The sequence below is a fragment of the Anomalospiza imberbis genome, chromosome 1 (assembly GCF_031753505.1).
Source record: "Anomalospiza imberbis isolate Cuckoo-Finch-1a 21T00152 chromosome 1, ASM3175350v1, whole genome shotgun sequence".
In the NCBI taxonomy this organism is placed as follows: Eukaryota; Metazoa; Chordata; class Aves; order Passeriformes; family Viduidae; genus Anomalospiza; species Anomalospiza imberbis.
Genome location: NC_089681.1, coordinates 41,011,267 through 41,587,982, shown reverse-complemented (window position 1 = coordinate 41,587,982; position 576,716 = coordinate 41,011,267). Strand labels below are relative to the sequence as shown.

At 35.6% G+C, this 576,716-nt stretch overlaps 1 protein-coding gene and 3 long non-coding RNA genes across 10 annotated transcripts; 2 read left to right on the top strand and 2 right to left on the bottom strand.

Annotated features, from left to right (window-relative positions):
* Positions 1 to 207,115: 207,115 nt before the first annotated feature.
* On the bottom strand, positions 207,116 to 212,330 carry LOC137477916 (uncharacterized). Its single transcript, XR_011001290.1, has 3 exons — positions 212,019 to 212,330; positions 211,417 to 211,580; positions 207,116 to 209,396 (listed from the first exon to the last, which is right to left on the bottom strand). It is a non-coding gene; the product is annotated as an uncharacterized lncRNA (long non-coding RNA).
* Positions 212,331 to 214,714: 2,384 nt separating this feature from the next.
* On the top strand, positions 214,715 to 532,709 carry SNTG1 (syntrophin gamma 1). Of its 7 annotated transcripts, none has more exons than XM_068189067.1 (19): positions 214,715 to 214,853; positions 375,289 to 375,343; positions 384,414 to 384,548; positions 395,552 to 395,608; positions 401,116 to 401,173; positions 403,524 to 403,567; positions 403,675 to 403,716; positions 410,869 to 411,015; positions 423,501 to 423,603; positions 425,026 to 425,108; positions 430,247 to 430,377; positions 435,761 to 435,890; positions 460,670 to 460,708; positions 480,529 to 480,645; positions 484,864 to 484,935; positions 499,574 to 499,726; positions 504,782 to 504,874; positions 516,975 to 517,085; positions 526,384 to 532,709. In XM_068189067.1, the coding sequence occupies exons 2-19, from the start codon at positions 375,317 to 375,319 to the stop codon at positions 526,540 to 526,542; spliced, it is 1,701 nt and encodes a 566-aa protein (XP_068045168.1). In that variant the 5' UTR covers positions 214,715 to 214,853; positions 375,289 to 375,316; the 3' UTR covers positions 526,543 to 532,709. The 7 variants fall into 7 exon arrangements, 6 of the variants coding, with proteins under 6 accessions (XP_068045168.1, XP_068045199.1, XP_068045208.1 ...); XM_068189076.1 differs by having other exon boundaries at positions 214,717 to 214,857; XM_068189098.1 differs by lacking the exon at positions 410,869 to 411,015.
* LOC137477880 (uncharacterized) lies at positions 237,180 to 237,672 on the bottom strand. Its single transcript, XR_011001253.1, has 2 exons — positions 237,571 to 237,672; positions 237,180 to 237,431 (listed from the first exon to the last, which is right to left on the bottom strand). It is a non-coding gene; the product is annotated as an uncharacterized lncRNA (long non-coding RNA).
* LOC137477855 (uncharacterized) lies at positions 334,362 to 349,463 on the top strand. Its single transcript, XR_011001239.1, has 2 exons — positions 334,362 to 334,574; positions 348,811 to 349,463. It is a non-coding gene; the product is annotated as an uncharacterized lncRNA (long non-coding RNA).
* Positions 532,710 to 576,716: the final 44,007 nt, after the last annotated feature.

Genomic DNA, 576,716 nt, shown 5'->3' with positions numbered 1-576,716 from the left:
TTCATTGAAACTGAAGCAAAAAATTTGAGTTATAGTGGCATCTCAACACCCAAGTAAAGCAAGGCAATTTCTAATTCCAGGAATATCAAACCTCTGTCCTTAGGTAATGCAAGTTGATTTGATAATTTCAAATTAACCTACTCTGCCCTGCGCATAGATTGTGAGAATGTTACTTTTTAAATTAATAATGAGTTTGATGTTACACAGGAAGGGTGAGAATAAAATTTTGAGCTGTCACTGCATCAATAATTCTCCCAGGGTCACACTGGGCATAACAGATGAGGACTTTTAACTATATGATGTGCTGCAGCACAGTCCCAAAAGTTGCCAATGGCTAAGAACAGGAACATTTGTTCACACAGCATGGAATGAAAAACTGCCTTTTGAAGTGCTGAAGTGAAGGGCTGTTACTTCCCAAAATAATGCCTGATGAAATGCAAGTACTTAAAATTTTGTGACTGAATGTGCTCATGATGTCACCATCAAGCATATTTAATGAGTAACATGATCTCTATCTGACCTGCAACAAAATGCCACTCTAAGAAAAGCTAAATAATGACGTGTTAAAAGCAGAAAATGTTCTTTTCAAAACTGAAATGAAATATTTTCTGGGAAGCTAAAGGTGGTTATACAGTTTGTTTCAGGATTTTTTTCATTACAATGTCTTAGAAACACACTGGGAGGCTATTTCATGGTTTAACATATTTGCTTATGTTTCTAGATTTAGACATTTACCCTAAAAAAAGTCAAGTGAATTATTTTGTAGCTTCTGATTTGGTCTTAATGCATCCCTGTGTTACACAGATTCAATCTAGAAACCAGATGCCGAGGCTGGTAGGTGTGGAAATATGGTGTATAGACATCCTCATACATTTCTGCTTTGAGTTACTATTATTTTTGGAAAGATAATGTAATTTAGCATTCATGTAGCAAAGAATGAAAAAACTGACCCTCTTCCATTGATGTTTCATAATTTTTAAATGGTGTCTTGAATAACTCTTTTGGAGTATATTATAATACCTGCTAATTCAAATTCTAATACCTAATATCATTTGAGGCAGAATATCTTCTCTTTTTTTCCCTTTCTTGGGCTAAGCCTACTGGTATCAATAACATTATTTGCAAAAGGATTGTAGGTGAGAGTCACAAAGAAGGGCATGTTGAACCTCTGCTTCACATGCCAAAAATCACCAGGGAAATTCATAAATGGAAATTGCACATGGAACAAGAACTCAAACTATAATGTATAATTTAAAAGTCTAAAAATTTTGCATCATTTTCAATAATTTAGATGTGCTTGTCTAGGGAGTAGAAAATAGAGATAAATAGAGTTATGGGAAAAAGGTATGCTGTGTAGCATCACATTACTTCAGTGAACACAACCTAGCCAAATAAACAACTTTTCCTCCTTTTCATACCACTCAAACCAAAGGAAACTAGAATCAGTAATGGGAATGTAAATAAATTAGAGAAGCCTCTCAAAAGAAAACTCAGAGCATGAGATCTTTCTGAGAGAACTAACTCAGCATGTTGCCTACCTAAATCAACAGAACCACCTGCCTCCATTTGGGATCCAGGACTACATTTTGCTTCCGAGTCTGTGTGAAAGTCAGTTTAATTGCCCTTCTCAAGTGCAACAGGAGAAAGCTCCTGCCATTAATTACCGATAATTCCTCTGACCTCTGGGATGTAAAGGGAGAAAGATATTTGGGCTTGACTTCCCTCCCAAGACAATCAAACCCTTATTTGTTAAGATTATCACCTTAGTTACAAGGCTGTAGAGCATTTTGGCATAGATTTCTCATTCTCACCTTGCAACAGTTGTTTGTTTTTGTAGTGAGGGGATTATCTTCAATTATTGCTGCAATAAGCAGGCGTCTTAGTTTTCTTTTTCATGGGACTGCTCTAGTCAGTGAGTGACAGCATTTCTTACTATAGTGAAATAAATACAGTGTTATGAGAAATAAAAATAAGCCAGCAGGGAAAAATAAAAGTCTTAAGTTATAGTATGTTATCTCTGTCTTTGGACCTGGTTTAAGTTGTTTCACATAAATTGATGTCTCAAAAGTCCCCAGTCTCCTACAGGCCAGGCACTTACTGTTAGGTCAAATTTGACCACCTGCTCTTTGCTGACCTTTCAGTTGAACTAAAACTAGTTCCATAATATCCTTCCAGTTCCATCCCTTAAAATGAGTGAAGAAGGAAAGCAGTTCTTCCATGGATATCATTGAAGATTAGCCAGAAGATAAAAAGAATTGTGATTCATTAAAGCCATAGTGCAGCAAAAACTGCTAGCACCCTTTCCTATTGGAAACATAGGTTTCATTCTTAAACATCTGAAAACATAGTAAATCTTATTAAGAAGATGTGATAAGGAAATAAAGTAGATTGATAGGAAGCTAGTAAGAATGTGCAGGAAGTACTGCATGTATGTATATCTCAGATGAGATGAAGATGATATATTGTATAATTTTTACAGTTTTTTTTGTAATTAAAAGTAAAATCTAGAGCTTGAAGGAGTAACATTCATTTCCTTCACCAATACTGTAGCTGTATGTTCTTTATATTATAGTGTTTTTATTTCTTGAAAGAATGGTAAATTATTTTGAAGAAATTTTGTGGACGGGATTGTTGCTGTTAATTGTTTACTCAGTACACTAAATCTCATACTCTGTATCTACACTTGACATAGCTTAGATTTTAAATGTGAAAAATAGTCAAAAACCTCAAATATAAAAAAAGGTAATAAAAATTAAATTTATTCAAAAATTCTGATTTTTAGAGAATCTTTCAGTTGCTTAAGGCATAGTCTTCAGGTAATTTCAGATATAATTTTATTACAACTTTTGAATTATGTGTCCAAGGTCTTAAATAAAGGGAGTTATATGAATATTTAATTTTTCAAAAACCAACTAACCTTTTAGTTTTAATTAAAATAGGTCTCTCACTCTTTGAATCATCAAGTCACATGGAACCTATCTATTCTAAGATATAAGGAGAACCTGAAACACTGAGCTATTTAGCCAGATTTCAGGATTCAAGGCTCTTTTTTATGTTTAAATAGAAATACTTCCACTCTAAAAGCTATTTGCCATGAATTAAGTAATTTTGTCTTAAAGATTATCTAGGCAATAAACTTTGAGGCTCTTGGGCTCTCTGAATTCAAGTGAGCAAACCACAAAAATGGAGATTAAATAAAAATGGTGATGTGGCACTACTTACTAACTGAGAAGGATTCCAAAGCTATGGTAACGCAGAAAGCACAGGCTTAGAACAGAAGAATACCTAGCACTTTTCTCTGTCTTGATTTGCTGTATCACCAAACTCCTTTTAACAAAACTGAAATGCTAAAGCAGCTGGGCTAATCTGTTTTGTTCAGTTGTATGCTTTAAAACCAGGACACATTTAGAGCTGAAGATGGCTTAAAACCCAGGACTCCATTCTGGCTTTCTGTGAATGAAAGGTCAGGCTGCAGGGGAGCAGGTCAGTTTCCTCTCTTTTCCCCTTTATTCTGGTAGCTTGAGGGTGGCTTGTAAGTTGTGCTAGAAAATATCTCGTGTAATCAAAAAGTTTAGAGCCATTTTGTTCACACTGCTTGGAGGAAAAATGAACAACTGTTGCTATTCTAGCCCCCTTGTAGAAAACCATTAATTAAATAATATTTTCTGGGAACTTCAACAAGTTTTATTCTTTCCAAAGCCCAGCTGCATGTTGCACTGACTTAATAAGATAGGTATACTCATCACATATAGGTATTTGATAATTTGTTAATAAGGAAATATGAAGAACTTCTATCAGGAAGAATCAAACCAGAAATTGCAAGTGGGGTAACCGTGAGTCAAAAGCAGAGTCCCTCAATGCCATACACTCTTATAGCTACATGTGGCAGCATCAGAACACCATAAAAGTATCAGGAAAAGGAAAGTATAAGCATAAACGAAAGTAAGAACTTAATGGGCACATGGTTCATTTGTCTACTTTGCAATGTCAACCCCAAGAGTAACATTCTGCCATGGATCATCTGTTCATAATTCCTGCAGAAGGCTTTCTTGCCTTTACAGAGCATTTGAGAAAGCTCTGTTAAGAACAGCACCAATAGTACATCATCTGGGAGTGCAGCTGTTATCCAGAGAGAAGTCAGATAGTAAGATGAGGGGAGAGGAGGAATAAATCAAAACCAGCCTGCTTGAGGCACTTAGCACATCATGTTAATTTCTCTTTTCTGCAAATTTTAACATGTACAGGAATGGAGAAGATTACCTGAAGTACAAAGAGTCCTTATGGATTTTACCCCAAGGACATACATTCTGGAGTATCTGAACTCTTTTTTTCAGTCAAGTCATTTAATATAGACCACATTACAGCTGACAGTGCAATCAAAAGAAAACTCTTGTTTTCTCATTACTGGATCAAAAGAGGAAAACTCTTGTGTTTAGCATGTTTAGCATGTGGGTGCACTTATAAAGTCACATTAGGTAAACAATGCTTATGACTAACTGCTGTAATGCAAAGAAATTCTCATTTGTTCAATTTCCTAATCTCACTGCCTACCAGGGAGCAAACTGTTGCCTGTATCTGCACCTAAACTGCTAAATGATCTGAAGGTTCACTTGGACGTGGACTCAGGTGGGCTAGTTGAAAAGCTTCTTTTAGAAAGTTCAGAGGTGATTATCAGCACCAAGACTATTGATAAAGCTTTGATAGATTGGTCTTTAAAATTATTTAGAGTGTAAATGACCAGGATGAATTTTTCACAGAACTTTCTTTAGCCTCATTTTCTAGGTTCATTCTGTCACAGAGCAATTTCTGAGCTGTGTTCAGCTGGTTGAGGTAAAGAGAGATCCCCAATTAGTCACACTTTTGACTACCCAGAACAGTCTGGAGTAGCAGTAGAGGTATCCACATATAAACTGGATGCCAAGCCCTATGAAACCACAGATAAAGTACTTCCTGTAGCAGCTACTTTTCAAGCTGCAATTTATGATGTCTGTAACAGTTATAGAATTGTCTAGTTTGGAAGAGACCTCTAGAGGTTATCTAGAGCAACCTCCTGCTCCAAAGAAATCAGTTTAAAGAAGTTAACCTTCTTGTACAAGGGATATGAATTCTTTGTCTCCTCTGAGCAGTCTGTTGCTGTGTTTGACCAAATTTATGGTAATTTCTTTTCTTTTTTCTTATATCTACTTGAAATTTCCCATGTGTCAACTTTAGTAATTTGACTTGTCCTTATGCTTTGCCCCTCTGACGGCAGCCTTCTCTTCTCCAGGCTTAAGAACCCAAACTCTCTCTGCCTGTTTTCATAGGAAAGGTGTTCCATATCTTTGGCGATCTTGTGACCCTTCACTGGTCTCAGTCCAGCAGATCCACATCCTTCTTGTGTTCAGAGACCCAGAGCTGGATGCAGTATTCCAGGTAGGGTCTCACAGGAGCAGAGCAGAAGGGGAAAATCCCCTTCCTTGACTTGATGGTCACACTTCTGATATAGCACAGAATATGGTTGGCTTGCTTTACAGAAGGATCTGCTCCGTGATCTTGGTAGGCACAGTGGTAAGACTGAGTGGTCTGCAATTCCCCATGTCTTTTTTTTTTTTTTCCCTTTTTAATAATGTAGGTTATTTCCCCCCTTTTCTAATCAGTGGGAACTTCATCAGACTGCTGTGACTTCTCAAAGATGATGGAGTGGCTTAGCCACTTCATCAGCAGGTTCCCTTAGGTCCCATGGACTTCTGCTCTTCTCAATGTTTTCACCTCACCTTAAATGTTCTCAAACCTGATCTTCTCCTGCAGTGGGTTCTTCTGCATTCTCCCAGTTCCTGCCTATGCCTTCTCTGACTTGAGCGGTCCATCTGAAGCACTTGCTGGTGAAGACCAATAGAAAAATAATTGAGTACCTCAGCCTTCTCCATATCCTGAGTAACCAGGTCTCCTATTCTTACTGAATAGGAATAGTTTCACATTTTCCCTAGTTTTCCTTTTATCACCACTATACCTATAGAAGCTTTTCTTGTTGTTTCTTCTTCATGTTATATGCCCTTTCACAGAGAAATTTAAATTTAGTTCCTAATGAAACCATTTATTTTGTGGAGTTGCTGCTCTTCTGCAGCAGGTGCCCTCTTGCTGATTCTGTGATCCCTCTCCAGGTTCTGGCCATCTCCTGCTGTCAGGAGATGCCAGGATTGGGATGGACTGACTTCCCCTTCTATGGTAACTTTAGTTTAAAGCCCTCTTCACAACTTGGCAAGCCTATGATCAAAGATGCTCTTCCTCTTTTCTGGCAGACAGTGATTCAGTGAAAGCCACACTTGCTTTATCTCCACAGCATATGAAGTAATACCTAATCAAATAATAGAGTCATTATTTCTTCAGTATATTTTTAGGATACTTTGGCTGCATGTGGAAGAATCCAGGTTATATAACCAATTTTATTTAACTTCTCTTGATGTGATAACATGAGTCAGATAAAGTCTTCAAGAGTGTAACTAATGAATCTATCCCTTTCATAAGCAGCTGCAAGTTTGACATTTTGACTGCATTATTCCAAACTGCTATTTGCCATTTACTGTGGAGAATAAGTACAGTTTAAATGGTTGAAATATATGATCAGCTAACTAATAGAGAAAGAGCATTCTGCTGTAAAGAGTTAAATATTAGTAAAATGTTGACTAATTGCATAGTGTTATAACTACTTTTTATTTAAATCCAGGAGTGATGGAAAAGACACATTGTTTGGAAGCATGTATGTCCAAGTCCAATGTCATTGGATAAAAATGTACATTAAATATACAAAAAATATATAAATTTAAATAGGTTCTGTTTTCTCTAAAAAGTTTGAGGAAATCATCTCAGTTATCTAAACAGGAGAAAAGTTAGACGACAGAAAAGATGTAAATTAACTACATGAAACATATTCCATTGAAGGTGTTCTTACCTGTGAGTTCAATGAACATACTACATGTTTGATGTTGTATACATCATGCATGTAGTATATTGTAGTAGTAGTGCTGTATTGTATGTGAAATTTATGGTGCTTATTATAGGGAAATTATGCCAATAGTTTTTCCTTTTTGTTTCAAAAATGCAAATTGCTATAAGCCAGAGAAAGGGAACACATATATAAAATCATTTTGCTGTCTTTTTATAAATACCTATTTGGAAATGTACTGTAAGGAAGCATTATAAGAAAGTAAATTACCTTCAGTTTATTTGGGGTTTTGTGTATTTTCAGAAAAAGCAGTGCTGTGCACTATCTTAACAGAAATAAAGCTTCACAGATGTCTGACACCATCATTGGCTTCCCTGTGATGACAGAAACAATCAGCTTGCCTTTAAGTCTTAGCTAAAAGCCTATGTTAGAAATGGGAAGCTTCACTTTATTTGGAGCCCCTAGATAAGAAATACGAACTTCAAGATACACCTTGGAGTCACAACAAACTTGAACTCTAATGGATTATTGTGGAAAGAGAGATCTAAAATCATCGAAGCATTCCAATGCTGCCAACAGCAATGTTGCACTTGGGCCTACTGCTCTCTGACATCTCTGATGATCAGAGCTGCGGCGTGAAAGTGTAAGCCAAGGAGGTGATGATTCCCCCTAATATTTGGATGAAAAAACACTCTATGCTTTATTGATTGAAAGCAGCAGTCCACTCTTCATCTGTAAGTAGATTCAGGTTAGATAGCCTACTGCTTTTTTCAATATGTGAAGTGAGAGGTACCTAACAGCCAAAATTTTTAAAATATGGATACTTGTGTAGTTAAATTCTAGCTGTTTCTTTCTGCTGGATAATATTTTGTTTAATATGACAGAAATCAAAGAAAGGACAAAGCTTTCAGTTCATAACATTACAACCAGTCCAAATAATTTGCAATTGAAGGCAGCAAACTATATAAAGAGAAATGTGCTTTTTCACACTTCTATATTATATAAGCAGGAAAAGCAGTGTCGAAGGAAACAGGGTAATCAGACAGAACAAGCACCCTGGTATTTTCAAAGGTTTAAAAATCAGTAGAATTGTGATTTACAAAACTAAAAGTTTGCTTTTTCAACCTAATTTCTCATTCTTAGCCATAGATATTTGAACAATTTAATAAATGCTGTGACCAAGGAACAGATTTATGCCCTCTCTTCTTGTCTACATCAAGGGTCTGTTTGTATGTTTTTGGAGGTGCTATCTGTCTGGTAAACTGGATCTTCAATTATTTACTCTTGGAGCTATGGAAAGTAATTTTAATCCAGTTTATTAACTGAAGGTTAACAGGACTGTGATGGAAATAACAGCTTCCTTAGTCATTGTTGCTCTCACTATGTTATTAAGGCAGGAAGTGGGCATCTATGAAATCACACTGAAAAAAAGATAGAACTGCTCACAGTGTTTACTAAATAATCAATATGATTCTGCTGTTACTGCATGTCACCTGCTTGAATGTTTTCACACAACTGCATTTCAGCTTTCCTTTTCACTCTTAGAAGAACAGATTTTTTTCTCATTTTATCCACATGTGATCCTTCTAAAACGGTTCCTTCACTAGATTGTAGTGGAAATACATCTATTTCAGTTCTTCCCAGCTCTTTTAATTGATTGAGTGTTGTCAGTGTCATTAATACCATAAAAAAACTCTTTATGTCATTATAACTCAATTTAGAAGTGCTGACCAGTTAGTTAAATTTAACAGCAATAGGAGTTATCCCATTTAATGTTCATTATAACACCTTCCATTACAACTCTCTTTATCATTACTGATGACTAACTTGCCTTAGTCAGCCTCAAATATTCTATGTAGTATGTCTTGTTGAGCATGATGTTTTTATTGAGATTTCTAGAGGGATGAAAAAGAAAGGCAATGTGATAAAAATACTGGAATTGTCTGCCCGGGAATGTGGTGGAGTCACCATCCCTGGATGTGTTTTAAAAAAGACTGGATGTGGCACTTGGTGCCATGTTTATGTGAGGTGTTATGGTTTGGGCTCAGTGATATTAAGGTCTCTTCCAACCTAGTGATTCTGTGATTCTGTTATTCTATGATGTAGGGTTCCTGTAAGAAAGTATTGTGATTATGTTGTTGGGTCGGTTCATGACCTATACTCAAGAGAAAAGTAGCTGTGTTAGGTTTAGTTATGACAAAGCATTTGTTTTTAAAATTTTTGCTATGTTCTGTTAAAAAATATTTTTTTAATGGACTGTATGCCACTTCTCTATTTGATTTACCAGGAATCATCTGGATCTCCTCTTTTGAGGTTGGTTGATAAACTGGCACCAGACTGCATATATAGAATTGATTGTGGAAAGAAATGAGGAATACTGCAAGTAGCACACTGGTGTGATCAAAATATATGAATAAGGATTTAAAAAGCAAAGTGTAGCTTGCATCCTATCTCTCATGATGCAAGCATGAGTAGCAGTATCAAACTTCAAAGTAAAGAGAAGATAAGAAATAGGAACAAGTTTGCAGTGTAAGTACAGAAGGTTAGAATAGTGATTAGCGTGGGTAATATAAGTGTGATTAATAGTCAAACATATGATATGGGAAAGACAAGGTGAACAAGGGCCCAGTAGCCACGCCATTTTCCCCGAAGAGTTGGTTAACAGTTGCTATGGAATGAGGTCAAAACAAGATCTGAAGTCTGCATCATAACATTTTTGACATTGTGAAGCTGATTTAAATATTTTGTATTTGCCATACAATTAGATTTAATGGGAGCTAAGAAAAAAGTTTAGGTCTCTTACAGCTCAGGTGGAGAACTCTGCAACTCAGTTTCATGAGGATGCTATAAGTCACTGTTAAAACACTTGAAATTTCTGTTATTACCTGTTGTACCTTTGCTAGAAGAAAATAAGGAAAAATTATCTGCTTTTTTATTTGACAGATGATATTTTGGATTTTTTTTGGCTTAGATATCTAGTATGTCACAAAATTTTCCTGAATTTTAAAATATTAATCTAAGCCAACTTAAAGCCTACTTACTGAATTTGTTGAGGTTTTGGAGGTTTTTTTTGTTTTTAAATTAATGACAGTCATTGAGAATGACTGAAATCTGCTCGTTTCTTCTAAGCTGAGATCCTTCTTAAGTAGAAGTGTTAAATTCACTTTCAAAATGAAGTTCATGTTGAAATTCTGGATTAAAATATATAAATTGTATTGTATTTAAAATAGAGCAGCTGAAGGATTTTTTAAAAAATCTTATGATAACTTAAGATTTGGGTACTTTTTTGTGCTAATTGAGACAAGTTCAAAATTTCAAGGATTTGCCTGTTAAAATCTCAGTTTTGCAGACTGGATCAATCATATTGCTTACTATGAAATACTCCCAATTACGTTTTCCAAAGTTTCTTTAAATGCAGATCCATTAATTCAAATATAGCTAATGAATCATGGGTTTTGCCTACTTTTTTCCTGATTACCTTTTAAGACATTTGTTACCTGTTACTATTCTCTTCCTATTCCTAATATAGTGTCTACTTAAAAGAGTCTCAAGTGGGATTTCTTTCTCTTTTAAATTTAATTATCTACAAAGATACTTCAAGAGAAGTTCAGGAACATGACTCAGATGATCAGTTTAGATGTCTGCATTTCTGGGAGGTAAGCCACAGCTCACGTAAAAGTACTAATTCTTCCCATTTACTATAAAGACAGTCTAGAGGGCTAGACTTTAGGCTTGATATTTTCTGGGTTTGATGTGTAAGGACAGATGAAAATTACCATTTAACTCCAGTAGTGCATTTTGACATGGAAGATTTTGCTCACATTCCAAGCTTGCTCTTGTGAAAAAAAAGAAAAAAAAATCCTTGTCCAAATGTATTCTCTGTCCATACCCTCTAAAACACAGGAATACAGTCAATTTCAACCCCGTTTGACAGAAAGGCAAAAAGTCTTTTAGGATCCTGAAAATTTGGTGAGTATGGTCAGCTTAGTAAAGGAGTTTCAGTTAGTGCCCCTCCTTGAAAAAAATGTAAGAAAAAGTGAGCCATTTAAAGTTGTGGGGGGTTTTGAGCAGTAACTAGATGTCAAAAATAGATTATTTATAAACATAGACTAGCCTTAACATACACAGTTTCCTGCCATTAGTGTGCTGGGAAAAAGGGAAGGAGAGGATTTTATGACACAGAGACTGAGTTTAGGGAATAAAATGCACACATTCTTAGGAAACTCATCATTAATTACACTACTCACAGAAAATTTATGTTATTCTAGAAGAAAAAACCCTTAGTTTATGTAACTTAAGAAGTAAAATGCTTTTGCTGGTATATATTATTTTCATTGGATAATTACTAGGAACTCCAATGTCAGTAAAGCACTTTTGCTGAGAGTGGCTTGACCTAGATGAGGATTTCTGTACTGGTATATGCATTTCTTAGGTAGGCTGGGGATGAAAAACTCTGTATGCTATTTTACTTTTATGTGTATTATATGTTCTAATTGACTTTGACAACCTTCAAGAGGTTAGAAAAACTCTTCAGAGTTTTAACTCTAAAGTGCTTTTTCACAAGAAAATGAAAATGTTTTTCAAAAATAGTAATTATGAATTTTTCAATAATGGAACATTTCAAGCTGGTAGTCTACCTGTGTGTGCACATAGACATGTATGCATATATATATTTACACAAATACGTGGAGATATACGTATATAAATATATGTGTGTGTATATGCAATAAAAAGTGTGGGGTGTTTTGTCTTGTCTGCTGTCTTGCCTCATGAGAGTAAATGTCTTAATCTGTTTTTAAACAGATTTTCCTGGAAGGTAGCATCCACCTGAAAGCACATTTGCTCTTTTGTGTCTTAGCTGCACTCATTTCATTGTAAAGATGAATCAGATGAGACCTCATTTAAATTCTACACATTTTTAGTCTCTCTTATTAATTCCTGATGTGAGATAAAAACAAATGTTTAACTACTATGAATTTCCTTTGGCATGCCAATATTCAATATTCAGGTTATTTCAAAGTCCTTGGCTGTCCCTGGAATGTTTGATAATTTTCTTCTTTCCCCACACACTTGTATCTAAATATGTCTTTTAAAAGTATTGTAATTATCTTTTCATCTTTTGATCTTTTCTTATACCAAAGTTTGCTTAAAAAAAGAGCCTCTTTTTAGTCTCTTATATTACTTCAATCCTTCTGAAATGCAATCCCTGATTTTTAGAAGAAGATACTGAGTCACACATACATGAAATTACACGATGCAGAGCTTCCTTTTCCCTGTGGCTGTCAAGTCTCAGGTCAAACAATCATCTGGCATTTGAGTGCTACTGTTGAACCTTGTTATTGTTGCATGTCTTCTCAGTAAGACAAAGGCACTACCTGGCTGTTAACAGTTTAACATTTTAAACAGAGTTCAGAGGGCTGCAGTGGCAAAATGTGCTGTACAAAATGGAACGTATAAATTGGCACTTAGCTGTAGTACAGAAGTGTGCAATAAAATTCATAACTGTGAATTTTAGTCAGTTTCAGAAACTGTGATGTGAGTGTAGGGACAAAGTCATGTCTGACTACATAGATAATAAGAATGCACTGAAACCATTGTGTGGAAAAACTCTTTTGAGATTTCTTTTGAATTAATATTATAAGTATAGTAGAAAAAAGTAAGTTAATATTCTTTCTGTGTACTTTAATCTCTTTTATCTTCTTTCCTGACCATTAAATTATCATAGGAAGAGTTTTTCCTATAAAGGTGGATCAAATTTTTCATATGAATTCATCCTAAGATTTCAAAGTGAAAGTGTGTTTGAGAAGACAATTACATATTTCCTCCTTAGTGAAGAACTAAAATTTATATTTGCAATCTATCAGATTGGAGAAATACAGTAACTGGAATTCTGGATGCTTGCAGTCCATTGTACAAGTACACTAGTAGCAGAGTAGCATAATTTAGTTTTTCTAAATACATATTGTAAGCACTATGTACTAATGAATATGAAGATAATTTGAATTTTCTGTTATATTGTTCTTCCATATATGTTGTATTTGTTTCCAATGATAGTCTTTTCTTTTAGTATTTGCCTTTAAATGATCTTAATGAATATCTGTTCGCTGTTGGAAGGATGATTTTATTTTCATTTAAAAAAAATTATTTATGCATCTGTTTATGTCAGTGATAGAATAAAGTCTAGAAATAATATGTTTGTGGTAAGTCCTTTTAAAGAACTCAGCACAGTGTCTTTCCTAAACAATCTTTTCCTGCTGCAGGACACTGGAAATATCTGAAGGAGTACTGAGAAAGACAGAATCACAGTCTCTAAGACTGATCAAGCAGTGGAACAGGTTGCTCAGAGAAGTGGTGAGGTCTTCATCCTTGAAGACACTGAAAATCTGGCTGGGAATCCTGCAGCTGTGGGCGCTGCCACTGCTTTGAGCAGTGGATTGCAGTGGACAGTCTCCAGAGGTGCTCTCTAACTTCAAATATTCTGTGACTGCAACTGTGGTGAGCCAAGCAAGTGGCAGTTTTGTCATGTGCACAGTGCAGAGAGCTCTGTTTTCATGCTGAGAAAAGTGCAAACCCTCTAACCAGAAAGGAGGAGAGTGGCTCAGAACAGACAAGAGAAGGGAGCTGGAGGAGCAGTGGTTGTGTTTTTGGAATGCCAAAGTAACAACTGGGTGTTCATATATTGGCTGCCTCTATTCCACAGGTCTCAGTGGTTAAAATATTTTTAAAAGGTGACCTTATGGATCAGCAAGAGGTGATCTTCATCATGACCCTCACCTCCCTTATCTGCTTACCCTTTTTCCTCTGGAAGCATTGAAAGGATAGCACACTATGTGCTGTATTTCTCTCTCTGAAAAATTCCCTTTACTTAGAGAGATGAAACATTTCTGCTTTTCTTTCATCTAGCAGCAGTATCCCTTTCTGCTTCTTTCATCCTTCAGAGTGTCTCTCTTTCTCCTAGAGTGCTTGAAAGAAAACACCTACCTCATTCAGATATTATTTAATCTAGGAGCCCTTCCCTACTTTCAAAATCCCCCCCTTTCTTTTTCCACTTATCTCATTAGTGAACTCAGTCTCCACAGGCTTTTCCTATCCACTGTGAATGCTGCTGCTATCATTCTTGCCTAGTGGAGGGGAAGAAAACCCAAAAAAACTAAGGATGCTATTCCTGCACTGGGAAGTACTCCAAATGATGGATTTCCTTAGCAAAACTCTTGGAACTCTATTCCACCTCCTTACCTCCCACACTGGGCGCACTCTGAAAATCTTTGTAAAATAAAAATTTTTGGAAGAAATAATCTCAGCCTGGATGCACAGATAAAAACATGTTTTGCTTATGTGAGTTAACTGTGTCATCTGTTTAAACTGTCTAGGTCACTGTCTTGCTACTGTAGCAGTTATTATTGATACTTTCCAAAAAACCTTGTGCTCATTTTTCTGTAACATTTTTTTTGTCTGAGACTCACTTTCTCCTAGTCTTTCTGATGAAAGCAATATTCTTAGCATTGCCTTAAATAGCAGTATGTGATTTTAGATTATTCTTACTGTAGGTGGTGTCATGCATTTAAAAAAAAACCACCACTATTTTTAAAATGAAAATTTAAATTTCTCCCTGCACAGTGAAGTTCAGATATTTGGGTTACAATTTGTACAGGCACATTATTTGGACAAAACCCATCCTGGTGTAGTTTCAGAGGTGAGCTGCAGAATCTTGTACTAAATCTCAAATAGGGTGTAAATGTATGAGTGATGCTCAATAACTAGTGTTGCTGCTTGCACCCAAAATATTCTTCTCCAAATCTGCTCAGTAGAACATAATCCTGGAGATTTGTCACCAACTCTGGTGCTTAGAAGCTGCTAAGTGTGCTGGTTTCTAGCAGCAGGCAGCTAGGTTACACCAAGGTACTTAGCAGTTCAGGTGTGCATTTTTTGTCTCAAATATTCTTGGTCTCTTCTCCTAGGCAACTAGCAATAGCACAAGGGGAAACAGCTTCAAGTCATACCTGACAAGGTTCAGGATGGATATTAGGAAAAAAAAATCATGGAAAGCATGGTTAAACATTGGAAAAGGCTGTCCAAGGAAGTGGTGGAGTCACTATCCTTGGATGTGTTCAAGAAATGAGTGATATGTTTTCAGTGTCATGGTGGAATTACGTCAACTATTGGAGTTGATAATTTTGGAGGTTTTTTCCAACCTTAATTTTTTTATGATTCATTTGAAACCTGAGAGAAAGTGAGCTAACTTGGCTCTATAGTTTGTTTTCCCGAGCAGTTGCCTAGGAAGGATGAATAGTTTTTGAATTAAAACAAGTAACACAAATTAGATTGGAATACATAAATTGTGCATTGAGACAATGGACTTTCAAAGGTAACAGAAAATGGACTACAATTCTGCTTTCTGCACCATTTCTGGGGATGTGCTTTTCTATTTCTCATTGGCAAAACCACAATTATTCATGTTGTCGGTGGTTTACAATTTTTCACTCAGTGTCATCCATTACAGTTAGTCTTTGCAAATCTGAACTGTTATTCATACTTAATTTTCTTCTAGGTGGTGGGAAAGAGAATATTACTGTTCTTCTTCAGTAATACCTTAATGTATACATTGATTTAAATAATCTTAGCCTACCTATAATTTATTTTTTTTTCTTTCCCTTTCTTTTCTCTTTTTCCACTACCCACCAAGTCTCAGTATCAAGTCTATTCTGTACTGATAGTTTTGAACAGTTGTTTTATCTGGGCAGTGAGGAATCTAGCTGTTCTTGCCTAATTGCAGTTTCATTTTTGAAAATTCAATTTTCAGTTTGTCCTGCTTTCTTAGACAGACTATCTTCTTGGGGTGATTAATAAATTCCATTCTCTCTAGGGCTTATATAGTTGATTGGGCAGTAAATAATATTTTATCGCTTTCCAACGCAAATATTTTTTCTGTAAGTCTTTGTTCCACTAGAAAGAGGAGGAGACATATTTAAAATGAACGAAAAGCATTAGAAAGATACTTTCTTGAAGCACCGGAAAATAGAGGGGGGAAAAAGGACAGTGTGGCAGCTGTGTCCTTCCAAATAGGGATTCATATTCATAACACCCTGTACCTAGGAAATGGAGTTCTCAGGTTCTAATAGAACAAAAAGTGATTGAAGCCTAGTCCAGTTAATAAACCAATTATGTTCCTAACACATTTTGTTTTCAGTTTTGAAAGTGTTGTGAGTTTTTTAGTTTCTGAATGCTTTTAATAAATTTAAAAAATAGGTTTATCAATTGAGAAGAGGCTGATTCCTTACTGGTGCACAAAGAAAAATGTCTTAGTTTTTCTCAGAATTTGTTTCTAATGCTTATGTTTTTCAAAAGATAGAGCCAAATTTTTCCAGGATATGGTTTAATAAAACCATGCCTTTTCAATATTGTTTACTGAGCAGACACAAGAGCATGTGGATTCTTTACAGTGAAAGGATGGCTATGTGTTCAAAAATAATCTACATAACTTTTTACAAAACAGGAAAATTACAATAAACTTCTTCATGCAAGTTGCTAAAACAATCTCATCAGGAAGAATTTCTATTGACGTGGAAGGAATGAAGAGGGAAATTAGACAAATGAAGAGGCACACCTAAATATATTGCAGTTTGAAACATTTCAATTTGCATGCAAATTGGACATTGAATAAAAAAATTAAGAAAATTAAAGTGTACGTCCTTTTATAAATTAAGAGAATGTACAAAAAGCTGAAACACATTTTGCATATGTCTCTGCTACCCTCTTGGCATATATATATATTATGATTTTTACTACCACTCTTCAATTAATAAAAGGTAAAAGAGTCTAGATTTAATTCCAGTAGGACATATAATGCAGTACATCACAATATTATTGCAGGGCAGTTATTAACATTAATCATTATGTATATATTCTCCTTGATTTATTAAGCAGAAAGATGAAAGGAAAAAAAATATTTTGAGGAACAGGGTCAAATTAAAAAAATATAATCTGCTTTTGGAAAAACTTTCAGCTGTATAAATATTAATCACATTTAGTTTTAAACGTGTCTGCAAATTACAGTAGATAAATTACATTGCCACTGGAAATTACATAATGAGGGCTGTTATGCAAGGGAATGCCTGTGTTATTGTATTAAAAATTATACTGCACTCTGCCTGCTTTTATCTGTCTATCATTAAAATTTATGTCTATTGGCCAAGCCGTTCATAACAAACTCTCTTATTTTTGGATTAAATACTAATTTGTTATCGCAAAATGAGTGCTCCTATGCAGTCTTTTAAGTCTATTGGAATGTTTTATTTACAAGTAGTGAAAAGTAATTGAACATAAAAATTATTAATCCCTTCCAGAGAAATAAAATATTGTTTAACATTTCTTCACAAAGTAGATTTTTGTTTATATGTATGGTGGTCTTATTGATATCTAGAAGAGGCATGCATGTGAGAAAGACAAAACCACTTCAAGTTGATTGGCAAGATTTCATGATGGGATTTTATTATGAGAAGTTTAGGCTCATTGATAGTTAGCAAACTACTCCAAAATATAAATTTGCAGCAACAATATGGCTATTTAAACATAATCATCATGCTTTATACAAATGTCCAAACATCTAACTCTCACTTAGGTCTTCTGTCTTTTGTCTTCTGGCTTTAAATAACTTTGGGCTACTCTTTAGCTGTCTGTGTTACAACTGTAATAAGAAGAAACATATTTGTGAAGTTAAGCAAAGAGAAGAAACAATTAAAAAAACCTCATAACATTTATGAAGACAAAAGCCATTTCCAAATATGCAGTCAATGCTGATGTGGCAATAAAACAGCAGAATTTCAAACAGAGCTGGCTTGGTTTTGCTGTTGGATATTTGAAGGTTACCAAATTACATCTGCTGCCAGGCAGTTTGTTTAGTGCAGCATGGGCTCTTACCCAGAAACCTCCCTAGAAGTGCCTGGCTCTCATTGTGCACCATCCTGGTAACTTTGGTCTATGAACTAGAAGGAGAGTAATCTTGTAAAATGCTAGGAAAGGCAAGTTCCAAAGGCAAAGGAGAGAAAGCCCTGAGGTTACTAGTAGTAAATGTGAACTATAGAAGTGTCAAGCAAGATTCCAAGAAAAAATGGGCAAGGAGATCTGAAAAATAAATTAGACTGAAAACTAAGTGTGACATTATTACTTCAATACCTCTATGGAATTTCTTCATTTTGTGTTATATTTTTCTTTACACAAAACCAGAAAAAAGTGTGTTTTTCTTTTTTTAAACATGCCATACCTGGCTACATGCTATGAAGTTCTCATGAGAAGCTTGCACTTTCAAAAGGAATTCTGACACAAATTATCTCTTTTTCTATATAGCTGACAAAACTAGCTGTAACAATACTGGAATACAAATAAATAACACCTAAAAATATGCAATGAGAGAGAAGAAACTGTAAGCCAGAACTATGGATTGAATATTACTTTGGAGACTTGAAGGGTTATCTAATGTTTAGGCATATGGAAATACATACTTTTACATTTCATGAGCTACTTTCAAATACTCTACATACTCAGCATTCCCTAAATGCTGATGAGCCTTTTTTATGTGTTAGTGCTTATATATAGTGATAGTTTATATTTGTATTTAAGTTTAAAGCAGTGACTACTTAGTAATTATTGTAATGTGTTGTTGCCAAAACATATCATGTTAATGGAGCAAATACGTAAAATAGTTGTAATAACTATTTTTGTCTTAACTTGGACTTATTTTTTGTATTATTAAAGGAGACTTTCCTGCTTGAAATTGTATCAGTGCAAAATAAATGGATCGATTCACCATCATGGTGAGATAATGAATGCATTTCATCTTTCTGTAGCATGCCAGCAATAAAGTATGTATTACAGCGTGATGTGTGATATTTTCTAGCTATTTGTGTGGGTGGTATTGTTTTAAAACTAACTTAACACCTTTCAACAAAATATGTAGTAAATGATTCTAGCTCTTCTAGCTTGAAGTGTACTTGAAGCCTGTCTAATAGGAAGATTTTATGAGTATCTCATTGGACCTTAAAGTCCACTTCTTAGGACAAATAACAATAAGGGAAAACAGTAGAACTGAAGACAAGTCAATATTTAGCAGAAGTAGTCCAGAGTTTTCTCCATCCAGATACAAACATTTCTTAAGTTATTGACTCTCGGATCATTCTGTGTTGGAAACATAGATAACAATATATTGCAAGCAATGGAAATTAAAAACAAGTGGTCAAGCTTTCCTCTTGTTATGTCAGATATTTTGATTCTTGCTTAATAAAAAAAAAAAAAAATCAACAACAATTGTGCTTTGTAATTTTTGTGTATTTATCAAAATGGAACAAAAAGTTACTAAGGGCAGAGTAGATTGTGAGCCTTTTAGGGAACATTCTTTATTTGTACTTTTATGCTTGACTATGCAACTATAAAATCTAAATGCTATTTAAACATAAGAAAACTGTAATAATAGCTTTTAATATTTCAGTTAGTACCTAGATATTCTAAAATCTATAACCTTGAACTTTTTTCTTTTCTAAAGAATAAACCAAAATAAGCAGCAAAATAAAACAGCAAGCATTGCTGCACAGGTCAACATATCATAGCTGTCTATGTATAAATAGAAAAATGTGTAAGTGTATGAAAGAATCATCAACAACTCTTGACAAAAAAAAAAAAAAAAAAAAAGTTCTGTACGGGAAAGTGGCAGGAAGAAATACAGATTTCTTCTCTGGAGCCTCTTACTGTGAATTCATCCGTAGCAATGTAGTGCAGGAGTCATGGTTTCACCCCAGCCACCAGCCATGTAGCCACTTACTCATTTCAGCCTGGTTGGATGGAGGAGTGAAGTGAAAGAACAAAAAGTGAGAGAACTCGTGGGTTGACATAAAATTTAATAGGGAAAGCACCCACCACTTCCCATTGATAGACACATGTTTGTCCATTTCAGAATTGAAAATTTTTAAGATTATATTTTTGGGTGACAACTGGCCAGAAGAACAAATTCTTAGGTGTAATTTTGATTAAAGATTCTATTTATATTATTGGAACCAAAAGTTATTTATTATTTTATAAGGAAGCTTTAATTCTGGTATGTCTGACAAGGTGTATGCTTACCTTCAAAATTATGCAATTCTTGTTGATTCTTACTTATTTGATATTATTTTCTTCTGGATCATGCCTAACAAGAGACATCACCTCAGCATTTTTGGAGGAGGTTTAGCTCTGCATGAAATAAATATTGCCATCTCTTTATTCTTATTAACAAATGTCTAAATTATAGATGGGGATAGAGTGGATCCCTGCTACTTCCTGGCTCATGATTACTGTGGAGAAATGAATGTCCCATGATCTAAAAGGCGTTTCAGGTTCTACTTCCTACACTTACAATGTCTGGTGTTGGTGCTTTAGAGCAGGAGCCCATATCCAACATATCTACGTAGGAGAAGACATGCGATGTCTCTTGCAGTTAAGTACAGTGGCAGATTATATTGCAAGAGCTGTATATTGTACCTTAGAGTAGCAAAGAGTCAATTTTTGCCTCTGGTGTGTTTCTTCTCATATCATTATCTTTTTACTATTTTCTCCTAGTAAATTGTGTGAAAAAGAATGTCAGAATTCTGGGCTCCTCAAATATGGGGACTAGGGAGCCCTACCTAACTCTGTGCCATGGAAGTCTCCACTTCTAAGACAAAGGATAATTAATTTGAAGTAGTCCTGCCAGGATTTTGAAGGAAGAAGGCAGTCATTACTGTACCACAATGATATTTCAAAGGCAGTAGGGTCTTCTATGCATGGATCTGTCTGTTAAGCAGTGGACATCATCAAATGAGTTGACAGATCAACCTGACTCATAATTTCATTCCAAAGCAATCCAATACTCTTAAAGTTTAAGAAATAAAATTCAGTGAACATAAATAACATTTTAACACTGCTGGTAAAAATAAAAATTTCCTGGATTTTTTCTTGGGGATGATTACACATTATCTTTATCAGATCCCTTGTATGTTATAATTATGAAGATAGAGATTCAAACAACACTTGACTTCTGTAAAGCTTTTTCCAGGCCAGGAGACAATCACAAAATCTTACTTCTCTTCTCTCAGTGACTATCTGCTTTTGGTCTTTGTCTTAACTTTTCCCTCATTCTGTCTGGCCTTAGTTTGAGGCTCTGCAAATCCTTTATTCCTTCTCTCCTTCAGTGTCACTTCTCCTATAGAAAGCAGGATCTGAGGATTTGTGCCTTTCTTGTGCTCCATCTCTCCTCTATATCTCACATCAGACTGTTCCAGATGAATGTCGCATCTGTCTCACATTCATCATGCTTTCAAGAAAGAGTTTATCAACTTCTAAAGAAAACTATAACTCCTTTGCTTCCTCCACCCCTTTTCACAACTTTCAGGATTCAGTTAACTTAAAAAAAAATAAAAATAAAGAAATAGTTCCATGAAAATATTATTGAACTCTTTACACTAACATAACAGTGGGGTCACATTTTTTCTCTTGTTAGGTCTTCTCTTTTGGGTGATTAACATTTCAATGAAATACATTCAAAAGCAGTGCAGAAACCCTTTTAAGAGTACTACAGATACTTTTGATCTATGTCTGTATCTTTGGCAGCAGTCAAGTGTTCAAGTCAGTCAGAGGTATGAAAGAAATGCTTTTTTTTTTCCTTTGCAGTAAGACATTTGAAGTTTCAAACAAAAATATGCAGCTTGGCACTTCCAGTAATTTTATGGCATTAATGAGAAAAATATTATAATTCTGTGTCAATTTTTTGGTTTAAGTATAATATTGAGGTGTATTTTTTTCCTTTTATGAATGATATTTCATTAATGCATTGTTTATGGCTGCTCTAGCTGTCCTGATTTCATGGTTCTATCATCATGTTTTGATATAAATATCTAGTCCTGTACAGAAGATTAGGTCATGTGCCAGTGTTACAATCTCTCAACTACCTCATGAAGGAAGACTGTTACTTCCTATGAGAAGTAACTTCCTAAGAGGTTCATGTTTTATTATTTTTTATTGTTCTTAGCATAAGTTCCACAAAATTATTCAGATGTCTATGAAAAAGGAGGGCTCATTTCTCCATAATTTTTCCTGTTCCCCCATCATAGATTTTCCATAGCCATTTATATAAGCATCCATGTCTAAAAACTGATGCCAAACTGAGATTTATTACTTTTATCTTCAGTTATCTTTTCCTCTGTCACATAGCTGAAAACACATTCCATTATCTCTTGACCGCCTCACTTAACCTTTTGTCTAATAATAAGAAACAATTCTGTATACATGAGAGAAGTCTTTTCTTCATCTAAGAAAAATATTATAGAAGGAGGATCCTTAAATCAGGTTCTAGTAGTTTTTCTATGGGAAAGTTTGTTTCATGATGTAATGTGACTTTATAATTTTTCCCAATACTTTCAGTACTTTTGTTTTTTTTTTACAGAATTTATTCTGTTGTTTCTTATTACCTGTCACTGCATCATGGAATTAAATGCAACCACACTCTTCTCAGTAACTTTTTATCACTTAGTTTTTGCCTCTTTTTATTTTGGGAACTGCCAAGTAGTTCAGTAGCTGATTCTGTGACTTAAATTTCATAAGAAGGCTGCTCTTCACTATGAATTATGCTGTACAATGCAGAATTGAGTGTAAAATACATTGACATTCCATCTACAAAATAAGATGAAAGTTTTGTAATGGGAAGTAATTCTCGGAGAGACCTGGATTGCACCTCACTGTCTAGCAACAGAAACAAATTTACTGCTGATAGGGTTACAAAAGGCAATAGTAAGGTAAAATTTCTGTTTAAGTGGAAAAATTCAACTAGTGTTTGTGTCACAATCAATCTGATTCAAGCTCCTTTACAGTATTTAATTATTTATTCCTCCTTTGAAAGTAAATTTTCAAGCTTAATCTGTAAATAATAATGACATGTGGGGCCTTATTTTATGAAAAGACTCTTTGAAGGCTGCTAACACAGTTGCTGGGGATAAACTGAATTACCAATAGAGGGAGCATCGCATTGGAGCCATTCAGATTACTCAGTATTTTGAGAACAGGTCTCTGCGGTAATGTCCCAAAAGAAAGACAGAAAGAAACTATTGACAAAATAGATAAATTTTTAGCTACTATTTGCTCCGTTCCCAAAAGTTAGTTCAATAGCCAATTAAAGTTTCTGATTAAAATGAAGCTCTCTAACAATTTCAGGAGGATACAGGGGAAAGAACAATGGATTAAGAAACAGAAGATTCTTCCTCCAGTAAGGGTTTGCTTATTTGGGAGGACAGCTAAAAAAGCCAGCCTTAGAAAGGTTAGAAAGAAGGATGAATGGAGATATTCATAGATCACACAGAATCACAGAATGTTTTGTGTTGGAAGGGACCTTGAAGATCATCTGTTTCCAACTCCCTGCCATGGGCAGGGACATGTTTCACTAGACCAGGTTGCTTAGAGCTCAATCTAACCTGGTTTTATCACTTCCAGGCATGGGGCGTACACAAGTTCTCTTTTAATAATTTCTATTAATCTAGGGATGCTATTTTCTCCTCCTTATATTACAGTGGATTTACAAGCTACATATTTAATTTTTTTTTCTGGCATATTTTATAGTTCTAAATAATGTTACTGTATTCTAATAGAATTTGGGGCTTATCCTCTTCAGTTCTCTTCAGTAGTAAATAAAAAGAAAACAAAAATAAGGCATAAAGGCCATCATTTTATGTCAAGACCATCTGCTACATCATTTTAAATTTACTCCCTCTTACTGTCATTTCATTCAAAGAGTGTAGCAGATGGTGTGGAACCATCACATAAAGTACCTTAGTCTTCTTTTGTTTACAGGTATTCTAAAAAATCTGTCTATAGATCACTGTTAACTACATACTCTGTAGGAAACCACTAAAGGTAGGTGACTATAATTAACAATTAATGACTCACATCCTGATGTCTTTACTTATTTAAATTATAGAGCATTTACCAGTGGGAAATCCTCCCTGAAGCATTACCAGAGCAAGGAATGACTAAAAAAACCATTAAAGTTTCAGAATTTCTCTAATAAATTATTTTTCATTTGCTTTCTGCTGATTCTGTGTGAAATCATAACTCTTCTAGAAACAAATAACATTCTTAAGTTTAGTTTTGTGTAAGTCTACGTGTCTCCAGTTACGTTTGTGTAAAAGGATCTGCAAATAAATGCAGTGACAGCCACTGAAGAAAGGAATTATAAAAGACAACATGGAATATTGACTACAAATTCTCCTTGAGACTTTTTCCTCTGATGTTTTAATGAGAAAGTTATTCTGAAGTTGTGCGTGCTACATAGCCCTTGGCGTTTAACTTAAACGCCCTAGTCAGAAAACCATGATCAATTAAGAGAGACCGAAAGAAAACAAATTAGTCATGATGAGATTCAGAGTTGCAAAATGAGTCCTTAGTCTTAGCCATTTTTTTTCAGGCAGAGCTCATCCTATTACAGAGTGATCTTCAGAAGACAAATCAGGCAGTGTCCATGGCTGTAGGTGGGTGTCACGAATCTGTCATAAGGATTTCTGTTGACAGAGCGGGAGAGAACATCATATGTGATTTATGTTTAGATAAATCTACGACATCTCCGATTTTGAGTGGAGGTTTTTTATCACTTATGCAGAATAATTGTGTGTGCACAATAAGCAGGGTAAGACTTGCAGGGATTATGGTTTTAATACTGCTGAATTTCAAGCAAATACAAAAGCAGGAAATAGTAGCTGAAATAAATTATGAAAATAACCTCAAAACCAAGAAGAAATTTAATTTCATTATTTAATCTGTTTTACTTAAATTTGGTTATTCCTGGGATAGCTGGGATAGCATTCAAGTAAGTGCGATATAGTTACATTTTTTACTGATTAAAATATTTTTATGACTTTTTTACTAAGAAAAGTACTTCAATTATATTCTAGTATGGTGACATTTTTACTCATGTTTGTGAATAAAATAACAAATATTAGTAGGTAATTTAAACTCTAAGATTGAACACACTAATAAATTTTATCAAAAATCTGAACACAAAGTCGTTTTTATTAATGTGCTATAGCCTGAGCATGTAGAAATGTAAACCTCTAAAAAAATGGCCATGGGATATTTCTGGAGGATCAGACTCAAAGGTTAATGTGTTTGGCTGTTTAACATGAATTTTAATGTACTTTTAAAGGTGTAGTTTGTTTCTTGTTTTTAATTATTTTTTTGAGAAAAAAACATACATGAACTTTAAAGCTGTCTATTAGACTACAAGAGATGACCTGTAAATATGAAAGTAAATTAGAGAATTAAGACTGTCTTTGTAGCTTCTGTGTGAGCATTGGTCTCAGATGCGGAAGTTTACAATAACTTACTCCATTTTGACATTGACAAAAAAACCACCAAAGACACATGAGGGAGAAAAATGCCAGCAAAAACCTGTGATGAGAGCACAGCAGGGTAGGGTGTGCTACTGAAGAAGGGTAGGACATCTGTTAAGTGCTCATTGCTTTTCATTCTTAGATCAAGCAAGCTGACAAAAAAAAACATATAAATGCTTTCATATCTGTAAGATGTTAGGTTTCTTTCATCAACTTGGAAGTTAAAGCAGAATTTGCTGTTGACTTGAAGCACAGACAGAATTTCCTTTGCTCTTGTTTATGCTGTAGAGATGGAAAATCAAGGAATGGTTAAAAGGAAATTATTTTAGTGAAATCTAAGAGGATGCTGAGCTCATGGGGACCAGGAAAAGTGTTAGAAAAATTTAAAGGATTTAAAATCTGTTGTAGACTCTATTTTTATGCCTATGTTTTCCTTTTAGAAAATAATTTTCAGCTAGTAAGAAAGTCAGTCTGCAGGTTTTTGCTAGTAAAAAACCTTCCCCTGTGTTTCAGAGATCTGAATTGGGTCAAATATATGAAAATTGTTTAATTGTGCAAAGTTTAATTGTCCTGCATTTTCTTTTGAAAACACTGATGGTTAGCTGCTTAGAAAATCTGTCATAGTAGCTAAAGACATATTTTGTCCTGCAGGATGTGACTAAATCACTCCTTCTACATTTCTTTTTTTTATCTTCATGTGACATTTATTTCTTTTAATGTTTCCACTTGTCATTCTGCTGCTCATTTGCTTTTGTAATGCCCAATTTTACAGACAGATGATTAAAATTCTGTTTATTATACAAGCAGGACTTTTATACTCCACATGGAAGTCAGATATAAAATGCATTTGATGACTAATGGTATGTCTGTGCAATCTTGTTATTTTGAAATACATTCCAGCATCCTATTACAGAAAAAGTAATGAAATAAACTGGGTAGACCAGGTTCTGTTAAAATAAACAAAAATGCCGGTAGGGAATTTCTGTCCTGTTTTGAGGCCAGATTGTTTAAAGAATTCTGCTGTTCTCAGTTTTAAATTAATTTCTCACTCCTAAATTAATTAGAAGTTTGATTCCTGAATGCATATATTACCGCCTTCAGCAAACTCTTATACACAGGTTTTTAAGCACAGTATATAAATGGTGGTGTTATTAGGCAGAATGCGTAGAGCTGACTTGTTTTTTATCATTTCAGAATTTCCCTTTCTTGTAAATGTGTGACAAAGTGTTATAAAACATACACTTCAAAGTCATACAGCTTGCTATGCTCATCTGACCCAATTGTTCAGAGTGACCAGACTATATGATTAGCATACAGAAAAGATTATACTTGATCTATAAACATCATCCTCCGTTTAAAGACAAAAAAGATACTCAAGTTAGCATAGAGTCACAACTACATAACTTTACATTTGTAGGTAGTAAGCATTTAGTTCTTGAAATGCAGTTTTAAACCAGTAAATTTAGTTTTGTGTATCAAAAAGAATCTGTTCATTGATAGGAATTCTGTTTTTCTATGTACGTTGCATTATTTTTAATGCTTCTTCTCTGAAAGGCCTTCTCATATGACTGGCATTAAAACATCCACCTAAAAAAAACACAGAGATCTTTTCTATAAAAGTTTTCAATCTCAAAGGTTAAGAGCATGAAGACAGCATTCTAATACAGTCATTTCTTTAAATGTGTTTAAAAGGCTTCTTTGGTGATTTAAGCTGTCTCCAGTGATGGAATGTGTAGGTGGAAGGTAACAAAATCTACAATTATAGAAAAGATCTTTAAAACCTCTAAGACAGATTAAATCTCTTATCTCTTAAATTTTGACTGATATTGTTTGTATTTTTCAGGACTTAGTAGCTAGGGCTGTATGTCAAGTACATACTTAACTTTTTAAAACAGAAGCTGCTAATTCTTTAAGTCCCACATTAAGAGTGAACTCACTGCAAAGAAGAAACTCACATCAAGTTACAATTAAGGTTTCTTCCCCTGTCTTACAATGTCTTCCCTTTTGGTCCAGAGGAAATGTTGTCAATAGTTGCAGATTGTTTGGGTTGGTTATTTTTTACATTGGATCCTGCACCTAGAAGTCAGGGATCTGTCTGTCTGCCTGGGAAAGAGTAAATCCTCCACTATCTCTACCCTCACTATCTACCTCTTAATGAAGCAGAGTACAGGGGACAACACTTTCTGTTGCTCTATGACTTATGACAGCAAGCAAGCTTTACTTCAACACAAATTTTATAAATATTGTTCAGAAGGTTTTTCATTGGTTCTGCCATCAATCTTGGAGAGTTCCATCAGAGGAGTACCTAATTTTTAATGCAAAAACTGCTATTGTTTTAGAAAAATAAGTGCAATTGTTGACTCTCATTTCTTCATGAAATGTAAGCGTAATTACTGTTTATGAGGAGAGAAAAGAATTTCACTACAGACGTTTTCCTGGCTGCACATCTTAAGACAAAATATTGTTTTTGTTTATTAATAAAAGGCTTCTTCTGATTGAACAAGTCAGCTTGTGTAACAAATTGCTTTAAGCTGAGATTTTTGGAAATAACAGTTTCCTCATTGTATCATCCTGTTAGATGCTATTACTGTCAGACCTACCTCCTCTGAATGTTCTTGTTTAGAAAAAATCAGCACAGCCTTGGAAAGGAAGTTGTGATCAAAGCTTGCCTTTTGGATGAGAAGCCAGGTAATTTGAAGAACAGATTTTCTGATTTATGTTTTTGTTAAAAGGCAGGAAAATTGAGTAGCTTTCAAGTATTAAAAAAAGCTCACAACTCTTTTCTCAGTGAGACCTTAACTTCATTCTGGTGCACTTGGACTAGAATGAGCATTTCCATACATTAGGCAATTACTCCACTTATAATCTAAGCTTAGCCTAGAGAGAGCACATTGAGATGCTTTTATAAATTTTACTCCAAAGAAGTGAAAGAGAAATCATAATACTGAGTTTAAACATGCTTTGATTCCTTACCTTTCCCAGCAAAATCTATGCCAAAATGTGAGGGACAAGAGGAAATGGCCTTAAGCTGAGACAGGGGATATTCAGATTAGACATTAGAAAAATTTTCTTCACTGTTAGGGTGGTCAGATTTTGGAATAGGTTCCTCAGGGAGGTGGTGGAGTTGCCATCTCTGGAGGTGTTTAAGACACATCTGAATCTGGTGCTGGGTGGTGTGGTTTAGAGATTTAGAGGTTACAGTAACAGTGCTGATTTGATGATTGGACTAGATGATCTTTGAAGGTCTCTTCCAACACTGATGATTCTATGATTCTATTTCTTTTGGTAAATTATTTCATCTGGAAATAAATAATGGCAAACCCCCTTACCATGTAGAAATACTTGCAGAGATTTTAATTAAAAATTTTATTTTTACTCAGGTAATTCATCACTAGATTCATTATGAGAGAGTGATAGAAAAGGAGTACTGTTTTTGTAAATTGAATTATGGGGACTATTTTTGCCTGCTCTTACTTTCATTTCCATCATAAAGCAAGTGCAAACATATATTTTTAGTACAAATATTGCAAACATTTTTAGTCATAGACTACAGGGACATACTCCTAATATGTAAGTATGTACTTCAATTCAAACTACTTGGTTTGAAAGTGTAAAATATTCATGGTGCCTGCAGACATTTCTTTTCAGAGCTTCTTTTTGCTGTGCATTAGTAGAAATTAAACATGTTACAAGACTTAAAATGTTAAATATATTGTTACATGTTATATGTTAAAATGTTAAATATGTTATTAAACTTAAACACTTCTATGTGGAGTTAACATGTTCTGTCAGTGCTGGTTGTCTATGTAGTCTTTTTGATTCATTTAAGTTTAGTTAGATAGAGTTTAAAATTTTAGGAATAAACGTGCTGTCGTGTTCCCATTTTGGCAAAGTGAGTAGAGATAAAAACATACTCAGAATATTTCTTTTCCATAATATGAGACTGCCTACACTAAAGACAGGAGGGAGTAAATATGCATGGCTCTCTGAAAGAAAAATCTGTCTTCATTTGGCATTTACAATGAATCTTATAACCTCCCTCTAGAAAATAATTACTCTGCATTAAGTTTGTGTGGCATTAAGTTTGATATAATCATGGGTTTAATTAGAGATAGCCATGAAGAAACTAATCTAGTGCCTATTAAGAGTTCAGTCCTCTAGTCAATTCAGTTCATTGAGGTGATCTGCAAAACCAGGCTCATCTGACATTTCTGGCCACTAGTTTTCAAGATCTTGAGATCTTGACTTAGTTTTTCCAGAAGAGTATGTTTCTTACTAACTTGCAGAATTTTGCATGGAATATGTGCTATGAGGTTTTCACTGTAGTGGTTTTCCAAAGTAGAGCAGATGAATTGAACAATTTTTAAATTTTAAGGTACATGACTTTAATCTCACTTTTTGGATCAGGAACAGAAGTTAGACTATCATTTGTGTATCCTGGACATGGATACTAGAGAAGGCAAAAACATATGACAGAAGTATTCATAGGTGGTACAGTTCTATTTATTAAAAGTGGATTCATGTCAATATTTTATTAGAAATGGATGTACCAAAGAACAAAACATCTAGTAAAGCATGCTCAGTTCCTTGATCAGCTGTTTCATGCAAGAGAAGGAACAGAATAAATTGAAGAAGTTTAGGAAGCATCATCACAGACATAATTCTTGAATTCCAATTCACCTAAACCCAAATGCGTCAATGTATATTATTTAGAAAAGCTCTATTAAATTCAATTTCTTTTATTACTCTGTAAAAAAATTAGATGTCAATTAAATTTTAAAGTTCATGATGATTCTAAGTATTTAAAAAGTTTTTCTTTTAGGAATTAGACAAAATTGATACTTCAGGAATGACAATGCAGACTCTTTTTATGTGATTTTTCCTTTTATACATTTTAAAAACAAACAAACATAACATTTGCACATAAAGAGTTAAATCATTTTGACAGCAGGTATATTTCAGAGTAAATGGAGAACTGGGAAATTGTTGGTGAGAATGGGTGATCACCAGGGAAGAGAAGAAAGTAATGGTGACAGATACAAGCTGTTATGTTACCAGGAATAGATGTGACCAGACTTGGGTAACTGCCAGGACTGCGATTGTTGCAAAGTCCCATGCACAAGGAACAAATGAGAGGAGGAGGTTCATTACTCACCTCTTCACACCTTAAGTAAAAATATAATCAACAACTCTGAAGAATTTTTGGATGACTTATCTATTAACTACTTCCATTTTACAAAGCAAGTGGCAGCATAATTTTAGTCCTAGTAGACATGTTACAGTAAAACAGAAAAGATATTGCCTCAATAGGACCTCTCACTTTGAGTGCATTTGCATTGTTGAGTACAAAAGAGCCTGATTATAAATAAGAAGAATAAAATAGCAAGCATTCTAATCACATTTGCAGGAAATATAAATGTGCTTTGAAGTCTCCCTTTATGTTGTACATATTTGTGTAATAACATGTTCAGTGCTAGTGGAATATCATACATCACGAATATAAAAACTTTTGACTTGGACTTGCTCATATATCATATATATGCATATAAGAGGTCATAAATGTTGTTTGCAGGGCTCTTTTGCTGTGACTATGTAAAACTTTTGTTAGTAGTACTTATAATTTTGTTTATGCTTATGTCTACACTGCTGTTGAAATCAAGTACAGAGTAAGAGAATTATGGGTTTGTTGGGGTCCTGGTTCACAGAAATATTCCTGATCAGGATGGCATGGCAGTTCCCTTGAAAATGATCCCTATTTATGGGATTTAACTGTATGGCAGAATCTTTTAAAGATCCAAATTAAAATACCATTCCCTCTAATCTAAAATGAGCTAATATTACTAATTGTAACTAATAGGGAATGAAACAGTATGTGAATCAGAGCATCTTTGGAGTTCGTATGAATTTGTTTTCTTGTGTACAAGACCATTGTCTTTGGATGGAAGTGCTAAATAATTTAAGTGCATAGATCAAAACATTGAAGTAACTCACCTATAATTTTTTTTAATATTTATTAACATGCAGGTAGTAGATTGCTTAATTTGGAATGCGACTAGAACATCTAATTTGTTTGTTTGTTTGTTTGTTTTCTGAGAGATGAATTCTCGTGGCAATATAGCAGTACAATTTGAAAGGTTCTGTTTTATCACACTGAGACTTGTAAGTGGAAACAACCAAATAGTAGGTCACAGAACAGCAAAAAAAATTCCAAAACAACTCCAATGAAGACAGAAAGTCAAATCTTTGTTGATTTGACTTTCAAATGTTAATGTCCATTCTGTATTATTTTAATTTACATTCTGTAGTATTTAGCAGTATGTGTTTCTAGGCCTAGGTTTTTCATGGTTTTGAAATCACTGCAATTCTATATCAATTACTAATATACTCAAAAAAGAAATTTATTTCCCCAGATGCTTTGGTATATTAATTTACATTTATGCAGAACAGAAAATTCATTCTGCAAATTAATGAAAAAATGTTAGTTAAATGGATGCTGGCTGTGGCTCATGAAGGTCCTAGGAAGGATGATTCTCTGAAGCTGAAAGGAAATGTTTAGAGACACATGTCCATTGTAAGATTTCTTGGGCACAGTAGAAGCAAATCCTAAACCCTAATCCTAAATTTTGGGCAATATACTAGTTTTTTGCCTCAAAGAACAGTGGAATTGGTGTTTTATGGCAGCCCTGTAGGGGTGCCTACATTGCATCAGAAATACATGTCTGAAGCAAAACTCTAAAAGCCAATTATCAAAGCTGCTATGGTTTATGCAAGCGTGGCATAGGAGTGCTCAAACTGGATTTCATTTGGATGAAACTTGAGTAGGAACTACATTCCATCTTGCATTGATTGCTCAGTTCATCAAAATTTCACTAATCCAGTGCTAGACTTTGGTATAGAAATTTGGAGCATGTTTAATGCCACTGCATTCTCAGCATAGCCACAGACATTCTCCTGGCCAACATTTGTCCATGCAGGTGTAGCCATATTGTATCTAGATTTTCACTTGTATCAAGTGCCCATTATCCGCAATAAAATAAAGCTTAACCCAAATGGAAAAACTCCTTCTTTGTATTTAGAAAATCCTTAATTTCTTAAACATTCAGTTATTTCCTGGAATTTAATGATATAATGCCAAAGGGCACAGAATAGCAAGACATCTTTTAACTTTGTGTATTGATTTCATGTGAAACATAAATCAGGTTTGTTAGATTTTTTTAAAGCACAAGTTATAGTTCAGCAGCAGGCAAAAAACCCCACAACACATGAAAAAAACCCAACCCAAACAACCAACCAAAAACAAAGCAAAACAAAACAAATCCCAAATCCACAACAAAACCAAACCAAAAACCCAGTCTTGCTTTGATGAAAGTTAACATGAAAAGGAAAACAATTTTATCTTGTGACCACTCCTGTTTTATGACAATGTAGTCGGGAAGGGAGTTTACGGTGAGAGATTACTGAGTTACATTTGCTGCTTAAATTCTTGTTTATTTCCTTAAAATCTGAAAAGGAACAAAAAAACCAAAAACATAGAAGTAGTAGAAAAGTTGAGTTCAAAATGAGGGGTGAGGCAGTCTGCACAGGAAATTGCATTCTAACACCTTGAACTGAAATAGGGTCTGACCTAAACACAAGGTGTTTGCAAGGTGTTTGCAAGGTGTAACTAAAGAAAGGGCTGCTTAATTCTTAGAGAATGGCACAGACCACACATCAGGCTCACTTAGGCATACACAAAGGCCATCACATGGAATTTTCAAAAATTGAATTGTTTGAAGCCTCCTTTGCAAATCCACTTTATTTAAGTAGGGGTATTTTTAATTGTTAAAAGCATTTTATATTAGTAGGCCTGCATTATGCCAGCAAGAATAAGAATATAACCTAGGACCTTTACAAATTAAACCTAAACTTTTAAAACCTTTTCTTTTTTATTTTTTAAGGTTGCTATTTTCCACTGATGTGTCATACTTGTAAATATGGCATATTTCAAATGTGTTGGCAGATATGCCAGTATTTTACCTCAAAATGCCCCAATTCAGTTGCAGCATTAGCCATTTAATGTGATGGAAAACGTGGTTGAGCTCCACCTTACATTTGTTATCTAATTGTGTGGCTAGCAACATTCCCTGTAGCTTGACCTAACCTTTATAGCTTTAGGTACTTTAATAATAATATAGTAGTGACTGCATTAATCTGCACCCTTTATTTTAATTGCCAGTCAATCTGAATGATTTAGTTATAGGTCCAAATCTGTCTTGAAGTATTAGGCAATGGAAAGAAAGGGAGAAGTTCTAGAAAGGTCTTGTTCTTAGGGCAAGCTGAACAAAACCTAGTGTTGTTAGCAAGTGAGAGAGCCTCATAAGCATATGGAATCCCACTACAAATAACTCCCCAAGACCCACTTAGATAATGAAGCTTTAACATCTGTGCATGAGGTTGAAAAGCAATGTTCTGTTCTCTTTAACTCAATGTTCTCTGTAACTGCTTTGTGTTTCTCATCAATAATGCAGCCAGTTGCAGCTGTCGTCCATGTTCCACCATGATCAACTATAAATTCATTCAAGCTTTTAAGCTCTTTTTTATTCATACCTCTGAATTAGAACAATTAATTAATTAAGTTTGAATTATTTATTTTATAAAAATGTTTATATTTGCCAGTGAAATAGGTCTGATTTTTTTCTATTTACATTAAGAAACAAAAAAATAAAACAAAAAAAAAACCCACTCAATCCCAGAAAAACAAGAAGTATGCCTAAAGAGATGCAGGGAACCTGATACTTACAAATTGTGTGAAAAATCTTGTTGAGTAAAATGGCTTGATAATACAGCTTTTAGGACGAAGCCAAGAGTCAGAGGTGCAAATGAGTGGTTTGTAAATTTTCTTGAGTTTAAATGAAATATTTTGAGAAAGATTATCCTGTGAATCATTACTTGACACATACTGATTCCCCAATCACTGCTTATTCTTTCAGAGCACTTTATTTATGCATCATTCAAGTACCCTTTAACTGTTGCTAAAGTATCATTCAAATTTGATTTGTAGTTAAAAGGAATTATTTAAAAAATGTAGAACAAAGCTATCACAGCCAGAGCTAATAATGGGAAATTTAGCATTTAGCAATGACAAATTAAATGCATTTTGATTTTTAGAAATCAACCTGGATTCTGCTGTAATTATAATTAAACCTATTGAACAAAAAATAAGTTTTCTTACATAGAGAAAAAAGAAAGAAAAAGATATCATCACGGGCTTTACAGAAGTCACCTACAAAGAGATATGGAATGGTTACCAAAAATATGGCAGTTTTTGTGGGTGTACTCAAGCTCCCAATCAACACTAAGGTACAGAGTGCTTTGAAGTGACTCAGAGTCCTGAGCTCTCTTTCTTCTGCCCCAACTTCATCCACTCTTTACTAACCTAGAGTTTCATCACCCCTGAATGTTTCTCTGCCAAAGATTTTCCAAGACCTTATCTTTCAAAAAAACCCCACAAATGGATAATTTCCTTTTTACTACAATCCATCTTTTTTCCCTCACCTTTTCAGTTCAGTTCCACTTTCTCCAGCTCTAGCCAATCAGGTCCTGCTCACCCAGAAAAGATGCAGCCTACCACAAAGCCCTGTTGTATGGTGCGTTGGTTCAGTTAGGGATTTTAATAAATGTTAGTTTGGTTTGTTCTCTGTACCCCTATTTCCCCCTCACAAAGGTTTGCTCCAAGCTGTCTACCATAGGAGCTCTTACATGTCCATCTTATAGCCACCCCCTACTTATCCCTGAAAGGTCTGTGTCAGTCACTCCATCCTTGCAATCCTATTTGTCCCAGAACACTGTACCCACCTCTGTTATGTTCCCGTAGGTTGCCGAGATCCACGTCACTCCCCTGTCATCTGTCCCCATTGAGCGAGGGGGGCTTTCGCCCCCGTCTGCCCGCCCCCTATTTAACCCAATGCTTCCTTGGTTCAATCGCCATTTTATCCACGTGCGTGACCTGGGAACGCCGCTCCAACCACCACTGCAGCCACGTGGGAAATAAACAGTTCTCAGCCACGCAGGACAAGGTGTGCCTTCTCTCGTCCCTTTGTTTCCTCTCAGCATACGGATACAAAAGCTGCATTACCCACCCCAGAGGTCTCAGCCCAAGAGCCTCCAAGCACGCGGCAGCCTCGGTCTCACCAGAAGGCAGTGCCTAGCCGGGCACCCCAGCTGCCCAAGACCGGAGTGAGAAGAACGAAAGCCGCAAAGCCCTTCACCTCTGCTGCTTCTAAAACAGTCCTTTTACCTCATGAATTTATTTTATACAGAAGCTCTTGACAGTTCCAGCCAAGTTTTCCTAACCCTATTCTATTTCACATCTTCATTTAAATGTTGGCATTGTATTCTTGGAAAATGAAGGTTTTCTTCTCATCTACCACCTCTTCAGAGACATATCTCTGACTTCTGTTTCTAAGAGGGATGCAAAAAAAAATTAAGGAATATCGTTAGTGTTTCTGAAGGAAATCAAGAGGGAATAAAAACCCAACCTCTGTCAGCCTAAAATTTTGAGCATAAAGCAAAATATTTTGTGAGAACAAAATATTTCTGACCTGAAATGCTGTCTTGTCCTATTTCTTTCTTATGACAAGAGTTCTCTGGCCTCAGGGGAAATTTACTAAGTACTAAATACTTCCTGAGGTATTAGGCTGTATATAATGATTTCTCTTTTAATCACAATCCAGAGATGTGAAATGTGTTTTTCTTTTTTTTTTTTTTTAGTTTATTTCCAAATTACTGCTCTCATTCTTGCATTGATACCACCTTTTTATGAAGTAGTCGTGACTGCATTCTATGAGTAAGGCTTCTATTTCAATAGAATTGCAAGTTTTTGGCTTCATGGTTATGTTGTCTTATTCTTTCTCTGGACAATTTTGAGAATATAGTTTTTAACGCTTCATCTCCACTCTCATAATTTCTCTGAAGTATTTCTTTATTTCTTTTAGATTTCAAGCCAAGTTGAATTTCTTTTTCAAATGGTTTGCATTCTACTTACATGTTTACTTTTATTTGTATGTTTACTTCTACTTTCATGTTATTCAGCTTTAAAATAACTTAAATACCCTATAAAGACAGTATTAATTTTTGCAGTTCTATAAAAAGTAGTTCTATATTTCAGAGCTTAATAAAGCTTCTGATGCCTAATATATTTTTCAGTTAGTATAAGCATGTGGCTTATGTCACTACAGATTTCTAACAAGGTGATTTAATTCCACATTCATTCATAAAATAGCTCACTACTTATATAGGAATAACATCAATATGTCAGTATACTACAATTTTGTATGTGGACATAAAATGCAGACAAAACCCATCAAAAATGGGTTTAAACCCTGCTTAGCATGTAAGAATAAACACTTTTTCTTTGAGAGGAAAAGTGGGTTTGTTGTAAGGAGGTTGTTTTGGGGAAGGGAGGGAATTCTGAGTGAAGAAGGCATGAGAAGAGAAATAAAATGTTAATTTACAAAATCTACATTCACTTCCTTCTTAACTAAAAAATAAAGAACAATAACAGTAGCTAAACATTTTAAAGCACTTTTTTTCAATTCTGGACAATAATCCATAGTCATGCTTTGGTATCATTTTAACAAGCCCAAATTACAAACCTGTCTGTTAATTGAAATACAAGGATAAACTACTGAAATATTTAATTCTAAGAATATTCTGCTCATTCAAATGTTTAGGGCCAGATTGTACAAAGTATTTCAGAAAAAAGAAGACATCATAAAAAGCCACCTTTCTATCTCGAGCACTGAGATTCCAAAAAACCTTTTCTCTGAAGAAGGAGGTATTGTCCTTTGACCTTTTTAGAAGAAAGCTTTATTTCCTTAGGATTTTTTTTGAACATAGCAAGCTATAGTTCTATATTTTGTATTTCTCTCTCAATGATGAACTACACTTTGCATATTATTTCAATGTCTTTTTTTTCTAAGCTGTCATAATGCATTCCAAGGAAATAATTTTGTCGGATTTCATTGAGCTTCATGTAGTCTATTAGTTTTTAAGGAAAAAGGAAACCCTATGTAACTAAATTAAAATTTTTCATGTTTGGGATAAAGTTTTTAATATATTTAAATATGTTTCTATTTTTATATACATATATAAAAATTAGATTTCCAAGATTAGAATTTTAAAATAGAAATTCTTTAGGCATCTTCTTGGTTTGTTGGGAAAATCAATATAAAAATTATATCCCTACCTTTGAAGCAGTGAGACATAGAAGACAATTGGATCATTTTACTGGTTTTGTTATATTTCACATATTCAATTCTCTGGTAAGCAGTTACAACTCATAGTGAAAGGAGAGTGATTTAATTTCATATCAGGATTTTTGGACAGGAGAGAGATGTGTATGTACTTTATCTGATTGCAAACAAGATATTTAATTAATTTGATATATTTATGGGTATTACTTCACTGCATTACATGAAGATTCAATAAAAGAATGTGAAAGAGGGGCTGTTGCAAATTTGGTTATCAATCACAAATGTAGTTTCTTATGCCTGCTTTGATGATGCTGATAACTTTTTCCTGAAACAGGCCAGGGACCAGGAGGTGAGGAACCCAGGCTTTTACTATCATGTTGAAAGAGCCCTGAACTCTAAGTGGATATCTGGATCTTCATGGCTGGAGAAAATGTCAGGGGTGCCCAGATACGATGCTGATGACGTTATTCTTCTTGTGCACTGCTGATCAAAGAAATTGTTGTGACAACTGTGTTAGTTCAGAGTACCCATGGCACCACCTACTATTTTCTGTAATTTTATTGGTGCATCCCAGAGCATTGTCAGGTGTTGAGAGTTAAACAGAAAGCTTGTAGTTATGTTCTTGGTTGAGGAAGAAGCATGAGGAATACCATGGCACACCCCTTTGAGTTTATTCTGTTCCCATATATTCATAACCTTGAACACTAAAAGAAGAATGTACTAATTTTGTATTGGCTGCTATTTTGGCTAACATATAGGTGTGCAAAGAAGGCATTGTAGACCTCTTGCTGAATGAAAAAAATTTGGCTTTCTTGTTGTTTCTGAGCACTGATAAAAAAGCAGTAAAGGATTCTTTAGCCTGTCTTTTGCCATTAGCACTAGTTGATGAAATACTCCTATGAAGTCTCCTGCAGAATGGGTTTGGATTTCTGTATTCTGCCCTTATGAACTGCCACAGTTTCAGACAATTTGTGGAGGAGGCTTCTATGCAGAAGGACATAGGATATACACAGAATGACAAGTTGCTTATATGTATCTTTGGAAAACAGAAAGCTTGTAATGCACAAAGAGACAAAATACTTAAATCCTGGGTAAGCTTTTAATAGCACAAGTCATCACAAGTCAGCACAAGTTATGAAGAATAACCTGACCTTAGCTGAACCTATGATTCAGCTATAGAGGTCATGATAGCTGCCTTCTCTGTGGGCCATGCACAGATTTGACTACAGAAGAACCAGTGGTGGATAGATTATACAGACAATAACTTTTAACATAGTGGATGTTATATTTTTCACATATTTCTTTGTATTTGCCATGCGCTTTCCTGAATCACAAGAGTGAGTCAGTTACAGAAAGTAAAGCAAGTGTGCAAGTTTATCCAGAAAACTAGTGGCTTGTTTGATTTAGCACAAAGTGTGAGGGATTTTGGACTGTTATCTGCAGAGATAAATGCATGGAAAAGAGGAAAGCTTGTTCAGGAAAAGAAGGAGCATTTAATGAAATGGACCTGAATATGCTTAAATAAAGGAAGAAAATAGATTATGTTGGTAAGGTTAATGGATGACCTTCCAATGGGAAGAGCACACCGCAAATAACCTAAACAATTTAAAAATAATTAATAATGTTATGAGCAATTTACACGACAGGGTTGCAAGAAAATTACCACAAAATTCTTTTTTTGGATGTATGTGACAAAGACAAAACCTTTTTCTTATTCTTAACATCAGAAGCTTTTGACTGTTACTTTAAGGCTCTTTCTATTAGTGTCATGTGTAATTCTTAATAAGTTCTGCTGTAAAAACAATTGGCTTCATGTGTTGGGGAGATTTTGTGGTTTGTTTACTTATTTTTATCTATTTGTTTTTGTTTTGGTTTGATTTAGTCTTTTTCTGCTACAAAAAATGAAATTATAGTTGAACCAGACCAAAGGAAAAACAAAAAAAATTTAAAAAGGGAACTAGGGAGACCTCATGAGAATCCCTAATAAGCAGCTGGAAAATTGAAAATCTAATATAACAAAAATAGTGGGAAAATTAAAACATATAGTCTTTGCATATACTCACAAAATATCAATAAATTTAAGCAGGAACCTCTTGATTTCTCTTAAGAGTTCCATACATCTGTATAAACCTGCAAGCTATTTTGAATTGCTGACAGATATATTGAGATTCCTTATCCTTCAGTTTCTAATTGAAGAACTAAATGGATATACTACATTAACCTCAGAGGGAATGCATTGATTGTGCAGATTTAGGCCAATTACAAGGTGTTTAAATCATTAGAAAGATGGAAGCTTTTGTTAGCAGAGCAGAATTGTGAAGATATATGCCAGCTCAATGCTACCAAATTACTTTTTAATACAGAGTAGTGTAAAATAGATTCTATTTTGTAAGAAAACAGCCTGAGGAAAAAAAAGCAATTTGCTAATAGAATGCTGTGCTTTCTTTCTTACTTCTCAATATATTCTAGGAATTTAGAAAATCCTAAAGACCTAGAGCAGATAAACTATATCTGTAGAGAACATATTCAGGAATAAAATCTAATTGAAAATCATGTTGCATGATTTTATAAAATAGTTACATGACTTATTTTCTCTTTATAATTTGTTTGCAATCTGGCTTTTGTTTTATGACCAGGCTGTGTGGCATTTTTCATCAAACTATGAGATGAGATAAAATGAGGACTGCAGGTAGCTCAGTGGCAGAGTGAAGTAATGGATTACTAAGAGATTCTTTCCTGCATTAAATATTCAGACATAGCTATGTCTATTTCAGTAGGTACAGTGCAAAAGACCTGATGATGGAATTATTTGCTATTGATTTCTTTATCTCTGAGCTATGCATGACGTTATACACTCAGAATAAAGGCAATAAACAAATAAAGTGATGTCTTGTCTCTCACTTGTAACACTCTAAGCTTAATACTGTACCCAGTACTGGCTTCACATTAGATCCTTATGCGTCCCCTGTGCAGGAAAAAACTATTTTCTGTGAGTCCAGAAAACAGTTTGTGTTTCCTATAAAATGTCCAGCAGGTCCGGTGAAATTTGTTGCTTCCCAGTAACATCACCCAGGAGGAATAAAAAAACCAGAGATGAACTAAAACAGCAGAGAGAAAGCCAGGATTTCTGCTCCAAATGAAAGGGCATTTCCAGATATGTGAAAATTTTAGCTCCAGAAGGTTTTTTTTTTAATGACCTTGTCACTTGGAAGAGATAATGGTTAAGAATCACTGGATACCCAGCAACATAAGTTGTCATTTTGTTTTTTCTTTTTTAATTCTTATCTTACACTTAGGAGACAGAATTCTAACTGTAGTGAATATATTCTATACAGATATTCAGGAGAAAAGTTTAATAGGGAAAAATATCAGAAATACATCTGAGATAAATAATAGCTACTTATTTTAAGCCCCATACGGTGAGCTGATTACAAATGCCATGTGTCCTGAAGTGACAGTAACAAGCACCATTGTGATGACAAATGAGTCAGTGAGTGATCTGAAATAAAATATTTTTTCCCATGTTTCAACAGCAAGGCTCAAAATGATTGAATTTCAAACATTTAAATTTATAACCTGGATCACAAAAAAAAAAAAAAAATCTTTTTTTTTGGGAGGGTTAGATTGATTGGTGGAATGCCAGGAAACATCCCTTGGAATAATATTTCATTACTTGTGATGCCTATATTCTGTTTCTCATGTCTGTTTAAAGAGATAATTATATTGAAATGCACCAATTGACAAATATCTGTTGGATATATATATGTGTGTGTGTATATATATATATCTTGATCATTTCTGAAATGCATTTTATTAATGCCAAATTTTGTTTTATGATGTTTCTGCTGAGGAAAAGAATGCCCACTATTTTCTTTAATAATTTTACTATGACAGTTTTGTCCCTCAGAAAAAAATTACATATTGGAATATCCAGCTAGGAAAAAAACAGCAGTCTGTGCCCTCAGTACTGTTTGTTTCTGGCTCATGTCAATATAGACAACACCTCTATTTTCTCATGTTTAATTACCGTATATGTATTACAACCTTCATTCACACTGCTGCGTCTGTACTGTAGGAACATAAGACTTGTATTTTAAGGGCTGCTTCTGATTTCTTATTTTTGTAACACATTATGGTTTTTTTAGCTTATTGTTGCATAATTTTTCTGTCTTTCATGGCTTTCAGTTATGATGAAACATTGGAAACTATTACAGAGGGGATTCTTCTGAAGCTGCAAGTACTTGACCACTGTCTTGATTCTAACTAAATGGGGCATGATTTTGTTAGATAAGCCTCTCCTGACTGAAGGCCATTTTTTTGCACTGTAGATGGTTGAAATTTGGTTGTGTTATTTTGCCTTCTGAAATGTGGAAAACTAGGAATCTCAGAAACTGAGAAATATAAACTAGACTGTGTAGACAGGATAGCGGTTATAACTTCGGCTGAAAGATAATCGCTACAGCAGCACACACTTAATTCTTCATGATTAAACTGTATTATTCATAGAAATTTTGTGGTAAAAATTATACTAAGAAATCCTAAGTCACTCTTTTTGTCATAGATCGCACAGCTTTACTTTGACCAGCTGGACCTTGGGAAAGAAATATTAATTACCATTGCCTCTTGAGTGCATTCTGAAGAATGAAGATAATGTAAAAATATCTTCAAAATCACTGAGGATCAAATAGGTGCATTCAAATGAATTTGACTTACCTGTAAGCACATTTGAAATTAGAGGCAAGCGTTTTCTTGGTGGCAGGTTTTATACAGAATCTTTATCAGCTCAAGGAAGAAAAAGTGTGATAAAATATGACATATGTGCATGCATCTTAGCTATGCAAGAGGATATGAGGTAGTAACTGCAAATGTTTGTGTTCCTTTCTTGAAAATGCTTAATATAGAATAATGTGTATTCATTTTTTCTGCTTTGTAGATTTAGTTATGAAATAAGTGTATTTTAGTATATGAAATAAGGACAACTGAACTATTGCAAGTTTAATGATTACTGTTTCTGGCTTATATTCTGGTCTGTCCAGGCTATAAATTATCTTGGTTTATGTATTGTTTTGACAGTCATCATTTTTAAGGGAGTGTTTCTGTCCTTGTGAGTCCCGATCCTTTGGAACTCATAATGTAAGCATTAAATTGATTTTATCTTTTTATACTTTCATAAAACCTTTCATAAGACCTTGCATGTCTGTGTAATTCCATGCAAGATATGTAACAGCAACTGGGACTGCCTGCAAAAACAGCGGCTGTTTAAACATCAAGTATTTTGAGAATACAAAAATTGTGTATTCAGAAGACTGATTGTAATGATTTGTGCAAATTTTCATGCTTTTTTGTATTTGTGATCTTTGAATGTAAATGGAGACACCAGCTGAAAAAGTTAAATAGGGAGAGGGGTAAACAGCTTTCATTCCTTAAAATAATCCTTCCTGTAATAATATTTGTTGCCTTTAATGCTCTACCTATTTTTCCTTCCCCTTCCACTGGATGCATCACATGTTCTACGTGATTACAGATGGAATAAATTCATATAGATCATTGCAATCATAAAATTAGAAACATTTGAAATGGCCATTGTATTTTTGTACAAAAGTAATTAGCTTGTAAATAAGTTTAGCTTGTAGTGGGTAGTCTGTAATAATTGATTGTTACAGACAGTAGACAAGAGAGCCCCTACAAAGGATATGAATAGCAATTCTGCCTTACTCTGGTGCTTCACACTATAAATGGGCATGTGATTTTATTGTCAAGAGCTACAGAATATGTACACATCAAATTGGTGCTATACCTGCTGCAGAGAAGCAAAGCAGTGGTTGAATGAGGGTTGATCAGATTTGAGGGATGGCATAAGGGTGTCTGATTTCTCATGGTGTTTCTTTTGCTATTCTGTTACTCTTCAATTTTGTTAAACTAGGTCTTCATTTTGATTTTATTTTTCATTGCTTTCTTTCCCCATAATCCACTTTTCTGAGGCTTGTGCATGTTCTGCAGTGCTCATTGAGTCAGAGGTTTTATCACCTCATGTTATCACATCCCCCACAGACAGCCAACAGTCACTTGATGTTTCCTCCTACTTGTTGCCGACTTCAGACCATTTCAGTGTGGTTTTTTATCACCACTGAATTGGATCAAAGGCAAGTATCTAATTCTTTATAACAGGGACAGGTTTTTTTTTATTACTTCTTTGTCTATTTTGTCAATTTTTGTGACTAGGTTATGGAGGGATCTAAAATGCTTTCTGAATAAAAATTCATTCCTTTGATTATGTAAAACAGATTGCAACTGGTTATGGCTACAAAAGAATTTTAGGAAAAATCCGTCTTTATTTTAGCCTTGTGATACTGCTATAGAGGATGTTTGACCCACTTTAAGCACCAGAGACTAGTTTGTTGACCAATTCAATAAAGAGCTAAAAATAGTTCTTCTTTCTCTAGATAAAATGATGGTGTAGGAAGACATTTTTTCAGATTTTCCTGCTTCTAGCTGCCCAATGTGAATATTCTTGTTGCTTGACAGAGCAAGGCTTAGTTATATTTTCAGAGCCTAGGGCAGTGCAGAGGGAAATGAATAGATAAAATAATAAAAAGTGCCATGCATTTTGCAAACAGAATGGATGGATGCCCATGGGAGCCTTGTTACTTCCAGCAATATTTCAGAACAATCCACAGAATCCACGTAAAGTTGAGAAAACGCTAGTGTAACCTGCAGAAATTCAATAAGCAAATGAAAGAAAATACAAAACCACAAGTTCAGAAAAACAATTTATGCTATTGATACTGGAAAGAATCCAGAAGAGGGCCATGAAAATGGATGAGGGACTTGAGTGTCTTTCCTATGAGGAAAGGCTGAAGACAGCTGGAACTGTTCATCTTAGAGAAGAGAAGGCTCAATAGGAGTCTCATCAATGTGTGCAAATGTCTGAAGAGAGGTTGTAAAGAAGTCACAGCCAAACTCTTTTCAGTGGTGTCCAGTGACAGGAAAAGAGACAATGGGCACAAACTGAGAAACAGGAGGGTCACTTTGAACATTGCCTGTGTTGCCCAGAGAAGTTTTGCATGTCCCCTTTTTGAAAGTATTCAAGGCCAAGTTGCATGGGGCTTTGAGCAACCCAGTCTAGTGGAAGGTGTTCCTGCCCAAGGCAGGGGGGGTGCAACTGGTGGTCTTTAAGATCTATTCCAAACCAGGTCATTCTGTGATTCTATGATCAAGCACTATTTTACTGGGAGGATGACTGAGTACTGGCATAGGTCTCACAGAAAAGTTGGGAAACCTCCCTCTTTGAGGGTATTCAAAAGCTGTCTGGGAATCATCCTTAACAAGGGGTTCTAAATGGCCCTGACTGAGTTGGGTGTTTGAACCCTATGATCTCCAGAGGTCTTTTCCTCAACCATTCTGTAATTTTTTGATTCTACTTCTAAATTATTTTTTATGCATCATTCATTCAGTGTAAGTATGCATATATTGTTAATATCTCTGAAATTATGTTCTCTTATTTCAGAGAATCTCAGCAGAGGAATGATGGGCATTGATTTATCTATCTCACAATTACTTTCAGAGATTTTTTTAATTATACAGAAAAAGAGCTGAAAAACCATACAGTAGAAACCAAGGGACTTGTACTCAGTGTATTTGTTAGAGCTTTGTTCACATGCCCTGACCCTCCATCTGTGTTGTAACCAAACAGGGATGATCTATTATCATGACTGCTTTTATTTGTAAAGTAGCAGCATAAGGGACCAACAATCTTTTCTTTGAACACTCTTCTCTTCTTCTCTTCCTTTTGCTCCCTGATTCTGGTGAAATTTGTAAGGTACAGATCAGTACAAATGTTGCTATTTTATGAGCAGAGATATTTTTAAGCTATTAATTTGTTAGGTATTTTTTTTTTCTGTCAAGGTGCTAGAGGGAGGCTACAACATTCTTCATTTCTCTTCTCCCAGGCTGGGAAATGAGGAGATATAAATAGAATTTCTGACTTTTTTCATGGCAGGTGTAAATTGTATGTCCAAATTATCTTTTCTGTTATTCATTCATTCATTTTCCCCTCACTGCTTCTTAAAAGGGAACCCCCCCGCTACTTTCTTCATGTACATCTGATGGGAGATGAAGCATTTTTAGTTGAGGTCATTACATAAACACAGTTAAAAATATTTACCATCCCAAATTCAATGAAGAGAGCAGTTTTCTTAGCTAATTGCCTATTTCCCATGTGAGTATTGGTAACTGTATGGCCTACAATATGCAGAAAACAGAAGAGTCTCATGGGATACATCTATAAAAAGGCAAGTCTTTGACATTTCCTTTTTGCCCCTAATTGACTGATAGCCTCTAAAAATGCAGCAGAGTGATGGATGTTTATGTGGCTTCTCCTGAGCCTTCAGAGTTTCTCCTTAATTAATACTTTACTTTCTGATCTTTCTGTATTTTTAGGGAAGACATTTCCTTCAAATGGGATGCAAACATCTGACACGTAAAGGTTTGTCTCTCATATAACTGCACTCATCTTTCTTCATTCTTCCCAATGAGCAAAACTGTAGAGAGCTGTAGAGTCTTTCAAGAGTTTACTGGCGATTCTTGCCCTTTTTCCAAAGTTCTTTATATGTGTTACCATCAAAAAAGAAAAAAAAAAGTACTTCCAATAACTGTTTCCTTTTATCTGAGAGGCTTCATAGAACCTCCACAAAATACTGGCTCTCTTTCTCTCCAGGGTCAGCTTTGACTTCTGGTAAAGTGACTATAGCACAATGTAGTTGCATTTCAACTTCACTGTAGGGGAGGTGCGAGGGAAATTAAAGTGCATTTTCTAAAATAAAGCCTGTTCTTTACATTTTTTCCTTTCCTGGGCAAATATAAGTTAGTGGCCTTAGTCTTTGTCTTAAGATGAAAAAAAAAATCTAAGTATAATTTCATTACAAGGAGAAATCTGGGGTGTTGTCACAGTTTAAATTTTTTTTACATTTTGCCAGCAAAAAAGCCATGGCATATATACATATGTCAGTGTTAAAAAGGTGGCATGATATAGCCACAAAGACCTAGTTTTTCCTAAACAGAAATTGAAAGACGCAAGCCAGACTAAAACTTTTGCAGAAGAGAAAGATTATATTACTTTTTCTCTTATGAAAATGCAAGAATTCTAAACAGCAATGCATACTTCCTGTCACAGAAAAGAAATTGTTATTAAATTGAGTTTTTTGATGCATATAAGTACATTTTGAAGAAAATTATAATATTTTTTGACCTCTACTAGCTGTGCCGTGCTGTTCAGCTATTAGAAAATAAATACAAGGAAGAGCAATTTGTACTCCAAATAGAAAGGGTTCATATCACAGCGTCCACAACAGAAGCAGTGGTGTTGCATGCCGGGTTGGTTCAGCTGGGGCTCTTAATAAATGTTAGTTAGATCGGTTCTATGTACCTCTATTTCTCCCTCATAATGGTTTGCTCCAAGCTGTATCACAGGAGCTCGGTCATGCCAATCTTGTAACCACTCCCTTCTTCCCCACAGAAATTTCTATGTCAATCACCCCACCTCTGTAATCCCATTTGTCCCAAAACACTGTACCCGCCTCTGTTATGTTCACATAGGTTGCCGTTCTCCGCGTCACTCCCCTGTTGTCTGTCCCCATTGGGCGAGGGGGGCTTCCGCCCTTGTCTGCCTGCGCCCTATTTAACCCCATGCTCCCTTTATCCAATCTGCCATTTTGCCCGCGCGTGCACCTGGGAACAGCTGCTGTGGCCACCGTGGCAGCCACATGGGAAATAAACAGTTCTCAGCCATGTGGGGCAGGGTGTGCCTTCGCTCTCCTTTCGTCTCGTCTCAGCGTCCTGCTACGAAAGCGGCCAACCCACGCGGAGGCTCAGCCCTAGAGCTCCGGACACACGCGGCAGCCCCGGTCTCACCGAAAGGCAGCGCCATTAGCCGGGCACCACCAGCTGCCCAGGACCGGGGCAAAAAAAAAACCCAACGCCGCACAGTGGTCGTGATATTTCGTTGGAATCGGCAGTATTTATTACATTGGGCAACATAGATGCAGTTATTCTGTTGGCTATATAAGATGTGTTTCTTAGTCAGGATAAAATATTTATCCTCAGAGTTATAGATATTGCTGTATCTCAGCAAGTTAACTTGGTAGTGCTGCACTTCTGGCCAGTAAAAATTCTATAGTGAACAGAAGAATTCACCTTCAGTATTGCCAGAGGTACACAGGGTTCCAGGGGAGAGGCTTTCTAAAAGTATTTTATTTCTTTTTTTTTTTTTTTAATAATGAATAAAATTAAGTCAAATCTCTCAGATAACTTGAAGGAAATGAAAGAAAAAGAAAGACTAAAAAAAGTACAAATTTAATAAAACCCTTGCTGTCAAAATTGAAATATTAAACTTTGGGAAAATGAGACACTGTAGATGGAAATTTAAACTTCTGCATTTACATTTTGCCAGATAACTGCTTAAAGAAAGTTCTCTTGAGTCAATGGAAACTGGAAAGGGATTGAACCACTCACATTTGGACTTGGAGACTGTAAAGTCTTGTCTTACTCTGTTATATATGTCCATAAATTATAGGTTATATAAATGCCTGGTGAGGGCATATGATCCTTTAATTACTAGAGCAGGTAAGCAATTCCACAAGATTGAAGATCCCAGAATGCATGTAAAGAATTATATAAAGTATATAAAAAGCTAAGGGAAGTACGCTTACATCTTAAGTCATCTTCTCCAAGTCATATGCTGGATTCAGAGATAATTAATACATTATGAAAACTCCTGCTGTAAAATGGTGAGAAAAACCATCTATTCAAATCATAATTTAACACATTACATTTTCATTCTGTTACTATTATAATCTTTTTGAAGTTCAGGGTAAAATTTCAATGTCAGGTCTTGTCCTTTTTTATAACTTATTTTTGCTTATGTGTCTGGCAAAAGCCTTGTCCCATTTTCAACTTGTGGATTTTTTCAAGCAGTGTTCTGCATTCACTGCTCTGAAAGACTCATACTCTTTTCTGTCCAGGACAGAGAGACTTTGCTGAATCCTCAATTAGCAACTGAGGACCACTCTGCAAATGAGATAACTTCATCTTGTCTCTCCCCATAATCTTTCTTTAAAAACTCATTATTTCATTCTTCTTTTTTTTTTTTTTTTTTAAGTCACAGATTTTGCCTCTACTACCACCCAAACTGAGGGTGGGATTTATCTGTTAAATTACATCTGTTAATGCAATATAATGTAATGTACATTGTGAACACTTAATCTATTGATGTCTTTTATAAGTCACTTTCAAAAAGTCCATTATTTGAAAATATTCTGACCAGAAAGTATTCCATTTTAATGGAGGAATTACTTCTGTTTTTTTGCATGAATTCTATATATTTTCACTACTATAACTTTGCAATTTTTTGCTCTTAGATATTCAGTTATATGAAAAAAAAAGTCCCAAACTGTTCTATAAATGTTGTAAAATAAAAGAGTTAATCTCTGCTATCTCATCAGAGGTATGTCATATCTAAATCTTTCAGTGTCTCTGAAATTTTAGTTTCCAGCTTTTCTGTGTAGAATCCAATCTGTCTGTTTAAAACCTTGGACAGTTAAAATCCTCTTCACAGAGCGCCTGAAGATTGATTCAACAATCTCATCATTAATACATATGAGCACATAAAATACATCTATAAACAATATATATATATAAAAATATATATGCAAATATATTTATAATTTTTTTCAATCATAGCTAATGCTACAAATATAAGGTTTTACTAAGGTGTATCCATTTTAATATTTAAAGGATCCTTAACATCTGCCATTTTTTGCTACTAGAAAGATGTGATTGTAAATGTGCTTTTTCAGCCCTTTAGTTCTTCGAGTCTCCTACATAATTTTCAGAAACATTGTTGCAACAACTGATGGAAAGCCTCTCAGGAATTTTTTACGATAGATTTTTGTTAGCTATGCTTGTTTTTGACTGGGGCTATAAGAATGTGACTCCGTGAGCCTTTGTTTCTCCAGTTGTTGCTGGCAAACTGCTTTCTCTCTGAAGAAAGTGGAGTAGTCTGGCTGTCTCAGCTGTGTGCATTTTGTCCACCTCAAGATGATTTGCAGGACCTACTCACTATTGCTTGGTTTCCTTTACCCTAGTCTGAAAGGATTCCCTGGTTGTTGGAATGCATGGAAGAGAAGCCTCTCTGAGCTCCTCAGAGAGAAAAATAAATGCAGGGTTTGAATGTGAGTTTTTAGAGAAGATGAAATATATTAAGCCACACAGACATAAAATAGAAATGTAAGTTTTAGTTTTGAGTAAATAGAAATATATCTTAAGTGCCTTAAGAGACTGTGTTAACTAGAAAAGGTCCTAAAGCCTAGTTTAAAGTTCAGTAGTGTTATTTTTCACAAGTTTAACTTAGCTCCAGACATAATAAAAACATAGTAGAGCTTTGCTTGCATTTCTAGAACAGATGGAACTATATACATAAATAGATAGAACTATGCAAGTAAATAGATAAACTTATATATGTAAATTTTAAGTAAGAAAACAAATAGTACGTTTGCATAAATAGATAATATTATATACATAGTTTTTTGATAAGAACTGACACTACTTTTGTACTACTTTTGCACATTAGAATTAAGCTTATATTGGCGTAGAAGGAATGTTTTAGAATTGTGCTTTTAGCTGATTGCATGACTTATGAATAAAAACCCCCTGGATTGAGGTGCAAGGGATGGAGGAAGAAAAAACTGCAGGAGCTGCTGCTGCTCTTCTGCTCAAAACATCAGGATGTTATGCCAGAAAGCTTTTAAAGCTTTTAGCATGGACTTTAATACTCTGAACTCCTTACCTTCAAGACTGATATTATCATCCAAAAAACAACTTTACTAAACCAACAACTGCTCTCATCTCTTTGAAGACTAGAGACCCATGAGAACCTTGACACCTGGTGTTTTATTTCTGACAGCATTTCTTAATCTTTGTGCTTCTTAGCCATTTCTTGTCAAAAGGATTGAGTATCTCTTTATTTTTCTCATAATCATTGCGAGGTTGAAAAAAGGGTATTACTTGAGCTTGGGTCAGGGGGAACACAAGGAGTACTCTCTTACCAACTGCTGAGCTCCATTTTCCACTCGGTTGGGTGATTTCCATCTTTATGAAAAAAGCCTTAGAAATGCTCCAGGTAGTAGAAAGTTCAGAAAAGATTAATTTTAATTTGGCAACACATGACATTGGCATGGAGTAGCAATAGTGGCATTTCCTTCAATTGCCATCCCATTACACTGGGCAGTGTGCAATGCTGCACTGTATCTATTACACTATTAAACTTTCTCAAAGGGTTTAAATAATATAATTTCCTAAAACAAAAAGATAATTTTGAAAATGTGTGTAATAAATTTCATCATGACTTATAAAATTGAAATATAGTCACTGAAGAGCAGAGTTCATATTTCCATGATTACACCAAATCAACACCTACTCATCAGAAATGTAACCTATTGCTAAACATTTAGTTTGTAATTATTAGGTAATACCTCACCTATATCTGAATTTTTTTGGATCAGAGACTATTTGTATATTTAATTGCTCTGGAAAAATATTCTTACGTTTAGACAAAACATCAGGCAGCAATTTGATAAGAAAAAAAGAAGATAATCTCTTTTCTTGCCTCTTTCTGGAGACTTATAAAGAGAAATCTTGGCTTCTAGCATGCATGAGTTTGGAAAGATCCATGAACTTTATTATGTAGATCTTGATTTCAGTAGGAAATGTAATCCAAGTTGATAAGCATTAAAAAGAGCAGAAAAAGTAATGTAGGCACCTGTAACAACAAAAAATTATCTTCCAGCCCTAAGTCCTAGTGAAGATGAAATTGTTTGCTCTTCCAATGGTGTGATAATGGCTGAAGGAAACCACAGGATCTACAATGAATTGTTGAATTGCAATGAAATTGCCAATTGTTCTTTATTCAATTTGTTGTTGAGTATATATAGAGTATTTTTGTCTTCCTCATCATAAAATAAGCCTTGGTTTCTAAAGAGACCACAGTCCCTGAGAGGAACCTCTCCTTGGACCTTTGTCTGGGGACTACTCATTATCTTCCGTGGTGCTGAGGAAGGAAAATTCACACTATGAAGAGAATGATAAATGTGTGCAATGGAGGTGTAACTGTTAATGTATCTATAAGGTTGTAATGGTTTCTTGTGTAATCTGCCACAACTTTGTATCTCTATCCACAGTAATTTGGGAGTGTTTATCTCCCAGACTGCATTTTTGTTTAGCATGACACAAGGCAGAAGGAACTCTCAGAGCATCCTGAGGGTCAATGCCTGCCTCAGGGGTAGGAGCCAAGCCCCCCAACCTGTTGGGGGTCATCAGGTGCTGGATGGCATCCTCCTTGAGGATGGACTGAGTTTGGGGATGGACATGGACCCATTGCAAGGCAGGACAGGGCTGTGGGGAGCCGGAAAACAGCACTTCTGCAACATTGCTCAGGCAGAGGCTGACAGCTCTGGTGACAGCCATGGGTTCTTGGAATCTCGGCAGGACAGGAGAAGCATAAGGAGGACATTCTTTCATGAATTTGAATTTTTATGTACATTTGAAGTGGTCTTTTTTTCAATCAGATTGGTTTGGTTTATGTCTGTCATGAGTCTAATTTGACTGTATAGCTGCAAATTGAAGTGGACCAAGAGCTTAGTAAAGCTTTCTAGGGAAAAAATCTTCCATATCCTGACAAAACCCTAAATTTTTTCTTTGATTATTTGGAATTGTTAAAGGCTTTCACAGGTTTGAGAATACAAAGATTCTAGAGTCACTATGTTGTGATGTAACTACAAAAATATTTGGCAATTTTAGTCGCAATTATCTTCTCATTTCTTTCCATCTACCAGCAGCAATGAGGTTCCTCTAATATCAGTGGAGAAGTGGTATTATGCACTATATTATTCATGTCAGTGTAAAGTCTCACTGGATTTTAGTGGTAATGCAGCTACCATAAATAATGCATGTGTCTTTGTTAGAGTAAACTGATGATATGGCCAATTAAGGAAGAACTTCTGTGAAATAATACACTTACAGTCAGTAAGATACTTGTTCTGCTTAATTCATTACGCAATTAGCAAGATAAATTCTACTCTAATTTTCATATACTGAATCAAGTGATGGGTAATGGCAAAAGCTAGGCAGTAGTCTAGGTTATTGCCCAAGCCACAGCTTTATGTGTGTTATAGAGGTTATCAGAGGAAAACCACCACTGCAAATCATTATCTCAGATGCTCTGTTTCTTTTATTGTTGAATGCATTATTGTTTCTTGATGAAAACAACTTTGCAGTCATAGCTAATCAACCAACCACACCCTATTGCTAGATAATCATATAGTATATTTAAAATGATTTTAAAACTTTTATGTTCACACTTCCTCTAAAATCTCTACCTGCTTATTAGTGGTCCCTGGATCTGCAGAATTTTGTTAGTTTTTTCATAATTTTAAGACTGTTAAATCCTTTTGCACTACATTAGGTACAAAGACATTGTGCATCTAATGACTAATTAAAAAAGAAATGCCATGAATTGTTATAAATATGCATTAATTGTCCGCATTACACTATAGGGAAACCCATAAAGCAGAAAAAGCCATAGAAACATGAAACAAATGTAAAAATAGGAGATGAGTTTACCAAATTGGAAGCACATACAAAAGAATTGTAACTCTATCAGCTATTAGATGTATGCATATACATGTATATATGTATGTATGTATGTATTTTAAATATTAAAAAAATCTGTAAAGTAACTTCGTAAATTTTCTATTACTTAATGAAATTTCTGTGCATTACTTATTAGATTTATTAATAGGGGCTTGTCTTTGTCATTATAATATCTCTGTCTCCTGTTGACAAGATGTTTTTATTTTGCAAGTTAAAGATTGCATGCTTAATTATTTTTTATAATAGCTATGTTAAGATTCTTTAAATAATGTGTTAATCATTATACCTTTGGTAAAATGCCATTGGGAACATTTTCACTTAAATACCAGAAACGTAACTTGTTTCTTCGACATGTGAAGTAACTGTGACCTGTTTTTTCCTTACTCTGCACTGACTTCAAAGAAAATTGCAAAGCCTTTATAATGCTTTACCTCCAATCTTGGGAGCAAGTGTGACTTCACAGAAAAAAAATCTTTTGGGTTGGTAGCACAGAGACTGGTCTCAATATTTTTAAAAAGGTGCTCTATTACTATTTAGTGAGAGTTAGTCTTGTTCTATATAAAGTGTTTCAAGAATTTTTTTTCTCTACAATTGGTTTTGAGTTCTTCTGGTTACTCAGATTCTGTGCAAATCAATCATGGTTTTGGATCTATTTGTTCAAAATTTTAGGCTTCCAGGATGAAAGGATAATTCAAAAACCAAAGATTATATACTTATTTGCTTTTCTTTTTATACACTCAGCAATGAGCTGAGCATATAAGACACTGCTTCACAAATACAAATACATCTTTTCCCAATAACACTTCATTTCTTAATATCTGCTCAAATTATTGATGTAATATTTTCCACTATTATAAAAAGTGAGAAATAGAAAAGAGCAGGCATGCAAAAGTACTTGTTCCTTATTCATGTCACTTCTGGTGTTGAAAAACATCAATATTATTGATATCTATTTTGTGAACTGTCATCTTGCTTAGGAACCTATGGTTTAACAACTTAAGATTAAATATTGATTAAAAATATTTAAATCCTGTAAAAGTATTTTAAATAAATCCTTAAAATGGCTAACAGGTCAAATGTAGTGTGATAATTTGTGTTAGCTTATGCTTCTCAAAGACATCAAAGAAAGAGAAAAGTTTTAAGCTGTTTCTGAAACATAACAACATTCTAGTTTAGTTCAGGTTTTCAGAGAAATCTTCCCAAGCAAAGAGCAGTCAGAGAGAAAGCAGGAGAATTCTTCTTTGAAGCTTGAAAACTGGATAATAAGGTTGGCAAATGCAATAAGCAAGTTAGCAGCATGCCTGTGAACAAGAGAGATGGGATAAAACAGGGAGGACAGCAAATGACCAAGAGTAATGTAGCAGGTAAAGAGAAATCAGTGGGGTAAGGCAAAAGGACTGACATAGTCAGCAATGTTGTGGACTGGGAAATTGATTATTCAATCAGCATTCTGAAATAAAATTATTTGGGCAAAAGGTATGAATACAGGGGCAGCAATCCAAAAGTTCACCAAAGAGAAGATATAGGTGCTCCAATTCTATGTAAATCACTATATACAGCTGCAGCAGCATAAAACTCTTAAAGTGGATTTTTAATGACTATCCTGTATCTCATAAAGGTATAAATTTCATCAGCATACATGAGAAAATGCCTTTAAATAATTGCTTGTTCTCATATATATTTTTTCCCTTTTTCATGGTTTTAGGAGAAATCTGTACCAAATTCGCACTTCAGATTTAAACATATAATACCAGAATAAAAATTCAGCATTTTACAAATTATGAAATACTTCTGCATTTTTTGTAACAGCAGTGCTGTAACTGACAAGCAGGCTGTACTATAGGAGAAATTATTTACATTACCTGTGTGCATTAAAAAACGTTGGTCCGGTATGGGTGTGCATCATCACTCAAGAGCTGAATGAAAATTTTATTATACCTAGCAACATTAAAGAGATAGTAAAAGACCAAACCACACACATTTATATTATTGGTTCATGAAACTGAGAAAGGTCTAATGGACAACATTTGACAGTACTGTAAGTGAAAGAAACGTCAGTGAATGAAATACCCTGATAAAAGCTATAAGCATATCTCTCTGAACATTCAGTGCAAGTGTGAAATATTTAGTGGCAGACATGATGCTTTCACACCAGAAGTTGTCAGATGAACCCTTATATCCCGTCTTGAAGCATCAATTGACAGATTTGATGTAGTCCTAAAAGCCTCTTACAGTAAGATTTACTGAAAACACCTCTACTCACTCAAGCTGAGTAACCATAAGTGAACATAGTAAGTAGCATAATTTGTATCTGTGATCCTTCCCAAAAGGGAACTTAGACATTTGTATTTATTTTCATTTAGATCAACCAGGTAAACCTGGTAATACCCACTTTCCACCATGAGATATTCCAGTTAGAAATTCAAATGTGTGTTTTGTAACTCAGAGTTTGAAAATCATTGCTGCTAGGAGAAAAGCTGTGGGTTTATGGTATTTTAATTGCTAAAAATATACATTAATAGTTTCATGCCAATTTTCCCAGGCCTGCTAATGGAAAACTTATGTGAAATTGAAGATTATTCTTTCTGAAACCATGTTTTAGTTTCTGTTAATGTCTGTAAAAGACATTCCCTCCTTGAAGCCCACAAGAGTACTAGAATGCTGTTGACAATTCTTTCCCCACCCCTCAGATACATGTTTGTAGCATTTTGGGCATGGGGATGTATTCAATTTACTCTTAAGCAACACAGTCCCATTTGGCATCAATAGCCAAACCATCTATTCAGGTGGGGAAAATAGGCTAAAAATATCAAGGTGTTTCCTTGGCTTCCTGCTGAATGGGAGTTTCCAACTACTGTTCCCTTTTTTAATTTGGGAAAATGTGTACAGTATTTTCTAACAGAAATAGAAAAACTTTATTGACATAAAGTCTTAGCATAAATCAGTGAGAAAAACAAAAAAAAAGAACCTTTTGCTGTTCTACTTGATAGAGTTGTCATGGCAAGATTGAATCTATTTGATTTATTGTTAGAGACTGACAGTTGCAGAACATGGAGGACAGTGACTAAACTCTGTGATGGTGTATGCAAATATGACTGAAGATGAGGACAACTGTAAAGTTTTCAGGTAAAAGGTATTATGGCTTTAAAGATGGTATCAAAACTTGTGTCAGTCCTCATAATTTCTTTGGTTTTTTTTTTTTGGTTTTTTTTTTTTTTTTTTTTTTTTGTCCATCTGTTTAATTTATTCATACTGTTTTCTCTTTTTTTTTTTTTCCTTCTCCTGCCAGGACCACTAAAAAGACATTACTCAAAGCTTCAAAAGGTTTGCATCTGCAAACAGTCTAGCATTTGCCTTTGCAATGAAGAATACTTTTCTCAGCTCGCTTTTTGTGGCTCAGCTCAGTGAGTTTCTAATTAGGTAGTGAGATAAACCAATCTGGCCTCAAAAGAGAACACATTTAGGGCTAGGCCCACTTCCAGGTGGCATTTTCTTGGTGGTTGGGCTTTTTTTCTGCAATTTTTTTTTTCTTGTGTACATTTATAGATTAAGGTAAATTTGTATTATTTTGAAGTCTGTTTATTGAGGATGAATGGTATTTTATTAAAATGGATGTAATTAAAATGCCAAAGGATAGAGAAACCTAGAAATTATGACGATCAAAAACCTCCAGAATTCTTTTAGATAGTTGTAGGCATTCATGGACATGAGAAATGACAGTAATTTACAGATTCTTTCTGATACACATACTTATGACTATTTATCAATCATCACATGTGGTGAAAATTTACCAGTCACCAATTTATAAAAGACACACTTCTTCTTGAAATGGGAGGTTAATCACGTATACATAAAATAAAGGATGATTTAAAATGTCTCATCATCTAACACCATGTAAAAAATAGATCCTCCTTTTGGACACATTCAGGGAGCAATTTTAAAAATAATAATCTCACAAATTATATTCTAGTCACTGGCATGGGCTTTTAAATATCAGAACACATAATTTGATTGAAAAGTAAAAGCTACATTCCTAACTGCAGTGGAAAGTATAGAAGAGGAAACTGATTCCACACTTACAGTCCTTTCTTGCCAATTTTCCCACCACATGGATCCAGCTGAGCATTGGAAATTGTGCCATTCCTATACTTGTGTTTCCATTAATGATATTGCTTCCATGTTGTTGTTGCAACAGGCCCCTGGCCAGGTAATAATTAGTATTGCCTCTATGATTTACAGAAGGTTGATTAATCTCTTCATTATATAAATCATTATTAAGAAATTTATTGTTTTATAGACAGTTATGATACACATGGACCTAATTGGTCCACCAATCTAAACACTGTCACTATTGGTTAATTAAAAAACTACCTTTTAGTAAACAAATCTCTCTGACACATTCCACGTGTTCACGTGTACAAGTGTAGTAAGTGAAGATAAGAATTGTTTCTCATTCTTTTCTCTGATCTATTCACAGGTTTTTTCCAAGGACAATGCCTGGGAAAGTTGTTTCTTTCTGTGGTCAGAGAGCTGCTGCCACACCATACTCTCTTGGCAAATGAGAACTCTATAGATGTATTCCTGTTGCTTAACTAACTCAATTTTTTCTTATCTTTTTGAAACTTTTGAAATGAAACTTCATGAATATTTGATTTTTTGCTTCATATGAAAGAACTCTCAGCAAGAACCATCAGCTTTCTCCTCAGCCTTAAATACCTAACTCTACCTATGCAAGGCTGTGTCCTTCACCTGTCAACACTGAGTGGCTGTGTATTGTGAGAGATGCTTCTAGAGTAGCAGGGTGCATTTTGCCTCCATTTGTTCCCTTCATTGTTTGCTTGCAGAGTTGTTCTAGACACTTTAACAGAGTCAATGCCTTCTAAAGAGCAGAAAGACTCCTGTTTTTTTTTTAATGTGATATTTTAAAATAACATGGGAAGTTGTCTATAATACATGCTCACTGCTCTTGTGTTGAAAAGTCTATAAAAGCATTGAACCATTTTGCAAAGTGGTTTTGCAGAAGCTTTGAGGTGTTAGAGAAGCTTTGAAGTGTTACAGTGTTCAGCCAAAACAACAGTATATTCTTCTGCTAAAAAGACTTAGAATATCTTCTTTTTTTAATCTGTTCAAAGTCGTGAAGTAGAAAATAGACATTCTTTAAATTGCTTGTATTTGCTTAGTCCAAGCTGTGCAGCAGAGATATTTCAGGGGCTAAGAGCAGTACTGACATAATGAATTAAAGACAGGAGGTCATTCTTTGTGTAATGAAGACTCATGTGTTGAGAAATCTAATGCTTCTTTAACATCCTCAAGTTATCTAACACATAGAAAATCAGTAAAACATACATCATTATCAGAGGGTTAACAGTTAAACATGTGTACTTGGTTTTGCTGGATCAGACAATTTTACAGCAAAATCACAAGCACCATCATTTTAAAAGTTTCAGCAGTGGTAATTATTGAATTTGATATGCAAAATAGAGTCAGCTGAGTCCAACTAAGCTGAAGAGCATTCAGTGTTTTTGTGAGGAAAAAAAAATCAAAACAAAAATATTGCAGTCATAAAGATTCAACCAGGAAGAACAAAACATGGGAGAGAGGAGTGTGTTGGAGTTTGGTATATTCATAATCTACCCTGCAACCATGAAACCAGAATTGTTTTGACTATGTATTCTACCCAAATATTTGTTTATTCAAACTACCTAAAATTGTCACAATAGCATATTAAAATCACCAGAGTGAGCAAAATTGCAAAGAACTGATGAATTTCATTATCATACAGATATTATTTGGAAGAAGGCAGGCTTTACACATTGAAGCTAATGGTTCTCTCTAATTGCAGGGATAATGGGATTGAAAAGCTACTAATATAGCTATTGCCAACAGATACTTGCTGTATAGCTCAGACTTTCTCTGATATGATAAGTGCCAGTGTGTGTTGATAAAAGATTAATCCTATTTTTATATAATTAACTGTTGGTGGAAAATACATCATACCAGATCTGACAGAATGTGAGAGGTGAGTCTGCCACAGTTCCATGTCCCCAGGTTCACCAGTATCAAGGCTGAAGATATATTCCTGCACACAAGCACACAGATAGGGCACACATAAATAAACATATACACCTATATACTTAACTGGCTACAGAGATTACAGGCAGGTACACAAGACAGTCATGCAAACCCAGAAAGCACTAATTTACTCATCCTCCTCCCCAGTTTGACTAAGCAGGGTGGAGCTCCATTAATGAGAATATAATATGTGTGTACATAAAATATGTATGGTGTATACCTGTCTGTACCTGTCCAACCACACATGAACTGGATAGGATTCCTCAGGTCCCATAGACAACTCATAGGTGGTTCTGTACATTAAGTTTATTGCCCAAAGCCTCATGAGAATACTACATTCTACTAAGTGGCATGGATAAACAGTGACTTGATATACAGTAAATAGTTTTTAAATTATTGAAATTATTGCTGGAGACAAATGAGGTAATGCTTCCTGACAACAAAAAAAATTAGCTCAAACCAACTCTTCAGATTTTTTTTGGTTATGTTCCTTATCCTCTGTTTAGAATGCTGAATAATGACACACATCAGACTGTAAATTTAAAACAAATTTCCCTGAACAGTCATTCTGTCTGCATTCATGTTCCCATTATCTTGATGTGTGTTCATTACAGTTTCATACAAACTTTCCTTGTAGTGCTGTTGCAGCAGGTCAATGCCTTGTGACAGCTTCTGTTCCACAGCTGCAGTTTCTTATCGATGAAAATATAAACTATTCTCAATACACAGACATCCATTTTGTTAAGCTGAAAAACAGTAAAATTCCAATTTGCCAAAAACCTAGAATGCAGATTGTTTGTTTCGTAGACAGGCACAATGGTTGCATTGCTTCAAAGAGAAAGGCTTGCAGTTGGAAAGTAATTACTTTTATGGCGTTTGCTTGCTCTTGACAGGGATATAGAAGGACAGGGGGTGTACATCTTTCAGATATTGCAGCTCTGTAGGCTGGCATGTTAGGTAGAGATGGAAACCTGAATCCAGAATTCCAATCTCAGTCCTTCATCATTTCTTGACTAGACAAAAAAATGGTGTAGAGCTGTGTGGTTCTCCAACTGTCTTAGAACATCTGTGCAGCATTAGGGTAATGGATTGGGGATTCAGCAAGTTTAGACTAATGTGACTGGTTCTCTCTCCCTTCTCCTTAGATGTTTCCTGATATGATAGGTGGGTTCTTAAATCCCGTGACACAGTTTCACCCAATCAACCAGCCAAACCTTTCTACTTTCACCTCTATTCGGATCCTACCTATTTATGTCTTTTCTTGGCATACTTCATGCAAGTCACCATCTAATTCTTGAAGTCATAACATGAACTCCTTCTTCCTGAAATAATCACAAAACTAACATGCGATGAAAACTAACGTGCTGTGAAAATCAGAATGAGCAGGACCAATCATATGGACAAGTCCCTTTGTGCAGGAAATGTGCATGGAACAGATCTCCCATTCTCTTGGTTTTCATCAGGGATTGAATATGTGCAGGCAAGATCTTCAACGCTGCATTTCTGTCTGTTCAACAGAAGTCAGACCAATTATCCTGTAATTCTGCATATAGCCTACAACTAAGAACAGATGTAATTGAAGAACATCATGCAAATGGAGAGCAGTGCATATGATATTTACATTGTCATAAAACTGCATGTGCAGTCTTGTTTTCATATGAAAACTGTGAGTGTATTTGGTCCTGTAAGACCAGATATTTCATATCTGTGAGTGTATTTGGTATCTGTAATGTTACTGGGAAGCTACTTCAGATGATTTGGAACGTTACGTTCTTATGAAGGAAATTTGACAATAAAAAATAGAAGTAACCCTGGAACAAACAGAAAACATGCTCTGCCTACATTCAAGTCCCAAGCCCTAGTGAATATTGGATATTACCATGCTTTCATGCAAATCTATATTTTTCTTTACCTGTATGAAGATCATAACTTCCTTTGTGAACATGCTGTACTGATCAAAAATAATGAATACAAAGTGAAAAACAGACCACCTGCTAAGGAAGGAAGGGGAAATATTGCTACCTAATAACTCATCTTTTAGAGATGACTAACAGAAGATAGTTGACTTTATTGTTGTATAAACACAACAAGATTTCCATTATAATAGAAATAATAGGATAAGGGCAACTGAGTGTGAAGCACACAGAAACTCCTACTTTTCCTTCACTATATGTTGATTGTAGTTGCCATGGTTTAACAGACTCTTTACAACACAAAGTGCAAGGTAGATGAAAATTTTGGGAAGTTCAATTAATATACAGGAGCTACTTTTGTAATTTTTATTTATTTTTATTTTTTAATTCTTTTTAATTCCAGGAACATAAAAGTTATGACAATAAAGATTCTGAGCATAAACAGAAAACAGAGGTCAGCATGTGACAATTTTTCCACACAGAGTTCTCTGACCAATTGTCAGGAAAAGAAAATTAAAAAATAGAAAGCCAGGTACCTCATAATGAATGTAATACCATATACAAATTAGTTAAATTAAATTTTCATTAAATTTAACAGTGTAAGAGAGCTGCAGCTGTAAGATAAAGATAATGTCAATCCCTCTAGGCATCCTCTAAGCAAATGCTTGCTGTCGCTCAGAATTTTAAATTTTGTAAATTTGGTCTACCTCCAAAACAAAGGAATTTTCTGTATTTTTCACATGATTGTACATGTCCATCCACAAGAAATAGAACCTTTTTCCACAGGCCAAAATAAATATCCTACCTGTTCATGCCTCAACTCAAGTCATATTGAGATGATTATACAGTGCCTCATAAAAATGAGACAAAATTGGATACTCAGACTGTAAGCATGTGTGCACAGGAACATCAGCATTATAAAATAGCGTGTGTTTGCAATTAGAATGTTTACTGTTAGTGGAAACTTTGCTCTGCTGAGCAGATAAGGGGATTTGCCACTAATCCACCAGTCCCTACTCTACTTCCCTATCCACTCACTTGTTACTATAAAGTACTTTTACCTGCTGGGATAAAGCACTGGCCAAGAAGAAAAAGAAGTATGTTCTGCAGGATTCAGTCTTTCTATACATCTCACTGATCTATCATCCCTTCTGTTGAAGATTACCCTTAGATTTCCCTCAGACACCTGTATCTGACTGGAAAATATCTGGCTTAGAAACTAAGGAAAATGTCTGTAATGCCTAGTGTATGGCTGAATGCCGGGGAGGAAAAGTGAACTAGATCGTTCTGACAGCATGGTAAATGCATTAAGCAGCATATCTTCAAGCTCTTCATAGTGATGAAATGCTATAAGGATTCTACTGAAGAAGGTAAAAAATATGAAGGGTTTTCTCCCCTTCATCTTTTGATTAAAAATTTATTCAGAAGATTGCATGCACCACATTTTTGGAAGCTCCTAGCTCTCCTCAAGACTTACAATATCAGTACCTTAAGGTAATTTTGAGGAACAAAAAGGAGCTGTGCTAATCATCAGAGCTGTTTCTATTCAGAACCAGCAGGTATTAATCAGTTGGATTTGCTTAACAGGTGAATCTCATTAACATAGCATGTGGGAACAATTTCATCTACTGATATTTTCTGCAGCAGGGATTGAGCTATAAAGCCACTTTAGGTTTTTAATTATTTATGCATAGCACACTGATAATCTACATGTTGCTGCTGCAGCCCATGTTATAAGAGTGCACTTTCTAATGTATTATGGTTTTCCTTCTTTTAAAACTCCTGCCTTTTAATAAGGAAATAATAGCATCAAGAACTTTTTTAAAAAAAAGTTAATATTATGTGTTTCCAGTGTGACTGGTTCTATAAATGATTGAAATGCAGCATATAAGTAAGGGATCATTTTGTTTCTTTGTTTTCAATGCAGAGAAGTCTGGTATGGCCTGAGAACTAAACTTGAAGCCATTCTAATAAGGTAATTCAAAGAAATATCAATAAACGGCTACAGTAAATTTAAAGGTCCGCTAATTTATTTATATGTTTCTTTGTATTTTGAATTCATTATATAAGACAAAATGTAGCTGGGAAGACAACTGAGAATATATTCCTCTTTTAGCTCTTTTGAAACCTGAAGAATTTTATTTGTTGGCTCATCTTTTGACATAGATTCCATTTAATGTGTACTTACAAAAAGAAGTAGTGGTTTGGTTTTACACTCTTTAGAAAAATTATAAATGCCATCTTCTCACTCTTTAAAAATGTGGCAGAACTGAGTGGTACCACACAGACACTCTGGGAAGATGAACAAAACCACAGAAATATACAAATGCTTTAGTGGTAGAGACTGATGCACAAGAAATGTTCTTCTTAAAGAACTAAATCAAGGGCACATTAGGCAGGATAAATGTGCATCTTATTTTCATAAATAATTTTTGAAAAGAGAAAGAATTACAAGAAGCTGGGAATGAAAAATGGAACTTTAAACCCAGATATTTTGGCAGGGTCAACTACTTCCTCCATGTTAAAATTTGTGGCATTCTTAGATGTAGGTGTTGATGAGCATTGTCTATTCAGACTAGAAGACTTTGAGAACTTAAAACTGGATTAAGCTGGTTAGTATAAAATGGAAGATCAGTTTATTTTGGATTAGTAATGGTAAAATTTGTGGTAAACAAGTTTTTTTGGTGACTGTGGTTTGTTTCATCTATCAAGGTCAACCTGTGTGACCATATTTGCTTTACATAATTTAAAAGAGAAAATATCTAGTTAAATTAAACATCACAAGTGGAGTAAGTGAAATCAAGTGAAAACTGGTTCCACATAAAATTTTACACTGGAAATAAGAGTCATTTTCCTGTTGTTTGAGATAGTACTCAGAGCTATTAAAGGCCTTTATCTTTGGTTCACCATATCCTGCTATTAAACAGAAAGTCTTACAGGTGAGTGGGACCTCTGGTTCTGTCAAGTTGTAACAGCAACACATATAAATACAGAGGACTATATAAACACTTGTCAGGAAACTCTTAAAAGTAGGTTATCTTTGCAGTGAAAGTAACCAGCATTTTTAGGTCCTGATAACACCTATGTCTGGGTTAAGTCTACCCCACACAAAACCAGCACAATTTCTTCTGCAAAAATTTTTTATATGTTGTTTTTAACTTTTTTTTGGTAGCATATCCTTCAGAATTATATATGCAATGTTTAAATGTACATAACTTCATGTAATATATATTGCCTGTGATATGAATACTTTGGATACTATATAGATGTAATATGTATACAGTTTATAATACAATACAGGTAATGTGCATATATCTATATAATACACACACACATATAAATATCTTGACGGAAACATGTATTTTAGAGTACACTGGTATTCCCTAAATTTGGGAGCCTCAAATAAGGTTGTCTCATCCAATTGTAAGAATCTGTGAGCAGTAGTGCCAGCCTTGGCACTGAAAAATTGATTTGGAGCAAAGAGTGTTTTAGAAATATAATTGTAAATAAATGGTCAGTTGGACAACAGGATCAGTATTTTTTAAAACCTGATTTAATTTTGGTCTCACCTGCAGTTGAACTTAGATTTTCTGAAGATTCTGTGTGTTCAAAACTTTTGACTAGCTCTATGGGAATAATTTTAAAATACCTGACATAACGTACCAATATGAAAATGTTCTCCCCTTTCTTTCCCTAATAATTACATGTTTAAATTGCTGTTTCTGTTGCAATGCAAGTCTTGAATTTCTGGACAAAGCCTTGTTGTATTAAATGCAGTGCAAGGTGCTCTCAGTGTGAATGTTATTTAACTTTTTTTTTTTTTTTTTTTAGTTATCAGAGACGGAAATTTAATACCAAAGAACTAAATCAGAAATAATGTGAAGAAGGGCAGGATTTTGTATGCATTGTTACACATTATGTGCCTAATACCATGCTATAAAGCTTTCTGTCACAGTGACCTTCACATTGTCATCTGAAAGGAATTATTCCACATAAGGCAATGGAATTTCTTTCTGAGTTCCCTCCTGAATGTCGCATTCAGAACACTTGTCCAAACTTCTTGATTCTGAGTCATATCATTTTGAATATTTGCGTAAATCTTTGAAGTTACCACGTCAGTATCTAAAGCTCCCTTTAGGTCTCCCTTTCAGTTGTGTTGATGCTGGACAATGCTGGTATTCTTGTGATCACTTAGGGCCTGTAGCATAAATGCTTATATAATGCTTATAAAACATTTTTCCTCAAACAACTTATGTGAGATGGTGCCCCTTAAATGAAATGCTCCTGGAGAAAGATTCACCAATTTTTTTTTTTTCTTCTGCAAACTGTTTAATTTGAGGAAACCATTTCTATTTTCCAAGCACTGTGAAGTTGCAAGAGATTTACATTTTGGGCCTAGGATTTGAAAAAAAAAAAACCTAGAATTCATCTTGTGGGCTTACTGCTTAAAATATTAGTTCTAAGACTGAAAGAAATGTCATATTGTTTGGACCAAGCAGAATTTGAGGAGAAAACTTGCAAAACTCCAGCCAGTGTTAAATATATTCTACACCTGCATATTATGCCAGGAAAAGCCTTCTGTACATCATAATTTGTTTTCTGCAGTTCACAGAACTGTTTGCCTAGCTGGGCATCTGGAAATTTTGTGTGCTTACAGCTGTGCAGATAAAATCATTGCTTAGCCTTTTACTGAGTCCTCTGAAATATGGATCCTTCACATGACTTTTAACCTAATCTTATGCCTATGTCCTTGAAGATATTTTGGCAGCAAATGCTGAAATAAAATAATACTTAAATTCCTTTATTTTAGAAGATAATAAAAGACCTGTGCCTTTTCTACCTTTAGGGACCCATCTAGGAAATGAGCATCATTGTGTTCATCTCAGAAAAGCAGTCATTTGGGAGTGAAGTTTTGGGATTTTTTTTGAGCATGATTCAACAGCGTAGAGAGTAAAAAGATCTAAGACTTGCAAATTGAAAAAAGAGAAAAAATCAGTAAAGTCACTGTTAACTGAGCACTAGCCTTTTGATGTACAGGACTGCCGTGGTTGTGGAATTAAGTTTGCATCCTAATACTTATGCAGAAAGGAATGAGATCAAGACAGTACTCTTTCTGAGTAGTTAATTTAAAAACTGGTTTCTCTGAAGTACTATTGTATGGAAGAATATATATATATATATATATATATCATAACTATACAGATATGGATAAATATGTGCACTTGGATCGAACTTTTTTTATACTTGTCACTGCTTGCTTGATATAACTATGTGTGGGACAAGAGGAATATTATCTAGACAGCTAAAATTACTACAGTGGACAGTTTACCTGCAGTTGACAAATGTAGCTTCAAAAATTCTATATTTGAATTTTTGAGAAATGAAATGGATAAGTTTTGTTTGAAATCATAGAATCTATTATATTTTAAAAAAATCTTTGTCACCATTATTTTTTGAATATGAAGAAATATTTATTCTTTGTTAAGTAATAGAAAAGACAAACATTTGGCAAAATTATGATGAGTATTTGCAAAGTTCCTTAATAAAGATACTCTGATTTTCATACAGATAAAATGTATTAAGTGAAAATATCCTTGGCAAAAAAATGAATTACACTTTGTTTTCAGTTGTACCTCATCTTCTTTTAACCCAATATGAATTCTGGAGCTTTCTAACTTCTTTTAATTATATTCCTTAAGTAAGTCTTTCTTAACTGTATGTGTAACTGATATCATGATCACAATACATTTTGACTTAACTAGATAAGAAAAATTTATAGATATTAATGGTTTTAGTTTGGTTTTGCATTCCATTTTCGGTAATGTGTTGCCAAAACCCTTAAAAATGAATATATCAAAGGACCAGATGTGATAGGGCCCTGAGGAACCTATTCTAGTGAAAGGTGTCCCTGTCCAAGGCTGGGATGTTGGAAATGGATGATCTTTAGGGTCACTCCTATTCTAACAATTATTATGACTCTATAAATCTATTTATATGAGTTTCTCCCCATTTAGCTATAAGAAGTAATTGTCCACAACTGCATATAAGGTCATGGAATATTAATGCACATTCAACTCTTTTGAAAAAGGCAAAATAATCTAGGTCTTTTACTGTGGATATGAATGTTCTTTAAAATACAACTCTGTTATAAAATTGAAACACCTCCCCCTAAAATGCAGTTGACTATAAAGAACTGTATCTTCTGCAAAATTTATTATAAAACAAAGTCCTTGAGGATATTTACTGGATTGGAAAAACTTAGTGCAAGTAAGGATTTCAGTCTCCTTTCCATCTGTTCTCAAGACCTAAGACTTGGGCTAACTCCCATCTAATCTCATTTTCATGGAGCTTCATATTATAAATGATTTTCTTCTTTGATATAAAAAAGGTAAATGTTGACTTTTTAAAGTTTATTGCTATTCATGTCTGAATTCTGAGTTTGAGTTCCAGAAATAGAAACTATTAAAAGTATACTAAATTATACTAAAGGAACATAAGAAGTGCTATATTACCATCATGGATTCCTAAATGCATAACCCTGACTCTAGGCTTACCTATTGTTTTGGCAGCTGTGGTATCAAAAGTGTCTTTGACAGTACAGAAGGTGCCAGCAGGATGGAGACCATGAAATGTCTAATACTATTTTTGACAGTGAGATCCAAGAATTTCCAGAGCTTGGAGGGGGTTCTGCCTTTTGTTCCCCCTGCATTTGCCTTAACAAAATGGGAATTTTTTTGGCCTGTGTAATTTTTATCAGCATATACACTATAATCACCAATATTTTAAGGAAATAAATTATATTGTTTAGCTAGGAAAAAACATGTAAAGATAAATCTCCTCCACCTGCCCACTCTCTCTCAGAGTGAAGCCTTTCTTTTGAGTTTGATAATACTCTAAGTTTAACTTGGTAACCTCCTGGCTATATAATGTTATTTTTGACAATATTACTTTTAGTAAAACAATCAGTGCTGGTGCCATGAGCAGACAGCTTGAAGGTAGCCCTGACATTGATTGAAACTACAAACAGTGGCACATTTGCAGCTGAGGCCTCTCTGACTGACCATATGGATTTAACTGTGCTCAGCAAGGAACAAGCATGTCCTGTTTGGCACAGCTGTATCAACTCACTGTAGATGCAACCTGGGCTGGTTTAAAGCCAAGCCAGTCCTAATCTCATAAAACTTAAACTTTCTCTGTCCTTTCATTGATTCAATCAAAACTTTAAAAATTAATCAACCAATTCTATCTTTACTCAGCTTCTAATATACAATTGGTAATTGAGGATTTAATGACTAATTTGATCTCTTTTCTAAAGAAAAATTAATTCTCCTGGGCTTGTAACAAAGAGATAGTTCTGCTATAGTAATCTTTTTTTAAAATATTCTAATACTGTTCTAGAGGCAATTCAAACAGTTCCCACTTTCACCAATGTAAATCCTCACTTTCTTTTTGACTTCTCCACACAAAATTCTCAGAAAAATTAGCATACTAGTAAATTATATACTTGGCAAAATAGGATTTATGTTAACTTGATTTTCATCATTCTTCTCTATAGAGTTATTACACTCAGAAAAAATTCCTGTCTTTTCTGCACTCTGACAGATACAGAAAGAAATCAGGTAAACATTTATATAACTAAAATATGTGACTTCTTAAGCCAGAGGATTCTGAATTTTACCTTTATAGTATACTTTCTTGAACATATTAAAAGATATTAAAAATATAAATCTTATTTGCTCACATTTAAACATCTAAAAGTTGATAAAATAATATTTAGCATAAGATTGAAAAGGCACTGTTTTTTTCTGTATAAAATATTCTCTTCTGGCTTTTTGGAGTATGACTGTTAATACATGTCTGGGTACTCAGACTGGGACAGTAGATTTGGCAGAAAAAGATTAAACTTGTCTTACTACAAAAGAAATAAAAAACAGAACAAAAAAAAAAAGAACACTGGAGACAAGGAAACACAAAACATTCTAGTTCTGGATACTATTAAAATGTGCCTTGACATTTGGAAAAAGCATGGAGAAATAGCTTAGCCTACCATTTTCTCTTTTTTTAAATAGCAGGTGTTTCAGAGAGAAGAGCTCTTACCTGCAAAAGATAGGTTTTATAAAAACAGTAAAAGGCATGAGTAATACTTTGAAGAAGCTTACCTTTAAAGTACCTATGAAAAGAAAGCTCAAGGTGAAACAGAACAGGAATAAAAGATTTTGAAAATAAGTCTTTCCAACCATATTCTTCTTTTGTTTATGATTACTGTGAGGATGGTGAGGCACCAGATCAGGTTGCCCGGAGAAGCTGTGGGTGTCTCATACCTGGCAAGGTGCAAGGCCAGGCTGGATGAGGCTTTGAACAACCTGGTCTAGTGGAGGGTGTCCCTGTCCATGACAGGGGGTTTAGGACTACATGGCCTTTATAGTCCTTTCCAGCCCCAACCATTCTATGTTTCTTCTCACAAATTTATTCCCAGTTTAACTGACTTGTGAATTGCAACAAATTTCAGATTCTTCCATCCCAAAGAACTTTTTCTCTCGTTCTCCTTCTTTGCTGTGCACAGGAAGACTTCTTCCCAAGAGAGCAAGTGACTACAAGAGGAAGAAAGTAGCTCTCTGATGCTTTATGGAGAGCGCTTCTTGACATGGTATGGAAAACTGGTTGCCACCACTTATTAAATCTAACATGAATCTAAATAAAATAGTAAAATTGTTACTTTTACCACAGGGTTAAACTGAAAACCTAGATATTTTCTTTTAAATATTTACAGAAATATTTTTCTCTGGGAAAAAAAAAATCCTCATTATTTCTTCTTCTCAAATTTACATCTATTTGCAAGGAATTTAACAAATAACTGCAAAGATAAAAATTGAATCACTAGAAATGTACTGCTTTGAAGAAATAGCTAACTTTGAAGCTCTCGAGAAATTAAAATTTAAATTTCTAGTTCCCAACCTTTTGCTGCACTATCTTCAGTACAATCAAAACTTGCAGAGGAACATCTATGTGTAAGTGATTTATATCAAATGTGTTGTATCAAGTGGGTTTTGCTTCTTTTCTTTTTTTTTTCTTTTTTTTTTTTTTTTAAGGCTGATTATTAAAATATTAAGGGATATTTTTTAAATTGTAATATGAGATTATTGGTATGATTAGTTTATGGCCACCTCAGCTTCTTTTTCTGCTAGAATTTGACTATTCTCTGTGGAGAGTTGCCAAATAGATGATGACATCAATTTGAGTGACTAAATATATCTAGTGCTGTAAAATAACTTGACAGTCTTTCTGTTCTTCTTCTACTAGTTTTTCGTCTGTAAACCCTTTCAAGAGAAAACAAGGACACCTGGAAACATCCTTGAAGAGAGGATTTTTTCCCACAAAGTGTGAAATTTAGGTTTAATTTTGAAAACAGCTATAGCTAACTAAATAGAAAAACCTTAGCAGTCATTGATCCTACCACAAACCTAAAAATGTAGGCATTTTTTCTCAAGTTCATTGAAAATCCAACCACATTAACCACTTTACAGTACCCTTTTATCTAATAATTTCTCCCTTTGGGTGACACACAGAAAATACAATTATAAATCATAGCTATACATTTCAGACTCTCAAAATTATACTCACCTTAGAGTTATCTTTGTTGCTTATCTATCCAAGCATGATGAATCTCCAAGACATAAGTTTAAACACAGTTTTGGTTTTAGATATTCTGAAAATAAATGGTTCTGCAAATAATTAGGTGTTTGGAAGCCACTGACAAAGTAATTATGCCTTGTTGTAAAATAAAATAAGACATTTAGATCATACTACTCTCGAGTGTTTGGAAAGGAATATTTTCTTAGATACCTATTTTAGTAAAAAATGTTGTAAAGGACATTTTTCAATCTGTAAGCTTTTTGTGAGAAAACCCAAGTAATATCTCATTTACAATCCCTTTCCATTACAAGTTCTTGGGCTCCCTCTCTACCAGCAGCCTGCAGCATGCCAATTAAAAGAACCCTTTAAAACATATTGCATAGTACTAGAAAATATTCATTTTTATTTTGACAAAAATGACTTGCTTCAAAACTGGAGAGGCTTTTGACAAATTTCACATGAAATTTGTAACTTTCACCTCTTTGTGTATTGCATATTTTCCTGTTGCATATTCTGAAACACTGAAAACCTCAACTCATTTATCTGCATACTTGCTTATTAGATAAAATATATAGTGTTTTTAAATTGGTTATGTTTCTACAGAAGAGTATCTGTTTGAAATAACTACTAATTCTAAAGTAAACTTTTAAACATCCTGAACTGGTTAGATTTCCTCCTGGAGGTTACTTAAAACTTAGGAAGTTCCACAAGTCTTTCCTTAAAATGGTTATACTTCACAGAGAGAAACATTTCTCTTGATTATTACAAAATCCACCACTGAAATCCTACTGATTCCTTTTCTTCTGTGTTAAAATGTGTTAGACTAAAGAACTTAAGAATTGTACTTTCAACAAAGGTTCCCTTTGAACTTGGATTTTCATTTCCTGTTGTTCATGTTGATCAGTTATTATGAGAATGAATAGGTAAACTTAAAAGCCTGTGCTAAAATTGTTCCCTGCCTTAGACTCCCCATACAGGAAAAAGCAGGAATAAGGGAAGGGGATTATTATGACCATCAAGTTAGCAGCTTCTAGTCTGGCTTTTCTTGATTGTAATCAAGGTCTTTATGCTGACAGGAGGAAAAAAAAAACAAAAACAAAAACCCAACAAAACCACAAAAAATGTGTACTTTCAAAGAAACTGTGATTTTATTATTTTTGTTTTACACACTATTTATTTATATGAAATAAAACTTTATGATTTTGTGGTAATAATGTTACATACTTTAGCCCTTTACTAACTGGGCTGTTTACTGACTTATTGCAAGTCACTGGAAGTCCAAATCTAACAAATTGTTTTAGGGATTCCATCGAGATCACATAGGCAAAATAGTTTTGTTGCTTCAAAAATGCTCTTCTCAAGAAATAGGGTAAAATGGCAAGTAGGAAGAGATTATTGAATTAATGAGGACATGATCTCATAGTCTTTGACAAAGCTTGATTACCATTTAATAATTTGACAATTACAATTTCACTATGCAGATAGTAGCTTTCCTAGCTCATTCAGCTTAGCTTTCCCCTGTAAAGGCAAAGCAGTAGTAGATAGCATCACCCAATTTCTTCAGCCATTGAACTGATAACATTTCGTATTGAAGATGTCAGCTTTCAGGGTCAGCCAACTCTGTGGCTTTTGTATAACATTGCTCAAGAACAGATGATAGCAACAGATACGGTATTTGTAGACTTTTCAAATTGTTTTAAATATGATATCTGACAGTCATTAATTTGGGTTATTCTGCAGCCTTGTCTCTAAATTGCAAGATCTGGCAGTCATATATAAAAATAAAAATTAACTCTTCCTCGCTGATGTAAGTAAAGTGCAGATAAAAGAGGAAGAAAAATACAATACTAGCATGAAAATAAATAACTTGCAGTTTCTTTTTTTTTTTTTTTTTTTACCTTTGAGCAAAGCCTCCCCAGCTCAGGACAAACTAGAAGCTTAGACTATGAGGCAAAGTAGTCAATACTGCCATTTCCTTGGTCACAGAGGTCAAAGTCATGAAAGTAAACATACAGTTATCCTAATCAATCACTGTAAATAGTAAATCTTTGAGTAAAAAATTTGTGTCTATTAATTAAGTATGTGATATTCTTCAAGTGCTGTTTCTTTAGTGACAAAGACTAGTTAGACTGTGACTGGAAGAAATGAGAGGTTAAAACCCTGATTGTCATGTACATAATGTAAGTCAATGCAAAGTCAGTGTAAAAGACTTAGGTAGAACTTCTAGGAGTTCAAATTCAAAAAGTAAAATATATGCATTCATAATTTTAAATTAAATTCCTTTCACCCTTTCTTTCTTAATGCCAGCAGTGATTAGATTGTTTGCCTAGTACCTCAGATAACAGATAATGTTTGATTACCTGTGAATGAAATGAAGTGTGGGCAAAAAGGGCAGGTTACTTCTCTCAGTTTTTGGGGAAAAGGGGTGGCCATATTCCCTATAATGAAAGAAAGCAACCTCACAAGAACTGCCTTGACATGAATGTTTCTTAGAAATTGCTTGTTTAGCAGGAACTTTTTATTGCTGGATTTCATCTTAGATCCCCAATAATCTTCTAATATTGCTATAAATGCACCTACTGTAACTGTTATTGGCCACTTTGGGTAAGATTCTACAGATATACACATGAACAGTTATTTGCCTCTTTGAAGTTTTTGTTTTATAGTCTTTATCCTTTTGGCCATGAACCAACTAAAATGTACTTATAACTTATTATTACAATATAATATTAAGTAATAGCATTTTATGATTTTTTCTTCATATGATCCATTTCTATTAAAAAAAAAAACTTTCCAATTTTTTTGTTAGTAATGGTGCATACCTGAGACCTTATAACATGTAGAGTTGCCATGTGCTATGCTCCTTTTTGTTCTGAATGATCAAGGTTCCTTGAGTGCAGATTAGCAATATTTCAGTACACTGGTTTTCTTTTACTTAGTGTTTATATATTGTACAATAAGTGAAATGCTACATTCTTGCTTGAACTTGATATTTATGGAAGTATGCATATTCAGTTTGACCAAAACCATTAGAAAAACACACTATGAAACCAAAAATATTTGAAAGTTTTTACTTCTCAGAAAAAAAAACCAGTGTTTCAGAACCAGGTTTTATTCTGTTAACAATTGGTATCTGTTAATATCTCATTCTTACTTGTAAGATATTAAGCTGTCTTGCTTTCCCTTATCTGTGATTTCATCTTTTCCCCCTGTAAATATCTTTGCACTTAGCACACTTAGGATTCAGAGAATAAACTAGAGAGCTAGCAAAGTTTATCCTCTACCTGTTTTTAAAGTCTCTCTGCTAAGAATATGTAGACATAAGATCAATGATATCTATTCTATCTTTGATGCATGAGCATAAATCCTGTAAAGTATATAGGAATTATGTGCATACTAAATGAAAACTACCTCTGTGGGGTAATAAAAAAAGAGTATGGTAAGATTAGTGAAGAGAGAAATGTCAGTGCCATACATATAAAGGCTTATGAAATGTCTGGAAAAAATATATCTCACTTCCTATAGAATATTTGGAATTCCCACATTATCAAACCCCATGTTTTTTCTCATTTAGGAAGTATTTCCTCATAACGTTTTTTTCTCTGCAACTTCTCCAAGGGAGGTAATATCTGTTTTGACTATGTGTCCAGATTCCTATATCACATAAAATGAGGTCATGAATTGTTCAGGGCCTTTTGTCTTTTCCTTTCTGCTTGTTCAGCAAGAAATCAGCCAAAGAATCATAACTCTCTTAATTCACATATCCAAATACTCAATTTAATGTTTGTTCTACTTCTGTGGGAGACTGTCACTTTCCTATCTACAGTAAGTTATTTACCAGTATAGCAGATGTAATAAAAATAAGAGGGGTTTTTTTCTATCTTTTTGTTCTGTTCATATCATATACTACCTTTTGCCCTCATATTGCTTTCTGAAGGCAAGCTATTTCACAGAAACGTTCAGCATCACCATTTGTCAGAGCTTAAGGTTTCACTAAAGAAAACTCAAACAAAAACTTGGAGATGACTTTGAATAAATAGAAATGTAGGTATCTTCTGGGTCATAGGTTTTTCAGTAAAAATATATAATTGCTTTCTTTTATTTTAGGACCTTTTTTTTGCTTTCAATTGTCTACTGAAAAATAGCTTATAGTATTTTATGTGACACTGTTTTTCAAGAATATTTTATTTTGGCATTCTAGCCTCATTCTACATTATTATTGTCTCTTTTTGGCATTTCTTTCGCACAATTCAACTGTACAGTCTGCAGTGGGTAAACTATATTTCAAGAAAAGAGAACATCCAAATCCCTCTGCTCAGAGATGTTTTACAAGAATTAGACTGCAGGCTGTGCTCTAGAAGTTAATATCAGGGAATGCAGAGCAATGAGTAATGGTGATTATAAAATATTTCTAAATTAAACTTCCCTGCTCTGAATCAGCCTGATGAAGTCAATTTGTTCACACTGGACAACTGGACAGTGTATGTGACAGAACTTCTACTTCTGTGTGGCTTTCCAAGGTTCTCAGGCTGAAATTTCCATCATCTGTTTGGTCCAACAAAGTCACAGGAGATGTATAGTAGATGTTAGGCTGCAGGATAACTATGCTGCTGATGCTGCCCATTTGAGAGATGCACTGGGGGGTATTTCTAATATTTCAGTATGTGCCAAGATTTTTTCCTTTTACACAAACTGGGTAACATTTTGTGGCACACCTACTACTGAAGAGGTAATAAGAAAGCAGATCTAACAGCAATTTGGGTTTCTTATGCTAGTGACCTTTGGAAAGGAGGTATGTACCTCCCTGGAAGAGAACCAGAGAGAACAGAGAAATTAAATAATATTCTTGTGAATTTTTTATCTGTCCTAAGCTAACCTTTCCATAGTATTTGCATAGGCTAATAAGAAAAAACAACACAGATTTGAAAGATGATTCCTGAAGGATGCAATCAAAATAAGACTCATCCTCTTGTGTCTGAGGACACAGCAGAATTCCACCAAGCTGTATCAAGGCCAGACTGCCCCAAAGATCAAAGTCAGCCAACAGCTGAGGATGACTGCCAAATTCTGTCCCCACAGTCCTCTCACCTGCTCATGGTGAGCAGGGAAGGTCTGGTGTGAGCAGGATTCGAGAGTACCACACAGGTCTGTAGCAGAGAGGTGCCAGCACTGCTGTGGCACACTTTGACTGGGATAAGGGGCAAGAACTACAAAGCAGGGCAGGGCAGACCTCACTTCTCATGGCTCATTCTGCACAGCTCACTCTGCACCAAAATCTAGACTTAAACCTAGGCAGCAAACCCCTGGGGGTTTGAAGGAAGAAGAAATTACACTCATGGCTTACAGACATTTGGCTTTCAAAGTTACAACAGGATTTAATTTCAGTCATGTTGGTACATACTTAGAACTGAAACAAATGTATTGTGTCCTTCAGTATTTATATAACTGTATAACCCAAATCAACCTGAAGGTGCCAGCAATTTTATAGTTTGTAGTGCTTGTTACCAAGAGATGGCAATTGATGGTGTGAGGGGGAAGATGTGCAGATCTATTGCGTATATAATAAAGGGACAACGTTTCTGTGAAGTCAGCTCTGCAAGTCAAGCCTGAAAATTTTGACACAAATTTCTAAGTTACTAATTATATGATTTATCTGCTATGAGGATATCAACCTTATCAATTTGTATCATTAGGAGACAAAAAGACATTGGATTTGCATATTCTTCATGCTTCAAATTAATAGGGACAACCTATTGTTGTCAATCAAGATACTTGTTAAAGCTGCTGAAAACTTTGTGATGAAACTCAGGTTCAGACTGGGATATTTGGCACAGTTTATATGAAATACAAATTTAGACAGGATTCACTGGCTCAAGGAAGTAGGATGATCTCTTTAGGGCTGCATACCATTTTAATGTGTGACACTTTTTTTTTCAGCTCTGAGAAAGATGAGAACTTGTAAGTATGTATTCTCTTTGCAAATCAAGACATATTTAAAAAAAAAAGTGGGGGGGAGGGGGAATTATGCCAGATCTATTCTGAGAGACTATTGAAATGCAAGTAATCTGCATACCTGTATAAAAGGAACAGCTGATATCACTGAATGTGTTTTTCAACTCATCTGCTTCAATGGATGAAACTGATTCCAGCCAGCTTCAGCCGTGGACTTAGCTATGCACCACATGCAAATTCCCAAACAGAAGATTCAAGAATATTCAAACAATATGAACCTTTTCTTCACAGTCCAGTGTGTTTATTGCTGAATAACAGATGTTAAAATGAAATTTAGGCACTGAGGGCCAGGGCTGGATTATCAGCTCCCAAAATTGGCCTGTGCAGCCATGTTCCTGCCAAATCAGTGAGTGTGTGATATGCATTTGGCTTGTGTTCAAATCTTACTGTGTGAAAGCTAACAATCTGTGTCAATCAAAAGACTGATGGATTGCAAAATGGTGTGCAATTTTAATTTGATAAGAAGCTGAAGATGAATTTTGATGTCTGAAGTATACACTTACTGTTTTAAGGCAATCTAACACTGAAGATGAGAGGATTTGAAAGAAAAATAGGCATGTGTTCAGGTATACTAAGGTAATTGGTAAGTCTGTACTTCTGTTCATTTCTTTACAAGCAATAATTAAATGTGGTAAATGCAAAAGTACTCAGACTGAAAGGGAAGGCTGTCACAAAAAATACAGCCACCACTACTATGCTTCCCATGATCAACATTTTAATAGCAGACACAGAGTCTTGTTTACAGACTGTTACATTGGAAAATTATTGCTAAAGTTTGTTACATCAGAGGGAAAATTCTGTTACCAGTATTCAATGGCCATTTTTGTTGTACCTTTGTTGTATAACAGTAGAAAGAAATTGGCCTCTGCTGACACACTTTTATTTTACCACTTTTCTTCTTGCTGTTCTTCAGATTCCTCCTCTAGGATTTATTGACCAGAGATGCTACTTGGGAACATGCCTTCTAGGCTGTCTTAGCTACTTTCATTAGTGATCTGGGGTCATAATGTAGAACAATGACAACAATAACCCAAAATCTCTATGTATTGTCCCTTTATACTGAGAAAAGTATAATTTTTTTTTTTGAGATTGTCAGACAAGTGCAGTTTTAAGTACAATATTTCCATTTCTGGTTAGACATAAAGACTTAACTATGATTTTTTTGATCTTTTCACTCAATTTTTATAGCCTAAAAAGTGCTAACAGGTGACCATGTATTGCAGCTAGTAGCTTTTTTAGGGGGGAGGTGTGGATGAAGGCAGATGGTTATGTTCTGGAAGGTGTAGAGAAAAGAAGAAATCCATTAGGTAATTTTCTATCCCTGTTCTTTTGCAATTACTGTAATGAGAAAAAAAGTCCAAATTGCTTTACAATTGCAAATGTCTCCTCATAAAAAAGTTCAATGTTAACCATACAAGCAGTAATCCCACTCAAAATATTTGGTAAACTGTTTAACAGTAGTTTTGGAAAGACAGTAAGTATTCTTGGCTTGGCTTTTCCTTTCTGCTCGTTCAGCGAGAAATCAGCCAAATAATAATAACTCTGTTAATTCACATATCCAAATACTCAAGAGTATATAGGCAAAAAAGATTTCACAATGGCTCCAGCATAATTTAACTCTACTGACATAAGGATTACTGTATTTGCATTTTTCAAATGCATACTTTAGTACAGGCAACAAATAATTAGAGCCATTGACTACATTGTGATTTGTTGCAGTGATTTTTTAAAAGCCTTAGCTAAAATGTATTGATGTCCTACAGAGGAACCCTAATGCAGGACACCTGCATTATTTTTGATGAAATTTGATTGCTCTTAACGTATTTTAAGGGATAATCTAAAAGAATAGTTTAAGTTATCTGCAGCCCTTGTATAGCCCTTGTATAGCTTAAGCAAATTTAGATATTTACTTTGCTTTGAACTAGAACCCCGTTAGAATTACAACTCAGCTGTGAAGGTGTGAATTACAGCTGACATGTTATGGCCTCAGAAAGGACAATAATTGAGATACTTCAAACCAAATCTCCTGTATGTTAAGGCTAAAATCCAGTCAATTGTATATGATTTCCTGGCTAATTATGCAGCTTAAGTAGAGTACTTAAAATACAGAATGTAGAAAAAAAATTCCTAATGAAATTTGTGAAAATACTCATCAAGAAACCAAACAAAACTGAACAGAGTCTTATCATGTTCTAAATGGTACAGTTCAGCCTCTTATAAACACAGGAAAAAAAACCCCAAGCAAACCAATTCAGCCTCTTATAAACACAGGAAAAAATCCTAAGCAAACCAATTGATTTAAAATCTCCTTTCCTTTATAACACCATTCTCCTTAACTTTATAACATCATTTTCTATGTGCATGTATTCATGAAAAGAGAAACCAACATTTTTACATTCTGTGTAGGTACTTTGTTACTAGTCTTCATATGCCAACCATGCAAAAGTTTTCATAATTTCAAACACTCTATGGATAAGTTTTGTAAAATCATTTCTCCAAACACTCATAAATAGGATTTAGATAAAAGCCTGAGAGGTTTGTTTAAAGAAAAGCTCTTTAATGTAAGCTCTCTATGTAATGATTAAAAAATGTCCATCTGGGAGAGGAATCATATCCTACAATTCCAAGAGGATGTTACTTTTGTAGCCAAGGCAAAGAATGTTTTAGTCAGACCTTGAGCAAGTTTTTCTAAAGAGATCTAATGCTATTGGATGAAAATGCCTCAGAACAGTTCCTCACTCAGCTAAATTCCAAAATGGAAAAAGAAAAGTTATACTGCACTCAGAAGGACTTGCCTTATTGATTTTATCTGCTTGGGATAAAAATATTGTTATCAAAGTAGTAAAAAAATTTAACAAAACCTAAAACATACCACTAATGATTTTACTCAGTGTAGAAACTATAAAATTCCATATCATATTTAAAAGTAAATTCTAAATTTTAATTTCTTGAAAGGAGCCCATACTATTTATATGTACTTTGATATTAACATTATGTTACTCTAGAAACTAATATTTAGCTGTAAACACATTATGAGCTATGGTGAGCACTTTTATTGAAGAACTATCTCCAATATGTACTGAGGTACATTGAAGATACTCTAAGAAAGAGAACAATATCAGCTATTAAGTTTTGGTAATGAGTGTGTTCTTTCTTGGAGGTTCCTCATGTGAAATTTAAAAAGAAACAAAATTCCCTTTTTGGCTAGTTCAGTATATGACTCAACATTAGAACTCAACATTTTTAACATTATTTTATTGAGCCTTTTTCATTAGTTTTCCTTACAGTGGGATTATTCAACTAATCTTCAGGTAATTAACCTCTGTTTGCCTTTGTAAATTCTGCATTGGAACTCACGACTAGGAGCTATTGATATTATCTCTACCTAATCACTTTGTATCAGTGGATGAGCTATTGTATGACAAATGTTAAGTGTAAAGGCATAATGACTTAAATTTAGAGCTATCTCATCAGAAACAATAATACTAAGACAACTTTTCAAAGAAGTGAGATCAGAGTTATGAAAAGGAGCTGATTTTTGAAAGAATTACTTCTTTATGCACAATCCTGAAACTAAAAAGTAGCAAAGGCAGAAGTTTTCTCTTAGTTTGCATCATATCAATGGGGCTATGGAAAGCCAAATCAGGTGGCAACAATTAGAAAATAAGGGTCAAATTCACTAATCTAAATATGGTCCCCTGTGTGCCATTCAGCTGATCATAACTGGGTGAGGTGCAGAAAAAAGCTTTAATAAAAGATCCCTGACATAAGGCAAACTAACTAGATTGCCAGGACACTTGAAGAGGTGGGGTAGTGTGTATGTGGGGGTGAGATGTTGCAGTGCTTCTCGACCCTTCTTTGCACTGGAAAATCTGGCAATCAGCTGATTAAGGGTCCATTAAGGATCCTGCAATGCTCCATGAGCAAAGCTACTAAATAAGAGCTCTAAATGGTGCATAATCACAGTGGCAGAAGTTGCTTCTGGATTTCCCACTGAGCCCTGGGCACAGGCAAATATCGTGTTGCAATTTGGTAGTTACTGTTCTTTGTGGTTTAACTGTAGTGGACATTGCATTACTCTCTCAGCATGAATTCCATCTGCCCAGCTGCTAATGTTTATTCTTGACACTTCATTAGAATAAATTGCTCCTGAAGACTTCTCAGACATAGTGTATTACTCTTTTCTTGATCTGGTGTATCACAACATTTTTTTTTAAGATATCACTCAAACAACTGCATATTGCTTGGTGGTGTTTCTGAACAGCTAAAGACTTTTTAGAGCTTCCCAGTATCTGAGAGAGTGTATTAATGTAGCTTTTTCTGTGCTTTGGAATGCTTTTCCCCCTCCTGTGAAGGAAGGAGGAGGAATGGCAGAACACAGATTCTGGTACTTGAGTGCTATGAGAACTAGGGATGATTCTCTCATTGCACGAGCTTCCTTACACCACCCTATTGAGAAGGCAGCAGACACTGGTATCAAAGACGATGCTGTTACAGCCTCAATTATCTCTCACTTTTTTTTTTTTTTTTTTTTGATTGCCTGTGGCTGCAAATCTTGATTATGATTTGATTTCATCTCACAGCTCTGAAACACTGTAAAAGTGCTACTCTGAGTTTCAAGCATCTTTACTTGCACTTGAAAGTCATGTAGGTTTGACAAGAAGACATTTTAAAGTAATTTTGTTCAAAATCTCTAAAGCTCTGTTGATATTTAGGAAAGACTTATGATATTTGTTTAGACTAGAATTAAAATAATTCATATTTATATTACCTAGATATAGATTGAATCCCAACGTCCATGCAAGGTTTTGTTGTGGTTTAACAATTCATTACTAAGCTAATATAAAAAGTAAATTTGTTTAGGTTCAATAATAGAAAAAACATAGTATAAAACCATATAAGCTCTGAAATTTAAGTTAGGTACTTTAATTCTCTATTGTTTTTTAGCTCACACTTTCCTCAATCAATATATCAGCATATCCTTTAAATAGTCTACTTTACCAATTAGCATTGAGTAAATACTTTACTAAGAGTTCTTAGAAATAATTACAGGCCAAGTGGTGATTTACAAAGGAAGCCATAGTGTAAGAATTCTGGGAACAAGATAAGAATGTTAAGAAAGTTAATAGTTTTCCAAATAGATTATTTCATAAAACTATGTAGTTGAAAATTAAGTCCTTTTTGCAAATTTTCTATTACAGGGAATTATTTTAATTCTACAGAAAAAATCATCAGCTAGCTGAAATTGCTTTTATTAGAGAAAAGATATCTTAATGATTTACAATGTCTAACACTTAGTGAAGAATTAGCAGCACTATTTATCTAACAGCACCTCTATGTCATATAGAGTTTAACAACTGTAATATTAATTTGCTTTGTTTCTTAGTGTTATCTCTAGCTTCCATTTAAAATCAGAAGCTTCATTTTATGTATTTTTACTTTGAACTATTCTTGTTCTAAATTAGTCATCCATGAAGACTGAAACAAATAGGTGAACAAACACCCCTCAAATAAACATATTTTAATGTTTATGCATTAACATAAAAATAAAATTAAAATAAATGTACATGTTAAGAAACCCTTGTGAACAAGACTCCCTATAAGTGTTTTATAAAAGCCAGTATAAGTTGGGTTCCTCAGACTGGACTTCACCAAGAGCTCATCATGTGGAGAAAGGAGCACTAATGTTGCTGGCAGAAGGGATAAAAATGTATAATGTGAAACCAGTGAAGTGACAGCCTCAGTTTGCTCCCACTAACTTCATGTAGCTTCCTAACCGAGGCTTTTGGGGTCCATAGCTCCTGGAAAGTCATACACAGGTTACAGATGGTGGGTTTCCAACATGCCTGCACTGCCTTGGAGAAAATCCACCCTGAAGGTCAAAACTAAAGCCTTGAGGTGAACTTTCTGCATCTGCAGGTTTCCTGATACACGCCTGGGTGCCAGGTCTGTAGTTCTTGGACTTTTAAATCCCCCACTCTGTGGAATGAACGTCCTTCTGGTAAGGCTGCCAAAGCTTTTTAGATGGTGATTACAAATATAGAAGATGATGGCCTTTGGAGAAGTCCCTATATTAGGATGGCTCCAAGGGTGGAAACAGCTTGTCAAGAAGCTTCATTTTGCTGCAGAAGCCTTCAATCTTCTGTTCCTCAGTGCTGTGTGATACAAAACCTCTTATTTTGAGGTCTCATGTTACAAAATATGTTCATTATAATAAGATTTTCCCTTTCAGCTGATTTTCCCTTTCCTTAATTCCCAGCCCAACCTGAACAAATAATTCTAATGTAAAAAATGAATCAATTAATTTTTTTACCAGAAGGTAGAATTATACTTGAGGCCTGAACCAGGAATAAAATCTTTCAGGCAGGCTATAATCAGAAAAGAATAGCTGCATTCCTGTGATGCAATGTTATTTAATCATTGGCTGTTACATCACTATTTCCTTGGCTGAGTCAGTTCTTCCTTAATTAAGGAACAGAGAAGGGCATGGGTATGTAAATGCAGAATCTTATTTAATCTTCCAAGACATAGTGAGGCTGAGGGGAGCATGGAGTGCTGTGGGGAATATCACACCCCTTCAGTCAGACCATGAAAGCAAGAAGGGCCTTTTTACTCCATGGAGACTGGGTGAGCAGGAAAAGATGATCTCACTGAGAAAATTACTGTTACTATTTCACTCTGAGGAGGTAGCCACCTCCAGAATTGTATTATTGTCATAGTAGTCTATATTAAAATAATACCTGATGAAGAGTGAATTGCTGTCATTAATTATGATTCTGAGAATCTAAAAAGTAGTAAAGTAGTAAATCCTACACAATAACTTTCAGAATGGTCAGCTATGGTCTGTGCAGTGCCTGTTATTTAATCAAACACATAATTTGTTTGAATATATTAGACATTCCAAATCCATTAGGTTTATTATGGCTGCCTGTAATCTAGTTGACCTGTTAACTTGACTCTCAATTTAACCTTGTTGTATTATGTAGTATAAATCTACTGTGCTAAATAAACATCTATTTGAAATAAAGTCTCTAAAACCAGAATAATTGAAAATGAACATATTTCTGCTGTTGGATATTACTTAATCTTACTTCTAGATATTTCAAAATATATCTTGTTTAATGACATCTCTTTTCTTTTCATTCCAAAATTTCATCATATTTGATGCTGATCCAACTCATTCACCGATATTTTAATCTGGGAAAGTATGAGTTTTCTACCTACATCTTTTCTGTAGTCTCAGCTGCATGCAGCATTAAGTAGAAACTTCCTTCGCATATTAGTGGGTGATAATCTGTTCATTTAAACTTCTGTCTTTGAGCTGTAACCATGTGCTAGTATGGGTAAATTATTTTTTTCAAGACAATGCCTTATAGAAGTGAAAGAAAATAACAGCAAGCAATCTCATCTTGGTAGTTAATTGTCTCCCTGTATTTCCCCTGCTGAAGAACTGCTACACATCTGAAAAAAAATCTTGAAAGGAAAGTTCTCTACCCTTTTAATATTTTTTGTGTCATTTTTTCCAGTATGCCCTATTTTTCAAGGGATAACCAGGCAAAAGTTAAAGCTCATTTTCACAGGTTGATGCTAATTATAATTGCAACTAAACCTATTGGTTATCTAAAATAACAGAAATCTCTACAAATAAGAAAAAAAAAAACAGACAACTGAAGCCCTGTGAGAAGGCAAAAATTGTGCTGCAGAAGCGAAAGAGAAAATTATAAAGTGTGTAAGCAAAATGAGTTGATGGGTATCAAAGAAACTAATCTCTTTGTCAGTGTGAATTGAATACATATATAACCAAATGCACTTTGTACATTCTTACCGTGACTTACTGAGTAATCTACACTCTGCTAAATTCTGGGTATTCTGCACACAATATAACATACTGATAGTAAAGTTTAGCTAAACTTTAGCTGCAATCAAAGCTATACAAGGCTTTCACATTTTGCCAGTCACTTCTTTTGACTAGGAATTTGTAATCTTTTTTTCTTGTAGTAGTCTAAATAACCACCTTTCTTTGCAGTTGCTCTTTAGATGAAACATTAGTGACATTTCTCATCTTCTTTCCTTCCCTTTCTCAGTTCAAGTTGTTCAATAGGGACTCCCATAGTAGCAGTCCTTTTTTCCTAATTTGGCTATATGGAACCAAACTTAGTATCTGCTTTGTGCTCTGTACTGATGACAAATGAACTCATGTCTGAATGTCACCATCTGTACTCGTTTCTGCCTGGTTTGGTCAGGATCATAAAAGAGCACTTAAATTGCAAATTTGTTTGTGATTTCCTATCCCAAATATCCTGTATGTGTTCAAAAATGCCTGCAAAATACTAAGAAGTAAGCAAATCACCCTTAAATCCTTATAAAACATTGGCAAGCAGGTATATCTCTACTATATGAAGACTCCTTGTGATTTCAGGGTGTTAGAATGGCACTTTTCTCTTCTTTTTTTTTTTTTTTCAATAGATTCACCAGACATATTTGTGTCATATAAAGGCATATTCAATTTATGTTGTGTCTACATTTCTTTGCTATTTTTATTAAAGGGTTTGTTATATTATCAACATTGCTGCCATCTTATTACACTTTATTGACTTCCTCTCACAGTCTAGAAGTTGTTCAATAAAACTTGTCACTCTTTAAAACTTATATTCTTCCAAGTACAGCACTTCATTGAACCAGACAAAGTGAAAGGACAGCTCTATTTTTGAAAGCACAGTAAATACATTGCACAAAAAAGACTGTATAAAGTATCCAAGAAATGAAATAATGGTCTCTTTTAGTAGTTTTTTTAAACTACCCTTCAGTTTGCCAAAAGAAAATATCCATATCTGTTCCTGTGCAAGCAGAGAGGTGCAGAAATGATTAAAACCCTTAACAGTGATATTCTGTGTTACTTAAACATCCTGAAAGACATTGACAGAAAGAAGAAATTAAAAGCCTTCATAAATGGTGTTTGAATTCTTAATTTAATAAAAGAATTGGTGGGATTTATTAGCCAAAAATATAGAAAGTAAAATTCTTAATAATCACATTTTATTTTCAGGGAGCATTGGTCACCTTTATGCCTGTCCCCAGGCATGATATCCTACCAGCACTTCAGTGAGAGCTCCTTGCTGGGCAGTGGCTTACACACAGCACATATAGTGCTCTGATATAAATTATTGATATGTAACTTAAGTTTAAATGTATACAAACCAGCAGAAGAGGGAAGAGACTAATTATTTATAATTAGGTGATGTGAGACCCTTCCTCCTTCAGCAGAAGTCTGGAACTTGAAGATGTCTTCAATAACTTTGAATCCTCCATGCAAGGAACTGACTTATCCATTGAAACTGAAAATTCTTCGTTTCAGTACTTTACAGTAAAGAAAAAGCCTTACCTGTATGTGAAAACTGAGTGCACACACCTTTCCCTTCCCACATCCCCATCAAGAAACATATTGGTTCAACAAGAAGCAGTACACTTAAATCACTGCTTCAGCACAAATCCTACATGCTAGGCTAAAAGAAATCCAGGCCTAAGAATGAGACTATGAGCCATCTGCTCTTATTTGAAATACCCACAATAAAATGATTATATAAACTGTCTATATTCTCAGCAGAACAAAATAGCACCCTAATAGGGCTATTATTTCTAAAATATTTTTAAAAGTACTATTCATTATGCCAAACTCTTCCTTCAAGTTTCTATTCATTTCCCTGATGAGATCAATGTGCTTTTCATCAGAAAATACATCCTTTCTTGTAGGTTTCATGAGGTCGGGATTGAAGGCACTTGAGACGGTGTTTCATGTTCGGACTCAGGTGTTTATTATTTCTTATCTATGTTACAGTCTTGCTACCGTGAGTTTGGCAGCTTTTTCATTAGCAAGGCACAAAATGGCTAACTAAGTCTTGTTACAAGATCTTTTAAAACTAAACTATCCAATTAAGAAAGGACACCTAGATTATTTTCCCTTTTAACCCAATAACTGATCCCCCAAAGTCTGCAATGCAGACTTTTTCCGTCCAATCACAAATCGTCACCCAAACCCACGAAGGAGAAGGAAGAAGAAGGTAAAGAAGAACAGCCTGCCTCTGCCCTAAAACCTCCATCTTACTTCACATTTATTTCTATATTCTAAAATCCCAGACTCTAAGTTTTCCACCCTGTGATATTACAGACTTCTAACCAACTACACACCCATAATCCTAGTGCTATTAATAAATTTTAAAAGCCTGTTCCATTACTTCATGTCAAATGCAGCGTTCTCTTGTGGGTCTGTGCCTTTAAGCACAGAAAGCTTAAAATTCTCAGCATCCAAGATTCCAACACTTTCTCCTCATGTTGCCTGTGCAGGACGTTGTCATAAGACCATGAAGCACAAATTCAATTGTAGGCTCTCTTCAGGTACTGGAAGGCTGCAATTGGGTCACCCCAAAGCCTTCTCTTCTCCAGGCTGAACAAACCCAATTGTCTCAGCCTTTCTTTGTAGGAGAGGTGCTCCATCCCTCTGATTGTTTTTGTGGCCTCCTCTGGACTCGAACCGGCAGATCAATGTCCTTTCCATCCCTCCTGGGGCCCCCAGAGCTGGATGCAGCACTGCAGAGTGGTCTCACCAGAGTGGAACAGACTGGCAGAATTCCCTCCCTTGCCCTGGCCACATTGTTTTGGATGCAGCCAGGGTACAATTGGCTTTGTGGACTGAGCCCACACTGACAGATCATGTCCAGCCTCTCATCCCCCAGCACCACCAAGTCTTTCTCGGCAGGGCTGCTCTCAATCTGCTCATCCTCAGCCTGTGCTGATATTGTTGTCCCAACTCAGGCGCAGCACCTTGCACTTGGCCTTGTTAAACCTCATGAGATTCCCATGGCCCCACTTCGCAAGCTTGTCCAGGTCCATCTGAATGGCATCCTATCCTTCAGGGATGTCAGCTGCACCACTCAGCTTGGTGTTATCGGCAACTTGATCCCTTCATCTGTGTCATTAATGTGTCATTAATGAAGATATTAAATAACACTGGTCCCAGTACAGACCCCTGAGGGACACTGCTTTTCACATTATTAAAAATGAATCAGAAAAAAGTTATCTTCTTCCCTTTTTCTATGAATAGCAAAAGGATACTAGATTTTGAGTGAGACTGAAATTACCAAGTAATTTGAAGGGTCAGTAGTGACTGGTGCTACCACACACGGAACTCTCAAATGGAAGAAAAGCATTCTAGTCTTGGGAAATATTTTTGATCCTGATAAGAAGCATTTGTTAAAAAAATACAAAATTCACAATCTTCTGATTCCTAAAGCAATGATTTTTGACAAATCTATGATTCAGCTTCTCTAAAATTAACCTACTTGTATTAATAAATATTGTAAGGAATACTGTGCCACTCACAGAAAACTCATTTGCTCTTAAGTTGATTGCAAACAGAAGTACACTTTAAATAACACATTTTTCATCCAAAATATGTAACATTATATCATAGAAAATGTACAAAATAATGACATGTTAGCTACAATATATATTATTTTAAATTATTGGTTTGTATTTAAGCATTAAGATTTTAATAAGTTATTCAAGAATTTTTATTTCAGTGGCCTTCTAAACATACATTTTAAAGTTATTTTATTGCAGTAATAAAATATTATGTAAAAAATATGTGAAAGATAAACAGGATTTTGTATGGTGAGCACATGATAACATTATATGTAAAGTTTCAGTTGCTCATGTACATTTAGCATCAGCAAAGAATTAATATCTGTGCTATACCATCTAATTTTGATGATATTTGTTGGGTAAAAGCCTTGAAATTCTAATGTTGCTTATACACAAACTATATACTATTACATTTAATAATGTTTTTTAATTTATGTAAATGGGAATCTTTATAGATTGCTTGCAATAAACTACAAATTTGTTAAAAATTTATTTCAGATTTATGTTTCTGGAAGCTTTAAAACCATTTATGTGTGAATAACAATAATTTTTTTCTAATTTCCTTAATGAAATAATACAGAATATATATTTAAACATTAGTATCCCATACTGTTATAAAATAGGCCGCAGTATTTTTCTATGAAATCAAGTTGTTTTTCTTTTCCAATGGGAAGTTCATTGGGATCACTGAATGTGTGTCTGAAAAAATAGGAGAGGCTGGCTATTTTCAAGCAAAGGTTGGTTGGCATCCTTTCAAGCAAAGGTTGGTTGGCATCCCTAGTATAATGCCAACCTTTGGTTGGCAACCTTTTCAAGCAAAGGTTGGTTGGCAACCTTTTGGTTGGCAACCTTTTCAAGCAAAGGTTGGTTGGCATCCCTAGTAGAATGCAAAGGAGATCTGTCACAGAAATACTCAGAAGAGTGGGCATTCTGCCTCTGAGAGAGAAAAACCAATAGAGATTTCTATAAATGTCCTCTTTTCAGTGTGGCAGGTATCTGAGTTTTGATGAATGTTCCAGGCTTCTTCCCAGATTTTACCAGGTCTGACTGCTGTTTCTGTGTTGTACCATACTTGGATGAGCTAGTGACTTTCAGGGAACTGTATCTGGAAAAAAAGAAAAGCAACATGTTCAACTGAACTTGTGCCAAGAATTTTCATTCAAGATTCCTGAGAACTTCTACTCATTACTAAATCTCTCCCTGTGCTTTCTGTTTGTCATAAAATATCAGCATTTTGTAAAATGAGCTGGAAAATTTGGTAAAATCCTAGAGGGAATTCAGTACCTCGAGATTTGTGATGAACTATTGTAGTTAATTATTAGATAATTATTAAAAAAAACAAACAAAAAAAAAAACCCAAAAAACCAAAAACCAACCAAACAAACAAAAAACACCCCAAAAAAACCCCAAAAAAGCCAAAAAGAAAGAAAGGGACATCAAATAATCTCCATATAACCATTTCAATTATTCATCCTGGAAAAGGATCCTGGGTGAGCAGCAGTCTATGAAGTGATATTAATTATTAGTTGTCGAAAAATATCCTGTGATCCTTCACAAATCAGCAGATCCAGATCTCCCGTTTGAAAATATGTGTGCAATTTCTTTCATAAAGTGTGGATGCAAGTAATGAAAGTATTGCCTTTTGCAATTTCAGTGAAGCTAATGTAAGGATGATAACTATATTAGAATGTGTTAACTTCTTCACTTATTTTATCATTAGGAGATAATGACATATACATGATGAGGTAGATATAAGGGATCATATTAAGTATAATTAACCATTTTATGCCTGAGAATTTATCCATTCAACATTGTTGTATACTATTAAAATGAAGAATTAAAACAAGGACACTGATTCTATCTGTCTCCTACATCACTAAGTTTTAAAGACTCCTCTTTAAAATTCTTCTTTCCATTGTTCATAATTCTGACAGTTAAACCAGCAGTCATAAGATAACAATTTATTTCTTTGTTTAACAATGAGCAGAGTTGTCCTTTAAAGGTTAAAGATGGATGAGAGGATACAAATTGCATTTCTTCCATTCCTTGGCTCCATAATTCTAAAATGAAAAATAATCAAATAACTCCTTTTTGTATCTCATAAAAATATAAAATAAAACTTAAATTACAATTTATAGGCAAATAGCACTATAAAAATACTAATTTGCAACTGGACTACACAAGATGTGGAGGTTGAACTGCTGCAGTTATCTCCCTACTTTCTCTTTGCTCACTCCTAAGTCTGCTGCTATAATCCAAAATTTTTGTTTGCTTCTTGGTATAAACAAAATTCATTACATTATGACAGAATTGATAAATACATTTTACCATGTATTATGATAGCTTAAGGCAGTATAATTGTCATTCTCCATAAGATAGTTTTTCATGTTTAAGAAATAACAATTTATTTGTGTACATTTTGGCACCTATTACATAAACGTAATTACCTTTCTTTTCTTCAGAAAAATTTCTTAAACTCTGACTCCCTTACTGTTTGTGTGTTACTTCTTGTCCATCATTTTGTTGAGTAAGGAGAACTTTTCTAGTTTTGTTAGTAATAATGGACTATCACAACTGTGCCTTTCTAGATCATCAGTCTTTGATCTAGCAAATAAATAGCAATCTAGATATCTTTCCATAGCAACTCTTTCATGCAAAACATGAAGAACGGCCAACATTTTATAGTGGAAGCTACTCAGTAGCAGCTTGCCTGGGTAATCATAGGTCAGTTTTCAGTTGCACCTTTAGTCTATTTTACTTTTGCATAATAAATTTAAGGTTTCATAGTCTTTTTCCAAAAGTTTTTTTATAGCAGGTAAAGAAGTATATTTTCTACAAAATCATTTCTTGGTTCCTAATTCCAAATCAGTACTTCCCCTTTTTAAAAACAAGTTATTCTGGAACAGAATTCTATTAAGTGACTCACTGCTAAATTTTATCTTCTCTAAGGTGGAATGCTTTCAAAAAGAAGTAGCTGAGAAGGTGTAATTACACATACTTTATTTTTAACCCATTTTCCTCTGATTTCTTTGCCCACACTTCTCTGCTCTGAATAAGCACTGTTGCTTCTATACTATCTATAACTTTAATCTCTTTAATATCTAAATGTTAGAATATTTGACACAGGGACTTAGGAAAAAATTCTTAAATGAGAGTTCTGTGAACAGTTTTTGTGAATGCTGTATTATACTGCCCAAATGCTAACTTTCTGTCCACCTGTTTGATTCAAATATCACCTTTGGTCTTGAGCTTTGTTTATATGTTTGTTCCAATAATTTGAGACATCATTAAACAGAGAAATTAAGACTTACATGGGAAATAATATATGGTCAGTCTTTAAATATAATTCAAGGCTTTTGGGGATGTCAAATATTCTTTTGCTGGTTGATAATTTCTTTCATATGCATCTTCTTGCCATCAATTTTGCCATTTCATTTTCACTAATTTGAGGAGCTCCAGTGGTTTCCAAAGGCTGCTAAAACCTACATCTGTGCAGAGCTAACAATGCAAAATGCAAATTTTTAACTAAAATGAATGACTCTGCCTAAGGGAAGTGTTTATTGCTGGTTTTTATGACTACGGTTGATTTAAACTTAGCTGACAGAGGAGCTGACATGGACAAATAAGCGGATTCCTCTGGATAAACCATGTAGTAGAATCTTACCAACTGCTCTTATCCATCAGTAATAATACGGGAAATATTTGCAGATCCTGGCATAGAAAATGCTTCTATTACTCCAAGGATCTGGTAGAACAATAACTACCTTTAAAGAATAGAAAAATAATGACATTTCCATGAGTCAATTTCTGTCTTGATATTTAATCTTTTAAGATTGCGCCACGAGATAATAGCAGTAAAGTAACTTTGTAATTTTCTCATTCTTTCTGCTTTTCTAACCCTTTTGACTTCCTAAATCTGTAGAATTAATTTTACTTGTGTTAATTATGAAGCTGTGCTTTCAAAGGATTGCCCACAGCCTACAATGTAGCATTGTTCCCAATTGAGATGTAATTCCTAACAGATGTGAGTCAAGAGGTGATTTTCTGACTCACCTTTCAGTTATTTCAGTGTATCATTTAATTAAAAAAAAAAAATATATATATACACCTTTGTAAGGATTTCTGATGTGACCCGAAGTCTTTCTAATGGTCTTCCAAAATGATGTGTGCTTTAGCTGTTAGCTATTTGATTACAGCTGCTGAAATAGTTAACTAGGCTGCACTCTCAATAAAAGATGTCTTTGCTGTTACCTAAACTTCAACAGTTTTAACAAGTAAATCTTGTAATTTTCCTGGATTTATAAATAAAGGAATATACAATCTGCCGTTCTGATGCTAACTTTGTGCTTGAGAAAAATTTTGTTGCAGGAGATGTAAATTCCACTTAAATTTCCCTAGTTTAGCTTGCAATCTTGAAGCCTTTGGCTACCTGCACAAAAGAGCTCCTTTACTCAACATTAATTTTATTTTAGTGTCTTCATATTATTTTAATGTTTGGGTTCTTCATACATGTGCATATCAGTCTTATAACTGAATCTTGGAATTTCAGAGTCAGAATGTACATGGAGCAAAGGGACAGGAGTTTTCCTCCATTCTTTTGGTAAGCCACAGTCTTTTCATATTTAGTATAGTGCAATGCTTGTTATCATCAATACAGACTGCAGGCTGCTATGATAGTGCTGTCTTTGGTCGTGGTGTTTCCAAAGTTTGTCCCCATTTCAAGTTCATCTTGTTCTCAGTAGTCCTCTGGTTTGGTTTCTTCATTGTTGTTATTGCTGGGATGTTTTATTTTATTTTATTTTATTTTATTTTATTTTATTTTATTTTTCATTAAGTTTTCGGGTGTGCTTAAATAGCAATGTGTGGGTAAAAGATTTGGGGGCAATTACTCCTCAACTATCCCAATTTGAAGAGTGGTGCTTGTATTAGTACATCTGACTCCTTAGATCCTAGGAGTCATCTCTAATTCACTCCTCACACCATTCACAAATAGTTAGAAATACTCCCTTGGAAAATATGCTGTTTTTCCCCTCCATGCAGCACTTTTAGATTTCCTATTCTACTTTTCCTCCCTTCTGATCATAAGACTTCCCTGCTTTCCCACATCCAGCTTGAATTCCTCCATTGTGCCCTCTATATACTGCACATTGTATAAAGAAAACACATTTGTCTTTTTATTTCCTTGCTGCTGGCTCTAAACCCTACCAAGTATTACCTTAAATGTCTCCTAAATGGTTATGATTTCAGAGTTGAAATTCTGCATAATTCTGTGACCTACTGAACTCTGCTTCCCCATCTTTCTATCTACTTAAAAGTTCCTGACATGTTCCCATCAATACTTCCAGTCTCTCCTGGCCAGCCTTGTTGCTCTTGCATTTCTTGTCTCTTGCATTTCTTCTGCATCTGTTACAATGTTTCCTTCCCCAATTTTCTGCATTAGTGACCTGCCCATTTCTGCCTCACTAGTACAAAAAAAACCAACTCAAGTGACTGTCTCTTTTGTCCTATATACCTACATAGAGAAGAGAGTGATCAACTATTTCCTTCTAAGTAAATAGAATAGTGAGTTATTTGAACTGATTTAAATACACTGACTAAATTATCTGTGTATGTGAGTGACTCAAGTACCTGCCAAGTGTCTTAATTCCTCTCGGGAGATTGTTGTGTGTTTTTTTCTCAGTGTTTTATGACTTGTGAAGAATAGATGAACAAAATTTTAAAAACCTGCAGTTTCAATTGATGGTTATATATCACAGATACTTGAAAAAAATAATGTATTATTCAATAGAAAATATTTTTCATATTTTCTCTCACTTGTGGAGTTTATTTACTCAGAATTTTTTTACCCATTACTTATGGGACATAGTTCCTATATTGGTTTTATTCATGCAAAGCTTCAGGACACAGAAAGACAATGGTATATATTAAAAATAAAGTAGATTTACATGCCATGCTTTCTCAATTAAAGCTTCCCTTTCAGAGGAAGAAATTATAGATTCACCTTCCCCAGTATTCTGTGTTCTCTTTAGTTTGGAAGGTATGATGCGAGAATGAAAATTTAAGAGTATGCCTCTTCTTTAGAGGGGTTATTTTTGTCATCTTTTTCAGTTGAGAGCAGTATGATTTAATGGCTTGAATTTGAGTTAGGGAAATGGGAATTTCAGCTGATAGCTAATGACTTGTGAAACTGACTTGAACAAATCTTTTATGATGTCCGCATGACAACTCTTGGCGTTAACTATGAGTAACATTAACAAGTGCTTTGGAAAGATGTCATCAGACTACCGACTGCAACTCTGAATGGAATCGGTAGACTTCACTTTACAGGTCTTTCTCTACTTTTTGACTGCTGGCCAAAGTCTGGCTCAGAATCCGAGATAAATAAAGCCATAAGGTGGTGGTCAAGAACATACAAAATAGTTCTACTTTGAATAACTCCTGTGGATTTACAGTCACCGAAGCTGCTACCTACAGTGGCGAAATGTACCCCTGGTTTGAACAGTGGAGCTTGCAGACACGCCTTCCTATCACTTGCAGAGTACTACAGCTGTGGGATGTGACCTACAGCTCTTTGTGATTGCCTCCATTTTTCACTGAAAAATCAGTACATAAAGATGTGTGTCTTCTACTCAAGCTCTTAATTTCTGGGGAGAAATGCCACTGAAATAGAACTCTGGTGTCAGACCAATAATGAACATTTTCCTTTTCATCTGCATTTCATGTTCCTATGTTATAAATCCTCGATTTTTCACTTGAAAGTGTTCATATAAAAGGCAGTGCAAACCCTCCTTAATTTTACATTTTTGTCTTGCCCTGCAGCTGTACTGAAAAATCACTATTCTGCAGTTAAAACTATTTTCCTTGATGGCACACTTCAAGAGTCTGGTTCTTTTGTTGGCAAAAGTGTCTTGTACGTGAACATGTAATCCTAGGTGAGTCATTAATCAGTTGAATGAAGCTTACAATTATGTCAGCTTCATATATATACACCCAGTGACACAGGTCTTTGAGAATAATATTTCTGGAAATGCATTTAATATTTAGTTCTCAGCCAACATGACATAAAACTTTACTGGTTTGCAGTTTAGAGCTTGGATGTTAATTTCAGCTATGGTATAACTGAGGTTATTAAGATTTACTAAGAGTATTCTAAAACTATTACTACATTGGAGGGAAGGAATCTTAATATGACAAAATGTGGTTAATACAAAATATAGTCTTGCATTTTTCAAAATTAAAATGTGAAGATAAAAAAGAGATGAACAATTTGTACTCAAAGTGTCTTAGATTGCACCTATTGGGGCTGGTAAGTCATGCAGTACATGTAAAAAAATGATGTGCTACTTCTGAGTACAAACTGCTGCAAGAGTTCAGATGTTTCTACAGCTGCTGGGAAAGAGTAGTTCTCTGAATGCCAAGGTGGAACTGGGGAATACTTGAATGGAAGAATGTTTTGTGCCTTCTCTTTTCTTTCTCCAGTAATTTGTTAAGGAAGACTTAAGTCAGCATTTATATTTCACCCTGGCCAAATACACAATAAAGCACTTTGAGAGCCAAAGTGATTAACTTTATTCAGTTCCGTAGTGTTAAGGCAAGAGTTTCAGTGAAATCTATAGCAATCCAAACTAAGCCCAGTCTGGTTTGCCTTGAAGGCATGGAGAGGCATGTGTTGAGTCTAGGTATAGCCTAGACTGTCTGAAGAAAACTGTGTCCTTTAGACAAGATGAAATGCCAAGGCTATAAATGAAGCTTCTGTGACAGTCTGACACTTTCAAAGACTGCATTTAAAAGCACATTTAAGGATTCCACAGTAGGAAAGAAGGCAATGGGAAATAATTCATTCTTTTGAAAGTGTGCAATCTATGCTGGCAACGAAGTTGGTTATAATTTGCCACCTTAATTACTTTTATTGTATTTGTCTCAACTATTATATGCAAAGAGACGAAATTCCTTCTGGATTACAAGAATGAATACTTGAAATAACTCAGACATATTTTTAGCTGAAATACTAAAAGTGCAAGATTTTTCACTGCAGGTAATTGTCAATTGAGCTTAAAACAGTCACCATTTTTAGAATTGGGCTCTTTAACTGATATTATGGAATGAATTGTGGCAGAAAATTTGAAAACTGAGTAAGAAACTATCAAAGTTCTTTTTATGCAAATCCTTACCTATATGCAACATTGTATGTTCAGTCTTTTCAGGCTCTGGCTTTTGAAATCACTGATGTGAAATGTGATACTGACCTTTTTCCCTGAGTGTTAGATATTCCATGCATTTTTGATATTTTTGCAAAATCTTTTTCTAGAGAAATAGATATATAAATATTCCAGCTGTCTCCTGACTTAGTTCCTGGGCATAAATTCATGAAGAAAAGAACACTTACTCAGTTTCTTCTAACAGTGATGAATTTACGTGGCAGGAGAGGATGTCTGTTTTAGTCCTGTGGTTCAGTACCCTTTTTGTAGTTGACTTCTGTTCCTTCTGCCCCTGTTTGTTTCATGTAAAAATTACCTCTGCCCTATGAAAATGATTTTATAGGCAAATTTCTGTTTAGACACAATATTTTGTAGCTGTTGTCATTCTAGACTTTTCTAAAAAATAGTTTTGCAAATGGTCTTACACTTTATGTTTAATATCTTCTTCTTTTCAATTTGCTTAAAATTAGAATGTGTGATACTTAGTATTTTGCATGCACACTAAGGGTAAACCTGAAGGAAGCAACATACAATCTTTAATTGAAGACATACAGAAACACACATATAGAAGACTGGAGATAGAATTTTACAAGAAATAATTTTTGATAAACTTCAAGTCTTTCTGAGGAGATTGACTGTCAGTGCTGTTGAAAAACAATAATACTGTTGAACCAGGCTTTTCAGTGTCCTAAGGACACAACCTAAAATGGTATCTATAGGACATAGCCTAAAAAGGTACTGTCTAATAATAAACAGAATGCTCTACTTCTGTCAAAATCTCATTTCAGTAAGGCATTTTGAGAAAGTAATACAGGTATACTTGGAAGGACTTTTGTTTGTTTAGATTCTGCGGATAGTGGAAATAAAGCAACTGAGGATGATTTTTATATCTTTACCAGGACATGCAGGAACTATCAGCTAATAACCACTGTGTCTCCAAAGTGAAGGGGCTTGAAAGAAAATGAGGGATCCTGGAAATCTGAGTTCTAAAAGGAAGGTAAGAAAATGGATGCAATCTGAAAAAGGAGATAGAAAAATACAAAGAAGTTAAAAGGAAAAGAAGAGGATCTTCTGAAGAATATGACTGTAAAATTGAGCCTGCAAAGCTGGAAGTGTAAATTTAGGGATGGGTAGGCTTCTTTTCCCATTCTCCAGGGAAAAAACCCAAATGAAATAATAGAAGTTACTTAATCTTTCATCTCAACTTAGTATCCCAGATTAGACCAGGAACACACATTCTTTCCCTATCTTAACCCAACATTATATTTTTTTTAAATGTACAAAGATCTGGAATCCTTGTAATCCATATATTGGGTTCATATAAGGGTTTATGAAACACATAGGTGAGCTGACAGGAAAAAATATATGCCCTTTGTTCTGATGGAGGATTTGCTGAAAAGGAGTTATCACTCTGAAAAGTTTTGGATCTGAAAAATCACCATCTTTTCACCTTCCAAGTTTCTAATGTGTTGTAAAGAGGATGTGCTTTTCAGCATGGCTGGGCAAAAAGCCTATACCACTGCATGATGTTTTTTCTTGTGTTAAGTGCAATCAGTAATGAGCTTTTAAAAATGCCTGTTGACAGAAGTGTGAAGGGAACATATCAATCAGTTCCTGAATATAATGGCTCTATGTTACGAGATATTGAGTACAGTAAATCTCAAAATCATTTAAATTAACTTGATTCTTATTGCTTCTTAATACTAGGTTAAACCATCAATACAATACAAAAAACATACAAACTACAACGAAAAAAAAGTCTATTTGATATATTTTTTTCTCTAGAATTTCCACTGACAGCTATTAAAAAACCAAAAAATTTATTTTTCAAACAAGCAGCAGGTATAAGTGGTATGAAAATATCAAGATAACATCCACAGATGCCTGCAGGAATTATACTCAAATTTTTTGTATGTAGCTGGCTGCTAAGAAGACTTTCGGTTTTCATGTACCTCGCGGTTCTTGTGGAATAGTAGGTATTTTGGATATGTTTTGCACCAGGAGGTGCTGGTTCCTTATGATGCAAGTAAGAAAAGACTGTAAAGTATCATTCAAAATGGTAGAGTTTTGAGATAACACTACAGAGAAAGAAAAGTATAGCTAATTTTACATCTTAGATACCGAGAACCCTGAATAATGCATCATTATTGGTTTAACTATCAGGGCACAGCACGCCATCCAGTCCCCATCCATAAAAGGCATTATCCAATTTTGATCATTTGACCTGTTACTGGATTTTCTTACAAGGAAAAAAGCTCAGTTTATCACAGCTACTTGTCAAGCAGAGAGGGTTCTTATAGGAACTTCTTGCTGCACTTTCAGATAAAAGCAAGGATACCAAGGTAGTGTAGTCATTTCTACCATGTGGGAGCAACCTGCAGGCTCCTTTTGTAAAGACTGGCCAAGCTCATCCTGAAGACAGAGGCTGTGGAGTGCCCAGCACAGGATGAGGGCCACAGGCAGTGCAGCAACAAGAGTTGCCCAGTCAGGAGCATTGCAACACTTTAGAGAGAATCACCAGACCCAAACAGAAGATATGGGAATGGAAGAGAGAGATTTGGGTTCTCGACAAAAAATACAGCTGTGGTGAAGAATTACAGGAATTGAATAATTTTTGTGGTAACTCAATGACTTGTCTAGTGGTTAGAATATAATTTATCAGAGAGGAACTCAAATAAAAAAGAAATTAAAGCTATGCTTCACTCTAATATCTGCATTTGAAATCCTCTGAAAGTACAAGACTTCCCAGCATTTCTCTGTCCAAAAGTCTTGGTGATTCTGTCGGTCTGTACTAAGAAAATATCCGTTGTATTAATAATAGAGTGTGGAATAAGGTATGAGTGGGAGTACCTGAGCACCGAGAATGCCAAAACTTGTAAGGAATCACACTAACTTAATTTTAGGTTATCTTTGTAGTAAGAAGGGGATCAATCAGGGCATAAACATTGGGATGGTTGGCTTCATAGCCTAATAGTCTTCTCTATTTGAAAGGTACTGTCTGATAATAAAGCTGTGAAGAATAAATATGCTGTCCTAAAATGTTGCTAAGATTGTGTGGTTTTGGAAGGTCTATGTTTTTATTCTCAGTTCCTTTTTGTAGCTTGATTGGGAGCCACATTGTTAGCTTTCTCCAGCAGTTTCCTCCTACTGCAGTCTCTTTAAAAACCAAGTCTGTGACCACCTTAAAATGTTAAAACTTTTTGTAAGCAGTTTCTCAATCACTTGTACAAATTCTGATTAAGGTGTGAAATGCACTTGGAAATTAAAATTGCAATAAATATGCAATAATGTGACTTATTGAATGAACATATTTCAAAATAATTATTGAAATATAAATATTTTGAAACTTACCCCCCCCCAAAAAAAAAAAACAACAGTTTTTTGTTCTATTTCCTATTAGATTTAATTAAAATGCGATAGTTCCCTTCTGAACAGCTTAATCCTAAGGAAGAACAGCAAAAACAGCTCAAAGCAGTAATTTGTAAACTCAACAGCCATGCAATCAACTAAGAAACTCAAATTACTTCTGGAATTAAAATCCCATCAATGGAATTTCAAGTAAACCAAATAAGACTTAATGTTTATCATCTGTGAGACATTATTTTTAAAAGAGTGACAGGTAATTTGTAAGGGAATTTTTGACAGAAATTGTAAAGCAATTAATATTTCATTGCCCAACTGACTGCTGAGGGGAGCAGATGACAATAGGGATGAGTTTAAATAAACAGTAGGCATCTTCAATTAATATTTTCTGCTATAATCATGTATCATTTTGGAAGTGAGATCTCTGTTGCTACACTGGGTCTGAGCAGATAACTTTTAAACTACAGAAACAGCCAAGTGGATAGAAAAAAATAATTGAAGAGGGGTGTTAAGAAAGGATGCTATTGTGAACACTTACATATATCTCAGTAGGTGCATGCAACTCAGTTTTGTCCATGTGAGACTTCCTAGAGAATATCAGTGCAGAGAAAACTTCAGCTTCATCAGGAAGTTTCCTGTAATGCTTTTTATGAATGCTAAAGAAAGGATCAGATGTCAATTAGAGTAAAATAAATCCTGAGTAGTAAAAATTTACTTCTGTTTTATTTATGGGAAACTTTTTTTTGTATGGGTTTTTTTGCTGCCATTTCTAAAAATACTTACACTACCTGAGTAAAAAGACATGTGAAAACAAAATGCCTGTAAGAAAATGCAGCAAAAATTATGCTAAATCTATAACTGAGAAATTAGTCCAGTTATGGTGGAATGAGAGAGTACATCTATATATAATAATAATACCTAGAAGATTTCCTATCTTAAACTTAAACATCATAATTTGATAGAAAAAATGTATTCAGTCATTGTTTCTTCAAATATAGTATCTAATCCATAACTTATAACATAGTCTGCATTTGTAAACTTCCAGGCTTTTTGGACAGAGAGGAATACAAACATTAGAGCAAAGAACAAAACATGTATTTAGTGCAGTAGCTGGAGTGAACAAGGATGCGAACAATGCAAAATGGAAGAACAAGCAAAAGGCCTGTTCTCAGAAGTAAAGGGCTCTTTCCTACTGCAGAAGCAATCTGAGAATAAATATCCACTTACCACCAGCAAGGTGATCTTTTTGTAATTTGTATGTGCAATGGAAAGGAGTCATATTTAAGGCATAGAACAACTGGAGCATAATAATACTTTTTTTTCTAGAAGAGCTTGGGAGAAGGCAAGAATTAGAAATGTTGGGAATAAATTAATATGAATATCATAAATCCAGCTGAAATGAGGGAGGACAGAGGATGGGCAAACTTAAGTTCAGAATATTATCCATGCTTTGTCCTGGGTGGTAGAATAAAGACCCTCAAAAAGTATTTCAATGAATATATAAGTGTCTTCAAACAAGTTTAAACTTGTGACTTCAATATTTAATTACTATATGGATGAGGGTATTGAGTCTCTCATTAGCAAATTTGCAGACGACACTAGGCTGGGAGGGTGTGTTGATCTGTTGGAGGGTAGGAGAGCTCTGCAGAGAGACCTGGATCGGTTGGATGGATGGGCGGAGTCCAGTAAGATGGAGTTTAACAGGTCCAAGTACCAAGTCCTGCATTTTGGCAATAACAACCCCCTGCAGCGTTACAGGCTGGTGACGGTGTGGCTGGACAGTGCTCAGGCAGAAAGGGACATGGGGTTGCTGGTTGACAGCCAGCTGAACATGAGCCAGCAGTGTGCCCTGGTGGCCAAGAAGGCCAGTGACATCCTCGCCTGTGTCAGGAATATCAGTGTATCAGTGTGGCCAGCAGGAGCATGGAGGTCATCCTTCCCCTGTACTCAACACTGGTGAGGCCACAGTGTTGTCCTGTGTCCAGTTCTGGGCCTCTCAGTTCAGGAAGGATGTTGAGACGCTTGAGCGCGTCCAGAGGAGGGCAACGAGGCTTGGAACACAATGCCTGTAAGGAACAGCTGAGGGAGCTGGGGTTGTTCAGCCTGGAAAGGAGACTCAGGGGTGACCTTATCACTCTCTACAACTTCCTGAAAGGTGGTTATAGTCAGGGGGGTCTTCCACCAGGCAGCAACTGACAGAATGAGAGGATACATTCTTAAGCTGCACCAAGGGAAATTTAGGTTGGCTATGAGGATAAACTTTTTTTAATAGAAAGAGTGATAAATTACTGGAATTGCCTGCCCAGGGAGATGATGGAGGGGTGGAGTCACCATCCCTGGATGTGTTTAAAAAAAGACTGGATGTGGCACTCGGTACCATGATTTAGTTGAGGTGTTAGAGCATAGGTTGGACTCGATGATCTTGAAGGTCCCTTCCAACCTAGTGATTCTGTGATAAAAATGAAACAAATACAGACTTCCAGATTTTTAACTGTAGTTGGGTTTTTTTTTTTTAGTTCTAATACAGTAGCATATCATATCTTATTTTCCTAAATTGTTTTCAATTTTTTAACATTGCTTGGGGTAGCTATGCATTTAGATAACAACTAGGTCTATCAAAATTGGTGACAACTTTCTACTACCTAGCTTAACAACTCAAGTCACTGGGGCCAGAAGAAGTTCCTGATATGAACTTTTAGAATAATATAGCTGAGAATTTTGGCAAAAAAACCTTTTCCTAGTTCAGTGCAACTGAACTGGTTTTGTTTTTTCCTTTTCTTCTTCTTCTGTTTTTTATAACACATATTTGTGTCTAATTTTGCATATCATATTCCACAGTAGTATTTCCTTTATTCTATTTGTATATCTAGCAAGTCAGCTATGTGTGGTATATCTAGCAAAACAGCTAGGTTTTGCATTACAAAGTTAAGGTTCAGTTTCTTTCATCCCATAAATTGTTTTAATTTTATAATGCATAGTTCCCACTGGTAAGTTTGTTTGAGCAGTGATGTTTATCTTAAGAAAGGTCTTTTTTAATTGACTGACTATAGGCTAGATTATCATTAAAATTATTTTTAAACAAATCTTGGTTATTTGAATTTTGTCATCTAACATGAAGTTTTGTACAAAGACCACAGTCTTTGTTTTTCTGACATGATTTCTGCAGAGATAATTTCCTGTTGACAGAAAATCAAGCAACATTATATATTCTTGATATACTTAACCATTTCTTGTTTAACAACATATCCAGAAGTACATAGGTCAGAATTCCAAGAGTATTACTCCTATATAGGCAATCAGATTTTTTTTTCCTTTTCCTCTTTTTCTAATGATTAATATTTGTATGCAGGTTTAGTGAACATTCAATCCTCTCCAACAGTTTTTCTTTATAGATCCATTTCTCTTTGTAACAACTTCATTGTTCCCTACAGTTTCCTGAGAAGGAGACCTTGAGAGGGAGATGCTGATCTCTTCTGCCTGGTATCCAGTGAGGGAACATGTGGGAACAGTCCAAAGCTTCATTAAGGGAGGTTCAGACTTTAAATTTAGGAAGAATTTCTTTAGAGAATGGTAACTTACTGGACTGGGCTCCCTGGAGAGGTCGTCAATGCTCCAAGACTCAGGGCTGTAAAAGCCTTTGGATAATGCCCTTAATTTTTTTAAACTTCTGTTCATCCCTGAAAGGTCAGACAATTGAACCAGATTGTTGTTTTAGGTCTCTTCAACCTGAAAGATTCCAATCAGGTCTAGTCTACCCTATTCATATATTCTTCTGCAGCTCTGTTTATTAATGTAGACACAAATGGTTTTCAGTAACCCCAAAGCCAGCTGACAGAATAACCCGATTCCTGGTCTATGATTCTATCCTGTTTTGCTATCCAACCACGGTGACTGCTTCTAAACTTAGTCTACAAAAATACCAAATATGTACAGAGACTGCTTGAGGAGCCCTAGTTCATCTGGATAAAAACTGCATATGGGGCAATCCTAAAAGCTTAACACTATAGATCATCAAGTCCCAGAGACAGGGAATGTTCTCTGAAATTCTAATTTACTGATCTAAGCAAAGCTTTAGAGCATTTTGACTGCAGATGTACTGGAGGGAAAAATTCCTTAAGATAGCCCCCCCTCTTAAACACTAAATTGAGGCTGACTACTGATTTCCAAGAGTTAGAAGGGGGATGTAGTTAAATGAACATGACAAGGGAAGGTACTGGGCCAGGAAGTCATAGTGGGTGTCAGAAGCACACTGTACCAAAGGGCAAAGTATTGGTCTCCATCATACTGCTCATCTTCCAGCTCTGCTAGCATCAGGACAAGGAAGAGGTTAAGCATTTCCTATGAGGCATTTATCTTTATGAAAGTTCTGATATGTAAACCAAACACGACTTCTATCCTAGCACATATTGTTGATGTGTTTATTTGATTTAAATGAAAAGTTTTGATAACTTCAGGTAACAAAGGATTGACCTCGCATTTATTTTTATTCTCTTTTCTGTTTTGCTTTATTTATATGATGTTTCTTCATTTCCTATTTTGTTTTGACACTAAATATGCTTTTGGGGGCAGATTCCTTTGCACATGAGGTGTATTTTAAGATCCTGATTCTGTGGGAGATTTTAAGACACCTGAGTGGTTGCTAAATAATGCAGTGTGGATGATGACCCAAAGAATGGAGATTTACATCATAAAAATGCCTATTTGTCAAAAAGAAGTGACATCAAATGATGTTCAGAATCATGCTTAATTATTCAGCGATGGCACTTGTCATGCCCTGAAGTCTTCAGGCCTTTGATTCAAGTTATGTTACAGTGTGACTCTTGGTGTTTTGGGGGAGAATTCTGGTACAATTGAACAAGAAATATGGAAGTATATCTAGTTATGTATAGATGCACATATACCTATAAGTATGTATTCTACAGCATTCAGTCATTTATTTTGTGCAATGATCATTGACAGAAAAGAATAAAACAACAATAAAATAAATTAATGTATCATATAGTGTGGCAATTCTTAAATTTTGTTCCTTTCCTCTTCCTTTGCACAGTGCAATCTACAGGAAAATAAAATGTCTCCGGTTCCACCCATGCATAACTTTCCCTTGCAGGAGTTGAGCTCTGCTCCCATAAGTGATTCCAAATACTTGTGGGCAGCCATTTCTTTGCTCTGTAAAAGCCACTGGCTGATTCATTTCCTTGGTTGTGTAACTACTGATTTGCATTTTTAGTAAAACCCTTTTAGCTTAGCCTTTTCCTTCTGATTTGTGATTTGGCCCAAAGAATAAGTGTCCTAGTTTAGTTCTGACCTACTTATAGTTAAATTGACAGCTTGCTCTTTGCATAGGTTTCTTTATTAAAATCAAAGAGTGCCCTCAAGCCACCAAGTTTTGAGGCAAACCCTAAAGCTTTCTTAATATCATTGATGGAATTACAGGGTAATTTCAGATAAGTACCATTTCTAAAATATGTTAAGAGAGCAAACTGCAGCTAATTCAAATAGCCAATATCCACATCATAAATATGAGAGCTGTTATCAATAGAAGGATAAACTTTGTAAGAATATCAATATAATATATGTTGTGATCTTTCTTTCAAATGGAAAGTTATCAAATATCCTTAATTAATCTAGGTGATTTTTTTCCTAGCGACCATGGCTTTGAGAGTTTTTATTGTAGTTTTCCATAATCTAAGTTACTGGGTTTTTTTAAATTTAATTTTTGTTTTCCCCTTTCTTCAAAAAAATCAAATATTATGATTTTCATATTTTAATTGTTTTCTTCTAGGGTTTTAATTTTCTATTGAGAGAAAAAAAATATTCCTCCCATTTAGTTATTATTTTTTTTATGATAGCAATGCTTTATTTTTGTTTCCTTTTTTTTTGCATTTATTTTTACTCTTTAGCATCCTCTCTACATGAAGTTTTATCAAAAAAGAAACAAAGCAGTGTATAATGACCAGGTGGTTCCATGTAAGCATATTCTTCTTGTATGCGAGGATTTTGCACTGCATAATTCAGAGGATTTTTGAATGCAGAGTGATTGGCATGATATTTCCTTTAGTGAGCTCAGCCCTATTTATTATTTTTATCCTTTAATTCACTGTTAACAGCTGCATATTCTTCCTTCTGCCAAAGAGCAAGGGAAAGACCATTTTCTGTGTGGGGTCTCATTTTCAACTCACTATCTCAGCTGAAGTTGAATATTGAGGTGTCTCAGTTTTTAGATGGAGAGAAACCATCACCTTTTTTGGATCACATATTGTGTTCAACATCTCCTGTTTTCCATTCCCCTTTCAGAAATATTTCAAGCTCTGTAAAAGTATATTACCTATATGCTTGTAGGGTTTTAAGCTCTTCTATAAAAAATGTAAATGCAAGTACTGTGTCCACTTCTAGAAGTAAGGGTTTTCTTTTTTGATATTTCAGTAAATTAAACTGGGAAAAGGAAAGAGGAAAGGGAAATGCTATGTCCTGGAAGTGATGAGGTTTTATGGTCCTTAATTTCTAGGTAGGTTAATTAATTAGTCATGCTCAGAAAGCCAAGAAATTCTTCTCTTGACTAGTGACTAAAAATTCTTGATATGAAGAGTCTAGTAGTTCTAGGGAAACACAGAAGTTAAATCAGGTTTTTTTTGAGTATTCAGGAGTGTGGCGAGCACATTTCTCTCTCTCAGGATTTTTCATAGAGATACACAGAGAGAAAGAAAGAGAAAACAATTTCTATTTCTGCTCCTTGTTTTTCCTATGTAGAATGTGCTTGGAAAATTTTTTACCTGGGTTGATTGCTTGATTGGATTCTGGTGAGGATTGTTTGAGTCTGGTGGCCAATCGGATCCACCTGTGTGTGGACTCTGGCGAACAGTCACGAGCTCTGAGTAGTTAGATATGGTAGCTAGAGAAAGTAGCATGTAGTTTTTAGTATCCTCCTTTAAATAGTATATTAATGTATTATAGCATAGTTATAATAAAGAAATAATTCAGCCTTCTGAACTGGAGTCAGACATCATCATTCTTCCCATTGGCTTCGCCTGCATTTTCCAACACAGGAGTCTTCTAAGCAGTCTGGATTTAGGCTTTGCTAACTTGTGGATCCAGCTCTGGCCATGTCTTAAAAGGGTAAGTGGGGAACAAGACGCACACCAGCACTGTGTGTGACCCTGACAGAGGAGGGGTACTTCCTAACGTGCAGGGGATGGCCTAATGTGTGTTTTTAGTCACAGAGAGGAGAAACCAGTGGATGTCCTGTGTGGAGGTGACTACTCTGTGCTGTGTTGAGTAGAACAGCATGAATTAGAAAGCAGAGACACTGCTGCACTCTACCTCATGAAGGTTCCAGAGGGAGTAAAAGTAAAGTCAACATAAAGCATACCCTACAAAGAATTAATTTTAACTTTTAAAAAGCTTCAACTTAGAGCAGCAACACGAGACGCACTGATATTGTTTGGGGTGCCTTACACTTCAGAGTGTACTACCCATCTATTTTTCAACAGTTCTTCTGCCCACTGTGTGGTAATGCAAACATCATCTGGGCTTTTTAGGACTCTCTGCCAGTTAAGAAAAAGAATTTGCAGCTTTTGAGATGACACAAAAATGGTAAAAGTCTTTTATTTCTAATATTTTTGAGTTCTTTTAAACTTTAGTCACTTATTGATGATATTAGTATGGGCTGCATGCCAGGCACCCACCAAAGCTCTATCACTGCCCTCTGCAAATTGACAGGGGAGAAAAAATATAATGAAAGGCTCATGAGTTGAGAGAAGGATAGGGAGAGATCACTTGCCAATTACTACCATGAGCAAAACACACTTGATTTGAGGCTATTAATTGAATTTTTTACCAACCAAGATTACAACAGGTTAATAAGAAGTAAGCTGAATCCTAAAAACACCCTCACCACAATGTACACTTCTTTCCAGGTTCTGCTTCTCCCTTTCAGTGGTGCAGGGAGACAGGGAATGGTCAGTTCATTACAGATTTTTTCTGCTGCCTCTCTGGGAGAGGAATTGTTGTTCCCCTCTTCCAGCACGGGATCTCTCCCACAGGAGACAGTCCTCTACAAACTTCTCCTGTGTGAGTCCATCCTATTGACAACAGTTCTTCACAAAAAGCTCAAATGTGGGTCACTTTTCCATAGGGTACAGTCCTTCAAGAACAGTCTTCTCCAGTGTTGATCCCCCAGAGGGTCACAAGTCCTGCTAGGAAACCTGCTCCAGGGTGGGCTTCTCTCTCCTTAGTTCTGCAGGTCCCTGACAGGACCCTGCTCCAGCATGGGCTTCCCACCCATCACAATTTCCTCTCAAGCATCCATCTGCTGTGGTGTGGGTATCCTCTCTCCACAGGCTGCAGGTGGATCTCTTCATCCCTGCAGTCCTCCATGGGCTGCAGGGGCACAGCTACTTCGCCATGGTCTGCACCACAGGCTGTAGGAGAATCTCTGCTCCAGTGCCTGAACCACCTCCGGCCCCCCTTCTCCAGTGACCTTGGTGTCTCCTCACACCTGTTCCTCTCACATATTCTCATCCTCCTGTTCTCTGGGTGTAATTACTTCTGTGCAACAACTTTTCTCCCTTGCATTTTATCACAGGGGCGCTACTACTGTCACTACCATCACCATGGGCTTGGCCTTGGCGAGCACTGGGTCCGTCCTGGAACTGGCTGACACTGGCTCTGACAGACATGGGAGAAGCTTCTGGCAGCTTCTCACAGATGCCACCCCTGTAGCACTCCTGCTACCAAAACTGGGCCACACAAACTGAATACATAGTGCCAGAAGCCAGGAAACTTATTGCTGCTACTGTACTTGTTATTTACTAAAATCAAAACAACTTCAGAAATATTTATAGCATCAGTTTTGGTTTTCCTAATGAATTCCACTTTCTCCAAGTTTTGAGAGTAAGGAAATGGTTCTATCTTTATTGTGCCATCTGTTCATGGCGAGGGATGGAAAGGACTTGAGAATGCTGAGCTTTTGTTTTAAGTGTCAACCTAATGCTACCTTGGGGGAAAATATTTTGAAACTACCCTTGAAGTTACCTTGATGGATTAGAATTGTAACAAGAAGAAAGTTACATGAGAGAACTGACAGGCTGCTGACCTGCTTTGCTGAAATAACAATGATCAGAGAAGCTATTTTCAGTGGTTAATTTAATTTTCTGACAAGTATGAATAAGTATAGATGTTGAAGGTCAAATTCTGCTAAGAAGTCCTGATATACTGCTTGTGTCCAACGACTCACCAGCAATTAGAGATCAAACTCATGTCTTTCTGTCTAATTGACAACAGTCTCATACTAAAAACTTCCACTTATTTTCTAAACTCTGCAGATATGGACTTCAAACTTATAGCACCAGTCATCTCTCTAAGTGGATGCAGAAGTTTGCTGCATTATACGGTTACAATATCTCTAAAGTGTTGTCGTCTCACTGGAAAAGAAATAAATCTTATATCTTTATTGCTTAACAACTCCACTAATCAAAAACTGCTAAAAATCTCTCTCTTTTTTTTCTTGCTTCCTTCAGAAACTCACTTTGATAACCATTTTTTTTTCCTCTGAAGGGGGGTAGAAGACTTTCCATTGACACTTGTGAGGGTTAGGAGGTTTTTTTCATTTTTTTTATACCACACTTTCAACTTTACATGTCATCCTACTGATCAAGATCAGATGTAGAACCTTGCCATCAGATTGGCTTTATGAACACTCAAGAACCTAGTCCTTTCTCTATTCTTTTCTTTCATCTTTCCTATCCTCTGTTCTCCTGTCCAATTCTAGCTCTGACTATGTAGCCTCTCTTATCTCAGAATTTCTTTGTTTATCAAAATAAAACTAAAATTTCAGATTACTTTACTGATTCTTAATTTGGGAATTTTAATGTTAAATTAGGAAGTAAGTGATGGTGGCATCACCATACATTTAAAAAGCATTTCCTTTGTTGAAAATAAGAAAAATATTTGAGAAAATCAAAATATTTGTTATCCATCAGCATGCATACAAGTGCTGTGAATTCAATCTTCTCTGTATTTTTCCATGGGTTTCATTTATAAGAAAACATTGTGATCTAAACTTTATAAAACTTTTGTGCTGTATCTCTGTTTTTAATTCTTTTTTAAGTTATGGTAGCATTCACTTTCACTGCAGTATGAACTAAATCCATGTGTTATTTAAGAGGGGTCATATTTCATATAATAGCTGGACATTGCAAGGTAGCTGAACTTAGGCAAATATGTATTTTGTTTTTCTGTTTGCCATTTTTTAGCTTGTTTGTTGCAAGACCTTGACCAGTTTTGTAAAACTGCCTGAAGACCAGCAAATGATATCTAATTTTATTCAGCTTAAAACCTAAGCTCAAGAGATGGTGCTCAGGTTTCCAAGATAATTCTCATCATTAAATAAATAAATAAATAAAAATTAAAGATTGTATAGGAAATAGGTTGTTTTTTGAATAATGCAAAAACATAGAAGCAGACTTTATTCTTTTGTATTGCTTCATGCCCAGGGATTTTAATATACTTACATATATACATTTATTTATATCAATTTGTCACAGTTAATTTTTCTTCCTTCTTTCATCATTTCCTTGGCCTCAGGAAAAAGAGAGATAGAACTCATGCTTAGGAGGTAGAACAAAAAATCTATTGAGCATCCTGTTTCTGATATGTATTTTATTTCTGAAATACGAGCTTTAGAGATGGATGCCAAAGGAGCTTAGGTTTTTTGTCCTCTTCCCTCGTTTCCTGGATTTGGACTCAAACTTTAATTTTCATCTTGAGGCTGCAAAGATACTTAAAAATGAATGCCCAGAGATATGTTATTAAGGCTTCAGTCTTCACCTTATGTGTTACATGAGGATTATTGAGTGTATATTGAATCAGTACTGAACATTCAGAGAAAGCTGAAATTGGTAAGCTGCTCCAAGCCTGCACAAAGGTGAAAATAAATTTTGTTTCAAATACAATTATTTGTTCTAGGCAACAAACAACTACCTCTAAGGCTTTGCTTCTGAGGATGGTTTTACCTTTTTAAGCTGGTTCATCTCTGTCAAGCAAAGTAAGCTTCTTTTCTCTTTGAAGGAAAATTGTGCTGCAGGGTTCAATAACAGAACATCTTTGAGTCTCTAATTAAATTGTCTCCATTGTAATTATATGGCTTTTAAAAATAAATCTTGCAAATGTCTTTGAACATCTGTTAGAAGTTCAACATTTTATTAGGAGTTTAGCTGCAAATTATTAGAGATCCTTAACAGTAGGAATGGTTTATAAGAGAGTAGGTTCAACAAGTATGCTGTGCTGTCCTTGATACAGACTCGGTAAGATCACTGCAGGATGTATTTTTCTTCCTCAGTCTTTCTATCGTCAAGATAGTTCGTTTTAGGGATGACTTTGTTGCAGTTTGTCATGTAGGCAGAAGGTTACTCTTACTTGGGATGCTACAATAGAATAAAAGCAGGCTTACTTCATCTGCGGTAATGATCTGTTAGTAATATTTTTAAGGTAGAAAAAATTCCTAAAATAGCAAAAAAAAGAAAAAAATTCTAAAACCAAGCCCACGTGTATCGGGTCCAAACAAGAGCTATCTAGTCTACAGTCCTACTTCTACCCCAGTCTACACTCAAAGTGTTTCAAAAAACCCTGTGAGCATGAGCAGAACTTTTGCACTCTGGTAATTTGGGCTGAAGGAGTTCACCAACAGAGAATTCTTTGTGTCTGGTTTTTAAATTTAATCTGGTTGAATGTTTTAACATTTGTGCATTATATTTCAACACATTTGGTGATGGACTGTGCCCCATTATCCGCTTTGCAGTCCTTCTGTTCCAAAGCAATTTTAGTATGAATTTTACATGCCACAAGAACTATTTCATTTTCTGAGCTGGTCAAAAGCTCTTTACTGAATATCTTCTAGGCCTAGTGATTTGCTGCTGGTCATTTTATGAATTTGCTTTAAAGACTTTCCTACTTTTCAATCTGATAAAGATCTGTTCAGCACCTTGGCTGGAAATAAAAGTTTCTGGTATGGGAATACCTTGAAATTACTGCAGAGCAAACAAGGAAAACACATTTCATTTAATATTCTAGTGTATCTTACATCTTCTGAATATTTTCCTTATACTTTGACCATCCAGCCTCTGCTCTGCTTAACATTTTTCCAATGTATTTCAAAAAGTGTTTCATTCATGATTACCTTGACTTTTTAGAGTTTGTTCCCCTCAGTCCTCTTTTGTATGTTTTCTTTTTTCTAATATTAGGCTATCTTACTTATTTGAATACAGAAAGTCCTATTATCTGATTCTCTTTTTCTTGTTCAAGTGAGGGAGGGGGAAAAATATGTCTATTTTCTATGTATACATGTGTATATTGTGTACGTGTGTACATGTGTGTTTAGCTATATATATAGGGGTGGTGAGGCATTAGAACAGGTTGCCCAGAGCAGCTGTGCATGTAGACCAGGTTGGAAGGGGCTCTGGGCATTCAGGGAAGGAGTCCCTGCCACGGCAGGGGAGTTGGAACTAGTTGTTCTTTAAGGTTCTTTCCAAAACAAATCATTCTGTGAGTCTATGGAAGTATTTTACCCCAAGAATGTGTCATGATTTCTAAAGAGCTTCCTTAACTCACCCATTAGTGATAGTGATAGTTTTTGTACAAAGTCTTTTTCTGAGATGTGCAGTGATTCCAACAACTTTGCATTCATTTGTAAATATCTTCGGGGAATCCTGTGAAAAAGAAACTTCATTGAGCAACTAATCAGAAAACCTGTAAAGTAGGTTAATTCTTTGCCTGATTTTTCAAAGAATACAGAGTATTCAAAATTCCTGACACTGAAAAGATGGGTGTTTTTATGTATTATTATTGATGTAATTATTTAATTTATAATTTATTATACAGGCACAGCTTAAAAGCTTGAGTAAAATACAATAGACTTAAAGCTTTATGTCAAGACAAAAAGAAGTTTATTCTTCTTTACTGGTATTTAATAGATGCTATTTAATCAGAATAAGGAAGAACTAATTGAATAATATGTATAGCAGAGAGTTCACAGTATTATTCAATGCATATCAATGCTAAATACTTTATAAATATTACCATAAACTTAGTCAGTGAATTACATTCTAATATGGGCTCTCTAATATAATTGCCTTTCTGCTATTAATAGTCTCTAAATTAAATATGATTATATTAATATTAATTAACTATGCCACACTGACAGTCTACTGAGGGGTTCTTTTTCTGTTATCTAGTGCCCCTTAGATTGCAGTTTTGCTAAATACTCACTTCCACAAGTATTTCTACACTGCAATATGGCACACCAAAACATTCTGTTGTTGCTAAAATTCACTTTTATCAATATATTACAAATATAATTCAAATCTTTAAAAATTGTTTGTTTTTTTTTACTCTATGTGATATACTCAGCTATAAAACCACTTTACTTTTTTAAATACAGGGTTTTGCTGATTTCTTTTTTCTGCATATATTTCATTTTCTCATAAAGGAAGGTGTGAAACAAAACATTGTTCTTGCAGGAACAAGCTTTCTTTATTTTCTTATTTTGGCTTCAATTTCCATCATTACAATTTGGTAAAAGTTTATCTTTACAAAGAGAAAGATAACCTCAATAATCAGAATGTATGTAAATGCTTATAATTTGCTAAGTGGAAAGTATAAGTCTGAAAAGAAAATGTAAAACACTCCTGGCTGAGTTTTCCATAGTGGAAAGAGCAATACTGCATTTTGCTGTGATGTATTCCAGGCTTAATGTAATTTTTTCACAAAGATAATGAAGTCACTGAAATTTAATTAATGCAGAAGACCAGCCAGGAAGTGTACTATTAAAGGCTCTATTAAATGTAACTGTGTGCTTATTCTTTTTTATAACTTTGCTAATATGTTAAATGTAAGTTGAGGCAATGAGTTTGTCAGCCTAGAGAATTTTGGTTTGAGTTGTCCCTGTTTTGATTGGTCATTTATTTGCATTTTTTGAATATTGTCTGGTTTTCTCTGAAGTTTGTGAAGAAAAGAATAATACTTGCAATGGCTGGACTGGACTCTTTCTCATGTCATATCTTAGGTGGTTTCAGAATGAACTGGACAAGTGGAAGGAAAAATTCACCAAAACCTGTTTAGCACAAAGTCATTACATGATTTATGTGCTGATGAAGACACTGGATGCAGAAGGGGAGTATTGCTCATCTGTATTTTACACTTTTGTCTACATATCTGCTATTTGTGACTAGAGACACAAGAGTTTATTTGCTAAACCTCCTCTGTTTAATTATGATTTCTTCATCTAATTATGGATAGCAATTATTTAGACACTTTTGTGTAAGTGTTTTTGAATTCCTGTTGTCTGGTGGAGGTTTATCTTTGAAGTGAACATCTGCATCTTTACTTCTCCTGAGTCTTATTTTGTTTGGCTCTCTGAAAATTTGAAAATAGGCATAGAAACTAAATACAGCTTAAAGTAGCTAATTCTGGCTTTTCTCATCTCAGATTCCTCTGTTGATGTAACACAGGAATATTTTATTTTTAAGAGGAAAAAATTTTGAAGAGTTAAAAAATTAGAAATATTTTTATTTTTGAAAGTGTAGTCATCCCATTTTTCCCTCTTTAGCATGGTAAGACACTTCCTATCTTGTATATCCATTGATTTTATTTTTTCTTTGATTTTTCTGCTAGCGCTAATATTTATTTAATTTTGACTAGAACTGAAGAAGTAAATTAATTTTTGTTCCTGAGTTATTTACATACAGATCCCATGCCTAATTCCAGATTTCTAATGCAAGTTCAGAGTTGATGTAAAATATTTTGAAAAGTCTTGTCCATTATCTCTTCCCTTGTTGATTCATGCGTACCACATCCTAGACATATAGGAACATACTAGGAGTTTTTTATCTCTCTAGGAAATTTTCAAGAACTACCTTTTTTTTTTTTTTTAATGTTCCATTGGGAAGAATGAGAACAATCTTGGGGATGTGGGGGATAGTTTAGGATTTTTCTTTTTTTAATATATGTACTTATTTTCTGCTACAGATCACACTTAAAAAGAGGCCTCTGTCCTAAAAAAGGTAGTTGAAACTTTGAGAGCATAAAAATATCAATATGAGGAACAGGACAGGGAGAATTTAGGGCCTGAATTGCTGTGTTTCTTTCCTGTTTATCACCAAAGAAAATAAAGATGCACATTCTTTTGTTACATTTACTCTTATTTGGTCTTTTCCTCCTTTATTTTGAAATTGACAATATTTTTGAAAAAAAAAGAAACAAACAATTATCTCATGTTAAAAGAAGTGCTCCAACAGAAAAGCTTCTCTGAACTTCCACTAATTTTCATTCTTGCATTGTACACTTTTTTCACCGGATTGCAAAATTAAATCAAATAGCCCATTTAATTTCTTAGTTCAGTCATAATTTTTTTTTTTTGGAAGCTCAGGACTGCTTCATGTTCAAAGACATGTCAAATTACATTCTTACTCATATCTGTACAAATGTCTATGGGAGATATCTGCTTATTTGCTATTATCCACGGGGATAAAATTGATGTACTGGTTCAATTCCTAACTTTAATTGACTTGGTTTAACATTCTGACTTATAATTTAAAGCACCTGCTACTCTAATCTTCCCCTGAAATGGAACCTCTCCAGTAGCTGACAAAATTTTATCAATTACACGCCCTGCTCTAACTGATAAAATGATCCACTCATTCTGATGAATTGTATAAACTCCCTCCAGAATACCTCAAGATTTCAACATCTGGCCTGGAACTATGGCAGGATTTTCAGCACTGGCAAAGAATGTCAAGAACCCTCAAAATACTAAAATTCTTCACAAATGTGTCTTTATAAATATTTTGATGTCTTAATCAGCAGTGTGGCATCTGAACATGGTACAACTAAAAACAACAAAAATGAAGCTTTGAAAAGCTTAGCTCCAGTTGAGACTTCATAATCTAAACTGAATGATTCTTTCCAGTGACTCAAAATCAAATAGTCCCCTGAAATATAAAAATATTATCCAGTCTATATAGGATATGAAACACTTTGCTTATGGGCCTGATACTGTTTGTTAGGTTTTTCTATACAGTACTTAAGCAATTTTTTGGAATCTGCATCTCTGAAGTAATGTCTATGAAATTATATTTCTTACACCAATTGGTATCATACAACAAACTCTGCTAAGTGCTTAGACTACATTTTGAACAAAATTGTGATAGGTATTCCACAGCATTCTGGTCCAGTGTACATTGTCATACACTGAACATAAAAAAAAAAAAAAAAAAAAAAAAAAAAAAAAGCAATTCAGAGTTGATCATAGCCCCATTTTAAAAATATATTAGCCAGGTGATCTCATAGTCACACTCTTAGTGGCTTTGGCCAATGAAACCATTGACAATCCTTGATGTTTACTATATAATGTTCAAGTGGGTCAGATCTGTGTGTGCATAAATTACTTGTGCAGGTTGCATGCAGCTTGCTCCAACTGAGTAATGTTGAACATCTGGGCAGAGTCACTTTGTGATAGCCTGTTGCACAACAGATTCAGAAATGCTAAGCAGCAAGTAAGCTCTGCCTCAGGACAGTGGTGTTGATGTTGATAATATTGGTTTGCCCAAAGGAATTAGCATGGTTTCTTAGACTCTGGTCCAGCACATTTTTATTTACATGAGCAAAATTTCCTCACTGGAATATTCCCATGGTAATCAGCAAAGCTTATGGCAGTAAAAAGATAAGAAACCCAGCTAGTTATTAGCCATAAAGAAATCCTTCCTGTAAAAATTCTCACAGTCAAGAGATGCTTTTAAATGTGTCTCCCTAATAAGAGGGAGCTAAGGCTTATGCAATTGTGCTTTTTCTTCCTGTCTGTGTCTCTAAGTGTTTTTTTCCTTACAGTTTTGACTCCATTCACTCTGTTGGTTGAAATTAGCAACAAAGGCAAGAGGTCCCCGAGTATTACAGGCTTTATGGCTACAATCAGAGCAGTAGAAAAGATATTAATGAGTCTGAGCTTAAACTGAAACCTTCACTTCAATAAACACCACATGGGCAGGATACTCTACATGGGCAGAACACCAAGAATAAAATACATTGCTTGGTACCTGCTTAGCAGTCAGGTACAATCTACAAGAAAATTATTCTTAATATGGAAAAGCAATAATCATTATTTCCCTTGCACACTGAAATACTCTGCCTAAAAAAAATGGGTACTTTGTATGCTTCTAACTGCAAATATAGGGAAAAAAATTGTATGTGTTTTAGTTTTATCAAAATTGCAAATATTCTCTATTATTTTTGCTTTCCAGAACTTTATTTGGAAAAGAAAAAATTGAAATAATGAGTAGTTGCTAGCTGGTTATAAGGAACTTCTGGATGTCCCAGTGGAAAACAGGACACACAGCCAAAAATTAGAAAAATGATGGATTATCTTTAAACTTGTATAAATCAGTCAGATTCTGTATGTGAATTGCAACTCCAAGCCCCAGTAAAGTTATAGAAAAGATAAAAAAAGAATTAAGCAAAAGTGTTCTATTCCTCCTGGAGATGTGATTTTAGTTATGTATGAAATGTGTGTCTGTGTTTTCTGATTTTATCCTACCACAGAGTTCAGTAGGGACTACAGTAGAATAGCTGGGCAATTTTTTTGTTCTTATCAAATTAAAAATATTTGGTATACTTTTATATTTATTTATATAGATATATATATATGTGTTTGTGTGTGTGTGTATATATGTATATACTATTTTAGTTTATTTTATTCTTCATCTAATTCCAAATTTTATTTATCTGGATTTCTTGCATTCCTTTGGCACTAAAATCCTCCTGAACACTTTCTGAAATATGCAATTTCAGAAGAAGGTGCTTGGGGACCTCTTGTATCATGTTTACCCTAACATTTGCTCTAAAAGTTTTGGATCTTGAAAAGACTTAATACATAATGCTATTTTTTCCTCATTTATATACTTACTGTTTTCTAGTGAGTATAAAAATCAGTAGATAATATTCAGAAAATCTAAAATTATTCTTTGTCTTTCGAACATTTTTGTACTGAGCAGATAGACAAAACCCATAGTTATTGGTAATTATTTTCTCTTGTGTTTCTGCTGTAATTTAGGGGCTTGACATTATCCTTTAGGATGAGGTTTCCTCAAATTGGCTGGTTCTGTGTGGTTTGCTTTTTAAAATTTTTTCTCCAATTCTACTAGATTTCACTTAGTTGTTCTAAGTTAAGCTACATTATGCTTGTGCAGTACAGCAAGTAATCATTTACTTGGAACTTTCTGAAACTTGACTTGTTCTTACATCTGCTCTAATGATTTTTTTTTTTTTTTTTTTTTTTTGCAGAATAGGAGCCTGAATGTATCTTTGAATTGCTCTCATAGCAATTAACATTTTCTTGAGAGTCTTAAACAATGACTTTTGGAAACAAAATTAGCAGCTACTGGAATTCTTTTGTTTCTAGCCCATTATGCTGTTCATTCTAAAAAGTGTTTTGTGTCACTGAGTCACAGTGATTCACTATACCCAAGAAGACCTGTTTGTTGTCCATATTTCCCAGCATTTGGATTTCACAAATAATTAATTTTGCTTTTAATCCTTCTTTCCAAAAGATTTGGCAGAAGAAAATAAAGAACACAGCTCCCTCCTTGCAGTAATCTTAGGAAAAATATGCAGATATTTAATTTGTGAAGAAAAGATTCTATTCAGCCTTCCAGTTTAATTTCCTTTCTCTCAAAAAGAAAAGCTGTTTAAAAAAAAGGTGGGGAGGAAAGCATAATTATTACAGTAGAATAATTTGAAAAAGACCTTGAGAAGAACATCTCCCACTTCAGGAACTTGTGGCCTGTTTAAGTTCATGACACATCTATTTACCATCTTCTTCTGTTCTTTCATTTCTAACAATGCTGCCAGGAGCCTAGCTTGTTGTCCATCTCCCTTCAATATGTAGCAGATTTTATCTCACCTGATAAATAATTTATATGAAGCATAAGAGGATCTTTGTGTATGTGACTCAGTGCCTGCTTTATCATTTCGTTTGCTCATTGCCCAAACAGAAGTATAATCATGGGCAGCTCCTCTGACTTAGAATTTTGGGAATCTCTTTATTTTGCTGTGTTTTTATTGTCAAAGGTCTTCTTTTTTGAATTTCAATTTTCTGTTCTACTACTCCATCTTCATTCTTCTCACTACAGGTGTTCCATTTACTATTGCTCATTTTGTCCTCTTCCATTATTGCTGTAGCATTTCCCAGTCTGAAGCTGTTGCTTTGGAGCCCTTTCTCAATCTAAATTTGCATATCCCAGAATTCGTTCCATCTTGGATTGAAATCTATGTCTCACAATGAGTTTCATAATTACAGATAAGACTCATGAATTTTAGATAATTATAAACTTCTGCAAAAATACACCTCTGTTGCAACATTAGGTGATGTCAGTCTTTCAGAAGTTTCATGGTTTTGGAAAAAAACATACTTTGCTGTCTCAACTAGGCTTGGTTTCACACTGTTATAATTGCTTCATGTATAATAATAACTCAGTAGTTCACCTCTTTGCTTCTTTTTTTCTTAAATTCCACTGCGTCCATGATTGAAGGTGTGAAGTGTGTCCAGTAAATTTTGCCTGTCAAATGGCTTTACATGCTTCTTCTTTCTCACCACCAACATTATCTTCCCCAAACCTCACTTTCTGTGTAATTCCTGTCCTAAGTATTTCTGTGGATACCACTTCTTACAGAACAAGAATTTAGCTAGCCCTCTGGTAACAAGAGATTTATTAGCATTGCAATTGTGAATTCAGTCATGGGTTGCAGCTTCCAGCAGATTCTCAGCATCCCTAGGAGAGGCCCTGGTCATTTCTGTTAAGAAGACCCTACTGTATTCTTTAAAATGTCATGGACTGATCATATGCCTCAAATTAGCATAGTCTGTTTCTTGAAAGACACATCAATCCTTCATCCAGAGGCCAGATATGAATTTTAAGTTCCATGTACTTTACTGTCATGTCATTCCAGAAGAGCAGAATGGCTTAACTAGAAAACTATATATATTGCAGGAGAGATTTTCTTTTACAGTAAGCCCTTCAGCAGTTATGAAAAATATACAATTAAAGCAAACTAGACATTCAGCTGATGATAATTTTTTTCACTAAAAATCTGTCAGAATTTTGTTTGTTTTTTTCTTTCTTCTTTAGTTCTTAATATTCTTATTCCTGGTTATAATGATATATAAGAAAAAATAACTGTGTGTTTAAAGAAAGGTTCTTTAATTTTTTGCAGACATAAATAATTTTGTTTATTAGGGTGATCCCAACTTGTTTTGACAGATCATTACTAAAGTTATGTTTCTTATAATTGCAAACCTCTCTTAAATTGCACTTTTTAAATTGAGGTTGTGGTGTTTTCCATCCTCTGCAGCCACACAGTGTGCTAGGGAGAAGAAGAAAGCTATTACCCTTCATTTCTTGCTAGAGAAAATGTAAAGAAACTAATAGTGTCAAAGTTTAGCAACTTGGTTTGTAAGAGGATAAACACTCCTTTGATTGTGTGCTGTTTCTCAGTGTTTCATGAGTAGCAAGACTATCTTCATCTTAGATGTCTGACAAGCACAAGATGTAGAAAAGGAGCAATTATTGAAGGGGCTGGTGGACTGGTGGACAGCTGTAAGAAGGTCTCAGAGAGAAGTGAAGTGACTGCTGATAAAGGACAGTCTCAGGGCATTGCTGTAAGTTGCACCTGTTTGGCTTTGCCTGAGAACTGAGAATTCATCATTCCCAGAAAAGAGCCAGTTATTTAGGTTCAAAGATAGAGAATGAACACAGAGATAGCATCGATCTCTATAAGCATCCATTGTACAATAAGCATTGTTTAAAATCAGTATAAGAGGAGTCAAGTTCTAAGAAGACAGAGAACAATGAAATTAAGGTTATATGTGCAGTCTTAGGTAGTGTCCTGCATCTTCCACTGCTTCCAATGGTTATATGTTATGGCATACCAAGTAGTCCTGTAGCTGACAATATCTGTGTCTCCTCTTCTGCAATCCCAGAAAAAAGGATTTCTGCCTCTTTTAGATTGCAAACTAGATAGAATGCTGTTAATTAATAGATATTTCATAATTCCTACATCTCTCCTCTCTTTTTTTTTTTTCTTTTCCCTTTTTTTAAAATTTTATTATGGAGTGAAAAACCTGTCTATAAAACAACATTATTAAATCTGTCTGTATGGATCATTACTCTGATATCTAAGCATTTCAAAACCATTATTTATCTTTTTTATCTCTTCTCACAAGGGGCTTTTATTGTGTGATTTACAACAGGAAAATAGAATCAGTGTAAAAAATGTCTGATATATTTATGATTTTCAGTGCTGAACACTGTTTCTGATATAATCTGCAAAATGAACACTTTATCCAGGACTTTATGTGTTCTAGCACTGCTGAGTCACTGTTGAGTGATATTGCAGGCAGTAGTGTAATTCTCAGCAGTTATGCTGATTGGGTATTTGAGACTTGTATTGGTCAGGAAGAAAGTGTGGAATGTAAAACAAAGATAAAAAGACCAGCGGTACTTTTAGTAAGTTTAATATACTGTTTTATGTTTGCTTTCAAGATAGGAAAATAAAAAGAAAGTTAAAATGAAACTAAAGTTGACATTGAATTGAACTGACAATGACATTTTCAAAATGCAGTACTTTCCATGTGACTACCAAGACTGTTTGTCATACCTATGGGGCCTTTTTAATCTTCAAAATGAAAAATGTATTTCTTTCAGAAAAGTATTCCAATTGAGCCATTTTTCTTCAAATTCCCATTATTAAAAAAAAGAAAAAAAAACAACAAAACTCACAGTAACAGTAAACCCACAAAACAGATTCTAGACATTAATTAGGTGTAGTGATTTCTTCACAGAGAAATTAATTTCTGATATACATGCAGAAGCAGCCTCTGAAGCTATACTTTGAAATTTTATGAAAACAAAAGATGGGAAGTGGAAATATATCCTCAGAGTTGAGCAGTGGATATCAATAAATTTCAATTTGCCCACACCTACAGGAATCTTTCAGTTGTAAGGGAGACTTTGACAAGGTACAGAGATGCTGGGTGGTAAGACTCTATACAGTTATGACAGGTCTTCCAGTTTCCTGTGAGATGACAGGTTAGCAAGGAAGGTGGTGGAGAGCTCCCTTTGATCACATTGTGGGGACAATCCTGCTACTTATAGGACCATGACATGGCACATGCTGGGGTTATTGTTTTTTCTTAGATTTAGGACAATATCCTAGAACAAAGCTTCAACACTCTCCATCTAGCTGGCAGAAGGGGAGATCCTGAGAACGTCATGAGCTGCTCACATAGCTGATGCTGTCATTTACAGGAGGAGAATCAGCAACCAGAGCTGATACTCTCAGTCACCACAAGCAAACCTTGCCTCACTGCGCAGACTCTCTCACCCTCAGGCCAAGGATGCCCATCCAAATCTCTGCCCAAAGATGCTGGGCTAACCACTGACTTCCCTGTGACATAGAACACTTCAGGTGTTCGACCAGCTGTGTTAAGGACACAGCATGACTAAGGTTTGTACCCCCAGCTCATGTGGGGCCCAGCCAATGGCTGTAGGGAACTCTCTCTTTGCCAATGGCTGTAGGGAACTTTTAGTCCCCTGCAAGATAGTGACAGGGCTATTTTATCTGTCCTTTGGAGCACTGTCCTTTGCCACTATGAGTTTTGAGGAGGTAGAAGACAGGAGGATACTTTGAGCTGGTCATACCCCTGTCCAGGCATCTGGCTGTAATACACAGAGCAAGGAAGAAAAGAGGAGAAACCTGCCTCACTGGTCACTTCTCCCTGCCTTTTTTCACATCCATACTGACCTGTCAGCCTTGGCTGGTTCAGCCCTTTTTATACCCAACTTGGCTTATCTCTCTCACCAACTCCTCTCTGACATGGGCATCGTGAATATTCTCCCCTTCATGGTAGGTTCTCAGCATCACCAAGGGTAGTACCAGGAGTTGGTTACTCTGCTCTGTGACCATGGAACATCAGGAAACTTTGCTTTATTGTGAGAGTAACTGAGCCCTGGCACAGGTTTAAGCAAGAGGTTGTGAGTTCTCCATCCTTGGATATATCCAAAAGATGTCTGGACGTGGCCCTGGACAACATGCTCTAGGTGGGACTGCTCGAGCAGGAGCAGGGCTGAACCCAATGACCTCCAGACATCCCTTCCAGTCACAAACATTGCGTGACTATGTGAAAACCTAGAAAATAATTAATTCATTATTTCTCTCTACACTGCTATTCTCTTAATGTTGGCCCTGGAAAAAGTAACTTTAATGATTTAACATAAGAATTTTCTTACAGAATCAGACATTATGGTGTCTGGATGTTAAAAATGCTTAAGCAGAAGAGAAGGCTCTTTTTTTTCTGTAGGCTTATTTTTTCCATAAGGATCTTTTTTCCCTCCCCAGAATTTATTTGTCTTGCCTACTTATTTAACTTTTTAATCTGAGTACTCAAATAAAGTTTCGCAGACAACAATATTTGTTATAAAGTACTTTAATTCATGTTCCAAGGACAGTCCATGTCACACAATGAATTTGATCTTGTAGAGATGTGTGACCATTTCATCTAAAATCCCATTTTCTTGACTAAATTATCCACTCAGTGTTAGAATGTAGTATTTGAGCATTATGCAGATTCTTGGCTCTAAGGAAAACTAAGTAGAGGAAAAAGACAGTGCATGTAATCTTGTGACATACTGATACACAGATGGATCCTGACCATGGATTGATGAATTTTCATCCACTGCTACAAGTCTTCTCTCACCTCAAGTGACAGAATAGTGACTAGTAGAGTAGGTAATCATTCTCTGATACACCAATATTAGCAAAAATTGCATCTTTATGTTGGACTGCAGAAGTTACTACTAGATAAAGAATGATGGGGATTATGGTCAGGAAAACCGTTGTTGCTGTTGAGGACTCCTTGATCACAAAATACTTCTGTGAGATAAACTTTTTGCTGCACCCTTCCTTTCTACCTCTCCTAAAAAAAGCTTTTTTAACTTGTCCTTGCTCTTCATCTCTTCTTATCTCACTCCATCAACCATAATCTCCAAACTGACAGTGTAATTCTCTGTCCCAACCCATCCTAACCCTTTAGCTGTTTCTGAGTAAATCTCTCTAGCTTCTTACTTAAGCTATGCTCTCTCTCCTTTGCTCTTCATTGGCTATCTGCATTTTCTCTGGCTTCCCATTCAGTTATTGCTTTTCTGGTGTCAGTCAATCTTAATTGTATAGGTGACCCCAGTTCTTCCCATACAGTTATCTTTTCTTTACCTGACCTAAAATACCCTCTCTTTCATCATCTCCCACCCCAATTTTTAATCAGATTTTTTATTTCTTTCTTCTCAATCTCATTCTTAAGGTGTTAGTGCAAATTGACCCACCTATGGCAATGTGTCAGTCTGCCTTGAAATTTAATTGGGGTTTTTGCTTTAATTCTTAAAAGTAAAGACCTTTATAAGTACAAGTGCAAAGTGGTTTTTGGTCTTGATTTTTTTCATTTTTTAAAGACACAATTAAGAAACTTTTCAAAGCAACTCAAAGTTTGCTACTTTAACCCTGTAATAAATAATTTAAACCCAGGGATTTAAAAATATGCAATTTGGTGGAAACAAGATAGGTCAAGAGGTTTGAAAATCCTTATTGAGAATACAGAGTTTTCTGACCTTTTTTTTTTCTGTCAAATTATAGCAGGTTGGCATTGATTATGTGTGAAATTGGATTCCCCCAGACCCCACACAGCTAGGTTTGGTTAGATTGTTAAATGGAACTTTGTTTAAAGGGACTGATCCACAGTCTTGCAATTCAAAACACAAAACTCTTTGATCATTTTGAAATAAATTTGTTCAGATTTGTTTTATGTGAGCTAAAATCTCCCACAGTTTCATTCACAGAAGGCAGAGGTAATTGAAAAGCAGGATATTAGAAAGATGACTGCTGTCCAGCCTTAATTACAGGTGACTCTAGTAACCTTTTTTATGATAATAGGAAGGACACAAATTTATCTATATCAAATTTATCTTTTATAAACATATCCAGGCTGGCTTATGTGATCATCTCAGGCTGGCCAGAGGTGACATAACCCCTGTCTGAAATATATATAGCTTCTTGAGCATGACACTACCCTGACTGGTTACTCAGCCTGGGCCATTTAATACATGATGAGATGGCTATTCCTACATCACAGAAGCTTTGTGTTCCTGGGCAGCTTGGTGTAAGGGCAAAGCAAGATGGGGTATTTTAAGAGACGTTGCTTCAATTGCACAAGGATTGTTGCAGTGATATAGTAAAAAACACATCTTGTTATGGAGAGCCAGTGCAATTGGTAATGAGGATCCAAGTGCAAGAAGCAATTAAGACATGCTCTCAACTCAAGTGCCGTTTTACAGTCTTACAAAAAGTTGCAGTTTTTTAAAGTCAAATGCCAATGTTTACCCAGGTGGTCTCAAAGCAAATGAAAAAGTAGGCCACTTTAGGAAGCTTAAATTCAGTTTTTCCATACTGCAGTCTTCTTAATCATGCACTTAGCAGTGAGCGTGTGCCATCACTGAAATGTAGCACTTGCTGAGTGGCTTCCTTTAAAAAAATATAAAATATAAATATGCATCTAGGGAAACAGAACTTGGAGTTAAAATATTAGTAACTAAACATGAATTTTATTGTTTCCATAGATCTTCATATTCACTTATGAAATGAAAAATGTCTTTTGCATTTGCAACATGCCTGCTAACTCATTACCTCTATCTTGTAATTAATTGTAGTGGGTAAAAGCTAGCTTTCTTATCAAGAAAATATACACTAACCACACTAGTCTTCTTTCACTTTGTTTATTCAGTGCAGGATTTTTGTCCATGATCTTGTAGGAAGCAGATACATCTCTGAATCCCTGAAATACATTTTCTGGTGCCCTTGGAATACTCCAAGTACTTTTTAGAACTGAATTGTACAATAGAATTATTCTTTGACCAATCTCTCTTGGCCTTTTTGAGAGCTACTTTTAGGTGTTGCAGTGCTGCATATGGAAGTACCCGCTTAGCCCTACTGGAGGACACTGTGTACCTTTCTTATTTGCCCTGTCTTGACACGATTGATATCCTTACTTACAAGCATGCACACCACTGATACCTTTGAGCTTTTGATTTTTCTCAGCCCGAAGATCAAAGAGGATTATGGCCTCAAACTGAACCATATTAGTACATATCAATAACTGCTAATTATTAGCTAATTAGCTAACGTTATTTGCTTCTATAGTTATATCTATGCACAACTAACTTTATGCTTTTTGTTGCAATAGTGATAAAGGATAAATCAGGTCATCCAGGAAATTAAATAAAAAAAAGGGTGTTGTGGTTTGGGTTTATTTAGTCAGTTGTTTTATTAATGTTAGTTAAGTTTGTTCCTTGTACTCCCCCATTTTTCCGCTCACATTGGTTTGTTCTAACTTGTTTATCCCGAGAGTTCCTGCCACTTGGATACCCAGGTACCTGTCAGTCTTCTCTTTTCTCCCTGTTTTCTCCCGATCTGGTTCTATCAGTCAGGTTTGTTCACTCCCTGTGGGTTGTCAATCCTGTCTCTCGTTTGTCCCCATTGGGCAAAACAGGTTTACACCCCTGTCCGCCCACTGCCTATTTAATCTGCTGCCATCTTTTGTTTCTTCGGCATTTGTCACTGGACCCACCCTGAGAACAACTTTGTTCCTGCCCCGCCTGGGGGAATAAAGACTCTTTGGGCTCACAAACAAGTGTCCTTCTCTCGTCTCTTCATCTCCTCTCAGCATGTGGACCTACCAAAGCTGCGTAACCCACGCCGCGGCACTCAGCACTACCAGGATGGCAGATGCCGTTCCCCTGGAGTGCCCACACACGTGGCAGCCACCCAGCCTCACACGAGCAGTGCTAGCCGGCGCATCTTGACTGCTTGAGGTCGTGGCAGGTAGCCGCTGCAAAGGGGCGAAGAAAATGTGAAAGCATTTAATATTTATTACTGAAATTCTCAAATGGATTACTTCTACTATATGACCTGCAGTCTCTTCAGTTTTTTCATGTTGATATTCTAAATGTATATTATAAAATTAATTGTTCTTATATGCAGTTTGTTTATAATTTAAATTCTTCCTCTACAATCTTACCATTTTCAGACTCTATACCTTACTTGTTTTGCCAGGAAAGTGTGGAAACAAGTTGCTTTGCAACAACTTGCTGTTTTATAGTAGAAGAACACAGTAAAAGTAGAAATGTTTTGAGGAAAGAACGTGACCAAGGAAACTAATTTTGCTCTTTATACCATACTTCTCCCCACTTTCTTCTGCTGTGGAGGAGTGTTGTGTCAGAAAATCTCATGGCAAAGAAATATGGAATACTGGAAGAGAAAAGGAGGAATAATAGTGTATATTGCTCTCCTGAGAAAGCATATTTTTTCCAAAGACTTTTTATGTCATTTATGATTGTCTAAAGTGATGAGGGGTACAGGTTTTAGATAGGGTCACTAGAGCATTAGTGATTCCCAAAAGCCCTTTGGGAGTTATTCCAAGTTAATGCTGGGGAACAGCAAGCAAAATAGCTTTTCAGTCATAATTTATTTAGTTCCTTAAGCACTACAAATTTCTCTCCTAAGAAACACATTGGTATTTTATTTGATTTAAATGAGAGATATTGGCACTGTTGGTGAGCCTACAGAGCATTTGAACAAATTAGCAAAGGGGTTACTGCATCCATATGTGTGTTGCTTCAGGGATTAGATGAATCTATTCAGTGAGTCAAATGCCTAGATTTAAATATCCCACAGATTTGAGGAGATTTGTGGGAGCTGTCTGTATTCAGAAAGGACATTTACCAAAGGAATAAAAAAGTGTGATAACCCAGTGCATTTTAAATCTGAATCTGAATGCTTGTTTCAATGCAATGTGATTCAGCTTCAAACATGACCAATTGAGGCAAATTAAGATGCCATTTTCAGAAAGAGTAACTTAATAAGTACACCTTGAAGATTTGCAACTCTCCAAAAACTTGCAAACTTTGAATGCTTGGTCACAATGTCCAATGCATTTTGTATCTTCTCAAAACTTTAGCAGATATTAATGTTCTTTTTTCCACAAATCCCATTCAAACAAAAAGCAAAATAAAAAAAATTGCTTTTCACTGTCTTTTTTTTGAAAAACTGATTTCAAGAAAAAAACTCAGAAGAATACAGCATATTTTCATAAATATTTTTACTTATAAAATACTCTGGTGGGGAATTTTATGCAAAGTTGAGATACCTAGGAGAAAGAAGTTCAGTATATGTCAACATATTATTTCGTAAAATAAAGTTAATGAATGAATTTCAAGTCTTATAGACTAATATTTTCAAAGGACTGTCCGGAGTCAAATCCTGCTAGGTGTCTGTGGACCTTAGCATGGATGAACTTGAAGTTCTGGGTATGTTGGTCGTTTGGTCTAAAGGGATAGCATTGTTAATGCTACTCACTGAAAGAAAATCAATGAAACAGGTGGTTCTGTGTTCTCTGCATTATAAAACATTTAGGTTACCGGAAACTAACGTAAATTTCATATTTTCCCTTGGTGTCATTTTTTCTTTTCATTTTTAAATTATACTTTGATGCTTCTCTTTCCATACAAGTTTTTTTGGTAGTATTTAAATTGTTTCAATTTTCAAACAAAAAAAAAAGTTCTAATGAAATTTTCAAGTTTTGTCTTATGACCCTTCCAAAAACTAAATGAAAGTATTTTCATTTGTATTACTGTCTTTAGGACTTTGACTAGGTTTTGACTTGAAGAGCTCTTTAAAATATCTGTAGGTAACACCAGCTCTCTAACATCCTTTACATGATATTAGAGAACCATATGTCACTTAAATAAATTAAAATTGAAAGTGTTACCATGAAATGTGTCAGCCCATTAACATAAAATCAAATTCTGAATTTTAAAATTTTTGGGTAGAATTATAGGATATAAATCGTTGCTAGTAGCAATGCAATTACACAATTTGAGATTCTGTTACCAATCAGTCAAACAGAGCCTAATGTGGTGCATTGTATTGGTTTGGGCTGGGGCAGAATTAATTTTCTTCACAGTAGCTGGTCTGGGTCTGTCCTTTGGGTTTGTGCTGGAAATGTTGCTGATAACATAGGGATGTTCTTGTCATTGATGAGAAGGGCAAGACCAAGAGCAAGGTCTTTTCTTCTCAAACCATCCCACCAGTGAGTGGGCTGGGAATACGAAATGAGTTGAGAAGGGACACAAGTGGAACAGCTGACCCCAACTGACCACAGGGATACCCCACACCATTTTACATCTTGCTCAGCATATAGAGCTGGGAGAAGAAAAGGGGAGGGAGGCAATGCTGAGAGTGATCTTGTTTGTCTTTCCAAGTCACTATTATACGTGATGGAGCACGTCTTTCCTTGGGGTTTTCTCACTTTTACATGTCTGATTCTCTCCACCATCCCACTGGTGGAGGAGTGAGTGGCTAAACCTTGACAAAGATTCATGGTAATTTCAAACATTTGCATCTGAAATTCGGTAATTAATTTGTCTAATTTTATTGATTTCTTGTTCTGAAATTTAATAGTTGTTATTTCCTGTATGCTTATATGATTTTAATCTGCACAGGCTTCAAATATATAATTTTTAAAAAGTTGTAAATGTTCCAAACCCTCAGTGCTAGAAAGCGGACAGAGCATTCAAATACATATGCATGTCAACAATAGAGCTCTTACAGCAAGGTCACTGTCAGTTGATTTAATGCTCAGACTCCAGTAGAAAGTACTTGGAAGTCCAACCATTATTGTATGACTCACTTGACACTGCAGATAGAGTGAACTTCTGCTGATATGCACGTTAGAACTCTGGTTGTCACTAACTTGTGACTGATAGTGTAAGATGGCTAAATGATTAACTTGATGTTTGCATGCCTTGAAAACAGATAATAGATCTATGAAATCTGGCAGTATATTCAAGGCAACACACATAAAATACACTAATGCGGCATTTAAATTGATAAAAACTGTCAGCATCATAAGGGAATGCTTTTCCATGTCTTCTACATACTGTCACAACTAAAAATTTCAAGGTTTTTTTTTTTACTGTGTGACCAAAGATCATGAACTTTCATCACCCACCTCATATGCTTAAGGCTTTCCTGTGAAAAACCTATGGCAAATTGAGAATCATTACCTGAAAAAGATTAAAATTTTCTCAGTTCACTGTGCAGTGTTAATGGTATCAACATCACAATTTATTTAACAAAAATCAATTTCAGTTTCAAAGATGATTTCTGACAATCATTCTAGAGGAGACTGCTCTAGTGGCAGAAAGATTTAAATAACTTCCTGTATATCTACATTGATTTGCAAATCTAAAAAGCAGATGCTATACCAATAGTAAGATTGACACTTGCCAGTTTCTCTTTGATCTGGAGTTGTAATTACAGAAAAAAAAACATCAGCTTATGGCAGGAATTGTACAGGATCAAAATATGTATCAAAAGTACACATTTGAAATGGTTAGGATTCTGAAACTTTCTTACATCATGAGGGAAAAGGGATGTTAAAAGTTCTCAGGATTTTAGAGTGTTTTTGGTAAATGAGATTTGGAGTTCTAATTGCTCATGGCTGGAGTCAGTTATCACATGGCAAAGGCTGCAACACTGTCTTTTAATAGATTATGAGTAACTGCTGGGGAAAAAAAAAGAAGTTTAATAAAAATGCGGCTAAAATGCTATTTTGCATCTCTCTCTGATTTGAATTTTTACAGAAGGAGTAACCAGTGCTATGAATGGATAGACACCTGGCATTGCTCCTCAAAAACTTTTTCTTCAAACCAGGTGAAGGACTTGATGCCTGTTTGATGAAGTTTCTTTAGGCAGAAGGACACTACACAAACTCATCAGCATCAACTTCTGCTGTCTTCACTTCCCTACTACTTATTGACAAAATGTCAGTGCTTGTGGAGGAGACAAAACCATTAAATTTCTCAGCTCTTTAAAAACTGGCTGTCAAGAAATGTTCAGGAACCCAACTTCTTGCCAATGTTTTAATTAAAAAAAAAGTGTAAAGAAATTGTAAGGATTTTTGGAAAGTTTCAAGAGAATTCTGAAATAAAACAAAATAAACTTGCATAACAGTGTGGTTTTAAGAAGGGATTTAGTTAGATTGCATGGTTCTTAGTAGTCACATGAAACATTTGTAAGGCTTCTGCTGACAGCACCTTTTCCTCTGAGCTGGCATCAACACAGAAGGGAGATCTCAGGTACTCAAAGCTCTCTACTTGTGACAAACAGGAGACAGAAGAGGTTTAGTTGAGAGAATTTTGCTTTGCTCACCATTTCTGCAGTGTTACTTTGAAAGAAACTTTAACTCCAGGTGGCCTAAAAATATCAAGCTGTGAAACTGAAATTAAGAAAAGCGTAAACTCTGTGTCAAGAACTGTGTGATTTACATGATGTACTTTCTGGTGGTGTTATGCACACAAATGAGACATCCCAACAAAAGTACCTCACTGAATGTTCTGGCCCTCATATAAAAATGTTAACTAAAGCTGAAATTAAAATCCCTTGTAAGGTGGCAGAGCCAAGGAGCAGAACCAGAGTGTTTCTCAGAGAGGTGAACAGTCCCAGCTCACTGCTGGGAAATATTTTTGCACAATACCACAAAACATTGCAATTATACAGTTGGTCAAGACAGCACAGATATTATCAAATAGGAAAGCTTTTGTGTTTGTTTTGGGTTTTTTCTCATATTTCCCATTCTAGACCTCTGACAGAGTGGCAATGCTCTCTTTTAACATTTATAGGTTATCCCTTTTACTCTTCTCTCTAGATTATAAAAAGAAAGAAAACCAAACAACAAAAAAAGTCCCACTGGTTACTGGCCATATTTATAAATTCTTTAATATCATTTACAAAAATATCTCAGCATGTGAGAGATGTAAAATTTCTGCAACTTGACCTTAAAAGATTATAGTTTTTTTTCTATCTGGACCCTGTTATTGATTATAGTATCTGCCAGGAAGATTGAACCTTCCTTCTGTGTTTACATATCAAAGGACTAGATTTTCACATCTTCCTGAAGAACTAATTAAAATCTTGATTCTTTTAAATGGTAATTATGTTTTAAAGTATTAAGGGCTAGCCTGTCTGTGATCGTGTATGGAGACTGAAATTATTGGATACCTTCAGCAACTGCTATGCCATGGCAATACTAAAATTTTCAAAAGAAGGAAATGCTGTTTATTAAAGATTTAACTATGTTCTTATATTGTATTTGCAGTGATTATAACTACACTACAAAACATTAGTAGGAAATTGAATGTTGGATTTGGGTTTAATCTGGTTTGGTTTAGCTTGATTATGTTTTTTAGAGACCTTCCTTATTCTATTAACTGTTCCTTGTTTGTCTGTTCATTCATGTTTTAAAGTAAAATTCTTCAAGGTGAGACTTGTTTGCAATTTTGTTCAGGTTTTCAGATGAAAAGAACATAGAAAATTCTGGTGAATTTGAAATTTATGCAAAATAGTAGAAAATAGTGGCACTCCCTAGGATTTGAAATCCATGCAATTTATTAAAAATAGAATGCTACTCACTGAGGCAAAAACAAATGGTGAAATTTAGTATAGAGTGCCCTTGTAGTATTTAACCTAACAATATTTTTATATAATGCAACTGTCCCCATGTTAGAAACAATGTCTCAGTTAGTTTCAAAGGCATTATACTAAAGATTAATGATATTATTTATCTAAGTGTATTCAATAACCTTTGTTGTTCCATATCATATATTGTGGCAATTCGATAATTTTTTTCTCATCTATAAATCTATGAAACCTTTCTTTTTTCAGCTTTTCTTCATGGCTGATAAAAGCTTCTGTATTACATACATGTCTAATGAAACTATTGCTAATTTACGAAAGTATATTAGAGGTTTATGCAACTGTTATTTCACTCTTTAATCTTGTTAAGCCATTGAAAAGCCTTAGAACAGGAAGACTGTTTTTTCCAGTTGAAGCCTGTTTTCTGCCTTTGTGCTTTTTTTGGCCAAATGGAATTATTAGTAATTATCTCAAAGTGCTAAAAGAGCACCTCCAGTCACACTCTTCCTTGGCAAGGGATGTGTGCTTCACTTCTTTTAGGTTCTGACAATACTGGCAAGACTTGATTATGGTAATTAGTGGTTTTAGTCTACCTACAGCTCACTTTTGGTGTCAAGGGAATATTCAGAGTTTTGAATGTTACTTTTTGTTTTAATCTCTACGTATTTAATCACTAACTCTCCTTTCAAGTCTCTCACTTTGCACCATGATTTGGATTTTCAAAGAAGTCTGAATGCCTCCAGCGATTCAGCATCTAGTGGCTTCTAACATTGTTTGAAAGTCTCTATCTGAATCTGGTTTTCTCATTAGGAAACCTTGATTAATCAAGGGACTTTTCACTCTTTTGTTAGTTATCCAACTATCCATAAACAGTGGCCTTTTTAGGCAACTTGCCCAGTGACACCTTCATTTTAATCCTTCCTCACTTTGGCTTGGGTGTTTCACACCTCACTCTGATAAATTCCATTCTGCATGTTTTTTCCCCCACCTCATTTTTCCCCCTCCCTTTGTGGTCTCTTTAGAAATTTGTTTGTCACAATGTTCTTTTGATATTATTTACAAGAATTATACAATTATGCATGTGGGTTTATGAAAATGAAATTTCTATAGCTGGTGTTGGTATTCAGAATTAAGCAAATGAAACATCTTCCATTTTTATTCTGACAAACTATATATTTAATTTTGGGATTTTTTTCAAGGTAGACATATTTTTGCTTGTGTCTAAATTAGAAATACAGCCTTAGTCTGTTCCAAGATGTGCACAGCACAACTGCCAAGGATGACTGAAAAGGTCACTGAGAACTTCCTTGTATCTGTTAGCACTCAGGGATAAGTCAGCATTGGTTTGTGTTTGCCAACAACCTCAGCTGACAAATTCAACAAATGGGGCTGCCTTATTCCTGTTCTTGCTAAATACTGAATCTTTTTCTGTGCTGAAGTATAAGCTAGAGCACTGTAAAAATGACAGGAAAGTGTCTCAAGTGGCTTCTCATGTGGAAACCCTTCCTTGCCCTTCAGCTGCCTTTACTAGCCATAGGCTTTGTTCTGTCATCAGGTTGAAGAAAATACCTTAATTATTTATATGATTTTGTTAAGAAATTCCTGGATCAGTATATAATTTTATATTTTTTTTATCTGGCAAAGGCTTTTAAGGCAATTAAAAATTGTAATGTAGATGAAGAATTAAAAACTGGAGAAATATTCTTTGGAGTCTTAACTAACACCTAACTTATATTCTGGCTAGGTACAATTAGATATTCTGCTCAGGTGATGTCTGGGTGAGGAGAGGAGGAGTAACTGTTCAGGTTTCAACAGTTTCTTAGAAATTCATCCATTTATTTTCCAACAGTGTGGAAAGATGGTTTTTCTGCAAAGACACAACCATAAACATCCAAGAGGCAGGGGTCTGTGGAGAGAGCAGTTGTGATGCTGAGGCAGAGCATAAGCAGCTCCTGGTGTCCTTGGGAAGCTGCAATTGCTTCACAGCTCCTTCCTTTGTCAGCCTGCAGGAGGACTTTGGCTGCATCCCTGTAGGCTGCAGGGTGGTTAGGCAAAGCTGACACTTGGGGAAATAATCACAAGGGTGACTACAGACCTGTCAGGAAAAGTGGTCAAGATGAATAGATATAGGCACTTAGGTCTGCAATAGTTAAGCATTCCTGGTCTGGTTTAGGTATCTTCCTTCCGGAAACTTATTTTGAATTTTTACAACAGAAAAACAGATATATTATCTCCAGGTAAATCTTCTGAATACCACTCTTAAAATACAGCCTAAATAAAATTCTAGTTGCATGCTTTTATTTACCCATGAATCCTTCTTTGGGCTTCAGTGCCACCAACACACTTTAACGTTTACTTTTACTCTCATCTATATTGATGGTCTTCATATACTTTCTTTACTATATAAAATCCTACATTTATCCTATCTAGCTTTGATTTTCTTGTTGCCTTCAAGCTTCTATTATATAACACAGCAAATAAAGATGAATAAATAAGATTGATTGATACTGAACATAACATACCACCTTTGTTCTCTAGCATGGAAACTGAGTGATGCAAACACCACAAATAGGCATTCAGCAAAGGCACTCTGGGCAGGGATGCTAACTTTGTTACAGATTTGTTAAATGCAATATCACTAAAACAACGTATCAGTGTCATCTTTGGCAGTCTCCAACATTCTGATTTTGTGCACTATAGACCTACGTGCCTGAATAAAAAAAAAAAAAAAACAAACAAATAATACTCAGGTGTATGCATTTAATAAATTGTAAATGATGGTTCTTGCTAGTAAAATGGCCAACTAATTACTACAGTTTATATGTATTTATTTCTTAAATATCTTCTTACTTATCTGCACTAACAACTTGCAACTCCCCAACTGTTTAGAAATTTTGCTTTGGATACTTACGTTTTATTTCATCTGTGACTCAAAGGTAATATTTCTATATTTGTGCTGATGATTTAAACACTTTAAAGAGGAGAAAACAATGTTGGGGTTTTTTTCAGTGTCAAAAGAAACAAAACCCACAGAAACTTAATTTGAGCTATGTACCTAATTCACTTTAAATTTCTCAGAAAATGGGATGCAGCAGGGACACCTCCATAGGGCCGCAGCTTATTCACTGCTGATGTGTTGCACACACACTACCAAAGCTCCCAAAGAGACACACTGTCAAACAAATGTCAAATCAACAAGAGAATTGGATAGGAGCTCATGAAGGCTTCGTGTCAGGGATGAGAGAGCAAATGGTATCTGATCTGACATGAAGTTACAGTGGCAAGGCAATATCTAATCCAGCATCAAGCATGACAGAAAAAAGTTAAACTTTCAGTCATTTTTAATGTCTGAAGCACCTGGAAGGAGGGAGCTGATGGAAACTGATGCAAACCGATGCAAACCAAGTGCTTCAGGTCATAGGATGAAGAATTTATGACTGAGAACTAGAAGACTTAAGGCTTCATTTGCTATGTTATTGAACCAAGTTTCTTGTCAAATTCAGGGAAAATAAAAACACTACTTATCCCAAAGACTTTGAACTCTGAAGAACAGCAAATACACATGCATAGCAAAATATCAAGGAAACAAATTTCATTACAGGGATGGGCTATCATCCATGTGATGATGTAGGTTGGGCAGATGATAGGTACACAGCATCATGCGCCAAACATCATTCCTGTAGGGATTAGTTGTATGGTTAGGGTTGGGTTTCCATGGTCATGTTTTGGGAGTGGGGCATACAGGGGGAGCTGCTGTGAGAAGCTTCCAAAAGTTTCCCATGTCTGACAGGACCAACACCAGCTGGCTCAAGTCAGACCCACTGCCGGCCAAGGCCAAGCCCATCAGCAGTGGTGGTGGTGCCTCGGGGGTAACAGAGTTAAAAAGGGGACAGTGGACCTCCTGCAACTGCAGTTTGAAACAGGAGTGAGTATATGTGAGAGAAACGGGCCTGAAGACACCAAGAACAGTGAAAAATGAGGGAAAGGAGATGATCCAGGTGCTGGAGCTGAGATTCTCCTGCATGTCAAGGTGCAGGCCACAGTGATGAAGGTGTGTCCTGACAACCCATGGAGAACCCCACACTGGAGCAGAGATCCACCTGCAGCCCCAGGACAACTCCACATCACAGCAGGTGGATGCCTGAGGGAGGCTGTGACCCCATGGGAAGTCTGTGCTGGAGCAGGTCCTGGCAGCACCTGTGGGCCCATGGAGAGCGCTCACACTGAAGCAGATTTGCTTCAGGACTTGTGACCCCGCAAGTGAACGACCCACCCTGGAGCAGCCTGTTCCTGAAGGACAGCATGCTGTGGAAGCGACCCACGCTGGAGCACTTTCTGAAGGACTACAGCTAGTGGAAAGGACTCATTGGAGAAGCTCATGGAGGACCACCTCCTGTCAGAGGGACCCCATGCTGGAGCAGGGGAAGAGTGTGAGAAATCCTCCCCTGAGGAGGGAGTGGCAGAGACAAGATGTGATGAACTGACCACAACCCCCGTTCCCCTCCTCCATCCCACTGCAGTGGGAGTGAACAAGTGGCTGTGCAGGGCTCAGCTGCCTATAAAGGATAATGAAGAACAGATAGAAAAAAATATATCTTTTATTGACCAAAGACATATGTATCTGAAACATGTTTTATTCTTTTTTTTTTTTTTTTCAGTTTTTCAACTATATCATTGCTTCAGGTGCCAGCAGCAGCAGATAAAACACTCTTATGGGCTCTATTAGTCTCCCAGTCCTCAGCAGAACAGAATTTAAAGGACTACCTGCACAAGAGATTCTACCTTTGATTACTAGTCCATAATAGATTTGTTTTCTATAAACTTCTCCCGCTTTTTTTTAGACTCCTGTAAAGGTTTTTATCATGAACATCTCCTTGTGCCAGAATTCCACACATTAGCTATGAGCTATGAAGAATTTCTATTTTGTTTGGTGATTCATTTTTTAGCTACATTACTTTGACCTCCGTAGGCTTTATTGGACTAGTCTTTTCTTTTTTATTTTCTCAGTGTAACATATGACTTTACAGGGAAGTATTTTACCCCTTACTAGCTGCTTCTTTCTGCAATTTGAATAACCATTATAACTGTCTGTGATTATCTCTTTAACTTTTTCCTGCTTGCATTTTGAGATGGTTGTGGGGGTAGTAGAAATTGCAAAGAGCACCCAGGATAGATTTATACAGTATCATACAACATCATAATATTTACTTTATTGTTTTTCTTTTCCTTTTTTAAATGTCTATTTTCTTTTTTACTGCTCCTGAGTATTGAGCTGGCATTTTCACTGAACTGTTCATTACAGGTCAGTTCTAAAGATTTCATTCCTGTGTGGCAAAAGTAATCTCAGAGCTCTTCATCTTGTACATAAAATTGAGATTGTTTTTCCTCATGTGCATCTCTGTGCATTTACCAAAACTGATTTCATCTGCCATTTCATTATCACTTTATTTCTTCTGCAGTTCAGTTGCCCTTGTTTTTATTGCCTTAAATAACTAACTATCACCAACAAATTTCATCTTCTCATGGCTTATTCTTCCCTTTTTCCAGTTATGGAAGTGTTGAAAAGTCCTGAAACAGCAAAGATCCTGTGTGACTCCACTTAATTTATTAGCTAAATAAATTTAAAATTATTTTATTTCTTAATAAATAAAATTTATTAATAAATGTTTATTTATTTAAATAAATTTAAAATTAATTTTTAAATTATTAATAATTTTTAATTTATTTAAATAAATTTAAATAAAGCAGTTAAAATTAAATTAAACTTTAATAATTTATTTATTAGCTTAATAAATTTAAATAAATGTATTTATTAGCTAAATACATTTTTTTGGTTTAAAGTCCAACCACTAAAACTATATTAGGCTACGTATGTATTTCCTTGTTGAATTTTCCCCCCTTTAACAAAATGGGTGCTGAATTTTATTTTGGTGATCATGTGTTCCTTAAATACCAAATTCTTAAGAACCATGAGCTGATAAGTTATTGCTGGTTAGCAATTTTTAATGCTTTCATAAGTGGAAGCAATCACCAACAATATAAGTAATAGAGATAGATTGTGCTAGCCTAGCATTTATTATGTGTGGTTGTGGACAATGTTCATGTGGATAGATTGATCCTAAATTTCAATGAAACTGTTAGGAAAACCTGAATTATCTTCATTTCATAAGCATAATTTTATTTTAAAACATTATGCACCTGGCTTTCAATGCAGTATTGGGCACTTTTGTTTTGCACTAGATTAGACTATTACTGATTATAGTTTGATTAAAAATATTATTTTAAAATATATATCTTAAACTCATTAAATTTGGCAAGTTCCCAAACCTTCACAGTAGCTCTCTCCCTAAAGGAATTTCTGTTTGCAAGTAGAACATGTCAGAAAATATCTGGAAATGAAGATTTAAGGTGGTCATAACCTTATTTGAACAATAGAAATAATTGCATTAGGCTAATGCTTTAGGGATTAGTTTCAATCATTTTTAACACTTTTTGAAATGTGATTTCACAGCAGTGGTGGGTGAAAGTGCTTTTAATGAGGGAAAAATATAATATCTGAAGAATCAAGTATTTTTTCTACTTTTATTGAGCTTGAGAAAAATTAATTTTAATGTCACTAAGATTAGCCCAAACAATTCCCTTCAATTCAATCGCAGACATTGATGTCTGTTGTTAATTTTGCAAAAACAACGAAACAGAGAAAGAGAAAAAAATTTATGTAAAATATAATATTTCCATTAAGATTGAAATATCCTACAGTAACATGTTGAACTCATCTGAATTTCAGAAAAGAAAGGTCACTTTCTTATTTTTGGAGGGGGGTTATGACATTAAAAGACTAGATTTAAAACTAAATACATGTTACTGGTGCTGATCCATGTTGCATCTTGTCCATGATTTATTTTTACACCAATAAAATAAAGTAGTTTTTTTCATTATCTAAAAAGAATAGTCTGTTGTTTCAGAACATAATTACTTTGGTATAATAATTATGCAAAGACAATTTTAAAATCATTGAACTGATGTGCATCCTATTTGAAGTGCTTTTTACAGAGTCTTTTGGTTTCTATGTTTGGGGTTTTTAAACTGTTGAAGTGTGTCCATGTGTTCAGTAGAACACAAACTGCTTTTCATTCAATTCTATATCAATGCAATAGAATATTCAAAATATTTTCTAAACTCCTATAAGCTTCAGAGTGTAATTGAAAGTAGTAGAATCTGCAGAAGATTTATAAGAAGACTTATAGCCTGAGATCATAATAAGACTAAAATTGCTTATAGAGAAACTTAGAGAGAAACTCAGAGAATGAATTCCCTGGATTTTTAGGGGGTATCCCAAAGATTTTTAAGAATTTTAAACCAAAAAGTTTTATTTGTGTTTACATTTATGTTGATTTTTTCTGTACCAAGCCAAACAACTCGTGTTTGGCTGAGACAAATATTCCATGAAGGCAACCTGTTTTGGCTTGAAGACATAAAGATTAGTAAAATTCAGAACTCTAGTATCAGTGATACTTTGTTTTGATAGCTGGCCAAGTAACTTTTTAGCAATTTGTGTGACATTTGCCATTTGAATTGGCTATCAGCTTCTAAACACTCATTCTTGTCATGCCTTTTTTCTATTAGACTGAACAGTACCTGATAATTTTAGTACCTGATCTTTGAAGTATGAATATGTTGCGGGCAACACACCTCTTAATATCTCTTTTGATAAGCTAATTGGGTGAGCTGTAGGTGTCATCTGCAGAAATACAATTCCTACCCCACAAGTAATATTTGTCACTCTCTTCTATATTGTCTCCAGGTTTTCCATCTTCTTTTTACAGAATGTGGACTACAGAGCTATATTATTATGATACATCTCACTTATATCACATACAAATAACCACTGTCCTCTTCTTTAGACAGTCACAGGTCTTGTTATCACTTTTTGCAGCAAAATTGCATTGACAGTTTGTGTCAAATCATCTACATGCTGCACATGTGCTATTTTTATGGTTTAGTCTTAATTCTGCCAGTTATGAAATCTGTTTTTATTTTACTAAGCTAAATTCATTTTGTTTGAGTCAGTTTGACCTAGATCCCTATTTTCTGTTCCTTCAGTTGCTTTTTCATTGATTTTATTGTATAACTGTTTGTTTGATGCTTGCTGAGACACAGGTGATCAAAATGATAAATAACACTCCAAAACAGAAAACTGTATATTTCATTTAACTTTTTCAGAAAATAAAACTAAATAGAGTATTTTCACAAACCCTATTAGATATTCTGGGTTTCAAAAAGAACATTTTTGTAGTTTTGAATTGCAAGGTTATGGAAATCTTCACATTTGCACATGAATCTTCTCATTCCCACACAGATCTTCAAGTTCCCAGAGAACATAGAAGTACAGCCAGCCTAACCTAATAAGGCATTGAAAATAATAAAAAAAATGTGCCCTGGTTAAATATGAAAAATAATTTAATCTCAAACATGTATTTATGTTGAAGCAATTTTTAATGTCTTTAAACAAATTTGTCTATTTATTGCATTTTTTTTCACTAGCCTTTGTTAAATAAAACAAGTGAGAAATGTCCCATTTTTTAAAAAAAATTGCTTCCTTGTTCTGTTATTCATTCCTTTACTGACAGTAGCAAAGGGAAAAGTAAAAATTAGGAAAAAAATGCAGCAGTTTTATCACATACATGAAGAAATTATCTTTTATTGCAACTACTATGGTTGCAATATTTATTTGAAAATTTACAGCTTCTGTAATTTTTTAAAGCTTCTAATTTTGTTGGAAAAATAATAGATAGACTCCACAAATGAGATTTAATTTTACCCAAATTTTATCACATTTATCTGAGGCAATGCTGAGCATTAGATAAATTTAAATGGAGATTTGGACCCCTCACACCTGAAAAACCCCAAAAAAATTACAGTATTATCTGTTGTTTCATAGACCAGTTCTACTTTATTCCTCCTTCACTTGGCTCTGCATCCTCTATTTTGCCACCACTTTTATTAAAATATCTCCATGCATATTACAAAATGGCTGTGCTTAACCTCAGATTCAGTCTTTTTTTTCACAGTAAATAATCCTAAGAAATGAGAGAAGCTTCCTTAATCACTGCATCTATTATGGACTGTAATGATTTTGTCCATACAATTTTTGAATTCTTAGTGAGATACTGTGGATGCTGATCTCTCTGTTTTAACTTCAGTGTCCCTTAAAAATATTTACTCCTTAATCCAGTTTGTTACATTATATCTCAGGGTAAGGGTTATCTCAGGAGGTGTCTTGGTGTGTCATTAAATGAAAATGGGCTTTTTTTCACATACAGGCATTGAGGACAAAAGGAGGCTTATCAGGAGGGAAATTATTTACAGGAGTCTCTGCGCCCAAGTAAACTGATCTGGGCCTGACTACAAATAATGTTATAATGCAGGAGGGTTTTGCTGTAAGTATAGAGCAATGTTCTCTTTGCTCATGATAAAGATACTTGACAAGCTTAGAGAAAGTTTCTATCCCAAAACGAATGGAGCCAAACCCTCAATATGAGCTAAAGAAGAAAGTTTGTTCCCCTAGTGTTCTAACTGAACAGGTTTTATGTTTCACATCAAGAGTGATATTATATTAACAAATATGTTGCAGAGGCTATGCACTCTGACTTATTTTCTTCACTGCAAAGTGATGAAGTGGACAAGTGAAGGCCTGTGCTCTGTCGAGATGCCAAGGAGGACCATAGGCTATACAGTAAAGCTGAGTAATTGTAAGATTTCAGTTCACTGCACTGGAGCAGGAGACAATACTAATAGCCAGTGCTGTGAGAGGTAGTGCCTGCACTCTGCTCAGGCTCCCTTGTCTAATAGAACATGACGACTCCAAGTACAGGACCTCCGTGTCTCAGGAATCTCAGGGTCTTAACAAAGTGTTACAAGGCTCTGCCACACCAAGTGACAGAAGAACACAGGTTTAATCCTTCCGTGTCTTAGCTCATCATACTTCCTATTTGAAATCTGCATTACTTTTTATTTGTTGACCAGTTGACCATATGAAACAACATATTTTGCCAAGCATATATGCTTGTAGATATTTAGTGATCAACAAAGTTATTTCCAGCTATTTCCTTAGCTTCTCCTGTCTTGTAGATTGACTGCAGTTCTCCTGCTGCATTCTTGATGATGAACCTGACAAAAGTGTTTTACAGGCAGGCAACTGGCAAGTCGACTTTCTGATTAGTGCTTAAGATGTTTTCTTTTATATAAAAAAGTCTTCACACAGTAACATCAGTGAGCTTTTCATTGGTTGGGGTTTTTTCTTACTTTGGATTTTTGTAAATTTCAAATTATTTTACATAAAATGCTAGATAAAATTTTGAATATGTTGAGGTTTCATGGAGGACTTCTGGGTTGTTGCTTTTTGATGGGCTTTAAATAACTCATGCTTGACTAGTTCAAACTCTGCCTAAATGAGGGGAGTGTTAAAGTTCTACTGAAGTGGAACTGATAGCTACTCTTTTGCTATTATACTTTGAAAACATCCAGCTCTACAGTGTTTGGCAGAATGGCTAAAAAATTTTATCTTCTAATTTTTCATCCATGCACATTACATAACACTGTAACTGTTGTATTTTTACTATCTTGAAATGATGAAGACCTCAGTTGACAATGACAGCAGTTAATATGTCAAAACTTGCCAAACAAAATTCAGACATTTTGAAGTTTCTTCTGAAACATCAGCTTTATTCTTCTGCTATATATTTTAGTGATATTGAGAGTTTCTTGAAGCACTTAATGCTACTCCACGATGGTTCCTTTAATCTCTTCTAGGTTCATCCTCAAACATAGAATCCCACAAGTCATGATGAGACAATGCAAAGTATGCATAAATTATCTAAATCTAAGCATAAACCAATTCTATACCCTTCTATAAAACCAGCTGTTGGGTAATATTTCCTGTGACACTATAAGCCAATATAATTTAGGGGACATTTTTATTTCATAATGAAATGTCAAGAAAGAACTTTTGGTATATTACTAGTTAATGCTCAAAACACACAATCTTTCTCTGATTAAAATAGTATTGTTTTTAAAGTTAGAATTTAGAACTGGTAGAACGTTTTGAAATAAAACACAATTTACGAATAAATGTTTGCTATCACCCTTCTTTGTATCAACATTTCACTTTTGTGCTTTGACTTTTTAACTTTTTCTGTCATGTTCACTGAAGCCAGCATGTCTTAATTAGAACTGGATATATATGAATAAATAATAACCATACCCTTGAACACAGCTTCATCCTGAGTTGTCCATTGAAGGAAATAAGGTGAGTTTAATAACATTCTGTCCTCACATATCCCAGAAGTATACAATTTTTTCTGGAAATCATTTATTCAGTAATAGTGAAGTTAAAGGAATTAGATCACTTAAAGAGAAGCCTATAGAGGGATGATTACTTAGAGACCGTCTGAATTTCTGCCTGTGGTTAATATAAGTGTATTTTCTCTTTCATTTTTCTCTCTCTACACTTTTCTACTTGGAAATTGGAATATGAAGGTATTGCATCCCATACAAGAAAGATACCATAGGATGAATGGTATTGAAATGATTCATTAGTATAAAACCAGAACTTTTCCATAACAAGTGATACTATAAAAAATCTGCCAATACACTTCTCAATTTTTCATTCAGGAGCCAAAATATGCAACCGAATTGTGTTGTCCCATTTGACAACACAATTTGTTGTGTTGCAACTTGTTGACACAAGTCGCATTTGCCAATCCGACTGTTCTGGAAACTATGCCATCTAAGATAGACAAGTCTCAGATATGTTCTCTTCCTTACTGCAGATGATGTGTGATTTTTATAAATAAAGAAAAAAAAATAGACTTAGGATAATCTAAAAAAAAATTCTTCATCAGGATCCATAATTCTTCTATAAGAACTATGCATTGCAATGTTTCTATTAATTTATTTATCTAGTGGCTTGTAAAAGATAACCTGTGCTCCAAGACACAAAAGAAGGGTTTCCAAGGGTTTTTGTAGTAGAAGAATGACAAAACAACTTTGTAACAAGCAAGACTGAATTTATGGAATGCCTCTCTTCATCCCTGCTTATTTTTAAGTCTTGATTGAACACTGGCTTAAAATAAGTTCTGCAATCATTGAACAAAAGTTCATCTTATCTCTTGAATAATTCAATCAATATATTCCACTAGCTATAAAATTAGTCAATCAGCAAAATATTTGTCAGTCTATTCAACTATAAAGTATTTTTATTCTAATAATAAGTGATATGCAAAAAAAATTTCTTCCACTTTAAATGTTGGTAGGTAGATGAAAGGAGCCTTCAATATCAAGTTTTTAAGAAAGGAATATACGTGCTTGATGAGTGAACAGTTCCTTTTAATCATAAAATTGCTCAGGGAGCTAATATTTATCTTTTCTAATGCAATCAATTTGAATGAAAAGAATTTGTTCTATTAAAACAGAAGTCTAAGTAAAACTGCAGAAATACAAATTATGCTGAAAACTTTCATCTAAATTTTTTAGCAGTAGTTCAATTAGAGTTCATAGTAAGTCAAAAACTACTATAAATATGGGTTAGGATAGGGACTCAAAACCAATTGAAAAATACAGAAATTATATGATGGTTTTATAAATAAGAATGTGATTTGATGTTTGTTTTCCTCCCTCATGGAACCAGTAGGTGAGATTTCCTCTTCAGGGAATTTTAGCACAAGTGTGAAAAGTCCTGTATATACCTAGGTCAGATTTCTTTCCTATAGGAATGCTAATGAATATTCATGAGAGTCAGCTGAATCTTCACACTCTATAAACTTTCACTCCATTAGGCGCAAAAAAATGTCTTGATTTTGCTACAGCAAGACCTGAATCAAGACTTACGTTTTCCTTAGTCAGTTGTCTATAGTTGGCACTTGATCCAGATTTAGCTTTCCGTCCCACATGCCAGTAAAAGGTTCCTGTGTCTCTCTTAAGTTAGTGCATATTTTTGTGAGCCCTTTGCCTGTGCCTATATATAAATATAAGGGCACTTTATTTGATTCCAACCTTAAGGCTTCATTTTCTTAGGAAAGTACTGTAGATGTATATACATATACTATTTTCCTAAGCTCAAGTATTTAGTTTCACCTGGACACAATACAGCCTTAAAATTTTTGTTTTGTAGAAAATGCAGGATAGAAATTATTCATGTTTCCATGAAAATAGATACTTCTGACTAATAAAGCCAGAAGGAACTGTGAACTGCTTCATACACATTATGCATGGTTCATTGCTTTTCTTATAAACCGAGAATAATGATTTCCCACCTTGCTCTCTGTAAGAGCCTCACAGAGCTGAATGCCTGGAATGCTGTACTCCTCCAGGCACTGTGGTGAGAAGGTCCATGTACTGGACCCTTCTCTTAACTCAGGATTACCAATACCAGAATCACAGTCCTTGTTTACCTTGCAGGAAGGCCTACCTGCTGCAGTAAACCTTAAGATCTCAGTCTGTTAACAATCCCCTCAAAAGATGCATTCTAATGAACCTTCTCAGCCTGAATTATTCCTAGTGAGACATCCAGGTGGGCAAGCTGGGCTGGATGCTGCATGAAAGCCTTATTCCTGCAGGTTGAGCATAGACAAGGAATCCTAGAAGGAAGAAGACTAGCTCATACACAGCCCTGCACAAAGAGCACAGGAAGACAGACATATTACAGATCCAAATAAACTTTAACTTGTCCATTTTAATGCTACCAATGATCTCTTCAGCAGTTCTCTCCCCAGTTATTCTGCTGTCCAACTGAATAAAGAGAAAATAACAGAAAATAAAAGAAAATAATAACCAGTGGAACTAATGAGCATTTGTCTGCTAGTCACCAGCATTGCTTGTGCATTTCAAAAACCTTTTCTGACCAGTGCTGACATATGGAGCTGCTCAGGGATGAATCATGAAGGAAACATATGGATTAAACATTTATGGCATTAAGATTCCATAGAAGCAGAAGGTGGCCTGTGTGGGCCCATAGGGATGATTCATAGAGTCACCCCTATGTTTTCTTGAGGGTGAAAGGAAACTTCATTCCATTTAACGTCATATTTGCAAACTCACCACTGTTTTTATATCAGTTTTAAAAGTTCACGATAAGACTGCATGGAGAAAAGCAGCATGACTTGGTAATTAAGGTGCAAGATTAGCTTGTTTAGCTGATGGCATTCCTTCAAACTGCACTGATCAAACCTCCCGTCTTTCCAGATGTAGAGGTACCAAAGCAATTTTATGCACAGCAAGGCTACAGATTTATGTACCTTCCCCAGGCTGTATTCCTATTACTGAAGTCATCCAGTCTCTGGCTATTCATTTTTTTTGAAAAGCCTGCTCAATATCTGACATTTAAAAAAAAAGTTATGCAGGAAATTTGACTGGAAAAAAAGTTTGGGATTCTGTCTTCCATTAAGGCAGGAATTTAACTTTGAAATCTGCAAAGTTAAACCAAAGAAAACTCTCACAATTGAGGCCAATTTTTTTTTTTACAGCGGAAGCAATCTATGAAGCCCACCTGCTCCCGTTGTAGTGGAAGTTGCTGAAATAAGGAAAGGGCAGTGTTAAACATGCTTTTCTGCTCTGCTGGTCCTCCCATTAACTCCCTGCTTTCCTGCTGCTAGGTGACAAAATGCCAGGATGTGTGAGAGTGGTTTACAACTGGCTCTGAATTGTTATTTCTGAGGAAAACTAAGCAGATTTTGACAAAGCACCTAGTGGCATCTGGATTTTTTTGTAGCAAGAATGCTTGAATTTAAAAGCCATTTCCTTTCACCCATGAGGAAAATCATAGCTGGCCATGAGAAATTGCTTTAACTGATACATATAAACAGGAGTACCACACACATGGATAATTCTTAGCCAGAAATTTCATGAAGCTCCTTTTATATTTTTTGTGCATGTAAGTTACGTATAGTTCATAATGCATATGGATATGTGCATATAATTCATACATACTACTCACAATTCAGTCACATAACACAATGCACTTTCTTTATGTATGATGTGGTAAATCCATATCTGTCTCACACATACGTGGTAATCATAATCATTTTGGTTTAGCTTCCATTTTTTCTTTCAGACTCTTTCTTGTTGGTTTCTGGTTTTATTTCATCCAACCAAAAAAAATTCATTGAAAAGCTTAAGGATCAATAAAGTAAGTAAAAAAATCAGAAAATTTTTTTAGCTAATTCATTCTGCTGAAAAAACAAAAAAAAAGGCAAAAAGATGATTTTACAATTCATTGACTTCAAAATGTTTTTTGGGAAGATTTAGTTTTAGTGTTATAAGTTTGGGGGCTTGACTTTTTTTTAGGTGGTCTTTTTTTTATAAGTAACTTAAAATTTCTAGTGTATTATTTTAGCTTCTATGCAACAAACTGTTCATCTCAGTTTTTACCAATTCCTCAAAAATCCTTTTTTTTTTTTTTTGAAGCACAGTTTGCAAAAGATCAGTCCCAACCATGAAATAAGATCCACATATGGATGGCAACTGTTAAATCCCCTTCAACAGTCTTTTAGTCCTAGTCCTTTTCAAGGAGAAAATATAGGCAACAATGCAAAAATTCTTATATCACATAGACATGGAGTAGTATGAATGTAAACATATAATTTAATTATTTTGGAGGTGTGATTGTAGGTTTAACTATATAAAACATATATGAATTACCTTTTTTTCTTTTTAAAAGAGAACATAAAACGGCAATTACAAGCAAAGAAAAGAGAAAAAGAGAAAAAAGTTATATCATCTCTTTTCACAGACCTCTAACCACCTTGAACTTGGACACTGAGGCCATCGAGAAACCATAGCCACCAGGACTATCAGCTCCATCATATTGTTTACTCACTAATTAGGGTAATTAGTTAGCTAATTTAGGATGACCTTGTTTAAAGCTATTTATTTGAATTTATATATAAATAATTAATAATGGATTAGAACTAAATGTTAGCAATGTGCATTGCCAATGAATGTAAATTTAGTATTGTTTCCAAGTTTGAAACGGGCCAAAGTTTTCAGTCTTTTAAACACTGCTATCACAGCGATCTCTAATTCTCTTAACATAGATGTATATATTTGCATATATATACAAATATATGTATAATCCCTTGCAATAGGTTGAAGAAAACTGTGAGTATGAATCATGTTAGTAAACATTGCATAGAAAAAAGGTGGTTTAGATTGAGCTTAAAATTCTACAAATGATGTAGCTTCTGGTTAACTAGGAATACATGCAAAACTTGTGCAGGTCTGCTTGGGTAAACTGAAGAGATAAACTGCAGGAACGGTGCATTTTCCAAGACGTTATGCTTCCAGTCTCTGACAGATCAAAATAATACAGATGTGATACAAATTTTTGTAGACCAGTAGAAATTATATAAATAAGCAACATGAATATAACTTGTCTTTTCTATTTGCTTCAGTAAGATTTCAGACTAGGAAATCTAAAAAGAGGCAAACCCAACAGAAATCTTCTGAACTATTGCTTTTTTAATATGGCTCCTTTTGATAAAACCAGGCTTGTTCTTTAATTAGGTGCATTCTTCTGAACAGAAAACTAATCTATGAAGTATAGAAAGTAATCTTATAATCTTCTTTCCAAACAGATAGATTTCTAATGATTACATTGACTCTGGCTTTGTACCTTCTGGTTTAGAAACAAGGTGAATATGAAGAGAGGTCTAGACTATGAGAGGTCTCCTTGGAAAACAGCTGTTCCTTCTGTCATTGTATGCTGTCTAATTTACAGAAATATTTAAAATATATGACTATTGGTCGTACAATGTTCTCTGTAGTGTATTATATTTTTTTTCCTAGCAGTTAATTCCATGGAAGGCCATTTTTAAATGTTACTGAATCCTCTAAGCTATAGTATAGAAAAAAATTAACTTTGCAAGCATCTAGGAAAACGCAGCCCAGCTTTAATGATCTGTAGGTTTATCTGTAAATAAATAAGTGGAAATCACCTAATGAGAAAATTGAGCAAAGTATGTTTGAAAAAAAGAACGAAAAGAAGGAAACAATGCTTAAAATTTTAAACAATACATTTATTAATATAGTCAACAAGCCCCTTATGAAAAATTCTAGTTAAGTGTAGTTTGCAAAAAGGGAAAATTGTGCTGTTGATTGAAAATAGACAGTACAAAGTTCTTATTATATTATTAACCAGCTAGATCTGATTTACATGGAAAATGCTCTTGTGTAAAATCAATATGATTGTGCCCACACAATCATGGTATTCATTCTGAGATTTCACTGACTACTTATCAGATAATTCAAATCAAGTCACTGGCCTATAGATGTTGGCACAAACTACTGCTATATCTAGTTTATTTTTTTTCTCTCTAAAGTAAGAGAGAAACTTACTTTAATTCCAGAAATAAGAGGTCAAAAGGTGTCAATATTAGGGTCAAAGAAGTCTCTGAGTTGTGAATTGCACAAGCTGTTCTTGTGTTTTTCCCTACGTATCCATCCTTGACCAACACTGCAGTTATGACATTGGGACAGTTGAGTCTCTGTTCTGATTCTTCTTTTCTGCTTTTGTTTGACAGCTAATATCTCTTGACCTGAATATAAATAGTCTTACATTTTTGTGGGATTTAGCACCTTCTAATAAAGAAATATTTGCATATTGTTTAGGTATTTTTATTGTTCTATATGAATATTCACTTGAAAAATTTAGATCATTATTGTACAAGTGTCTGCAAACTCAGAAAAGCAGTCACAATTTGAGGATTACTTCCAAAAAAAGTGAAAACAAACAAACAAAAGTGAAAACTCAGAAAAGCAGTCATAATTTGAGGATTGCTTCCAAAAAAGTGAAGACAAACAAACAAACAAAAGAAACGAGTAGAGGTTATTTTATGACTGGCAAAGTGTTCACTTTAGAAAATATTATCATATTGATAAGAATATGTTTCCTCTGAGTCTATTATACTTTTCTACAGTATGAGTGATCTTGTCAGAACATGAAGCATATGCAGCTTTGTCAAAATGTTACAGGCTAGCCACATGAGCTTGACTTGCTTATGAAATCCAAGCCTTAATTTAGTTCTCTATAGATAAAAAAGAGTAAAAAAATTCAAAAATATGTTTAGTGTGATATTATCACTCGTACAAAATAAAATAATTCAGTTTGCCTTCCAAAAGGTCAAGAATAATTGCAATTCTAAACCATGTTGTTCTCATGCTCTTCTGCAATTATAAAGGAAAATTTATACTTTCTAAGTGCCATAATCATAAAAAGTCACTACCTAAAACAACAATAAAATAATGGATGAGGTTATAAAACTAGAAGTGCACTAAACACGGTGAATTAATTTTCAGTCTGTTGGCTGTAAAACGTCTCTCTGAATCTTTCATTAAATATTACATCTGTTTATAAAATAATTTTTAAAAAACTACTATAAATAGCAGGTTTTTAGAAATATTTTTAGGTGACAGTCTATCTATTAGGTTTTCATGTTTAAGATGGAACGAAAAACATAACCATAAGGAGCAGTAAACTATTAAAGCTAAGTAATCTGAAGGAACACAGCTAGCCATCAAGAACTGTATATAGAGATGCTGTTTGTATGAATGCATGAACACATTTTTCATTACTAAATGAGCACTTTTATGTGGAAAGATTCAAGCGAACTACCTGGTGCTACTTGTATTCACTCTCCAGCTGCTTGCTGTATTGAACAATGGGAGTGACAGAGGCATGCACTGAACAATACCCTTAGTCTCCTACTAACTTCATGTTTAAAGTAACATTGCATTATTTTTCAAACTGTTACAACTGAACTGACAAATAATCTAGGTTATCATGCTTTATCTCAGATGATTTGAAATTGTGTGTTTCTGAATTCAGCATTTTTTAAGACGTGGTACTCAAGTTAACCAGCTTATTTTATAAGCAAATATGCTGTCTAAACAGAAGGCTCCTTATTAGTGTTTTGCAATATTGCTTTACATTTTGTTGGGAGTATATGAAAACATTCAGCCCAGTCCAGAATACACCTGAAAACTCAAAGAACTTAGTGTTGTAATGGACTGCTGTTTTTATCATGTATATTTTTCACTCGTTAGCAGTAATACTGAAATTTGGGTTCCGACTGATTTTTTTAGGATTGTTCACTGGTTTTTGGCAATGGAATTGAGCAAAAAAAATTGAATTGGCTAAAGTGGACTTGAAAAGAAATTGGCTGCTAATCTCTCTTTCATGTTTTTTCCTGTATTTGTGGCAAGCACATGTATTCATTGTTCAGATTATTATTTTTTCCTGTGCATATTAAAGAAAATCCATTCATATCATGTAACACTCTGATTCTACTTTGATAAATGCCAGGCTTTAAAAATTTTAGCCTTGTAGAGGTAAAAGATGAATGAAAAGTGTAATATTGTAAACTGCTCATATCCTACTTTAATTTAATAGCTCAGAGTTCATATAACAACATCTGGAATTAAAAGACTAATTTCACTGCTACTTAGTGTAACAAATAAGCTGTTATTTTATATAGGTGGCAGTAAACCCCAATGCCATAAACGGAGATCAATAATAAAGAGAAAATACCTTCTTTGAAAGGTTTATTGTCCAAACACAAATTTTAGAGTGGTGGAATTCTGACTGAAATACAGGTGCCTCCTTCCCATCTCCTGGCTGCCCCAGAAGAGCATAACCACCAGAACCCTCAAGCAGACTTTCTCCTGTGCAAGTTCTTCTTTTCTGTTGTTTGAACTATGCATTCCTAATTATCAGGGATGACGTATGATTTGCAACAAGTGGTACAGAAATACAGGATGAGTCTGCAGGCCTGGGAGAGTGTCTGAGCTCTGGAGATCCTGTATGTTGTGAAATCCTGTATTAGTGAGATCCTGTATATTGGGAGGAAGGTAGAACTTGCAGGTCACTAGCTGCAAGTGACCATCTCTGTCACTTAATGCAGAAACACATATATCATCAAGTGTTACTGGAAAATAAAATACAGTTTTGCTTACTTCAGCAAAATACAGTTTTTCTTACTTCAAAGAAATATGGTCCTGAAACCCTAAAATAGCAGTCAGAAGTCATAGATGGTAAATTAGAGAAAAAACTTTCACCTAAGCCTTCCTTACAATGCTCAACCTCCTACTTGTTGGAGCCTTTAGACTCTTGCAATGCTTATTTTGTTATCATTGAGTTGTGTTAAATGCAAGCAGTTTGTTATTAGAAATACAAGGTTTTTCTCCTTTGCATTTTCTGGAAGTTTCCCATTGGATTGTTTTAGGACATGGCTAAATAGCAATGCTTTCCATTGATCCTGTGAAATGTTTTGCAGGTTGCAGCATGCTGCAAATGACCTTGGAGAAACTTTCTCTCTCTTACCAGAAGCAGTTCCCAACTTTTGAAATCCTGCACTTTTGCATATCATCCCACCGTTGGAACTGTCTTTGAAGATGGTCTATGTCTGTTTGGAAGACATTAACTCAGAAACAGTTTCATGCTGAATTAATAGCCAATTGCTTTAATTGGTCCAACACACAGGTTACAAGGACGAGGGATGCAGCTTCAAGTAGAAATGCATGACTTTCTGAAAGCCTCGCAAGACGTAATCACTCATTGGTGCCACTCATCTTTCAGACACAGGAAAGTAGGGAATGATCACCTGACCCTGTGGGATAACATGATTGAGTCTGCAAGTAGAGAGGGTGAAAATTAGAGAAGTATTAGGACAAAAAAATTTATGGAGTTGGGAAAGGCATACAAAATATTTTGATTCCTTTTTTTGTCACTGCCAAACAAGTGTTGATACTGGAGCCATTTGGGAAGCCAAATTTGCCAAAGACCCAGAGGCAGAACTAGGACATTCCTCAGAAATTGTCCTCCATAGTAAGATGCTGCATTCTGTGAGAGGCCTGCAGGCTTCCCACCTGGTTTTCCACCTAGACACCTCTCATACATACCTAAGCCTGCACAAGCTGCAACCAACATCACAGTCATGTGCTTGATGTGGGCAGTCCTTACATAAAATGCTAATACTTTATGTGGAAAACAACATCACAAAGTTATTAATCTATTGTTATTTTACAAGCACCTGTGAACTATTTTTTATTATATGCTTGTTTCACAATTTCAGTTGAAAAGGAGAAGCCTAACTTTTTTCCACATGGAGTGTATGATGGTGGTAGGGAGGGGGATAAATATCTTTCCTGTGGTAAGATTTGTGTGATTGAGTGAGGAGAAGCAGACCACTGTAATTGCTGTTCTTTAATGGCTGTAGCATTAAATAGCAGCCAGTGCTTTCCTTTCTTTATATTTTATTGAGTAGATGAGATTCATTGATCTGCTTTCCCTCCCCTATTTATTTGCTTTCTTTGTGAAGAACTCAATTCTGCTTTATGTTCAGAGATTACTTTTTCATGACTTTTAAAGTTTAGTAAGCTCACTAGTCAGGTTACATCTGCTACTGTGTTCTCTGTAAAAGCACAGTTCTCCATTTTCTCTTTTATTTACTGTCAGGTTTTACTCTGTTTGGAGGATAGCTTTAGGAAATGACTTGTATTTATTTCAAACATGTCTGGAGATAGGGAAAGCTTTCAAGGGTTTACAGATAAAAATAGGCTTATACTTGGACCACTGCTGTCCTGTACACTGTGGCAGTCCAATGCCTAAACAAAACAAACAGAAATATTGTCCCAAAAAACGTAATTTTGAAAAGAGGGATATTCTGAATGAAATAAAGTTATTTGCTAAACCTAGAGACAAGGCTGGAGAGAACAAGTTGGTTTAGGGTTAGAAGAGATGTACTTCTGCCATGGAAAAAATTACCTCATATATAAAATGTCTGAAAACTAGACTGCTACTAATAAACCTGTGGCTATAAAACATGAAACTGTAGGCTTTAGAAGTTTGGGAAATAATATATGTAGGATTCCCACAGAGAAATTCAATTCCAGTTTGAATGCACATGCTTTGATTCAAATTTTCTGATGACCTGCATGGTGCCTAATGTGAAGCACACATGTATTAAAAGGTATAATTCTCTATGCAGTTCTGGTGCCTTTCAAGTGAATAACACCTCAAGGAGGAATACTTGAGAAATGTATAATGAAACTAAAGAGCCAGAGTTATGCCTCATGCCTTCTGTCAAATATTACACAGAACAGTCTGAAGTTGCCTGCTGTAACAGATAATTAAACTGTCTCAAAAAGGGATTTTTGGAGTGGAGGCGAGGTATATGTTGGTTACTGATAGTGACCATACTATATTTTCTTAAAGTTCACATTTTATGTTATGCATTCTTTAGTTTTTCTATGTTCTTACATAATTTTTACCATTTATCTTTAAAATGATTAAAAATACAAACCAAATAAATACTTCTCATGGAAGAATGAGAAAAAAGCAGGGCAGTAAGTGTGATACAGGAGGAAGGCTAGAGTAAGTTAGAGATATAAAAGCACAAGCTTTTATTTATAGTATAGTATAATATATATATTATAGTATGTAGTATAGCAAGTATTTATAGTTTTGAAGATCTTTTCCTTCAAACAATGCCCCTTCTGCTGTTTGGAGGAAAACATTTTGACTCTGTAAAGTAAATCTATTTTCATATTTACAGATTACCTGACATTGGGCATTTCAGCAAGTAGTAAGTTTTCTTGCTGGACAAGTTTCATTTCATGTGTGACAACAGCAGAATTGCTCTGAGGCACACCAAATTAAACTAGCAATAAAATCTGAAATAGCCCAGTTTAATTGCACAATGATGTAACTGTGTTGTGTACCTTCAAAAGTGATTTAAAGCCTAAAACTCAAAACAAAAAAACATTTTTATTATAAGGAGGTTGGTAAATCCTTTGAGTGATAATTAAATTTGTGAGTGTATGGATTGAGCAACATTATTACTCCAGGAAAATAATATTTTGGTGAACAGTGTCAGAGAAAAAAGTATTGATTAGAATTTCAATGATCAGTGAAAAGCTGAAACCACTTTTACTCTTGCTTGTTTTCAACTCAAAAGCAGTATTATCAAAGGTTATTTTAATATCTTTCTATTGAGTAATTACATAGTTACAAGTCATATTTATGGTGGGTGGTGAGGCACTGCAACAGGTTGCCTAGAAAAGTTGTGAAAGCCCCATCCCTGGAAGTGCTCAAGGCCAGGTTGGACAGAACTTTGAGCAACCTGATCTAATGAGATGTGTCCCAGCCCATGACAGGGGCATTGCAACTAGATGACTTCTAAGGTCCCTTTCAACTCAAACCATTCTGTGATTTTGTGATTCTGTGTTGAGCTGTTGATCCATATTAGTCTTGTTACTTATAGATGATCTTCTTGTTCCTCAGTGTGGAACTTTCTTCCTTGTTGATACTAGAAGCACAGATTTCAAGTCCTTATACCATTATATTAGTTGTGGTTTCTTAGACATGAAAATGCATGGTCAGATAAACTCCAGCAGATTTACTTCCTTTCTGGGCCTTATCTCACGAGCCCCAGGAGGAACATACTGCTTGTCCTCCTTCCACAGAGACTGACCAGTTCTGCTCATTCTACACAATGGAATTTCTCTGCAGCCTTCCATTTGCCACGATAAAGAAATCAGGGAGGAGTATCCAACCGACCACTTGTATCTGTGAAGAGCAAGAGAGATGGATTGAAGCAGGTTATGGTCCTGAAGTTACAACCACTCGCACAAAAGAGCAAGTAGTGTTCGGGGTTTAGGGGGAAAGTATGTGTCGCCGGCCAAGAACCGATGATACCCCTAGCGTTGAGTAGCTATGGCCTTGTGAGAAGCGCGATCAATAAATAACCTTGCCCTCTGGCTTGGGAGTACTTGAAGGCTGTTGGACTGGAATACTACCTAGGAGGGGGGCGAATTCAATTCTAGGAAGTGTTGGGGGAAGAAGGTTAGGTTTACTCCTACAAATATTACCCCGAAGTGTGTTTTAGCTCATGTCGAATGGAGCGTGTAGCTGGTGTTTTAGCTCATGTCGAATGGAGCATGTATCCGGTGAATAGGGGGAATCAGTGTGTGAATCCGGCTATGATTGCGAATACTGCTCCTATTGATAGGACATAGTGGAAGTGGGCTACCACGTAGTAGGTGTCGTGCAGAGCGATGTCTAGTGAGGAGTTAGCTAGTACAATTCCTGTTAGCCCTCCGACGGTAAATAGGAAGAGGAAGCCCAGAGCTCATAATATAGGGGGGTCTCATTTGATTGTCCCTCCGTGGAGTGTTGCTAATCAGCTAAATACCTTGATTCCAGTTGGGATAGCGATGATTATAGTGACTGATGTGAAGTATGCTCGAGTGTCTACATCCATTCCTACTGTGAATATGTGGTGGGCTCAGACGATAAAGCCTAGGAAGCCAATGGATAGCATAGCTCATACTATTCCTATATATCCAAATGGTTCTTTTTTTCCTGAGTAGTAAGTTACGACATGGGAGATAATGCCGAAGCAATGGAATTTTCAAATCAAAGCTCACTCTCTTGCTACTCTCTCAGCTACCTCAACTCTACTTAGCTACAGATTTCTGAGCCCTCTGAAATCATATGCGCTCATGTATATGAAAGATCAATCATCAAATGCAGTAAGGAAAATTCACTAGGCTGAATACACAGTTTTTGCTTTACATAAACTATTGATTAAATATAATAAAAAGTTAAAACTATTTTTTGAGCTCTTGATCAAGCAGGTCCAATTGCTTTGACTGAACCAGGTGACTGTCTTAGCTACAGAAAATATTTACATTTCCTTTTTTGTTGTTCATGTTCATTTATCTGTGAGTAGAAGATAATAGGCAAATAGAATTGAAAAAAGGAATGCTATGATACCTCCTGACCTGCAGAATTGCCGCAAAATTCAGCAAAGATTTTCCAGTGTTATTTAAAATGCTCTAGCAATGTGGTTGCTTTTTGAAGTCAATTTCAGAGGCAGCTATTTCACCCCATTTACTTCCAATTTTTCAATAAACAAGAAGCTCAACTATTTGTCTGTACAGCAACTTTTGAAGAGTACTCTTTCACATGAACAGCACACAACTATTTACAGCACAAGTTTAATTATCAAACATCTGGTTTCCATAGCAACAGAAGGATATTTACTGTACAAAAATAACTTGCACATTCATTTCAAGGCTAATGCATATCTAAGATGCAAGCTTCCAAAGCTTGGGCTGAATCAGATTAAAGTTGTAGTGATGTTACTATCTTTGCATATAATATCACCCCAAAACCATCTAAAGTGGTGTCATTTTGATGTTTGTTTTCAGTAAGAATTTTCTGTTTTTAAACCAAAGGTAGGATAAATATGTAGAAAGAAAATTTCAAGAACTTCTCTTTTTGTTTTTCCAGTGGACAATTCCCTATGAATGATAATTTGTGAGTTGTTTTCTAATTATTAGTCTGTGGATGTGACAGCCTGGTTACAAAGTAAGAAAACCAGGTAAGTTTTCTCAGGATTGGCTTATGAGACTTTAGGGAGTTGCAGAGAAACAATGATAGCTTGTTATTATAAACAACTTTCAGGTGGTGTTTTCCTACTCTCTGTTTTTATGTTTTTCTCAAAGATTGTTTATAAGAAAGGTATTTTTGTTAATTGGCCAATCAGGTGAAATGTATTGATTAATTGACCAATCTGGTCTGTCTGTATCAGGGCAGTCTATAAAACAGAGAATTTTGTAGTAAAGAGGGATGCTGTGCAAACCAGCCTTCTGGTCAGTCTGTGTTGTTTCTTACTCAACAGTGAAATTAGTCCTCTATAGGAAGCAAAAATTCAGTGAAAACCTTTTTTTAAAGTTATACTCTAACTTTAGGCAGTCTTTATCCAAGCAATATTACTGTTAAAGTATTTTTATTCAAGGTTAAGTTTTTTTTTTTTTTTTTTTTTTTTTTTTTGCTGTTGGAGGTTTGGTATCAGAATTGCTCTTTTGCAGTGGCTTTTCATTGGTGATTGCTGTAGGGTGTATAGCCATAGAATACATTAAATGCAAATTCAACAATTCTAAACTCAGACTTCTAAGCCCAGAGAAACACAGACTCAAGCTGCTTAGGCATTAACACTTCTTTATAATACTAATTTATAAATTATTGAAAATGAAAGCTTTAGTCCAAATAAACAAATTGCTCTGGTTCGCACTGTGTATTAGGCCATGTTATATAACCAGAAGTGTCATATCTATCTTCAAATTCTATCAAGATATATACTATGTTTCCATAGCACAAACAAAAATTGGTCTTTCTCAGAATGATATCAGTTAATTGTATTAATTGTGTTTAGGATTTCAGCACTTGGACTCATATTATGCTTATATCTAATGAATTTCTCTTCCTCTGTGAGTAATACAAGAACCGTTTTGGTGGTAGTACTGTAGCAACAGTTTTACTCCACTTTCCCATCCAGTCTTCCTTGTCACCCTTAACTGAGCACAGAAAGATGTCACATTTTAAAAATTGCTCTGATATTTAACATGTCTGCACTCTAATGATCAGAGTAGAAAAAATAAGCACAGACTGCAATCCTATCTTTGAGAAAACTTAGCTGGCTGCTGTCTATTGTTCAAGCTTTCCTGTGTACATGGTGTATTCGAGCAAGGAGGGCAGGAGTGTGAAATGAAATGTCTTAACTTTGCATCAACAAGTTCAAATAATTTTAGCTGCTGGAAGTTGCATGTAATGGAAACAGTACTAAAGTTCTAAAATGTTTAGTACATTGCAGACAAAAAGCAACATCTTTAAAGGCATCCAGAAATGAACTGGAAATGAAACTGTTGGCAGTGGAGTAAAACATTCTCCTTGATATGCAAAGGAACAGGATCTTTTAGACCTTGTGAAATAGATGACAAAGGTCTACAGGCTCCAGGAACAGGTTTTAAAAATTCATCTCGGAAGGAGGAAAATATGCTTCACACAGCAGTAATTGCAGCTGAAAAACAAACTCCTGTTGTTCCTTTACTAAGCAGAAACGCACCTTATCATAACATACTGAGATGAATCATAAATCAAGAAATTGTGTTGTGAGTGAAAATTTGGCCCCTTGAAGTTTTGAATTGATTCAGAAACAATATTTCACTCAACAGTTTTACAAGAAATCCTCTTCATAACAAATAGAGGAGCAAAAATGTGAAGTCTCAGTACCAAGCACTGCATCTACCCATGCATAAAGACAGCTAATATGGTATGTTACCATGCGGCTTCTCTGATGGTAACAGTGCCTGGGCCTAGCTGGGATGAGTCTCAGGTAGCAATGTCCACTCCATCTGCAGCCTTCACCCAACAGGAATGAGCTGACAGTCCTCGCTGCCTTTTCCAATGAAATAGAGCTGTAGAGCTGAATGTCAGTTGCCTAGCTCCCACAGCTGGTGACAAAGATCAGATGGGACAAGTAGAAAAAATAGATATTATTTAGAAGGCTGAAGTGCCCGGCAAACTCTTGTCTATTAGAGATATTCCAGAGCTTTAAAATTCAAAAGTCTCAATCTTTTGGGAGAGAATGAGACAAACTGAAAATGATACAGGACGGATTTGTTCTCATGACAACAGTTTAATGGAAATGGAAAAGGAAATTAACCCATTCTTCTCATGAAGGGAAGATTGAATCAGTGGATTACCTTCTAAATGTTGAAACTTTTAAGTAAACCAAATTTAACTGGAAATGGAAGTGAGGTGATTATGTATTTGTTTATACACTTCACACCTTCTTTTTGAGACCTGCATGATGCTCATGATATACTATTTTGCAACAGTTAATGACATGCTATTTTTACTATGTTAGTTTTTTGTAATAATTGTAGCAGTTGGAAAAATCTTTAATGCTTTTTCCGTTTCCATAAATAGTTCATTAAAATGCCTTTTTCAGGGTTATATCCCTGCCCAGTTGCTTTGTACTTTACTCTACAGGTTTCTGCACTTTCTCCTCTAAAAGATCAAATCTGTCCTGTAACTATTTTTACTATTTTCTACTGATGAAGTGAGATACTAAAAATTTGATTTCCATCCTTCTTACGTAATGAGTTCTCCAGGTCACATTTTTCAGCACTGATAATTTTTCTAATGCTTATTGCTACTATATATCAAAACTCCTTTTTAATTTACTTATCCTAGCTTAAATTTCTCTTTTTTATTGTTTTTGTTGTTGTTTCTAATGAGCTTGATACCACTAAGATTAAAAGGGACTTAAAAAAAGAAGCTGTAACACAGCTTTGATCTCCTAAGGTGAAGCATATTTTTGTGCAAAGCTTTTTCCACTGAGGCATGTTAAGAGTTCAATTGATCTGGAGAGAAAAAAAAAAAAGAAAAACATGTGGGTGAGAAAATGAAGAAGAACAAAATGTGTGAACCTTTAATAAAAATTAGACCTGCTTACTTTCAGTTTGTGTTACCAGCTTTTTCCTACATTTTATTTAGAACATAAAAGAATTCAGACCTTTATTGTTCCAAATTCATTGAAGAAAAGAATTTATTTTCCTGAGAAATTGAATTAGAATTTGGCATGCCAAAGCTTTTTTTCCTCTTTGATATATGAAAATGTTCCTTTAATTGGGCTATGTTCACAATTGCATATTAATTAAAAACTAAAAGAAAGGAAGTAAATGTATGTTAGATACAATCCAGTCCATTTGGTCTAGATCCAAACAACTTCCTGGTTTGTTAGAAACTAGTTAAAAGCTTTAAATTGTTTAAACAGTCTTAACACCACATAGCAACCTAAATCTAAGAATAAGCCATTCTAGAGATAGTGTGCACATGGGCTAATATTAGTTTCTATCCTAAAGAGATTACTACCAAAATTTAGCCAGGGATGGGAAGGCAATGTCAAACAACTTGAAATCCTGAGTGATAAACCGACAGGGTCAGTGAACTACAAGGTTTTGTACAAGGAGTAACTTGAGTCACAGTATGTCAGTTTCAAAGTCATTGTCAGCTGCTCTGTTTTGGGTTTTGCAGAAAACAAGGGTTGAGAAAGGATTTTTAAAAAGTTACAGCTTGTCTTTCTTAAGGATCCTGGGGAAGAGGGATTGTTGGGTTCTCTGCTTACTTGTTTGCTGTACGTTCTCAGAAATTCTTCTGCTCTATGGAAGATGACAATTTTTATATGCTTAAAAGGACAAAAAATTTGGGATTATGTTCATCATTTATCTCAGCTTTTCTTTCATTGTTGGCTGTAATTATTTATAAAGGCACAAACGGAATTAGGCATTTGACTGTCCTTTGTGCCATTGAAAATCTCACCCTCTGTACATAATTTAGTGAATACCAATTAGCATTTCTCACTTTGGTTTAGACTTTAGACTTGGTTATGTCTTTTGCTTTAAATATAAAATTGCTTTAGAGGAAAGGATTGTTAGTTTTCTGAATCTCTTTCTCTTTTGTCACAGATTAAAACAATATTTTCCATCTCTTAGAGAGGATAAATAAAGATTTTTGTTTTAGTTCTGTTGCAAATAGTGCTGCATTAGTATAACAGCATTGTATTTTCCCTCTCAAACTGAGGTGTTCTTTGCAAAATTTGGACCAGGAAAGTCAACACAACCTCAGTGCCCCTCACTATGAAAGGAGAATTCACTAACAGACTGTTCTTAGAGCTAGTAACAAATGAGGTTTATGTTTCTCTCATTGTCTTGTACTAGGGTATAGCTTTCCTTCTCTTTTCACATGGGACAGTCCTTGACAAATTTCAACATCCTATAAACTTGGTTGGGAAATTGTGCAAGCTTGACCAACTCTGATGATTGATAAGATTGCTCATATTGTAATAAAGTAAGTTCTAATACCTTTCCAGAAAGAAAAAAAGTCAGTGACAGAGACACAAACCAATGTGCAATTGCATTACTGTCTTTGTGGTTGTAGAGCCTAAAAAACAAGCCTGAAAAACAAGAAAAGGTCACCTCTCAAAGCCATTCCTTCTTAAAATTACAGATCTCGGGAGCCTAAATAATGACACTAATGACCAGATCTGGTATTGATGAATTGGTTATTGACCTCAGTGGCCTCTCAATGCCCTCTGGATAAGGTAAGGAAAGGGGAAGCAGGTGACTGACAAGGACCATTATCTATTTCTGCCCAAACATGGAAGAAGTCTCACCATTTGTCAGGAAGATATGCAATAGGAAAAGTTGGAACACGATATACACTAACCACAGCATGGGCAATAAAGATTCTCGCTTTTCTTCTCCTAAGGTGCACTAACAGGGGTCTCAGGAAATTTCTTTGTTTGGAGAAGCTGCTGATTCTGTGATTCTTCTGGAAGAATTTTATGTCCATGCAATGTTCAGCTGGACTCAGATGCCATCACTGTTTCCCTTATTAAAAGAAGCTTGTTATGAGCAGAGATTTAAAAAAATGTGAAAGCCAAGTTGGAGAAAGAATGAGAGACAACTTATTAGAGATGAGAACACAAATCCAGGTTATGTCAGAGACTGAGGGATTTTCACATGTAAAATTCTGTAAATGTGATGTTTTGCTGACATTGCCTTATCTGAGAAATGTTCATTTATTGGAGAGATAGGCAGATACATGTAAGCTCTATAGCTAAATAAGCATTTGTTTATCTCTCCTTATTCAAATAAAAGCATAATTTAAAGATGAATCAAGCAAATACATAGAGGAGCTTTTATGCAACTTCCAAACAGCAATTTAATTTTATAACAACCAGCAGAGAGCAGTGCTACTTTGCAGTTCGAATGTGATCACATTAGAATCTTAAAAGCTTTTTCAGCAGAAACTTACCAATGTTCTATCCAGCCCTTTTTAAATATCTGTCTTTATAAAAGTTATCATCTTATGTCAATCATTAACTTCTAGCAGTTTTCCACTGAAATTAATCAGGAGTAACTAGAAATATTCTGACAAATAAGGGGAAGACATTTCATTTCTCTTCCTAGAATTCTTTTAGCTTAACCAATATATTGAAATTTTCTCCTTATTCTTTTAAATGTTGTATTAAATTGCTGTAAGAAGAAAAAGAAAAAGAATACTCAACTGTCAATTGGAATTAAGCTGCAAATAAGTACAACAGACCTCATAAATGCTTTCAAATTCTCCTAGTGCTGGAAATTTCTTATTTCCCCCTCTGTTTGGATGCAGTGAGAAGACCTGAAGCTACATCATGAAATGGGAAGTCTTACAAGTGGTGGAAAATTAACAAAATGCTTTTTTGGAAAAAGAGCGAGCATTCATGGCAAACTTTTTACTTTCATTCTTACATCTTGTTGTAGTGAAGGCAGGTATTATTGATCAGACATCCATGTAACAACATAGCTTCTTTGAGATATGTTTGTCCAGAAAGTTATGGATTATCTGGGCAAAGTTGCAAAAGGTGAGGATGTACAAGTGTGGTCTTCACAGACTCCTGCATGTAGAATCTAAATCTAAAGCAATACCATAATCGTAGCCAGTATGGGCATGAATAACAGGTTGCCAATCTGCCTGAACACATTAAAAAAATGTAGTTAAACCCAAAAGCAAGCAGTGTTATTAATCATATCTACTTCTTGGGAGGTAAAATTCCCAGGTGAACATTGGATACTTAATTTTTTTTTTTTTTTTTTTTTTTTTTTTTTTTTTTTTTGACTGCTCTCCTGAAAAACTTGAACAGGATTAGATTTTTATATGAGTAGATTTGAATTTTTTTATTTTTCTAAGACTTCTTTTAAAACATTTGTATGATCATTGACTTGACATCATGTGTTACGATTTGTAGAACTCTTTAACTGTTGTGCTTATTTTCTTCTTGAGCCATCCCAAGGTAATTAGGAGACTTTTTATCCCAAAAGAGTATCAAAGAATATCATGAATATTTTGCACATTCTTAGTGACAATGTAATTGATTAAAAAAAAAAAGAGGATGAAATATCAAGCTCGTGTTACAGCTCTTAATCTGACTCCTGACTGTGAATGAGCAATGGAAAATCCTTTAGTCACAAAGGGAGGTACCCTAAGTAGGCTGAAATCATCTTTACCCCTTGTCACATTCAAATGTGTGTGACTTCAGCATTCATGTCAGTGCTCTGAGCACACCAGAAATCCAGTGATTTCTAATCCAGTGATTCTTTAGCTTTTCCTTAAAATAGTGCATCTGGTAATTTGTGGCACCCAGAGTGCCAAAAAGGAATATACAGATGATCACATAAAGATAATCCCAAAGGATTATCAAACTAGAAATTAACTAGGTGGTATCCCTACTGTAAGAAGAATGTTAAATTGAAGGCTGGACTATAACTCATGCCTCCTGTTGGTTTAGCTAATACAGACTTGAAGATCTCTGACTTCAATACCTAATTTTATTTATATATAAAATACATAAAATTGTATTTTATGCACCTGGTTATAAGTTAACTCTTCAGCAAAGACGTGCTTTCACAGCTGAATCTTGCAGGCAGTAAATGATGTGTATAGAATGTTTACCATTACTAGTGGATACAGTCTTTGGGTTCTACTTACATACACAATGGAGCTTTGTATGAATTACTATCAAGCCTGTAACATTTTGCTTTAATATCATTTTGTGGTTGCCAGTAAATCTCAATATCTTATTAAGCATAAAACTTCCTTAAGAATTGAAAAGTGCTTCAGGGATGTGCATGTTTCCATGTAATAACAGCACTTTTTTTGTCCTCTTGATTTGGTACACAGTGCTAAATAATGAAGGTTGGAAAAGTAAAAAAAGAATTGTATTTGTAAACACACAATGGGCACATCTTTTATAAAAACATGCTAATACACTTCAAACAGAGAATGGGAAAACAAGGTATTTCTGTGTAAATTATTCATTTAAACTAGCAATGGTAAAGGCTTGGTAACAGTTAAAAAAACCAACAGTGAAGTACTTTAAAGAGAAACATATAACATTTGGGTTAGATGTTTATTGCCTGACAGTATGTGATGTTCAACTAGAGACATCAAAGCTCTGAGTAGAGCAACTGTTAAATCATTTGTCATGTGATCTGTTATGTGAATGGTCTGGCTGATAAAAAGTTCCGTAAATCTCTTTTTTATTTTAAATTATCTCTGATACATTGATACAATTTTTTTTGGTTAATGTGGATATATATAATGCAGTTCTGAATTGCACTATGAAATTAAATATAAACAATGATAGCAGCAGGAACACAGTGGTGCAGAGACAGGGTAAGCCAAGGTCAGTTTTAGTCACTGCCCTGCAGTTGCAAACCTTTTCAGAAAGGGAATGCATCAAACAAGATGATGAGTCATAAAGCTGTAAGGAAAAGGGAAAAAAAAAGGAAAAGAAACATCCTCTGGGATATAGCTCGATGCTACAAGCTCGAAGCTTAAGCTGCATTCTGAGCTTGACCTGGGTGTTACATTGGATTCCACTTTCTTTGCCAACAAACTGGGCATGAAGGCCTTACAGATGCCTTTTTCAAATGTTCAAAATGTTCTGCAGACATAAAACAAATTAGATTTGTCCTCCCGACACATCTGCTGTAGCCATGAGTCTATGGCTTTGATGATCCTTCTTTCGTTTTAAAAAAATAATAATTTACAGCAAGACTATTAACTTGATCATGTCTGAGAACCTGAAATGTGACAATTTCTATTTAAGCTGATCAGAGAAACGTGCTACATGTTTCTGTAATATCTGTGATGCTGCTATACTATGGAAGAGCAGCTGCACAACAGGAGATGTTTGGTTTCCCAGCTGTTTGGCCTTGTGATCATTTAATAACTATTCAAACTCTAAGTTATTTTAATACTCCTGACAGTTACTGATGACAATTTGTGTGACCTTAGTGTAAAGAACTGTACATTTATGATTTCTCTGGTGCAATAAGGCAAGCATGGTCTGTGATAGGTCAGAAATGGCTTTGAATGAGTGTTGAATTTGTTTTTGGGTTTAGTTGCTTTGTATCTCTGGGGAAATATTTTTATTTGTATGTAAAAGACATTTTGAAAATTCTACCACACACATCATTTTAATGGTGACAGTTGCTTAGTTGTAACTCAATCAACTTCTCAGTGAAAGGAAACTCTCATAAAGATCACATTCTCTAGGAACTATCGGAGAATATCAATGAAATCAGAAGTTGGCTGAAAAAAGTAAACAGGAAGATGATTTCCTCAGATTCATTGATAGGCAATCTGAGGGCACCATATCACTCTGATTCATTTATTCTGTGGTATCAGGTGTTAACAAATAAACAGCAAGGCAGAAAATCCTGTGATATTGATGGAGATGAAGAAGCAAAGTTTTCCCGTGATTTTCTATTTTAAATCTTTGAAAAAAATTTTAAGACTTGGCTTCTCCAGGATTGTTCTATGAGATGGGAATTGATCTTCTGAAGAACTTTGACCCTGAAGTATTAAACTTCATGAGTCTCTTACATGTCCATAGCAATTTAAGTCCATACATTTCAGGGTGAGAGAAGGACATGTAGCTTTACTTAATACTTTTTCTTGCTATTTACATTAAAATCACCAAAATTCGTGCAACTCTGGTTTTTTTTTTTCTCATTAGCCTTCTCTTTTTCAAACATTTTTAACAGTCTTCTTTAAATTAGCTGCTGGGCCTGGAAATTCTCATACCTAAATAAGAACGCTTTTGAGCACAGAAGAATTTATTAGGTCAAATGCAATGGTTAATAAATGTTTTCTTTACAATAAACTAAGCCTCTTTGTGGTATTTTATTTTAGTTAAATTGTATGCTCTGTCTCACCCCTGGAAAATGTATGGTTTGCTCCAAGCCTGTGATCCTCCCCTGCAGTATCCTGTGTCTGTAATCCCATTGCCCAATCTGTTCCGCGCCCACTTTGAATCTCCCTGTTCAGTGTGCCGGGGGGACGGTTCGCTCTCTCTCTTTGAAGGCTCTCCTGGCCGGTGCTCCCTCAGCCCCTCTCTCCCCCTCCCCTTTCCCCCCTCACTCCCCTTTCGCCCCTCTCCCTCAGAAACCATGCTGCCTCCCGGGGGTAGGACCCCCAATAAACCCTCATCTAATGAGCACCCTCAGACACTGCATGGAGTCTCCTTGCCTGCCTGCTGCTACCGGCGAACTCACAGCCAAGGGGGGCTCCTTGGGGACACCCCCAGGGGGTCCACCCCCCCGAAACACACTGCTACACCTCTGGAAAAGGATTAGGATGCTAATAGAAGTGGCCTTTATGGAGTGCTGGAAGTGAGAAGGGTTTAAGTATTTTGAGACAGCCAAGTTGAAACAATCTGAATCAGTTCCTAACAAAACCCAGCTGTTTTTTTTTTTTTTTTTTTTTTTTTTTTTTTTTTTTTTTTTGTGGTGTGGAATGATACTTGTTCAGCTAAAGAAAACTGCATTAAAAATTATATAAAAAGTCTCTGAACACAGCCCTTCTCAAATTTAGCTATTTAAATTGTACATACCCAGACTGAGCCTAGTTAGTTGCCTTAGTTACTTCTTTAGTCAAATGAAATATGTATACTTTTTCAGAGGGTTCCTCTGGTCTGTCTGAGAACATCAGATCAGTGGTTTGGACTGGATGCCTACTGTTTGTCTAAGTAAAGTCTGTCTAAGTTTGTCTAAGTAAATTCAACTATTATTTATACAATGACGAAAGGAGAGGGAGAAGAGGGGGTCCAAAACTTTAGCTCCACGAGGTGTGCAGAATTTGCTGAAGAGTGAGATGTGTAAGTTAGGATGAAAACCAACACCATCAAACCATTGATTATGATATACATCCCTGAAGAGTGATTATTCTTTTATTTTTTTATTATTATTATTATTATAAACAAAAAATTACTCTTGCAGAGGCTGAGTAAAAGGTATCTTTATGCACAGGTAATGCTTTATAAATAAAGAATCAAACAGTATCTCAAAGCTGAGTTCTGCACAGGTCACTGGCTTAACTGTTTTCCTAGCTTTCTTGCATAGAAATTTTGGTGCTGCCTTTTTTTTTTTCTTATAAAAAAGGAGACCTGTAGCCAGGAAGACTGATCATCTTCTACATGCATCGGAGTGGTACAGGGCACAGGGATACTCAGAATCAGAATTTCTAGCTACCCAGAAGAGTATTAATATGCATAAAATTTTTTTGTTGAATTTGAGCACACAACTTGAACACTAAATTTTTACAAGTGATACTTGCTTACAAAGCAGTTTTCCTTCAGGCTTGTGCTGACTTCTTAAGGCAGCTCAGATCAATCTGACTAAAATAACTTATTCTGAATATGAGAAATGCAGCACAAAAGCTTTAGATTTTTTTATAAAAGCATTTGATAATATAAATTACACTATGCTATCAACTAAATAGACATTGCAGGGAGATCATTTGCAATATTTAAGCTGGATGAGTTTCCTGTGATGAAAAAGTGCAGATTATTTCCAGGAATGCAACAAACATTTGGAGTCAATTTAAGAGGGAGTGAGCTACCATGATACTACTCACAGAAGGAAAAGATGCTTTTTGGCATATCCTCTCTTTCATGTATTGACTCTGATGTTAGAAAAATCCCATTAAGAGCCTTTCCCATTGACTTTATCACCTGAAAACACTTTTTGTTTAGAAAAGACAAAACCTGTTGTGAGCCTTTGATTTTGTTATTCTGTGTGGAGCAAGCATGAATTCTAACATACTAAAACAAATATATGAATCAAACTTTATTTTGTGACCAATGATGAAGAGACAGTTAGCAAGAAGTTCTAGAATTGCACAGGTGAACTGTGTAGCCTTTATCACAGACAGCTAATTTGCAATAGGTGGTTTAAGGAAAGGAAAGGAAATGAAGTATTTTGATTTCAGTTTCCTTTCAGGAAAGGGAATGAAATCTTGCGATTTCAATGGGGATCAATTTGGCAAGCTTTGGTCCATATTCCTGCGCTTCATGGCATCCCGTGCCTTTTGATGGTTTCCACTTTGGCAAAGATTTTTAAATTTTTTTTCAGTGTCCATGCCATTTCATTGATATTTTCCCCTCAATGTTCTGTCTTCCTCCTTGATTTTTTCCCCTGCTTTTGCAACATCTGTGGGGTTAGGTTTGGCATGTTTTGATCCTTTTCACTGCAACTCATTTCATCCCCGTCCATTTGCTTGTAGTCACTAAATTTCCAAATGTTCTTTATTTTTCCAATTGCATTTCATTTGATCATATCTCCTTTCCAGAGTGTTTGTAGAGGTTTTCTTTTCTGTGTCCAAGATTTCAATGAGGATCAATTTGGCAAGCTTTGGTCCATATCAATGCACTTCATGACATCCCATACATTTTGATAGTTTTCAATTTGGAGAAAATATTTTTTTCTGTATCCATGCCATTTCATTGATATTTTCCCCTCAATGTTCTGTCTTCCTCCTTGATTTTTTCCCCTGATTTTCCAACATCTGTGAGGTTAGTTTTGGCATATTTCAGTCCTTTTCACTGCACTACATTTTTCCTTTCAGGAAAGGAAATTAAATCTTGAAAACAGAAAAGAAAGCCTTACAAACACTCTGGAAAGGAGATATGATCAAATGAAATGCAATTGGAAAAATAAAGAACATTTGGAAATTTAGTGACTACAAGGAATTTTTCTGGGAGGAAATGAGGTGCACTGAATAGGACCAAAACATGCCAAACCTAACCCCACAGATGTTGCAAAAGCAGGGGAAAAAATCAAGGAGGAAGACAGAACATTGAGGGGAAAATATCAATGAAATGGCATGGACACTGAAAAAAAAAAAAATCTTTGCCGAAATGAAAATCATTAAGAGGCATGGGATGCCATGAAGTGCGGGAGTATGGACCAAAGCTTGCCAAATTGATCCTCAGTGAAATCTTGAATGGAAGAATTTCCTTTCTGGTAAAGAAATGAAATCTTAAAAATCGAAAAGAAAGCCTACACAAACACTCCAGAAAGGAGATATGATCAAATGAAATGCAATTGAAAAAAAATTTTTGAAATATAGTGACTACAAGGAATTGTTCTGGGAGGAAGTGAGGTCCAGTGAAAAGGACCAAAACATGCCAAAACTAACCTCACAGATGTTGCCCAAACTAACTTCACAGATGTTGAAAAGGACCAACAAGGAAGATAGAACATTGAGGGGAAGATATGAATGAAGTGGCATTGATACGGAAAAAAAAAAAATTAAAACATTTTGCCAAAATGAAAACTATCAAAATGCATGGGATGTCATGAAGTGCATTGATATGGACCAAAGCTTGCCAAATTGATCCTCATTGAAATCTTGGACACAGAAAAGAAAACCTCTACAAACACTCTGGAAAGGAGATATGATCAAATGAAATGCAATTGGAAAAATAAAGAACATTTGGAAATTTAGTGACTACAAGCAAATGGACGGGGATGAAATGAGTTGCAGTGAAAAGGATCAAAACATGCCAAACCTAACCCCACAGATGTTGCAAAAGCAGGGGAAAAAATCAAGGAGGAAGACAGAACATTGAGGGGAAAATATCAATGAAATGGCATGGACACTGAAAAAAAATTTAAAACTCTTTGCCAAAGTGGAAACCATCAAAAGGCACGGGATGCCATGAAGCGCAGGAATATGGACCAAAGCTTGCCAAATTGATCCCCATTGAAATCGCAAGATTTTATTCCCTTTTTATTTACTTTACTGAAGTTTACTGTGAAAACTGACCATCAGAAAGGTTTTATATCACCGAGTTAACAGTGAAAAGAGAGGGAAATGGATGTCAGGGTGGTGAAAAGTCATTCAGGCTTCCGTTTATTGTGTGTATTCATGAAAGCAGAGCCCTCTAGTAGCTGGTGCAGACTGGTATTCTTACTGTGCCTTTTTTGTCACCCTACTTTTAGTTGTTATCAACTCTTTCTGCTTCTTTTCTCAGCCTTCTGTGTCCTAAACCAGCTTCTTTTGGACTTGCTCCTCTTGTTTCTCCCCTTTACCCAACAACCGACGGTGTCCCTTCTTGAGGGATTGTTTTACCTTTATATTCCTTTCCTTTGGGCTGGTGAAGTCAACTTCATTTTCATCGTAGGTCTGCATGGTAGTCAAGATTGCCCTTTAGATTTACAGCTTTCTCCTGTAAAATGAAATGCAGTAAGGATTATTTTTTGGTATGCAAACCAAAAAAAATACTTCTCACCATAACATTCTGAAGGGTCTGGTGTACTGTAATTGATTGAACAAAAAACTATAATGTATCTACAGCCAAACCTTAACTATGAAATTTGGGTGTTTCTATTTTTGAAACACTGCTTACTTGAGAATAATTCTTCCGAATTGTGAATACTAAGCTTGTAAGAAGACTTGGCCTTTATTGGTTTCATTTTAACATTCAACATACAAAAAATGTGCCTTCTCTACATGAGAGAAAATAAAACAAGAATTTTAAACTAATTAAATCTGGCATGCCAGCAGTATAACTATTAAATCAAACAGCCAGTCTCCTGTCTATATATATGCATGAAAATTTCTAAATTCAATTACTGCTTGAATCTCTGTTTTGGTATGTTATATCTCAAAAGGGCTGGAAATGCATTTCAAAGTTATCTGAATTCAGATCTACAAAACATCTTCTCCTTATTTGACTTCTTTTCAATATTTAAGTCATAGTTGAAATGGTTAAAGGCTAAATATTGCTTATTAGAATGGTAAAAATAAAATGTTTCTAAGTAATGATATTTGAAAGTTCCTCTGAATTAAAAATGGAATGGACTTTTAGTTTTTAATTTTGGATCTAATTCAAGTCAGAGTAGGTGTAAATAATTTTTTCTGTACTGTATCTTATTATATTCATATCTTTATATTAACAACTAAAGTTCTTTCATCATTCAAACTGTCATCCTTGTGTTGTGCAGTAGGTAAAGTGTATTATGTATTGTACCTAAGTACTGTAAATGAAATGCTTTAATTGATTTTGTAGGTTCATTCCATTAGTAAATCACATACCAAAAAAACCATGCCAAGATCACCTTTGGCACATGGATAAAATAGATATCACCACCCATAGCTGTCCACTTATTGTGTCCTTTGAACACAATAAGAATTCAGAGAATTGAGAACTGAAATTCTGTGTTTTGAATAAACTCAAACTGCTTGTAACCAAGTAATTTTTAGTATAAACACCTGTATCTAATGATATGGATATGTATTGCAATTCAACCTTTGTAAAATTGGTTTCTCATTTGCTTACATATTTTTCTTACTTGAATTTTTCTATAATAAATTTCCCAATTCATCTAAAGGCTCAGTTATTCTATGACACAATGGTAATTGAAATTACTCATTAGCATATCACTAGCATGGACTGCTGGTGCTCATTTTATATTTATGAAGGGACTCCTGATACACCCTTCTCCATCCCACACATTCTTGTGTATATCTTATTTGTTGATAGCTTAATAATGATGGACTACTGTAAGAGGCAAATTAGCTGCCTGTGGCTCTGGCTCTATAAGTCTGCATGCTGTGCAGGAAGCTCTTGGTTTGGGGAGATTGGGTCTGTCTTTTGAGAGCCACTGAAAAATTACAGCTGAAAGAGAAGGAGGGGAAGAAACATAGCTGATGTTTACTTATTGAGATGCTTCAGAGTTAGTGTGGATGTGAGGGTGCATGAGAGAATCCAGGAGACTTGGGTTAGTACCAGTGACTTGGAGAAGTACCTGGGTGATGTTCTGGGTGGCTGTTTGGACTGCCTAATAAAAGACTGAAGCTAGGATTTTCATGATGGCCTTCTCCAAAATGCTCCCAGCTCCAGGGCATGAGGCATGGCAGACAGGCAAGGATACAGAGTTGTGGTTCATGGGTAAGACCACAGTGTAGCAGTGACAGGTATTTCAGTACATTAGGAACTGAGAAATTTCTTGAGACAGAAGGAAATCATAAAGGAAGGACAGACTTTATTTTGATCAAGGTGGAGACAGACTGCTTCCTGTGAAAATTAAGAATGTCATGCAAGATTATTTAAACTAGGAACTGGAAAAATGTTGGCAAGCATGGAGAAGCACCTTGTTCAGATTCATTCAACTTGGCAGTATAACCTGAATGATATGCATCATACCTCTGAAAAGGCCGGAAGGGAAATTAACAGAAATAGAGAAGGCAAATCAGTTTCCCTAAAACATCAGTTGACTAGTCTAGGAAAGCTAAGTCAAGGGCAAAACTAACAAAAGCTACCTTCTACAACAATTCTAGAAGCCTTTAAAATAATTTTTTGGTTACAAACAGCAACCCTGACAAAATTGACATCTCAGAGGCCTGGTGAAAGGATAATTAACAGGATACAGTGTTGCCGGGCAACAAGGTTTGAAGGATGACAGAATGAAATGTACAGGTGAGGGTAAACTATGTGAAGACAACTACAAAGTTTAACAGCATAAAAATATCGTGGGAACTATAGAATCCTGTGTGGAAATCTGATACTCTGATAATAATAGTAATAACACTAGGATCTTACTTTGGCCTGTTAATCTGGAGGATGATAGTTCTCAGGTAATGCTGCAAATTTAAAACAGGTTGCAATGGGATGAGATTTTCACTATACGTATACAGATTGTATTAGTGCTGCCTCAGGACAAGAGACAGAGATAAGGCTTGTATGCAATAAATGTCCACTTCCTAGAATAATTAATTTTAGCATTCTTATGAAAAGCTGTCATTTGGGTTTATGTCCTGAGTAATGTACAGGGCCTAATACAAATGGTGTAAGTTGAAGAGCACTCCATAACAGAAATCAGTATAAAATTAGGCTTAATATTTCAGTGGGAAAGAACAAACCAAACAAATCCTGAAAACAGAGATTTAATTTCAGGAAAAGTAGTTACATACAAATGAGGTTATTAGGAAAAATACCCCCGAAATTAATACTCCAAAAAGCCTGCAAGCAGCTTTGAGGCTGTTTGAAAATATTTTATTGGAAGCCCAGGCAAATTGCTCAGAAAAAGAAAACATAATAACCCAGTAAAAGTCCTGTTTAGCTAAACAGAAAACTTAGATGCTACTGTATAGAAATAATTGACTTTAAAAACCAGAACAGTTGTCCAAATGAAGAGAGCAAAACAACAGCATATAATATGTACATAGGGACTTACAGAAAACATAAATTAGTTTGGAAAGATACTCAAATGGAAAGTAAAAAGGTGTTTAAATAGCTCAGAAGCTGAAAGACAGCTCATGAAACAGCTGGACCATCTGATGACAAAGTGTGTGAAAGTGGCATCTGAAGATTAGGTCACAGCAGAGAATATGAGATTTATTTTCTGTATTTCTTTTAATGTTAAAGATGTTGGGAAATTCCCAACATGCACTGCAACTTTTTCTAGCAGATTGGTAGGGTAGCTGTATCAGTTTGAACAAAGTATACAGAAGAATTTGACTACACAGAGTGAGTTAGATGAGAGTAAGTCACCAGGATTAGCAGCCCTTCACCCTAGAGCAGTGAAGGAACTCAAATGTGAAATTGCAGAGCTGCTAGCCAAAATGTGTAACCCATCATTACAAGGAGTCACTGAGTCAGAGGCTTGGAATATTGCCATTGTAAGCCCCATCCACACACAGGGCTCCAGAGAGGTTGACTGAGTCTGTCTTTCGTCTGTGGTTAAAGTGGAAGAGCCAATATTAAAGTATGATATTAATGAGTACATAGATAAATACAGACCATAAAGAAAGAATCAGTGTGGCCTCTGGGAAGGGAAATCCTGCCTTGCCAGCTTGTTCTCAGTACATGGTACATGGATGCATCTGTCAGAAAGGGAGCCAGTGCTACCCTGAAAAAAAAAAAAAACATGTCCAGGTCATGGGAAAAAGGCACAGGTTGTTGAAGAAATAGCAGAAAATGTGCAGGATTGGCAGGATCACAATGAATTTATCTTGCCTGAAGTCAAGGACTCACAGCAGACCTGCCCACCTTTACTCCTGCTCTGACAACCTTGCCTCCCTTTTGTCTCAGTTAGGAACTGGGGAGGGGTTGTTTGCAGAGGCGTAGATGCCCAGGTAGAGCAGCATGCCTGTATTCTCCTAGATGTTGAGCATGAGAATGAGCTCACTTGTCCTGAGCCACTGGGTCAGATTTCTTGACCTGCTCACCCAGTGAAAGTGACCACCAAGTTGGTGACTTAACAAATTTTTACATCCATTGATTCATCTGTGTATTCACACAGCTTCAAAAGCATGAATCTTCTCCCACTAGGGAAGAAAAAGACAACAGTTCAAGAGGTAGCCTTGAAACTCTCACTAATGAAAGTCAACAGTCTTGTTCCAAGATCCTGAAGAACTTAACCAAGATTTCTGCTCTAGTTCATAGTGCATCAAGTGACTTCCACAAAGCAGGGACTAATATCAATATACAGGGGCCCCTATAGTATATTTATGTTCCATGTCAAGTGCTTTCCTTTTGTTGAGTATTTGACCAGATAGGATTATCAAAGGTGTTCCATCACAGAATCATATAGGCCTGATTTGACTGAATCACATCTTCCAGCATGGACACCAGTTGCAGAAGATGGACTTCAGTCAAGTCTTCTGCTGTGGAAAGAACCTGGGAATTTGTGCTTCAGTTCTCCCACAAAAGGACCACTGTGACCCTCCTATGCAGTAAAGGGAGCATCTTACACTCTGAGAATTCATGCCAGATATTGGCGTGGTCCAGGCCAAAGTTTTCTCAGAACACATCCAGGTCAAACTTGTCCCAGAGCACACAACAAAATTCTGCAGACAGTCTTTCTGAGCATGGAGTAAAGCAACAAAGAGCTTCTGAGAACATGCCCACTGTGCATGTCAGCTCCAGCTGGCCCTGGTTGTTCTCACTGGCCTTTGAGAGCCCATTCTACAGGTTGTGATAAGCAACAGAAACAATGGTATCTGTAGAGGAGAAGCCCACACTAAAGGTCACTCCTTTTTCATTCATCTGCTTTAAATCCATAAAAGCAGGTGTGTCCTCTGCCAAAAAGCAACAATGTGCTCCTTGGCATGCCTCTTTTTCTCTGAAGTGTAAAAGTGCCTGCCAAGATCTTTGTCTCAGAAGTAATGGATGACTGAGCATATGGCAGTACCCTACACCCAATTGTATTTCAGGGTCCAGAATTTTTTTAACTGCTCCTGATGTTCACTGAAGGGATATGGATTGAAGCAAAGTGAAGCCAGGCACCTCTTCAGTTCTCCAAATCCTTGCTCAACTGTTTTATCACTGTGTCCTTCTGCTGAGGGAATCTTCTTGTCATCCATCTATAGCTGCAGCAAATGAGCTTAGTGTTTTCCTCCCCTATACTTCTTCATCTCTAGGTTCACGTGACTTGGAAGACATGCCCACATTCCCAAGGAGCTTCTCCACTTACCACAGTCCCTGAAGTATGTGGGGGTTTTTGTTTTGTTTTTGTGATATTAGTTCTCTATCATGTTTTTAGGCAGGCAGTTGCCAAACAGTCAACATACTGTTTGTCTGTTTTGAGCAATGTGATGCAGCGAGACAGATTCTCCAGTAATCCAATCCTCTAGTTAACTGTTCCATTGGATGAAAAGAGCCTTGATATTATCCAGTTACTTGAAATGCCTATTAATTTCAGTCAGATAAAGTAAATTCAAATGAGAGTATTTATTTATACCATCCACAATTGGCAGTATCATGAAAAGTAATTATGAAATACAAGAATATGTATATATTAAAAACCTCAAATGCATTAATCTATTATGATGTGGTTAAATTTAAAATATCTCTCACTGTCTCTTTTCTCCTCTTTCTCCCACTTTTTTTCACTTTTTTCCTCCCTTCAGGTGACACATCCTCATTTTGATAAGAGCTCTCTATTAGTTCCTCACTTTCCTTAACCAAAGAGAAAACTCTTCCCACGTTGCCTAGCAAAATGATATTCAATAAGATGCATGTGCAACCTGAAAGCCTGCTGAGGGAAAAAAATCAAACTTTTCCCCCTTGAAAATTTTCCCCTTTGAATTCAGTTGTGTGAATACACATTGCAGGCTCAACTCCAGCTTCTCCTCTGCCAAAATCCCCAAGTCTTTCCCAGCAGGACTGGTTTCAATTTGCCCGTTCCCCAGCCTGTATTGATACTGGGGATTGCCCCCACCCAGATGCAGGACCTTGGAGTTGGTTTTGGCCTTGTTGAACCTCAGGACCTTCCCATTGACCCACTTCCTGAGCATGTCCACATCCCTCTGGATGGCAGCCTGTCCATCAGATATATCAACTGTGCCACTCAGCACAGTTCAGAAGTCTCTGTTTCCACAAATTAGGCCTATTTCTGAAAGTCTGTGCCAGCAGACACATAAGAGGCATAATTGAGCAATCACTTGTCTTTCCAAAAGCTGATTTTGAAATTACTGGATTTTAAAATAAAAAAAAAAAATTGAATTCTGATGCCTTTCCAGGAAATAGAGAACATAAGTGATGAAAAAGTATTCAAAAGAATTAAATTTTCCTGGGTATCCATTTTGACTCTCACTAGCATCTGATGTCTTGACCTGCTGAACACTGCCAGGGGCAGAGATTTTGGGATAAGCCACATAATTCTCATGAATCATCCATAAAATTAATTGTAGGAGAAAGACCCTATAAAATGGGATTTCAAAACAATGAAACTAAATTAAAATTGAATAAATGTACTGTGACACTCAACTTATCCTTGAGACTATTAGAATTTAAGGGTCTCTTTTTTATTAAAAATACAGGAGGTGGTGATACTGTTCCCTACAAAATGAAGCTTGAAGAATAGTGTATGCAGACAATCAAAAATAATGAGTCCACCAGCATCATCTTCCTGACTTTGTTTATAGGCTTGAGCTTATAAAATTCCATAACTGAGCATAAAATTTTGCAAGTTCTGTTTAAATGGGATCCTTATTAAATTGGCAGTTTATCACAAACAATACAGAAACATGTGAAAGGGAATGTAATAGTTTTATGTACATAATAGGCTGGGAATCCACATATTCCAAGGAATGGAGCTAAGGATGTGTCTGAAGGATAGGCGGCAACACAAATTTAAGGGTACCAAGGAAGGAGATACAGAGATATACAGGTGGCTAAATCAGAGGTTAGAGATATGGGCAAATCTAAGCATTTCTTAACTGCAACAGGAGATAAGTAAAACTGCTGGAAAGAATCCAAGAAGAAAAGTCTCTTTAGATAACATCCCAGTTTGGCTGAGCAGACTTCTTTGTTAAACTGATGAAATGAAGGTGTTTTAAAACTGTTACCAAAATGGCTAACCATTCTTCTGGGAGGGAAAAAAAAAAGAATTTGTAAATGCAGATGAAGAAAGAACAGGAAATACATTCAAAGGCTGTCATTTACTTTGTTGCCTGGAGACACTGTGAATCATCAGAAAACTTGGAGATAGGCTTATGGGGGTAGTACACTGTAAAGCACTTGTCCTTTATTCATGTTCATAACATACATAAGTGGGTGCCTTTAAATTCTTTTTCTAGTATAGTTATTTAAAGATTTAGCTGCAGCTGGAAATAAGATGCAACTGTCTTAATGAAGTTCCCTTTCAGCATGGATTTCGAATATGAATAGCTTCAGAATTTTCACAGCTTTGCAGGGTTCTACTGTTAATTTCTATGTTACTCAGGATTATGAGCATTATGCATTTAGTTTGTAATTAATGTGAACTATTCTCAAGCGAGTTACAATTATTCCTCTAAAAATTTTGGTGGCTACTCTCCAATAATGAGTACATTAAAATTCTTAGGCAATAAAAGCCCTTAATGCAAACGAATTGTAAGTATTTTAACCAGTTACATGCCTATAGCAGCATTGCTTCCACAGAACTTTTAACAACATTGCAAATTTCCTTACATTGGGAATTGTAACAGAATCCCACCTTGATGTCTGCTTTGTTGGCCTTCCCCCTGATTCAAACCCATAAACACTTGATGCTATTGTCACCGTCATCAAGCTCTGGACAACTGAAACCTCCATGAATATACAGGGATACCCCACTGCCTCTCCTCCCTTGCCTATCCCTGCTGAAGACTTTTTAGCCAGTGATTTACTCATTAGTTTATGGCCAGTTTATAGTTAGTGATTTCTAACTTTCATAATACAAATAATGATCTCATAAGCTTCCTCTTCAACTTCAAGTGCCCTATATCACACTGATAAGCAGAACAAAGGCTATATGTCCACAGAGTCTTGCTGGGTTTTTTTCTAAAAATTTGTGGAAATCACAACAATGCATAAATGCTAAGTCAACATAATTTTAGGAGAAAAATGTAACAGGTTCTTCAAATTGTTTTGAAGCTGCTTTAGTAACTCAGATAGAGAATCAATAAAGGTTTATTTCTGAATAGAAGGTCAGTTGGAGTTGGATATTTCAGGTCAGCCATCTGCCCAGTATGACAAAGGAAAATGCTTTGAGCAGCACTCATATATCTTTTTCCCACTGCCAAACCTGAAAGACCAGATTTGTATTTACAGTCAGGTCAGTTGATATGAAGAAGTGCAGAGTAAAATTTATGCCTTGAGGGCAACTATATTATATTTTATCCACCCTGAAGAAAGGAAAAAAAAAGGGACAATATAAAACGAATGTCCAATTTTAATGGAGCACTGCTGCAGGTGCCCAACTCATACACTTTGTAAGTTACTCTAGACAATTCAGCTGATCAACCTGCATATTACTGACAAATGAGTTTTTCAGTAATGTCAGGACCATGAGCTCACATTTTGAGTTGGGAGTGCTCTCACTTGGTAGATCTTACTGGCTAAGAGAAAATAATAAATATATTATTCTTAGAATGGTTGTCAAAATATCAATTTGCATTCACTTAACCAAAAATAAATTAATTTATATGTTAATTTTAACCATCATTTCAAGGAAGCATACCTTGAAATGAAAAACCCATGTGCCACAGAGTCACTACCATTTTGTGCTTTATGAATAGTGTCTTTCTTAGAATTAAAAATTGGAAGCTAAATGCAGTCTTGATTATCACTATCCTCAAAACGGAGCAGGAAGGTGTTAGGGGTGGAACCAAGGCAGGGAGCATGGAAACTGCACCCAATACTCCTATTCACCGATCATGTGATAACACTGATAAATTATTTAATATCTCCTGCTTTTATTTGGCATTATGTCTTCATGGAGTGATATGCTGTAGCAGTGCATTCTGCTCTGGCGGAATATGTTTCATTTCCTTTGCACATGTCTTGCTTCCATGGAAGATAATAGAAAAATAAAGCTGCCAGGGTTCTACCTCCTGCCAGTTTTGATAGAATTTAGGAAAAAAGCAGAATTTAATCTTAAAATCTTTCATTATGTTCTTTCATCATGATGTAAACTGAAACAATTTATCCATCAAACAGTTCATTTTAATGCAATGCCAGTTATGCTTCACCAAAATCCCCTTAAATATTACCCTGGCCTAAGAATGTAGTCAGTGTTTTAATATTATTATGAGATTTTAAAACTTTGATCAGGAGAGCTAGAAGTATTTTGAGAAAAAACAGTTGAATGCTAGCCATAGATCAACATGAGACGTTCATAGCCAGGAAAGAAAGGTAGCAGGGAGGAAAAAGTTGAGACAGGTGGAGAGATTTGGCTTCTGTTTTCCATTTTAAAAACCCTCATATTTTAACCCTCATTAGAAAATCACGCAAGGCTTTTGAATTGTTATATGCAGGAAGTTTATTCATAAGAATACAGGTGAAGCAAAATTAAAGATAACAATACGTTTCCATGTCATTAGCAGTATGTACTGTGCTTTGAAAATGCATAGTACTTTTGTACATAATAAAGTCCAAAAATCTCAGCTATTTTACAATGGAGTTGAAAATAAAAAAAAAAAAAGTGAAAACAAATCTTCTGGTTATGAATAATTAAATAAATGTAAGTCCAGAAATATTTGATTTGCCTTGTAACAGAAAGTCAAAAATTCAGCTTAATTTTATTTTTTTGACTGCCATTTTCTGTCAGCTACCATTTCTGATGGTTTCAGTCTCTCAGCTTTTCTTCCTCCTTTTTCGCCAGCTCTTGGAATGAATGAATAGGTTTGGGTAAGAATCTTGTGGGTTAGAGAAAGCTGAAAGCAATGTGTTTCAGCTTGGAGAAAAGTATCAATATGAGAAACAGAACTGTAGAAACACAGATGTGTTATACGCACTTTTTTGCACTAAAGTATCAGCAGTAACTGTTCCCCTGCCCGCTCCTCCTTTTTAAAATACTATTTATTGGCATCTATTTTTTGGAAATAAAATTCTTTCCTAAACTTCTAGTCTCTTTATATTTTTCTATTAGATACATACCTCATAGAGTTCTGCAATGGTAAGCAGTTACAGAAATCTGTTCATTTTGGCTTTAAATATACAGAAAAGATGAAGTCTGACCACTTGGGGTCTTCAGTCCACTAGGTAAAGGACATCAATTACTTAAATAGCTATGACAGGAGCTAGTAAGTAGTCTGGTTCATAAAATCATGGAGCAAAGGCTATGCCCTGTCTTTTCAATTGCCAAGCAAACCTGACAGATTTCACAGAATGTGACAGAATAATTATTAATCCAATATTAATCCACTTTTATAATACAATTCTTATTAGGATGAAAGTTTTGAAGATAAAATATAAGGATGAGAGAAATCTACATATTTTACCTAGTAGGTATTAATTATCCTCAAACTGTATAGATTTCTGGCATTAACAGAGAAAAATTCTTGAAATTTCTTTTTTCCAGTCTATTTAATGCATGTAAATCTTGGATCTAAGCTCAAGGCTTTTAATGGCTTGTTTGACTTGCCTCTTTAATAAGCATAAGAGACAATGTACAGGGTTGGATTGGCTATTGTTTCCCCTCAGACTTATGTAAATTTCTGAGGATTTTCATTAACTGTATATTCATGCAGTCTGGAACTGATGAATATAAACATCCTTAATAATAAACAACAATCCTTAAATAATGTATTTTCCACACATATGGAACATTTCTCAGTATAAGAAGATGATGCTCATGCCTCTAGAATCTAAAATCTTTTACAGCTTTGCTACTCACCAATTCTACTTTCATTTATCCTTTCACAGTAACCACACACACACAGAAGAAAACGATGTCATCCTGCTGTTCGCTCAGTGTGTGTGCTACAGTCTCTGTTGTTTTAACTTTCTACTTCTCAGTCAGAGTCTGTGTACTCTTCCTATTTCGTAAACTGGTTGTCACAGTAGACTTCTTTCTGCGCCAGCTCTTAGGCTTTATTGTAGTTTTCAATACCATTAATAGCTGACTAATAAGATGTCTACGATAGACCATTAAAATCCGTTAAGGTGTATGTGAAAATCTTGAGTGAAGACAGTCGCAAGTCACATGACATTACCATTTTTTTCACTCTCAAAGGCAAAAATCTTCCTTTTGTGTACCAGGTAAAGTTCTTAGTGTATCACTGACTCCATGAAACACTGATATTAATATAAAAAACTTGAAATTGCAATGATTTCATCTTCACCATGGGAATAGAACCAATAATAATTCTTAAAACACTAAGATAACGACACAAATTGTTTGTCTGTGGCAACTGGATGACCATTAATTCTGTTCGGAACAGTTTAGAGTTTTCAATTTAGGTGCCCAAGTCTGGGTTTTGTAGATTTTCCCCAGAGATTAGAAGATAAATTTCAGCTCCTATGAATATGTATGCAGATTCCTCAGCATTTTGGTCCTGTGTGTGAAATAGTTTTCTGTTTTGCGAGTGAACTGAACAGTTAGTCCTTGGAGAAAATAAAATCATGATTTTAGTACAATATGTTTGGTAGTAAAAACCTTTTTTTTCTTTACCTCCATTTTTTCTTCTCTGCACAAATAACATTTGATTTTTTTTTTCCTTAGGATATTAGTTGTATTTTTCTTTTTATTGGGATATCTGAAAAAAGTATAAGAATTCCTTTGGTTTTGCCTAGAAATCAATGTGATCTTGAAATGTTATTTATTTCATTTTCTGCTGCCACTTTTGTAATTGTGATTCAGCACTCTTTAAGAAAAAAAAATCATAACTAAAGAAACATTGGCCAGATGTATAATACATTCTGAGCAGAATTTTCCTGTAACAAAAAATTGTGAAAAAATCCAGTAGCTTTAATTACTACTGAAAATGGTGCAACAATTTTTCTCTGCGGAATTCCGCCTAGGCCAGCCTTCATTTTCAGATCTCTTTTTGTGTTTAGACAGTTGTAGACTCACATCTGTGTTTAACAGGCAAAGGCAAACCAGAACAGAACTATGCAAATGACAGGTGCTGTTCCTGTGTCCACTCAGTTTCCCAAACATGAGCCTAACCCTAAGTGGAGCAGTAAAATCAAGATTTTGCTGAGGCTCAGGTGCTCAGGTGCCAAGGAGCAAGGTGTGGAGGGAGCAATGATGGGGTGGTGCTGTGCTCCCCTTGAGTAGCTGCCTTTTGTAGTTGCAGTGTCCCTGGAGCTCTGGGTTTTGTGGTTTATTCAAGCCTAACCCTAAGTGCAACCTAAACCCTAAAGGGAGCAGTAAAATCAGGCGATTGCTGAAGCTGAGGTGCCCACCATATGGGTGATGCTGTCTTGGTTTGAAAGACAGGTGTCTGCCAAGGAAGGTGGGAACCTCATTGGAATGGAAAATGTTGCCCCCTTCCCCCCAGATTACTACAACTGTGAAATTACACATTTTTCAGGCAAAGATATGGGAAAAGGATTGACAGTTCTTTACTAACATTGACATGTATAACAAGACAAAGGACGAACAACAACGGCAGTAACAACAAACAAAACCAGCAGAAAACAGACGGGCTGGGCAGGGATCGTTCCCTTGGTTACCTCACTGGCCATGCCTGGGACCTGCCTGGTCCCAGGATCAGGGGTGCAGAGGCAGTGGTCCCAGCAGGGGACCATGGGCCCCAGGCAAAGCAAGCACTGGCTCTCAGCTCCCAAGCAGAAGAGCGGGAGACAAGCAAGCTGAAAAGCCCTAGCCACAGTCCCAAGGGAAAAAGAAAAAGAAATGAGCAAAAATCACAGGGCAAAAAGATAACAAGTAGGAGAGCTGTGCTGCCATGGCTGCTGAGTGGCTCACCCCACCCAAAGGAAGCAGCAGCCCCTGGCCCCCAACACTTACAGCATCCTGGGCAGCCCCTCACCAATGGTGATACTCCTAGAGCTGGGGGAGGCTACGATCATTCTGGAAGTTAAAAAAAAACAAAAACAAAACAACCCTTCCCCCCCCCAAAAAAAAAAAAAAAAAAAGATATGGCATATAAACCATCCCAAAGAAAGGTTCGAATAAGCCAGATGCTGAGGGAGCAATGTTGGGGCAGTGCCATGCTCTGTCCCTGGAGCTTTAAGGTTTTGTACAGCCTAACCCTAAGTGTGACCCTAACTCTAAGGGGAGAAATGAAATCAGGCTTTTTCTGAGGCTGGGGGAGTAAGCCTATAGCTGGTGCTAAGAAGCAAGATTCTAAGGGAGAAATGTTGGGGCAGTTCTGTGATCCCCTTGCATGCCTTTTGTAGATACAGTTTCCCAGGAGATTTAGGTTTTGTGGGCTTCTAAGCCTAACCTAAGCGTAACCCTAACCATAATCAAGGAAGAAAATCAGATGATTGTTGAGGCAGAGGTTCATAGCCCATGTTTGATGGCAAGGAGCAAGGTATAGAAAGAGCAATGTGGGGGTAGTGCCATGCTGCCTTTGGCACGCCTTTCACAGCTGCAGTGCCTGGAGCTCTGGGCTTTATGGTTTTCTAAACCCTAAACCAAAGCATATACCTAATCCTAAGCAGAGCAGTAGAAGCAGCTTTTGGACTAGCCCAAGGATTGTGCCAAGAATAATCTGGAAAGAGAAATATTTTGTTATAGACTATTGTTTTTATTAACTTAAACTGAGAGAAACCTGCCAAAATGATACTCACTGATATCTCAAAATCAGGGAAGAAGTCAAGGAAAAAAACAAGAAGAGAAATTGAAGAAATGAAATGCTAAAAAACCCAGAAAATTCTGAACCAAAGCGAAAACAATAAAAGTGAATGGGATAACATAAAGAGCAGGGAAATGGACCGAAGCTTATCCAGTTGATCCTCATTGAAATCTTGAAATCAGAGAACAAAGTGTAACAAACACTCTGAACAGGACATAGAAACAATAAAATGCAACTGAAAGAAAATATTAAAATTTGGAAATGGAGTGGCTACCACAAAATGGACTGAGATGAACTGAGGTGTAGTGGAAAGGACCAAAACTTGCCAAAATTACTCACAGTGAAATCACGAAATCAGGAATGATTAACAATTAGACAGGAGAAGAAATTGAAGAAATGAAATGTTTAAAAAAAAGAGAAAATTCTGAACCAAAGCCAAAACCATAAAATGGCCTGGAATGACATGAAGTGCATGGAAATTGGTCTGAAGTTTGCCCAATTGATCATCACTGAAGTTGCAAGATTTCATTTCTTTTCCTGAAAAGAAAATTATTCCTTTCAGGAAAGGATAAGAAATCTTGAAATCAGAGAACAAAGCGTCACAAACACTCTGGATAGAAGATATAAATAAAATATAAAATCAATTAAATACATAAAATAATATATATAAATATTTACTTATATTGTATATTTATATTATATAAATATAAATAAAATATAAAATAAAATTCAAAAGCAAATAAAATGCAACTGAAAAAAATCAGAAAATTTGGAAATCAACTGACTACAACAAAATGGTAGATACCTTAAAACAGTGAAACTGGAGAAGGAAGGTAAACAAGAGACAGGAGAAATATTGAAGAAATTAAATGCTAAAAGGAAAGAGAAAATTCTGAACCAAGGCAAAACCAATAATAGTGAATGGGATTACATAAAGTGGAGGGAAATGGACCAAAACTTGCCCAGCTTATCCCCACTGAAATCTTGAAATCCGAGAACAAAGTGTAACAAGCACTTCAGACAGGAGATCTGAAGAAATAATAATGCAACTGAAAACAAATAGAAAATTTGGAAATGGAGTTACCATTATGAAATGGACTGAGATGACATGAGGTTCCCTGAAAAGGACCAAAACTTGCCAAATTTATACTCACTGAAATCCTGAAATCAGGGAATGGAATTAAATGAATGGACAGGTGAAGAGATTGATTAAACAAAACACTAAAATAGAAGAGAAAATTCTGAACTGGAAGTAAAAACAATATAATTGCATGGGATGACAAAAAGAGCAGGGAAATGGACCAAACCTTGCTGAATTGCTACTCTTCGAAATCTCGAAGATATTGAGAAAAGTGAAACTAACTTACTAGGGTGGACTTCTAATCAAATGACATTCAATTTAAAGAAATTAAAGATAATTGTGAAATAAAGTAGTAGTAATAAAATGTAATGGGATGATGTGAAGTACTTCCCTTTAAATGCAACAACCCTGTGATGGCAACAACCCTGGAGGTCTAGGCTTTATGGTTTTCTCAAGTCTAACCTCAAGCGTAAGCCTTAAACTAGGCAGAGCAGTAAAAGCAGCAATTTTCTGAGGTGCAAAGCACATGAGTGGTTCAAAGCAGAAAGGTGTAGAGGGAGCAGTGCCGGGGCAGTGCCATTGGCACTGCAAGTGCTCCCCTTGGCATGCCCTTTACAGCTGCAGTGTGCCTAGAGTTCTGGGCTTTGTGGTTTTCTCAACCTTAACCCTAAGCATAACCCTAACCCTGAGCCAAGAACTGTTGCCGTAGGCCCCCAGTTAGCATTGACTCCATGATTGCAGAAGGCTGATGAATTGCTTTCTTATTATCTTATACTATATTATCCTCTACTTATATTACACTATATTACACTAACAAGAACTATTCCTAACTAGAAAAACCCGTGACTCTCTCTGCCGAGAGTAGTGACACAGCTGTGGATCCAATTGGTCAATGAATCCAGAACACCATAACCAGAATCCAATCAAGTAATCACCTTGGGTAAACAATCTCCAGAACACATTCCACATGTGCACAAACAACAAGCAGCAGCAACTGAGATAAGAATTGTTTTGATCATTCTTTTCTCTGCTTCTCACAGCCTTCCTCAGGAAAATGCCTTGGAAAGTCTGTGCCTTCTTTCTGTGGTCAGAGAGCTGCTGCCATAAAGAACTAAGTAGAGCATTTGGCTGATGCTGGTGCCAAGCAGAAAGGTGTGGAGGGAACAATGCTGGGGTAGTGCCATGCTCCCCTTGGCATGTCTTTTGCAGTTGCAGTGTGCCTGGAGCTCTGGGCTTTGTGGTTTTCTGAACCCTTACCCTAAGTGGAACCATAACCCTAAGGGGAACAGTAAAATCAGGCTTTTTCTAAGTCAGTTGTACCTTGCCTGTGGTGGGTTTCAAGATGAAATTTTCTGATGGAGCAATGTTGGGCCAGTGCCGTGCTTCACTTGGCATGGCTTTTGTAGTTGCAGTGTCCCTGGGACTCTTGGCTTTGCGGTTGATTCAAGCCTAAGTGTAAAGGGACACTTTACACTTGCAGTAAAATAAGCAATTAGAAAAAGCACCTCAACACTAGTGAAACCCTGATTCACAGAGAAGTGAGTTATTGGCGAAACCAAGGAGCAATAAATCTCTTTTCCAAGGACGTGTGTCCAAATTCATGGTTCTCCACAGAATGTAAGGTACTTGAACATAGAATATTTGAACATCAAATTTTCTTAAAATCCGAACCCCTACAAATAAGACAGGAGATGATTGACACAGTAAATCAAAGGACATTCTGGCACAATATATTAAGTGACTGTCATTGGGTTCTTTCTAGCTCAATATATATCACTTTACTGCTGTGCAGAATAGCAATATCTTGCCAAAAATTAAAGACTGTCATGCAGTAACCTGCCATAGATCTGACTGTCAACCAGAAGAAAAGCAAAATTCAGTCCCTCAGTTGTAGTTTTGTAGCATGCAGGCTGGGAGAAATAATACATCAAAGACTCACAAAGAATACAGCTAAGAAATTACATGGTCTTTTGTTGTGGTTTGGGTTGGTTTAGTCAGGAGTTTAATTAATGTTAGTTAGGTATGTTCCTTGTGCTCCCCTACTTTTCCCTCACAGTGGTTTGCTCCAAGTTGTTTACCCCAAGATTTCCTGCCACTTGGATCCACACTTACCTGGCAATCTTCTCTTTTCTCCCTGTTTCCTCCTTGTTTAGTCCAATCAGTCAGGTTTGTTCACTCCCTGTCAGCTGTCAATTCTGTATCAATCACCCCACCTTAGCCTTTCTATTTGTCCCAGAACGCTGTATCCACCTCTGTTATGTCACCATTGGTTGTGAAACCCTATCTCGTTTGTCCCTGTTGGGCGAAGCAGGTTTCCACCCCTCTCCGCTCACCCCCTATTTAATCTGTTGCAAATCTTTGTCCGTCGGCATTTTTGTTATTGCATCTCTCAGAGAGCATTTTGTTCCGGCCCCTCCAGAGGGAATAAAAAAAACTCTTTGGACTTGCAAACAAAGTGTCCTTCTCTCGTCCCTTCGTCTCCCTCTCAGAGTCGGAAGCTATCAAAGCTGTGTTACCCATGCCACAGTGATCAGCACTACCAGGGAGGTGGATGCCAGACCCCTGGAGTGCCCACACTCATGTGGCAGCTCCCCGGCCTCATACGGGCAGTGCTAGCCAGCTCATCTCGACTGCTTGAGGTCGTGGCAGGTAGCCAATGCAGTCTTTCATCTGGAAGCCATCAGACTATTCTGACATGTTGTATTGCATTTGGAATAATTCCTCACTCTAGCACAGAAAGATGGATAATCTAGAACCAACTCAGTATATGAGATGGAGAGGAATTATATAAACACAAAGCCAGTTTCTGCTTAGCAAGGATAAACAGAAAACTTAAGAAAAAGAAAGGCTTCAGTTAATGATATTTTTAATTCTAAATTTCCTACTCAGATACATTAGAGTGGGACTGGTTGCTAATCAGATACAGTAATATCAGTAGGAGTTACAGCTACTGCATAATACAGAGGACTTGGACAGTGACCTACAATGCTACTTCATCACCTGGGTTGAATCACCTCAGCCAATATTAGCCACCTAAAAATTAGCAGCCTAATCTATGCTAGTGATGTGGATTCCTTCAAGGGAGATAAATTAACCTCTTCAGTGCTACTATTCTCATCCCTAGGTAGGTATTCACAGTGCATAAGATGAATTGTCCTTTGGAGAAGCCTCACTCTCTGTGAATTTATCTACATTATTATGATAGATCAGGTACCTACATGTTAGATGGGTAAAGTTGGATATGATAAAATTCATGCTTATGCATTTGATAGTAATGGCATCTCTTCTGTTATTAGCACAAATCCATGAGGGCATATCTTACTATCTTACTAAAATATACCTTGGGAACCAGGGCAGAGAAATTTGTGATGAATAATTTTGCCTGAGAAGAAGACTGATTTGCTCCAGAGAAGAAGCTAAGCAGCCACTGATATAAAAATCTCTCCATACCTACGGCGAGTCACCTACGGTGAGTTAAAAAAGAATGGGAGCAATACCAGCCATCTGTGAGGTTTAATAACATCAAAAGATCTTCTAAGCAAAAGTTATAATAAAGCATAATGTAGAATACTAGCAATATCTAGGGAAGCATATCTTATTGTTAATGTTCTTTTTTCTCCACAATTGAAAAAGTAGGCACTCAAAATTCTTAGAACAGTATTTTATTTTTTTGTGGCATGAACTAAAATTTTTCATTTGATTAACAATTCTAACTTATTTTTTGCAATAATAATTTATAGACAGTAAATTAAATAGTATAAGAGTGTCCACTTTGAACAAATATGAAATACCAGTTTTGCCCAGTTGCACGTGGTGTTAAAAATTGGTTTTTTCCCCCTTCAACAATTCAGAAATGTTTCTTCATAAGTGGTGGTGTTTACTCCATGAACTTACATGCACATTGAACATAGAGGACTCGATACCTTTCACTTAAAACATAAAAAACATAAAACAGCAGATTAGTTGTTAAGAAAGGTGTTTAAGTCAATACTGATATTAGAGAATAAGTAAATGTAGAGATAGAACACATTGCATAAAGCCAATGCAATAAGAAAGCTGTGGATATTGTTTTTTCTGCAGAGTAAAAAAGAAGATAACATAAAATCATATATGAAGATAACATAAAATCATATATGAAGCTTCTTTGAAGCACTTAAGAAAAACTGATATAGGGAATGGTATGTAACAAAATGTAGAACACACAGAGTAATTTTAAAATGAGTGACTGTTACACACATTTTAAAGATATGCAACTTCAATCAAATTATATACCAATATGACACAAACAAAAATTCTTTTGCAGCATTTTTTGGTGTTTAAAGATATCTTGAAAATTCTATTGTCATTGAAAGTTTATTTGAAAAGCTCTTTTTCTCTCCATTACCTACTCCATGGTGTTTTGACAGATCTTATATACTTAGCTGTAGTACTGATTAAAACAAAGCTATAATTTTGTAAAGTAATAAGATAAACAAATACTATTCAGATTAAAGGGAATACAGCACTGCTAAGGGTAAGAGGAGATTCAATTTATTTCAAAGGACATGTTTTATAGTACAAAATTTAAAACAAAAATGTAGCAGTTTAATGGAATTCATTCCTCTTTTTTGCATATTTTCAGAGAATTACCTGCTATCTGCATTAGGAGCTTTCGAGTTTTGCTTTCTCTTATAATACCATTAAATTTGTTCATATTTCTAGAAAACTAAAGGTGCATTTTTAATAATGAAAAGGGTGATTTGGACAATAACATCACGATTTTTAAAGTGATCTTACAATTTAACTTTGAATTCTGAATCCACAGTCCTGAAGTTATTTTGAATAATCTGATATGTTCTGAGGTCAAGCATCATTTGGGAAACATCTGTTTCAGGGAATTAATTTAAATTGGAAGAAGAAATACTATGGTTAGTGTTTTTACTTTGTGAGTTTACTTTTGATGAACACAGGTACATAAAAGGCATAGTTTTAAAAAGGTTTCTACATAGACAAGCTGTTACAAGACAGAAGACAATAGGGTGACAATATTTTAATAGAGTCATAGAATTATGTAGGGTAGAAAAGACTTTTAATATCATCAAGTGCAACCATTAATACAGCACTGCCAAGTCCATCCTTAAGCCATGTCCACATCTGCACATCTTTTAAACGCCTCCAGGGATGGTGACTCAACCACTTTTCTGGGTAGGTTGTTCCAATTGTTGTTCCTAATAACTGGGCAAAAGCATACTCACTACAGGACATTTGTTCCTCATCTAGCATGACCCTGAAGCATTTTCAGAACTAAAACTCATTAGTAATTAATCTCATCTGCTGGTTTTTAAGTATCACACTTGCCAGAATTCATGTTGATCAAAACATTTTTGAATGAGGAGAGGAGAGAGCAGGTGAGGGTTTTTAAACTGCTATGCTTGGCAAGGACTTAAAGGTCTTAAAAATGTATTTAGCTCTTGGAACAAACTTTTTTGGTAAACTTGGAAAATGTGTTGCCTGTCTGTCCTAAAAGCATAATGAAAAATAATAGTAGTTATGTCTAGAAAACTTGGCAGCTTCTGTGGCTGTCCTGAAAAGTATGAACAACTTACCCCAAAGGTAACAGTTTTTACATCAGTCATGGGTCAGGGGTAGGCACTGATGAAACACGTAATTTTAAGTTTTGATTCCTGGTTCAAAAGAACACCTTAATTTACAACAGTGCTTAATTTTTTGCACTTGCCTAACAATTCATTCTTAGCTGGACTGAAGGATATTAAGTGATAGACTGTTAGGAAGACACAGAAAAGATACTAATTTTAACAGCTGTTTAAATTATAATTACTTGATATTTAATTCCTCACTATCCCATCCAAAATCTGATGCTTCAGAAGACTTTTTGCTGCTAATCGATTTTTCAGTGGAAACTCCAAATGTATCTTGAGATTTTAATAAACATTTACAAGTGGGATGTTTGTGACGACACAGAACATGCAGTATTCAGCACTCTAATGAACTTAAATGATTGGCTGAAAATCTGGGAATAATTCAACATTTTAATGTCTAAAATAAATGTCCTCTGAGGGGACTTTTCCACTAAAGCTTTTTGACAGAGTAACAGAAGAGTAGCTCTTTATTTATTTTGTGTGCACCCACACAGTTCTCAAACTGAAGTTTAATTCTCTTACACAAATTGACTGCTTTTTATGAGGTAATGTACTAGATGTAATTACCATCACAGGAGCTTTGTTCAGAGTATTGCAATTTTTAATGCCATCCTGTTCATCATTTAAGCAGACAGTTAAAATACATATTTATATAATCATTAATATCTAGTTAAGCAAAAGGCTCATCTAGCTCTATTCTAGCTTGAAAACAAGGAAGCTCTAAGAAGATGCTTTTCTTTCCTTCTTGGTATCCTGCAATCCACAAATGGCTGCTTTCTTATTTTGCAGGATGTCAAAGCTCTTCCTTTTTCCCATGAAAGTAATTTTTTTTTCTGGTAGTAAATATGATTATGACATCCAGACATATATTTCATGGCACTCTGACTCCAAGTCCACAAATACCTGATTTTTCAAAGGATTATATGTGTAGGACAAAGGAAAGTTGAGGAGAGTAAGATTAATAACCATATTTAATTTCAGCAATTTACTTTCATGGATTTATTCCTGTAAGAAAATTAGAAATCAGGGCCCATAGACACAGAATCTGGCACACATTATGTGGAAATTTCCTGTTCTTTATCATTTTATTAGTTCAATGGAGCTGATAATTCTAATTAATTTCTTCTCTTGTTTTCTGAATAATCTGCTTCACCCATGGAGAAGAGATGATCTCTTTCTGCATCAATCCTGGAAATACTATTTGTTATTTGTAACAATGGATTTATTGCTAGATAGAGACACAAATTTTGGAAGCCTTTCACATTTTGAAATTTCACCTCTGTTCTTCATTTCACCCTGTCACCCAGTGAATTTATCAGTATCATTTATGTCTTCTAGTTGTGAATTTTTATCAAAGCCTCAGGCATTGCCATAAAGAGTCCAATTAAAATATGTTCAATGTATTTTGAAAATTTGACTTTTCTGCAGTTAAAAGCATGAATTACACTGATTCACCTGAAGCATTTAATAATTTATGTTTTAAAAGGGGTTGTTGATGTACTCTATTGAGTTTGACGCTAATGAATTTGATAAAACAATCCTTTTTGAAGATAGGGCTTAAGTTTTCAAAGTTACCGCTCTTTCCAGGTATATAAATTAAGTGGGAGTGACTAAACTTGACTTAGGTTTGTCAAGAACTCACTTCTCTGAGCTGCAGCTATTTCTTATCTGTGATAATCAGAACAAACCATCCAAAGGCATTCCCATAATCTGAGACTAACAATTAAACAAGCAACAGCAAAACCAATACATTAATATATATTTCAAAATCTGGGATGCAACCAAAACTTGAAATATTTCTTAGATTATTTTGTTTTTTAGGCTTTATACTGCATTATTGGGCATTGATGCAAAAAAATTGATAGATAAAAAGATAGGGTACTTGAGGGTCTCATTTAAGCCCTCCTTCCAATGAAAGGTTGGACCAGATGATCTTTTGAGGTTCCATCCAATCCGGACTGTCCAGTAATTCCATGACTAGTAGATTACAAGAGGTAGCTACAAATTTCAGGAAACTTCATCCACACTCATGGTGGGCTGTGCATCATCTGCTGGGTAATAGCATATAAGTAGGGTCTAAAATATTGATATTATGAATGCTATGTGTGTAGTCACCTTAGGAGATCAAGTACTAGGAGCAATTTATGTTATTAAAGTTCCCTAATAGTCTTATTTGCATTAATACAGAGTTGTTTGAACAGGAGTAAGCATATATTCAAGAGCCTCAGTGAGATATGTAAATAAAATCATACTTTTTTGAGGAAAATTATTTAATGGCCTGGATCCTGAAGAGACATTATTCCAGTTATAGTGAAATATGTGGAATAGAAAAACCTGTAAAAATAATAAAACACTCTTTGAAATGCAGGTTTAAGTCTACTTAGGGTTCTTCAGCCTACTATGTATGTATCATGCTCGGAAAAAAAGGGAAGGAAAACCAAGATATTCTTTATTAGTGGCAATAATAGTAGTATTATTACTAGTACTGCTACTGATATAATTAATACCATAATTATCATACAATATATTATCACTATTATTAATATCATCATCATTTACTTCATCATTATCATTTAACATAATATCTTTAAGAGACTCAGATCTTTAAAATTTACTGGCTTGTGGCCTAAATAATGAGTTACAGAGCTACTGATAATACTTTTACAATAGCCACTGGGGCACATTGTGGATTATCTTTTGAAACCACATCCTAAGGAGCATGCACACCCACATACCCTTCCCAGGAACAGATCCTCAGTCAGGTGATGTGGACTAGGAATTGAACTTGAACTATGAAAAACTTGGCAGAGGGTCCTCTGGGAGCTTGAAGGAGTGCCACTCTCATCTTAGGACACAGTTTTCTTTATTTGTGAGGGCTTTTTTTTTTGAATCTGAAATGTGTCAAACAATGTAAGGTCTGTGCTACCTTCCAAAACAGCAGGGTGTTTATGTTCTGAACCAGGAGCATGGAGGACTGCAGGGATGCTCAGCCCATTGTGTGGGAGGACAGAGTACAGCCACAGCAACTGGACTTTGTTCACTTGTTTCCTCAACTTCCAAGTGGAAAGTACCTGCTCAAAAAAAAACATGTCTAGGCTTTGTTTTGGTAGGATCTCCTTCTTCACACCAACAGAGATCTTGGGAGTCAGCTAATGCTCATGTATCAGGACTGGGAACTAAAAACAAGAGCTGGAGAGATAAGAAAATTATAGACTGCTGGAAACAGTGCAGATAATATAGAATCTGCCTTTTCTCACTGTTCACTGATAGAAGTTGCTGCTGAAAAATAAAAAGAGGGAACATGACCTTTCATGGACAACCCCTATTGATGCAAAAAGCAAATACTTTTGATAACTTATATATCTCTTTCTGGTAACATTACAGCAATTTTCTTTGCATCAAAGGCTTTAGAACATGAATGCTTGATCATCTTTGTAACATTCCATGTTACTGTCTGCTAACAATGCAAATAGCTCACATTTAATGTGGCCTCCCAAAGAAGTTAGCAAAAGCTCAAATTTTGGAAAACAGTGCTTTTTCCAGAAACATTTATGATTATTTGTCACATAGATATGCTGCATTTCTATCATATGAGAATTTTGAAATTATTTGACAAGAATGGATCTGATCTATTGCTCTGTATAGATGCTCAGATAAAAGAGTGTCGCTATGAAGGCAATACTACTACTACTACTCTATTCTGTAAAAATACGAAGAAGCTTGGAAGAAGACTATGACTCAATTATTAGTCCCTCCATAGTTCTTAGGCTGTGATATTCTACCAAATTAATGGTGTCCTGGTTTTGGCTGGGATAGAGTTAATTTTCTTCTTAGTAGCTGCTACAGTGCTGTGTTTCAGATTTAATATTAGAATAATGTTGATAAGACAATGAAGTTTTAGTTTTTGCTAAGTACTGCTGGAATCAAGGAATTGTCAGTCTCTTACTCTGCCAGTGAAAAGGTGCTCAGTGAGCTGGGAGGGAACATGGCTAGGACAGCTGATCTTAATTGGAGAAAGGGATTTTCAATACTATAGATTGTCATTCTCAGTAAATAAACTTATGGGAGCTTGCTGGGGGATAATTGCTGTTGGGGAATGGCCTGAGCATGGGGCAGAAGTTGGCAAAGGATTTTATAGTGCATCTTTTGGGTTATAAATCTTTGGGGTTTTTTAATTCTCTCTTTCTTTCCTTTTCATTGTTATTATTATCATTATTATTGTTGTTGTTGGTGGTGGTGGTATTGTTGTTGTTGTTGTTGTTTTTGTTGTTATTAGTACCATTAGGTTTATTATTTTCTCCAAGGAGAAAATATTCCATGCATGTGGGTCTCCAGCTGGGTAATAATTAGCATAGACTCTATGATTCACAGAAGGCTGATTGATAATAATTTTTATTAAGAAACCCTAGTTATTTTTTATACCCTAGTTCTCTACAGGTGGAATTGATTGGTCCTCTAATTAAAACACCATCACCATTGGTTAATTAAGAAACCACACTTTGGTAAATAAATCTCCATAACTGCATTCCACATGTTCACAATACCAGGTGCAGCAAGTTAAGATAAGAATTACTTCTCATTCTTTTCTCTGATCTTCTCACAGACTTTTCCCAGAATGATGCCTGGGAAAGTTGTGTTTCTCTCTGTGGCCAGAGAGCTGCTGCCACAAGAAAAAATAAGCAGAAAAATATAACTAGGCAATATGTATTTAAATAATGAGAAACGCACAAATAAAATGAACTTTGCGACATCTTATCAGTGCTCATGGCTGCTTTTTATTTGTCTGGACTATACCTAAGTACTGACTCATCATTATTTCAGATTTTCCTTCTATGGCATTTTCAGCTGCACATTACCGTACTTCATCTTGTCACCCAGATTGGCTCTCATTCTTGATATATAAATCTTGCATACCACAGCATATTCATATTACAATTCCTCAGAGACTGCTTTAATTCTGCTATTTTCCACATCCTTTCTACACAAAAAAGCTCTTCTTGTCTTTCCTGAATAAACTGACTTTGTGCTAAAATTAAGACCAATGAGTCAAACTCTTTAGTGTTTGCTTGCTTGTAGAAGTCAAAATTTCTAATCAATCTGTTTGCTTAGCATATTTTCAGGACACCTAATGCCTTCATAGCGACACTCTTTTATCTGAGCATCTATACAGAGCAATAGATCAGATCCATTCTTGTCAAATAATTTCAAAATTCTCATATGATAGAAATGCAGCATATCTATGTGACAAATAATCATAAATGTTTCTGGAAAAAGCACTGTTTTCCAAAGTTTGAGCTTTTGCTAACTTCTTTGGGAGGCCACATTAAATGTGAGCTATTTGCATTGTTAGCAGACAGTAACATGGGATGTTACAAAGATGATCAAGCATTCATGTTCTAAAGCCTTTGATGCAAAGAAAATTGCTGTAATGTTACCAGAAAGAGATATATAAGTTATCAAAAGTATTTGCTTTTTGCATCAATAGGGGTTGTCCATGAAAGGCCACGTGGTATTTCACACCTTTCACACATTTCATTCAATCCGTTCATTCTGGTAAACACTGATGTTTCATGTGCAACCCAGATTCTTCAGCTAAATACAATATCCCACACCAGGATAACACATCTTGCACAGGGACTCATCACCATGACAGTTTAAAACTGCTTGTAAAAGTACAGTGATGCAGAGAATGGGCCACAACCTACCCTGTGTTCAGACACTGCCTTCTACACCTCAGTGCTGTCAGAATCATTTCATCTTTCTTTGTGGATGCCAATACAATCTTGAGATCTATTCATCCTAACATCGTTGGTGACTGTGTGGGCTCCTGGGCACAGAGAAAATCATAGGCAGAAGTGTGATGAGAGCACCTGCATCTTGCAGACTGCCTACCACCCTGACAGCCACATGCTCCACACTGGATACTCATTATCACCAGAACAGCTGGATTGCTGGAGTAAGACAGGTGTAGCACAACACTCTGTTATGCCTTTTGTATTGCTATCTTCTGGAAAGGAGGAAAAAGATTCTTATAGCTAAATGAATATGTATGGAAATCCCTTTATGGCTTTAGATGTGAAACTGAATAAAATGCTTTTCCACAGATCAGTAATATCCATGGATATGAGCTAGAACTTTATTTTTCAGCTTAATTGTCATGGTACCGAGTATGTTATTTCTAACATCTTGATGAACTTCTTATAACTGAAGGAAAGTCACCATGCATTCACAACCCTCTATTTTCATAGTAGTCAAGGGGAAAAAAAAGAAGACTGCTGTAAAAAAGAAGACTGGTTTTGAATTTGCTAGGCACTTTATTTTTACAAAGTGTCAGTTTATAAGATCACCCGATATCACATTGCGATCATGTCCATAGTTGTCCAGATTTGAGCTCACAGTTCAGTTCTGAGATAGCCTGTCAGTATATTCAGCCACTTCTCAATGATGGTCACCCTCTGCAATCCTGGGCATCAAATGTTACATCTTGTACTAAGGTTTTTCACATCTTTGGGCAATTTGAAAAATAAAGGTTTTTTCTCGTGCTTTCAGTTTTGTAAACTCAGAAAAAGGCTTTTCTGTTTAACTTTAATTATATTTGCTTGTCCTTCCAAAGAGGATGTTCAAGGACTTTGTTTAAAAATCATTGTTAATATTTAATAGTATAACCATGTTTATTTTTGTTCCCTTCTTAATATGAGCCCAGAGCAAAGAAATGGGAGGTGGACTTTTATGGTCTAGGGAATACTAGTGCCATTTCTGTTTGTGAAAATAGATATTCAAATTTTTCATGGATAATAGTTATATTATAGTAATAGTTAACAGAGTCTACTGCTGAGGTATTTTGCTTTCAAAGATATGTGAAATGCAGCTGCAGTTGAAAGTAATCTGGCTTTTACTGTCAAGTAATTATTACTCACCTAACATTTTTTGGGAAATAATATTATCTTCTACATTTTTAATGTTTTTTTTTTTTTCTTTCCTATTATTGGTCTTGTTATCAACCTCTGATATGATCTGGTAACTATATATAGTGCAAAAAGTTAAAAGAAGGTTGGCAATATAGATTGCGGTAAGGAATGGTTTTTCTCATTGTGGGCACCTATGAATATTTAATACAACTTTGTATATGTATTTTTGGGTTTACTTCATGCCAGAAATTCCAATGAGTAAATGTGAGGTAATTATATTCTACTTCGAAAGTGAACCATTTGGTACCTTAAATGATACTGTATCTGATGACAGTTCACCCTTTTTACTAGAAGCAAAACAGCCCCTGTAGTTCCAAATCTACAAATTTTGGTTGGTTTTCTTGCCTTAATGATGTAAGCAACCATGGTTCAGAAATAGCGTCACATGTCTTTTAAATTGTCTGTTGAGATGAACTTGCAGGATTGTATTTTTAAAGTCTTGGTAGATCTTCATAAAAATCCACAGGAGCAAAATGCTATGGGAAGGCATATCTTTTCGTACCAAAGTCAATTACACTTTCCCATCCACCTCACTCCAGTTGGTAGTTGGCATCCTGTGATTTCTTCCAGCCTTTTTTCAAAGAGGCTTATATACATTTGTGACTAATGTCGTCTACTTCTTTTTGGGATTGTATTGGCTGTTCAACATCTGCAGAAAAACTTCGCTCCCTGTCTCGAAGTTGAATTCTTAATGACTCATTTATGAGTGTTGGCTGCAACACAACTATTGACAAACCCCCAAGGAAGAAAGATACTATTCGTGTTCTTACTTCCATCATAATTTTCCCAGAGGCAATGGATTCAAACAAAATCTTCTTTCTTCTTCTTTTACCTTTAATCTGAAATACTCTCAAGGTGAGGATGACTGTACAGGGATCACAATCATGACACAGCAGTCATTTACTGGATTCTAATTATTAACAATTTTCACAGCTGTCATATAATATCTCAGTTTTAATTGGTTGTACTAATAAAAGGAGCATTTCTGTGCACTGAGACACAGACTATCCTCATATAATTTAGGCAGACTGCTGTAAGCAGTCTTGTGGGTAAGTATTTAGAGACTGCAACTTACTAAAAAAGGCTTCCCTGAAATTAAAATCGTGCATTTGAAATTAAAATAGTGAATATGTTACATTAATAAAGCCATAAGCCATGCCCAGCCAACCTGCTCTGTGTCACTGGAGAAGTTCTAATCAATCAGATTGTATTCTTTTTTTAATAGTGTTCCATCTGAAATTGTTCAAAGACCTGTCCTAAACCAGAAGACCATAATTTATTTTTTTTAATTCTTGAGAATGTGTGGTCACAGCAGTTGAAGATTTTGCAAAACTAATGAACTAATAAAAAGATCTTGTCCGGATTTTACATTTACTCCTATTTAATTATTTGATTCCCTAACGATGAGGTAGTAGCATAATAGCTTGAGATCCCAGTATGTCAGTTATCAAATCAGGTCAAAATAGACATTAAATATAACAAGTACCGATTATAATGATGTGGCCTAAATCTAGAAAAATGTTGCATTGGTTGGGAGTTATCTTTGAAGTTTTAATTAACTATCTAGACAGAAGCAACTGTGTAAGTTTTGCTGAAAATAGCGTATGTATTACTGGGATTTGGAAACCCTGAAAATAAACTATTTTTGGCAATTTTAAACAGGTTAGGCAACATTACAGACTATTCTGAGCAGCAGTGGAACTTGAAACTAGATCAATTACTAATTGTCATTCAGCAATAAGCCTATCACCGTCTCTGCTGCATGAAAATTAACCTAAGAACAACCTTTTAATGAACAGACTTCCATTTGAAATTTGTAATCTGATGAGACTAAAACGTATTTTTTCAGTATGACTTATATATTTCAAATTTCTGCCTGGCTTGTTTTCCAAATCCAAGCTTTAGCTTGTTGTAAATTGTCAAAATCAAAAGAGCTACTAAAATAATATAAAATTTAATATATATGGCATAACAAATACATATCTTGGTCTTAAACTACTCTGATAATTCTCAGAGCCTAAGGCCATTTGAGTACTTGGGGGTTAGAGTAAGTATACTTGTCTTGAGTTAAACATTTCTTTTCTATGTCTTCTAGTCTGACTTCACTGTCATTGGGAGAATTTGAGATAGTTGTTTGCTTGAAAAATTCCCAGCAACTCCAGTGGGCTTAAGGAGATTGTCCAAGAATGTATTTGCTCAGCAGGACCCCACATAATATCAGAGACAGACCCAAAATTGCACCACCTTCTCTCACTCCCCTATGTCCTCAAGTCCAAGGGTTGGAAGGAGTGGGTAGGTGATCAGGCCAGAGGGAGCAGCAGCACACTGTGATCAGTGTCTGAGGATTGGGACTCCAGGCATGCAAGGATGCTCATCAGCTGTGCTGTTCAGACATAGCCCAAGTGCACTTGCTACAGGACTCTGACAGCACTATTGCAGAGACATTTTTCTTTCTTTTAAAAAAATAGGGCCAGTAAAACCTTGTAAGTGCAACATCCATTTTACAAGGCTAAACCAAAGGCAGTAAAAGAAACAGTCAGAGCGTTTGGTTCATCTCATTTTCTCTCAGTGTAACTTCAGGATAATTCAGACATCCTCTAAGAATAATATTATGTGGAATATTTTTTTAAAAAAGGTTTTATACATATGTAGGGTAAATATGTAATTCATAGGTTTTTTTTTTTTTCATCTATGTGCATGAAAATTATGTATAAATCTGCACTCGTGTACATCTGTGTGTGTGACTTGGCTGGCTTTTACAATGATAGACATCAATATTACTCATTAGAAAAAGAATGTGTCCTGATAGCACACATATTGCTTAAAGCTGTAGGCAAAATGCATATTCAAAAGAGAACATTTTTCTCCTGGTGATATTATTTATTTGTTTTTCCTATTGCAACTGCTACAGATACTGAGATACTGAATCATTTGTTTCATTATCTCTTTACACTTTCCAAAACACAAAATCCTTATCTACATAGAGTTCAATTGTATTCAAATCCTTTCTAAAAAGACTGGAACATACTGGTTTTTCTCTCATTTGTTGGACAACAGATATCACTGCTGACATCTGAATTAAAATTGCTCTTTTAGGCAAAACAGCAGGACAACTTTAATTTTTGAAGAAAGGAGATAAAAAGGCCAGATCATTTGTAGTGTATTAAACAGATCATTAAAATGTGATTCTAGAGTATTTTGCACATACAATTCCTTTATCTAAGGGATGAACATTGACACTATCGCTGTCTTACACATTTTGAAATGGAACAACAAAGCAGTTGTGACTGTTATTATCACAATGCTAGTAGCCATTTTTCAGTTTCCTGTTATAGCTGTTGCATTCATTTCTCTTTTGTGTCAAATACCAAATAAATAAATAAATGCACAGTGGCATCATTAATAAGAAATTGGTACTTACTATAGCTTCCAGTACTCACAAAGTGAACATCTCATCTTCTAAGCATAAGTGTTGCAGTTATTGATTGCATTGTGTGCCATACACTAACAGGCAATCTAACAGCTGGATTCACCATCACAAGTGACTCAGTTTAGGTATGTGTATATAGTTAAGACATAAAAATATTTTTCAGAACCTGAAGAACAAAAAGTGTTACAAAATGCTAGACATCTGTCTCTAACCCCTCCAACAGATACTTATCAGTGTTCCCCACACAGAAGTCAGTAAACTGGGCCTTTAAATTACAGGAATGATTATAGCAGCTGCCAGCCTGGCTGGAAGATAACTAATGTCGTCCCCTTCTAAAAGAAGAAGGTTACTCATGTCTTTCAGAAGTTATTCTAAGGCAGAGCTGGCTAATATTTTGATTTGCTTTACAGTGCTTTCAGTAGATTTTTAGGAAATAATATTGGGAACTAGGAGGTAGCAGTGCTGCTTACAGCTTTTCATGGCTTGACACTAAATAGGGATAAAATCTTATATACATTTTAAGTACATTCTTCTATAAGAAAATAAATATTTACTCCCCACCTCACACAGGTCTTCCTTTTGCATTATCTTTTTCTATTATCTCAGCACTTGTTGGCAGAAGGAGAACTTGGATGGTGGTATTTTACTGTTCTAGCTACGAACTCAGTAGTCTGATCTAGGTCACTGATGCACAGAGCTTTCCATTTTCATTTTTTGTCCTCTGCTCATGGGAAACACATAAAGAGATTAAGGGGATAATGGGTATGATTCAAAGCCCTTTGTGGGTAATAGCAGAGCTGACAACAATTCTCTTTCACAGCAACTTCTGAGGTTTGGGGATTTGTTTTCAACCACTCCATAACAAGTTGATATTTCTGCTAATTGAAATTCTTTTGAAATGTTCATTTTGACTATAAAATGAGACCTTTTTGAGACAGGAAGCCTGTTGCTTGGTAGTCAGAGAAATGGTGAGGGTTTCATGTTAAGCCCCTCTTCCTGATAATGTGGGATCAGGTCTTTCATCCTCAAACTAAATAGATCAGAAAACCAATGCTTCCTTCATCCAGACCATCAGGCAATTATGTATAAGTGGGGAATAATTTCCATTGATTCAAGTAGTCTTTGAATCAAAATCATAAAAACAAATATAAGTTTCCCCTTTAATTTTTAGCATGTGAAAAAATATCCCAATATTCATGGAGCACAGTTTCTTTTCTTTACTCAGTCTAAAGTGCTGTAGCACTAAAACCACATTGCATATTGTTTGTTACAGTACTGTTTTTACTATAAGGAAGTCTCTAATTGACTTTTTTAGTAAAATCTCTAATTGATAAAAATATTTCATAGAACCGACTTAGAGAAAAAGTAGCAATTTAAATTTTTTCAGAGTTTTTTTCTTTGATTAATTTAGTAGGATTAATTTATGAACTCACAGTAATAATGTTGAGTTGTAATCCCAAATGAATATCCAGTTTATAATCACAAAGAATTAATTATCTCTAAGACACACCTATATGGAACCACATCAGTGTCATGCATGATGAACAGATAATGCTTTTAAAAGCCATTTTATAAATACAAACCAATTGTTAGAAATACTTAAAAAAACTTATAATTGGAAGTGTTAAAAGAATAAGTAATTTTGTCTCCTTTTTTTTTCAGATTCTGCTAATACTTTGAGAAGCTGCAGTCCTGAGAATTGCTGGGAACCTGTAAGCACAACTGTCATTGTTGGCAAAGAGTACGTCCATAAGAGTCATCAGTCTAATACATTTTCTTTTTTACTTTTTTTTTTAGACAACTTTTTAAATTACAAGTCCACATATTCTCATCATTTCCAACCTGATTTCCAACTTGCCACTATGTAGCATTTTCATATTTTGGAAGATATTTGTCCATAGATGTACAATATATAGATTACATAATTGATGTTTGTGCTGTCAGCTTTGAAACACATAGGAAATATTTTATTCAGGTATCATTCGATATTTGTATTTCACGTTGTGTAAATTCTTTTAAGAAGTAATGGTTTTATTTATTATTTACATGTGAATTAAAGACGCAATGAGAACAACACTAACACTTTAGCAATCAGTACTTCAGAATTCTTTTGCAACTACAGTATTTGCTGTATTCAGAATAGTAGAGCCATGATTGCTGATTTTCAGAGACTTGTACTGTGTATGTTGCATGCATGCACACAGCTCTCCATGACTCTCTGCACCCCCCATTAAAAATTTACCATGATTATTCCCAATTCTGTGAAGGGCTCTGTATTGTACTACTGCTCTTTCCTTCTTGGAGTCTTAAATACAGCTGGATAGACTATATAAATAAGCATTCATGTTTTCACACTCTGAATGAGCAACAGTGGACTGGAGAGTTTCACTGCCTGCAATATCAAAAGAAAACAGCCTAAAGACAGTACTGGGCTGTTACAATTTGAGCAACATGCAGCTTAGTGAAGCCTGCAAAACAGCTCAGGGTTAAAAGATCTCAGGGTGCCTTAAGACTTTAAGCCCCATTATCTAAGAGCTAGCGATATTAAGGAGGCTTGGGGGAATGCAGTTTCATGAAAGATTTTGGATTATGGCTCAGGCTAGAACATCAAGTTCAGGAGGGTTGATGTGAATAAATCTAAGTTTGCCAGACAGATGTAAGAGGTTTTCTAAGATCCTTTTAAACTGAAAATGTCAGCCTTCAGAGTCTCTCTACAGGATCTTCATGTCTGGGTTGTAGTTTTAATAGGATACTTAATCACAAGAGACTGTGGAGTATCTCCTAAGTGATTCTCCTGTGTGATCCAGGAGTATTAAACCATTTCATGACCAGAGGAAGCCACAAGCAAAACCCGTAATTTAAACAAGAGAATCATAAAGATCAGACAGAGCCTTTTGCCTGATGTATCAGAAAGAACATGAAGAATAGATTATGCATGTGAACCCCTCTCTTTTTATCAGAAATAAGCTTTAGAATGACAATTGCCATATATCAGCTTTGACTCATTTTTTTTCCCCTCAGTATTCCAGTCTGTCAAAATGTGTCTCTTTCTCCATAAAATGGCTTCAGGTGAACAATCTTTTCTCGCAGCAGAGAAGGTGTCAGCAAGCCAATGTAAAACCTCTAAAACTAATCAGCACAGGTGTTGAAAGCAAATTATGTGGCTATTGGCGACTGTACATCAAGTCCTCTATGGAAGCTGCTGCACGAGATTGTTCCAGCCTTCAGTTGGATATAATGGCACAGAGAAGCTTTGACAAAGATCAACACCCATCAATACTATCTTGGTTTCAGATCAATCAGTCATAACACCTTGCATGACCAGTACATAAACTGGTACATGGATTTTTTTCTATAAACAGAATTAGACCATTTTTTGGGGGTGGGGGTTTGTGTGTGTGTGTGTGTGTTGTTTGGTTGGTTGGTTGTTTTGATATAATGCATCTGTTGCAGAAAAGCCAATTGATCAAAAAATAACTTTTATCAAATTTATAAATTTATCATTTATCATTTTGGAGGAGAGCCGCAGTGGCATCAACTCAGATTTACAGAATTGTGTTTTGAAGTAAACATCAAAGCAAAGGAATATTATCAGAACAGATAATAAGGAAAAAAATCACTATACTGAATTAAAGAAGAAAACATTGTAAACTTTTCCACTGATGTTAAGGGAGGTGTTAAGGCAGCTTTTCTGAACTTTTTATTTCTCTGGAAAATGTTGAGATATTTTATCAAAACTACAGCACTTCCTACCAAATAAAAACATACTTCCTCCCCATTTCTTGACCTATATAACTTAAAAGTTCCAAAATATTTAATTTTTAAAATGCATGTATTGTATATATTTAAAACTCTGCTAGCTTTTCATCAAACTTCATTCAAATTCTGTGGTTTTATTTTTGTTTCTATTACAAGCTATTAATCAAAAGTGGGAAACAAATGTTAACCCCAACTGTTAAGTCTATCTTTTCCTTTCAAATTAAATAAAAGACAGAGTTAACATTTCTTTAAAGCATCCACAATGGTCTCGGCATAAAAATCTAACTGACTGACTACTGCCACATTGAAAAAAAAGACAGGAACTCATATTTATTTTATAGCCATGCAAACCTATGCATGATGGGTTTTCCTAAGGATTTAATAACTTTGTGATAGATATGTGACCCATTTATACTTAGTCTCCAAGCAAAATATGTGATGAAAAACAAGATTTTTTGAGATGCATGCCTACTCTTCTCTTTTTATAAAGCTGAGACCCATGTTGAAGGCTAATTAACCTATAAAAACTACAGTGTTCAGCTATTACATACTGAAAAGTGGTTTGTTTTCATCATGAACAAGCTGCAATTAATATTTGAGTACATACTAAATTATGGCTATTTTCATCACATCTGCAGGTAATACTAGATCATTTTGATAGGAATTACTAAGGGAGAAACAGAATCAGAATATACTTAAGAGTAAATTTACTCTTTTAAAATAAATAATTTAATTTGGTTTATTTAAATAGAACTTAATTTTTTTCTCAGTCAACCTTTCATTATGATAACATAGTCTAATAAAATAATTAAATATTTACAGAAGAGAATAAACTATTTTTTCGCACACATTTGTAGCAAAAGAAAGAAAAGTGCCTTTATGAGCTAATACATAGCTACTGGGCAGGAAACAAACATGAAAATTTGAAAAAGTCAGCAATTGAGATTCAGATAGAAATTGAACATCTGAATAACTTCCATGTCATGAAGGACAGAAAATGGGTTGTATGAGAAAATGGATTATTAATTGCAGTATCAAGATTTCAAGGCTATAATAAAGCAATATTTTTTGCAAATTTTTTTTGCAATTCTGCATTTATTTTTCTTCCTTTTATAAGGAATTGCTAAAATGATTGGTTAAATTTATATATACTACATTAGTTTTGTTTCTTTCCAGTATGCAAGTGTGGCTAAGGCTTTCCTGCAATGGGCTAGGTTAGGGGAGTTTCCTCCAAGAAAGGGGAGGATAATGTAGGCAGCAAGACCAGAGTACTGATATGGGACTCAGAGGATGCAGATGTTGTTCTTAGTTTTAGCAGATCTCACCTATAACTTGAAAAAACCCACCACATTTATTCCATCCCTTATTTTATTTTTGTGTAAATAAATATTTAACATATGTAATAGTTACAGAGAGGTAACACTTGGAATACAGATTATTACTGTAAAATACAAGTACATGTGGATAATCCAAATTAATTTCCAGGTTTCAGTGCTACTGAATGCCTCTCAGAAGGACCAATTCAAAGGTACCATGACAAAATGTTCTTCCCTGTATAAAAATTAGAAAAATTTTGTGTGCTTCTTATACTAATTAAAAAACCCTGTTCATGACTTCTAAATGAGAGGCTGTGGGTTGTTTCTTTTCTGTGAGCAAAACAGTGCTGGAATTGCATAAGGGCTTGCTTTGCCTTGGAATCAACAGCTCTTGGGAAATGCTGTATTAGAGCTGAAGCTTCAGTTTAGTGCCTTCATGTTTTTGTAATGAGAAATAATCTGGCACACACATCTACAGAACAGAAAACCTTCATGATAGGGATGCCTGAGAGTAGGTTTACTTCAGAAGTAGAACTCTATTTTCTATTTGAATCATGCACAAGGACCCTGAGGGCACTAGACCCTGATCTGTGAGTATTTTTTTCCCAGCCTGACCTTGGACCTGACTTTCCCACTATATCAGCCTGGTCCCCAGGGACCACTGAGCCTCACAGCATCCTGATATCCTGCAGGAAGGTGTCCTGCAATGTATGTACTACAAATCCCTCAGCTGTAGTTCTGGAGCAGCACATCTAGGCAGAGGAGTCTCCAAAGTGTGCTTCTTCCAAGGAATGGAGATAGGGCCCATATAAAACTCTGCTAATTTGTGTCAGACTGAAACAGGGAAGTTGACATTAGTTTACTGTGACTAAAAGTAGACTGCTTAAAAACAACAACCAAATCAAAAGTGTGCTTTTATTTGCATTTCTACTATTGTCCTTTATCTCCATTTTGGTCCCTGGAAACCATGGAAAAACACTCAGGCAGCAAAGAGTTTCCTTTCTGACAGATAGCTAACCAAGATGGCCTAAAGGCAGGGCCAGGCTGTGAAGGCTGAGAAGAAAGGGCTGTGCAACATGAGATGAGGGTTGAGTGAAAACCAGCATCACAGAGGTCTACAAAACTGGACTATTGGGAGCTGTGTGAGTAAGAACCATGCCCGTGTTCAGCAGATGGCATCAAGAGAAGCATACAGTGGTGTTAAGAACTATTTCACAGCTGTTGAGCTGTTAATACATGGCTGGGAGAGGCAAGAAAACTTCATGACTGATAGAAAAGCAATTCCTATTTTATTCAGCAGCAAAGGATCTGGAGTACTTGGCTCCTTCATACAGTGAAGTCACACAGTTCTGATCTGGAGTCAGTTTCTGCAAGAAGCAACAGAAAATGGTATAGCTACCAGAGCCCAGATGGTTTCCCTAGGGTTAGGTGCAGGTCATGCATGCAACCCTCATGCACTGTGACAGAAAACCACTAAGCTTTTACAGGACAGTCCAAGTAGGCCAGGTTCTTACTTTTTCATTTGCACTGAGTATCAGCACAGCATACATACACTAGCATGTTCCTCACATCAAGAGACACCTACAATCCCCTTCTCTGCAGTACGGTTACCATTCCTTGCATTTGCAGCAAACACTGAATTCATTCACAGAGCACCACACTGCTGCTGTGGAACTGAGGAGAAAAATCTGAGCTGAAGCAGCTGTCCTTCTATTGAAGGTTTGGAGGGATGCTGTGGTAGCTCCAGTGGGGGAAGGCTTGCCTATTCATCCACAGGCAGAACCAACCCTCCACTTCTTTGGCAGCCATGGAAGCAGCTTCTTTTTATCCCTTTTCTCAGAGAGCTACAAATGTGAAAAAAACCTGAGCCATATGAAAGCATTAACTGATTAAATAGTCCTTGCTCTCTTCATCCTCCCACAGGCACAGTCCTAGGCCAGGTTGGAGATACTATGCAGACCATGACCTAACATCCATCTGCAAGGGATTATCTGTAAAGGAAGAAATTGTGTACCTAAACCACACTTCACAAAGTGGCTTCAACTCTGGAGCTGAGACTTCCATCCACAAACATTGCCTCAAGTATATACAATTGATCTTTAATGCCAGGAACACACCAATCATTTTTATAAACTATAGCTGCACCCACATATATTTCAAAATGCTTTAAACAATTAAATTATCTGAAGATCACATCCCAAATTTGATTTACACTGTCTCATCTTTTAACTATCTCTTCAAAAATTGTGAAGAAATAAATTCTTTCCAATCCCTAGTAATATTTTATATTTTAGTTTTCTTATAGAGACTCATAAATCCTATGGAATGTAAGTTAGTTATTTTCAAATTATATTTTTATGAGTTATTTTTCTTCCAAATGAAAAAAAAAATTCAAACTTTGAAATGTGTACAATTAATTTTTAAATGCACATAGGGGAATTCTATCTCCTTTAGGTGAAGAGATAGGATAATTGTGAGAAAACAAAGATAATTTTTTTTGTTGAGAATGAAACAGAAAAATATAATCAATAATTTTCTTAGGTCGTACTATTTATAGCCTATGATTTTTTTACTTGTCTCTTTTGATTTGTAATAGTTGATTTTAATAAATTCTTTATTAAGGCAGATAATGCTGATAATTTCCTTGAGAGTAGTTACAATCCTTCGCTAAAATTTTATCCAAATTCTCTTCTAAGTTAAAAATACCCATTAATGAGATGCAAGCCATTTATTGACTACCATAAATAATAACAGTACTGAACATGATATACAGGCTGCATATAAAATTTAGGATTAAGGAATGGTATTAAGACTATGAATTTCCCAGTTTCGCTTGAGATCCTCTGCTGTTAGGTTTCAAGGTATATGGCTTTAAGTTCTTAAAACCTTGAGATGATTTTAAAAGCCCAGAATTTCAAAGTAAAAATTTGTGCAGAATTTATGGAATTGCTAATATCCTGTTTACATGTGAAAATAGGGATTTTAATGTATAACAATATTTAGTTACAATTTGAACAAACCCCCATGTCTCTCTTTGGGCCCATGTGAGTGAGAGTTTTAAGCGGATTGACAAGAGCTCATGAGAAAGAAATCATGGCAGCAAGGAATTATATGGAATAAAGCTGCAGAATCTTTTGGCCACCTACAGACTGTAAAAGGCTATTTTGGTCTCCATCAGTTCCCCAGTCATATTTTCAGATTACAAGCCATGGTGACAAATGACACATTATTTTATATAAGGGTGCCAGATACCGGTAAGTGGAGTATTTTTGTGAAGCTTAGTTTAGACGAATTGTTGGGGAAAAAAGAGGGAATATACTCACAGACTTTTTTTGACATAGTTTTGTGGATTATTATCAGTGTGTGAATGGAAATTAAAACCAAAATTATATCATCAGGAATTGGGAATGTGCTCCTCATTTGCACCTTGATATAGGAAATACCAAGGAACTTACAGAAGATCTTGTGTTCCACTTTCTATAAAGTGTAACACCTGTCCTTGACGGTGTTACATTTGCTACTCTGACTGCTATCTTTTCCAAATGTGGATACTGAAAATAGATTAATTCTATTCTCACAGAACCAATTAATAACCTATCAGCCATGATGTGTTCCCAGAAGTGGTAGGACTTGCTACAGAAATGGAAAATCTAATGTTGCAGTGACGTTGGACAAAAAACACTCTCTATTTCCCAACGCATCTTAACATTTTTCTTATATATTCATGTTACTTGTCCACTACAACTGGTAGTTTCTTTTTCCGTGCACTTTTTCAAAGCCTGAGTTCTCTGCCCGTTATTTTCCAGCACTTTCAGAGTGAGGCTTATGTGTAATGGACATACGTACAAGATTTTGGCTGCCAAATATCAGAAGCCCTGCCCACAATCAAAGTGAGCTATATTTCCAGAAGAAAAAAAAATGGATGCTGTAGTAATTTTGCAATAAGAAAAGAAGACAAATGATCTCTTGCAGATAGGTAGTCAATACAGTTTTACCAAGGTTGTCACTCACTTGCTTGGTGGGTAAAATTCTTCCTTTCATTCTCATATTTTTTAAACAATGACAATTTCTCTTCATGCTTAGCTTCCATTTCTTCCATTTTTAATGCTTCCATCCTTTGTCACTCCATCCTTGTTGGTGACTTGAGTGGTGCCAAGCTGCTGAAGTTGAAGAATCTAAAACAGATGCCAATCTGCCATCATCTTATTATGTGAAATTTCTTAATTAACATATTTCATACATCACTAAAACAATTCTGGCTCACCTGGTCTCACTATAAGTGTTGCTTCACGTTGTTGACTACATCTTAAGTTTACCTGACATCTGATTTCTGTATATGTAAAAATCTTATGTTGTGTTAGTGCTGCCTGAAGTAAAAATACAACATGAACGTAACCTTCTAGTTGTGTGTAAAACTGGAATGCACACTTATTTCATACAATGTGGTTGATTATTATAAAAAATACTGCACACTTTTTTACCTGGTTTGGTAGACTTCATCTTCAGCATATTCTTAGTGGCAATGAAACTTGCAGCATACATGTATTTTAATAAATATTAATATATTTTAATAAATATTAATATATTTTAAAATAGTTTGAAAGATACTGCACTAAAATAGAACAGCTTCCTCTTGTGAAATGAAACTTCCTTTCTTGCTTGAGCTATCCACTCTTCAACATCACACAAAGAATGAAGTGGGAGGTCTCCATGAAAAATGACAGCTTTTCCTACAGATGGGGGAACAGGATATGTACTGATTCTATAATCTATAGGTGACTCTGATAGCGAAAACCGAGGACGTTGTCCCTGTTGAAATTTGAGTGTGGGACTGACTCTAGACAAAGTAATGAAAAGATCATAAAATATTATTTGCTTCCACTTTGTTTAGAAACTTCTCTCTTGGGCGTTGACTTTCTCAGCAGGGCATGAGTTCCACTTCACTTCTGTCTTTGATTAATTTTTGGTTCATTACATTTCACTTATTTCAATTCTTAGACATGTATTTCAATCATCCCAGCCCTCATGCATGTATCGTTTTAATCATTTATTTTTTCAGTCTTGTCAAGAGAACTATCAGTTCAAACTATTCAATCTTTCAGTAGAGCCACAACAGGACAAATAGCTTGGTTAGTTTGCAGCTATCAAGAACTGTTGATATCAGTTCAATACTAAGAAACAAGGAAAGATAAAAATCTGTATCTCAAGATGAGAACTGAAGTACAAATCCGTTCAATTAGGCATGAAACTTAATGATTTTCTAAGGCATTTATCAATCCAACAGTTAGCTTTATTATTCGGAGCAACTCTCTTAGCTTTGCATTTAGCTTGCATGAAGCGGTCTGTTTAAATCCTTTCCCCCCTCAATAGCTCACTGCACACTATTGAAGGTAATATTTATGAAAGGAGTGCATAAGGAACAGAAACATTTTTGTTTCTGCCAGCTTGGTTGAAGAAAAGCCCTTAACTGTAAGATGCCTGTGAAAACCACTTTTCATTACAAGAAGCCTAGAGAAGTTGAAGGGAAAAGGGCTGTCGGAGGAGCTACAGAAAAGCAAAGCTCAGTCTCCTTTTTAGCGAACTTATAATTGCGACCACCCTCCCTGACATCCTCAGCCTAACTGCAGAGAAACATTTCCAAGAGCTGGAAGGGGCCCCAGAGCATGCGGGTGAGACCACTGCTGCTCCACTCACTCTCAGTTTAGCAAAAGCCCCACGACGGCCGGGCTCTCCCCGACACCAAGGAGGCGCAGAGGCTCCGTGGGATTCCCTGCCCGCAGCTCTCCGCAGCGCCGGCGGGCGGCGAGCCCGGCTGCCGGCATCGCCGCGGGGAGCCCGCGGCCAGCGCGGGGGAGCGCGGTGCCGAGAGGCGGCTCCGGTGGTGGCTCCCGTCGGGCTCTCTCTCCTGCTGCTTTTTCCTGCTGCGTTAATTCTCCTGCCTTCACCGTGGCAGGTCGACTTCTGGCGGCCCCGTCCGCGGGGAGATGCGGCTTCCCCGCGGAGGCCGCCTATGCGTATGGGGGTGTATTCATACATGCACATACATATCTATGTATTATATATGGGTGTGCCTGTGTAAGTGACTGATAGCTGCGTTTGAGCGTGTCATTGTAGCGCTGTCCGACGGGAAGGGCCACGCCTGCGGGGGAGCTCCGGCAGGGCGCCGTGCGCGCCGCTGGAAGCATGAGCGTGCGGAACAGGAGGGCGAGGATCACGTAGGGCTTTCGCGAGGCACAGGGCAGCTTGTCCCTCACTCCTTTTGCACCCTTTGGGGCCCCTCATTGTCCGAGGCGGCCCGGAAGAGCAGCGCTGGCTGTGCGCTGGTGGCGGTGGTCACCGCAGAGCCGTGCTCTGGGTTAGAGGCTGTGAGACGGAGCGGGGAGAAGGCAGCGCCCGGTGCCGCGCCAAGCCAGCCAAGCAAAGTGATAGAACCGGCACCAACTATCTTCCCTACATGGGGGGTCGATGTACGTTCCCTCTGGCGAGCGGCCAGCCGAAACCCAGTCACACAGCAGGCAGAAAGGGCAGCCCGGGAAGCTGAGCAAAAGCGGAGGCTGAATGAGGCAAGAGGGGGACCGATAACTTTCCTGCCGGGCACGGGGTGAGCGGCCAGCCGCAGCTCCCTAGGACCGGTGACAGCTCCGCGGGCTCCGTGCGAGCGGGCTCTCCCGCGGCCCGGGAGACACCGCCTCCCCCGGGCGGCTCGGCAGCTCCGGCGCCGCGCCCGGGACCACTCTGTCCCTGCGTGCCGGAGGTCGCGCTCACCCGGTGGTCCCAGCTCACCCTCCCGTTGCCCGTGGGAAGCGGCTCCCGGCTCCCGCTTCGCCGCCCGCTCGCCCCTCTCCGGCACGGGGGCCGGCCCGGGGGAGGGCTGCACGTCACCGGATCTGGTGGCGCCGGCAGCGGGGCGGCGTTACGGAGCGCCCCGGGAGCGGCGGGGGGGCGGGCGGGGGTCCCGGGCGGGGCCGGCATCGCCGCGCCTGGCTGCGGCCGCGGTGGCGGCGCCGCGCCGCCTCGCCTCCCCTCGCCTCGCCGCGCCTCGCCTGGCCGCTCGCCGCCGCGGAGAGGCGGCGCTGCTCCCCGCACGCCCCCGCCCGGCGCCCCCGCTCCGTCTCCGGGAAGGGCGCGGGGAGCCCCACGCTCCCCCTCAGCGCGGCGGCGGAGTTCGAGCCGGTGGCGGCGGCGGCCAGGTTGCCATGCCCTGTTAGCCGGCGGTCCGCCCCGAGGTAGCGCCGGCGGGAAGGAGTGCGAGTTGCCGGGGCTGTGGCTGACACCATGGGCACCGGGCGGGGGGGCGAGGCGGCCGGGCTCCCTGCGCTCCTCGGCTGAGCCCGGGGATGTGCCGGCGCCCGGAGGAATTATTTTGGAACTAGCACGGAGCGGTGGGAGGAGGACGAGCGGCACAGCGTTTCACAGCTGCGAGGAGGTCGTCCGGCGGTGCTGTATAGGCAAGTAAGCTCTTGCTTCCTTTTCGATGCGTTTCCTTCGTCTCGAGTGACTTTTTTTTTTGCAGCTGCTGGCCGCTTGCTGCCAGTTCGGAGGCAGGATGGTCGGCGGCGCCAGCAGCAGTTCTCGGGGGTTGAGGTGCGGGAGATTGGTGGCCAGGATTGAAGGGGAGCCCCGCTCCAACTCCGCCGGAGTCCGCCGCGGGCGGACCGCTGGTGCGGTGCTCCGGTGCATAGCCGGGAAGGAAGGTCCGTGTCCCAGTGCTTTCCATTTCTGCAGCTGAAAGAGATGATGCCTTTTTTTCAGGCATTTCATGATATAAAATGCTTTCTCCTCTTTGCTGAACTGTAACTAAATTGTAGGAGTCCCTTAATTGCTTTTCACCAGTGCTTATTGTGAGAGAGAGGCAAGAAGCATGTTAGCCTTTCATACGCACTTATGGATTCAGATAGTGAACCCGGAGTTTTGATTTTTATGCCCTTAACTTTCTTGTGCCCTGCCTGGTGTTCTTCCTTGAGATGCTCTTGCTGTGAGGTTATGGTTCGTCCAGCCTTGTTTGTTTGCTTTCAGCCTGTGGATATTTAGTGCTACACTTGACATGACAATGAAGGGAAAAGTTGACTGTAATTTATTTCAGTGTATGGAAGACAGGTTGCAGGCAGGGGACTAATTCTTCTCTCAGAGGAACTCCACTTCAAAGGAAGAGGCCCGTGGGGCTGTATTCTGTAGCTGAAAACTCGGAGAGCTCAGAGCAGACCGGTCACACTGCAAAGAGCGAGTCCTGTTCACCTTTCAGCACTGATAGCGTTTAAGCTAAGCTGCCTGCCTTCCCGTACCTGTGAAAAGACCTGACTCTGAAATGCAGGGAATAGAGATGTGAATTCTGGGCAGGTTTGAGAGAAGGCAGAACTTTAGACACTACTTAATTAAGTTTGCTCTTACTGCTTTCCTCACTGTCTTCTCTATGAGCCTGAAAACTGCAATCTGTTACAGTGACCTTGATGCATGTTGTATTCTAACAGGAAAACAGCACAGAATAAAAGTATTTACACATATTTACGGCTAAGCTCTGATGTTTCACTAGGAGCTCATTCAGTTTCAGTGAATGTGATAGTTTCAGCAGGGGCACTGGGCATGGTATGTGTGTAGGAAATAACTTGGGAAAATAACTTGCTAATAGTGATGAAAGTAAAAGTTGAAGTGTTGGAAACGTATGCTTCTGCAGAAATGTCACCGTGTATGAAATGTCTGTAAAGTTTTGGATATTTTGTTGTCTAATCAGTGAGATCTGTATTGAAAGGAGTGTGTGGGTGTGTGTGGAAATCTCAAGGCTTCCCAGGTTAATGCACTTTGAGTTGTCAGCAGCAAGAGATCTTTTTACACACTGAAATACACATTTTTACGTAGATGCAAGATTGACATGATAAGATAAAAAAATGTTGGGCTGTCAGTATGGTGAACGTGTAGCTAATTCAAGTTTATAGCTGAAAGATAAACTAATCTTTTCCCATAATGGTGGAAGATGATCTGGCTGAAGTGAGTGTCATTTGTTTCAGTGCAGTTTATGGAGAATGCTCCTATGGCTTGTTCATATTTCTGTCTCTCTGATGAAGCTGTGAAACACAATTAGAATAACTGCTGCTAGACAGTGGGATGGAAACCTATCCATTACTTAAAACACTCAGCTTATTCTGCCTCATATCAAAAAAAGTATAGTTTCTGGCAAGTCTGTCTATGGTTCTGTTGTAGTAATTCCTTACTCTGTTGCAGAGTGGCAGGCTTTCACTAGGCATGTGCAAGGGAGAGCATGAAACAGTGAAGCATGCACTAATCTGGATTTCATTTGGGCTATATATTACATTCGAGGTTTCCACAGTTAGCATAAGTGCTTATGCCTGATTATATGAATAAACGGGGTTTAAAAATTGTATTAGCTTTGTCACTTGTGATGCATATTGCAGGCTCCTCTTCTGCCTTTTTAGTCTTTCAAATTAATCTAATGCTATACTCACTCTTTGCCTGAAGAGGAAGAAAACATAATTTAATGATTTATCATTTGGCTTTTGCGGTGTCTTGTCCCATAGCTATTAGATAATCTAATGAAGGTCCCCATCACTGAATTAAAGGACATGGTGCTCTAGACTTTCACTTACAGTCAAATTTTTCCTCTTTTGCATGGCTGAAGAATCGAGTTTTAACAAGGTCTGAGAAAAAAAAGAAATGTTGCTTTTTGTGTTAGAAATTCGAAAAGAAAAGGGAAGGTAAGACTTGAGGTCTTTAAAGACATCATTAAAAACATCCACTTTTAAGATATCAATTAACCTCCTTTACCTTCACAAATTTTCTTTATCTTTTACTTGGTACTTGTCAGAAAGCCTTCCTGCATATTGATACTTTAGTTTACAATGTGTGTAGTTCTTAATTTTAAAAATTCAGGAGTGGCCATCACACACTTTGCTGTAAGGCTATTCTAGAATCCTGTTTAATGTTCTGTATCCCACTTGGCTTGTATCTTTTGAATCGGAGATTTCCAAAGTACGCGATATTCAACTTTATAGTATGCATTTTTGTTTGAATTCTATGTAAATCTCTTTACTAGAGAAGACTGTTGACTTTGATTCAGAAATTTCAGGGCAAGCTCAGAAGTTTTTTTTTTTTTTCCTTTCCTATTTTTTTTTGTGTTTCCTCAGTCATGCTTTTTGGGCATAGCTTTCATGAACTGACAGAGAGTCCTGTAAGCAAAATGAAAACCACCAATAATTAAATGTGACTTTTCTAGTCAGCCCAACCCAGCTGAATGTGTAATTTATTCATCTTAGACTGAATATTAAGACAAACAAGAGATGTAGTCTGCTCTCAGTTCTTCCCCCTGAAGTGCTCAAATAAGTACCATTTTTTCATTCTTGTAACTTAGCACTTGTCCTTGTGCCTGAGCTGTTAGTATTTCTTTCTGGTAGTTATCCCCAGGCCTGCTTGCATTCACTGTTAAAAAGCTAAGTAGTTGTTGTGGATGATAAGAAATATCAAAGAGATTTAATGTGTCATGTTTCTTGGCCCTTCACATGGCTGTGCTTTCAGTTCAGGTTTCCAGGGAGAGACCTGAATGTGGTTGGGTTGAATCCCAATAAGAGTCTGCTACATCAACGTGTACCTCTGGCAGTATGCTGTGACACTGGCTCAGCATGATTACACAGACAAACTTCTGTATTTGTTCAGTTTTGTCTGCCATAACTGGAAGAGTCAGAAAGCCTTACTGTTGTTGTGGCCAACCTAGATTTTCTGCATTCCTATTGCAGATCAGAGGAAAGAGAGAAAGCATATATTAAAAAAAACAAAAACCCAGAATTCAAAACAGGTCATGTCTCAAAGATATAGCTATAATCAACACCAGGGAATGCAGTGGAGACACATACAGGGAAATTCACACATGTATTTAATTATCCAAGGAATAAATTATTGTTCATCTTGAGAGATTGATTTAGTGTTGAGAGATTGATTTAGTAGGTGATGGGTCTACCCCTTATGAAGAAGAGGAGCTATGTGATACAGAAACAAAGCTTTTTTCCACTGCACACTTCAGTTGTGGCTGTCACTATCGTTTGGGACTCTAAGCCTTCTCTTCAGTAATTAGCTTGAATTGGCCATAAGAGGTGGAACGCTCTGTTGTATGATGAATCTGGTGCTGCAGCAGCCAAGGCTGGGCTGTTTCCTGAGGACTTGCTCTTTTCAATTTATTAAAGTAATGAGTAGAGGAAAAATAATCAAGTAGAGTGTTCGGGATGAAATTAATTTTATGATTCGTTCTCTGGTTTGTTTTAGGTAATGTTGGGCAAAACCATAAAAGTTCTTCACTGTGATACTTTTGTGCGAGTAGCAATAGTTTTGACTGACATATATATGTAATATATATATTTATTTAACATAAATAAATGTTCTATAAACTGGGATTAAGGTTTTGTGCATGAGGCCAGAACATGGATAAACAATACTGCTGGACACAGTTTGCTGTGCCACTCAGGCACTTCAGAGATAAGGAATGGATGGTTTATGAAAGGCTGTGCTGTATCTTCCACTGTGAAAAGCAGGAGGTCTCCCATGCCAGGAATTGAGCACAGCTGAAACAGTCATGCCCTGAGGGTGGCAGTGGATGTTCTCAGTGTGGAATAAAACTTGGAGTAGAGTGAAAGTCCCACACTGGTGTTCACAGGGTGCTTTTCAACAGCCACTGAAATTCCTGTGTAAGATGTGGTTGAGTGAAGGCACTGATGCTTTACTGCTTTAATACTGGCATGGATACTGAGTCTGTGAAAGAACTCATGGCTTCAGGGATGCTGTGGGTGCAATTCTTTGATTGCTCAATTCCACAGGTGGTTATCATCTGGAACAGGGGTGAATTTTTAATTTTTTCTATGAAGTTTGTTCCTTGCTTTTAGATTTGGGTGTTCATTCCTTGGTTAGTTGAGATTTTGGTTGAAAGTTGTGCTTTTAAAGCTGACAAACATCAAGCACTTCTGAAGTGTTCATTGCTTGGAGCTCTTCAGATAACACCAGAGGAGAAACAATTTATTAATCAGATTATTCTGAAGTTTGCTTTATTGTATTTTTTGTTCATTCTCAATGTGTTTTTTTCTAATAGTGGACAATGTACTTGGTTTCATGTTGAAGATGTTAGAAATGGCTTTTAAGTACATTTTATATTGCTTTTTGGTCAAATTATTCAAATAGATTTAAGTGTGAATAAAAGGTATTTGAGTGCAAAAAACCGACATGCTTCATCCCCTCCCCTTTTTGTATTAAATTTATTTAAAAAACAGCTAACCATAAAGAAGTGAGAATGGGAGTGCTGTTTATGACATTCATATTTCTTCTGCTTTCTGTCAAAAACTAAAGGGAATTTCATCATCTTGTACAAATGAGAGACTATCATGAGTGATAGTAATCATATCCTCTGATTCTTTCTTGGTGTAAAGACTATTTTGCTTTTTTTTTTTTTTTTTTTTTAATTTAGTGTAAAAATGTAATTGATTTAAACAGGTACAATACTAAGAACTTGGGAATATATAAAAACATTTTTAAATTGTGATATTCATACTTAATGTAGCTGTTAATATTTGTCTTAATATAAAGCACTGATTCTTAATTACTGAATTGTTTCTAAAATACTTTGCTTTTTTGCATTTGCTAAATATATATTCATTCATAATTATGTGACATGGCTTTTTCTAGTTTCTCTGTATGCCAAAATGTTTTGATTGACTCTTTTAACAGTTCTGAATAATGAACTGTATGCTTCAGCTTCAAGAACACAAATGGGCATTGATTTTCTTTGACTTGCTTTTGACCCCTAAAGAAGTAAAGTCATTAGAATTATGCTTGAAAGAACTTTGCTTTATCTCCTAACATTTTATAGATATTATAAACAGGCTTTGGGAACTAATCTATGCTAATCATATTTTTTCAAGTGAAAAAGGAGGGAAAAATCATCAGCTCTACAGTTGTCTTGCAGCTCTAAGTTTCATCACTCACAGCTGTCTGCCTGTATCCGTTAGCAGTTGGTACCGCAGCTGTATGTCCCTGAATGCAGCAGAATTCACAAACAGTTCTTCTCACAACTGTTTAATTGGTTGTTAAATGGCAAACATTTATGTGAAGATTTTGGTCAGTGCAATGCCATTTTTTTCAAGTAACAAAACATGCAGTGATGCATGTGTAGAGTTCCTCCCTGAAGATAGGTTTTGTGTAAAAGTCAGCATCAGGTCTGTGTCTCTACAGGTTTTAATATCTGGAGTGCCTTCACTCTCATTCTGTGAATTATGTGGTTTACTTCTTTATGAAACAGCTTTATGGACACAGAATGCAAAGGCAAAATGTAAAAGATAAAAAGGTAAAACATAGAAGTAATCTTTTCAAAGTCAGCTGGAGAAATGGGTGCAAGAGCAAATTGGGTTTACACTGCCAAGGAGCTGGTGTGGTTGACACCTTATGAATGGGGCAATGGGGCAAGATAGGGCCCTTCCAGGGGTTCATTACTTGCAGGGCTCCCTGTCCCTAAACTGGGCAACTCCATTAACTTAAATGCAAAAGTAGTCACTCTGCTGGAGCAACTTCTGTGTCAAATACAGTGACATTTGTGAAGGAGGTTTATTGGAGGAGGCATGCTGCAACTGTGCTAGAGGCATTTCCAAGCAGTGTATAGAAGTCATGACAGCATCTGGTGATGATCACCTCTCATTTTATTTAAGCTCACTGAGATAAGAAAGGACCTTCCTAGATAATTGAATGCACAAGGAGATAATTTCTTTCTACACTGTGTCATTAGTCTTTCAGCTAGTTAATTCTTAAGCATTTGTAGTAATAGTTCATCATATGCTTTTTTTCACAACTTACTGTCTTATGCAGTTGTGATGTTGTCTGGGCTGGTTCCTTGGGGTGTTTTAATTAAAATTTCTTAGATTTCAGCTTGCTAATCTGTTTTATTCACTTTTCACTACATTAAATAACTTACTTAACTTCTAAAGGGAGAGCTGATGTTTCTGAACAGTGATTATATATCATATTATTCTCCATTTTTTCAATGCTATTTATGTTTGCAAAGTTTTCTTCTTAATTTAGAAAAACCCTAAACCTTCTGATTTTGGTAGGTGGATCAGAGAACTCATTGCATGCTTTGATTAATGGAGAAATCCAGTTGTTGGCAGTAATTTGATATTGCCATTTGTTACTACGCTCCTGTAAAAAGTGCCCTTTCATGTACATCTTGCTGCCTTTTTTTTTAATCTCTTCATGATGCTACAGTACTTTTTTCAGAAATGAAAATCCCAAGATTAATCTCAAGCATTACTCCCTCATGTGATACATCTTATACCCAGTTGATTGTTTTCTCAGGTCTAAAATTCTGTAGTTTTCTGTGCTTCTCTGCATCTCTTTATTGAGTTTAATATATAATTGTGCAACTCTTTATTGAGTTTAATATATAATTATTTATAAACCCTGTGTCATGTTTAAAACCATGACTTTTTCTGTTTGAAATGAGACTTGAGTTTTGGTTTTACTGTTAACTCTTTACTATTATGTATTAGCTGTATTTGTCTAATTGCAGCAACAGCATTATTGGGGGGAAAAAAACCCCAACATTTTGGGAAATGAAAAGTAAAATATTTGGGCATCGTTTCCCTTTTGGAAAATTACAAGAACATTATCCATCATTTTCCTTTTAGTCTAAAGAGTATGAAAAGACATAACATTTCCCCTTCTAGTTACTGCATGATAGTACTGACCACTATGTATATACACCTGTATGCCTTCTCTACAGGTTTTTGATGGCTGCAGAACTGTGAGCCAGAGATCACAAGTAGCTGGGGTCATAAAGGTCTAGCCAGACTGCATGAAAGAAGGCACTAAAATATAGTGGGCTTGCTTTTTCATTCTTTATGCGGTGATAGAAAGAGGATATGTATGACCCTTGAAAAGAGGAAAAGGTGAATAGTTGCATTTCTAGACAAAGCACAGAGAGAACTGCGAGAAGGACAAAAGTAAGATATTTGATGAGAGAGCTTCTATCTGTGTTTTTGAGGGGAAAGAGGTGCTTTCCAAGACAGCAATTGTTCAGTAATCTTCAGAATTGCATCCTTGAAATACAGACCTGCTGCTTGTAAGGAGTTCTGCCAGACAAGTATTCCCTTTCCTTGTGAGAAATGTCTGGGTAAGGCTGTATTTGTGTCATTGTTCTCAAAAAGTCCATGAATTCCCCATATTTAAAGCAGGAACTCACATACAAGAATTCAGTTGCATCCTTAGATTGACTACTTCCTTCTGCAGGTACATCTGTGGATGTAGTTGAGAAGCTCTGTTTTTTCGGGCTGTCTGAGGTTGAGGCCTCAAAGTGCATGAGAAGCAACAAGGAAATTGTTGAGATTCTTGTGTTGCCTTATGTTAGGAGAGACGCAAAAGTGGCATCATCAGGATTTCTCATTCTTTTTGCCCTGCAATACGTGAACATTCAGGTACCTCTGTCTTAAGATGAATTCTGTCATAAATTTGGCTTCCTACACCTGTTGTCTTAAAAATAGACTCTACAGTATTCTGAAGTTGATGGAGACTACATGGAATTATGAACCTCATTTCACAATTCTAATTTCTGTAGGAGAGTTGTCTAGGCATCTTACTTTCCAGCAAGTAGATCTGGAAAAAACATCTGGAAGCACCTCTAGGGGCAACTTTAAAAATATAAAAATAAGATTCTGTGCCTTTTTAATACTAATTCTTCTTCAGTGAAAGTAGATGAGAAGGAGGCTGCTTTCATGGACCAAGTGTCAATATTCCTTGAGTTACAAAACAATACACCAGATTAATTTACATTCCTTATTTTATGGCAGCATAATTATCTTTTTTGGATGGCAAGAAGTATCTTAGATCTTCCTATATATAATATCTCTCTCTGGAGGCATTTAAAATGCTGAAAACAACCTCTGCACAAGAGCTTGCAAAAATGGTGAAGTACTTTGAAGTTCTACAATTGCGGCTAAATGTCACTTTCTGCAGGTTTATGGCATGTAAGTAGCTGGAGATGCTACTGTGGGAAAGGCTAGTCCTTCATCTTTAAAAAATACACCTCATAGTACTTACCTGTATTTATGAGTGTATAAACTGTCTTCTGTGTGTTGGAAACCTGTGGTCAAAACCCATTTGTTTATCATAGCTTTTTGTTATCTTAAAAAGAAGGTTGAATTACATAAATACCATCTTTAATTTGAAAGATTTTCTTACCACCATACATCTGAAACACTCATCTTGGATTTAGAAATCATGATGAAAAACCTGAAAACATTCCTGTAAGTACTACAGTGTGATGCTAGATATCAAAATTATGGTCTCTACAAGCCAGTTGTTTTTACAGTACTGGGGCCCATTCAGGGTGAAGATTAGGGACAGTGTTTGACTTTTTAGTTTCAGACTATGCAAACGTATTCATTTTAGTGAGTGCTCTCAATTGGGAATAACTATGTACCAATAGCATATATCTAGGCAGCCTTCAATTTGGATGAGGGTTCCTCTAGCGTCTGCAAATCAAATCTTCAGAACAATGTTTAAAACTTTAAAATAATGGGAAATAAAATCCATGAAGCAGTAATTTATAAAAATAACTTGGTGTGTTACATGCAGCAGATGTGTAAAGGATACTGTTGCCCACAGTCTGAAGGCTTCTGGAGGTACTGCTGCTCAGAATCTGTAGCTGCTGGAAAAGAGACATGGTATGTTTTTCTCTGTTTAGAGAAATTGTTCTTGGTGTAATGCTCATGGCAGCTGTATTGATGATTTCCATGGTAGCTTGCCTACAGTTGCTTGGAAGAAGAGTGCAGGTGTTTTGCAAGAGCGTGACAGGCATGATGTTTGACTGAATCAGCTCCTTCCTCAGCCATGGGGAGGATGTTCTTCCACAGCATGCTTGGTTTTCATCAGTCTGGGAAGCCTTTGATTTACTGAAATACCCATGGCAGCTTTTGAAGTGTGAAATTGCTTGTATGATGGTCCCTTTTGTGTAAGGCCTCAATGAAGTGCTCCAGTTAAAAGCTTGGACACAGTATTTCTGCTACAGGTCAGTCAACAGGCTGCAGGTGGTTGCTTGTGGCAAACTCCTCATTTGGGGTGGGTGTTCTGCCCCAAAAACCTTGGACTCTGCCCTCACAGCCCTCATTGCTGATGTCTCTTCCTATCTCCCATGTTGCATGTTGTAGCCCATCATGTCAGTTGCTGCTGTGTTTGCAATCTGTCAGCACGAAGAAGGCGATGCATTAAGTTTTTCCTGGCTATCTTCTTGGTTGGTATCTTTCAAAACAGCATGTGATTAGTCATGGTTATTGATGAGATTCATAGTTCTGAGACTCACTTTCAGGAAGCCTGTGAGACCTTTAGCATAATAATCCTATAATGGTGTGATACAGTGATATAAAAGTACCTCATTCAGGGAAGAAGTGGTACGTGGGGAATTTCCTTTGTTGTTTGTATGTACAGCAATGAGCATATATGGCACCTCTTTGAGATAAAGGTGGCATCATGATAGAAGTGACATGAAAGAAAAAACTTATCAACTCATCTGTAAAACATCAGGAATAACATTTGTTTCTATTTATGGTTGGTGATACATACATACAGAGAATATATTTCTTTTATATAGCCATAAGGCATGATTTTTGCTTTTCAGCTGTTTTTTCCCTGAAGGGAAGACAAAATTGGTAATTTGAGAACAGCTCATTCTGATACTTCTGAGAATGGTCCCTAGTTAGAGCTTCACACTTACGATTTCCTCCCCACAATATTTGTGTTGTATCCTTTACTGGCTTCCAGCTCGGACAGTGTATGTTTTACACATATTTGTGTGCATACATGTGTTCAGAGTAGATAAATGTCTGTAAATATCATATATGTGTCAAATATGTTATACTATGTGCTTTTCAGCCATGATAGCCCTGGAATTTGGAAATTTGTAATAAAACCATCTTTGATCATGACAGCAACCACATTACATGGCTGGATGTTCTTGTGGCTTCTATTACACCTGTGAAAAGTAGAGAGTGTCCTGTGATTGTACAGGGATTGACCTTCTTTCAGATAATCTTTCTCAGTAGGCATACCCTTCTCAAATCTATTCAGAAATACAAGTGAGGATCATCTTCCTGGCCTGTTAAATCTTCTCTTTACACACCTCTGCTAGCTCTTCCTCCCTCACATCAAACTGAACCTCTCTTTTGTTTTCAAAGGTTTTGTTTAGTAAAGCCAAGCATTAGGCACTGTATTTAGCAGCTTACTGAAGTTTTTGTTCTTACCACCGGGCCATCACTTTCTAAATTGCCTGAAATTTCCACAATACATGTTTTTCTGTCCCTTATGAAAGTAAAAACTCTCTACTTGAAAATCTGCGTTTATAGCATTCCGTTGTCATCTTAACTTCTACTAGGCTGCTTGCAGAGTGTTTCCATCTGGAACTGATTTCAAGCCTAAATTAGAAGGTTTTTTTTCCATGGATCATTTTCAATAGTTTTGTAGGAATAGCTTTATACAATTCAGTGAGATCTTAATGCCTATTTCTTTTAATAATGGAAATTCTTTTTTTCACATTTTTGTCCTGTTAATCCAGTAATAGTATCTACTGCTTGTATACTGCTGTGTATATATCCTGGCTCAAGGCATGAAAATAGCATTTCTTGTTCCAATAACAGCACTTGACAACTTAATTTTAAGCTATTTAATAATTCTTTGGTGAAATTGCAGATACTTGATGTGAATGTTTTTAGACATCTGCCTTTAGGCAGTACATCACAGACAAGGGCAGATTACCTGGAAATTTACGTTCAGTTTGATAAGACATCCCTGTTTTCTTTATGGAGGAATTTTCAGCATTTGGCGGCAGATGTGGAAGTGATAAGTGTTAGGTTCCTTGGACTTAGATCTGTTTCCATTTGTTCCGCAAAATAAAATTCAAAGTGTCAAGAGTTTAGTTTACAAATACAGGAAAAGGATTTAAGAATTAACAGCTTGATCAAGAGAAATTACACGTTAGTTTGAATGTAAATTGAATTAAAAAATGGAGTGAATTAGTGAAGAGACGTCTCACTCGTGAATCCAGACTGTGAAGATGTGAAGTGTAGGGAGACCCAAAAACAAGACGTGGATTCTGGTGTTCACTGGCTCCTCTCTGAGTCCCCATTATGCCCATGAAATGTTGGATTGGGCAATGAGCATTCCAAGGAGTGGGCAGTGCTGGATGACTGCCCAGCTGACCTGCCTCCTCCTTGGAAAAAAGAGCTTGGTCTTTTGTTATAGTCCATACTCTCTTCCTCAGAGGTTGCAGTCCAAAAATAGTATAGCAACCAAGTGTACCGCTGCAAGAAAGGAGTGGTTAACTTGTTTTAACTAAAGAGAGGTGAGTGGGTCAGAAGCTGTGTGAAAAACTGGTTGTTACATTGGTCTGTTACAATTTTTTTCAAATTGTCATATCTATACTGTAGAATTTTGCCTCAAGCTTTTCTCTGTGTAATATTTTTGTTACTGAAGTTTAGGAAAATTTCAAAATGGTAAGTTTTAATTTAAACCTACTTTTATCAGTTTGGCAATGCCAAGTGCAGGGAATAGAACATGGTCTCAACAGTGAAGTGGAACTCTGAATTGGATTTACTCTGTGATCTTCACATGGACTTGTGCACATTGTATAAATTTCTTTTGGTTCATTTATCTCACTTAGCTTAAATTCACACTTTGTGCACACATGGATAGTACTTCGAGACTTCATTAATAAATGGTTACATAAAGGTTTATTTTCAGTAGTTAGAGACAGTGGATGCATATAGTGTGTTAGATACTGATTTACATGCGGTTTTGGTTTCTCAGAATGTTTTTCATGATCTCATAGAAAATTACTGGAGATTTGGTCACTACTTTCTCTGATGTATTAGTTTTTGGAAGAACATTACACAAACCTGGGAAATAATTTGATTTGTTGTAGGAGCCTTTAAAATGGATTTGCCTAAATCTATTCTTGACATCAATTAAATTTATTATGAAGTCATATTTGCTCATTTAGCAGTATTTGTCTTAAGTAATACATTGTAAGGAAGAACACTTGGAAGTCTTAGAATTCATGTAGTAGAATGAACACTTGAAGGGATCTCTCTGCAAACATTCTGTCTGTGAATACAGCCACAACTGCTAAAGAAATGTTTTATTTTTCTACTACAACACTGTGAAAGGAAATAGTGGATTATTATTTAGAGAGCTGTAAATTCCCAAAATAAATTGCATTTTTGTTTGTATTTAAAAAAAACACAGCTGAACAGATGGGAAAGTAGCCCATGCTGCTTCTCAGATTCTGACTTAAAAAAAATCTTCTCCTAGATTAGTATTTAATTTCAAAACTGCTATGTGGCAAATGGGAAAATCTGTATATGAATTTGTTATGACATTACAATTTTCCTGTTATCATAATAATTAAAATAAAACTGAAATATAGGAATAATTTGAATAAAAGTGGAAAGTTAACCCAGTGTGAAGCCAGCTAGAAAACACTTTCAAACCAGTCATTAACATTTGCTTTAGGATGACTTCACCATCTTACTAAATACTCATGTTCTGGCAAGGCCTCTAATATATGAGGCATGTGCATGTAGGCTTAATGGTGTAAATAGCATGGTAGTAACAGTCCAAGTTATCCCTTTAAACTAGAGAGAGGAGAGCTGTCCCACAGCACCTCGACAGCTACTCATTCTGTAAGATGAATCAGCAAGCGAGTGTATTAATTGCTGATATGAGACATTAACCACGTACAATTGATGTTTTGCTATCCTGGTATTCAACAGATGCCTGTTAGGAAAGATTTGTCTCTGCTTTACTTTGAGGTGGTAGGTTTTCTATAAAGAGTAAAAGCTTACATCTCTGGTGGATGTGTTAATTGCCAGTTGGATTAATAATGGACCCTCTGTTATCCAGCTTGGTGTTTGCACAAAACCTTTATGAACCTTCATTGTAAGTATAGCCCCTTGTATGACACATTTTGCTGCAATTGAGTATGGGGAAAACACTGCAGACATGTAAAAGCTTCAGACATGCAACTGTTGCCCACCCTTTACCCTTGTGTGAGTACATATGGGCAGCATGATAGCAGAAACTTTATTTTCCTGGGCAATCAAATTAAGAAACAATCACCTCTATGCCAACATGCCCTTAGGTTTTTTGTTACTCTCTGGATGTTTGGCCTACTGTGTTGTATTTCAGAATAAAATTGTGTGTTTATAGAAAACGTATTGTGAGTCCTAGTTAAAGCTTATTTTGGCCAAATTGGTTATTATGATACAACTGGGAAAGGCAGTTCATTAACATAGATGGAGATGTTAGGCATAGGCTTCCATTAACTGGTCTGAATACTTTTTAAATTATGGCTGGGGGACTGTGAAATTTACTTTAGTGTTCAACAAATGGACTAAGAGAAACAGTGATCAGTGGCAGAAGGCATTTTGCAAAGAAACTGGATGGATGGATGGATGGATGAAAGCCTTCTGCTGCATAGTTCCAGGCTCTGCAGTTCATCATTATCCAATCCCAAAGATTAAAGCAAATTAGAGCTTAGAAACTATGAACCAAGAGCTGCCCAACAAAATGTCCAAAGTCACAGGGGAGCCATACAAACTGATTCAAATGCACAGGGATAATTTCCAGAACCCCTATTTGTGTTTAAATATTTATTGCCACTTTAACTTTTTATTTTCCTATGACATATGTGTCTTTCCCATGCCAGATTTCCAGTCTTTGAAAGAACAGTAAACATTTCTCTCTCTTGAAAAAGGAAGAGTCATTCTCTCATTCCTGTGGCAGTAACAGGGGATTGTACTTTGAAACATTTTACTTACTGATTGGAACTGAATTTTTTTTTTCACTAATGAGTATTTATTGTTTGGGTTTGGTTTTCTTTTCCTTTTTTTTTTTTTTTTTTTTTTTTTATGTGAAACCTAACCCTCTAAGGAACTTTATAACAAAGTTTATTTATTCCCCCTTCATTTTTGGGGAGCAGGAGTACCTAAAGATACTCAGATCCTCCCATATCCATGCAGTGTTCTTGAAAACTGAGTAGCATTCAGACCTGAATTTTTAAACCATGTTAAACAAGTTGCCCGTAGAACTGAGGGAAAAACATCTCGTTGCTGGCAAAATTGGTGCAATTTGTATACTGGCTTAATGCATCTGTTGGTTTCTGTTCAAATGAAAGATGTGAAACTTTTTTGTCTAACTGAATGCATTTTCTATAAAAATCCTAAAAATTCATGGTGGTAAATTCTATTAAAATGTTGCTCCTGGCAAAATATTTGTGCGTGCATGCTATGGATCCCCAGGAAATGGTGAGCTTTGTGCTGTATTGGACTTTGGAGTACTGAAAAACATTTGTTCACAGGCATTTTTGGAAGTGCAAAGCCACCTATGTCAGAATACTGTGTGCTTCAGAGGCTTTTCATATCCTACAAAGAAGGGAAATAACTTAATGTATCTTAGAGGTTGGGGTAAAGGCCAAAAGAGAAATCTGACAGATATGTAATTCATCTTGGCTGTTTCAGTGCTGTGTAAGAACCGAATGCAACTCTAGCAGAATGAGGTGAGGAAAGTGGTCACATGCACTCTTTTCATACATTCTAAGATGGCTAATCTGAAAGGCTAGTTCTGAACAAACAGCAGGATCAGTATGCAGAAAATCTTGTAAACTCATGTAATTTAAAAAATAAATCTTTTAGCAGGAAGATTTTTTTAAAACTCGTATTCAGTACTAAAACACAGTGGTGGATTTACATCTCTTTTATATCTTCTCATGATTAACCTGGTTTGCTGATAACATTGTTTATCTTTCTCAAATTTTTCATCCTCTTCTAGTGGACATGTGCTTTATATTCAATATACTCAGGATGCCTTACATTGAACTAGACAAAAAAAAAAAAAAAAATCTGGTGGCATCAAGCAAGCAGAGAACTGTTACGCTAAAGCAATTTCCTTTACCAAAGGAAAGTTTAGATCACTACTCTCAAGCTGAGGAAAAAGTCAGACAAGTTTATATCACAAATGAAAATAGTGAGGTATGTCTAATAAATTTTGAACTCAATGAAAAAGATAAACTGGGTTCATTGGCTCTAAAGGTAAGAGCATTGCTACAGGGAGTGTATAATGCACTGTGATATAATTTCCAGTGGTAGATTTATGAATAAGAGATAGAATGTATAGAATTATTTACACAGTAAAAAATTATGTGAGGCATCCCGGATTTGGGTGTAGATTAGGGGCTCCAATCTGTGTTAGCTAGCCAAATTCTGTGTACTGCCACGCACCGCCTGTGTTTCTCCCCCTCGCAGCAGTCCGCTCCGGGTCTCTTACTATTGGAGCTTCAGCCCATCACTCCTGTAACCACTCCCCATCCCATCCGGACACTTTGGTGTCTGTCATCCCGATCCTGCAACCCCGTTCGCCCCAGAGCCCGGGGTCCGGCCCTTTCGCATCCCCGTTGGTTGCCGTGGTCCTCGTCATCGCCACAGTACCTGTCCCCATTGTGCGGGAGGGCTTCTGCTCTCCTTGCCCCACCCCTGATAAAATCCCGTGCCTCCCGAAACTCGGGGCCACATTCCCCCACGCGGGTACTGGAGGCGGGTCGCGACCTCTCCGCCGCATCTCTCTATGGCCAATAACAGACTTTCAGCCTCCCTCGTGGGTGAATTGGACAATTCCTTTGCTTCTTTGCCAAAGTCCCTCACTCGCAGCGGCAGAAACAGCGGCCAGCCCCACCCGGACCGCGGAAGGAAGCCGCGTCCGGGAAAAGCGGCAAAACCTGGGTCCCGGAGAGGGGCGGTGCCGCTCCAGGCACCAGAGCTGCCCGGGGGCTGGGGGAAAAGAGTGGAACGCCGCATTATGTGTAGTGGGTACTATGAAAATAGGTAAAAAAAAAAACAAAGACAGACAATGATTAGTAGAAGCTCATGTGTGATGGATAGGCTTCCACTCTTGAGAGACTCCCTTGATCAGAGTTCCTGTTTCTTCTCCTTTGTTGTGAACATCTGGTGAACTTCTGGAAGCTGGCAAGAATTTTTCTGGCAGACTGAGAGAATGTGGCCGTCCAGGGAAGTCTTCTTATATTTACTGCAGTCTTAATAAGTTCTTTGCTTTTTTTTTTTTTTTTTTTTTTTTTTTTTTTTTTTTTTTTTATCACAGAGATGGATTTCATTTGCTTAATGAAAAGTGAAACTTGAAGTGATGGGCCTTAGTACACTTTGGAAAGCACTGTGGATGAAATTCTCCTTGCCACAGCTAGTGACCAGATGGTCTTTTCCTACAGATCTTCTGCTTTGATAAACAGTAAATCTCTGCATATTAGGTGCTTATGAGCCTTAAAACTGATTTTTTAAAATTTTACATTCTCTTGCAATATGTCTCCAAGGAGGCCTTCAAACCTATTTATTCAGTTCCCTTAATTACAATACTTTTTAACTGATTTTATGGTGTTGACTTATGCAGTCACAAAGGGTCAGAGCAAGTGTAAAGGGAAGTGGGATGTAAAGCTGACGCTAGAAAGGCAGTATTTTGGGAAAGGGGATGAGATGTGGAGGAAGTGGTGGTGGCTGTATTACTCTGAGTTTGGAGGTGGCAGGAGCAGCTATACCAGGAGAGCATGTGCTGCCACTGCCCCGCTGCCTCCCTGGCCACACCGTGGGAATGAGAGGAAAGCCTTCTGATGGGAGCTGTGCTGGGGACACCACAGGCACCAGGGCTGTTCGTGCCCGCAGTGGCTCTGCTGGCTGCACCACCCTCTGTATCCAGCTAGCTTGAGCACCACTGGGAAGCATCAGAGCACATCGCTGGTCCCAGCTTCACTGCTGCCTGCCTGGCTTCCTTCCTTACCAAGGTGGCGGAACATAAGGCCTTGATCCTGCATTCATTCATATGCACCAATAGTTGCTTAAGGAACAGTGTTTGGGTATAAATCAGTCACAGTCATGTGGTCCCGTTATACACTAAGCTAATTGCATCCTTAACTCACAATTAAGAGTTCCTTTCTTGTGCTTTTATCTTATTCTCCATATTTCCTGGTTATACTGTAAGTAGTCCTTTTGAAACTGCTTGTCAACCCAACTAAAGCACAGATGATAAGTTATCTAATGTCTTTTTGTGTACTGTTTGACATTCTGTTCTTGTAAATATTTTATTAGCAGAGAAATTGCAATGAAAGTTTGGCTTCTTTCAGATTTTCATCTTGACAATTTATGATCTTTCACAAAATATTTGTCTTACGTTCAGGAACAAAAATGAACCAAGAGACAGATTTGATATTGCATCAGTGGGTTCATTCCACTTTTACATGTTTTTCAGTAAAAGAGATTTGAATCCCAGCTAATCAAAGTTGAATCATCTCAGATGAAATATTAGGAAGCTTTAAGTTGTGAAGGCAGTATGAAAGAGCTGGAGTGCAGAGTCAGTGAGGGAGGTTACCATTGAAGCTTTCTGGAAACTCTGTTACAAAGACTTTGCATTGTAACTTTTTTCATGTTTGTCCCTGATACTTCAGTGTCTCAATTGGAACTCCCTACAGCCCATTTTAGAGGTATTGGAAATCTTTATCAGTTACTTTGAACATTTTCAGTTATTTCTGTTTCTACGAAACAATGTGAAAAGAGTAAGTTGTAATTTATCTGAGAGATATTTTGAGATAATATATTTCCATGTAGCTAATAGAAATTCACATTCTGCAGAGTGACAAAGAGGCCAATTTTCCTCCCAACCACCTTTACATTACTCTGTCATTACATATAATACACATAAATAACAATTTTTTGTCTTTTTTTTTTTTTTTTTGTCTGGCTCTTAAACTGAATTCTCAGTCTATGGTTTGACTTCCTCAAGATCAGGCTTTTGGAATTTCTGCATTCCCTGGATTTAGAGCTAAAAGGAAAAAAACTGAAGTTGATTCTGCACGTAATTCACACCTGCTGAAATATGTGGTTTAACATTGCATTCATTAAGCTGAATCAAAGTTTTCTGCTGTGTTATATAGCAGTGTACTGGTGATGACTATGCTAAATGGCTTTTAAGCTGCGTTGTGTCTGCAGGAGGCTTGTGCAGAGGTTGTGTCTGCACAGGAATTAATGTTATTCTTAAGAAATGTTTTAAACTAGTGCAGCCTGGTTGTCAGGTTGGCCCTTATTCTCAGATACTTTGCTTTTGAAGTAGTAGTTTATCCTTTCACTGAGAGAGCATCATTTGCTGCCTCTCAGAGTGCTGTCATGCTGTACTGCTGACATTGACACATCATGTCAGCCAACAGAGGTTAAAATAGATTCTCTTCCCCGTATTAACTGGTGAGTGAATGCATAAGTTAAGGTAACACCTCAGCTTTATTCTGGAAAATACTCTGAAATTCTAACACTAAGTGGAATGATGTTGCCTGGATGTAGCATAAGATCATGGATGATCTGATTGACACAGATAAGCTCAGCAGTGAGTTGTTGAATCAGTACACCAAGTTTTGCTGCTCTAGTAATACTGTTGCTGTTTTACTTGCTGTACTGGGCATATGCAGAGTGGTAATTTGACCCAGGCAGTTTTTATTGCTGTGCCTTTCCAGATCTGCTTAGTGTGCTGTCTTTAGACTCCCTCTCCAAAGCTCTTGCTCTGCTCACACAGTGCAAAAACAGGTTGGATTTTTGAGTGCACTACTTAGCCAGAGAAAATGTGCCCAAGACCTGTTCAAGGAGGTTCCTGCTTGTCCTTTGTGACAGAGTGTTTTGTGATGTGTCAGTTTATCCAGCATAGAAGATAAGGTAAAGCACCTTTGAAAAATAGAGACTTTTAAAAAATATGTTAGCTTTGACACCGACCAAGCAGAATATAAGCAGAATATAATTCAATATAAATGTTTGCCACTTCTGGAAACTCAGATAACTTCAGGAATTAAATGAAATGTTGAAATGATTTTTCATGCATGTATGTTTTAGCATATCAAGAGGTTTCTTTCTCAACATAAAACCTGTACCTGGACACACTCTATGCCTTTTGTATTTCTGGTTTTCTTCCTTTTATATTTATACCTATATCTTGGGAACCATACTCCATTTTTGAACAAAATGTGTTGTACTGCAATTTTTGCAAAAGTTTTATGCAGCTTAGCCATCTGTAGTTCTCCTGTGAATGTCTTGTCACAGGATGCCATTTTTGTCCCTGCAGAGAAACCATATTCTGAGTCTTGTATTTCAGATAAACCTCATTCTTCCGTGAGCAGTCTCTCCCTGGTTGCTCACTGAAGCTGATTGCCACACCTGTCCACTTCTAAGATTTTTCCTTCAGCATTCAGTGGTGACATTGCAAAGAAAGAAATTCCAAGAGTAACATTGAAGGAGGTACAGCAGCTGCCAATGTAGAAAATCCTGCCAATATTAATAAATCAAGATATTTTAAGATGTCCACTCTTCAGAGCAATTAATGCCAGCACAAGATGTATCTTAAGGCAAAAAAAAAAAAAAAAAAAAAAAAAAAAAAAAAAAAAAATTCCATACACCCCCCACTTCTCCCAAGCCCCTTTGTAGGTCCACAGTTTTCCTCTGTGTCTATGCCAGGTGGCTTAATTTGACTAGCTTCAGAGCTCAGATGTTTCCTTCTGGGAGAATTATTAGTCCAGTTAGTACAGTAATTGTTATTATTATTATTATTATTATTATTATTAGTCCAGTTTACAGGTTCTTGTTTATTATTGCTGCTTATTAGTCCAGTTTACAAGATTGCTGAAGTTCCTCTTTCTGTTTGTATTCATAGCCAAGAATAATTTCCCAGGTCTTGCGTTCAGATATCCACCTTTGCACAGCATTGCTCTGCACGATTTGTGGAGTGGATTAAACTCAGTTCATCTCCGGGCAAGAAACCCATGGAGCAAAGCACAGTGTCTCTGGCATCTTGTGGGACCACATTCCAGTAATCACAGGAGACAGATTCTCTGTGCATATAAATCATGTGTGTTCAACAAGAAAATTACCATTGCATTTCAGTTACCAAATAAATCTTCCTAATAATATTATAGCATACTTGTATTTTCAACAGCATTGTGAGCTGGGGGCTTTTTAAGCTTTGAAACTCAACATCAAGAACAAACTTTGAAATGATATATATTCCTATTTGTTTTCAATATTTTTTCCATAGAAAAAGGGTAGAGCATATTCCATTTTAGCATTTATTGCTGTGATTTTTGATCCTTTTCTTGTAAATAATCAGTATTCATCTGAGTACAGTGCCAGAAAGGACACAAATATTAAAAAACATGTCTTTTAACTTTTTTCACTGTGACACTTGGAAAAGAAAAAAAAATCCCTTCATACTCATTTCAAAACATTAAGATTTTTTTGTGTTTGTTGAAAATTTCTTCAAATATATTGCATGGTCAAACTTGTGAATTTACGTTTCTTTAGTTTTTGAAAGATTAAAATTTTTAGAAACTTTGTATCTATCTTTTGGGTGAGACTTAGCTCTACTGATGACAGCAGCACTTTTCAGATCATGTATATTTTCCTGTTTATCTAGGCATTTTTATATTTATCCAACCATGAAATGTATATTAGCAGTGCTTCAGACACCTGGGAAGCAGATTATGTCGGAAAAAGCAAATAAAAATGATGGTTCTTGTTCACAAACCTCTCCTAGAAAGTGCAATGCCCATTCCAATTTCTTTTGTGTGTGCACGAGGAATAAAGTTTGCTGAAGCAAAAGTTTTGGTTAACTCTCTTGTATTACCATTTGCCAGAAATAAGGATATGTGTGTTTTTCTTTTCCTTTGTGGACGGCCTTAGACGGTACATCTGGGTTCATGCACCCTATACTTTAGTTGCTGAAGGAGTTGGGCAGGGCAAGAAGTAGTTTATCAGATTGATAAATGAGTTTGAACTGATACATGCCAAAACCTTATTTTGATAGTTTTACTGTCTAGAAATTAGAAGTACAGCTTATGATACCTGAAGTCAGCTATGCATTCTGAACTGCTCTTTTAATCCTTTATTGAACAGGTGGACTGTTTTGCTGGTCTGTCTTCATTTTTACTAGGTTATGGACAAGTTTTCAGTGTGGGAGCAAAATATCATTTCTTGCTTTTTCAGGTATTTTTAGAAAATACCTGATATTATCTGGTACTGGGAAGCAGAAAATTTAGGATTAAAGAGTCATGAACTCTGTATATGCCTTATTGCCCTATAACCAAATGACAGGACACATGCTGTAGAATTTCTGGTATGTAAAGATTCCCTCTGCTGTAAACACTGTCTTTAAAGTATTGGAGCAAGCTGAAAAGGCCAAACCAAAAGAAAAAAGACATTGGAATGCCTAATGGAATCTAAGGCAATAAATACTTACCTCAGAATAAACAAACTTGTGATCTGGAATCTGAAAGCAGGTTACAGCAAGGTGGGTGTTGGTCTATTCTCCCATGTAACAAGTGATAGGAGAAAGGAAAATGGCCTCAAGATGCACCAGGGGAGGTTTAGATTGGATCTTGAGAAACATTTCTTCACTGCAAGGTTTGTCATGTATTGGAACAGGCTGCCCAGGGAAGCTGGTGAGTCACCATCTCTGGAGGTGTTTAAAAGACATGTAGATGTGGTGCTTGAGGACATGATTTAGTGGTGGACTTGACAGTGTTAGTTTTATGGTTGAACTTGATGACCTTTAAAGTCTTTTCCACCTAACATTCTGTACTTCTATCGCTTAATATACTACAACTCTGAAGCATAATTTGAGTACACTGGGAGCTTTCATTGTCTGAACAGAATGATGTGTCTATGTCAGATTGTCTGACTAAGAGAAATAAGAGAGCTGAAACATCTCTGAGTAATCCTTTATTAGTGCATGAACAGTTTTTGGTTTTCCTTTTTAATCACAGGTTTTTGTGGATGATTCAACTTTGTTTGGGAGGCCTTTTCCACCTTTGCTGTTGAATATTGGAGCTGAACAGTTCTATTTGTCCATGCTAGATGAACTTCAGATATTCTGTTCTTCCCTCAGCTTCCTCATCCTCCATTCACACAGAAAACACTCTGAAAGAGAGTAAAGCCCAGGTTTAGTTGCTGGAACCTGGCACAAATAGTAAGGCAGACAGCAGCTAGAAACAAAAGTGAAAAATCTGGACAGAACAGGTCAGTCATTATCTGGAGAGTAAAAGGCTAAGAAATAGACGCAATGAGGAAGGATCCTGCAGAGGGGCTGAGCTGGGGAGAGCCAGGACAGCTCTGGCAGAGCTCAGCCGGCAGGAGAATTAAACTGGAAGCTAGCAGCTACATGTGTGCTCTCAGTAATGAGGGAGGGGAAAACAGGTTTTTGCAATTAACTGACTGAATTAATAGTTAATCTGCTAATCAGCTCACTCTTCTCTAAGATATTGACAGGTACCTTCAATTACCTCACACAAGTAATTAATCCCTATTTCAGTGTCGGTTCCTAAGGTATTCACTTCAGTTACTATATTGTAGTCAGGTGGATTAAAAGTGTGGTTGCTCTGTTTTGCTGTGGCATAGATGGGTTTGTATCTGTATTTAGTTCAGTGTAGACTTTCTATTTGAAGTATATTTCTGTACTTAAATTCTCATAATAAAAGCTGAAAACTAGGGCTTTTTGAGTTAATGGAACTACACACTTTCAGTAGTTTTTCCTTCTATGCCTCTGAAATCAAAGCATTGCAAAAACTAAAATAATTCCAGAATTGAGCTTTGTAGGGAAAAATGGCCTAATGTCCATTTAGAAGAGCTCTGAGTTACAGTAAATTACTAAAGCCAGAATTTGACTCATTTAAAGTCAGTATATGGAGACTAGCAAGCTCCCTCAGAGATTCCCTTGAAAGTAATATGCCAATTCAGGGAAGAGTAATCAAATACATCTATTCACCAACGGAGTTCTTTGTAGTCATGAAGTGATTTTAATGTCAGTTCCAATTTGTTGTGAAACTTTTGAGGCGTTTCCCAACTGATGTGGCTTCAGTGATTTAGTTTTTGTTATCAGCTGAAGTGCTCAGTTTTTCCTGGGTAGCACTTATTCACTGCTCTTGAGATTTGTTTCCTGATGTTTTGAGGCATGTCCTGTCTTGCTTTGGCTGAAGATGTTGCTCAGTTGAGTAGTGATTTTCTGTGGGGAAAATGTAAGGAGAGAGTAGTGTAGGATAGACTTTCTGAAGTCTTGCAAACCTCTGGCACAGAGGTCTGATGTGGGCTCTTAGTGACCAGAGGAAGCTTCCTCTGCATGAAATATTCTTGTGTACATGTAGGTTTCACAGTTGACTTTACTAATTAGTCTGCAGAAATTTCTTTCTTGTGTCACACTTGTTCTTTTTTCTTCCAGTAGGACTTAACCTGCCCAAAAATAATTGTACTTGATGTAATTTGTAATACTTGATTAACTAAATGTTCAGAAGCTATAAGGAATACTTGCATTTCTATGCCTTCATAGCTTCTTTATTTAATAGATACTTTTAAAATATAGCTTCACCTTCTATATTGAAAATTGAATATTGTAGATCTTTGCTTTGCAATTTAATATGTAGCCCTTAGCTTTTGCATCAGAGTATTATTTTCTTCCATCTCCTTTGTTAAATAATTTCTGGGAACTGTCAGTTTATGGACATTCAATTAAGAAATTTGTTTCTCATAATTAAATAATGAACCACAGCAACGAACCAAGTAAACATGCTCAGAAATTATGTCTGAATATTTTTCCATAAGTCTGACACCAATTCAATGGCTGTATCTCAGGTAATAAAACTGATTTATTATATTAGATAATTTGATCAGTCCAACCCAGTCAAGGATGGCCTTGATTGCTGCTAAAAGGGCTTAATTATGATGGCATATGTTGTGATTAGGACTTTGTTGGTCAGCCATGGTTGATAAAAATGCTACTTTTTCTTTAAGCTATTGATTTCTTTATTGCAATGGTATTCCACAGAATGACAATACAATAAATTTGCCTTCTGCTTCTATTTCATCTTAGAATGAAATAGAAACTTAATCTTTATTTCAGGAAGGAGAGAAGAAAGAACAACCTCAGTTCCCATCTGAATGACTTTGTGTTGCCTGCTGCCCACATTTAGTGAATCCTGAATATGACTCCAGTGGAGTAGCAAACATTTGATTTCAGCATTGTGTGAATGCGCAAACATGTTCATGCCTATCAATAAATAGAATAAATTGAATATTTAAGGTTTTTCTCCAGGAATTATCTGGGAAAAGGCAACATATTTCTGACTGAAAATTTTTACTCGTCATTAGAGTGCTTTGAGCATCCCCATAATACAAAAAGCTGTTTCTGCCTCTCCTCCCAGATCTCAGTTGTTCTGCTCCAGCATAGTGGAGCAAGTCATCTTCCCTGTAAGAAGAAAGTGCTCTTTTAGCTTCACCACTGAATGGCATTTCACTTGCATTTTTTAATTTCATGAGAATGTTGGAAAGAGGAAAGGTAGAGCCATGACCTTCATTCTTCAAAGCTTCTCTGGTTAGGAAAGAAAATGGGACCTGTTATGCATGAAAATAGGTGCTAGTTTGCTGCCTTACAGACTGGCCTGTGTCCATATTGCTTTGCTTAGTCCCTGAAACAAGGACAGGGCCAAGCCCAATCTGATCCTTTTGCTATTTTCATTTTTTTATGTGCTTGCCATAGTTCTGTACATCACTATATTTACTTGAAGGGCTTACATCTTCCAACCATTTCCTTTTCTTCTTGACTTTGCAAATAAGTTTTTAAAAATGTAGAAACTGTCTGCAGCTTGTACACAGAAAATGCTTCCTGTCCCATTCTACCCTCCAGAACAGCAGAATTACTGAAAGATGAGCACTAGGTTCAAGCATAGCTTTACTGGTTTGGCACACAGCTGTTTCAGAAGTGCATTATACTTCAAAGGAGCATAATATTATTTCAAATGCGTGCTGTGAAATAGAGATGGAGCAAAACCTAACGTTTTCTGCATATTTAAGGAACATGGTGCTTCCAACTACCAAAAAATATTAGGGCTGGATTGTAATGCAGGGGAGATGTTTTGACTGTTACAGGATGGAAGGAGTATCCATTGAGGACAAGTTTACAGAGAAGCATTTACATTAATCAGTGTGTACTTTGCTTGGGAATAACACAGCAATTCAAGGGTGAGGAAACACCATGAGGCCATTGATAAGATTATGCTTTGAAAGGAGATTTTTGCAGTGTTTCAGTTTAAACTGGATTATGTTGCACAATTCAATAGTACATAAATAAAATCTTTTAGGAAAGCTGCAACACTGATACCTTTTCCAAAAGGACAGAGATGACCTTGTTAAAATACCATTAGAGTAGGTAAATGTGCTTTTTGTTTTATTTATTTTCATCTATGCAATGATGCAACAAAGAGATAAACAAGATTTTTAAATCACGTGTCAAAGACTTACCTGCTGTACTTTGTGAGAACACTTGAAGTGTGAATTCTCACAAAGTGAGGACACTTTGCTCCATGTCTCTGAAGGCATACTGAAGGACATGTCTCTGAAGGAAGTACTGAATAGTGAATGAATTTAATAAGATTAATATAAATATAGGGTGGAGTTGTACAATTATTGGTTATTGACTCTTGTTTATGCTTCTGTAAGGTTTTAAAATTCTCTGTTTTTGCAGATGAGTGATTATTTTGGGGTTTGATTGGATCTGGAAACCTTTCTGAAATTTTTGCTGACTCATCCACTCCATATGAAAATCTGTTGTATGCCTCAAATGTTTAATGAAATATTTTCTCCTGAAAAGAAAAATATTTTGAAATAAATAATGCATTAAAAATGCTTTACAGACTGTCTTAAAGGCCTTAAAGCTTATTTTGAAGTTATCCTGGTGGAGTAGTATTTTTCTTGTCATGTTTGTTGAGAGTAAGACGATAACTGATACTTATTATTCAATAGGACTGACAAATAACAATCAATCTGTGATTTCCTTTGATAGATTTTTATTATGTTCAGAGCAAGAATCTTGCTCAGTGGCTGGAGCTACAATTTAATCAGTAGAGAATATAAATTTACTGCTTTGACAGCCTAATGATGTAGAAAACTCTGAAGAAGAAGTAGTCAATAAAGAGGTAGATGCTTACTGATCCTACCCTTCCTCAAAGATAAATCTTATACTGTGTTAGATTTTGATTTTAATGGTGCAACAGGTACCTTTAGTGCTGAGTAACACAACTCCTCTATTAAAATAAACTAAAAAAATGTTTAACCATGTAAACAAATTTTTGTATTATACATAAAATGGAAGGGATTGTCCATGCCCTTGAACTATCAGTGATGTAGTGGAAATGCTATATTACTCATTTGTGTAGTTCGTGTTATAAAATAGATGTTTACTGTAAAGATACTTCTTCTTTATTTTTCATTCATTAAAAAAAAATTAAATGAAAACTAGTTTTTCCTGGCTTTTCCCAATAAAGACTAATATCCTTGCAGCTGACTTCAGCTGCTTTCAACTTCCTCAGAGGCCTGCAATTTTTTTTGAAATAAAACTGGTCTCACTGATTTTATAGTTAATTTTCCTATTCTACATAAAAGGGGCATGGTGAATACTTTATCTCATGATGGTTTTTAAAATAAAGTCTTCAGTTCTGCCCCAAACAGAACAGGGAAGACTTTGGCTTCCAGTTTTTCAGAGTCCTTTTTCACTCTTTTTCCATTTGGAAACAAAGGAGTGCAATTTTGAGAATTACAATGTTACTGCTGGAATGAAATTAAGCATAAATAAATAAAAAGTCAGTGAGATTCAGTACCTTTTTTCAGTGTAATAGGAACTTGAAAATTTGCAGGTGTTGCAAGTAACTGATAAGCTCTGCATCCCATAGGTATTACCAGACCAGGGATACAGTTGCAAGCACCAGTCACTTGGCTGAAAGGTTAAATCAATGAACAGTATTATCAGTGCCCTTTTTGTTATCTTTTCAAGAAAAATGCACAGTACAAGTAGTTACTCTGTCAAATACAAAACCCAAAACGTATTTTTAGGCATTTTGTGTTAGACACCATCTGGATTATATGTTATTTTAGGATTGCATTAATACAGTACTTGGGGTTTTACAACTTCAGAAAGATAGAAATCTAGTCCACAGTTTAAGGTAAGGCAGGTGAGAAAGCTTTACTGTTTCAGAAGCAACATAATTTATTTGGGTTGGTTATCCCTTAGCTAAATTTGTTGTTATTTTGAGAAATAGTACAGTTCCTATCACAAGCATATATTATATATACAAATATATAGTATATATACCACTTTTGTATATGGTATAAAATGTATAAACTTGATAACCTGTTTCTTATACCATTACTTATTGTGACTTCAGGGGTTATTTGGATGTCTAGATCAAGACCTCCTCTCAGATTCAGTGTGTGGCAAGTGTAGATTTCTGCAGCAGTTTGGAATACCTAAATTAGACTCATCCTTAATAAGCTCAGAAGAAATCTCTCTGTAACTGTTGCTTTTATAAAGAAGTTTACAGTCTGTAATGATCTTGCTTAAGCATTTAGTATGCTTAATGTTTGGTGATGTGAATACTCTTGTATGTTTTCTTGAAAGTGTGCTGCTGAACTAACCTAACATACCAGATTAGGGTTTGACACCTGGAGATAAATTTGGAGTGTGAGTAGGCTAGAAAGGTATCTCTTCACCTCATTTGTAAAGCTTGTCCCATAATAAGCCCTTCTTTAAAGCACATTGTGATTTCATGTGTCACAACTATTTGGGGATTTTATATGACAATAAAGTTAATGTCATTACAACTGTGATTTGGCAAATTTTCTTTAAAATTAATCAATAAATAAATGCTGTCTTGGAAAGTGTTCATTAATAAAAAATGGTGAAAAACACAGAACAAAAAGGGAGAAAACTCAACCATATTTTTTTCGCTGTTTGAAAAGCAAAGTATTCATACTTAAAGCAAGCTTAAAATGTTTTAATAAGTCAGGTTTTAATACAACTGAAGAACAATTGGACATTTGAGCCAGAATAAAACACAGAATGGAAACCTGCAAGTGTGGAGGATGCACTGATGGGGTTGGTTAAGTAACCAATTGCTGGGTATCATCATGTCAAGCAAAACCCATCAGGCAGTGTTCCAGTCTAATCTGTCAGCCTATGAATAGGTTCTTTGCAGGCATCATACAGTATAATTAAAGTTTAGGAAAGATGTTTCAATCCATGTCTCCTGAAATAGTGATAATTCTTCTTTGGGAGGTGCTTAACCCTCAAATTTGAATGCTTGCATCTTTTCAAGAAAACAGTAAGTCCAATTAAAACCCAAAACTTTAAAACTAAAAAAACCAAATCCCAAACAATACTTTTAAAAAATTTTGCATGACCTTCTATATATATGCATGACAGGTTCAAGTTGATTGTGCCAAATGATGATAGCATTGCTACTGGTACTGGGGAAAAGTAGAACTCTGTTCTATCTGACTTGTAAATTGTTCACTCCCGAGTAATGCCAGTGACATTTCTGGTGCTGCTATAGGAAGAAATTAAATTTCCTGAAATATTTTGATGACAGAAGCCTTAGTTTCTCTGAACTTCATTACCTCTGAAAATTTGCTGCCTGTGTTTTGCACTGAATGGCTTGTAAAACAGGGAAATTATATTTTTCTAACTTAAAATCAGTCAAGAAAGTGAGAAACATGGATATCAAATCACTTGTACAAAATTATACTAACTAGTCAGCATAATAAAAGTATAAATCTAGATAAATAAAAGGAAAATAAATTTAAAATGCAGTAATCTCTATATCATAGCTGACTGATCAGAATCTCCAGAGTATATTTCTATTTACTCACAGATCTCCAGAAAATCAGTATACAAATATAAATAAATTTACATGGGCTTGTAAGGCATACCTTCCCCTATAGAAATGTGGGAGATAGTATGACATTTTTTGTTTCTTGATTGGCTGGGTTTTCAGAAAATTGCTCCTGGTGCCTTAATTGAAAGGAAGAAATGCTCCTCTCCTCCAGTCTCATTTCCTTGAGTCCTCCCACTCCAAATCAGTTTTGTCACTCAAAACTGATTTTACAAGTCTCTACAAAACAATCTTTTTTTCCTCTGTGTCCTCCTACCACACTGATGAACGTAACAGTCTAACTTAAACCACCACCACAGGAGCCCACAAACTCAAGTGAGCATCCTTAGCAGATTCCATTTCAGGTCACTGCAAACACACTTAAGCTCCATACAATCCTCATGTATTAAATGACATAAAAGGTAACTACAGAAGATATATTATTAATATATATTTTATTCAAAATGAATTGATATTAAAACTTGATGATTACTTTTATTAAATTAATATTTAGTATTAAAATATTTTACAAATACAGGCTTCTTTGGAGTCTGAGCACAGCCTTTTCATGAACCTATCTTAGGTTAAGATCTCAGTAACAGCTATCAATCAATAATTCAGTAGAAGTTTTTTCACATTTAAGGCTAAGTATATAGCTCAATCTCCAACTGAGCCTGAAAGGACTTTCTTTGGAAATCCTCACTGAAAACCAAATAATTAATTAACCAGAACAATTTCTTAAAAGAAAAGTGTCCTGTAGGCCCACTTGGTAGGAAATATCTTCATTTTTAACATTTAGCAAAGTTTCCTGGTAAAAATAGGCCATCTTCCAAGTCAGGTTCACAGCCCAGAAACTGGTCTGGCTCCAATAGCAGTTTCAAATAGGTAAAAAACTCTGGTCAGCTGGCACCTCAATCCAATAGAGGCTACAGCTGCTAACACATGTGATGGTGGAAGCAGGGCAGGCTGAGTGAACCTGGGTACATCTCAGTATTTCCTGATGGCAGTACTTCAGCTTTAGTACTCCAGTCTTGGCCCTGAACTTCTCTAAAGGCAAGAACTATTTCTACTCATCACAAAATCTCTGGATCAGCATGAGCACAGGATCTCTGCTTCCCTGGTTTTCACCCGTGTATGTAGAACAGAACATTGAAAGAAATTACACTGCTGGGACATGGTCAGAGGTTTTCCTGCATGGTGAGCCAAGACCATGTGCTCTATAAATTTCTTCATACTTCACCAGTAGGTAAAATTTTTCTGCTCTGTTTTTTTTCTTCCTTATTTCCAGCTGCTAACATTTACTAGAAATCTCCATAAACTAAAGACATTCCAGTTGCTCCAATTGCCCTGCACTATATTTGCCAAGAAAGGGCAGGTGGCCCAAACAGCAGTCTGGATGGAAATGTGATGAACAATACAAACATTTGGGAACCCTTGTGCCCTCAAAACTGAATGGGAGTTGGCAGGTATGAGAGGGTACATTACATATCTTATTCCCTAAGATTGGGAGCTGTAAAACCTTTTAGCTACCCATTGCAAATACATGAAAGGCTGTGGCCCACATGGACTTTGACAGAGTAACAATATCCAGGGGGATGGAGACTGGATTTGCTTAGATAGTCTAGTCTGATTCTGCTGAGCCAATCATATGCTCAAAGAGCTAAAAAATGTCAGTGTTCTGTTATGCATTAATAGGAAGCAATCTGTATTTGATTTTAAATTGTCATATGCCTTAGCACGCCCACTATAGGTGAAACACTGAAGAGGAAGCATGGGAAGTCCTTCAGCACCATGTTTGTGGCAGTATCCTTCCAGCACTCAACATGAACACACACACAGCAAGGGCTTCTGCTTGAAGTGCAGAATTTTGTGCAAGTGATTTGATATCCATGCTTCTCACTTTCTTGACTGATTTTAAGTTAGAAAAAATATAATTTCCCTGTTTTACAAACCATTCAGTGTTAAATACTTTAAGGAATGTGACAGATTAAAATCTTACAGCTGTAGTGGTCATACATATACCTTGTTATAGCTGTGCTCCACAGGAAAAGATGAGAATATTTTGACATTTCCTCTATTTATGAATTGGAAAACAATACAATACAGTTGCTGCATTATCAGAGTAATGGAAATTGTCATAATACTTAGTTTTATGTGTAAGGCATCTGTACTTAATGTCTTTGCTTGACTGTCACAGAAAAGCAGAATTTGCAGCAGAAGCCATAGAGAGATTTCTGCAGTGTTGACAGTATATCTAGAATTTTTTTCAACCCTGTGTTTGCTTAATAAAGATATGTTTGTGCATGCACTTCTCTCTGTACAGATGCATCTATAAATACAATTTAAATATGTATCAAAAGATGTATTTACAAGTAAAATATTGTAACAATAAAAGTATTCAAATGTTATTAACCTGTTATTATTCCTGTCAATGAAAATATAATAAATTGTACAGCAAGTACCAAGTAGTAATAATTTTCAAATTTCTATGCACTTTGCATTTTAAGATACATTTTTCGAGTTCCTTTTCAGATTCTTTCATGGTTTAGAATTGTAGTTCAGTTCTTTGAGCTTTGTTCTAGCTTTCCTTGTTCTTGGGTCTCACTTTTATGTAAGAAAGCAACTGTGTCAATTTAGGTTCACTGAGCCTTAGTATTTATTAAATATGTTGTTACTGAGGAATATCTTTCCCATCAATGTTTGAAATATCATTTCAAACTTTCCTGCTTCTGTTGTGTGCCGCATTTAACTCTCCAAAAGAGAAGATACTTTAGGTGCACAGTGTATTGTTGTGTTCTACATCGTAATCCAAGATTAGACTCAGTAAAATAGACTATAAGTACCTTTCATATTTCTGATTTAATTTGCTTTTCTCTGAACAAATTTTACTCTTGTTTTTTTGGGGGTTGTTTGGTTGGATTTTTCTTTTTTCTTCTGGCATATTCTGTCTTTGGCACACAGCTGAAACTTGTAGCTTGTGGGTTTGGAGGCTTTTCACTGAAGGCCTTCATAGCTTACTTGTGGTAGCCTCATAACTTGAGGTTTGAAGTTTCCTGCCTCTGGAGGGTGACTGAAGCCTGAGAGAATTTCTTTAGCTTGCTATCTGCTGGATAAAACTGTTTTTATTCCCTGGAATTCAATTCTACATTTTTAACAGAGAGCCCATATTAAGGGATCAGTCTTTGGACTAATCTTAAGTGACCCTTTCACATACAGTAGTTTATTCCATGTTTGTTGTTAAGTGTAGAGGAAACCTCTAGTGAAACACTGGTTGGTGATTGTAACTCAAATGAAAATTGTAGATCAGAAGGTCTTGCTTACTCTTACTAGGTCTGTCTTGTTGGCACTTTTGTGGCTTCCACCTGGTCTCACTCATCTTGCAAATTGTAGAGTCCTTAGAGGAAATGGATGGTAGAATAAAGGTACTTGTTGATAGAGAAAGTGCTTTATAAACACTGATTTAATCTAGAAGCACAAGTACTAAAGTCTAATTAAAAATAATACTGTTCCTGACAGGTGAAGCACAAGGTAGTATTAAAGTTTTTCACATGCCTGTTGCATTCTTTAGAATCATTTTGCAATCATTTGGTGAATCATTATCACGACCTATTCACAATACTTGCAAGGCTCTCAGTCATAGCCATGTAGATATCATGAGACCATGATGAAATTTTTCAAGTTAAAATGATAGATCTACATATTTTGTTAGCCTTCTGTTTCAGATTTAGATCTGCTCAGTTGGTATTCACAAGGCATGCTCAGAGCTGTAACAGAGACATCATGATATGTTCTCTCCTTTACTAATATTAAATAAATATTTGCAAAGTCACTCCTACATTGGTAAACTTCTTGTATGAGCTCCCTTCTGGTCTTTTGGCAGTGTTACAGCAACTGTTCATCACCCTGCTTAGGATTTCCATTTTTAATCTACTGACATGTATTAACATTGTGTTATGATTTTAGGTGTTGACAGTGTTTCTAAATTTGTATGTTCCTGTTTTCTTTGCGGTATCTGGAGTTGTAGAAACACTGCATCATGTACAATGATTGCCTATCAAGTAGTCAGGGTGAACATTTAATTTATAGAGTTAGCCATTAAATTTGCATAATTTAATAATTTAAGTATTTGGTTTATTGCTACCAAACTATGCTTTCATAAATTACTTTTTGTAGGTGGTATTTATAATCCTTTAATAATTTAAATATTAATATTAAATAATGCCTCTAAGTATATTATTATTTTTATTGATTTAGTAGCTTCAGTGCTTGTGGTGTATATGGTGTCTAGACTGACTTTATATCATAACCAGCTATGTTCTGATGATCAAATTTAGTTAAATATTTTCACGTAGAAATGCTTTCAATCAAAATGTAATTTTCAGTAGTTTGAAAATGGAAATATTATTTGAAAATTTCAGCAAAACTGCTTTTGCAATCCCCAGAATCTGTGACAACATTACATTCTGTAAGAGAAAAAAAAAGAAAGGTTTTCAGAAGAATTATGATAATGTATATAAGATATATAGTCTATAAATCTGTAGATTTTTTAATAGAAATTACAATGGAAACCGTTTCAAAATTATTTTTCTGGGTTTTTTCTTTTTTGCTGCTTTATCTTTGAAACATTTTGTTTGTTTTTTAATACTAGCTATTTATCAAGTATTTTAGCCCTTGATCTAACCTGTCTACTGGGCGTATTTGTAAGGGTTTCAGAATTCAGTAGTATCAACAGGCATGACACACATACACATTGTTAAATTGTTTGGAGACAAGTTTTATGTGTTTTGTAAAGTGCCAGTAACATGGTTTTAGTGCATGGCACGTACTCTTATGTGCTACTGCAATGTCAATAAATAAAAATGGATAAGAATTATGTATTTGTTTTCGCTCTGATTTTTTTTTCTTAATTATTAACCATATTAATAAATACCCAATAATCAGGTATTTGAAAGTCTGGAGATCTATTTTTTTTGCAAGTAATCGCAGAAAAAAAAATCAGAATTTAGAAAAAAACACCAAAAATATGTATTTTTTTCTAGAAAGATAAATGAAGCCCATCATGGGTTAGGGTCTAAAAAGAAAAAAAGGGGCCTCAGACTCCCAGTTTTGCAGGGTACCTCAGGATTTCAGAAATTGTAGGAGTTTTAAACTGTCATGGAAGAAATCATCTAACTAGTGTAACAGACCTCTGATACCAAAATTTGAGTTGCTGTTGAAGCTTCGTGAAAGAGTAACAGAAAAGCAATCATACAATAAGCACGTTGCTGCCTAGGTACTATCAACACATCAGCAATCAATTACAATCATCCACTGAGGTCAAAAGCAAATGAGTACTTTGTAGTTTGAAATAGAATGTTTCCTGAGGATGAGTTGGTTTCATGAGTAATGATCCTGCTGATGGGATGGAACAGCATTATCTCAGAAAGAATACTTTTAGGTATTAATCATTGACCTCTTACACATATTGTGCTACAATACTCTGTAGTAAAAACAGTCTTCATTTGTGATGACGCACTGGATTGAAATGTTACCATGTTCTTTTGGTTGAACTGAATGTTTGAACACCTGTTTTTAGCCTCAGGAATAACTGAGTTTTTTTGTGTAAAACGCATAAACAAGATCTCACTTTGAGCAGGTTTAAATCTTATTATGTTCTGCAACATTTTAGAGGGAACCAGTTCTCCTTCCAACACAGTAGTCGACTGGGTAGTAGTCTTTTCAATAGTAGATATCAAGAGTACAAAGTCATATGTAACTATAAAGGCTATTTAGTTTAGAATAAGCAAGAGAGATATTATTATTTCTGATGCAGATTAATTGGTCTGAAAACAAGGTACAAAGCTAAAAAAGAAAAATCAACTGTGGAAAGTGTTGAAAACAACCACAATTAAAAAGAATACTGAAGAAAACCCATGTTATATAATTACTTTATTATCAAATTTATATTAAGAAATAATTCCAAAGATTGGTGAAGATTCAGTGAATTAAACTTACAGCAGGCAATAGATCTTTCCAGACATAAACACCCTATGTAATTTGCAAATGAATGAGTTAGGAGTGTACATAGCACTTCATTTTATAAACTGGTAACAAGAAGTTCTGTATGGAAATACACTGCCAATATTGCATTAATTAGATCTGCTGTGTAAATTGTTTTCATTAAGTGTTAGTGGAGGATCTGGTCAAAGAGCTTTAAGAGCAACATAACAGGGTAGGGAGGCATCTGTGGTGAAAAAAAACATCATCCAAAGTCACTTGCCTGAAGCTAGCTTTTAACCAACTCTCAGATTTTCTCATTGATCATTCTAATTTTCTCATTTGTCAGGAAGTCTTCACATATAGCCTTTTAGTACAGTCGATTTGTTTGAGGGGAAAAAAACTCCAAAAACGATGTGTCTTTATTATGGAGAAAAAAAATGTTCAAGATAGTTAGGTCCTGGAACTGAGTAAAACCAAATATTGACGCACACTTCTCAGAGAGAAACAATATTAAAGAAAAAAAGCACACATCTTGAAAACCACAATGAGAACTTTGAGAGATTATGTGATAAATAAAGAAGGGATTATTCAAACATAATTGCTAACAAGTGATTAATTAGTGAAGTGTGTACAGCCAATGCAGATGTACACTGCAGAAAACCATCCTGGTGAACAGATGTGGATGTAGTAATCACTTCATGTTGGTAAGTGATGATTAGAAAATTTGGAAGGGGGACTTCACAACCAGAATTTGTCTGTCAACTATGTGGTGTTGGGTCCTGCACTTGGGTCACAATAAGCCCGTCCAGCACTATAGGATTAGGGCAGAGTGGCTGGAAAGCTGCCCAGCAGAAAAGGACCTGGGGATCCTGGTCAGCTGCAGCTGAACATGAGCCAGTGTGTGCCCAGATGGCCATGAAGGCCAATGACATCCTGGCCTGTATCAGCAATAGTTTGGCCAGCTGGACCAGGGAAGTGATTGTCCCACTGTACTTGCAGTGGTGGGGTCACACCTTTAATCCTGTGTTCAGTTCTGGGCCTCTCTCTACAAGAAGGACATTGAGGTGCTGGACCGTGTCCAGAGATGGGCAATGGAGCTGGCGGAGGGTCTGGAGCACAAATCTGAGGAAAAGCAGCTAGGGGAGCTGGGGTTGTTTAGCCTGGAGAAAAGGAGACTCAGGAGTGACCTTATCTTTCTCTACAACTGCATGAAAGGAGGGTGTAGCCAGATGAGGGTTGGTTTTCTGAGTAATAAGTGATAGGACAAGATGAAATGGCCTAAAGTCACACCACGGGAGTTTATATATTAGGAAAAATTTCTACACCGAAAGGTTTGTGAAACATTGGAACAGGCTGCCCAGGGAAGTGGAGTCACCATCCATGGATGTATTCAGAAGGTATGTGGATATGGAACTTGGAGATCTGGTTTAATGATGAACACAATGCTGTTAGCTTTAGAGTAGGACTCCATGATATTCATGGTCTTTCCCAACCTTAACAATTCTATGATTCTAATTGTTGCTGGGTTTTTCAGAGCTAAGTGTTGATTCTGTCATGAGAGATGTAAAAAGTAGGACAATCATACTTCTCAGGAACTTATGCAAACACCTCTTCCTTCAGATAAGCAAATATTGTCTGTACTGTGCTATGATTTCTTTTACTGTGTGATGAGTTTCATTGACACATAATAGGAAAAAGATTTAATGGAAGTATACTAGAATATGTCAAGGAATAACTTTAAAGAGCTATTGAGCAGGAAACAAAGTGAAGAATTGATGGAGATTTGTTTTTTTATCCATTACTGAGATATTTTCTTAAAAAAAACCCAAAACCAAATATATTTGAAGTGTTGTTAATTTGCATTCAGCATACAAATGTATAAAAATACTTACTATACATCTATCAAGGTATTGCAGCAATATTTACTAAAAATGTATTGTTTTTCCTGTCTGTCAGTTAAACCGATCATTTGCAATCAAATAAAAAATCACTTTTAAGACATGCATTCAACACAATATCCATCCAGGTTTGAGAGGCTGCAGGAGATACACTTGTACATTTTGGAAAGGCTTATAGTTTCTCCTAGCATGGTTTGATAATATTTAATAAATTTGTCTTTTAAAATGGAAATGACATTTCTGTGTGGCAGACTTTTATATTAAATTCTATTTGATCTTTTAAAATAGTTTTGATTTTCCTGTATATTTTCCCTTGTGGTAATCAACAGTAAATTCATTTGCTCAGCTGTGAATTTCTCTCATGATTTGTTTTCAACCAGGTCTGCCTTGCACATCTCACTAATACCTGCATTAAAGAAATACTCTGAGTTGCAAGTGTAAACTGCATATAAAACCTTCTCAATTACTTTGCAAACAGATTCAGTTTCTGTAAATATGTTTACCAAGCTGTACTGAAGTATGTTGAGAACTTCCTGTTCTGGGTTGTTATAACTGAAATACTGTTTGCAGCTGAAAATTTGTGGTTTATGTCTTTTGTGTATGTGTGGGGAAAAAAAGGGCTTGCTTTTCCCTTTGCGCTCTTACAAAGTCATGCATGTTTCTGTATCTAGCAAGAAGTATTGGTTTGGGATTTTTTTTTTCCAAAATTGACAGATTGCAGCAAGTCATTGCTTTGTCAGATCCAGTATTGTGTTTATGAAAGTTATCAGTGCCTTAGGCTTGAGGTACAGTTGCGAAATATTAAAGACACATAGTTCAGCTTCCATAATCAAGTGTTGTTCTTAAAATAGTTGTTTGGTGTTTAAACGTCTCTTTTTTTTTTTTTTTTTTAATTTAGCTAATGACGTTTATTTAGAATTATAGAACTATGTCACTATATTTGCACTTTTAAAAATAGTTTGTACAGAGATGATTATGCATGAATTTTAAATTGGTTAGTGCCTCACAAAAGGTTGTTTTTGTGGGTACTTTGTAATATCATAGGATATTTCTGAGAATAGTTGCTTTGTTCTGCTTCTTTCTTGCCTATTTCCAAGTGGACAAATTTTGCTCTTTTGAGTAATTTGAGAATTATACAAATCCTGTAATAACTTTTACTCTGGATCCCAGTGTTGAAAGGTTTAATACAAAGTGCCCATTGTAGGTAGTACAGTTGAGATGCTATTTAATGGCTATTATGCTGTGAATGATTTCAGATTCTGTGATGTCTGTCTGTAAAATAACAGGGCAGGAGCTGGATGAGGATCTAGTTGTGGTTCCTCAACTTTGCCTGGAGTCCTCATATTGTCCTTGATGAGCACTGACAGATGGGAATGGCTGGCTTTGTACTCCATCATATATCCCTTAGGCTACATCTCCCCCTTGTTTTCTTCTGTGTTTCTGATCCTTCACTCTCCTCTTGTGCATACTGGAAGCTATTACTGTTCAAGGTCTGAGAGGAGATACTGAAACTTCCATTGCTGGCCCTGTGCTTGGTAGGGCTTCTCCTTGTCCCCAGCACAAATGAAACAGAGCATGCAGGGGACAGCTGCTACAACTGATGAAAGCAATGTGGTGAAACATGCTGGTGCCAAGTTAGGGAGGTCTGATGAGTTGTTCAGGAAACTTGGACACAGTGGGAAGTCCCTTAGAGAAAATGTGTTTTTTATTTTAGAGCCAAATTTAAAGTTTCTATAAGTATGTTTACCCTACATGCATTACTATTTCATATAGTCTTATTGATTTTTTGGCTTCTAACTGTTCAAAGGAGTGGAAAACAAACTTTTGTGGAATGCAGGTAGAATTAAAAAGGGCTAAGGAGTATGGCAGCTTTCTTGGAGTCATTTTATAATGCATCATAAAATTCAGAATTTTGGCTGTATGGAATAATGAAAAAAGTCTAGGTGGGTAGACAGCTCTGAAGATCATATGGTCTAACTTTCTGTTGAAAGCAAGGGCTTAAGGTTAGTCAATCAACAGCTCTGTGAAGCTGAGTCTTGAATGTTTCCAGTGAGGCAGATTGCACCACTTGTCTGGCAGCCTGTTTCCAATATTCAGTTGTTGAGGAATACATTCTGTGCCCGTGTCTCTGTGAGCAGCTGCGGTTGCAGCTGCAGGTTGAGCTCTGGGTGTTGAGAGCCCCAGGTGAGAGGCCCTGAAGTGCCAATCCTTTGCAGAACAAAAGGCACAGGGACCTGTGGCCCAGCCAGCGGTTTGGGTACTCAGGGAACGTGGCAGGAGCTGATGGCTCCAGACTTTGGTGCACTTATACTGTGAGATTATAAAAGTCTGGGGTTTCCTTTGTTGAGAGTCCCTGCTCAGAGGCACCTGGCTTGAGCTGTTGTTTTGATATTGCACCATGATTAAAGTATTTTAAGCACCCAGACAACTGAAACTCTGCTATAGAAAACCTTGTCTGAATGCTTGAGTGTGGGGTGTGTAGGTGTCGGAGTCCAGGACATCCCTCTGGCTACCCTGGCTGTCTTGAGACCCTGGCCCGGGGCTCGGAGACTTTGGCACGAAGTCAAAAACACCTGTGGCTTTGATTTTAGCCCGTGGGAAAAGTTGCCAACTTCATATGAAGAATTACAAGTCACAAAGGTTTGAGTAGTGTAGTGGCTGAATTGACACAGGGTGAAAAAGTAGAATTTTGGTGTTTTTAGAATGTGATTCAGAGGTACAAGATGGAGGGATTTGGGTGTGTCCTAGCCTTTTTCTCCTTCTTCTTGTCCTCTGCGTCTTGGTGTGATGGTGACACTTTTCTATTGGTCTAAGGTAGAGACACGCTGTCTAACATAGATGATAGGTATTGGCACGATATTGTAAATATAGTACACGTAATTTCTACTATAAAATGTAAACACTGCCCGAGGCAACATGCAGAATGCCATGGCCTCCTTGCTTGATGGAGCTCGGCAGGTCACAGAAAGAATGTTATAGATAAGGAAAAATAAACAACCTTGAGAAGCTCATCCTACGTGTTCTGACTCCTTCTTTGGCTACATGGGCTAGGAAACAAGGACTTTTACAATCTTGGTGTCATCCTGACACTGCAGACCCTGAGATGTAGGGAGCCAAGCAGGGTACCCATCAGGTCACTGGAGCTGCCCAGTGTGAAGGGGCCTGGATCCCAGCTCAGGTGATCTGAGTGTGACTGCCAGAGTGTCTTCTGGATGGCTGGACAGGAGGGTTTCCATAAAACAGTGATCCTCCCAATATGAGTTTTATTTTTTTATTACTATTATATGAGGTTGGTATTTCCACTGTTTTTGTTTCTGCCTGTTTCTGCTTCTGGTTGTGTCATTGTTGATTCTTATATATAGTGTACGTCCATCTGCACTCTCAACTGCCTTTTAAGTATTAGAAGCCGTCTCTTCTGTAGGCTGAGTAAGCCAAAATAATTTAATCATGTTTATTATGTCACGCTCTTCAGTGCTTTACTAATCTTGGAGACCTTCCACTTTTGTGGAGAATATTTGATGACCCCTGTTTTTTTATTGTTGCTCTTGAGCTGGGGCCACCAAAGTAATGCCAATGGAACATTTTAAAATTGTGGACTACTAAACACTGAAGTAAAGCTGGGGAATCAAGTAGGATAGAATGGGGGGGAAGTAGAATTAACTTAAAATGCAATATTACTTCTCTTGTGTTGTGTGTTTGTGTTTTGGACACAGTGCCTGCCCCTCCATCATCCCCTCTCAATTGATGTGTAAATTATTGTGGTTTTTTCTGTGCTTTAAAGGAATTTTGTTAGGAGGAAGTTTTCTCAGCATGTCATGAAACCTGTGTTAGCAGATCATTCCTACAGAGGATAGTGATCTGTTTGTTCTTAAAACTGTGTGATAGTCATGGTGTTTTATTAAACCAGCTATCATGTAATTCAAACAAGCATTGTCCTGCATCACCAGAACCTGTTCATCATACAGATACTGCCTGAGCAACCTTGAAGGACAGTGCATTGGAAGTCTAGTCCTTTCTGATGTTCTTGGAGAACTCTGTTCTTAGAGTTCTTGATAACAGGTGAATTCATGATCCTTCAGAGAAACTAAGCGCAATGTCTTTTGACCAGTTAAGGCAGTATTTACAAACAAATTTGCCTAATACAATGTGGATGAAGGTGCTTCCAGCTCATAGTCTTTAGTAATAGGTTACTTGTCAGAGAGAAAGAAATACAATAAAACAGACAAAAAATATTTTTATTAGCAACCTGCTAATAAAAGTAGTTGTGGTGGCTTCTATCATATAGGAATTAATGTCTCTGTATGCTGTTGTCTCATTTATTTTTTTCTTGAAATACTCTCAATGTCTTTGTCAGCTCCACTGCCCATTTATTATTTGTAGGTAACTTAAAAAAAAGCCCAACACTTTGTCTGTCAAACACTGTCTTTGGTCTGTGTAATATTCATTGTTCATGGGACATGACAGATAGTAGGTGAACATCTCTTGGTTAAACACAAAATACAAACAATCTCCATTTACAAGCAGGGAAATCAACAGAAGAGAAGAACTGAAATAATAAATGAACAGTCAGAGTTCCAATTTTTCAGTCTTTTCTACATTAGTGTAGTACTGTGTTCTAAATGAAAACCCCTATAAAAATAACACACTAGCTCTTTTCTGTTGCCCCTCTTCCACAATATCTAGAGAGTACTTGGTTGCTTAATTGGTTGGTTTTCTTTGTTTAAAATCAGGGGAAAAAAAAAAACCCTGGGATACATCTGCAGTATGATCTATTTAGGTCCAGCCTCTCTGGAATGGAAGGCCTGTGTTCCTTCTTCAGTGCTGGGAACTTTGCAAAGCTTGGCTTCCAGAAACACACATCTTTACAGTGCGATAATTCAGCAGTGTTTTCCTCTTCTCTTTTCATATGAGTAAGAAAAATGCTGGGAGTATTTTCAGGGATATCCCTGAATCTATCATAATATAGCAGAATGTTCAATCATTAATTATATTCCCTATTCAAAATGCTTTTTTGTTTGTTTAGATAAGTCTGCCTGCCATCAGGACACATTACCATATGGGAAAAAAAAAAACCAAAACAAAACAACAAACCCAAACAGATCTTATGTCACCTTAATATAACTGAAAATTCCCCAAACACTAATATGCTGAACAGTACCTTAGTTCTTGGAAAGGATCAGACATTAAAGTAGAGCATAAGAATAATCCCTAGTCCTTCAGGCTAGAGGAGAAGCAGTTGGCAGGTTACTTTTGCTATGCCTCCTAGTCCAAAAAGATACTGTCCTAGAAAATTACTTGTAAACTTAGACTTACACATAAACCCACCAGGATTTCATTGTTCCCATGTCTAAATTGCTATACCTAGGAGTGGTACCCATCTCTCATACATTGGGATACACCCCTGTGTGTCATTATCTAGCTGTGTGTTGGGACAAGTTCCAGATATGTGCTGTGGTTTTTTCATGTGTTATGATTCCCTTTGAAGACTTCTATGCATCAAACAAGGAAGGAGCTAAAAGATGTAATGCAGGTACTAGGGTTACTTAGTGCTCTGTAGAGTGCTTCTGCACCACAGTTTACATGTACATGGTATTTGTAATCCATCTTTTATGGTATAATAAGATTGTTGTGGAACACGCACCAAATGTGTGGGATCCCAGTGAACTAGGGACATTTGAAATTCACTTGTGCTCTTGGCAAGATCACAACAGCAGAATCTATGGACTCCGAAAGGAAAGCTGTTTATTATGGGCAGGAGAGAAATAATCTGACATCATTTAGAATCAGTCCCACTGTGAAAAAACTAGACAATGTTTAAGATAAACTTCTGGAGCATTTTCATCCCCTACTGTTGTCAGGCAAGTCAGTGGAGCTAAGATGAATGAGGTGTTTGTGTAGTGAGCATTGTGCTCTTGTTGGTCCCACTGTTCTGAATACACGTGCAGATAAATTGGCTGCAGTCTGAATGGGGTGCGGCAGTACCTTTTATCCATACCTTTTGATGGGCATTTGGGTCTGTGCTTTCTTCTGGTTTTCACTTTCACCAAAGGCTGGATCCCACTGTTTAGTTTTATTCCTCTAAAACAAAGACTGGCATTTTGGTTGCCCAGAGGTAGAGATGTACAAGGGTACAAAAGCTCCATCTTTGAAAGAGATGGATAGTTGAAAATAAAGTTATTTCTGGTCTGTTAAATCAACTTAATATTTCTCCTCTGTGGCATCTATTAGTTATTATTACCACAAGTATTTCAAACCAGCAGTGTTTGAGGTCACCATTCGGTAAAAAGTTAAAGCAAAACCTTGGTTATTGCATAGCAAGGAAAAGTGCCAGAAACTGACTGGAATATCTAGGTTTCATACTATAAATACTGAGTATTATAATTTTAATCCCTTTCTAGTTAGTTGCTAATTCTTGAGAACTGAAAAAAATGGCAGTCAAAATAGGTACAGCTGTCTTATCTGGAACTGTCTCCAGTTACTTCTGAACTCTGTGTTGCTGTCTAAGTCTGTATGATCTGTATGGATTTCAGCAATGGATGTAGATTTCTGGTTTAGACACAGGGAAGGCCGTTATTGCATTGCTTTCATACTCAGCGATGATAACTTCACCCCATGTTGTTTTTCCAATTATTTTTCTGTGATACTTGGGTTGCACAGTGAGTCTATTTTATGAAGTTTGGGAAATCAACCCACAACATTTTCAGAATTTCTCTATTTTGGTTTTCTGACAATCCACAGCAATTTTGTGGATAGCTATGATTGTTGTCTGTGCTGCGTAGCCAGGTCTTGCTGAGTATAATACACAAGGGCATTTTTTTCTTTTTACGTGAGTTTTGAAAGTATATAGGAGAAAAGAAAGTAATGGAGACCAATTATATGTATTAAAAAACAAAACAAAACAAAAACCCAAACCAGGGATTGCTTTGCAATGTCAGTGTATTTTAAAATGGTCAAGAGGTGGTATCTTGAATAAAGATATAGAATTTTGAGAGACCTGCTATCTCACTGTGCTTGGTACAGATGCATTCACCTTTTTCTGTGTATTTAGGGAAAAAATAGTACTAATTTGCCAGAAACAGTGTTTCTAAATAAAATCAAACTTTCTGGAAGTAATATGTAATAATTTACTCTTACTCAGACACAATCGGGCATTGAAATGCATACACTGGATGAAATAATTCAAAGTCACAAGCTCTGTCTCAAAACCATTCAGTAAACTATAAAGCTGCACATCTCTCTGCTTCTTAGACCATTTTCTTTACCTCATCTCAAACAAAGCAAGAATGATTCACTTCATATTTGTATCTTAAATACAAAGATAACTGATTGTTATGTGCTTCCATATATTTAAAAGGGGAAGTATTGCAATATTTTTTTTAAAAGTCTATATTTTTTTCCATACTTAAATGAGATGCAGAGACATTTTTTGGACAGTATCTTCATTCTGTTGAATTGACAGTTTCTCAATTACTGTTGTTTTGCAAAAAACAAAACAAAACAAAAAAAAAAAACCAACCAAAAACAAAACCACCTTCAAAATCAGGAAAAGTTTGCACATGGTTTCATAACTTATTAAAATAGAAATTTCAATGCAATTTATACACTTAAAAACTGAAGGAATAAACAAACACAGTTTTTAGTAGCTATGTACACCATAGGCCTATCTGGTACACGCACAATCACGTTCCTAATTAATTGCTCCCTGAATATATTTGATCATTTTTTGTCTCAAGAATATTAGTGCTAAGGTTCCATTCAGAAAAATGTCCTATCCCTGGCACTGGCTAATCACAGATAATAAAATGGAAAATGCAGCTAAGTCACTACTAGACTTCTATGGCATGAAAAATCCAAAGGTAAAAATACCAAATAGAAACATTAACTATGTAAATTATTAACTTAAGCCCTTAGACTTAAAGGGTTTTTTGAGGGTTATGAGGATTTAGAGATCTCTGCAATTATATCTTCATTTTATCTAATGTGGCTTTAATTTATGATTTGGGAGTTTAATTATTAATTAAATTTAATCTTGGGAGTTAACACAAATGTATCTTTAATACCATTTTGTTGCTTTTTTCTGTTACATTCCTTCCAATGTAACAATACTCCTTTGCTACTGGAATATCTGTTATTTACTGATATAATTTAATACTGATTCTATTATACAGTAGCTATAGCCATGGTTCCCTAATTGACACCTTATTGCACTAAAAGACCTGAAAAATTTAATAAACTCTTTTCCTTTACATATGGTAGTCTGATGGTGGTTTTGCTTACATTTTTTCAAGAAAGTAATTGTTCTTCTTTTAATTTTCTTCTTATTTTTTACAGATGTTGTAGCTTACAAGAGACCAGTGGTAAAGATCTGGTGGATTTATTCTAACAAAAAGGCAATATACACAAGTGAGGAAAAATAATTAGTGTGTTTACACAATCCCACAACATAGGATAGGCCTTAGAACAATATTGGTTTAAACTGGTCCATTACCTTCTCTGAGAAAAAACGGATAAAAATACCCTTGTGTCTCATTGTCTCTGCTTATGGTCAGACTTGCTTTGGTGCTTTAATATTTCATTAGTTGCTTTGTTTTGATAGTGTGTTGTTTTTAACTGTAAGGCATATGAATTGTTCAGCCCCTTGAACACCTTGTGGGAAAAGAAAGCACAAGCTCAGTTATTTGCTGTTATCATGATGTACTCAAACAAAGCGAGTTAAAGCCCATTGTGGCATAGAAATTATACAGCAGAAATAAATATGTAAGGAGTACAAGACATTTATGTCTGTGCTCTGGCTACCTTGTTATTCCTTTAGGCATCTCGTTACTAAATCTAGCTGCCCTCAAGTTTTATAACCCAATTAATTTGGTAACCAGCTTAAAGTTATATGAACAGACATGCTGCATGTCACTGAGCACGAATGTTTTCGGTGGCCTTTGCCTAACTCCTCCTTAGGCAAATCAGGTTGTCCTGCTGGAATATAGGACATGTATCTGTTTTTTCTGGAGTCTTATCTGGAATATGTACTCCACAAGTTTGTGGTCATAGTTCCCATACAGGCATCTCAGGAGGAAAGGAGTTGATCCTTTGCTTCTTGGTTGGAAATTTTAGAGGTCAAGTGCAGTCCTCTGTTCTAAGTGGCACCTTCACCTTGTGCTTAACAAATAACTTCTTTGTGTGTAGTTGATTTCTGTTCTGTTCTTTTCTAGGAAAAATAGGCTAAAATATCTATTGTTCCATGATGTCCAATATTCATTCATTTCAAGGACATACAGAGAAAACTTCGCCCCAAACCCATTTCTAGCAATAACCAGAGTTCTTGAAGTGACCTCGCCCTACGACTTTTACTGGTAATGGCAGCTGCTGCCTGTGTCTACCATCTGCCCTTTCCTGTAATCACCTGCTCATAATCTATTCAAGCAACATTTCTTCTTAAAAACAAGAGCTTGTACTAGATAGTACTTGTTGGAATCACCTATTTCATTATAGGCAGGAAAATAGTGCTGAGGAAAGGATAGAGCTTCCATGTTGAGGATGGCCAGGGCAGTGCAGTTTAGGCATAAAAATAAGCTTAGACAACACTTGTCCCTAGTGTTAGAGAAGAGGCAGGTTCCCATATTTTCCTGCCAGACCAGTAAGAGGTTTGGTGATGGGAGGAGGAGGCATTTTATCAAATTTTCACTGTGGCTTTTCTCTACTTTAATAGCTTGGAGAAGGTTTTGAGGTTTTTGTTTGTTTGTTTGTTTGTTTTCTGCTTTGGTTTTTATTGTTTATCTTGAATCCTTTGTGTTTTCTTGACTGTATCTGCCTGTAGAAAATGAACATTGTTTGCTTTATTGGTAGGGCCAGAGTGAGGCTGCAGAATATCCGTAAAATGTGGCAAAACATTATCTAATTACAGATCAATATGACCTCACTAACTAATGAAATTTTATGGAACAGAATTGTACTAAAACCTCATTATCCTTGGACCTGACGTAAGTAATTGAATATCCTGATTTGTTCTTGTGAGTGTCGTACACCACAGGTAGGAGAAACTGTCAGTCTGCTCTAGAAAGGAATACTTGTAATTTGAAATGTGCATAATATGGTTTAACAAGACTTACATCATCTGCTCTTATATTTCTAGTTCTGTGAACTGAAAGAGAATTAGACTGCTCCTTTTAAATACAGGGTTAAAAAAAATCCTAAAAGGATGTAGGCTTTTAATGAAGCTTTTAAAGGTTATTTATCAACATGTTTACTTTTATTCGTTATGACCTGGCTTCAAACAATTATTCTGCCTTGTCAAGTTTGTTGTCTGCCTTTGTAAACATCTTGAAATTATAAGGCATTTTAGTCCATCTTTAGAATGGACTCACATATGGCACGTCACTCAGGACTACAGGGATATTTTCAAAAGGAATTACACATTTATTAGTAAGGGAGATCTAGCTGTCTAGGAGGTACAGAAAATGCCTATTAGTTTCCATTCTCTCAACAAGCAAGTTTTATAAAAAAACTGTTCCTCCTTGAGGTAATTAAAGGTAGTCTTCAGGGTTTAACAGCTACATTTGCTTCTTAGACTTGAGTTTCTTAATCCATCAGATTTCTAACCTAGGGAAGTGTTCATGGTCACTCATGTTTTTATTTCAGCTGTTTTCCTTATGTGTCTGGCATTGCTCACTGCCCTACCCCAAAGAGGATTGCAGGACTCTGTTATATTAATTCTCTTTCATATTCTCTACAGTCATTTGATAGTAATGCAAGACAAGAATAGTCTGTAAAATCCATGCCAAAACTGAAAATGCCCCAAGATTAATGTCTTGGCAGAAGGATCTATCTTTTAGTTGGTCTACAGAAGTGAAGATAAAAATAGGGCAAGGAAGGCAAGCATTACTGAGGAGGGAACTGCTGCTCAGACTAAAGGAAAAGAAGCAAATGCATAGACAGTGTAAAGTAGGACAGGTAACCTGGGAAGAGTTTAGCAATGAAGTTCAATTGTGCCAGGTTAAGGTGAGGAAGGCAAAGGCAAAGCCAGAATTGAACCTGGCAAGGGATGCAAAAATTAACAAGGGCTTCTGCAGGTATGTCAACCAGTCAAAGAAGGTGTACCCCCAATTAAGAATGCTGGAAAAGTGGTAACAATGAAATGAGAAGTCGGGGGCACCCAACAACTTTTTTTGCTTCAGTCTTCAATGGCAACATCTCTTTCCAGACTTTGTGAGGGATGGGACAGTAGGATGAGGACTTGGGGAGCAAGTCCTCCTTTCACTGTAAATAAAAATCAAGTTCATAATAACTTCAGGAACCTGAATATACAGAAGTCTAAGGGACCCAATGCATTGTATCCCAGAACCCTAGGGAAATTGGGTGATATAAATTGCCAAGCCACTCGCCATGTTATTTGAGAAGTCATGGCAGGTGAAGTCCCAGGTGACTGGAAAAAGGACAATATTGTAGCCATCTTTAAGAAAGGTAGAAAGGAGGGCCCTGGGAACTAATGACCTGGATTGCTGAATCCAGCACTGGAAACCCCAACATAGGAAGGACATGGACCTGTTGGAGCAAGTCCAGAAGAGGCCACCAATATGATCAGAGGGATGGAGAGCCTCTCCCGTAAAGACAGGGTGAGAAAACTGAGATTGTTCAGCTTGGAAAAGAGAAGACTTTGAAGTGACCTAATTGTGGCCTTCCAGCATCTGAAGGATGCCTAAAAGAAATATGGAGGGAGACATGTGGTGAAACTAAACCCACCATAAATGGGTTTAGATTAGATATTAGTAAAATGTTCTTCTCTGTGAGGTCGGTGAGGCACTGCAACAGGTTGTCCAGAGAAGTTATGGAACATTTCTCATCCCTGGAAGTGTTCTAGACCAGGCTGGATGAGGCTCTGAGCAACGTGATCTAGTGGGAGATGTCCCTTCCCATTGTGGGGAGGTTGTAACTAGATTATCTTTAAAGTCTCTTCCATCCCCAGCCACTCTGTGGGTCTGTGATTCTTGTGTCTACCTTGCTTTTGTCTTATCTTCCATATGTGCCTGAAGTTTTTTAGACAGTTGGTACTGTCCAAATTCCTTTCTCATTTTAAAATACTTAACCACTTGAATGCCACAATTTTCAGCTCTCCTTTTCATTCTTTTACTGTTTCACTTACCATATTATGTCAAAGGGTTGTTCTTGATAAGTGCTAAACAAACACTGAAGAAAAGATTATACTATGGCTGTCTTTTGCAAGCAATGTAGTAAATCCTGTTTATAGTAGCTTTGTTTGTGTTCCAAGCCATCAATTAGAATAAAAACTGCCAAAACTAATTTTTGCTTTAGAAATATGAATCCTATTTCTGGGATTTTGTTTCTGTCCCTGGGTTTATATAAAGGCAACACAGAGCTAGTAAAATGCCTGCTGCTTACTGCCTATTGGGTTATCCTTACCTCTAAGTAATGATGAGTCTCTCAGAATATAGTACCATGAAGATGTATCTTGAAGGGTCTCATTTCTCATTGCAAAATGAGAGATACTTTCAGTACCTCAGTTCAATTTTCTCTTGGCTTCATTTTCAGCTTTTGCGGGCTTTCTTTAATGCACTTGTGCTGCCAGTTCCATAGCTGTTTAATATTTCAATTTATATCAGTATGAAAAAGTGGAATTTATCCTTTCATTATTCAGCACTTGTAAATATGATTATCTGCTTTGTTTCCATAAGGAGGGAAAAACTCTGTGCTGAAACTGTCCTTTTGGTGGTAACAGAAATGTACAGGTCTTACTGTCTCAGTGAAAAACGTTTCTGTACACACTTTTTATGTATACAGAATTGTTTAAAATGTGCATATGAATTAATGAAATTTTGTTTGTTTGTGTGCAAACTGTATTATTTCACAGTCCAGTTTGTTTTCATTTCAAATAAATAATACTTTGTTTGCTGATAACACTGTCTGTGTATGCTACCAATCATTCCATTCTGATGATGGATTCCAAGGATAAAATGCTCTATGATTTCTGAGCTGAAAATAGTAAACATTGTTGTGCTGTCCCAAGATTGTCCATACAATGGAAGTTCTTCTGATATCAAACTTTTGCTCCCTCACCTTTTATTATCTGTGTTTTTCAGAACTGTGTTCCAAAGTAGAACTTCAGGGATATTTCTTTGTCCAAGGGCTCCCAGTCACCTTCTTAGGGATTGTGCACATTCAGTTTTCTTAGGGCAGTGATGTATTTTCAGCATTCAGATCCTGTGTAATAAATGAATATTGCTGAATGTACACATCTGCTATTAATAGATTTGCAGGTAAATTAAACATTTTATCTGTTTTACAGATTACATTGGGTGGAAAAAATAATTGATTCCTTAATTTTCTGTTTATAGAAGAGAATAATTTATAAAAATATTTTTAGAGTAGGTGTTACATATAGAAATCCTGGTACAGCTATTAATAGAAGGGTGGGGTTTTTTGTTGAATTTCAAGGGTGAAATACACCTTTCTAAATATTTGTGAAGTTTCTGAAACAGGTATTTTCTCATTTGTATAGTTTCTGGCAACCTGCATTATAAATTAAGGATGAAGAGAAATTTTTTTTTTTATCCATTTGGTTAAACAGAAATTCTTCTTGGCTTACTTATGGCATCTGTTGTTGTAATAGACCAACTTCCATGATGTAGACAGTGTAGGCCAAGTCTGTCTTATAAATTGTGTTATGGGGAGAAAAACAAAGAGAGGGAAGAAATGCAGATATTAAATCCACATACTGAGACCTGTGCTCAGTCTGACAGGCTTCATATCATGATAAAATATAAGCAAACCTTTTATATTAGTGTTTATTTCCTTAATTTTTTAAAGTTTCAGATATACATGTAGTGTTACCTTTGTATCATTAAACCAGTTTTCTTAGTCAGATTAATAGTGCTTTTGCATTATAATTGTTCCTATCTGGAAAATGTTTTCACTCCACTTGCCAGTGTATAAACAATAGCCATAGAAATCTATATATTAAAAAAAAAAAAAAAGTTTTGTTTTAATGAATTTATGAATTTATCCCATTTCTAAGTTTTTTTGTTTGCTTTTCTGGTCTTTGTTTGTTTGTTTGTTTGTAAGATCCGATTCTATCTTTGTGCACTTGCTGCCTCCTCACTGGTGGGGCAGTGAAAGCAGTAGAAAAGACCTTGAGGCTGTTCAAGGGCTTCTCTGCAGTAACAAAAACATCTCTGTGTTAGCAACACTGTTTTCAGCACAAATCTAAAGCATAGCGCCATAGCAGCCACTGTGTAGAAAATTAACTCTATCCCAGCCTAAATCATTAGAGATAGGAAGTCCCAAGACCTGCAACACTCCTGATAAGCTAAATCTATGATCAGAATGTGATCCAAGATCTGTGAAAACGTAGATTTCACTGAAAGACCTTTCATTTTTGTTGGCTTTAGTGAAAATTTTGGGCACACTACACTTGCTATTCTGAACCTGAAATAGATGTCGGATAGGAAACATAAACAGCTATTCAGTCTGTAAAGGATTGATTTATGATATGCAATTTGTCCTTAAGGGAAGAATGTATAGTGTTACTTAAGTGTCCATAGATCAGTGTAAAGTAGGGTGTCTGCATTTAAAAAAATAAAAATTATTATTAGGAATTTCCCCATTAAATAGACGTTATTTTTTATATACTGTATCTATACTACACAGTGATGCTTTTTTCAGACATTTTAAGAACAGCAAGGATCACCATTGGGTATTTTGTTTTGCTTCAGCCTGACAGTAGATAGTATTTTTAGCCAATAATTCCTGTGTCAAATAAGTAATGGCAGATCAGTAAGGAGTGCTCCTTCTGGGAGGACGCTGTATCTTGCTTCCAAGACTTAGAATGAAGACTGTATTGCATTCTTGATAAGATAATAGTTTCAGAGTTCAACATATATATATATACACTAATTTTTTATTTGAATCTGTTTGGCTTCAGTGTACAAACACTGTATGTTAAAACTTAACTATTTATCAGATAATATTGTTTATCAAATAATTATTTTACAGTAAGGAAGTGAGTTAATCTCAATTACATAGTCACTGGATGCAGCTTATCTGCCTTCAGTTGGATCTGTATTGCACTGAGAAAGGGAGATAAAAATTGCTATCCATATATCACAGTTCTTTGGTTTGCATGTTGTGCCCTAAAAATGTGCAATCATATTGTGTGGGTGCTGTTTAGGAACAGCTGTTTGTGACCAATTCAATTTCTTTAAGTGAGATAGATTTCAGAAACAGCTGGCTATCACATTATTAGGGATTAAGTCTTAAAGACACTGCAATTAAAATAATTACATTATTGTTTCTTTCTGGCTGCAGAAATGCTTCTGGGGCTATGGAGATTAGTCTTGTTCACAGTGACTATATTTAGAAATGACTGACTTGTTTAAATGGTGAAAGAAAAATATGCAACTTCAGTATAGCTTCAAGAAATAGAATCATTACTTGAAATATGTTTTTTTCTTTTTTTCCTGTTTGACTGAGGAAGCCTGCCAACCTTGAAGCACATTTATAAGTCTATGCTCTGGGCAGGTGTACAGCCATTGAGAACTGCAGTTCAGGAACTCTGAACTCTCAGTCAAAATGCAGTTTGACTCTTCTCTGCTTCCGCTAAAGTGAATGAAATGCTGTACAGAATTTGGATTATATTATCAGCTTGTCAGTGCTATCTTCACCATCACATTAGTTTTAATTGATGTCAGACCTCAGGTACTTTTACTAGCAGTCATGAGGAAACTTATCTTAAAGGTTACATAATCACTCAGCCACCATCCTCTTCTGTGCTACTCATGGGGACTGAGTCATTCCCCCAAAATAACCCTGCAGAGATCATGTCTCTTGCATCCTCAGAATTCTTTGGGACAGCTGTGTTATTTGATTTTTGACTTTAAGTGAAAATATTAGACACACACCTCTCAATATGGATAGAGGTGGTTTTCTTTACAGGGCCAGGCAATTTACATTTCCCTTAGGAGCTTTGTCTTCAGCTCTGCCTCTTGTTTTATTTTTGATACAGCCCAAGACAGTCTGTAGTGTGCCTCAGAGGGAGAAGGTGCAGGAAGAGTGTTTTCACTCTGGTTCCAGATAGTGAATAAATTATTTGATTGTTCCCTGGAGAGCAAAGCGGCATGGCCTGCCACCGAGCTTCAAGTTGCCCGCAGGACCTTGGGAGTGAGACCAGATGGGCTGGGAACCTGCCCAAGCCCTGGCTCCCGTGTGCTGGCTGCTCCTGCCAGCCTTCCTGCTGCGCCCGAGCTCCCGTCAAAGGCGTGCGAGGATCGTGCTCCAAGGCTGGCCCCTAAGGCAAACCAGCGTTTGAGCCTATTTCTAACAGGCTAACTAGGCCCTTGGGTCTTCTGGCCATCCTTAGCGCTTTCTGGAACAGTAAGGGAGGGATAAATCATTTATCGAGGTGAAAGCTGCTGCTTATCTGGACTGGTAGGAGAGGCTTGTTCTAAAGCCCTTGTCAGTCACAAGTGATGCTGAAAAGTGCTCCAATGTCATGATTTCCTGTTGTTCTGAGTTCTGATGTAGAGGTCTTATTAGATAGTCTGGAGGGGAAACAGAAAGTAACAAGGACAAAAAAAAAAAAAAATCTTGCCAGTGAAAGAGATGGCAGAGGCTTTTTGAATAACTATCATGATTTTTCAGATGCAAAATGTCAGCCTTCATTCTGTCTGTGTTACCAGGCACACTTTAGCTTGACTGTTCAGATTAGAGAGTTTATTTGTTTGTAGCTCTGAACTGTGGCAGAAATATGGATTAATATTTAGGTAGTGCAACTGTAATTCCTCATCTGATGAAAGTAAAACTATAAAGAATGAAAGGTATTTTACTAACTGGAACTATTTTCCCTTGCCATGCTAAAAGTCAGTCTTCTACCAAGGCCCTTCTCACAGGGCTCCCTCATATGGCCTCTGGTTGCATCTGAATCGCCAAAGTGCTTTGGATAAGTTGGTATGATGATGGATGTTCAGAGAGAGTGGGAAGCATTACCTTCTCCAGAAGAGAGACATGAGCACGGATTGTGGGCTGAAGATGTGTATCCATGTAGTCTGGCTACTCCTGTCTGGCAGCCCAGGTATTTCCTTCCCACAGCAAACAAACTTTTGAAGATGGTTGTATTGGGTCTGGCTGAGGTGTTCATTTTCCCACAGCAGCCCTCACAGTGCTGTGCTTTGCATTGGTCCCTAGAAAGAGGGACCAACATACCCAGTGTTTTGGCTACTGCTGAACAACACTGGCATACCATCAGTGATGTGTCTCAACATTCCCCCCACCCTCTCTCCACCCCCCCATATCAAGGGGCTGGTGGGCAAGAACCTGGGAAGGGACACAACCAGGCCAGTGGATGCCAAATTAACCAAAGGGATATTCCATGCAATATAACATCAGCTCAGATATAAAAGCTAAGAGAGGGAAGATGAATGGGGGAGTATTTGTCATTTACAATGTTTGCCTTCTGAAGCAACCACTCTGCATGTAAAAGCCCAGCTTCCCGGGAAGTGTCTGAACATCGCTGCTGATGGAAAGTAGAGAATAAACTTTTTTTTCCTCTTTGCTTATATACACACACAAAATTTTGCTCTTGCTTTAGTAAACTGCTTTATCTCCAACTAGGAGTTGTTTTCCATCTTATTTTCTCTCTCCTGTCCAGCTGGGAAGGGGAGTGGTAGACCATCTTGGAGGGCATTTGGTGTCCAACCAAGGTCACCCACCAGAATGGTGTATGCAAAATAGATAAAGCAATAGCTTAAATAACTGTGACGCCAAGTCAAATGATTGAATACCAAAATTTCAGAAAGTGCAGTCAAAAAGAGTGGAGGCAGTATTTAATGATGGAGTCAAAGCACATGGGAAATAAATGCTGGTTGCACAAGTCACAACAAAATTGCACAGGAATGCAGTAGTAGAGCTATTCTTAAAATTCTGCTGCTATTTCTGAAGATAGGGAACAGTTTTGCTCCAATTAGGCTAAAATGAAGTAGATGCCTAAGACAGTATGGTGAAGACTGTGGATGTGTTCTGTAATTATCCAAGGATAGTCATATTTAATAATTATTGAAGTAAACAGTGGAAAATATTTGAAGTGCTCCTGTGCAAGAAGCCACATAACATATGGCAGTCATCACCAAGGCACAGTTGAATGACTGTAGGAGGACTGTGAATGACACATTTTGTGTCCTTCTAGGATAACATATTTTCTTTATACATATTCAGTCCTTTGGGTTTTTATGGGATTTGGAACCTGAATATCAAGTGTGGAGTGAGCAGTGAAAAGTCTTAGAGGCAGAAGGGTGCAGGTGCATCGTTTGCCATGAAGTGTTCTAAGGCTTGTTAGCACCAATGGGGGTAAGCTGGAGTGTAGTACATCTGTGCTGTACAGTGGGTTCATGGGGAGAAACCTTAGTGTTAATGCAGGCCTCGATATAAATGCATACTACAACATAGAAAAAGTTAGGCTGAACATGACACTGCTTTGGTGGCTTCAGTATTTATGCATTTTTTGCACTGCGATTTGTCCTTGATAATTTTTTTCTTAAGCTAGAAAGTGTGCAATATTTGCAGAATGGCTTTGAGTATAAACAGAGAAGCTGCAGCATTTATACTGAGACTGGAGTTAAACAGAGAAGCTGCAATATTTCTACGAAGACTGGAGTAATATAACAGGCCTTTATGTTGTCTCTCTTTCCACCAGTCAATCTCCTTCAGCAATGCATCTAGTGAATTTACAGTTGCCTATTTTTCACTATTTATCCATCTCACCCACTCATGTATCTCTGTAAACCTGCTTCAAATCCCAACCTGCTGTGGTCTCATTCCCTCTCCAGGCAGGTACTTGGCTCCTGCTGAGGTGGTGTGTGTACCGAACAGCCCACTGACCCTGGCAGTGACCTCAGTGGTGATGTATTGTCTCTGTGAGCAGCATCTCCTGCCTGGTTTTCTGATCCTGAATAAACCAAAGCTCAGATACAAACTTAGGCATCCCTTTAGGCACCAAAAACTCTTTGAGCAAAAATTTTCATTTTGTCTCATATGTAGATAGATTTTAAGAAGATATTTTTTTTAGTGCTGTTAAATACAGCCTATTTCCTCAGAAAGCATCGATGCAGGGATCTGAAGAAAATCTCTTTTTGATTATTTGGTAGTCTTTTGTGACACAGGGAAGATTCAGTTTAAAAATGGGAATCATGTCATCTGCTCAAAAGAAAAGAAAACATGAATGAAAACGCAAGGGAGCAGCACTTCACTTACCTTATAAATGTGAATAGTCCTTTCTTGTTGGGTTCACCTCATTACAGATTGAGTTTATATTCTTTTTGATTTATGTTAGTCACTTTGGAAGTAGACTTTTATGTATTTCCTTTCTTTTAGACAGAAGTCTTTCCTCCATGAGGAACTTGAATTCTATTTTTTTGCAAATGCTGACAAGATAGGAAGTAGTTCATACTTGGTTGAGCCATTTTGCTCTTTATCCATGATATCATGGTGTTCTTGCAAACCTGAAATACTATTTTAGAGCATGCTTATAATAAAGGAAGGAGTGCTCAGAACTCTTCCTGCAGTGACCTGTTGCCTTTGGCAAACCTAATTTAAAAAGGCTGTGAACACCTTTTCTTGAGAGCCTCTCTCTTCTTTCAAAAGCACATGTTAATCAAGAACTCTCTTTAGTTGTTCCTGGTGTTGAAAAGGTTTTCCGGCTTTAATAATTTGAAGCTTTTGAAGGTTTTTCTCATCTCAGTTGGATGGAATGTCAGATATAGTTTTTTTTTTAACCAACTAGTTGGTTAGAATAAAGAAAAAAGAATTTTGTTTTCAACCTTAATTTTAAACTGTTTTAGATACAGAAAAAGCTAAATCCAACTGTTTTGAAATTAAATTATTCCTGTTTTGTTTTAACTCTTTAAACAGAACATTTTAACAAAACTGTTCCCTTTCCCTTGAAATCTAAATGTTAATTGTAGCACACAGGACAAAGGATTCTCAAGAGTTTTAGTTTAGACTGTCTGATTTAAGTTAGGGTAATCTATGCTGGGAATTTCTGGTGATGGGGTACTAAGCAAGGCATAAGTAATTCTAGGTTAATAGGTTTTGCACTATGTGTGGCAGTGATTTCAGAGAAGCCTTCTCAAGAATTACCTCTGGAACCACAGCCATGTAATTACTTATTCCTTGCTTAGGAAAAATGCTTAGGATACAAGACAAGGAGTAAACAATAGTTGAACTCTTGGGTATAGGACAGCTAGAAAACTTGCTTCAATTCCATGTTGTAGGTCTACTTTTTATAAATTAATGGAGATCAGGGGCAAGCAAAAATAAATAAAGGAAACCCAAAAGACTTCTAAAAATTACTTCTAGCAATTATCACTAAGCATTCTCTGCATGACTACAGAGAATTTAACAGTATGAATACAGAAGTAAATTCTATTAAAATCTTTCTGTTGTAGCATTCAGTAACCATAGTAATGATCAGAGAATGAATTCCCTCATCATCATAGCACAGTATACTGGCAGTAGTATGATAGTAGATGTTGGCACCTGCCCTTCAAACATGCAGCAGATAAGCAGGGAGCTGGTGAAAATCAGTTATTCTATAGCTAATAACATTACCAAGTCACCAAGCTTTGTGCTACGATTCATGAAGTATGGCAGTGATTTCAGGGAAGTCTTTTCAGTCTCCTCAAATCATGTTTCTGGAACCATAGCACAATAGATAGAGAAGCAGCATATGTCCAAGAGGGAGGCAGTAGGTTGCCATAGTGAATGTAAACGCTGAACTGGTGTTTGTTCTCAACTAAACTGTTTAAGTGTTTTTACTCACTATAGAAGTTCTTTCCATAAACAAAAATTACAATACGATTGTTCTTTGTCTTCCTCTTAAATCAGATTTTAAAGACTCTATATTCTGTGGGTTTTGACCATTCTTGTGTGCTGGGATGAATTATTGTGTATTTTTTTTTCCACTGACTGAGCTGTGTGATTTCCAGTGCAGTTAATGATGCAGATCTTTAGCCCTGATAGAAAAGAACATGGAACAGCTGTCACCACATAGCTGGGTCTGTGCTCCCTGGCTCCTGCCAAGACCAGAAGAACAAAACTGCTGAGTTTATGCCTGTTACCCAGGACCCAGAGGAGGTTAAAAGTGCTGCCAGTGATTGTGCTAGTAGCAGGGACCTGAGGTGACAAAGGAGTTGTCATAGAAACTCCAAGGGATGAAAATTCTAACTTTGTTTTTCACACACAAATTTAAATTTCTGATCAGGCTTCCTGGTTAGATTTGACCTTTGGAACAGCCTCTCTCTCTCTTGTTTCATTGTACAGGGGAGCTATAGCTGTAGGTTGTTTCATATCTCCTGTAATCTTGTTTCACCTTTGAATTGTGAGTAACCTGATGAGTGCTGCTGTCAAGGTTCCCTGAAAATTTCATAAACAAAAGAAAGAAAAATACCTTGGCGGATGACTTGTGCCTGCATATCCTGCCTTCCTACCTTTTCATCATCCTTGTGTCTCAATGTCTATTGGGTTTTATGTAAAAATGTTTCTGAAGACCAAGTAGTTGACTAGGAAAAGAGTTAAGACAGCACATTTTTTCCATAATTTTGTAAATTTATCATGTCTGTTGCCTTTCCAATGTAAAGGATTGGAGTTTAGAGGAGAGAGAGAAACATTACAAGAGAAACAGAAATGCTATTTCAGTTCTGAAATACTTGGTGGTGTTCAACTTCTGTTGTTCTCACAGCCTCGTATCCAGCTGCAAGGAAACTGATAAGCATTCAAATTAAACACAAATACAGATTCTATTCTTTAATATCCTTTCTTGAGTCTCTCATCTGTTTGCAGTGGTTCTGTGTCAAGGGCTGTATTTTTTTTTGTTCTTGTTTTCTTGTTGGTTTTTGATTATTAATAAAATATTTAGCCTTCTTTGTTTTTTATTTCAAGAGCAAATCTAAATAATTTCATCTTGAGGCACTTGTCTGACAAGGCATTCATATCCCACTTTTTACTGGGCTGTTTTAAAATCTTACTCCCAAAGAATCCAAGTATTTACTACAGTCAGGCTTTCTTTGTTTTGTTCTAGTGTGGTCCTGAAGGCTTTCTGGCTTTGAGGGATTTGTCAAGGTTAAATAAAGGAAGAGTGATTTTCAGGCGTTATGTTGCACTGTTTCTGAAGACACTGTGTGGATGTTTTTGTTTGACAGCTTTGTAACTGCTTTTGAACTCTCTCTTCACATTTGTTCTGAGCAGCTGTATTAACAGGCTGAGATAAACTTCATTACAATAAAATATTGACAAGATGGAATATTGGAAGCAAGAATAAATTAAAAGAATAATCTCAATGTGTCTTGGGATCATGTTCACCTTGTAAAATTTTGCTTCTCTTTTGTCACTTTAAACTGTTTGAATGTGGTGGTTACAAAAGCTCCCTTAAACTTTCAAGCCTGGTGAAATCATTTGGGAGTGCTAGCGTGAAGAATTTGGTTATGAAAATGAATGACTATCTACAGATGGAGAAAAAGATTTTGTGATGCAGATGTTCTTCTTTCACTGCCTTTCACTGTTGTCTCTACTGTATTTCAAGGGTACAGATTATAAAGAAATTTTGCTCTTTACTGGATATCACTGGGCTGTCTTCAGTCTTTTGGGAAATGGAAATCTCTGCTTTCAGTAGAGGGATGTTTGATGCTGTGAATGCAAGTGGTGATTGCAAGTGGGAGTCTAAAATTACTAATACAAATCTTCTGTGAATTACCTGTATTGATGTAGACATGAGCTAAATCACATATCCTTAAAACTATGACTTGACATAGATTTTCAGAGGAATGTGCACATAACTGCATAAAATGCCTGGAAGAGGAAGATTTACTAGGATGCAGAAAGAAAAGTACAGTGGAAGTAGAGGTGGTAGAATGAATTAACTCACCTCAGTGCTTTTCACCCTGCAGACACTTCATAGAAACAGTTGCAAAATAGAAGTATCAAAACTTGATATTTTAGATGGTACTGTAGAGTTGAAACTTGGAAATAATTTAGTCTCAAAGAAATTTTGAATTCTTCTGTGTTATCCAAAGCAAAAAAAAAAAATTCTGAATTAGCCAGCCTCAGTTGAAGATCTGTATATAGCAAGCTGCCTCACAAGTCTTTTGTTTTCTCTTGATCCCGTTAAAGCTGAAAATGGAATGAAAACAGCTGTTATTTTGTATTTAAGTTTTTAATTTGTACTCCCAAGGTGCGGAGGAAAATAAGAATTAAGAAAAAAAGGAAGAGATTGGGACTGCCCAGGAGATTTGTTTGAGTTTTGAGATTTATTGATTGATAGATACCAACATAGTTGTAATTGTCAGCTGGGTCAACTGATATTTTTAATGTCTATTTTGAGGACTCTAAATTAACACTTCACATTTTTAATATGAGAAGCTTTGTAAATAAATGTTTTTGTCCGTATTTTCTTGAGCAACATGAACACTTTGAAAAGCTGTTTGAGGCTACTTGAGCCTCACAGTCCAGATTAAAAATATTTGGGTTTTTTTTCCTTCTCCTCTGTGTAAAGGTTAATTTGCCAACACTTTGAAATTAGGTGAGTACATTGCCTTTTTCTTTAAAATAAACTCATCTAAAGAATCTCTGTTTTATCCATAGATTTTATCCTTAGTTCTTAATCAAAATATTTTCTCTGTCTCACCAATACCCAGTTCTTTTCAAAACAGATATCAAAGTCTGAGTGGAGATCAATGTTCTTTCCATTTTTCAAACCTGACTTTTGTTGGAGTATGGGTAAAGCTGGTATCAAGGTCATCATAATACAACTTCTGCAGTTCTCCTAAACTTTATTGATTTCTTCTTGGAATAGCTTTCCCATGATTATATATTCAGTTTTGATAGCAAACTGGCAGTTTGTGGAAGTTTCCTTTTCTATGCCATCAGGAAAACAGCTCTGCTCTGTCTTTTCAGTGTTTATAGGAATGTAAAATGTGTCAAAAGTCAGCATGTATAATATTTCAATCTTGTCAAAAAATTAAAAATATAAAATAAAATTTCATTTTTTTTGAGAAACTGTTTAATGCCATGAATTTCTGGCATGCCTAGAAGTCTTCCTTGAATTTTTTCATTTCAAAGAGCTTGTGTTTCTGGCTAATACTGGAAAAATAAATGAGTCAGATGAGTGTCCTTGTGGCAATGAGTCAAGATAGCTGTTTGGAATGCAGGCTCAAGAGACCAGGAGGATTGTGGTGATATCAAAGTGGTTATTAATGTGTTAATGAGTGAAACTCACAACTCATTCTGTCTAAATCAAGAAAGACCTGTCAGATAGTAATGTATTTTTGGTTTTATGCTACTTGGGCAGAATTGGACATGCTAGTAGCGATGTGCTCTTTATACCTCCCATATTCTTTTTATGATGCTTCATTCTTTATAAAAAACTGAAAATAGCGGCAAAAAACACTACATGCTGCTATAAATGATTGATTTCTTGGTCTTGACAATCCAGAAGTGATCATTTGTCAATTTATATGGCTCAAAGTGCAAAAGTAGCTGAATTTGCAAGTTACATTTTAATATAGCTGCCATTTTGTATGGCACTCAGGTCCCTTTAAATAATATCTTTCCTTTTGGCACTAAATGGAAGATTCCAGTAAATTCTGTATTTGCAAGATTATCCTAATGAAAAATGAATTCATTAATATATACATGTGAGCATGTGAGTGGATGTAATTGTGAGCTTCTATGTAATGTGCATAGCAGTGTATTCTTTAATAGACAAATAAGAATGCAGATGAATTTTTGTTTTTTTCCTCAAAACTATGAAAAAGACAATTTCAAAATTTAAGATTGCATGAATGCATAGCTCATTTCTTGTACTTATATGAGCTCTACAATTAATCTGCACACACTGATTTTCTGAAGACTGATGCATATAAATGTGAGGAGTATTTTCCACTTCCTAAATGTTGCATCAGGAAAGCAAATTCTCCTTTTTCAGAAAAATGCTTTATAGAGACACATATATTTTTTCTGTAATGGTAAAACTCAATATGGAAATATTTTCTGGCATCTGACATCTGCATATGTTATGATAGTATAAGTAGAAGTGGTTTTGCTTTTACTTACTTGAATGGAGGTGTGGAATCTTCATGCTTAGAGGTGTTCAAAACTTGACTCAAGAAGGCTTTGAGCAAATTAGCTTATGTTGTAGTTGGATCTGACATCATAGCTGTCCCAGCTTTGAGTAATGGTTTACTAATACTTCAGACTCTCCCTTACAACCTTTGTGTGATTGTTAAAAAAAGAAAAAAACAGGGAAAAAAAAAAAGCAAAAGGCTTGTAAAAAGCTTGAAATCTTGCTCTGTGTTTACATTCAAGAGATTTTTAGCTTCTTTCATGCCCTTTTTTTTGGTAAATATACAAATCCTTGGATTTAAAATGTACTGCAAAGGAAAGTTAGTATTATTATTTCCAAGTCAGTTATTTTGTGGTAGTTTTCTAAGAAAATAAGTCTTGCCTTTGATGACACTAGGTAAACATAATCTCTTTGTAACAAATATAATTCCTGAAATTGAATCACTCTTGATTTCCATTTATGCAGCCATCCAAGATACCATGTATAAAACTGTGTTGCACTGTCTCAGTGATTTGTTCCTATTTCTGTGATACTAGAAATAAAACTCTGAAAGAAGATTTTTTTTCCGGGTAATATAGGAAGGCTCTGAAAAACAACTGTAAATTTTATCTCAATAAAATTTTCTGTGTGGTGAATTAGTAGGTAAACATGCTGCATAGGAACACAGAATGCATTGAAAATGTTTTCTGATATTTTTGTGGTTAGAACAAGCTGAGACTCTATAAGACATGTTTGGAACTCAGCATTGCAAAGTTTTCAAAAGATGTGGCCTCAGGTGTCTGTGGACAGGTAGTGGGAGGCATGCAACATGATTCTATTCTTTAAAAGCTGCAGGGGAGCAAAAAAGTACCTTCATAGGTACAACTTAAGAGAAAGAGAGGGGCAATAAAGCCAGAACTCCTTTGTCAAAATAGGAGGTGAAGGAAGCACAGTCTGTGGGAAAATGTCATCTGAGTCCTTATTTGAGTTGCCAGCCTTTGTGTATTTTGAATCTGGGTCCTGGAGAATTAAACAGGTCTAAGCTTCTCTTCTGTGTCACTTGAAGTAGATAAATGAGTCTCTGATGCGAGAAACTAAGTGCCCCCGAGAGATGGGAGGCATGGAGGCAGGGATCCTGCAGCGGGTAATCTTCAGATAACCCTGCTGGAAGATGCTGTGTTGACAAAGGAAGACAGCAGATATATTGGGGGTATTCTGTTGAAGTGGAAAACCGAGTTAGTAGATGCAGAAACTCATTTTTCTGCAGGTTGAGTTGGAGACGTGGAGACACAGAAATAATGTCACAGATTCAAGCTCACTTGAACTGTCAGCAAAGGTCAACATGCACGCAACTGTGATGCTTAGTGAAGCATCTATGAAACTGATTCCAGTTGATGGGGAGAGGTGGACTGAAGAGGTAGGAATGTTCCTACAAGGTGTATGTCTCAGTGCCATGAGCTGCTCAGATCCTGCATACCAATACTACCCAGATAGCATAAGATAGAAATAAATGAAATTTGAGTAAAATGGACAAAATAGTGGTATTGAAAAGTTAAATAGGTTGTGTGGGAAGACACATATCTCATACCAAGTGTAACGTGCTGACATATGACCTTCGGTCAGGGGAAATCACAAGGAGACATCTCAGACCATTTACTATTCCATATGATGACAGGAAAGAAATTGCATGCTACATTTAGGTAAAATGAAGAGTTTGCTAAGACGGAAGCCACATTCTCTTTGTAAGTGTGCCTATTTAAGGCTATGATACAAGGTAATTGTCTGTGCACATTGCATCTGTTATTAGGAAAGGTCTCTGTTAATGGAAACTTGCAAGCTTCTGATTCAGCATTTCATTTTCCCCTTAGGAATTCCATTATATTAATATATTAATGATAGAAAAGAATAATTAGTGGAAATTTCCTTGTGAACACTTAAAAATAAAGAACTAGACAGTCCATTTGTTACTATGTAGATACTTCTTGATGAAGAGATATAGGCTCAAGTTATTACTTTCACAAGACAAATCCCTAAAATTCAAGAAAAGCAAGGATGCAACACAGATAAAGTGCATAAATATAATGGAATTGCCAAAAATATATTCAGGAGACATTGTCCATAGTAGAAAACTCTATTAATTCAGTAAATGAATAGAGGGTTGTACTCACTTCATTGAGCAGGAGTCAAAATTACAGAAAAAAGTCATTGTGAAACTGGGTCAATGGAGTCTTATGAAGATTAAAAATGAACAATAGAGCTGAATTAAAAAGAGCCTTAGTTTCAGATTATGATATTTACATATTAATTTCTGCTTCAGCTCCTCATTTCTGACTACTGGACAACAGGGAGTTATGAGACGCAAAGATGTCTTGGAAACAGGATTTCTGAAATGACGTAGAGGTCCATGAACACTAAGGAGGGCATGATTTAAAAAAAAAAACAAAAACCAAAAAACAACAACAACAAAAAAACCCCTTCATCTTGAGACAACTGAAACTTTATTAGTGTTTTTTACTAACTTTAGAAGTTGTTAATCATAGTGGACTAAATACTAGACTCAGAATCACTCAGATTGGAAAAGACCTTCAAGATCATTGGGTCCAGCTATGCATGTAACACTGCCAAGTCCACCACTAAACCATGTCCCTAACTGCCATATCTGCGCAGCTCTAAAATACCTTTAGGGATGGTTACTCAACCACACCCCTGGGAAGCCTCTTCCAATGTTTAGCAACCCTTTTGGTGAAGAAATTTTTCTTAATATCCAATCTAAACCTCCCCTGGTGCAACTAAAACCTCCCCTGTTGAAACTGAGGGCTGGAATGGGAGAAGTAACTGGAAGGTATTTAAGCAGTGAAGGTAATTAGGAGGGGAATTACAGAAACAACAAAGTCAGTGGGTTACCTGCTGCTTTCTGTGCAGTTATATTTGGTGCCTGAGCATGGCTGGCTGCACGTTAGTCCAGCACATCAGTCTCATCTTCCCAATTCTATTCACTAATAGAAACCCAGATACAGGCAGATAAATGTGAGGCAAGAGAAAACTCCCAGGGTAAGGAAAGGGGGTATTTTATTAAAGGAGACCCAAGAGAATATTCCTGCACTCTGCAGGAGTCCCTGTCTGAGGGTGCCTGTGTGGAGCCAGTCAGGGTTGGGCAGCTCTGCCCTCTCCGAGCCATGTCCATTGGCTGTGCTGTGTTGGGTCAGCTCTGAGCCACAGACACTGAGCTTTTTTGAGGTACCTGTGTCAAGTACAGGTCTCTGTGTGTCGGTGAGTCAGGAGCTGCTTATTGGGTTTGCTATTCAGCACTTGGGTAGAAGCTATGTTTAAAAATATATCAAATAACTGCAGAGAAGCAGGGTTTAAACAAGCCAGTTTTGGCACAAAAAAAGATTTATTGAAAACTTAGGAAGACAAAAAAAAGATGGGAGAGTGCAGTTCTGAAACATTTTTTTAATGAGGGAAGGAACAAAAGACAGTTCAAGATGTGTTTGTACAATAGTCTTGGGCACATGGTGTGACTCCTGGGGATGGTCAGGGCAAGAAGTTGGACTCAGTGATCCTTGTGCATCCCTTCCAACTCAGAATATTCTGTGATTCTGTGAAAAGCTCAAGCCTTTGAAGTGGTGCTTGGGATAATAAGGAGCTGGACTTGATGTTACAGTGGCTTCCTTCCATCCCTGTGACCCTTGTCACCTACGTGTGAAGACACACTGTGCACATTGAATACTGGAGAAACTGGAGCTGATAAAATAAGTCATTAGTATTTCACTGCCTCTGTGGTGGCTGGAGAGAGTTTGTTCCAGAGAGCCCAGCTGTAGGAGTGTATCTGTTCTTCTGCCCAGTTGTGGACCTGGAGGCATCTAAATGTGTATGAAAGTACAGGTAGCTTTTATTCTAGAAATTCTTCTGTGCATAACTGATCTCAGAAGTGAGAGGCTTTTTAAAAGTCATCCAAATTTCATAACCTTCTGATTAAAATAAAAGATTATGATTTTGTAGACAATCATATTTTGTTTGCCTAAATGCTAACTATTTTACCTGTTTGCTGTCTCTTCACCTAGCTGCCAGACAAGATGCTCGGTGGATTATAGGTTTCATTGTTCCCTCTCCTCCAAGAGGTGATAAAGTGCAGGTTTATATGGAGGTAGATGTTGCAGGCATTGGAACAATCTGAAGAGTTTGTGGGTGCAGTGCTAAAGAAGAGAAAATGTGAAATAAAGATCCTTTTCTAGGGTGTTTTCCTGCTTTAGAGAAGAAGATTGTATGAGTGTCTGGTTTGGTTTCTATTAACAGAGCTGTGCTTTAGCTTCTCATATTTTTCTGTGCCTATTTTTCTGAACAATACCCATTTTTCAGTTTAATGAGCACTAAAACTTCTGCCAGTTTTGTTTAAAAGAAAGAAAATCTTGAAAATATATTTCTTGTAAGGAGTGCAGTTTCCATATGAATCACTTTATGTTGACAAACTTTTCTCTTTGAGTGTGGATGGGCAAATGTTTTATGCACTTAGCTTTTAATTATTTTAATACAAGTTTCTACTTCAGTTTTTGCAGTTCTCTTTCTCTTCTGTTTTTCCTCATACTAGATGGAAGATACATACAGTAGCTTTGTAATATAATTATTTGGACTTACAGTACCACTGTACTTCAAGAAATATATACTCATAAATGTGTATTACATATTATAATTGTCAAGAAAAAAAAAAAGTGAATTTTGAGGATGTTATGTTGTTCCTTTTAGACAAAGGCAATAGCTCTCCTCAGCCTGATTCCATAATGGTGTTATGGTAATCTGATCATCAGACTGCCAAGGGAAAAGTCTTACAGAACCATGTTATGTGGGAACTAATGAGTGAGAAACTTCAGGGGATTTAGTTGCTTTTACAGTTACAGGTAATTACAATGAATGAATTAATTACAATTAATTAGCTACATAATTGGGATTCACAGACATGACAGTAATACGGTTATTTGTAAAACAAGCACACAAAGCAATCTTCTCCCCAAATCCATTTTAAAATCTGAAAATTACTTAGTTGGTATTATTAAGATTATACCCAGGCTTAATTTCTATTTTTAATCTCCAGTGTCCTCAAATTACTAGAGGCTTTTTGATACACTGTGATCTCTCCCACTGTAAGATTAGAAAAAAAACATCATGCTCATTTTGTGTTTATGTAAGGCCACAGATGCTCACAATAAGCTGGATATTTCCTTGTTTCTAGAAATTCTTTGGTGAATTCTTTTGGTGAATAGATAAACTGAACAGAGCTCAGTTACAAAGGAGTTGAATGTGGTGTATCTTACTGAATTCACTGGAAGATTTCATAAGAGAGGATTCACGCCTTCATTCATTAAGATTTTGTGAATTCTTCCAGAATACCAAGAAAATAAAAATAATAAAACAGCAGGGATAGCTTTGGGTGGAGTGATTTGGACAATAAGAGATGAGAGGTCTCAAGAAAACTTTATGTTCTAAATATGATTTATACATGTTTTATCTTCTTAAATACAATTAGAAAGTAACAAGTGTTGTCTAAATGTGCCTTCTTAGACTGTAGTATTTACAATTCACAACATTCTTCTTAAGTATCCATGAGGAACTGTGATGTTATTGCAGTGTAGTACAGAATTCTACAGTGGCTTTACAATGTTAAATGATTCTTACCAGACTAGATCTACAGTTTCCAATTACAATATCAATAGCATTTAAGGCCTGTTGCAACTGCTGCGTAGTTACCTGAAGCTGATAATTAAATACCAAATGTGAGTTTCAGCATACTGAATTTACCTATTGATCCTATTAAAAGGATATAAAAATTTACTAAAAAATTAAATAAAGTGTTGACTAATTAACTTTTGGAACAATTTCCTATCTTGTGCTGCCAAAGAATATCCAAATATACAAATATCCAAACCAGTAGCTTACTGGTTTATTAATGAGAACCATTTTTTCTCTTGGATTTCTTTGTCATTGAATCAGAGAAGGGGTTGGGTTGGAAGAAACCTTTAAAGACAATACAGTCTTTCTACCGTGGACAGGGGCACTCTCCACTAGACCAGGTTGCTCAAAGCCCTGTTCAAACTGGCCCTCAGCCTTGCCCAAGGACCTTGCAAGCCTCACCCTCCTCACAGCATGTGGCAACTGCTGCTGCTGCTGGCATTGGCTTCCTGCTGCTTCTCAAACTAATGCTTTTCTCTGCTAACTGTATTGAACAGCTGGAAGTTTATAATAAGATCCATCTAGAAAAGTGTAACTTCTAAAGTCAGCAATAATACGACATTGTTATTAATAACAACTCATTCCCAAAGGTGTTACTGCTTCCTTCCAACAAGAGAAAACTTTCAAAAATATATTTATTTCCAGATTTATTAACCAAATCTTCATCATAACTGTATATTACTGTCATTTGTTTATAAGAAGAAAAATAAAAATTATGAATCTTTGCGGGAAAGAAAAAGTGACTGTAAATAATGCCTTTTCTAATGAAGGACACCAGGTATTTTCTGCTTTTACATTTGCTGGTACTCATCCTCATATATAATGAGTAATTTCTAGAGGGAAATAATTTTTTAGGGTATTTTATCATGGTAATTGTCAAAGAATTTTTTTCTCCCTTTTATTGTAAAAATTCAATAAAAAGGATGTTAAAAAACAACCACTTTCTCATGAGTCTGTTGTCTGAAACTCTAATATAATGTTGCCAAATGTTGGCTGAGGGTCTTTAATCTTTTATACATCAGAGTGCCTTTTTTTTTTCTTCCATTAAAAAAAGCTCCCTAAAATGTGATGGAATGTGTTAAATGCTTCAAGTGGAGATCATGCATCTATGTTACACATACAGCACCCCAAAAAAGTGAAATTTTTGTGGCTACATCTATACTGAGTACCCTGTGATATGTCACAAGAAACTCATTTCAATACTCAGTTGTTTTATCTTGCCTCTGGGAGCCTGGATTGTGGTTCACCATGCTCATTAATTTCTGGTGCTTTTATGATTCCTTCAGCCCAGTGGAGCTTAGTGGTTGAGCAGTGCTATATGAAATACTGTTTTTGTTGTTTCAAAGCCAAACTTCTGATTTGTATTAAAAAAATAATAAGCAGGGTAGTAAAAGCAGAATACAAAAATAAGGCTGTTTCTTGAGCTATGATACTATTATGTGGATAAAAATATTTTTCAGCATTTACATTTAAGGCTTTGAAAAAATAAAAGAAAAACAAAACTTGGAAGCATCAGTTCAACACAGTTTTAGACTTTAAATTATGGATTTCTCTTTTTTTTCTTGCTTAGATTTGCCCCTGTGGAGAAAATTGCTGCAACTTCATCCAGCTGTTATTCCAGAAATGGATAAATAATGTCCTTCCCATTTGTTGAGCACATGCCAAATTTACAGAGATCTGGGCTCATTTCACGGTGTATGTAAATCTGCAAAGAACTATTTTGACTTCTACTACCAAAGAAATGTTTTTTATTAATATAAATGAAAATTTTTTGTTCATACAACAATACTTTGGCAATTCTATTGGTTGTATACTTATCCTAAATTATAGTTCACAGGTGTTGCCTTACTGGAAAGAGATAAAGAGGATTTTGCTGCAGATCACATGGGAAGTTTGTGTAGCAGTAAGAAATGGAAAGCAGATCTCTGGACTGAAACTCCTTGTGCTGTGCAGTAACCCTTTCTGTGTAAGAATGAAGGATGCCAGAAGGTATCTAGTGCCTACAGGCACTAGGTTATTTGATGTGTTAAAAAAACATCAACTCCAGAAAACAAAACATGGAATTTACCTCTGCAAAGATTATCTCAGGGGTTTCCCCCCTGTTGTTAGTCTTTACCTTCTGGCATCAAGTACTATCTACTGAAGATTTTATCTCAAAATGTCAGTAGTACTTGTCTCATTTTTTAAAGATTAACCAACTCAAATCCCTGAATATATTTGTCATGTTAATTTTTTTGAGCCATGTAAAATTGCTAAATTTTGTTCCAAGTATTTTTACAAAAAATTTTGTCAAAATGTAGGAAGACATAAATTCTTTTTTTCCTTCAAAGACCATTTTCTTATCTTGTAGTTCTAAGCTGATGTTTGAATAGGATTATTTAGAAGGAAAATTAGACTGATGCAGTCTTTCAGATGTTAATCCTACGAAAGCTACTGAAGCTTTTCCTGAGTGAAATCTCACCTCTTCCTAACACATTATTTGTTTTAAAAGAGAAGTAATTTCTATCAAGCATTCAAAAGGTGAGCTTCTTTGTTATTTTTAACTGCCAGGTTTTTCAAGGTCTTTTTCCTTACTACAAGAGTTTCTAACCTTAAGGCAAGATGGGGACAGATGCCTTTGAATGAGTAGTAGGAACGGGGACTAAAATGTTCCTGTATGATCCTGCCAAGTGTATAACCTTTTGCAGTTAGATAAGTCTGGAGGCCTTGAGGAAACATTAGTGTATGGTAAATGCTAAGCTGATGCTGTGGCTCCAAAATCTTTTCCTAGGAAAGATGCGCAATAGTGGTGGAGTGCTGGAGGGCTTTGCAGAGGGAGCCCCACACCTGAAGTAAGCACCACTGCACCTGGGGTTTTAGCAGGGTGTGTGTGGAAGCTTCAGAGCTGAAGATCTTCTCACTTAGCAGGTAATGCTAAGACACAGTCTGACAAGATCTTGCGTCTGAGACTGAAGAGGCGCTTGATCCTGTGAAGCTCAGGCGCAGCAGGAGACGCTTTGTTCAGGGCTGCAGCAGAGAGTGAGGCACTCTGCTTGTTCCATGACAGGTGTGTTTTTCCTTTATAAGAGGCAGCAGTTGGGAGATCCTAATGAGCTGAGAGCTCAGCTAGAGATTGTGTGAATCAAGAGCTCTTGTTTGTTGCAGTGGCAGATGTTGTTTCTGCAAGCAGCAGACATGGTTACAGTCTGAGTGGCTTTAAGATGTGACAAGTGTTATCTGCCTGGAAATTTGTCATGCTTGACCCCAAGGAAAGACAGACTAAAGCCTGTCAAATAGGGATAGCCTACAGATGTGTATAATCCAAAATCACAGAGAGTTTTTTATTAAAAAGAGAGAAGAATGAAAAGCAGTTCGGTCATTTTGCATCTGAAATGCTCAGTAAGGCTTAATTGTCTTCAGTTGTAATAAACCTGTGGAATAAATGGAATTTTTAGGAATATAATTGCATGTTCATTTTCAGGAAAGGGATTTTATTAGTTAGTGTTGCAAAAGGAAAAAAGTTACAAATTCATTGAAATTCGCCTGACTGTTAAGTTTTGCTTAGTCCTTTTTTAGAGTTTCTTGAGAACTCTATGTTTCAGTGTAGTATTTTTGGCTTGGGAAACCCCCATATACCTAAGTCTAGCTGCAATTTAATAAGGGAAGCTTCATATGTTCCAAGTGGTGTTGAAGATTCTGGCCACATATTTGAAAAAATTGGTTGAGATATTGTACACCTGTTTCTGGTTACATACCCATACTTGGAGGAAAAAAAAAGTAATGTAAGAAATAAGTACATCAAAGAGAATATGGAGTTCCTGTTATTCCTTCTAACTCACACAAGTAAATTTAATCTAGAAGGTCATAAGTGATATACCATTTTTTAAACTACTATGACACTTGACAAGCTTTTATGGACAATGGGATGCTTAGTTCTGGTCAGGTGTTAGTGTGGTGCCTGTGGTCCTGAAGTCTTAGTAGTCACATGGAAGACACAAAGTCAAGTAAGCTCTATTTCTTTTAAACAAAAAAATCCCTAAGCAAAACAAACTAACAAACAAAAACCAAAACAAAGGGACAGAAAGATGGGTAAGGCAGACCAAAAAGCTGTTAATCAAAAGCTTGAGGAGTCTGCACAATGATAGGAAGAGTGATGTATTTTGAATCTGGTAAAACAGTAAAGGTCCTTCATTTCTTCTCTTTAACCAAATAATAATAGCCAAACTGAGATGGAGAGCACATGTTTTTAGGCAGGGAGTCTATGCTGTGTTTTCAAGGCAGACTGCTCTGCTTCCTCAAGTCATGTCACCAATATATTTTTGTATTACCTTAAAATCTTCTTTTAAAGTTTCCAGAAGTTCTAATGAAGGTAATAGGTTCCATGTCAAGAGCCAGTTAGAGCTAACATTACCCTGTGTTTCTGATTTTTTTTCCTATTTTCAAGTTTTAATATAGTTCTTCAGTGGCAGTATCAGAACTTCTACTTGACTACTTCAGTTAATCTGCCCTCTAGATAAAATTTTTCTTCTGGATGTGTTTTATCTTTGTATCACATACATTATTTCCACAGGACATCTTTACTCCTACTGGTCAGAGGAAGAAAAGTTACAGTCTCTTGTAATTAGAATAGCAAATCACAACATTATTTCTGAAGTATTTATATCTGGCGGTTATGAAATGGATATAGAAAAGTATTATCTATCAGTATTTACTTCCATTGTGTTTATTGGTAGAGGGAGACTGACTTTCCATTGGAAGATTAAATCTTGAGAAAATATATAACTGGAAGCTAGATAATAATAGAAATGCTTGAGGTCTCTGAGCTGTCCAACTTATTAAACCATACTTAGTGATCTCTGTCACTTTTAAAGTAACAAATATGTTGAAGAAATTTGACTTGCACTGAATAAAACATAATATAGGCTAATACTGGACAGAGATCTGAATGCCTTCCAAAATTGATGTCAAAATGTGAAGAACCCTTGTTTTGTGGTCGTACAGATAATTCCATATAATTTTACATATTCATCTGGAGATATATATATGTGTATGTGTGTTTGTCATGCTGGTAAACGTCAAGAAGATGAAAGGTGATGATAGAATATCAATGACTTACTTTGCTGTCCACTGCCCAGATGAGCAGTAAATCCTGAGTGATAGTTAAAAAAACTCCCAAAATTAATTTAGATAGCTATTTAAAGACCGATTTTTAAAAATTTATAAGCTACTGGAAAATCCTTGAAAGACATGCATCAGTAGAGGTAGAGGTGCACTACGTGTTGAAGCTGACATCTTTTTTTACTACATTTACATTTACATGTGAAGGAAAGTAAATGTATTTTTCTTCATATGCCACTGTGGGAATAACTGTAACAGCTGTCCAGTGATCACACTGCTAGAGGAAATAAGATAATTATTTCATGGTGATTATCATAGGTAACAGCAAGTAGACTGCAATGCACAAAACCTAAAAATAACTTCTTCAGGTGTAATAATAATTAAAGAAATATCAGCCTCTACAGTTTAATGATGGTTGAATCTCAAAAGACTCCTAGTACTAGGTTTGCTTTGTTGTTTGGGTTTAGTTTTAAAAATTGTTAATTTGTTCTTGAGCTTCTCTGAACTTACCGGAATATATAAAACTAATATATATTTCACACACAAATATATATATTGGATGAAAATACTACAGTTGAAGAAACAGAGATTGGAAAGAAGGACTTATCACAGACAACGTGGGAGTAAAGATCTGGGCAGGGAAGACACTACTTATGGAATACATTTACCTATAATTATGCCAGCCATAGAGGCAGTAATGCATTGCTGTATTGCAAAATAAAAGGGTATGTAATGATTCTGTGTGGAAAAGAACCACCTAGGAGAAATTTTTTCTATTTCTGATTTGAGAGCTCTAGAAAGTACAATGGGGTACTGGAATTGCCTGTGAAGTTTATTACAACATCTTATTTTATATAACAAAAAGGTATTTTTTTGCCTGTCTATTTGTTTAATATATTACAAGAATCTCTGAGAGAGAGAGACGTGGAAGTCTCCCATAGTGCATTCAGCCTTATATAGAACCATGAAATTAAATTATTATGTTGTATTAAATGCCAGTCTCAAGTAATTTCTCAATACATTTGTAAGTTATGAGACTGGAGTGTGTAACTAAACAACTGTCTAGGAGAATGAAAAGTTGTAAGATATGTTTTTTGTTGTAAAAACTTCTTGTAATGCTTCTAGTCTCTAATAGTAACTCTTAACATAGAACACACCAAAAAAAAATAATGTCTGGCTGATCTTAGAAAAAAAAAAAAAAAGATTTTCTCCTCAAGAAGAGAAGAGCAAAAGACTTATTATGTGTAGTAGGATTGATACAATGAGTCAAGACCAGACTATTGGCTCATGCTTTCTAATATCTCTTGGGCACTGTCTCTGGATTTCAGTGTGGCACATACACTTGAACACTGTTATTTCCTTCTGCAAGCCTCACTTGAGATGCTATAATTGTGTAAAGAATATTGCTGACCAAAAAGACAAGAGTCTCAGGGGCTGATGTCTTAGAAGAACAGTGTTTTAGACTAAATTGAGACTTCTTGACAAGAGCTCTAGGCTTTCTATTTCTGAGATACACAAAGTCTGTAAACAACTTACATATGCCACTTGCTTGGTGCCAGATGCTTGCAGCCAGGTTGGTTGAGTCTTAAGAAGCTGAAGGGAAGAAAATGTATCCTGATTTTAAAATACTTTTTGTCTGTTTTTTTTTTTCATGGAATGTTATTTTTCTCAGTGCCATGGGAAGGCTGATAAAAGGATTGGTTCATGTGAAGGTTATTAAAAAATGCCAGTATGATCCATTAGATCTTATTTCCTTTTGCTTTTTTCCATAATTAAGAAGCAAATTCTGAAAAATGCGCTAGTCTGCCTTATAAATCAGGGAAAGAGTATATTATGATGAGTGTGGTAGGCTTTAAAAAATCAATATGTACATTTGTATTTTCTTGTGATTCACAGCATAATGATAGGGCACAACCGCTGATGATGGTTCTGATTCTCAGAATTTGAGCTACAACATTAACTCCTAGTTACCTTTTGAAAAACCTTGCATTTTTTCCTGAAATGGTATAACCAGTGTATCCCGTGACTTCTCAGTCCTGCTTTCCTGTGTTCATTTGTACTAACCAACTAATGTCTGTTATACCTGTGTAGAAAAGTGTATGGAAAGTTGCACTTGTAGAGCACATATGCCATATTTTTGTATGGCAATACCTGATATCAAATCAACATGAAATACACTTATTTCCTTGCAGCCTATTAATTCTTACTTTTAGTAATTCACTTTGATGTAAGAAATATTACTGAGCATGAGTAAGGTTTAGAAGAGTTATTTTAGCCTTAAATCCAGATTATGATTTGTATTTGCATCTATATAAAGAAATAAGGATCTTTTTTCCTTCTGTGCCTTGTGACAGTCTTGTGAGCCATCTGTGAAATCTGCTGGAAGATTGTTTAGGCATGTCTTTCTTTTCATCAGTCCTGAAGACAGTCACTTCTAAAAAGTGGTTGTCTTTAAAGATCATTTATATAATACAACTCAGATTACTAACATGTTTTTGAAATATGAATGCATCTCATGCAACATAGATTTGTAATTAAGCTCCTATCAAAATTAAGCCTCACATAAGCTAATTAGGCATTTTTAATGTGGTGAGACTGTATGTTTAACAAGTTCAAAGTTATGACTGACTGCTACTTTTTTGAAGGGGAAAATATAAACAAAACATGCAATTTGGGAGTGGGGGTCTTGGGGTGTGTGCAAGAGATCTTCCTGAAGTAAAATGTTACAATGACATCACAATGTTTTAAAGTACAAATTCTTATATATCTTTTTTCCTTCTAAGATCTGGTTGGTCTGACAGCTCTGTAAAGGACTATGATTGATGAGGATCTGGTGTATGATATTGCATCAGTTCTGAGTTATGATACTGTTCATTTATGAGAGAAAAGGCACAATCCTGATTCTCATACTTTTGAACCCTATCACACTTGGAACATTTCTACTCGTTTTGATTTATCTGAAAATAGCTTTTTTTTAGTGCAAACCAAAGTATTATCCTTATTTTATGTACAGGGTAGCAGTACTAAGTGTACTGATACGGATATAAACTGGTGAATCCACCTATTGAATCAAATCTTACTCTCACCTCCATTTCTCTTTTTCTTGACTGAATAATCATTTTCTTTGCTCACACAATGATAGGAATTCTTTCAGAAATAGTTAAGAATTATAGATTGAAAGGCAAAAATTTGAAGTCATGACATTTTTTTCCTGGTTTAAATTCTGTGTTTTGGCTTTCATGGCTTTAGCACATAATTCCAGGGAATATGAGAGTCAAATATGTATTTAGTGTCTTATGAGTAAATAAGGACTAAGACATTTTGTAAAGAAAGGTGTAATGCTGTTGGAGAGGAGCTGGTGATCCCATACCCAATTTCCCTCTGCACTGCCTGAGTAGACCTTTCAGGATTCACCCTAACTGTTTTGGTAGGAGATCATCTTAGTACTGAAGATTTATGTTATTGTGACTTTATTTTTAGGTCTTAGTGGATTAGAGGGTTTTCAGAAGTGTTTTGTAGAAATATAGCATGTCAGTAGTGATGGAGTAATGCAGGTAGGGCTTAAGGGTGCCCCTGTGTGTGCATGAGAACTGTCAAATGTATGCCATTTACATTGCTTTATCATGGAGAAATGGAACAGTTTTATTTAGTAAAATTAAAAAATAATTAAAGTTACTAATTACTTTAGGCAAGTAGCTATTCCTATTTTCTTTTTCTTTTCTTTTTTTTTTTGTAATTGAATGGAATATCTTGTGCCAGGCTGTCCTCCCAGGTTTGGCATACCAAGGACATGCAGGAAGCATGACTGGTCCTACCTGTGACTCTGTGTCATCTCTTATGAAGTTTCCCATGCTTGAGAACAAAGGAATGAAGTACAGAATTGCTCTAATTGATGAGGGCTACAGACAGGGTGAGCCAAGACTGACACTGGAAGTAAAGGAACATGTAAGGCTTCACCTTAAACATAGAAGCAATTAATTAAGAAAATTGCCAGACTGTCTTATATAATTTGGTTTTGCCTGGTTGTTGTATGATTGTTTGGAGTTATTGTTCTTGTGTTCACACAAGACTTTCTCAGATACTTGTGCTAGTTAATTTAGAGCGAGTCTCCAGTCTTTATTTAAAACACCTTAAAAGGGCAGGGATTTTTGCAGATATTTTCACCTGTGAAGATTTAAAAAAATTATTATAGGGTAGGGATAATAAAGAATCTATTGGAAGCACTCTGTTTAAAAAAAAAGCCTTTGAGGTGATTAACTGTATTCATTCTTTTCAAAAGTATTGTTACCCATTCCAAACTATGAATATTCATGATTCATTTATTTTTTCATAGGTTAATTTCCATGCATTTTAATATTAGAGAAAGTCATTATATGAATTAATTCCTTGCCATTGTCACTTTTTCTTCTCATTGTTTTTGCAAATTGTAGATTGTGATGTTTCAAAAAAGTCATGGCAATAGAACCAATGAAGACAAGGAGTTTGATTACCCATACAATGAAGCTTGATGCATTTACAGAGAACTTTGTGTGCTGAGGCTGCTTGCAGTTGCTGGAATTTATACTTGGTAGCTGAAGTGAGATCTTTCACCCTTATATCCTATAATCTGGTCTGGCCAGTGCTCAGTCCCGGACACCCCACAGCTTGAAAGTCAGACTTGTTGATGTGATAAATAATAACATTGGTTTGGTATGATGATTATTTTTTTTTTATTTTTAATCCTTTCTGTACAGGTTAAGTACATAGTAGACTACAGTAGAATTTTAGTGGTGATAAACTTTATCGAGTACCTGGCTTTTTTTTGCCTCTCTCATTTTTAAGTGCCATTCTGTGATTCAGAAGGGTCCCTCCCCTAAATTCCATGGTTAGCCTTTGTTGTAATTTTATTTTCATTTTCGTCTATTGTTTGTGCCATAGTCTGCTGTTGTGAATCCTGTTTAAAAAAAAAAAAAAAAAAAAAAAAACACAACAAAAACCAACACAACAACAAAAATCCCAAACAAAATCCCTGTGTTCCAAATAGAATCCCCAAATCTCAGGGACTTTGAATCATAGTGGACTGGGGGTTTGGAAGAATACTCTGTGTCATGTGTTGTGTGGGGATATAAAGCATATATGCATGCTTGACCCTCTTGGACCAAACAGATTTTCCAAAACTGATTGAGATGGAGAGATGCTTGAGTTAAATGATCAAGACTTGCAATGTCAATCTTCTGTTCCTAAATTTAAAGTTTGAAAAACTTCAGCTTGGGTGGGATGTCTAGTTGTCCATATGGAACAGGATGTTATTTTCAATTTGTTGCCCTCAGGAACTGTTTTAACCAGCCTATATTTTGCAGTGTTGTCACTTAAAAAAGAAATCAGGAACACGAATCAAAAAGTTTCTTAGATTTTTGGGTACTGGATATAGGTGATATTGGATACATTATATTCCTACACACAGAAAATTAAAGAAGAGCTTAATTTAAGGTTGTCTGTATAGTATATGATACTGTGTTTTATAAAAAAAACCTCTGCTGCTTGAAACTATTGTTTTTGGAAGAGAAGAGAAAATACCATCCATTTGACTTCATCAGACACTTAGAGTATCAAGATATAAAATAAGATGCTCAAAGCTGTTGTGACATTTTTGTAAGACTTGTTTTAATTCACAATGTCTGAACATTCCTTCAACAATAATAATAGTACTACAAGATTTATACTACTTCTAATCATTCTATCACTACATCAAGTATCTGAAAAAAAATGCATTCCATTCCTTTCAAAAGTAGTAAATCCAAATGTGAAACTAGGTTCTCAACATATGCAAATTATTAGGCTTTTTAAAATTACTGCCTTCTATAAAAGACCTATTAAGAAAACCCCAGCTAACACTCAGGACTTTGGAGATTGTCAGATTTCCATTCTTTATATTTTTGATGTTCATATGCAATCTCAGCTTGCTTTGCTTTCACTTACTTGGAGGTAGGACCTCCCTAATCTTGGATTCAAGTAGCTACCGGATAAATTTCAAGTGCTGTATTTCACTTGTTGTTACAATCAAAGGAAAAAGATTTTCCTAACATGAGAGCAAGAGTTGAAAAACAGCCTTGCTTCTCTTTTATGCCAATATTATAAAGGTTTACCATGTTTCTAGTGTACATCTGTAGAGGTATATTCAGGTAGCTGATAGGAAAAGGAGCTCTTTAATCTTTGTACTTTATTGCCATCCACCACATTTGGGTAAGTAAAAGCTTGAACTTGATTTCCAGTTAAAAATGAAAACAAAAGAAAAAGAAGTGCAGCTATAATATACATGTTTACATCCAAATTAACCAATCCTGTGTGAAGAAATCTTAGTTGTTAACCAAGGAAGTATAATTATTTAAAACTTCTTTTTTGTGTGTGTTGTCCACCACCATTAATAATATATAAAATGAAAGCCTCTTTCCCTCTTTTTAAAAGACTATGACCTGCTTTTTAGAGGCTAGATGGCAACAAGTGAGAGAAAATAAACTAACAGCTTGCTTGCTTCACTGCCAGCCTCTAGGTTGTGAAGTCTACTACATATTTCCCAACTGCTTGTCTTTGGTCTCGAGTGTTTCTTCCTGTAATAGACTACACTGGTTATTTTGGTCACCCACCTAAGGGACCGAGTAGGTCCTTGCTGTGGGGTTGTTGGCAGTGCCAGAGATCACTGACATGTACAACACAGCTCTTCAGTGGACTCCTCTGGATTCATCAGCTGTTGTTCTGTTGTCAGCGTCTGCCTCTACCGACCCGACCCCTGTGGTCTCTTCTCAGACCTCTTGTTTTTTCTAATGAGAGAGTCTTTCTCGTTCACATATAGGCTTTAGGGCAGACTCTCCCGTTTTTTTGTTGTCCACTCATGACTGTGGAATCCAGCTGAGCTGTGTTTAAAAAGCATTTCATTGTGATAGAGTAATGGAAAATGGAGAGGTGAACCTGTGTGATAAGCTTGAATCTAGAATTTTCTTGCATTAAAATGTGTGCTAACTTAGAAAAATGGAGAACATAAAGGGACAGACTTTTAAATTCTCTGTGTAATGGGACTTTTATGGCTGCTGCAAATAAGACTTGTTGAAATTCTGTCATATATCTAAATGAAAAGGTTAAGTTAAACCTTTGTTTCAGGAAAGGACCTTAGAAAGCAATGTGGTTTCAATCTGCTACAACGTTTAAATTAAACTGCTCTTGAAAAATTTCAGGTTATTTTCCCAAATTGCTGCATATTTTGCATCACTTCAGGCAATATCTCCTTTTCCAGATTTTCATTAATTTCAGTATTTTTACTTACTGCTGGAAAGACGACGTCACTTGGAATCCAGTTGTCAAACATAGGTAGGATAAAAAATTCTCTATGTGAATGGGCAAAAGAAGAATGTATGGCCTACGGTCTGTATTTGACAGAAATCAATCTGTGATACAAGTCACAATCCTCAAATAAGGCTTTAAGTGAGAACATGTGATATAAAGTTGAAACAAAGAATTGCTTTCTGTTGTGAAGAGGTTACACATGCTGAGTACAGCATACAAAAATAAGAAAGTGGTTTAGCTTCACCGAGCTCATAATGATGGGAAAATTTGCGAGTTAAATGTTCTGCAAGGTAATACCTGTTTCACCTTTAAGCAGCCTGAAGATTTCAGTTTATGTCATTATTAATGCAAATGTGTATTTTTGTTAGACCAGCAAATATTGTTGGAAGAAATAGCATGCTTTGAGATCAGGGTCTTTCCTTTTAGATACAGCAAAAGCATGTTAAAAAAATGATGGTTATTTTAGTCTAACTATGTTAGTAGTTGGATAGCTTAGGGGAAATGGCTTCTGTGATCTAGAGATGTGTTAGCTGTAGATGGAGGTAACTGTCTTTAACTCACTGAGACAGAAATAGAAATGGCACTCAGTAGGGTCAGCAGGGAGATTTGACATGGAAGTCCATTTTTCTGTAGAATCACTGTGAAGACTTTTGTCGACAGCAAAAATAGCCCACTGAAAACCCTAGCAGAAAACAAAACAAGGCCACCATAGCCTTCCATCCTATGGTAGAGTATGGGTTAGTAAATCATTAAAGAGTTGCATTTTCTAGGAAAGATAAGCATACTGTAAAATAAAATTTCCTAGTTCCATTTACTGTGTATTTCATATAAATTTAGTGTGTTGAATATTTTCCTTCACAAAAGGGGACTTGCTAGTTGCAAATTATTTTTGAAAGCTATTTTATTTATCTGCCATGTAACTTGTTCCATGGAAAACTGTATCAAATATTCAGAGGATGTAGATTCATACACACTGCTGAACTGACTGATGATGAACCTGCACGTAAGCATAAAAAGATCTTTCCCTATCTCCATTCACTCTTCTTTGTATTAGATCACATGCATATACTTCTGGAATAGATGGTACCTGAAGTTCAATCCAATTTCCCAAAAATCTTGCAGAATTTGGTAGCAACTAGAAATGATTTGATCATCCATTATATTTGAGTTTATGGTGCTAAAATTACTGTTCTCTTATATTTGTGGTCAAAAATATAGATCCTTAGCCAAATGCTAGTATGTTCAACTCTTACTACAATAGAAAGTGAAATACAAGCAATATATGCCTTCATGATATCATCATTTTCTGTTGGCTACTGTTTGTTTTTCAAATTACGCTTTTATTATTGTGGTCCTTTGATTTCAGTAAGTAACATGGAGTGTAAAACAGGTGTGAACAAAAGTTATAAAATAACTCAATCCAGGTTGAAATTAAGTTCACAGAAGTACTTGCATAAAGTGAAACTTTCAGGTTTTAAAATGTTTTATGTAGGCTTAATTATTTCAATATCAAAATATTTATATTAATTGCAATATATTGCCATATAGCAATAACTTTAAATTCGAATAATTATAAAATCTTTACATGCAAGCATGTCATTACCAGAAGATCATTGCAGTTCTTGCAGTTCCCAAGCACAGAAGAATTAAATTTTTAGCTTAAATTTCAGATTTTTTAACAAGTGATTGTTATGATGAGAGCAATGGAGTAAATCCCAGATTTTTTAAGGGGCTATTACTTTATACTTTAGAAGATGCTGGACTTGCAGGCTATGTATAGTAGCAAAGAAGGCTAGAGTTCAGTTGTTGGCATTGTTTCCTAAGATGCTTTGGCTTATACACTTAACACTTTCTCAAACAGTACTTAGGGACAACTTAGGACCTAACGTAGGTCACTGGCAATTTCTTATAACTATTGTAGATAAGGCTTCTCTGTTCTGAAATAGAAGGGATTTTTGCATGCATGCCAAAGCACTTGCTCTCAGTGGCACAGAACAGGCTTGGCACATTTAATTTACCAGAGTTCATGTAACTGCAGAGTCCTCAACTGAAATGCTTCCAGAATTACTTGTGTGGTTTAGATGAGGCTGAAAATTGCAATGGATGTAGAATTTCACCGTATCATGTTAAACAAAAACTGAAATTAGAATTACTTGAATTATTTCTTTTTTCTGTCATTATCATGAAGCAGAGAATTTCAAACAACTTCACCTGGCTTCAAAAACCTAAGTTTAAATACTGGCATTCTGCAGCAGGTGAGCCTTTATGGGAGTTTATTTTCTATTTTTAAGAATTGTCATTGTTTTGTAAGTCTGAGCATTGTAAAGATTGCTCGCATTTATAGAGAATGGTTTATTCCATGAATCTGAAAGTTGATAGGAAGAAAGAATAAAGAACAGTACATTAGAGACATGGAAGGGAGAAAAAAAAAAAGATAAATTGTAACAGAATTGCCTAAGGACCTTGCTTTTTGGCTTTTGTTTTTCTGTGCCCAGAAAAGTTTTAATAATTATAAATTAAGTGTTGTTTTTGTCCTTATCATTACTGCAGACAAAGTGATATTTGAGGTGAAGCTTTAAAGGCAAGGATAGTGGAGACTTCCTAGCATTTGATATATCTTAACAAGGCTGCCTCTTTTCATGCCAGGTTTGGATTTGGACTATTGGTTAGATTTTTCTACCCCATAATATTTGACTGACTGAAATGTCTTTTAAATCACAGTAGATTGTTTTCATAAATGAATATTACCTAAGCTCTGCAACTTTTAATATTTTTTTCAGCAATGTCTTCAGGGAAGTAAGAGTTGAAAACTGTTGATATTTCCTAATTCCATTAATTCTTCTGGAATAAACTAATACTCAAATCAAAAGAGGCAGTAAAGTTGCAAGAGGAACATATAAACCCTGTGAATATAAATAAAAAAAATATATAATTTTTGCACCTCTTGCTGTTCCCTGACAAGATTGCAGAGTTAAAACCATCATCAATTTCAGTTCACAATTCACAGAGTGGGATTCAATGGAGTTGGGATTTAACCCAGTGACAAAATTCCCATTGACATTATACTTAGGATAGCTAAGCAGTGAAATGAGCTACTTTCATCTCAAGAACACCATGAGATTTTGTCTTCTAATCTTCTCACCTGAGCCTGTGCTAGGAGGGATTTCCAATAAGTATAAGAGCTGGCTTAAAGAGGAGAGGGAGCTCAGGTTTGTGTTTTTGCATGGTCTCATCTGCAGTCCTCATCCAGTGGTCCTAGAAAACAGTTATCTCAGCCACACCATCTAGCAATATAAACAGAAAACTCATGATTGCTGAAATGAATTTTGTTTAATACACTTATATTCTTCCAACATAATACAGGTTTTAATTTGATTTCACTCATTTAATACTTTCAGTAAAGAATTTTTAAGAAGAAATGGGTTTGGTTTGGGTTTTTTTGGGTTGTTCACTTCCCTCCCCCATCCTCAAAAGCCTGATTCAATAGTCTATATTTTTCACAAACTAGCTGCTTAAGTGTAGAAACAGAGGTGCTTAAAATAAAGAACAGCTTGAACTGCTAAGTATTTGTTTGTGCTGAATTGGATTGAATGTAAGTCCCAAACAGTAATTAAAGTTGTTTAGTGAATTAATGATTTCTTGTGAAGGGGAGTCAGTTAATCATTGAGGAATTCAGCTCTATTCTATTCCAGAGTGCCAAAATGAGGGAAAAAAAAATTTGAGAACAATTACTAGCAGAATTTTTTTGTAATGAAATGTTTGGAAACCATCCATGAACTGCTTTAAATTTCTCACTTCTATGAACTCCTTTTAATTCAATAAAAAAAAAAAAAGAAGTGTCTTTAATAAAAATTGGAAAACAATGTTTGCGTAAAGATGGGAAACTTGAATGTCAAGTTCTAGACAATATAGTTACTCTCAAATGTATTTATATGCTGTTTATGAGGCCTGATTGATTAAAAAAATCAAAAAAACACATGCTAGAAGTCAGAGAAAGAAGCCACAATAAAGACCTTGGCAATTATACTTCCTCTCCATACATTGGAGAATGTTTTTTGTTTGTCCTTCTCTGCTCACACAACGCAAGCACAAAACAATGCTTAGATGTGAGTGGAAATATTATGAAGAAACATTTCAACTTTAACTTTAGATGTGCTAGATCTGAATTATATCCAGTTTCATTCAGGAAAGAAAAAAAAAGAAAGTGCTTCAAAATGTTTTAGCAGAGGAGAGGAGCAACATAGGTTTTTTTCTTTAACTTTAGGCTGCCTTAAAAATAATCTTTTAGTAGTAAGAAATAGAAGAATAAAGAAATAAACCAGCACTGGGAAAAAAGGAAACACTATATTCTAGCTTTACTTTTTATGATTGATTTAGATGCCTAAGCTTTTTTAACTGTGTTCATACCTCTGAAGGTGAGCAACTTAAATGCGTTTCTCTTGTGTTGCCAGAATTTTAACACGATTAGCACCTTGTGCACAGTAGAAACCTCAGGGTCTGAGATAGCAAATAAAGAGTTTAGCCACTGAAGGCATTTCATACCACAGCAGAAGCACTTTGACTGAGTGCCTCGATGAACAATTCACTGAATGAAGATTGAGGTGCAAAGGCCTACTGCTTCAGGGCTTCACCAATATTAGAATGTTTCATCATATGCCATGCATTGCATGGCATGTAAAAAGACAAAACTAAAACAGTGATCTCACAAACATGTCTGTACTTAAAATCAATCATTCGAGTAATTCAGTTGAGCTTTGGGAAACTAAAATGTTATTAAAGCCAAGTATGATAACAGTGGAATAGGAAAACTGATAATCGGATAATCTGAAAGAATTAATAAATATGATACACTAGCTATTAATTGGAATTATGTAATTGTTTTATATGTGTGTTCACGCCATAAAGCTTGAGCAATTGGTGCTGTTTTCTGAAAGTTTCCTGATTATGCTGAAATTCTGGAAGCAAAACAATGTGATACCATAAATCAAGATGCAATAAATGGTTTGGCCTTTTTGTTTGCCATTTATAAATGTCTGGTTTGCATTCGCTGTGAGAATCACAAATGATACCTCAGGGCAAAAAAGGAATTAATGGAATTAAAACTTGCTTCTGTTGTGGAATTTGTTATCATATTTCTTGTGTCAGTTCTGCTTACTGCTGGGTGCTGTGTGATTTTCCTCAGCAGGTGGAAGAGACTCTTGCCCTACAAGTGACAATATTAATAAGCAGATGTACGGAAGGTTTAGGAATTCAGATGATCCGCCATGCCAGCTTTGAAATTGTCAGAATTAAAGAAATCGACATTATTTTTTGAAATAAGATTAATTAGAATTTAGATATAATTTTCCTGCTGTTGAGAAAGTTAGACAAGTAGAAGAAACGTTCAAGTCAATACAACTAATGTCTGATCTAAATTACACAGCTGTTGTTTATGGACAAGTGGAGCTTAGCTGTTCAGGGCGATAGCACGGGTCCATCTGATTCTTGTGGTTTTTCAGAATTTATTTATCTGAGCAAAATCTTAGTTTTCAAAGCCCAGAATTAGATCTTGTCTACTATGATAAAAGACACAATATAAAAATATAAACAAATCATGGACACTATTTCTGTAGAAGAGAGAAATAGGAGAAGAATGAAATTTATGACCGCTGATGTTTCATGCAAGAAGGGAAGAACTCAAAAGTAGAAATCTCGGGCTAGAAGTGCCCTTAGGTATTCTAAAAAGTCATCAGAAATACTTCAGGAAGAAACACCACAAGTCAAAATTGTGTAGAATGTTTTGATTCAGAAGTGGGGCCAGAGTTTCCTGGTGTTTTCATCTTGTAGTTGCTGTTTATTGCAGCTTCTGCAAGTGAAAATATGTGATTTATCTTACTTCCATGTAAAACAGAGCATTTGGGTTCCAGCATGTTGACTCCTGTCAGCTCTATGTTCTGCTTGTGATTGTTGGAAGTACTGTGGCTCAGCACATGGACTTCCATCATGTGCTGAACAATGCTCTCCTTGGCCACTCATCAACTATGATCAGAATCTGTGTGTGCAACTCTCTGTTTGTACTGCAGTCAGAATTTCTTCTGCTTAAGCTTTCTGCTATTCCGAAATTGTAATCCCTCTGGACATTTTAGGAAGTGTAAGTCTAATTCATCTGCTGCAGAGTTGTCTCTTGACTTTACAATTTGTAGTGGACAGCTGCATTTTTGAAGTTCAGTGAAAATGTGTCACATTGGCTGATCTTAATCTCAATTTGAGATTCATTTGGTTTGAGGTCCTGTGTCTTTCAGAAGGAAAAAACTCCATCATCAGTGTCTACAGCACTGAAGCTGGGAATGTGGAACTAACTCACAAAGTGGCTGCTTAAGGCCTATAATAATTTCAAAGTTAATCTTAGTTTTACAATGAAATAGCCTCCTGTAAGAATTTTGAGCCTAAGCTTTAGGATTTAAGGAAAAATATTTATTTCCAATCTAGATTATGTGATTATGATTTAGACTATACTAGATTATGATCAGTGATATCAAAAATTCGAAGGTTGCTTGTCAAATACTAGAGACAAAATTGAACTTCTAAAGTTCAAAGAATTTTAGGTCTCCACAGTTTTTATTACATCTGAAATGAAATTTCTGATTGTGGAAATATTAAAAAAACCCTTTTTGTTTCTGAAATATCAGCATCTGTGTGATCTTGACTATGCTACTTGTAGAAATTTGTAAGATAAATATGTCAAGTAAAGACAGGATTGGTACTGATGACTTGATTAAATTAAGACAGTCTTCTTGTTTAAATGTTGTCAATGAAGTTGATAAGAGTATCTGAACTATATCTGGAAATTTTCCTGGATCCATAGAATTCAATGGCATTGCTTAAATCAATCTAACAAGAGTTCAGAATTTAATTTTAGAGTTAGAATTAAATAACTGTAGATAAATCCTGTAATCAGATTGTGCTTTCTTCACTTCACATGGAGTTCAATTATTGTCAAGCATGTTTTAATTTCTGACTTACTTGTATGACATATGCCATACAAGTGTATCTACAAGTACCTCCGACAGGTATTTTTTGTTTCTTTGACTCATGTCTCTTTGTTTCCTGTCCCAGTTAACCATATTCCTTTCACCAGGGATATCTCTTGGCATGTTTTTGGTTTTTAAATTTCTTGTGTGTTTATAATAATATGCACCCCAAAAGATTTGCACAAAATGATCTTCTTTAAAATGCGTATGGACATGAGTTGTAATGAGAATGTGAAGCATTACATCCTGTAAGATGTGTCAAATTCAAAATCCATACTGACAATTTTGGTCTTTTAACAGGTTACTTGTACTTAATGGAAAAAGAAATGCTAATGACAGGAAGGAAATAAGGAATGATACAAATTAAAACTGGAACAAATGTTGCTTTGTGACAGATGGAGATGAAAAAAGTGTGTATAATTCAAAGCCAAAATAAATAAATAAGAGAAAGCAACCTGTGAACAAATGCTTAATCAGTCTGTCCTACTGTAAGCTCTTCTTCAGTTCTAATTTTTTTTTTTGTGTACTTTTTCATATCATATCTGTATGTTTAGAACTTTATCTTTTGTGCTATGAATCACCTTTTGGTAGGTTTAAAAATTGTATGTTATGTGTTAGATGCTGTCATAATCTAGATGATACATCTCAGTTGCATCTCTTTTTTTGTAAATGCAGTTAAAATTGACAAATGTAGTTAGAACCTCTACATAATTTTAAAGTAAATTAGTTTAATAATCTCGAAAATATTTTTGTGCTTCATAAATCAAAACTCAAGTTATGGGATAATGCTGTAAAATTTCAGAAATGGCATAAATTTCTGCCTAGTTCAGCACACAGTAAAATGTGGCAGATGTTATTATAACTCATCTTAATTATTATTTTTTTTTTAAACCCTCAGAATGTTACTGAGATGTTGAGAGAATCTAAATTATACTCTCATTCTGTGCAGGATTGTTTCCCAAATGCTTCTTTTTGAAATATGTTGTTGTTTCATATTTTTAATTTGATTTTACATTGCTTCTTTGTATGGTGACCTCTTTTGCCTTGATACTTTATTCTTTTTGTTCTGTGTTTGCTTTTCATTCTTGTCTACAAAGCAAACAGCATGGAATTTAGTAAACAAACAGGACAAAAATGAATACTCTGAACAGTTGTCTTGAATTATTGGAAAGCATGCAATTATATTTTTATTTATTTGCTTATTAAGAATTGAACAGAGAAGAGCCACATGTTCTTATATTTCTGCTCAGCCCCAGGTTGTGAACAAGCTTTACAGGTTATGTGCAGCAGGAAATAATTCACAACTTCTGTGGCCAGTCTTTTCTTCTTTCACCCTATTTCAATACTTTAATTTTTGTCTGTTTATGTTCATATCATGGCAACAGTTTCGCCCAGTGGCTTGAATATATGTGTGGCAGATAAGGTTGTGTTAAACAATGTGATCCTTACTTCTGGCTATTTGGATCAGATAGAAGGTCTAACTTTCGTAAGGATACTGAGCCTGTCAGCTTTCTGGGATCCTTGGGATCACTTGAAAATGATGAAGCCAAAATTTATGTTGTCAAGGTAGGAAATGTTATATCATAACTTCCACTGCTGAACATGAAATATTTCTGAAATATGGTTCAAACCCTTCCAAGACTCTACTTTCATAAAATAATAGAAAAGGAAAGGAAAAAAACCCAAAACAAAGCAAAAAAACCCTGCAAAATAAATAAAATAAAACAAACTTTAAAAAGCAGCATCTTCAAATACTTAGAGGTTACAAGAAATAACTGCCATGACTAAATTATACCATTACGTTAAGGTAGTGTCTTTTTCCAGAATACTTTGCTAATTAATATAATAATAGACCATAAGCCAAACTGAAAAAATAGGTTTTATTTCTGTCCTGCTGTCCCCAAATACATTTCACTTATGCAAATCTTTCATTATATGAATATTGAAAATACATATGAATAGCTACATATACACATATACACACATCTATCCATAGATATACACACCACACATAGAACAATTGCTGTACAACCATTTAGTAATTAACACTCATTTGTATATGAAGATTTTAGGGTTAATTCTGTACAAGCAGTACAATGGTACAACAGTGCTCACTCTCTAATGCATCTTAACTGACACTGGTCACAGTCATACCCAGAAGATGTTGTCCAAGAGGATTCAATTCCTTCTAAAGGATGTATCTAAGCTAGGTGGAATGAATCACTCTTGGAGATGCTGATGCTTTTCTCTGAACTAGGGGAACTTTCTCTGAAAGGGAAGCTAAGGCTAGATGTCTGCTTGTTAGGTGTTGAATCATGCATGGTAAATTCTACCATAAAAGCCCTGCATCAGTTGTCTTGCCATCGTTCTGCTGACTATCTTCCGATTAAAGGCTGATTGTACGTTTGTCTCTTTTGATCACTGTAGTATAAAAATATCACTCCCATCTTCCAAGGAGGAAGTGTGACTTGTTTGTTAAATGGGAGAGACAGCAGTGTCACAAAAATGACTGAAATCTTCAGAAGGGAACCTGCTGGTGAGGAGTAAAACAGCTGAGATGGCAGTTGGGTATTTTGTTTGTCTGACTGAAAAGAAAATAGTGGAAGCTCATGGGAATGACAGACCACTGTCAGTAGTGAATTTCTCTGAAAGAGAAGAAGAGACATTTTATATCTTACTTGTCATGATTTACTTGAGTAGAAAGAAAATGTCATCAAAGAAAATGTTTAAAACTTTGAACATTTCTCTGTTAGTGTGTTAGTCAATGATATTCTGCGGTAGAGAGATTTTGTGATAGAAAAGGATATTTTTTCTCATTCAAACTGTCAATTTGAGAACCTTTCCCTATAGCTATGAGGAATGGGGAGAATTTGATATAATCTTCAATAGTTTAAAATATTATTGTATGAGTAAAGAATTAAATTTTCTTAGAAATTATTGGCTAGTTATTTTCATTACTTGATGTAGATAAAAGGTGTGTTAAATATAAGAGAATAATTTAGTGATGTAGATAGCAGTTGTTCCTTGAAAAAAATCTCCAAATTTCATAGTTTAGCAGTTTGCTTAACTTAACCACCTTCTTTAAGTCTTACCTGAGCATAACTTTTAATATTTTCATTTACTGAAGTTATTCTAAAAATCTGAAAATACTTGGTGTACTTTATTTATCTCACACTAGGCTTTTTAATCTGCAGTAAATCAAAGTGTCCTTCTGACTCTAATGTAGATTATGATGAAATTCCACCCTCCTTGCTGTAAATACAGTAACAAAACTGCTGTTGATTATATAATTGCATTTTTTCCTTCTGGGAGCCAAACATACTGTACTACCTATCAAGTAATACATATGGTTGTATTTTCATCTGAGTTAACAATTTATTCCAAACAACTTGTTTTTCCTTTCAACTTTAATGGGCTTTAATGGGCTTTTTATCTATGCTTTACAGCCATGGTCAAGATAATTACTTTGAGTCCCTGCCACAAGGAGAAAAAACCCAGTGCACTGAGATGACCATGCTTATCCTCATGTATAAAGGGAGAGCCTGGTCTTTTCTGACTTTTTTGCTGACCGTGTGATGTTTAACAATGTTTCAGTGTGTCACTGTTATAAGGAAAAGTTTCCTCCACGTCTTTCTTACTGATGTGCCCATTCAGGCAAGAAACAGCTCAGCATTCATTTTCTTTCACCTTTAAGCACTGTGTAGGAAATTGCAGAACCTTTTCTTTGGCAGATCCATCCGTTCTGGTAAACACATTTACTGTGATACAACAGAACAAGAACTCTAATCCAGATAAAATGAAGGAGGATAGCCAAACACTGAGGCCTGGATTAGTTCTCTCTAATGGTAAAAGTTTGAGGGTGGTGTGTCAGTTGACTAATCTGGGCTTCCCTGCAGCAGAAGGAGAGAGAGCATCCTCCGCAGCACTCGAGATTTGGATGGGCTTGACTGCGCTGCACAAGTTCCTGTCTCTCCACCAACTGTAAAGGGAGCAGAAGGCAACATTCCTGTTATCCCATATGGCTGTGCGCCCACTAGGTTTTTCTCGTGTCACCCTTGCAAGCAGAATTCACAGCAAAACATAATTTTAGTGACCTTCAATCCAATCTGTTTCCAAAACATATCTGCTATTCCTTTTCCATAAATAATGCATCTGTGGCTTGGGGCCCCTACGTCAAGATAGCACTAATCATCAATTGCTTTATCATAAGAGGTATTAGTGCTATTACGTCAGTGGTGAAAGAGACAACATGATGCAATTCTATCTTACGGCAGCCAAATTAATTACAGTGATGAGCACTACTATGTTCCTGAGGATCAATAGTCTACTGGAATAGTCTGTATTCCTAACAAAGTATTTTTTGAAATCCAGTATTCCATTCAAGAAGCCCAAAGGGAAAAAAGTGACAATTTGAATAACCTGCTTGAACATCCATAATACACACTTAGCATAATGAATCAGTTGTGGTCATCCTGTTTTAGTAATTAAATCTGAAATTCCACAGGAAAGAGTGATCTGCACTCAACTGCAACTGCACTCATCACCAGTTGCACAGAGTTCTTTTCCTTGTTAAATTATCTGTACCCTGTGCTTACTATAGATGTGTATTAACCTGATTTTGCTGTTTTCTTTAATTGCTTCAAAGGCGTTGATGTAAAATCGTTAAGAAATAGTGTAAAATAAACCTTAAAATAATAAAAAAATACTTTCTCTTTCTCTTAGCAAGCACCTTACTGAATGAGGGAATTCCTGCTCACAAGAGTAAATCAGGTGCTTTCTGATTCTGTAGATCCAGAAGAATTCATTAGTTATGCAACTAAGCATGTGACAGAAGCATGCTAACCTTGGGCACTAGACCAGAGCTATCTTGAAGGAAAATGAAACATATGGGAAGGCAGAAGAAAGTGTATGCTGTGGGAGGTTCTTTTTATGAAATATGGAGTCTCTGTGAAAGCTGCCCAGAAAATTAGGAAAATGGAATTGATCCAAATATAAATAGATTAATAGACACACTTCAACTAGCAACAGAGTTGACAGACAAATTAGTATGTACTTGCTACAATGAAAGATTCAGCACCCAATTTCCACCTTGTATATTGTAATTGGCATGTAGTTGTTTGAAAAATTACTTCATGAAATTAAATTAGACTGTACAGATCTTGTATCTAGTTTAAATTCATTTAGACGGCCATGTGGATCCATGTGAAAGGTCAGTGCATGCTTCATTTTCTGCTTAACCCTGAAAAGTGACGCCTCTTGTATGCTTTATTTGTACATCTGTTCCCTAGGTATTTCTCTGATATCCCACATATTCTGTAGCTAGCTACCTATTCATTTTTGTTTAAAATAGATTTAAGTTACTTTCAGTTTAAAATTCTGTGACAATTATATAGCAACCTCTTCTGAAATATCAAAGGCAAAATCTTGTTTCTCTTGAGATGGTAGTAGACTGCTAGTAAATTGAATGCACACGTACCAAAATGCATGCTTAAATATTGTTTTTGAAAGTTAAGGAACAAGAGGAGAATTTTTCAGGTGGAGTATCTTCACTGTGAGCAAGACTTCATTGTATGAGGAGTGTTTGAGTTGGTCTGCATGAAGATCTGTTGCCCTGCAACATTTAGATAAAAATATTTTTGTCAAATCAAACTAGGTTTCAGACCTAGCATTGAAAGAGTAATAGATGTATTAAGAAAATTCAAGTCTAAAATAATAAACCGACATAATTTATAACAGAATATCAAAAATCAAATGCACAAAATAGTACTTAGCAAAATGTTAGCAAAAATGTTAATGTATTAGGAACTTCTTCTGTTGTAGAGTAGGATGCAGTGGGATGAGAGCAAAGATACAAGGTATTATTTTCTCCATCTACCTGTGGCTGTGTTTTCTCAGAAATTTCTTGTGGACCAAGCCTCGCTGGGATAGAGTTAATTTTCTTCACAGCACTTGGTATGGTGCTGTATTTTAGATTTATGACCAAAATGGTACTGATAGCAGACTGATGTTTTGGCTATTGCTGAACAGCATCAAGGCCTTCTTTCTTAATCTGTCTCCACAGTGAATGGATTAGGGCGGGGGCAAGAAGTGGAAGAGCACACTACCAGTCAGGTGACCCAAACAAACCAGTTTTGATGCCATAGTGTCATGCTCAGCCAGAGAATAAGGAAAAAAGGGGTTTAGTTCATTTTAGGACAAGCTGTCAATCTGTCCATGAGAAGTGGGTAATGATCAGCTTTGCATGACTTGTTTTGCTTTGCTTCTCTCTTCTTGAACTTCTCTTTCACTTATTAAACAGTTTTTATCTTGATTCCCAAGTTTTCTTGCTTTTACTCTTCCTTTCCTCTTCCTTCTTTCCACTGTGGGTGGAAAAGAGCAAGGGTGTGTTGTCATTTAGCTGCTTTCTAGGCTTAGCACACTACAGTTTGCTAGTCTAATAATTCACTTGGCTCTCTCCTATCCCACATGCTATTAAGACCTAGGAACTGTAGAGTTCAAAAGTGCTAAATGATCTGTATGATATTCATTACAAGTTGGGAAAGTGTATGTCTTATTTCTTACTCAGATAATGTGTTATGTATCACTTAGTTTTACTGTTCAACCAGAAGAAGTCTCAGATTTAAAAAAGCACTACACTTTTCTTTTCAAAGCAACATTACAAAATATGCCATTATTAGAAGATGCCTGAAAACTGTTAGAATTGGTCGGTTTTGTTTGCTGGAATATGCAGTGGCTGGAGCTTGGGATGTTCAGAGCATGGAAAACAGATTACTGGCAAAATGGGAAGAAGGTCCCCAAATGGTAGAGGACCTTTCTGTACATTTCCTGCAACAGTACAGTACAGTATGCTGTGTCATTTTATATCTTATAAGAAAATAAAAACCCATAAACACTTACAATCTCAGATTTTGAAAACAACTGTTTTCCATCACTAGCAAGTTCACAAATTTTGCATAAATGCTTACAACCTTACCTCACTTTCTGCTGTTCACTTTGTAGTTTGTGAGTGGGGAACAGACCTGTATAGAAGCTCTGTAGTTGAAATTTCAGTATTTAATGCTTCTGCTTGTTTCATACAATAGCATTGGTGGGAAGGCGTTCAGCCCTTTTTGGGTCTACCTGCCACTAAATCAACCAAAAGGTATGTGGCTGATTCTGCAATTTTTATGTTGATTCAAAGCTTTGTCTGAAAACTTTAGCTTTACTGTAAATATTATGATTAAAATTTCACCACATCAGGAGCTCTGTCAAGATTTCATTACTTTCATTTATTAGAAATGAAGAGTTTAAACATCAATGTAGCTTACTTCCACCATTTACTTACTTACTTGTAATAAAGAAACCATGTTAAACCAAGAGACCATTAGAGCTCTGAACTGTTGAACATCCAGTTAGAGAGATAATTTTTAGTGTTCTAGGAAGATTTGGGGAATTTATTTTAATGAGAAACATAAAGCTTCTGAAGTGTGGTAAGGACAAAACATTTTCTTGGTCTAAATCTAATTAATAATTGTGTAGATCTGATTCATTCATTTTCTCCTTTCTTCCTTCCTTTTTTCCTTGACTAGATCCTGCCTCCATATCAGCAACATTTTGTGAATGCTTATTTTCAAGACTATGGCAACTATATTGAGATTCATACATGTGAAATTAGTTTCATGTCTTGTAGTTAAAAGGGTTATAAAGACCCATGGACCTTGAAGTGCTGTCATAGTTTTAACTGAGCATTACTGCCCAATTCAGAATATGTTGTTATGATAGAGGAACAAGAAGAAGTTCATTTTGTTTTTCAGTTCTCTTGTAATTGCTTTGTGGGAACATGAAGAGCATTTTGCCCTACCTTTTGAATTCCACTGCTATAAAAAAATTTACTTTATAAATTTATCCACATTACACTGTTGTAATAAAACAGAACTATTTTAAATAGATGTATGAACACATAAGCAAATTGAATACTATATTTGTTCTTGCTAAATTGTCAGAAGTAAACATTTCACTTCCTAATAAAGAAATCTCTTTTGGCTGCTGTAGAGGACTTATTTAGCCACTTGTTTTGATTTTTTTTTTTACCAAAAAGATAATGTCAATGTACACAATGGAGTATTTTGAATGAAGAATCCCATGAAAAAGATTTAATAACTATTAACTGAATTATGTTCACTGGGTCAAAAGCATATTTAGAGAGTTTTGTGCCAAAGTTGCTTGACGCTGCAAATTGATGAAATTCCCACCAAAGAAGTAAAAAGATCACTGATTTTTGAAAATTTGTTACTTTTTTCCTAAAATTTTTGAACAAAATTCTACACTTGAGAACTTGCACAATTCATTTTAAATAGACACACCTGTCTTTTGTCCTATGGGCACTCATTCTAAAGGTTTGATTTATTTTATTGCAAGGTTTTGTACTGTGAGTTATTTAATATGTATTATGATTTATTAGTATTTTTCCAGCACTGCTTTTGCTATGACACCAATTAAAATAATTAATTAAAAATTTGTCCTTTGGTAGAAAACTGCAGCACTTTGTACTGTGGCTGTTGCTGTGACAGCGGGAAGAGCACCGTTTTCTGTCATGCAAATAAGCTCTTCAAACACCTTTCATTTCTCTCTGGAGTCTTTATGCCCATTCCTATTAGTAGAAGTGCCTTATTTATTCTATCACTGTCTTAACATAATAGTACATTCCTCTTAGTGAGGGAGCTAAGTGCATGTTTTGATTCATCATGACTCCTATCCAACTGTCATGTGACTGTGTTTGAATTTACTGAAAGTCCATAGGATTAAAAGATTCACTAATATAACCAATATTATCATTTTTTAAAGTATCTGTTGTGTGTAGACACTTTGAGGTCAGTCTTTTATTCAGGAGAAGAATTCAGAAACCAACAGACCCTAGTTAAGTCTGTTGAAGATATTCTAAAATGTGTCTAGCAGAGGTTACAGGTCGGCATCTGCTGTTGTGCTGATCTTGTACAGTTCACATTTTTCAAACATATACTGAGTTTTCAATTATTTTTCTTTGTGCAGCAGAGGAAGGGTCTCTGCAGAACTTCCTTTTACTGCTTTTTTAAATGCATATTCCACTATTATGTCTTAACTCTTCCATTTAATTAATATTTGGCTGTTATGCAATAGCACACCCATTTACTGATACATGGGGTTTGTTAGCGGTGTCTTAGAGTTTGGGAGTAGAATCATAGAAAGAATGGTGTGGGTTGGAAGGGATCTTTAAAGACCATCTAATTCCAGGCTCTCTCCTATGGGAAGGGGCACTTTCTCTTAGACCAGGTTCCTCAAAGCCCCATCCATCAATGTGGTTTCATGATATAAATGTGGTGAATAATCTTTCAAAATTTTGCAATTTAAGTGTGATACCCAGAAAGATGACTTCCTCCTCTCTGCCTTTTATTACCTGCCCTAGCCTTTACTTTTGTCTGTTTTCTGTTACTCATACTTTTCATCTTCACGATCCCTTAATCTATACTTTTTTTCTCACTTCCTTTTTTTGTTCATTCCTTCCATCACTTTGCAACTTTTATTCTTTTGATATATTAGGAATTTATATTTCATATATTTAATTTTTTTTTCTTCATAAATATATTATCCCTGGCCTTCACCTAATTAAAAAAATATTTTATTATCTAATTAAAAAATTATGTGAAAGAAAAAGATTTTTTTTCATTTTCTGTTAACATAGTAAGTTCATTCTTTCTCTTTGCCTTCATGTTTTGTTTTGGTTTTTTGCGTGTGTGTAAATGAAGGGTTCCTCCTTCAGCCATGTTCTAAGATATCTGCAATTAGGCTTCCCTCTATTTTGCTCTTTAACATGCATTCTTACTGTTAAAATTTGATTTCTTTCTTATTTCCTTATACCTTTTCTGCTGTCTCAGGCATTTTTGTCATAGTACATGGCACTCATTCCTCATCTGTTTTCACCCTTCTTGAATTATCAGCTTTACGCTTCTTTCTTGGTTGCATTCCTCCTCTTTTTTTTTTTTTTTTTCCCTCAAATGCTTTTTCAGTTAGTTTCTTCATATTGATCCATCCCCTCTTTGCTCATCTACCCATTCTGTGTTTCAGTGTACCAGTCTACCAAAAATACTGTTATTGACAGTTATATTCTTCTAATGACATCAGTTCACTCTTTAGATCCTTTTGTGTTCTTTTACCTTCAGAGTTAAGTTTCTTCTCTCTCTTTCCCTTCCAAGCCCTGCTGTAGTTTCTGATCTGTGAACCTCTGCATCATGCTCCAAATTTCTCCTAATTATATGGTGCTTCAGTCTTGTTTTAGCTCTGTTAGCCTAAGGTTTGGTCTTCATCAATTCTGTCTTTCATAACAATGCTCCATTTCCTCTCCACTATGTGCTCTCCTCTTTTCTGAGCACCCTAACTTCAACCTCAGCAGAACAGGTCTCCTTCAATCCCACTGAATCACAGAATACCATGTAACTTGTCTTCCCAGTAAGAACCACATGCTTTCTTTACTGAAGCTATACGCTTTCCTGTAAAAGGTGCTCTGAGAGTTGATTATTAAATGCCATGTAAAAATGCAGTGTTGTATAAGGGGTGATGAATATTACAATGAATTAATATTATTTCAGATAAATTTAGAAGTCTTAAGATACATACACTTTGTGCTTTTCATCTCACTGTTTTTCACCTTGTAATGTACTTTCTGCCTCACTAAAAGTATGATAATGAGGCATGCATAATTGAAATGGAAACCACTTCAGAGCCCCTTCTGATTGAATCTGTTGAGAATCATAATCAAGCACTCCTGAAGTTACAGAAAACTAGCGTACTGATGTGCTCTGTGTGAGTTGCTTACCCAGCTGACATGCTCTCCTTTGAATTAATCTAGTTTCAGGAAAAGTATCAGGGGTACACTAATGGGCTGTAAAAGAAACCAATAATCTTGTGTATGCACGATGAAAGGTCTTTATAGATAAAGTAATTAAATTACAATGGAATGACAGTAGTAGCTATTGGATGCATCTTGTGTACAGAAATCTTTTCCAAAGGAGCAAAAAATCTACAAGAATAACAAATCTTTATGTTTGATACACCCACAATTTTCTCTTAAGATTGTTTTTTCCTTGTAAATAGTTGTGTAATTTGACTGCATTTTGAAACAATTAATTTCTGATATTTGACACAGTGTTTCATGACTCAAAGTTTCTAAATTCTAATCACAAATAAATTTTCTGACAATTTTTGTTTAGGAGGATTTTTTTTAAGAGATGATTTCTTTCTCTGAATTATGGATATTACCAAGTTCTGTAATAACTGCCTTTTTTGGCTGAATAATTACATATGTAGATAATGGGAACTAGAAATATGTTTAAAATATTAATAAGAAAGCCAGGGCCTAAAATGTTAAGAAATGGCAACATTAAGATTCTCTGTGCAAAATTAATGCATTTTCTAATCCTTATTTGTGTGCATAAAACTTCAAATTTCATGATGAGCTCTTGAAAACCAAAGTGTCTCATTGGATCTGATGTAAAATGTCATTGACCTTCCTTCTCTCTACAGCTACTTCAAAAGAGATTGTAGCCAGGTTAGGGGTGGTCTCTTCTCCCAAGTTACAAGCAAAAGGACAAGAGAAAATGGCCTTAAGTTGTGCTAGGGGAGGTTTAGATTGGATATTAGGAAGAATTTATTCACGGAAAGGGCAGTCAAGCATTGGAACAGGCTGCCCAGGGAACTGGGTGAATCACCATCTCTGGAGGTATTTAAAATCCATGTAGTCGTGGCACCTGGGGGCATGGTTTAGTGATGGATTTGGCAGTGCTGGGTTTATGCTTGAACTCAATGACTTAGGGGTCTTCCAACCTAAACACTTCTATGATTCTATCATTCTAAATCTTACAAATTCATGTGCTATGTATTTCTGCTGAAATTAAGGTGCGCCCATTTCCTATGAAAATGTCTAAAGAAAGAGTTCTGATGTAAAACTCAATTTAATGATTGGTTCCCTGTGTTCCTGGATGTTATAATACATTATCTCAATTTCTAAGAAAGTGTTTTTAGCAGGGGGGAAATAATTTTCGCAGTTTCACTCTTAGAAAGAATGACATTTTTTATAGCTGAAATTTTCCAACAGAAAAAACCAAGGGAGAGCCAAAAAGACCCACTACATTTTCTGTCTGCAGTATTCTCTGTGTTAAAATGAGTGCAAGTGCTCTGCATTATAATTGTATTCTGGGTTAACTTGGATTTAATACAGATCCTTCTGTTATAGGCAGACTTTTAAGTTAAGGACTGCAGCTCTGGACATCATCCAACTTTTGCAGTTAATTAGGGCTGTAGACAGTGTGCTAAATTTTGAATCTCAGTTGTATCTGTAGTGCTGCTTCCCCTGTAGCTGAAAGAGGTCTGGCTATTAGCAGAGGTCTGTTGACTGAGATTCTGTCCAGGAAGCCTGAAATTATATCTGTGAACTGAAGGATTAATTTAAAGAAATTGAGGTCTCTTGAGTCTTTCTCTTCAACATAGCATTGTATACTGTCTTTTCTTTCTGGGAAAGTATTTTTCTTTTATTTCTCGTCATTATAGACAGGCACCTTGGTATCTTTTCCATGTAAGGCCAGTCTTAAGACTGTCAGCTTTCCAGAAACTGCAATTTTTCTGCTGTTCATTTTCTCTTTTGCCATGTCCATAATTGTTTTCTGGAGATTTAATTTTAAAGGTTGTAATCTTTATGACCTGAGGTAGTTATAAATAATAATATAAAATACATGCCATACATCTTTTCAGTTTTGTTGGCAGTCCTTAAGGATAATTTTTACACCACCAGTTGTAGGAGCTGTCTTCCCTTTCTGACTTCTCACACACTGTATTAATTTCCAAGTCAAACCATGATGTGTTCTTAGCTGTCACTCTGTCTTTGAGCTTCCTTCAGTCTTCATGAGAGTTATAGTTTGATAAGTCATGCCCCAGTCATACATTGTTCAATTATGTTTATAAATTGACATTAATGTGATTCTTTTTTGGTCCAAGCATTTTTATATAAATGGCATAATACTGTGTAATATCTAGTAGAATATTAAGGCATTTTTAACCTTTTTAATTAAGTTTTATAAAAAGGAATATTAATTATGGAGAAAAATAAGATTCAGATATAGAAAATGTAAATTCAGCTGTGGAAAAATCATAAGTACTCATAGAATACTGCCAGTGTGCCTTCTTAAGTGCACCTGATACAGAAAATGCAGAGTTTAAGTTCAAAAGTCTTTTAAAATAACTGTGAGAAATGGGTAAAATACTTGATTATTCCACTATCAGTACAAAGTTCTACTTGCTAAACATTGTAGAGTTTTGCTATTCTCAATGCTTAATACCCAATATACTTAATTGGTAGCTCCCAATTACCTATACCAGCAAATTACTGTTTTTTCAGTAGAGGCAAATGTTTGTTGGATTCCCTTCCAGCCTTGCAAATTTTCACCCACAATGACTGCGGGACTGGTCTTAATTTCTGTTGCTCTTTCCTGTGTATTTACTAGTAGTTTTATTTTAGTTTTTTATTATCTAAGGTTATGATAGAGACAATTTTTTAAGGAGAGACTATAAGCCATGTTGTTAATTAAAAAACAACCTAAAAGGGCAGCAGATTACTATGGAGCAAATCAAGAATTCCCATTTCCCGCTCAAGTATCCTACAATGCTGAGACTATTCTATTTTTCAATTCCAGATTCTGATTAGTTAATTAAAATTAATGGTTAGAAGGAAGAAGGAGAATGGGAGCTATAATCACAGCAGAGAAGCAAAACTTAGGAAGATTAGTTGCAAGGCAAATGTGTCAAATTAAAGCAGTACATTTTGAGTGAAAGGACAAGCCGTGGGAAGTGAACAGACATATCTGATGGATAATACTGGAAAAGCCAAAGGCTGAATTTATGAGCATTCAAATGCTGAACAATTTTATTAAGGATACAAGTGTATGGCTAAAAGCTAAAATAAGCATATTATTATTATTATTGATAATAAAGAAAGATGACATATTTCTTTTATACTGTTGTGAGGTTTTATAGATCTCACTTTAGGAAGCCTTATGTTAGTAGAGAAAAATGAGGAAGAAGGTTGGTAACTCTTGCCTTGGAAAAAAAAGTAAGTAAAAACATAAAATTGTATCCATTATGTTTCTGCCCTGCTATAATACATCTCATAAACTATGGGCTTCCAATCTGTGTCTGTCTCCCTTATGAAGGCAAGAAACAAAGGTGTGAGAAATGGATATGTATAGAAAACTGTTAGGACATAGTGGCCAAGACAGAGGAATAAATATCATGACTATAATTTTGGATGTACAAATCTTTCAGGGATTTTTCTGTACTAGGAAAACCAGAGCCATACATTTTGTGACAAGTTCTCAAGTTTTACTTCAAGTTTAGTCACAATGAGATTTTTTCAACCTTTAATTGAGCTGCTGGATCCCAAAAGTAGACTATAAGAGACTACAGTCTTCAGTGATGTAAGACCTTGTCTTTATGCCAACATGAGCCTTTGTCATTTTGGTCTGGAAGATGTGTGTGATCAGAGAAAAAGGCCATCACTGCACTCTAGGGCTTAGTGTGGGAAGACCTGAAGGTAATGCTTATTTCCATACCATCCGTCTTTAGTCTCAGGAATGATGAATAAAATAAACCAAAATAATTTGATGGAAACCTGCACATGATAATTGAGCTCAGATGGATAAAAAGGGTTAGTCTGGTAAGTAACTGCTTGTCAGGCATGAATCCCAATGTTGTACCTATGCAGTGTTTTATTTATGGGGTTTTTACTTGCTTGTTTTGTTGAGTTTTAGTTTGTGGATTTCTTGGTTGGTTCGTTGGCTGTTTGTTTTGTTTTGCTTAGTTTTTTATTGTTTTTTTTTTTTAATTTAATGGTTCAGAAAATAATTGTCTGAGTATTGGACTTTGCATTTCTTTTGTGTCTGGAAAGAATTGCATCCATTGAAGTAGTTGATGTTGTGTAGGCATATGGGATATAGAGAAGAATGAAAATAAAGGTTGACCTTTGGGTGCAGAAATAAAGAAGAAAACTAAAAAGTTTGGGTTTTTTATCAGTTGATTATGCCAATCAAGTAAATGACAGCTATCCTGAGGTACAAAATATTTTTTACTCTTACAAAAGACTACTGCCAATGTCTAGTTACTGATTCTTTTCATGTACTTTGATAGAGAAAATGACAAACTAAATATTATATTACAAGATAAGATGTTTTCCTTTGAATCAGTTGATTTATTGAAGCCATTGGGGTTAAAATTTTCTGAAGCAAAGGTTATAGAATCCTTTCTGAGCTATTTAAACAGAAAATCATTCTATTGATATCTTGGTCTTTCCATGTTTCTCTAGGGTCTCATGCTTTGTTCCACTTTATATACTTAATGCTGCTGTCATTGTCTGCATTTCCTCCTTAGTTCATTCCTTTTGATGTGCCTCTTACGTCTTTAGGAGAAGTCTCTTCTTATGTACTAAATTTTCACCTAAAATCTCCTTGAAACTCACAGCTTTGGGGCTTATGCTAAGCTCCTGAGGTGACTGGACTGAGCAAAAGAACCTTGAGTGTGTAAGCTAGAAAATGCTTGGAGGACAAGGGTTGCTATTCTCCAGCAGCTGCCTAACTGAAAAGAATACGCAAACCTAAAAAATTTCATAAAGCAGCAGCCTTGGAAGGAATTCAGGTTGTAAGGCAGAAGCCAAGTAAAGATATAGCACTGTAACAAGATGGTGAGTTGGAGGAAAATGAATCCCAGGATTAACAAGCTGCAGAATTTATGCTTAGTGAACTGTTAAAAACCAGTGAAGGAGGAAAATGAGAGGTATCAACAGCTGCAGAGTATAAGAAGCATAAGAAAATGAGAGGTGCAGGAAAACAGAATGACAAACAATTACATTTTGGAGTGGAAAAGGTTGGAAACATTATTTTTCAGTTTTTAATTAGACAGACTCTGATTTGAAAATTGAAATAAAGCAATCAAGAAAAGCTGTGAGAGTCTGGTGTCTTCTGAAAAGTCAAAGATTCCTGTGGCTGATGTGCAAATCTGAGATATTCTTTCCTAAAATGGTAGAAGAAAGACACTGAAAATTTTACCTAGGTGACTGGCTTTATCATGATCCATATGTCTACACCAGCACAACAAGTGTGGCAAAGAAAGAAGTGCTTACTTGTGAAAAGGGGCAGTTATATCATAGTCTGCCACAAATTCATTTGGAGTAAAGTAAAAATTATAGAAAACAAAATCCTTTTCAAAAATGAAGTGAAAATGAGCTGTGCCAGCAAATTGTGACCCACTGAGTACTTCAGCGGGATTTATAAATCACATCAAAGTGCTTTCATACTTGTATTATAAGCAATTATAAATATGCAATCTGATACTCTCTTGCCGTACATTAATGTTTGGAGCTAGGGATTGTGAACATGCTGGTGAATACACTGTATTTTGGTTCTATTTTTTGTATTCAAGTAGTTTGATTAGCAAAAATAGGTATGTTTTCTGGGAAAATTTAGTTTGAGTGTGCCATATTGATGAAAGCATTTTGACCTCACTAGATATCTTAATTAGTTTGAGTCTTATTTCCTTATTTAATCACATTGTCTTTAAAATTTTGAAAGTTGTATGACAGAGCACTAGTTATCATTTTCTACATAAGTTTATTTTAATGTTGGAAAACAAATGGAAGTTTGGAAGTGGTATTGGCAATACTTGGCTTCTTTTTTCTACTGTTGGTTTACTGTTGCATCCCAGGTTTGGGTTCACATTATGGGTTTTTTCTTTGTTAGTTTTCCAGATCTCTGTACCCTCGTGCATCCCCCGAGTTTTTCCCTACTCCTGTGGTTTCCGTGCCCGTCTCCCCGTTCTCGCGGTCCCACTCACCCCAAAGTCTCATGTCCGCCCCTGCCGTGTTCCCATTGGTCACTGTAATACACGTCATCACCACGATGTCTGTACCCATTGGGCGGTAGGGCTCCCCGTCCGCCCTGTCCCTTCCCTATTTGATCACACTCCTCGGCATGCTCAAGGCCATTTGCGTCCGTGCGAAGCAGGGAGCAGCTGCAGCTTTTCCATCACAGCTCTCGCAGCCAATAAAGCATCCAGCCGCCACGTGGACGGATTTGGACGAATTCCCTGCCTCTTTGTTTCTTCCCTCACGCCGACGGCAAAGCGTGGCCAACAGCCCACCCCGGAGCGTGACAGCAAAAGCGCCCAGAGACTGCGGCGAGCCCCGGCCCTGACGAAAAGCTGAGACGCCCAAGCCGGGCATCCGGGAGCTGACCGGGGCAGACAAAGTAAAGAGCAGCCGCGGCTTACCACAATACCAACCAATATTTCTGGACAGAAAGATGTTCATATATGCTAGACAGTGAATATCATAAAATAAACTGAGTTGGAAGGCACTGTGCTGGTTTTGCATTGGAGCCACCCATGGAAGTCATTGTTTCTGTACGGAGCTGCTGAGAACGTTCTCTGTGCCTAGCAAAACCAATTGCTGGCTAGCTTTGAGAACAGGCATGTTAATGAGCCAATTAAAACTAGATCCGACTCTGTGAGATTCACATTTTAAAATGAACAAACACTGGGAGTGCTCTCTTTTCCTTCTGGCCTGGGAACAGGTAACACCCAGCCCTGGTGGGCTCTGCTGTGGGACTGGGCCCCTTTCCAGGGGGCCCGCCACTCCCGTCCCAGCCAAGCTGAGCCCCGGTGGCTGCCGGGTAGAGAGAGGGGAGGCTGTGCCACCCTGGCTGAGGCAGGGCCAGGCCGCACTGCTAACACCTTGCTGCCAGGTCCCCTCCCTGCAGTGCTGCCGCTGCTCGAGGTCATGCAGCTGAGGCCAGAGGCAGCCCTGCAGCCCATGCAGAGTGGTCCTGCAGCTCGAATTGAACACAGCAAAAAACCAGAGACCAGCCATGAGGCTGATCCTGACACAGCCCCCAGCGCAACCTGAAATATATCACTGTAAGTGCTCTGGCCGCAGCTCGGCAAAGATCGCATGACCACCTGGGTGAGATTTAACTCTTTCTCTGCACAGATGAAATTTGCAAAGCATTGATCCTCTCTCCGGTGAAAAGAAAGGACAGAGTGAAGACACGTAAAGGAACAACATGAAGACACCAAAGTCAGTAAAGAAAAGAGTCAAGTCCCAGATGGAAGGAGAATGAGGAGTTGCCTTAGGTTTGGGCTGAAATCCTCTTCTAAGGCTATGGAGAAGAATGTAATTGATATATCAGACTCTTTCTCCTGGTAACTCATTGAAAATTATGGGGAGATGAAGATTCAAATTGTAAATATGAACAAAGACATCTATGCTAAAGCAAGCAGATGTTGAAGTAGCTGTGATCCCTTGAGAAGTTTGAACAGAGAGGAGTGATGAAGACCCTTTTCCCCCAGGGGAGGAAGAAGAAGACCTCTGTTTCCAGAGATGAAGATGATCTCAGAGATAGATAAAGAGGACTTTTGCTCTTGCATAGCTCATCCTTAAAATAGTACCTCATAAATTGACATGGCCCATAAACGTAGCTGTGGGAAAAGCTGTGAATGATGGGAGGGACTTCACTATTTCAGATTCCTGGGCAGCTGCTGTTCATGGAAATTAAAAGCCGCGAGAGAACTGTTTCCATGTGGAGAAGTCTCCATAACATGACAAGAGAGACTCCTCTTCCTAAGAGAACTGCAGAAAGACTATTCTAGAAGTGATAAACTGACAGAATTGTTTCTGTTTGTTGTGAGTGAGAAAGAAAAGGTTGCAGGGGAGAGGAGAAGTGTTCTGAAGGTTTTATTCTGATTATTTTTATCCTTTCTTTTGTTACTGTTAATAAAGTTTTTTCTTTTTACCCTTTTAAAGTTTTGAACCTGCTTTGCCTTCCTCCTAATCCTATCTCACAGCAAGAAATGAGTAAGTATATGTGGCAGTTGCCTGCTATGACCTCAAGCAGTCGAAAAGCACCGGCTAGTGCTGCCTTGTGAGGCCATAACTGCCACGTGAGTGGACACTCCAGGGTTGCAGGGTGCCCTGGTGTGGGTAACGCAGCTTTGGTAGCTTCATGCTGAGAGGAAGCCAAGAGACGAGAGGAGGACACTTTGCTTGCGAGCCTGAGAACTTTTATTCCCCCATGTGTGGTCGGAGCGAATCGCCCTCAGTGCAATGCAAGGCAAAATGGCGACAGGACAAAGGAATGCATTAGATTAAGTAGGGGGTGGGTGGACAGGCATGGAAACCTGCCTCGCCCTATGGGGACAAATGTTAGAGGAGTGACATGGATTATAACAACCAATGTTAGCATAACAGAGGTGGGTACAGCATTTTGGGATGAACAGAAAGGCCAAGGTGGGGTGATTGACACAGAACTTTCTGGGGGTGGTTACATGATTGACACTCAGCAGGGAGTGAATAAACCTTGACTGACAGAACCACATAAGGAGAAAACTGGGAGAAGTGAGAAGACTGACATATAACTGTGGGTCCAAGCGGCGGGAAATCTTGGGGTAAATAACCTAGAGCAGTGTGAGGGAAAGACAGAGGTGTACAAGGAACATACCTAACTAACATTAATTGAGCTTCTGACTAAACCAACCCAACCTACAACAAGTATATTCTAGTGGGTGCACTGACGTTTGGCCAGCGCTAGTCCCACCACAGTAATTGGTGCATTGGCCAGGAAAACTCAAATTGGTGAACCAAAACCACTACAGGGACTCATCAGGATCATCAAGACCAGCTCTTGATCTACACAGGACATCTCAAGCATGACACCCTGTGCCTGAGAGTGTTATCCAAATGCATCTTGATCTTAGGCTGGCTGATGCTGTGACCACTTGCCTGGGCAGGCTGTTTCAGTGCCCAACCACTCTCTGGGTGAAAAACTTTTTCCTGATATTCAACCTAAGCCTCCTCTGACTAACTTCATGCCATTTCCTTGAATTCTGTCAGTAGTTATGAAGGTAAAGAGATCAATACCTGCCCCTCCTCTTCCCTTCTCAAGGAAATTGTAGACTTCAGTGAGGTCTCCTCTCGATCTCCTTTTCTCCTGGCTAAGCCAAGTGACCTCAGCCACTCCTCATATAGCTTCCCCCTCCAGACCCTTCACCATCCTCATAGCCCTCGTTTGGACATTTTTCTAAGAGCTTAATATCTTATACTATGGTGCCCAAAACTGCCCCCAGCACTTGAGGTGAGACTGCCCCAGGGCAGAGCAGAGCAGGACAATCCCCTCCCTTGCCTGGCTGGCCATGCTGTGCCTGTTGCCCCTCAGGACAGGGTTGGCCCTCCTGGCTGCCAGGGCATTGCTGGCTCATGTGAAACTTTCCACCAGACAGGACCCCCGGATCCCTTTCTGCAGCGCTGCTCTTCAGCATCTTCCTCCCCAGTCTACACAGACAGCCAGGGTTGCCCAGGTGCAGAATCCTGCATTTGCCCTTAATTTATTGAAGTCTCTCTGCAGTGTCTCTCTGCCCTTGAGGGAGTTGACAGCTCCTCCCAATTTAGTATCATCAGCAAACTTCCTTAGTATTCCTTCAAGTCCTGCATGCATGTGGTTAATGAAGATGTTAAAAACAACTGGGCCAAGGATGGAGCCCTGCAGAACCCCATTAGTGACAAGTCACCTGTCTGATGGTATGCCATTCACTATAACCCTTTAATTTTAATTTTTTTTTTCTCCCTACACACAGACTGTACAGAAAACCTTGAGACTCTAAATTCAGTGTATTATCCAGTTGTTAGGACCTTGCATGCTAGCCTTTCAGGATGAGCAGCTTTGCTGCATTTGAACTAGCTGTTCAAATATCCTAGAAAGCTCACCTGAATATTCCAGCTTCCAGGATGAAAAAATAATATGTACAACAGTTTTAAGTAGTTTACTGAAAAAGAAGTGCTGCAAAGAATTAGTGACTTCAAGAGGATAAGTAGTAATCTGTGCTCTCAAAAGCTTCGTAAAACTTCGCAAGTTAATAGAGAAAATACCAAAATGGTGATGAGGTGAGAGTGAGTGAATCAGTGTCATCTGTGAGCCAAAGCATAATAAACGTGTCTGGTAGCATATACTGGTAGGGCAAACATTTTGAATTAGATTTTGGTAATAATGTGTAGTTCCTGATGAATGTATTTGTTGAAGAACCATAGCCAAAATGTAGAATGCAATCTGTAAAATGACTTTTTAAAAATGCACTGGTTTCAGATCTATAAAATGAATATTAGGGAAGTTTTTACTGCAAATGTTGTACTTATTCATTACTATGTAGGTGGACACTTCAATTGTACTATGTAGCACTCATTTATACAGTTATTGGTACAATTTCTACAGTAGTCTGTTAAAGTCTTTCATGATGCAGAAGTGTTGAGATATTATCTGAGAGAAAATTCAAGTATCTGCTTTGAGCCTCAGATTGTTAAATTCTGCAAGATCAAACAAAACTCAAGAGTACCATAACAAAGCAAATTGTAATAATGAAGTCAAATTAACTTGGAGCATGAATAATAATTCAGACATAAGAAATATAAAAATAAAACCAAACTAGTCAGGATTGGATAAAGGAGAGGTTGAAAGAGTATAAATCCAAGTGTGATTTAAACAGAATTATTGCAATCAATACTGAAAAAAACTTTTGTAACTCTTTCTGCTTGTGACAGCCTTTGCAAAAATAATTACAGTGTCTAAATTAAAGTAATCAAAGATTAATTATGTATCATCAGATAGTCTGCTGCTAGAAGTGCATGAATTTATTGTTTAGCATGGGTTTTTGCCAGAACAACTTTCCTTTCTTGTATTAAAACATAAGTGAAAAGTTGTGGTTTGCTTATGGAGAAATGCTGAAATCTAATTACCTTTTATTTTTACTTCCTAGATGAGTTGATTTTTAATTGTTTAGCTGTCAATACATTTTTAAGTGTGAGAATTCAAATGTTTTCTAGAGTTTATTGGCTTGGCTTTGCGTTTTTGGTTTTTTGTTTGCCTTTTTTTGTTTTTCTTTTTTTTTTTTTTTTTTTTGTGGGGGAAGTTGAATAAACAACAGAATGTGTGGCTGAGGATTTGGATGTGTTTTTTAATTGTGTTTCAATCACTATAATTTGAATTTTCTTTCTGTTTACCCAGTCAGTCTGTTTGAGTCCTTACAGGTAAATGGAAAAAAAAAATGGATTACATTTCACCAGTAAGCTAATCATTACTGGATATGTATTCTGCTGAATTTAAAATCTTTTATTTATAAGGACAGCTAACAACATCACTGGTGTTATGGCAGATTTGGCTTTTTCTCCAGTTCCTCAGAAACTCTTATTGCAAAGCCTAAGCATGTGACTGTATAACTGCAAGTTGTATCACGAAGCATTGGCAAAAGACTGCATTGTGTTGAAGCAAGCAATCTCAGCTCCAACACTTTTGCATTTTTGAGGAACAGTTCTGAAATCATAACAGCATTGTCCTAGTTTTTTAAGCTGTTTAAAATTAAAAAAAAAACCTGTATGTTTGTCCATCAATATTGATTCAGCATAAATGCTCAATTCTGCTATCCTGTCCTTTATTTGTAAGAAAAAACAATGGATCCCTTGCTGAGAGATGAGTGTCTATTCTTCTCCATACCTTACGCTTGAGCTCACACATACTCATGAATTAATAAAATTTTTAAAAAAACTATGTAGAGATTCATGTGCATGTCTGCATGGATTTTTTTTTTCCACTTTCTTAAATATTAAGATTGGTTCTGTTTTCTTATCCAGTTTTTCATTATTTTTGACAAGCCAGTGGGCTATTTGTACCGTATACTCTCTAATGTAACATATACAATTTTTCATTTTAAGTATCTGTGCAGATATCTTAGATGGCCGTGAGAAAAATGCTTTGCATTCTTCATGCTGTCTCCCATTACCATATTCTAGCCATCTGAACTGACCTGGCACATGTGATAAAGATTTTATGTATCTTTGAGCATGTTTCCCTTGTAGAATTAAGTAATGTTCAGGTTCTTTTTCATGGAATAATTAGTGGCGGTTTTTGAAATTAGTGTATCAGCACTATTAATGAGCTGCTATTGAGTACCACTAAGAAAGCATTATTATGTCTTTTATAATTTTCACTTAGAGTCTCAGTAACAAATATGTATTACCATTTTAATCTTCACTTAGAGTCTTAGTCACATATGTGAAATTATTGGCATTCAGTTTCTACATGTTTAGTCTCTGTTTTAGGAAGAATTTCCTATCTCCATTTAAGATATATTGATCAGTGGCAACTGCATTATTTTCATAAACTTACTGGGTTTTGGTTTAGGATCAAAACATTATTTCTTAAATGTATACAGGACTGGAGTAAAACACATCTATTATCTGGACAGTGCATTGCTAATGATGATGATTATAATAATAAATGCTAAATAGTATCATTTCTATTAACCCCTTAAGTCATCTGAAGGCAATTCTACTCAAAGTAATTGAAAAAGGTCTATTTATTCAGTGTTGGAAATAGAATAACGCAGCTGTCAATAAACTATGTAAAGCTGCATTCAGGAAAAAGTATTTCTCAGAGTTTTCAATCTTGAAAGCTTTTGCAAGCCTATCATCAAGCCCATCATGAAAAGCCTGAAGATTCTTTTGAGGTACTGTATCAGAACTGGCTGCCTTGGGCTACAGCCAGCTTGAGCTTTCCAGCTCTCAGTTTTGGAAAATTTGATGAAAATGTTGATGTAGCATTAGCTTTAGGAAGTTCTATCCCTTGAAGATGCCAAAAGCTTTGGTAACATAATGTTAGTAACTTAAAAAGTCAGGAGGGGAAATGAAGTGGCTTAGGTCTCCTAGCTGAAAGTAAGGTAGACTCAGTGGTTAGGATCTAAATTTGGCATGTGTTCTATAAGTTTCCTTTAGGCATCAGTATGGCAAAAGACAAGTCACAGTGCCTATCTATTTGTTCTTTCTATGTCTATATTTTTAGATTTTATAGTGTATTTATATTTTGTACTTTAAATTCAAGCATCAGTCCATGTTAAATCCCATTCTACATTTAGAATTCAGTAGATGTTGTGGAAGCCCTGGGCAGAAACAAAAAAAAGTCAAGTTTAAAGGCTGAGTCCATATTACTCCTTAGTGCAGTCTGAAGTATAGCATCATAGAACTGCAGAATGGTTTGGGTTGAAAGAAATCTTTACAGTTCATGTAGCTCCAACCCCCTGCCATGGACAGTGACATCAGTTTGCTCAAAGCCCCATCCAGCCTGGCATTGAACACTTCCAGAGATGGAGCATCCACAGCTTCTCTGGGCAACATGCTCCAGTGCCTCACCACAGTCACAGTACAGAATTTCTTCCTTGTACGTAATCTAAATCTAAACTAATTTTAAAACCATTATCTGTTGTCCCGTCACTTCAGACCCTTGTAAAGTCTCTGTCTCTGCAGCACACATTGTGGAGGAGCTAAGCTTTAAGATCTTTTATCCCATACTCTCTTGGAGAAAAGAGACTGTGGTTGACAAGACCACAGTTTATTGGGCTGCTTCCTAGAGTGACACAACACTGCATACACTGTAAGAGATTAAATGTGCACAGGCTTCAGGCATCCTGTAGAGTATCCTGTCATTCTATGGATTCAGTTTTCTCTTTTAAACATGCTTAAGGCTGAATCTTCACTTAACAGCAGCAGAGAGCAGCTAATGTTCTCTGTTGCTCTTCGCTAGTTTTTTTTCAATACTCCCTTGTTTCAAAATGTACTGCAAATTGCAAAATATCTTTGCTGGAGAACATCTGTAAGTAATGTGCGTGTGCAGCAAGATGAACTTTCTTGTATCCACCTACTGCAAATTTGTTTTGTTTTCATTTATTCTGAAGTGTTTTATAAGAGAAATTTTTAGGAACATTATAGTGATTTAACCTGGCAGCTTCCCATGTATCCAGCAACAGAGATTTGTGGAAATGAAAATTACTTAGGAAGAAAAGAGCTTGAAAAAAGTCTCCTGAAACCTCTGGTGTGATCTTCATGCATTCCAAACAGCTGATTTCTTGAGTCATTTCACAATGAGAATGCTTCTGACTACGTTGTTGGGTTAAGGGAATGAGTCAGACAGCTTTCTCTCACGATGTATAAAAAGCTAGCATCCAAACAAAAATTCTTTCTGACAAAAGCTGTGATTTGTGTCAAAAGTGGAAATTAAATGCCAGATGGATAATTCAATCCAAAACGATACTTTAGCCTTGAGGACAGTCTACTTCTTTTTTTATTGTTCAGTCTGTAATTAAAAGCCAGACAATATCTCCATATCTGAATGTAGGGCAGTAAAGAAAGAAAGAAAGATACACTACTATTTGTGAAATAAAAACATGCTAAGAATTCATCATGCTACTGATGAGTTCAGATTTTCATTAATTTTGATATAATTTACAGGTGTTGTAAAGTTAAGAGAAAAGAATCTATCTGGGTAAAACTCTTAAATGAGCACTTCTTTAAAATATGCATTTAAATGTTTTCTGAGGATGAAGGAATTAGGAGGAAGATAATTGGAAGATATATTTTCTGCTTATTTTTGTTGCTCAGTTTTTTTTTCTTCTATATGAGTAATTTTCATGGTTGTCCCAGTATAAATGAATTAAATTTAAAGGAAAAATAAATCAAGCAGTAGTAGCTAGTTAATCTCAGATATTTCCAAATAATGGTTATAAAACTTTCTGTTAAAAATTAAGCAATACAATACTTCTTTTTTTCAGAGAGGGATTAGTAAAAGGGGAGAAGGAATGCAGCTAAAATAAGCAGGAAAAAACCTTTTAAAAATCACCAACTAAACTCAAAAAATTCTTGCATCTGTGCATTGTTTGTACATCAGGTTATTTACTTAAAATGTTCATATGAAAAAACATTGATCAGAACAGTACACAAACTGTTGTGGAAAATTGGTTTTCTGTTTCTGTTTTTTAAATCTGCTAGACCTAAATCCTTATGATTCTCAGCTTTGTGTGAAAACTTAAATGCTGATCTTTTAATCATACATTTTTGAGCTCAAATGCAGCTGTACGCCATCCACAAAGGCAGCTGCTGTAACAGTTCTAGACTAAAGCAATAACAGAGATACACAGCATTCTTTTACCACGAGCAGGTTCATTCTGTGTTCACCATTTAAAGGAAACTCCAAGTACATTCATTAAGAAATTGTAAGTCCACATCTTGTTCTAGATTATAAAGTGTGTCATATGTGAAAACATTGATTGTGCTAACAAGCTGCTATACTTAATTGATACAGCTTGTGTGCTTGTCTATGTGTGCTTGTCTATTTTTAAATAGAAAGAAATGCTAAATATATTACATTTCTAGTTCTCCATGCAAAGTTCTCAGTATCACATGTAACAAAGAAAGGACAGTATTGTTCACAAGGATAATGTTAAAATGGGTACATTACTGAACACAGAGACAGGGGAGGGAGGGAGGAAGAAAATTATAAAAAAGGGTAATTTTACACATTTCTTCACCTGATTCTACGTATGGTATTTAAATGATGTTTATTGGTATCTGTAGGAGGTCTTGGTCATTAAAAACTGGCACATTTTCATTTTTTATTGTAGTGGTGTGCACACAAACAGAATTAAAAGGATGACTTGCATCTTAAAGGAAATGGGGGTAGGTTGAACATATGTTTTTCAGGTCTATAATTAAACTGAATTTGTAAAAATTCTGAATTTGTAAATTAATTCTGCCCTACTGTGGCCAATTGCAGCAGTGCTTCTTAAGGATTTCAGATATTTAAAAAGTTCAGAGCAAAAATTGTATACTTACTTTCTGTCCTATTCCTATTAAAATAGCTGAAAGAGCAGTGGCCTATGCTGGTTTGAGTTTACCACAGCTTTCCTAGCATAGCATTTTTTTTCAGCCTTCTACTCTTTCTCAAAAATATCTATATATTCCACACATGGACATAATCTGTAAAAACACTGGCTGTAGAACAGTTTTGATTGGAATTTCCCTTCCCTATTAATTATTTTCCTTATTAATGCTTGTACATGTGAAAAGTACAACAAACTATATCATATCCAGTTAGTACAAGTTTTTTTCTCTTGTCTTTTTGGCTGTTCCAAAAAACTCAGTTTTCATTTTATGTGCCCAAATGTGTCAAGGAATACGTAGCTTAATTTAATACTAAATTAAATGCTGTATTGTAAAAGCCATGCAAGTTTTGTTTGCAGATGTTGATAGTGGGCCAAATCCAAAGCTGTAACAGAAGACTGGCTTCAGGCCAAATTCTCTGCCACAGCTTAATGAAAACCAAACTGAAGATTTCCTGATACTTCTTTGGAGCTTTATTGCAGATGGCTAAACTTATCCCGTGTGATTAACTTCAACAACCTCCTATCAAGTAGAATGGAATCTAGTAAAAATATGTATTTAGGACATAAAGAAATAAGAATCAGTACAGCTTAATTAGCCCTGCACCTACTTTATCCAATTAGTGTTATTGGAGCATCGTTTGCCAACAAGTTTCTCAGTGATTAAAATGCTGGATACTAGAATATTTGGCTCAATCTTCTCTAATGCTAGCAGTTCTTGTGGCAACCAGTAGTCACACAAAGTTCTTAAGTACTTTGTCTAGGTAATATACACCCCTGGAAAGATCAGAGTTGCAATATGCTGTGGCAAAATAAATAGAAATAGAGCTCTCTCATCCCCAAAGTAAACTCTGGATTTTGTTGTTATGACTTTCAGTGATTGTACCACTGAAAAGGACCTCTGAGTCCATGAGTCATAAAATGCTGCAAAATTTTCCATTTCATGTAGCAGAAATTTTGGAGAGTCTGGGACTCGTCATAGATGAATATCAAGGATTCTCTAAAGCATTGTCTTCTAGCATCATCTGCAAGACCTCCATGGCAAATAAAGTCCTGATGACTTTATAAAAAAAAGTCTTGTTTTTTTTTTTTCTCTAAGCGATCATGTTTTTTAAAACTTGTTTAGATTTTAGACCTATCTTGTACATCAAAAGGAATTTGGGAGTAGTAGACATTCTCATTTTGGTTTTACTTCAGTTTATCTTCTTCATAAAACTGCTGGTAGATACTGAAAAAAAAAAAACGTCGAACAAGATACAATGGTCTGGCCTCTCTGCAATTGTATCTCAAACTTGCATGTAACTTTAACTACTTTATGAAGCAAAAATTTGCTTCCTGGAGATTTTTTGTATCTCTCAGTTGTAGCTTCCCCTACCTGCATTTCACAGACCTGATGCAAAAGTTTTGACGCATCATGTTTATGTGGCTATCTAACAGGCTGAGCGTCAAGATGCTTAAGGTATCTGGAGGGGATCTACCCTGAGGTAGTCATGCATGCAAAAGATAATTTAGTGTGTAAGCCTCTTTTATGAAAACTTGAATGCTTAAGCAGTTATGAAGGAATTTCGTGCCTGAAAAAATCTTTTTATGCATTCAAAAATAAAAGCATCTAGGTCCTGTCTGTAATGACTTGGGGTTCTATGTTTCAAATTCTGTTTTTCAGTAAGAAACAAACACACTACTTCCTTTTGTTTCTCCTCTTTAAACAAACAACCTTATAATCCTTATTTAGGAATAGATTTTGTACCCTTCATGAGTGGAACTATTCATCCAGAATTGTACTAGTGAACGTACATTTACCTTAAGAAAGAGAGTAGAAATAAGCCAAATGGAAACAGCAATATTACATTCAAAGCAAAGCATCTGAGCAAATTCAGGTGGCTTCCATGTCTATGTGTAAAGCTACAACATGCACAAATTAGATCCGCATGCTATATTATTATTCAATGTATTGTGGGGAAAATATTTGTACTGCCTTTTCTAGTATAGGTTTTGATTATTTAAACTAGAGATTCCAAAGATCCAATTTTCTTCTCACTGCTCTGTAGTTTGATTTTAAAATTTGTTTTAATAAATTAAAGGCTCTGTAATTGGTTTCACAATCAGACTGAGATTATTTAACGATGTTGTGCAGTGGAATGAGAGTACAGGACCTAAGCTTCTCATATCTGGTCAGAAAATTTTAATGAGTCCAATACTCCATGTGAATGTTTGAATTTTCAGTGCGGCAGCAGAATGCCTGTTTATTTGAGAACCATTTTAATGAGATTTTACAACCACTACATTTACACTGTAATTTATTTTTTAAAAAATCCACATTTGGGGCCAATACAAAATTCAAAGTTCCTTCACTTTAATCACTTCTGTTTTTACAAAATTATCATTATTGAATAAGTAATGGTCTTGGTTACCTCAGCTACATTTCAAATATATCCCAGACAGTATTTAAGTCCCAAATGATTTATGTCATTTGGTTTCTAGAAAAATATCTAATGAACTGCTTTGCTCTTTACTCAGGACTGCCAGTCATTCTTTGCAATTACTCCCCAATCTTACAATGGTTTGGCCTCTCTGCAGTCATATCTCAGACTTTCACGTAATATTAATTATGTTATAAATAATAAAAAAAAAATCTCTTTCAGCTTTAGTTTTCTCATCTACAGACCTGCTGCAAAAGTTGTATTAAAGTGTTTTGGTGCATAATGGTTATGTGGCCATCTAGCAGAGCCTCAGGATGCTTAAGGCATCCAGTGGGGAGCTAGCCTGAGACAGTCATGCATGAGAAAGTTACTTTAGTGCACAAATCCCTTTTTTGAAAGCTTGTCAGGAGGCCCAGTGGTATCCTGGGGTGCATTGTGAAGAATGTAGCCAGCAGGTTAAGGGAGGTGATCCTCTCCCTCTACTGAGCCCTGTTGTGTCCAGTTCTGGGGTCCTCAGTACAAGAATAATAGGGAGTTACTGGAGAAGGTCCAGTGGAGGGTCACAAAGATGTGGGGACAGGAGAATCTTTCTTATGAGGAGAGACTGTGTGAGCTGGGCCTGTTCAGTCTGGAAAACTTTGAGAGGGGATTTCATTAATGCGTATGAAGGCAGGTTCCAAGGGGATGGTGCCAGATCCTTTTTGATGGCACCCAACAACAGAATGAGGAACAATGGCTATAAACTAAAACACAGGATGTTTCACATCAGCCTGAGGAACAACTTCTTAACATTGGGGGTGGCAGAGTACTGGTACAGGATGCCCAAGCAGGTCATGGAGTCTCAGTATTTGGAGACATTCAAAACCCACCTGGACAAGTTCCAGTGTAATCTGCTGTAGGTGACCCTGCCTTGACAGGGAGGTTGGACTGGATGATCTTCAGAGGTGCCTTCCAACCATAAAAGTGTTGTGATATTGTGATTCTGTGATTATTACCTGAAAAATGGTCTGAAATGTCTCAGAAGTGTGGATACATCTGCAAGTGTTTGAATTCCACTGTGAATGAATGCCAAAAAATCATCAACATTTTTGGAAGTAGATGTAGGTAAAGGTAGGTTGGGAAAAGCTTTTCTGTATGAGTTTTAGCTGGCAAGAGAAACATCCTTAAAAGTTGATTTTATGTGCTACAAGGAAAGCTTGGTGAAGAAAATGTCAACATGTGGTCAAAAATCTATCTAAGGAGAGCACATATAAAATTACTGTTCCAGATACTGCAGTTTTATTGTGCATTGAAGAAATCCTAAATGCACTCTACATGGAAGAGAACACAGCTTTACATTTGCTTTGCACAAGATGAGCTGTTAATGCTGGATGCAGTTTTGGCAATCTCTCGTTCCTTGGACTGTTTATCTTTAATAGTTCAGAGGTTAAATCTGCATTTACCCATTGTGATTGCTGTGTCTGGAGAGCAATCCTAGTAAATATAGCTTTTTATATACCTTCTGTAATCTGCTCAGTTCTCTGCCATACTTGCATGGGTACCAGGCCAAATATCACTAAAAAAGCAAACATTCTAAGTTCTGCTTTGATACCTAAGTTGCTTGATTGCTGTTAATTAATGTGTTACAAGGAAACCATAATTGTTAAATACTAGGAAAAAAGAAAGTTGTTTTTATACTAAAATATGAATGTAATAAAATTATATATAATTCTGTAATATTCATGCTGGACAGCAATGGACATTGCTCAGATGTAAAGAGGCAGTCAAAGACTTTCTTGAATGGATTGTCTTTCCTTTGGGTGTTTTAGCTCTGAACTCTCTCCAGATTCCCAAGGCTATTTACCATGCTCTCCTCTGCCAGTCATATTCTTCTATGTCTCTGATTCAATACCTTAAAAGTGGTATTCACCATTTCTTCTTGCATGTGCAACATTCTTCTGGTCTTTCTCTAAATCCTTAAAGATTTTTTTTTTCTTCGGTTCTGATGTTTGTCATTTCTCATGACCACAGTTAAAATCACCCCACTCTTTAGGCCAGGGCACTTTATGTTCAGGTAGCTTCCAGTAGCTATCTTTCATGCCAGTCTCTCTGGCAAAACTCAGGGCACAATGGAACATTAAAATGGAGATCTGATCTGGAAAGAAATACTGAGGTCAAAGTTAGACCCCAACAAAAAGTAAATAAAGCAGTCACACATGGAGCTGTACATGATGTGGCAAGTGCAAGACAAGGTAATGTGTTTGAAAGCTGAGGCATTTGAAAGAAGTAGTATGAAGTTTAGTGGCTTGTGTGGCTTCTTGAGAGTTTGTAACTGATAGCAGAGTGTGCCCAGCATGTGTAAGCTGGAGTAGTAGTTCAGGAGAATTTGTCTCAGAAGGAATGAATGACTTTACAGGAGATGATATGAGCTTATAAGCAGCTTGGCAGGTTTGCTAGTTGTGCTTGTGAAAAAGGTTCATAAAACAATATTGTCCCAGCAGCACATGTATCAGTGTCAAAAAATCAGTAACATCAGCAATTAGGTAAAGGCAGGGCTTACAGGTACAATCCCACTCATCTTGACTGTTCAGATAAATCAGATAGATCTGTCTGTTGGTGAGCTAGCCAGCTTTTCCTTGCTGGGCAGCAGATCCTCCAGGATCCGAAACAGCCATCAAGAGCTCACAGCTTGTGACTCAGTGGTTGGTAGGACCTGGGCAGGGCCAGAAGCAATGTTGGCCAAGCCCTCCAGACATAAAAGGAAGCCCTTAAGATATGTAAACACCCAGGACTGCAAACAGGACATGGCTGTGGCATGGCAGTTTGAGTGCAAGGGCGCAGGAAAGGTGATGAAGTTCTGCCAGCTTGACCAGGAAGCAATGGTACCCACCTGCATGAAAGCCATGACCTCTTTTAAGTTTTGCACCTACCATAACTGATAGAACTGTCCAGGCCGAGCTCCTGGTGGGTACACACTGCTGTCCCAGTGCCATCTGTGGGCTGTGCCCTGCTCTACCGGACACCAGCACCAGCCAGCAGTGGTGAACACTCCTGTGGGAGGTGTGCCCAGCTGGTGCCAGTGGCATCCTGGCCTTTAACAGAAATAGTGTAGCCAGAGGGACCAGGACAGTGATCATTCTCCTATACTTGGTACTGCTGAGGCCACACCTTGAATCCTTGTCCAGTTTTGGGTTTCTCAGTTCAGGAAAAAACACTGAGTTGCTGGAGCATGTCCAGAGAAGGACGACAGAGCTGGTGAAGGGTCTGGAGCAAAGGTCTGATGAGGAGTGGCTGAGGGAGCTGGGGATGTTAATGCTGAGAAAGGGAGGCTCAGGGGAGACTTTATCACCACCTAAAAGGAGGTTGTAGTGAAGTGGTGGTCAGTCTCTTCTCCAAGGTAACAATTGAGAGAACCAAAGAAGTGTCCTCAAGTTGTTCCAGTGGAGGTTAAGATTAGATATTGGGAAAAATTTCTACACTGAAAGGGTTGTCAAGCATCTAAACAGCCTACCTCAAGGGAAACGATGACTCAGTCCAGGGTGAGTCACAGTCCCTGGAGTCATTTAAAAGGTGTGTGGATGTGGCATTTAAGGACATGGTTTAGTACTGGACTTGGCAGTGTTAGGTTGTGGTTGGATATCATGAATTTTAAAGTTTTCTAACTTAAATGATACTATGATTATATGATATTAGGGTTCTTGTGGGAGTGGTGTTTCTTGTGGGCTGTGATTTCCATCCTAGATATTTCCCTGAAAAACTGCATCAATTTTATGATGTCTATGGACGTAGGGCAATTCATCTGGATGGTGTTTTGGTCTGGTGGAGAAATATGAGAATAGGACTAGTGACCCTAATTAGCTTTAGAAGGGACCAGAACCTTCAAAGAACGTGCCCTTGAGGACTCGCAAGTTTCTAAAAAGCCCAGAGAAAAAGAAGGTTTAATTTTGATGCCTGTTTTTGTCCTTCCTTTCAAAATGCAGTCAGAAGAGGTGGAAATTAAAATGAAGATGGCTTAAATGGCATTGATCTGTCTGTGACTGGCCTTTTCATATGATATAGGTCTGATTTATTATGTCAATCAATGTTGCTTATTAAATAACCAATTCATTCTGCATTCACCCCTTTATACCAAATCTAGCTCTAAGAGATCAGGACCTTCTTTCCTCCTTGATACCTAGGATGTAACTCCTCACCATCTGATTTTGAAATCCTTGTTTACTTCTTTATAAGTCCTTTGATCAGATCCTCTGCAAAATCTTTCTATTTCTGTGCCTGAAGTAGAGGCAAACAAAAGGCACTGAACACTTAGTCCTTAAAACTTTATTTTCTTGTAATTTCCTTTGATGTCTGTAACATTTTAAATATAGAGGTATTAAGATATGAAAAGTGTAGAGACGTGCAAATAGCCCTATGTAATGACTGGGTGTATTTATCCTTTTTTGTGAGTGTAGCCCTTCTGTGATGGGCTGGTGTACATGATAGCAGTGGAGATTTTATGTGTCAGCAAGATATCCAAGTGCAGAATGCGGCAAATCATCCTTCATTGTTCATCATCTTGTACTTAATTTGTACAGTAACTGACAGCTGTGGTGCTCTTACTGCAGCTTAGCCTCACAAATCCCCCCAAACTAGATAGACCTTGTCTCCATAGAAGTTATTTAGGCAGAGAATATCTTTCTCTTTTATAACTTTAGTTTGTTTATGCTTTACTCCATACATGCCTTTCATGTTATTAGCCTAGTAATGACTTTTTCTTTTATTTGCATCTGCTGTTCCCTTGACCTTTTTTCCAGCCCAGGGATTATTTTTCAACATAGGCAAAAGTGCTCTTCTGCTTGCTGATATGTGATAATAGAATGGTAGTGGTAGATTTTCTAAGCAACACTCAATTAAAGCAAAGCTATTGAAAACAGTGGAAACTTTGCATGGGATGGTAGTGAAATCTTCATATTATGCTGGTTTACCTTGCATCTTGTATCTGCAAATTTTATGGTTGGATTTCATAAAACTTTTATGAACATCTTTTACTACAGGAAAACCCCAAATCCTAATTGCAATAAATTTCTTTTTGAAGTGAGGTCTATAAGTTATGTAAATTATATGTAGTTTCTTAGCCTGCCTTCTAATTATTGAAGACACATAACTTTCTCAGTTCAGCTTTTGTTTCTTCTTCAACATCCAGTGAAATAATGGATGTTGTTTTGCTCACTTTCTTGCCTTTTCATCTTTTATGTTGTAGAAAGGATGACATCATTGCACCTTGAGCAAAAGTATATTTTTTTGAGTAGCTAAGGACATAGTCAGGACAGGGGTGGTAAGTAATATTCATGGTTAGAATAACTAGATGAATTCCTAGGTATACAAATACCCTTTTCATTTTTATCTGAAAAGTGGAAATACAGCTGAAAGTGAGTTGGAATGAGGGGAGAGCCAAACAAACCCAGAAAATATGGTTGTTTTCAACCTTTCTAATTCTCTTTTTTTCCTTTATTGCATCATGGTAAATTGCATATCTTTATGTTCTGTGTCAAGTCATATATTGTTTATTCGCCTGTCTTCTCTCTAGAAGGAGAAATGCATGCATTGGAGTAGGAGTTTTCTGCTTGAAGCTTTTTCTTTATAATACATACATGTTATGTTTCTTTATGTCAGCAAAAGACTTCACCCCACTGTCCTTAATTCCCAAATATTCTGGGGTATGTTTATGCTCTCAAAGACTTTATTTGGCATTGTATGCAAAAACTGCAGTTCTCCAAAGAGAATTATTTTTTCTTAGAAGGTAAAGTAATTTATTTCAGTCCTTATCTGGTGCTTTAGGAGACTTCATTTATTCTCAATCTCATTTTGGAGATTCCCAACATAAAGATGACAGCAAAACACTTGACTTCATTACTATACACTGTAGAACTTACATTTAATAAAGTAGCATGGTCAAGCTTCATGTTTAATTGCTTTATAGCTTTACATATTTAGGGAGTTTCTAGGTACTCAAATATTCCCAATATCTCCAGGAAATTCTTAGCTGTACCGTGGGAGGATAATGAGGTGATTAACAGATAAGAGTTTTATAAATGGGAGAAATCTCTTAGTTGAGAGGAAGTACAAATCACTTTAAAAGAAATACATAAAAACTGAGCTTTGGCAAAAAAACTTAATAGTACAATTGAACTAAGACCTTAGTACCATTTGTCACTGATCTTTCAATTCAAGGAAGTTTTCCCATGGGGTAGCTTGTTCTTCAGGGGAGGAGGGGAGGAGGAAAATTAATTTTTGTTTCAAGTTTTGGATGCTTATTCTTTACTAGTGACCAGATTTTCTTCAAAGCACTTGGACCAGTTTGGTGGACTGTAGTAGATGTACTGAGTAGGTAGGACAGTGTTACTTGCCTGTTAGTACTTAAGACTGTGCTGTGACAGTACTTCTTCTGCAAGCAGCCTTTAACTTCTGAAAAAGATAAAAAAATAGTTGCATACAAGGGAGATCACATATGAGAGGTCTTTTATGCAGTTTGCCTGGAACCTGTCTGTTCTGGTCATGAAGTACAACCTTACCTTCTGGTCAACTTCACTGAAGCCTTCAGAGAGAAATGGAACAAGAGAATGACCATTTGCCCTTTATTGACTAAAACGAGAATATCCCTGAAGAATCTGAAATTCACTTTTAGCTACCTCTGACCTAATGTACCATCTTTATCACATAAATTTTTTTGCCAGCCCCAGGTATTTTCATGTCTCCAAATAAATCTTCATCAGCTATGCGTACATGCTGAACTTTTCTACCTTACAACCTTTCTAAAAACTTTTGAAATCTTACATTCTGAGTACATGTAAAATATATCTTGCCATAAACAGTTAAGATTTCAAACTGTGTCTGTCACAAGCACTTCTATTTGACTTCTGAAGACTATAATTTGAAAGTTTCAGTGAAACTTTTCCTATTTACAGAAAGTCTAAAACAAGTTGCACTTTTCCTTTTAAAGCTTCAGGAAAACAACAGAGAATTTATAACATAAATTGCTAGCTTCCAAAGTACCATTTAATTCTAATAATGTCATTCTGAAACCTGAGCAACTCAGCTAAAGAGAAGCTATTTACAGCAATACTGCTGTGATTGTGGTGACAAAATCCCACTGAGAGATGTGTTTGCACATTTTCTAAGTCACAGCTCTGTTCTGTTTCCACAACACATATTTTTTTCCTCCTCAATTCCTTGTAACAAAAAAGAATGATGATTTAGTGTAAAAATAATCAATTACTCAGTAGAAAATTATGGTCTGCAGTAAGGTTAAAGAATGGGTCTGGCCATGAACATCATCTCCGTACCACAAATTGTACTCCTTATTGAATGTTGTGATCTGGAAAGGTAAGACAGGATTTATATTTGTTGGAGATTTACCAGAGTCTGTGTTTGAGTTGGTTTAGCTTATGATGATATAAAAACTTTTTTGGATTACCAAGCATCAAAGTGTTTTTCTGTTATCTTCAGCTTCCCCAGAGCTTTTTGACACTGTTCAGTTAGTGTATCCTCCAAGAGCTTCTCTCCCTGTCTCAAGTACTGGGTCTTTCTTCTGTTTGAAACATGGGCAAAAGTACTCAGTGGCGTGTTGTAATAAGGTCTGTTTCTGCAGTTGTTGTGCACATTATCCCATAGGGAAGATACCTACTGCCTTCCACAAGCTGCAAGAAAGCCTGCTGAATCAGCAGACTTAATGGTTACATCGTTCAAAAAGACAAAGATGGCTTTGGTAGTTTGTGATTTCTTGATTGCTTGAGGTGCTTTGCACTGCTGTGTTTGAGAAATGCGCAGTTGGGTCAGCAATCTGACACCTTCACTATGTTTGGAAAGAGTGAAAAGTAATCCTCCTTCGAAATATTTGAATTTTGAATGAGATAAAAAGGAACTTTATGTGGCTTTTTTGTTCTGTTTTGGGGTTTTTTTTGAATCATGGCATATAATTTTGCATCTGTCTTGAAAAAAGCCAAACTAGTAAAATAAATGCTCTCCAGTAAGAGAGGGAAAAGGTTTTACCTTGAGGGAAGACAAAAACAATGTGGAGAACCAGTTCCCAGGTAAATGTATGTATAGACATATGATGCATCTCCAAGATGTAACCTACTTACTTTGTACAGTTGTTAGAAAGTGGCTTAAAGAAAAGAATTCAACCTCTGCCACTCCATTATGGAAGGCCTGATATTGCTGAGAAGTTCTTGTGCATAGATTTAATTGATCTGTCTTCCTTATTTTAAGGAATAGGTATAAGTTAATCAGAAAAGAAATCTCAAATCATAAATTTGTCAAGTATTTAAAAGGTTTGATTGTATACTCATCTTTATTTTATTTTCAGAGTGATCATTCTTTGACATTGGGTAAATTGCGAATATTAAAAAAAAAAAGGAAAATGCTTATCATTTTGAGAAATTGGATTTTATCACACTGATAAAAGAGTAAGTATATGAGTAAACATAATATTCCAGAAGAAATAGTTGCCTGTTTTGTTTTATATACTGCTGTATATGTTTATGTTGCTTTTTAATTGCTTGGATGGGAAGATAATAAGTCCTTGTGCATACACAGTGTATCTGTTGTAATAATTTGTAATTTACATTAGAATAAACTGGTAAAGAGGCACTTAGAAGGCCCTGAAAATATTTACACATCCTGCACTTTAAAAATTTTAAATCAAGCAGAATATTTGCATTTAATTAACAGCCTTAGCAACAAGAGTAGTCAATGCCTTCAAAATTATTCTAGCATTAATGTCTTCTTGAATCCAGTGTGATCATCTGGCTTTCATTTTCTGACTTGTTCATCCTTTTTAATTTAATTTGTGTTTTAAGAAAAATAATTTATGAAAGCTAAGTAACAGATACCATCCCTTACTAAGAATAATTCACATATATTAACTGCTTTATCGAAACTGCTGTCCTGTCCTTGTTTCTGTCCTGTAATAGCAAATGTACCTTAGAGAACAGAGACTGGCCAGGAGTGCCTGGATGAAAGGTAATCTTGTGTAGATTTCAGCTCTGTAATGAATGAAATATATCACATGTAAAAGAAAAATCCTAAGGATGAGGTGGTGAATAGGATTTCTGTAAGCAACTGTTAGAACAGTGAGGAGAAATTTTCAGTTAATTTTCCTTATCTTGTGCCATAAAATATTTTATATTCTTCAAAATGGATTGTGAAAGGACCAGCCACTGTTTTGTGTTTTATCTAAATTAAAGCTAAGGTGATTGTGAAAAAAATGCCTATCACCTACGATTTTCTGAGACCTGAAAGAGACAAATACTTTTTATTTCTTTATTTTATAGTTTTTAGCAAGGCTGGTAAAAAATTGATCCTTTGCACCAAATACAGTTTTCTTGAGACAAAATAGTCTTTAAGTTGGATTAAGGCTATACTCGGGTGGAGTTTTTTAACTTGGGTATTTTCTTAATATACATGTCTGTGTGCTCGTCTGGCTTTGCTGTGAAAATGTGACTGTATTAAAAAGGTTTTTAAACTGAGTTCCAGATAGGGCTGTGCCAATCTTTTAAGAATTTGTTGGCTGTTCTTTTGGGGTGGCTTTGCAGCTTGATGTAGGCCATGCTTTGGACAGGTGAGCAGGGGTGGTGTATGTGTGTGCATGCATGTGTAGTGGTAGATACAGATACAGCTTTTTTTTGTGTGTGTATATGTAAAACTTAGGGTAGACATACAACCTGATTAATTGTTTTGTCAATTATCATCACTAGTGTAAGGCTGCTGAAAGATGGAAGTAAGGCATCTCTTTAGATGAATACTGTACTTAAAGGCCAGTGGTGCTATGTGGAAAATGAGAATCAATTTTTACTCAATGATGTGCCTGTCAAATAAAAGTAAAAATGGAGTGTCTCATTCACCATCTATAGGTATAAACTTAAAATTCAAATCATACTTGTAGGAAAATGAAATATATTTACGTTTAGTCTGGACATTGAATAACTCTTAAAAGAAGGATGAGAAATACCAGTACTTACTTGTAATGCTATTTACTACCCATTTGGGTTAACATATTTTGATAAATTTAAATATCTCATTTTCCTGCTACATTTTATGCTTTCCTTGGATCCTGATTATTTTCATATTTTTGTGCAGGGAAAAAAGCATACTAAAGGGTTATCTAACTTTGTTTATGCTTGTTAGTTGAAGACTTAAATGAAAATCTGCTAATAAAACACCTGAAGATGAACCTGAAACAATGCTGATACTTTTGTTCTGATTGGCTGGCTATATGTATATATTAGCCTTCTAGATATTCATATGGACTCCGCATGAGTCAAGTGTAGGACTGAATTGTTTTGGAAGCATATGTCTATCAACAAAGGGACAGCAGAGCTGTCTGTGGTTGCTAATAACACAGAGAGTACCCTTCCAGAGAAGTTTATCTACATTGCAAAATGTTGTTGTAATTCCATAACATGGGACTAGGGGATTTTTTCTGCTATAGGGGAGGAAAAAAGTTATGCTGATAACATAGTAAAAAAAAAAAAAAAAAAAAAAGTACTTGTTATGTAATTCTGGATTGAATCTGTGATTAATAATCTGATATTTGAATTAACTTATTATCAGCAGGGCATAATCACTGCACTGGCAAGGTTCATTTGAGGATCTTTCCAGACTTTCCATTCAAAGTGGTTTGGCATCCTCACTTGAATTAATAGCTAGAAATAAAGAAATAACAGGCCACTGTGAAAACCATTTCATTTTTGATCAATCTAATTTATTCAAAACAGTCACTGGTCCAATACTGAAGAGTATACATAACTTCCACCTGGTAGCTGCTTACATGATGTAGACTCCCTGTAGAGGTAGGTACTTAGGAAATGGAGAGGACCAGCCAGGCAGAAGTGGTTAGACCTACCCTATTTGCAGACTAATTGCATTCTTGGTAGGGTGCTTTGGATGCTTTCCAGATGATTAAACCCACGGCTGGGTATTTTAGAAATTGTGTCTGTATTTGCTGGACAAATAAGAATTTGTTTGGGTTATTTTTTTTTTTTTCCCATGAAACGTGTGCTTGCATCGATTCTGTTACGGATATTCTCAATATGCAGATCCGCTAGTGCTATAGTCTAACTACATGGACTTTGTCATTCTGAAATGACATTTGCAGACAGGCAACAGTCTGCCACATTCAGTATCTAAAGGCTAAGGTCTTGGTTTTGTATGTCATAGGTTTGTGTATGTTCTAGTGATGCTCCTACTGTAATTTTTAAGAATTTAATTTTTTTTTTTTACTCTCTCAGTATACCATAAAAATACAGCAGTTAACAATCCCATTTAAAATCTAAGTACCAGATTTTGAACACAGGGAGCCAGCTGAATTCCACTGTCAGTTCAGTTGGTATCTGAGACTCCTTTTCAAGTTGCCTCTTGATATGTACTGTATTGACATGTACTTTGCCTCTCCAGTCCCTGCATAGCAGCTCCTCCCTAGAGGCCCATACAGCCAAATGTTCTTCACATGGAAATAGAGATTCAGAGTGAAAGGGGAAAGAGGGAAGGAAAGGAGCATCTACCTTTCTTGAGGAACTGAAAGCTGCTCAGGATGCATGTCTGGGATCACCCATCACCTCAAGCATCACTCACTCACTGTGAAATCTCAAGCAGGAGAACTTGTTGCCAGCCTATGGTGTTATAAGCAAGGGGAGGAAGAGGCTGATTGATCAGATTTGGTACAATATTAAGTTAATGTTCACTGCTGATACTAAGGAGGGTGGTATGTCCATCATATATCTTTAGTGTGAACATTTTAAAATGCATGTCTGCAACCAGTTGGCCTATAGTAATATTCCATTATGAGGAATTTTTAGTGGCTGAAGACAAAAGTCTTTCTTAGTCTGGTTAACTTAGCAAACATTTATCTTCCTTGAATAAAAACAAGAAAAAAGCAAGATAATTGTCATGAAAGAAATATTCCGCTTAAATTTAAGTTCTTATTGATTCCAATTTTGATTCCCCTGTTGCCAGAGTACTGTGACAATAATTTCCTAGAAAGTATTTGTAAATAATTTAGTCTATCCTTGTAGTTTGAGGCAGGAATATTTTTAAATATCTATTACTTTGGAAATATATTTGGAATATATAAAAGGAATGTAATTTCTAAGGTGTGTCTTTACTTGAGTCAAGTTAATTTTCTAACATCAGGTCCCCTCTATACCTCCTCTCATACTGCAGTGTAATAGACTCCTGTCTCCACTTTATTATGTTTTCATGTTTCAGTCTGGACTTCTAGACATCTGAGCCTGTGTTCATTACAAGTCAGACATTTCTGTAGCTTCAGTTGGTTCTTAATTGTTTTCATGTTAGTGGAGATCCCCTCAGCTAGAAGTAAAAATATATTTTGTAACTATTATCACGGGCTAAGATCTTTAACTTTCTCTGTACTGCTTCCTACCTATATTACCCTTTTTCACTATGAAATAATGGCTATTTCGGGCATGTTTCCTAAATCTATTTGGCTGTAGTTAAGAAGTGTAGTTTTAAACTTCTTGTTTCCTAAAGTTATTTTATTTTCGTCAAACAGCCTCATATGTCCAAGTAGGTCATGATGGTTGATTTTACAGATCTTCATTTCAGATTCCAGTTACAAAATTTTTCACTGAAAATTTACTCAAGGGTTTTTTTTGTGGGTTTCGTTTTATTTTGGTCTTTTTCTTAATATGTTACATTATTTAGACTTTCTTGTACTGCAATTTTTTACTATGTCCCCTCATTAATATTCTTCTCTGGTTTATATTTAATACATATAAATATATTCCAATTATAAATTAATTTTTTGTAATCTGTATTATGTTAATTACATACTAATTATTTGGATTTTCCATAGTAGTTTACTGTTATCTTTTTTCTTGATTATCCAGCTATTGTAATTCTCCATTATTTGTGTTTCTTTCACATTCCCTATCAAAATTACTTTTTTTCAGGATAGTAGTAAAGCATTTTTTTCATGCTTTGTTCTTTTTCATTTTTCTAAATTACCTGTGCCCCACAGTATTCAGATCTCATTTAATCTCTCTTGTTACTATGCAACTGTCATGATGCTTTAAAACTGCCTTTATATCAATATACTGATGAGTTTTATGTTAAAAGTTATTAGTCTTCTCATGAATGTCCATTGTCCTTCAAGTGATTACATTAGAAAATATTTTCCTAGCCTAGATGGGGTTTTTTATCTCTTATCAACTTTGTTACTAACACATAATGTGTCTTTCTTTTGTGATTTTTAAATGTCTACAGTCTTTTGAAGCTTTTCATACAAACTCTCTTCAGCAAAAGCAAAACTAAGGCTATTAAGGCTTAGCTTCAATCCATTTTATCTGTTCAAAAACTTCATTCTGTCCATATAAGCAAAGTTCAAGGGCACCTCGCTTAGCCTGAAATCTCCAAAATTGTCAATAAACATCATAATCTCTTTCTGCCACTGAAATATGTTGTGGTTTGGAAATAGTAGTAGATTTCTATAATAAAGTCTGCTTTTTGTGAGTAAAAGAAAAAGAGCTGTACACAATACAAGGTGGATTTTTCAGCTGCATCATAAAAACCTGTCTGTGTAGGTAGTATTACCTGAACTATGGAGTCTGCGCAGGTTGCTGTTTTCTGAGAAATTCTGTCTGACTGTGTCTTGGAAGCGACTCTACTTGCTGGCTCTGAAAAGGTCATGGATATGAGCTCAGGGGGTGTTTGCTTATCCTGGTTAAAATAGAGATACCTGAATGTAAACCTTATAGGTGCAAAAACGTAAAACAAACACTTATAGATGCTGAAAGAACTGCCCAGACAGAAGGTTTGGTATTTTCTACCTGCTACTGCTGGCAGGGTTTGAAGTAAGCTGAAGATGTATTTTGGATCTCTTGTTATAAAGTTAGATCTAAATGTTTTAATTTAAAACACAATTTAAGTTTGTATTGAAGAGGAAACTGAATCCAGTTCTGAACCCAGTAACCTATTGTTTTATTTTCCTTATTTGTGGAATAAAAATAATCAGACAGCATAAGTGTACTACACGGACAAGAGCATTTCTGTATGATATTTTTCATAAAGACCCAGTTTAACACTGTAAAATTGACTGGCATGAGCCTTCTTATGACAGGGAACTCCATAGGTCTGCTCATGATGTTGTGCTGCAAAGCACAGTTGCAAGCCCTCCTATCTGTAGCTGGGATTGTTTGCCTTAGATTATAGATTTTCTGCTATCCTGTACTGGCAAATTCCTGACACAACCCCACAAACAGACATAGCCTAAGATACAATTTTCAGGGGTACTTAGGGACATTTTTTATGAGTGGACTTGGTAGTGCTGTGTTAATGATGACCTGAGAAGTCTTTTCCAGCCCAAATGATTTTATGATTCTATGACTTTCATTGATGCTCACCAAGAACTAATGGTGTTTGTCTTAAAATGTTTCTATAAAAACAAGCTTTTCATCTCACTGTTCCTGAGATTCAATGTCTGGAAAGAACCAGATATAGTGTATCAATACAAAAAAAAAATTGTACCACTATTGAGAGCTACAGTCCATACATCTACAGTGAAACTGTGACTGTAAATATTAATGCTGCCTCACCAATGTCTAAACATCACTGAGAGCTTTGAAGAGAGAGAAACTAGAGGGAAAAGCACCTGTTGGACCAGGTAAACATTAGGACTATTTGTTCCACTGTGAGATAATGTTTATCTGCAATTAACTTAGATTTACTTGGTTCTTTAGAGATTAATGGAGCTTCACTGTCAGCAGTCAGTTTCTCTTTTAACACTACTTCTCTCTCCGTCTCCACTTCAGAAAAAAATAGATGAGCTGCTCATTTTATCCACTTCATACTACAGGAAGACAATAAAGAACTTATTTTTAATATCTCCTAGAAATGCTGCTATTCTAGTCTTCCTTTTTGCACAGTTTTGTATGCTTAACTCCAAGATTCTTAAGCAAATCTGTATAGGCTCCTTTTTAACTGCTGCAATGAAAAAGGAAAGGTTTGGCTTCTAAATGTGAATTGACTTTTTAAAATTTGATTTTATTTGTGTATGAATTGAATTTTGTACATGTAATGATTGATACTAATAGTACTACTAATAGTAATTATTGTTACTGTTATTAAGTTATTCAGCTGCATATCTAGAATATTTTTACTAATCAGATTGACAGAGGGAGTGTTCCTCTTTATTTTCCTATACATAATGTTTTCTTTTTCTCTTTTCAAATATATGGAAATTCTAGTTATAAAGGATAAGCCAAAGCTTCCCATTGCAACAAGAAGAGAAAGCAGATAACTCTGAAAATGTACAGAAAATAATCTAGTCTACTTTGGTTGGACTGACTATTTCAGAATTAAGCCCTATTAACTGTATGCAAAGTGAAGACTGGTAGGATTTAGGTATATTGAGTTGTGTCCCCAAGGTTTTTATGGTCAGACAAGTAGTGGGATTCAGGCCTATCGGTATTATGTACCCTGTCATATTTTATTGAGAGTCAGTATCAGAATTGCTTTGTATCAACCAAGAGTCATTTGAATGGGGGGACCATACTGAATGAAGCAGATTTATATTAAAATGCTTGCAATTCAATTTGCTTTCAGACTAGTGTTTTCCCTGAGGATATTTTCAGCTCTAAGGGCAATAAAATCATAAGCTTAAGTATGACAACTTGAAAATTACATAGAAGATAAGATTCCTTGTAGAGGAGTCTGTGTTTTCAACAAATCACATCTGTTTGCCTCTAGGTTGCTATCTAGATCTAAAAACTCAGAATTTACCATTTCTTTTACCTGCAGCATTTTGTTCTTTATCTCATTGGTATTAATTTGCCTCATGTCCTGGCAGTGTGATCACCATTTCTTTTCTGCCTTGCCTGCAAAAATTCTGTTCACCCTTCAGCTTCAAAACATGGGATCTCAGATCCAGGCAGCTGCTCAAAAGGGTCATCCTGAAACAGTGCCAGATTCCTTTTCTTTTTTATTTTCTTTTCTCCATCCTGCTTTTGATTTTCTGAGCTGTACTTTAGAAAGGAAGATAGTATGGAGAGTTGGTTGAGTTCAAAGAAGGAAGTCTGTGCATGAGTGGTAGAGTAGTAAAATAAATTGGCAGTCATCACAGTGGGAGACACTTAGCAGATACTGCTTTCAAGGCCTTACAGTGCTACTTGACAGGAAAATAATGACTCATTAATGAAAAGCAAAACATGGCTTTAAATGTCAATTTTTTTTTTTTTTTTGTACTGTAAGGGTATTCATCTATGTGAATACCTAAATCTTGTTGCAGAAGGTCTGATAATACTGGATATTGATATAGAGTATATGTAGGGCACATACTGCTTTTTGAAAAATGTAGGGGCCTGCATATCTAAATCACTTTTTCTGCTGTATTTTGTAAGCTCTCAGTCAGGAATACACACCTTTATTTCCTTCTCTGTCAAGCAAATTTCTGTGCAGTTTTTCTTTTAGGGAGACCTTTTTGTGTCTTTAACATCTTCATGAGGCGAAGTGGAGGAAAGTACCAATCTCTTTCCTCTCAGAAACAGCCAGAAGCTGCTTCAGGGGAGGTTTTGGCTTGATATCAGGAAAAAGTTTTCACCCAGAAGGTGCTAGGGCACTGAAGCATGCTACCCAGAGAAGTGGTCACAGCACCAATCCTGTCTGAGTTTAAACGTGTTTGGACAATACTCTCAGGAATTCCCAGATTTGATTCATGGGGCTGTCCTGTGACTTGGTGATCCTCATGACCCTTCCAGCTCAGATTATTATATGATTCTATTTGTGTATGAGTTATTGCATGTGCTGGATAGAGATATACTAGGAATTTTTAGACATACTCTGTTGAAAATAGTTCTAACTTTTCCATTTCCTTGAGTTTGTGAAACTTCACAGAAGTTTCCTACTTCATACTTATTTCCTATTTTACATCTGTCTCTGCCCACCAGTACAGGCTCAGATCATACTTCTGACTATTGATTTAGCTACAATTAGGACTAAAGAAACTACCCAAAACTTTTTACTCTTATGGAGTGGAGAGAAACAGCTTTCTGCTTCAGCAAATGCTTATACATATTTATTGAGTAGCTTCTTTGTGGATGTTATGATGAGCTTGCTTATCAAGGAAAATGACTTGAAGTAGTCTCAGATCTCAATATCTGTGGTTCCAATTAGGAATTTAATAAATGCTGAAGCCTTTTAAATCTTTCTCTTATTCATAATGTAGCATGACAATAAACAGCAGGTGACAGTGGAAAAATTCAACAGGAATCTACTGTCTAGATTAATTTCTTTTTTTTTTTATTAGATTGCAGAGCCTGCATCTGGGACCATGACGTGTCTGACTTCAGAAAACTCATTATTACTTCCATTGTGCTCTAGCACTTTTCATCCTTCACAGTCAGAGGTGGTGCAACTGCTTTTGAAGAATTTCTATGCTTAAGGGAGGAATAAACATTCTCTTATAGTTTCATGCCCCAATAGGACAGCCAGGTCTTCTTAAACAGTAGAATAAAAGTACAACATTGATAGAGACACATTTACCAGTGTTTCATTTTACCTTCTTACAGAAAGATAAGCTAAGTGTTTTCATACTTTAAAGACTAAATATATCCTGGCTAAAATTCTTGGGAGATTTCTCAGCACCCTTGCAACATCTGAGGAGATTCTCTGTGTTTTGCAGTGTCACAGCTCCTGAGGCCTATTATGCAGTACTAGTTGAAGGACTGTTGAGTGTCAGAAATTGCAATGATTCCTAGGCTTGCACTGCCCAGTTATAGTGTTGAAGGCAGCATGATGGACATTTCAAGGAGGCACAGACTTGCAGAACAAGCAGATATCAGAAGTGTATGCACAAGCGCTGCTGACCTCGAGGCTTCCAGATCATCCAGTTGCTGGATGATGTATTAAATATATCACAGAGACACTGAATTCAGAGACATTGAATTTACCATACAAGAATTTTTGTAATCCAGCTGTTGCTCAGTGTATTTGCATATGATTCTGTGTGAGGAAAGATAGCAGCTTTTGACATTTGAATCAAATAAAACTTCTTAGATAACTATATACCATCTCCAGTAATTGTTTCCTCTATAAAATATTTTTGTCTGTTTTGTGGTCTATTTTGCTGTAGGAAACAAACAGGAAGTGGTTACTTTTTTTTTTTTTTAATTTCTAAATTATTTTCCTCAATAGGTGGGAACTTATAGCAAACTAGGTCATTATCAAGATTATGAGTATTTTTTTGCTTTTTAGCTGGATGTTTACTATATTGATTTCTTATGTGAGTAGGTGAATAACTGGGAAATATTTTGATCTGAAATGTACAAAAACCCATGAAATGTTGGTCCTGGTTACAAAAAAATTAAATTTTTGTCAATGATACAAAAAGTGTACTTTGGACATGGCCTATAAGGACTCGGAATAATTTATAAATGTACAGATGGAGCCACACATCATGCTGCATTGCTCTTTAAACTTCTGCAGCATGGGTCCTGTCTTTTCAGTCTTTTTAAATGTCAGCTGTAAGTTTTTCATTCTTATCTTGAGAGTTTTTTCATTATAATATCGTATCCCAGCGAATTCTAGACTTCTGTAGCTTTGAAGCACTTTATACATTATACTGGCCAAAGATAGTATAATGCTTGGCTTGATGCATATAAAAAACCCCTCTTACAATGCTTATGATGCATCAGTGGAATTCTACACTCCAGTTTTCTCAGTTAAAACCTTGTCTTCAGAGCACAAGATTTTATGTAATTTTGATCATTTGGCCAATGATTACAGACTTTTTGTTTCTGGAATTTTTCCAGTCATTTAGGAAAATAAAGTTTCATTTTTAATGGGGCAAATGTGTTATTTATCATTATCTTTTTCTATAGATGAAATTTCCTGAGAAAAGCTCATGAGTGGAAATAATCCAGGCATACTGGTTTTGAAGGATAAATGTTTTCAGGGGAGATTATAATTAGAGATACCAGTTTCATAATTTTGTTGTTTGATTTATTTTCCCTTTGAGCATTTCAGTCTGTTCCAGACTATTTAGACTTTCTGACTAAATCAATAAATTAGAGCTATTTATGATGGTAAATATGAATTGAGATTCCTGTATATCTTAAAAAAATGTGTCATCATCATCAGCACTAATGAAATATTGGTGATAAAACAAATAATTTGTACATTTGGAATGTCACATGAAGCAGGCTTTTTTCTGACATAATACACATTTTCCCTCCAGCGCTTTTTTTTTTACCATGATTGCCAGCTCCTCAGCAAAACTTCTGCAGCTCCAGTAATGGAATTTTTTTGTGAATCACAGTAAGAATTATCTCTGCTGGAGTTCAGCCCTGATAAATTCTGTCAGCACAATGTCTATGCCCCGTGAAAGTCCTGTTTCAAGGGTGAATTTTAGTCTTTTGGATAACATTTACATCTTCCAGCTAGCAAGCTACTTGTACTTGAGTACCCTTGTGCATCTGAATCATGGCACTGGTGGAAGCCTGGCAATTTTATGAAGAGTAAGGTTTTTGCCAAATGTACATTTTATAATAACACTTAAGTGAAAGAAGAAAGGCAGAGGTTTAATAAAATAGTTTATCACTGAAAAAATAATTTTTAAAAATTCCTACAAAGAGAGCAGTACCTTACAGATGTATTTAAATCTTGCTTTTTGTAGCTATGCCCCTTTATTTATATGAATGAAACAACAGAAATGTAACCATCACCATTTAGAAATTACACGTAACAGTCATTCATTGCTTCTCTGCACTTTCCTCTTCTTTGTCACAATGGACACAAAATGGACACCAATGGAACCAAAAATCAATTAATCCCTGCCAAGAAGAAATACAAAGCGCATACTGAAGGTCTGATGTTCAATACAAGTAATTTTATGTTTTCTTTAAAGAGATGGTCAGTGGCAACTTTCAGTATTGTCCATAACACCAGTAGCATTAAATAAGCTAAACAAATTAGTCCAAATGACTTGAATAGAAATTAAAGTTTGAATTTGTCCTTTTCACACATCTGTGTGTTTGCTTATAGTAAATGAAACTTTTTTGAAGCTGGTGTCTGGGCTGCACCCAGTTTCAGTAACTTTAATGGCTGAAGCATCAATATTTTTAAATTGCTTTTCAAAATGTTCTGTACCTTACTAATTCATTTTTTTTCTTCTGAATTTCTATATAAAAGCAACACCTTGAAGCACAACTGATTTTTTTCTCTTGTGCAGTTTAGGTTTAAATGTTTAATCTGCATGCACAACCTGTAAACAGAGTGCATTAGTATTTGACATGTAATTAATGTATCCATAGACATATTTTTGTGAATATAATGCTGGATTTGGTTTTTGTTTCTGCAGATAAAAAACATATAAGGCGAAGCTTACTTTACATGAAAATTAGCTTTTAAAAATGATAATTTGGAAAACGTGTCAAAATGAGCTTTGAGAGATCATCCTGTACAATCCATCCCTAGAGCATGAGATCAGCTGTATTTGAACCAACCCTAGAATACTTTTAATTACTGCGTTCTTACAACAGAAGTTCATAGCTTCCTTAAGTGATTTCTGTGAACTGCTCAATTGTCTCTACTCCTGGAAACGATTCTACACTTCCTTTTGTGTGACTCTATTCATTCTCACTGAAATGTGAATTAGTTCTATGTTTGTGTGTGTATATGTATTTATGTGTGTGTATTTAAAAGTAATTGTCTGCTGCCTTTTCTGTATTCTGGGTTATATGGACTTAAATTCTCATGGTCTATAGGTCATATTTTGTGTGTTTGATCATTCTTATTGCCATCCCCTGAACTGTCTCCATCTGCTCCATGTTTGTTTCCTTGATGTATTGTACCCAAAACTATAAACAGTAGTCCACAGGAGGCTTTTGTAGTGCTCGAACAGATTGGATGGAACAAATGCTCCTTTATTGTAGTTATCTCAAGCCATCCTCCACTGGCAATGTGAGCTACATAAACCTGATTTCAGCTGTTCCAAGAGCCTTGTTTCTGAAATAAAAATGAAAATTCTACTAGTAACTTGTGTTGAAGGACAGAATTACACTTCAGTTTCTGAAGTAAAGATAATCTGTACACAGTAGCTAATATCACTGTCAGTGATATTCCAGACATTGCATCACTCTGAAGGTCACAACTTCAACACCCTGTACCTCACCCCAAACCTCCAACCCACAACAGTGCAAGGACAGCTGTGTTTTTACAATACACTGTGTGTCTCTGTGCATGTCTGTGTGTTCACAAAACCACTGTACTAATCTGGCCAAGCTTGTTCTTCATACATATTCACAAATTAGTAAGTGAAAAATACAGCGAGATTATTTTGAAGGTAAGATGCAAAGTAATGCAGCTGCTGACATTTCCTTTTCTCTTAGGATCAGTGCACCATTGTGTTTGATACCGTCCATTTACTGAGATATTGATACATGGAACAATAAGGGATATTTATTCTTCTTTTGGGGAATGGATGGCTTAATCATGGATATGATTGTGTGAGTTGGAGTGCACTCTCAGGAACTTTTAATGGATAAAATGTATCTCCCTTTACCTTACAGTTTTCTTTCTTTGGTGTGCTTTCTCATATGGATAAATATACTCTACTGTAAGGGAAAACTTCTTTTTGGTAAATTCCTTTAATACTTTTCAAAATAAAAATAATATAATTGAGAATTATACAAACTTGATGATATTTTCAATAAAGTCAAATTTAAGTCCAGCATTAGAGTTTTGAGTCTGTGTTGCTCTGATATTTTTGAATTTAGAAAGCCAGACCACTAATGCTAAGCTGCAAAAATTCCTTCTGCTTGACATTTCAAGCTTATTAAAAAATCTAGATTGGTTTTGTATATATTTATATATAAATATATTCCAAAATAGGCACATATAATCAGGATAATGCAGATGCAGATAGTGTTTTCAGCCACCCTCTGAAACCTTTAAAAGATTACTCCTGAAAAAAAAATGTGAGCTATGTTTTCTCTCACTTTCTGTGGAATATCTCATCTACCAAGTGTGTCTTTCAGGCACTCATTTAGCAGCTCCTTACGTGTGGTCAGATTGCTGTTCCTGTTTGGTACTGCACTGATTTTGGTGCGACACCACTCAGACACAGTAACCTATCAAATACTGATCAGTGCTGAGGGTGTTCTACATCCCCATGGCAAGGACTACCTTAATAATATGTTAGACATGAGATAGAGGTATTACTGAAGTTGATCCTGTTGCACTGCATTTTCATTTAAATAGTAAACCTGCCATTTAAGCCTTACTTTCATATTCTCTTGCTTTTTCTTTGTGATTTTTTTTTTTTACAATGGGTAACCTGGTGTATATGTTCTGTTCTAAAGCTCAGAATTACCATCCTCTGCTTTGTGATGGTATTAATATATATTGTGTTAATATGTATTGTGTGCAGTGACAGAGAACTGTGTTCAAGAACTGAAACACCTGTGGGAGTGGATAAATCAAAACAAAAAATTGTAATTTAATTTTTTGTTCAGAGCTGTAAAAGTTCTAGGGAATTGTATGAAAGTAAAAATTAATACTAAATTAATGCTAGCATTTCATAATTCATTTGAAAAGCTGCTGGTTTTATATAGTGTGAATCAGGTTTGGAGAACTTTGCAAAAACAAAAGGCTGACAGGAAATTAAATTCTGAATAAGAAATAAATATGAAGACTATTTTGATGTGGTTTTTATTCATTGACGAAAACCCCAATGAATTCTGCTGATATTAGAATAGTGTGAATGGGATTGAACATCTCTCACTTGACTATTTTTATGTTTGCTAGAAGGTTATTATAATAAAAAAAAGTTGATAAACCTTTCTTGTTTACAATATTTTAGAGTTTTTGCTGTGTTTAAATGTTTCTCCCTGTCACGATCCGCTTGTTGCGGGGTGTCGTGCTGGTTCTTTTCACCGATCCCAAAAGTGCAAAAAGGCAAACAAGGGACTATCAGTGAATCACAACAAATGCACCTTTATTAGGGGCCAAAACAGTAAATGCGATAGTGGGGATCAGAAAGGAGATAAAAGGATCGAGAGAGAGAGAGAGAGAGAAGAGGGGGATGGGAATAGCTACCAACACAGGCGAGATCCTCAGTGGTCCGGACGATGGGGATCCATCTATCGTGTCGGGGAAGTCTTCAAAGTTCTGGTCAACTCAGAGGTCCAGTTATAGTCCTCAGAGGAAAGAGGGGAGAACATGCAGGACAATGAGAGTGCATTGTGATTGCTGTGGGGGAACAGGTGAGTCCACTGAAACCACCAAAGCAAGGCGAACACAATGAAGAATAAGTCCATTGAAATCACTGAAGAGAAGCAGGTCATGTCATTAGTGGTCAGACCGCCCTTTCTTTCCCCCCTTCCTCCCTGTAGTAGGGGTCTCAGTCTCAGTCCTTGGGAGGAGGGTTCCCAGTATTTGTCCATTTGTCACAGTGGTAACAAGGCAGATGAGTGGTCGTCAATGAAGGACCACGGGAGTCACCCCAAAAGTTCATTCGGCTTAAAGGAGGAGAGTCGGCAAAGATGCAGTAGGCCGTTCCTTGCTGGGTCCATGCCAGGTCCTTGCCGGTTCCTCACCAAGTTCTTGCCAACTCCTTGCCAAGTCCTTGGTCGGAACAGCTAACATAACGGTGCAGTAGCTGCACCTGCACTGCTGCTCTCTGCCAGAACTGCAGTGGGGAAGGAGTTTCTCCTCGTGGCAGTCGGTAGGCAAATGTGGGGCTTCAGATGGCCTCTTACACTCCCTCAAAAGTGGTTGCAAAACTGTAATGTGATGAAGTGTCAGGTATTGCTCAAATATTGCAAAGTTTAGAAAATACTCCAGAGATTCAGTCATGACTTTTTCTTATCCTGTAGAAAGTGATGCTGACTGAGGAGCACAGAAAGAAATTAATAACCATCTTACTTGTAAGTGGTAGCTGTGATTGATTGTGCCTTGCCTAATAATTTATTGAAAGAGAAAAAGAAAAAAACAACCCACACCTGAAGTGCAATCTGTTGCTTACTGAAAAAAAAAAAAAAGAAATAGCCTTAAAGAGATTTCAAAAAGGATACTTTGCAGAAAAAGTTGAGGAACTTGCTTATAAATTTGGAAAGAATGTGGTTTCAGCTAAGAAGAACCTTTCTGTAAACAAGACATTATTTTATGGGTAGGACCAGAACATACACACTTTATATATAAAATCATTAAGCAGCCGGTAGCATCAAAGTGCCTATACTGACCTATGGAAAGGCCTTGAAAATATGGTGAACAGGAGAGGCCCTCACACAATCAGATAAAGCAGATTATAACCCAAAAGTGACAAGAAAAGATGCTGCTTTGGTTCCCTTGGATGGTGATGTAAGGTGAATGTAGTTTGGGATAATCATCATATGAGTGATGGAATGTGAGAAAATGACTCTTTTCTTTTTAAGACTTGTAGCATTTTCCCTATCAATCTCTCACAGTTTTCTTTTTTGTCTGCTATGATTGAGGCCTTCTGATTACTTCTATACATTTCTCCCCTGGTGGTTTTGTAACTTATTACTGAAATAAAGAGAGTGACAATGATGCAAATATTACAAAAGTTTAAGAGAGTTAGTTCTTAAGTAATGTTTGCTCATCCAAAATTTACTCAAACTAACATAAATATTTGGCCTCCAAAACTGAAATGGAAAGGCAGGTAGAAATAATTTTTCCTTTTCATTAACATTAACATACAAATATAGTTCAGACGTGAACACTCAGTTCATATTTATTTAAAAAAAAATGGGGATGATCTTCTTTTAATGACTTCAGTTTGTATTAAATTTGGGACTGAAGTAGACTCTAAGAATTTCTAAACCAAGTAGAAATCATTCAGTCTCCAAAGAAAAGCATATGTCAGCTTATAAATTACAAAAAACCATTATAAATAACATTAGAGGGAAGTTGAATCCTCATTAGTGGCTGTAAAAATTCAAAATACTGTTTCTTTTGTTCACATGAGATAGTTTATTTTCTGGAATTTCTTCATTTAATAATTTTAATTTGTGTATATTTAAAAATATTGATAATTTTAAAGCATTTTGTTTTAATATTTTTACATTTTATCATTACATGAATCATGATGAGTTACATTTTGTTTGAAAATCAGAAGTTAGTCTTTCTACTTAAGCATTTTGGTGGGCAGGGTTCTTTTGATGGATTGTGACAGGTGCCTAATCAATGACTCTGCAAAGAAGTGTCATGACTGACAATTATTTAAGTGAAGAAATTAGTTATATTTATATGCTTTCTATGAAAGTAGATTTTGGTGCTAGTGGAATGTTGGTCACCCAGTGAAGGACAAATGCAGAAGGTTCTTCTCACAACAATGGTCCCTGTAAATTGTTCTTACAATGTTTCTATAAGTGAAACTGTAGGCTTTAATATCATGATTGTACCACTGTATAAAACACTGATCTGTCTTCACAGGACCAGAAATTCAGGGGTGATTTCTTAGTGCTGTCAGTTACTATGGCTTTAGAGGTCCCAATGTGTGAAATTATAGTTAGACTCAACACCTTCTTGTTAATCAAGAATAATCTGAGGAGAAATTTTAAGTCCTTAGTGTCCTTGAAAATAATGGCAAAAATTTCTACTCAAGTCATCAGAGGCAAAATCTCATCTTCAAAACTCTGAACAAATAAAGCATAGTTAGTGATAGTAAAGATTTTTGAAATTGGTTAGAGTTGTGCAGAATTAATAAAAAGACAAAAGTGGGAAATAAAAAACAGGGCAAGTTAATTACTTTCCACTTGTAAAATTGTATAGGTTTTCTCATATATATATGTCAGATACTTGTTTATAGATTTTGTCTTTATTGTTTAACTTCATCTGATTTCATAAAGTAGACACAAAATTATGAAATGTAGTCATTACAAGAACAATATTCTTTCAAAGCATTGAGCAGCCTCTAATACTTAAGACATTGCAGTATAAAACTTTAAAACAGGCCATGTTTTTAGCTACTTTGCTATAAAGACAGAATGACTTTATTTTTCATATTTACTGTTGTATTTGATACAAAACTTTAATATATAGCAAATATTTACAAGACAATATTCCACTGAGGTTTGGTTTCACTATGCTCAGTCATTATTTTCCCTTACCCAGTGAAATTGGTCAGCATATTGTAGTTGCCTCACGTAAGTTTTCATTTGTGAAACCATTTTTCTTCATGTTGCTGATGCAAAGTTTTTGTAGCAGCAGTCATAGAAGTCAATGTTTTCATAGAAATAACTTGTCATCCAGTCACTTGTGCAACAGTTGTTAGTACAACCATTGCATCTCATTAAGAAAGTCTCACCCCAATCAGTTGCACAAAACTTAGTGTAAAAAGCTAAGGGTCACATCACTCTAGGGTGACTGTGAGTTTGTGGCATGTGAGGAAAAGGGCAGTGTGCTTGTGTAAATTAATCTGAGTGAATATTTGGAGGGGAAATGGAATTATTATGCAGCATTATGCTGTTGCTGAAGGCATTGAGTCTTCCTCCATAACTGTAGCCATAATTCCTGCTGCAGCAATATATTAAATTTTATGGCATTTATAATACACATAATGAAAAGGAGAACTATTAAAATTATGGTTTTGTAGCAAGCTGAATGATTTATAAAATTGCAAAAAAAAGTGAATAAAGTTTGTAATTACTAGGTGCAATTTAAATACTATTTATTTGTTTTATTGAGTAAAGAAGGAGTAGTGAAATGTTCACAGTTTCTTACAGACAGCATAAGGAAATTAATTCCATAAGAAAACTGTACAAACATATGTTGTTATGCATTGTGGTTGGGTCCTACAACTCGAAATTTACAGGATCGATCTACTGAATCTTTCAGCTCATGCATGCTTCTTGTGCATCAGCTTAGGTAGGGTTAATATGTCATTCACTGCCAAGAGGAAAGGGGCAGCCTTGGTGGCACACATGAGGAGTGCCTTGGTGTGGCCCCCTCTGCCCCTTTTAAACACTTTCTCCCACCCCCATGACTTTAAACATCCTCTGTATGAATTTGAGAGTGTGAAAAGGTGGTGATTGTTGGGGTTGCAGAGCTTTATTTCGAGCTCTGGATCACCCACTGCGTTTTCTGTGTGCTGAGAGCCAAAGGAGGCCAGCACATCTGTGTCTTGTGACAATGATCTCATCCCAAGATTTTTATTAAAATCCAGCTGAATTAGTAGCATTTTGTGGCTGAAAAGGTGGGCTGAACCTGAAAGAAATCATGCTGTGTTTAATTTTCTTTACTGATATCCTTTTATCTACAACAGGTGAAAGCAAATAGATTAGTGCTAATCTTAAATGAGCTATTTGTCTGACAGTAGCAGAGCTGATGGCCTTTTGCCCTTGGTTAGACAACTGTGAGTTAACATCAGGACATTGAAAGGAGCAGCAAATTATCTATATTATCTATTTCTGATATGCATCAAAATGCATTGTTCATTCTAATGTTATTCAGTGCAACTATGTCCTGAGATACTTCTGCAGCAGCCATTCACGCCTTTTGGAGCTGAGATTTTGAAACTAAATATTACATGCAGATAAGTGTTTCTATTTAATGATTTGGAATTTATTTAGTGAAGGAAGAGTGAACAGAAAAAGGAGGATATTCTTTACTGCACATTAACTGGCATTAGAGCTCATAACTGACTGAACTCCACAGCAGCCACTACAAAAATGTTTTAATAATAGAATGATTTCTGTATAAATTAAATTGTGTATATTGGCCTTTCTCTAATTTTTCCTATAATTGGCTGTATTATCAAGAGAATTCTGAAGAAAACTCCATGATGTCTCTTAATGACTTTTCCAAAAGGCTTTTAATATACAAGGGCTGTATATATTTCATTCAATTTTTGTACTATACCTATCTTTGCAGTTTCAGAGGCTATGAATGGTCTTGCAGCACCTAATTTCTGTCTGAACTGGCAGGGTAAGAAACAGTAAGTGGGTACCTGCTGAATGGGACTGACATCAATTGTTCTTTTCACCGAGGATTGAGAAGAGACAGTTAGACCTTGTACTACTTATTGCTGTAGAGCAGAAGTGTGGATCTCTCACACACTGACATGTTTAACATTTCAGCGGTTCAGATCTCCTCCCAGGAATTCTAATTCTGCTTCAGCAGGCTAGTCCTGACATGGTTTCATGAAATGTGAAAGGAGAAGCAGTAGAGAGAAAAAGGAGTATTAGTCAATGCTTTAATTTAATGGCCCTCTGAATTTTAATCACAAAGTAGGACACATTTCTGAGATCCTTTGTTCTGTGTTTTAGAACAGTGTCTCTGAATGGAACTACTTGGGGGATTGCAGAACACATAGTATAGTGGGGTTGAAGCATCACTGTGTTTCTGACTTAAAAAACATGAGAGCAATATCTCAAACGTGTTGCATTGTTTAAGTCACAGTAAGCTTTCTGCATGATTTGTCAGAGTAAGAGGTCAGCTGCTGAGAATTACCTGCATTCTTTTCAAAAAAAGATTGTGGAAAATGAAGAATTTGGAGAATTGCCTAAATTCAAATAGCAGTAATATATCTCAAGTGTGCATTAATTTAAGGAATTACATCATGTTGAAGAAAAAAAAAATCTATGAGCAATAGGTTTCATCCTGGACACAGCGATTCCATCAAATGAGCTCCATATTGAGAAACATTCTTTTTCATTATACAAAGCAGACTACGATGTATCACTTAAACTTTTGTGGATTTTCCTCCCTTTCTGTTGCAGAACTTTTCAGCATTTTACAGGGAAGTTTTCAAAATTCTTCCCACTTATATTTGGTCCAAGTTAACTTGCATCACTCTGTAAGCACATAAATTAAATATGGTCTTTTTTTTTTTTTTTTTTTCTTTCTTTGGGATTTGAGAAAGAGACTGCAGTATTATTCCAGTGTCATTTTGTTTTCTGATTTTGATCTACCTTTTGTTGGAAAATGATTATTTTATCTGGAATAGTAAGGGGAAGAAAAAAAAATGTTCAGGCAGCTCTTTGGGAGTACTAGTTTAAATGACCTGCAATTTTCCAAAAAGTCATAAATATGATACCTCATCTTTAGAATTTAGAAAGGAGAAAGTTATAGGACTTGAAGCTAGAGTCTTACAGCAAATTCTTCAGTCCAAGTTTTTGAATATTTGTGTACATACACTAGAACATTTCTAATACTGTAATTTAAGAATGTTTGCTGTTGAGCCGTACCAAGTATGCCACATCCAGCTTTCTTACATAACTTTCAGATATAAATAGAAGGAAATTAAGTTTGGGAGGAACTCCAGCAGAAATTTAAATTGAGGCCTATTATAATTTGTAAAAAGATAAGGAGTGACACATAAAAATTTAAAAATACTAATAAGGATAATGGAGTTGTGGAGATGGTAAGATGTCACAAGCAAAATATTAGAAGTGAAAATGATAAATGAGTGCAGATATTTTATGTATTTATTATTAATTATAAACTTCTTGGTATTCTTAGCTCTATGCAATTTAGTGAAATTCATGACTGCTTCCCCCAAGGAACTTAAAAGTCAAATGTCATATGAAAAGTGCAGTTCATTTTCACCTAACATACAGATGAATTGAAACTTCATCGTGATCCACATATATTGGGCGAAAAAATAATTCAAGTTGTGTGTTAAATTTTTGTTCTTGTTGTGTAGGTTTGTGGGTTTTTTTTAATGGCTTCTGCTGAAAATGGAAGCTAAGCAAAGGAGATCATAGAGGAGATGCCCCATTATAAACTTCATTGAAGTCCAAAGGAATTACAGTTTTGAAGCATGTGATCTTTTACAAAAGACTGAAAATTCCTGCAGTCACTGCAAATAATCTCACCCCAGCAGCAGAGGCTAGTAAAGTATCTCTGACCTGGAATTCACCTTTTTATTTTTTTCTGTCATCCATATTCCTTAAAATAAAGGGTAAAAGAAGACTACAAAACAGCAACAGAACAAAGGAAGGTATAAGAAGTAGTCACTAGGTAGCTAATATTTTAAAAGTTAAATTTTAGATTTTGAAATACAATTTTTTTTGTATCAGTGTGGTTCAGGACCAAGTGATTTATACTATGCAGACATTGTTTAACGTTGTAAAAAACAATTTAACATTGTTTTTTTTGTTTTACATTCAAAAATGCAAATCAACTATTACCATTATATCAAGAAGCCTTATTGAATCTGTTACTTCTGGAAGTTAGATAATCTCAAAATAATTCTAGCATCATAATTTTTTTTTGCACTTAGGAAGAAGAAAATTCAGCTTCAGTGTTAGTAGATGTGAAGCCTCAGTTCAGCAAGATAGCAATTTGGAAGGAAGGAAGGAAGGAAGAAAGGAAGGAAGGGAGAAAGGAAGGGAGGAAGGGAGGGAGAAAGGAAGGAAGGAAAATACCTTTGTTAAATTCTTGTCTTAAAAGCACCAGGAGTTATTTTACATTAAAAAAAGCTCTCAGAATAGAAGTTATTTCTTTTCCTTCTGTGTTTTTGTTCAGCCACAAACTACCTGACTTATCGCAGTGCAGAAGTAGTGTTGGGTGAACACATCTGGGGAACACCACAGCTACTTCCCCAGGAAATGGGGAAAGATGTTCCAAAGCCATATGAGAGTAGGCTTCTAGATGGAGTGGTGGTAGATATGCACAGGCAGTGAAGGTGATCTGATAAGCTGGGCAGTATAATATGTTTTTCTGCAGTGGCTACTACAAGGTTGGTATATTGAAGTTTTACAGGCAACTAGTCTAGTAACAAAGGAATTTCTAAGGCAGCTGAATGTTGTCAAATATTATGAAAGAGACTGGAAAAATCCCATAATGGTGGAACTCTGTCTGGAAATTTTAGCCTGGTATTTAGACTTTGTAAGGATGGGCTAGTTCTCTGGCCAAAAATGGGACTCTATTATGTACACTGATACTATATTATTATTTTTGTTGTTGTTGTTGTTATTGTTATTGTTATTATTATAATATTTTTACATTATTATTCATGCCCATACAGCATGACGAGGGCACAGAAAGTGTCTTCATCCCACTTGAACAGGAGTATTATCTAGCTAAATTTAATCTGGTGACCTAAGAGAGCACATAAACTTAGTTTCTGTTCTGTTGAGGAAGGTCTGAAAATGAAAGCTTTATCTTCCTGCCCTGTTCTTATGAAGGAGAGCCAAAAAGTTTATTGGATTGGCAAAGTTTAAGCCATTTTTGAAGGGTTCACTGCTGTGCTAGGGTCCTCTTTGAAAATCTTACACATAACACTACTCTCAAGCCTTGAGCAGGACTAGTCTGTTCACAAGTGGTTAAGAAGCATTTCCATTTATGTATATAAACAATAAATTGTTGAAGAAAAGTTCCTAGATGTCATGTTTCTTTATTAATAGATGGGTTCAGTAGCAGGATGTAATAATTGTCCAACAGTATTCTAAATCTTTGCTAAACCCTTCTTCCAATAAGAAGATGTTCATATGTGTGTTCTTCTGACCTCACTTCATCATAACCAGTCAGGTGCATTGGGAATGGACGGAGAATCCAGAAAGGGAGTTGCTCAGCCCAGTAAATGGGCTGGTTAAAATTTGTTTATGCTTTAGATCCCGGGTCATATAAATTGGGATTACAAGGTTGACTTTTTAAAAAGAAATCCAGATAGGCAGTTATTTATAGACTATTCAGGGGGGGTTTACTAGAGAATATTGAAGTTTGTTCAAAACTACAGAGGCATTTCCTCCTTAAATTTTTTTAAGCTGAGCTTAAAATGATGGTCTGTAAAGGTAAAAGCTTGGGTACTTGTCTGTTTCAGACTTTGTGAAGACCATTATCCCAATCCCTGCAGGGATGGTCATGATCAGGTTCATGACCCCATCACATAGTGAGGTGGAAACACTGTTTTTCAGTAAGTTGATGTACACCAAGAACAAGAAGGTAGCACATGCTGTGTTCTCAAACATTATGCTGTGATTGTGGCAGCAGATTGTTTATCAGTTGGTTTTCCCCTAAGTCTCTTTTAAAAATCAGAGCCAGGAGTAGAAGACCATGAGACTGCATATCTTAAGGATGATTTTTTGTTGTTTTTTTTAACTATTATAAACTAATCATGAAAGTTTTTTCTCCCATGTTTTTAACAGATGTGCCCCATTTTTTCAGTTTCTTACACCATATTGTAAGAATCCAAAATTACTGTGAACCTTGATGGATATTTACTACTTGTCAGTCCTTATCATCTTTCCCAAACCATGCTCATGTTCAAGAGGTAGGTTGCAAATTCTCACAGCAGTACTTTCAGATTCTCATATTTTATATGTTCACTTTTAATGATTGTTAAAACTGCTGCTTGAAGACTGCTACTATTTTTACAGGAGGCATTTAGTATTCAGAAGAAGAATCAAAAAAAAAGGACTTGACTAGCTTAAACAGCAGGAAGATTAAATATTTCTCATGGAGAAAGCCATTATTTTAAGCAGGGTTTGCTGGCTGTTAAACCATGAAGAAATGCAACAACCTGGAAGTTGTGCTGTTGCTAGTAGAGGTAATATCTGCAATACACACAAAAAAAAAATCCTAATTTTCAAAGGAGAAACATTTCCCAAGGAGTGAAACACTCTCTAATATCTTCTTTAGCATTCTAGTTTTCACCTACTTTTAAATCAGGCTCAGACAGCTATGCTTTATGAAGAATTATTTTAAAATATGATCAAGTATCACAGGCAAGCATTAGAAAACACTTTTGAAGCCAGAACCATCAGTAAAGATTCCTTCTCCATGTCGGTATATTATACTTCACATTTTTTTTCCTGATAAAATTTCAAGCTCAGATAAAACTGCATGATACCAGTATTTCTTAGACCCATTTTTACTTGGGCCCATTTACTAAGTGGCAAAAGAACATACATTTTGGGTTCTCTGAGTAGCAGAGTCCTTAAAATTAAGTTTACAGAACTTCTGCTAAGCCATAATTTCTCTTTGTCATGTATATGTCTCAGATTTAACTTGTCTGCTGTTTACTCTTAATATGTCCTTGTAGTTTACCCTGATGGCCTTGCTGTCACTTACCCTGAAAGCAAGAGGCTAGTCTTTTCCCTGGGCTATGTGGTCGTCAACAGATTCTAAAAATAGTATTTTGTTCTACTGCATGATCTTAATTTAGGGGAACTTCCTGCATTAATCATTTCTTTGTGACAGGTTTGCCAAATCTCAGATCCTCAAACATGCTGTACAGCCCCACAACACTCATATTCATTTCCTGCATCAGTGTCTTGTGTTAACATTGGCTTAATTTGCATTAATTCAGTGTGTCACTGGACTTCTGTACAGAGCTTGTTCTCTTTCCATATCTCTCTTTCACTTTAATATTTCTAAAATGATAAAGGATGCTTTTAAGCAATTGTGATTTAGATGGTGCCCAAAACTGCATGTTGAAGTAATTTGTTTTCAGTAGGCATGTCACAAGCAATGAACTTTGATAGTTCTGGTAATCCTGTGTAAAGATTTCTAAAATAAAGGCAAGTTATCATAGCCATGTGACTGAAAACACAGAGGAATTATTTCTTAATGCATCTCTGACACTCTTTCCTCAATATTATTACTTATAGTTGGCTAATCCTTAAGATTTACATATACTTTTCTTTTTCCAGTTTCTATCTTTTGTGACCTGAGTCAGCTAGGAGGAAGGAGAGAAGGAGAAAAGAAAACAGCATGTAAAGAAGTTAGGTTCTTCCATATGCCTAAAGTACTTTCCTTCAGCTTACCAGTCATAATTAGCATAGGGGATAGTATTAATGAAAAAGTAGCAGAACCTACCCTAGCAAATATGTAATGGGGAAATGAAATGAGTTTTAAAATATGTTTCCATTTTCTCCTCCTTCACCTTTTTTTCTTTCCTTGGTCTATCTCTTACCTCTTCTATCATGTTTTTCTCTTCCTGTTTAATGCTTTTTCCTCTTTCATTAGTCTTTTTGGATGAGCACTGTGTTGTTGTGTTACTTTTATTACTTTTATTAACCAAGTCTCACTCTCTCTCAAATTTTGTTCCTACTTCCAGTACTTTGGGGGAAAATTCGTGCTGAAAAAGAGCCCTATAGCTTCCTCTAGTTCCCCACAGGATGAGGGGATGGAGTCTTTAAACTATAACTTTTCCATTTCCTGAAATAGATTTTATGGTGAATAAAGAAATTGTGACCTGAAGTCTGTCCTCTGCCCTAGTCTCTTGCCTGAAAGACTCGGAAAGTAAAAAGGAAGAGCAAAACTCCTGCTTTGCTTCAGTGACTGTGTCTGAAGTGAAGACATTTGGTACTATTTAGTGCACCAACATAGATATTCATCTATTATAGCAGAGAATTTTGGTGATATAATTGGAATTTTTGACATTTGAGTCCCGTTTGATTTCAAGACTTATGTTTAATGTCTTCCAGATAGGTTAAACATTGGAAAATACTTGAATTAAATAAAGGTATGCAAATTTAAGTATCATTGTATATGCAGTATGACTCAGTTTCAGTTGCACTTTCACAATCTAAATTTTCAACTGGAACCCACTTTAAAAAAAAAGTTCACATGAAAAGTAACCTATAATGAGATATCTTCTGATAGTCTCAGGGGCAAACACTTCAGAGCTGGCATCTGAGCTAATGTGCTGGCTGTTACATTCTGCTATTCTTGTGAGTTTTCATAATATAAAGTTCCTAGGTCATGTTTATTATTATCAATGAAACTGGCTTCTGGCATTGAATTAATTGCATAAAACAGCCTACATCCATGGTTTTAAACTGTCTTTTCCTGCAGAAAGGGTGGCTGTGAGAAAACTGTCTATTAACAGTCACCTTTTACTAATTCCTGAGTCATGTAGCCTACTGCTTTGGAGAGGATTACTTGTCATGGACTAAATCCATGTAAGAGTCTGTACTAGCAGCTTAAGAACAGAGAAAATGAATTTGCTGGCATTGCTTAATTTTTGCATTCTATACAGAAATACTGCTGTAATGCTAACCATGCCTGTGGAATTTGGATCTGATTTTGGGTGCATTTCCCTAGAATCAAGTTTTCTATGGTGGCTACAAACCTTCACATCCACTGTCTTGAAGGTTGTTTACTTCTTCCTCATCCCTCAACATTCCCAAGGAAGAAAAAGCTTCTACAGTTTGATGTACCCTAACTCCTTTCTGCCGACCTACAATGTTGTAGATTCCCTTCCCCATTCTATTCACTTTACCCAGTCTGCTTGACTGTATAGTTCACATTCTTATTATCATTTATCATCTACATTTACTGGCATGTGAACGACATTCATAGAATAAATTAGTGATATTTGTCCCACCTTTATTACAATTACCTTGTGTCATAAATGCATCCAGGATTTTACAAAGAAAATTCCTTATGACTTTCAATGTTTGTTGTCTTGGCTTTCAGTGAGCTCAAGAATGCATTAAGTAAAATCTAATCTGAACAGTAGTTAATTATATAGCAAATGTGATAAGCAAAATGAGTAATTCCCACAATGTGACTGATTAAATAAGGATGCTACTTACAGCTACCTACCCATGTGTGCCCTGCACAGGTTTCATTGTGTGGCAACTCAGTGTTCCTGGATCAGCACAGTTTACCACTAGCCATTGTTTACCTGAATCAACCTCTGTTTCTGAAAGCTGAGCACACTATTGTTGGTGTTTATTTCTGACTTACTGTGATAGCCTTATAGCAGGATTAACACCCTGCAGGACAGGGATGTGTGGACAGCTGGGATGACCATTTCAGAATCCCATTTCAATCTATAAAAAAGGATTTTCAGTGAGGGGTGCTGCTCTCACAGGGATATTTTCAAATTAGCTGTAAAGTATTTCTCACTGGCTACTTAGCTTTGTTTGTTTTAATTATACAATGCTTTAAGTACTGTGTTTTCCTACGTGGCATATTTTGCATATCTCAAGCTCCCTTTTTATATATTTTGACAATGTACTACTGCAGGAATAGTTTGACAGTAAATAAGCTTGACTTGATGATATTACAACAGCACTGCTACAAATTCCTTCTTTCTGGATTCCAGAGTAGTTAAAGAGGCTTTTGCTGCAATCATATAAAAACTCAAGTGGAAGATTAATTTTTGATTACTTTTGAGCCAAGCTGTTGGTGTTTGTTTTCTATACATACTGAATTCTTCTACAAAGAAGCATCTACTGTTAAAAAAAAAAGGGAAAGTGTTGGAGACTATGCAAACAATTATCATGGTATCTCTATTGCCTAGAATTTTAGAATTTCCTAGTTCATGCACTGCATTATTCCTCCTTCCTTTGCTGGCAACTCTTTGAAATAGGTTACTGTTTGGTTTTTGTTTTGTTTTTTTTTTTTAGTTTCATTGGGTTTTTTATTTGTTTGTGGTTTTATTTGTTTGTTTGTTTGTTTGTTTTTGTCTGCTTGGGTTTTTTACCTTAATCTGAGGAAGTGTTTTGTTTACTGGTAGCCTTTATAAGTGACTTTCAGATAAGGCAAAACTGTAGCAGCAACTACAATATACCTTGTTTTTTCTCTCTGTTCCAGCTATGCTGTCCCAGAGATGACAAAACAAACGCATAGGTTTTATCGGTGACCACTGGAATTGCATGCATGCTTTTTGTAATAGGAATTCTCAGACAAGAATATTGCTGTTGATGACAGAACCTGGTACTAGAAGCTAAGGTGCAGTTTAGACTTAATTCTAAATCTGTCAAATGGTCAGTTAAACACATTTATTTAAATATTTCTATGATTTTTTTTTTGTTATTGACTTGATCATTTATGGGAAATATGTAAGTTCATATTTTATGGGAAAAAGGAAGGAAAAAAAAACGCAGCAAAGAAAATCAGCCATATTCAAGGATCAATGACCCGACACAGCAAACAACAAGTTTGTCTAAGCAGCAGTGCAACAGAGATGCCTTAGTCCATTTTAAATAGGAAATCTGTTGCTCTTATAATGTCGATGATTTTGTTGTTGTTTTTTGGTGTTTTTTTTTTTTTGTTTTTGTTTTTGTTTTGTTTTTTTTTTTTTTTTTTTTGTTCTCTGGTATTTTACCTAGGTGAATCTGATACCAGAGTATAGTAATTTGAATTCAATGTCTCTGCAAACAATGTTGTTTATCAAAAATAAGTACCTGATTTCTTCTCTTTTTTTATGCTTGCACTGACTCAGTTTTCTTCTATAGGTTCTCAAACTGCCTCTCTGTCTGTTTTCTTTGGTAGCTTCCAGTCATATTCCCCTATCCTTTTTACCTCTGAGAGCCCAGTTCTATTTCAACTGGTGATGGTGGCAATTTCTAAATAGAAAGCAAACTCCAAATAACAATATGAGAATGTGCACTGAAAGGTAAATTATGCCAGTTTTTTAGTGGGATGCTGTGGTTTCTGTTACCATCTCAGTGGGAAGGACTGATAAGGTCTAATGCCATTGTAAATGTGTCACATTGTGATACATAAGTTGGTAATGTAAAATTGACAGTTTTTTGCTTTTGTGAATATAAAATAGGAATATTCTTTTCAATGGTAGGAATCATTTCATAAAACCTAATAACACAGACCGAAAATGTTTTGACCTCAGTCAACTAATTTCAATCCCATCAAAATAAGGAAAGATCATAATTAAATATTGGTTTGGCTATGGGATTTCAAATGAAATTTAGATTTTTTTTTCCCTGGGTCAATTTAAAGTTACTTATTCCTATTGTTTTCATTGATGTTAATGAAACTTCTGAATTTCTCTGAGAATAGATTTTGTAATTTGCTTCAGTTATTCTTACCTGGTTAGTTCAAGCTCTCTCAAGATGTACTGGCATTTGTGATTCAAACTGTATCAAATAAACAGAAATTATGTTCTATCTATTGGAAAGTCCTGGTTTGAATTTTTCATGGTATATGGGAAAAAATTTAGTCAATTGAAAAAATGGAAATATGTGCTTCTTTATACTCTTGTAAACTGGACATAAAACATATCCATATTATTTTAATTCAATAATCTGTAATAAATCTGATATCGTGTCCTTTCTTCATTTAATCTGGTTTCAACTTTCATTATTCATTGCATATTATTACTTTAATTTTTCTTAAGTAGGGTATAAAGATTTTTAAAATACCACTATGAATGATTATTTTTTCATTAAGAACTGCAATTAATTCTGGACATGTCACATGCTTATATATGCAAGTATAAATATATTTGTCAGGTAAAGGTTCTAAAAATCTCAAGTAAACACTTCTCAAGTATTTACTACCATTAATTTATTTTCTAACCTCCTTTAGGACACCAATACAATGTTTTTGGCTTGTTTCTTTTAACTTAAGTGAAATCAAAAGATGCAGTATAATGTGGAAAGTCTCACTGAATTATTGGCATTAGGCATATTGCCAGAGGCATGAAATTTACATTTGAGTGTGAAACAATTGCCTTGGCAGAGGAGTGCCAGTATGTCTTCTATATGAAAATTTTGTGTTGAGAGATAATGGAGGGAAAATCCGGACTACAGTGCCAAATAGTCAGAGAAGAACTTCTCTATGTCTCTGACAAAAGGCACTATTATTTAGGCAAAACAGAGAAATTTTCTAAATCATGTCACAGTTCATGCAGCCTCCAGAGCAGTGAAGAATAAGGAGACATTTAGTACAAGCCTGAGCTCTGACATGTGCACTATCCTCTTTGAAAGCATGTACATAATTATATTTAGACACATCTACTGAGTCACCAAAGGGTAACTGGAAAAGTGAGAAACCAGGCAAAAGATTTTTTTCCTGACAGCATTCAAGACTTTGACCAAGAGCCAAACTTTCATGCTCCAATTTGCCATAGTGTGTTTCACATAATGGCATGCAGTGACAGCCCACTGCCATTTAATATCACTGTTTTGAGATTATTCTCCTCTCATACTGCTTTTCTTTCTGAAAGATTGTGTGTTGTGTTGTTCTGGGGTTTTTTTTTTTTTTGGTTTGGTTTGGTTTGGTTTTTTTGTTCTTTTTTTTTTTGTTGTTGTTTTTTTGGTTTTTTTTTGCCATTTGCAATAGTTTTCTTTTGCCAAGCCAGAGCAGACTGGGTGACTCGTTAGGCCATTTTGTGAGTGTTCTGGGGGACACTAGGTAATTGTTAATGCAAACAGCACTGAATAAACAAACAGAAGCCCAAGAAAATTCATTCAGTTAATATTGCCTTCTGGATCACTGACTATGGAAAAATTGTTGTTTATAGAGTGAATCATTAATTTGGCTTGCATATTAAATAGGCTTGCCACTAAAATAATGAATTATGACTGGCAGATAAATATGATACTTGTTTTAACCAGGGTAAAATGGAAAAAACATTAAAAAACATGTTAGTAACTAATTGCCAGCTTCAATTCTTTTGAAGCATGAGCTTTGCTAAGAGCTGGACATTTTGTTAAAAAGCTTTGTCAGGTAATTATTTTCCTCCCTGCCAAAGAACTGCACAGGTTTGCTGATTCCAAAGTTCATCTCAGTCTTTGCACTATCAGATAGATTGAGGTACATACAGCTTAGGGTCCTCCAGCTTCGTGAGCATCCTTCTTCTTACATTAATATATTAAGTTTTTAGTTCTGTGCAATGGATATACAGATCCCCCTTCATGTATTGAATTTTGTGAGGAGGTATGAGGAAGTGCTTGAATCTAGAGACTGTCTGTTGCCAACTAAATGAGAAATTTTGCAGCAAATGAGTCCAATATGTAAATTACTAAAAAATCATTATGTTGACTGAACATAAGTAACTCAGTGGTCAAACAAAATATAATTCAAGTGTGCTGGAAAGCAATAACTGAATGAGGGTTTATTAATCTGCAGTTACTCAACTGCTCCTTTGATTTACTGTTGTGTCTGCATGCCTCTGAGGACTCTCCAGTACCAAACACCTTGTGGCAAGTTGGATGGAATGAATATGTGTTCATGGAACTTGGATTTGAAGTAATGTTTCTCTTTTTCCAAAAATATTTCTATTTCCTGTAAAGCACAAAGGACTAGCTATGCTATATGTAAGGATAATTTCTAAATCTATTTTCCCTATTTATAATAGAGAAGGTTTGGAGTTTAGTTTTAATTACTGCTAAAAAAAAGGCCTTGCAGAGTTACAAATGTATGTATGTTTAATTTCCTAACACACAAAAACGACAGATATGGTTTTCTTCAGACATTTTTACAATGAAGAGCCCAAAATATTTTGGCAAGAATAGAGGCAGAAGGACTTCAAAAGGCAAACATTACTAGTAGACTATTATCATAATTAGTTGCTGGTCTGTGATTTATGCCTTTGAAATATGGTTTTAGTCTCTTTCCCCATTAGCAGTTCAGACATTTCTCAGACAATAAGAATTTCTTGTGATTTTTCTCCATCAAGTAAGACATATACAAGTGATATGCAGTGATATCATATGCTAAATAAAATTGCATTTGATAATGCATAATTTCTCCATACACTTGTTATTTGTGCATACAGTATTGTATTCTTACTTTGCACTAGTAAACTTGAGAGTGAAGTGTTTCATACTATCAGTAGTGTTTCTTTTGGCTTTTGGTATTTCCTACACTTCACAAAGTGTCTCTTCTTTATGTGCACACAAGAAATTTTCTTTTTGTTTCCTATCTTATTTTGTTATTGTATACTGGAATATTCAGTCATGGAAGTACTTTGTGAAATTACATCTATTATACCTCTGGAATATGACCTGATTTATTATAAGAAGATCAGAGCATAGCTCAAGTGCTCAGTGCATTATCCTAAATGAAGCTTTGTCTCTGAGGGCTGCTGTAGCCTTAATTTTTGCCATTATGTTTTAGCCATTGATTTCCCTTTAGAACACAAATGCCATAAAAATACTGCTTGGTAAATGTTTCTTCAGTATTGAATAACTGCTTTTTCTGCCAAGGAGGTGTCAAAGTCTCTTTACAACCTGTCTGTCACACACTGTTCCTTTTATATGCATCAGCAGAGGTCAGCTAAATAGGTCTGATAACTCAGTTTTGGGGGAGATGCAGATGGCAAGTCAAGTTGAAAGGACAGCAGGTAACTTTTCAAACTTGCTTGTTTATGTATTTTTGATTGCAGTGGTTTCCAGCCTCTTTAGAGAAAGGCACACTGCCTTTGGAGCCTTCGTTTCTCTTTGAGTGATACGTGCTGTTCATGCCTCCCTCTGTGCCTGCAAACCAGGCTCTGTCCTGGAGCTGTTTCCTCTGCACCTCCTCAATTCAAAGCCACAGGCAGCTCCTTTTTCACATTCTGGAGCACAGTTTGTCCCAGAGCAACCTAAAGGTGGGGAGGGGCAAAAAGGCAAAAAAAAAAAAAAAAAAATCCAGGCTGAAGGAAGCTCCTATGAGAGCTAGAAAGTTGCTCAGGTGAAAGTGGCTGTGATTTGGAGATGGGGTTGCAGAGATTAGCCAGAAGCTTATCACGGATATCTGTAAGCAATGGGTTTCACAGTTTATCATTTTACAATTTTTTTTTTTTGTAATTACTTAGGTTTATATTTTCTGCCTTTTTTCATGTGTTACAGGAGGAGACAATTAATAATCACTGTGGCTTTTACCAGCATAAGATATGACATTTCTGCATGATGCATGATATGTATTCCTGTAATTCAATTATCAGGAGTGTTCATTTGGGATATAAATGCTGGAAACAATGACATTTCTGAAATTATTTATGAGTTACTGCACTTTGTAATCAAACCTTCTGTGTGCTGTTTGTAAAATATCAAGTGTTATAAAATTGCTGATAATCAGAAAAAGAACATTGATAATGGGCTTACATTCTCTGTGCAGCTGCAGATGAGAATCAGTAGGAAATAGAGAGGAGCAGAAGCAGTGGCACCTGTATTGCAAAGATTAGTTACTGAGATGTTACCTGCCTGAGGACCACATAAACTCTCTGCAAGGACTTTTATTTTGTATTGAGAATTATGTAGCTCCACCTTTACAGTTTAGACAATATTTTATTAATAATATTTTTTTTTCTCTGTGAGAACACAAATATTTCTTAATTAAGTAAATAAATGCATTATACCTAAAAAACAAAAATAAAAAAGGAGTCATACTGTTATAGAAATGGATGAGGTTAGACACTGTTTAAATCAAAGAGTAGCTAAAAGAGAATTAAAATGGAATTGTCATTGATTGTGGAACCAAAGTTGCCCAAACTCAAACTTTGAATAACTTTTATTAGTAAGGCAGAACATAACACAAGAGAATAAACTTTTTACTGTAGTAGGAATTACTGACCTGCCATGACCAGGGCCCAAGAAAGGAGAGCACTGTGCATTACTTCAGATTATGTTTCAAAGATACATGCTCTTATAGTTCCAGAAGGCTTAGTCCTCAGAATATTTGGCTAAGGTGAGTAAAGTCTCTTTTTGACTTCAGTTTATTCAGCTGAAAAGGAGTTCATGAAGATTATGAAGAAACATACTTTGTAACACAATGACTGACCCACCAGAGAGAAAATCTTTGAATTAGTAATAGTGACCTTGATTTTATGAGCGTTTTTGATAGCAGAATTACAGATGCAGTTCGTTATTGGATATTGCTGCTCATGTAAAGCTGATAAGGAAGGAATAATGATGGGTCGTTTTCAAATTTCTGAATTGTAACCTAGCCAACCTAGGCTATCTCTGCTAGGAATTAGTCTAGAGAGCAGGCTGTGACCCAGGCAGAGCTCAATAAATAGAGAACATTAACCTCATATGTGTGCTGTTCAATAAAACTGCATTCAGGCCAGCAAAATAAATCAAGAGATGTAATTAAAATATTTTATTATTATTAAGAGGTTTAATTGTAATTGCTAGGTCTTAAATTTTTGTACTGTGTGAGGAATTTTAAATTTTATTTTAAATTTAGGCTAAGGGTGCAAATTTTATGTTGGAACTTCGAGTACTATACCTATACAAGTAATCGCAAGCAGATTATTAATGCAAAATAGCAATAAAATGCTTGGTGGAGAGAATTTTATTACGGGATTTTTTTTTTTCAGTCATTGAATGAAACTACTGTTTTGCCCAGGACTGTTTTGTGTATCCTGAAAATGTTACTGACAGGTGCATGAGTTTTTCTATTGCAGACCCAGCAGCAGGACACTGTTAGTAGCTTCTGCTAACACTCTGCTCCAGTGGCTTTATCAAATAAATAAATGAATGCATAAGTGTGCATGGCGATGAATACACTTTAAGTAAAGACCAGGCAAAGTAATAATCACAGGATTTGGTGTGACATTTTGCCAGCAGTCACACGTACTCCTGACTTTTCTAACATTTGTTTTTCAACTCATAAATATTTCTGGAAAGCAAGCACACTGTTAAATTACAGCGACGTCTGTGAAGAGATTAGGCACATTAATAAAATATGAGACAAAAGGTGAGTGATGGTTTTTAATTAGGGGAGAAACAAAAAAAGTTTTTTTTTAAATGAGAGGGAGTGTTCTGAAGAGCAACACTTAATTGTCTCTATTTTTGATACTTTTGAGTATACTCTTACTTATGAAACAAAAAATTGGAAAACATGAAAGAAATTTACCCTTTTAATAAGAAAAGTATGTTTGAATGTCCTGTGAAAGGGAGAGGTGATGGGAACATTTGATTATATTCAATGAAACCAGATTGTGTAATTTATAAGAACAGGAACAACTTCTAACATCTTCCTAATCCTGTTGCAACTTTGATCATTTCTCCTTTTAAGCAATGACTATAACTGGACCTAGGAAAGAGAAGTGCAATGGCTCATCTCAGAACAGATAACTTTTATGTTTTGCTATATCTTTTTCATTCTAATGAAATCTTTCTCTCCATTTTAGACAAATATCACTTGCTGTGTCATAGCACATGGATTTCAGGACCGCCTGTGAAGAGGTAGGATCAGATTTTTTTTCAAATAGTAGAATGAAAGTCAACGAACTTTTAATTCTTTTTATATGCAAGATACTTTTTTCCCCTTTTCTTTTCTTCCCCTGAAGTTTTAGGAATTATATAGTCAAATGTAAGTTATTCAGCTGATCAGTTCATGGTGGCAGATGGACTTTGTAGAAGAAGATGAAAGAATTTGCGCAAGTGTATTCATCTCTAGACCTCACCTCTGTTCCCATTTACCTCTTTAGGCACAATGTAGGTGCAGGCAGCTAAATTTTGTGTGAGCTTTGCTCTTCTTGAATTGTTTATATCTGAAAGCCTGTACATGAAGAAAAATGTGAATGGAGCCAGGAATCTGCCTGGTGTTGCTCAGCAGAATCAAGGGGGAAATATAGGAGTATGGGAAAAAGGTGGGTGGGGAAAAGGGAAGCTGTGAAGGTGACCAAAATGAAAAGCAATTCCATTCAGATTTAGTGAAGTAAGAGAGTAATTTTTTTCTAGAGTTAGTTTCCTAATGTCAATGCAAAGTGCTTCAGTCCCCCTCCACTAGAGATGTGGGAAGTGCTTTCTGTGTTTCTACTTATTTGCCTTAGAGAAAGCAAATAAAATGTATTTGTAAACATTAGCAAGGGCATCTTATTTATTCAGTGATTGTCTACGTACAATTGTTTTAATGTGATTTTAACAACTTCAGCAATTGAGACACAGTGAGAACTATTTACAGCAAATTATGTAATGATTTTAATGCATTATTATAATTTAAAAATCATGACAATTTTCTGTACACTGAAAACCACAAACAGCATTTGGAAAGGTAGGACTGGAAACAAGAATGCTGGATAGAACTTTAAGTGTGACCATGATCCCATGAAACAATAGAAATTAAGGGATTGGAACAGCACTAAAATCAAGAACTGCAGCTAAAACCTGACTTGGGAATCAGTTGGAATAAATTAAGGGAGAAGAGAAAATAAGCAGACTAAAGAACACTAAATCATGACAGCATTCTGAAAGGAGTAGTAAGGTCAAAAAGTCACCCTCTAAAATGAACCTTGACTTTGGGAAAGAATACTGTGTGTTTTTCCAGGATGGTATATATCAAGCTGTAATACCTCAGAAGATGCATGCACGTTGTAAATTCTATAGCAATATATCCCAGATTATTTGCATGGAAGAAAGCATTCTTATTAATCTTGAGGTTTGGCTTTTCAAATAGAATATTTTCAGTTGGAAGGAGCATGCAATGATCATGTAGTCCCACTTCCTAACTGCTTTATGGCTGACCAAGAGTTAAAGCATGTTATTAGGGCATTTTGGTTTTGATATTGTTATTATTATTATTATCATTATCATTATTATATTTTTGTTATTATAATTATTTTTATTATTTTTTATTTATTTTTAAATTCACTTATTCAAGTAAAGAGGAAGATAAGTATTATTTTCATATTTTTTAAAAAACATTGTTATTCTTTAAACTCCATAGACTATTTAGTGGCAATTAACTTCACTCTGTGTCCAGCAGACGCAATGACAAGAGCAGCCACAGAAAGATGACTTGGCATACGAGTCCTATCTTAGCCTTTACATTGCAAGTACACTGACAGATCTGTTTCACTCTGTATCTAGTTTCTAATGGGGGCATTTATTTCAAATTTAGCTCTTTAAAAATCAGCTGATTTGCAGAGCTTCCATGGTAGACAAGGAAAGGAGAGGATGATTCCACCCATCCTAAAAAAACTCCATAATTTGGAGACCACAAAGAATAGTTACTAAGAAATTTTTGACAGTAAAAGTTTTTGTGAAGCATCTTGGCTGTCTGATCTTCCTCTTCCTCTTTTTGTTTCCTTTCATCTGTATATCCTGGTGCTGTAGCCAGGAACTACAGAGGAACTGAGATCGCTCAGAGGATCTGAGAGGAACTCAGATCGCTCCTCTGCAGAGGAACTGAGATCGCTCTCCCAAACTGGTGAATGCAGCTCAGATTCTTGTGGGTACTTCTGTCTTTAGTAATTGCAGTAAATGGTTTGAGCTGAGTTTCAATTAGCATAAAACCAAAATTTTCCACATAGATGCACTGAGGCTAAAGCATGTTTTTCACGGTGTCCATGACATACTCAATTTTTTCCTCAAATGACTTTTCATTCTAATTAACTGCTGCTCTAGTGCACTGGAGGTCTCTGAGGGAACCCTAGTTCTTTCATGGTACTGATGCTTTCATGCATCCCTAATTTTTTCTAGTGTCTGCTAGTGAGATTTGGTTTGAGATTTGGACACTGAAATAGTCTTGTCTCCTTATAGGTACACTTTGTGCCTAAGTTCCTGCAGCAGAACTGATTGGAGCAGTCAGGGTTATTATAATGAGAGGTTAAAAACAGATATGTAGACAGGTAGAGTTTGTTTCCAATCTCAAAGTGATTTCAAATGTCCTAATGGTTATTTTCTCCCCTAAGCTTCTTCAAGCTGTGCTGCCTTAAAAGTAATTTTAGTCTGCAGGAAAATAACTTCCATGCTAGTCAATTCGAATGGTACTGCAAAAAGAGGACATCTTACACACGTGCACACATTTTTTAAGGGAAACTACCTGCTATATGAAGAGGTGATTTTTTTTTTTTTTTTTTTTTTTTTTTTGCATGTGTGGCTTTTCTGCTTGCTACTTGTGGGAATTTTTTCACTGTTTCATATTTCATTATTCAATATTCCATGCTCTTTTCCCTCACTGATCAGCAAATATATAAATTTTTTTAGTTCTTCTATTTAACAATATCTAAACCATAAGACTATCCAGCTTCTCTTTTACCCTTTATCCCAAGCTTTTTGAACTTTACAAGAGCATAAATCACAGAGTCACTGGGTTCTTAAAACGCTCTCCTGTACTCACTTGACCTTATTCTATATTCTGAAAACTATCTTTTGGAAGATAACCTCAGTCTCTGACATAATACTGTCCTCTGCAGTGAAAGTATCCTTCTGTTGAAATTGAAGACTTGGGATGATTATAATGCATTAGAACATTTCACCCTGTGATTTTTTAAGTTCATCTTTTCCATGTTCTTTATCAAAAAGCTGCATTAGCAGCTTTCTAACTTTTTGAAATCTCACTCTTTACTTCTAATAGCTTGACTTTCCCCCGCCCCCCAATATAGCATCAGACTTATTTAAGTTAATAAATACCCCATTCATTTTCCTGCTTACACTCTATTCATTTGTTTTCGCAGTAGTGTCCATTGTTTCTTTGAAGGATTAATTTGAATTGGTAAACTGATTGTCCTCTGCTTTGTGAATTCTGTAAATGTTCTTGTAGACTTCACAAGCTTTATAATTTGATATGTTCTGTTATTCAAAGGTGTAGTGACCTCTATTTCAACATCCATCTAGATGGGGGGTGGTTTCCTGCAACAAAACGTGTTTTAAATTTTAAGCCATACTTACCTTTCTCGTGAATTTCTTCCCTAAATATTGTTATATACTTTTATGATCTGTTTCGAGTCACCTTTATGTCATTTTTTGATTCACACATTTCAGACTAATCTGCTGTTTTCCTTTGTTTATACATCCTGTTAAATAGCACTACCATGGGTTTCTGGGATTTTTCTTCAACGAAGCTTCAACTCATGATTTAACCTCAAAATCACATGATGGAAAATAACTCATAATTTACAATATCTGTTAGAATGTAGTAGGTGAAGCAAATTTGAAGAAACATACATATTCTCACAATAGCCTTCAATTTTATATTACCTTACCTCTTGGGTTCAACTCTGTAGTCACAGTATGTTCATTGGCAACTCAGACATCAAAGTGGCATCCTTACAGTGTCAGAAGAAGAAAATTTTCTCTCTGAAAAAGTACTGTAGCTTAGTAAGAAGCTCATGTATATACATATTTATGTAAATACATATTTTTTTCCAAATGTCTAATTTACAGTTTATATTTCAGATTGTATGAAACAAGGACTTTCTCTATAAGAATTAATTCTTTCAATAAAATCACTTAGAAAGAATACCACAGCAAATACTTACCTGGCAAATACCTGACAAATCAAATTAAAATAGGTTCAAGTCCAAATTCAGAATTTTTCTGCAGTTCTTTCAGACTGGAGCGTACAATTCATATGCAGGAATGGATTTGCTGTCCCTTGGATTGGAAAATGTTGGTATCTGATTGAAGAGGCTCTGCATGACAAGCTGAACACATCCCTGTGTGTCTGGGCTGCATTCCAGTTTTTGACAATATAAGTGCTTTTCACTTAAGCTAGCAATACCTCCACAGAATGTGTAGCTGGACTATTTAAAAAACATCCCATATATGGTTCTGACACATATTCCTGCCTCTTGAATCCTTTGCTATTACCTCCTTAAATCCAATGCCATTACCTCCTTAAACCTCTGATTCAATTTCCTTTTTTATTATTATACTTACGATTATGAAGCAGTGACAGGCATATCTCCAAATATTCAGAGGTCAGCCTCAGTTCAAATAAGCATCCAAAAGGGTAGATATTAATCTGAAGGAGCTAGGTACACATTTAAGGCAGTTTTGTAACCCATTCTCCTCACTGCTATCATGTTCTTGATAGTAGAAATAAATTTCAAGGCTTAAAACCAAATTGCAAAGGCTTACTTTCTTTTAGGACATAACAGTCAAAGTAGAAACTAAGAATCCAGGTCACCTTGCAAAGAAAATGTGCTGAGATTTTTTCTTTCCTCCTCTTTCTTTCTTCCACTGGACTAAACTATTCCAGTGGACTAAACTATTCTGGGATATTTACTGAAGTCTTCCTTCTCATATGAAACTATGAGAAGCAAAGCTAAATAAATAGTTTTATTACTGTAGGGCCAAAGACATAGATAAAGTAGCAGAAAGGAGAAGATATAGCCATGTCTTGAAAACTAATTACAAGTATTTAAAAGTGTCTGAAAGACTGAGAAACTCGCCTTGAGAACAAAACATAGGAAATGTTTTAGATTTTTTTCCTTGTCATAAATGACAAGGAAAAAAAACAAAGACATAAAATGAAAAAAAAATCATCCAAAGATCTGCAAGCAGACTTGAATAGGCCAGGTAAATTTAAAATAAAATATTTATTTTGGAAGTTCTGCAGGAAATTTACTTCTAAATCAACAGATAACTTTAATGATGTTTCTCCTGCGGTATTTATTTTGCTATGTGTTATATAGGTACCCTGCTGCTAGTATAAATGTAGGAACTGTAGTTTTCATGTGTGTTTTCTCTGAATTTAATTCTTAAATATTTGTGAAGGCCGTTTAACAAATGTGGAATGTTTGTTTTGGTATGTAAGAATTTCTAAATTCCTTTTAGGAAAGAAATCTTTAGGCTGGATCTTTTACATAGCCCCTATGGAGAATGTGCTGTAAGCCAGGGTATAATTCTTAATTGGCCTTTTTTCATTGCCCTATTGCTAATAATGATCAGAGTGTGATCATATTCTCTGGAAAAGCAGTCTGCCTTAAGGGCTCTGCCCACCTCTGCTGTTCTCTGATAGTGACCTGAAGCAGAAAATTCACCACAGACTGATGTGACGAAGCAAAGGGAGATCAGTTTTCAACCCCTCTTGTAATTATATTAGTACAGGAGCTGTAAGCAGTTCCCAGAACATCAGCTCTTGCCACATCAGTGTTCTTATCTAACTCAGCTTGAAACTGTGTGGAATGAGATGACAGAGGCAGTCTTGTGTTGGTGCAACATTCACTGCATCTGTTCCTTAGGTACCACTACCTTCTTTCATGACTGCTTTTGTTTGAAGCCGCAGGCTCTTGTCTCATGGAAACTCTTTCACCTCTTTGCAATGCTTCCATATGCATTCCTTAACACACCTCCGCCACTTCATAAAAATGTGCAACTTCAAACACTCAGTTTCCTTCCCATCTTTGCAGCACAGGAGCCCAACTTTATAAATAAGGTGATGTTCTTGGTGATTTGGGCTCAGTCAATGTTTCTTGACTTAGCAAACTGTTATCAGCTGAACTCTGATCCTCTCTGCATGTTTGCTGGGAGGTGATGCAGCATACCACACGTGTGAGCACAAGGGGATGCCTTGCATGGCCCAGCAGCTCAGCCAATGAACTGTTTGTGTCCTGTTGCTGTAAGACAGGAGCAGGGCTCAGCTCTCTGCCAGTGACATGGGGAAGGCTTGGAGGGAACACCACAGCCTCACCTGGAATCTCTTAAAAATTGGTTATCATGAACAAAAGCCAATATCAGCCATACCTCTGCACTCCCACACCTCATGCACACATAAACGCACACATGCACCCCATCTAAGCTCTTCAAATGTAAGAGGGAGGAAGGCCTATAGGCTATGGATCTGATCAGAATAATTTTGCTGGGGCCGCACAAATAAAAAATGTTGATGTGTGCAGCAGTTTACATAAAAGTACATATATAGGTTGTCTTCCCTAATTTCCAGCTCTGGAACAGGATCTTATCTTTATTTTACTCAGTTTGTGGAATACTTTGAAGGGGGTAGGTGAGAGCAGCAAGAAAGAGGTTTTAACAGACAAAAATGAAGCTATTTAATTCCAGTCTTTGTTCTCAAGGTCTTCTTTTGAAGTTACCTAATGAAACTCAACTACATTCTTCTCCTTAACATGGTTAATGCAGCTGTCAGGTTGGAGAGGGAAGTAGCTAGTATAATAGAAGATTTAATTTTGAACTGTATTGTAAACTAGCTTTCATAAAACCCAACAACAGTAAAGTGGTTCATTACATTTTAGAATGTCTGATGTAAATAAGGTCTCTGAGTGTGTGTGATCAATCTTTCCAAGGGCCAAAATATTTTGCTGTTCCCAAGTTTGATTTGCTTGTTCAGGCTGAATAAGCTCAGCTCATATGCATTTAGAAACTGACTTGAATTTTAATTGTATTCTAATGTCTAATTGTGCCTGCTGTGGTTGCCTCTAATTCCTACAAAGTAGCCCCTCAGCTTTTGCAGAAAGACTCTAGGGATTTTATAATGTTATTGACCAAATCAGAAACGTGCAATCAAGTAAGGCAGAGTTACTATACCCAGTGTATGAGAGGCAGAATTTATTCTATTGTCAGTTATCCAGGGAGGAGGAAAGGCATATTGCAAACTTTGCTGCAGAAAACAGGCATTTTTAAGTTTTAGCCCCTTTGTTTGACCATAATTATTTTCAATCCACATTGTTCAACTTCCATTGTCACTTACTGCTTCCTTCACAACTTCAAGGAGAGAGGAGGCATCTTAGGAGAAGTTCCAAGGACATGACCACTCTTTTAATAGTGTAACTTTTTATGTATGATATGAGAGAATTTTTCAGTGGCACTGAAAACCTAACTCCTTCTGTGATCCATTTATTTTTTCTGTGCGCATTAATCAGTTTCTGTGTTATCCTATTCACAAAAAAAAAAAAAAAAAAAGGACACCTTAATGTTAGAAGAATGGTGTACGATGACTGTTGACCGGACGTTTGACTGACCTCAGTGTGAGTTCAATGCATGGAGCTCTTAATTCTTTTCTTCTTCTTACCTAGATTAAAAAGAATAAAAACAATATCAGAGCCACTTTCAAAGTCATGGCTGAGTTATACACATTTGCTCCTGGCATCCAAGAAAAAACAATTTCCAAAGTTTGAGTGTTGAATATAGAGCAGAAATGACAGAACAGTTTGTCAGTGGAGAACACTATATAGAGCTATTTAAAGATTGTCCATGACCTTACCACCTCTTTTAAAGCCCTGTGAGAGAGATTTAAACTTCTCTTTTCCCAGTGGCCTACTGTCAGTTCCATATTTGTGTTTGTTCTCTCCATGCTAGGGATGTTAAGATCACATTATGGGGAGATCTTCCAAATCCTCTTTTAAACTCTTGTTTGAGAAAGAGCCCTCAGATTCAGCCAGGTCAACCTTGGCACTTAAAGTACAGAGAAATACTTTTCTTTCCTTGATCTGCTCTTAAGCCAACTTTTCAACAGTGTTTGGATTGAAATCTGACCTCTATGAAGATAGTAAAGGTTTTATTATTGGCACTGATAAGTCAAAGGTTTTCCATACCTTTTTTCATCTGGGGTACTTATGTATATATCTATATCTATATCTATATCTATATCTATATATATATATATATATATCTATATCTATCTATCTATCTATATATCTATGCAAATACTTATGGTGATAAATTTCTTGTCAGGCGAAGGTTTTAGATTGTTTGTAAGCAGATTTCTCATATTAAAAAAATGCTCCACCAGTAGGAATTTCGTCCATTGATGAAGTGTTACAAAGAGTGCTATTTTCAACATAATCTTCAGGGAAAATTAAATACTGATGGTACTTTCACATGCCAACTTTTTCAGTGCTCACCCTCTCATCTATAATGCCCCAAAACATAGTGTAAGTAGATACTACCGCAAAGGCACTGTTAACTGCTGGAAAATCATTTATTATATTTTGAGGAATCCTACAGATTTCCTGATATTTAGCCATAACTATAAAATACAAAAATGGAGGCAGAACTAAGTTATTACAGGGACTTTTAGTATTTGATTTATTTTCTCTTATTCTTAACTCAGCATCCTCATTTGAAAAAGACATTAAAAAGTTAAATCTATGTCTTATTCACAGACACGGAATAAATAGCCCACAGCTGGGTATATGTAGCTGTTGGTACTCACATCTGGATACTTTGAAGGTGTCATTGTACATTTTTCTGAGTCAAACATGGTGTAATATATGGAGAATCAGCTTTTATTTCATGTCCAAGTGGGATGTTTCATCATTTAATGAAATGACGGAAAATAAGAGCACAGCTGATTTGAAGCAATTTGGAAGGAGTTTCACAAAATCATCATGGGTGAAATATCACCCTATTATTGCAAAATATGCCTTTAATATTTACTACTGTAACATTTGTTCTCAATTAGTCTAAACACAGTAAATACAGTGATCATTGAAAATACTTTTGGGTATTTGTTAACATGTTTATGGTGACTGTACCTATCTATCAAGTATTTTTATTCAAAATACCACTTCTAACAATTCTAAGTGCTAACTGAAAGTATCTTTTTTTTTCTTTATTCCCTCCTTTGAAGACAAAGACAGGGGTTTGTTTGCTGCAGGATGGTAACCAGGAGCCTTTCAAAGTGCGACTGCACTTAGCCAAAGATATTTTGATGATCCAGGAGCAGGATGTGATCTGTGTGTCTGGTGAGCCTTTCTATTCTGGTGTAAGTAGTTCTTATTTATTCTTCAAGATGTTCTTTACAAAGCAAAAGTGCTGTGTGCATGTGTGTGCAGGTGCATACAGGTATCTGTATGCCTTTGCTCCCATGGATTGGCATTTCATTTTGTACTGTTAACGCTAAGTGTATTTTAATGTTTCATTTGTGAGTAAATATTATCAATACTCATCTAAGAAGCCGCAATACGATAATAAGGTATATGCGTGACTGAAGTATTGCTTCTCTGCACTCACCCTTAGGTATTGGAGCCAATTAATGTGGGAGGAATGACATAAGCAGTGGTTTTTGCAGGGAGTACAGATATCTCAATGTATTTATGCATATGAGTATTGTAAGATAATTATGGCAGGGCTTTTCTAGTAGAGGAGTTGCCTTTTATCCTCTGTTGCTTGGGTTTCTTGCTGTGGTAGCCCAGCACTAGACTTCAGGAATGCTTTGAGAGTCACTAGCTTTAGCAGCATATCATGTTAGCAGAGATGGAACAGTGGGATAATGGGGTTTATGTATTACTGTTTTTACAAGATGTGTCAGATTCCTTATTTAAGCATCATATTGAATTTTGTGCATGAGAGACTGCAATTATTTGTAAGGTCTGTAAAGTTTTATATAGAACAATATTGTAGAATTTAGAGCTATTGTAATGAAAAGTTTTTATTTAATATTAAGAGATAGGTACAACAATAATAGAAAACATTTAGTATTCATTTCTATTGAAATTTTTATAAATACTGTAATTTTATTTTGTAGAGATATTTTTAAGATTTATGTGAAACTATCATAAATATTCTGGTCTCCCTTTGAGCTAAATAAAGTAATCACAGAATTTCATGTTAAATCTTGAGGCATAGTAGTGTGATATCTGTTCATACAAGTGTTTTGTTAATGCTATTATGTCTGTTTTTTTATTTAATTGCTGCTGTTGCCACATACATCTCTAAATATAAGCATAATAAAAAGATAGAAAGCACAAATGAAAAATAAACTGGTAGAATGTTAGCAGTGCAAAGAGTGTGAAAGATTAATGAAAAAATGTATCAAATTATCCTTCTCATGATTATGAATGTCTCAAGGTGAATTCTTTGGAGCTTTTCTCTGAAACAAGAGGAACACATTGCTTAGAGTCTCCATAGAGTCTGGATTTATTTGCTTGACAAATCTGACATTAGCTTCTGACTGTTTCATGCTGAACAAATGCAGTTTGCTAATACAGGTCTGTATCCTTTATGTGGAATATAGATACTCCTTTTACCCATCAGACTCCTCTGTTCCTCAACAGACAGGACATCCGGCAGCCAGGATAGAAAGAGTTTTGAGTTCAAGCTCAAGCTGTAGCTGTTCAATTAACAACATACAGTGTGGCACCATTATTCCACCAACACCATTCTGACTTTATTTATTAAAAGATTTTATCACTTAGAAATACGACTTTCATTATTCTGCTGTAATATCTGTAATATCCTGCTAAACTTGTTATTTAAATGTCTTCATGAAATGCATATTAATTTATTTTTCCCTTTTCACAGCAAGGCTTTCTCTTACAGTATTTCTCTCCTTAGTTTTGCAAAGGCTTTGTAGAAAATAATGGATTATTTGCTTCCCAGTTAAACTCCCCCACGTTATTTGCATATTAATGCATAACTCATTAACTGATTGATGTTAGCGTGTTGATGTAGAGTTTTTTTTCCTGGAAATATCATTGTTAGAGTACTGATTTTTGAGCACTTTACTCTGATTTCCTTTGGGATTAAGATTAGATATTTTAGCAGTAGGTTCATTCCAACTAAGGATGATTGGCATTTCACAGACAGTTAACTGTCCTTTTGTCACACGTAATTTGAATAATCTGGAATCATGTACCTTGATTGTATACTATAATCACACAAGTCCCACAGACTTCCTTTTTTTTTTTCTATTTTTCCTCAGTTTTATTCCTGATTTATTAGGTTTAATTTGTTTATTTGCTTATTTTTCCTATGTTTTACTTTGTTTGGTTTATTTTGTTCTGTTACTTCTGTCATTCTAGATAACTGACTGCATTTATCTTTCTTTTACCTGAATTCTACAAAGCAAGGGTTTTCATTAGCATCTGACACTGAATGCCTCAGAGAATAAACTCTTTAAGCTTAAAAATATAATTTGTAACTGAGGGACAATAGTATTCTTAAATTTTACAGGCAAGTAGCTACAATAAAAGTAATTTTTAATCCATTTAAATAAATAATCTTTAAATAATTTGAATATAAGGTTTTACTTTATCACTGCTGCACTGGTATGGAACGAAAGGCTATTACTGTGTTTCTAGTTCATAACAGAGTCTCTTCTGTTTGTTGAGTCTGAATCAATTTGCATGCTCCTCTGCGTAGGACAGACTTTAAACAGGCACTTAACGTTCCAGCAGCATCCAGATCTGCATCCTGCAGAATAATCTAAATAAAATCAATGGTTCCTTAGGAATGAAGTGCTGTTTAATGTGAGTGCATGGGATAAGGACCTAGTTCTTAATTTGGAACACTTCCTTTTGGTGTTAGCTCTAGTTTCCAAAACTAAAGAGGTGCAAAGAAACATTGTTTCTTTTGTTGTGTACAGTTTGGAATAAGAAAATAAAATGCATAAAAATTATAAGCAAAATAAATAGTGTTATAGACTAAAAAAAGAACCTGTTTCTTTAGTGGGCTGAAAAAAATTATAAGCATTAATGAGGGTCCTGCAGCAATTGTACCTATAGTAATTCCATCCAGCATCAACCATCATTCATATGATCATGGAATACATCTAAATTTGAGCATCAGTTGCATCAATAAGCATTAGATATATTTCTTTTAGTGTGCAATAAGAAAGTCTTGCTTTCCAAGAGAAAGAACAGTAGTGGGTTCAGCATTATGCTGCTAGCAGATATCCAGTGTAGATTTGAGCTCCAGTGCAAATGACCAAAAGTGGGATGAAAATATATTGTGAAACTCAAAGTGTAGAAGACAGTGTTTTTATAATCCAAAACAAATCCTTGCCTGCAGAGAGGTTTTGTATTATGGGAAGTGTATGCCTCAGTTGGAGTAGCTTGTGTTGGAAGATAAGACTGCTGTCCCTTAGGTCAGGTACACGTTTTTGTCCCAGAGCAGTTATGAAATGTCCCAAAAAGAGTTGGATGAAACCATTTAGGAACCTCATCACTACTGATGGTAGAATTGTAGAACATCTTTACATATCCTTTTAAGCATATTTCTTTAATTACTTGAAATTATGCTCACAAAAGTTTGATGTATGGTGTTCCATATAACAGTGTGCAGTGAGGCAACTCCCACTCTTCTTAGACATACATTTAAATAGCCTGGATTAACCAGGATAGCTTAATGGTGAACTTGGTGAAAATTATGATGGGAGAGGAGATAGCCTAAAGTATGACATATCTGAAATAGATTTTTTCCTAGGAAAGGTTTTAATATTTGCCATTCCAGAATCAATATTTTTATTTTAGAGTTAATCCTCATTTTTTCTATCACCTTTCATGGACATCTGAAATTCAAGGAAAATTATTATTGTGCTACATCAAGATAAGCAGTTTATCTGTTTAGGAAGAGGTGGATTTCTGCTTCTTTTCTTTAATAAATTTTGTTTATTAATTGTACTCAGAATTTTTTCTACACATAGAGTCTATGTGCATGTAAAATCCATAAATTAAGGACATGACAATAAACCATCTGACAGAATGGATGATTTGAATTAGCTACTCTTTTTTCTAAAAGAATCAAAATAATCTGCAAGCAGCTGGCAAATTGTTAGCTACCTGGATAGTTTACATTTTTACACAATTGTATTAAATATTCAATTAAAGGGTCATAGATTTTAGATAATACTGCTAACTCACCTGATGATAACATACAGATGAGTCACATCTCTTTCAAGTAATTTATTTCTGTGCTGCTGTGTAGTAATTGCATTAATTAATTGAACATTAAGAAGTTCTTTTAGTGATTTGATTTTTTAATTAAAGATCTTTAGGGAAAATTTGTGTGAAGGTCAGTCATAACTCAATACTAACAAAAAATGAATGAACGTGGGTTTGTTTTTTTTTTGTGAATTGATAGAGCAACAGCTCTCAGAGTAGCATGGCATTTGTCCAAGCGTTTAAGTGAGGTTGATACAATTGTATCTAAATGTAGCCTATGGACTGTAATTGGTTGTGTGATAAAGAAAAAACTATCAATAAACACCTTTACTAAGGCCAGGATGTAACACTGTCTCAAAGTGTTGCACTGCAGCCAGATCTGTTTTCTGATATTGTTAACCACACATTTTTCTTTACTGTAAGCATAAAAAAAAAAGTTGTTTCACTTTTAAGGTTGCCTGCATGCTATTGTAAAATCAAGTGCTGAAAAGTTCACAAATATATACAAAGCCCATAAAGTATTAAAAAAAAAAAGTTGTTACAGACTTTCTATTTTTTTTTTGTTTTGTATAAAAAAAGTCTTTTTTAGTTAAATACATTACGCAATACAATGCTTTTCTTGTTTTTTTTTATTTAAATAATGCAGTTTTTAATAATTTTTAAGAATAAATTTCAATTCATCACATATCACTTAATGATGACATGCCTGGGAAGTCGCATGAAGCTATTAAATTTTCCTTGCTTGAATATTTAATTTTTTGAGACTTCCTGAGAATTAATTTTGTATCTGTTACTTTGGATTGTTCTCTTTTGAAAATTGTGAATTTTCTTGTATATATTTTAGTGTTGGTAAAAAAGGTTCAAATAACATTAGCAATTCTAATGAATAGAAATAGAAGAAAAAAATTAAAAGCTTAAAATGGTAAATAATAGTTTTGACTTATTTTCTTTATTGTCTTTATTTGCAATTTTGATTCTGATGTGTGATTGAATATTTTAAACAATGCCAAAATGGAACTTCCTGTCTTGTAAAGAATTGCAAATATGTGCATAGATAGGTTATCTTTCTAACACTTTCCATTCTTGTTACCTTCACAAAGATACCAGAAAGAATATTTGGGTTTTTTTTTCTTTTTTGGTATCTGTCATCTATTCAGTGGAGTGAATCCATTTTTTCACTGAAGTCGTCAAGTATCTATCAGATGGGGGGTAACTTTTTTTCCCTGCCAATCTGGACAGCTTTAAAGTGACAACCTGACAGATGTAAATATGATTATTTAGGGAAAGCCAAAGGCAGCTTATTTTTCTGCAAGCTACTTTAAAGTAAAAAGCATAGCAATCATCTGAGGTTAAAAATGCAATCTATAGTGCCAGATTTGAAAGAAAATAATGACTTTTCCTCATTGGAAGAAGGCTTTTCCTTCAGAAGAAAGAAAAATATTGCAAATCAGAAAAAACTCAGAGAAGCCAAAACTTTGATGGCAGTGGATGATGTAAGGCAGTAGCTGGAAACTACAAACTACGGAGAATGTTCTCTACAGATCCTAGTGGGAGTTCAGATCCTGACCATGTATTTATAGGTTTCTTTCTCTTTTATTTCTGTACTAAGTAATGCTGTACTTCTGAAGTGAATCAATCATATGAGTAGAAATTTTATATGTAGATATTTAGGTGAATGTTCCAGCTTTCAAGCATAGGTTGCAGGACTGGAAACATTTTGAAGTAAGAACAAATGAAGGGTTGAGAGCTTTTTTTTATTTATTCTAGTCACTGTTAGCAGCCTGCATGACACTGCTGTGTTTGCCACCCTGAGTCTCCAGCACAGATGCAGAGGAAGGGGGATTTCCAGTTGACCAGGCATGTTGCAGCCCTCCCTTACTGCCAACCTTCTCCAGTTGCACGTGGAACTGAAATAATGAGATGAGGTTCAAATGCCACATGATGGAAATTGTTAGCAGATGAGCAACTGTGCTGGCAAACCTTGTTAACACTATTAATTCAATTTGGAAATGTGACTGACCTGTGTCCTGTGTCCTTTACACTCAGAATGAGTATAAAGCTTGCCCAAGTAAATTAATCCAAAGAAATGTAACTAAGAAAGAGCAAAGCATTACCAAAAAGAGGAATTAAATCCTTGAAAATATATACAATGATTAAATAAAAATTTAAAAATCCTCATTATGTTTTCTTATTTTAAAATGTAGTAGGATTACTAATACCTGATAAACTATATGAGAGTGTGGCCGTGAATGTATTGTGGCATCACATGTTAACAGGTTGATCTATGAAGTTGCTGCCAATGTATTGATTTTATCCTTAAACTATTACATTTTAAAATTTACGTTCCAATATTTTCCTCCTTTTTTTCCTCCTACATCTTTCCATGTCACTGTGCTATTGTAGATTCCTCTCCACGTCCATTCCTTCTTTCCCCACCTCCTGTTTTGTGCTACAAACCTTTCAGCTTTTTATCATGTTCTTCCATATGTAAAATACCTTAGTGTCTCATCTAATCCTCTGAAAAGAGAGGTCTTGTTTTCTGTCTGTACCTAGACAAACTAATTCTTTATACCTTTACTCTTTTAAGATCAATACCCAGACTCACCAAATAAATAACCACACGCTGGAAAAGGTTGAGAAATGGTATATTAAAGTTTCACATGCTGTTAATTCAATTTTGTGAAGATTTTCTAAATTTTTTCATCCTTTTGTTCAACATGTATTTGACTTCTTTGATAGAGACACATTATTGGATTGTTAGTTCCCATTATATGACTGCTTTATATTATACAAGATAGATAGTTTGAAAAGATTACTAACGAAATATTTTTTAAGAGTCAGTTAAGTAATTATAAACGTTTTTTACATCACATACCAGTGAGCATGAAATACTTGAATTTTTACTGTGCTCCAAGATGTAACTAAAAATAACATTAACTCTTGACTAAATATAAATAGTTAATGATTACCTAGGATTCTGTGTTTTCCTTTCCTCACTATTTACTGTTGCTCTGTGCTTACATGGTCATTCTTTACTTCTGATCTCACGTATGATGATATTTATGTTCCCCAGAAGATCATATGGATTTTAAGAAATTTTAGTAGCTCTTTAAAGAAAGCCTCAAAAACATTGTTTCTGTTTCACTGCATAGCTCTTAGGAAGAATTTTTTTTTTTTGCAAAACTCTTTGCTGTCCTTTCCAGTCAATTTTCTGAGACACATGGAAAATGCTGACAGCATGGCAACAGCTTTGTGTTTTTCAATAAAATGATAACTACTTTTGTTCTGTTCCAGGAAACAGAAAGAATACTACTCTGAATCTTGCTTTTAAGAATCCTAGGAGCTCTAACCTTCCTTCTGTTTGGTATAATGTGGATAACAAATGTGAAAATGGAATTACAAGCTCACTGAACACTTTGTGTAGTCTTGATAGTGAACTAAGTATCTTTTCATCTCAACAAAGTTATATTTTGTAAACTTGGAGATGAAGTTGCTTTTGGAATTTGCAAAACCGCTGCAAATTCATAGAATATCATGTGGTGGAAAAAGAGGGGAAAGCATAAAAATTCTAATAGAGGATCAATAGAACATCAGTATTTTTAACCTGAACAACAAAATAGTCAGTCAGGATACTTAGAGCTCTTCATCACTTGTACAAAATTTTTTGCCTCCAGATTTCTTGCCGTGTTTTATTAATGAATAGTTATAAATGTTTTTAAGAAGTTAAAGCTATTAGACCAGAGAAAAGCATTTTATTTTTGTATTGTTCACTTGAAATGCTAATTAAAGGCATCAGAACAAAATAATTTGCTTCAGATTGCTGGTTAAATTTCTTTTGTGCATTAATCATTGTAATAAAAATACTCTACATGAAAATATATTGCTTTGCCAACAAGGTATATTCCATTCACCTGGGTTGGAAATGGCACTGAAAGTTAAGCTTGGTTTGGGGGTTTTAAGGGTTTCATAAAATAAGTCATATGCAAATCAAAAAGTAACACTTACCTGGACAAAGGAGTTTTCTGCCAAAACATTTCAAAGCAAGTATCTATCATCAAAATACTTATTCAAGTTACTTTGTAAATCATAAGGGAAAGATTTATCTTTCTTCATTTAAATTTGACATCCTGCCTTTATACTCGATGAAGATTAATACCTAATTTGGGCACCTGCTTTGACTCGCCAGGATTGAATGTGTTTATTTTTCTTTATTGATTACAAAAATAAACTTGCATAGACCAATGGCTGATTAGAACTGGGGCTTTATCCCAAACCAAAATTCAGGTGTATGAAATGTCTGCTGCTTCTATCTGTTCTGGAAAAGCTGTTTCACTATAAGGTTTATATGGGGTTTTAAATTGCAGACTAGGTGATTATTGATGGTTCGCTGAAGAAATATACAACGTGTATGTAATTCTGATTTGTACTTTTGAAGGTCATTTGCATGTTTGTTTTTGTTAGCTAATTTGATGTAAAGAAAATGTGATTCTGAAAATAAGTAAAGTATTATTTCTTTATTGTAAGACTGTTAGGTGTGTTGACTTAGCCTAGATGAAATACAATGCAATGCCTTCTCTGCACATTACACATCACTCAAGTGAATCTAGTTTGTAATGTTTTTGAATTGAAATTCAGTTCAGTAACTCTCTGATCCCAAAATATTTAAGATCAAATTTCAATGAAGATAGAAAAGAAACTAGAAAAATACTAGACAAAACCCTCTGATAAATTGATAAATAATATTGTACTGAAAAATTGTCTTGAAATTTTTCTGGTTTCCTTCCTTACTTCTATACAGTTTTGCCTATTTAGAAATTTTCCATGCTACCATGACTTTATTTTTCACATTAAGAAATAATGCTGAACTCCAGTGTGAAATCTTTCTAGTTTTGTGTCAGACAACACTGGCAAACTCACAGAAGACCCTGGATCAGGTGTTTTCAGGACTATCTTGATTCTGCCTTTGCTTGAGTGAGAACCAAAAGGTATATTTTATTGACTCTTTTTTGTGGGTACTTTTATATGGGTACTTAGGTGCGTGTTGGGTTAAGAAAGACAACAAGGACAGAAATAGTCTTCTGTATAGTTTTCTATTAGGTTTTTTAAAAATATGACTTCAGCTTAGAATATGTTCAGATGCCAGTATTTACAGTGACTACTGACATATCATGAACTACAGATTTTGTGAAGTTACGTGTTTTTCACTGAGAATGTTACTTTGTTTGAAATTTAATCCGTGTGTTGTCCTTTATTCCATTCATGTTTGATCTAACACTAGCCAGTTCAAGCCAGTTTAGTGAAAGGTTGCTATTTTTCAATGCTATCTTAGCACAAGTGTGTTCTATTTGATTTGAACATGTATAACAAAAAATAACGGACTATATTGACTAGAGTGTACAAGTCAAGTTCATGTTCTTAACTCCATGTTCAGCACAAGCTGGAGGTGGAAACAAGATAAAGTTAACAGGAAAAATATAGCTCCCAGTGGAGCCACAGCCGAGTGTTTTCTGTTCATTTATGTAACCTCAGCTTGGACTGCACATGAGACTGTGGCCTATATTGGTTTATCCTGAATATATTGTCAGCACCATTACCTGCATCTGATACTGTGACAGACAAGAGGTTTTCTAAGTACAGTCTATGGCCTGAACCCAGTCTGTGGGAACTGCATTATGAAAATTCCTTTTTAGAGGTATATGTTAAAAATAAAAATTGAAATGTTTGGCTATTTAACAACAAAATATATACCTTTTTCTTAGGGCAAATATTTGCAAGCATTATGCATTTTGCAAGCATTAGCCTAAATTAATAAATGGTAGTGTCATTTTAGGCAATCCATTGTCTTTCAGTCCAAAACAGTGGATGAGTTTTCACTTGCTCTTTCCACAGTCACTCAGTTCATATTTGCCACAAATATGAAAAAAGAAACAAAGTGACTTGATTTTCAACAAATGTCCTTTTTGTGGAAAAACCTTTATATGGTAGATCCTTTATTTTCCTTTCTGTAAATTGAGTAAAGAAGAAAAAATACATCTGTATGTATTTCATCCTTTCTATCACTGCTATATTCCTGATGATCTATGAAAATCTGACTAACACTGACCATCTATGCTAATTGTGCTGAAATAAAAATAGTTAAATGTAACATGCATACAGACTTATGCCATGCGATGGATACAATTAAATGAGTATAAAATTAGATCACATATAGAGGACATTCAAAAATCTATAAAATTGATATATTTGTATCTGGATATATGGTATATCTGTTAATACATTATTTTACCGCTACCTAAATGTACTAATTATAAATTATCTGTAGTTATAAAGTCAACAGGCAGAGTAGGAAAAAAAACCAAAAAAGTCTTTTTTGTAAATGTTCGTATCTGAGACAGATAGTAGCCTACAGTTTTTACAGCACAAATTTTTAGACAAGCAATAAAAGGAAAAAGATGGGCTGCTTTTAACAGCTGTAGGTTATGGTTTATGATTTTTAAACCATTGGTGTGAGATGAACAGTGACTGTTCTTGTATTAGCTTCTGATGGTTTTGGTTTTTGTGTTTGTTTTTTTTTTTTTTTTTTTTTTTTAATTTGGATCGTTACTGTCTTTGAAATGAAATCATGCAATGTGTGCACTTGTTAGGCTTTGGTTAACATCAATGAGTGGTCTTGGCATGCACAAGCTGTTTTCCTTTCAGATGAAACTGAATTGGGAAATGCACTGCAGGAGTGCAGTGTATATACTTCAACATGTAGTGATCAACCTGCAGGTGGGACCAATTTAGGACTAGTCAAGGCCTTAACCTCTGAAATGTGTGTGTTGTACCATAATTGTCCAGCTCCAAAGTTCTGGGTTTCTTTAAGCATTGCAGTACTTGCTAGGATGGTGTGAATTGAACAAATTATTTTTTTGGGGGACAGGATCTCTTCTTCCAGGCTTTGTCTTTTTCCTGTGGAGCATAGATTTCATGGCATTTTCAGTTTAGAAACTCAGAACTTCATTAAAACAACAAAACTCAATGTTAAAAAAACTTATTGAAGTATAAATGTTGTTGTTCTGGCAGAAGACATTAAATCTAGCATGACTTGATTTATTTTTTCCAGGAAAGAACAGTAACAATTAGAAGACAGACTGTAGGAGGATTTGGATTAAGTATAAAGGTAAGATGGTATTTTTGGTCTATTTATTGCATATTACACAAAGCATGTCTTTGTATAAAATCTATGTTACTGTTAATGAGTCCAAGCTATTTTAGAGGACTAGAAACAAGACAGGAAATATATCCTTGTATGTTAGATACTGTTACAGCAGGCAACCAGAACTATGCTGCCCTATGGAATGGAAGGCAATCATTCCCTTAAAATTCAGGCTGACCAACTCTGTAAAAGGTTTGATATAAGAGTTGTGAAGTGTTTTCAATTGTATAGACTGTACTTGTGTTAAATAGTTATTAATGAAAGCTAAATTACAGTCGCAGGCACAAGGAACAGCCCATAAATTCGTCATCAAGTCTACTACAAAGAATTGCAACATACCACATTAATCGATGCAATTCATTAGTGGGACAGAAAGTGTTCTTGCATGCTCGTATTTTTTAACATTCTGTGGATCAAGCCCAGACAGCAATTTATCATGTAACTGTGTTCTTGCTTTTGTCAGTAAGTTTTGAGAACATATACAAGGGTAGGTGATCCTTTTTAGGAGGGGGAGGAAGGGTTAATAGTTTTGTCATAGTAATCTATGGGTTTGAAAACCTTACCTTAGCTTTGAGTCTGACTGTAGACAACACAAGATTAATTTTATCTTCTAAACACAGCAGTTCTCAGTCCCAAGATAGAAATGGAAAAAATGAAGTGTACTTCACATGAATGTAAAGAGGCCTAAATTATGCATATAAAGTGAAAGTATAGATTTTCCTATGACATCTGCTGGTATTGACCTTATAGGTGACTCGTAAGAAGGATTAATGTGCATTTGTGTTGTCATTGATAAGAATATGACTGAATAGAAGTATTAATTTTTAAAAATGTCTTTGTGCACTTGCTGTTATACTGTTGACCCATGAAGACCTCTGTTCAAGGAAAACTAATTGCTATTTTGTCACCAAAGTTTCTCATCAGTTTGGTCAACAGTATTTAAGGTTTTTTTCCCCTCCAGTATCATTATAGATTACAGTACACTGAATAATGACGAAGTAATGAATGTCAATGTAAAATCAAGTATATGGATAAATGAGGTTTTATTTAAATGCTGCTAAGAAATAACTGGTTACAGTAATGACTTTAGATGATTGGAGAGGAAATCTCAAGGCTCAGTAGACTTGATTTTTACATATACTTTACAATGAGGTATTGTTTAGAATTAACATTGCTGACAGTCTCAAGATCACATTATTTAAGTATTATGTACATTGCATAAAATATCATTTAGAAATACAAATTAAATAGAGAATATGCAACTTTCTTTCTTAAATTAATAGAGTTAAGTTATTTAAAGTTATTTTAGAGTAAGATAGATATTTTGGTTAAAATTACCCAAAGTATTAGAAAGGTGAGGATAAATAAAGTTAGGTGGGAATAGAAAATTTTAATTTTTTTAATAACTAGCAATCAGGTGATGAAATCCCTTCAAAAATGTCATTAAAGAGTCAAGAGTTCTCTTTAAAATAATGAAACTCAAACTTGCTTGGATGGCATAGATTAGATAATGAAAATGAAAAGTTTAAAAGTTTAATTCTGTGGTCCAGGATGTTCTGTTGATGGGTTTCAGTATGATTTATTACTATAAAATTAATTAGTTTTTTAAAAAATCAATGATTGTGGGACCTTTTTTGCTAGGTCCCTTTATTAGTAGTTTTACATTCTCACAAAAATGGACAAGCAGTTGCATAGCCAACCCAATCTAAAAAAATAATTCATAAATTCTATTACTATAATTTTAAACTAGTGTAAGAAACAACTTAGAATGGGAACTTACAGTATTTTCTTTAATTTAGTAGGCAAACTTTATGAAGATCACTGAAATGGACTTTTTATTTATGACATGAAATGACATGTCAGTTCCAAATACTCTGAAAAGTCCAGTTTTCTGTTTAAAATTCAATCATGGTTTGCTTCTTGCAGATGAATACAAGTTTGCAGCTATTTTTTTTTCTTTTTTTGTTTGTTTCTCAAGATTTCTGAACTTTACTAAAAAAACTTATATTAAAAGATTAATTTTAAATAGAAATGTAATTATTTTGAATTTGTGCCAGAAGGTAGAGATCTACAAGTCACCCTGAAGGAGTGAGGAGCACTGAGGTCTCTCCTCCTTGTGTCATAACTTCCATAACCCCTCGAACTACAGTAGTTTGTCGTCTTACTACTCTCAGACTAACTAAAGAGAGGGGTTATTTGAGGACTTGCTTTCTGGCTGTGATGTATGTCAGAGGATGCTGTTTATCTGAGGTGTTAATTACAGTAGTACAGTGATTAATGACACTCACTTTAAAATACTTGCTTGGGTTTGGTTATGAATTTGCCTAGTTTCGGCTGTCAGGTCTGGGGCATTATCAAGTTGTTTTTTTTTCCTGCTAACTTAAAACATCCATTTACTGTCAGAAAACTCTCATGAAAAAGTCACCTTTCAACTTTCTCTTGAAAAAATTTTGAAAATGTCTTATCCCACTGCAAGTATTGTGAACTCTTGGAATTATTCCTTTTCTAAAGAGCAGAGAACAAATTCCTAATAATTCCAAAATTAAATGAATTATTTTTTTTTACCTGTCTATGAGAGAAACTCTTCTTTTCTTTTGCAAACTGGGTAATCCAACTATATTTGTAAAAATCAGAGATTCAGATAACTGCTTAAGAAAAACCCTGATTGCAAAGTTGACTTTTGCCCAAGACCTACACATCAGCCCTTTAAGAAATAAATTGCAATCCATCCATTTAAAATGGTGAACAGCATCAGAGGTCTTCTGAGATTCAGTTTGACTTTCCAATTTAATAAAAAAGTTCAGTGTCCATGGAACTTAAAGCTATTTTTTCTAGTGGAAATGCTTCTTTTTAGTATCAAGTCATAGTCCCCTGCATTGTCTTAACTCCAATGATGGTAAAGTCCAACAATTGGTCTGATCTTTTATAAACTCTTTTTTGTAGAAGATAAAAAATTAATTTCCTTGTTATACTTAGAACCAAAAACCCCAGCCTTTGTCAATAAAAGTTACTGCTTTCAATTGCCCTATTTTTCATATGTCAAAAACTTCTGGAAAAAACCCTCACACATAAAAACTGGGATAAGAAAAAATCTTTCAGAGTGTATCATGTGACACTTTGAAAGGAGGTGTGGGTGACCTCTCACCAGTAGTGGCCAACATTCAGGACAGTGACCTTCAAATAGCTGCCAGTGATTAGAGCTTCCTCTGCCTCTTCTAGCAGGACCACCTCTGCAGGTGGGCAGCTGCTGTCATTCCAGGCTTATCCCTGCTTAAGGAAAAATGACAAAGAAAATTTGCTTGACAAAGATCATTCTTAGAGTCTGGTAGAGGTTTGAGCCATTAAGTCTTGAACATCACTATTTGATGTATTTCTGTCCATCCTCTGGTCTGAGGTTATAAGTACATGTCTGTACTGGAGGAAGAGAAAATTTAAAGCAGTGGAAAAGTTGCCTCTGTTCCCAGAGGTTTCTTCAGAAAAGTATCCCCTGAGACTGTAAAACTGGATTTTAGACATGCATACACTTTTTCCTCTACAGGACAGGGAATCAAGTATGGAGAATGCAGGATGCAAGGCTGCAGTGTCAACCTGAAGTAGTATCCAACAAGAAGTTGGCAGAATATACACAGTTTGCTACAAATTTCTAACAGTGACTGGGTATAGATTGTTGGTCAACTATTTGCTGTTTCCAGTTTTGATTTTTTGTTTCTTAGCGTAGCAGGTACTCCATCATTTTACTAATTTAAAAAGAAGCCTTCATACAGATCAGACTCGGATGCAATGAGAGGAGATAATTCTCTTCAGTAGGATACTACCGAAAGCTTCCTCAGATCTGTAGTGTAAATGGGTTTACGTAGATACAATACAATGAGAGAAGAATAATCATGTTGTATGCATTGCAGGCTGGCTTAGTAATAAAAGTAATTTCCTACTTTAATGTAGCCTCAGATCTAAGGAGGCAGGGAGGCCGTTTTAAACCTCACACTTCTTTGCTGGGCTTTAAGTATCCTGGATAGTGTAACATGTGTATAACATTGGAAGCTTAGGAAGAAAGTGACAGTTATTTTTTCTGTTTGTTTGAAAAGTTTTGAAGAAATTAAATTTGTATGTGACTAGAAAATTTGGAGGGTATAGGTTAAAACTTAGTAATTTAGTGAGCTTGAACTCATTATCTGCAGTGAAGCCAGCTTTTACTGTTGCTGTTCTTCTGGTGAAAACTATTGGAAGATACTCAACAAGCTATAATACCCATATGTTTCATGTTTGTCAACACTCATCTCATGCAATGTGAGAACTTTACCTCTAGACATATAATTGTTGTCATATTACTGAGATCCCTAATAACTCAGTGTTTTTAGGGCCATTTGCATTGATACCCACTAGCAAAAGGAATATTTATTTTATTTAGCATTCTGTGGCTACACAGTAAATTAATATTTATTCCATGACAGAAAAAGTTATTGAGTGCAGGAGTCTGTTCAGTTTCAATCACTTTGATATTGCATGAAGAAGGGATGTGTGCTGTTACTTAGGGATTGAAATACCTTTGTCAGTCCTTTTCACAACTTAACACAGTAAAAATAATTTCCAAAGTAAAATCTGTCTGCTGAAAAGAAGAGTAAGCAAACTTTTAACCAGTCCATTCCTAGGCAAAACAGCAATGTGGCAGACATTGGTTTCTGGTGACCTGAATTTGTACACCTTGCATTTGAGTGTATGCTTTGATGCTTTTGGCAGAGGAAAAAGTATTTGTGTCTCTCTGTGTATTTGCCTTTACCTTCCTTTGAATTTTCTTTTCATTTAAGGTTTATTTTTATTACTTTGTTCTTAAGCACCATAAGTATTTCCAGTCCCAACTGGATAAATTGAATAAAGCAACAGCACTGAATTGTTGTTGAACTGTTGAAACTATCATCTGGTTTTCCTTTATTTCTCCCTGTTTATTGAACACCTACTGTTCCATTTCTTAATGCTTCTTTTTCTGTTTCTTATTACTTATGCCACTGCTTTCCTCAATCTTTGTGCTTGTGTGAAAGACAGAAACAAATAAAGGCTGCTTTTGACATGAAAAGTCCAAACCTTCTTTCTTGTGCTTTTGTTTACCTCCTTTTTGCCAGCATGAAAACTAAGTGGTCACAGTGTGATTGCCATTATAGTTGGATATCTGTTCTGCTTTTACAAGACACATTTCATACATTAGGCTCTCCAGAATTCACAGAAACTGGTGTCCTTCAAGTCTGGTAGAGTTCTGAATTCACTTCCTGAGCTAATGATGGCAACTGAGAACTTCTTTATGTGAGACAATAAGGAATTAATCACAGTAAAATATTCATTAAAAAAAGAGGAAGTGCAGAATCAGAGTTATTTGCTCAGTCTCTCTAAGAACTGCATTTAGAGAAAGGGTAAAATATAACTTTAAGCAAAAAGATATTTTAGTGACTGACAAAGATTGCCGTTTATTTTGTTTTCAGGGTGGAGCAGAACATAATATTCCAGTGGTCATTTCTAAGATTTCCAAAGAACAAAGAGGTGGGTATTTGGTATCAGCTTATTACACTGTACTTTATTGTTCCCTTTAAAGAAAGATGTATTAAATCTTGAGATTCTTCGGTCAGTGTTAAACAAATAATATTGTTGAACCCTTTCTCTCCCATGTCTTTATCATCTCTCTGTTCTTCAGAAGCTTTTTGTGAAAAAGTACACAATTTATATTTGGAATAGTTTTTAAAGTCTTCAAATTTTTATTTTTTTTTTTTTTTTAGAAAATAGAAATAGGAAAGTAATAGGGAAGCATTAGAAAATAAATAAAAGCATAGAAAATAAATAGGAAAGTATTGATAGAATGAAAATGTTTAATAAATGTAACAAAAGGTAATGATTTAGTGGCTTTGACTTCCCAGTAGTTATTTTCTGGAAACTGTAGCAAATTAAATGTTTGGCTCTTAAATCATGGTAACACAGGAGGAGAATGCATGGCTTTTTAACTGGGTTACTCAGGTAGTATTGAGAGTACTTTGAGTACTGCATAAAGTTGTGGCCATACTTATTTTTAATAGTAACAGAGCTGGTGCTGAATTTCTCTATTGATTTAACTGGCAACATTTTGAAATTTTTGGAATGATGCATAGATAATAGTTAAACTGCTCAAGATGTGCACAAGTATGAAGGAGGAAGGTTGTGAACCAGTACTAATATGGTGTACTTAATATCTTTGTTATGTCTGTATGTATTTGTGTAAGGCCAGAAATGCAAACTTGGAAACATTTTCCTCCATCTGTAATGTGATAATTCTAGAGCTCAGCTTCTCCTCAACTAAAATGTGCCAGTAAAAAAAAAAAAGTCTCTTACTCACCCACTCAGAGATGTATGGAAGAATGAGCATATTGAGAGCCAAAAGACAACCCTGAAAAGTGGATGTGAAAGTTGGAGTTAGGGAGAATAAGGAGTAGCATGGACTGAACCCCTAAGGAAGGCAGTAAGGTTAACTTTAAGAATTTATACTTGTGTCTACAGTCTTTTCAGTATACATGTAACTAATACATAAAGATGTGGCGTATATTACATGCAGTAGCTATTAAAATGCTATTAAGCACTGCAGGAAAAATAAGAAAGATATACTTAAGTTTAATTGAGCACACTGAAGTCCAATTTTATTTCTGTCATTAATTTTTTTTTGCTGCAGTAACTGTTGCATTGTTTCTAGCCCCAATACTTAGCTGTGATATAATTTTCATTACTGCTTTCAGTAAAAATACTGCTGATTTTTACAGAACTAGTTTTGAGGGACATCTCTTTTGTAGGAGGCTGCTGTCTTGAGATGTAGAAAATGTCATTCTCTGTTCCTGGGCTAGAGAATTTTGATAGAGAAAATGGTGTTTTACCCAAAGCCTCTGCATCAAAATAAATCAGAATATCTGTCCTGCACTAATTTAACCATCTGTTGTTAAACATAGCTAATGGGACCATTCCATCAAACAAGGACTTGAGTATCATAATTTACATCAATATTGATTCCAGTTTTACAGCTCATGTAAAAAAGTAAAGTTTTTTGATCAAGTCCAATACTGGCTTTTTCCAGACATCATCTTCTGCGTTGATATGGAATACTATAGGTAATAGTTGTAATAATTGCATGTCATCTGTTAATATCCCTTAACATGGTCTCAAAGGTTATTAATGCCTTTACAGACAAGTAATCTTTGTCATATTTCTGGTATGCTTATATGGTGTATTTGAATGAGATAGCTCTGAAATGAAGCACAGTGTTTAAAAATGGGAAGTGTAGAATTAGAATTTATAAATGTCTTGTGATGCAGCTTTGTTTTAAAAATCGCATTCAGTTTGGCTGGTGTTTTTTTTTACAACATACTGATTCTAGCTTTTCGGCATACGTAAGTGTTATCTAGCATTTATAATCCCTGTTATTTATCAGAGTTTATCTAAGATGCAAGATCTAAAGGGTACTTTATCTTTGATAAAAACGTAAAAATTAAATTTGTTATTTGTAAGGATCTCTGGAGTCTCCATGTTGCTTTTTTCTCTTTGTAGGAAATTATCTCTCGCAGGCAAATAAGACCTAGTCCTGCAGTCCTTTTCTATTCAGAAAAATATGCTCCACCTTACCAGAATGGTCTGAAAGGTGCTAGTGACTGATGGATAAGTTTCATAGTTTTGTGCTTGGGCTGAGTAGTCTCTTTTATTGTACCACTGATACACAAGTATTTTGGGTTTAAAAAAGAAAATACGAGTAATTTATTTGGAAGTTTTATCATGTTTGAAATTTTAAAAGATGATGCAAAAGTATTAAATAAGAATTCTTGTACACGAAATGTTGGATGTTTTGTACAAAGTGGGTGAAAAATATGCTTTCTGTTTTCAGCGGAACTTTCAGGTTTGCTCTTTATAGGAGATGCAATTCTACAGGTGAGTAAAACTGAAAATTATTTTATCTGTATTTTTCTAGAAAAGTGAAATGAAATCTATGCTTATGAAATGTAGAGTAAGTCTTCTCTTTATCTTTTTAATGACAGATTAATGGAATTAATGTGAGAAAATGCAGGCATGAAGAAGTGGTGAGCTTTTCTGTTTTTTAGTCTACTTTTTTGTCTTTTGTAGTTGCTGAAATGAGTGTATGCTGATAGCAATGCAGTGGCATCAGCTGTTTTATTGTTATTCCTAAACAAATACGCCTGTACCTTCTAACACGACAAGTAACAAAGTGCAATCTTTTCTTCCTAAATCTATGTAATCGCTCTTCTCAGATAGGCTTTTCTATAATAAAGGTGATTGTTTTATTATGAAGATTTGAGCTGTACAAATTCCAGCTTTTTTTCTTCCAGCTAATAGATGTCAAATTTCAGCAGTGCTACACCTTTCTGGCTGTGTGGGGTCATTTTAATTTCAACAGCTGTAATTTACACTATGTTGGAGATTTGTTGTTTGGTTACTTTTAATCCTATTTAAAAAACGAGAGAAAACTATTCATCTGCTACTGATCCACTGGCTGTTCCTTATAAGGGTGCTCTTCTCCTTTTGTTAAGATGCTATCATTTTGGGTATAAAATAAAATTTTATTAAGCAGATTTCTTCCAGGGAAGGAAATTTGAGAGATCTGTAGTAGGCTGGTTCCACTGGTGAATGAGCTTTGCGAAATGCATCATGTACTTTAGGCATATTTTTCTTTGACTCTTCTTAAATGCTTTCAGAAGCAGAAAACCCTTTATTTCAGAAAAACAATGCCAGAAATTTAAAGATTACCCAAAAAAATTACCTTTAAATCCTGTTTAGCTCCATAGCATTTGTACTTGTATTTTTAAAATAACATAATACTGATGTATTTGAAAGCTTCTCTTCCTGACTCTTTGCCAATTCAAGGACACTCATTGTGTTTCATCCAGCATTCTGCTCTGTGACAGATCATCAAACATGTACTCTTCAGTTATAGAAAGCAGGAGTTAATATAGATGAAGTTCTGATGAAGAAGTTTAGTGCAGGCTGAAAGATTAGATCACTGCAATATTCTTCAGAGTGTTTTTGGTTTTGCACACTTGTTTCCTTTTGGAGATCTACTGGAAATCCTGCTTCGTTCTTCAGAGCCTTCATCATACCCCCTTCTGTATATACTGGCTAGTAATTGTATTTATATTGCTTTTAAGTTTTGTCTGTGCAACAATGATCAGGTTGTAAATATTTTATAAGTTTGCTGCAGTTGATTTGTTTAATATGCATTAATATGAAAAATCTCTCAGTGGGATTTAAATGTTAAAATTTAAATGTTGCAATTAAAAAACATGAGAAAGATATTACTAAAAGAGTAGCCTAGTACACTCAAATGTGGATTGAAAATTAGTTAGGACATCAGGATTTTATTTTCTGTTTTCTGAGACTTTCTCTAAACCCTCAAAATGATACATAAATCTGTTGGGTATTTATGATAAGGTTTAAATCCATTCACAGGAAGAAAATAGGTTTTGGAAAAGCTGAAAAAAGGAGGGATTGACATAGAGTAGCAGGTGTTATCATGTTAAATTTTGATTTATACCTTTTTTATCAAATATAATCTGCTTCTTAAACTCCTTGTAGCTAATTCTCTATGAATTAAAAAAAATTGTATCTTACCAGTTTTAAATGTGCATTTATGTATCTGCAAATGGTTTAGGAATTTAAGAAGCAAGTAAGTTTTAAATTAAATCCTTATTTTAATTAAAAATAAGTTTTAATATTTAATAGCAAATACTGACTAATATTTAAATAAGATCAAATGTCCATATGAAATTTTATAAAGTAAAATATACATAAGAGTTGTAGATATATAATATAAATAAAAAAGCCAAAGTAAATGAACTCTGATAATCCATTTTTTTCCAGAAACATTCACTGTTATATGCTATGTGTTTATGGAGTAAATTTGTTGTAAAGCTGCAATAATGGTAACATAGGCGATTCTGCGTTGTGTGGTAACCTGTGGATTTAGGCTTAGCCCTCAGTAAAGAGTAAGTACACTAAATGGTGTGCCAGCAGGAGTCTCAGGTAGGGTTTTGTCTGCAGCACGTCCTTTGCAGCTTGAGTTGCTCTAGGATTTCTGTCCTGTGGGGTCTTTATCAAATACAGGATCTGTAGCTCTAATCGTAAGGTAATATAGAGTAAATAGAAGTGTGTGGAGCCTAGTTGCTTGCAGCAGGGAGTGGAACAGGAGTTGAAACTTAATTTTCAATCCTTATTGCATCTAGGCACCTTTGCAATGGCTCTGCAGGATGCCTGAACTTTTAGCTTTGTTTCGTTCTGATTTTTTCTGTACCTAATTAAGGCTTTGCAGGTACAATGTTCTGTAAGGATATGTTAGTTTGGGTTGTCTTAATGTCTTAGAAAATTTTCATTGGAAACCAGTGGGTAATTTTTTTCAGTGGTTAATGCTGAAGATACCTGTGAAAAAATCAGACTTGTATCTACAGTGTGACTCTGATGCGCATTTATTCTTTTCCTACATGCAAAATGTGTTGATGCTTGTGGAAACTTTTTAAGCATATGTGAAATCTTCATAGCTCTGCAGTGAAAAAAATCTGTGGCATAATCACTGCAGCCAATTGTATGAAACTGATGATTAGTCAACCCTGGTATTTCATCTTGCTTTACTGATAACCATACTATGTGTATAAAATTATTTGAGTTTCAAAATTAGATAGTTTAATCAAACTCATGGCATCTTTCATAGCAGGGAGAATCTTTCCCCAATGTGCAGTGATCTTAATGTTGTGGGTGCTCTGTTGTCTTTATTGTCTTTCATTACTTTTGAGATAGATAGTTAGATCGATAGAAAGAAAGACAGATAGATGGACCCTAGATAGGTAGGTTTAGTCAGTTCTAAGTGTACCTTACTGGAACCCTTTATATGGTTCCTTTCTGATTATTTCTTTTAGCTTTAGGTTAATCACTTAATCTTGAGCTTAGTTTTCTACTTATAGAAGGTGAAAATATTGTTCATCCGATGAAAGCACATGATGAGTTTCTATCAAAGACTGACTGTCAGCTTGTTGTTTCTCTTGGGTTGTAAAGAGCCCCATCTGAGTACAGCATAACTGCTTCATTCTTAGTGCTCTCATGTGGTAAGATAAAGACATGGTCTCTCTGATGAAGTGCCAATACAGGAGAAGATTGCAGAAAAAAAATAAACTATAGCAATTAATTACAAAATATATCTCTCAGCATCTCTCAAACTGGCAGCTTCAGCCCAAAAAAATACAATATGAACTTGTATGTAGAAGAAGAATCCATTATATCTGTTTAAATACACAGCTTTGTGCTCTTTTTACTGAGGATGTTGTAATTATTCCTTTTTTAGTAGACTCTCCTTTAAATTTTTCAACAAGAATTTTAAAATGCTGAAGTTATGATAATTCACAGACAGACCTATGAGTTTTGGCCTCTGTCTAATTAATAAGGTCTAATAATGCACAGCTTGCCAGTCCACACACCTAGTGGATGTGGTTATCCACTGTAATAGATATCATTATTCTTAAGGCTGGAAATTAATGTAGTTCTAGCTTTTACCTCCATTTATTGTGCAAACATAAAGATGGATAGACAAGCACCAACATTATACTGTGGTGTGGATGTTTTTGGTGGTTCTGGGTCTAGCCACTATGTCACTAAAAATGGACAAGATTTTGGGAGAGAGTGAGTGGCTACGAGTAGGAGAGTATGTCAGTTCAGCTGGATACTACATAAAACCTTCTGTTGGATCTACTGCTCAGGATTGTAGTGCACCAAATCATCTAGAGCCAAGGTAGAATTCCAGTTGAATGAAAGCTGATATGTTTGAGTTTGTCTCTGTTCTTAATGTTGTGAATAAAGCATCTCAGATAGTAACAATAACTATGGTTACATATCTCTTTGGATCTTAGCATATGTTTTTTTCTGTTAGGAAATAGAAGAAATTAAATTACTATGAATATGAAGTAATTTTTTTTTTTTCTTCTATTTGGGGAACATTCAGGGAATGTTTCCAATGTGAAATGACTGATCGCATGTGTCAGTTAATGTGGCATTTGGGCATTCCTTGAAAAGTAACAGGAAAAGCTCATGTAGTCAAAGGTAGCTATAAAGACAGAATAGATATTCAGGCTTTGGTGGATTTTATGTATAGGTAACTACAATATGTAGACCGTGTTTCAATTCAGCCACTGCTTGCATTTTGCACAAGATACCATTTTTTCCAGAAGAAAGACCTGATGTGAGATGTCCTCATGCACTGCATTGAATCTTTTGTTTCCCCCTTTTCTCAACATTCACATGTGGGGGCTGTTGTTGTGTTGTCGGGCCTCACCCCCTGGTTGGGGTGGCCCGGAAAGGTGGAAAATTCTCTCCTCCAACCCGAGCTTCCAAAGAAAGGCTCAGTAGTCTTCAATCATCCGGTCTCAAGGTAGTTTATTGTATGTTATCTAAAAGATTTCTCCCTGAGCTGCTGCAGTCCATCCAGCAGTCAGGCAATGGCACACTCCCCACACTCTCTCTGACACCCAGGGTGCTGGTGCCTTCTTTTATATCATACATTGCATATTAGATGTTTACAGTTTTTCCCTGATGCCCATCACCTATACTGAACAGTGACTTTCTACTCTAAACCAATCTGTGAGTGCCAACATCACCAAGAACATGGAGGTTAGGAAGAAGAAAGAAAGAGGACAGGGCACACCCAAATCCCCCCATCTTAGAACTTCTGACCCCCATGTACAAAACTCAGACCCCTCTGTACAAGGCCTAAAACCCCCCTGTGCAGCACTCAAAAGTTCTTCCTTTCAATTTGTGACTACTTCTACTATAATATCTAAACTTTTGTGATTTCTTGTTCTTCCTGCAAGGTTGGTAAATTGTTCCATGGATCAAGTTCAAAGCCACAGAGGTCCGTGGCTGCATTCCAGGGTCTCAAATGCTTCTGACCTGGGCCCAGAACATCCAAGAGTGTCCAAGGGACATTCTGGGTTCTGACAAAAAGCAGGGCTGTAACTGTGCTGACTCTCCATGGGTCATTTATGTTATATGAAAATGACAGTGTAGGGATTGTCTTTGCTTAACTGCAATCATCTGCAGCTAATAAAACTCTTACTCTGGCCTTTCTCTTTAAAACTATGGTCTCATTAAAACTGATTTTCAAAACTCATTATTAATAGAATGAGCATATTGTATTTTTAAGACAGGAAACCAAACGATCTGAAATCTCACTCCATCTTGACCTTGCAGATGTGTCTTTTGGTAAATTATGGTTTTATCTTATCTTTGTTTCCTTAACTATGAAACAGAGACCTAGATTATTATTGGATTTAGCTCTCTGAATTTTATTAAGTACTTCTGAATCTATTAAAGAAAAGTACCTCTGCATTAATATTTTGCAGTTTCATGAAGTTATAACAGCAACCTGCAAACACAGATTACCACTTTTTCATGTTGCAGAGATCCTGTACTTTACAACTCACAGCACAGCCATTTAATCCTTTCCCCTCTAGACAGAATGGCGACTAAATGTGGAAGTTGCACTGTCAGTATTTCTAAGACTATAATCAATCTGCAGTTTTTAACTTCTGAATTTAAAAGTGAAATATAAACTTTCTGGAAATCCAATACATTTAATCTTTCCATACAGCTGCTGTTTTCTCTCTAAGACTTGAGTAATAATAATAATAATAATAATAATAATAATAATAATAATAGTAAACTGATGTTGCCTTAGCTATCCTGGCATAATTATTGGAAATACCTGTTATTGAATATCCTAATGCTCACAAAATTTGAGCTGTCAAATATTTCAGCACCAATTTGAAATAAGTGTCCACCAAGTGGAAAAGAACCTAGCAGCTGTAAATAGACTGTTTCAGCTGTTTTAAGCTCTGCTGTGGAAATTCCTGGAATCTGGATATATCCTGGGGCAGTATTCTTAATGTGTGTTCATCTGCTTTTCTAATCTGGTTTTAGCTATGTTTTATTAGTGTTTAAATAATTTTTTAAATTGTGCCAAACTCTTGAACTTATTCAAGTACTATGATGTTAGACCTTTAAAATATGTTAATATGTTGCTAGTCTTCCTAGTTTATATTTTCATTTCTTTTTCTCAAGATACTTGTAGATCTAGTAGTCATTTTATTAAGATTTCATCTTTTAAAACTACTCATCATTACTGCTGAGTTTTAATAGAAGGGAGTAGAACATTCTGTCATGACTAATTCCAAGCCTACATGATTAATATTGTTATTTCCTTATTACATAGCTACAGTCCTCAAAGCAAAAATCCAGTATGGTTTAGCAGGAGAGTGAAAGATTGAATCACCAGTTACAGCACAACATCCTTCAAATAACTGTCCTTGGTTCCTCCTTTGTCATACAGGTCTATTAATTCTGAAAGCCTGAGCTTCAAAGAAAATAAACAGTTGAGGAGTGGATTTAAAGTGTGTACCATCAAATATGCTTTGTGTCCTTGTTTACATTTATATTTTTACTGTAAAGGCTCAGGTTTCTCTGCTTCCTTAGGAAGCAAATAGAAATCTTTTCATGTTTATTCGTACAGAAGTGCACTTTACCCTCCAAAAGAGTTTTTGAAATATTTCATTTTGCACAGCATCTCCCAGTTGTGGAGCTAAACCTCAATTACACTTTAGTTCAGGGGCCCAGTGTTTTTCTTTCTGGGCATAGCCTCCAAAAGGCAGAAAAATTAAACAGATACAAAACACTCCAACTTAGTGTAGAAAAATGAAAACTCTTTTGGGCATGGAAATTATCTTCTCTGGTCACTATTAAGAAGATTTCATTTACTCATAAGGACTAGAAAATACTGTCCAACTGGCATCAGTTATGTTTTCTTTAAACAGGTAACAACCATGAGATTTAGACTGAAAGCAAATGGTCACCTCCAAAAGGCAAATTCTGTATTTCTAATGGCTTGTTGTGGACCAGAGAGAGCAGTGGAAAGACTGGAGCAGGTCTACTCATTTAACTAGCCAGGAGAAGTCACAAGTATGAGGCATGCTCAAAGAAGTGTAAATGTGCAGACTCGTAGTCTTCTGACAACTTTCCAGCAGTTAAAATACCTGATTTAACTCTTCAGAAATGTCATTGTTCTGACTATAGTAAAATCAAATGGGTGCCAGGAAAAAAACTTTTAATCCAGGGGATATCTAACACCTGTGCATATTTTTAGGTCTTTTTTTTCTCTACATTGGGTCTTTGTCTTTTGACAGTTTGTTCGGTGGAGGAGGAAGAGGAAAGGAGAATGGACTCTATATAATTTTTCAATAGTATCCAGTGTTGGCCTGTTCCAGCCAGATACATGGATGTTTCCAGATGGCCCACCCCATACTTCTCAACCACTAGTATGGTACAGTATGGTACTGGTGTTTTGGTATCTGTTTGTCAGAACTGGGCCTATTTCTGGATTTTATTTTTTTTTTTCTTTTGCCCTGATAGTACTGATGCTGTTATACAAGTTCAGTTTGGTACTACCTGTTTCTTGTTAGCTGTTTTGAAAGACTGTGGCTAGTAAAACAGCTTGTAGTAGTAAGAGTTTCACAGGTCACAAGAAGAACTTCTATGCAGGTTTGGTTACTGAGGGAAGAAGCCCTTCAGTAAAAATTAAAACAGTTACACGTTTTCCAGATTTTTGCACAGACGCCTGCAAGAGTTACCTCCCTCTGCTGTTAATACTTTCCTGAGCAAAATGGGAAATAGTCACTCCTCAGTCTCAATTGACATTTCCAGGATAATGACATATATCTTTAAATGTGATCTAGGAAATGTTTTTAGCTCTATTCCACTTCACTTGCCCTTGTCAAGCCAGTAGTGATTGGGAGCATTTAAAAGATTCTAATTGTGCTGACCTGTTAAAAGGAATGTTCAAGGGATTGTTCTACATCAAAAAACTCCCATATTTAAGCATTGGCTTGCAGTAGGAAGTAATAAGGATGTTTCTAGATTTTCTGAAATGCCTTCCCTTCTTATACTATTCTGAGTATGACGTACTTACGTAGTAAATGGATAGACAGGCATGTTTCACAAAATCTCCACCATTTCTCAGATGTCTTGAGGTTCTTTTAAAATTGTTTGTTCAGTCATCTTTACATGGAAAATCAAATACAATACATATTCGAAATGCCCTGTGCACTTCAGGTCCTGTGTGACTTCTGAATCAGTGATTGCAGAGGAATATTGGTGACAGCTAAAGTTTACCATAATGAATGCTAACAAATAAAATATTTTGTTTAAATATCCGTCACCATGAAAGATTGCAAGTTTTCACGGACTGTATAAAGCATCTTTTCATCAATCAGTAAGTGAGGTTTTAGGGTAAAGTGAATCACCTGCACAATGGCAGCAACAAATCTGTGAAACAAAGTTTTCTTCTTTTTTTTTTTTTTTTCTTTTTTGTTTTCCAATTAAAACACTGGAAACTTTGGAAATTGAAAGCTTTAAGACTTTTAAATTTTAAATTTTACTCCTACAACTACAGCTTTTAATATTCCAGGATCTTTATATCTCAACAGGAAAGTGCCATCTAAATGGGGGCATGCTTTGTTGAGTCAAAGCATCTGTATATTATGTTCATTACATATCATGGAGCTATGTAGCATCAGCAGTGTTTTTCTTATTTTTTAAATTTTTATAGAAAATGAGAGCACAGAGAAAATTGTAAAACTAGAGTTATTAAGGTTTGAGAGGCTTGGACTTTCAAAAAGTGAGGCCTGTAATTTGTGCATTCATTTGTAATATTCTGGCATAATAACCTAGCAGCAATGTAATAGAATTATAAAATCATTCTGGTTTTCTTTTATTGTTGATATTGCAAATTTTGTTTCAGAAAACACATTCACTCTATATAATAGTCTATAAATTATTGTTTTTATAAGATTTTATAGTCTCAAATGGTAATTAACGGCTGGCAAGAATTGGATTTCTGTGGATTTCTTGCTTAATTAAGAAAATAAGAAAAGGTAAAATAAGGGTTGCAATCAGATAAGTAGCCTAATCAGTTTTGATTAATATATCAGATTAATGCTTAATTTTGAAAGTTACAAAGACCTCATGCTATAAACTGATTAAAACTGTAATTCAGTACTTTTTTGTCATTGTGCTGAAATACAAATGATCTTTTTTACTTCTTTGGAATTGTATGCTAATCTTTTTTGTTTCCAAAAGATCTATAAATGTTCTCCAGTTAATTAAAATACAGCATGAGTACCTCCAAATCCAGTTTTGCCTTTAAAATTTAGACACTGATGAAAATGATCTCAAAAATGTTATGGAAATATGATTTCTGAAATTTTCAAATCATAAATATATTGGATCCCAGTTCAACAGAATATGTATGTATTTGCCTAAAATTATGAATTTACATATTTTATTAAATTGGGGGCTTTCTTTTTTATAAAATATTTTTGAAGAACAAAGTAATTTTCTCAACTTCAACCATATGCAGTGCAATTAATCTGGAGCAGAAAAACTGCCACTGCATTAAATGGCATGAAAATATGTTACAGAATCACAGAATTCTTATGTGTTTTCTCAGCTGAGAACTTTTCCCACTGGGTACTTTCCCTGAAGTATTAAAATATCTTTCTCAGAGATTAGATCCTGAGCAGCTGAGAAGCTTAGCAGAATTAACTGCTTATATTGATCTAAAACATTACTTCAAATACAAATTTTTCCAAGGATTTTTTTTGTCATATTGAAGTTGATAACATTTAAAACTGAACAAATAGGAATAGGTTTGTAGAGTAATATTTATTCAAATATAGAATTAGAATTTGATTTCAAACTCTTTAGGACCACTTTTTATTTATTTTTCATGAGCATTTATATTCTGGTGCTTGATTAGTGTGACTATTCATGGAAACTAAGTGTTAAGGTCATATTTGCCAACAGCAAATTTTATATTGACTATGTAAATGTGAAATTTGCTACTAGCTGTGTGTTTGACCCCAGCCTTGCAATGCGATTAGTGTGAGCAAACTCTTGTTCTGGGAATGAACTTTCCTTTTTCCCTCCGACCTGGAGCTCTGCATAGTTAGGAAAAATGTTCAAGCCATGCAACACTTGTATTGTTTTCAGCAAGCATAGACATAAGATTGTTCATAAAATGTCTTAAAATTTAAGACTGTACTTCAAAACACTGTGCCAACTGGATGTTTTTCACTCTTCAGCCATCAGGAACAGGAACAATAGCTGGCGTGTTATAGAGTCTGGTAATGTGTATGCATTTTTAATACTACTAATGAGCCCTTCAGAAATTACAAACATAAAAAATTGTACTTGTTTAGTAGCTGTCTTAGAAATTTCATATAGAATTCAACCAGAAGAGCACTTTTTTTTCTCGTAAATTTGAATTGTGGGAACAATTTGACTAAAAGAGAAGGAGATTCATATATATTTAATAGATTATGAATCAGCTTCATTGTTTTGTTAATAATCAGGGTTAAAAAGCTCAAACCAGTGAAATTCATTACCATAATTATAAAAAAAAGTGCATTATGATCAACTATGAAAAGAAAGAAGTCCAAATTCTTTAAATCAATAATTTGATTAGAATTATTTCTTCCTGTTGAGGAGTACACATTACCTGAAAATTTTAGAGACTTTAAATCTAAGTTATTGTCTAGTTTATGTCACAGTTTACTAGAAAAAAGACATTTCCACTTTTTACTTTGTTTTGATTTTTACCCTTACTTAAAAAAAAAAATTAAAAAGCAAAACTTCTGTATGAAGCTTTTTTTTTAGTATAATGTGTTCCAGCAAAAGAAAAATACATATCCATTCATAAGAGGGTTTCTAGTGCTCTTTATTCCAATTGTGACTGGGTAAGTCTAGGAATCATGCAGATAAATGGAAAATTGTTCTTTATTATGTAAATATTGATTATTTTTCTTTATGTAACATGGGTAATATCTTTAGCCTTTTGCTATATTTTGTATTTTATGTGACTTTCGTATAGGGAGTGGAGAGTCATAAGTACTAGGTCATTCTTCTAAGGTTTTCCTGGATAATTGCTAAGACATGGCTTTTGGTTTTGAGAGATGATATGCAATGTCTTTCTCCTATTCAGCTCATGATTATGTGCTGGATTATGTTGTGTTCTCTTACACTGTTGGATAGATCATGCATTATACTTTCTATTATTTTCTAGAATACTCTTTGCATTATCGTGCATCGTATGCTGTACCACTTGCAGTTCACAAGCAAAATCTTAATATTCTACATAAAAGATACTGATATTATTACTTGTTGTGCTGGTTTTCACATTTCATTTATTAGTAATTTAATGAGTGAAGCTCTGGCCTGTATACACCACAGAGTTTATTTGTTTGGGGCAGCTTTTATCAGCAGAAAGTGTTATTCCCATATAGTCTGTCATTTCTTTGCAAGTTGATGGATGGTAATCAAAAGCTGGCTCAAATAGATGTTGGGGAAATCTGTGATGGGATATTTAATTGGTGTATATTATACATACCTTAAATAATTTTTTTTTTTAGTCCAAAGGAATGTGTTTTATTAATTTTCTGTGCTTTCATTTAAAGATGATTTTACTGATCTCTTACTATCTGAAATGCTTATTAGAAAACAGCACCACCAAGGATTGGTTGGTAGCCTACAAATAATTACTAAATTACAGTTCTGGCTTATGCTCAACACTTTATATTATATTTATATTATAAAATCCACTAAAATGATACTATTTGTATGAGTAATAAAGATTGATTCCACAAGGGTTTTGTGCAGATATGATGAGTAGAAAGAATTTCTGTATGTTGTCTAAGTCTTAAAATATGGCCTGCTTAAAAGAAAAAGTCTTTGAATTTTTATGTCATGCATCTTTGAGGGTAAATGTGCAAACCCTCTGAAGCCTGCTTAAAATGTGTTACAGATTCTATAGATGTTGACAGCTGTTCCTGAGTATTCTCCATAATTGACTGAAAGGGAAAAAAAGCCCCAAACAACATTGTTATCATAGACTTCCATCATGGTTGCTTTCCAATTATTATGAAGTCCAAAAAACTTGTATCTTAAATAAGAAATCCTCTGTAGATTGATGGTAAAGCCAGTCATTCATCTGGCTGTACATACCACTGCACACATGATGCTGTGCAAGCCTGTGGAAAGCTGTGTAGAAGTTGGTAGGTGCTGTTGCAATACTGGTGTAAACGCTTCTCCCGTTTTTTAGGAGTTTTATTTGCTAAAGGGGTTCACACATTTCTCCCAAAGAAGCTTTGTCAACATCTGTTTTAGACAATGCCAATTAAATGGATCCCAAACAAAATCTGGCTCCTATGTAAATTGCTGAGCTCTGCTGATGAGAAGTTTACTGACATATATACAGTTGTAATGAAAGTGTGTTGTATGTGAAGATGAAACATACATGTAAATCAAACGAGTTGAAATCAGAATTAGGCTTCTGGATTTATAACATTTGGTGGGGTTGAGTAGGTTGCCTAAATAAAAGTGGGGATTTTATAAGTCTCATAGAGTTGTAATACACAGTTATAATCACACAATCACACAGAAACACTAGGTTGGATGAGACTTTCAAGATCATTAAGTCCAACCCATGCCCTGACACCTCAACTAAACCATGGCACTGAGTGCCACATCCAGTCTTTTTTTAAACACATCCAGGGATGGTGACTCCACCACCTCCCAGGGCCAACCATTCCTTTATCACTCTTTTTAGAAAAATGTTTTTTCCTAGTATCCAACCTATATTTCACTTGGCTCAGCTTAAGACTCTGTCCTCTGGTTCTGTCAGTTGCTGCCTGGAGAAAGAGACCAATCCCCACCTGACTACAACCACATTTCAGGAAGTTGTAGAGAGTGATAAGGTCATCTCTGAGTCTCCTTTTCTCCAGGATAAACATCCTTTTCTCCAGAATAAACAGCTCCCTCAGTTCTTCCTCATAGGGCTTGTGTTCCAAGCCCCTCACCAGCCTCGTTGTCCTCCTCTGGATGCGCTCAAGCCTCTCAATGTCCTTCCTAAACTGAGAGGCCCAGAACACGACACAGCACACAAAGTGTGGCCTCACCAGTGCCAAGTACAGGGGAAGAGTGACCTTGCTAGTCCTGCTGCTGGCCACACTATTCCTGATACAGGCTTTAACTATCCTAAAGTTTTTTATTGTCCAAAAGTATTCAAGTTTCCTATTTCATATGGAAAAAATTTAAATTACATGCTGCTTAATTTCAGCCACACTGGGAAAAATTCTATTGGTGTTTCTGTCATTTTCTGTGTTTTTAAGAGATTTCTCTTGTTCTTGGCCAGTTATTTTGGAAGCCATTACATATCTAATTCAAAAATATGTGTTCATGAATTAGCTTCGACAGAGAGAAAGTGCCCAGCAGCCGAATACATAATCACATTTAAAAAGTGGAACATCTGTGAGTGTTTAAAGTGGAGAACTCTGTAAAACCATGGAACTACAAATTTCATTTACTGTAGCTGAATAATCCTGGAGAAGTAGAGCCATTCATGGAGTAGATAATGTGAAAACAAAGATAGGCAGTTCTGAACTCTGGCATGTACTCACTACAAATAGATACACCAAAAAAGCTCATAAAGCTTGGGAAGAGTTTGGCTTGAAGACTTCTAGTTCTTTGGGTGGGTTTTTTTGTGTTTTCATAGGTATTTTCTTGTCCTGAATAGCTGCCTACCATGTAGAGCTGAATGGCTATTAAATGCATATTTGTGTATTTCTTCTATAGACCACAGTCCCACACAAGTCCATAGGCTGAGAATCATTAACAGGACTCATTGTTTGATATTTTAATGAACATTTGCATTAGAATCAACCAACAATTGGGATGATTCAAAGAATATACTGGCAGATCATGGTAAATAGTGTATTATAGTTGGAATCTATTTAAGGAGTTGTTAATTTTCATATTTCAGAATATGGTATGAAATGTTTCATTTCAAGGACCCATGGTGTCCCATATGTCCTATGAGTCATGGCCTCCAGGGTTTGCTCTCAGTTTTGGAAGACATAGTATTTTTTAATTCCTTGCATTTCATAGTTTGTGTATTGGAGTAATGGCCTTCTAATTATTTAATATGAACTGTGATGACCAGTACATGCAGCTTTTCATGAAACAGAATTCAAAATTCGGGTACATGGCTTAAGAATGCCAGTTAGACACTTATAGCAGTATTTTTATGTGTGGTATTATTGATACGAAGTTTAAGGGAAGAAAAACAGGAAAATGCTGCAGACTTTTAATTTTTGTTTGTTTGTTTGCATTGATACCTTTTGCTATGGCACTGCTATATTACTTTTCAAAGCATAAACATGCAGCTAAGCAATAATTAGTTGCAGCATACTATTATTCTGGCTGAAAGAGCAATAAACATATTTGTGTTGATTTGTGGAACCTATGAAAGGTTAAAGAGTTCCAGAAAGCTGCTGTCAGATCTTTTAGACAGACTTGGAAGCGCTCCATTCCACAAGTGTTAGACTTAAAAGTTTGAAACTATATTCTTTTTGTGCATTGAAGAAAGAGCTGACAGGAATCTGTGTCTTCTGTGTGATCCATATTTGGTCTTCTATTGCCTAGTGGATGTTTTATATTTTGTAGGTTAATTATGTTTTCAATTAATTTTTTATTAAATTAATCTCTTTTCTCCTACTTCCTCATTACACTTATTCATATTGCTTGCATCTGATTATTTTAGTCATTCCTATGAAGGAAATTCTGTACATGTCTCTCAGTGTTTGTTAATATAAGCAGCCTACTTGGCATGTAGGCTTGAAAGAAGATGAAATCTTTTTTTAAAGGAGGATTACTTAGTTTTCTACTAATGCTTTATACAACAGTCTTGAGGTTGCATGTTCTGGTACTTCTGTGACTAAAGCCCACGAGCCTGTGAAAGTAGGTAGAGCAAGGATCAATGAAGGAAGCCTGAATATATCTATATGACTGGTATGAAGCTGTACATCTGAGAAACCACCTAATGGTCTAGCTAAAACATGTGCTGTCACCTGGGATCAAGAGTAATTTTCCTTCTAAGTGACCAGTCTGGTGGGATTTGTCGAAAAGCATGAAACCCTGAATCTCTGTGTATGTTACTCTGAAATGATAATTTGTGTAGTGCCTATGTAGCTGGAGCATTCACTAAGCAAACGCTGCTTCAATTCCATTGTTGTGTCATCTTGCAGGTCAATAAACATCTATCTGCTCTTTTCAGAATAACTCTTTAGTGGTGGGCACTGGAGGGTGTCTTTGCTATAAATTCCTGTTACTGCATCCCCCTGCACTTTTTCAAAACAGTGCTAGTGGCAGGATACAAGCAGAAGAGAGCTCAGAATAGAAAGGCATGTCTTCATGTAATGCACCATTCTGCCCTGCAGTTCCTGTCCTCTTGTATGAGATGGCCCCTAGTTCTAGTGTGCAGCCCTTTGGGTTTATGTCTAAATATCTAACATGGGTTTTGGAGCCAGGCAGCAAAAATTTAAATTGTACAATTGTGATAGTGTCAAACTATAGTCTGAAGTATACTTTTAGTTGTGCACTCTGGGTAGGAACTTCTGTTATAAAATGGTGTTCTTGTTCTCTCTGTATATTGGAAAGAGAAATTTTCTGAAGGAAAAAAGCTTTGATATCTCTTGATATTATATTTCTTGATTATCTTCAATTTTTGGAAAACACTGTGATAAATATTAGATCATAGGAATTAAAAATTCACTATGCACTGATGTGTTTCTAATAATTCTGTATTAACTGCATGGCACTTTTACTAAATAAAGCAGTTGACTTTTAAAATAAACACAAATTCAAGACAGTTGTATGCATGAAGCTTGTAGCTTTTGACCTCTGTGTGCTTGTTTTAAAATGTGTGCTTTGTTATCTGCTGATGGACTTGATACTTGTGCATTGTGTAACTGTAGAGTGGCTAGAAAGGTGTCTGCTATATTTTCTTTTTTTCTGTATTCCCAGTGTGTATAGTTCAAGGTATTCACCAATAAATTTAATTTTTCTTTAAAAATTGAAGAGTGAAATTTGCTTCAATTCAAGAGAACCTAGATGTTGGGATCTAAATAAGTGTTCTGTTTTAAATCCTTACCACTTTATTGGTGGGTAAATTTCACTGGTAATTTGAGGGGGGATTTAGAGTCTCATGCAGGAAAGAACAGTAACTGAAGTCAGAGGGACTTCATGCTTCATTGCTTTCCTGAATATATTGAGAGAGACTTCAACATATGCTCAAAAAAAAAAAAAAAATCATCTTAGGAGTTTGCTACATTGTGGATTTGAAATTTTTGAAAACATATTTTTATATTTAATCAAAATTAGTATTCCCTCAAAAATAAGTTTCTTCTTCATTTTGTACAGGTTGGGTCCACTTACATCTTTTCATGTAGTAGGGAAAATTATAGAATCATAGAATATGCTGAGTTAGAAGTGACCCATCAAGAATATCAAGTCCAACTCCTGTGCAAGACACCCCAAGAATCATAACTTGTGCCTCAGGCACATGTTCAGTCTGAACATTTTTTGAACTCTGTCAGGCTTGGTGCTCTGACCACTTCCCTGGGGAAGCTGTTCCACTGTTCAGCCACTGTCTGGATGCAAAACCTTTTAATGATAGCCAAAATAACCTCCCCTGACTCAGTTTCCTGCTGTTTCCTCAAGTCCTGTCACTGGTCCTGGGAATGAAGAGATTGGTACCTGCTCTGTTCCTCCTCTTTCTGTCCTAAGGGTGTTGAAGACCACAGTGAGTTCTCTCCTCAGTCTCCTCACTTTCAGGCTGAACATACCAAGTGACCTTGTAAGGTTTCACCTCCAGACCCTTCACCATCCTCATAGCGCTCATTTAGACACTCTCTAATAGCTTGATGTCTGTTTTTATATTGTGGTGCCCTACATTGCCGCCAGCACTCAAGGTGAGGCTGCCCCAACGCAGAACAGAGCACAGCAGGACAATCCCCTCCCTTGCCCAGCTGGAGATGCTGTGACCAGGAGACATGGTTGGCCCTCCTGGCTGCCAGGACACTGTTGACTCATATTCCACTTGCCATAAATCAGGATTGCAAAATGTTTTAAATATTTTTATTTCATGCAAATTTAGCGATGGCTTTTTCATTAGCAGTAATGAACTGAAAATCTCTTTACTTATATAGCCATGTATCAATAATATTGAATTTTGTTAACCATTTATACACAGTGGGAATGAGGCCTTAATTTAAATTCAGTACAGACTTATTTGTGGCTAGCATTATCTTTAGTAATTTGATTTTTCATTTCATATGTAAATTAAAGACAAAGAATATAAAATAACAGTAAAGCTTTCAACTGAAAGCTAGAAAAAGACAATAAAGTAATTAAAATTCTCATTTTCTTCACCTAACCTTATTTCCCAGAATGGCTTTGTTAATGACTAGAAAGTAAGCAAAATGGAATCGATAACTCATCTGTTCTTTGTTGTAATCATTACCTAGTAATTTTCTCTTTTAATCCTTTATCTCTCTTTAGTCTTTATTTTGCATGTCAAAATCTAGTCACTTTCTGGATTATATGCTTCATACATTCCAAAATACAGTTCACTGAATAAGTATTGCTGATTTCAACTGAAATGTGTTCCAGCTTAAACTTTTCATCCTATGAGATAAAGAGGTTTGAGGGAGAGAGAGGTTAGATAAAAAAGTCACAGTAGGCTACTTATGGCCTCTTGCAGGCTTTACAAAGCAATATATTATCAAGTGAAATCATGTAGACTCTAGGAAGAACAATTTAGGGCAGTTACTGTCTCAGCTTCTTTCACAGATGATATCCACTTATTCTTATCTTAAAAGGTGAGTTTATAAATTAAAGGAAGTAATGCTGTAACTTCTTCACTTATTTATTCTCTGCTCCCGAGCAAAAAGAAAAAAGAAATACCTTTTTTATCAGCAGAGAGAGTAGCTGTATTTTCCTGCACTTTGTCTATACACTTCTGTTGAAACAATGCAGAGTACATACCTGTAAGTTTCTGCTTTGGCTCTGACTACTCTGAGCTAGGTGACTGCTACATAAGAGAGGAAAAGAATGAATTTTCTATGGAGGCTGAGGATATAGGATGATATCTCTGGTTGAATTCAAGACTTCAGAGTCTTGGTCTGCTTTTCTGCACATTACAAGTCATCTTTCTAAGAAATAATTGCTGCTTACAAATGCTAAGATAGAAAATGCATCAGAACTGGGAACTGCTCATCAAAGAGACTCATGTTTCAACCTAAATGATTCTATGATTCTGTGTTACAGATGAAGTTTATGGCATGCAGTATAAGTTATTAAATCTGTTGTGATGTTTCTGTGTTTATTTGCACACATACATATAAATACATATTAAACTGCAAAATGTGTTTTGGCAACCACTGTACTATTTTAAACAATAAAGACCTTAACATTTCAGTTACTGAATCAAATATTCTGTCATCATATTGTTACTCCTCTGTGACTACCAGCATGGAATAGGCAATACTGTTTTTCAAGGCCAAGTTGACATTTTTTCCTTAAGAATTGCTTTAAGTTTACAGCATAATGCAGTGGTTCCATGTGAAAGCATCCCAGTGTATAGTTATACACATGCATGAAAATAAATCTGTTGAGTAGGTTATTGACAAGCATAATTAAAGAATAGCAGTGCTTCATAAATTATTTACAAGTCTTTCTCACAAGCAGCAGCATGACAGAAGGGTTACTTGTGTGTTATCCAGCTACAAAGGAGAAAGGGAGCAGATATGTTCTAGTTTAAAATGATTCCCTAATGTCTCACTGTGTAGCAGCTCACAGCAACTCTCTCACAGCTGAGAGCTCTCTCTCTCAGCTCCCTGTGAGCTGGCTGTCTGCACAGTATGAACATAGTCACTCAAAGAAAGGCATGGTGCAATCTTCTGTCATTGTATACCCAAATTAAATCAGCCCTTGAAGTATTTTGAAGTTACAGATCCAGAACAGGAAATGGTTGTTCTCTGAAACAGATCTGCTTCTTCTTGGCTCTCATAAGCCAGTTCAAACGTTCTTCCTCAGCTATTTAATAGAGCGTTTGGCTTAGTTGCTTTTGTGCTTGCTTACTGCTACTCTTGGGAGGTGCCTAGAGTCCCTCTCTCTGCTATGTGTTTGGGATGTCTACAGCTGTAGCCCACAAAAGCTAAAGATGAGCAGAAGCCAAAGGGGTAACTAGTGGGAAAGTGCAGAAAGGCTAAAAGTATTCCCAGCTGGATAGGTGCTTTACACATTCTATGTCCAAAATTCAAGCTGCCCTTTGGCAAAACCTAAGCTTGTGCTTATCTAAGATTTAAGGCTTAAAATAGGTTCTTTTTCTCTGTGTCTGTGATGAAGATTAAGTCTCTCATCCATGCTGGAGCGCCTCAGCTAAATTTAACTCTGAGTGTTAGAAAGACTTGCTCATAGGATTATGGTACAGTTGTGAAAACTACTGCTGTTGTTTTGGTTGAGGATTTGTAAGACAAGAGAAAATATATATGCAAAGAGAAAATATGTATTTATTTATTTTAAATACATACATGTAAATGGGGATGATTCCAGAGCTGAAAGAAGGAGTTACATAGCTGAATAGTTTCAAGGAGCAAGTTCTGCAATAGCACAGGTCAAAGCCAATACTAAAACACGAGGGAAATGCCCCCCTCACCCCATTCACTGTACGTGTGTCTAGAAACACAATTGACAAGTGCATAGCAGGCTTTACATCTTGATTTCTTGTCAAACAAATGTAATTACAATAAACTGCTTAGCAGTTATATTCTGGTATGGGAGATCTGGGTGATGTTGCTGACATTTGCTAATGCATTTTTGTCATAAATTTATTTCAAGGTGTCTGCCTTTATTTATTTTCCAGGTGCAGGTCCTTCGCAACGCAGGGGAAGAAGTGACCCTAACTGTGTCCTTTCTGAAAAGAGCACCTGCTTTTCTCAAACTGCCACTGAATGAAGATTGTGCATGTAAGCCTTTATTACATGACCAAAGAACCCTCAATTCCATACCCATGAACACTTGCAGCGTCTGAAACTACTGTGCATTGAGGGTGATTGACAGCAGCTTTTACAATCAGCATTACTGTCTAAATATGAGTTGCTCCCATTGCCGGGGCTTGTGTTAACATTGACCTCAAGAGAAAAATTCTATGGTTGAAAAACAGATAACCAGGCATTTGGCTGGTGTGAATCAGTAAAATTGGGAGTAAAACAGTAGAATTACATTAGTTTGCAATAGCTCACATCCTGGTGCAGAGTATTTAAAATCAATTTTTCGGGCAGCATCAGCTAGTATTTTAGTCCCAGGGAGTTTTTTTCTTGTAAATGTGAAAATGAGATTGTGTATATATTTAGAGGACTTTGCTGTTTAAAATTCAGAGGCTTGGGTGGAGATGTCTGTCTACCTAAGAATAAATTACTCTGGAATGATAAGTATTTTGTTTTAGTCCAAACTGAGTTTTAGTGAACTTGCCCCATGAGAGTCATATAGAGACAGCTGTCTTCCTTTAATTATATTAAATTGTGAGTGTGGATGCATAATTATAGACAATTGCAGCATATCTAAGCATATTTATATATCAGCCTGTGCCTTTTGCCACCTCTACTTTCCTTCTGCTCTCTGCTCCCTAAGAGAATGAACTAAATTGCTCAAGTTTAAAGCAATGAAAAAATGAATATTTGATTTCAATACTTATAGCCTATGATTTTAAGTTATTAGGAATTAAATAATCTAAATCATGAAATAGCATTTTATACAAACATTTGATGCAATATTGTCTTTTTCTTTTGTATTGTCTTTTGCTTATATATTAAATTTAAATTAATCAAGGAAAAAATCAGAACACTGTATTCTTAAATAAAAATGTATCCCAGTACCTTTGTCCCTTTTATGAAAGGCTGTGGTACCACAGACTAGCCTGAGTGATGCACAGGAATGTGCATTTGCATGGATCCTATAATTTCACTTTTGAGGTATAGCACTCTAGTTTCCTACACCATTAGAAGAGCATTTATAACTGTTAACTCCACTGAGAGTAAAAAAAGGGTTATCTGACAAATTCCTTCAAGTAAAAACTGACAGAGAAGGTACACATTTCCCTTTTTACTGTCAAATTTGAAAGAAACATTGTAGGTTTTTTTATTTCCTTACCAAGCAGACATAAACTTTTTTTAATCAAAGGACTGGGAAAGGTATCCTTGAGCCTCCATTTAGCTTACAAAGGCAATCCACTCAAGCCAGAAATCTGATACTGGCTGAATGGAGAAAGTAAATTCATGTTATATATAATACAAGTTATATGGGTTTTGGGAGAATGCATTCATACATATGCAAATTTGAATTATGTCATCACAAAAAAGAATTTTCTTGTGAATTTGTATTTGTATTAGGTGCTCCCAGTGACCAAAGCAGTGGCACATCCTCTCCTCTATGTGACAGTGGTTTGCATCTCAACTACCACCCCAACAACACGGTAAGAACTTGATAGAATTATACAGAAGAATAATTATAGTATAACCATGCTTAGTGGGAGTACTAATAGAGGAAAAAAGAGTAGCCAGAAATTATGGCCAGGAATTAAAATGTGACAAATTATTACAGCTGAGATTGTCCCTGGATGCAAGTGATTACTCTTTACTTGGGCAGTATGGATTTTGCAAAAGTTTTTCCTTCTACATTTTTTTCTCTACATGGGAATTAAAATTCTCTAAAATGAATATATATCTATTTATTAAAAAGTAAGAAAAGTTTTTGATAGCATTTTCCATTACTTATAGTGCATGCATTATCTAAAGCTTTTGGCAAAAGATGATTAGGTGTATGTTTTTGCCTGTTTTTAAGGTGAGAGTGTTTTAATTCTGGTAAGGTGTACTTAAAACCTTATCTGAAGTGGGATAACATGGAGCAGAGTGTGTCTGGGATAAAATGTTACAGGTGTCTGGTCATATATCTACTAAAAGATGCCTTTGAAGTGCAACAAGGGACTTGAAAAATTTTTCTTAGCTAGAAAATGCAACATTTTCTTTATTTTATATAGTTCTAAAGGTTTTTTTTCCTGAGTATTTGGTTTTGTGATAGATGAAAATAGAAAAAGCACAGAATAAATAAGCTAGTATAGATCATAATTTTTAAGAAAATAATTTAAAACCTGAAATGTAAGCCATATTGAGCAGCCATTTCTAGTTTCCATGTTGTTTTATTGTACTTTCATATTTTTCTATTAAATTTTTAAATAGCCCACAGATTTAAATATTAATACCAAAGATTTAAATACAATTATAATTTGGAAAACCCTTCAGAATTATACACATTTTAGGAAGTGGAATTTATAAATAATAACACCAATAAAATTGATATCAAATAACAATAAAAATATATGTCACTTGTGCAGCAACAACAAAAGCAGACTTGTCTCAGGAGTCTATATAGGTATGTATGTATGTAAAAAGGCTATGTCAGTAGATCCTAAGGTGATTTATTCAACTAGCTACTACAGTTCTAATTTTGCTTTTATGATAAAAAACATGCTTTCATATGTGAATTCTTTTTTTGCAGGTGTCAAAACTGATCTAGATGATCTGTAGTTTCCATTTGAGCTAACAATAATTCCCTGAAACCAAGTGCTTTTCTTTCAGTTTAAATAATATAATCTAGTATCACAAGTGTAAAATTCCCTAAATTAAATTTTCAAGTGAAGACCAAAATGTGATTCTGACATGTCCCCTTGTCATGGGAACAGAGGTCTTCATAAAACCAAAACTCTGTATGAATTCCTAAGTTATGTACAACTCTTATGCCACAGCTCTTCGTTTTTCTCAGAATATTCCCTAGGAGGACTTATGACAGCTGGATAAAAATAATCGGTGAGCAACTGGCCCATGGTTGGACACAAAAAGTTATAGTGAACAGAGTGAATTTAGGCTGGTGACTGGTCACTAGTGAGATTCTGCTGTGTCTTAGGCCCAGTGCTCATCAACATTTTGATCAGTGATTTGGGTTCAGGACTCAAAGGGATACTAAATAAGTTTGCAGATGATACAAATATTTGGAGGAAATTTTGACTCCCTCAAAGGCAGAGAGGCTTTGCAGAGACAAATCTGACAAATCTTGAAAAATCTGAGGGCTGAGCAGTCACCAACCATATGAATTTTAACAAGGGCAAGAGCTAGATTCTGCACCTGGGAGGGGCAGCCTCTGGATGTACAGACAGGCTGGGGAATGAGGAGCTGATAAGCAGAGTCACAGAAAGGGACCTGGGGGTCCTAGTCAATGGCAAAGTGAATATGAGTCAGCAGTGCACTGGCAGCCAGAAGGGCCAGCCCTGTCCCGGGGTGCATCAGGCACAGCATGGCCAGCCAGGCAAGGGTGGCCCAGCTCTGCTCTGCACTGCTCTGCTCTGCACTGGGATGATCTCACCTCGAGTGCTGGGGGCAGTGTTGGGCACCATAATATAAAACAGATACAAAGCTCTTAGAGAGCTCCAAAGGAGGTCAGCGAAGATGGTGAAGGGTGTGGAGGAGAAACTGTATGAGAAGAGGCTGAGGTCACTTGGTCTATTCAGCCTGGAGAAGAGGAGACTTGAGGGGAGACCTCATTGCAGTTACGACTTCCTTGTGAGGGGAAGAAGAGAGACAGACACTGATCTCTTCTCTATGGTGACCAGTGACAGGAATGTTGTGGCTGCGAGGTGTAGGTTGGATATTAGAGAAAGGTTCTTTGCTTAGAGGATGGTTGAGCAATGGAACAGTCTCCCCAGGGAAGTGGTCAAAGCATTGGTCTGACAGAGGGCAAGAAGAGTTTGAAAAAACTCTCAGGAACATTGTGAGATTGTTGGGGATGTCCTGTGCGGGGACAAGAGGTGGACTTGAGGATACTTATGGGTCCCGTCCAACTCAGACATTCCATGATTCTGTGATGTACAGCCATAGTCTTGTTTCTTAATTTATAGTCCTGTTAATTCACTTGAAGGAGGCTTTTGACTCAGTCTTGTCTTGGAGTAGACAAGACTTTGGTCTTTTGTCAACAGTTCACATAGTTATGCGGCCTAAAGTTAGGGTTAACATTTTTGTAAGCCATGTTTAGGCCTACTGTTTGTACCTGAACTTTTACAGCATTTCATCTTTTCCCTAAGTTTAATCACAGGTGATGAAAGGTTCCCAGAAGTAGAGAGAAAACATTAAAAATTCAAGATGTAGTCTTCCTAGCCAATAATTTATTTATTTTTATTGAATCTGTGCAATTTCTCACCAGAAATTCAGTGTTTTAAATAAGTGAACTATCTATGAAAGGCTTGCTGCTCAGCTAAGGTATTTATTGGGATATTTTGTTTCATATACATAAAAGATATATGAACATTTATGAAAAAGTAAAGTTCAAAGCTTTATAATTCCATAGATCTTACACAGAATGCACGCTCTAGAAAAATAGAAGGTGTAGTTAATTTTGGCAATATTTATAATATAGAAGATACCAGTAAGAAAAAATATTAAATTTAAGATTAAACATAATGTAAATCAGCAGGTTTAATTTTACTTATATCTTGTTACTTGGGAGAAGAGGCCAACCCCCACCTGGCTACAGCCTCATTTCAGGTGGTTGTGGAGAGTGATAAAGTCTCCCTGAGCCTTCCTTTCTCCAGGCTAAACAACCTCAGCTCCCCCAGCTGCTCCTCACAGGACTTGTGCTCCAGACCCTTTCCCAACTATGTTGCCCTTTTCTGGACACACTGCAGCACCTCAATGTCCTTGTTGGAGCGAGAGGCACAGAACTGAATATGGCACTCAAGGTGTGGCCTCACCAGTGCCAAATCAGTCACTGCCCTGGTCCTACTGGCCTCACTATTTCTGATCAGGATGCCAATGACCTTCTTGGCCACCTGGGCACACACTGGCTCATATTCAGCTGCTGTTGACCAGCACCTCCAGGTCCTTTCTAATTGTGCAGGTTTCCAGCCACTCTGCCTCCAGCCGGTAATGCGGCCTGAGGTTGTTGTGACAAAAGTCCATGACCTGGAACTTTGTCTTGTGAATCTCATACAACTGGCCTCAGTCCATTGATTCAGCCTGTCCAGATCCCCCTGCAGAGCCTTCCTGCCCTCCAGCAGATCAGCAGTCCTACCCAACTTGATGTCAGCTTTGAACTCATGGTGCACTTCATCCTCTCTTCCAGATCATCAATATTAAATATTAAACAGTGCCAGTCCCAACACTGAGCCCTAAACAACACCAGTCATGACTGTCCACCAACTGGATGTATCTCCATTCACCACCACTCTCTGGGCCTCTCCATCCAGCCATGTTTTTACCCAGTGAACTGTGCACCCATTGAAGCCATGACCAGCCAGCTTCTCCAGGAGAATGCTGTGCCAAAGGCTTTACTAAACTCCAGGTTAACAATATCTACAGCCTTTCCCTCATCCACTAGATTGGTGACCTGGTTGTAAATGGAGATCGGGCAGGATGTGCCTTACATAAACCTGTCATTTATGGTTTATTGCATCTAATTTATGTAATTTATTGCTGGACCTGATTCCCTGGTTGTCCTGTACATGGTGTGGGATGGCACTTAGGTTGATCTGTTCCATGACCTGCCACAGGTCTGGCTGACAGGCCTGTAGTTCCCCATATCTTTCTTTCTAGCCTGTCTTGTATGTGGCCTCACATTTGCCAATTTCTTGTCAACTGAGACCTGGCCAGTTAGCCAGGACTGCTGGTAAATGATGGAAAGTGATTAGCTGAGCACCTGTGCCAGCTCCCTCACTATCCTTTGGTGGATCCCATCTGGCCACATAGGCCTGTGTATGCCTAACTGCTGCAGCAGGTCACTGACCATTTCCCCTTGGATTATGGTGGCTTCACTCTGCTCCCTATCCCTGTCTCCCAGCTCAGAGGTTTGCTACCAGGCAAATATCTGGTCGTCTTATTAAAGACTGTGGTAAAAAAGGCATTAAATACCTCAGCCTTTTCCTCATACTTTGTTGCTATGAGAAGGTACTTTGAAGAATCGTGCTCTCTCAGAAAAATTACATCATCATTAACACTATTTTATAAAGCATTTTTTAAAGAACGAGGTGTTGTATTTTGAGAAACAGATGTTGATAATTTAACTTTTTATAAGCATTTCTCATGCAAACCTATATTCTTTAAAAATACCGATCAAATTAGTCTCTAGGTATTTAAATACTCATTCTTTGTAGATATTATCATAAACATGATAAAGTTCAGTTTTCATATAAGCAATGTCTTCTGTAAGTAGGTAAAATTAAAATATTAATCACTTCAGCATGTAGTTTTGACAATTTTGACAATTTTCATCACATGTTAAATTCTGTTCCCAATTACCATGTTTTGAGGTGATATCATTAGAAAAGATATGTATGTAAATGTGTACAGAGCCACAGGAAACAACTGAATTATGGTTGTATTGTGAATAATTTAGAGGTCCTATTCAAAATCTTTCCAGTGCTCACTAGAACTAATGACAAGTGATTTGGAAAAAATGGAACACTTCCAAATTCAATATAAGTCTTTGAAGTTTATCTCATTCTTTCTACATCTGCTGATTACTTGAAATCAAGTTCAAAACTGAGAAGAACCTTTTAATGTTTTTTAGGATACGTTATCATGTTCCTCATGGCCAGCATCGCCAGGACTTAGGTGGGAGAAGAGGTGGTGTGATCTTCGATTAATTCCACTTCTTCATTCAAGATTTTCCCAGTACCTTCCAGGATCAGATTTGTGCAGGTAAAGAAGTTCTGAAGGTTGAAACTTGATTTCTTGGTTGACAGATGCATGACCTAGGGAGTTGCCTTGTTGGAGAAATTGCATTATTAGTTCCATGGAAGCTGACTGAGACATGAAATATAGGAGCTTTCATAAAGGTCTTTCTAGGTCCACCTTGGCTCATGTTCTCCTCTGACATCAGCTGGGAGCTGGTATGTGAGGAGATGATAGGTGATTGTTCTACTTCCATCTGGTGCTCAGCACCTTCTACAGTTTGAGATGAAACATACATCATCATATTTAATAGCTGCTAATGCTCCTGTCCTCAAAAGCTTCTTGCTAAGTAGCTTTGATTTTTGCAATGCATTATGGCATTGAGCTCTGCAATGTGATTATATTTTTTAAATGTATTTCCTTCTGTTTGTGTTAAATACATCATTTGATACTTACATTGGGTGAAATAATCTTGTTTGAGAGCAGCAAGGGCTGACTGCCCCATGGAGAAGATAAGCCAAGAGAGAGGGTGGCAGTGAGGCCAAACAAGGTGTTGTCCATGTAGACAAAGATCCTACCCCACTGCTCCCCATAGAGGAACAGAGAAGTCTTAGGGACAGTCTTCAGAGGAGTCTATCATGGTCAGGTGGGGCTCAGTTTAGGCTGGGAAGTCAGCCTAGAGGTCCAAATCTGTGGGATACATGTCCAGGCACAGGAGTAGCTGCAGCCATACTCAGATGAGGACCATGAGCAAGATAAGCATCTCCCAGTTCTTGTACTTCTTTGTTTTATGTTTATAGCTACAGTAGGGAGGTTTTGTTTTTTTTTTTTTTTCCCCATATAGCTAAGGTTATTTTTTCCCATGTTTTACTTTGCATGTGTTAACATTTAATTGCATTGCAAATTTGTCACAATCACTGGGATAGCTGTCCAAAGCTCATAGTGAGGTTTAACTTTTATTGCATCATTGTGATGAGTTGACCATGGCTGGATTCCAAGTGTCAACCAAGCTTCTCTATCACTCCCCTCCTCAACAGGCTGGAGGGGAGGAAAATAAGGTGGAAATATTCTGGTGAGTCAAGATAAAGGCAGTTTAATAAAGCAAAAGCAAAGGCCATATGTGGAAGCAAAAACCCCAAAATATTTGTTCTCTACTTCCCATCAGCCAGTAATGTTCAGTCACTTCCTGGGAAGTAGGGCTTTGGTACATGTAGTAGTTGCTCTGGAAGACAAGTGTCATAATTAATTAATGCACCCCCCTCTTCTTTTCTCCTAGCTTTCATTGCTGAGCAGATGTCATATGGTATAGAATATCCCTTTGATCATTTTGGGTCAGCTCTCCTATCTATTTCCCCTCCCAAGATTTGGATTCCCCAGCCTGTTGGTGAAGAGGGAATGTTGGGGCAACAGCTCTGATGCTGTGCCAACACTGCTTAGCACTAGCCAAAACATTGTTGTGTAATCAATTTCTTTCTACCTAACAATACTGAGCACAACACTATGAGGGCTGCTGTGGGAAAAATAAAATTCATTTCAGAAAGACCCAATACAGACCTAGAACTTGACATTGTTTAATTTTATATTATCTTAATAAATCAGAATAAATTAGGAGGGAAGACAAAAATATTCTGTTATAATTACTGTTTGCAAAGCAATGAAATAAAAATAAAAGTAGCTGAAAGTACAAAGTCTTACAAGGCAAGTATATAAGATCATATTTGTTAAAAGTTTTAAGCATCTAGCTATTATATGGATTCATTTATCAGCTGTATATATAAGAATGAAGTTCTCATACTGAAATATTTCTGTGAGCTCTAGTATGTAAAGACATTATCTGTAGGAAAGCTGTGTATGGGTACAGAAGAGGTTTCTCCATAATTTCTTCTAATGAATTCCCTAGGAGTGGATTTATGAAACCCCCAGAAAGTGGGGTAAGAGAAGTCTTCTTCAATCTGTTTGGGTTCTTTGTGTAGTTAATATTACTGTTTCTTATTGATACTCAGTAAACATTTGAAAGTTGCACAAAAGCTGTCCGCTGCCTCAGTTGCTTCTTAGGACTGTTGTTTCTTAGCATTACACTGCCTAGGTCTGCCAGCCATTTCTCCTATTCATAGAGCTGAAATTAGTGCAGGTTAGGCAGTAGTTGTAGATCATTGCAGAGCTAAAGCCAGCCTGCAGCTTTTGACAAGTAATAGCAGGATCATATTTTCTTGGCTGCATGAACCTCAGTCTGTTGAGGAACAGTGGCTGGCCCAGGGAGGCAAGGTGGGAACCAAAGTCTACAAAGGTTGGCTTCAGTTCTTGGCTGAACTGAACTGGAGCAGGATCAGGTCACCAGAGAGGCAGGAGGTGTTTTACTAAATTCTGTGAAAGCCTTCAGCTCCATATTTAACAATGAAGCATAAAGCATCCAAAACCATAACAGTCAAATCTGAGATCTATTCTACTGTATACTTCAGATAAGGTACTGAATTGTATAGAACTACTCACATGGAATATTAGCACATAAGTAGCTGTTCATAGACCTAGGGTTTTAAAATTCAGTCTTCTGCATCAAGAGAAAACAAGCTTAACGTTTATCTTATAAAACTTGTACATAAAAAGGAAGTGTCTTAGGTAGTAATGATATACCTGAGATCTGAACTTCTAGAAAATAAAGGTATATTAATATGAAACAAAATACCTGAACTCATACTCAAACCTTGAAAAACTACTCTGATATTTTTCCTTGTCTTCTTCTATTCTGTCTATTATTGAGAAATGAATCTTAAAAAAACCCAAAAATGCAGGATCTGTATGAGAGAGGGTTGTTCTTAAAGCATAGAACCAACACTTTATGTTGCTAGCAAGATAGTTTATGTGACTATTTTAAATTGCTGTAAACATTTTTAAATATTACTCCCTCTCAGAATTTGTTATGAGAGAAAGGTAGATACTTATATAAGAGACTGCTAGAAACATCACTGTAAAAGAAAGGATATTAAAAATAATATAAGGAAGCAACATGAAATGAAAGTTAATTCATTTTCCATAGTTAGTATTTACAAGCCTGTTTTCACTATGTAAAGCCTATTAACTTTTTATAATTCAGAGTTTGATAAGGAAATATGTTGTTCTCACATACAATATTAAACCTCATAGTCGTGTTCTAGCTTTTACAGTGGAGTGGTTGGGACACATAAATTCTGGAGGGTATTCATACAGAGTTCTAGAAGACATTCAGGTTAATCTTGCAAAGCTTATTATTTGCAAATATAGCTTTTGTGTTCCAGAAGGCCCAGAACCTGAAACATGTAGTTGAATAGGTGTTTATTCATTCTCAATTTTTTTTGTGTATTATAAAGTGATTAGTCTACCATTTGTTCAATTTAGTACAAAACAACTATTTAATGCATTATGTTTTCAGGTTTGCATGGTATTATGGACTTGGGCTGGTAGATTATTCAAGAAAATACTAATCCAATAATATGAGGCTATCTACTGCCAAGACACATTCCTAAGTAATTTTTTAGGTGACCATGTATCATACTATTGATATTTGAGTAATTTGGAGTTGATACTTGGGTAATAACATTATGGATGAATGATTTTGTACTTGCACAGATCAAATTCCTAGGAAAAGTAGGAACAATCTGATGCCTCAAATGCACCAGATTCATTGTGTTTGTAGTCCAAGGGAAATATGTGCATGAGGATTGAATCTGGGTTTTTTGTATTTGTGTTATTGTTACACATTAATAGATCTTTTAGATCCCTGCTTTGATTTATGATATACTGTGTAGAAACAAGGCAAGTCCTGAAATTAGTGTTCTTTTTCATAAAAGAGATAATCAACAATTTTGAGCCCATGCTATGGTCTTCATGTAAGGATTTAGAAATTTATTCTGGAAAGTTTTGCTATTTATATTTATAGCCATCTGAAATAAAAGATAGAATAAATAAATGCTAACAACACTACCTGAATATTCTTTTAATAAATCTTCCTCAAAACTTTACTAGAATTATTGTGAAAATGAGTCTCTGAAAGAAGTCTTTCTTGGTTGGTATTTTTGTGAATTTAAAGAAAAATACTACCTCTAGAAAAGACAACTAAATGCTGGATTTAAATAAACCAAAGAACCCTGAAAGATCATGTTAATATAAGCCTCATTATCCTGCAAAAGCTGGTTCTCATGCTAGAACACTCAAAGTAAAGGCATGGCTCTAGTTCATTTCTATTGCTCCTCCTGACTGAAGAAACAGTCTGTTCATGGATGGAATGAAGACAAATATTAGCCTTACATTGTGTACAACTAGTATAAAATTTTAAGACGTAAAAGACACCAAACAAACAGCTTTTAAAAATTGATATCTGTCTTCAGATGCCAGAAGCTGTCATTAGTGACACTCAGTGTTACCCTGGAGATAACAGGCACTTTGCTTAAGCCATTCTCAAATGTGAGAATCTGAATGATGTACTTAATCCTAACTATGAATTGATCATTAACAGTTGGGTTTGTAGCATAATGTCAGCAGTGGAACTTGGTATTCTCTGTATGTTCAGTAATCTCCTACTCTGGGATATGGATTATTATTGAGGGTTTTTGGTTTTGAAGACAGAGACTTGTGAACCTTACAAAAGCTTTTAGCAAATAAAGCAATTTACTGAAGAAATTAGGTCTCTTATTGCTTTAGCATCTGAAAAATTTTCTCTTGTTCTATAATTGCTCAGTGCCTGGAAGTGGAAAATCAGTATATAATGCATGACAGATTTTTCTATATGTTCCCGGATTGGTGCTGAGGGTAGAGGCAGAGGTAGGAGTGTATTTTAGTAATGATCAGAAGTGCAATTGGAAAAATCATTAAGGCTACTTGATCAATTTTGACTTCTCCAAGTTTTAAATCAGTAGTTTAGAAGAGAAAGAGAATTCTATAAGCATGAGCAGCCAACAAGGGGCCTCCAGACAGTAATCCAAATGTGTTTAGACACTGTATTAAAAAAATAAAACAAAGGTGTTGAGAAAAAGATACTGGTATTCACTGAATTTCCCAAATTACTGCCTATGGTTTGCAATGCTCTTTCCTTCTCTGTAGCCTGCTGTATTAAAGTATTAAGTCTTAGATATGAATTAGCTCTATCACTTGTTCAGCTTCTGAGGTAGTACAGCCTGATGGTTAAGGTTTTGTGGAGCTGGTCTATGGAATTTTTTTATAGCCTTATGGAAGCTTAATATTGTCTGAGTTGACCTTTTAGCGTGGTTGTTTTAATATGTCAGGTATTTATAAAGCAGGAAAAGCAGCATTTTATCACTGTTCACTGTCTGACCTTCATTGTAGTTGAAAGAAAAGCATTTTTACAAGTATTGTTAAGATGATATGCTAGAAAAGATAAAATTTTCTTCTGACCTGATCTGTTATGATATGTCTATAGGCAAAATGCATTCCAAGTAATTGCTGTGGATGGGGTTTGCAGTGGAATCATTCAGTGTCTCTCTGCTGAAGACTGTATTGACTGGCTACAAGCAATAGCAAGTAACATTTCCAACCTCACAAAGCACAATGTAAGTATGGATCCAAGTAAGCCAGAAGGTTTCCCAATCATATTTGATTATAACTGTCATAAAAGCCTAATGGGTTCACACACAGAATTATCTGCATATAAACAATGCTTGAGGCTGTCTGAGAGAAGTCAGCTCAAGTTTGTTGTCAAATCAGGCTCTGTGAGAAACCATTGAATGGGAAAATATTCTTCCCTACAGTCATATAATTCACTTTGTTGCTATCAGTTATTCGCTTCGTAGGAACACCAATTAAGATTAGAAGCAAAGACCAGAAATACAAGAGGAGGAAGCCAGGTGTGATGCAGCAGCTCATAGAAAATACAAAAATTCTGTGCTTTCTTCATAGTACATCTCTACAGAAGCTGGTATAACCAGATCTGAATTAGATTTTAGGTCTGTCTAGGTATCGTTTGTCACAATGGGAAAGGCAAGATGCTTCTGTGGTGTAGATATAGATATTCATTATCGGCAACGATTAAATGCATTTGTGCTTCATGCACTGCATTCTTACCTTTTGAGCATGTGGGATAGATACCACTTTTTGTTGAAGCAGGAATAAAAGTTACGTAAAAGTTTTTCAAATAATAAGTTCAATTAAGAGGTCTTCTGGACCTGCCTGAGATGTATTTCTATTTAAAATGAACATGTGTTTCTCCCTGTATAGAAATCCATATAATACCTTCCGTGGTTTTCCTAAAAAACTGAGAACACATGGGGAACTCCACTATTTTGAATTGAGTTATAACAAGGAAGCCCTTGAGGATTTAATTTATATTTCCTTAAATCTGCTTTAGCTCCCCAAATCTGTCTCTGAATTTGCTTTTGTTTAAAATATAGGGAACACATTGAAAGAAGCTGTATTTTTTTGAGATTGATAATCAAGATGCTAAACTGTGTTCCATCTGGCAGCAATATGTAAAAGTCATTGTATTATAAAAACATGACAGACATGAATTCATCTGCCATCTGCAAGCTTCCCTGCAGTACCAGTGAACTTTATGGCTATTTATTCATACTTAAAATTCTGTTGCTATGTAGAACCTTTCTTGTCTCACTAGGCATCCTGACAATTGAGGCTTCTGGGTTTTTTTTTTCTCTTGCCATCTTTATTTCAGTCTACTAAAAGTTCTTGCTACTTAAATCAGTGGATTTATTTGCTTGTAACAGTAGGCAGAGGCACCAAAATTTTACAGGTGTTTTGAAACACTTCAGTTCTGATGAGACTATAATTATAGTTACTTAGCATATCTTGAATTTTGGCAATGCAGTGTTGTTACATGAAATTTTTTCTGAGTACAGTTTATAATTCTACACTGGTCTCCATAAAATACAGAAGGAAATTATCTAATGTTTTATGAGAGGTAAATAGCCTAAATTATACAGCTGTTATACCAGCCTTTGTACTTACCTTTTCCCAAAGATATCCTGTAAAGTAACCAGGAGAGTTAGGGCTTATGATAATTATCCATGGGTCTATTTTTAGAATTGTCCTATTTGTTCATAGCTCTTACAAATTCATGGAAAACAATGACACTCTCCTTCCTGTAATATACTTTTCTTTTAAATTGTCAGTTGCCAGAAAGAATTAGTTATTTGACAGCATACGTGATAAGTGAATATAAGAAACCTTAGGAACAGAGAGGGGGAGAAAACTCAAACTGTTGCACAGAAGAACGATTAGATGTGATTAGAGGTCCCTGTATTTATTTTCTTTATAAGGTGGTTATTGACATGCACATTCTGTTGATGTTAGCATTTTTCCTATCTGAGAGAGGCATTTACTCACAGTCATTCTCCCTTACTATGTCATCTGCTGCCAAAGAAACAAAGTGAGTTAAGGAATTTTTTATTTCTTTGGAAAAATTGAGCAATTTTTAGTTTCATTTAACTTCTCATTCCTATCTAGATGTTACAGGAAATAATTTGTTTCATTAAAATACCATGCAGCTCATAAAAATATTCACTCATATGATGTTTCTCATGTCTATCTATCTTTTGAAAAAAAAAAAGAAGATAGAATCAGAAAAAAGGACTATAACAGCAAGATTGTTTATGAAAGCACTTCCTTTACCCTTGGATCAAATCTGGTCTCTGTAGATTTTGGTGAGATTTCTCTTGCCTAACTTTAGATGTCTTAAAGCAGAAAATTCAGAGTGAATCTTATTATTTACTGTTGACGTCCATTTTATAATGAAATCAATTCCCTCAGGACATGTCTGTCTTTCCTTTGACTGGTAAAAGACCTTAGGGTGGAGAGTTCATACTTTATACCTAAGGAGATAGAGATATATCCTGATAACCTGTCATTTGTTTCTATGAGGGGCCAAAGCGAGTTTTTCTGAATAAATCTCCTAAAGACATGCCTGGATATTTTTGACCAAAAAAAAAAAAAAAAGATGACATACTAGTCTGAGTCAGAAAATTTGAATTATTTTACCTTTTCCCACACACCCTGGCTCCAAAATACTTTGTTGAACCTATAATCAAACAGTTTTTTGTAAGGATATTGTCAAAAAACCCTTCTCTCATGATCCAACATGTCCATATCTGAAACAATCATGATGTGACTGAATTACAGGATCAGCAGTATAGCCAGTATCTACCAAGGACATAACAGAAATGCAGAAGTAGAAGCTAAAACAAAATGCCTTGACATGATGACCATTTTTGAAAGGCAATGTTGCTAACTGAATGGAGCATGGAAGATGGTGTCTGCAAGCAAATATTTTTCCTGCATTGGTTATACTACTAATCATTGTACAATACAAGGTAGAACTCATATTATTATGCAAAAAAGATAGTTAAAATTTTTATGCAGAGATATAGAAATTATATTTTGACTATTAAGAAGAGATTAAAAAAATCCATGTGCTGACTGATGCAGTATACTTCATTTCAGATATCTTTAACAGACAAACCTCTTTTTCTTCATCTTCAGAAGGTTAACACAAGCGTCCTCTAGTTTTTTAAGGATACTGAGAGTGATATTGCTAATTTAATTTCTTTTGGTCCCCAGAAGCTCATATTTCGTATAAGGTGAAATACATTAAAATTGCACAACATGAATGGGGTTGTATACTGGTATGCAACCAAAATGCATACTGTATAATTGCACTGTTGGAAGTGACTTAATATCACACTGTAATTGATGAGGTGATGAATCTATAAGTAACATTCATTTCTGTAGATGGATACCTCTCCAAATTTAGTCACTTGAATTGTATCTGTGTTAAAAATTCACCAAGTTTATCAGTAGCCTCAAAAACCAAAGGGTTATACTAAACCTGAAGTTTTGTCTAAGCAATCCTGATACTGAAGTTAATGTGCTGAAATCTGAATATGCTAGATTGAGCCTGGGCTTGGGAACTCTAATTCCTCTATGAACTGATGAGGTTCTACATCTTTTTGTTGCCAATTTGGATGGCTGTCCAAAGCCATTTAAAAAGGGAACAAGCTGCTGCTTCTTTTCTTGCTAATGCTTCAAGTAGGAATTTTCAATTCAGTTGTTCAATTCAGCGATGAACTATTTGCCTTTCCATGAACTTTTAAATTGTATTAATTTAGGTGGTAATTGATACTGATTTCTAGTCTTTAACATCTCTTTTTTTACAGAATTTTAGGAGGACAGTATGGAATTGGTTATGTAGCTTTTAAAGAAATTACACTATGGAAGAGTCTAAGAAAATAATCCAAGATCATGTGCTCTATAAAGAACCACCAATTTCCAATACATCCCTAATTCATGTGCTGCCATTGTCAGGAAATTTAAAAGCAAATTTTTTAATGACTTTAGTACAGTGGAAGTCAGACATTTTGGATCGTTTTCAAAAAAGATTAATAAAAAAAGTACATTTGAGTTAGCAATTTCTAGGATATTGCTTCATAGAATTTTTTGGAATTTATCTTCACAACTCAGTATTTGTTATTTGCCCATTGCTTTCTCTGTGGCGGGTTTTTCTATAGTGAGGGCAATAATATTTCTTTTCCCTTTCCTCTTCCATAATTTCTGTGAAAAACACTGCAACAATTACATATTTATGCTTTTTACCTTGAAGCCAGCACTTGACAGCAAAGAAACATGAACTTCATCAGACAGGAATGACATGATAAAGTTTCTAAGCAGGAGGTGGCAAAAAGTTTTAAGCTTATCTTGAGAATGTCCGCAAGATCTTACAAGATGTAGTTCACAGTAACTTCACTTTGTCCCATTATGTTGCAGTTTTCTGGGTAAAATAACACATTTGTGAAATTAATGAGACACACACAGTTGATGGTAGAAGCACAGCAATAGCATGAAAGCTAGGATTAAGAGGTCTACAAAACTGGGTATTGGCGCAATGGATGTGTTTTCCAGAACCTAAGTCTTTGTTCTGAAGAATTTAAAAGTTCAATTGAACTTTTTTGGTATGCTTAGAAATTAGTACCTAGTGAAAGAAACTGCTGCTAAGACAAAAAAAAAAAAAAAAAAAAAAAAAGAAAACACAAAACACACAACAAAATTGTTTCACTTCCACTAGAAAAAAAAATAGTAATACCTTATCTTTGCAATGCTGAAGTTTGGGTACAGGGATTATTTAATTCTCTAGGTAGAAGTGGAGACAAAGAGTGAAAGCCAGGAGAAAAACCTGATTAGACTAATCCAATCTGTTCCACTTGTAGGAAGAATAAAATATCACAGGACTACATTCAGTGTAAGCAAACTGTTGAAACAAATTAGTAGAACATGTTTTATTTTTTCTGGTGGATGCTACCACCAGTAAGGACATACTGTAGAATGTTATATTACATTAATAAATCAATATCACTCATGTGAAGTTAACAGATTTAATATTTTAGTTTTTTTAGTTGCAATACAATGGCAAACCATCAGAAAGCTCTAATGTTAGTAATTTTTGAGTTTTCAGGGATTATATGCTCTTAAATGTCCTATGATCTGTGTATTGCAATAATATTTATCTTTTTTTGGTTGCTCAGCTATGCATGTCTGAAGCAAATCCAAAAGCACCAACATTAGTTTCAAACCTCTTGTTATATTCCGTAGTAGTGCAAAAATCAAATACTCTCAGTAATTTAGAAGTCGAAAACATTATAAAATGAAGGCCAAAACAAGAGAGAATTATAGGAAGCCTATAATGTATTACTAATAGAATATTTTTGCATACATGATTCACATTTCCCATGACATAAATTCTCAGAAAACTGGACATTATTAGGTAAATATACCTTGAACACTTATTAGAGCTGTATTAGCCATTCAGGTGGTCACAGTGTTCTAACACTTTGAGCTTTGTTCTGCATTCCATTCTCAACCTTGTAAAGGGAAGATTATACAGATAGTCATTCCAGTACTGATATTGAGGTCTTTCTTGGAAAATTTAAAAATCAGAACTTGATACACCTGTAACATACTGCTGCCATTTTTCTCCATATATGATTCTCTTAAGGCATGTAGATCTACATGAATAATTGAAGTCAATGCAGCATCAGGATTACATAACATAAATTACTCCTATTTTTCTTCACTTTTTAAAAAATGAAGGTTGTTATCAGGTGCACAATAATACCACATTTGTTTCTATGTCACTTTTATCAAGTGTTACATATGGCCTTATCTGATATTTACTTATGTTTTTTGGCAATTTAAGATGTGTCTTATTTTACAAACTTTTTATTTTTGTACCTAGTTTAAAGAATTGTGGATAATTTTACAACCTCTTAAATGTACTGATTTAGCTGCAAAGAAATTTAAATCTTGCCAAACTGTATTGCTGTTTCTCCAGTGTTTCATCTGCATTTCTATAATATAATTGAGTCTAAAGGAAAATGAAGCAAATAGGAAAACAGTGCAAGAAAAGAATATTTCTTTCAGAAATATTTTTTCAAGAATATTTATTCCAGAACTATCTGGGAAATTTGTAACAAGAAACTTCTGTCTTCATAGTTAGAGTATTTGTTATGACACATTCTGATTACAGTGACAGCACTCATCATAAAGACATGCAGTCCTGCAGTATTGCTTTGGAATATATGGTGTAGACTTCAAGTACTCATGATAGGCTTTCAAAACAAATTAAATTTTCCTTCTTTTCCTCTGCAAAATGTTACATCTATTCATGTTATTTTTAATAGTATCTTTTTTTGCTTTGCTGTATACAAGTGCACAACTTCTGCAGTACTCTTTAATATCTGATTAAAATAGTAACACCTCTATTTGTATTCTAAAATACAATTTAGGAGAAGCAATGTCCCTGGAGACAATACAATCAAAAGCCCTTCATTTTAAATTTACCAGTTTAATGTTAATTTTCAAAAAAAAGCAACATTCTTGCAGAGAGAATACTTTTTGAGTTTTATATATGATTCTCTCATTCAATAAAGAATCCCTGCACTTTGATTCATCCTCTTATGTATGGAGTCAAATTAAATTTTAGCCTTGTGCAAGTATTTAAATTAAAGCAAAATAATATTCAATATGTTCTTTATTCTCTGCAGATTTTTATGAAGCTCTGAGACTCTTTCTCTTCCCTCATTCTATTATTATTGAAAGCCTAAGTTAACACATTATATTAAAAACTATGATCTGTTTAGTTGCAAGACACTTTGGAGGAATGTCACGTTTGCTGTCAACATTCCACCTTGGTGAAAGGTAATAAGAAGCCTGTCATTTAGGGGAAAAAAACCCAAAACCAAACAACACCTCTTGCTTGATTTTAAGTGGCAAAAAATGAGGACAAAAATAAAGGAAATAGGAATCTAACTGGGAATAAGGGTAAGCTGTTTGGGGGTCTGCAGAGAGGTAACACATGGAAGAAGAAAGGACTCATTATAAGTTGCCCTTTCATGCCAAAATGCCAAGCTGCCCTTTCAGTAGCAGCTGGAGACTTACAGCTACTGTAACCTAGTTTTTGTTGTGCAGTAAAATGTTCAATATTCCACATTGGTTTATTTTCAGTGAGAATGTGTTAAAAGTGCTGTTGAATCACAAACTGCTGTTGATAAAATAGCAACTGGGAAGTGGGAAGCTAGGCTATAATGACCTTTCCTTTTGTATTTCTTCTTTTTGCTATCTTAAAAACACCCCACAACAAATACAAATATAATTATTGGTATTTAAAGCAATGTTACCTTGTTTTGACATCCATTGCCTCTTACTCACTTTTAAAAAGTATATTTTTAAAGGTGGCTACATCAGAAGTTTTGCCTTTCTTCCACAACCAGAGGATTAAAAGACAAAAAGAATGAAAAGAAATTTAAATGTACTCAAAAAGCTATAAAGCACCTCAGGGTATACATTATTAGTAGCCTAATGTGTTGAAAGCACTTTCTCCATTTGGTTGTCTTGCTTTATAAAGTGCCACAGAGAGCAAGTGCATTCAAGTAGTGGACAGCTTATATTTGCCTGCGGAACAGAATGAAGTCAGAGGAAGAGGCAGAGGTGTGGGGTAGAAGAGAGGGATTCCAGCCATTCCTGGATAGGTTTAAGAGGTTAGAGCAAATTAGCCCAGATAGGCAAAACGACAGATGATCAGTAAGCTGCAGAGGAAATGAGCCCTAAGTACTTGGGACTTGCCATTTGTCTGCTGAAAAAAGGTATTATGAAACTATGTGACAAGTTCTTTATCTCCTAAAAATACCTGGGGTAATTAAGTGGCAAACACCTGTGGGGAAAGTCTGAAATGTCTGAAATTATAGCTGTGTTGATCACCTATTTGGGCACCAACATGATTGCATGTGTTTTGTTGGTTCTTCTCACCAGTTTGTTTATTTCATAGAATGAGGTAATTACATCCAAAACTTGTTTCAGGCTGTCATTGAGGTCATGAAGTCAGGCTTGAAAAACTGAGAATGAAGTCCCTTGTTTCATTCTCATTTCCCAGTGCATGGTACTCTCTGACTTACTGCGCTGAAAAACGATTAATTTCCTTTGAGAATTACTACGTTTTTGAACAGTTTATAATGAGTGCACGAAGGTTTCTCCTTTTCTCCTTCTTTTTCTAATTGTTTACAAAATTTTTTAACAATTTTGCAGGCTATAAAATGGCATTTGCCATTTGCCTAATGACATGCCATTTCCCTAATGATAACAATAAGGAACGGTAGTCCAGTGAATCAAAGGAAATTTTTCTTTACTGCATTTATGAAATCACTTGATACAGCTTTCACCAATAAAAATTGTATGAAACAACTTTCTGTTGCTCCATCTCTTTGTAAAATAAAGCCTGCAGTCCTTTATTATATGAAATAATGTCTCAGAAGCTCTTAATCACATATATTTGATCAATATTAAAAAAAAATATACATTTTTATATTTGATATATGCAATCATGTAATTCTTATTCCCCAATTTTGCTTTTTTTATGAGCCAATTACCAATTCCGTTTGGGTAGTTTGTCAAGAGAGCACTTTATGTGCTAAAGAGTACATAACAGGATCCTAAATTCTACTTTTATATGAGACCTCCTGTGACAGGAAAGGCAGTCACTAATTTTTAGAAACACAGGATGAAGAAATCTTAAAATACTGCTGGAAAGGAGGCAACCAGGCAGTTAAAGAATGCCTGTCCATCTCACCTGTGACTACTTAATAGTTCAGTGTCATAAAATACAAGATAAAATGCAACTGGGGGATAATTTGATTTGTGTTAATCCTTACATTTACTTTTAGCTGTATTAGCAGAAAAGTGATGTAAGGTCAATGCATATACACAGTTTAGCTTATCCACTTGATAATTCCAATTTCATTCATAAGGCTACTTCTTAAAAGTCAGAAGGCAAACCTTATTTATATTTCTAATCACTGATAGATATTCTACTTCTCTTCCAGTGTGATGCATTGAAATCACACAGACCATAAAAAGTGTCCTTTTAGCCCACTGTTTCCATTATACACTGACCATTCAAAAATAGATCACATTGTTCAAAAGTAGATTTAAATATGTACAACATATCTATGTAGATGTGATAAATTTGCATGTTTCATTAGTTTCTTTCTTGTACAGATGACAAATCTTAATAAAAAAACCAGAATAAAACATGTCCACATTCCAAAAATGTTTATAAGTCTGGTGGTGAACAAACACACAGGTTTATGGCTGTTTACTCCAGGGAAAAATCTGTTACCTGCCTAGGAGAAAATACTGGTTTCACAGTGTTTATTTCCTAAAGCAATTTTGTAAAGTAATAAAAAGGATGAAAAACTTCCTGTGGTGTGTCAACATGCTGCCACTTCTCACATAATTCAGTCGATTTAACATTGTTAGAGGAGTTTCAACAGTTCTTCTTCTCTGGTATCTGATTGCCAAGGAACTAGACTTCTCTTTTTGTAACTACTTTCTACTTTACCTGAACTACGTAATGTGATGGAAATGGTAGCTGTTTGTCCCTAAAAAGCAAGATCCTTTCCACCCAATCTCCCAATATAATAAAGGAATATTAAAAATGTCTTTAAGACTTGAAGGAAGTGAACTCATCCTTCTAACATAGGCAGTTACTTCTATCCCATTAACTATATAGAGACTGCAGATATCTCCACAGGGTATTTCCATCTCCTTGAATTAAATACTTAACTCTCCCACTTCTAACAGGAAATGGCAAGAGGGTACTTTAGCATAATAGCCTACAGGTTGGTAGAGTCACCCTGAGATGAGAGACAGGAGCTCCCTGTGCTACTCAGCTTCAGCCTGATGTCATCTGCCTCACTGCTGGCCAAAGGATCTCTAGGGATAGCACAGAGCTGAGGCTGTGCTTCTTCCAGAGGCTCTTCTCTGTGCTCTCCATAGAGCCACGCATAGAATTCTTACCAGCACTGTTGACAGGAGACGGGGGGCTCATCCATACTGTCTGGTGGGATTCACCCAGCAGGAATAATGCTTAAGTGTAGCAGATAAATACTTTTCTCCTGCAGCTTGCCTATCCTGGGTAGCTACTCCGGTATTGCCTACCATGACCAAATTGGACACTTCACTTCCCATACTACAGAGTAAATTTTATTCTTGCAGATTTTTAACCCAGCTTAATTCTCTGATATTATAAACAGTGCAGTCCCAAAAACAGCTGTTTTAGCACAACTGAAAGGCTGGGTACATTGTGTGGATATACAAACAGTACAAGAGAAGTCCACATAAATTTTTGCAACCATGTTTTCCATGAAAGAGAAGGATCAGCAAAAATAGGCCAATGTAGATGTCTTTAATTTAGCAGCTGGGGATTTTCTGTATTTGTGAATGTTGTACTCAGATATGCCTTCTTTACTCCTTTCCCTTCTTCTGTCTTTGTTCGCAATTCCCTGAAGTATTAAAAACTAATGAGAATGTCTCTCAGGTTTTGAAAAGAAATTAAAAGCCATGCTTCTTCAGATTCTCACACCTCATAGGAACTGTTCCCCACCATTTTGGAGCATTTGAACTATTTAACTTGTGGCATAATTTTTGTGAAAAAAATAGCTTCAGGGAAGTCAGATTGATGCAAAATGTTTTGGTCTGCATGAGCAATGGACTCATTCATTGCTGAATAAAATGTGTAAATAAAAATATTTGTTGCTTTTCTTTTCTTCTTTGCATTCCCATTCATTGTGGCTGCTATTTTCCCTTCCCAGGTACAGATGTATCTGGGGATAATTATAGTCTTTTTATAGCATTATTATTGCATAGGGAAGATACTAGTTTTACTGGGTGGTTCTAAATATATATTTGTTTAATATTTCTTCATTGGAACACCAGCCTACAGCAGCTGTGTAGATTTAGAAGAACTTCTAGTGTCCATTCCTCTGCTTTACTATTTTGTTCAGAAAGGGAAAAAATGTTTCTCTTCTTTTATATGCATTATGAAAAAGATAAAATGAGGGTTCCCATTCATGGAGGAGGAGGGAGGTAATCAAAATATTGTGGAAGCAAAATGATTGAATAATCTAAACTCTCTCTAGAAGGTAAAAAAGGAACATAAAGTTTAATCCTCAAAACCTTTAGTAAGATGCATTTTATTGGTAAAGGTCCCCAGAATTATGAATATAATTTTAATGAGGACCATTCACAAAGAAAAGTTCTGATGAAGAGACAAAAAGACCTGACATTCAGATACCTGTTCTACTGTTTCACATCCCATTTCGTATATTAATGTTATTAGTGACTTCCATGAAGTGTTCTGAGGTGTTGAAATGAGTTTTCCTGAGATAGTCCAGGTATCTGCAAAGAAAGTAATGAAGTTTTTTATTACAAGAGGAATCATGTAAATGCAACTACAAATATGAAACAAATCAAATATGAAACAAATATGAAGGGCCTTTGCTTTATATTAATGAAATTAAGTACAAGTGACCTACATCGATGCTTGGGTTTTCACCTGTACATATTTTTATGTGATGAAGATGTTACAGGGAGTTAATACATTACTTTTACCAATTATTTTGTTCTGTGACAGGAAGAAAACACACAGGTGGCTTCTCAAGTTTATATTTAAATAGTATGTGAATTCCATTTAAATTTTTTTCTTATTTTGTAACTGTAGTAATATTAATTTTAAAGGGTTTTCTTTTTTACATCATAAATAGAATGTTTCACAAGAAATATGTCCTTAGGCTGACATAACACCTATAGAGTTGTGGAGCTAACATTCTTTTCCAGTTACTCTTTAAATAATTGATAAATCACAGTGTGTATGCATGTTTAATATCAGAATTATTTCCTTTTGCACTAGATTAACATAAATGGATCTTTATATTGCTGTATAAACATAAACTATATTTTAAAATATTATAGCAAGCCAAATCCTAAGAGGCTGTTGACAAGCTGTTATAAACAGATTATTTTTAAAGTTATGTGCTTAACGAGATAGTCAGTATACCTCTCCAGACTATTTAGCAAAATATGTCTGCACCTTAATTAAGCTAACTACTCTTGCTGCAGCAGTATGGGTATTAGCTCATTCATTTACCAAACAGTAACCATAAACAGCATTTTCATCTCAAAAATATAATAAGCAGCAGTCAGGAAAACAGAGTATGCAATTTGAATTTAAAAAAGAGTATTCCCTGTTGTTTAAATAGCAACTAGAACTCTAGAACATCCAGGCTTGCAGACAGCTCTACCAGTAAAATAATTTTCCATTTACATAGCTGGATAGATTGTCAAACCTATCTTAAAGCAATTATAGCTATCTGACCTCTATTTAGTCTTCTGATCCAAAACCCACTTCCCTTCACCTTTTTAAGTTCATAGACCAAACCAAAATAAATCAAATCTTATTTTCTTTATGCTTACATTTTTTTTAAACCATAGAGACAGACTCGTGGAGGCTTCCTACTTACTCCTGGTTATAATACCACTCGGTCTTTATAGTGGGGTGACTTAGGAGGCAGTTTGCATCTTGACCAGGTCAGCAGCAAATAATAAAAAAACCAACTTGCCTCATTCCTGCTCTGTGTATCTTCTCTGGCCATTTTGGGCTTACGTTGTCAAAATACAACTCTGATGCGTGCTTTTTTTCCCTTTAGATTTGAATAGACAACCCTTTAGCTCCAGAAATACTACCCTTTCAGCTTACAAAAAGATCTTGCTTTTTTTTCTTTTGCATGTTGACATCTTCTATCCCAAGCATTAGAAGATTAGGAAAATTCATATTATTAAAGGGATTATTTTCAACAGTGCCAATATTTTTATTAGTCTTTTATCAGCTTCTTGCTAGCTCTTTGTATTCTTTGTCTCCGTCTCTGTGTTTGCTCCTGTTATTTCATTCTTATTTCCTGTTGAGCACAAGTCTACCAATGCAGTGTTACCAGTGCTAAATAACTTCTTTTACATTTTCACATATGAATACTTTTATAATCAAAACTCACTAGATAGCCATATTTTCTGTAAGACACATACTCTCCTTATCCACTGGAAAGAAAAGGAAGTGTCATGGCTAAATCGTTAACTCTTTAGTATCCCAAAACATAGGAAATAAGTAGCACAGTAGAATTTGTAACTAAGAAGGGGTTTGGGAAATATTCCTTGTCTACATAGAACCAGAAACATGATAGAACAAAATGAGATCTCCTTAGCTGGCAAGCAGCAAGAGTGAAAATAGTTTTGATATATGCCGCTGATAACAGAGAAGAGAATAAAAGGGTTGGTTGACTCCATTTTGAAAAGAAAATTATTGGCAGATAGTGACAAGAAGGGAAAAGTATTCAATGCTCTTTTTGATTAGAATTTACTCAAAAGGTCAGTTGTAAACAGATGATTGTCACCATTAATAAGTGTGACACAATCTTGAATAAAGTCTGATCAGCTTAGAAACCAGAGAGGGTATTAGGTATACATTAGTGAGAAACATTTTAGATATATGCATTCCAAGTGCATCCTCATTACATTACTTAAAGCCTACAGGACATTGAGCTTCTGTTCAAAATCTGTTTGCTAAGTACAGGAAGCTTCTAGATGAAATAAATAGCAGTAAAGCAGAAGTTATAAAATTTGTGTGGCACAGAGCAATCAGTGCATATGGTTTCAGAATAAAAACTCTCTTCATAGAGCTTTATTTCATTACTGGGTTTTTTTCAATTATGACCAACTTGAAACTAAATCTTTTGCAAATTTGAATGTGTTTGTTAACATCCACCTAATCACTGCTAAGAACAGTTAGTACTAATACTGAAAGAGTAATTCTGTATTTGATGGAATTGCTGCCTTCATACATCTTTGGGATTCTCTTCTTTTTTGGCTTTGAGTTTATGCCTTCACAGCAGTCTATACTTTATGAATAGGCACAATGCTAATCAGATATTTAGTTGCTTTGTTCAGTTCTAATTTCTTAAAATTACACACCATTTATATATATATTTCTATTTTAAGTTTTTTTATAATAATATCAAATTTATGCAGTTAATTCTCTCATTGTGACAATATATAATAATGTAACCTCGTACAATTTTACTTATTATGCAGCTTCTGTTTTGTTACAGCTTGACATATGCATTTCACTTTTAAATTATAGCTTTTATGTTCCACTTATGCCATTGTCTTCATTATACCTTTGTTGAATAATTTCTTTCCTGATTTTTCTTTTAATTATACTGCTGGAATAATTTTCTCAGTAAGTGTTTGCATGCCTTTTTCTTTCAGGAAAGATAAGGTCTATAATAGACAACTAGAATTTCACTAAATTAATGAGAGAAGACATTGTGGAAAAAAAAAATTAATTGATTCCAGTAATTTAAGGGTCATAAGGATGATTCTTCCTTCAATATTGCTTTTAATGTTGAAACTTAGAGAATTGTACACATCTTGGTATCCTGAAAATGTGGGATAATATTATTTGTATTTATTAGCTTATGGCATTATAGAATCTTAGAATATCAGGTTGGAAGGGGACCTCGAGGATCATCTGATCCAGTCTTTCTTGGCAAAGGCACAGTCTAGACAAGATGCCCAGAACCCCATTCAGGTGAATCTTAAAAGTATCCAAAGCTGGGGAATCCACTGCTTCCCTAGGGAGGTTATTCCAATGACTGATTGTTCTCATTGTCAAAAATTTTCCTCTTGTTTTTAATCAGAATCTCCGCAAGAGTATCTTGTACTCATTACCCCTGTGTTTTCCCTGTGACTCCTTGTAAAAAGGGAGTCTCCATCTTTGTAATCACCTTTTAAATACTGGAACATGGTAATAAGGTCTCCCCTAACACCTCTATTTTCAAGGCTGAACAATCTCAGTTCTTTTAGCCTTTCCTTATATGGCAGGCTTCCCAGTATTTTGATTGTCTTTGTGGCCTTTCTATGGACCCTCTCTAAATCATGTTTGCACTACAAGAAATACTGAGAGAGCAAAAATCTATACTTTTGACTAAACAATCTCCTTTACTGCTGAAATGCAATTAGACAGAGAGTTGCTGTTCTGAAATCTGTCCAAAATGCACACTTTAGTAAAAGTCATCTATAAATTTGCTTGTAACATCCTCAGTGTCTGTTTTAGCCATTCTTAATGCCAATAAATTGGAAGTTTATGAGATGTTCAAGAAAATCCCATTGATCTTAACTAGTATACTTCTTCCTATTTAAGGATTAAAAGATCATATCCAAAGCAAGAAAAATATGCCATCTATTACTAGTGTCATTTTAACAATATTGTTAAAATTAAATGGTTCTTTAACACACTTCTCAAAGAAGAAGGAAAACAAGAAAGTCTGAGATGAAAATTATTTCATTTGTGCAAAAACTTTTACCCTACTCTTTTTTATCCCTTGACATCTTCTACCCCTTGACCTACCTTTCATCCATGATCCCACACACACACACAGCTGTTTAGACTTGTATTTGGCCATATTGATCAGTAGAGCATTCTTTTTCAGAAATACAAGAAGATACTTGAGAAAACCCATATTTACAGAGATTTTTGCATACTATTTTATAATGAATTCTTAGTTATGAGGTGAAATTGGAGATCAATAGAGAGAACTGTATTCCTTAGAAGGGAATCTAATTCAAGACTTTTTAAGCTAATGGCTTGTTAAGAGAAAGAAGGTTAAGAAGAGTCCAATTTTTCCTATTTATGGCAATCTGGGAGCTTTATTGCAAAAGAGTTTCTCATTAAAAGTCAGCTCAGGGTATAACTTAATATAGTGCTAGAGTGAGTCTGTGATTAATCTGAATACAGTGAGTGAGTGAGACCTGTTCTGTACCAGGAGGGGCAGAGTGTATTTTATAAAACATGAGGACATGACTTTTAACTATACAAGCACTACAAAATAATTTTGTAGTGTTTCAAGTGAAATTTAAAATGATCAGTTATACAGATAAATGGGGAGCTTCCAGCAGAAACAGGTACTGAAAAACTCAGGTGTTTATAACGATCTTACATATGAAATTTCTTTTTCTTTTGTAATATAAAATTTAGCAATTGTGTTAATACCAAGTTTATTATCAGTTTATCTGGTGCTGTCAGCCAAATTGTCTCATAAATATTGCTGTTATTCCCGAGAGCTTCAAGAGAACAGAATTGTGTAATTCTTTTAGACAGAAGAAGCAAAATGTGACATAACACAACAAAGACAAAGTGTTTCTATAATTTTATTTTTAATCCACTCAAACCAAAGTAAATGAATGGGTTGATTATGGAGTGGTGGAAGATGTAATACCTGTGAAGACTAAAGAAAACCTCTTTAGCTTTTTTGCCTCAGGTAAAGGTATTTGTCTAGTCTACTGGCAACTGGCCAATTTAATGAATTTTGACATCAGGCGTTCATTTTGACTGGAATGCTGTGGTGTAAGCATTAAATGCATTTTAAAAATCACTAGCTACATTTCTATTAGGTTCTGTCAAGACATTTAATTGTCTCCTTTTATATACAATTGTATATTATGTAATGGAATAATATTCATCATTTCTTCTGTTATTTTACTACCTCCTTTTTCATATAAAATGCTGAACTATGAACTGCAAAGTTTATTATCTATACAAAATTGAGGAATCCTGAAACAATGCAAACTTGGCAATTCTTCATGAGCAAGGTCAGCAGATTGTCTATAGACTGAGGGCAGAGGAACAAAATATGTTTAGTTGCAGTCTTCAACAAACTGCTTTACTCTCTTTCAGTCCAGTCAGAATGAAAAGACCAGTTTGGAAAGAGGGACCTAAAAGGAAAGGAGCCATTTGACTCAGTAAAGTGGCTCAAAAACTGTAGATAGGACTTTTGGGGGAAGGAATAAAAGGAGAGTAATGACCTTCAGCAAACATATTATATACAGAGCAAACCTCTGATGAAAATGTTAGTTGGGTTGTGATGTATTTTTCTTCCAATACTTGCTAACAGTTCAAGTGGAAACTTTAGGTGGGAGCCAAAAGTATAGATGTCTAAATCCAAATCTTAAACTGAATTCGTAGGAGTTATGGTTTGCAGTTCCCTTCCCAAAGAAGGCTGAGGAGGGAGGAAGATCCCTCAGCTGTAACATATGTGCTGGTGAAATGTCTTAAGTAGTTAGAGAAATTGCAAAGGAAAGCTGACAGAGAGGGTGAAATCTGGAATGGGGGTGTGGAGAAGGTGATTGGTAACAAGCAGGAAGATCTACAAGAGCACCTACTGTGATTGAGGAAAACCTAGCTAACAAGCTATTTCAACTCAGATTTTCTTCATAGGGAAATGATTCCTCCTCAGGCAGTGATGCATTAAAATGCTGCCCACAGGAGCTGAAATTTCAAGCCTAATGACAGAGTGGATTAAAAATAAAATGGAAGCCTGGCAGGCTGGAAAATCTGTGAGATTAAGGATCATTCTTCCCAAGAGGAAAAGATATATTGGTTGGTCATGAGTGACTCACTCCTGTGTGTGATGAAAACTTTGGTCTAGTGCCTGAACCTAATATTGTGGGAAGTCTTCTGTCTACCAGGAGCTTAAATCTGAGGGTTATTGCCAAAGCCATCTAGTCAAATGACAATTACCTATGCCTGCTCCTTCATGCAGGCATGACTGATTTCTGTGTCACTCTAAGCAGATAAAAAGTGGCTGCAAGACTCTTGGAGGAAGGCTGAGGGGATCAAAGCTGTTGTAATGTGCTAGTCCGTTCTCCTGGTCATTCAGGAAAAATGTGTGTCATTCAGTGCCCATATGCAAAAGTAGCCTACCAAAATAGGCTCTGGCTTCTTTGACAATAGCATGAACTTGCAAGAAAATACAGGGTGAAATGGAACTGGCATTGCCTGAAAAAAAGAATATGTTTCAACTTAAGAAAAACTACACAAAGGGCAAGCAGTTTCTTCTTTGGTTCTGTGATGGATTACATGAGAAGCAATGGAATTAAACTGCAACTGGAAGGAGTCTGGTTCAATATAAGGAGAACTTCCAATGCTAAATCGAGGTGTATTTGCTAATAGATTGACTTATGAGGCATTAAGAGACTTATCGTGGCAGGACTGTACAAATGGGTTTGACAAACAGGTTTAATCGATTGAGTTGCTTTTCAGCCATATGTTGCTGTTCTTTCGTATTATCATAGAATTTTACAAATTCATATCAGTGCTTGCAACTTGAATTCAGAAATACTAGTATAAGATAAACTGGATATTGTTAAAGTTTTTCCCCTGTCATTCTATGAAAAAATCAGAAAGTAAATACTATATACTGGGTATTATATTTTCTAAACGTTAAGTCGTAATGAAATGGTAAGTGAAAAGTAAAATTGAAGTTGGGCTTATCTATAATATTTAATTGCCTTGAAAATCAAGACTTAATGAAATCTGGTATTTTACACCAGGAGAGACATATGGATCAATTTTTAATAGTTTAATTTAACAGTTCAAATCTGGTTTCTGCTGGAAAAATGACATGGCTTCCTTGCTCTGTAGTAATAAGTAACACCAGCTTTTTTAACTCTTAGTGTGATTGATACTGCAGTAATCATACTCCAGTGAGCAACTACTATTATGATATAAGCCACAATTATCCAGGTGCATTTCATTATCTGAAGAATGATTCCAGTGTCTCTTTGTCAGGTTTTTTCCATATCTTTTCAATTCTTCTTGTTCACAGTCCTTCTAATGCATCTTAATACAGAGACATGTTTCTTACTTTCAGATGGGACCATAATAGCTTCTTCAGGCACTGGATTTAATTTGTTTTCAGTGTCTCTAATAGTATGCATATTGCTGTTGGTATTTTATTTATGGAAATTCGCTGTTATAAAACTGTTTGCAACACATGTATCTTCTTTAAAGAGGCACAACAAAAATATTGTCATTAAGGTGACATTCAGTTTTAGGAATGGCTGTTAAATATTGCAGGATTAAGTGATGCCATTCATCTGTCAAGTAAAAAAAAGTACAATACTTTTTTAAAAAGAAAATTTTAATTGGAGTAAAATTAATTGCAATCCTATTATTGGAACCTCACAGATGTTTGAAAAGTAGGTTTTGGGTTTTTGTCCTTAGGGCTCCCACTATGCTTCTGTGTAATAGCACAAATCTGGTATTTCTTTCTGATATCCATCCATTACTTCTGTGCTTGTGCTGTTCAATGTATCACTGAATCCTTTTGAGTGAAAAAGAAAAAGGTTTAATAATATGCAGGCTTGTGATCACATTTCAGATGGCCATTCATGCTTTGATAGTGCTATTACGTGTCCTAAATTACTAATAACTCTCAATATACAAATATTTTCTTTCAGAAGTGCAGCACCTCCATTAAGAATGATTTGTATTCATCTGCTTCTGTTTTTGGAGGTACACTCCTGACTTTTACTAGCTATATTTTGTTGTCCCCAAAAGTATTTATCAAATACCTGCATTTATTGGAGCTCACTAAAGAATGGAAGCTCTCTGCTTATTTTGTGCAGATTGCTAATAAAGACAGTCAGTAGGATTTAAAAGAAACCTTATAGAGTTCTGCTTTCCAGATGTGACCTCAGGATTAGCTCAGGACTCTCTTCCTCTACTCCTATATAGGATTAAAATGAAATATTTTAGTTTCCATATGGATTAAGATGATTCATGAGAACTGTTAAACTGTACCAGAATAAAGATCCATCTAGTCCTGTGTTTGGTAATAACAAAAGAGTAGTTATATTTTCTTTTGTCTTTCCAGCCATCTGCTACTTTAGAACTTCTTCAGACAACTGATTAGGGACTTCCTGAATAATGTCTACTGTGTTTTCATTGTCTATAAACTTTACATTTATTTGATCTCTTTTTGTAATTTTTTGACTCCAAAGAGTGATTTTATAACATTGATTATATAAGCTGAAACATATCATCTTGGTTCTCACTTTTGTTCCATTCTCATCTAGGAAGCATAGTGAGGATGACTCAGCCTGCAGGTATCTATAGGAACAGAATCGAAAGCAGAGGTCATGCTTGTGCATATGCATTATTCAGTGTTGGATCAAGCCTCTCCTCTATGTAACTGTTCATATATTCTGGAGTTTTTCCCTTTCTTCCTTCAAGGAAGTTGATTCTGAGCTGCTTCAGGCTGCGTGTGTTTGCAATCCAGTGTGTCTAGTCTTGAGAAAAATCCAACTAGGACATGAAAATGCTAGGAATGATGGAAGTAATCCAAATCTTTTATCCTTTGAACCATTCAGCTGGTAAAATGTGATCAACACATGACAGAGAATGATGCCATCACTGGTAGGTCAAAAAGCAGATGTGAATTAAGTACTTCCTATGCTCCCATATTTTCCAGAACATATTGACTGATCATTTTGCATAACTTAGCTTATACAGATTTTTAGTGTGAACTCTAAAATATACTGCAGCTTATAAAACCATCACCAAGAATTGCTATATTTGTTCTATAGGCAATTATACATATATTTGAATGCATTCACCAATATATGATGTATTTTGTGGGGGCTGTTGCATGCTTCTTTCAAATCTTCTCTGATTCTTTGAGTGCACATAAACCCTTGGACAAGAATATTTCACAATCTTAAGACAACTTACCTATCCCATTGAGTAAACAAAAACCTAGCAAGGACAGAAAGTAAGACTAACCAACTAGTAATTTGAAGTGTTATGTACTCTTTCTTATTCATTAACATAAGATTATCACAGCATGGACTCACATTTTCTGTCAAATTTTAATGATCTGGCTTCCTCTTTGGAATCACTTAACATCCCAATGGTGCAAACTGTATTGTTGCTTCTCTTCGTTTCTATGCATGAGAGGAAGAACTATGCAATTAATTTACATTCTTTTCAAGCTATTTTATTTTAATTACCTGTTGATGAATTTCAGTCAGCAGTTGTGTAATGCAAACAATTGATAGAGAAGTTTACAAAGTCTAAATTATTTGGGGAAATCCATATAAATGGCTAGCATAAATAAAAATAATAAAAGGTTCTTTTAAAATGGAAAATTACTGTGACCTGCAAAGTTATATGATATCTCCAGACTACAAAAAAATAAAGATCAAATCCTGTGTGAAAGTGTGGGAGTATCTTATTTACTGCCTAAGTCAGCAAAAGGCGGAGCAGGCACTGGTGGCCACTTGTTTCATATGATGCCCTTCAGTCTTGGCTGTTTCCCTAGGTACTCCTAGGGAAAGGTCTCTGTCAGGATCTCTGTCCTAACAACTAACACCTACTCTGTTATTCTTTCTTATAGAGGACCAGATGTATTACTTGAATCTTAATTGTCTATTAATCATCTTTCCCATTATCCCTTTAGAACTTTGAGTCCAATTTACAGTATAGTTTATAATGAAATAGGATCAAAGCAAGTGTGGTACACATAGAGTTTTCAAACATCTGATTGCTTCTATTTACATTTTTAAGGACTGGAGAAACCTGGAATCTCTTGATCTTAATACTCTTAAGAGTCCTTGGTGCTTATTGAAAGATACATTTCCTCATCATCTCATGGGGATCCTGTGATTAAATTGGAATAGCAAATTTCATTAATATAAATAGGTAAGAAAGGGCAAAAAAACTCTAATAAGTAGTAGTTTTCAAATTACACTTTAAAATCCTCATATGAAAACTGAAAATACTTATTCCTGTGCTATTTTCTCCAAGAAGGTCTGAAACAGTATCTCTCAGAGGAATGAACAATTCAGTTCAGCTTTAACTGAATGTGAAAATTTAAACCCCAGCTTTTATGAGCTTATTCAGCTGCATTTCAGCAGAGGACAACAATAATAGGCTACAATTCCTGCAATAAGATATGGAACAGTGTTCTTCTGCATTACTGCTTCTCTGGCACGGATACTTTTAAATAATAAAATCTAAAAAGCCCCAAACATTTGCAATCATTGTGTGCACCTGAAACCAAGGCCTGCTCATTTGTGTTCCTGCTGAGAAGTGCTGTGCTCCGTGTTCTTGTTTGTTTCCTCTGCAGAGCAGGCACAGCCATCACTGTGAAAATATCCATCTGTGGTTGCAACATCTCGTGCACAAAAATGAATGAATTTGGCCATGGGACATTTTTCATTGTGTTCCACTTCATATCATCTCCCTGCCCAGTATTCTTCATGTCTATGATGTCCAAACATACTGTGAGATGAATTTTTGGAACATATCTAGTAAAATATATTTGTATCATTAAAAATCCGTGTGCTTCGAACCAATCTTCTTTGATAGCTTTCACTAAAATATATTCTTCCCATCCCTGAAAGTTTATTATTCCTTCCAATCTAAACCATTCTGTGTTTCTATGATTCCATTATAGGTCTTTTATTATCACCACTTACCTATTTGCTTGTCAGATGCAAGATACTGCAGAGACATTCTTTTTGACTCCTTCTTCCTCCTTCCACCTAGAATTGATCATCAGCTCCCAAATTATTTTCTCTATGGTGTTCTTAGATTTTTTTTTCCTAATTTGCACTCATAGAAATTGAATCAGAATAGAATATTATCGCTCAGCATCTGTTTTTTTTTGCACTTGAAGTAGAAGCAGGTAGTTCTTGCTAACTTCAAATCAGCCTACATTGTCTTTGCCTTCAGAGGAGAGTTTGTTTTCCAGCTTCTTCTTCTGTCTCCTTTTGTGCTATTCCTGATTTTTAATTGCTCTGTATAAACACATCTTTCTAAATAATGTTCTCAGAACACCTCTGGTTTTTAGTATAGTATCTGCTTGTGTGTTTTATTTAGAAATATTGCATTTGTGTATATTTGCAGTGTATTGTACTGGTGAAAACAAATTTTATTTAATTGCATCTGTTTCATAGTGCTGGGTGCTATGATTGTGTTTAATTGCACATAGCATTACAGTGAGTTTAGTAAAGTTATTGAAGACTGAAGCAACATTTGTCTTTTAGATAACCAGTAAAGTCAATGAAGATTTTTTTTTCTCTTTTCATTTCTGGAAATTTAGGTGTTCCTAAAACTAATCATACTTAACAATTTTTAGTTTCAGATAGACTTGAACAACTATAATGCAGTTTTGAAGTTTCTGTAAAAAAATTAAAAATAATGCATTTCAAGAAATCACCTGAAAGATAAACAGACTTGTTTTAATTGATCAAAATAACAGCAGTTAAAACAGCCATGTAATATAGTTGCTTAGATTGTATTTAAGAAAATGAGCTGGAAATTTTTGAATGAGAAAATGATGTTTCAAGTATGCATTTACATTTCAGAAGAACATTGACAGTACACAATGTCCCTAATGTACTTTGTATCTGTTAAAAAAAAAAAATGCAATCTCCGTGTTTGAAGTAAACAAAAACATTCCTAAATTATTTAATATGTAACTGTAACTTGCCACTAAGTAAATATTTTCAGTATTTTGTTTAGAAAAGAAAAATTTATTTTTCTGACATTGTTCTTTCAGAACTTAAAATTTTCAGGCTATTAGCTGTAGTCTTTGCTTAGATTAAAATACATGCTTTTGACAAGGCTTTAATAGTTTCTAGTAGCACAAACAGGGATTTATCATGCTGAAGTAATTAATGTTTGATTTCAGAATAAATCCCAGAAGTCATCAAGTATTTTTTAAGTCAAAAAATGTGGGTTTTATCTGCTTTTTTATTTTAAAAGAACACATTAGGTAGTTGGTATCTTATATGGATTAATTTTATACTATTTCTTTGTCCCTTCAATGTCCTTGTTCCTCTAATGCTTCTCCTTAACTAACACTGAAGAAAGAAAGAAGGGTAGAAATGTTCTTCTGACACTTTTGACGCAGGATTCATTTGAAAACCAACTGAAATTGCTTGCCAGCATGTTCTTGACAGTGGGAATTATCCTTTGATAGCAAAATTGTGGGATGTCAGTGACACTTGCTCAGTATTTGCATGAGGAATTCAAAGAGCTTGTGACTGCAGCCTGGTTCTGAAGTCTGCAAAACACATTGCCACTAACATCTCTGCATGTAGCTCTTCAGGGACAATATTGTAAACACTGGAGGAAATTCAGTGGTGTTTCTTTTTTACTTCTAAAAAGATGTTGCAGGTTGGTTGAAGCAGTTTAATATTATACTGTGGCTTCAGGGCTTTCCAGATCATTCAGTTGCATTCCATACAGAGATATAGTTGACAATGTCTTTAATTTAAATATGTTTTTATTCTAGGTATTAGGTATCTGTCATGAATGCACATTTTAGATTTATTAGGTTGTCAAAATCTTTCAGAGCTTATGCTTAAAAAACAACTTTTCTTCTAGTAATGGTAGGAATGAGTATGTTCTACGCATAATTCTCTTTGTATTGGACACTTCTGTGTCAGAAAGCTGGCAATGTTTGTTCACATGAAGTCCATGAACTGCAGGGCTAAACAGAAGCTTGTCACGAATTAGGTATCTCAGCTTGAGTTTCTCTTTACTTTTCACCTAGGGATATTGTTGAATGTTTTAAGAAAAAATTACTTGAACATTTATTAGAACTGATTTTGCATACTTGATTTTGTACCTAGGATAAAAGGGTCGAGTTAGTGATGTTTCCAAAGCTGTTCCGACCTAAATCTTCATCATTCCTTAAGGAAAGAAATTTGCTTAGAATTTGATGACTTTGGTGGTTGGCAGTAAGTTGCTCTGAAATAATGTTATTTAGAGTTAAATATTCTAGTTTCCTTTGTATCTTCTAATAAGAAAAAAAAATACATAGTGTTTCAGAATTTAGAAATAATTTTGTGTGTATGCACCTCTCCTAGATTCTAATAAGCAGAATGAACCAAAGTGACCACAGAGATATCCCATTGTTCAAATGAGCTTGCCAAAGGTTTCAGTTCCTTTACTGCAGGAGATTTTATTTTCTTTTTTGCAAGCATAATTTGGACAGTCTAATATATGTGTCTAAAATCCAGGTTTTTTTGTTTTGTTTTGTTTTGTTTTTCATTCTAGTGGCTGAGTATTAATCTATTTCTTTATTCATTTTTATAGATTAAAAAAATCAACAGGAATTTTCCCGTAAACCAGCAGGTAAGGAAAAGAACATTTGGGTTTTTAAAATTTATAATTCTAATTCTCACTTGAACTATCTTTAATTGTGTTGTAGCTGTTCATTATTCTACCTGAAGAATTCTCAGTAGATTTACTTTAGAGAGTACCTTGGTGTTTTTACTTTCTCAACTCAAAGGGAATTGGAGTGTTTCATCAAAGAACATACCTAATCTTTTAAAATTAACCTATTTGATGCAGGTATATATATTTTTCTTCAGATTGTGTCTTACCCATTTTACTATAAAAGGAGAATGTTATCATTATCATTTACAGAATTAACTAGAATAAATCAATGTTCCAAAATTCTGAATATATATGGGTTTTTTCTTTTTTTTTTCTTTTTTTTTTCCTATTGACAAATGCAGGCATAAAAAAATTAGTATCTACACAACTATTTAAACAAAATATGAATAAAAATTACCAAGGTAAAACTCAGTACACTGTGCATTTAATTATGTATATGTTATGTATGATAATTATTAATTATGTAATGATAATTTCCACTCAAAGAAACTTGTTAAGGGGAAATAAAGCAATCTGATTCATAAGAAGGAAAAAATTGATTCCACATAAAAGGAGATAAATATGTATAGGACTGAGCTGTAAACTCACCTTTAAGAGGACAGGTTTGAGGAAGAAAAGTTCTTTCACCTCCCTTACATCAAATCTTCAGTTAGCCAACATATTTTTCAGTTTCCTTTCTCTAGTCCAACTTTATTTATATGGAATTGCACTGAGTTTAACTCACAAAGGAGGAGATACTTCTATTTTGTTTTCTGTTTTCTTCATGAGAAGACGCACAAATGTAAAATGTTAGTGAAAATAATATAATAATACTAATATTAACAATAATAACACCTATACGGGTGAGTATAAATGAAGCTACAATAGATGAAGTTAGCATTTGCATTTGGGAATTTTCATAAAAATTTGCATAACATCAGATGCAGATAGTGCAAAGATATGCTCCTATCTCAAAAGCAGGAAGAAAATTCTGCCTCATGAACAAAAAGCAGTTAATTTGCTCCATTTTCACTGTTATGATTTACTCTGAACTTACCTCTTTGCTTTTATTACTGTAAAAAATAAAGACAAAAAAAAAAAAAAAGACAGTTAAAATGTCCCACCACTCTAACATATAATTTAGGGATCTGTGCTGCTTTGGAACCCTTGGCACATGGGGTCAAGGCATTTTGGCCATGCTATCTGTCAGGACAGCCTGTAATTATAATGCATTCATCTCTCATCAGCATCAATCATTATACTCCAAAGGAAATACTATGGATCACTCCAAGAAACTCAGTCAAAAGGTCAAATGGGAAAGAGAGACTGATTTGATGGGCAGTGAGACTGGTAAGATCTTGTTGCCTGTCAAATACTGGAGAAGAAAAAGGTTTACTTATCTGTGGATGTCTGAAATTTTAGGGAACATTGAATTCAAAACTATATTTCCTTTTTGGCTTACCTTATGTGGAGAGGGTTGTAGTTTTTTATCATAAAAGAAGTTAAGAAAAATCACCTAATTTAAGTGAAATAGTTAAATAATATTTTTGAGTAAAATCAGAAAAGGCTACAAATGTAAGGTTAATTTCTGTCTTCATGTGCAGCAAGTATAAACATGGTATGCAGAGAAGAAACAGGACTCTTGTTATATCAACACATCATTTATCTAAAAATTTATCTAAAATCTCAAATAGTCTTGTCATCTTGATTTTTTAAAAATAAAATTGTTTTTTGTCTAAGACGTTGAACAGCTAATTTTAACTTCCTTATGCAAGCACATCATGAACTTGAAAGCTGTCTTCATCCTATTATACTTTAAAAAAATGTATATTTAATTTTACCTAACAAATACCCACTTTTTTTTTTTTTTTTTTTTTTTTTAATGAGCACTAGCAGGGTAATTGAAAGTTATTTTCACTTAGAAACTTTATACATATATATATATGGATTTTAATTAGTTAAGTAAAAAGGGAAGGCAGTTGTCAAACTAGACTCAAGGAACCAACCCATAGGATATCTTCAGGAAAATATTCTTGATATGGAGAAGACAATAGGAGCACAGATAGACCCATTAACATTACAATGAGGAAACAAATGTACCTGCAAAGGTGTGTAAGATGCTGTGACTTCAATAGTGTTATACAGACATCTCAATATTGCAGCAAGTTAAAAAAATAAAAGAAAAAGTAATTAGAAAAGACTTGTTGACTGTACATAATGTGTCAGTTTCCTTTAATACAATAATTGTGAAGGTAAGTTGTCTGGAAAATCATTAGAAAGATAAGATATATTAATTAAAATTTAAAGATCAAAGGTGATGGATATTGATAAGAAGGTGGTAATTATTTGGACAGCATGAAGGAATAAGTTCTCAGAATGGTGGTAGTACATTTAATAGTGGTGGAAAGATGATGCAAAAAATGCTAAAAGAGGACTCCACAGACAAAAAAAAATATTTTTTAAGAAGATTGTGGCACAAAAGGGAAATAAATCTCCCCCTCTCTGTATTGACAGTGATGAAAAGAACACTTGAAATGGTAAAAAATAGAAAATTAGTTGTGTTTTCTATATTGGAACTGTATGCATTGGATGTAAATAGTAACATTTAAGAGTATAATACAAGTGGCTGAGAAAAAAATAATTTTGGACTCAAAATGTACAGAATATTTCAAATATACACTGAGAAATATGATGCCGTAGACAAAATTTACATTAATTCAGAGAAAAAATTATACAGACCTCATAGCAGAGAGGCACAAAGAATGGAATATTTCAAAGCTTCAGCCAGAGGCTTCTCTAGTTGATCAGCCAAGATGGGAGTGGAAACATGGGCATGTTTCCTTTTCTTGGAACTCCTGACCTCTGATGAGCTGTTACACTGATTACAGCAAATGTCAGCTCCTGTGAGAGCCATCATTAGTCAGGTGAGTTTTGAAAGGAAGCATCGACTCCCTGCTAGCTCTTTCCAAATGGCAGGTCAGTAAACTGTGGTGGTGTGATAAGGACAAGCACTGCCCATTCCTTTTCAATTCTCAATCTTTTCATTATCCACCATGAATTTGCAAATGTGCTGATCTCAGCTGAAAATCGACTTGATAGCATGTAGAGAAATGAGCATTGGGCAATCTTTATAAAGCCTTCTGATCCTTTTCAGGGTGAGAAACCAAATGTAGCCTCCAGCTACTAGAGATTTTACTACACATTATAACTCTCATTTGCTATTTGGGATTCATTGGGATTTGGCTTTTACTGGTTGCCATGCCAGGAGGATGACTTGGCAACACCTGGCTTAGGTACACAGTGGAATTCAAGGTTTAGATCTAAATCTTAGTCTGGCCTGCAGTTCACCTCTTCATGTCCCTACGTGAACAAGTAAGTAAAATGTTCATAAATTGCAGCTGGGAAAGTCATAACTTGCTGACTCCCATTTCACTCAACAAGGTAGTGGTACAAAGCAGATATGGCACGTGGCAAATCTGGAGAGTGGATTTTTCATTTCATTGATTATTTCTGCATTCACATACATGTTCACAAATGTAATAAATAGACACTTGTTTCTCTACCACATGGGCAACAGTCAAATGTCAAAGTTTCACATGAAACAGATAAAAATATCATGGCAGAGGAGTGCATTAAAAACTTTCTTTTCTTATGCTGTGTGTCTCATCTCCATTAGGATGAATATGAAGGGCATGACTCTCCACCTTTCATATCCTGAATTCACAAAAAATGTATAATGGGGAATAATGCTATAATCCTTTTTTTTTGAACACTACTTCTCTTCTTTCCACAGGTAGCATGAGACTTTTTGAAATATTTGTATCCACAGAAGATAGGAAATTTTTATTAAATAATTTTAGCTTTTAAGGATAATATGTCCCTCTAGAATTTTCCTGTTTTATGGGTAAAGAATTGGTAGCTGGTTTATTCAAAGTTGACAGTTAATAATGAGACTAATGTGAGAATGAGTGTTTTAACTGTGTTTAACTCTGTTTTAAAACAAGATCATGGCATAATGAACTGATGCCACACTAAGGCCAGAAACTGGGGTATCATTGTGTGTGCCAGATTCTGCAGTCAAGAGCCCTGTTTTGCAGACATTTTATATTCTTGATGGCCAAGAATGGAGTGATGGGACACGTGTGATGGCATTCAAAAATATACATGGTTATGTCTATTTCCTTTTAATTCTTATATAATGTAATAGAAGCAACTATACTAATGTTGTATCACCTCATATTCCACTTTAATGTGGTGTTGTCCAGTTTTATTAAAGTTCTACAATTGGAACAATCTCATTTAAAATCAATTCTAAAAGCTTGACTCAGTGAGTTTATTTAATAAAACCTGACTTCCATGTACTATATAAAGGTGATTACACACAAATGTCATGGTGACTGTTTTGCTTGCCAATCAAGCCAGTGTTCTTTGCTTAGAGACACAACACACAGAGATGTGTTGCATCTCTATTGCCTCTGAAAAGGTGAATTTGATTGCTCAGATGAATTGATAACACTGATAGGAGAACATCTATTCTACTGATAAACACCTGTGTGAAATATAACACATACCTTTCTTTTTTTTTTCATTACTAATTGCAGGATAATAGACTCCATTGCTGTTGTATTGGTATTTTTGAAATGCAGTGATTAAGGAGAGAGTTCTGAAATATGACATGTCCTCAAAAGAAACAAGTTCTAAAAGTACATTAAGAGCAGTGGGTTTTTCCCCTTCTCCTTAGTGTATTATTTTTTATGGGTTTTTTTCTTCCTAATTTTGCGTGCCTGTTGAATTATTTATTTATTTTCCAATATTCTGTTCTGTGGTAGCCATCCTGCAGCTCTTGACTGACAGTCACTGAACTTTCAGATGCAATGGTACATCTGCTCTGTCACCATCTGTTGTCACAGTCAGGACTTGATCAGGTTTATTTTGATGGAAAATCTCTGGAATGAAGCTTCTATTGTTAAATGATTATAGAAACACTCAGGGGAAGCTGAGTTCTTGCTGTTAAATTAAGCAGAAGTGCACAATAGGGTGTAAATTGTGTCGGGCTAATTCCCTACCATTGTCAGCCATCTATGGCACTCAGCATGGATTATTGCTGCATAACATATACCCTTGAAAGGTTTATGTTGCTTATTGATACTTTATTGAGCTTTCTGAAATAAACTGAATATCTCTATCTATATATATCTATCTATATTGAAAAGTTTCTGTGGTTGACATGGAATGTTTTTCCCTGAGCAGTTTCTGTAATTGTTTTAGATGCTTCCGAGGCAGTCTCTGTTATAAAAACTATGCTTCCTGTGGCCAATAAAAGATTTTTCTTCCTTTTATTTTGTAGTCTAGAATAGCTTTTGAACTTCAGAGCATAAAAAAATTTTAGAAGGGCAATACACATGGTATATTGTTAAAGATTTTAGGCTGAGGAAGCCATGTTGACTTTTGAGAGGAAGGTCAGACAGCTTCCTGAAGCTAGTCTATTACCTGATGAGCTAGATAAAATTCATGTTGTGAGTCACTTGATGCAGTTATTGGATAGCAATGCTTCTGTCCTAGGGCTGCATACCTTATAGCTCATGAGAGGATGAAAGTAATTGGGACACCTGCTGGAAATTTAGATGATACAAAAGAGTGATTAGATCAAGTTCTTATTTAAATCTCAAAATATAAGTTTCAAGCTGTGCATCAAATACTTTCTGCATGTCCAGCAAATTCAATTTTGCCTCAAGTAGAATTTCATCCTCATTTACATATTTTTCTCATTTATTTTCTTGTCTTTTTTTTTTCTATTACTAACTCATTTGTGTTTTTAATTATTAGGTTTTTTCCCCCATCTGCAAACTTAATATCTCTCACTGAAAATTCCTTTCAGTAAGGGTAGTTTTTCCTGACCAAATTCAATGACCAGATCTCTGTTGGCTTTGTGTTCCTACTTCAGTCAGTTCAGGGGTGAATGTACTGTATCTCCACTAAAGGTTTAAATAGGACAGGTGAATGAGGGGGTTCTAAATGCCTTATTCCATTGCAGACCTTTCAAAGGGAGTGAAATAAACAGACATGTCCCGCAGCTACGCAATAAATTGATAAGCAGATAAAAAAAATTACTTACTTTTGGGTTTGAGAAGAAGAGTTACTAGTTATTGTACATTAGTGCTCTAAACAAATAAGCAGATAAATATAAATAAATACATGCGTATTAAAAAATTATATATTTATACCTATTTTTCGGTGATAGCTATAGCTTAAATGTATTTGACTGGTAAGTGGACAGCCTGATCTACTGCTTTTGAGATTAAGGTACTCTTACCAGATCCTTCACCTTGTATTTACACACTTGGGTGTGAATTCAGGCTCATTCTGATCCCACAGGTCTTGTGTGTTTCTGTATAGTGCCATAGCTTCAAAAGGAGTCATATAACTCAACTTTTTGGTTGGTGGTTAGGTTAGAAGATGAAAGATACACATCTAATAGACTGGCTTAAGATACACGTCTGATAGACTGACTTTGTGAGTGCTGTAATTTCTAGGCTACATTAATAAGAGCTTTCTCTTCAGCTGCTACATTTTGCAACAGGGTGGTCTTAACATCCTAATAAAACTTGATCCTATCTGAATGCATCCTGAAGTGTTCTGAATCAGAATGCCATAGGAGATGTAATCAAAGGAATAATTGCTTCCTGTTTTGTCATAATAGTATTACATGAACAAATATTTGTTCTCCCCAGAAGCATAATTCTGTATCTACAGTGAGGTCAGTGAGAAACCACTGATTTTAAATAACAATCAAAGGCATTCCTTTTACTGCATCATTTTACCCCATCTTCTATTTATATGCAGGGCATGACTAAATCCCACTTTAAAAGATTTTGAATCTGATATATTGCCATTTACTCATGAAATGGGATATGTAACATAATGGGACAGTGAAAAGGGATAGCTGCAATTTAAAGGACATATTTTCTGTAGAATTTGAATATTTATCATGTATAAGACTAGAAATAAGTAGCAAATATTAAACCAAGAAAGGGCCTTTTATTCTACTAGAATGAATGTTTCTGTTTCTGTCTTTTTCATGTATTTTTTGGTAGGATGGGATAGTTACTATCCAAACAGGCCAACAAAGCAGCAGGACAGGAAGCAAATTTAAGCATTGTTGATTGGAAATAGATGCCTTAATGATGCATTTGTCCTGTAGAAGTTCCTGAAAAATGGTAACAAAGAGAGACAATAAGGAAAAGTGGGAAACAGAGTCACCGTTTTGAGCCTGTCTGAGTTCGAGAAGCGATTGGACAATGCTGTCAGGCTCATGATGATATTCTTAGATGTGTTCTGTGGAGGGCCAGGAGTTGAACTCAATGATCCTGGTGGGACCTTTCTAACTCAGCATATTCTATGATACCCACAAAATAAATAGGTCTTTCTTTTATTTTTCTTTTTTTTTTTCTTTTTTTTCCCAGTTATACTTAGAAAGATTAAGTATAGGTGAAACTTTTTGTCCTCTAGCCTCCCTTAAATAAGGAATTGTTAATATCTGTAGCTTACAGATATGAATTTTTGTCGGGGTCGGGTTGGCAAGACCCCCAACAGTGTGAAAGTTCTTTTTCCCTAGCCCGGCAGCCAAAGATGTCTGGAAGGTGTTTAGCTGAGTTTTCAAGGCTGTTTATTTCTTCTTATCTAAAATATTTTCTCTCTGACCTGCCGAGGTCCATCTAGTACAGAAGCCATGGCAGTTTGCCCCAAGCCCCGGGTGTCTCCTGCATTATACACTCAAAATTACATGTACCATGTTTACAGTTCCCATAACAATACCTAAAATCTATGTTGGACAGTGTGTCCCTATCCTAGACCAATAGAAAAGTGTCACTGTCACACTGAGACATGGAGGACAAGAAGATGGAAGAAAAGGTTAGGGCACGCCAGATTCCTCCATATTGTATCCCTGAATTACATTCTAAAAAACCCCAAAATTCTACTTTTTCACCCTGTGTCAATTCTCTTATTTCACTATTCGAGCCCTTTTGGCTTGTAATTCCTCATATAAGGTTGGCAGCGTCTCCCATGGGCTAAAATCGAAGCCACAGGTGTTTTTTGACTTGTTGCCAAGGTCCCTGAGCCCCTGCCAGGGCCTCGAGACATCCAAAGCAGCCAAAGGGATGCTCTGGACTCTGACAGAATTTGTTCTGTCTGGAGAGATTGTAATTTTCATTGGAGGCTGAGGCTAGAAATAAAAATGTTGCAATGCTTTATTGCAATGTCTCTTTTATTGCATCAAGTGAGTGTAAAAGTTCCCAGGAATAATATTAATTTTAGTGTACTAGAAGGAAGGTGTTCAGTAAGCCTATACACACATTATTCCTTAGGGAATTTTATCATCTAAAGAAATTAATTGGAATCAATGAAACATATACTTTAACTATAGATTTTCTATAGGAGGAGCACATAGGACTCAAAAAGGCATAAATAAAGTATATTTAATTACAGTTCACTTCAAGAGAAGAAATGAATAACACTTCATTTTTCTCATTACTTATTCTACATCTGTGCAGATGATTGGTGCTTCAAATCATAGCTTCTGATCAGAAAAATATTTATCCTCTTGAACTTCTAAAAACAGTGATTAAACAGAACTCTGCGGACTGCAGGTGGTCATTTGTCTTTTCTCTCTTATCACAATAATAGTCCTTAGGACCAGTGACAGAGTTGCTACCTGAATTTCAGAAAATAGTTGATTTATATAATAGTTCAAAGCAATTGACAATTTATGGGTTACCTACAAATGAAGAAGGAGAAAAAATAACACAGACATATTAATCACTGAAAATGTGTGAAGAAAAACTGCAAAAAAAAAAAAAGTAAAATAATGTAGCTAATTGCAAATGCAGAAACATCCCCTAGAAATACATACTATTACAATAATTTTTTGTCTTTTTAAAGAGTTATATGTCCTGGTAAGGAGGCACTGTTCAACCAGCAATATCTGTTGTGTCTTTAGCATATTAGAAAATATTTGCTTTCAATCTTAGTGTTTTGGGAAGCAAAACTTAGTAAGCCTGTCCTATTTTATGACACAGCAAATAGAGATTTAGCAGTGTCAGGTCAAAAAACTATACTCAAGAGCCGACAACTGAAAAAAATATTTATTTATTTATTTATTTAATAAGAAACATTTTATCTTGTTGGAATATCTCTCAGCAATGCTGAGTTGGAAAAAAAAATAAACAAAACCCAAACAAGTCAAGTTACATAATGTGTGCAGGTCTGAAGGTCTGAGGAGTTGTAAATAGGCAGGCAATTCAGTGCCTGGGCTTCTTGCTCTAAAACAGGTCTCTGCCTTGATGGCTCTGGTAGTGTTTAAGTGCTGAGTGGCCAGAGTCACCAGAGCCAACTCAAAACTACCCACAAATCCCAGCAGGATCAAGATGCAGTAGTGTTCAGTTTCTAGCTGTTTTCTGCAAATATACATCCAGAAGTCCTGCTGCTTCCTTTTATTTGTTTAACAGCCTACTGTTTGTAGTACTTGCTTAGTAGAAGCAATAGTCACTCATCACTCCAATCTATTGCTCCCACGCGCCTGCCCTGATGGCAGTAGGTGGAATAATGCAGCCAGCTCTTCTTCCCCTCCTGCTGAAGTAGGCTGCTGTTCAAAACCAAACCCAGACAGTGGGAAAGAAGAGAATCTGGTCTTATTATGCAAATAACATCCAGACCTCTGAGACTGGAAAAAAAGCTTGAAAGAATAGATGGTCTCTTGTGGGAGGAGTGACTTCTGGCTAAGTATTAATTGTGAGTTTACATCCGTCAATTGTTAAATAATGTTCCTGCAGGTCACTGTTTGTACTTCACAGGGCCTTGAATTATTTCACCAGGATCTCTTCTTCAGTCAGACAGATGGCACCCTCAGAGGAGCTTTTATGTTATCTTTCTATGGGTGAAGGAGCTTGCTTGTTCCTCTGTAGAACTCCATGGATAAAGTACCTCAGCATCTTACACTGAAACTTGGGCTTCATTCAGAACACAATCTTAATTTTATGGGTTGCTTCCCTCCATTTCTCCATGATAGTGGGACACTGTGTTAAAAATAAAAAAAATATCATGAGTGGAAGAAAGCTCTGATACTGCAAAATGAGTCTCACTTGGTATTTTTTAAAGACTGAGCTTTTCCAATAATACTGCAAAATTCATGGAAATGCTGAGATACTAGAGACAAATCAAATACTGACAGGCATTACTCCACTGTCAAAAAGTAAGCGCAAAAAGTGAGTTCAGTAAATGTTATGAACACTACTACTAACTTTCTGCCACAGGGTATTGGCATAAGACCAGCTATGGAATACTAAGAATAGCCTAGATTCAATCTAAACACCAGGAAAATTAAAACCATCTTGATTATAACAGAATCAAAACACCATTTTGTTAATAAATAGGATAAGGAGAGAAGCATGAAAATAACAGTATGTAGAACATACTGAATATAATGTTCTTCATCTAAGCATCCCCTAAGATTTTTTTTAGCTTCTGAAGGGGTATTTTAGCAGTAGTTATCCTCTGCCTTGCCTTGCTCTTTCAGAACAGGACTGCATTCTGGGTCTCTTTCTGAAGACATTTGTATTTTAATTCCACTGTTTGCAAAGTGATGTTTAGTCATTCTGGAGTAGCAAAAATTCTTTATAATTCCGGAGTTCTTTATAATCCAAGAAGAATTTTATCTATTTTAAGAATGCATAAGAATGTAAGTTATATATGATTACTTTGGTCCTTTACTAGCAACTTTATTCTTGTCTCATCCGAGTTCTCACCTTCTTTTTCCCTTCCTCTTCAATCTCTATAGGATATCAGGGTCCTTCACAAGTCATAGCATTTTCTCCCTTTGCTTACAATTGAGAAGGGCTGATAGGATACATTGCTGCTTGTGAGCAATGTCTTCAGTCTTCAATCTCAAGTGTACTTTGCCTGCAAGCAATCTGTACTAAAAATTCCTTTACAGAGTATATTTTAAGGATGAAATCTCGTGAGAAACTTGACACACAGCCCCTCTGAAAATTAGGGCAGATAAAAAGTAGGGATGTTTAGAAAATCCTAGACAGCTACAGATGGATTATGAAATGTGAACTACTGCATATGATTTATATATAGAATGAAATAATGTGAAACTATAATAAAAACAATGCTGAAGCTGTTTTTCTAAGAGCAGTAAGTCAAGACCACTTTAAAACAGATTCCAAGACAGATATGGCTGCTTTGAGATCAAAGAATCACAGAATAATTTATACTGGATGAGGTTTTGTAGGTCATCTGGTCAGAATCCTGCACAGAGAATGGCCTACATAAATCAGATTGCTCTGGACTTTCCCCCCATCACATTGCGACTATCTTTAAGAATGGGGATTTCATAACATCTCTCACCAAGAGAAGTAACTGAGAAATTTAAAAATACCAAAATCATCAGTGGTGCTTTGCTCCATAATTTCTTTGCTGTAGTGCTACAAAACAGACATAGTGAGTAAATCTCACTGTCTGTCAAAGTATTTACTCTGGATTTCAACTGCAGAGTATTTGTTTGTTTTTATAAAAACGGCTTCTTTTTCAGGCTTTTGTGACTGAATTCTGAAGGCAGGTGAAAGAGAAAAGCAGTGATCCATAACATTATCTATATTCAGTTGTAGTGGAAGATCTTTGGGACCAGTTTGTTTAAAAACAGGTTTTATCTGTTCAACTGTTATTTTTTCAAAAGCGGTCTTCATTTCTTTTATAGATATATTTGAAATACATTTTGGGTTAAAGTGTGTAAGTGTTGTCTGTTTTTTCTAATAAAAATATATACACTTCTCCTATCTATATATATTAAATTTATGGATTAGTTTGCAATTTCTTATTACATGATATGATTTCAATTGAAGTTTTACTGCATTGTTCATTTTTTTATAAATAAAGAAGAGTTATTATCACTTTCTATTTAAAAATTAAGCTTAATTAGACCTATTGCTTAATGGTCTTGAAAACTGTGAAATCATTAGACAAAAGATTATTTGCTGTAGCTAATAAGATACAAAATTACCTTAGGGAGTATTCTTTATTGATTTGATTAAAATTTTATAACATCTTTTGGGGTTTTTTTTTGCCCTGTTAGTAACTGGCAGTAGTAACACTGATTCTCCAAAGACATTGTGCAGATGCAGCAAAATTTCTCATCTGTCGGTTCCATGTGTTTTGAAAATAAAATTTCAACTCTTGTTGACTTTTCTTTCAGTTACATGCATTGAAAGAATTGTTTGTATTTGTGCTTGAAAGAATTGTTGTATTTCTGAGAGGCAATGTAATGTTGGTCTAAAACATTTCAATTTTTCAAGGTTTTATTTATTTTTATTATTCTGGGAGTTTATAAGCATTAATTGTGTTCTCTGAGAGCCCTGAGAAAGTCTTAAGGACAATTTCAGCTTGCAGAAGTCTTTTTATTTTGATAATCAGACAGGACTGAAAATAATTGTTCCTCAGTAGAAATAGTCAAAGAAATGTTGCAAGCATTAATAGCTATTTCCATCAGTTGCCATTTAAATTATTGAGAATGAAAATGTAAACAAGTACCCATGGATAGATTTATTCTATTGAATATTGATGTTGAATCAATATAGTATTTAAATAAAATATTTTAAGCTTTTGTATAATTACATATATATGTGAACTACTAATTTTCAAGCTTTGCTCTCAAAAAAGGTGTAAAAATATTTCTTAGTCAGATCTTGTGAAGTCATTGATACCAAAAAAGGGATTTCTCTCAGGTATGTTTATTTTGCTGTGCAAACAGCAACACCAGAGACTTCAAAGACAACTTTAGGTATACATTGATTATTTGCAGGTTTATTCTGGCTTTGTGAATACTTTGAAATGTGAACATCTAATTCTATAGAAATGTAATTCTGATGTTATGCAAACTCAAAACATTTATTACTAAAATTCATTTCAAACAACCTATTCCCCATCATCTGTATTTTCTGTATACTCAGTCATTTGGGGTTCTTCCATGTTGCCATCTCCTTTGGCTGAGTTCAGTAAGTTCAGGATGTGAGCAAGGCAGCTGCATGAGCAGTATGGTCTCACAGAGACAGCCACGTAGCCTAAATTGTACCAGTCCTGTCCAGGTTCTGCTTACCAGTCTTTTTCAGAGAAACAGAAAAAGAAAATCCAAAAATTATCTTGTGCCAGTCATTGAAATATAATTGAAAGATACTCCTGAGACAAGTTAGGAATGTTATTAAATGTTTCTGTAAATATTTCACTCTCCCTGGTACTTAAGAAAAATAAATATGTCAGTTGTTTGCTCATTGGCACCATCAAATACCTGAAAGACACTGTCTGGTGACTTGTAATATTCTGATCTTTTTCTTCATTCAGCATCTTTCAGTAGTCTACCCTGAGGTGAAAAAATGAATATGATAGGTTGTTCATCAAAAGGGAGAGGTCATGCCCTCCAACTTGATTATTTGAAATTATTTTGTTTGACCCATTTTTATTTTAGGATTTAGGCATGAAAAATACATGCTGTGTAGCTGTGTACGTTTAGAAGAGGAAAAAAAATGCCATTAATCAAAAGATAAGTCTTAAAACCAGTCAGGCTACTAGGCTTTAAAATAAATGATGTTTACTTTTTTTTCCACAAGTGCTGAGCTTGCTGTATCACACTGTTATCTAATTTAAACCATCAAAATCCCCCAGAAATTTCATCCTGGATTAAAATTTGCAGCCATTCTTGTGCTTGTTCCTAAATTTCACCTCCAATTTCAGGTGAAAAAACAACTGGTAGGAATTCAAATATGGCCAAACATCAGAGATTTTTATTTCCCCAGAAAATAAAGCAAATAACTGATTACAGTTATACAACAGTAAAAGGAGGGGGGAATGATGATAGTGTGATAGATAGTAATTATTTTAGTCAGGAAGTGTGTGTGACCTGCACATTTTCAAAGTGTTTGCTGAGAGCTGCTCTGTTGAGAGTATCAGTGAACATCTGAAGCCTTTCAGGTCAGCTGTAAAATGCCTCTGATAGCATCAGGAATGAGCCTCCTCAGTGGTAAACCTGGTAATCAAATGAACCTGCTCAGGGATGTTTAAATTGTGTTGATGTGTAAATTGCTCGGAAGGTGAGTTATGTGGTGGGTAAATAAGAGAAATCTACAAGAAGGAGAAGGGTCAGTCGAGTGAGGAAGGCAGATTACTTTAGATAACACGAGATGTTTTTTTTATCATCTAGCTACCATACCTATTTAGCAGGAAAATGCTTAATGCTGTATAAAATGCAGACATCCCTTGTGCATTTCAGGGAGTTTGCCACATGCTGGCTAGCTACTCTCATTCATATTTTATCTTTTTTTAATTACCCAGTCAATATCCTGGAAGACAGAACTAGCATGAGCTATTTTTGTACTGATTCCTACTCATAATTTCACACACACTCCCAAAATTAATATAGATTGGTATCTAATACTGCAGTTTGCATCCAAATCCATCTTTGTAATAACAGCTGCATAAGGTCTTTCTTGGAAAAAGTCTGTGCTTTCTAAATGCTAATCACCTCTATTAAAAAGAACAAATTCAAATTGTAATGAATTTTAAATACACATAATTGTGCGTTGACGTGAATAATTTAAGAGAGGCAAAAAATCCCAACTTCTAATGTTGACATTTTGACAAAGGCACACAGTTGCCCAATTAAGGTTCAAATAGACTTTGTCTTAGAAGAATTTATTTCAATAAAAAGCTACTTAGAAGTCTTAAATAAGTAAAATGAGTGCTTTGAAATAAGCTGTGACTATTAACATGTAGCACTGGAAAAACCCAAAGAGTGAGCCAAAATCTTTCTCTGGATTAGTAGATTATAACAAGAAGAAGAAACCTGGAAAAGCAACACACAGTTCTTGATCTGTTTGGAAAACTGTCCTGTATCCACATGTAGCCATCATTTTTCAAACCTGTGGAGGGAGTGATGGCATGCAGCAGTCAATATAGTCCTGAGTTCTAGCAAGATCCAGTACATCTCACTGGGAATGTTCAAAGTTTTCTCATGGGATGCTGTTGGATGTAGCATAAATTGTAGTGCAGGTTTTTCAAACAGCACTGTTAATTCTGGACCTATGGAGGTCCAGGCAAGTTTTGTTACTGTAAACATCTGTCTTTGTTCTGATTCTGATGTTGTTTGCTAAGAAAGCAAATGTGTTCTGTTTTGAATCTTTGATACCAGTTTTCATTTATCTGGATTGTAAGCAAAAATACATCTTTCATAATTAAGAAATATTTTCTGTTTTCTCTGACGCTATTTACTTTAAGAGCTAGTAATATTTTCTCAATTTTTGTGTGGTCATTTCAAAAATAGAACAAGACAAAGCCAAATGAAAAACCTGCACTCAGCCTTGGTCTGGTAGCAAGATGACAATGTAAGTTTTTACACAGAAGAAAATCAAGCTGTGAGATACAATACATGTGCAATCTTAGATGGAATATTCTATTTGTAGTTGAATGGTTCAAAAAGATGAAGTTAATCTTTAGAGCTGTCAGTGATAGGTAAAGTTTTAGTGGAGTTTTTTTTAATGAGGTAGGTAAAAAAATAATTCACAGGAATTTAAAAATAGTATGGAAAGATTAGCAGCCTTCTCAAAAACCTGAGAAATAGGATAGGAGACATTTCGACTTTACAATAGGGCAAAATTATTCTAGTATCCATTCAAAATTTTATGTGATTAGTTCTTCTGTTGACTTTGAATTTTTTTTTTTTTACTCAGCATAAAAATCCTAAACCTTTTCCTAAATCAATTCCTCAGCAGAATAGATTTTGCCAATGATTATGTTGTGACCACCGTTTTTCTTCCATTTTTTTCCCAGATTTCCAGTGTGGTTTTTTTATTGTTTTTCTTCTAACAATTGACTATAATGAATGTTTAGACTTTAAAGAAAATTAATTTTAAAAGTACAATGAAAATTATGTTAAAACCAGAGTAGAGAGCATTAGCTGAATTTCTCATCCCTCATTACTTTCTCTCTGTGTTGTCTGACATTTTTGTCTTCTGATTCCATGTTCATCCTGTCTCCCTACAGCATAGTTTCACATAATGTAAGTATGAGTCTCAGACTTGCAAGATAAAAAGATTTCAGTGCATCTGTTCTGATCTTTGAATTGCCTCACTTTTATGATGCCACATAGATATTACATTTCATTTTGGGGATATTTCTTGTATTTTGTCTTATTATTTTTCTTAAAATATAATGAAATCTGCATAAAAACTGTGAAAAAGTCTTTCTGATAGTCAAGGCTATTTAAGTCATTTTTAGCAATATATTGGACTGATATAAAATATGGCAATTTATCTTGCTTGATTAGGATGTCTGTGTGGTTTAAGAGCATATTAAATTACAAGATTATGGATTTTTGTCTGAAGAAATTGTCCTGTTTCATTTATCATTTCAATATAGATTTTTTTAAACTGTCCATGATTCAACTCATAAACCATAATGACTTATTGAATCTTTGTTACTGAACCAGCAGCCACTAAGTTAACTAATTTGTGTCACCATTTGATCTTGAAGGATGAGCTGCTTGAGCTAAGTTAGAAACCAGGAATGCAAAAATTCTCTTTCAAATGAAATGTGAATCATAGATAAAATCTGTTTTCACCACCCCTTCCAGATTAGCTGATAACAATCAACAGTTATAGGGATTCAAAAAAAATTGATAAGATTAAAAACTAGATACTTGATTTTATAAAGGAGCATGCTATGCACTGTCTAGTTGTGATTAACATTTATATCTGTTCTTCATGTGTCTGTGCTAAGCATTTATTTTCAGAAATGAAATTTCTGGAATTTCATAATCTCTTTAAATGCCATTTGTGCCAAGTCCCCATGTGCAGCTACACTGAGATATGGTCCAAAACTCTCAGTCATATATAATATTCATCCAATATTTCAGTTCATATATATGCATGAACTACTAATTTTGTAAGTTACAATCCCTTTCAGTAAATAAATTTCTCTAATTTTTTATAGGTCAAAGCTTTTTTAGAAAGCAGAAAGTTTCCCATTAACAGAAATGTTTCAAAAATATCATCTATTTTACCTAAGAAGTGAAAATTTTCAACAGTTTCTCATCTTCATTGTATAAAAAAATTGCAATATTTTTCTTAATTTCACACATTTAGTATGTTTAGATAAACTGAGATCATTTTAGGAACTTAAAACTTACCATAATTCCCAGAGTTATCTATTAAAATAGTTAGCAAGTATTTGTTTAGTTTTGCCTTATTTTCTAGAATAAAGCCTGTGCTATTTTAATCCACACATGAGAATATGCACATTCACTCAAACAAACTTGTAACTGTTCCTCATTCTAATCACACAGCCTTTGCTTGACAGTTCCACTCTATGTTGAGTAGTAGGTATTGAGCCTGCAGGAGAAATGTTTTTCTGTTAATAAAACTTTTGGTACAGCAGGTTGACTGGAAAATCAACCTAATTTTTCCTCATGATCTACAGGGGAAAGGGAGAAATATCTACGGGAGTAATTGCCCTAAATTTCATGGCTACTTTAGTATTAAGTCAATCAAATGTGGAATATCAATACATCTGTACTGCATGAGTGACTGTATCCTGTTATTGTGATGAATAGTAGATGTAGAAATATGAAAGAAAAAAACACTAAAAAAAAAGGGATTACATACAGTCTTACAGTGATATCAAATATCATCTGGCAAGATGATATCTTGCTGTGTGTGCAATTTAAATTAAAGAAATGAAGATGAAACCAAATTAATTCAATTGAATTGGGTTTGAAGCATAGATGTTTCAATTCCTAGAAATTAGAGATAATGAATTTTCTTCAGTTATAGACAGAAAATGTGCCAAACTTCTGCACATAGTAGTACAATTTCTTTATACTTCTACACCTCTTCTGTGTAAACCCACCTCAGTCACTGAGATCTAGAGACTGCAATCAAGTCAGAGGGATGAAGATCTTATTTATGGATAGCATATGAAACAGCAAAAATTCGAGAAATTTGAATAAACATTGAATTGAAATAATTTATAACTTCTCTTACTTTACCAGTCAGTTATTTGTTTGTTTGTTTTTTTTTTTTTTCTGAATACTTTTTCATTCCGGAATGAATGAGATTTCAGAGAACATGGCTTTTTAGTTATTGCATAAAAATACAGTGTTTAGCACTCTTTTTGATGGTTGAATATTGTGGTACAGATCTGTCTTCTGTTTGACTTTTATAAACTTATTTAGTCACCAAACGAGCAGATACTTCAGCACATGTTCTTCATTGAACCTGAGACTATATGACAGTTTTAGTGTTTGATATTGACAAAATAATTAAGTATTGAGGTGTCACTGTACTAAGAGAAAAATGGACCTTCTCCCTGTCTCTGGTTATAGACCATAAAATATCCAATAAACTGTGACAGAGACTAGTAGTGTTGATTTCATACAAGGGGATTTCAAAAAAGCTAATAATTTCCAGTGTGTTATGATAAAAAAAATACAACCTCCCCCATACCCATCCCCCCCCCCCCCAAAAAAAAAGAGATAAAGAAAAAAACAATAGACCCACTATTTATTTTAATGCATATCCCAGGAATAAATGTCGCTGAAAATTCTCTGCCCAAAAGTACAGAAATAAACTAGTGTAAATTTCTTTTCAAAGAGTACGCAACATTGAAAATCTGGGAGGATAAAACATGCAGTAAAAACATATGATTGGTGCACTTACAAACTTGTTGACTTTTTTACCTTTTTGTCACATAATTATTACCATTTTCCTTAAATTATTATTACTGACATTTAAGACAATGTCCCATAACTTCTTTGTTAGTGTAGAGATCACTTTCACAGAGGTATTTAGAAATAGATCTACCCCATTAGCAACACTGTATGAAATATGGGTTGAACTATTTTCCATAGTAGTGTACCCATGCACCCTGGAAAATGTATTTTATTGCTAATGACACGGTTATAAATCGAATGTCCCATTGATGTGTCTACTCCCTGTTCAGTGGTTCTCCAGATCCTGGCATTGTGGTGACTTATGTTCTTCCTCTCTTTAAGGATTTGATATTAAATAACTCAAAATTAATAGGATAGGTAGGAAATTGCATCCTCAAGTGAGCTGGAATAAGTTCTAATTCAAACATCTGTGTCAGAAGATCTGCAAGAAGTGGTAAGGGTCTACAGGATTCTACAACTCTGTTGTAGCTATAGATGGAGTCTGTTCAAAATAGTGACTGAAAATAGTCTGCTAATCTCCTATTTCTAAGCAAAAAGGTTCAAAACTCCTACACAGAGATTTTCAGGGAGTAAAAACAAAAAATACATCAATTGGAAATGAAATTTGTAACATCGTATTGTTTAATGTGTAACTGTGAACTTGCATATGGAGGCTGTATCTATGTTGCTGTATAATAGTAGTTGCTAGACCTAGAATTCCTGACTGGTGGCTCCTTACACTTCACTTGCAATAAATTTCACTGATGTGATCTGTCAGCAAATATGTAGAATGCACCTTTAACATCCCTGGAGTATGTGGTCTAGGTTTTTTGTTGTTGCTAGTACAATAAGTATTTCTTCTCATGTTTTTGCATTGTCCTAACAGGCATCATTTATAAAGACTTACAATGTACAATATTGTGTCTGGGGTTCAAGCTTTGCAGCTATGTTAAATTTGACAGACATCCATTTATGCACATGAAATACTTGCAACAAAAGAAAATTTCTGAGAAATTGTCAACACTATTGATTTTTTTGTCAGATAGTCTACATGGGCTGGACGGAAGAACGGGAACAAGACTCCCTTCAGGACCGAATGTACACACCAAAGTTTCTAGCACTGAGGGGAGCTTCCCTGTATAAATTTATAGCACCTCCAGTAAGTATGTTTCTTATGCTTAGTAGGAATAAATATTATTAAATAAAATAATGTCATGTAATGTGTACAATAAGATATCACTCATTGGGCTAGCAGGACTGCAACTAACAGCATTGAAAAGTTCCAGGATGTCTTTGATAGAAGTGACAGAAAACAGCTCTTCATCAGATGATTGGATATCTAGCAAAAACTTATTTTCCCACACTTAAATGAACACTTAGAAAAATAAAAGAAAAATCTGCTCATGTTAAAAGGGAGCTTTTAATTTTCCTTTGGCAGACAGAACAGGCCTGAAGCAAGATAGTTAGATTTAAACTGAACAATCATTCCAGAGAAACTGCTGAGATTTGGGGAAATATAGAAGCTTTTTACACATTGTGGAGATGGCAATATGTCTCTATTTAGATTCCATCCTAAATGTAAGTTTTTGCTGCTTGAGAACACCAAAAGGTAGGTAGGGAATCAAATGAAATTAAGTTAAATATATTAATTAGAATCTCACATGGAACACTGGGCAAAATTTTAGGGCTCGTCTTATACTCAGCAATTTACGTTCACAGTCTTATGGTACATATAAGATGCAGTAAAGATCCTCTAGCTAACTTTTAAGGCAGTTGCTAAGGAGACAGTAGCAGTCCAAACCATGCCTGCAGCAGGAAGAGTCCTGTGGATTAATTTTTCCTGTTTATTGGGTGACCTTTCTGACTGCTGCTAAACCCTGTGTTTGTCAGATCCAGGCTGTAGCTCCTTCCTGCCTGAAACAGAATCATAGAATAGTTTGGGTTGAAAGGGGGCTTTAAAGGTCATCTAGTCCAACCTCTCTACAGCAAGTAGGGACACCTTTAACTGGGGCAGGTTGCTCAGAGCCTGTCTAACCTAGTCTTGAATGTTTTCAGAGATGGGGCATCTACCACCTCTTGGGGCAATATCTTCCTGAGGTAGTTCAAAGCTATCTTGCAAATCTTTAGATTGATCATTACTAAAGGTTTAAAAACATGTGAAAGACATGGGGATTGGAAGTAAGTGTGAACTGAAAACCTCATGTGTTCAGTGTTTGTAGACTAGTTCACAGGTGTGGGATTTTGGTTCTCTCAGGTCTGTTAATGAGAGCTTGGCTTTTTTTGGTGGATATTTTTCAGGGTCAGATTAAAATGTAAGATTATGCTAACAAGCACCTTAATTCAAAAGCAACATTCCTGTCTTGGCCAGACCTACTTGAGCATTTGCTACCTGTCAAATGCTAGTACTCATTTTACCTAGTACCCATTCTGGGTACTAAATAAAAGCAGATTCAATAATGAGAAATCCTGTTCAGTAGAAAAGAGAAAGATTATTCTTTTTAAAGAACTATGGAAGAGACCACAAGCCTCTTTACTGAAGAATCATAAATTTCTAGGAATAATATACTTGTAGGGGTAAATGTCTGATGGGGGATGATTAATGGGTGTGAAAGTAACATGTTCATATGAAGAATCTCAACCATGGTAATGTGAGAAAGGAAAATTTTGGCAAGCTGCTATTGTATAAGACAAGAAATTCATCCTCAAGTTTTTATAGCTCTGGTTTCAGCTCAGCTGCAAGCACAAAATGAATTTGTATTGCCAGATTCTGGTTCCTAGTCTAAAATAGAAAAATTTTTCAAATGCAGAGAAAAATATTTTCTCTTCATGGAGTAGGAGGGAAGCAGAATGATAGGCATGCTTTTTTAGGACAGAGGAAGAGCTCCTACAGAGCTGCCTTAAAGACATAGAATCATAGAATGGTTATGTTAGAAGGAACTTTAAAGATCAAGTTCCAACATATATATAATAATTGCACACTTCTAAAATCCTATTTTCTACATGCAAACGTTTACACATACAGTTATGTTTGCTATTCTGCAGGTTTATTTCTTCCTGGGATTAGAAAATATTATGAACAAAGTTTCAATAACAGTTTCAGAGCTTCTTTTTAGGAGATGTTTAAAGTATAGTTAAAATAAAAACTGTTTTATTTTCTGTATGTGCAGAATAAACTATTTGGACAAAGTTGTTTCCTGTAGAGATGTACTGCAAACTTTCTTACCCAGAAAATAAAACAAAGGTATTTCCCCAGTCTCTGCCAAAGTCTAACACATTAGGGAAGTATGTGTCTAAACAATGTCTATCAACAGCCTCCCCCTGCTTCTTTTTTTATCTGTTTGATCAATAGTACTTCTATTTCCCATGCTCAGATAAAAGAGCAGTCCTAGTGTTTCTTATTTTAATTTTGTAAATTTTAAACAAAATTACTTCTTTACTATTTTTCCTATTATTTCCTGGCACATTTCCTTCTTTAGAATTATTAGTTGTGTCAAGTCTGGTGGGTTTAAATTTCTTCCAATTTATAATTGGAAATTGACTTGAGAAAGAGCCACTAACATCCTTTATTTTGCTACTCAATATTTTAAATTAAAATATTAAAAGTGAATGGTGCAGCAATTTCTGTGGGTGTCTTAATTCTACAATTGCTTTTGTTTTGCACATATCTTTGTACAGAAAGAATTTTTGTTTGACTTGAAAAGAAGTCCCTTTATAGGTACAAACTAAAACAGGAAACCAGGGGAGAAGAGGCAGCTCTTATATTTCCCCCCAAAGTTTGGAGCCTATCGTAAGTTTTTAAACAAAGCTCCAAATGGCTTTGTTCTTCAGAAGCAATAATAATGACTTTTCCTCATGGCACAATATTACTTCATCTGGTGTAACTGGGTGTTGTGGGCTCAGTGGGACTGTAGCAAGACTCCTCTCTCCTTTTTTTTTTTTTTTTTTTTTTTTTTTTTTTTTTTTTTTGTTGTGAGAAATTTATATTTTTCTCCATAGGAGAAAGAGTAGCTTTGTGGTTTAATACCCGCAGTTCATTAAGATAATGAAGACTACATTTGACAATGACTGCAAATAAAGAAAATTCTAATAGAAGAGAAACTATAACACTGTGTTTTAGACCTTTTCATTCCTGCCTGTGATTTCCTTAAAGGACTTTCCATTACAGCAATGTTTATAACTAAAAATTAGTTAGGGATAGAATTTTCTCATACAATATCAAAATAATTTTGATCTATTAATGATTACTTTCTCTTTAAATGAGAGATAAATTGATCTCATATAATATTTTTTTCCTTGGGCTCTATTTTATTAAACGTTTTTCAAAAGTTTTTCTTGAATCTTGTAGAAGCAGTAATATATGTTTTCATCAACCTCTTCATTGTGCCTAACAAATTTAATGGTACAGCTGTCTTCCTTTGGATATGGGCCACTGTCCAAAGTGTCTTACCATTAAGATGATTATTGTTTCATTTATAACCTCAATCTCATTCTACTTTGTGCCCTCTTCTTTATTTTGATATTTTTAATATTTTCCTGTTTTCTGCTTGTGGTTTCCTTGGAAATTTTATACACTGTTTTGATATTGCCTTAACTCTTCCCTTACTGAATATATTAATCTAGCTCATTCTGTCTCATTTAAGTCTTAACACCTACCCTTCCATGTTTTAATTTAATTCTTTTATATATGCATTTTTCTGTGCAAAACAATTGCCTAAAATGAACACAGTTATAAACAGTTGTGAAATCCCAAAACAAAGAGGAAAAAAAAAAAAAAAGACTATTCTTCAAGTCTTAGTTTGTTAGAATTTAGGAGTAGATTTATCTTGGTAAGGAAAAAAGAAAATTAATATCTGCCTGTGTTGTTTCATGCTTTGTTTTTCCCCCCGGATATCAAGGCATGTGGGTAAGTGTGTGGGACATTGCAAGGTTGGAGACTGGTTTTATGGATTTGAAGATGCTGTAGGTGATTGGAAGCAAATAGTGGCACGCAGTTACAAGGAGGAAAGTGGTGAGAAACATGTTTTCTAATAGACAGGGCCCTGGCTCTGTGAGATGAATTCAAGGGCTATATCTTCTCTGGATCTCACTGCAACCCCTGCAAGTTCCCAGGGGAAGTATCATCATTTTGCATAGTGCAGGCTGCATGCAAAGGAACTGCATTGTAAGGACAGGGAGGACGTCTCCTAAGCATTGCCTGGATGGAACAGTCTGGTCCCTGCTAGCTGTTGCTTTGAGGCAGTACTTGGTCTTTCTGAATATATTTTAATCAATGTAAATAGTTAGGGATTTTTTTTCTTAATAAACTTAATTCTTAAAAACCAACAAAAATAACTTCATTTCTTTTTCTGTTTATTTTGTGTTTTGTTTGTTTTTAAAGGTCACAACCTGGGATTGGACTCGAGCTGAGAAAACATTTTCAGTTTATGAGATAATGTGCAAAATTCTCAAGGTATGATAAGAAAGTATAAAATAAATTGCCACTTTGACAGACAAGAGCATAACACTAACTACCTTGCAAAGAAAGATCTATTTTTTATCCCTTTAAAGTCAAATATCAGAAGTTCTGGTGTCAGTAGATACAGAATTGAACTAGATGGCATTGCAAAATTGGAAATAAACTGACTTTGACTAGGAAACAACATTATTTCTCTATAATGCTGTATGGGGTTTACAGCTTCACTTTAATGTCACATTTAAGTAGTGTAACACTTCATTTTCTAACTGAGGACCTAAAGAAGCAGTGATCAGCTTGGTTGTTTTCAAGTATGTTGATGGAACTAATAGCAGCTGCAATGCATGATTTCACTAGGACTGAGAGCAGAGCCTTTAAAATATGCAATACCCTTCTGAAAACTTTTGTCTTTTTTTTTTCCATTTTCTTCATTCTGTCTGAAGTGTAATAAATGAGAAAAGATAATGATACATGTTTATAAAGATGAAATTATGAGTAGCAAGTTAATTAATACCATTATTGTACATTGTTTCAATTTTTTAAGTGTGAATTCAATCAGAATTATTTTGTCTGGTCTTTTCTCTGTTTTAAAAACAGTGAAAAACAGATGCTCAGAATTTCTCAAATGAGAAGGAAAAGAGATGCCTTTTTCTGTGCATGTGAAGTGCTTTCTGGTTTATGTTGGTCTTGAGGGTTTTTTGGTCCAAATTACATAAAAGGTAATTTTAACATTTCTATTGCTTTATCTAGGCAGAGGCAGACTAGTATCAACAAGAAATACGAAAATACCATACTTTTTTAAAGTTTTTTCCTCTGGAAGACCTTTTACTGACATAAATGGTACATTTCTTAGGTTTGTAGGTCAAATAGGTGCACTATATTTTCCTTAGGGAGGCAGATTAAAGTTGCAATGGCTCAATAAAATTTGGAAACCTTTTGCACTAGAGACTTAAAAAAACCACAAAAAACAAAAGAAAAAAAACCCACCAAGTTTATAGTCTGAAAAAATCCTCTTTGCTAGCAATCTGAGCAGAGAAGTGAAAAGTTTTCTTTTGCTGCCATGTTGGCTGTGAGGTCTGGAGTCTTCATCAGGGAGTAGAACCTCCCAAACACAAAACATCCCATCCCTGTGGGATGTCCTTCAATTACTGAGTGTGTGCAAATATTGGCTCTTTAGCAGTGCTCATGTAGGAAGAGGAGGAACAGGACAGGTTGTTCACTCAGTGAAGGCATTGCACTGAGGGTGTAAGTGAACAATGCTCTAAGAGCACAGTCAGGCTTTGGAAGAGTTGAAAAATACCACTTCTTACATGCACTTTTTTCCCAATTCCCTTTAACCTCTGATTCCTTCTGATTCCTTCTGGCCTTGGGTTTAATGCAATAAGCATCAAGGTAGCTCCTCTTTGTCAGAGAACTAGGTACTTTGGAGCCAGGATGACTCCTCCTTATACACTTATCCAAAGATTTTTAATACTCTTTGAATACAAACTTACTGAATGTGTGCCATTTAATCTTCTGTAATTTAAAGGTCCTTCTTTTTTTAGCCATTTGCCTTTGTTGATGGTCTTAATTCTCTTGCAATTTTAGCCATTTTTCTTTTCCCTCCCTTTGTTCTGTCTCCTATTCTTGTATACCAATACATTGTTTTTTCAGGTTTTTTTTTCATTTCTCAGCCGTGTAGCAGAAGTTATTACAGCTAAGGGGACAGTCCACAAAGCAGTAAAACCTAAACCAGTGCCTTTCTGGCACTGTTGTGTGGAAGCACAGAAAAGAGTACAAATATGCTGGGTTTTTTTTATCATCCAGCCATCCAAACTCTCCGGGAAGAGGTGTAGATCTTCTAGCCTCAGTCTATATTAACAGAGAGGCAATTGCAGCATAAGTAATATAAGAATATAATTTACATGTTTCTTTATCACTTTATTCATATTCAGTTATTTGTGTATTTTCTGTAAATGTGGTCAGGCTTATAAAATGCTGAAATGTTTCAAGCAGGATCTTTAGCTGACAAAACCTGTAAATAATAAAAATTGGAAGTGGGAAAATCATTGCAATGGAATTGCAGCTCCTGACATTGGAGCATTAATCTTCATCATATTCTAGTTTTCTACAGCAGTTGCTATAGAACTTAACTGTGGTTTCACTAAATATAAAAGCAAATAAAACCAAGAAAAACAGCTTCCCATTACACTACTATATTGAAAATCTGTAGAATCTCAAGGTTTTTTTCAGCTTTTATGCCAGCATCTTAAAAGTCTTCATTTAAACAATGAGTGTTTTTTAGATCCATTTGAACAAGCCCCATGGATATTACTGAACCAGAGGCCACCTAAAAAAGAAAGGTTACTCTGGTGTTTTGTGATCACCTTCAAACATCTTCTCTTTTATAGTACCTCAAATTCTTTTCTCTGTTTTAAAAACAATGAAAAACAGATGCTCAAATTTTCTCAAATGAGAAGGAGAAGAGATGCCTTTTTCTATTCATGTGAAGTGCTTAGTACCTCAAAAATTCTTCTCTTTTATAGTACCTCAAATGCTACTTTTGTTATAAATCTATTTTACTTGGAGAATGACACAGCTTTTCTGGCTAATATTCACTTCAAGTAGAAGGACTTGCAAGTAGGCTGTGCTAACCTCTGTATGAGTTAGCTCAGGAGTGAGAAGTGGTGCTTTAGAGTTGAGTGTTACCACATAATTTACTAAACAAAGTGTATCTATATTGCATAGCTTGCTTGCTTTTGAATGAGATATTAAAAAAAAAAAATTGTCCATATTCAGACTTACATTCATCAGGACGCAACCGTCACCCAAGGTAGCTAGTATTTTCTTCTGCGTATACTGGAAATTTCAATAACTGTCCCTCATGCCACAGAGAAAGGACTTTACTTAATATGTCTGTAAATATTTTTTCTTCATTTTCCACTCTGTAATTGTGACTAAAATTCTGATAAACTTCACAAGAACAGTCTGGATTAGAGAGACTTACTATCCTAAGTTTGTCTTTTTAAATAGAATTGTAATTTTCCTCAGTTTGAGAGACTTCCCTAAGTTTCTCTTCATGATAGAAGCACTATAGTAGAGAATATGAACTCCCAGATCCTACTGAATGCATACTGAATGCATATTTTAGTGTTTCAGGATGAGAGAATAATTCATTTTCTGGTAACAGTAGAAATATTAAAACAGTAAATAGGTATTAATGTCTACACACAATACTTTGTCTACTGCTTAACTGATTTAATCTTCAGGAAGAGTATATAGTCCAAAAATGTTAAGTAAAACCCAAAACTTGGCTGCCACCATGACCAATGTTTTCTTTATATTTACTTGTGTGGTAAGTGTTCTTTTCCCTCTAGTATCCATTCCAAAGACTCTGATGCCTTTCACAAACAATATAGAAGACTGAGATACCATTTTCAGTTGTCACAGTTGCCTTAGTCTCAAGCAGCTAAAAGGCAGTATGTTCTGCACCTTATTCAGAGATGTCAGAGATTATTATGTGTTTTATAGCTAATGGATTCATATTTATAATGCTCATAAAATAAATCACTATTTTGTTGTAACTGTATACTTTTTTCTTTTATTTTCTGTATCCAATTACAAAGAAAAGGAAGTAGAAGCAAGGCATTAAATCTCTATTCTAATTTGATTAGAACCTTCTAAATAACCAGGAAGACCCTTAAAATTTGAAGCATAAAAAATGCTTTAAAAAGCAGTCTTTTTACTGTGGGAAAACCAGTTTTACTAACAGAAATTCAGCAAAATGTCATTCATTCCCTAATTCAGTATTTACAATTTTAAATAGTAAAAAAAAAAAAAGAAAAAAAGCCAAGGCCTTATAGCCTTTTTCATACACTACCATAACAATAATGTAATATAAAAAAAAGATTCTGTATAAAATTCCGAAACTACCAGATAAATTATGTATCACATAAATATGAAGCTCTTCATTGTCAAGATTTTGGGGATGAAATAATAATTACTGACATGAAACTAGGTAAAGCAGGCTGAGTAAAAAATCACATTTTAATTTAATTGGTTTAAATTATTCATTGTGAAATAATGGCAAACAGCAGTGGGCTATGTTTGATATATAAGGAGCATTTATGGAGATGCAAATAACTTAAGACCTGGGGGCGTAAATGCATAAATTGGTAAGCATATGTATTAATTTATTAAAAATTCAATAGGTCTGTTTCTTAAGGGGTGGAAGGAGAGGGAAAACAAGGCACTGAAGAACTCTTTAACCCTAAAAATAAGCAGGTAAAAAGAAAGTGAGGAGAAATCAAAGTCAGGCAAGTTAAAATTAAAAAGAAGGTAAGAACTGTAAAAGCTGTGCTGATTAGTCAGTGAAAGGTACCAGTAAGAAGTTGATAGCATTTAAACCACTCTTCTTTTTTTAATCACAAGTTTATTCAGACTAATGTTAATGGGGTAGTGACATCAGCATGTGGATGAAAATCTGTGATCCGTGTTAAGAAATTTGTAAGGCAAGATAATGTAATGATACCACTTTTGACATTAAAATATATCTAAGAGTCATTTTCAATAGAACTGCTGGAAGAATTTGCTAACAATAAATATTTCTAATTTATTCTCCCAGAAGCTTGTTTCACCTTATCCTTTATTTTGGGGAGTAAAGCCCCATTAACAGCCAACTAATTTTAATGTTGCAATTGAACAATATTCAATGTTCCAGAAAAGCAGGTAATTCTATCACTAACTTCAGAAAGGCAGGCTATTTCAGGCAGGGTATTCAGTATTTCAAATCAGATTTAACTCTATATGTCTTTTTGGTACCTCTTGATACACAGTTTTAACATGAGTGTTTTGAGAGTGTGTGCATGTGTGTGTATAATTTAGCAAGATTAAATCACCTTGGATAAACTTGTAAATAGTTTAAATATATAAACATTTTTTTCGAATAGGGGGTAGAAAAAAGATTGTCACATTTTTCAGGTAAATTATGAAGAATAACATAAGAAATTGCACTTCTCTGTCCTTTCTGCTTCAGTTACTTATGTTCTTCAGCTCATCCAAACATCTCCTTGTAATTGTGAGAAAATGCTGTCTATACTTTAGTCACCTGCCTCCTATCTTCAGTGTCATACAAAAATATTTGGAGATTCACAGTTAGACCATGTTTTATTCAGCTTAGAACAGGAAACATATTCAAGTGTCAGATATGCTCTGAAATGAAATGTGAGGATAACTGTGGAAGGAGGTCTGTGCTGGCAAGATGTCAGGGTAGTGAATCATTGATGTTTGCAGTTAGTACCATTCACATAAGTGCAGCTATAATTTTCTTGCTATATTAATCAGGACCAGCTTGGTGTCGCAGAAAGCTTGTGATTCCTTCCTTAATTTAGCTGTTAGTATGTGTAAAATCCTCAAACATAGTTAATTTTTCCCAATTAAATTGCCTGTAATTATGCTGTCCATTTCCAGTAAATCAAGTATGGGAAAAGGATGATATAAAAAGGATGGGAAACTAATGCCTATGTTATTGTATTCAGGTAAATTTTAAAAATAATGCCAATAGACACACAAACATATAAAGTGCTGGTAGAGAACATATTTCGAGGTCTGTCATTCACATGGTTGCTCAATGGTGAGACTTACATCCTGATGTGATTCCACTAAGATACTTTGCGCTCAGAATGCTTAAGAGGCAGAAGTAATGCATCCTTTTTATGAATAAGTTAATGCTGTATCCAAGGAATATTAGATTTTCAGCTAGGATTTAGCCAAGTGCCAGTTCTTGGAAAGAATGCTAACTGTTGGGTACTTCGGTTGAAAAAAATAGAAGTAATTTTCAGTCTTTGGTTTGCCTTCTGTCCTAAATTTAAGACTATCAAATGTATCCACCGAAAAGAAGATCTATTTCCACTCTAAATAGAACTACAGTTGTCTTCTAAAATAAGAAAAATACTAAGAGTCAAAAATTATATCTCTATGTCCACTGACATCAAGGCTAAGACTACAATGGCTTAAGTTAGGCCATAAAGAAAATCTTCTATACTGAAACAGAGTTCCTGACAAGGCCACTGAATTTCCACCACTGGATTCTTTTAAGTGTAAGGTGGTGTGTAGCTGCTCCTATCATGCACAAAGATAGGCACTAGATGGCTGCACCTCGGGTGAGATCATACATGTTTTCTGTGATTCTGTATGTGATTTCAGTTCATTTCTCCTCAACATGTACATGGTTATACAAGCCCCAGTCCATGTTCATCAGGGTAAATTTAATGGGCCCTGTGTGTTAAAGGTGTTGATGTTGCTGTAACTCTGCAGCACCTTGTAAGAGTCTTTTCTGAAAGCAAAGAGGCAGTGTTATTATGTGTATGACAACTACCACTGTATAAGGCTTATTCATTTTTTGTTTGCTTCAGAAATGAAGGACAAACAATATTTGAAATGAAAACTTATTAAATAAGGCTTTTCAAGTTTCCTGTTAACTTTAGAGAGGTTTCTTATTTTTTTATTAACTCCCTCCCTCTGCCTTTTTCTGACATTTCCTATGCAATATTAATATAAACTGTCACCTTTTGCGTGAAAAATAAATGACTTGTGTTGGGCTGGGGCTGCCAATCTCAGAGTCTGATCCTTCATCCTAGAAGAAATAACAAGATAAACACAAAGAGGAAAGCAAAAAGAATAACAGATACAGAAAATAAACTTTTAAATTACTTCTGCAAACTCTCTGTTTCAGAAATTGCTTTTTGTTGCCTGTCTAGTTATGAGACTGACAGTTGTTGGCTATTGCAACATCCTTGAAAAGTAAAGACAAATTAACTTTTAACAAAAGGCAAAGGGAATGTTGAAAAATAGCAGAAATGAGGTGTGCAATATAAATACTGTGTAAGGATACTTGGGAAAGACAAGTGTTATGTCTTAAATCCAAGATACTTGAGATTTATCTGCAGCTTGAGAAGTTTTCCTCCATTGACTAAATCTAATCAGAGCATTTCTAAAGATTGGAGTGATTCAGTATTGTTTTAGCTAATATATTCTGACTCATCACTTTTAGTAGATCTTTGTCTAACATTTTTCTCTAATTTATCAATATTCTCTTATTTTATGGTCACAGACTTTAATTATATGATTTTTTTCCTATCTTTATTTCTGGCTATTGCAATACTTAAATTTACCTTGAGATGCTGAAATCTTATTGCATAAAGAATTTGTGAGTCTAGGCATTCCTGTAAGTGTGATAATTTTGTATTTTTCACTGGAACTGTGTCCCAATCCTTATATGAAGTGAAGCATTCCTGTCTCAGGGGCAACTATTCAAAATTTCATTTGGTGCATTCTCTTCTCAGTGGAGGTCTAAATTTTGATTACTCTCAACAGCCAGAGCCACCAGTGCAACCAGAAATATTAATTTCTTTTAAAAAACTTTGTCTTGTTGTTTTATGATAGGACCTTTTTTACCACAGTCCCTTTTTATTTTTTTTTTCTTAGCACTACTAGCAAGTGCATGTAAAATAAATTTTTTTTCACATTTGCTTATACAAATTTTCTGACATACTGATGGTCAACACAGATGCTTTTCACTGTGCTACTCTAATGTTCTCTCACCTTTACATAATGCATTGACAAGCTGTTTGAGTATGGAATTCTGACCAAAAAAGAAAGGAAGCTAAATAAGAAGGAGTATGCAGTCAAGTAGGTAATTCTTTTAATATAATAAATAATCAGTTTGGTGGGTAATTTTACAAACTTTTGTTAAATCAAGTTTAATGCTTTTCCTTCCAATGTTTGTGTCCTTCATGAGGAAGAGCTTTAAAGGATCTTTGCCTGCCTTTAAAACGAATACCACCAAAGTTGGGGAAAAAAACCCAAACACGAAAACTGACAAAAATGAGAATGAAAAGAACTTTTCTTCCATGTAATTTCTTTGTCCACTTCTGCTGTTGAGTCAGGTGTTTTTTCTCTTATTTAAGAGGTGGATAGACACTTAAAGGAAATGTAGAGTATCCTGCTCTCATCATGGCCAGTAGGATGACAACTCCTAACAGATGGAAATATAGGGAAAGTTCTTTTCCTTTACGTCATGGGAATGCATCATGTTCAGAATGAAATCTTCAAAGTAGTAACAGTCAAATTTTGCCCAGAACAACAAAATTTTTTTTTGGAGATCTTAACTTTTCTTCCCAAAGGCAGCAAAAGTGTCCCTGTCCCTGTCCCTGAATCAGCCATTGCTAGTCCAAAGAACAGAAGTCCCAGAGCAGCCCAAAAAGCAGATTTGGGGGCTCTGTTTATTTCTTTCTTTTTAACTGGGACAATCCAATTTAATTACTTTTTCTAATTTATTTTACAGAACTGATTTAGCTGTTTTAACTATAATATAAAATACAACAATATCTTCAGGCCGACAACTAACATGTGAAAAAATCAGCTGCAATTATCTAAATTTAAAAACTACTTTTAAAAAGGGTCAGAATGAAGAGATATGATCACTCTTTAACATTGCTATCCATTATCATTATATTTACTCTTATGGGATCTGTTTTTGAACTTAATTTCCAGCAAATAATGTCTCAAAGTTTAGAGAGGTAAAAAACCTTAGTAACTCTCTAAAGAGACGATCAGCACATTTTTTAGTATCTGTTTGTAATTATACTCATCTCTGATTTCTCTGTAACAGAAAAAAACCCACTAATGCCTCTCTGGAAAATATTAGAATAATTTATTTCCTCAAAATATTAGTCAGTTTTATGAACATTTTGAAAATTTTCCTCATATGGCAAAAAAATAAACAAGTTTCTCAGTAGAGTTCATTAAGAAATAGACACAGTTATGGCACAGACTCAGAAGAAACCTGTTTTCAGACTTTTACTCTGATTCAAATGAGGTTCTTCAAGATTGTCTTTTAATCAGGCAGAATAGGAAATTAATTTTCCCATTCAGGCAGAGTAGGAAAGTGATTCAAGCTTACTGCTGAACCTAATGGAGTACAGGGAATGAACCTTTCTATTTCTCTCCAGCCATCAGACATCTTTCTAATGGAAATTTAATTGGAAGTAAAATTTATCCTACAATTATAAACAGTTTCCCCCATGAGTAAACATACTTTTTATAAAATCCGAACATCAAAATATATTCTGTCCAGTTTTAGTTTGACTGAATTTCTGTGCTTACATAAATGTGTGTATGTATAGATATCTGCAGTTTCATCCATTTTTTTACACTTCTTAACAATAAAGTTGAGAAGAGTCCAAATAAGATGACCTGTGTACAAACACATGCATGCATGGATATTATTTATTTATTCTTTCAGTAATGAAGGTATGTTGGCGAAGCTGTATCTTTTTTTCAGTCTAGAGTGAATCTGTTCCCTGCTGCCTGTAAATGCTATTAGAACCATCACCATAGCAACTAATGGTGATGCTCAAGCAAAGTGTTCCAAAAATTCCAGCTGAAGAAGTAGATCATTATATGCCCTTAGAAAGAAGGATGTATGTTTATGTAGCCAGAACTGATATGTAAAAGGAGATACAAACAATAGAACTCTTAAGACACTGATGCCAGCAAGTGTAAAGGCATGATGTGACTCATTTTTACAGTTGCTTTGGAGATATTGCATGAGAAAATGCTTTTTATCTTCAGAGAATTTAGGTGCTAGGTTTGAATCTTGATTATGATAGGACTGATTTCTTAAGGCAGAACTGTCTGGACTAGTTAACAAAGAAAACAGGTTTTGTTTGTTTTCTCATTTATGTGTTTTGAAGAGCTGTTATAATTAATATGAGACATGAATACTTACCTCTTTTTAACAGCTTAAATATAATTTTCTTGTAAGTCTTGCAAGTAGTATGGTCAAAACCATACTACTATATGTAGTATGGTTTTGAACATCTTACATGAATTGTTGTTCAAGTCAAAAACTTCTCTCTGTTGTCACTAATATTTACAGTTCCATGGCAAAAATATATGTGCCACTCTCTATATTACATGTAAATTTATAGGTAAATCAGACTTCCAGAAAACTCTTAAGTATCTCCTGGGTAAAAGTCATGCCATGAGCATGAAAGTGGCAAATGTTTGTTTTCTGTTGCAGAGAGCTTTGTAGAATAGAAGAACTCAACTCTCACCATCACAAGAGGTGAGGACCCCATGCATTTTAGCAGATTTAAATAATAGCCAAAATATGAGTATTTAATGCACCCATCATAGTTAAAATGAAATTACACAAGAAATCAAAAAGAAGTAGTGCTGCTTCTGGAAAAAGCAGTGTTTCAAAAGTGAAGCAATTACCCCTGAAGAAGAGGAGGAGAAGTCACTATTTAGTGGTAAAGAGGCATTTTGCCTTAATTTGGAAGGATCTGCCTAATGAGCCATGCTTAGTTCCCATGGACAAGTTTATTACTCTCACTTAACATGGATATCATTATTAATTAGGCAAGCAGGAGTCATACTGTCCTGTCAGCAGAGATACTGGATTACCCTGAAGCTGGGTGTGAGCCAATGTCTCTGGTCACAGCCCATCCTTCCGCAGGACTACATTCCCTATAGTGACAATTAGCATACTGCTGAAAGTTTTGTGTGTGCTTCTCTTCAGAGAGTTTTATTAATTCACAACGAGAACATCAGGGGCAAACGGTACAACTAATCATTATCAGTATGAGAGTTCTTAAAAACTCAACATGAAATTGGCTCATGTGCGTCATTGACTAGTAAATGAATATAATAACACAGGGTCATAGCAGATTCTTAAATGGGTAGAATGACATTTATATTTTAGTTGAAGTAGTGGTTTGGCAAAAGTTAATTAATGAAGATTCCTGCTTCATCCAGACCTGGTTTTGAGACTCCTGACAGGTTTTTTTTCCTAAATTTGCAGAGTTTTGGATGATTCCCACCTGGATTCCTTAAAAAAAAAAACCAACCAAAGAAAGTGCTTTAAATTCCTGTCTTTATAAGGACATTTGAATAGCTATCTTTTAGCTTTGCCTACATATTGTTTTGTCCAGTTATCTATTGCACAAATTATTACATTCTATAAACCTAGAACACAGATTTTTAATGCTTGAGAAGAAATACAAAACTAAAGAAAGATCTTGCAGAAAAAGTTGCAGAAGCAGTACTAAGGGGAACCTTGCACATAACTTTTTTTACATGTAGGATGGAATACCGCTAATAAGGAAAGGAATACTTCATATGTATGTTAGCAATTTTGGAAAACCTAAAATACATAATTTAAATGTATTTGACTTACACTTCTCTTATCATGGACCTAATCATAGATTATGATGTCAAAATCACAAATATATACATTAGAGCTAATTACAAATTGAAATTATTATTTGCTTAAATTAATATTTCTGGGGAAATGTTGAATTTTGTTTTCATTCTGAATAGGAACTTCACAGAATGGAAATTCCAATAATAAATGAGTCCATTATGTGTGTTGTTTGTCACAGTATAATGTAGTAGATGAAATATTCTAAACTTTTTATATGCAAAACACTGAGGGGAAATTCTACCCAGTACTGATTAGGTCTTTCCTAAATGAAAGCATGCTCTCATTTTCATACATAAGTAGAAAAAACTTGGATAAATATTGTAGATCCCATTTAGCTCTTTTTTCATCATCTAGGTTTGATGTAATGCTTAGTAAATTCTAGTACTATTCTTACTAGCAGTGTTGACAATAAAATACATAGGTTTTTGTTTAATCACTTCAAAGTCTCCAGAGATTTTTGCATTTTTCAAGCACTTTTTAACAGAGCTCAATCTCAATGAAACTTCTAACATTTTGTTTTTCACCGTCTATGCAGTAACTCTTCTCTTTTTCTTAGACAGCGTATTCTTCTCAATAGGAGACAAAACAAAAAAAGCCTGTAAGATTGGAAGAGTCTAAGAGTATAATTTAAAAGCATCAAACCTTAGCTGTGCCCAGCTAAATAATGATATGCTTTCTGGAACTCAGCCATGCACTAAGCTCTGTCCCATTTGAAAACAGGGGTTATTACTTTAGTTATTTTAAAGCAAATGATTCATGTGATCCCACATAGTCATGTTTCAGAAAAGCTTTAAGAGTCTGCATTACTAATAATTACTTATTCTCATCTAACTGTTGACAAGAATAGGCAAAGATGAGTTCAAAATATTTTTAGTTTATTCTGTGGTTGTAGCTATGAAGAACTAAAATCTTCCCCAGGAAATACATGTACCTTACAAATGATTCTTGCCACACTCCATGCTGAATAGGTCCTTTGGGCTGTGGACTAACAGGCCTATTCAATCAGGTTTAACTCTGGAAGCACAGGGAGTTCAAGATCCCATTTAAGATTTGTTAGACAAGAAGTGCTACTTCTGAAAGAAGTAGCTTTTCTGCCCTGGAGGAGTGAGGGTTTTCCAGTGCTTTTGCTCATCCAGAATTGAGATTGTTCAGCCTGGAAGAGAGAAGGCTTCAGGGTGAACTTAGTGAGGCCTTTCAGTATCTAAGGGGATCCTATAACAAAGATGAAGAGGGACCTTTTTCAAGAGCATGTAGTGATAAAACAAGGCAGAATAGCTTCAAACTGACAGATAGTAGGTTTAGATTAGATGTTAAGAAGAAATTCTTTATTGTGGGGTTAGTGAGGCACTAGAACAAGTTGCCCAGAGAAGTTATGGTTGTCCTATCCCTGGAAGTGTTCAAGACCAGACTGGAGCTCTGAGTAACCTGGTCGAGTGAATGGTTTCACTTCCCATGGCAATAGGGGGTTGGAGCTGGATGATCTTTAAGGTCCTTTCCAGCCCAAGCCACTCTATGATGCTGTGTTTTGTTGCTACACATATCCACAAGGTTAAACATTTTTCACAGTGCTGCTGCTCTGTGTGCTTTGAGGCTGTGTGTGCAATGGAGCATAGATGTCATTAGCAACAACCTGGATATTATAACCTCTATTTTGAATGCTGGTCAGGACATACTGTGTTCAGAATTGACACTTCAGTTTTAGTAGAAAGGCCTGGATGAAAAGGAAAGAAAAGGGGGGAAAAGAGATACTAAAAAAAGACTAAAGGTGTTTCTGATTGGACATAGACTATTATACACCTAACTGGTTCAACTACACATCCTTTTGGAAATTTGGCAGAAGAATCTGAAACAAGATTTTTTTTTTTTTTTTTTGGAAATGCTGTCTTTTAAGATCGAACATGTTCATGCTGATTCTTTCATACATGACTAAGCACTGTACAGCTACTAAGCTTAGCACTTGATGGAAGTAAGAAAGAAGATTTATCCACAGTGACTGGTCATTTTAAAATCATAGCAACTTATTTTTTCATGGTGATTGAAAAGAGAGGATAGCCAATTCTTCTAGAAATTGTAAATCACACTTCATCCAGAAGCATTCATGAATGCATGCTGTACTGGTTTTCTTGAATAGGTTGGTCACATTTCTACTGAATGAATGGAAAGGAGAAAGTAGTGCTTGCTCTCCCCTTTCCTACTTGTACACCTGAGAGTGACAGTTTCAGACAGGTTCCTATTTTATATATTTTGTTCCAATCAGCTTTAGGTTCCTGGTTCTCTGCCCCAGGGAGAGCTGACTTGAACAAAGCAAGCTGCTTTTCCAGCTTGTATCAGCTGGTTGTGCTCCCCTTGGTCTATTCAAGTTGTGTATAACCAGAAGGCAGTACAGTCCCGTGAGTCTCCTTTGCTGAACTTAACTCTGCCCTTTACTATGGGGTAGCTTTGTGAAAATTGCATGCAGGCTACTTATACCCAAATCTCCAGATGTATTGGCAATGACAGCTGGTGAGCTTGTGAGTTGTGGCAACTTCTTTGATGTAGCAGGGACTAAATTAATTAAACCTGTTTCTGCAAACCTATTTTTCATAAGAACAAATTACATGCCAGAATTTTAACATCAGGAATCCTTTATATTACATAAATAAATGTAAAAAAATAATTGGAAATATTTAAATGAATGGATTATTGACTTGCTTATTCTTTGGTTTAATACCAATTACAAATACTAGCAATCATTAATTTTTAAATATTTATAACCTGATGTCCATTATGTGATGTTATGTTGAAAGTAAAGTCAAAAGTAATTTTCTCCTCCAGGGCCAAAGCCAGCAATCTAACCATGGGCAGCCACTGTAGTCTCTGCCAGCAGTATCCATTTAAAGACTAAATGTATGTTGGATTTTGTAAGCCTCCAGAAATATGAACTGTTTTCTCTAACCTCTATAAAGAAAATAGAACATATGGACTTTTCATACTTCTTAAAATATATGTATTCTTTTGACCAACCTTAGGGTTGGGTGTATAAGTGAAATAGGTCAGAGAAGCTGATATTTGTGTTCCTCATGTGAATAGAAAGAGGAAAACTTTCACAGAATGTATCTAATATAAACATGTATAGCTGATAACATTTTTAGTAGTAATTTGTTAAAATATTTAAAATTACTGCCTGAGATATGCTGTTCTGTACCATTCTGAATATAAGCATCCTTTTTACAATTCATTGAAGTGTCAAAGTTTAGACCAAACCCTTGATTTTTACTTCCTCAGCGACTGTGGTTATTCCTGTCATTTAAAATGCCATTTAAAAATGCTGGGTTTGACACATAAATGTTTGCAATTAAAAATATTAATTGATGTATGCCAGATTATATAACTTCAGGTTTTCATCAGGACAGTGATCTACTGGACCGTCGGAAACATTGCTTCAGTGTCCAGTCTGAATCTGGAGAAGATCTTTACTTTTCTGTGGAGCTAGAATCTGACCTAACATTATGGGAAAAAGCCTTCCAAACAGCAACTTTTTTAGAAGTTGAACGGATACAGGTGAGAACAACTGCCTTGTTGATCATCTTTTGATACATTAACAAATTAGGCCCATATGAAATAGTGATGTAATTTAAGAAATTTTATGACCTTCTGCAGCTCTCAAATTAATACTCTTTTATGTAAGTAATTGCTTTGCTGTTCCCAAACAGCTTGCAATCTAGCCTTCAGAAGAGGTCACCTGAAATTCAGTGTTTGAGTTATTAAGACAACATGATACATATTTGTTAACTGAAGTTCATGGACACACGTGGAAAAACAATCTATGGGTCAGGGACAAATGCAGCTTTTTAGACATTCTCACTGGCTTACATCCTGCCTTATTTGATACTGAATATCACAAGAGAACCTTACAGGAATTAAGTAGTCCTTGTAATACCAGGAATGAGAGTATACCAAATGAAGTACTTACTAGATACAAGCAAGAACAAAACTTGTACCTCAGACACATTATCCTTTCTTCACATATTTCCTGTTCCTTGTGTATTTACTCCATTGTCAGGTGACAGTGCAGAGATGGACAACATTCAAATACGGATTACTAGTGACTTTTTATAGCAAAATTACATATCAGAACGCTTAAAGATAACTTTTTCTCACGAGGCCAAAAAGTCATGACTTTTTGATCTAAAAAGGGAGAAAAAAGCCACCCACCACAATTATAATTCACCTAATCCCAATTGTAATATTGATTTTCTAATAATGAAATATACATGTGGTTAGAACAGCTTTAGTTGATGTTGGCAGGCGTTATACACACCTACCCAAGCCATATTAGCATATTTGCCTGTGCAAGTATTGGCTCACACATTTTCTGTGTCCTCCTGGGAATGCAGGCAGTGGCATGTTTTTATTCAGACAAACTGTTAGTTATATATTAGCCCCTTTTTGACCTGCAAACCACCACATGCAGATGGACTGAATTGGTGTATACTAATGAAGATCCAATATGCAAAAACTAACCCGCTGTCAGTTTTAAAACACAGTACCTTTGTTGCAAAAGGAGGCAGAGGAGGTTCAGCTTTCCTCTTTTAAATTCATGTATGCTGTTACATTTTATAGAAACTGTTCTTATCTTTTAAGCTGTGCTTATGTGCTGGAAAATCTAAGACTACGTTTTCTGTGTAAAACTTGCAATAATGTATGTCCTCTGCCACTAAATATTTGAGAGTTTTTGTTTTATATAATTCACTGCAACATACTTTATAGTAGCACTGCTATAAAAGAATAAAAGAATAAAAGTAAAAGAATATGTGGCATTTTTCTTGAATAACTTTTATCTCAGAAGCCACCTTATATTTGTTCTACTTTCAGATTGATTCATACAGTAGCATTCCTGGTTTAGATTTTTCTTTTGGGTTTTAGAATTACATTTATTCAAAATTGCCTTCAGGCTTCTCCAAAATAATTTCTTTTATAATCTTAAGCTCAGATTCATCTTAATCATTTCCCCTTTTTTTTTTTTTTTGTCTCTCCTGATGTTCAATGTAGCAATTAAGAATTCAAAGTACTGATTTCCTGATTGACTCATTGGTTGATTGGTTGATTGATTATAGCAGATCTGTGAAAATGGACAAACTAGCTTCTCATGAAAGAATATTATTTTAGAAATCACACTTCTTATTCCACCTTTTTTTCTTTATTTTCTATATCTTGATTTGGAAAAAAGTATAGAATATTTTTAATATAATTGGGTTTGGCCTCCTCATTTTTCTTTCAGCAATCCATTACTGCTTTCATCTACCAACCTGCAGATGCAGATAAAATCTGCTGGTATAATATGTTTCCAAAAAGTTCTTTCATTGCTCTATGAGAAAAAAAAAAAAGGTGACAGGTTCAAAATTAGGGTCTCAACTGTAGATTTTTACTAAAATTTTGGTTTATGCAATTGTGTTGATCTGAATACTCATATATAAAGTGAATGATAATCCAGTAGGTTTTTCTTACAATAAAATAATATAATTTTGTAAATATAACTTTGGTTTAAAGCTACCATTTAAAAATTTTCAACAGTGCTGTGTGCTATTCCAAAATCATGCAAATAGTAACTCTTACTCAATGGCTATAACCTCTAGAAGAGGTTAATCAGGGACCAATCCTAATCTAACTCCAAAAATATATAAAAAATTCAAATATTTTTTAAATGCACTACTATAAATATAGAATTAATTCTATTTCAACCTAATTCATAGCTTCTGCTAGAGGTATATCTAGACCAAAAATTAAACAGTTGATTTTTCTTAGAAAATAAATATATTAGATGAGGTATAGTCAAATTGATAATAATTTAGCAATAACATGGTACAATGATAAAGTGGTGTCATTTTGGTGTGTTACAGTCACACCAAAATTGTAGTTGTTTGTTTTCTAATGTAAGGTTTATTGTGTAAGCTGGTTTTGTTGCAGTATTTTAACTTATGTTTTCCTTGAAATTGAATCTGAGTTTAGAAGTCTGAATTAAGTCTTAGATTTACAGTTTGCTTTGTTTCAGCTTCAGAGGTAGCATACATGAAGTTCACAATATATTGTTCTTTCCATAATTTAAACTGTGCATGTTGAGGGAACAGTTTCTAAGGAACAACTTCGAGTTGTCTCCTTCAGCCTCTGCCGGACCCATTGAATTATTAATAAACCAAAGTTAACATTCTGTATTCTGTGGAAGAACAGCAAATGACTGCTGAAGTGTGTTCTTTTGGGAAAGGGATGCTTCAGTTCTTATGAGGTTTTCATGAGTTCTGGTGAGAAATCAGCAACCAAAGCCAAATAGCCAAAGTATATATTATTCATAGTCACTATTAAAGTTTTAAAATGTTAAATCTATAAGAAATTTTATATTATCTTGCACCTTGATAACAATTTTTGTCTTTCTGTTTTTTCCAAATATCTGAATTAAAAGGCAACTTAAAGAAAATAAAAGATAAGAAAAGTTATACAAGAGTTAACTAGTGTCTGAAAGTTCACATCCCTACTCTGACCTGTCACCAGAATCATGTGCAAGTGGATACAACACCTGCAAGAACCAAGGGATATTCTTCCCCAAACGAACTAAATTCTAGCTGTCCAGAGATCTTTTTGCTATTTTTACTTTTTTTTCTTCTCTAAATTGTTTTGGACATCATAGTCTGAGGGCATAGAATAGTCTTTTATATAAATAAAGAGTAACTAAATAATCAGCTGCTACTAGTGATCTGCAGTTTCTTCCTGCAAAGAACTACACTGAGCTGAACTAGATGATATTTCTCCACAAACTCCACTGCCTTTTGTACAAACACCCTTCAGTCTTGGAAGCAGGTTGCTTTTTTAGTACAGCCTTGAACCAAGGCTGGTATATCCTCTTTCTCATAAATCTTAAGTTCCCAGTGAGGCTAATTAGCCAGTTCAAGCTCTGGGTTTAAAAGCAGAGGGAGCTGTGCCGGCTCAGCATGGTGCTGCAGTGTACACTGTAGGTTGGCCTCTGGTGTTGGGGTGGGAGGTTAGAAAACTTTAGATGACAAAATGTATTTTTAATCTGATACACATTTTCCTTGCCAAATTTAATTTGCAGTAAACTCTCTAAGTCTGCTGCAGATATTGAACATTTACAAACAAAAATGTAATTTGCATCTTGTAAGATGTTTGCAAGATAATTCCATAAAACCATACATTTTTTGCTTTGCATTCAAAACTCGAAAATTTTTCATATGTGACTAAATTAACTGTAACTGTGAGATGTATTACTTTACACTTTTTTCATCTGCTAATGAGATAGTACCAAAGGCAATATTCACGTCTTTTTCAGTACTGATTTAGAATAAAATTTTACACATTCATAATAGTCTCATGGTGTAGCTGATCAAAGGGAAAAAAAGAAAAAGTCACTTTTATTTGTCATATAAACATTAAGTATGAAGTTTTCAATTTTCCTTTATTGCATTTTCTATTTATAAGCTGTTAATGTACCTTCTAGCTTCTTGTGTTCTAAGGAAGGCCATTAAGAATGCAAACTGCACCCCCAAAGAATGTATAAGTAAAGGCATCTGATTTATCTTTATCATCAAAATGCCAAAAATAATCATAGGTTCTTTTGTAGTACTTACAATTTGTAACCCACATTGTTCCCCCATTTGCAATTTATATTTTGATTTTGCTGACACATTATAGGTCATGGAAGTCTTTATTCTCATTTCGTAATTTTAGCAGCTACAGCAATATTTGAAGAGTATAGCTGTATTTCATTTAATCTGGAGGGCAAAGTGTCTATAAAATAAGAATCATTTCTTTGAAGAACTTGCACCTCATTTGGAAATGTTTTGATTTTTTTTACGTATTTTGTGGTGAAAAAGACAAGCCTGTCATTTTGTACCTGAAGTCAGCCTTCAAGCACAGCAGTAGTTTTCATGCTAAAAATTGCACTTATAAATGTCTCACAGTGTGTATTCAAGTGGGATGTTATGGAAATAAATGGAAGCACATATTTTAAAACAGTAGAATGATAAAGTCTTTCAGAATTCCAAGGTTTCTCATAGAAACCTTTGAGATATATTAATCCACTATCCAAAGGAAAAAAAAAAAAAAGATATTTCAGATAATTCCATTAGCTGCTAAATGGTATGAAATACTAGCTTTTACCCTGAGATTTAGGACAACAGAAAACCACAAGAAAAAGTGTTCTAAAGAGATACTTTATATTTGCTTTTTTTTTTCCTTGAAAGGATAAAAGGAATACATTAATATTAAAAGTTTTTTTGTATGAAAAACAAATAAGGAGGTTTGAAAATAATAACTTTTTCCTTTTAAAGAATGTTACTAGTAAGCCACTAAGGCAATTCTGAGCCTTTCATTTTTTTCCTAATGGAAGCAAAGCCTGTTTTCATATGTCTTAGACAACTTCATCAATGATAAAAATCCTTTTATTTGTAATAAAAAAATTGACATATTTACGCATAAATTATTTACATCTGATAATGATTTTGAGGTACATAAACATTTGAATAAAGACTCAGAAACAGTGGTCCTAGAGAAACATTTAAGAAATGTCTTCTGTGGTAACTACCTCCTCTGATTTTTCTTTTACAGTGCAAGACGTATGCCTGTGTTTTAGAGAGTCATCTTATGGGACTTACCATCGACTTCAGCATGGGCTTCGTCTGTTTTGATGCTGCCACAAAGGTAAAGTTCTAAGAAATTTTTCCATCACACTGTTATTATTCCTTATTATTTCTAATATTTTGAGATAAATAATACATCCTTAAAATGTCCTTCTATTTGTTATAGAAACAGATTATCTCTTGTCAAATCTCTCATGCTACAGTTTAAATTTGGGATTGATTTCTAATTATGTGAGAAATAATATTCTGTTATTTGTGTTTTATTGAAAAATCAATACTGATACCAATCTGAAACAAGTATCAGCTCTTTATTCTTTAATTTCACATGAAAGCCCACACTGATCAGCTTGATGGTTTGTTTTGCTGGTGTGTCCTTGATTTTGAGAAAAGATAATTTTCTTGGTTTCAGTCTCATCTGTGAGCTTAAAAGTAATCTTCCATTCTCTTCTTTTGTTTCATAGGAAGGAATGTGTGCTATTACAGCAATTCCACAATTCCCAGTTTATATTTTAATTATTATTGTTCAGGCGTCTGTAAAAAGAAAAATCAACCATAGTCTGTCTATATGTCTCACCTATCACCTTTTCCTGTCAGCCTTAAAAAAACTCAGTAGAACTCAAGAAAGAGTTTGCTTTATCAAGCAAATAGTGTGGAATCAATTTCCAATTTGTATTATCGCACATCCAAGTCTCAGTAAAATCCTTGAGACCCTGAGTATGTCATATGTTGACATTTGCACTAATTGCTGGTGAGTCCTACAATGTGTTCAGGCTTTACTGCTACTACTTGGCACTGCTGTTAATGGTAGAATCTTTCTTCTGAGTGTAAAGGTGAAATCTTTCTTCTAAGTTCCACTTCTCTTCAATACCTATTTTTCTTTGAGATGCTGCAACATTGCCACCACCAATTGCTGAAAATGCCCTTTTGACTCCAGAATTTGTTCCTATGTTCTATCTTAAGTCAACCCTTCCCACCTCATTACTCCACTAACCCAAACCCTTTTATTCTTCCCACTCCATTCTGTTTGTTTGCACAAAGTGATTAATTTTAAATTCAAACACTTATGTAACCTTGTTTATTTTTGTTAAGCAAATAGTCTTGTAAAATTCATCAATGAAACATGACTATCAGTTTAGAAGGTATTACACTAAAATATCAGTACAACAGAATTAAAATGCAGTAGCTCAGTAAAAAAAATGGGGTTTTCCCCCACCCTCCAATATTTATATATATATATATATATATATATACATAAAAGTATAGTAAGGAATTCCTTTTGTATATCTAACCTAAATGTACTCTTTCAGTTTGAACCCATTACTTCTTGTATTATATGTACAGTATTGTATGTTAGAATATAGCGTTACACCATGAATTAAAAAAAAGGACATTGTTTTGTTAGGTAATCAGGCATTAGGCAATGTGAGATAAGGATGGCAATTGCTTTAGAAAAGAAAGGAAGCAATACAATAGAAAGCAACATAATCTTTTGCCAAGTGACTGCTGCAATTAAAATTGTCAAATAAGCCATAAGGTGAAATGTCTGAAATCTAAGTGTGTCAAACACGTTTTAGTGGGTGCTCAAATAGGAAAAACATTACCTAGTCTCTGTCAGTTTATGGAAAAATGAAGATTGTAGTGCCAAAAATGTATTCAGATATTTTTATTATGATGATGACAAGTGTAAGTTGTGTCTATGCTGGCAATGTTCTTCAACAATATTGCTAATCTCATATATACTGGAATGCAAACTAGACCTGTATAGTCCCTTAAGCTAAAAATGTTCTTTTCCACCTTATGAAGTTCATATGAAGCAAAATCTGTTTTCCAAAAAAAACAAAGTGAAAAAAACAATGAAAAATGGAAACTATTTCAGGACAAGGAAAACGTGAATAAAATTTTAATTAAATCATTCATATCTTAGTAACATTTACATGCACATTTGTGAATTAAGGGTATACAAAAGTCCAAGCAAGTATCCTATGAATTAACATACTCAGAATTAAAGACAAAAACAGTATTTAAAATTACATACCATTCATGAAAACAATATTTACATATAATTCTTTATAAATTCTAGAATTTTTTGCAATTTGTATTTGAAAAATCAGTACAAATAATTATCTTTTCACTTCCAATGTCAGGGTACCTACAGCTCCATGGGGCACTCTATTCCACTGTCTCACCACCCTGATCATATAAGATTTCTTTTTTATGTACAATCTGAACTCTACTTTCTTCTACTTCAAAAACATTGTCCCTTGTCCTGTCACTGTAGACCTTGGTAGAAGCTCTTTTTCTCCATTTCTATATAAGCCTCCTTTAAGTACTGAAAAGCAGCAATAAGATCTCCCTGGAGCCTTCTCTTCTCCAGATTCAACAGCCCCAGCTCTTTCAGCCTGCCTTCATGAAAGAGACGCTCCAACCCTCTGATCATCTTAGTGGTCCTCCTCCTGTACATGTTCTCTTCTGTTATTTTGCTGCTGCTCATACCAAATTCAATCACTCCTTTTTGGGTAAAGATTAACTTAAAGCCATATTTCATGGACTTCAGAGTTTAGTGTCAGGTTGAACTGTTCATTCTGTATTTCTCTCAGAATAACTCAGAGAACAACACTGCAAATGCAAGATATTTTAATAAATTCACAGAAAGTCTTGACAAGTACCTGGAGGAGAAATCTGCTGATTTTTAAAAATTCTTATTTATTTATGACATTTTCATGTTTTGGAAACAAAATAGTTTCTGAGATGTCTTGTCTAATATTTTGTTGCAGTGGTATCATTAGTAAATCTTCAGGCAATGGCAATCTTCTACTTAATACTATGCTCATGGTATTTTAAGTTTTCTTTCTTAATTACTAATGAATTGACTGTGAATTGTCTTTATAAGTGCATAATTACTAATAAACTGAAATGAAGGAAGCCAAGTTCTTTAACTCATGATTTTAACAGTTATTCAGATATTCAAATGTTCCAGTTATTTAAGCAGTGCAACAGTATTTAAATTCTCTCTTCCTCTCACATTTCAAGTAAGTGAATAGATTTTGTCCAGTATGCCCTGACAAATTTCAGTTAAAATTTCACAAATTTTATAAACCCCAAACTCCCCCCCAGTCTTCATGAACAAGTGTATAGGGGTTAATAACTCTCCTTATATTTATGATTTCCAGAAAAAGCCTTACAATGCTGTGTAGGCTTGTTTCCTTCTTTGCTGTCATTTAATCCTTAAATAATACTTAACTACATAAATTGAAATTAGTGGTTAAAAACTGTCATCTGTGCTAAATGTATTTCAAGTCAAACATCATAATTAGATTAAAACATTGTTTCTGTGTCTGAGCACACCTATGATAAATATGAGTACACAAAGTATTAACCTGAGTTATTCAGAAAAAATCTGTACTGTGATGTGATTATAACAGTACTGGCATAAATCATTGCTGTTTCTGCCGCATATTCTCTGACTGATAACTCATAGAGCCAAAGGTAGTTTGTCATTTGGAGTATTTTGGTATGATGCTTTATAACAAGCCGTTGTAATTTCCTGAAAGGAGAATGAACAGCTTTTAAGACTACCTGGTTAAATCTGATTATGTCAACATTTCAGAAAATTAGTTCTCAATTGAGGTAAAAATTCTACCAAATAAAATTTTGGCCACAAAGTAATTTTTCTCCTTGTACCTTAAAAGGTAATGATGAATATATTTATGCCCTTGTTCTTCTGTAGCACTTTTCAAAGATAAAGCTCCAGATGTCATATTTCATTAGCAATGTAGGATTTGAAAGCAAACTGGGACACATAGCCCAAGCCAACACTGGCGTGTTATTTTCATGATGTAGTCCTTCATTTGTGGTAGTTATAAACCTGGAGTCAAAAAGGCACCTACCTCCTGTGTTGGCATACCGAGAAATGTAATTCTAATCAATAGGGAGTTTCCTCAAAACATCTCTTTCACTGGGGACTTCTTCCAAAAAATGCCAACCAGCTTTAACCAATTTTATTTGCTTCATTTGAAATACAGGATCTTAAATAGAATCTCCTCACTGAACTTCCCTCTTTCTTCATTGCTAGTATTCCGTGAAAAGTGAATTTAGCTAATCTTTGTGAATACCTTTTAGTTATTTTTTCTTTTCTGCCTTAATCACATTTTCCAGATTCTGCTTAGTTACTTCTTGCACTACAATGTGTCTTAGTATACAGCATCTACTCCAGAAAGAAGTTTTCACTAGAGATGTCCCATATGCTAAATGTTTTGTTTATTTGGTTTTAAAATATGAAAATTCTAAAAAGATGGAAAATGTTCTGTGGCAGTTCTTAGAAGTTATATACCAAATTTTATACTAGGTCATTTTTGCAGTATTGTGTATCAATGTAATGGGGAAAACATTTTTCTCAAGTCCTGCCCAACTACATCCCAGCACTCATGTCCTAAATTTGTCTAACCTTAACTAATATATAGACATCAATGTTTTAATGAACAAATGTAACTCTCTTATGGGCAATTTCTGTTAGGTATGGACATACATAGATAGTATGATGAACATTTATAAATAAGATTTGCTACCTTGAGAATTAAGTATGGAGACTGATAGATTAAACATAATAACAAGACATGTATAGAAGTTAATCTAACTACTATTCTGAAAGTGATCCAATGTATAAAATGACTTACTCAAGTGCCATTCAGTAAATGATTCTTAATATGCTTCCAAAATAGTATGGGGGGATATACATGGAAATATGTATATTATATATATTTCTGGTTTACTGACATATTCATTAAAATTGTTTTCTATAGTGTGCATATTTGCATCATCAATTCCACTAATAATATATGTATGAGTTTGTGTGAATACACACTGCCATATACCTATCTGAGCAAAGTGCTGTGTCTGTAGTCCATCATATTTACTGCTCATTAAAACAGCAGTCAAAAATATGTATTTGTCAGAATAGAAAGAAAAGTATCCCTTGTAGGACTGAAAATAAATTAAGGTGCTGCTGAATTATTTGTCGGTGCTAGAACAAAGGAAAGGCTCCATAATGGCCCACAAGGTACCTATCAACAAACCTCAGTGTACCTGTCCTGTGTTCTCTTGCAGAAATCTTCACCAAAAAAGAGAATATACCATGAACAATAAATAGCATTGCAAATATCTTTAATTTGGTTTCCATGCCCAAAGACTACTAAATCACACAGATCAGTATTTCTCTTAATTTTGTTAGGAGCGATCTCCCATGTTTTCTAGGGATGCATACCTTGTCTGTCTCTTCATGCAACTAATACATATACAGCGTATTGAAATAAAACAGCATATAAGAACCTTTTTGATATTCAAATTTCAGTAGTAGGGAAGGCAGAAAAAAAAAAACAGGCTCACTGGAAGATGGAGATTTAATGATGTAACTCTTGTGAAAAAATATTTATTCCATGCTTCAAGGTTTAAATGTTGAACAAATAGCTACTATAACTTTAATGTAAGCCATCGGCATGCTTCATACAGTTTTATGTTCTGTGGCTAGAAAGAAATGTTGGTAGGTTGTCCATCAGCACCAAGTAAATACACTGTGGTCTTTTAGCATTTTATGTAATTTCAGTAATGGACAAGAACAGTTATTTTATAAGGGCTGACTTTCATGTTTTTTTCCTTTGTCTCATTTTTGTTCTTTATCCTCTGTGTCCTCCCCTGTCTTTCCCTTTACAGTTATAAAGCTGCAGCAGCTGACAAAGGAAATTGCCTTAGACCATAATTCTTTTGTAGTAAGACACTCTCCAGAGATCAGTAACACAGTAGAACTGAGCATGAACAAGATCTTAATCCTACTCAGTTCCCTACTGCTGCTATAACTCTGGACAAAATGTCACCTGGAAAGAATGAAATCTTTCTCAATTAGCTATGAGACAAACAGACAAATTAAGGTGTATCCCAGGTGCCTGAAGACTCAATTACTTTTATTCTTAGAAACAAGGACCTGGAGGGCTTAAGCTCTTGATTTAGTTTGACTTGTAGGAGTATCATGTATTTGAGTTAGACGACAGCATTAGCTTGAAAGGTGCCCACTGAAGTTTAGCATAATTCTATAAGATATATCACACATTAAAAATTTGCCTTAAAAATCTAAAAGGAAGAATAATCCAAACAGTCAGAGTATCAAGAAAAAAAATGAGGCAGTGTTGGAAACAGCTGTAGATTTTTGAAGGTATGATGGAAAAGACAACAAAGGAATTTGATGAAACTAGAACGTGAAAAGTGACCTCTGACATCCTTTCCTTAATAAAGATGGTTTCATTGTTTACTCCACCATTTACAGGTGATCTAGGATGTAGCTGTCTAATCAATATGAAACACTGGCACACTTAGGTTTTTTCCAAGCATCCTACTGAAGGCCAAACTTCTTTTGCTATTATGTAATAAAACCTGTGTGATTCATGCCAATGGAATGGCATTATATTTATGATTTCCATAGATCATGTATGTAGACAAGATGCACTTCATAAAATCATAGGGTATCCTGAGTTAGAAGGGACACATATAAATCATCAAAGTTCAACTCCTAGTCCTGGACAGTACATCCCCAAGAATCACACTCTGTGCCTGAGAGCACTGCACAACTTGAGCTCTCTCAGGCTTGGAGCTGTGACCACTTCCCTGGGGAGCCTGTTCCAGTACCCAACCACCCTCTGGGTGAAGAACCTTTCTTTAATGTCCAGTCTAGACCTCCCTTGACACAACTTCAGGCCATTCCCTCAGGTCCTATCACTGGGCACCACAGAGAAGAGATCAGTGTCTGCCCCTCCTCTTTCCTTTACAAGGAAGTTGAAGACTATGGTCAGGTCTTCTCTTAGTTTTCTCTTCTCCAAGTGGTCTCAGCTGCTCCTCATGTGGGTTCACTGGCAGGTGAAATGATGCCATTGTAGTATGTGGTGCAAACACTATTGCTCATGTTTATTAAGTGTAAATATTCTAGTGCAAGAAGAGAGTTGATCCACAGTGGATAATTTGACACAGAAGAGACAAAACTGTTAAATAATAAATTAAAGGTAGTTCATCACTGAATCCACAGGAAACAGATTAAATCTGTTCTGGTTGGAGATTCTTATGTTGACAAAATACACATTTTCTTTCCTAGCTGCACTGCTTAATGCCCTCTGTATCCTAAATTATATATCTATCTCAGATCCATGGACTAGTCAGACATTCACATTTCTATGAATATTTCATAGAGCATGGTAAGTAAAAACACAGTCACATATTCATTCTGTATTTGTTTGATAATCTGGTCTTTATTTAGGATTAGAACAAACTCCTTGACCCAAAATCAAACAAAAACTCTAATGAATATTCCTAGTCATAGCCCAAACAAAGATAGTTACAGTTATGATGCATTTCCGTATTTCTGATGTCATTACCTAGATGGAAAATGATTTTGTTTGATGTCATCTAACCTAAATTATATGTGGATTAGTCCAAGATTCTGGGAATAAGTAGCAAACTGACACATAATATGAACGTGAAAGTATTTTCTAAGGTGCCTTTAAGAATATGTGTTCTAGATCTAGCACTATTGCTAGGAATAGAAACAATTTCTTAATTTGTGTGACTGTATGACAGGTATAGAAGTCAATAGCTTTTTTCCATGTGTCATGTATATGTTGGATTTATGTACCAGCTATAAAATAAAAATATTCAGGCAGACAGCATTATTTTTAATTATAGCAGAATAACACTAGTGAAAGATAATAGGCAGTAATTTGTTTGCAAAGACTAGTACAAATGAGTCCTAGATGATTACTTATAAATAAAATATTTCTCATTAAAAAATATTGGTGAAGAATCTTGGTTGCAGATGCATCACAGGAAAAGAAATCCTGCTAATTCAGTGAATACAGGATTTTGCTTTTTGATGATTTGCTATTACAATAATTTAGTACCATCACAAGAGGAGTCTTAAATCTAATTTGTCAGCTTGTCTGCACATTTTATTTGTTTGCATTGCATTCTGATATTCTTTGAAAGTAATTCTATTAAATGGTGAAAAATACAGAAAGCAGGCTAAGCAACATATGAATAATAATTGAAAAAAGGATTTATATCTTATTGGTTGTTTTCAATTTTATACATGATATATACTGTATTTGTTCAAAGAGATTGTCTTAGAGTGCATTTTTCAAGACATGGATTAATTATGTCAGATATTTTGTGGCCACAATGGGAGTGTGCAAATTGTGGCACTGGTGGTATTTTCAGTGTGTACCTTGGTCCCCATTTGCTGAATTGGACTGCTTGCTGTTGTTCCTAAATTCTATCTCTGCTCATTAAATGAGAGTTCACTTTTCTTCCATTGATTGAGAAGCAATAAGTAGTGCATCCTGAGTTCTCCTAATCTTCCATCAAGGCATCATAATGTTGTATGCCATGACTTGAAAGGTGTATCAGGATCCTCAAGAGTAGCTGATGCCACTGTCTACAAGATAATCTTTTTTAATTCAGTTGCAATTTGTGCTTTCAAAGGAATTGGCAACTGACCCACCTGTCAAATCTATTTTAGGGTAAAAAAAAATTTACTGTTTCCTATAAATGCTCTATATAGACCTGTAAAATATTCTCAGTGATGCAGGTTATGCACAGTTGATGAGGGAAGTACTTGAAGAGAAGAGGCTGTTTTTGTCAGCTAAAAGTAGCCCTATGAGTGTTGAGCTCAGTAACACTACAACTTCAAACCAGTAAGTACTTCTGCTTGTATTTCATAATTCCTGAAAACTGATTTAAAAATATTTTATGTGACACACATTTGGGTGCTTGACAATTTTCAAAAAAGCCAGCCTGTTTTACAAATGTACTTATTGGTTAAAAGTCGATATGCGTACATAAATATATTTGTACAAAATTATTACAGCCTCTGTTAACTTTCTGAGGCAATCATTCAAACTAATGGTTCCAGTTCAAAAACATTAAAAAATAATGACCGTGACAGTGGTGTAGATCAGTATTCCCAGGGATACCTGTACCTAATGCATGAGAATTAGCCTTTAAAAATAGAATTTGGAAGAGTAACCACAGTGAACCCTGTAACACTGAAGTCAGCCCATAGGATTGTGAAAGATAACACATGAAACTCTCTCTCATGTGTTAATGTCCCTGCTGTAGTTGCACATATGTGTGAAACTGGTGCTCAGGTGAGTGGGTGTGGTCTCTCCTTTCTTACTATGGCACTATAAAGTAGTCATTGAAAAAAGGATAGGTCTGGTCTCTGTTCACTGCTTACGCATTTTGCAGCAATGAAAATGAAAAAAAGAAAAGAACCACATTCAGAACATATGCAACCAGAGAAATTAATCCAGTGATCCCCAAGATACTTTATTTTAAGCAATGTAACTGCAGTCACAGCATTCTGTATCCGTTATAGATGTGCTACACATACAAAATGTGCAGTTCTGGCTACAGAGGGCAGCACTTCAGCCTCTTTGGCAGGAGAAAGCATTTAAATGGGTCTTACTCGGTATTTAATTAACTAATTTTCTCAACTTTTGCTATCTAGAATTTGAACTTCTAGTTTAAGTGGTTTGATCTATCTGTTCCACTTTCAATGTAGTATAGCATACTGTAGCAAACACACACCCAGACTCTACCATGATGAACCAGATCTCGCCATTTTAGACCAGGATGTAGGATTTTTTTATTTAGAGATTCTCTAGAAAAAAAGAAATAGCCAGGGTGAATATTTTGTATTCACAACTTAGTGACTTAAAGCTCACAACATTTTCCTATTCTTATTTTTGCGAATGACCAATCCCTCATGTGGACAGCTGAGGGAAAGTGTGTGCAATTTATTGAAGATCACTCAAAAGGAGCAGATAATTATTTCATGTGGGAATCATTTAACGCATTGTCAATAGCATTTCTACTTCTTAAACTTTAGATGAAGAGTATTTAGTTGTCTCTGCAGAGACTGTCAGTTCTAGGAGCTTGTTTTGATATCTTGATGTTGAAGTGCAGTCTTGTTTGGATTAGTTCTCTCTACACTATAGACCTGATTTTGCAGTGTTCTTAAGTAAGAGCCCCTGCTAACTAGGAGTCTCCAAAACCGATGTTATGCATAAATTGAAGTGTGTTCTTGAGTTGTGCCTGTGGTTTGGTGTGATTGTCATTCTCTTTCCTCTGAATGGGAATGAAGTGCGTGGCAAAGCATGGAAATGTCAAAGTACCTCAGTTCTATGCATCCTTCATCTTCATTCAGATTTAGACTGGGAATAAGGCCAGGTACCCTGGGATTTTGCCTGAACATCTAAGGGTCCTTTTCAATGCTGCATCTCTCTCCTGGCCTCTCCATATATCATCAGAGAAGAGAAAGATGATACCTCATTGCTTTGATTGTTTTCTCCTGAGATAAAGAGACAATCAGTGCCCTTTGCATTTCTAATCCAGGAAATTACATACTTAAGTAGATTTGCTGTCCTGCAGAAAGGCAATGGTCTTGATCTTCTGGCAAGATTTCATAGATCTGTAAAAAAAAAAAAAAAAGAGTTTACAAAGCAGGTAGGAATATAGCCACTGAATGATGTTATATACTGGATTGTTTTACTTAGTTTTGTTTTTACCTCACTATTTGTACAATATAAATAAACATCTTTGATCAAATAACGTCAAAGGAATTTCAAATACATAGAAATGAGGGAAGCTATTCTATTTTCTGTAGCACAGATTGGTGGGCTCAGGAGGACAACATTTGAAACAAATAGGATATATTTTCACATAAACTGCCAGATTCCTGTAGTTTATGTGAAACAGAATGTCCTTAACAGTGTTTATGTCAGATGGGAGCTCACCTGCCACATATAAGCAGAGAATGAAAGTGGTGCTGAGACTAGGGTTCTTTTTTTTTATTTGGAAGGGGCAACTATATGGAGACAATTTTGGAGAAAAATTCTAGCACTTGCTTTGTGTATAGTGCACAGTAAAGATGCTCTCCTTGTGGTTTCTTTTCCCGTCAGGTTGCTAAGACAAAAACAACAAAGTTTGTTCAACTTGGTGCAGAGTAGAGATTTTTTTGCCAGTCATAAAGAGACCAACACATCCCAAGCAGAGGGACCTGCATAGATTTAGGACAGTTAAAAATTTGACCTCCCCTATAATCTGTTTAATTCCCAGTAGATAGTAAATCATTCATAGATAAAGACTAAGGGCCCTCCTACACCACTGAGAGGAAGTAATTTATAAACCCTTAGACAAAAGGATTGCCTTAAGTTTCTGTGTTGTCCAATGCCTGTGAAATTAATGTTCATCAAAGTAGTAGCACGATGTAAGTGATGTTGACCTCCTAATTGTGTGAAATACTATTGGAATCACAATGAAATATTTTAACAATCCAAAATATCTGGATGATGGGGTCTATCTTTAAATGAGGTTGAAAAGAAAACAAAAAATAGCTCTTTTCCATTTTTAAGCAAAGTAGTTTAAAATTGCTTTTTTATTCATAAATCCACACTAGATATAGTTTTTAAGAGATGTTTTTATAGACATCTGTAAATTTTATTACTTGTGTATTTTTATTAATCATATATTTATTTTATAAGCATTATGTCTTTTTCAACAAGACACAATGCAATTCATAATATAATTACTTGAAAGGCCACCGATACGATTAGAATTAATGAGTTACTCAAATTCCTTACTAGAGCTCTCATAAATAAACTAAAAATATATTATTCTTAAGAAATGTTGTTTATTATTTTATCCTTTAAAAATATATATTTGTTTTTACTATGATATACCCTTTATGTTAATACTAGATTTTTTTAATATGGAAAGAGGGGGTTCGTATGTCAGATCAATATGTCAGATATAGTAGGGAATCCACAGATCATCAATGGAAAAAATTCTTCTCTTTTCTGTTAAATATTAAATATAGATAACGTAATTTCAGGGTAAATTTCAAAAATGTAGTCTGACAGGTGTTTTTCAAGCACTGCTAAAGTAAACATATCTATATGACTAAAGGAATCTGACCACAGAACACTACCTTTATCTAATTATGTACCATAGAGGTGTTAAAACTTTCCTTGGAAGGAGATCAGCTATTTCTAATGCAATTTTCATGATAACTGCATTGACTTGTGTATGATTATTTTATATTTTGTTGGTTTTTCTTTTCCCTTTAGGCTGTGCTTTGGAGGTACAAGTTTTCCCAGCTCAAAGGTTCTTCAGATGATGGGAAGAGCAAAATCAAATTTTTGTTCCAAAACCAAGATACTAAACAAATCGAAGCAAAGGTAAAAAACAATACATTGTTTCTATAAAGGCAATATACAATTGCCAAAGCAGCTAGGGGAGTGGGGAAGTGCAGTAAACTAAGTTACTTGGAAATATTAGGTTAATGCACAAAAAATGCAAAGAAAACCAATGAAATTGAAACTTTATCTAGTTACAAAAATTTTGAAAGGTGTAATTAGATTTAAAAATAATAAAATACAGGACGTATGGTGTATATGGGTTCAGGCTTTTTTTACAACTCTCCTCTTTGTCATTGTGATAAAGCTATCTGAGAGCTTGAGTACCCTGTTTTTCCCCCTATAGTTGTATTATGCAGAAATGGTGGAAAATATATCCTCAGTCAACCGGAGAACAAAACTCAGTAAAAGTTGAAAATCTGTTTTTATTTCTCAGAGAAAAAAAAGTGTAGATTAAATACATATTTCCTAAAAGACTGAAGTGTCTGGGTCTAATGCAAAATCAGAAGAGTTGTTTTTCCAGCTTTGCTTTTGATTCAAGAGTTAATTCATGAAAACAGTAGCTGTGAGAGCTTTAAGTTTACTTCAATTTATGTCTTTTGAGAATGAGGGCATTTACTGTCCCAGTGCTTGTGAGAAGTGATCTTCCCAAGGTCTGTGATGGCTGTAACTGCCTTGAAGTCTGGGTCAAAGTTCTTTTTTGAGTAGAATCCAAATTTTAGTGTAAACCTAAACACTATTTTCTTGTGAATGTCTAAGCTTTGCTTTTAAAGGATTTACTATATTGCTTTTCCTGACCGTGTTGGAGACAAAATTGCTGAATGAACATGATAACAAAACAATTCCACGAGCAAAAAGGAAATAGTTAAATAAATTGTTTATAAGGGCTAAATATGTAGAGTATTATAAAATATGTAATGAAAAAAAATACATTGTTTTGGGGATAGTTATGTGCTTAAATGCCAACAGCTGCATTAAGCATCTTCCTCCTTGTCTCTTTATCCTTCATTCTAATTATTTTCTACCCAGCAGCTATTTACTTGATTTTGAGTGGTTTACTCAGTAAAATAAAGGTATGTAAGAGTTCCCATTAAATCAATAGTAATAAACGGTGGGGACCATGGTTTTGATACCTTCATGTTCTGCTGCATCTCAAAGATAAATACTTTTTTATTTCTGATTTTCTTCAGGGATATTTTTAGTAGTACAGAATGTTTTTTCAGCTTTAATAAGACATGACAGTTTAACCTAATGTCATGAGGACGATTTACTCTTAAGAAAGTAATTGTAAACTTTTATCCTACTCTTATGTACAGCTGAAGGATGAAAGTCATCATTATTTTTCTAATATCTGTCTGCTATTGTTGTCATATTAACACATAATTTTAGCACTAACAAAAATTTATAGGAGTCCAAGAATGGCACACTGTTGGGGTGTTTGGGGATTTTGGGGGATTTGGTTTTGCTTTGTTTTGGTGTTTTTAAACTGGTAAAACTAGAATGCATTTTTAATGCTGAATTACATTAAAAATAAAACTAAAGAATAAAATACAGATTTTGAAAAAAAAATAGGGTTTTTTCATGTTTTGAATTATATCTGTCATATAAATCACTTAGAAATACATAAGTATGCTGGGCATACACTAGCCTTAGAGGTATCCTTGTGCCTTTATTTGTATGTATTGTTATTTCCACTAAAATTGAGTTCTAGGAAATTCTGCCAAACTTTATTGAGGTAGAAATAGCACGTTACACCTTACTAAGTCAGAGTATTACACAAACCTGCTAGCATGCTGATTAATATGCTGTCTTGTTTCCTGGTTGCTGCTCTTTACTATAAATTTAATCTTTCACATTACTCAGTTTTGAAATAAAAATTTGTTAATTTATTTTCTTGTTGAGCAAAGCATATCAACTCTATGCAAAGATGTCAGGTTATATTCTCTTTGGAAGGTGCTGTGGCATTTATAATGAGCACTTCTATCCATTCCAATTTGTTTACATATTAAGTATGTTGCTTAGTCTAAGAAATATAGATAAATGTGCCTGTAAAATGAATGTGAAGGTTCTTGGGTCATATATTTTCAAGTCATTAGCTTACAATTTTGTGGATAACCCCCTTCTAAATTCTTTAAACTTTTCATAGATTTAAAGCACTATTCATCATAAGGAGAGGTGGAACAGTCTAGCCTCTGTTTTCTTGCTTTACATTCCTGAATCAGAAGTATAGCTATTTGTAGAACTGTTGAGTCATTAAGAAATGTTAACCAGATTTTTAGCAATATTTGTAATGCCAGATTTCATGAATACTGTATGCAGGCTTCATTTGAAATCAGAGGATGGAAATTTTGTAAAACATCTGTTAAAGGTTCTGATGAATATTCGTGCCATAGTTATCATCACCTGTTAAATGCAGCTGGCCTGGAGACCCACTGCTGTAACACTTTCCTTATGATTCTATTCCTTTTTTCCCCCCATGTTTTAATATATGGAGACTAATCAGAATGTAGTAAAAGGAGAACTCAGCAGAGAATAAAACCAAAAAAATTGAGGAACCATTGCACCAATGTATTAGGGCTCTTCGCTGACTTATTCCCAAGCAGCAATGTGGAAGCAGGGCATAGCAGGGAACTTTCTAGGCACCACAAATACTGTGTTCAGTTTTGGGCCACTCACTAAAAAAAAGGACTTTAAGATGGTGAAGTGAGTCCAGAAAAGGGCAACAGAGCTGGTGAAGGGCCTAGAACACAAGCTTGATGAGGAGCAACTGCTGGAGCTGGGGTTGTCTAGCCTGGAGAAAAGGAGGCTCAGGGAGGAATCTCACTGCTCTCTACAACTGCTTAAAAGGAGATTGTAGCCAGGTGGGGTCTGGCTCTTCTCATAATTAAAAAGCGATTGGACGAGATGAAATGGCCTCAAGTTGCACCAGGGGAGGTATAGGTTGAATACTAGGAAAAATATATTCACCAGGAGGGTTGTCAGTCATTGGAAAAGGCTGCTCAGGGAAGTGGCAGAATCACCACCCCCAAAGGGATGGTGTAGATATGTAGATGTGGCATTTGGGGACATGGTTTGGTAATGGATTTGGCAGTGCTGGATTAAACATTGGACTAAAAAAATGTCCTATTCAACCTAAATAATTCTATGATTCTATATAATAGCTTCACAGAAAAATATGTGTTATCAAAATCCAAATTCTTCCTGTCTTCCTTCATTTATAATGCAGAACATTTTGTGTATCTCATGATTTCCCAGATGTGTATGATTGTGGCAAGTTGAACCTGTGTGCTAATGCCCTTTAGCTTTAGAGCACTTATTCATGATCTGCAGAATCAAGAGTAACGAAGTACTCACCTACTGACTTTTGATCCAAACTTAGATAAATTTGTTATTATTTTGGAAATGCGTTCCAACTTGGAGCTATACATTTCCTGGGTAACAAAATAAGTATGCATCAGCATTTTAAGTTTTATCATACTGTTCATAATTTTCTAGCACCTTCTCTGTATTCTGGTGGAATATACTGAGATACCAATGTTAATGTTAGAAAAATCTAGGAAAAATGCATTTTGGAGTAAAGTCCAGCACCACATACATTCATCACTTAGCTTTTTTTTTGTTGTTTTGGGGAAAAACAATTGCCACCAGAGTTTATATTCCTAAGTGAAAGAAAGTCCTTCACTGTCACTAAATAGCTAAGATTTTTATGTCAACATTTTTTATAGTTTGCTTCATGCCTGACTTAAAAAATTCAAAATGGCATGCCTTGAGAAATACAGCATGTGCTATGGATTTAGTTACAGTTTAACTTATTTCCCAGTATTGTTCTTTTCAGCTTTAAAATAATTTTGGGTGCTCAAACATTTCAATTCTGCCTTTTTTCTTTAGAGACATTGTACTCCTGCATTTGTTCAGCTCCTCTCTAAGTGAAATTATGTTATTGTAAAGATATATAATAATATATAAAAATAAAGATATATAATATAGAATTAAATAAATCCTCATGGATTTAAGCAGTTCCAGTCTTAAAAATCTGAACAATAATTACCATAGGTCACACCAGTGGTTCTATGGCAGGGTGCCTGAAAGCAAATACCTTACTAAAAAGGTATCTAAGTCAAGATCTAAGTGGTTTCTGTCAAGAAAACCACTTAAGGGCAGCATTAATCACTGATACCCCTTAGACATTCCAATCTGTAGGTTATTTCCCAGCTGTCACTCAGCAGGAGATATTGCACAATTTTTCTCGGTGAGACAAAATTTTTATGAGTGAGAGCCACAAAGTAGAGCTGTCACCTTGACAGAATGTGGAGCCAATGTGTCCCTGTATTTGTTCTTACTGAGTTGTTTAGCTTGGGTTAAAAAAAAACTAAACACAGGAGGGCAAAGCTTTCTCTGCATATGTAAGGCCTGAAAGGGATTCTCTTAGACCTTCCCATCTAGTTACTAATCAGTTTACCTGCTTGTTTAGCTATAGTTTAATGACCGATTAGTGTCTCAGTAGTATCACAGCAGCTTCTGGAGGTGATACACGATCTAAGGACTGTAATAAACTCAGAGTGGTGTGATCTTTAATTTAACCTAAGTATTAGACTTTTCTGACAAAACAGAAGAGTACCTTAAATCTTGGAGAGTTCCTGTTCCAAGATATAAACATATGCCTCCAAACATTGGAGTAAGTGATGTGTATAAAAATCATCTAATTACATTATTGAATTTTTACCAAACTGGGAACTGAGGGTCTCTGTATGTTTGGTAAAACATGTATGACTCAAAAGCTACACTTCAGTCTGTGCTTTCACCTCCCGCAACAAGCAGCACAACAGCTCTTTCAGAAAAACTCAGGCAAAATCACATTGCTGTGCTGCATCAGGTGAGCTTTTGTTCACAGATTGGCTGAACTCCTAAACTAAGCAGTAAAACTGAAGTGGGTACAAAAATAAGTTTATCAATATGAAGGTCCAGTCCATTGTCTTCTTCTATTTGAATATAGTAAACCAAAGAAGGTCCAAATATGGTATCAGCAAAGGGAGAAATTTAACTTCAAAGATTTCAAATTAATCTCATTGTTAATTAATACTACCTTAGTATTAATTAATGCCAATTAATTTGTACTTGAAATTATCTTGTAAAGAAATCTAATCTAAATATCCTTAATGCTACTGATCACATTACTGTGAACAAAATACCCACTTTCTACTGTTGCAAGGTGACTTGATGGGTGCTTGCATCATTTTCCAAACTGACATTTCTGCTCATTTCAAGTTTGTTCTCCAAAATGCAATTTTAAATTAATTCTTGTTCTTAGCCTTGAGGGTTTTTCAGTGAGCATCACAGTGCTCTTCAAATTTAGAGTATCATCTCTAAATGGGTTATAAGTATACAGCCTTAAGATTTTTATAGAGTGATTGCTCAGTTGCAGTTACTGAATTTTAGAGTTCAGATTTCTGACTTGTGTTAGTTTCTGTGGTTCAGTTTTTAGTTTCCCCGCATCTTACACATGGATTATTTGTCTAATATCTATTTCAGATCAGATTCTATGCAAATACAGAGGGACCATGTAACTCCACTTTTGATTAACAAATATCTTCTCATATAATCTGATATATATGGATGAAAGAGAACACATTTTTAAATTTTTTTTTAAATATGTTTTAAAGTACCCATGGTAACGGGTACTTCAAAACATACAATTGCTGGATTTTGTAAATGTGTCATTTATGTAGTTGTATCATACTACGTAATATATGTATAATACAATCCAATAAGAGATTTCTGGAGTTTGTTTTCTTTTGGGAAAACACTCTTTTTTCTCTTTCTTTCTCTGTCTTTTCAATCCAGACTTCCTTTGTGAAAAGCTACTAGAATTCCAATATACTTCTGACATTTTCAATGACTGTATCTTACTCACATGCCTTTTTTGCCCACTTACGTTGTCCTCAGCAGGAACTGCAGATGTTCAGATTAATAATCTGGAAGCAGCTAGTATAATGAGCGCAATGTAGGGTGAGAGCAGTTTAATCAAGATATAGCTCAGAAAGAAAATTTAAAGACCAGAGGGTACACTGATATTCCTGGGAGACTTGGGTCTTAGGTGAGGTGTACAGGCAACAGTTTGGAAATTATAATAATAGTAAATTGTGTACTTGTACATGGACAAGTAGGTGTGGCGTAATTAGGATTTCTTTGCTTTTTGGAGGATTCAGAGCATGTGACTTTCCCTACTGGTATCAACTTCAATGGCTTAATTGCATATTTTTTCAGGTTTCTTAGGGTTTGTCTGTTTGCTCACTTGAAACTTCATCTGGACTATGTGTGCAGTACACACAACCCTGCCTAGAGGAAAATATGCTCAGACAAAAATATGGCTGAGGACAAAGTGTGTACAAAAACAACCAGCGTGGCTGGGGGTGCACAAAAGCCTGTGGGTTCTCCTGTGTCTGCTGGCAGTAGTGGAGACAACTAAAGGGGCACGTTCCCAGCAGAAGTGAGGGCATGTTTTGTCTGTCAGCAGCTCTAGATGGAGTCATATCTGTTTGCTAAGGTTTCTTGTGATTAGGCTAATCTACCTGAGAAGTGTTGTTCCTGACAGGTCCTGTTCCCATCAATCAGGCTTCTGAGAACTGAATTGCAGCCATTAATTAGACCCACATTTACTTGCCACATACCAGTCAGCCTACTGTGCTTCACATTGCTTCAATTTCCAGTTAAAAATGCGTGTCTTCACTGAAATAGGAATAGTGTTTCATTGCAAATAATAACCGAGCATTTGCTGACTTCTCAGTGCTCTTCTTTGCAGTCAAGGTAATTTCCCTCTTGTGCCATTGCTATTGATAACAGTTATCAAGTGGGATCTTCAGAGGCTGTTCTGTTGCCTAACCCATTTCCCTTGATGGTCAGTTGAGCAGTGGATACTCCTAATGTGTTGCTATTGCAGAAAGCTGTGATAACTCTTGGAAAAAATTATAGTCATGCATGGTAAAAATTCAGTGTTCAGTAGCTGTAATTATGACAGTAACAACCTTTAGCTTGTAGCATTGTCTGATTGACTTGAACAATTCTCAAACTGTAGCATTTGTTTTAATATGGTTATCTTGTTGAGATATAGGGGGAACTGTGGTCTTTCTACGGATAACACATGCAATTGATATTAAAAATATATGCAATTGATATTAAAAAATATTTCACTGTTCCACTAAATATTTATTACCTTATCTTAAGCTTCAGGTGTGTTTTAATAGTACTGAAAAGGTAAATGAATAAATTAATAAAATGAAGTTAACTGAAAAGTAATTTAATTCCAATGGCCCACAGTTGTTATTCTGAAATAGCTTCCATAATTCCTTGTTTTCTCATCTTTGAATTACCACTCATTTTTTATTTATGATAAATTTTCTTATTTTAAAATTTGAGAGAGGAAAAAATCCATTTTGACATAGTGATAAAATTGCCCTTCTCTCTGGGTTTAAAACTGAGAACGTCTCTAAATTGATTCTTTTTTTATATAGACACAGCTGGCAGGTTTGTGAAACTTGGCATAAATTTTATCTTCTTTATTGAGATTTGGTCATCAGGGGAGTTTAAAGAATCTCACGGGATGTTATCAGTTTATTTCTGAGCACGTCTGAAGGACATCTGCTGAGGCTGTAGGAGACCTGAACAAAGCTTCACCCATTCACTACATCACTGGACACTCTGCACATCCACCTGTCTACTTTCACGCTGTTGTCCCTCACCCATGAGGGCTTTGTGAATATCTGCATGTATTACGTGAAGCAATGTCTTCCAAGAAGTCTCAAGAAGCAGAAAATTGCAGGTTGATGTCATTTGAGAGATTTAGCAATTTTTTTTGAATTTACAATATTTTCAATATTCTTCTGAACAAAAGAGCAAAACCCTGTCACTATATAGCTTGGAAATACCAATGCTAGATGGAAAGCCAAGTAGAATAAACCACAGATAGCAATTACTGGCTTCATGTTGCAATGAAAAAATCTGTATGGGCAGTGAATCAAAGCAGAAAGATGTAAAATCTGTACTTCTTTCCCTAGACTTGTATACATTGAAGCACCTCAGTAATTGCTTTCCAATACAACAGATATTTATTGATTAAATACCGGCTTCAAAAACACATACTGAAAATAACCTAAAAAATTGATCCGACAAAGTCAATTAGACATAAAGGAGCAAATATATATCTGTTAAAAAAAAATGTAGTTTTTATTTATTTCCTCTCTAGTGGAGTCTAAAAAGTCCCATCTAGTGTAATCACAAGCTGAGTGGGCTATAAACAAATTTAAATTAAAGCAGAAAAATAAGGAATTTGTATAATATTCCTAATAAATTTAAAACATGGAGTATGTTCTTTTTTTGGCCCAATAACAAATCCAAATTATCACTGTGTGATTGTAGCATATTTTGAAAATATATCCTATTGTTGTTGAGCAAGAAATGACACAGACTCACCAGAAGGCTGGTTAGTACAGCATAGTATAGTTTTACTTCAGATTCTGCTTTTTATACATGGTTTGGATACAGATAGACCTGATTGGTCAATTAATCAATACATTTCACCTGATTTGTTAATTAACAAAACCTCTTTCTTATAAACAATTTTTGAAAAAAAACACAAAAACAGAGAATAAGAAAACAACACCTGCAACTTCTTTATAATAATAAGTTATTATTGTTTATCTTCAACTCCCTAAATTCTCACAAACCAATTCTGGGAAAACTTATTTAGTTTTCTCACTCTTTAACTAAGTTATCACATCCAAAATGTCTTCTCTTCTTTAATATATATATTAAAGAATGAGGTAAGAAAATAGCTGTTTAATAGTGTGATTTAATCGCTGATTAAGAGTGTGAGGAGACATGATGAGAAAATGTAATATATGTGGAACTCACCATTATTAATTTTTGTGGGTACATTAGTTAAATAGTTGTAGTCCAGAGGTGTGCAGACTGTTACAGCACAGCCATAAAGTTTCTAATTAAATTAAACCTCAAAAGTGCCAGATATGCATTAACCTGAGAGAAAATAAAAATTATATAGTGTCACTTTCTTTCCCCTTTAGCTAGTAGGATCTCACATTTCTATGAGGCACTTAGTCCAGAGATTTGTCCATCTTAGCCTCCAAGCAATTATTTACAGAATGTTCCATTTTCAATGTCTAAGTTCCTATAATGGAGAATTGCAAAGTACATTAGCAGAATTACATCAAGCTATTAAAGTTATTGCTGTTGTAACAGTGGTTCATTCCTGGTTATATGCTTGCGGGGTGTTTTTCTGTTTCATGTTTAATCTTTTCTTTTTTTTTTCTTTTTTTTTCACTTCCAGGAGCTGGAGTTTTCTAACCTGTTTGCAGTCCTTCACTGTATCCACTCATTCTTTGCAGCCAAAGTGGCTTGTTTGGACCCTTTGTATGTAGGCAGCCAAGCCACAGCTTCTGCTGCTCCCACAACTTCTGGTACTGGCAAATTAAAGTATTCTACTTGACATCCCCCATGACAGCACTGCCACTTAACAACGAGTCATAAAAATGTATAAATATTCATAAGATTTAGACCTTTGGTGAACCATGTATGTGGAAACCAGTCCTGGAGGGAAGACATCTTGCAGCATCAGCAGATAAATGGCCACGTGGAATCGTAATTTCATCTCGGTTCTGCAAGACATCAGTAAATAATCCTAGTCAAAACCCCAGAATAGGATGGAAATGCTTTTAGTATTATCTATTTGTACTTACATAGTGCTTTAAGCAGCATTGGAAGCAAAGGAATAAATGGCAAAATTAAGCACTTGAGTATTTAATAAAATTTCAAATTGCTGTAATAATACACAAATAGAATTGTCATTTTCCTCTTTTCAGATGTTTTTTAATGACAATATACTAAACTCTGAGTATGAACATAATGCCGTATCATTATATTATAAATGAGAGCAAGCATACAGTACATGGTGACAAAGGAGATAAGCATGAAAAGACATTTGTGTAAGTACCTCCTCAAATAAGAAAGCACTTTAAGCACTGTTGTAAATCCATGCTCATGTTCATACATGGAATCATGCTACTTTTTCCATTTTGTTCTCTTCATCTAAAAGTAACAACTGCAAACATCTAGCCATGCTGGTACATTAAAACAAAACAAACAAGCCACAAAAAGGAAAAACACTTTTCCATGGGTAAGTCCCTCTTCTTCAAGTAAAAATAATGGCATATGCATTTAATTTTAATTATAAATTAAGTGCAAGTACAAAAATAGTGTGTCATCTATTTATTTCCTCCGTTTTTTTTTGTTAAGAATTAAATACCATAAATCTAACTGTTATTGTTCACAAGAGTTTGAAATTGTTTCAGACAACCCATCTAATTCATTGTTTCCATGGTTAACCTTGATTTCACATCATAGGGAGAACTTATGTTTCATCTAAACTGTAAACAAACAGACATTTTTCATTATGCTTGAAAAATTATTTTGCCCTTTGAATTCTTAAGAAGTTATTTTTATATATATATTGATAATAAGACAGGAATAAATTGAATAAGCTATAAAGAATGCATTACAGAATGCATAACTTCTTTGTTTTTTAAGACCTTTACATCACTCTGGATCAAGTACTAGTTTCAGAGTATCATTTCAGAGTATCATTTTGTAAGTTTAAAATTAATAACTTTGTTTAATTGCAGTTTTATAATATAATTTAATTTTGTACTGTGACACACACAAGTGAAGATGATGGAAAAAAGGTATACGTTTTCAGTAGCAGTTTTTGGGGTTTCTATTTATTGTATTGAAATCAAAACTGCCTTTTTTTTCCCCTCCCCTTAGACTTGTTAGTAGCATTTATGAGACAGGGCCACCATTTTCCTCATTTAGCAGAAAGACTAACTCTATCACATCCCTTTCTATGTGTTAAGATGATTAATACTTCAAAAGTGAACCCAGAGGAGAGCTTATCCAAATGGTAACAATTCAAAGTGCAAGGCAGGGACAAAAGATGAATGAAATGTAGGAGCAACTCATGTCTCTGTTTTTTTTGCTTTGCATTAGAAATATTTGGATTTACATGTATGAGAGTAACATTGTTTTGTATTACAGCTGATCTAATTTGATACTAGTTCCAAATAATCTGAAAATATTTGGGGAGGGGAACTCTTTTATCACATCCAAAGGTCTTCTGTTACACACGTACTTCCTATTAGTACATCTCCAAGGGCTATACATTTATTTTCCATCCTAAATTCATTGGAATGATGTAACAATCCAGCTATTAAATACTCTAAGTGGTATCAAAATCCAATGTTTTCATAGGCACCATCATGAAGTTCTTAATAAGAATTGTCCCTAAATAAGGGGGTCACATCTGAAGGACAGGTAAAACTACCATGGCTGTCCATAGGATCTCGAGCTTGGGACACAAACCCCAGATATTTTGAATCTAAAGCTATAACAGTTGAAGAGGTTTAACAATGGTTTAAGTGGTTTAACTCAGGCACTGGCCTTGTCTAGAAAGCATAAACTGGAAACATAAATTTTGGCAGTGCGTTGACAGTGCTGAAAAGAGAAGCCTGATATCTTTTAATGTTCGTTCTCAGTGCTCCCAAAAAATCTCCTCCACTTCAGTGCATTTCTGTGGCATTCAGCTGTCACAACAGTGTGGCCATGGGCTACCACCTCTGCTGGCAATAGCAGAATCTGAAACTGGTCAGCTGCCGGTTAAAAGTTTTCTATTCAACTGTTCATGTGATGTGCAGTTGCATCACTGAGTCTGAGGGGTGTTTAGGAGATGTGCTTGAATGAGCATAACATTTACCCAAACCAGCACAAAGTATGTCATTGCAAATTTCTGTAGATGAAAGAATTCCATTATATTAAAGCCTCCCACAAAGCATTTAAACAAAAATTCTCATTGTGCAGAATGGAGTTAATGACATGAACTTTTGAGACTCTACCAGGGTATCCTCAAGATCTCTGTCAAGAATTCTGTTTGTAGAACACCTGCATTCATCACTGAGAGTTTTGCAACTGTGCATTAAATACAGAACATTTAAGAAACACATTAGCCTTTAAATTGTTTTTAGTTGTTGTTGTTTTTCTAAGGAGGTAAACTGGTGGGGCTTCATCAGTATTTTTATTTTCAAGAAGAAAAGTGTTATTCAGAGAATATAAGATGTCATAGTTTTGACTGCAGGTCAGTGTTGATTTGTAAATGCAGCAGACATTTGTGCAGTGACCTCACAGAATATTCAGAGGTGACTCTGCATCCAACCTTGCCCTTGTAGAGCAACATGGTCAGAAATTCAGACTTGGACCAAAGAGGCAAAATTCTAAATTCTGTGGTATAACTAATACTGAAATACCAAAATAAAAATTACAAACATATTAAATGGCTACATTTGCATTTAAATACCTACATTTAAAGCATAGTGAACTCCATGTGCATATGTCAAAATTCAGGCTTTGTGTTGCAGGCTGTCATTTCACACATAACATATAATGAGTACAAGTGTTTTGTAAGTCAATGCAGCCCACTGACAAAGAAAAAACAGTATTATAATGAGCCATCAGCTTTTGCTAAAAATCTGTATGCAAGTAAAAGCAAATATTTTAACAAGAAAGAGTAAACAAACCAATCCATAGCATAATATGTAATTTGTTCTCTTTATGTCATGATATTTTCAAGTAAGTTTAATGAAGAAAATTCTTTATAGTACCGTGCCTATTGATGTTATATAGTATACCTAAAATATATACTCACAAGTATAACTAAATGTATTTGGCTTGATTTGGTTTGTTTTATGATGGGAATTTTAGATTATCTGGTCTTCACAGAACTAATCATATGCTAGGTTATAGTGTTAACATAAACTTACTATGGAAATGTTACAAATTTTAATACACTTATTCTTGATTTCATCAGGAAATTAATATGTTTCATTTTCTACATCTTTTTAAAAATAAGAGTTACAGAATTTCAAAAAATTTTGCATTCCAGTAGCACAAAGGCACCTTTGAAATAAAGATCAGCATATTTTTTAGCTGTTGGCCTTTTTATTATGTTAATTAAGTACATCAAGGACTTAGTGGAGAAGAGCTAGTTGTAAGAGGGCTATTTTTTTAAACCAATAATTTAAAGTTTTTTCTATTCAAACTAGAATTCTTAATAATGCAAACCAATAATATAGAGTATCAATATGCTTTGAGAAAAGGATCACAACAAATCTTGTTTTCTAAATTAGTTCTTGATTCCACAAAATTATATTTATTTATTTTAAATTTAGAGACTTATCAGAACACCTCAAAGTGCACGGTTAAACATGTGTAATTTAAACATGTCAACATTGCAGTCTGAAACTTTTAATGAGATTTGGTTTATTCAATGCCTTAAGATGTTTCTTGTATCAGACAAAACGTTAAAAAAGACTTGAGATCTTGAGAATATATAACTGTTGCCCTTAGAAATTCAGATCAGTTTTCATTCTTTCTTAACAATTCCAAGAAAGTGTTCAGAAATTTTATTAACATTGAAAACACTAAGCCCTGCATTTCACTTTCTATTTCTTTATGTGGTGTTTTGGTCTGAAAAAAGTCTAATGTCTGAAAGAAAGTTAAAGCTGACTTTAAAAAGCTCTGACTAAGGCAGTTTTGAGTCAGAGCTTAAAGCTCACACCTCTGACCAGTTCAGTATGATGGGAAACATGAAAGATTCACTTAAGTTCCCAAAATCTAAGTACCTGTCTTAGATGCCTGAGGTTGCACTTCAGGCACTTCAAAAGGGAAACACAGGGTGGGAATATAGCTTAAGATCTCTGAAGGTGCACATGTATGTGTCTCTCTTTCTCTCTGTTTCTCTAAGGAACTAGAGGTGGTGCTTCTTTAGTGTTTTCATTTTATCAGGAATGTGCTTTTTAAGCCAGGCTCCTGCCTACAACCACTCCTGCAATTCTTTTATCACCGAGCAGTTGTCAAGCACATGAGCTGTTTTTTTCAGGATGACACTAAGCAAGCATCCCAGTTCAAGATCCTGGTGGGCTTTCAGACCATGCAGCCCAGCTGAAATGAGTCCAGAGGGAAAAACCCACTGAGATGCTACCAGCAAGGCTGCCGGTCCTGGTGCCAGCCATTTCTCTGGCTGTGGCAGCTGCTGCTTATGCACCTTGGAGAAAAAGCTAAAATGCTAAAAAAGCTGAGCTTCACATGTAGCCCCCTGGAGCTCAGTGCCTGGAGGGGGATGCTGTGCTGCAGCAAGGGGCAGAATGAAGCTGAAAAAGGCTGATGGTGCCCAGGCAGGTTATTCTGCATCACTTTTTCCCTCACCACATCAAGACACTATTGGCTGCAAGCAGGCTACCCCATGCTGGTCAGCCCTCTCCCTGCTGCATCTTTCTCCCCATCTGCCACAAACTCAAACCTGAATATTGGCTCTGGGGTCCCCAAGCATACTTCCATGTTCCCTCACTCCTGTTGCTCAGACAGATGCAAAACTGTACTTAGCTACATAATGGAGCCTCTAAACCTTGTACACGGACAGGGGACAGTGTTAAGGTTTATAGCAAGAGCATGAGTGCTTGAGTGTGTGATTAACTTTCAGGTTATAGCAAATAAATTCATAACTGTGCTTAAGTGCTTTCCTGACTTGGAGGGTTGTTAAGTAGAATTATTTTATTTTCCTGGAATAAGTTCTATAATGTCAACACATTTCTACTTGCTTGGCTCCATTTTCAGGAAGTTGAGCAGAGACAGTGGTTCATATGCTCCTGGAATCAAAGAAAAAAACATTGGAATGCTGGAATAAAAAAAAAAAAAATCTGTTGAGATTCTGTATATTATTACAGTACATTGCATAATCTTTTGAAATATATTGAACAATGTAAAAACAAATGCTTTCATTTACATTTCCTAGTCAGCTTTCACCGTGGTATACATGCCTTCCACTTTCAACAACTTTCTCCACAGGAATCCCAGCTATCTGTCACAGAAATTCTTTTGCTATTCAGTATATACTAATATATAATGCTGTGTGTATGTATGGGGGGGGTGTGTGTATGCGTGTGTCTATATATTAGTATATACTAATGGAATATATTCAGTATGTATTAATGAAAGTTACATATTAGGCACAACTGTAAAACAGAAGCATACATCCATGAAGCTTTATATTTAAAAACTTACAATACTATAAAGAAACATATGTATATTAGTTGAAGAAATGGCTATTTTTGCAGGGTATGCACAATCTGGATATATGATAATAAATTGATAAAACATTAACAGATTTATTATTTCATACCTCCAGGAACTTAAAGATTTTTTAAATTATTCTTATCCCTTTAGCATATTTGAAATATATGTCATAAATTTTAATTTGTTATGGATTAAAATGACTGAAAAATGTAATAGAAAGTCCTATATATTTTATAAATATTAAAAAAATAAGAAAAGCTATTCAAATTATTTATTTCATTTTTAGTTAAGGTTTTGTGATTGTTTGTAATATGTATTTGTGACAAGCATAAGTCACCTAGTTGTTTAAGCTCATTAATGTACCACTAATAAAATGCTATCTTCTGTTTTGTTTTTGTTATGCTTCTTTTTGTAATGGAACATAGCAGAAAAATAGAAAATAAATACTTTTTTTAACTAATCTTTTGCATTCAGTCATACAGTGTATGAGTTTTATATCATTGAAAGCCAAGCCTGGGAAATCAAGAAAATATTTGAAGAATCTGGGGTGATAAAGTTATTTTCCAAAACCTGTTTATTTAATAGAAATAATGACCATTCCTTACTTGTATGATCATTTCCACAAGGCCTGTCACCCACTTAATGCCTGACTAGGACTTTGGAAATATCCCACTCTCCCTTGGCTATGAAGCTCAACTTACAACTATCACCAGATTATTTTACCATTGACATTTAACTGCTTAGTTGGTTGGAATTAAGCTAGGCTCATTATTGCAGTGCCTGGAGGTATTTTTGGGTATATCTTTGAAACCGAACAATTTTCAAATGGTGCTTCAACAACTAGAGCAAAAACAACCTTGATGAATTTAATTTAGTTTGTCTTTTTCCCTGACTGAGGGAAGAGATGCTGGAAGATGGGGAGTCCCTGCTTTTATTTAGGCACCTTTGTACCTTTTTGACAATTTAGGGTGGGAGTCTGTAGTGCACACCTCACATGCACATTTTTGATGCCTTTTTTTGTGCTCCCAGTATGGGAAGGCCAGGTAAGCTCCCTTACAACAGTGCTGCTGTCACCTGTCTCTGAGCCTTTCCAAAAGCACTCCCCAAGGCTTTCTCCTGAGGCTGAGGTTGCCTTCCTCAGCTCTCTACCCAAGGAAATCTTCTTTGGTGGCCCCAGCCCTTTCAGCATATTGAAGAGAAGGAAAAAATATGAACTAATTTTAAGTGTGATGAATACCTTGTGTTAAAAAAAAAAATCTCAGTCCTCATTCCCTGAAGTGATTAGGCTGCTGTGGGTCAGCAAATATACATAGCTCTGCCACATCAGTTAGGTTCCCGTGTCTCAAGTTTGTGTTTGTACCTCATTTAAGTGAAAGGGCAGAAAAAATGAGAGGAGTGAGGTCTTCAAAAAAAAAAAAAAAAAAAGAGATTAAGAGAAACTTAGAATATTGCAGTTACTATTTCTTAGTTGCAGAAACTTAGAATATTACCTTGGTATAAGGTATATTCCGAATGTACAGGAATTTTCTTATAGCCACTATTTTCATTTGCCCATTAACTATGTACTATTAAGAGCATGGACTCACATAGGATTGAAAGGTTTTATTCTGGAAATACCTATCTTCTTCTGAATTATCTTTTTTAATCTCACATGTTTTATGTCTTCCCCACATGTTTTGGACTCAAATGAAAACTCTTATAATCAAAATTTCCTAAGATATAGCCCTTGAATAAGATTCTTTAAATTCATGTTTCTTATGTTCCACAGCTAGTATACTTTTACTCCAATCCCTACAACAATTTATTCTTGAAACATTTGAAGTTAATTATGATCTATTTACCTGTGCATCTGACAAACAACAGTTAAAGGAGTATATTATTTGTGTCTTTTCAATGATAAATTTGTACATGTCTAGTGTTTCTTTTTCAGTGTTTTGACAGAAGTTATTCTTACATTTACCTATCAAGTAGCAGTATTTTTTAAGTATTCTTCAAACACAATCCCCTTTATAAATTGAAAATTATATCCTTTTAATTTTCTAACCAGAAGCAAAATAATTTATTCTCTGTAGTGCTATGGTTATTATTGCTATATATTTGTTCAGAAAAGTGGAGGATTTCACTCTACAGCAAGTATTGGCATTTATTGGCTATGTGCTTTGTGCACTTTGCATGCACACTCTTCTCACCACTTTGAGCAGAAGTTCTTTCCAGCCCTTTCTTCCATGTCATGTACAGCACAAATTTCAACCAGACCTGGCTCAGGACTCCTTAGCACCGTGAGAGCAAAATTTTACTAGCCTAAAAATGCTTGCTCACAAATCTGGAGATGATTTAAAACTTTAAGCCATAACTGGAGATTTATTCTTTTTTCTAAAGCACACTGCATAAAAGCAGCACCAGACGGAAGAGGGTGTGTGGAAGCACTGCCACTCCATACTCCCTGGCTTGGCCTTGCAGAATTGTGAGCATAGAAGATAGCAGTGTTTTTGTTTTTCTGGCTTACATAAGGTACAACCTGAAACTTTTTAAGATTTTTTTTTTTTTGCTGCAGGGTGAAGGATTAGAAAGATTTTTACAAGATGCTGAGATTGTCATGTGAAGCAGTATCTAGAAACAGAGGCTTTATAAAAGGGTTAAAAAAAAAAAAAAAAAAAAAATTCCATCAAGTACCATGAGCTGCAGTGAAGAGACCTGTTCTGAGACCAGTTTCAGTGAAAGTTCTTATGCTGACAGATCCAAACTCTCTCCTTTCTCCTTTGAACAGCTACAAAATCCTTTTAGCTAGATGTCTTTATTGTTTTTCTTATTTTGCTTCAACAGTCCAGTGAGGGAAGACAAAAAGTCTCAGAAAGGTCAAACCCCTCAGCTGAGGCAAGGAAGTCAGATAGTGGTCTTTGCACTGCAGTTCCACCAAGTGCAGCAAAGGGTCACAAACAACTTAGGTTCTCTTCACACCAGAAGACAAATATTTGAAAGAAGTGTGAAGCTGAGGCCTTTCATTGTTTCACAAGAATCAGGAGCTCAGGCTGTTCATAACATGGAAACTTAAAAGCAAAATGAGAACTCATGTCTGGGTGCTGCAAGGAGTTCCACACGGGCATGCACAGCTCTCTCCCCTGACAGGAAATTTGAGGGCCCCAGTGGTGGTGCAGAATTAGGGAGATCTGAGCCATGTGAGAAAATTAGGGCAATCTTGTGACAACTACGAATGACCAAGGGGCTCATAAGATAGCAGGAAGATGTTCAGAGGAATATGAATTTAGGAAGAGCTGCCTGAGCTACTGAATCTTATCCAGTTTCCTCAGGCAGCAATGTCATATAACCCTTTCACAAATATTTAAACCTAATCTTAAAAGTAATTAGGCTTTTTGGCCCTCTTCCTCTTGCTGGAAAGCCTTCTGGAATCTCACGGCTCTGATGGTTTGAAACTGTCTTCCAATTTCCAGCCTAAACCTATTTGTAACTAGTTTATATCTATTTGACTTTGTGCCAGCGTTATCCCCTAATGTAATTTTTTTTTTCCAGCCCTAGTGTCATTCCCCCATCTCCCCTCCTCTTCTTGATATATTTATAGCAAGCAATCATATGCCCTGACAGCTTTCATTGTGCCTGAATGCACAAACCAAGCTCATACAGAAGACATCGATGCAGTGCAGTGAAATTTGTTGCAGAGAATCCTGAGCTATTGCTGACTCCAGCTGATCTGTCTACCTGTTGTGTGGCAGCAAGACCAGCTCAGGGCCAGAAGCAGTTCATCCACTCTAATGCACTTTGAGATAATAGATACAGCCCATCAGCACCATGCTGTGATGTACTGCTTCTAGAGCAGATAAAGTCCATGGCAGCTCAGGGCTTTCAGCACTGCTCTTCTTCAAAGCTCAGTGCAGACATTCGCTAATCAGGCTTCCTGGCTTGTTTCCACACCATCCTAATGGGATGCAGCCCTACTCTAAATTGCTTCTGAGTTCTACCTTTTTCCCAGACTGTGACTACTTCTGCACCTTCTGCCATAGTCCAGATATGATCTCCCTTAAGTCCTGCCCTGTGGCCATAATATTTGTCACTGTCTGCGAAGACTGTGACTGGTAGCATGAGTTATTTCTGTGACTGCATCACGCTGGTGACTCACAGGCATCCTGTGCAAAGCTAGTATATCATGGAGCTGCTTGCTCTTCCAGTCTTGTGATCAGCTCACAGCTCATCAGTAATGAGGATGGGGTATAGGAGCAGGTCCATTTATCACCCAGAACATAAACTAGGACTTTTTTCTTTTTTTTTTTTTCCCTACATTATGGGGAAGGGGAGGGGTAGAGGAATGAGCCATCATTTTAAGAGTTAGCTTTCTGTGAGACATCTCCAAAGGGGGCCAGAGTAAAGATGCATATTTGGATGCAAATTCTTTTACTTGGAGGCAGGTTAGGCGATTTATATGCCAGTTCTACCCTTTCCACATCTTTTGACTTCCAGCCATGACTAAATAGAAGAAAATAAAAAGCCCTGAAAAGGGCAAAGAAGAAAGAATGAAAGGCTCAGAGAAAACCTTTTCTTTATGGTGTTCCAGAGGTAAAATATCTCTAGCATTTATCAAGTCTTGTTCCATCATTGCAATCAGATAGTTTATTTCTAAATATTTTTTTTAACCCCTGCAGCTGAATTATATTTCAGCAGCCTTGGTTGGGACAGAACTCCAATGACAAAAATCAACACTATATTCTATATACTTTTTGTTTGATCCAGAAAAATCAAATCTTTCAAAGCCCATTCTCACTTTATGTGAGAACAGTTTTTGGAACACAAGTAACACTATAAAGAATTTTAAATCTTCAGTGGGAGGGTTTGTTTTTTTGTTTTTTTTTTGTTCTGTTTTCTTTTTAAATATGAACAGGTGATGCTCAATGAATCAATGTAATTTCCTGTTTTTTTCCTGTCTATAAATAGTGAAATACTGTGAGTCCATTTATTTTGATTGCTTTGTGATCAGCTTCAAGGACTTTTAAAAAGGGATGTGCAAATGAGTACAAAATTTAAAAAAAGTTATTTGCAAATATCAGCTTCAGCCAGGGGTCAGGGAGTTACCTAAGTTACTGAAAGCTTGTGCAAAACATTTGTTTTAATGAACAGGAATATTAGATTTTAAGTTTATACATATGTTCAGTGTTAGCTTTAAACTATGAGTTATGAGCTGTTTCTATAGAAAAAAAAACAACCCCTGATACATAAAATGTCAGACTGCCTCATAATAAATACATAAATTTGGCCAAACTTAAATCAAATACAGTGGGTGACTGTACTGCAAAGAAGATAGATGACTGTTTAAAGTGGTCTTTCACCCCTTGCCAGTTGGCTGCTGAGAGGATTTGCAGCTGAGCCTAGGGGCAGGCTTGTGAAAAGTCTGTAGTCCATGGGTTCAAGCTGCTCAGAGGAAGGCAGGCCTGTTACTCTGTCCTTCACAAAAAGACCTGTGTTAATCTGATCCTTTCTAATCTCAGTGAGGGAGACTTCTGTCTTCCCTTCAATTATTTGATGGGGAAAAAACCACTGACCTCACAACACCGATTAAAGATGAGAGAAAATCAGTGTCAGGCTAGTTCAGGAGGACATCTTTTCTGAACTCCTGTGCTCCAGATGAGAGGATTAATAAATAAAAGAGTATAATATCTTTTTTTTCCTAATTGTTAAGTTATTTTTATGATTCCTCAGATTTATAATAGACAGTGTTAACCCTGGGGTTAGGAACATTGGCTATCTTCATTCAATTGATGCATGAGAGGAGCAGAAGAGAGTATTTTTATAAATTCTTTGCTGTTTAATGCTAAGCTTTAATACTGTGATTCCAGTGTCTGTGACTTTAATAAAGTATTCTGTGTTTTATTATATGGCAATGCTTTAATTAGAATAATTTTCTTTATTATATTGCTATCATAATTCTTCCATATTTTTCCCTCTTATATCTGTCAGCTCCCAATTCTGTTCTCCCACAATTTTTATGAGATGGCTTCAGTAGTTTCAGTATTTCCGTTCACTTTTTTGAAAAGATGCTACATTCTGTTTAGATTGGTTTAATTACACATTGTTTTATTCTGAATAGTGCTTAAAAAAGGAAGGGGAGGAGGCAAGGGAGAAGATAGAGTATGTTGCAGTACAAACAGATAAAATGAGTGAAGCTTTCTGTAAAATTATAAATCATAATGCTTTATTTTTTAAATTTATACAGTATGTAAAAGTATTGTCAATGGGACTGCATTTTCTTTTATGAGTTCTGATACTTTTTGTATATGCTAAGTAACTTTTTCCTTAAGGTTACAGATGCATTTATCTATGTTGAATAAACCCTGAAAAGTATTGAATTCTATGTGACGTTTGCTGAGACAAAATCAAGCTGCAAAATTATTGTTATTCTCCTTATTTCTAATACTTGCTTTGCTTCAGTTATTAAATTTTGTGTGAACATGTAATTAGAAAAATGTATGTGGGTTGTAAAAGGAAATTTGAGTTGCTCTAATCCAAAAGCTGTGTGCTTTCTTATTTTTTGCTGAATTCCAGTACTGAATGGCCAGATGAAAGTTTTAAGTTCCTTAAGAAAAAATGCTTCAAATCTCATGCTTTCAGAATCTCTCCAGGCAATGTCTCTGGTTTGTGTGTGCTCACTCAAACAGTCCCTGGGTTCTGGTACTTAAGGTATGATATTTTCATGAAAGCGTTTTCCTACAGCTATTTAAATGCATGACACCATTTGCTAATATTTTTCAGCAGTAGCTTTACCTGGAGCATGAGCCTCTTTTAACACGGGGTTGTTTGTTTTAATGTTGTTGTTTTTTTCCTAATGCTTTGCTCTTTTCAACACTTTAATACCAGAGGATCCCAGAACATATAACCGTCTTTAACTGCAAAGAGACTACAAACATAAAAGCATCTATAGGTAATATGTTGATAATGTGCCTAAGCTTATAGTCTAAAATCCTCTACTTAATCCTATTTACAGGTTTAGAATTGATCTGTCAAGTACCTTTGAGACAAAAGAATAAAAGAATTTCCAGACCTGTTTCAGATAAAGGCCTCCACTTTTTTCATGAAGAAAATTACTCAAGAAGAAACTAAAGTATACCATTTTCTTCCAACATCTGGCAGAAGCCACAGCATACAAAACATGGTTCACTTTAAAACACTAAAAATAAAATTTCTCTTTATTTTAAAAACAATTCTGTGATGATCACAATTAAAAATAAACATTTTGTTAACACAGCTTCAGGTCATTTCCTCAGGTCCTGTCACTGGTCACCATAGGGAAGAGATTCTCTTCCTCTCACAACGAGTTTAATATCTTTCTTATATTGCAGTGCCCAAAACTGCACCCAATATTCAAGGTGAGGCTGCCCCAGGGCACAGCAGAGCAGGACGATCCCCTCCCTTGCCTGGCTGGCCATGCTGTGCCTGATGCACCCCAGGACAGGGTTGGCCCTCCTGGCTGCTTGGGCACTGCTGACTAAATTTAGCTTGCCACCAACCAGGACCCCCAGATCCCTTGACTGAGCTTCCCTCCTGCTCCAGAAAAAAAATTTTAATGTCTTTGTCCCTAATTGTTTGATGACAGTAATTTTTTACAGTGCAAACTAATTCTGGCCTTATTTTTTATGTTTTACATCACTTTACTGTTGACCACTGCCTGAAATGTTTCCTAACATTGTAAATACATGATTTAATGGACCCAAAATTTAGACCTTTTCAGGTCACCCTTTTCATGAGTACCCTAAGCTGATGTTCACATTGTTTCTGTAAAACTCATGCCGGAAGTATGGCCAGATAATGAGATAAAAGGCTTGATTTACATTAACAGGATATATTCCCATAGTTTTTCCCTTATAGCCTTTTTTTCCTTCTCAGGTAGCTCAGCTGACTCCTTGTTATTTTGGCTTATAGGGGAGCAGAAGATAAATTAAGCTGGAAAATACTTAGAAGGCAAATAGGAAATAGAAAATATTAGGCAACATATAGAGATAGTGTTAGCCAGGAAAATTTTTACTCTGTGGGAAGATGGCAGCTTCCTAGATGTTAGCAAATCTAAAGGCAAATTATTTCATCACCAATCCAACATTATTATCAAACCAAAGTGTTTTTATTGCGATGTTGCCAAGATGCTTGATAAAGGTAGGGGCTGCAAGGTAAAAGAAAACAATGTATACGCCAGTTTTCTAATTTCATGCCTTTCCAAATTTCAATAATTGAAGAAGTCCCTGCTCATTGCATGGCACAGTAGGTCATGAGAAGGCAGAAACTATTCCACTCACACTACTAAATTTCTGTATGCATCTGGCCATATTCTTTCCTGTCTGAATATCAAGTCACAGCCCCAGACAATGTTCCTTTGAATAACACAAAGGTGTCTTCATTGTTTGGTTTGTTGTTTTTTTTGTTTTGTTTTGTTTTGTTTTGGGGTTTTTTTGGCAAGCTTTTATACTCCCTCAGTCTAAACCAATTCCATCAGCTGGCAGAGGTCAAAGGCATCAAATCTAATAGTTCTGCCATTATCTCTTAATAAGCCTTTTGTGGGCCATCATGAGTCATATCTTTTCTGCTTGACCCATTGCAGACAATTCTAAGTAAGAGGCACTCAAGTCAAAGTATTTTTATAGAAACCACTATGTCTGTTTACAGAATTATCAAATTATTTTAGAGTATCTCTAGGTGAGTCACATAATCAACAATGTATTAATGAGTCCAGCAGAAATCAATAACTCTCTGCATCTGCTCAGTAATCTTTATAAATTATCATTGTAGACCCTGGAACTGGGGCCAAAATTCAAAATTATATGTAAAGATTTACTTTAGACTAGCATATGATCTTGAAAATGTAATAGTTCATCAATCTTTTAGAGGTCAGTGAGAGTCAAACAAGGAAAGTAGCTATAGAACAAATTCTTAAAGTTTGTTTAGCCTACAGCAATATCTCCCTAAACAGCCAGGATGGGTTGCTATCTCATGTAAGGGACAATGTGAGGAGTGGTTGAAAGAAGAGTTTGGATCCTTTCTTTCTCCTCATAAAGTATAATTGTAAACTTGGAAACCACCAAAACTGCAGTAATTATTAAAACTGCAGTAATTATTAAAACTGCTGCTTCTCGGCCAAAAAGAAATGCTTCCTGAGCTGTGGATGAAAGGCTACCATTACATGAAAAACAGTTATTTTTTTCTGCCTCTAGTGCTTTGTGATGTGCATGTTTCCAAGTAAACTTCTAATGTTATTAGTAAGCAATCGCTGTAGAATACTGATAAATCTTATTGTAGTACAGCCTCTTCTCTTATCATGGTTTTCAGACTATATAGAACAGCATATATAACAACAAAATGGTACAAAAACAATTGTCATATTTTACTATTGTCTTTGGCAAACAATATAAGTGAGCAAGAAAATTTCTGTAGTCTACGTCACAAAGGCTAAAAATGTTGATCCCAAAACACAGGTTCCCAAGCTAAGGATCTCAGTTCCAAATTGAAAAATGTATGTAGGATCATAAACCTCAAATCAATTGGATTTTATTTTGGGAGACAATCAATTTAATTAGCTAAGTATGTCATTGGATCACATATTGGTAATGTAGGAATAAAAATTAATTGTAAGTGGATTATTACCAGAAAATGCCGGGGCACCGCTTTTATAACAATAAAAATGAGTTTGGAAATTTATAAAGACAGTCTTGTGAAATTACTTGTTTCTCTTTTTCTTTCTTTCTTTTTTAAATTGTTATTTTAAAGAAAAATATCAACAGATCTAGACACTAGAATTTCATGATAATACATTTGATATACACATGATATCAAAATGTATATGCATACTATATCAAAATGTTATATCAAAATGCAAGCAAACCTGATAGCTGATGTGACTTCATATATTGTCACATCTCCCTTGTACAAAAAGGACATGTCAATTCTTTGACTTCAAGGGAATTCAATTCTCTTCAAGTTTTCAGTACTTCGAAAAAATGCCTCCGGTTTTCTAGACACTTATTATGAAGTGATATAAAAGAGATATCTAGTATAGATGGCAGAGTATTCAGCCAACATAGTTTCTCAGTAAGAAGTGATGCTGATGATGTAAGCAAAATGATGCTAGGGAATATTCCTGGGCACTGGAACTGAACAACTTTCACTGCTCCATTGTTATGTCCTACTTAAGTTGTTAAATGATTGATTAAAATAGTTCCTGGCAGATACTTGGCCTGGGCTGTCTCCAAAGCAGTTCCAGGTGGGATTACAGAGTGTGCACTGATCAGGGCCATTCACCACAAGGAGACAGAATGTCATCGTTCTGCTCTGGAGAGGGAAAGAGTATAGTGATATGTGTGAGGGCTACTCAATGCCAGCTTGTCTCAAGTACAGAAGACAATATTGGGCATGTTTAATTTAGTAGGATAGACATAGCCTTGGAGACCTTTTCCTGTGTATTAAGAGAAAATCACCTCAGAAATCAAAGGTGTAATTAGAACCAAGGTATTAGCTTAATTTATCCCTGTCTACTAGCATTTTAATGTATTTGCAGTAAAGCTGTGCCTGCCTTGTCCATTTTGCATTTCAAATTTGACTGTTACTGTCAAGGCTCACAATATGTCTTCTCTTATGGAAACATTGTGTCAGACCTTTCTTACGGGGAATTACATAAGTCTGAGTTTTGTCTCTCCTGCTGCTCAAGGGGCATGAAACATTAAATCCACTTGGATATATCAAATTAGAAGGGTCTGTTTCACTCTTCTAGATGATGGAACAGCTTATGTTATGTTTGGGAGCAGTTTCAGGAAAGTCTTCTTTCCCATTGGGACAGAAGATAAATAACACCATAGATGGTTCTGATAAGTATGCTATCTTACCAGACTTGGGATATGATATAACAATCATGCAATCTCAGTAAACTTTATAAACAATTTTTTCCCTGGTCCCATTGGATGATTATCAAAGTATTTTAATTACTCATCTAGGGAGAGAAACTATGAAGCAAAATTCAATCACATTAGGGTTTTTTTCAGAATACAAAATGATTTTATGACATTTGTAATTATATTGAGATGTTATTACCAACTATACTGTAAATCTCTTGTTTAAGTTGTTAAAACATGCAATAATTTAACAGTTTTAACTTCCAATTTATCTTCTCGAATACATATTACTTACATGTATTTTCAGCTTTTTTGTTCTTCTTCATTACATTCATAAGTGGTAATCACAAGTTTCCATACCTTAAACCTAAAGAAAATAAAACTTCCAAACTCCCAAAAAACCCAAAAACCTCTTGTCCAAAGAGCAGTATTGATATTGTAGTACTAATGACACCTGAATGCTACTCTGTTTAATTATATTATCACTTACTGCTTTGTTACAGAGGCTTCCTGTCTTATTCAAAGCACAAAATGAACAGTGCTTAATGAGCAACTAGCTATTCAATATTTTCTCTTTTACTCATCATTCAAAATCTAGTTCATGTCTTATTTGTTGCATGCTCTTAAAATCCACTCTGGAGAGAGTATTATTACATCTCCTGGGGTTTCTGATGTTACCCATTACTATAATATCTGAATACTGCTAAAATACTAACCCATTTATTTTCATAAGACACTGGAAGAACACCAGGAATTATACATGTTTGCAGACAGCAGATTGAAGACATGGTGATTAGAATTGAAAGTTGTCCACTCTCATTTGGTGTCAGTCTTTCAGGACAGTTTAATAGTTTCCACAACTGCAAGTGCTCAGGGCAGAACTGTCTCACATCAGTCACAAGTATGCACACTTGGAAGTTTGGAAACAAGCCACTCTGACCTAATTTTAGAAACCCAAGAAAGAACTTGCTCTTAATAAAAGAAAGGATTGCATATGTTTCAGTGGCCATGAAAGAAAGGTATCAAAGACAGAAAGAAGCCAGTTCTTCACTCAGAATTCATTTGCTTCCAAGATAAGACCCTCTTTCTTTACCAGCAAGGCTATCTCATTTGCACCATCTCATTCCATGGCTACAGCAGAAGAGGCATCACCTGTGCAAGCAGCTTCATTTCCTAAAACAGCACTGTTTTACTGCCATGGCATGAAGCCTAGCAGAAAGCACTGTTCAATAAGTGACAGCTTGACTGCATGTGCCCAGCTATAACTTATTAGATGATTCTTTTAAGTGCTGGGGAAAAAAGTGAGCACAGATAATTTTCATGGGAGAGGCTTCCCCCAAAGAGCTAAATCATATCTTTGCTTTAATGGTTTAGATTTTCACAGAAAAGAAACAGAGAAGCAGAGATGAACTCGCAGTGACTTTACATCCATCTAACATGTTAGGGCAGGACACCAGAAGGTGACAGTGAGCCAGGTAACAGCAGTTCATTGACTCTAGGTACACAGAAAATTAAAGAGATTGGCCTGGGGTGACAAGATGAACAAATAATTTAATAAGACGCACTTTTTTTCCTGACATTCATTATTCTGACTACATTTCTGAAATATATATCTTCCTCTGAATATTATCTCATGTAGCAGAACTGTATGAAAATCTACAAGTATATATGAGGTCTTACCATATATTCCTGTAACTCTATTAAAATGTCTGTACAATTCTCTGACCTATTCATTTTGCTGATTTTCTTACCTGTATTCTGCATTTTTCACTTCGCTGTCTGCTGTGATATTCAAGATTAGAACTTAAGATTTTTTAGGGAACACCCTTCCAAACAGAATATTCTTTGAAATTCCCAGCCATCGATTTTACTGCCCAGAAGGCATTTCTTTCTTCTTTGCTAATATATACAAGGGTTCTGACCACAAATCTCCAGATCCCCTTGATTTCCCTTATAGCTGCATATCATTGGAAGAGCCTTTCCCACATCTTGATCATTCTCCTTTCTTGTCCCAAGGTTTTAGTTTCTTACTGACTGAAAAAAAATTTGAATTAGGGTCAATTTACCTGAAATAATTCCCATCATGAGCAATATATAAGAGATATCTCATTTTTTGGGGGGTTTTGGTGGTTTTTTTTTCCTATTTTTTTTCATATTTTTGGAATTGCTAAAATTACATGCTGCTTTATCAAAAAAATTCTAACATTAGGATTTTAACTTTTAAATTATCAGCAGGCACTTCATGAGCAGCTGGTGTGAAAATGGAAAAGTCTGAGAGGGCACTGAGGAGAACAACTGAAGCAGGGCCTGCAGTTTGTACCATCTTTTATTGCCATAAATGCATACAATAGGAACATGCAGATTTCCATATCTTTATGAAATACAGTCTTGAATCCTGATAATTCTGCACTTTGTAAAAATAAAAATGGCAGAGCACCCTTACTTCTAGGGTTTGAACATTAGTGTCACAAAATTGTCTAATTTAGACCTACTAGGAAACATTTTGGTTTGGGCATTTGGAGGGTAAACACATCCCTATTGCTGACAAAACCTCAGGATTCTGGAAAGTTTAGTCCATATTCAAGCTATAAAACTCACCAGGGCTTCACAGCTTCCAGGAAAACGTACCAGGCTTCAAGTGTAACTTAATTATATCCAGACTGCATAATGGGACTGCTCAAGATGCAACACCTTTCCCCATCTGTTCCCACCTTCTCCTTACCTGATGTCCTAATTTCCACTGAAAGTAAATCAAGATATGACACAGAAAGAAAGGTCTAGCAGGTCTGTGCTCAAAGTAATAAGAAAACAGGAATTGAACATCCCACTTAAAAAACAGCATTAAGTAAATTTGGGTGGAGAAATTAAGCTGGTAACTCCACATTTGGAGGCTCTGGGACTAGAGCACTTTTACCAAACTGATCTTCCAGAGCTGCAGGAATCAGTAGTCTGGTGCTCAACTCTTAGCTGCCCCAGCACCTAGCTGAAGTTTCCTGGGCTCTTTTATATGTAGTAGGAGCATGTGAATAAGATTGAAGCATAAAGATTTTCTTATTATTATTTATTCAGATGAAAGTATATCATTGCCTAATTAAGTTGTGACTCTCTAAATCGCTGTGTTAATTTCTGTATGAATAGAAGCACGCAAAAATAAGACCTCCTGGGACTGTATAGGTAAAATATGTGTCCTATGGGATAGCAATCTGGGAATTGTTAAACAAAACTAGAACATCTTTAGATGTCTGTTCTTGAAGAATGGCTTTATTATGGCCTGCATTTCCTTCTTTCTCCTTAAAAATAATCTCTGTTTCCATGGAAACAAAAAGAAAGCAGAAGATCAGGTAAATTTGATAGAGGGAAAGAAAGCTGTTGGTGTAGTAGTTATATAAGTGTGGTAGAAGAAAAGACTCAAGAAAGCAAGTAAAGAAATCAATTTTATAATGGTAGGCAAATCATAATTATGACCCCAGAATAACATTCAGAAGATAATCCTGTCTAGGGAGAGCAAGAAAAAGTCTTTGTGACAATAGGACTATAAACCAAATGTGACTGAGAGTGCTCACCTCATCTGGACCTAGACAAACTGCTCATAATTTCATGGTTTGAAAAATAAAGTATCTCCTAGTATTCTGCAGTTTTGTTTACTACCATGTAAACTACTTGCACAGTCATAGCTAAGGAGATAAATTACTTATTTAGAGATAGTATTGTAATATGCTATAGGGTTGCTTCCATTGCATTCGTAATCCATCAGGCAGATATCTTTATACAAAAGCTCTGGACTTCAATATTTGACCAGTGACTTGCTGAACAGGACTCAGTTCCTGCTAATTTTCTTTGTGTTTTGTGTCAGAACAAAACTCTCTTTTTGAGTTTCTCATCCCCATGAACTGCTCTATTCATGCCCCCACCCAATACATTACTTTGCTGACTTTAAAGCAGACATTAGGTCCCCCAGATGTTCTTGGTCTCCCATTATCATCCAAGGAGCTGAAGTGGATGAAACCAAAATTCTCAGAATGACCAGCACAGTTGGGAAGACAAAAATTAGTGAAGGATTATGTGGAAAGAATAACACACAATAAAATATTGCAGGATTCAAGTGTTTGATTCAGCAGTGTTGGCTTTTCCTGACATCTTTCTGCAGCATACCGTATGCCTGTACATTTTGAACATCAGAAAGAGCAGCATTTAATTTGGTAGATCCACTTGAAATACCTGTTAAGTAAGTTTGTCAGTGAGCACCATGAGGACCAAAGTGGGACTGTTGACTATTTTTCCCAGAGGCAGATTTTTTACTTCTTGAATTATAAAAATTAGACCATAAAATTATGGTCTTGGTAAAGCCTAGCTGCTCTGTCAAGTTGCTCTCCTAATGTAGACTGCTATGTAGTACTGTGTGTTAAATGACTTTCACACTTGGACAAGCAGAGTTTAACTTCCCTCTTGTGTTGGTCTGATAATTTCCAGTTTGACACGTGGAAAAGTCCATACACATGGCGTACATGGGTTAGGCCTGTGAAATCAATTCATCTTTTTTTCTAGCAGAAACTTAACAAAAAGTTACAGGCAAGCTGTTGTAGTATTAATCAAGGATTAGAACCCTTCAGATGCTTCTCAAAAACTCTAGCAAGTAAGCAATGATTTACCTTAAGTGTGCACCTAATTGTGGGTACACCGTAGATCTCTTTCTACACTTTTTTGTAGAAATTATAGACTCTTATAGTAGAAGAAACAGTATTTTTTATCTTCTCTCAGGCATAACAAATTATATTATGTTATAGAATTTATATGTTCTATATATATCTATTTACTTCTATCCAGGTGGCATCCTCATTTTAGTCCATATAAAAAAACATGTTCTTGCATGGTCTCTGGGTATTGAAATTAGATTTTTATCCTGGATGTTGCAACTGACAGTTTTCAAGGGCAAAAATTGTATAACATAAGAAATCGCCCATTCTTTGAACATGAAATGCTATTCTCAGTCAGTGAAACTGAGTCAGAAGAGTAAAATTCCTGGAAAATTGTATTTAATAACAGTTTATTTCATTGTTATGTTCTTCAACAACAAAAGTGAAGTTACCAGTGAAATGTCTTATATCAATACAATTTGTTTGCTTTGACAAGTACTTTTCACACCCCTGAAATGCATTAGCAGTAATTACATTCCTTATTCACAAAGTATTTTTCATTGTCAAATAATCTGAAAAAAAGTAAGCAATGTTTTTTCAGCATTAGCCATTCTATCTCAACATTTTATTGAATTAGACAATGAACATGATGTTCCATAGATCTAATGGGCAAAAGTCCTTCTGTTGTGCAGCAGAGTTGAGAAGACTGGTGAAAAATTATCTCTCCTGTCTGTTCTATCTCCCAACTCAAAAAAAGGAATAATAGAATCAGAAATATATGTGCTAAAACGCTACATGTAATAACTGTCAAGGTACTTACCTTACACTGGGCTTGTAGCTGTTCTGGACATAGGTGCCCATTTGAGTTTCCTAGTTCCTGAAGCATAGTCACATCTGGGGATGGTCACGGGGCTGGAGGAAGGAAAGCAAAAGTGACTGCATGATGGGAGAAAGCAAAGTCAGGTTCCTTTGTCTGGATCCTAAGTGAGTCAGACAGCTAGAGTAGGAAGCTACCAAACAACAAACAAATCTTGGAAGCAGATCTGAAAGTTGTGTGTCCAATTTTGAATTAAAGCACTAGGAGAGCAGCTGTAATCCTATTCTTTCTTGTTTGGGTTTTATTATTTCTCTGGCTACATCATTTTCCTTGCTTAGCACAATATCAGCCTTGAAAGAAAATGTTCCTTTTTATCATCTTGCATTAAGTTTAAAGACATTCACTAAAGAAATTAGAGATATAAGTTCCAATCTCCCTGGACAGACACAGGACTTTGATTCAGGTCATGCAATTTACTGGACAAGTAAATGTTCTAGGCTAGCAGGAAGTCATACAAACAATGTATTGCTTCATTCAGTTCTGGTTTTGGCTCATCTAGTCCACAATTAGAGATCAAACTATCATTAAGCTATGAGGTGAATTCATTCAATCCATGAAGCCTTGTTTGGGTTGTACATGGAGCCAACAAATTGTGAAGTAGCCAAAACTGAAATAAAAATACACCAAGAATCTTTTTACAAATAGCATGCAGAGCTAAATGGCATTTACCTGATTAGTGTCCCTGGTGAAAGACAAACAAATGTCAGATGAGGAACACTTCAAATAGCTAATTATTCTTTAGAATCACAAATGCATGTAATATAACATTCCTAGAATGTCATATAGAATGTAATTTTTTTCTACTACTCTAATGAAGTGTCTGAAAAGAAATTGCTGGAAAGAGTTATTTATCTCCAACAAGTTCGAGATGTCAACTGTTTGAATTCATGTCTGTGCATTCTCTCATGAGATTACTAAATCTGTGTATAATGTCTGGTTTTCTGTATGCTAGATGGGAGAATTTTGCACTGTTAAATAGAAATCTTCATATATTTAACAAAGTGTCACAGCAAATCAGAAAAAAGGGAAGACAGAGCATCTGAAATTCCCCTTCTGTTCTGAACTTATGTGACTGTAGAGAACTGGAAACTGTTTTCCACAACTTGTATTTATAGTGCATAAACCTTTCTGGACTTAAATACTAAGAAGTAATTTCTTTAGGATATACCAAGAAGATGGTTAAATTATCCTCCAAGGAAGTTCAGGGTCTTTTTAAAAATTGAGTACTGAAATTTTAGGTATCAGACCCTTGTATTTCTAATGAAAAGGCACTAATAATTCTAATAAATGTCATGATTCTCCATGTATGTTGAACTGGGTGTTTAACTACCGATGTTAGATAAGGTTTTGTCAGTAAAGGAAGAAGAGAATGAAGGGAACCAAAAAATTTTTCTTTTCATAATATAACCACTAATTCTAGTACTTTTTTTCTTCATATGCAGTGACAGATCACTGTTGAGAGCATAGTTCTGTCCTTCAAGATGGAAATACAGACCTATCCTTCATTTTCCCCACAGAGTTGCAGCTTTCACTGTCTAGACTTACGCTCTAGATAGATGTCGGAGGAAATTCTTGCATTATGAATACCTGACTCTGTACATGGTTCCATCAGAAGCTTTGCCAGGCTTACCAGTGATCTGCCTATGTTGCAAACCAATATCTCAAGAGCTCATTTTTTTCCATCTCCTGGATATTTCCATACCAAAACCATGGTTCGGCTTGGTGTGTCACTTTTCACAAAGAAGAAGGTCACACAGATATTGCCAGATAGCTAGAGAATTTGTGATTGGCTTTGTTTTTCTGGAATTGTATATTCTTTTGGGAGAGACTGCCAATAGTTTAGCTGTGCTTACTCTTTTAATGAGTCAGGGACCATACATTGCCAGTTTTCAATACAACAATTGAATGAAATGTGATAAAGCTTCCTATTAACTTTTCTGGATAGTGGCATAGCATTGTTGCTTTGTAGAGGTTGCATGGATGATCCTTTACAGATAACAAGTTGGTGGATATTTACAAGCATTGTTATTTTTAGACAATTTATCCTCTGATTCAGGATCTCGCACAACATTATGCTGAAGTCAAAAGCAGAAATACAAGTAAAACTTCAGTGAGGCACTGACAACGGATATGACTCAGATGTGACAATTATCTAGAAACAGATAGGTCAGGAATTACATAATCCATTTGACAATACTTTTAATGTAAATGTTTTTGGTAATCAGTCATGTTATGACAGCATTGTATGCTGACTCATTTTAAAATTAGGATTATCTGTTATGACAGCATTGTATCCTGACTCATTTTAAAATTAGGATTATCTCTCTGTGCACACACACACACCCACCCACATAAATATATATAATTTCAGCACCTAGTTAATGATAAGTAAAATACTCAGGCAGGCTCTAACTAGCAACAAAGAACCAGACAATAGAACTTGAACAAAAGTGATTATGAAATAGCAGATATTGTATTCTTTAAGACAGGAAGAAGTAATAACAGAAAAATGAAAACCAGTAGAATTGAGGAAGAAGAACTTTAATAAACTTTGAAAGCTGACAGCCTCTCAGTTGAAAATGTGTTCAAAAGGGAAAAGAGAACTGGCAGGTTCTTAGAGAAATGATACTGAGGTCACAAGTGCACACCCTCCTAATGCAGAAGAAAAATAGGCAGAGGGTGGGTGATGAGCTGAACTAAACCATGACTTCTTTGACTTGAGAGAAAGAACATATTCAAGAAGTAAGATACTTGTGGCAGAAAATAGGTCAAATGTGAATGTACATAATGGAAATATAGAGAAAAAATGAAGTGCTTGGATGTTCATGTTTATAAGTTATTAGCAATGGTACAGTCTCTAGAAGTGATATGAAGGAAGTTTAATGACCTTTTTTTCATTATTCCTTAATAAAATGGTCAGTTTGGATCAATTATAGAATAAATTCCCCAATTAAAAGTTGAAGAGCTCAGCCTTTAGTAAGGAAGATTATATAAGCATAGTAAGTGCTTGGATAAAATGCTTTTAAATGAAGAAGTCTGGAAAAATCCCATCCCGGGATATGCAAGAAAAAGCTTCTGAGTTCTCATAAGCCTTGTGGGTTATCTTTGAGATCTCACATATGTTAGGTCCCAGGAGAATGGAAGAACTTTTCTTTCTTTATTTGAAGAGAGGAAATGGACGAACATTGCTTTCTTTATTTGAAAAGAGGGAAAGGAGGAAATATAGGTCCACCAACACTCAGTACTACTACAAATGATAAAAATCCTAATTGTGTGTCACTGGAAAGGAAGAAGGAAATGAGTAGCAGACAAGAAGGATTTGTCAAAAGCAACATGTCAAACCAATTTAATTTCTTTCTCTGACAGGGCAGAAGATCCCATGGACTGGGAATAATCAGTGGATGTCAACCCTCTTGAGTTTAGGTGAGATCTTGACAGAGTTTCATGACATCATTTTAAGTAAGCCATTTGGTCTCTAAAGAAAAATATTGGAAAATTGTTCTTAGAGAATAACAGAATAGCAAAATAACATTGAGGTTGGAAAGCACAACTTGAAGTCATCTAGCCCTCCCCATGAATCTCCCCTGCTATCGCCCACTCCATGCTCATGCAGAACCAGCTAGAGCAGATTGCCCAGAACCATGTGTAGTAAAATATTTAGTATCTCCAGAGGCAGAGACTATAAACTTCCCCAGGAAACCTTTTCCAGTGTCTAGTTTCTCTCATACACCTTTTGTTCAGATGGTGTTTTGTGTCTTTTAGTTTGTATCCATTGCCCCTTGTCCTGTCAATGAGTGCTACTGAGAAGTGTGGTTCCCCCACCTTTGCTGTCTCCCATCAGATCTATAAACACAGAAGGCTCCCTCTGAGTTTTCTGTCATTCAGGCTGTAAACAGAATGGGAAAGAAGCTCCAGCCCCTTCACTACCTTTGTGATCCTTTGCCAGACTACTCACATCACAGATGTTCTCTTGTTGCTATAGCGCTTCTCTAATTTTGTGTCTACATAGAATCACACAGTCAAGTTCTGAGATCCTGTGTCAGTCACATTGCAGAATTAATCTCAGTTAAGGGGAAAAAGAAAAGAAACTTGCATGGCAGTGGTTGATGGAAACATTACTGTCTTTATCTTATTTCTGTGCTATTCCATTGCCTATAAAAGTCTCTGTGCACTTTAGAGAGCACTTAACTCTTTTACCTACATGCATTCAAAACTATTTTGTGAGATACCCCATTCCACTGTGCACAATCCTATCATATATTTACAGATGTTTAAGACCATCTTCCATTCTATAAAATCCAAAACAAACACTTTTACTCGCACAGAACTAAAATCCCAACTTACCTGGACCATACATGCAAAACATTATTAAAGTACAAGGATTTAAATTCTTCTTCTTCTTTCTTTTTTTTTCCTACAAATAAATGTGCAGAAAAATGACTTTATTCCATGACCCTTGTCCCAGTCCAGAAGGAGATTTAAATCTACTCCAACTCATATTTAAGTTTATTAGAAGTATATTTGGAATAAGTTCAGCATGATTTCTTGGAGCCAGAATAATTTTCACTGTTAGAAGATGTAATTTTATTGTAAAGAAATAGTTTACATTTGCTTAGAGATTAGGAGAATTTAGGATTAAAAATATGCAGGTCAATTTTCTAAAAACTTTCACTGGCAAACTGTTTCTTAGAACCATTTTCAGACATTACTTGGGCATTAAATTATATTTATCTCATTAAAAATTAATGAAAAACAAGAGGACAACAAATTAACAGAAAACACCACTTGCATGACTTTCAGAAGTTTTATCTTGCTTCTTTATCTGTCATTTAAAAATATAGAGATTATAGTTATCCTTTGGGATTATCAAATATAAGGATAAATTATATTTTGAAGTGAATTTTAAAAGGAATAATTTTCTCTCTCTGCTTAAGTACTATAGCATACTCAGTATTTAAAAGAGTCTATGAAAAAATATACTTTAGTTGTATTAGCATCACAGCACAATGCAGTATCAGCTGTCTGGTTTCTAAACAATGGTATTACTTATAATAAATCCAAAATTCAAAAAGAAGAAGGAAGTGTATGGCATGTGGAAAAAGGGACAGGCCTCTTGGGAGTAACACAGGAATGCTGTTGGAATGTGTAAGGATGTGACAAGGAAGGATGCGGTCCATTTGGAATTAAATCTATCAAAGGGTATTAAGGACAATAAGAATGAGGATTTTAGGGAAAGCCAATGTCACTAGAGTTTTAAAAAAGGGCATGGAAGAGGACACAGAAAAGTGCAGGCCACCTTCACCTTCATTCCTGGAAAGGTGATGGAGCAGATCATTCTGGAGGTCACCTTTAAGTGTGTGGAACAAAGGAAGTTTATCAGAAGCAGTCAGCATCGATTCACCAAAGAGAAATCGTGCTTGACCATTCTGATAGCCCTCTTTGATGGCACAACTGGCTTAGTGTGTGAGATAAGACAAGTATATGCTTGGCTCCAGCAAGGCTTTTGACATTCTCATAGTACCCTCACAGGCAAGCTTAGGAAGTGTGGGTTAGAAGAGAGGACAGTGAGGTGGATCAGAATTGGCTGATTGGCTGAGCTCAGGGAGTCGTGATCAACAGTGCAGAGTCTAGCTGGAGGCCTGTAGCTAGTGGTGTCCCTCAGGGGATTGTACTGGGTGCAGTTGTCTTCAAATTTGCTGCCAACTGTCGTTGTTGAGGCAGGACAGGAACAGAACTCCAAGATCAAAAGGCAAAAGAAAAGTCTCCTTTATTTCAAATGCACCGCTCTATTTATAAAGAACATCAAGCAGACTAATTTCATTGGTCTTAAAGTAAACACATCTCACACCATTGGTGCACAGTGAATGACGCACGGTGGCAGAATATATCTGTAAACAGTGTGAACATCAAGAGAGATAGACAATTATTTACATTCCTTTGAAACACTTTCTCAGGCCAAAGCCTGGTTAGAAACCTCTCTCTTTCTCTCTGACTGAACTGAGAATACCCATAGTCAGTGACCTGGATGAAATGACAAAGTGTGCCCCCAACAATTGTTGCTGATGATATGAGACTTGGAGGAGTGGCTGATAACACCAGAACACAGTGCTGCCACCCAGCAAGACCTAGACAGGCTGGAGAGCTGGATGCAGAGGAACCTGGTGAAGCTCTACAAAGGCAAGTGCAGGATCCTGAACCTGAGGAAGAATAACCCCCCACACCAGGACAGGTACAAAGCAGCTCTGTGGAGGAAGGTGTGGGGGTCCTGATCGACAAGAAGTTACTATGAGCAGGTAGTGGCCAAGCCAAGGGATTGGAGAGAGTCCAGAGGAGAGCTATGAAGATAATGAGGGGACTAAAGCATCTCTCTTTTGAGGAGAGGCTGAGAGAGCTGGGTCTGTTTACCCTTGAGAAGAGAAGACTGAGAGGGGATATCAATGTCTACAAATACCTTAAGGGCAGCTGTCAATAGTATGGGAACAGAATCTTTGAAGTGGTGCCCAATGACATGAAAATTAAGAGATACAAACTGAAACAGAGGAAGTTCTGTCTAAATATGAGGACAAACTTATTTACTTTGTGTGCAACAGAGCACTGCAACAAGCTATTCAAAACCCATTCAGACATGGGCCTGTGCAACTTGCTGTAACTGTTGGGTTAGGCTAGATGACCTCCAGAGATCCCTTTCAACCCCAACCATTCTGTTATTCTAAAGTGGTGATAAATTTTCAAAATCTGCCATTTTTACTTATGTATTTGCACTTGAAAGTCTTTGACTCTTGACAGAATAGTGACATGTAGGTGTTGCCTTAATTTCCAAGGCAGTTTTGTCTTTGATCCCATATTACTATCCTTACAGCTGAATTCAGTTAGCAATATTGACACCAGAGAAGGCCTCATAAAGCTACTTGTTATTTTTAGAAAACTCTTTTTCAAAGAAGAAAGGCAATAAGTAATAACACAAATGGATTCTTATTAAAAAGTGGCAGATCTGTGAACATGCACTGAACCAGACTTTAAGCTGTGTAACAGCTGTAACTAAATGCAAAGCTACAACTGACCTTTACCTGCTGTGTGTTCACAACACAAATTGTTATTGACTAGTTGAATGTCTGTAGTGGTCAGACAGATTGATTAAATTTATAGAGATTTTGGGTCTTGTTTTGTGAAGGGTCAAAATCAGCATGATTTTGTAAGATTAAATTGTTTTTTTAATAAATACAGGATATTTTCAACCTTCAGAGCTCATGTGGCCTGTATAGTAAACTTGTGAAGTAAGAAGTTAGAAGGAAAAATGTGTGGATATGAAAAACACTCTTTGCATTAATTAGTTTTTGATGATTGACATCTGCTGCTATTTTTGTACTAGTAATTTTTCTAGGGTTCAGTTTCTCCCTTCCATCTATATATATATCTCAAAAATTATCTTCATACCCTCGCTTTCTATTATATTTCACTGATTCCTATTTCCCCCTAATACATGGTTCTTCACAAAATTAATATTTCATAAATAAAGAGATGTATTAACAAGAAAACTATAAGCAGCACTTTGCTTTTATTACTAGGCTAACTCAAGTAGTGTATCTGTTTTTTTCATAGGGAACAGAAGCCAATTTTCCTACTGAATTAAAGGAGAAAGAAGATCAATCTGCTGGAAAAGGCTATAAAATGCTAGTTTTTCTCTAAAATAAGCAGTAATGGCTGCTGCTGTTTTCCATTCACATTGGGGAAACATGTACTTACAGGCCAGATTATTGTTATTTTACATCAAATGAAACTACAAAGAAAGAATAAATTTGTAAGGAAAATGTTTCTATGTGTACTTGGGCAGAGTGTCATTGTTGCATTGTGTGAGTACTATCAGTGAAAATAAATCTCCTGAGGTTTTGGGGGGTTTTTAACAGGGATATTGCTATACTTTTTGGTTTTTACTTCAACAATAGTTTCACCTGTAGCATTCCTCTGCTTTTTATCAGCTTGAATTAGAGAGGGGAAAATAAGGAAACAAAGTGGACAACTGTGGACAAGTATGGACAAAGTGGACAAATTGTGGACAATTATCTTTCAAAGAAAAAATCCATTGAAATACTCCTTCAGTCTTCAATGTGAGAAGCTATACATCTAAAAGAATTCTTCAATTTTATCAAAATTTTGAAAGTGCACACATGAATTTTTTTTGTGTGTCTCCTGTAAAACAATAAATATTGCATTTCTAAATTATTTTATTATTAATACCTAATGAAATGGCTGTTGGTATATTAGTACTATAGTTATAAACCTGTTCATAACTTTATATTAATGTGTGAATGATTGTGGGAGCTGAAGTGAAAATTCTCTTTAATTTATCTAAAAACACAGTGTTTCTCCAGGAGAAGCAAAGACAAAGACAAAAATCTTGTAGTGTTGGCACTAAGGAGCAAATTAGTGCTCTTCGGTAATTAATCTAAAAAGGGGATAAATACCTCAGTTCAAACACTAAATAAAAATATTGACCAATAAATATCATAAAATAAAATCTTCCTTTTGCCTGTTTGCTTAGATTTTTCAGCTAATGTCAAGCAGATCTTTAACATAGAGCATTCTAAGTTCATTTAACTCAACAGGACAGGCACTGGCATTCTCTTGACTGCCTGGGTGACAGCAGGCTATGGAGCAAATCACATCTAAACATAGACTATTCCATGTATAAAAAGCTTTTGATGAACTTTTAAAACACTTTTAAAAAAATAAAAATATTATATCTCTGTTTTTGCAGTTGCATAATAGAATAATAGCATGAACATAGAGGGGAATTATTTAATATTCCTGCGATTTGCTATTACAAGGCTATTTGTGTAAGCCTGAATCATAAGTGCCTGGGGATGATTCTGAAGTACACAACTTTTCATCTTTATCAGTTTAGATCTAGGCAACATCAAAATGACTGGAAATTACTTGATGCACATTGTGAGTTGTTGATTCTTATGCCAGGTCATGTCTAGCTATTCAGTGTCCACTTCCAAATCTGATTTTCATTCACCTGCTCACCTGTAAGGGGAAAAAACACAAGAAAATTGTTGCATTAGCATTGAACAAGCAACTATTTCTGTTTTTAAATTAGTAACACACAGCAAGATCAGTAAATATTTATTTCTAAGCACTGGGACTTTGTTTTAAGAACCCACTGCTAAGTAGTGGAGTTATGTTAAAAAATCCTGATCCAGGTAGCCTTACAACCTTAAATTTGGCAGCTGGTCTAGTTTCGCTCTGCAGATTCCAAAGGTAAGACTTATATTGCTATAAAGCAGTACCTAAGTGCTAAACAAGACAATTAGGTATTCATCAGACTAATGTATCATCAGGCTAAGGTATTCATCAGCCTGTTTATTCTAATAGCAATATAAATAAGCATGTTATAAGGGAAAACAATGGTCTATTATTAATAAACTCAGTCTTCCATAGGAAAGAAATAAAAATATCAGTAAGAAAGAAGACTATTAATTGATTTCAGGTACTTAAAATATATTTTATTGCTTTCATTAGGTTTAAATAATAATGACCTGCCATCACAAAAAGAATCTGGGCATCCCAACACTTTACTGAATTTACTATACAATGACGCTTTCAGTAAAGTTATCAGAGATGAAATTACGTCCCAAAAAAAAACCCCAAACAACAGTAAAAAAAAAAAAAAAAACAAAAAACCAAAAAGAACCCAAAAAACCAAACCAAACCTAAAAGAACCCAAACAAAAAACCCACAACTCCTCCAATAATTAAACAAAAAAACAAACAAAAAAATATAAAACCAGAACCAAAAATCCCCACACCCCAAAGCAAAGAAAAAATTTGTTTAAAGGTATGTTTAAAGGAGGAGTGGTTGGCAGATAGCATATGACAAACAACTTCTCAAAAGCCAGAAGGAAACATAAATAAACAACAAAGCAAAGCAATAAGGTGGGAATACTGCAGAGATCATTGGGACTGTGGCTGTCACAAAAGGAAATGAAAATAGAAATGTAAACCAGGATAAGACTATGTGAAAATTTTAGAGATAAGGATATCCTGGGAAACAAAATGCATTACACTGAGACAACAGCCATCCAGAATGAGATTTCTGGAATGAATAATGGAGTTAAAAGAAAGGAGGAGACATTATGCAGCATTTTGAGTACAGAAGTTGACATTCTTGGAAGTTGAATGAAAAATTATGTTAAACTCTTTGAAGAGCTAAGTGACTCAATCCTAACATACATTTGAATATTTGAATTCATTCTATAACTGGCATGGAGATTTAAATTTTAACTGCATTCAACAGATTTTTGTTAGAAGCCACTCAGTGTTAACACATACACTTATGGACTCTGAGGAAGAATATTCCTGTGGAAGTAATGAGTAAACTGGTGCCTGTTTCCCTTGGCTGTTCTACTTGGAGAGTTCATCTATTTCAAAATATGCTGAACAATCCATGGGTAAAACTACATATTACTGAACACTTGCTTTTTAATGTTCTGATTTCCTATTTTGTTATGCACTGTGCAGAACTCAAATTACTTATGACCACAAGGACTTCCTCAGAATTTATCAGCATTAAAGTGCAGAGCGGTGTCGTTTGGAATGGGTCTTGGGCCCTCACTATAGAGCTGGGCTGTGTTATATGATGCAAGATTAGCACTGTGATAGCTTTTATATTTCAGGTGAATCATGAGACCCCTCCATACAGTAATCCACAGGGTTTCTTTTCATCCTCTGAATTACACTGCCACATCATCACGGTGCAGTTTTGGTCATCAAAGTTGTTCTAATTATATTACTCTTTTAATGTGATTGTGCAGTTTACCATGGTGTTCAAGAGTGTCCAGTTACTAGATTAACTGATTTAAGTGCATTTGCTATAGTAAGTGCTTGCAATTGCAAGTTTATTTTGTAAGCATTCTTAACTGAGGATATATATGTTTTGGATTTGAAGACGTCGATGACTTTTCAGGCAACTAAATTTACATAAGATCATAAAAATTTACATAAGATCATCAAATTTACATAAGATCATCATCATATGCAGACCATCTTCACCCACAGACTCAAAGCTCTCATGAGTCGCAAAGTTTGCAATAAAGTTTTGATTCTGCTCACGATATTTTTTCTTAGATTTGCTATTCAACAAAATTTTTATCACTTGTACTGTACCCAGAAAAGAAGGCTGATTGATTTTCTGTTCAGGTCTCTACAAGTTCATCAGTCAAACAGACCAGAATAACTTTGTCTTGTATCTTTCCAAGCAGTTGTCAGTTAAGGAATGCCCTGATGATTATCACATGATGATTGATTTCATTTCCTTGCTCACAGATGAAAACTGATAACATCTTTGAAATCTTTTTCCTAGGCTCCTCAAGTAGAGAATACTGAGCTTTTTTACAAGCTTGAGCAAATCTTATACTTTGACATTTGCTATTTATTTGTTAGTTTTCACAGCTGCATAGATACTTAGTGATCTTGAAAACTGATCAATTATTTGAAACAGTTTGTAGTTATCTTGCACTAACTGTTTACCAAATGATCATTACGCTTATTATGTTAATAACTAACCTGTTTATTCCAGAAGCATTGTGTGACACTTAAGCCATTTATTGACATTGCAGCAGAAATTTAATTTTCTGACTACAGACCATACACAGCTTTAAGTTAATCAGAAACAAGCTCAAAACTTTTTTTGCCATCTGAAAACTTGAGTCATTCAGGTGCTTTTTCCAACAATTTTCTTTCATAAAATTTTACCATCCATTATTTGGAATAAAGATGTTTTTCTTCCCCTCCAGAAAAGTTGAACTTTATTTCCTTAGATTGTTTAGTTTTCTGGAATGCTGGGTAGATAATCTGAAGACTGAGTGGCAAATATGAATATTGTGCGCAGAAATGAGACAGACTGGACAAAAATATGACAGACAAAAAAACCCCATACTGAATCACAAGGTATTATGGGTTTTTTCCTGCTTGTTTTGTCAAAATTGTTGTAAAAAAAAACCCAACAAACCCAAACCCACTAATCCATACCACATTTGGCTTGCTTTTACTGTGGTCTTTACAATCCCAATGAGTAATTCCCTTTTAAACTCTGTACTTAGTGGATATATTAAAGCATTGAGATTTGCCACCCCAAGACAGTGGTTGTCTTTTACATCATGCCAGTAAATTATGAAAGTAAACTATGGAAGTTGTTCAAACCTTTTGGGCCTCTCTTTAGCCATTATTTATAGGATAACTATATAACATATTAACAGTAATACACTGTTAAGAAGCAGAAAAGTTCTCTTGAAACTTTTGAACAATGTAAGAGGAATTAGAATGAACAAGAAATATAGGAACATGCTGTTTAGAAGAGTAATTTTTTGCAACTTTTTTTCTGATTTAGGTTTTAATAATTTCCAGTTTCTAAGCTATAGCAAAAGAGACATAAACTAGGTCAAACAGGAAGCAATACAATAATACTGTTTGTCCTGTTTCTGCAAGGAGTTACATACAGATTAACTTTTAAACAAATTGAGCATTACCATGGCCAGTTTCCTAGTGTTGAGGTATTTATGAATTTGAAGTAATTTTAAAATAGTTGTTTCCACTATTCACGTGGGTGAAGGGAGGAGGCAGGAGCAGAACATCCCTAGAGTTTTCACATATGTATATGTATATGTATATATAATCTCTACACATAATTTTAAAAGTATATCAGTGCTTTAGCATTTTCAGTTTATCTTTTGTATTCATCCTTCAATAATTCAATCACCTTTAGGGAAAAAAACCCATACATTTAAGTTCTTTTTTTTACAGTATAATATAGCTCAAACCTAGGACTAAGTATTTCCAGCAGTGTGTGTGGAAGTGACATAAAAGAAGGTTATATATTTTGAAGAGCATTTTATTTTCAGGGAGGCTGTATTTATTACCTAACTTTCTCTTACTTATATGAAATAATCTTCTGCTGTGCATCTTAATTTTAAAAGGAAAACAGAATCTTGAAAAAAAGTGATATATGACATATTTTATCTAACATGTAGCTCTAAGAGACTCTGGCTGAAGGGCACATCTTTGAATCCTTTAATGCCTTCCTTAGATCTTTCCTTTCACCAAGAGAGAACACTTAGCTATCGGTAACATCATGCCACCTATCCAAATATCAGAATGAAATGGACAAATGGAAGCAAATCAAGCAGTGAATGACTCTTTATTCATATGGACCTGATGCCATGCTCTGGTCAGCCTGTGCAGAAATTTCAGTGTCCTTCCATCTGTCCCCATCCTGACAAAAAACCCCAACTCTGAATCCAGGGCCAGCTTCTACAGAACTTCTTTCTATGAATCTAGACAGGAATAACATTTTGATGGAACAATTTAAATCAATATCATCTATTTGCCTGCATTTTACAATTCCATCTCTGCAAAATATGTCTATTTTAGGGCTGTTTCTAATTCAGAACTGAAATACAAAGATTTAGTGTATGTACGAACTAGTGAAAAATCAACTATAAGTTCATCAAATATTACTTTAAGATAGTGCAGTTTTAATTTAATTACTAGTGTAGATTTATTTCAAACTATAGAAATAACATTCCTTCTGATGTGGCTTATATTGTTTCCTCATTTCAAATCTACAATCAGCCACCTTTTAAAGACACTAATGATTTGTTCCTGTGCAGTTCTGAGCTCGCTAAGTTGCCATTTGAGTTGCCGAGAATTAAAAACTTTCCGCACCTTAGAAAATGGAATGGGTACAATTTCTATAGGTTTGCCTTGATTTTATGCTTTTGAGTTAGTGTGATTTCACTGCTAGTACGCTAAATAGTTATTCTCAGGGAATTAGGAAGTTGACTTCTCTTGGCTGAGTTCATGATAAGAAAATCAATATCGCAAGTTCTTTAATTGTTTAGAAATCTTGAAAATTACATGGTGAGATGAAGCATTTAGACCAGTGTTCACATGAAAGGCAGTTTCTACATTCTCAAAATAAATTATGCTTCATCATGTACTTTTGTAAATAGCAATTACTTGGATAGACCTGTTCTGCCTTCTTTATATTTTTTTAAAGTTTTTTAATTTTAATTTTTTTAAAGTATCTAGTTGTATCACTCTGTGAACAGCAAACTGGGCATTAACACTTCCTCTCTCTCTCTTTTTTTTTTTCCCCCAGGTAAGGTTTTTATGAATAATTTTTTTTTTTTTTGTATTTGGACTCCATTTAAACATACAGCATACTTAAGGTATAGGTTTTTCTATCAGGTCTGCCCATTTGAAGTATTTTTATGGTTTTCATTTTAAATTTCTAGGTTTTGATGCTTTTTATGCTGTGATTGAAAAACATCCAAACAAATGGCAAAGCAAACCGTTAACAGTATTATTGCAGCTAGAAAGACCAAAGTGGCAAGAACTGTCTTTATAAGGAGCCAGTTGATACAGCTGTACAGTTGTAAAAGTTTTTGGGCCCACTAACTTTCAACAGGTATGGACAGACAGATCATATAAGCAGCTATGTATAATTTGAGAACAATAACATTAACTTGGGGGAAAAAAAATGTATCAAGCCTCTCCATAACAACAACAGAGACAGAGGCTAGCATCTCATTGACAATCAGGAGTGAGATGTAAAAAACTGAGAAGTATTTTTTATTATTTTTTTTTCACTACTAACTTTTTGTCCAAGTTCTGCAGATTGCATGTAAAAAATTATTGTGGTACACAACAATTTCACTGGTTAAGTGTCTGTGTGCTAATTCACATTATTGAAAAAAAAGTGCCTATGTAGGATCCATGAAAACTAGTCAAGGAATCCTGCCACTTGCAGATTCTCCCAGCAATCAACTTATTAAGGACAGAAGCACACAAAGAACAATTAAACACTGGTTTTCATGCAACAACTATGACTTCTAACTCAACCCTCAAAATCTAAATCTTTAAGGGACATCTGCAGGGCAACCTCAGTAGGTAAAATAGAGAGTAAAATTCTATTAAATGTAAAAACATTTATGTTAAGTGTTAAAATATAATGTAAAAGATGCTGAGACTAGAGACATCACAAATCCTGCTTCTCACATGCTGCTAAAAGTTCATTCTCTCACAAATACAAAGCTTTTTTCCACATCTCTGCTGAACTTGTCATCTCTTTGCTTGTTTATATCCCATTATGCCATGTTATGTCTAAGTAATCTTCTGCCTCAAAGTGTATAATGGATTAACATAATTCACAGGTTAATGTTCCCAACCTGGTTTTGGATTGGCTTGATTATTTCTCTGCTGTCAGAACCAGTGTGTGGCTTATAAGAATTTGTCCATTTTTCCAAATATATCAATTTCTCAACTAAAGAAACTGTTTCTTTATGCAAACCTTACCTGGTTTATATTTTCAGATATATCCAAGCATACATTCAGTTTACTCAAACATTTCCAACTAAAATGTTACTATCATCCGGCAGTTCAGTGGATGGTCTGAATGACAGAGTATTGAAAGGCAAAATTTTAAAAAAAATCTACATAGAGTAGGCAAAAAATAGTATACAATAGATGCACAAACTGAAAATAATGACCTATAAACAAGCTGGTGTTGTTCCTTTAAGATAATCTCTCAAGTCTTGTGACTGGTTTAATGAAAAACATTGGGTATGAATAATCAGCTTCAGTTAAAAGAGTGTGAATGATAGGAATTCCTTTGTACATTAATAAAAAGGAAAATGTCTTTACATTTTTATATACACTTAGATTATACCCAGTCTGGAATATTTGCATTCTGTCCCTCTATTTCAAATGGTGAAAAGGTATATAAAGGGTTATAAATGATGATTGTGGGGCTGAGGTGACACCTGTACTAGGAGACATTGAATAGACTCTGACACCGCATCAAGAAAAGTAATGACCAGAAGAAGGCATTAGGAAGGTTTTACGTAGTGGGATGAAAGCAAATAGAGAATGGTAATTTTTCTTCTAACCATAGAAGAACACAGCAAATAAAAGAGCGACACAGCATGCTGGAAACATATAAAAGACAGTTGTTTCAAGCAGAAAGCAGTCAACAGCTGAAGTCCTTGCCAAGATATTTATAGTCCAAAAGCATAAATAGGTTCATAAAAGATTAGATAAATGCAAGGGAAAATTACCCTAGAAACTGCTATTAAAAACAGATCTTTTGGCTGAGGCAGTCCCTAAGCTGCAAATTGTGAGGATTTTTCATTTCTCTGCTGTTAAAAGGAGGTTTTCCTTAAGCAGGGCTGACCCCATTCAGAGGGAGGATGCTGGGAAAGATGGATCTTTAATCTGACCTAAGGCATCTATACATATGTACTTATACTGTCCTGAAAATCTCCAGCTCAATATGAAACCATAATTTCAGCAAGTACTTTGATGTTTTGCCAAGTCTAAACATTTTGCTAAAGTATTACCTTCTACAGTAACATTTCACCTTTTGTGCTGCAGAGTATATTCCCTTTTTCCATCTCTATTTTTGACTGAGACACAGCTTACACTAAAGCAGAGGTTATGGCTCCATTAACACATAGGTCAGTTTTATTTAAATGGTAACATTGTGCCATGACAGGTGAACAGTGTGTTGTAACTGGGTCCTTCTACTCAGCAAGATATATATTTCTGTTGAAACCTATCAGTAAGTGTCATAATATCAAATAAGAAAGAATGACATCTAGCAGCCATCCTCATTAATGCAAAAAAAAAAAAGACATCAAAAATAAGTGGACAGTTTCTCCACTGCAGGATTTAATAAAGTGAGTAGCACACTATTGAATGGGGGGAGGAGGGGGGGAGAGGGATGGAAAGCTGTCAGTAAATGTTTTTACTCATATATATATATGTATATATATATATATATACATTTTTATATATATATAAAGAACATCTCATATTTTGCAGAGGGAGACTATTTGAGTTATGAATTAAATGTTCTCATCTGGGAGACAGTTTTCCACCAACTCCTAGCAAAAGAGGGCTGAAACAGATGTCCCAAAATTCAGCTGGGTCTCTCTACTTAATGAAAGAAGAGATCTGCCCCGATCTGCTCCCATCCTGTATTGCCTTGGGGTCATGATTACCTTTGCTCACCAGTCAGATGTCCCTGTCCTGGGCTGAGAGTCAGAAGGCAGCTTCATTTTTCCCTCTCCGTTTTCCTTCTTTCCACAATCTTCACTCTAATTTCTAACAAAAAATTAATCACTTTTTCCTACTTGTGTCCAAGTAACATTTTTTGATAGTCAAGATTTTTTGAATGCAGGGCAAGTGTTTTTGTTTTTTTTTTTCTGGGCCAAAAGCTCACTGTAGAAGACAAGGAAAGAAGGAAGGAAGGAAAGAGGGAAGGAAGGAAAGAGGGAAGGAATGAAGGAAGGAAGGAAGGAAGGAAGGAAGGAAGGAAGGAAGGAAGGAAGGAAGGAAGGAAGGAAGGAAGGAAGGAAGGAAGGAAGGAAGGAAGGAAGGAAGGAAGGAAGGAAGGAAGGAAGGAAGGAAGGAAGGAAGGAAGGAAGGAAGGAAGGAAGGAAGGAAGGAAGGAAGGAAGGAAGGAAGGAAGGAAGGAAGGAAGGAAGGAAGGAAGGAAGGAAGGAAGGAAGGAAGGAAGGAAGGAAGGAAAAATAAAAGAGAAGAATGAAAGAAAAAGAAAAAGAAAAAGAAAAAGAAAAAGAAAAAGAAAAAGAAAAAGAAAAAGAAAAAGAAAAAGAAAAAGAAAAAGAAAAGAAAGAAAGAAAGAAAGAAAGAAAGAAAGAAAGAAAGAAAGAAAGAAAGAAAGAGAAATAAAGAGAGAAAAGAAAGAAAAGAAAGAAAATAAAGAATTTATACTAAACCCATTGCATGGTGGTAATGAATGTAGTAAGCTTTTGCTGTTGCAGTGTACAATATACTAAATTGCAGCTGAAGCAGGTCAGAATGTGCCATTAGTCAGGTATAGTCCATTTGTGTGTGAAGGAATGCATTTTGTTTGATGTCTCTCTCCCTATCATTTTTTACAGAGGCTTGCATTGCTAATGGGGTCTCAGGACAATTTTTTGTGCTCAAGTCAATCACCACCGACTGTACCATGCAAATAAAAGTAAATAATCAAAAAGCCAAAGGGAGCTGAGTGCTGAGAACTTGAATATAAGTTCCTGCTGAGTGTGTGACTTCTGAAATGGCTCACAGTCTCTTTGGCAATGTGGGTACTTTTCACAGTTTGCCCAGTCTATGAATTTTTTGAGCAGTTTAGTTTAAGATTTCACTGGAACACACTAAAAATGCAGTTATAGTATTTAGGATATATAGATTTTTTTTAATGTGGAGGAAGAGAAGATATCTCAAGAAATCACAATACCAAAGGATCTCTTTGTTAGAGAAAAGAGGAAAAATTCAAGCTTTCCACTTTCTTTTCAGTGCCAATGACAGTTGTCTTTTAAACATTAAATAATACCTTTACCAGAGCCTAAGTAAACAAATAAGAGAGAAAATTAAAGTTTTTAAAGATGTTTAATAGGAAAAAAAAAAAAAAGAAAAAAGTGGTTTCATCAGTGCAACTTAAATAATTTAAATTAGCACATTAAACATAACAGTATCTTTCAAGATTAACTATACTTTCAGAGAAATAAATTTCCTCCTCTAGACTACAGAAAATACATTTTGTATTTTCAACTAACATTGCTTTTCTCAAGGCCCATTTTGCAAGGTTAGTGAAAGCCATGTAACCACTTCACATGCAAGTCATTAAATCTGAAGTACTCAACAGCTTGTCATTGTTTGTCCACAGTCTGTGAAGAAACACAATCCAGGTAATCTCTGAAGACTCTTCACAGAGCTGGTATACAAAACTGAATAGAACAACAGTGATCCTTGGTTCCTGTAAAGAAATTTGGCAACACCAGGAGAGTGAATTTATTAAAAGTGAGCACTGGGAGAACACACAGAGAACTAGGACTGATAAGTGTTAAGGCCTTCCTTTAGCACTTCACAATCCCTTTAATCTTTCTAACTATTGACAACCAAGTTGAGGCTGAGATGGTTCTTTGAGCTCTGACACAAAAAACCTACTTTATTGATGAAAAAAATTCAGCATGCAATTCTAAGAAATACAAAGGTAAAAAAAATAGAGGATGCTCTGGGTTCTTGTCAGATTCTGGGAGAAAATCACATTAAATTAATTTTGGATTTTTTTTTTTAATTTTAAATGACGAGAAAAAAATCCAAATTCAGCATAAGGATTCCTATTAAGGTTTCTTTTGTCTCAGAGAAGAAGGATAAATACATTAAAGCAATAATCTCAAGGGAATGGTGCTTTTTGAAAAAGCTATCTCACATTACATGTTTTCCAATAAAAAGCATTAAGATTTCATTCTGCTGTAAGCAGGAGCATGCAGGAACAATCCTAGGCAAAGAGCTGCAAGCAACTGATATATTTACTGGTGTGCAAAATATGAACAAGAGCATGTCCCTAGCCAAGTACTTCTCCCTGAAGTGTATCCTCTCCTCTCCCGAGGGGAAGTTGCCAATCGTGCTGCCCTCTGGTGTCTTGTATTCCGTGCAGCTGCCTCGGGTTAAACTTTATTCAAAAAGGAGCATCTCCCACTTGCTGTTTGCAAACTGCTTCACCCAACGTGTCTGAGCATTGGTTTCTACAAAATTATATTTTTACAAACAACAGTTGAGCGATTTATTGATAGTTCATTTTGGCACCTGTGTAGAGGGCATGCTGTGATAACATTTCTCTAATTTTTTGAATGACTTAATGGAGGAGAAAGCTAAAGAAAAACGCTGAAGAAGAAATTTGACACTTTCAAGAGATAGCTGTGTTGGTAACACTACTAATCTGCTGGACTAATGAGGAAAGTGAGGATAACAAGGATTAAACAAATAGTAGATAAGAAGTAGATAAAACAATGCAGAAAATACCATTTAAAAACTAATAGGCACATGAACTACAAAATGGGAATGTCACCAGAGATGTAGCATAATCAAAGACAGCCTGAGTCTGTAGGGTCACAAAGTACAGTTTATTCTGTGGGGATTTATCAATCCAGTCTGCAATTAATCTTCTGTAAAATGGTTTTGTAGCTATTCTGCAGCACATGGATATCTAAACATGAGCAATAAGATGCACAAAAAGCAATCTTTCATTGAGGTTGTACATATTTATTACTCCAGTGATACTCTTACAAAATTGTCTGAACAGTTTTGATAGCTAAAAAAACATACATATTAAAAATATTTACCTCTGCATTTGCAACTGAAATAGAAAATTAGTAACTTTTATCTATTTTAGTTTGATTTTAAAAAGATTTCTCCTTAAAAACCACATTCCATAATTGGAATTTATTTCTGATTTCCCCTGGACAAGAAAAGGTGTAGAAAAAACTATTAGCTCAATGTGAAACATTGGTTAGAAAACAGGTGAAGATTAATTTTATATTGGCATTTTGCAAGTCCATACTACCCAAGCTGTTCACACAAGGCAAAGCCCTAGTATTTTGAATGTTACTATGAAATCAACAACAGTTCCTCATTTTGTTGGAATAGGTGAAAAACATCTCTCTTTGAGGGTATAGGGATAGTTTAAATTGAAACAGCCTGCCTCTACTGCTCTATCATTTATGAAAGCAAAGTAACTAAGTACCCTATAGTTATCATGTGCTGTTCAAGCCCAATATTTATAAAAAGTGTAGCTTGGCAACGTCATGTTCAATTTTCTCATAGAGCTGTGAGCATCAGCATGTATCTATCTGCCAACCACATTCACTGAGTGAATGCAGCAGAAGATAATCTTCTGTGTTAAACTGGGGGAAATTAAAGCACAAGTCTTTAATTCTGCCTCAAGTCTGTTTCAGTTGATTGGTTACAAACTGGTTGTCAATAGATTATAACTATAACTACTGGGTTCATACCAGAAGTATGCAAAATAATGTATTTGCCTTGGTTTTTTTAAGACAAACATTTTTATCTATGAATATATACAAACAAGTTGTGAGGGTATAGAAAACTTTTATGCGGGATTTTGTTTTCTTCCCTAAGTATCATGATAAAATGGTAATCAAATGCTGTTTATGCAGGAGACATTGCCACCTTGAAAAAAATGTCCTTTTTCACTTAGAGAAAAAATGCTGTTTGGGAATGAGACTAAGCTTAACACTAATGAAGGAGCAACTCTGTCAGTAGCAATTTCTATAGAGTTATCTGAGAACTTGAAATTAAATTTACAGAGATGACTCTATAAATGCTAGAGCATGAATTAAAGGTTTTGAAAAATTAATTTCTGTCAAAGTATATAATATCACAGATTAAATCTGTACTTCTAATTTGCTTTGAATTTATTTTGAATTTAGTCCTATATTCTAAATGAGGACATATTTTTGACATGTTGTCACTTATCATGAAGCTTTTTCATCAATTTTTATTTTCTTTTAAGATCTTTATTTGTCCTCTGCTTTCATGAGGTTCACAAATTTTCTCCTTCCCTTCCCTGAGCCTCTTATTCTCCTAAATTCAGTGACATAATTATAAATACATATAGAAAAAGCATCAGACAACATTTCTTCAGGAGGCAAAGTGATTTAAATATGGTGAGACACCCTTGCAAGTAGGGGTCTGTGGGAGGGGTCCCTGCACTCCCCTGAGAGACAACAACAGTTTAGAAAGACCCACCAATCACCTGCTTTTACCCTCCTCAGTTAGTTGCCAATCAAAGATAATATATTCCTTAGTTCCAGAAAGTTCTCTGTTTCTGTTACCCCCATTGGCCCCTGTTGCAAAACCACTCCTCTTCTGTATCCCTATTGGTTTGCTGTATATTACCTCATCCTTTCTCCTTCCCTTTTACCCTCACCCCATTGGACAGTCCCTACTGTAGCCACTCCTATGCCTTGTACCTTATATACCCAGCCCCGCCTTCCCTCAGGGCTCTTGGAGTGTGCTCCCTCTCCGAGTGCTTGTCTCCCTGTCTCCTCTGCCCTTTCCTTTCTCCTCCCTACAATAAAGCCTCGTGGAACTTAGCTGTCCAGGAGTCCTCTCGTCATTACCGGTGGAGCTATCCAAACAACATCGGCCCCTCCCCGCGGACCAGTCAGCCGAGGATTCTCCCGGACTGACTGGGCACCCGGGCAGACACAGGGCAGCCATTACAGGGGTCATGTTGCTGTTAGCCATAGTTAAGATCCTTAGTATAAAATGATGAAATTGATATAAGATATTCCCTTATCTTCTAGTAGAAGTACATGGCCATGGGTTTTGACTAATGGGTAGGGTGAAAGCAGAGAGAGAAGAGAAGAGCGAAAAAGAGAAGATGAAAGGAAGAAAGGAAGAAAGGAAGAAGGATCACCATTCCTGGCTTCAGAGTTGATCAAGCTGATGGGGAGTCAAGGGTCCTGAGGGTGACAGCTGGGTTGTAGAGGTGTGCTTTTTTATAGACAAGTTTCCCCTGCCCTGTAGCTATGTTTCTGGCTTTCTACACAAGTTATCATACACATTTCCTCCTTACAGACCTTTCTGGAAGAGTCAGAGTGCTTTTAGGGGCTTTGGTGGTCTTGATACTCTGTAATGAGTTTGCCTTTGCTCAACAGTCCATACCGGCTTCTTGACTTCATTCCTGCACTTGCGCTGTGCTGTGTTCTGTGTTCTCCAGGAGCCAGAACAAAGATGTTTGTCCCAGAAAAATACTGCCCTCCTCCCTATGGTCCCCTTCTCCAGCAACATCCTGCTCTTTCTCCCAGTGTGTTCTTAACAAGAGGTGGTAATCCATGGCTACCCAGGTAGAGGTGTTTGACACACATGCATTAGCCCCTTGTCATCTGAGATTTTAAGACCCCTGGCAGCTTTTCTCAGCTGAACTTTTCTCTTGCTCTAATTTCCTTTTCAGTAGGACTTGCCCTAATATATTTGAGTAAGGCACCACCTTGATTTTCCACGACATTAAACCTTGTGCAAAACTCCACCCACCTCCATACCAAACATCTCCACTGCCAGTGGCTCACTTGTTGTTGTGCAATGTGTTAACAGCAGATAGCGTAAAAAATGGCTAGGGGCCATTAGCGTAAAAAATGACAGGGGCTAGAAACACTGAACCAGTCGCCATAGTCCATGTCCCATACTCTCTGGCATGAGAGGAATCAGTGCAATTACAAGGAAAGGGTGATTTAAGAGTTTGTGTCATGAGTCCGGGTCTAGGCTGGGAACAAAGCATTAAGAGAAGCTTTTTCTTGTGAAAGCTTTATTTTTGCAGGTACTGAGGCAGTTTGCCTGGGAGACATACTGTAAATATTGAGAAAACCAGTTATGTAGCTCATGAGGACAGAAGAAATTTATATTACAGTCCCATGGCTGAGAAACTGGGACATGGCCTGGCGAGAGAGCTGTTCGTTATGTGACTGGCTGTTGGCTGCCTCCAGTCTGGGTCCATCTGTTCTTTCTCCATCCTCTTGTGAGCCCTAGAGCGCTCACTGTCTTCAATGGCAGTTGATTATGGGCTACTTGATGGCTGTGCAGTTTTAAAGAGCCTGTGTAACACTGATGCCATAATCTGAGATCCATTAAAAGCACACTGCAGTGGTGATATTTCTCTACAAGAGATAGGAAATCAGATATTCTCTTTCTTTGGAGTAGTCTGTGTGACTTCCAGTTATACACAGACACACTGTATGTTTTTATTTATCAAATCACTATTGAAAAAATAGAAGATCTATGAGTAACTCAGACAGTCAGCTTCTAGTATTCAGCTTCTGATAATTTCAGATTGATCTTGGCATTTTCTATGTCTTGCAATGAAAAGAAAGGTTGCCAGGAAAGAAAAATATCAGCATCCTTTTTGCTCTTATTTTCATTAAATAAAGCAAAAAGTTACAGTTATGGTGAAAGACTACTTATTTCTCCTTGAAACTGAAATGTGGTACAAAGTCTATTCTTTTAGACTCCTCTCAGACTGAGGAAGGGTAAAAAATCCCAGAAAATAAAAATCCCTGATGTGCTCAATTAATGTTTCTTGTCAAATTTTTGCAGGAAAAATTAAGTTACTGTTCGTCTGATTCTTTTTAGTCTTATTGAGAGGAAATATGAATGTAAATAGAAAATGTAAGACAAGTGCCTTTCAACAAGTCTCATCAGATTTTTAAATATGTGTCTGTTTACCATTGTTTTATGCTTAAAGAAGATTGCTAAATAAAATTTAAAGACAGATTTTTTTTACATCAGTTATTAATTATTTAAAAATATTACACTAAAAACTTGAATAATGAATAATCTTTGGGCATTTTCTCAGGGTGATCTTCTTAACCCTTCTTACTGGCTTTTATAAAGAGGTGCTAAACTACAATTTTCAGACTGTGCTGAAAATGAGAGCAAGTAATAGGCACAAGATACTTGTGATTTGGGTCATTGCTATTATTATTTTAGCAACATAATTAAGTCTTAATCAACTGCAGTCACTAAGCACTGTAGTAAACAGTGCAGTACAAATAAATGCTGAAAGTAATTTAGATAATACTTCTTGCTAAATTCTACTTTCACTGTCAAGCTCTCTAATAAAAAGATATTTTCCTGGGAGGCCTTGCTTTGAAAATTATTTTATTCTTCCTACTCCTCAAATGCAATAAAATTAAACCTTATCTATAGCTAGTCAAGCTTCTAGAGCTTGTGAGACAGTTATTATTTGTGCTTACAATAAAAGTCAATAAAAATGGTAAGCAAACATAGAGCAAAAAACGATAATAATTAACTTTTATAACCCACGTTTTTTCAATTGTTTGCTTCCGAGATTGCCCTTTAAATACCTCTCTTTTCAATCTTTCTCTCATATGCCTGCATTAAGCTGATCAGAAGGTTGAAATTCAGCCTTCAAGAATTCCTCACAGTGGGAAGAATTTAGCATTTGATCTTTTCCTCTGTTCCATGCTGTCTGGAAAGTGTTCCATTTTATAAGGTAAAATGGTGTTTCAATTATGAAAATCTGTATGTAAGCTCAGAGAAACATCAAAAAAACTAACCAAATCAAACAACTAAGCAAGTTTGAATTCTAGTCAAGAAAAATATTTATTTGTTTTTTACCAATCCTTTGTTCCATACTCTTTTTTTATGGGACTATTTTCACTAAATATCATAACAAATTGGACAAATGGAGGTCCTTTATGTATCTTTATGGAAACAGCACTTTTTCACTTTTAAACTTACATTTTCAAAACTTTGTATGCATGCATGCATGTGTAAGAGTAGGATATATATATATATATATCCAAAAAAGGCTGAAAGATCACTGATAAATATCATACAATGGTCACTATTTTTGTATTTTTAATCATATTTTATATTATTCCTATCAAGCACAAGAGAAAGATAAAAGTTGTTCTGTTCTGCTTTTCGGATAAATTAGCTCAATTTCATCCAATGTCAACCTAACAGAGGAAGAGGGGAGTCTGTTCTGCTCTACTGATAATTTTGTGACTTGCAGAGCTGGTGTTTTCCTTTCCAAAGTTGTGTGTTGTTTAACTGAGGGAAAAAATGTTTTAAATGGTGGTATTATGCTATTGCCAGTATTCTTTTGCATTGTGATTGACAGCCTGAAAGAAAATGCATCACCTTGGATATCAGTTAGCCAATGTTAACGCATGCCATATTTAGATGATTGAATTTAATATGGCTGCAGAAAGAGAGAAAAAAATAAATGTGGCAGGACAGTCAGTGTTCACATCTGGGATTGAAGTCTGTATCTGGGTTCAAGGGTCTCAATTTCTTTCTGCACCTTTAGCTTTCCTCTTCAGATGAGTTTTTTCTATGTCAAAGGCAAAGATATCTGTTGAAAGAAGTTAAAGGTGTATTCTGTGACTGAAAATAAAAAATGTTTTGTTTTAAGAGAATATTAATCTACTCTGTCAAAGCCAATAACAGATTTTTTTGTTACATGCAAGAAACGAAATGCATTTTATTGACTAGAACCCTTCAGAATGGAACATGAACAGCAATGTGTGTGAAAGCAGGCTCTCCACTGTGGAAAGCAAGGCACAATTTAGAAAAAATGTAATCTCCTTCTTTATAATTCTATTCCTCTGTATTTGATTAATTAGAAGAACCCTCCTCCCTTTCTTCTCTCAAATTGTTATGTCAAGGGAATGTGATATTAATTGAAAATTCTTCTTTCCCCTCAGGTATCCAAATGTTCATATGGCAGGATTAATCCTTCCTGTTAATTTGATTACTAATAAAAAATTACAGTTTTTTTTTTTATTGCTCAGTTTAATAATTAATTTCCCCCATCTGCTGTTTGACAACACTGGACTACACTGAGATGGCAATCATAAATATTAAAGGTTGATGGATTTCTGCCAATTTATGCCAAAGTAAAATTTGCCCTGTGCACAAACACTTTCCCATTTTTGCTGGAAATGCTATTACCCTATGTAAACAGTGGAAAATAGGGCATGTTTTCTGGGTTCATAAAAAAATTACTGAAAATGATGCTGAAAATCAACCAAATGGAGTACAGTACAGAAATAATGTACCCTACCAATTTTTTCATGGGCTCAAAGAACAAGTTAGATTCCTATTTTATCTCTGAAAAACCTTTTTCTCAGTGCTAATTGCAAAGAGGCTCATCTCTGCTGAAAGAAAATTAGGTCAGTTGAACTGAGAACAATATTATCTGCTCCAGGGAAAATGTAAGTTTATGGCTTTATGGATAGATACAGTCCATATTTACAGGTACATATTACCCTCCATATCTATAGAGATACAGAAAAACAGGGCTTACATATGTATATATGCATATGCGGACAACCAAAGTTAAAATGTACTTACTTTCAAAATGACATAAAGTCCTTATTGTTCACTTTGTACATCAGGGGTAGCTTGTAAATGATGGGAAAACACTATTTCAGTTAATAATGGATGTTTCTTTTGTATTTGATGTTACTTTCAAATCCAAACTGCATTTGACTTTGCCAAAAGGCAAATAAACTAATATAGTAGGCCGTTTTTTTTAGTAGTAACACAGTGTAAATGATGTTGGTAGCGCCAACATTAAAAAAAAGTCTGAAAATGAAGACCAAACTGATATTCTTCTTCATTTACTCAAAAATAGAAAGTTAATTACTTTTGGATGAATGTAGCACTTAGTAAATAACCTCTATACAGAGAATTTTATTTTTGCATAACTAATTTAAATAGGAATCAAAATCAGAGACTGAAACAAAATAACTTACCACAGACTGCAGTCTAGATCAGTATCAATACCACCAATGGAATATTATTTTTGGTTGTGCATTGAATTTCAGGAAAGTGGAAGCTTTTTTATTCAAATCTCACGGTGGCTTTTTTTTTTGTGGGTTTTTTTTTGTTTTTGTTTTTTTTTGTTTGTTTGTTTGTTTGTTTTTTTCTGAGTAGCAACTTACCTTTTTCTTACACACTCCCCTGTCAAAAAAAGAAGAAAGAAACAAGAAAAGGGTAGTGGAGTGAGAAAAAAATTACTTAACTTTCTACACAGAAGAAAATGTAAGAATGAGCAGGAATTCTATTGGATACTCTGAATGTGTTATTACTGTACTAATCTTAAATAATAACTTCTTAATGTACATTTTGCTTGAATTAATGTCATAATTATTTCAGGGGCAAATCGGTTTTACTCTGTAAAGATTAACTTCCTGTACTTAAAATTTCTGTGCATTTACCTGCAGTTTGTGAATTAATTAGAAAGTGTTATACTATGCAAGTATTGAACCAGTTGTGTTGTGAGAGAGATCTAAGCCAAAGCACTCATTCAGGAATCATCAGCTTTGGCATAGAGTGGTACTACTGCACTGGCCATTGGAGTTGAACTGAGTTTAACTGAGTTCAACTTCTTCAGAGCTGAAGTCAATGCCATAGAGAAACAGCATGTAAGTAGGTAGAATAAGAAAAACTGATTCTCTGTCTTGATACTGAAGGAAGCCAAAATAATCCTTTGGATTTTCCATGGAAGGAAATCAAATTTAAAAGAAAAAAAAACCTCTAAATACAGAGACTTCTTATCTCTGTAAATCCTTGAATTTTGAGCTTTTGATAGATGATCTAGCAAAAGCCCCTAACTTTTTACCTCTATTTGCAATAAATTTAATTTTTATTAATATGCAAAACCTAAAATATAAAATATGTGGGAATTTTTACCCTTTTAA

Coding starts and splice junctions, on each gene's coding strand:
- SNTG1 (XM_068189067.1), top strand. CDS start 375,317: ATGGATTTCAGGACCGCCTGTGAAGAG. Junction 395,609..401,115: donor GATTTGGATTAAGTATAAAG/GTAAGATGGTAT, acceptor TTTTGTTTTCAG/GGTGGAGCAGAACATAATAT. Junction 403,717..410,868: donor AATGCAGGCATGAAGAAGTG/GTGAGCTTTTCT, acceptor GTCTTTTGACAG/TTTGTTCGGTGGAGGAGGAA.